Raw genomic sequence first — 576,716 nt, 5'->3', positions numbered from 1 at the left:
TGTGTGAGAGGGGGTGCGTGTGTGATTGTGAGAGAGTGGGTGTGTGTGTGATTGTGAGAGAGTTGGTGCGGGGGGTGAGTGTGTGATTGCGTGAGAGTTGGTGTGGGGGGTGAGTGTGTGATTGCGTGAGAGTTGGTGTGGGGGGTGTGCGCGATTGTGGGAGTGTTGGTGCGGGGGGTGTGCGCGATTGTGTGAGAGGGTGTGTGTGTGAGAAGGGTGTGTGTGCGTGATTGTGGGAGAGGGTGTGTGTGCGCGTGATTGTGTGAGAGGGTGTGTGTGCGCGTGATTGTGTGAGAAGGGTGTGTGTGCGCGTGATTGTGTGAGAAGGGTGTGTGTGCGCGTGATTGTGGGAGAGGGTGTGTGCGCGTGATTGTGTGAGAAGGGTGTGTGTGCGCGTGATTGTGGGAGAGGGTGTGTGCGCGTGATTGTGTGAGAAGGGTGTGTGTGTGTGAGAGGGTGTGTGTGTGAGAGAGGGTGTGTGTGTGCGTGATTGTGTGAGAGGGTGTGTGTGTGCGTGATTGTGTGAGAGGCTGTGTGAGCGTGATTGTGTGAGAGGCTGTGTGCGCGTGAATGTGTGAGAAGGGTGTGTGCGCGTGATTGTGTGAGAAGGGTGTGTGTGCGCGTGATTGTGGGAGAGGGTGTGTGTGCGCGTGATTGTGGGAGAGGGTGTGTGTGCGCGTGATTGTGTGAGAAGGGTGTGTGTGCGTGATTGTGTGAGAGTTGGTGCGGGGGGTGTGTGCGTGATTGTGTGAGAGGGTGTGTGTGCCTGATTGTGGGAGAGGGTGTGTGTTTGCGTGATTGTGTGAGAAGGGTGTGTGTGCGTGGTTGTGTGAGAAGGGTGTGTGTGCGTGGTTGTGTGAGAAGGGTGTGTGTGCACGTGATTGTGTGAGAAGGGTGTGTGTGCGCGTGATTGTGTGAGAAGGGTGTGTGTGCGCGTGATTGTGGGAGAGGGTGTGTGTGCGCGTGATTGTGTGAGAAGGGTGTGTGTGCGTGATTGTGTGAGAGTTGGTGCGGGGGGTGTGTGCGTGATTGTGTGAGAGGGTGTGTGTGCCTGATTGTGGGAGAGGGTGTGTGTTTGCGTGATTGTGGGAGAGGGTGTGTGTTTGCGTGATTGTGTGAGAAGGGTGTGTGTGCGTGATTGTGTGAGAAGGGTGTGTGTGCGTGATTGTGTGAGAAGGGTGTGTGTGCGTGATTGTGTGAGAGGGTGTGTGTGCGTGATTGTGTGAGAGGGTGTGTGCGTGATTGTGTGAGAGTTGGTGCGGGGGGTGTGTGCGTGATTGTGGGAGGGGGTGTGTGCGTGATTGTGGGAGGGGGTGAGTCCGTGATTGTGTGAGGGGGTGAGTCCGTGATTGTGTGAGAGTTGGTGCGGGGGGTGTGTGCGTGATTGTGTGAGAGGGTGTGTGTGTGCGTGATTGTGTCTGAGGGTGTGCGTGCGTGATTGTGTGAGAGGGTGTGCGTGCGTGATTGCGAGAGAGGGGGTGCGAGTGTGATTGCGAGAGAGGGGGTGTGTGTGTGATTGCGTGAGAGTTGGTGCGGGTGTGTGTGTGATTGTGTGAGTGGGAGTGTGTGTGATTGTGTGAGTGGGAGTGTGTGTGATTGTGTGAGTGGGAGTGTGTGTGATTGTGTGAGTGGGAGTGTGTGTGATTGTGTGAGTGGGAGTGATTGTGTGATTGTGTGAGTGGGAGTGTGTGTGATTGTGTGAGAATTGGTGCGGGGGTGTTTGTGTGATTGTGTGAGAGTTGGTGCGGGGGTGTTTGTGTGATTGTGTGAGAGGGAGTCTGTGTGATTGTGTGTGAGAGGGAGTGTGTGTGTGTGAGAGGGAGTGTGTGTGTGTGAGAGGGAGTGTGTGTGTGTGAGAGGGAGTGTGTGTGTGAGAGGGAGTGTGTGTGTGAGAGGGAGTGTGTGTGATTGTGTGTGAGAGGGGGAGTGTGTGTGAGAGGGGGAGTGTGTGTGAGAGGGGGAGTGTGTGTGAGAGGGGGAGTGTGTGTGAGAGGGGGAGTGTGTGTGAGAGGGGGAGTGTGTGTGATTGGGGGAGTGTGTGTGATTGGGGGAGTGTGTGTGATTGTGTGTGATTGTGTGTGAGAGGGAGTGTGTGTGAGAAGGAGTGTGTGTGATTGTGTGTGAGAGGGAGTGTGTGTGATTGTGTGTGAGAGGGAGTGTGTGTGAGAAGGAGTGTGTGTGATTGTGTGTGAGAGGGAGTGTGTGTGAGAGGGAGTGTGTGTGATTGTGTGTGAGAGAGAGTGTGTGTGTGAGAGAGAGTGTGTGTGTGAGAGAGAGTGTGTGTGCGCGAGATTGTGTGAGAAGGGTGTGTGCGCGTGATTGTGGGAGAGGGAGTGTGTGCGCGTGATTGTGTGAGAAGGGTGTGTGCGCGTGATTGTGTGAGAAGGGTGTGTGTGTGTGAGAGGGTGTGTGTGCGCGTGATTGTGTGAGAGGGTGTGTGTGCGCGTGATTGTGTGAGAAGGGTGTGTGCGCGTGATTGTGTGAGAAGGGTGTGTGCGCGTGATTGTGTGAGAAGGGTGTGTCCGCGTGATTGTGTGAGAAGGGTGTGTGTGCGTGTGATTGTGTGAGAAGGGTGTGTGTGCGCGTGATTGTGGGAGAAGGGTATGTGTGCGTGATTGTGTGAGAAGGGTATGTGCGCGTGATTGTGGGAGAGGGTGTGTGTGCGCGTGATTGTGTGAGAAGTGTGTGTGCGCGTGATTGTGTGAGAGGGTGTGTGTGCGTGATTGTGTGAGAGTTGGTGCGGGGGGTGTGTGCGAGATGGTGTGAGAGGGTGTGTGTGTGCGTGATTGTGTGAGAGGGGGTGTGTGTGTGCGTGATTGTGTGAGAGGGGGTGCGTGTGTGATTGTGTGAGAGGGGGTGCGTGTGTGATTGTGTGAGAGGGGGTGCGTGTGTGATTGTGAGAGAGTGGGTGTGTGTGTGATTGTGAGAGAGTTGGTGCGGGGGGTGAGTGTGTGATTGCGTGAGAGTTGGTGTGGGGGGTGAGTGTGTGATTGCGTGAGAGTTGGTGTGGGGGGTGTGCGCGATTGTGGGAGTGTTGGTGCGGGGGGTGTGCGCGATTGTGTGAGAGGGTGTGTGCGTGAGAAGGGTGTGTGTGCGTGATTGTGTGAGAAGGGTATGTGTGCGTGATTGTGGGAGAGGGTGTGTGTGCGCGTGATTGTGGGAGAGGGTGTGTGTGCGCGATTGTGGGAGAGGGTGTGTGTGCGTGATTGTGGGAGAGGGTGTGTGTGCGTGATTGTGGGAGAGTTGGTGCGGGGGGTGTGCGCGATTGTGGGAGAGTTGGTGCGGGGGGTGTGCGCGATTGTGGGAGAGGGTGTGTGTGTGCGCGATTGTGTGAGAAGGTGTGTGTGTGCGTGATTGTGTGAGAAGGGTATGTGTGCGTGATTGTGTGAGAAGGGTATGTGCGCGTGATTGTGGGAGAGGGTGTGTGCGCGTGATTGTGTGAGAGGGTGTGTGTGCGCGTGATTGTGTGAGAGGGTGTGTGTGCGCGTGATTGTGGGAGAGGGTGTGTGTGCGCGTGATTGTGGGAGAGGGTGTGTGTGCGCGTGATTGTGGGAGAGGGTGTGTGTGCGTGTGATTGTGGGAGAGGGTGTGTGTGCGCGTGATTGTGGGAGAGGGTGTGTGCGCGTGATTGTGTGAGAAGGGTGTATGTGTGTGAGAGGGTGTGTGTGCGCGTGATTGTGTGAGAGGGTGTGTGTGCGCGTGATTGTGTGAGAGGGTGTGTGTGCGTGATTGTGTGAGAGTTGGTGCGGGGGGTGTGTGCGAGATGGTGTGAGAGGGTGTGTGTGTGCGTGATTGTGTGAGAGGGGGTGTGTGTGTGCGTGATTGTGTGAGTGGGGGTGCGTGTGTCATTGTGAGAGAGTGGGTGTGTGTGTGATTGTGAGAGAGTTGGTGCGGGGGGTGAGTGTGTGATTGCGTGAGAGTTGGTGTGGGGGGTGTGCGCGATTGTGGGTGTGTTGGTGCGGGGGGTGTGCGCGATTGTGTGAGAGGGTGTGTGTGTGCGTGATTGTGTGAGAAGGGTGTGTGTGCGTGTGATTGTGTGAGAAGGGTGTGTGTGCGCGTGATTGTGTGAGAGGGTGTGTGTGCGCGTGATTGTGTGAGAAGGGTGTGTGTGTGCGTGATTGTGTGAGAGGGTGTGTGCGCGTGATTGTGTGAGAAGGGTGTGTGTGCGCGTGATTGTGTGAGAAGGGTGTGTGTGCGTGATTGTGGGAGAGGGGGTGTGTGCGCGTGATTGTGGGAGAGGGTGTGTGTGCGCGTGATTGTGGGAGAGGGTGTGTGCGCGTGATTGTGTGAGAAGGGTGTGTGTGCGTGTGATTGTGTGAGAAGGGTGTGTGTGCGCGTGATTGTGTGAGAAGGGTGTGTGTGCGCGTGATTGTGTGAGAAGGGTGTGTGTGCGCGTGATTGTGGGAGAGGGTGTGTGTGCGCGTGATTGTGTGAGAGGGTGTGTGTGCCTGATTGTCGGAGAGGGTGTGTGTTTGCGTGATTGTGTGAGAAGGGTGTGTGTGCGTGATTGTGTGAGAAGGGTGTGTGTGCGTGATTGTGTGAGAAGGGTGTGTGTGCGTGATTGTGTGAGAGGGTGTGTGCGTGATTGTGTGAGAGTTGGTGCGGGGGGTGTGTGCGTGATTGTGGGAGGGGGTGTGTGCGTGATTGTGGGAGGGGGTGTGTGCGTGATTGTGTGAGGGAGTGTGTGCGTGATTGTGTGAGAGTTGGTGCGGGGGTTGTGTACGTGATTGTGTGAGAGGGTGTGTGCGTGATTGTGTGAGAGTTGGTGCGGGGGGTGTGTGCGTGATTGTGTGAGAGGGTGTGTGTGTGCGTGATTGTGTCTGAGGGTGTGCGTGCGTGATTGCGAGAGAGGGTGTGCGTGCGTGATTGCGAGAGAGGCGGTGCGTGTGTGATTGCGAGAGAGGGGGTGCGTGTGTGTGATTGCGAGAGAGGGGGTGTGTGTGTGATTGCGTGAGAGTTGGTGCGGGTGTGTGTGTGTGTGATTGTGTGAGTGGAAGTGTGTGTGATTGTGTGTGAGAGGGAGTGTGTCTGAGAGGGAGTGTGTGTGATTGTGAGAGTGGGAGTGTGTGTGATTGTGAGAGTGGGAGTGTGTGTGATTGTGAGAGTGGGAGTGATTGTGTGATTGTGAGAGTGGGAGTGATTGTGTGATTGTGTGAGTGGGAGTGATTGTGTGATTGTGTGAGTGGGAGTGTGTGTGATTGTGTGAGAATTGGTGCGGGGGTGATTGTGTGATTGTGTGAGTGGGAGTGTGTGTGATTGTGTGAGAATTGGTGCGGGGGTGATTGTGTGATTGTGTGAGTGGGGGTGTGTGTGATTGTGTGAGAATTGGTGCGGGGGTGTTTGTGTGATTGTGTGAGAATTGGTGCAGGGGTGTTTGTGTGATTGTGTGAGAGGGAGTCTGTGTGATTGTGTGTGAGAGGGAGTGTGTGTGTGAGAGGGAGTGTGTGTGTGAGAGGGAGTGTGTGTGTGAGAGGGAGTGTGTGTGTGAGAGGGAGTGTGTGTGATTGTGTGAGAGAGGGAGTGTGTGTGAGAGAGGGAGTGTGTGTGAGAGAGGGAGTGTGTGTGAGAGAGGGAGTGTGTGTGATTGTGTGTGAGAGGGAGTGTGTGTGTGAGAGGGAGTGTGTGTGAGAGAGGGAGTGTGTGTGATTGTGTGTGAGAGGGAGTGTGTGTGAGAGAGGGAGTGTGTGTGATTGTGTGTGAGTGGGAGTGTGTGTGAGTGGGAGTGTGTGTGATTGTGTGTGAGTGGGAGTGTGTGTGAGTGGGAGTGTGTGTGATTGTGTGTGAGTGGGAGTGTGTGTGATTGTGTGTGAGAGGGAGTGTGTGTGATTGTGTGAGAATTGGTGCGGGGGAGTGTGTGTGATTGTGTGAGAGGGAGTGTGTGTGATTGTGTGTGAGAGGGAGTGTGTGTGATTGTGTGTGAGAGGGAGTGTGTGTGTGAGAGGGAGTGTGTGTGTGAGAGGGAGTGTGTGTGTGAGAGGGAGTGTGTGTGTGAGAGGGAGTGTGTGTGTGAGTGGGAGTGTGTGTGAGTGGGAGTGTGTGTGAGTGGGAGTGTGTGTGATTGTGTGTGAGTGGGAGTGTGTGTGAGTGGGAGTGTGTGTGATTGTGTGTGAGTGGGAGTGTGTGTGATTGTGTGAGAATTGGTGCGGGGGAGTGTGTGTGATTGTGTGAGAGGGAGTGTGTGTGATTGTGTGTGAGAGGGAGGGAGTGTGTGTGAGAGGGAGGGAGTGTGTGTGAGAGGGAGGGAGTGTGTGTGATTGTGTGTGAGAGGGAGGGAGTGTGTGTGAGAGGGAGGGAGTGTGTGTGATTGTGTGTGAGAGGGAGTGTGTGTGAGAGGGAGTGTGTGTGAGAGGGTGTGTGTGTGATTGTGTGTGAGAGGGAGTGTGTGTGATTGTGTGTGAGAGGGAGTGTGTGTGAGAGGGAGTGTGTGTGATTGTGTGTGAGAGGGAGTGTGTGTGAGAGGGAGTGTGTGTGAGAGGGAGTGTGTGTGAGAGGGAGTGTGTGTGATTGTGTGTGAGAGGGAGTGTGTGTGATTGTGTGTGAGAGGGAGTGTGTGTGAGAGGGAGTGTGTGTGAGAGGGAGTGTGTGTGAGAGGGAGTGTGTGTGAGAGGGAGTGTGTGTGATTGTGTGTGAGAGGGAGTGTGTGTGATTGTGTGTGAGAGGGAGTGTTTGTGAGAGGGAGTGTGTGTGAGAGGGAGTGTGTGTGATTGTGTGTGAGAGGGAGTGTTTGTGAGAGGGAGTGTGTGTGATTGTGTGTGAGAGGGAGTGTGTGTGAGAGGGAGTGTGTGTGATTGTGTGAGAGTGGGAGTGTGTGAGATTGTGTGAGAGTGGGAGTGTGTGAGATTGTGTGAGAGTGTGATTGTGAGAGTGTGTGTGAGAGTGTGATTGTGAGAGTGTGTGTGATTGTGTGATTGTGAGAGTGTGTGTGATTGTGTGATTGTGTGTGAGTGGGTGTGATTGTGTGATGTGTGTGAGGGAGTGTGTGTGATTGTGTGTGATTGTGTGTGAGGGAGTGTGTGTGATTGTGTGTGAGGGAGTGTGTGTGATTGTGTGTGATTGTGTGAGAGGGAGTGTGTGTGATTGTGTGTGAGAGGGAGTGTGTGTGAGAGGGAGTGAGTGTGTGTGATTGTGTGTGAGAGGGAGGGAGTGTGTGTGATTGTGTGTGAGAGGGAGGGAGTGTGTGTGATTGTGTGTGAGAGGGAGGGAGTGTGTGTGATTGTGTGTGAGAGGGAGGGAGTGTGTGTGATTGTGTGTGAGAGGGAGGGAGTGTGTGTGATTGTGTGTGAGAGGGAGTGTTTGTGAGAGGGAGTGTGTGTGATTGTGTGTGAGAGGGAGTGTGTGTGATTGTGTGTGAGAGGGAGTGTGTGTGATTGTGTGTGAGAGGGAGTGTGTGTGATTGTGTGTGAGAGGGAGTGTGTGTGAGAGGGAGTGTGTGTGAGAGGGAGTGTGTGTGATTGTGAGAGTGTGTGTGATTGTGTGAGAGGGAGTGTGTGTGATTGTGTGAGAGTGGGAGTGTGTGTGATTGTGTGAGAGGGAGTGTGTGTGATTGTGTGAGAGTGGGAGTGTGTGTGATTGTGTGAGAGTGGGAGTGTGTGTGATTGTGAGAGTGGGTGTGATTGTGTGAGAGGGAGTGTGTGTGATTGTGTGAGAGGGAGTGTGTGTGATTGTGAGAGAGGGAGTGTGTGTGATTGTGAGAGAGGGAGTGTGTGTGATTGTGAGAGGGAGTGTGTGTGAGAGGGAGTGTGTGTGATTGTGTGAGAGGGAGTGTGTGTGATTGTGTGAGAGGGAGTGTGTGTGATTGTGTGTGAGAGGGAGTGTGTGTGATTGTGTGTGAGAGGGAGTGTGTGTGAGAGGGAGTGTGTGTGAGAGGGAGTGTGTGTGAGAGGGAGTGTGTGTGATTGTGAGAGTGTGTGTGATTGTGTGAGAGGGAGTGTGTGTGATTGTGTGAGAGTGGGAGTGTGTGTGATTGTGTGAGAGTGGGAGTGTGTGTGATTGTGTGAGAGGGAGTGTGTGTGATTGTGTGAGAGTGGGAGTGTGTGTGATTGTGTGAGAGTGGGAGTGTGTGTGATTGTGTGAGAGGGAGTGTGTGTGATTGTGTGAGAGTGGGAGTGTGTGTGATTGTGTGAGAGTGGGAGTGTGTGTGATTGTGAGAGTGGGTGTGATTGTGTGAGAGGGAGTGTGTGTGATTGTGTGAGAGGGAGTGTGTGTGATTGTGAGAGAGGGAGTGTGTGTGAGAGGGAGTGTGTGTGAGAGGGAGTGTGTGTGAGAGGGAGTGTGTGTGAGAGGGAGTGTGTGTGATTGTGAGAGAGGGAGTGTGTGTGATTGTGAGAGTGTGTGTGATTGTGAGTGAGGGAGTGTGTGTGATTGTGAGAGTGTGTGTGATTGTGTGTGAGTGGGTGTGATTGTGTGATTGTGTGAGAGGGAGTGTGTGTGATTGTGTGAGAGGGAGTGTGTGTGATTGTGAGAGAGGGAGTGTGTGTGATTGTGTGTGATTGTGTGAGAGGGAGTGTGTGTGATTGTGTGTGAGAGGGAGTGTGTGTGATTGTGTGAGAGGGAGTGTGTGTGATTGTGTGAGAGGGAGTGTGTGTGATTGTGTGAGAGAGGGAGTGTGTGTGAGAGGGAGTGTGTGTGATTGTGTTAGAATTGGTGCGGGGGAGTGTGTGTGATTGTGTGTGAGAGGGAGTGTGTGTGATTGTGTGAGAGGGAGTGTGTGTGATTGTGAGAGAGGGAGTGTGTGTGATTGTGAGAGTGTGTGTGATTGTGAGAGTGTGTGTGATTGTGAGAGTGTGTGTGATTGTGAGAGTGGGAGTGTGTGTGATTGTGAGAGTGTGTGTGATTGTGTGAGAGGGAGTGTGTGTGATTGTGTGAGAGGGAGTGTGTGTGATTGTGAGAGAGGGAGTGTGTGTGATTGTGTGTGATTGTGTGTGAGAGGGAGTGTGTGTGATTGTGTGTGAGAGGGAGTGTGTGTGATTGTGTGTGAGAGGGAGTGTGTGTGATTGTGTGAGAGGGAGTGTGTGTGATTGTGTGTGAGAGGGAGTGTGTGTGATTGTGTGTGAGAGGGAGTGTGTGTGATTGTGTGTGAGAGGGAGTGTGTGTGAGAGGGAGTGTGTGTGATTGTGTGTGAGAGGGAGTGTGTGTGAGAGGGAGTGTGTGTGATTGTGTGTGAGAGGGAGTGTGTGTGATTGTGTGTGAGAGGGAGTGTGTGTGATTGTGTGTGATTGTGATTGTGAGAGTGTGTGTGATTGTGTGTGAGAGGGTGTGTGATTGTGTGTGAGAGGGTGTGTGATTGTGTGTGAGAGGGAGTGTGTGTGATTGTGTGTGAGAGGGAGTGTGTGTGATTGTGTGTGAGAGGGAGTGTGTGTGAGAGGGAGTGTGTGTGATTGTGTGTGATTGTGTGAGAGGGAGTGTGTGTGAGAGGGAGTGTGTGTGAGAGGGAGTGTGTGTGATTGTGTGTGAGAGGGAGTGTGTGTGATTGTGTGTGAGAGGGGGTGTGTGTGATTGTGTGTGAGAGGGAGTGTGTGTGATTGTGTGAGAGGGAGTGTGTGTGATTGTGTGAGAGGGAGTGTGTGTGATTGTGTGTGAGAGGGAGTGTGTGTGATTGTGTGTGATTGTGTGAGAGGGAGTGTGTGTGATTGTGTGTGAGAGGGAGTGTGTGTGATTGTGTGAGAGGGAGTGTGTGTGATTGTGTGAGAGGGAGTGTGTGTGATTGTGAGAGAGGGAGTGTGTGTGATTGTGTGTGATTGTGTGAGAGGGAGTGTGTGTGATTGTGTGAGAGAGGGAGTGTGTGTGATTGTGTGTGAGAGGGAGTGTGTGTGATTGTGTGAGAGGGAGTGTGTGTGATTGTGTGTGAGAGGGAGTGTGTGTGATTGTGTGTGATTGTGTGAGAGGGAGTGTGTGTGAGAGGGAGTGTGTGTGATTGTGTGTGATTGTGTGAGAGGGAGTGTGTGTGATTGTGTGTGAGAGGGAGTGTGTGTGATTGTGTGTGAGAGGGAGTGTGTGTGATTGTGTGTGATTGTGTGAGAGGGAGTGTGTGTGATTGTGTGTGAGAGGGAGTGTGTGTGATTGTGTGAGAGGGAGTGTGTGTGATTGTGTGAGAGGGAGTGTGTGTGATTGTGTGAGAGGGAGTGTGTGTGATTGTGTGTGAGAGGGAGTGTGTGTGAGAGGGAGTGTGTGTGATTGTGTGTGAGAGGGAGTGTGTGTGATTGTGTGTGATTGTGATTGTGAGAGTGTGTGTGATTGTGTGTGAGAGGGTGTGTGATTGTGTGTGAGAGGGAGTGTGTGTGATTGTGTGAGAGGGAGTGTGTGTGATTGTGTGTGAGAGGGAGTGTGTGTGATTGTGTGTGAGAGGGAGTGTGTGTGAGAGGGAGTGTGTGTGATTGTGTGTGAGAGGGAGTGTGTGTGAGAGGGAGTGTGTGTGATTGTGTGTGATTGTGTGAGAGGGAGTGTGTGTGATTGTGTGTGAGAGGGAGTGTGTGTGATTGTGTGTGAGAGGGAGTGTGTGTGATTGTGTGAGAGGGAGTGTGTGTGATTGTGAGAGAGGGAGTGTGTGTGATTGTGTGTGATTGTGTGAGAGGGAGTGTGTGTGATTGTGTGTGAGAGGGAGTGTGTGTGATTGTGTGTGAGAGGGAGTGTGTGTGATTGTGTGAGAGGGAGTGTGTGTGATTGTGAGAGAGGGAGTGTGTGTGATTGTGGGAGTGTGTGTGATTGTGTGAGAGTGGGAGTGTGTGTGATTGTGTGTGATTGTGTGTGATTGTGTGTGAGTGGGAGTGATTGTGTGATTGTGTGAGAGGGAGTGTGTGTGATTGTGTGTGAGAGGGAGTGTGTGTGATTGTGTGTGAGAGGGAGTGTGTGTGATTGTGTGTGATTGTGTGAGAGGGATTGTGTGTGATTGTGTGAGAGAGGGAGTGTGTGTGAGAGGGAGTGTGTGTGATTGTGTGTGAGAGGGAGTGTGTGTGATTGTGTGTGAGAGGGAGTGTGTGTGATTGTGTGTGATTGTGTGAGAGGGAGTGTGTGTGATTGTGTGAGAGGGAGTGTGTGTGATTGTGTGTGAGAGGGAGTGTGTGTGATTGTGTGTGAGAGGGAGTGTGTGTGATTGTGTGTGAGAGGGAGTGTGTGTGATTGTGTGAGAGGGAGTGTGTGTGATTGTGTGAGAGGGAGTGTGTGTGATTGTGTGTGAGAGGGAGTGTGTGTGAGAGGGAGTGTGTGTGATTGTGTGTGAGAGGGAGTGTGTGTGATTGTGTGTGATTGTGATTGTGAGAGTGTGTGTGATTGTGTGTGAGAGTGTGTGTGATTGTGTGTGAGAGGGTGTGTGATTGTGTGTGAGAGGGAGTGTGTGTGATTGTGTGAGAGGGAGTGTGTGTGATTGTGTGTGAGAGGGAGTGTGTGTGATTGTGTGTGAGAGGGAGTGTGTGTGAGAGGGAGTGTGTGTGATTGTGTGTGATTGTGTGAGAGGGAGTGTGTGTGATTGTGTGTGAGAGGGAGTGTGTGTGATTGTGTGTGAGAGGGAGTGTGTGTGATTGTGTGAGAGGGAGTGTGTGTGATTGTGAGAGAGGGAGTGTGTGTGATTGTGGGAGTGTGTGTGATTGTGTGAGAGTGGGAGTGTGTGTGATTGTGTGTGATTGTGTGATTGTGTGTGAGTGGGTGTGATTGTGTGATTGTGTGTGAGTGGGTGTGATTGTGTGATTGTGTGAGTGGGAGTGATTGTGTGATTGTGTGAGAGGGAGTGTGTGTGATTGTGTGTGAGAGGGAGTGTGTGTGATTGTGTGTGAGAGGGAGTGTGTGTGATTGTGTGTGAGAGGGAGTGTGTGTGATTGTGTGTGAGAGGGAGTGTGTGTGATTGTGTGTGATTGTGTGAGAGGGATTGTGTGTGATTGTGTGAGAGAGGGAGTGTGTGTGAGAGGGAGTGTGTGTGATTGTGTGTGAGAGGGAGTGTGTGTGATTGTGTGTGAGAGGGAGTGTGTGTGATTGTGTGTGATTGTGTGAGAGGGAGTGTGTGTGATTGTGTGAGAGGGAGTGTGTGTGATTGTGTGTGAGAGGGAGTGTGTGTGATTGTGTGTGAGAGGGAGTGTGTGTGATTGTGTGTGAGAGGGAGTGTGTGTGTGTGAGTGTGTGTGAGTGTGTGTGAGTGTGTGTGAGTGTGTGAGAGTGTGTGGGAGAGGGAGTGTGTGTGATTGTGTGTGAGAGGGAGTGTGTGTGATTGTGTGTGATTGTGTGAGAGGGAGTGTGTGTGATTGTGTGTGAGAGGGAGTGTGTGTGATTGTGTGTGAGAGGGAGTGTGTGTGATTGTGTGTGATTGTGTGAGAGGGATTGTGTGTGATTGTGTGAGAGAGGGAGTGTGTGTGAGAGGGAGTGTGTGTGATTGTGTGTGAGAGGGAGTGTGTGTGATTGTGTGTGAGAGGGAGTGTGTGTGATTGTGTGTGATTGTGTGAGAGGGAGTGTGTGTGATTGTGTGAGAGGGAGTGTGTGTGATTGTGTGTGAGAGGGAGTGTGTGTGATTGTGTGTGAGAGGGAGTGTGTGTGATTGTGTGTGAGAGGGAGTGTGTGTGTGTGAGTGTGTGTGAGTGTGTGTGAGTGTGTGTGAGTGTGTGAGAGTGTGTGGGAGAGGGAGTGTGTGTGATTGTGTGTGAGAGGGAGTGTGTGTGATTGTGTGTGAGAGGGAGTGTGTGTGATTGTGTGTGATTGTGTGAGAGGGAGTGTGTGTGATTGTGTGAGAGGGAGTGTGTGTGATTGTGTGTGAGAGGGAGTGTGTGTGATTGTGTGTGAGAGGGAGTGTGTGTGTGTGAGTGTGTGTGAGTGTGTGTGAGTGTGTGAGAGTGTGTGTGAGAGGGAGTGTGTGTGATTGTGTGTGAGAGGGAGTGTGTGTGATTGTGTGTGAGAGGGAGTGTGTGTGATTGTGTGTGAGAGTGTGTGTGAGTGTGTGTGAGAGTGTGTGTGAGTGTGTGTGAGAGGGAGTGTGTGTGATTGTGTGTGAGAGTGTGTGTGAGTGTGTGTGAGAGGGAGTGTGTGTGATTGTGTGTGAGAGGGAGTGTGTGAGTGTGTGTGAGTGTGTGTGAGTGTGTGTGAGTGTGTGTGAGTGTGTGTGAGTGTGTGTGAGTGGGAGTGTGTGTGATTGTGTGTGAGAGGGAGTGTGTGTGAGAGTGTGTGTGAGAGTGTGTGTGAGAGTGTGTGTGAATGTGTGTGAGTGTGTGTGAGTGTGTGTGAGTGTGTGTGAGAGGGAGTGTGTGTGATTGTGTGAGAGGGAGTGTGTGTGATTGGGTGTGAGAGGGAGTGTGTGTGATTGTGTGTGATTGTGTGAGAGGGAGTGTGTGTGATTGTGTGTGAGAGGGAGTGTGTGAGTGTGTGTGAGTGTGTGTGAGTGTGTGTGAGTGTGTGTGAGTGTGTGTGAGTGTGTGTGAGTGGGAGTGTGTGTGATTGTGTGTGAGAGGGAGTGTGTGTGAGAGTGTGTGTGAGAGTGTGTGTGAATGTGTGTGAGTGTGTGTGAGTGTGTGTGAGTGTGTGTGAGTGTGTGTGAGAGGGAGTGTGTGTGATTGTGTGAGAGGGAGTGTGTGTGATTGGGTGTGAGAGGGAGTGTGTGTGATTGTGTGTGATTGTGTGAGAGGGAGTGTGTGTGATTGTGTGTGAGAGGGAGTGTGTGTGTGTGAGTGTGTGTGAGTGTGTGTGAGTGTGTGTGAGTGTGTGTGAGTGTGTGAGAGGGAGTGTGTGTGATTGTGTGTGATTGTGTGTGAGAGGGAGTGTGTGTGATTGTGTGTGAGAGGGAGTGTGTGTGATTGTGTGTGAGAGGGAGTGTGTGAGATTGTGTGAGAGGGAGTGTGTGTGATTGTGTGAGAGGGAGTGTGTGTGATTGTGTGAGAGGGAGTGTGTGTGATGGTGTGAGAGGGAGTGTGTGTGATTGTGAGAGAGGGAGTGTGTGTGATTGTGAGAGAGGGAGTGTGTGTGATTGTGTGAGAATTGGTGCGGGGGAGTGTGTGTGATTGTGTGTGAGAGGGAGTGTTTGTGATTGTGTGTGAGAGGGAGTGTGTGTGATTGTGTGAGAGAGGGAGTGTGTGTGATTGTGTGAGAGGGAGTGTGTGTGATTGTGTGAGAGGGAGTCTGTGAGATTGTGTGAGAGGGAGTGTGTGAGATTGTGTGAGAGGGAGTGTGTGAGATTGTGTGAGAGGGAGTGTGTGTGATTGTGTGAGAGGGAGTGTGTGTGATTGTGTGAGAGGGAGTGTGTGTGATTGTGAGAGAGGGAGTGTGTGTGATTGTGAGAGAGGGAGTGTGTGTGATTGTGTGAGAGAGGGAGTGTGTGTGAGAGGGAGTGTGTGTGATTGTGTGTGAGAGGGAGTGTGTGTGATTGTGTGTGAGAGGGAGTGTGTGTGATTGTGTGTGATTGTGTGAGAGGGAGTGTGTGTGATTGTGTGAGAGGGAGTGTGTGTGATTGTGTGTGAGAGGGAGTGTGTGTGATTGTGTGTGAGAGGGAGTGTGTGTGATTGTGTGTGAGAGGGAGTGTGTGTGTGTGAGTGTGTGTGAGTGTGTGTGAGTGTGTGAGAGTGTGTGGGAGAGGGAGTGTGTGTGATTGTGTGTGAGAGGGAGTGTGTGTGATTGTGTGTGATTGTGTGAGAGGGAGTGTGTGTGATTGTGTGTGAGAGGGAGTGTGTGTGATTGTGTGTGAGAGGGAGTGTGTGTGATTGTGTGTGATTGTGTGAGAGGGATTGTGTGTGATTGTGTGAGAGAGGGAGTGTGTGTGAGAGGGAGTGTGTGTGATTGTGTGTGAGAGGGAGTGTGTGTGATTGTGTGTGAGAGGGAGTGTGTGTGATTGTGTGTGATTGTGTGAGAGGGAGTGTGTGTGATTGTGTGAGAGGGAGTGTGTGTGATTGTGTGTGAGAGGGAGTGTGTGTGATTGTGTGTGAGAGGGAGTGTGTGTGATTGTGTGTGAGAGGGAGTGTGTGTGTGTGAGTGTGTGTGAGTGTGTGTGAGTGTGTGTGAGTGTGTGAGAGTGTGTGGGAGAGGGAGTGTGTGTGATTGTGTGTGAGAGGGAGTGTGTGTGATTGTGTGTGAGAGGGAGTGTGTGTGATTGTGTGTGATTGTGTGAGAGGGAGTGTGTGTGATTGTGTGAGAGGGAGTGTGTGTGATTGTGTGTGAGAGGGAGTGTGTGTGATTGTGTGTGAGAGGGAGTGTGTGTGTGTGAGTGTGTGTGAGTGTGTGTGAGTGTGTGAGAGTGTGTGTGAGAGGGAGTGTGTGTGATTGTGTGTGAGAGGGAGTGTGTGTGATTGTGTGTGAGAGGGAGTGTGTGTGATTGTGTGTGAGAGTGTGTGTGAGTGTGTGTGAGAGTGTGTGTGAGTGTGTGTGAGAGGGAGTGTGTGTGATTGTGTGTGAGAGTGTGTGTGAGTGTGTGTGAGTGTGTGTGAGAGGGAGTGTGTGTGATTGTGTGTGAGAGGGAGTGTGTGAGTGTGTGTGAGTGTGTGTGAGTGTGTGTGAGTGTGTGTGAGTGTGTGTGAGTGTGTGTGAGTGGGAGTGTGTGTGATTGTGTGTGAGAGGGAGTGTGTGTGAGAGTGTGTGTGAGAGTGTGTGTGAGAGTGTGTGTGAATGTGTGTGAGTGTGTGTGAGAGGGAGTGTGTGTGATTGTGTGAGAGGGAGTGTGTGTGATTGGGTGTGAGAGGGAGTGTGTGTGATTGTGTGTGATTGTGTGAGAGGGAGTGTGTGTGATTGTGTGTGAGAGGGAGTGTGTGTGTGTGAGTGTGTGTGAGTGTGTGTGAGTGTGTGTGAGTGTGTGTGAGTGTGTGTGAGTGTGTGAGAGGGAGTGTGTGTGATTGTGTGTGATTGTGTGTGAGAGGGAGTGTGTGTGATTGTGTGTGAGAGGGAGTGTGTGTGATTGTGTGTGAGAGGGAGTGTGTGAGATTGTGTGAGAGGGAGTGTGTGTGATTGTGTGAGAGGGAGTGTGTGTGATTGTGTGAGAGGGAGTGTGTGTGATGGTGTGAGAGGGAGTGTGTGTGATTGTGAGAGAGGGAGTGTGTGTGATTGTGAGAGAGGGAGTGTGTGTGATTGTGTGAGAATTGGTGCGGGGGAGTGTGTGTGATTGTGTGTGAGAGGGAGTGTTTGTGATTGTGTGTGAGAGGGAGTGTGTGTGATTGTGTGAGAGAGGGAGTGTGTGTGATTGTGTGAGAGAGGGAGTGTGTGTGATTGTGTGAGAGGGAGTCTGTGAGATTGTGTGAGAGGGAGTGTGTGAGATTGTGTGAGAGGGAGTGTGTGAGATTGTGTGAGAGGGAGTGTGTGAGATTGTGTGAGAGGGAGTGTGTGTGATTGTGTGAGAGGGAGTGTGTGTGATTGTGTCAGAGGGAGTGTGTGTGATTGTGAGAGAGGGAGTGTGTGTGATTGTGAGAGAGGGAGTGTGTGTGATTGTGTGAGAATTGGTGCGGGGGAGTGTGTGCGATTGTGTGAGTGGGAGTGATTGTGTGATTGTGTGTGAGAGGGAGTGTGTGTGATTGTGTGTGAGAGGGAGTGTGTGTGATTGTGTGTGAGAGGGAGTGTGTGTGATTGTGTGTGATTGTGTGAGAGGGATTGTGTGTGATTGTGTGAGAGAGGGAGTGTGTGTGAGAGGGAGTGTGTGTGATTGTGTGTGAGAGGGAGTGTGTGTGATTGTGTGTGAGAGGGAGTGTGTGTGATTGTGTGTGATTGTGTGAGAGGGAGTGTGTGTGATTGTGTGTGAGAGGGAGTGTGTGTGATTGTGTGTGAGAGGGAGTGTGTGTGATTGTGTGTGAGAGGGAGTGTGTGTGATTGTGTGTGAGAGGGAGTGTGTGTGTGTGAGAGGGAGTGTGAGTGTGTGTGAGTGTGTGTGAGTGTGTGTGAGTGTGTGGGAGAGGGAGTGTGTGTGATTGTGTGTGAGAGGGAGTGTGTGTGATTGTGTGTGAGAGGGAGTGTGTGTGATTGTGTGTGATTGTGTGAGAGGGAGTGTGTGTGATTGTGTGAGAGGGAGTGTGTGTGATTGTGTGTGAGAGGGAGTGTGTGTGATTGTGTGTGAGAGGGAGTGTGTGTGTGTGAGTGTGTGTGAGTGTGTGTGAGTGTGTGTGAGTGTGTGAGAGTGTGTGTGAGAGGGAGTGTGTGTGATTGTGTGTGAGAGGGAGTGTGTGTGATTGTGTGTGAGAGGGAGTGTGTGTGATTGTGTGTGAGAGTGTGTGTGAGTGTGTGTGAGAGGGAGTGTGTGTGATTGTGTGTGAGAGGGAGTGTGTGTGATTGTGTGTGAGAGGGAGTGTGTGTGATTGTGTGTGATTGTGTGAGAGGGATTGTGTGTGATTGTGTGAGAGAGGGAGTGTGTGTGAGAGGGAGTGTGTGTGATTGTGTGTGAGAGGGAGTGTGTGTGATTGTGTGTGAGAGGGAGTGTGTGTGATTGTGTGTGATTGTGTGAGAGGGAGTGTGTGTGATTGTGTGTGAGAGGGAGTGTGTGTGATTGTGTGTGAGAGGGAGTGTGTGTGTGTGAGAGGGAGTGTGAGTGTGTGTGAGTGTGTGTGAGTGTGTGAGAGTGTGTGGGAGAGGGAGTGTGTGTGATTGTGTGTGAGAGGGAGTGTGTGTGATTGTGTGTGAGAGGGAGTGTGTGTGATTGTGTGTGATTGTGTGAGAGGGAGTGTGTGTGATTGTGTGAGAGGGAGTGTGTGTGATTGTGTGTGAGAGGGAGTGTGTGTGATTGTGTGTGAGAGGGAGTGTGTGTGTGTGAGTGTGTGTGAGTGTGTGTGAGTGTGTGTGAGTGTGTGAGAGTGTGTGTGAGAGGGAGTGTGTGTGATTGTGTGTGAGAGGGAGTGTGTGTGATTGTGTGTGAGAGGGAGTGTGTGTGATTGTGTGTGAGAGTGTGTGTGAGTGTGTGTGAGAGGGAGTGTGTGTGATTGTGTGTGAGAGTGTGTGTGAGTGTGTGTGAGAGGGAGTGTGTGTGATTGTGTGTGAGAGGGAGTGTGTGAGTGTGTGTGAGTGTGTGTGAGTGTGTGTGAGTGTGTGTGAGTGTGTGTGAGTGTGTGTGTGTGTGTGAGTGTGTGAGAGTGTGTGTGAGAGGGAGTGTGTGTGATTGTGTGTGAGAGGGAGTGTGTGTGAGAGTGTGTGTGAGAGTGTGTGTGAGAGTGTGTGTGAGAGTGTGTGTGAGAGTGTGTGTGAATGTGTGTGAGTGTGTGTGAGTGTGTGTGAGTGTGTGTGAGTGAGTGTGTGTGAGAGGGAGTGTGTGTGATTGTGTGAGAGGGAGTGTGTGTGATTGTGTGTGAGAGGGAGTGTGTGTGATTGTGTGTGATTGTGTGAGAGGGAGTGTGTGTGATTGTGTGTGAGAGGGAGTGTGTGTGATTGTGTGTGATTGTGTGAGAGGGAGTGTGTGTGATTGTGTGTGAGAGGGAGTGTGTGTGTGTGAGTGTGTGTGAGTGTGTGTGAGTGTGTGTGAGTGTGTGTGAGTGTGTGTGAGTGTGTGTGAGTGTGTGAGAGGGAGTGTGTGTGATTGTGTGTGATTGTGTGTGAGAGGGAGTGTGTGTGATTGTGTGTGAGAGGGAGTGTGTGTGATTGTGTGTGAGAGGGAGTGTGTGTGATTGTGTGTGAGAGGGAGTGTGTGAGATTGTGTGAGAGGGAGTGTGTGTGATTGTGTGAGAGGGAGTGTGTGTGATTGTGTGAGAGGGAGTGTGTGTGATGGTGTGAGAGGGAGTGTGTGTGATTGTGAGAGAGGGAGTGTGTGAGATTGTGAGAGAGGGAGTGTGTGTGATTGTGTGAGAATTGGTGCGGGGGAGTGTGTGTGATTGTGTGTGAGAGGGAGTGTTTGTGATTGTGTGTGAGAGGGAGTGTGTGTGATTGTGTGAGAGAGGGAGTGTGTGTGATTGTGTGAGAGAGGGAGTGTGTGTGATTGTGTGAGAGGGAGTGTGTGTGATTGTGTGAGAGGGAGTCTGTGAGATTGTGTGAGAGGGAGTGTGTGAGATTGTGTGAGAGGGAGTGTGTGTGATTGTGTGAGAGGGAGTGTGTGTGATTGTGAGAGAGGGAGTGTGTGTGATTGTGAGAGAGGGAGTGTGTGTGATTGTGTGAGAATTGGTGCGGGGGAGTGTGTGTGATTGTGTGTGAGAGGGAGTGTTTGTGATTGTGTGTGAGAGGGAGTGTGTGTGATTGTGTGAGAGGGAGTGTGTGTGATTGTGTGAGAGGGAGTGTGTGTGATTGTGTGAGAGAGGGAGTGTGTGTGATTGTGTGAGAGAGGGAGTGTGTGTGATTGTGTGAGAGGGAGTGTGTGTGATTGTGTGAGAGGGAGTGTGTGAGATTGTGTGAGAGGGAGTGTGTGAGATTGTGTGAGAGGGAGTGTGTGAGATTGTGTGAGAGGGAGTGTGTGTGATTGTGTGAGAGGGAGTGTGTGTGATTGTGAGAGAGGGAGTGTGTGTGATTGTGAGAGAGGGAGTGTGTGTGATTGTGTGAGAATTGGTGCGGGGGAGTGTGTGTGATTGTGTGTGAGAGGGAGTGTGTGTGATTGTGTGAGAGGGAGTGTGTGTGATTGTGTGATTGTGTGATTGTGTGTGAGTGGGTGTGATTGTGTGTGAGTGGGTGTGATTGTGTGAGTGGGAGTGATTGTGTGAGTGGGAGTGATTGTGTGATTGTGTGAGTGGGAGTGATTGTGTGATTGTGTGAGAGGGAGTGTGTGTGATTGTGTGAGAGGGAATGTGTGTGATTGTGATTGTGAGAGTGTGTGTGATTGTGAGAGTGTGTGAGATTGTGTGATTGTGTGAGAGTGGGAGTGTGTGTGATTGTGTGATTGTGAGAGTGTGTGTGATTGTGTGATTGTGAGAGTGTGTGTGATTGTGTGATTGTGAGAGTGTGTGTGATTGTGTGAGTGGGTGTGATTGTGTGATTGTGTGTGAGTGGGTGTGATTGTGTGTGAGTGGGTGTGATTGTGTGATTGTGTGAGTGGGAGTGATTGTGTGAGTGGGAGTGATTGTGTGATTGTGTGAGAGGGAGTGTGTGTGATTGTGTGAGAGGGAGTGTGTGTGATTGTGATTGTGAGAGTGTGTGTGATTGTGAGAGTGTGTGTGATTGTGAGAGTGTGTGAGATTGTGTGATTGTGTGAGAGTGGGAGTGTGTGTGATTGTGTGAGAGTGGGAGTGTGTGTGATTGTGTGATTGTGAGAGTGTGTGATTGTGTGATTGTGTGAGAGTGGGTGTGATTGTGTGTGAGTGGGTGTGATTGTGTGTGAGTGGGTGTGATTGTGTGATTGTGTGTGAGTGGGAGTGATTGTGTGAGTGGGAGTGATTGTGTGATTGTGTGAGAGGGAGTGTGTGTGATTGTGTGAGAGGGAGTGTGTGTGATTGTGATTGTGAGAGTGTGTGTGATTGTGAGACTGTGTGAGATTGTGTGATTGTGTGAGAGTGGGAGTGTGTGTGATTGTGTGATTGTGAGAGTGTGTGTGATTGTGTGATTGTGAGAGTGTGTGTGATTGTGTGAGTGGGTGTGATTGTGTGATTGTGTGAGAGTGGGAGTGTGTGTGATTGTGTGAGAGTGGGAGTGTGTGTGATTGTGTGAGAGGGAGTGTGTGTGAGAGGGAGTGTGTGTGATTGTGAGAGAGGGAGTGTGTGTGATTGTGAGAGTGTGTGTGATTGTGAGTGAGGGAGTGTGTGAGATTGTGAGAGTGTGTGTGATTGTGTGAGAGTTGGAGTGTGAGAGTGTGTGTGATTGTGTGAGAGTTGGAGTGTGAGAGTGTGTGTGATTGTGTGATTGTGAGAGTGTGTGTGATTGTGTGATTGTGTGTGAGTGGGTGTGATTGTGTGATTGTGTGTGAGTGGGTGTGATTGTGTGATTGTGTGAGAGGGAGTGTGTGTGATTGTGTGAGAGGGAGTGTGTGTGATTGTGAGAGAGGGAGTGTGTGTGATTGTGTGTGATTGTGTGAGAGGGAGTGTGTGTGATTGTGTGTGAGAGGGAGTGTGTGTGATTGTGTGAGAGGGAGTGTGTGTGATTGTGTGAGAGAGGGAGTGTGTGTGAGAGGGAGTGTGTGTGATTGTGTTAGAATTGGTGCGGGGGAGTGTGTGTGATTGTGTGTGAGAGGGAGTGTGTGTGATTGTGTGTGAGAGGGAGTGTGTGTGATTGTGTGAGAGGGAGTGTGTGTGATTGTGAGAGAGGGAGTGTGTGTGATTGTGAGAGTGTGTGTGATTGTGAGAGTGTGTGTGATTGTGAGAGTGGGAGTGTGTGTGATTGTGAGAGTGTGTGTGATTGTGTGAGAGGGAGTGTGTGTGATTGTGAGAGAGGGAGTGTGTGTGATTGTGGGAGTGTGTGTGATTGTGTGGGAGTGTGTGTGATTGTGTGAGAGTGGGAGTGTGTGTGATTGTGTGAGAGTGGGAGTGTGTGTGATTGTGTGTGATTGTGTGATTGTGTGTGAGTGGGTGTGATTGTGTGATTGTGTGTGAGTGGGTGTGATTGTGTGATTGTGTGAGTGGGAGTGATTGTGTGATTGTGTGAGAGGGAGTGTGTGTGATTGTGTGTGAGAGGGAGTGTGTGTGATTGTGTGTGAGAGGGAGTGTGTGTGATTGTGTGTGATTGTGTGTGAGAGGGAGTGTGTGTGAGAGGGAGTGTGTGTGATTGTGTGTGAGAGGGAGTGTGTGTGAGAGGGAGTGTGTGTGATTGTGTGTGAGAGGGAGTGTGTGTGATTGTGTGTGAGAGGGAGTGTGTGTGAGAGGGAGTGTGTGTGAGAGGGAGTGTGTGTGATTGTGTGTGAGAGGGAGTGTGTGTGATTGTGTGTGAGAGGGAGTGTGTGTGATTGTGTGAGAGGGAGTGTGTGTGATTGTGTGTGAGAGGGAGTGTGTGTGATTGTGTGTGAGAGGGAGTGTGTGTGATTGTGTGTGAGAGGGAGTGTGTGTGATTGTGAGAGAGGGAGTGTGTGTGATTGTGAGAGAGGGAGTGTGTGTGATTGTGTGAGAATTGGTGCGGGGGAGTGTGTGTGATTGTGTGTGAGAGGGAGTGTGTGTGATTGTGTGTGAGAGGGAGTGTGTGTGATTGTGTGAGAGGGAGTGTGTGTGATTGTGTGTGAGAGGGAGTGTGTGTGAGTGTGTGTGAGAGTGTGTGAGAGGGAGTGTGTGTGATTGTGTGAGAGGGAGTGTGTGTGATTGTGTGTGAGAGGGAGTGTGTGTGATTGTGTGAGAGGGAGTGTGTGTGATTGTGTGAGAGGGAGTGTGTGTGATTGTGTGATTGAGTGGGTGTGATTGTGTGATTGTGTGAGTGGGAGTGATTGTGTGAGTGGGAGTGATTGTGTGATTGTGTGAGAGGGAGTGTGTGTGATTGTGTGAGAGGGAGTGTGTGTGATTGTGTGAGAGGGAGTGTGTGTGATTGTGTGATTGAGTGGGTGTGATTGTGTGATTGTGTGAGTGGGAGTGATTGTGTGAGTGGGAGTGATTGTGTGATTGTGTGAGAGGGAGTGTGTGTGATTGTGTGAGAGGGAGTGTGTGTGATTGTGATTGTGAGAGTGTGTGTGATTGTGAGAGTGTGTGAGATTGTGTGATTGTGTGAGAGTGGGAGTGTGTGTGATTGTGTGATTGTGAGAGTGTGTGTGATTGTGTGATTGTGAGAGTGTGTGTGATTGTGTGAGTGGGTGTGATTGTGTGATTGTGTGAGAGTGTGTGTGATTGTGTGAGTGGGAGTGTGTGTGATTGTGTGAGAGGGAGTGTGTGAGAGGGAGTGCGTGTGATTGCGTGAGAGTTGGTGCGGGGGTGTGTGTGTGATTGTGTGAGAGGGAGTGTGTGTGATTGTGATTGTGAGAGTGTGTGATTGTGTGATTGTGTGTGAGTGGGTGTGATTGTGTGTGAGTGGGTGTGATTGTGTGTGAGTGGGTGTGATTGTGTGATTGTGTGAGTGGGAGTGATTGTGTGAGTGGGAGTGATTGTGTGATTGTGTGAGAGGGAGTGTGTGTGATTGTGTGAGAGGGAGTGTGTGTGATTGTGATTGTGAGAGTGTGTGTGATTGTGAGACTGTGTGAGATTGTGTGATTGTGTGAGAGTGGGAGTGTGTGTGATTGTGTGAGAGAGGGAGTGTGTGTGAGAGGGAGTGTGTGTGATTGTGTTAGAATTGTTGCGGGGGAGTGTGTGTGATTGTGTGTGAGAGGGAGTGTGTGTGATTGTGTGTGAGAGGGAGTGTGTGTGATTGTGAGAGAGGGAGTGTGTGTGATTGTGAGAGTGTGTGTGATTGTGAGAGTGTGTGTGATTGTGAGAGAGGGAGTGTGTGTGATTGTGAGAGTGTGTGTGATTGTGTGAGAGGGAGTGTGTGTGATTGTGAGAGAGGGAGTGTGTGTGATTGTGTGAGAGGGAGTGTGTGTGATTGTGTGAGAGAGGGAGTGTGTGTGAGAGGGAGTGTGTGTGATTGTGTTAGAATTGTTGCGGGGGAGTGTGTGTGATTGTGTGTGAGAGGGAGTGTGTGTGATTGTGTGAGAGGGAGTGTGTGTGATTGTGTGAGAGGGAGTGTGTGTGATTGTGAGAGAGGGAGTGTGTGTGATTGTGAGAGAGGGAGTGTGTGTGATTGTGAGAGTGTGTGTGATTGTGAGAGTGTGTGTGATTGTGAGAGAGGGAGTGTGTGATTGTGAGAGAGGGAGTGTGTGTGATTGTGAGAGTGTGTGTGATTGTGTGAGAGGGAGTGTGTGTGATTGTGGGAGTGTGTGTGATTGTGTGAGAGTGGGAGTGTGTGTGATTGTGTGAGAGTGGGAGTGTGTGTGATTGTGTGTGATTGTGTGATTGTGTGTGAGTGGGTGTGATTGTGTGATTGTGTGTGAGTGGGTGTGATTGTGTGATTGTGTGAGTGGGAGTGATTGTGTGATTGTGTGAGAGGGAGTGTGTGTGATTGTGTGTGAGAGGGAGTGTGTGTGATTGTGTGTGAGAGGGAGTGTGTGTGATTGTGTGTGAGAGGGAGTGTGTGTGAGAGGGAGTGTGTGTGATTGTGTGTGAGAGGGAGTGTTTGTGAGAGGGAGTGTGTGTGATTGTGTGTGAGAGGGAGTGTGTGTGAGAGTGAGTGTGTGTGAGAGGGAGTGTGTGTGATTGTGTGTGAGAGGGAGTGTGTGTGAGAGGGAGTGTGTGTGATTGTGTGAGAGAGGGAGTGTGTGTGAGAGGGAGTGTGTGTGATTGTGTGTGAGAGGGAGTGTGTGTGAGAGGGAGTGTGTGTGATTGTGCGTGAGAGGGAGTGTGTGTGATTGTGCGTGAGAGGGAGTGTGTGTGATTGTGTGAGAGGGAGTGTGTGTGATTGTGTGTGAGAGGGAGTGTGTGTGATTGTGTGAGTGGGAGTGTGTGTGATTGTGTGAGAGGGAGTGTGTGTGATTGTGTGAGAGGGAGTGTGTGTGATTGTGAGAGAGGGAGTGTGTGTGATTGTGAGAGAGGGAGTGTGTGTGATTGTGTGAGAATTGGTGCGCGGGAGTGTGTGTGAGAGGGAGTGTGTGTGAGAGGGAGTGTGTGTGATTGTGCGTGAGAGGGAGTGTGTGTGATTGTGCGTGAGAGGGAGTGTGTGTGATTGTGCGTGAGAGGGAGTGTGTGTGATTGTGCGTGAGAGGGAGTGTGTGTGATTGTGTGAGAGGGAGTGTGTGTGATTGTGCGTGAGAGGGAGTGTGTGTGATTGTGTGAGAGGGAGTGTGTGTGATTGTGTGAGAGGGAGTGTGTGTGATTGTGTGAGAGGGAGTGTGTGTGATTGTGAGAGAGGGAGTGTGTGTGATTGTGAGAGAGGGAGTGTGTGTGATTGTGTGAGAATTGGTGCGCGGGAGTGTGTGTGAGAGGGAGTGTGTGTGAGAGGGAGTGTGTGTGATTGTGTGTGAGAGGGAGTGTGTGTGATTGTGTGTGAGAGGGAGTGTGTGTGATTGTGTGAGAGGGAGTGTGTGTGATTGTGTGTGAGAGGGAGTGTGTGTGAGTGTGTGTGAGAGGGAGTGTGTGTGAGAGTGTGTGAGAGGGAGTGTGTGTGATTGTGTGTGAGAGGGAGTGTGTGTGATTGTGTGTGAGAGGGAGTGTGTGTGATTGTGTGAGAGGGAGTGTGTGTGATTGTGTGATTGAGTGGGTGTGATTGTGTGATTGTGTGAGTGGGAGTGATTGTGTGAGTGGGAGTGATTGTGTGATTGTGTGAGAGGGAGTGTGTGTGATTGTGTGAGAGGGAGTGTGTGTGATTGTGATTGTGAGAGTGTGTGTGATTGTGAGAGTGTGTGAGATTGTGTGATTGTGTGAGAGTGGGAGTGTGTGTGATTGTGTGATTGTGAGAGTGTGTGTGATTGTGTGATTGTGAGAGTGTGTGTGATTGTGAGAGTGTGTGTGATTGTGTGAGTGGGTGTGATTGTGTGATTGTGTGAGAGTGTGTGTGATTGTGTGAGTGGGAGTGTGTGTGATTGTGTGAGAGGGAGTGTGTGTGATTGTGTGAGAGTTGGTGCGGGGGAGTGTGTGAGAGGGAGTGCGTGTGATTGCGTGAGAGTTGGTGCGGGGGTGTGTGTGTGATTGCGTGAGAGGGAGTGTGTGTGATTGTGTGAGAGGGAGTGTGTGTGATTGTGTGTGAGAGGGAGTGTGTGTGATTGTGTGTGAGAGGGAGTGTGTGTGATTGTGTGAGAGGGAGTGTGTGTGATTGTGTGTGAGAGGGAGTGTGTGTGATTGTGTGAGAGGGAGTGTGTGTGATTGTGTGAGAGGGAGTGTGTGTGATTGTGTGATTGGGAGTGTGTGTGATTGTGTGATTGTGAGAGTGTGTGTGATTGTGAGAGTGTGTGTGATTGTGTGATTGTGTGTGAGTGGGTGTGATTGTGTGATTGTGTGAGTGGGAGTGATTGTGTGAGTGGGAGTGATTGTGTGATTGTGTGAGAGGGAGTGTGTGTGATTGTGTGAGAGGGAGTGTGTGTGATTGTGATTGTGAGAGTGTGTGTGATTGTGAGAGTGTGTGTGATTGTGTGAGTGGGTGTGATTGTGTGAGAGTGTGTGTGATTGTGTGAGAGGGAGTGTGTGTGATTGTGTGAGAGTTGGTGCGGGGGAGTGTGTGAGAGGGAGTGCGTGTGATTGCGTGAGATGGAGTGCGTGTGATTGCGTGAGAGGGAGTGCGTGTGATTGCGTGAGATGGAGTGCGTGTGATTGCGTGAGATGGAGTGCGTGTGATTGCGTGAGAGGGAGTGCGTGTGATTGCGTGAGAGTTGGTGCCGGGGTGTGTGTGTGATTGTGTGAGAGGGAGTGTGTGAGATTGTGTGAGAGGGAGTGTGTGAGATTGTGTGAGAGGGAGTGTGTGAGATTGTGTGAGAGTTGGTGCGGGTGTGTGCGTGTAATTGCGTGAGAGTTGGTGCGGGTGTGTGCGTGTGATTGCGTGAGAGGGAGTGCGTGTGATTGCGTGAGAGGGAGTGCGTGTGATTGCGTGAGAGGGAGTGCGTGTGATTGCGTGAGAGTTGGTGCCGGGGTGTGTGTGAGATTGTGTGAGAGGGAGTGCGTGTGATTGCGTGAGAGTTGGTGCCGGGGTGTGTGTGAGATTGTGTGAGAGGGAGTGCGTGTGATTGTGTGAGAGTTGGTGCGGGGTGTGTGGGTGTGATTGTGTGAGAGGGAGTGCGTGTGATTGCGTGAGAGGGAGTGCGTGTGTTTGCGTGAGAGGGAGTGCGTGTGTTTGCGTGAGAGGGAGTGCGTGTGTTTGCGTGAGAGTTGGTGCGTGTGTTTGCGTGAGAGTTGGTGCGTGTGATTGCGTGAGAGTTGGCGCGGTGGTGTGCGTGTGATTGCGTGAGAGTTGGCGCGGGGGTGTGCGTGTGATTGTGTGAGAGTTGGCGCGGGGGTGTGCGTGTGATTGTGTGAGAGTTGGCGCGGGGGTGTGCGTGTGATTGTGTGAGAGTTGGCGCGGGGGTGTGCGTGTGATTGTGTGAGAGTTGGCGCGGGGGTGTGGGTGTGATTGCGTGAGAGGGAGTGCGTGTGATTGCGTGAGAGGGAGTGCATGTGATTGCGTGAGAGGGAGTGCGTGTGATTGCGTGAGAGTTGGTGCCGGGGTGTGTGTGTGATTGCGTGAGAGTTGGTGCGGGGGTGTGTGTGAGATTGTGTGAGAGTTGGTGCGGGGGTGTGTGTGTGATTGTGTGAGAGGGAGTGCGTGTGATTGTGTGAGAGTTGGTGCGGGGTTGTGTGTGAGATTGCGTGAGAGGGAGTGCGTGTGATTGCGTGAGAGGGAGTGCGTGTGTTTGCGTGAGAGGGAGTGCGTGAGAGTTGGTGCGTGTGTTTGCGTGAGAGTTGGTGCGTGTGATTGCGTGAGAGATGGTGCGTGTGATTGCGTGAGAGTTGGTGCGGTGGTGTGCGTGTGATTGTGTGAGAGTTGGCGCGGGGGTGTGCGTGTGATTGTGTGAGAGTTGGCGCGGGGGTGTGCGTGTGATTGTGTGAGAGTTGGCGCGGGGGTGTGCGTGTGATTGTGTGAGAGTTGGCGCGGGGGTGTGCGTGTGATTGTGTGAGAGTTGGCGCGGGGGTGTGCGTGTGATTGTGAGAGAGTTGGCGCGGGGGTGTGCGTGTGATTGTGTGAGAGTTGGCGCGGGGGTGTGGGTGCGATTGCGTGAGAGGGAGTGTGTGTGATTGTGTGAGAGTTGGTGCGGGGGTGTGCGTGTGATTGTGTGAGAGGGAGTGTGTGAGATTGCGTGAGAGTTGGTGCGGGGGTGTGCGTGTGATTGTGTGAGAGGGAGTGTGTGAGATTGCGTGAGAGTTGGTGCGGGGGTGTGCGTGTGATGGCGTGAGAGGGAGTGTGTGTGTGATTGTGTGAGAGTTGGTGTGGGGGAGTGTGTGTGTGTGTGTGTGTGAGAGAGAGTTGATGCCGGGGTGTGTGTGTGAGAGTTGATGCCGGGGTGTGTGCGTGTGATTGTGTGAGAGTTGGCGCGGGGGTGTGCGTGTGATTGTGTGAGAGTTGGCGCGGGGGTGTGCGTGTGATTGAGTGAGAGTTGGCGCGGGGGTGTGCGTGTGATTGTGTGAGAGTTGGCGCGGGGGTGTGGGTGCGATTGCGTGAGAGGGAGTGTGTGTGATTGTGTGAGAGTTGGTGCGGGGGTGTGCGTGTGATGGCGTGAGAGGGAGTGTGTGTGTGATTGTGTGAGAGTTGGTGTGGGGGAGTGTGTGTGTGTGTGTGTGTGTGTGTGTGTGTGAGAGAGTTGATGCCGGGGTGTGTGTGAGAGAGTTGATGCCGGGGTGTGTGTGTGAGAGTTGATGCCGGGGTGTGTGCGTGATTGTGTGAGAGGGTGTGTGTGTGATTGCGTGAAAGTTGGTGCCGGGGTGTGAGTGAGATTGTGTGAGAGTTGTTGCGGGGGATTGTGTGATTGTGTGGGAGTTGGTGCGGGGGTGAGTGTGTGATGGCGTGAGAGGGAGTGCGTGTGATTGTGTGAGAGGGTGTGTGTGTGTGATTGTGTGAGAGGGAGTGTGTGAGATTGTGAGAGTTGGTGCGGGGGTGTGTGTGTGATTGTGTGAGAGTTGGTGCGGGGGTGTGTGTGATTGTGAGAGACTTGGCGCGGGGGCGTGCGTGTGATTGTGAGAGAGTTGGCGCGGGGGCGTGCGTGTGATTGTGAGAGAGTTGGCGCGGGGGCGTGCGTGTGATTGTGTGAGAGTTGGCGCGGGGGCGTGCGTGTGATTGTGTGAGAGTTGGCGTGGGGGCGTGCGTGTGATTGTGTGAGAGTTGGCGCGGGGGCGTGCGTGTGATTGTGTGAGAGGGAGTGTGTGTGATATTGTGAGAGAGTTGGTGCGGGGGATTGTGAGAGAGTTGGTGCGGGGGATTGTGAGAGAGTTGGTGCGGGGGTGTGCGTGTGATTGTGTGAGAGTTTGTGCGGGGGTGTCTGTGCGATTGCGTGAGAGGGAGTGTGTGTGATATTGTGAGAGTTGCTGCGGGGGTGTGTGTGTTATATTGTGCGAGTTTGTGGTGGGGTGTGTGTGTGTGATATTGTGAGAGTTGTTGTGGGGGTGTGTGTGTGTGATTGTGTGAGAGTTGGTGCGGGGGTGTGTGTGTGATTGTGAGAGAGTTGGTGCGGGGGTGTGTGTGTGATGGCGTGAGAGGGAGTGCCCGTGATGGCGTGAGAGGGAGTGCCTGTGATTGTGTGAGAGGGTGTGTGTGTGTGATTGTGTGAGCGTTGGTGCAGGGGTGTGTGTGTGAGCGTTGGTGCAGGGGTGTGTGTGAGATTGCGTGAGAGGGAGTGTGTGAGATTGCGTGAGAGGGAGTGTGTGAGATTGCGTGAGAGGGAGTGTGTGTGATTGCGTGAGAGGGAGTTTGTGTGATTGCGTGAGAGGGAGCGTGTGTGATTGCGTGAGAGGGAGCGTGTGTGATTGCGTGAGAGGGAGCGTGTGTGATTGCGTGAGAGTTGGTGCGGGGGAGCGTGTGTGATTGCGTGAGAGTTGGTGCGGGGGAGCGTGTGTGTGATTGCGTGAGGGGGGTGCGTGTGTGATTGCGAGAGAGGGGGTGCGTGTGTGATTGCGTGAGAGGGGGTGCGTGTGTGATTGCGTGAGAGTTGGTGCGGGGGTGTGTGTGTGATTGTGTGAGGGGGGTGTGTGTGTGATTGTGAGAGAGTTGGTGCGGGTGTGTGTGCGTGTGATTGTGTGAGAGTTGGTGCGGGGGTGTGTGTGTGTGTGATTGCGTGAGAGTTGGTGCGGGGGAGCGTGTGTGTGATTGCGTGAGGGGGGTGCGTGTGTGATTGCGAGAGAGTTGGTGCGGGGGTGTGTGTGTGTGATTGCGTGAGACTTGGTGCGGGTGTGTGTGTGTGTGATTGCGTGAGAGTTGGTGCGGGGGGTGTTTGTGAGATTGTGTGAGAGGGAGTCTGTGTGATTGTGTGAGAGGGAGTCTGTGAGATTGTGTGAGAGGGAGTCTGTGAGATTGTGTGAGAGGGAGTGTGTGTGATTGTGTGAGAGGGAGTGTGTGTGATTGTGTGAGAGGGAGTCTGTGTGATTGTGTGAGAGGGAGTCTGTGTGAGAGGGAGTCTGTGAGATTGCGTGAGAGGGAGTCTGTGAGATTGCGTGAGAGGGAGTGTGTGAGATTGCGTGAGAGGGAGTGTGTGAGATTGCGTGAGAGGGAGTGTGTGTGATTGCGTGAGAGTTGGTGCGGGGGTGTGTGTGTGTGATTGCGTGAGAGTTGGTGCGGGGGGTGTTTGTGAGATTGTGTGAGAGGGAGTGTGTGTGATTGTGTGAGAGGGAGTGTGTGAGAGGGAGTGTGTGTGATTGCGTGAGAGGGAGTGCGTGAGATTGCGTGAGAGGGAGTGCGTGAGATTGCGTGAGAGGGAGTGTGTGTGACTGCGTGAGAGTTGGTGCGGGGGAGCGTGTGTGTGATTGCGTGAGAGTTGGTGCGGGGGAGCGTGTGTGTGATTGCGTGAGCGGGGGTGTGCGTGTGATTGTGAGAGAGTTGGTGCGGGTGTGTGTGCGTGTGATTGTGTGAGAGTTGGTGCGGGGGTGTGTGTGTGTGTGATTGTGTGAGAGTTGGTGCGGGGGTGTGTGTGTGTGTGATTGCGTGAGAGTTGGTGCGGGGGAGCGTGTGTGTGATTGCGTGAGGGGGGTGTGTGTGTGATTGCGAGAGAGGGGGTGCGTGTGTGATTGCGTGAGAGTTGGTGCGGGGGTGTGTGTGTGTGTGATTGCGTGAGGGGGGTGTGTGTGTGATTGCGAGAGAGGGGGTGTGTGTGTGATTGCGAGAGAGGGGGTGTGTGTGTGATTGCGAGAGAGGGGGTGTGTGTGTGATTGCGAGAGAGGGGGTGTGTGTGTGATTGCAAGAGAGGGGGTGCGTGTGTGATTGCGTGAGAGTTGGTGCGGGGGTGTGTGTGTGATTGTGTGAGAGGGGGTGTGTGTGTGATGGCGAGAGAGGGGGTGTGTGTGTGATTGTGAGAGAGTTGGTGCGGGTGTGTGTGCGTGTGATTGTGTGAGAGTTGGTGCGGGGGTGTGTGTGTGATTGTGTGAGAGGGGGTGTGTGTGTGATTGTGAGAGAGTTGGTGCGGGTGTGTGTGCGTGTGATTGTGTGAGAGTTGATGCGGGGGTGTGTGTGCCCGTGATGGCGTGAGAGGGAGTGCCCGTGATGGCGTGAGAGGGAGTGCCCGTGATGGCGTGAGAGGGTGTGTGTGTGTGATTGTGTGAGCGTTGGTGCAGGGGTGTGTGTGTGAGCGTTGGTGCAGGGGTGTGTGTGTGATTGCGTGAGAGGGAGTGTGTGAGATTGCGTGAGAGGGAGTGTGTGAGATTGCGTGAGAGGGAGTGTGTGAGATTGCGTGAGAGTTGGTGCGGGGGAGCGTGTGCGTGATTGCGTGAGAGTTGGTGCGGGGGAGCGTGTGTGTGATTGCGTGAGGGGGTTGCGTGTGTGATTGCGAGAGAGGGGGTGCGTGTGTGATTGCGAGAGAGGGGGTGCGTGTGTGATTGCGTGAGAGTTGGTGCGGGGGTGTGTGTGTGTGATTGCGTGAGACTTGGTGCGGGGGTGTGTGTGTGTGATTGCGTGAGACTTGGTGCGGGGGTGTGTGTGTGTGATTGCGTGAGAGTTGGTGCGGGGGTGTGTGTGTGTGATTGCGTGAGAGTTGGTGCGGGGGGTGTTTGTGAGATTGTGTGAGAGGGAGTCTGTGAGATTGTGTGAGAGGGAGTCTGTGAGATTGTGTGAGAGGGAGTGTGTGTGATTGTGTGAGAGGGAGTGTGTGTGATTGTGTGAGAGGGAGTGTGTGTGATTGCGTGAGAGTTGGTGCGGGGGGTGTTTGTGAGATTGTGTGAGAGGGAGTCTGTGAGATTGTGTGAGAGGGAGTCTGTGAGATTGTGTGAGAGGGAGTGCGTGAGATTGCGTGAGAGGGAGTGCGTGTGATTGCGTGAGAGGGAGTGCGTGTGATTGCGTGAGAGGGAGTGCGTGTGATTGCGTGAGAGGGAGTGCGTGAGATTGCGTGAGAGGGAGTGCGTGTGATTGCGTGAGAGGGAGTGCGTGTGATTGCGTGAGAGGGAGTGCGTGTGATTGCGTGAGAGGGAGTGCGTGAGATTGCGTGAGAGGGAGTGCGTGTGATTGCGTGAGAGGGAGTGCGTGTGATTGCGTGAGAGGGAGTGCGTGTGATTGCGTGAGAGGGAGTGCGTGTGATTGCGTGAGAGGGAGTGCGTGTGATTGCGTGAGAGGGAGTGCGTGTGATTGCGTGAGAGGGAGTGCGTGAGATTGCGTGAGAGGGAGTGCGTGTGATTGCGTGAGAGGGAGTGCGTGTGATTGCGTGAGAGGGAGTCCGTGTGATTGCGTGAGAGGGAGTCCGTGTGATTGCGTGAGAGTTGGTGCGGGGGATTGTGTGATTGTGTGAGAGGGGGTGTGTGTGTGAGAGGGGGTGTGTGTGTGATTGCGAGAGAGGGGGTGCGTGTGTGATTGCGAGAGAGGGGGTGCGTGTGTGATTGTGTGAGAGTTGGTGCGGGGGTGTGTGTGTGATTGTGTGAGAGGGGTGTGTGTGTGTGATTGAGAGAGAGTTGGTGCGGGGGTGTGTGTGTGTGTGATTGCGTGAGAGTTGGTGCGGGGGTGTGTGTGTGTGATTGCGTGAGAGTTGGTGCGGGGGTGTGTGCGTGTGATTGTGTGAGAGTTGGTGCGGGGGTGTGTGTGTGTGTGATTGCGTGAGAGTTGGTGCGGGGGTGTGTGTGTGTGATTGCGTGAGAGTTGGTGCGGGGGTGTTTGTGTGTGATTGCGTGAGAGTTGGTGCCGGGGTGTGTGTGAGATTGTGTGAGAGTTGGTGCGGGGGTGTGTGTGTGTGTGATTGCGTGAGAGTTGGTGCGGGGGAGCGTGTGTGTGATTGCGTGAGGGGGGTGTGTGTGTGATTGCGAGAGAGGGGGTGCGTGTGTGATTGCGTGAGAGTTGGTGCGGGGGTGTGTGTGTGTGTGATTGCGTGAGGGGGGTGTGTGTGTGATTGCGTGAGGGGGGTGTGTGTGTGATTGCGAGAGAGGGGGTGTGTGTGTGATTGCGAGAGAGGGGGTGTGTGTGTGATTGCGAGAGAGGGGGTGCGTGTGTGATTGCGTGAGAGTTGGTGCGGGGGTGTGTGTGTGATTGTGTGAGAGGGGGTGTGTGTGTGATTGCGAGAGAGGGGGTGTGTGTGTGATTGTGAGAGAGTTGGTGCGGGTGTGTGTGCGTGTGATTGTGTGAGAGTTGGTGCGGGGGTGTGTGTGCCCGTGATGGCGTGAGAGGGAGTGCCCGTGATGGCGTGAGAGGGAGTGCCCGTGATGGCGTGAGAGGGAGTGCCCGTGATGGCGTGAGAGGGTGTGTGTGTGTGATTGTGTGAGCGTTGGTGCAGGGGTGTGTGTGTGAGCGTTGGTGCAGGGGTGTGTGTGAGATTGCGTGAGAGGGAGTGTGTGAGATTGCGTGAGAGGGAGTGTGTGAGATTGCGTGAGAGGGAGTGTGTGAGATTGCGTGAGAGGGAGTGTGTGTGATTGCGTGAGAGGGAGTGTGTGTGATTGCGTGAGAGGGAGTGTGTGTGATTGCGTGAGAGTTGGTGCGGGGGTGCGTGTGTGATTGCGTGAGGGGGGTGCGTGTGTGATTGCGAGAGAGGGGGTGCGTGTGTGATTGCGTGAGAGGGGGTGCGTGTGTGATTGCGTGAGAGTTGGTGCGGGGGTGTGTGTGTGATTGTGTGAGGGGGGTGTGTGTGTGATTGTGTGAGGGGGGTGTGTGTGATTGTGTGAGGGGGGTGTGTGTGTGATTGTGAGAGAGTTGGTGCGGGTGTGTGTGCGTGTGATTGTGTGAGAGTTGGTGCGGGGGTGTGTGTGTGTGTGATTGCGTGAGAGTTGGTGCGGGGGAGCGTGTGTGTGATTGCGTGAGGCGGGTGTGTGTGTGATTGCGAGAGAGGGGGTGCGTGTGTGATTGCGTGAGAATTGGTGTGGGGGTGTGTGTGTGTGATTGCGTGAGAGTTGGTGCGGGGGGTGTTTGTGAGATTGTGTGAGAGGGAGTCTGTGTGATTGTGTGAGAGGGAGTCTGTGTGATTGTGTGAGAGGGAGTCTGTGTGATTGTGTGAGAGGGAGTCTGTGTGATTGTGTGAGAGGGAGTCTGTGTGATTGTGTGAGAGTTGGTGCGGGGGAGCGTGTGTGTGATTGCGTGAGGGGGGTGCGTGTGTGATTGCGTGAGGGGGGTGCGTGTGTGATTGCGAGAGAGGGGGTGCGTGTGTGATTGCGAGAGAGGGGGTGCGTGTGTGATTGCGTGAGAGGGGGTGCGTGTGTGATTGCGTGAGAGTTGGTGCGGGGGTGTGTGTGTGATTGTGTGAGGGGGGTGTGTGTGTGATTGTGTGAGGGGGGTGTGTGTGTGATTGTGTGAGGGGGGTGTGTGTGTGATTGTGTGAGGGGGGTGTGTGTGTGATTGTGAGAGAGTTGGTGCGGGTGTGTGTGCGTGTGTGATTGCGTGAGAGTTGGTGCGGGGGAGCGTGTGTGTGATTGCGTGAGGCGGGTGTGTGTGTGATTGCGAGAGAGGGGGTGCGTGTGTGATTGCGTGAGAATTGGTGCGGGGGAGCGTGTGTGTGATTGCGTGAGGCGGGTGTGTGTGTGATTGCGAGAGAGGGGGTGCGTGTGTGATTGCGTGAGAATTGGTGCGGGGGGTGTTTGTGAGATTGTGTGAGAGGGAGTGTGTGAGATTGTGTGAGAGGGAGTGTGTGAGATTGTGTGAGAGGGAGTCTGTGAGATTGTGTGAGAGGGAGTCTGTGTGATTGTGTGAGAGGGAGTCTGTGTGATTGTGTGAGAGGGAGTGTGTGTGATTGTGTGAGAGGGAGTCTGTGTGATTGTGTGAGAGGGAGTCTGTGTGATTGTGTGAGAGGGTGTGTGTGTGATTGTGTGAGAGGGAGTCTGTGTGATTGTGTGAGAGGGAGTCTGTGTGATTGTGTGAGAGGGTGTGTGTGTGATTGTGTGAGAGGGTGTGTGTGTGATTGTGTGAGAGGGAGTGTGTGTGATTGTGTGAGAGGGAGTCTGTGTGATTGTGTGAGAGTTGGTGCGGGGGATTGTGTGATTGTGTGAGAGTTGGTGCGGGGGATTGTGTGATTGTGTGAGAGTTGGTGCGGGGGATTGTGTGATTGTGTGAGAGTTGGTGCGGGGGATTGTGTGATTGTGTGAGAGTTGGTGCGGGGGATTGTGGGAGTGGGAGTGATTATGTGATTGCGTGAGTGGGAGTGCGTGTGATTGCGTGAGAGGGAGTGTGTGAGATTGCGTGAGAGGGAGTGTGTGTGAGTGTGTGAGAGGGAGTGTGTGAGAGGGAGTGTGTGAGAGGGAGTGTGTGAGAGGGAGTGTGTGAGAGGGAGTGTGTGAGAGGGAGTGTGTGAGAGGGAGTGTGTGAGAGGGAGTGTGTGAGAGGGAGTGTGTGAGATTGTGCGAGTGGGAGTGTGTGTGATTGTGTGAGTGGGAGTGTGTGTGATTGTGTGAGAGGGAGTGTGTGTGATTGTGTGAGTGGGAGTGATTATGTGATTGCGTGAGTGGGAGTGATTATGTGATTGCGTGAGAGGGAGTGCGTGAGATTGCGTGAGAGGGAGTGTGTGTGATTGCATGAGAGTTGGTGCGGGGGAGCGTGTGTGTGATTGCGTGAGCGGGGGTGTGCGTGTGATTGCGAGAGAGTTGGTGCGGGGGTGTGTGTGCGTGTGATTGCGTGAGAGTTGGTGCGGGGGAGCGTGTGTGTGATTGCGTGAGAGTTGGTGCGGGGGAGCGTGTGTGTGATTGCGTGAGCGGGGGTGTGCGTGTGATTGTGAGAGAGTTGGTGCGGGTGTGTGTGTGTGTGTGTGATTGCGTGAGAGTTGGTGCGGGGGAGCGTGTGTGTGATTGCGTGAGGGGGGTGTGTGTGTGATTGCGAGAGAGGGGGTGCGTGTGTGATTGCGTGAGAGTTGGTGCGGGGGTGTGTGTGTGTGTGTGTGATTGCGTGAGGGGGGTGTGTGTGTGATTGCGAGAGAGGGGGTGCGGGGGTGTGTGTGTGATTGCGAGAGAGGGGGTGCGGGGGTGTGTGTGTGATTGCGAGAGAGGGGGTGCGGGGGTGTGTGTGTGATTGTGTGAGAGTTGGTGCGGGGGTGTGTGTGTGTGTGTGATTGCGTGAGAGTTGGTGCGGGGGAGCGTGTGTGTGATTGCGTGAGGGGGGTGTGTGTGTGATTGCGAGAGAGGGGGTGCGTGTGTGATTGCGTGAGAGGGGGTGCGGGGGTGTGTGTGTGATTGCGAGAGAGGGGGTGCGGGGGTGTGTGTGTGATTGCGAGAGAGGGGGTGCGGGGGTGTGTGTGTGATTGTGTGAGAGGGGGTGTGTGTGTGATTGCGAGAGAGGGGGTGCGTGTGTGATTGCGTGAGAGTTGGTGCGGGGGTGTGTGTGTGATTGTGTGAGAGGGGGTGTGTGTGTGATTGTGTGAGAGGGGGTGTGTGTGTGATTGCGAGAGAGGGGGTGTGTGTGTGATTGCGAGAGAGGGGGTGCGTGTGTGATTGTGTGAGAGTTGGTGCGGGGGTGTGTGTGTGATTGTGTGAGAGGGGTGTGTGTGTGTGATTGTGAGAGAGTTGGTGCGGGGGTGTGTGTGTGTGATTGCGTGAGAGTTGGTGCGGGGGTGTGTGTGTGTGATTGCGTGAGAGTTGGTGCGGGGGTGTGTGTGTGTGATTGCGTGAGAGTTGGTGCGGGGGTGTGTCTGTGAGATCGTGTGAGAGGGAGTCTGTGAGATCGTGTGATTGCGTGAGTGGGAGTGCGTGTGATTGTGTGATTGCGTGAGTGGGAGTGCGTGTGATTGCGTGAGAGGGAGTGCGTGTGATTGCGGGAGAGTTGGTGCGGGGTGTGTGGGTGTGTTTGCGTGAGAGGGAGTGCGTGTGTTTGCGTGAGAGGGAGTGCGTGTGTTTGCGTGAGAGGGAGTGCATGTGATTGCGTGAGAGGGAGTGCATGTGATTGCGTGAGAGTTGGTGCCGGGGTGTGTGTGAGATTGTGTGAGAGTTGGTGCGGGGGTGTGTGTGTGTGTGATTGCGTGAGAGTTGGTGCGGGGGAGCGTGTGTGTGATTGCGTGAGGGGGGTGTGTGTGTGATTGCGAGAGAGGGGGTGCGTGTGTGATTGCGTGAGAGTTGGTGCGGGGGTGTGTGTGTGTGTGATTGCGTGAGGGGGGTGTGTGTGTGATTGCGAGAGAGGGGGTGTGTGTGTGATTGCAAGAGAGGGGGTGCGTGTGTGATTGCGTGAGAGTTGGTGCGGGGGTGTGTGTGTGATTGTGTGAGAGGGGGTGTGTGTGTGATTGCGAGAGAGGGGGTGTGTGTGTGATTGTGAGAGAGTTGGTGCGGGTGTGTGTGCGTGTGATTGTGTGAGAGTTGGTGCGGGGGTGTGTGTGTGATTGTGTGAGAGGGGGTGTGTGTGTGATTGTGAGAGAGTTGGTGCGGGTGTGTGTGCGTGTGATTGTGTGAGAGTTGATGCGGGGGTGTGTGTGCCCGTGATGGCGTGAGAGGGAGTGCCCGTGATGGCGTGAGAGGGAGTGCCCGTGATGGCGTGAGAGGGAGTGCCCGTGATGGCGTGAGAGGGAGTGCCCGTGATGGCGTGAGAGGGAGTGCCCGTGATGGCGTGAGAGGGTGTGTGTGTGTGATTGTGTGAGCGTTGGTGCAGGGGTGTGTGTGTGTGAGCGTTGGTGCAGGGGTGTGTGTGTGATTGCGTGAGAGGGAGTGTGTGAGATTGCGTGAGAGGGAGTGTGTGAGATTGCGTGAGAGGGAGTGTGTGAGATTGCGTGAGAGGGAGTGTGTGTGATTGCGTGAGAGGGAGTGTGTGTGTGATAGCGTGAGAGGGGGTGCGTGTGTGATTGCGTGAGAGTTGGTGCGGGGGTGTGTGTGTGATTGTGTGAGGCGGGTGTGTGTGTGATTGTGTGAGGGGGGTGTGTGTGTGATTGTGAGAGAGTTGGTGTGGGTGTGTGTGCGTGTGATTGTATGAGTGTTGGTGCGGGGGTGTGTGTGTGTGTGATTGCGTGAGAGTTGGTGCGGGGGAGCGTGTGTGTGATTGCGTGAGGGGGGTGCGTGTGTGATTGCGAGAGAGGGGGTGCGTGTGTGATTGCGTGAGAGTTGGTGCGGGGGTGTGTGTGTGTGATTGCGTGAGACTTGGTGTGGGGGTGTGTGTGTGTGATTGCGTGAGAGTTGGTGCGGGGGTGTGTGTGTGTGTGATTGCGTGAGAGTTGGTGCGGGGGGTGTTTGTGAGATTGTGTGAGAGGGAGTCTGTGAGATTGTGTGAGAGGGAGTGTGTGTGATTGTGTGAGAGGGAGTGTGTGTGATTGTGTGAGAGGGAGTCTGTGTGATTGTGTGAGAGGGAGTCTGTGTGATTGTGTGAGAGGGAGTGTGTGTGATTGTGTGAGAGGGAGTCTGTGTGATTGTGTGAGAGGGAGTCTGTGTGATTGTGTGAGAGGGAGTCTGTGTGATTGTGTGAGAGGGAGTCTGTGTGATTGTGTGAGAGTTGGTGCGGGGGATTGTGTGATTGTGTGAGAGTTGGTGCGGGGGATTGTGTGATTGTGTGAGAGTTGGTGCGGGGGATTGTGGGAGTGGGAGTGATTATGTGATTGCGTGAGTGGGAGTGTGTGAGATTGCGTGAGAGGGAGTGTGTGAGATTGCGTGAGAGGGAGTGTGTGAGATTGCGTGAGAGGGAGTGTGTGTGAGTGTGTGAGAGGGAGTGTGTGAGAGGGAGTGTGTGAGAGGGAGTGTGTGAGAGGGAGTGTGTGAGAGGGAGTGTGTGAGAGGGAGTGTGTGAGAGGGAGTGTGTGAGATTGTGTGAGAGGGAGAGTGTGAGATTGTGTGAGAGGGAGTGTGTGAGATTGTGTGAGAGGGAGTGTGTGTGATTGTGTGAGAGGGAGTGTGTGTGATTGTGTGAGAGGGAGTGTGTGTGATTGAGTGAGAGGGAGTGTGTGTGATTGAGTGAGAGGGAGTGTGTGTGATTGTGTGAGAGGGAGTGTGTGTGATTGTGTGAGAGGGAGTGTGTGTGATTGTGTGAGAGGGAGTGTGTGTGATTGAGTGAGAGGGAGTGTGTGTGATTGAGTGAGAGGGAGTGTGTGTGATTGAGTGAGAGGGAGTGTGTGTGATTGTGTGAGAGGGAGTGTGTGTGATTGTGTGAGAGGGAGTGTGTGTGATTGAGTGAGAGGGAGTGATTATGTGATTGCGTGAGAGGGAGTGCGTGAGATTGCGTGAGAGGGAGTGCGTGAGATTGCGTGAGAGGGAGTGCGTGAGATTGCGTGAGAGGGAGTGCGTGAGATTGCGTGAGAGGGAGTGCGTGAGAGTTGGTGCGGGGGAGCGTGTGTGTGATTGCGTGAGAGTTGGTGCGGGGGAGCGTGTGTGTGATTGCGTGAGAGTTGGTGCGGGGGAGCGTGTGTGTGATTGCGTGAGAGTTGGTGCGGGGGAGCGTGTGTGTGATTGCGTGAGAGGGGGTGTGCGTGTGATTGCGAGAGAGTTGGTGCGGGTGTGTGCGCGTGTGATTGCGTGAGAGTTGGTGCGGGGGTGTGTGCGCGTGTGATTGCGTGAGAGTTGGTGCGGGGGTGTGTGCGCGTGTGATTGCGTGAGAGTTGGTGCGGGGGAGCGTGTGTGTGATTGCGTGAGAGTTGGTGCGGGGGAGCGTGTGTGTGATTGCGTGAGAGTTGGTGCGGGGGAGCGTGTGTGTGATTGCGTGAGAGGGGGTGTGCGTGTGATTGCGAGAGAGTTGGTGCGGGTGTGTGTGCGTGTGATTGCGTGAGAGTTGGTGCGGGGGTGTGTGTGCGTGTGATTGCGTGAGAGTTGGTGCGGGGGAGCGTGTGCGTGTGATTGCGTGAGAGTTGGTGCGGGGGAGCGTGTGTGTGATTGCGTGAGAGTTGGTGCGGGGGAGCGTGTGTGTGATTGCGTGAGAGTTGGTGCGGGGGAGCGTGTGTGTGATTGCGTGAGAGTTGGTGCGGGGGAGCGTGCGTGTGATTGCGTGAGAGGGGGTGCGGGTGTGTGTGCGTGTGATTGCGTGAGAGTTGGTGCGGGGGTGTGTGTGTGTGTGATTGCGTGAGAGTTGGTGCGGGGGAGCGTGTGTGTGATTGCGTGAGAGTTGGTGCGGGGGAGCGTGTGTGTGATTGCGTGAGCGGGGGTGTGCGTGTGATTGTGAGAGAGTTGGTGCGGGTGTGTGTGCGTGTGATTGTGTGAGAGTTGGTGCGGGGGTGTGTGTGTGTGTGATTGCGTGAGAGTTGGTGCGGGGGAGCGTGTGTGTGATTGCGTGAGGGGGGGTGCGTGTGTGATTGCGTGAGAGTTGGTGCGGGGGTGTGTGTGTGTGTGTGATTGCGTGAGGGGGGTGTGTGTGTGATTGCGAGAGAGGGGGTGCGGGGGTGTGTGTGTGATTGTGTGAGAGGGGGTGTGTGTGTGATTGCGAGAGAGGGGGTGCGTGTGTGATTGCGTGAGAGTTGGTGCGGGGGTGTGTGTGTGATTGTGTGAGAGGGGGTGTGTGTGTGATTGTGTGAGGGGGGTGTGTGTGTGATTGCGAGAGAGGGGGTGTGTGTGTGATTGCGAGAGAGGGGGTGCGTGTGTGATTGTGTGAGAGTTGGTGCGGGGGTGTGTGTGTGATTGTGTGAGAGGGGTGTGTGTGTGTGATTGTGAGAGAGTTGGTGCGGGGGTGTGTGTGTGTGTGATTGCGTGAGAGTTGGTGCGGGGGTGTGTGTGTGTGATTGCGTGAGAGTTGGTGCGGGGGTGTGTGTGTGTGATTGCGTGAGAGTTGCTGCGGGGGTGTTTGTGTGTGAGTGCGTGAGAGTTGGTGCGGGGGTGTGTGTGTGTGATTGCGTGAGAGTTGGTGCGGGGGTGTGTGTGTGTGATTGCGTGAGAGGGAGTCTGTGAGATCGTGTGAGAGGGAGTCTGTGAGATCGTGTGAGAGGGATTCTGTGAGATCGTGTGATTGCGTGAGTGGGAGTGCGTGTGATTGCGTGAGAGGGAGTGCGTGTGATTGCGTGAGAGGGAGTGCGTGTGATTGCGTGAGAGTTGGTGCCGGGGTGTGTGTGAGATTGTGTGAGAGTTGGTGCGGGGGTGTGTGTGTGATTGCGTGAGAGGGAGTGCGTGTGATTGTGTGAGAGTTGGTGCGGGGTGTGTGGGTGTGATTGTGTGAGAGTTGGTGCGGGGTTGTGTGTGTGTTTGCGTGAGAGGGAGTGCGTGTGTTTGCGTGAGAGGGAGTGCGTGTGTTTGCGTGAGAGTTGGTGCCGGGGTGTGAGTGAGATTGCGTGAGAGTTGGTGCGGTGGTGTGCGTGTGATTGCGTGAGATTTGGTGCGGGGGCGTGCGTGTGATTGTGTGAGAGTTGGCGCGGGGGTGTGCGTGTGATTGCGTGAGAGTTGGTGCGGGGGTGTGTGTGTGTGATTGCGTGAGAGTTGGTGCGGGGGTGTGTGTGTGTGATTGCGTGAGAGTTGGTGCGGGGGGTGTTTGTGAGATTGTGTGAGAGGGAGTGTGTGTGATTGTGTGAGAGGGAGTCTGTGTGATTGTGTGAGAGGGAGTCTGTGTGATTGTGTGAGAGGGAGTCTGTGTGATTGTGTGAGAGTTGGTGCGGGGGATTGTGTGATTGTGTGAGCGTCGGTGCGGGGGAGTGTGTGTGATTGTGAGAGAGGGTGTGTGCGTGATTGTGTGAGAGTTAGTGCGGGGGGTGTGTGCGTGATTGTGGGTGCGGGGGGTGTGTGCGTGATTGTGTGAGAAGGGTGTGTGTGCGTGATTGTGTGAGAATGGTGTGTGCGCGTGATTGTGGGAGAGGGTGTGTGCGCGTGATTGTGGGAGAGGGTGTGTGCGCGTGATTGTGTGAGATGGTGTGTGCGCGTGATTGTGTGAGAGGGTGTGTGCGCGTGATTGTGTGAGAAGGGTGTGTGCGCGTGATTGTGTGAGAAGGGTGTGTGTGCGTGATTGTGTGAGTTGGTGCGGGGGGTGTGTGCGATTGTGGGACAGGGAGTGTGTGCGATTGTGGGACAGGGAGTGTGTGCGTGATTGTGTGAGAGTTGGTGCGGGGGGTGTGTGCGTGATTGTGTGAGAGGGTGTGTGTGCGTGATTGTGTGAGAGGGTGTGTGTGTGCGTGCTTGTGTGAGAGGGGGTGCGTGCGTGATTGCGAGAGAGGGGGTGCGTGTGTGATTGTGAGAGAGTTGGTGCGGGTGTGTGTATGTGTGATTGTGTGAGAGTTGGTGCAGGGGTGTGTGTGTGATTGTGAGAGAGAGGGTGTGTGTGTGATTGTGAGAGAGAGGGTGTGTGTGTGATTGTGAGAGGGGGTGTGTGTGTGATTGTGAGAGAGTGGGTGTGTGTGTGATTGTGAGAGAGTGGGTGTGTGTGTGATTGTGAGAGAGTGGGTGTGTGTGTGATTGTGAGAGAGGTGGTGCGGGGGTGAGTGTGCGATTGCGTGAGAGTTGGTGCGGGGGGTGTGCGCGATTGTGGGAGAGTTGGTGCGGGGGGTGTGCATGATTGTGGGAGAGGGAGTGTGTGTGCGTGATTGTGGGAGAGGGAGTGTGTGTGCGTGATTGTGTGAGAAGGGTGTGTGTGCGTGATTGTGTGAGAAGGGTGTGTGTGCGTGATTGTGGGAGAGGGTGTGTGTGCGTGATTGTGGGAGAGGGTGTGTGTGTGTGATTGCGTGAGAGGGTGTGTGTGAGATTGCGTGAGTGGGAGTGTGTGTGATTGCGTGAGTGGGAGTGTGTGTGATTGCGTGAGTGGGAGTGTGTGAGATTGCGTGAGTGGGAGTGTGTGAGATTGCGTGAGTGGGAGTGTGTGTGATTGCGTGAGTGGGAGTGTGTGTGATTGCGTGAGAGGGAGTGTGTGTGATTGCGTGAGTGTTGGTGCGGGGGAGTGTGTGTGTGATTGCGTGAGAGTTGGTGCGGAGGGGTGTGTGTGTGTGATTGTGTGAGAGTTGGTGCGGGGGAGTGTGTGTGTGATTGCGTGAGAGTTGGTGCGGGGGAGTGTGTGTGTGATTGCGTGAGAGTTGGTGCGGGGGAGTGTGTGTGTGATTGCGTGACAGTTGGTGCGGGGGAGTGTGTGTGTGATTGCGTGAGAGGGAGTCTGTGTGATTGCGTGAGAGGGAGTGTGTGTGATTGCGTGAGTGGGAGTGTGTGTGATTGCGTGAGAGTTGGTGCGGGGGGGTGTGTGTGTGATTGCGTGAGAGTTGATGCGGGGGGTGTGTGTGTGATTGCGTGAGAGTTGGTGCGGGGGGGGTGTGTGTGTGATTGCGTGAGAGTTGGTGCGGGGGGGTGTGTGTGTGATTGCGTGAGAGTTGGTGCGGGGGAGTGTGTGTGTGATTGCGTGAGAGTTGGTGCGGGGGAGTGTGTGTGTGATTGCGTGAGAGTTGGTGCGGGGGAGTGTGTGTGTGATTGCGTGAGAGTTGGTGCGGGGGAGTGTGTGTGTGATTGCGTGAGAGTTGGTGCGGGGGAGTGTGTGTGTGATTGCGTGAGAGTTGGTGCAGGGGAGTGTGTGAGATTGCGTGAGAGGGAGTGTGTGCGATTGTGTGAGAGTTGGTGCGGGGGTGTGCGTGAGATTGCGTGAGAGGGAGTGTGTGAGATTCTGTGAGAGGGTGTGTGCCTGTGATTGTGTGAGAGTTGGCGCGGGGGTGTGCGTGTGATTGTGTGAGAGTTGGCGCGGGGGTGTGCGTGTGATTGTGTGAGAGTTGGCGCGGGGGTGTGCGTGTGATTGTGTGAGAGTTGGCGCGGGGGTGTGCGTGTGATTGTGTGAGAGTTGGCGCGGGGGTGTGCGTGTGATTGTGTGAGAGTTGGCGCGGGGGTGTGCGTGTGATTGTGTGAGAGTTGGCGCGGGGGTGTGCGTGTGATTGTGTGAGAGTTGGTGCAGGGGAGTGTGTGTGTGTGTGTGTGTGTGTGTGTGTGTGTGTGTGTGTGTGTGAGAGAGAGTTGATGCCGGGGTGTGTGAGAGATTGTGTGAGAGTTGGTGCCGGGGTGTGTGTGAGATTGTGTGAGTTGGTGCGGGGGTGTGCATGTGATGGCGTGAGAGGGAGTGCGTGTGATTGTGTGAGAGGGTGTGTGTGTGTGATTGTGTGAGCGTTGGTGCAGGGGTGTGTGTGTGATTGTGTGAGAGGGAGTGTGTGTGATTGTGTGAGAGTTTGTGCGGGGGTGTGTGTGTGATTGTGTGAGAGTTGGTGCGGGGGAGTGTGTGTGTGATTGTGTGAGAGTTGGTGCGGGGGAGTGTGTGTGTGATTGCGTGAGAGTTGGTGCGGGGGAGTGTGTGTGATTGTCTGAGGGGGTGCGTGTGTGATTGTGTGAGAGGGGGTGCGTGTGTGATTGCGAGAGAGGGGGTGCGTGTGTGATTGCGAGAGAGGGGGTGCGTGTGTGATTGCGAGAGAGGGGGTGCGTGTGTGATTGCGAGAGAGTTGGTGCGGGTGTGTGTGTGTGTGTGATTGCGTGAGAGTTGGTGCGGGGGGTGTTTGTGTGATTGTGTGAGAGGGAGTCTGTGTGATTGTGTGAGAGGGAGTCTGTGTGATTGTGTGAGAGGGAGTCTGTGTGATTGCGTGAGAGGGAATGTGTGTGATTGCGTGAGAGTTGGTGCGGGGGGGTGTGTGTGTGATTGCGTGAGAGTTGGTGCGGGGGGGTGTGTGTGTGATTGCGTGAGAGTTGGTGCAGGGGAGTGTGTGTGTGATTGTGTGAGAGGGAGTCTGTGTGATTGTGTGAGAGGGAGTGTGTGTGATTGCGTGAGTGGGAGTGTGTGTGATTGCGTGAGTGGGAGTGTGTGTGATTGTGTGAGAGGGAGTGTGTGTGTGAGAGGGAGTGTGTGTGTGTGTGTGTGTGAGAGTTGATGCCGGGGAGTGTGTGTGTGTGTGTGTGTGAGAGTTGATGCCGGGGAGTGTGTGTGTGTGTGTGTGTGTGTGTGTGTGTGAGAGTTGATGCCGGGGAGTGTGTGTGCGTGTGTGAGAGAGTTGGTGCGGGGGTGTGTGTGCGTGATTGTGTGAGAGTTGGTGCGGGGGTGTGTGTGCGTGATTGTGAGAGAGTTGGTGCGGGGGAGTGTGTGTGTGTGTGTGTGTGTGTGTGTGAGAGAGTTGATGCCGGGGTGTGTGTGTGATTGTGTGAGAGTTGGTGCGGGGGAGTGTGTGTGTGTGTGTGTGTGTGTGTGTGTGTGTGTGTGTGTGTGTGAGAGTTGATGCTGGGGAGTGTGTGTGTGTGTGTGTGTGTGTGTGTGTGAGAGTTGATGCTGGGGAGTGTGTGTGTGTGTGTGTGTGAGTTGATGCTGGGGAGTGTGTGTGTGTGTGTGTGAGAGTTGATGCTGGGGAGTGTGTGTGTGTGAGAGTTGATGCTGGGGAGTGTGTGTGTGTGTGTGTGTGAGAGTTGATGCTGGGGAGTGTGTGTGTGTGTGTGTGTGTGTGAGAGTTGATGCCGGGGAGTGTGTGTGTGTGTGTGTGTGTGTGTGTGTGTGAGAGTTGATGCCGGAGTGTGTGTGTGATTGCGTGAGAGTTGGTGCGGGGGTGTGAGTGAGATTGCGTGAGAGTTGGTGCGGGGGATTGTGTGATTGTGTGAGAGTTGGTGCGGGGTTGTGTCTGTGATGGCGTGAGAGGGAGTGCCTGTGATTGTGTGAGAGGGAGTGTGTGAGATTGTGTGAGAGTTTGTGCGGGGGTGTGTGTGTGTGATTGTGTGAGAGGGTGTGTGTGTGATTGTGTGAGAGGGTGTGTGTGTGAGTGTGTGAGTGTGTGAGTGTGTGAGTGTGTGAGTGTGAGTGTGTGAGAGGGTGTGTGTGTGAGTGTGTGAGAGTTGGTGCCGGGGTGTGCGTGATTGTGTGAGAGTTGGTGCGGGGGTGTGTGTGCGTGATTGTGAGAGAGTTGGTGCGGGGGAGTGTGTGTGTGTGTGTGTGTGTGTGTGTGTGTGTGTGTGAGAGTTGATGCTGGGGAGTGTGTGTGTGTGTGTGAGAGTTGATGCCGGGGAGTGTGTGTGTGTGTGTGTGTGTGTGTGTGTGTGTGTGAGTGTGTGTGAGAGTTGATGCCGGGGTGTGTGTGTGATTGCGTGAGAGTTGGTGCGGGGGTGTGAGTGAGATTGCGTGAGAGTTGGTGCGGGGGATTGTGTGATTGTGTGAGAGTTGGTGCGGGGTTGTGTCTGTGATGGCGTGAGAGGGAGTGCCTGTGATGGCGTGAGAGGGAGTGCCTGTGATTGTGTGAGAGGGAGTGTGTGAGATTGTGTGAGAGTTTGTGCGGGGGTGTGTGTGTGTGATTGTGTGAGAGGGTGTGTGTGTGATTGTGTGAGAGGGTGTGTGTGTGATTGTGTGAGAGGGTGTGTGTGTGAGTGTGTGACAGTTGGTGCCGGGGTGTGCGTGATTGTGAGAGAGTTGGTGCCGGGGTGTGCGTGATTGTGTGAGAGTTGGTGCCGGGGTGTGCGTGATTGTGTGAGAGTTGGTGCGGGTGTGTGCGTGATTGCGTGAGAGGGAGTGCGTGTGATTGTGTGAGAGTTGGCGCGGGGGTGTGCGTGTGATTGTGTGAGAGGGTGTGTGTGTGATTGCGTGAGAGGGTGTGTGTGTGATTGCGTGAGAGTTGGTGCGGAGGGGTGTGTGTGTGATTGCGTGAGAGTTGGTGCGGGGGTGTGTGTGATTGCGTGAGAGGGAGTGCGTGTGATTGTGTGAGAGTTGGCGCGGGGGTGTGCGTGTGATTGTGTGAGAGGGTGTGTGTGTGATTGTGTGAGAGTTGGCGCGGGGGTGTGCGTGTGATTGTGTGAGAGGGTGTGTGTGTGATTGTGTGAGAGGGTGTGTGTGTGATTGTGTGAGAGTTGGCGCGGGGGTGTGCGTGTGATTGTGTGAGAGGGTGTGCGTGTGATTGTGTGAGAGGGTGTGCGTGTGATTGTGTGAGAGGGTGTGTGTGTGATTGTGTGAGAGGGTGTGTGTGTGATTGTGTGAGAGGGTGTGTGTGTGATTGTGTGAGAGTTGGCGCGGGTGTGTGCGTGTGATTGTGTGAGAGGGTGTGTGTGTGATTGTGTGAGAGGGTGTGTGTGTGATTGCGTGAGAGTTGGTGCGGGGGTGTGTGTGAGATTGCGTGAGAGTTGGTGCGGAGGGGTGTGTGTGTGATTGCGTGAGAGTTGGTGCGGAGGGGTGTGTGTGTGATTGCGTGAGAGTTGGTGCGGAGGGGTGTGTGTGTGATTGCGTGAGAGTTGGTGCGGAGGGGTGTGTGTGTGATTGCGTGAGAGTTGGTGCGGAGGGGTGTGTGTGTGATTGCGTGAGAGTTGGTGCGGAGGGGTGTGTGTGTGATTGCGTGAGAGTTGGTGCGGAGGGGTGTGTGTGTGATTGCGTGAGAGTTGGTGCGGAGGGGTGTGTGTGTGATTGCGTGAGAGTTGGTGCGGAGGGGTGTGTGTGTGATTGCGTGAGAGTTGGTGCGGAGGGGTGTGTGTGTGATTGCGTGAGAGTTGGTGCGGAGGGGTGTGTGTGTGATTGCGTGAGAGTTGGTGCGGAGGGGTGTGTGTGTGATTGCGTGAGAGTTGGTGCGGGGGTGTGTGTGTGATTGCGTGAGAGGGAGTGCGTGTGATTGTGTGAGAGGGTGTGTGTGTGATTGTGTGAGAGGGTGTGTGTGTGATTGCGTGAGAGGGTGTGTGTGTGATTGCGTGAGAGTTGGTGCGGAGGGGTGTGTGTGTGATTGCGTGAGAGTTGGTGCGGAGGGGTGTGTGTGTGATTGCGTGAGAGTTGGTGCGGAGGGGTGTGTGTGTGATTGCGTGAGAGTTGGTGCGGAGGGGTGTGTGTGTGATTGCGTGAGAGTTGGTGCGGAGGGGTGTGTGTGTGATTGCGTGAGAGTTGGTGCGGAGGGGTGTGTGTGTGATTGCGTGAGAGTTGGTGCGGGGGTGTGTGTGATTGCGTGAGAGTTGGTGCGGGGGTGTGTGTGTGATTGCGTGAGAGGGAGTGCGTGTGATTGTGTGAGAGGGAGTGCGTGTGATTGTGTGAGAGGGAGTGCGTGTGATTGTGTGAGAGGGAGTGCGTGTGATTGTGTGAGAGGGAGTGCGTGTGATTGTGTGAGAGGGTGTGTGTGTGATTGTGTGAGAGTTGGCGCGGGGGTGTGCGTGTGATTGTGTGAGAGGGTGTGCGTGTGATTGTGTGAGAGGGAGTGCGTGTGATTGTGTGAGAGGGTGTGTGTGTGATTGTGTGAGAGTTGGCGCGGGGGTGTGCGTGTGATTGTGTGAGAGGGTGTGTGTGTGATTGTGTGAGAGGGTGTGTGTGTGATTGTGTGAGAGTTGGCGCGGGGGTGTGCGTGTGATTGTGTGAGAGGGTGTGCGTGTGATTGTGTGAGAGGGTGTGCGTGTGATTGTGTGAGAGGGTGTGTGTGTGATTGTGTGAGAGGGAGTGCGTGTGATTGTGTGAGAGGGTGTGTGTGTGATTGTGTGAGAGGGTGTGTGTGTGATTGCGTGAGAGTTGGTGCGGGGGTGTGTGTGAGATTGCGTGAGAGTTGGTGCGGAGGGGTGTGTGTGTGTGATTGCGTGAGAGTTGGTGCGGAGGGGTGTGTGTGTGATTGCGTGAGAGTTGGTGCGGAGGGGTGTGTGTGTGATTGCGTGAGAGTTGGTGCGGGGGTGTGTGTGATTGCGTGAGAGGGAGTGCGTGTGATTGTGTGAGAGTTTGTGAGAGGGTGTGTGTGTGATTGCGTGAGAGTTGGTGCGGGGGTGTGTGTGTGTGTGATTGTGTGAGAGGGTGTGCGTGTGATTGTGTGAGAGTTGGTGCGGGGGTGTGTGTGTGTGATTGTGTGAGAGGGTGTGTGTGTGAGATTGTGTGAGAGGGTGTGTGTGTGAGAGGGTGTGCGTGTGATTGTGTGAGAGGGTGTGCGTGTGATTGTGTGAGAGGGTGTGCGTGTGATTGTGTGAGAGTTTGTGCGGGGGTGTGTGTGCGCGATTGTGAGAGAGTTGGTGCGGGGGTGTGTGTGCGATTGCGTGAGAGGGTGTGTGTGTGATTGCGTGAGAGTTGGCGCGGGGGTGTGCGTGTGATTGTGTGAGAGGGTGTGCGTGTGATTGTGTGAGAGTTGGTGCGGGAGTGTGTGTGTGTGATTGTGTGAGAGGGTGTGTGTGTGAGAGGGTGTGTGTGTGAGAGGGTGTGCGTGTGATTGTGTGAGAGGGTGTGCGTGTGATTGTGTGAGAGTTTGTGCGGGGGTGTGTGTGCGCGATTGTGAGAGAGTTGGTGTGGGGGTGTGTGTGCGATTGCGTGAGAGGGTGTGTGTGCGATTGTGTGAGAGTTGGTGCGGAGGTGTGTGTGTTATATTGTGAGAGTTGGTGCTGGGGTGTGTGTGTGTGATATTGTGAGAGTTGGTGTGGGGGTGTGTGTGTGTGATTGTGTGAGTTGGTGCGGGGGTGTGTGTGTGTGATTGCGTGAGAGTTGGTGCGGGGTTCTGTGTGTGATTGCGTGAGAGTTGGTGCGGGGTTCTGTGTGTGATTGCGTGAGAGTTGGTGCGGGGTTCTGTGTGTGATTGCGTGAGAGTTGGTGCGGCGGTGTGTGTGTGATTGTGTGAGGAGGAGTGTGTGTGATATTGAGAGAGTTGTTGCGGGGGTGTGTGTGTCATATTGTGAGAGTTGGTGCGGGGGTGTGTGTGTGTCATATTGTGAGAGTTGGTGCGGGGGTGTGTGTGTGTGATATTGTGAGAGTTGGTGCGGGGGTGTGTGTGTGTGATATTGTGAGAGTTGATGCAGGGGTGTGTGTGTGTGATATTGTGAGAGTTGGTGCCGGGGTGTGTGTGAGATTGTGAGAGGGAGTGTGTGTGATTGTGTGAGAGTTGGTGCGGGGGTGTGCGTGCAATTGTGTGAGAGTTGGTGCGGATGTTGTGGGTATGGGAGAGGGTGTGGATATTGTGGGTGTGGATGTGAGAGACGGAGCGTATGTGGGTATATCTTCAGAACTGCTACATCCAATTCTATCACCTTGCCTCGTTTGCAATTATGTAAATCCATGTTCATTTATGTTAATTACATCAGTGTGTCTGGCATGGTTTTTGATGACAGACCTCTTTCGAAATAAATTAATGATCACTTACATCCAATTAAAACATATTGCTACATAACACTCATACTTTGGAAGTGCTGCAGGCACGCTGCTTTAAGAAAAGTAATAATTTTCAAGAACAAGTGAAGCTAGTAAGCCTGCTTCTCACCTCCAGTCCTGAGCAGGAGCAGATAGGGGTCAGTATTCCACAGATGGCAACATGCCCGCAGTTATGAGCGTCAGCAATAGAGAGAAGGGATGTGCGGGGAGAGGAGGAGCATGGAGACAGCAGGACTCCATAGAAACAGGAGACAGGTAGAGCTTGCAGAGGGCATGGAGAGAGCACGAATAGAGGGGGCAGGAACTGAGGGAGAGCAGGAATGGAGAGGGGAGGAGAGAGCAAGATCACCAAATGTGGGAAGATTTCCCATTTACAGAAGGATGCTGAAACAGAGTACACAGATTCAAAGATGCAGTGCTGTCTTGAAGATAAAAACTTTTCCAAACGGCAAGTCGTAAGGCTCTGGAATGTCTGAGCTGGAGGCAACTTCAATGGAGATTTTCCAGGAGGAAACTGGAATATTACCTCAAGCAGAAGAATATGGAGGTGGGGGAGGAGTCTGTACCCGAAAGGCCCCTTACTGCCCTGTAATCACGGTATGGGTTCATTCTGTGATATGATTGTTTGCAGTAACAGGAGGAGACCATTCAACCCATCGTGCATGTCCTGACACTTTGAAGGAGTTATCCAGTCAGACCCCCTCTCCTGTTCATGTCCTGTTGCTGCTTTCCCAGCTCATTTCTGTTGATAAGGTAAGGCAACCATGGTTTACTAAAGAAATTCTATCTCTTGTTAAGCGGAAGAGGGAGGCTTATGTGACGATGAGATGAGATGGTTCAGATGAGGCGATGGAGAGTTACAGATTAGCTGGGAAGGATTGAAAGAGAGAGTTAAGAAGAGCAAGGAGGGGACATGAGCAGACATTGGCAGGTAGAATAAAGGAGAACCCTAAAGCTTTCGATAGGTATGTGAAGAATAAGAGGATGACTAGAGCAGGAATAGGGCCAGTCAAAGACAGAAGTGGGAAGTTGTGTGTGGACCCTGTGGAAATTGGACAGGTGCTAAATGATTATTTCTCATCTGTTTTCACTGAGGAACTGGGGAATATTGTAGAGGAGATGACTGAGTTATGGGCTACAAGAATTAAAAGGATTAAGGTTAGTAAGGAGGAGGTGTTATCAATTCTAGAAGGTGTGAAGGTAGATAAATCCCCTGGGCCAGATGGGTTTTTTTTCGAGGATTGTCTGGGAAGCTAAGGAGGAGGTGGTGGAGCCTTTCGCCTTGATCTTTGAGTCCTCATTGACTACAGGTTTAGTACCAGAGGACCGGAGGATTGCAAATGTGGCACCCTTGTTCAGGAAGGGCAGTAGGGATGACCCAGGTGATTATAGACCTGTGAGCCTTATGTCTGTTGTAGGAAAAAATTTGGAAAGGATTTATAATCATCTAGCAAGCAACAATTTGATTGGAGATAGTCAGCATGGATTCGTCAAGGGCAAGTTATGTCTCACAAACCTCATTGAGTTTTTTGAGAAGGTGACCAAGCTTGTGGATGAGGGAAGGGCAGTTGATGTGGTGTACATGGACTTCAGTAAAGCCTTTGATAAGGTTCCACATGGTAGGCTATTGGAGAAAATACAGAGGCACAGGATTGAGGGAGATTTAGCAGTTTGGATTAGAAACTGGCTTTCTGTAAGAAGGCAACGAGTGGTGGTTGATGGAAAATATTCAGCCTGGAGTCTGGTTACTAGTGGTGTGCCTCAAGGATCTGTTTTGGGACCACTGCTGTTTGTCATTTTTATAAATGACTTGGACACAGGCATAGGTGGGTGGGTTAGTAAGTTTGTAGATGACGCTAAAGTCGGTGGAGTGGTGGACAGTGTGGAAGAATGTTGCAGGTTGCAGGGAGAGTTGGATAAACTGTAGAATTGGGCTGAAAGGTGGCAAATGGAGTTCAATATGGATAAATGTGAGGTGATTCACTTTGGGAGGAATAATAGGAAGGCAGAATACCAGGTCAATGGAAAGATTCTTGGTAGTGTGGATGCGCAGAGGGATCTTGGTGTCCATGTACATAGATCCCTGAAAGTTGCCACCCAGGTTGATAGTGCTGTTAAGAAGGCTTATGGTGTGTTAGGTTTTATTGGTAGAGGGACTGAGTTCCGGAGCAGTGATGTCATGCTGCAACTGTACAAAACGCTAGTGGGCCTCATTTGGAATATTGCATGCAGTTCTGGTCACCCAGAAGGACGTGGAAGCATTGGAAAAGGTACAGAGGAGATTTACCAGGCCCTCTGAAGAAAGGCTGAGGGACTTGGGTCTGTCTTCATTGGAGAGAAGGAGGCTAAGAGGGGGTTTAATAGAGACATACAAGATGATCAGACGATTAGATAGGGTGGACAGTGAGAGTCTTTTTCCGAGGATGATGACTTCATCTTGTACAAGGGGGCATGGCTACAAATTGAGGGGTGATAGATTTAAGACAGATGTCAGAGGCAGGTTCTTTCCTCAGAATGGTAAGGGTGTGGAATGCCCTGCCTGCCAATGTAGTTAACTCAGCCACATTAGGGGCATTTAAACAGTCCCTGTCTAAGCATATGGATGATGATGGGATAGTGTAGGGGGATGGGCTTAGATTAGTTCACAGGTCGGCGCAACATCGAGGGCCAAAGGGCCTGTTCTGCGCTGTATTGTTCTATGTTCTATGAAAGATATTGCTTATTCCAGATGGGAAAAAAGTAACTGGTGGAAAAAACAATCCGCTGTTATTTTTCTCTTCGCTTCCCACTGAAGCCATGGGGCCGGAGTTATGCTGACCATAGAGTGAGCCGGGCCAGTGCAGTTAGCCAAGCCAGTGGCGAAATAGTGTGGTGTCCAACCCTGAAACAGAAAAAAGCCCCCTCCTGAGTTTCTGTGAAGGCTCCGGGCTCTTATTGGCCGGGACAGCCGCTGGGGCTTCCTGAAGCTGACGTCGAGAACAACGGAAAAAAAAAGAGAACGGGGAAATTCCCAGAGCCCGGTATATAACAGCAGCTTCAGGGGCTTGCTCGGGTCTGAGTGACAGTGAGGTGAGGAGGAATTTACTTGACGCCACTGCGGCACGATGCACTTTCTGGCCCGCTGCTGCCTCTCAGCAATTGTCCTCATCCTTTCCCCCAGCGCCGCTCTGTGCTGCACTCACGAGGAATATCCCTGGACCATCCGCGGAGTGCGGGGCTGCTGCCGCAATTGTCCTGCAGGTAAGGGACCCCGGTTAGCGGGCAAGTCTTCACACATGTGCCGGGCTCCCCATCCCTCAGATTCAGGTCCCTGGAGCTGCGTGGAGCCCACCTAACTCCGAGAGCTAAAGGCCGGTTAGCCCAAATAAAACCGCCGGGCCTCAAAAAAAAACCCACAGTGTTGGGTGAGGATTGATTGCTGCGAGGTCTTGGGGATTCAGCGATCCCTGAATTCGTGTAGCTGCCCATCTCCAGCATAATGTGCTAGTGCAGCATCGCCAGGAACCGAGACAAACCTGCTGTTAACATGAGATTTGAGTAATTTGCGTTGTGGGAGCAGTTGACGGGATATATCACCAATATTTTCACGCGGATGCTTTCAATTCTGTTTATTGAGTTTCTTTGACGCACTGCATTTGAAGTAGGAGTTACAACCAGTTAATGGTCAGACATGCAACTTCCCTTTTTTAACGGAGAAAGACCAGATTCCCCTTCCCGCTGCAAGCAGGATGGACAAGCAATTTCTTGATTTTTGTATAGAGTACACTGTCGGCTGGATGTTGCCTGTAGTCTAATCATGTTGCCGATCGCCCAATGTCCCGAATGTGAGTAGAGAAGCTTATTAAAACCAAAGTGATGGATAACTTTGACAATCCCTCAACATTATGATTTTAATCCTTATCCCCAGCCTCTTAACATTCTCAGGATTGGAACGTCTTGGAAATTAGGCTTGGGAAATAGCCAGAAAGAGGGACTGATTTATCAGATGTTCGGGTCCCTGAAGAGTGGGCAATATGGGCTAAAAGATCACTTTCTGGACAAAATCCTAACCCAAAAAGTAGAGGACTTCAAATTCTGATAGCTATTTGATGGAAGTTGCACGGGTTGTACCGAATGCTGCAGGGATGAAAGACAAATCTGAGGAATACTATATAAAAAGACCAATTGAATGAATATGTGCTGGGGGTGTCCTGGTGGGATGTGGGGAATCGATTATGTGAAGCGCTGAATAATGGGAAAATTCACCCGAAATTAGTCAGATTTTCAGTTCTATGAAACTAACGGAGGAGGCAGCTCAGAAATAATAGGGTGAGTTGGGCAAAGCGTATCATAAGTAGGCAAAACTTGGTGCTTGGAAGGTGATAAAGACAATTGTATCATGTTTCATGTAAATAAATCTAAGTAACGTATGTCCTCAGTGAATAGGAATGGCATTAAGATTTAGGACATTTCCAAACAATTTAGAATAAAAGTTATGGGGGTCAGGCAGGGAAGTGGAGTTAGGACCATATCACGTTAACTACGATCTTACTGAATGATGGAAATCGCTGGAGGGGCTGAGCAATCCTCTCCTTACTTTTTATTCTTGTGATAATAAATGAGCTAAAGCAAATGTCAGATATTTATCTACGATTAAAGTTCAAGAGAAGAACTGCCTTCATAAATTCAAACAAGAAAATATCAAAAGTAGGGCTGATATTGGGATGTTCTTCACACAAATTATAATTACAAAATGCAAGTATATACACGGTGGACAGAGGGCATGGTTTTAAAATGATTACGGGTTTGCTTTTATCTCGGTAATCCTTGTTTCACTTGAAGACTACATTTGGCTGAGTTCCTGTGTCTAAATCAGCAGGAAACTGACAAGTTTATTCATCTGTTCATAGATTAATCTGTTTTAAAATGTAACCTGGAAGTAGAAGTCACTTTCAAATGGAACTCAAACTCAGGACATGGAACAGCACATTGGGAATTAAAGGTAGAGAAATTAAGGGGTTAGTGTTAAGCTCTAGCAGTCACTGGTCTAACAGTGTAAGCCTTAGAGAATCATATGGAATCCAAATCTATGCATGCTGTTTTAACAAGGACGACCAGCTTGACTTATTTTTCCATGTGATCTTTTAGCACTTTCACTACACAGCTATTTTCTTTCTAGTACTGTATCTGTATGTGCTTAGAGAATGAGAAAATGATATTAGGTTACAGCAGGTAAAGAGATCAGCATTTGAGCTGATTATTACTGAAATTCATTCAATGGTGCGTATCTCTCCTGCTCCAATCCTGATACAGGTATGATGAGCATTAGTACCTGACAGCTTTTCACATTTAACATCAGTGTCAGCTGTTCCCCTCTTCTCAAGTCCAAACAATCCCCACCCACTTGTATCAGAGATAATGGGAACTGCAGATGCTGGAGTGCTCCTCAATCTCCACCCATACTAGAGGAGCCCCTGGTACTTCTTGCATTGCTGCTTTTCTGTACAGCTGCTTGGCTGCATTGTTATTATTAGAGAGCAGTGTGTGATCTATCCCAAGTGATCCCAGAAATTCAGAGCATCAGTGAAAGGAATTCGGCACTTTCACAGGCATTAAGACATCTGCACTGCCTCTGGCTTCAATTGACTCTGCCATTCATGAATTTACATCACAGCAAAGCGAAACGTCAAAGTGGTTGTGGAATGAAGTGTGTGAGCCTCAGGTGAGCAAGGAACAAGTCCACAAGTGGGCTGATTTTCAAATGAATGGGGAAGGAGACATTTGGAGCAGGAACCCTGAAACCTGAAGTGGGAGGGGAAATTTCAAGCGACAAGAAGGGACAGGGAAGATCATAGTGACACAGAGGGAGCAGGAAAGTAAGGTCTGAGCAGAAATTGTACACAGGATGTCTTATTCCATTCAATCTGCTTCATTTTCAAAATTGTGGCAAATTGTTAGAAACCAGATGGCTGAGACATAAAGTTTAAAAAAGTGTGCAGATAACAAATGATTAACTTTTGCAGTCTTGGGATTTTTTACATGGTGTGAGTGGGTTGGAAAAGAAATGTATTTTGGAGTGAGGATAGAGTGGTTGAACACGGTGTACTGCAAACCAACCAGTTGGAGGTATTGTTTTGATTGTGCAATGATTTACACAGGAGCAAGAATAGGTCACTCAGCCCCTTGACACTGCTATTCAATTAGGTCAAGGCTGATCTACCTCATTACCATTTTTCTGCGCTATCCCCATATCTCTTGAAACCATTAGCATCTAACAATCTATCCATCTGTATTTTGAAATTAATAACTCAACTTCCACAGCCCTTTAATGTACAGGATTGAAGCCAGTTATGTTTCTTGAAGGCCAGGCTGTTGAATGGTAAACAGCTGTTATGAACTTCTAATGATCTGATATTTTGAAATCAATGTCTCATACAGTTGATGGTACCCTGACTTTTGAAAGGACTTTGACAGTTGTGAACTGGAAATCAAGACCAATGAATGTGGATGTAGCAACACTCATTCAGTGTGTTTTTCAAGCCATCTCCAGTATACTCTATTCAGTATTTCAAAACAATTGAAAAACATGTTTATAAACAGGGCAATTGTAAAATTAACCCAGTGATGAAAATAGCAGACATTTATAATCAATTATTATTTTTCAGCAGTGTTTCAATAATACCTTTCTAAAGTACTGGGGAGTGCAGATTATTATTCTTTACAGGGTACACAATGATGAGATCTATACAACAACCTTTCAACAACAGGTTGAAAATAACAAATGTAACTACTGCCCTTAGCAATGCAATTGTGAAATGATGGTGCATGTTTGGGAATATTTGTCTAATCGAATACCTGAGCTTTAACATAGTATCCACAATGTTAAGTAAAGAGAATGTATTGGTACAGTCACCAAAGTGACATAGTGCATTGAAAACCCAGAAGATAGCAAAATACAAGTTTACAATTGTAGTTCCTCACACATCCTACACTGGGTCACAGCTGAAGGCCTCATTTCATTGATGTAGGTGTTGAATGAAGTTCAGACAACTCCCTATAAGAATTGAAAACACTTCAGAAAAGCCATTCTATGTGTGTCTCAGTCATCTTGGTCCAGATCAGCAAATAGACTGGGGAGTGGGTCACCTGCCTTGCTATTTCAAGGCATGTTATGTGGTGTGGTTAGGCAAAACATGGGGTTTTTAAGTGAAATGGTTTTAAGAAAAGAAATGAAAGAATTTCAGGCTGAAGTGATGCTTTCCTTCCATTGATTCATTTTAAAAGTTGGGTTGCATTCAAAACATCCTACTCCCTGGAGTGCACAGTTTAATGTGCAGGCCTTCACCATGGTATATTTATGTCCAGAACTCCTATTTTGACTACTTCCAAGTAACACTCCTCATGAAATTTCCCATTTAGTTGCAGTTGGTCCAGGCAGCCTTAGTTTTGTCATCCTATCATCTTAAACAAAACCATTACTCCATTAATACTGCAACCAAACACAATGAGCATGAAGCAGCTCCATTTCTGTACACTATATCTAAGGTTCAGGCTAAATCTTTTAGTTACAGAAAAAATGTTGAATTAGTTCTGGTTAAAGTCATCAGAACTGATGGTCCAGGAATGTGAGCAATAACAGCATTTGTGGGGATTTAGTGCTTAAACGGTTTATCTAATGTTGTTTTAAAAAGATAATACCACATGAGTGAACAGTGCTACAATTTCATTGGAACTGTTTGACAGAATGATTGCATGACACTAATGGTGTAACACTTCTTAATAAAAAATAAGTGGACAACAGCTACCGCATGTGTAAGCCCTCATTCTGATGCTCGTTTGATCTTTTATTTTAAAAATAAGGCTGTTACTTGAACTGATGTTTACTGTGTAACAATGTGAACAAAAAGGCAATGCTCAAGTGTACTTCTTGCAAAACAGTTGTGCTTTTAGTCGTGCGAAAGTGAAATGTAACATAGTGGAAACATTTTTTTATGAACCAGGGAGTACATACACAAGACATAAATCAATCATTTCTAGCATACTTCAAAGCTAAATGCAATTAAAAACCAAATATGGTTCTCAAGTACACAAGGTAATCAATAGTTGTGTAAAGAACTGAATGTTATGTGGGCAGCAATAACAAAAAGATTGGTGCATGACTGTGGCTAACAGAGCATACCAAGAAAGGAAATAAAAAGTGCAGCTATTGCCTCTCATCAGGAGTAAACAGTTAAAAAATGTTTTAACAAAAGTGGGCGATCCAGAGGTTTTGCAGAAAGAGTGCTATGGAAAATATATGAAAGGGAACTGAGTCACTACCAAAGGAAGTTTATAAATTGTATCACTGTAAATTCCGCTGAAGTAAACATTTAAAAATTCACATTTTCACTATGTGATTAGAAATTAAAGGCCATAGTAGTAATCTCTCGTTAATTTAAATTTAATTTTCATTAATGACCTTAAACTTTACACGTCTATTCTATAGGATTGGGTAAGATTAAAGTAAATAGCCGCTGTCTCAATAGTCCTTTCTATAAATTTCAATATTTAGTATTAATAGTTTGTTACAATTTATATTTAGAAGCTCTGTTTCTGTAGTTCAACACTCTTTAAAGTCCAAAAAGAAGTAACAAACTGCAAAGCAATTTACTGAATTCCAAATAAGTAGATGCAGAATTCTGGTACTAGGTTATTCAATGAGCAGAAAGTGGATGCTGTATACACCTTGTTTCTTATTTTTGCTCCGAAGTAAGAAAATGTTATTTGCATTGGGGATTGAAATGTCTTTTACACCCATTAGCCAGGCTCTGAGAAATAAACTGATGCCTTATCTTTACATACTTACAAAATTTAATATGCAAACACATTCTTAAAATGCATCCCTAATTCCATAACTAAAATTTTGTTTCTGTTGTACCAAATTTTCAGTCTGTTCTCACATATAGGAGCCTAAGTATATTGCAGGTTAATACCTGTTATATGAACACAATTAAATACTTGATGACTATACATTTAACAGCCTGGAGGGTCATTCATCTGCTTTCTACTGTAACATGTGAATGATGTTGGTTGCATAAGGATGTGGCCCTATAGTTCACTTTCATACTGACAATTTAAGCAAAAAAAAACTTTATTATGTACAATAGATAGAAACAGATGGCTTGGCAAGCACACCATTATTGCCACACCACTGGCACAACAAGGTGCATTTTAGAAATCAGGTTTAGTTTTAGGCAATATGTCTTTTTCAAACACAATAAAACTAATTAGTTCAGATTCTCAATGCTGCAGATAAAAGCAGTTCAGTTTTTTCACTGGTTATGAATCAACAGCTGTTTGTTGAAGTACAGAAAACTCTTTCATTGTAGCATTGATATTTGTCTGCAATGACAATAGGTACCTGTATTTATTGCGTGCACGTCCCATGTTAAACCATATGTTGTTAATGAGCAACTTATTGAAAGACCGTTTGAATCAATTGCTGATATCTTCACCTCCCTGTTTGTAGTGGTTGTTCAGTTACCACTGTTAATCTGCACCTTTTGATTACTCCCCTTTGGTGTGTGCTGCTCCTTCATTCAAAATGTGGTGAATCCACTCTCTGTAACCATAGTGCGCAATATGGTAGATACCTCACCATTATTGTGTCTCATTTAATGAAATATCATATAGACTGCCTCCTTCCTTGGTGGTCCAGGCAAAACATGCTGCTTGAACAAGCTTAGTGAATACTTTTCTTCATAAACATCCCATGTTCAATATTGTACATTCTGTCCTGTGGCATATTTGTAAAGGTTGTGTACAGGTATCTTGAGCTGCAGATTCTAACTGAAAGTTTCATATTGTCAATTATTAAAAAGCCACCATTGTTTCTTTTTTGAAATATCTGGGTCCTTTGAACTGCTTTTGAATACAAGCATCATCTATGTTTCATAGAGCATGCGTTTACTTCTTGGAGGTTTTGCTGTTATTCCTCCTGGACATTCATTGAATGATAGCTTGATCTACTGCACTATATAATCAGTTTGTTGTTATGATGAGAAATGCCAGAACTAGTCTAAGCAGTGATAGTCTTCATCTTTGGAAAGCAAGCAAATAAAAAGAGCTAACACTGCCTTTCAAACTAATATTGCAAGTCAGTGAACCCTTGCAGTCATACTGAACAGAAGGAGGACATTCAGCAATTCTGTGTGTAAAGGCTCTTTGTATGAGCTTTTCAATTTGTCCCACTTTACTCCTCAGCCAATGAAGCCTTGTAAAATTTTCCCACCAAAAGAACTGCTGAATTTATATGTATGGTAAAACGTATAGTATGGTAGACCTTGTGTTGAACAGGACTAGAGAAAATATGGGCAGCAATACTTGCTCCACCATAATCTCTTTCGTTGTTTAAATGTGTTCCACCAGGTCTTTTTTTGGCTGACACTGTCACCTCCTTTCATCTGCCACTCACCTGCCACTCGAGTAGAACCTTTGTCTAGGAGGCAGAATACATGTCCTACCTTTCTTGGTTATCTCTCTGTCAAAATGCCCTAATGGCATCCCTGACCAAAGCCAGTTCCAAGTCTGACTGGAAATGCATGAGGCCAATATGCTCACCTTGCAATAACCTATCACCATTACAGAAATAGCAAGCAATATGGTAAAACAATGCATTTTAATACAGCAATCAGTGGGATAGTACATTAGCTATAAGGTATTCCTCTTAGATGCTGTGAAAACATGTTGGGATAGTTAATTTGAGAACACAAGTGACTCATCACATCAAACTACATGGTTTCAGACATGTGTTGCCCATAATTAGGAGGGCACATAAGCAATATCAATGCAAAGCAAGAGACAGAATTTGAAAGAAATAGCTGTGTGCTTCAAAAATTGATACAGTCATAGTGTTAATTGCACACTGTAGTGATATGGTGGTGGGGATATTAGTGATTGTGATAGTGATACAACATTCTCAACTGAAAATGTTTTAATAAATACAGCATTAGCCTCATCATTAGGTTGATATTTCCAATAATTTCACTGATATTGTATTTATTTCCTTTGGTGTTTTGGCTCCAAATCAACAGATTCTAACCAAATCTCACCGGCATTTTCTTAAACTAGGACATTATTTGGTAAGTCGGTGTGTAAATTTCAATGAAGATCCAGTCTGTGCAGAATGCCCAACAGGAAAGTATACCAGCAGATGGAATGCACACAGTTCTTGTGCTTCATGCAAAATATGTTCTGAAGGTGAGCCTATTGACTACTGTTGAGTTCCTAAATCTGTTTCTTACATTCATAATTCAATCAAGTAATGAAGATGCACTACCTTGTACCTATAATGCTGTTAATTGTAGAATTTCCAGCCTGGAAGGAGAATATTCCTTTCATCATTCCTATGTCTGTATTTCAGTAGGAGCTTTCCACTCTGATCCCATTGGTCTGCCCTTTATCTGCTTCCCTTTACATTCTCCCCTTTTCCAAAAGCTTGAAATAACACTACTTCTAATGAACTTTGCTTCAATAGAGAAGATTGGTATGTGTTGTTATTGTTAGAAATCTATTTATAATATGTATTATGTAATACTGCTACTAATGAGCTAATTGGATGAGAAAGCCATTCAGTTCAGCTGTGGAGGAAGAGCAGCAGGAGAAATGGGAAAGAAAGGAGAGTCATAGAGTCATGCATCATGGAAAATGACCGTTCAGGTCCTGATCCGAAATGTCAAGCTTTCCTGCCCCTCTGATGCTGCTTGGCCCGCTGTGTTCATTCAGCTTCACACCATGTTATTTCAGACCAAACAGTCCATGTTGATCATATTCCCAAATTAAACTGATCATGGCTGCCTGTGATTGGCCCATATTGCTCCTAACATTTCTTATTCATGTGCTTACCTAAATTTTTTTTTAATGTCCTAACTGTACCTGTGTTCCCCGGTTCCTCTGGAAGTTCATTCCACACACAAACTACTCCCTCTGTGTAAAAAAATTGCCCGTCATGTCTTTTTTTAAAACTTTTTTCCTTGCACCTTAAAAATATGCTCCCTGACATCCCCACCGGAGGGAAATGACACCTTAGCTATATCCCTCATGACTTTATAAACCTCTTAGGTTGCCCCTCAACCTCATAGATGGAGAAAGTTGTTGAGAAAATATATCTCCTACTGTCCCAGGTGACACTGTATTGTTAGCAAATATAAATATGATATCTTTGAGTAAGACATTAGATTAGCATTACACTAGATTACATTACAACTAAATTAGCAGCAGATCTCCCTAAACTAATGTCATGTTCCCAGAGATGACTTACTGGGAGAAGCTGCAAGTTTGACATTTTGTTTTATCAATTGTGGGGCTGTAGGTTGCTAATGAGAGAATGAATTGTCAAATGTTTGATATTTTTAAAAAATCAGCATACAGTAGGTGAACATATGGTGGTGTGCAATGGCCAATGCATTCTTGCTAGACTATTATTCCAGAGACGAGGCAATGATCCGGGGACTGGGTTCAAACCCACCACGGGGCAGATGGTGAAATTTAGATTCAGTTAAAAATCTGGAATTAATAGTCTAATTATAAGATGAAACTAATGTCAATTGTCAGGAAAACCCCCGACTGCTTCACTAATGTCTTTTAGGGAAGGAAACTCCATCCTTACCTGGTCTGGCCTACATGTGACTCCAGACCCACAGCAATGTGGTTGACTCTTAACTGCCCTCTGGGCAATTAGGGATGGGCAATAAATGCTGACCTAGCATTGAATGAACAAACTTGTTTTTTGACTTGACCTTTGTAATAATTTTATGAAAATGCCCTTTGTTTTCAATACGGAATCAGGTGCCAAATATAAAAAGAAGTGTGAAAAAAATTCGGATGCTGAATGCTCGTGTGGCAAAGGCAAACAATTAATAAAAGGTATGAAATAGTTATGGAGTGAAGCTTACAGTCAGATGAGCAGTCTTATCAAATGGTGGTGCAGGCTCAAAGGCTGAATTACTTTCATTTGTCTGTCATCTACTCCTGAATAACCAATGCCTTGATGTTGCAGGATGAGTGACAAAGTTTCCTCTTCATCCTGCTGATTTTAGTGAACATTTCTGTCTAAAATGGCACAATTGCAATTAAAATGTACAGCAAATTATAGCTTGTTCACTTGCAAACATGTGATGCAATGGTATAAATCCCGTTTGTTTAATTTCTAAATAAAATTGGTGGAAGAGCCTATTGCTCTCCATGTAAAATCTTTGATCCAAACTCTTTTCGATATCATTGCACTAGTCATTGTCAAGATTTCTGTAAACAGGTATCAGAGATAGTTGAACGTGGATGATGGGAGTATCCTTACATTGAACCTCAACCAGGAAATGGCAGTTTGCTGCTGTTATCAGTTGCACACTTAGATTCTTTGTAAGTCTGTGTTAGATACATCTCAATTTTAAGGGACTTCGTCTGACTCAGTGGCCATTCTTCCTGTAACTGGGAATGTCTCCTAGTGACAATGACCATTAAAAAGACATCTAAAAGAGTTCATTAAAATCAGCAGGAAGAAGTCGAGAGAGACAAAATGATGTTAGAGAATATAATTCTTTGCAACTGCAATTTGGAAAGCGTGAAAATGTAGTGAATTTAAACGTCTTTTTAACAAAATAAACAGCCTGCTGCTGTTCTCAGTTGCACACTTAGATTCCTTGTAAAGCGAGAAAAGGGTGGAATCAGTGAAGTGAGAGCTGTACAATAATGTGCTTACAAAGGCAAACATGACACCCTTTGCCATTACAAAAGCAAAATATTGCAGATGCAGGAAATCTGAAATAAAAATGGAAAATACTGGGAACACTCAGCTACTCTAGCAGTATCTGCATAGAGAGAAATACCATTAACCTTGCATGTCGATGATCTTTCATCAGAACACATTGTCATGAACTGCATGTCATTTTTAACTTATTTTCATCCATATAAGAGTCCAATTCCTGTGAGCCATGTCCATCAAGATTTTATTCTGATGAAGAAGGTATTAATCCCTGCAAGCCCTGGACCTGGTACGTGAAGCATTTGTTCAGCTTTGTAACTGATATGTGTGTGACTTTAAGCAGTACAAGTCTGTATATGATTCAAGTGTGAGGACTGACGGCCATTCCAGCTAGCTTGCCCTTGTTCAGTAAAAAGATTAGGTTCTATAAAGAACACATTTACACAAACTGCAGTGAAAATCAGTGCAGCATGTAATCCTTTGTGTTCTTATTTTAAGGTTCTACTGCACACTGACAACACCTACATAAATACTTAATATCAGACACTTCCATACTAAGCCACCAGTTCACAGATTATCATTTATAACATTTCATAGCAGTTTAACATCCAACAGATGAAGACTGAAATAAACACAACCACTTTGATACTGCCAATGTATTCAAGAGGGGATTAAAGAAATATTTGGAGGAAAAAGTAATGAAGGACACGAGAGGTAGTCTGATGCATGAAAAATGTACTTTAGGATATTTGACGTTCACTTCAGTCTCATCCAGTCCTTTGTTTTCTCTGTTGGCTCTGTATGAAGAGAAATATCTAAAGTCATTTTCACCCAGTTCAGTCCAACTCCAATACTGTTTAATTTTGTCCCTTTCCAAAAATCAGTAAGTAACAAAAAGCAGATTGATCCTCTGTTTATCTTCTCATTATTTCCAGAAAGGAGAAAATTATTGAAAATAACATTCTAGAATAAGGTGTATAGTTAAGGTCTTTTTCAAACGAGTCCAAAAAGTGAGAGGGAAAATATTTAAAAGGGACGTGATGGGTAATTTTTTCACACAGAGGATGGTGCATGTATGGGATGAGCTGCCAGGTGAAATGGTAAGTGCAGGTATAGTTATAACATTTAAAAGACATTTGGACAGGTACATGAATAGGATGAGTTTAGAGGGATATGTGCTGAACACGGACAAATGGGGTTATTTCAGTTTAGGATATCTGGTTGGTACAGACCAGTTGGACTGAAGGGTGTATTTCCGTGCTTTATGACTCTATGACAAATGTTTGAGTTTTGAGCACTTACTGTGTTATTTTCCCGGTGTCCCACAGACACATGATGAGCTTGTTATGTTTGAGCAGTCCACTGTTTATTCCATGGTTATAAAGTAATGCAACGATTCCTGTCAGAATGTAGAGACATCAGAGAGGCTTACACCAGAGAAAGTGGCCACTTGGCCCAAATTATCTGTGCTTGGTCTTTAAAAGAGCAGATGTGCTTTCCATTTCACACAAAGCAGATTGTTTTACTAATACAACATCGGATTTTTTTTCATATAGTTGTGAAGAAATTGGACAGCGTTTAATTAAAAATGGTTCAAGTACAGAGGACGTAGAATGTGGTGTGCCCATCATTATTCCAAAGACGACCACAACTCAAGGAAGAAGCTTCGTTAACACCACAAGTGTGCCGAGGACAACAATACCCAGTGGCTCAAACAAACCAAGTCCTTCAGTAACTACAGCAAGCCAGCCAGGTAAGTGTTAATGACTGACTCACACAAACAATATTTCAATTTAAATAAAATTTGATTTCTTTATAGCTTTAATGATGAACCAAGCCTTCAAATGGTCACTATGTTTACAGTTAAGATCGTGCAAATTAAGCAGCAGGGCTGGGGATTCTCTGGTACTTTGTAGATACTTCACTGGTAGCATAGCAGGGGCCTCACCCAAGCATAGAATCAGGCCCCACTTCCAGTTGGTGGGGTTCTGTGGAAATTCCCAGCCCTGAATCTCTCTTCTAATTTTCCCTGGAGGGGACCAACCTGAGCAATGGATCATTCCAAGTGCTCGCAGCTCACCTTCATGCTAGTGTCTGAAGTACGGAGGCTAATTGGGATTAACATTGGGATTAACATTGGTTGAATCTAATTCTGCCTCCTGTCAAAATAGACTTACAATTCTATATCATCTTCCACAACCTCATAACGTCCCAATGCACTTTGCAGCAAATGAGACACTTTTGAAGTGTAGCCACAGTTATAATGTAGGAAACACTGCAGCCTATCTCTGCACAACAAGATACTGTAAATAGCAATGAGATAAAGATTGGATAATCTGTTTTCAATGAAATTGGTGGAAGGGGGAAGGGTAAACATTGGGCAAAAAACTGTGAGAGCTTCCTTGTTCTTCTTCAAAGAGTACCATCCATACTTTTACAACCAACTAGGAAGCCCAACAAGGTCCATGTTTACTTCTCATTTGGAAAATAGATATGACGTTATATCCAAAGATTAATGCAAGGCTCAGATCCACGGAATTACAAAAAAATTCCAATTAGCAGTAATTAAGGGCAAACAAAACACAGGTTAAGTGTGTAAAATATGGGAACATTGTTTTAAAATTCACAGCCACACTATGTAACATATTTACTCATATTTGATGTCATAGATGGGTCATGACAGTTGTATTGCAAGACTCTGCATTATTCCAATTTAGATTCTTACATATGCCTCATTTCTTTTGTTCTACCATTCCTGGTCATGCCTTCATATGTCCAAATCTTAACTCCTGAAATTTGTTCCTGGAATTTCTCTCTGCTTTCTTTTAAGTAAGGCCTTAAAACCTATCTTTGACCAAGCATTTACTTACCTATCCTAATATCTCCTGTTGGCTCCCAAGAAATGCCTTGGGTATATTTGATATGTCAAACGCTCCATGCAAGTGCCAGTTGTTGTAGCTTCCTTGGTGATTAAAATGCGCTTAAATAATAATTGAAAGTTTTGACATGTTTGAAGTTTTGGAATGTAAACCGTATCAGTTTCATGCTATCTTTTCTCCTAGCCATGGCTGTCGAAGTTAAATTTTATATTGGTGTCATCGTTGTGGCAGCTCTGATTTTTCTCATTGTCCTAATTAAAAGGAGAAAAATGTACCTGGAGTTGAAAAAACAAGGTGAGGTCATAGAAACATTGTAAGATACAATAGATTTCATTTATTTTGTCTGCTTCACAACATCATTTATCCCTCACTTTTTAATAAATTTAAAAACCAGTTGAAATCAAGTAAGAGCAGCCTGGAAACTATTCACTAGGTTTAGAATAGAATCTAGTTTTACTAGCCAACCTTTCCTTTGATAATTTGGTGCTGAATCCGTTTAATGTTGAAGCGATGGCTGGACTAATTACTATATCCTCGGGTTAGGATCTACATCACTATTTCCACTTCACCCCAAAACTGCATCATCTAAGGGCATTGTTTCATCCATGTTCAATTATTAATTATTAATAATCAATTATTAATATTCTCCAAATTAAAGCAATCAGGAACTTGATATGGTTAAGCAAGTGGAGGAGGTAACGTACTCAAAGTGTACTGAGACATAGCTAACCTGTGCAAAGGAGTAAAGTATTTCATGAGTACACATGCTAAATTATTTGAAATTATTCAAATTATTTTTAATTGTTAACAGCAGTTGAGCAAACTGAGGTTATTATACAGGCTTTTGTTTTGTTTTTCGGCACTGTCCAGAAATCATTATGACTTCTCCCTCATCAGAGAGAGAGAGAGCTGTTGGTGGGTTTAGCCCGAGGTGAGTGGTGAGGTCAAAAAGGTGGGTTCTTCATGGTGACCCTGATCCCAGAAAATGAACCTGTGCTGTTGGTATCATTGTGCACCACAACCAGCCAACTGGGCTAACTATAACCCCCTTATTACAAAGGTTTTATTTAGAGGACTGCCATAAAATAAGCCAAACCGATTAAAAAGTGAAGTCGGACGAGTCACAGGCAGGACCCAGTATAATGTTGCAGGTACATGCCTTCAATGCTGCTTCCAGGAGTTGTATGGAAAGAAGGGCCAACTGAGCAGGCAATGGGAATACATTTTGTCCCACACATGCCCTTTCTATCCTAATTTTGTAGAGCAATCTTTTTACACCTGGATTCTGAACTGACCCAGTTTTCACTGAAGGAAGTAACAGTCTGATTAGAATTGATGAAGAGCTTACAAAATAAATTTTCTTTATTAGCTTTGTAATTAACATGGAATTTTACTGCACCATTAATTACAGATTTCTACCAGTGTTTTGCGATAAGAGATCTAAAGGGTCCGGTGCAGGAAGTATCCGAGGATATCACATCAGTGCAAGTATAAAACTGACCCCAGCATCTTTTACAGATTTGAATTTGACAGCTCACTGAACTGAAGAACAAACCAGTTCAGTGGTTATATGGACAGTGTCAACATTTCAAACTAAAGAAATGAAGGAAAGACTACGTACCTCCGCTCGGTTCGCAAAGAACAACTGCACCTCCCAGTCGCGAACCATTTCCACTCCCCCTCCCATTCTTTAGATGACATGTCCATCATGGGCCTCCTCAGTGCCATAATGATGCCACCCGAAGATTGCAGGAACAGCAACGCATATTCCACTTGGGAACCCTGCAGTCCAATGGTATCAATGTGGGCTTCACAAGCTTCAAAATTTCCCCTTCCCCCACTGCATCCCAAAACCAGCCCAGCTCGTCCCTGCCTCCCTAACCTGTTCTTCCTCTCACCCATCCCCTCCTCCCACCTCAAGCAGCACCTCCATTTCCTACCTACTAACCTCATCCCGCCTCCTTGACCTGTCCGTCCTCCCCGGACTGACCTATCCCCTCCCTACCTCCCCACCTATACTCTCCTCTCCACCTATCTTCTTTTCTCTCCATCTTCGGTCCGCCTCCCTCTCTCTCCCTATTTATTCCAGAACCCTGTCCCCATCCCCCTCTCTGATGAAGGGTCTAGGCCCGAAACGTCAGCTTTTGTGCTCCTGAGATGCTGCTGGGCCTGCTGTGTTCATCCAGCTTCACACTTTGTTATCTAAGACTACGTACATTGTAGCTTGGGAGAAGCTTAACCAAGACTGAAGACATTCTACCTGCTCAGAGATGTTCTGTTTAAAATTGCATACATTGTAACGACTCAGAAACTTGTCACTGGATATCTTGCTTCGGACAAAACTGTGCAAGCTTGAAATCCCGAGTGAGTGTGCTGTCATGCTGACATGCAAGAAAATTAGAAGCACGGTTTTAAGGAGAGAGCAGGGTGATGGAATTCATGGGTTCCCACTGCATGGAAACAGACCCTAAGGTCCAACTTGTCCATGCTGACCAATTTAGAGCCAGCACTGAAACACTGGACTGAGCTCCAAACTATTGGAGCTTTATATGCAAATATATTTGAAATTTGAGATACAACGCTTTGAGAATTTTTCACACTACATTTTTTTTGTAAGAAAGCTCTGTATCAACAGACCGCAAACAAGTAAGAATTTAGTTTTGTTCAGAGAAGCTTTGGTAACTTGCAAGTCAGTATAGGCAACAAGTTTGTATAAAAGTTAATACTATGTGGAGCTGGAGGAACACAGCAGGTCAGGCAGCATCAGAGGAGCAGGAAAGTCGATGTTTTGGGTCGGGATCCTTCTTAACTTCTGAAGAAGGGTCCCGTTTGTGTAAAAGGTTTTCTTTGGTCACTACTTTAACTACAAGTTTGCAATCTGGCTAGGATTAACTTAACTTCTGAAGAAGGGTCCCCACCTGAAATGTTGACTTTCCTGTTCCTCTGATGCTTTCTGACCTGCTGTGCTCCTCCAGCTCCATGCTGTGTTGACTCTGACTACATCATCTGCAGTTTTCGCTATCTCCAAGTTTGTGTAAAAGGATTTTTTTGGTCACTATTTTAGTTACAAGTTTGCAATTTGGATAGGTTTAACAAACAGGAAACCTACATTTTCAATGCTGTTATTGAATGAATAACCCTCACCTCTGGCTAGTTGCATAACTAGTAATACACAGTCCTTTAAACACGTCTCTTTTGTGCTTGTGTTTATGCAGTAGGAGCTGCAATATTTGTTGCAGAGTTTAGCCTGCATTTTGTTTTGCAATATTTATCTTGATAAGTAATTCAACTGTATATTTGAAAAGACAGATGTCAGTTTCACACAACTGTTTAAGCAAACATTTTACGGGTAATATCTGTTGCTTGAAACTCCCTTTTAATAGTGTGCACATCATTTCTTGTTTCCAACCATTTATTTTTAAGCATCCCACTCCACAAAGTTCTGCTCTGCACTGAGTCTCATTGGCAGAACTGTGCGGTTCACAGTCAGGGTGGTGTAAATAAAGAATTCCTGAAGATCCGAATTTTGCAGACAGTAGGACACTCTAAAATCAATTACAAGCGCTGGTTTCATTTGTAATTTCTGCTATAAAGAGACAATTATTGTTCTCCAGCTTTTCTATTTGCCAGTTTCACAATGAAACAAAGCTTTGGGCTGACACATTAGCACGTTCAGCTGACAATTTGTATTATTAAGGTTCAAGTGAACTACTGCAGACAATTTAATATAAATTTAATCCAGGTATTTTTTTTTAAAAGTGATCAATAAATGAAATTATTGGCCCAGCTGTTTTCACATCACCCATGTAAAGCTTTTCTAGATTGGTATTTCCCATACTTTTCTTCCCTTCAGAAGTAATGTCAGGGCAATCAGGGGACCAGTCTGCTGTCTCAGATGGACGTAAAATGACCCATGGCTAAAATTAATCCCTCAATTAACGTCACAAAAACAGATCATCTGGTTATTATTACGTTAACGTTTGTGGGAGTTGACGGGGTGCTGATTAACTGCTTTTTTATGTTAAAAACATTAACTTAAAAGAAGTACTTAATTTGTTGTAAAGCACTACACTTGTACATTACAGCACTGTCATTGTAGCCTTGACATCAGCTATTGTTCCTTAGGAATATGTTACAAATTCTATTAGAAAGGTAGCAGTACTGGACTGGCTCTGGGTAATGAACAACATAAAGGTGATAGAAAAATTAGCGATTTACGACCATGCCTTCCTTTGCTTCACGGTTCAACTAGAGTGGGGGCCAAAAAAAAACAAATTGATTGCAAAAAAGGAAACTACAAAAGGATACAATGGCAAATGAAATTTACTGAGGAAAAGAGAGCAGCAATAAATGGAAGATGTTCAAGTGTCAGAAAAGCACACTGGAATCTACAGACATTATGTAGGGGAAAGAAGACTTTTGAGATTGATGAGTTTTACTGTCAATTTCAATTTAAAAGAGGAGGCAATGGATGAATGTTGAGATTATAATCAAGATGGGAATTGTAGAATTATTTAATAAATACTTAAGTATTTAAGTGTGCATGTGGAAATAGAAGGGTAATGAATAACTATTCACAGATAAGGGCCTCTTGGGTGTTGAAGATGCTGATAATTGTTCTGAGGAATGGTTACTGGACCCGAAATGTTAACTCCGTTCTTTCCTTCACAGATGCTGCCAGACCTGCTCAGTTTTTCGAGCAATTTCTGTCTTATATGCTGAAAACTGATTGAGTTGATTGAGAGATGGGCCACAAAAACTGAGCCGGTCTGCATGAAGATTGCATTCAAGTAGCAATTTCTGACATTGACAAGTGGTAGCTAGTGGAATAAAAATTCAAAGTGCAGTAGAAACCCAGCAGATGTTGAGTATCTGTGCAGAGAGAAGTAGAGTTAACGTTTCAAATCCAATATGAATCATCTTCAAAACTGAAGAGAAGTGGGAACGTGATGACTTTACACTGTAGAAAAAGGTAGGGGTAGGAGACTAATTGGAAAAAAGGGCAGGCTAGAGGATAAATGACTGTCAGCGAACATCAGAACACAGGTATTTGGTGAATGCTTCAGGATTTGGCATTGCAATATCTTGTTGCTCATCCTTCCCGATGAAATGCTCAAACTTCCCCAGTCCTCATTTTAATCTTGGTGTAAACCAGGCCACAAGGCCCTGATAACTCATTTGGTACAGAATTAAATTCTAAAGGGCTCTTTAGTGAGGTGGTGATGTTCCTGTCACTTAGCCAGACAGTCTCAGGATCAAGTCCCACCTGCTCCAGAGTCGTGTTATAATACATTGAACAAGATGATTTAAAAAGAAATCCAAATCAAACCTCATCAATATTAGTGATTCTTGTAAGAGCTGCCATTTTATGCACTGTACAGCATGTATTGTTGTGATATTTGAAGAATGATTTGAATAACGGACTAATTAATATGCAAAGCTAAATGAAAATATATTACAGGAAGAGAATTCTAGGCCAGAGGAGAAATTGTAACCAAGGAAGGCAATATGGCACACTTCCCATTCTCAGTCAAAGCATAAAATACAAGAACAGGGAGGTTATGTTGGAGTTGTACAAAAAGTTGGTTGGCCACAGCTGGAGCACTGTGTACAGTCCTGGTCATCACACTATCAGAAGAATGTGACTTCACTGGAGGTGGTGTAGAGAAGATTCGCCAGGATGTTACTTGGGATGCAGCACTTCAGCTCTGAAGACAGGCTGTATAAGCTTGAATTATTTTCTTTGGAGCAGAGAAGGGTGAGGGGGAACCGGATGGAGGTGTATAAGATTACGAACAACATTGACAGTGTGGATAAAAGACAGCTGTTCCCATTGCTGAAGGGCAAATAACAAGGAGGTACACTTTCTTTTCAGGTGAAAGACAGGAGACTTAGAAGGAAGGAAAACATTTTTCACCTAGAGGGTTGTGGGAGTCTGGAATGCACTGCCTGGGAAGGTATTGAGGCAGGAAATGTCACAACCTTTAAATAGTGTTTGAACGGATACTTGAAATGTCATAACATTCAAGGCAAAGGGCCTAGTGCTGGCAAATTGGACTAATGTAGATTTGTTGTAATTTACACAGTTCAGACTTGATGGGCTGAAGAGGCTGTTTTGTACTGTATGATTCTATGATAAAGCAGCCAGTGACAATGAGCTGATTATATGATCTCCCACTGGATGTGTTTTCGGGCATTCTGAACTTCCTCTATTAAGCAGGACACCTTGAATTGATTAAAAAGTTGCCAATTGTATTATATTTCTGTAATATAGAAATATATATTTAAAAAGAAATAAATACCTCATAAAATGCATAGTTGACTATTAATCAGGTGACCATATGATGTTACAAAAGGCTGATCTAAACATCTCGTGGTATTTACTTGTACTGCATGCCCCTGTTTCTGAGTGGGAGGGGGAAATGTTGGCTTGCACCATGGCAAGACGAGATATATTCATGTGCAAGGTTTCACAGTGTCTGCAAATGTAATATACTGATCTCAGAAACTAAACTGTAACCATATAATAACCACAAAGGTAAATGAGTAACTGTGATGTTTTCAGCCTTAATGATGAATGTATTTAGCAGCTTGTGAACTGCTGTGACTGCTGGTGATCAGAAAATTTGCCATGTCACCACAAGTCTCTATAATTTTCTGAAACTTCAACAAAGAGAAACATTAAATGGTTCACTTTAAGCATTACACTATTTGAAGTAGGGCAGTGTCAAAGTCTACATCCATGGTTTGGTTTGACTACTGAAGTTTTTTTTAAGTTGGCATGTTCCTTAAACATATAAATATTGGGCTATGCTACACGAAATAGGCTGTGATCCTTGTTGTCCTGTAATTTTATCTTAATTCTTTTAAACTAAACATTTTAATAATTTGTTTGTGGGATGTCAGTGTTGGCGGCTTGGCCAGCATTTATTACCCATCCCTAATGGCTCTAGAGAAGTTGGTAGTGAGCTGCCTCCTTGAACCACTCCAGTCTATGGGCTATAGGGAGACCCAGAGTCAAACTGTTTTCACCAAATACAGCTGAAGTCTAATTGGCCCACAGCCACCCTTGACTTATTGGCTAGATTAGAAACTGAAATCAGTTCACTGACCAAAGTACTGTACAGCAGATGCTGGGGAATCAGAAATAAAAACTGAAAGCACTCGAAACATTCAGTGGGTCTGGCAGGTCCATGGAGACAGAAGCAGGGTCACTGTTTCCAACTAACTCTGGTTTCTATCTCCACTGATCCTGCTTGAGATCTGTGACCAAAAATCAGCTCACATTAGTTCTCCTAAGCTGTTTTATCCACTCTACCATTGTATACTTTTTTTAATGGGATGTGGGGATCACTGGCTAGGGTAGAATTTACTGCCAGTCCCTGATATCCCCTACCTTCTTGAACTACTGCTATCCTAATGGTGTTTTGATATCCATAATGCTGTTGGGTAGGGAGTTCCAGCATTTTGACCCAGCAACAGTGAAGGAGTGGCGATATATTTCCAAGTCAGGATGCTAAGTGGCTTGGATGGAAATTTGTAGACAATGATTCCCACATTTATCTGCAGCCTTTGTCCTAAATGACAGAGGTCACAGGTTTGGACGGTGCTGTCCAAAGTATCTTGGTAAGTTACTGCAGTGCATCTTTTATAGTGTGCAGTGTATTGCTGCGGTGCTTCAAGAATGATTTGAATAATGCATAACGTAACATACACATTGACTTGTAACAGAAAGTGAGTTCAGGATTCTTTGGGCCCCTGAGCTTTCCCATTGTCACAAAATGATGTCCCGAGCATCCCCATACACCCGGGGGGAAAAAAATCAAACTCTGTGCTTGACTTTATCAATTAGTTCGTAGGAACCAACAATCCAGAATTGCAAATCCAGCCAGTAAACGGCTCGACCACTTAAAGGAATTGTGCATTGTTGCCAAAATAGTTAAGAAAGTAGCTGAAACGGGGAGAGACCTGCAGCACTCTCTCAACAAGACATGATAATTGCTCTTATCCTTTTTAAGAGTCATTTAGACAGACAGGTAAACTGGCAGACAAACGGGACTAGATTACAGTGGCACCAGGATCGGCACAGACACAGCGCGCCGAAGGTCCTGTTGACCCGTGCTGTACTACGTTCTATGTATATGTGAAACAGGCCCGAGTGGATCGATCCGCTGGTATCGTTCACAAGGGGAAGTAAACGACGATATCGAAACAAAAGTTGTGTGACATAAGGAAATAGGCTCCTCGGGGAAGTTTAAATGATTCAGCTCCAGTTGTACACGTAATATTCTATCATTTAGCACAAGTCACACACGTCTCCATCACCTGTTTCGATACCAAATTCAAAGGTCTCGCGGCGACAAATAGCGTTTCATCAATTATTTTGCTAATTCAAAGCCTCCCCGCCACATGACAGTTCATTGAGGGTTAAATATAACCTTAATCACCTCCCTGTGCTAGTTAGAACCCTGCGTAAAGCAAGGAATCTTCAGCAGTCCTTGTCTGAAAACAGCAAAAATTGCTTTTCTCAAAAGGAATTATTTTCCGCCCCAATTTGAACACGACAGAGAACTGGGTGAAATGTAATCACAGGATAGTTTCCACTGAGCACTCAGCCTGGTCTCACCCCTAAGTGTGGATAGCGCTCCCTACCAATCATCACTGCGGCGCCCCTACCTTCTTAAGGACAAAATGCAATGCACAGCGCCAGGCAAGAGAGAAACACGAGTTTCCAAAGTAATAATAACGCGCGTCTGAAATTCTGCTTGTACGGCCGACATAACGAGGCTGGACCAAGGGATCAAGTGTTTCACATAAACGGGACTTCCGGATGTTTCGGAAACTGTTTAATCCTCAGGTCCTCCCGATTGCGTGAGAATAAAAGGCCATATCAGCCCACACATTTCCCTGAACACTGACAAATTAATATTCAGCTGACAAGATCTGCCAGTTTTCGATATCGGTAAAATCGATGTTTGAGTTGATAGTCTATATCGGCGGAGCCTGAACTATAATTTTGATTGTAATCAAGATGAATATTGACCTTCCTGTCACAACACGTTGATCTCGTGTGTGAGTCATTCGGAAACCTCAAAGGGTGCGGCCGTGGCCGTGAGCGAAATGTGCAAGTCCCTGGTACTGGTTCGAGAACTAGAAAACAGACGCTTTGTGTCATTCTGGGCCATTTTACGAGAACAGATGCCTCAAATTCGATTACCATCTTCAAGTTGTCAGCACTTAAATGAGAAATCCGACTTCAGAAATCACAGACACTGCAAAGGCTGAAGGTTCTCCCACTAAGAAGTGTTAGGGCAATTGAACCCTCGACCTTTCTGCTGGGCACAATGTGGATGAGTCAATTCGTTCAAGGGTCATCAATGAGGATTCGTGTGGTGAGGTGGTAATGTCCCCACCTGGGGGTTCAAGTCCTATCTGCAGAGGTGTGCAATAACATTTCTGAACAGCTTAATTAAGAAAAATGGGCCAAATGCAGAGCAACCATTTGCTTTGCTGGGAAAATCAGTCCAAGGAGGCATAGCCTACAGTTACCGTGGGTCAGTCCACGGTATTTCAGAAAGTCCTTTAGACAAAAACAGAGAGGGAGTTTTGCAGTGGTAATGTCTCTACCTCTGAGACCCAGAGACACGGGTTCAAGTCTCCACTTGCTCTAGAGGTGTGGGTAATATCATCTCTGAACACACAGAAACATCCCATGATACCCTACCACACAGCTCATCTCTCTTTGTCCCTACCTAACTACTCTATACATACAAACCACCAACCACAACTAGACAAATTCCTAAGCCGTGTCATAGAAGCACTACATTATAGACTTTTTGTTGAACATAGTATCACAAAAACAGGGTATTCATATGAGCAGTACTACATCAATAGTTAAATAACAGTTTCAAGAGATAATGACTAACACATAGCATATCTTCTGCTGCCCACTTATTAAATGATGGGAAAATAATATCTATAAACTGAAAATAAGCCAGTAGGTGTTGATGCTTTTCAAATGTTACTCAGTACTGAAGTTGTACAGTAATTTAGCAGTTATACTCTTCTGCCCACATCCAAAAGTAATGGAAAGTTCATGCAAATTTCAGCAGGAATGTTCAAACACATGCAGAAAATAGCTGCACGATAGACAGGCAATCAATCGTCAGTTCTGTGGCTTTTAATGGGAAATTCTAATTCCACTAGACAGGAAATGGAGTTCAGTGCAGTCACAGCTAGAGGAGAGTAGGTGTGTCTTCATAAAAAGGAAATTTCCAGTCACTTTATCTAAAGATCGTGATTCACCCACTGGGACGGATGAACTGACTTTCCCTCAAATTCTGATGAATATTCATTTTATATTCAACAGGTTTATTACAGTCAAGCTTCAATAATAAATGCTTTCTCGGACCTTCCCTGGTAGGACAGCAATGTGCAGAAGTGACTGGTAGGTGGAAATGGTTTGGCAGTGATCTTTTCATCTCCGGGACATGGGCTCAAATCCAGACCATACCAATCAAATGGAAATGCCTTCTGCCGGCTAAGGTTCCTGTAAGAATTGAGAGCAGGCAGTCTCAATCCAGCCTGCAGCAGGTATGCACCATCAGCACAAAACAAACTGAATTTGAAGCTAACTGGCAATATCAGATAAATCTAAACACAGTTGACATCAGACAGGATGGATGGATGTTATAGAAAAGTACTCTTCCAGGTCTGGGGTTAACATATACCATACAGCCTGGGTAGAGGCAGCATAGTCTGCATAATGACCGTGCAATATCTGATCTGTATGTGCTTGGTGTTTTAAATTACCAATTTTGATCAGCACAGATCAGCCAGAGTAAGAGGGCAGATTATTTGATTTTAGCTCCTAAAAGAGAGATAGAAGCAGGGAGAAGAGAATGTCTACAGACCTAAAATCCATGTTTTAAGGCATTTTGCCAGTGTGTAGCCAAACAGCTCCACTGCCCATTCCATGCACCTTCATGTACCACGTGCTGTGAAAACTTGGGCAAATTGCTCAACACAAAACACAAGAAAATATATCAGGAAAGAAGAGGGAGGCAAATCCCTATGCTACATTATGCCAACATTTCTCCTGCTGTCGTGAAATTCTCTGGGGAATTCATAGTGGACAGCATTTCTCCTACATGGTCCCTACTGGACATTTTAAAAAGAAATCTCAGCCAAGGAATACCCTCGAGATTCAATGCTGGTTTATGCTGAGATGACAGATTCCAATTTGGGCAACCCTAGAATTAATTTCTGTGCCATAGGGTTAGGATGGTCCTCAAAATGGCAAGGTTGCAAATTTCCCATTTAAAGAACCTAGTAATTATGTTTTTAGGATTTATATTTTAGGTTTTGCCACATATTAATTTGGTTTACACATCTTCAATTACTCACGCTCGAGTCTCAATCATGAGTGTCTTTCTCTGTCTGGAAATCCAGTTCAGCATTTACCAATAAGTAGCTAAACAGCTAAACCTGCAAGAACACTGATTTTAAAGACTGGATTATCTTGTAGCACTATAAAGTCTTACTTCATTTTTCAAATGTGATAATGCATCATGATAGATCATGCTTATGTATAAAGTTTAAAAATATGAAGTGGAACTGTTACACAAACAGCAAATTGAATAATAGTTGTGCATGGACAACATAACAGCTTTTATCTAATTCAAGAAATACGTCGAGTGATCAAGGATCATAACTCAATGATCTGTGCAAATCCTTTAAATGCAGTGTTTCACATCATTTTTGGGAAAGTCAAGCTATGTTCTCTATGCTTATCTGAATTTCCAGAGTCTGTCTCATGGGATATTCCATTAGTCAACTCTATGTGAAGCAGAAGAACCATAGCATCCTGGAAATGAGTGACCAGGCTATCAAAGACATTGAAAATGAGACACTCAAATTCAAACTGCATTAAATCACTAAGTTTGGATGCATGTGTGAGAATTAAGCATTAGATTTCAGCCAGCTCAAACCCGTTACTAAGGTTAGATCAGTTTAGGAAATTTTTAGCTGACTTTTAAATTCCGCAAAGGCATAAAGACTGGTGTTTAAAAAAAAGGAAGTGATTAACTCTGCATCTTTCACACACAGTCATTCATAGGAATTTTCTTACAAAGGGAATTCCTGTTTCTCGCATGTAAAAGTATGTTCAGGTTAAAAGCTGCTTGCAGTGAATAGTTGCGAATGGAGATACTGAATGGAGGGCAGGTGTGATGGTTTCAGCAGGTGCAATATTTGTAGTTTTAGCTCTTGGTATGCAAACACCAATTGACTCTACGTACCGAGGTTCTACCTGTCCCTGGTGTTGTGAAAGATGAGTCTGGTTATGATGCTGTCGAACACTAAGTAATAGGACCATAGTGTACCATCATTCTGGTTGAAAAATTTGCAAGGAAAAACCCTTTTGACCACAAGTCCATCAAGCAGTGGTCAGCAGGAGGCATTGAGACCTTGCGTGAAAAGGAGAGGGTGGATTCTGTTGGTTGAGCAGACTGTCAGAGTCATTTGACACAATACCTCATCAGCAGAACGTTCCAACAAGCACCAGGAGGTAACGTGGCTAGTGGGGAGAAGGCCACTGCCTGTTAGATCCTTCATGCATGCCTGCTCTCAGTGCACTACTGCACCGACTGTCACACATCTCCTTCTGTAATGTGCCTTTGCAAAGAAGGTCTGAAAAGAGATGCAGTGAATTTTGTTGAGGTTTGTCCAGAACAACTCCGTGACACAGGACTCTTGTGCTCTACGGTCTGTTCCCTGGACATCGAGACAAACACTGACTGCCACCCAGAAGACCATGAAATCGGTGAAATACGCTGTTTGGTCTCCCTGGGGCGCAAAGGCCTCGACTGTGTGTTGCAGACTGACACATTCCAAGATCCAGGACTATGTGCTGAGGGATGCACTAAAGCTTGGGGCAGCTGCAGGCAAGACACCATGGGGAAAGACCACCGATTAAGGCCTTTCTGTCAAAGCATAACGAGTGTCTGCTCAGTTGCACAATCCCTCATATATTTAATGGGAACCTAAATAATTTCTTGTCGTGTTTTGATAATGCCTGGATGAAGCTAACATGGAATATCATAATTTTACTGGATCCAATGCAATGTCCAAACTGAACTGCTCCGTACTGCATCTACAGGTAATTTATGATTAAATTTTTTTGCAATAAAATTAAAATTCATAACTTTAATTGAATGCAGATAGTTTCTTGTCATGTTTAGACTTTGTTTGCAATTGAATTGAAGCTCGATATGAAGAATGGCAATACTTTATGCATTGTCCAAAGTGAACTGTAAGTAAGTTAAGGATAAAGTATATTTTTGAAATGGAGCATTCCGCCTCTATTGGGATGGCTGGACTCTGGCTGAGTGGCGCCGAGCTCTCTAGCTCCTGTGGACACGGTGGTGGCCGATCAGGTTGGAGGCGCTCTTGAAGCCCTTGCCGCACTGCAGGCAGCGGTAGGGCCGGTCCTCGAAGTGCGTGCGGTAGTGGACCTGCATGGTGGAGGTCTGGCGGAAAGCCTTGGCACAGATCGGGCAGCTGTACGGCCTCTCGCCGGTGTGGGTGCGCCGGTGCCGCACCAGGGTCGAGCTCTGCTTAAAGCCGCGGCCGCAGGTCTCGCAGCGGTACGGCGGCTCGCCGGTGTGGGCCAGCCGGTGGTGCGCCAGCAGGCGGCCCGGGTTGGAGAAGCTCTGGCCGCAGGTCGGGCAGCAGCAGCAGGAGGAGGAAGAGGCCTGCTCTCCGGAATGGGTGCGCCGGTGTGTGGCCAAGTGGTGCGAGTGCAGGAAGCGGCGGCCGCACGCCTCGCAGGCGAAACGCCGCTCGCCGCCGTGGATGCGCCGGTGCTTGGACAGGTTGGACGAGGTCTTGAAGCACTTGGAGCAGTCCGGGCACCGGTAAGGCCGTTCTTCGCCGTGGATGCGCCGGTGCACCGCCATGGTGGAGGACTGGCGAAAGGCCTTGCCACACACCGGGCACGGGTACGGCTTCTCGCCGGTGTGGGTGCGCTGGTGGGTGACCAGGTGGTGGAGCTGCACGAACTCGCGGCCGCACAGCCGGCACTTGTACTGCTTCTCGCCGCTGTGCACCAGCCGGTGGATCAGCAGATTGTACGAGGTGCTGAAGCGCTTGCCGCACGCTGGGCAGTGGAACGGCCTCTCGCCCGTGTGCACCCGGCCGTGCCTCTTCAGGTCGCAGTACTGCTTGAAGCTCTTGCCGCACTCGCTGCAGATGAAGCGCTTCTGGCCGTACAGCCGGGCCTTCTTGGCGGGCCCGGCTGCAGGGAGCCCTCCTTCCGCGGCCCCCCTCTCTGGCTGCCGGTCAGTCTCCGCAACGGCTCCCCCTGCAACACAACAGCGCTCATGTTAGCTACACCACCCTCCTCCCTCAGGGACACGCTGCGACCCTTCCTCCCTCGGCTACATATCGTGACTCATTCTTCTCCCACTCCCCTCCCCCCAACCCCCAAACCAAACCAAACCAAAAAAAAAATCAATCTATCCACCTCCTACACCTCCCGTTTTACTGTGGAAGACAACTTAATGCTGGGATACCTGGAACACAGATGCCAGGGGTGAGGGTACGAGCAGATAAAATAGCAATGTTTAAGAGGAGAAAGCAGAAATTACTCGAAAAGCTCGGGAGGTCTGGCAAGCAACTGTGGACAGAAATCAAAGTTAACGTTTCGGGTGCAGCGACTCTTCCTCAAATCCGATTTCCAGCATCTGCAGTATTTTGCTTCTTTCTAACTGTGCACTTCTAACTGGCATTTCTCAGCCACTCCTTGTAGGAGGATCCAATTGCCTCTTAATGTGAGACGGGTGGGGCTGATTTAGGTGGACCCATAAGGGAGACACTAGTTTACCCCAGTCTCAACAGGCTGACAAAAGGACGAATGATTTCATTCAAAAGGCTATGAAACTTTGACGTTCTCTGTGCCAGAGGATTGTGAATGGTTTACTGTTAAATATATTTAAGACTGGGTTACAGAGATTTTTGGCTTCTGAGGGATATGGGGAACAGGCAGGAAAGTAGACGAAGCCCCAGATCGTACATTATGATCACAGAAGATCACAGTCAATGGCACATGGTCATCTCCAGCTACATAATAAAAGTTAAAAGTTAGAAGTGCCTCATTTAATGCATTACCAATACAGGAAAGAAACACTTAAACTAAAAGCTGAACATAGGCAAACAAAAAGAGGAACTATTGTGAGAAGTTTTGGCCCATTTATTTAAAGAGAAGATACTGTTTTATTGCAGGTAGTTCAGCAAAGGTCATAAGGATGATCCCTGGTCTGGAGGGGTTGTTTTATGAGTAAAGATTAAACAGGTTGGGATGCACTAGAGTTTGAAAGAATGAGAAGTGATATCATTAAGACACACAGGATTCCTAAGGAGCTTGAGAGGATAAAGATGAGAGGATGTTTCTCCCCATTAGAGAGACTAGGACCAGAGGGCATAGTCTCAGAATAAAGAGGTGTCAATTTAAAATTGAAATAAGGAAGAATTTCTTCTGTCAGAAGGTTGAGTATCTTTGGAACTCCTTGCCACAGAGAATTGTGGGAAGATTCCTTGTGTGTAACACTTAACATTGGAGATAGATAGATTCTTGATCAATAGGGGAAATCAAGGGTTAGGAAAAAAGGGCAGGAAAATGTAAGTGAGGCATGTTGGATCAGCCTTGAGCCTATTAAGTGGCTGGGAAGGCTTGGTGGTCTTAACAGCCTGCTCCTATTTCTTATTGTCTTAACTAACTCAATGTGTTTTGAGTTAGTGCCGTAAAACACTATCATAGCCAATGGTCTATTGTACTGTCACAGAACAAGGAGAGTGTCCGGTGACGAAAATTCACCCTTCACAGATACAGCCACACGAATATCAAAATGTGCTGATCACGATGCAATCAACTGAAAATAGCATTCAGTTCAGTGATTACTCTGCCATATGTAAACTCAACATTATTGCATACAGCTCTTCCAGATTTTACATCTTATCGAGGAGTTTTCAGGCTAATCCATATTCAACAACTTGCTTTCAAAACTCTGCTTACTCTGGTAAACAAAATTCAATCACAACAAAGCTATAGTCTAAATAAAACAACCCACAAAATTCTTGTTTAAAAAGATCTATTTGTCCTATTTCCCAATGTTAGTAAGTCTCTTAACAAGTTCCAGAATCCAGATCTTCACCAGAAACTTGTCCGTTTGTCCTTGGTCATACTCTGTGTGCTAAGTACTGTTGAGATTTGTCAGTTAGTTTTTGAAATATATTGTTTACAGACAGATATAGAGACTAACAGGGGTTGAAAAATTATTTCTGCTCACCTTCAGTATAAGAGGTGAAGAAGAAAATCAATAATTTTATAGAATGGTGGATCGAGTGTGTACACTTTATCAACCATGCAGTGCTCCAATCCACATTCCACTTCACAGTTTTCAAAGCTAAGTGCACTTTTGAAATTGGGACCCACTCCAGACTTGAAGAAAGCTGCTTGACCACCTTGTCTTGAACATGGTAAAGTGATCTCACATCTGAACACCTGAAAATGCGGCACATCGTCTGAGCACGATAAAACCTTTGGACAACAGCCTTTGGGAAATGAAGTGGTAAATCACTTGTTGCAAGTACTTCATGTCTAACATACACGTGGTCAGGGCATTTAGGTAGCTGGTCCAATTGAGTACTTGATTAATGATGACTCCCCTGCCCAACGCTGTTGAAAGTGGGAGATTCAGCACTGAGAAACTACTGAATATCAAGCAGGTTTTCCTGCATTCTATTATTTGTCCATCATTCTTAAAAGCATTAACACAGTTCCATCATTAAACTTTACCATTATTTTGCTTCTCAGGGTTTAACCTCACGCTTGTCCCTTTTAATATCCAATCGCAGGAGATAAGGAAATTAAATTGGTCCACGGTGCAGCTAATTTCTACAGATATTTACACTACCCAACCCCAAACAGTGGGCTTAAGGGAAGAAACCATCAAACCTTAACAAATGCAAACTTGTTTTGTTTAGTTTAATGTACAATTAGCAATTACTTTGAGTGTTACTTATGAAAACCAGTTACAAGTATCAGTGAAAGGGTACAGAAGTGATTTAATTTGTTCAGTACTTAGTTGAAGATACTGTAATAACTTAGAAAGCAAAATGTTGTGACTAATTCTATTTGATTTTCTTGTGACTCCCTACTTCTTATATAATTGTTAGAGTATCTGTTGTTTGTTCAATGGATTCACTTCACATTTTAAACTCCGTGAGCTTCAATGTTATGTAACACTGCTTTTGCAACCACAGAGAGTTCAACAAATCCTTGGGATAAATTTAATTTCCTCATATATAATTAGGAAATAGGGTTTTTTTGTTGTCCAGATGTACCATCAAGAGCTCAACGATATCCCAAGACAACAACAGGCACTTTCAAAATGGAAATCAATACCATCTGAGTTTGAGAGAGGTAAGAATTTAAAGAAAGGATGGTGAAAAAGATCCAATAACATAACTGTTTCATCAGTGCTGCTCATCCAAGTGGCCATTATTCAGTTGTATGTTATAACGCTTTACAGTGGGGGAGGGTACCATACTCAAGCGTGATCCCAGCTTCAGCTGGTACATTCAGTTCTGAAGATTCATATTGAACTTGAATATTAACTCTGTTTCTCTCTCCACAAACATTGCCAGACCTGCTGAGCTTCTCCAGCATTGTTTTTATTTCACGTGACACATACCTGCCTGTGCAGGTCATGAGAATCAGACTGTGAAATTCTAGCTGACCTTTGTTTTGTTTAATGCTGCAGCATGGCATGGTTTATGCATCTCTCCAACACTGCATAATGGCTGATTAAAATCAGGACAAAATCTGCTTGATCTGGCTCCCTGACATACCTCTCCATTAGCAGGATTGAGAATGGGGACATGTGGAAATTACCCACCCAGAAATCTGGTTGCAGATTGACATGACATTCAAGAAAAGGGCAAACACATATTAAGGGAAACCTGAAATTTTAAGAAAAATGTGTTGGAGAAACCCAACAAGTCTGCCGCATATTTGGAGAAAGGCAGACAGTTAATGTTGTGTGTCTAGTATGACCCTTCTTCAGGACTGAGGAGGCCAGATAAACAGATGAAGGAGAAAAGACTAGAAGGTTATGCTTAAAGCAGGAGATGAAGTAGAATGGGAAGAGGTTGGCATGGTTTATAAACACTGGCATAGAATGAGGTTGTTGGCTTGCATGTACAACATCATCAGGGTGGTGTCCAATGAAGCAATGTTGTGATGGCTAGCACGAGGGGACATAGCTTTAAATTGAGGGGTGATAGATATAGCAGAAGTCAGAAGTAGGTTCTTTACTCAGTGAGTAGTAAGGGTGTGGAATGCCCTGCCTGCAACAGTAGTAGACTCATCGACTTTAAGGGCATTTAAATGGTCATTGGATAAACATATGGATGATAATAGAATAGTGTAGGTTAAACGAGCTTCAGGTTGGTTTCACAGGTTGGCGCAGCATCAAGGGCCGAAGGACCTGTACTGCGCTGTAATGTTCAATGTTTGAGTCTGATTGGTATTTATAATGATCCGATCTGTTAAGTTGGGTTGTGACATTTCTTGACATATATAAAAACATATCAGAACTGACAATGGGACTTCTACGAACACTAGGAATCATGGTAGCACACAAACCCATGGCTACCCACTATGACAAACACTCATAAAAGGAGCAAAGACCCCATACCCATGATGTACAGGACCAATATAGTTTACAAAATACCTTGCAATGACTGCAACAAACAATACATCAGCCGGACCATGAGGGAACTAGCCACCGGGATAGACGAACACCAGATAGGAGCAAAACAACACGATGTACTTTCCCCCATCTGTGCACTTGGACAATAAAGGTCATCAATTTCACAGGGACAACATGGTCATTTTAGTTGAAGCCAACCACAGACATGCACGGGAATTCCTACAGGCCTGGTTTTCAACGCGTAATGCAAATCAACAGACATGTGGAATGAGATCCCGTATACAAACCTATGCAGAACAGAACCGGAAATGACATAACACAACTTAACACACCTGATCATATAAATACCAAGCAGCGTAAAATAACGTCACTTCATCGGAGGCCGCACTGATGATGTTACCTAGTGTGGTGACAAAACATCTGTACCATAATTAGACAACTCGGCGAGCAAGCCAACAACCCCATCCACGACCTGAGTTACAAATCTTCGCTACAGATTTAAAATGGCATAGGAAAGCTGGGCCCGATGACCTATTTCTACGCTGGGAACGCTAGATAGCCGAAAACAGATGGGAAGAAAATATAACAAAAACAATTGAGTGTGTTGATTAAAAAAAACAAAATATTTTCCTCATTTTGAAAGTAACAATTGATTTGTTATAAAACACCATCCCATTTTATCTGCAACTAGATTTTACCTTCCATTGTCTGCAGCGGCTCCAGCAATGTCGTACAGCTCCCACCAAGCTTCCGGACATGCGTAATACACAGTGGCCGACACGGCAAGGATAGGGGATATTCCGCCTCCCTGAGGATTCTGGGTAAAGTGCCTCCATTGCTAAAGGAATCCCTCGACCTTCTAACGTTTAGTTTTGTAGTACCAGTTATCGTTTGAATATTGGAAACACGTTTAAAATTTCAGTGAACGGCCCTGCAAATGGCGACTAAATACTCAAAATTAGATGATGGAAAACTGAAGCAATGGCAGAAATGCTGGAAATACTCAGGATCGTGTAATTTTTTTGATTTTGATTTTATTGTCACGTGTACCGATAAAAAATGAAAAGCTTTGTTTACGAGCGGTATTGGCAGATCACACCAAGCAAAGGATACACAGATCTAAAAAGACTTAAAAACCATACAGGTTACATTATTTGAGGCAAGCGTCAATTGAACAGTTTAATAACATCCACAAAGTAGCTGTTCCAGAACCTGCTGGTGTGCTTTCAGGGTTCTGTATCTTCTGCCTTACAGAAGAGGTTGTAGGAAGTCATCACAAGGAGCAATAGGTCTTTGAAGATGGTCCAGGCTGTGCACACTACCTTCTATAGTTTCTTACAGTTTTCGGCAGAGCAGTTGCTATTTTAGACAGAGGATTAGAGTGAACGTCTCAGGTTAAATCACATTTCAACAAAAAGATTGGTAGAATTGTTTATTTTCCTGGCTGGATCAACATTACATAGGAAAATGTTGCTAGTGATTAAGAAAAGAAGGAAATGATTAAGAAAAGAAGGAAATTATTAAGAAAAAGAAGAAGTTATTATTTGAGAATCAAAAAAACAGTTGAGCAACAAAGTTGCTAATCTTGGTCATTTCCATTGTTTGGGAAATGATTACATTTATTGACCTATCCAACCTCCCAATTTTGCAATCATCTATAAACTCTATAATTTAAATTTCTCAGTAAAACCTTTACTAAATGTATAAATTCTGCTTCATATGACGAGCAAACTTGTCATGTTAGCGTCAGGGAAGAACTATTACATCTGTAGTAACATTTTTGTTGAACTACAGTTCAATGCAGAAGTAAAATAATAATAAAATGTGAGGCTGGATGAACACAGCAGGCCAAGCAGCATCTCAGGAGCACAAAAGCTGACGTTTCAGGCCTAGACCCTTCATCAGAGAGGGGGATGGGGAGAGGGAACTGGAATAAATAGGGAGAGAGGGGGAGGCAGACCGAAGATGGAGAGTAAAGAAGATAGGTGGAGAGAGTATAGGTGGGGAGATAGGGAGGGGATAGGTCAGTCCAGGGAAGACGGACAGGTCAAGGAGGTGGGATGAGGTTAGTAGGTAGATGGGGGTGCGGCTTGGGGTGGGAGGAAGGGATGGGTGAGAGGAAGAACCGGTTAGGGAGGCAGAGACAGGTTGGACTGGTTTTGGGATGCAGTGGGTGGGGTGGGGGGGGGGGGGGGGGGGAAGAAGAGCTGGGCTGGTTGTGTGGTGCAGTGGGGGGAGGGGACGAACTGGACTGGTTTAGGGATGCAGTAGGGGAAGGGGAGATTTTGAAACTGGTGAAGTCCACATTGATACCATTAGGCTGCAGGGTTCCCAGGCGGAATATGAGTTGCTGTTCCTGCAACCTTTGGGTGGCATCATTGTGGCAGTGCAGGAGGCCCGTGATGGACATGTCATCTAGAGAATGGGAGGGGGAGTGGAAATGGTTTGCGACTGGGAGGTGCAGTTGTTTGTTGCGAACTGAGCGGAGGTATTCTGCAAAGCGGTCTCCAAGCCTCCGCTTGGTTTCCCCAATGTAGAGGAAGCCGCACCGGGTACAGTGGATGCAGTATACCACATTGGCAGATGTGCAGGTGAACCTCTGCTTAATGTGGAATGTCGTCTTGGGGCCTGGGATAGGGGTGAGGGAAGAGGTGTGGGGACAAGTGTAGCATTTCCTGCGGTTGCAGGGGAAGGTGCCGGGTGTGTTGGGGTTGGAGGGCAGTGTGGAGCGAACAAGGGAGTCACGGACAGAGTGGTCTCTCCGGAAAGCGGACAGGGGTGGGGATGGAAAAATGTCTTGGGTGGTGGGGTCGGATTGTAAATGGCGAAAGTGTCGGAGGATGATGCGTTGCATCCGGAGGTTGGTAGGGTGGTGTGTGAGAACGAGGGGGATCCTCTTAGGGCGGTTGTGGCGGGGGCGGGGTGTGAGGGATGTGTTGCGGGAAATACGGGAGACGCGGTCAAGGGTGTTGTTCTCGATCACTGTGGGGGGAAAGTTGCGGTCCTTAAAGAACTTGGACATCTGGGATGTGCGGGAGTGGAATGTCTTATCGTGGGAGCAGATGCAGCGGAGGCGGAGGAATTGGGAATAGGGGATGGAATTTTTGCAGGAGGGTGGGTGGGAGGAGGTGTATTCTAGGTAGCTGTGGGAGTCGGTGGGCTTGAAATGGACATCAGTTACAAGCTGGTTGCCTGAGATGGAGACTAAGAGGTCCAGGAAGGTGAGGGATGTGCTGGAGATGGCCCAGGTGAACTGAAGGTTGGGGTGGAAGGTGTTGGTGAAGTGGATGAACTGTTCGAGCTCCTCTGGGGAGCAAGAGGTGGCGCCGATACAGTCATCAATGTACCGGAGGAAGAGGTGGGGTTTGGGGCCTGTGTAGGTGCGGAAGAGGGACTGTTCCACGTAACCTACAAAGAGGCAGGCATAGCTGGGGCCCATTGTGCTCCTGAGATGCTGCTTGGCCTACTGTGTTCATCCAGCCTCACATTTTATTATCTTGGAATTCTCCAGCATCTGCAGTTCCCATTATCTCAGTAAAATAATAAGCTCTGTCAATGGTCTGCTGAATAAAAATATACCATTCAATTTGCTCTTAAGCTATAAATCAACCAAGACAAGATGATCCTAGGCTGAGATAAATAATTTTAACTAGATTAGAGGTAGGGATATTAATATCTTTCTGCTAAATGAGGAGCCAACCAGGGTATGTATCCACTTATTCTGTAACTTCTGCGGAGAAAAAGTGTACATGTACAAACGATCTAACTTGAATTGATATAAACACCTTTCAAGAGCCTGACATTGCAAAATATTTTAGTTACTTATTTACTGCTGACAAATAGTAACTATTCTCAAGTTGACAAACACAGCAAGTAATATTCTAATGTCTCTCACAATTAAATCTGTTCCTAACTGAAACACTTGTTTTGCAGGCTATGGGCATAGCTCATCAGATTGATTGCTGATACCTAGTTTTGCAGAGATTGTGAACTGCTTTTTTTCATGTGGTGATGGGTTATCTCACTAGTGAGAGGTTGAAAAAGCCAACAGCAATGAAGGAACAGGGATCTACACAGTCAAAACGACACGTGACTTGGAGAAAGATTTGGAAGTAATGGATTTCCTATGATTTTAGGATTTTATCATTTTCCTTTTTGTAAGGCACTTGTCAGCAAAACCAACTGCTCGCTGCAAAAGTATCCACCATTTTAAATGTCAGAACGACTAAGTTTACTGCTCCATTAAGCAAAGCTGATTTATGACATGATCAAGGAATTTTCACATCTGTATAGTTCATTTGTTCACTAACTGGAGAAGCTGAAGTCGCAGCACATGTCTGCTTCACAATAAATAAAGTTTAATTTTGTTTTGTTCCTTGGGTGTGGAACTGGTTTTGAAGCTGAACAGAAAATTCTTTCTACAAGATCATTGTTCATTATCCCCAAATTACTGTTATACTACAAACACAGATATTTATTCTCATGCACATAAAAAACACCAATGAAGAATTAATTATCCTTAGGTCCCCGGTTCATTTCTGGCTCAAAGGAGATCCCACCTTTCTTTGGGGGCAGCACAGTCTCAGTGCTTAGCACTGCTGCCTCACAACGCCAGGGACCGAGGTTCGATTCTACCCTTGGGCGACTACCTGCGTGGAGTTTGCACGTTCTCCCTGTGTCTGTGTGGGTTTCCTCAGTGTGCTCTGGTTTTCTCCCACAGTCCAAAGATGTGCAGGCTAGGTGGATTGGCCGTGCTAAATTGCCCATAGTGTTCAGGGATGCCTAGATTAGGTGGGTTATAGGGAAATGTGTCAGGGTGGGACGCTCAGAGGGTTGGTGTGGACTTGTTGGGCTGAAGGGTCTGTTTCAAACACTGTAGGGATTCTATGATTTAATATGAATGCAATTTTTGTCTGTTTTACCTGTTAGTTTAAGCAAACAAATTGCGCCACCTACCAGTTATACGTGCAGTTACATGAAACAGTTCCTACATGAGAATTTTGCATCCGTCGAGCCCGCGTAAAGTTACAGCTAATTGTAAGAGATTGTATTCTAATAATGACTTGACAAATGTTGACGACATCCCAGTTTCTTCTCCAATAACTTTGGAGATATGTCAGAACCCAGTATCGGCATACGTTAGAAGAGACAACCATGGGAGGAAATAACAAGGTGTGGAGCTGGACGAACACAACAGGCCAAGCAGCATCGGAGGAGCAGGAAAGCTGACGTTTCAGGCCTAGAACCTTCTTCAGAAACGGAGGAGGGGAAGGGGGTTCTGCAATAAATAGGGAGAGAGGGGGAAGCGCATTGAAGATGGATAGAGAAGATGGGTGGAGAGGAGGCAGTCAGGTCAAAGAGGCGGGGATGAAGCCAGTAAGAAGTGAGAGTGTAGGTGGGGAGTTAGGGAGAGGATAGGTAAGCCCAGGGAGGGCAGTCAGGTCATGGGGGCTTGAGGTGGGAGGAGGGGATAGGTGGGAGAAAGGACAGGTTAGAGAGGCAGGGACAAATTGGGCTGGTAGGGAGAGGGGAGATTTTGAAGCTTCTGAAGTCCACATTGATACCATTGGGCTGCAGGGTTCCCAAGCAGAATACGAGCTCCAACCTTCAAATGGCATCATTGTGGCACTGCAGGAGGTCTAGGATAGACGTGTCATCTGAGGAATGGGAGGAGGAGTTGAAATGGTTCATGACTGGGACATGCAGTTGTTTAGTGCATACCGAGTGTAGGCATTCCGCAAAGTGGTCCCCAAGCCTCCGCTGGATTTCCCCTGATGTAGAGGAGGCCACAACGAAACAATGGGAGGATCCCATTTTTCCTATCAAATCACCAAAAAGTGTCTATTTTCTTGCCTTCAGCTGGTGTTAAATCAATACAAGGACAGCAGCTTTACCAGGACAACACTGGCATCTAGATTACCACCTTCTTAAAAAGGCCTTGTTGCCAAGCAAATGTAAATAGGATCCCAAATTAGATTTTTGGCTAGAGCCTACAGCACCCAGAACAAAAGAAGCCCACCAACAGGTAATTGTCAAGTCATTTGTCAGAGCAGGTCCAACATGTTGGTTGTGCTGAAAGAATACATGTTTTAGTTTGGAAGTGCCCATGTATTGAGACACTGATCTCCCACTGTGAAGCAATTTCTAGTTTCTAGCCACCCAAAGCAAGTAACAGGGTGTGCTGTTAAGCATCAGTAGGCTGCTGAGAAATTCAGTTTGCTTACTTACGTACCTGCATCTATCAGTTTATAGATCAATGACAAAGCAAAACTATGTGCACAATTTAATCCTCTCATACATTGAACGAAGTTACTGAAATTCCAAAAGGTACATTAGATTTGATTATAAATTAAATCACTTCAGATCACAGATCCAACAAAGAATTTCACATTATTCATGAGGAAGACGGATTTAAGTCTAAATTTCATGTTATTATTAATGTTTGAAATTTAGACAAGTTTACAACTGGATTAACAATAAAGAAATCTTCCAGGAGTAGGTCAAACCCATTCACATACAGTAGCCCAAAAACAAAAAAAAAGTGACTTTTCTTGATCAAAGACTAATGCTGACTGAAGCTGATATGTGAACACAATAAAGGGATGGCAAAAATCCCAGTAAAAATATTGATATGAGTGCAAGTAATCATCAAGACTCCCTTCTGGTACTTGTCATGAAATTAAAGTCCACTGTAATTGTGAGATCACTTATGTTTTCTTATTTATTTTCTCTGGTGTCCTTTAGGCAGTGACTCTTCTGGGCTAAAATTACCACAGCATCCATCATTCACATATCAGTCTAGATAACAAATAGCACAGGGTACATCATAGCTGTTCTTATCCTGCTTTTGCTCAAATTCCATACTGTCAGTTTCCAGCACCTGTGGAAAGGACACATTTTTGTTTCTTTAGCCTTGCCATAGCCTGGTGTTGTTAAATGCAGTAGTAAACTCATGTTCTAGAAGGGTGAAAAGTAAAGAACTGCTTTTCATTCCTCCAGTGAACAGCAGATTTCATGCAATGCCCCTAACCATGCAATGAAGGTCCTTTGCTTAATCCAAAATTTTGCTGCTCTCAGTTGAGACATGCAAATTGATCTGAATAATCATAGAGATCAGGTAAGGAAAATTGTGGCTGATTCTGAGCCACGGATTTCTGCCTGATAGCAGCATTCCATCCTGACCCTGGACATTCTTTGTCCTGGAGCCTGCCTTGGGTTGGCGATCAGGAACACAGCAATTGACAGTAGATTTGTGGCCAGAAAGAGGAGAGAGCTGCAAAACCTAAGTACATGGCTTATTCGTTCCTCACAGAACAATGAAAGCTTTCAAACTATTCACAAACCAACATACATTCCCTTTTCATTTCCTTATTGCAAATTATGCAAATATCCAAAAACAAAAAAGTGCAAAAATGTAAACTAATTCCTCCTTCTACTATGATGTAAAAATCTGAGTTCAATGCGATATCTTGCATAATTAATATAGGGAGTCTCTTCCACAGTTAGTAATCTGCTGGTTTTGCTGCTTGCTCTTGCAACAGTTTTAACTTCATGTAATTTATTCAAAGTTGAATGCGATTAACAAAAATGCAAATCAGATCAGAACCAAGAGGACTACGGATCTGAAACACATAGAATACTGACAGTCAGAGAATCTGTCAGCACCTGCAACAAGAACATTTTGGATCTTTCATCTGGATTGTACTCGGACTTCATTTCCTCAAGGAACAAAGTAAATTAAACATAATTGGAAAATGGAAGGGTACTCATTTGAATTTACTGATATATAGAAAGTGAAAAGAAACATAAAGGGGGTGACTCATTCTTTGCTCAATTTTCTCACATATAAGCAGAGTTTTATCATGTGTCTTTGGGCTAGGCAGAACCCAATCCGTGACTTAGACTGGGCTGCCTAATTCTGACTGAGACCCTATGTTTGGCTACACTGTCGCACTGTCCTTGGATAAGAGTAACAGGAATAAACAATGTCAGTTGCAATCTGCATTCCTGCTTGCTGTCCAGTAACACTATACTGCGAAGTACAAATGTGTTCAAATCACTGACAACAGATTCAGGCCAACCTAAATACATACCACAGTGGACCAGGCTCTCTGTTCACATTCAGAGATGAAGAATGGGCAGTGGGACAAGGTTTAGGCTGTCAAGACCCTCAAATCAGGTATCATCAGTCAACACCTTTAGAGAGAAGTACAGGAAATAGTGATCCATGGGGTGGTGCAACTTATAGATTAATGAGAAAATGTTGCAAAGATGTAATCTTCAGTTACACGATAAAATATGAAGTATGTTCTTGGTCAGCAAGAGAGACTGAATGAAAGATTCATCTTGTTCATCTGAAGCATTGTAAATGGAATGTTCCTAAAGTTTCATAAAATGAATAATTTCCATCCTGATAAAAATAACATTTAGGCTGTTTTACTTAATTAAAAAAAACACGGATGGTGCATCATCATGGCACCAATACTGTCTGAAAAATGCAGAAGAAATGGTGGTGTATTCTGCAGCAGCTACCAAACACCACTGGCAGCCAAAACAGTTATGATTAAACAGAACAGCTGCTTCAAAATCTACAGTCAAAGTATAGGATGGAGATCAGGGATAGCAGTTCTATGGGAATAGAATGATTTCTATTTGTACAGCAGTATATGCAATCGTTCTCAGATGAGCTAAGATTTATAAATGAAGAGGAACACTTGTCAATCTATTCTAATCTTAGAGCAACACTCTTACTGTACCTAATTCCACATTTCACTTGGCTTGATAGTCTTTTTATACCAACTCTACATCAGTTGCATGCCATGGAGCCACTTTAACATCTAGTGTTAAACGTTTCTAAAATTAATTTCAAAAGTATCCATGTAAGTGATATATTCATCCTGTCAGTTTGGTGATCTCAAATGCATATTTGACCTTTTAATAAACAATATCATAATGTGAAGGGAGTACTGACTCACTACATCCAACAGCTCATTATCAGATTAATTAAAGTAATTTTTACCATCTTTGATTGCCAAAGCTAGTATTTGCAAATATCACTATTAAAAACCCAACACTGTAAAACAAGTGGGTTATTTGTGCAAACTACAGGATTAAGGAAGATCAAGCAGGCCATATTGACTGTACAGGTCTTCTGTAATGTCATAAGTCTTTGCAACGACCGGCAGTGCTTCCCCCAGTATAGATACCACCTTCTCTGTTGGGCCCATATTCATAACCTCAAAGAAGTTTGCTCGGCTCGGCAGCATATAAAAGGCAACAGTTGCAGCTTTGCGTACTATCCAGGGATGATATTTAGCTAGGGAATCCTGGTATGCCTCTGTACAAAGAACAGAAGTTTTGCTATCATCAGAAGCTACTCGCAGTTTCTCCAGAAACAGCTGTAGCCACCTGAGGGCACGATGGAGCCGCAATAGTGTACGACAGCCAGAATCCCAGTGGTCACCCCGCTTTGTCAGATCCACAAGCTTGTTACCAACTTCATACTTCACCATTGATTGAATCGTCAGATACTGTTGACCATTCGCACCACGTCTGTAGTGTTCCAGAATTTGGATTTTGGTGACAGCGTCATGTGAAATAAAGGAAAAGGCCGATCCCAGACTGTTCATAAACCTAAAGTGTAATAAACAGACATATTTTAGTGTTTAGAACAGAGTTAAAAAGTAAATTACTGGTCTAACAAAAATTAAAAATAAAAATTGAGAAGCAATATTCTTAAAGTAACCACAATACTCCATTGCCAAGTGGGTTACTACTTCCAGAATTCAAATTGTAGCTACTTTTTTGGGAGTTTATCTTGCAAGATGCAGGTGAAAGATCTCAATTTCTACCCCTGATTTTCCACTGATCTGGGAATGGTAGAAACTGTACTTTGTTGATTACAGAGGGAACGACTGCTACATGTTACACCCAGGCTAGAAGCACCCAACAGATTGGGACTGGGCCCAGCAATGTTGTTACCATTGGTTGAGCAGTCTGCTGACATGAACCCTCAGACGCACAGGGGATGTAATGAACAGTGCTATGCATTAAGTGTAATGAGCAAGAATCAATACATTCAGGAGAGGAACACAAAGTTGGCGAGGAATGTTCATGTACATCAGTTGATAAGACACTGATGCCAATGCTACTCTGATATTTGTCAAGTGAAATTCACACATAAGCAGGTCACATGCATATTCCTTACAAATGCAGCTATTAAATGAAATCAAATTTAATGTTCTAGATGTTGTGACCTACTGACAATAAGTTTACCACAATACATGGTATAAAGAATCTTCTAAAGGGCCATATCAGATTCAAAACATTAACTCTGTTCTTGTCTCCACTGATGCTGCCAAACCTGCCAAGTTTCTTGAATGCTTTTTATTTCTCATTTCCAGCATCAGTGATATTTTGCTTTAATAATAAAGTGGAAAGTTGACAGAACACAAAATTTGGGTTTAAAACTTCCAGTTGTGTGTTAGAAAGGCACCTGTTTGAACATATACTCTATTATTGTGGAGAAATGGAAAATGTTACCAATATCTGTTGATCTACAATGTCAGTGAAGTGCAAGCACTGATCATTGAGCATCACAACTCAATTCACTGAAAACTGAAAGTACCATTAAGTAAAACCTCAATTTAAAAGGATTAGGGCATCTCTGAATAGAATTCACTTGTGTTTCTTAGAATGAAATAAAATACAAGTAAAATAGCAGATTTGGGAATGCATTAGAAGTTATTGGCTCAGATATTACCATGGTAACATGAGTGAACCCGACAGCAAGTGCTGCCTTTACTTAATTATACCAAAAGCAACTTCAGGAGTCTGGAAATGCACAAATTCATTTAGAAAAACAGAAGTTATTTCAGTGATGCTATATTTTTTTTTTCCAGAAAGTGCACTGTGAGGACTCACCCCTCGACTGCAGTCGCTGGCAAAACACCAAAGAAGTGACGTGAACTTTTTATTCTGGTCTCATCTCACTCATTGTAAAAATCCCTTGAGAAAAAGTTACACTTTATTGACCAAGATGTGTTTGGATCTTAATGGCAAAATAACAACTACAGAATACTAAAGACTGGTCCTGAAAAGCTAATTTTATGTTTGCAAATTGTCAAATTTCATCTTTACTATCAAGAGTTCTACATATTTAAAATAAAATGTATTTAAATCTAATCATGTATTTTACAACAAGATATTTTAACAGCTTTAGTGACCTTGTTTGCAATTGATAAATCCTTCAAGGCAGTTGTTTGCCTATCCTGCTTATTTACAACATTGCTGCTGCTGCACACCAAGATTTCCTTTGACTTAATGTCTGATACATTAGGAAAGAAGAAACATGCCATGGAGAGTGCTACATCTTTGTAGGCAGCATTCTTTGACATCACCAAATATTCTTGCTATGTTACTCAGCATGAAAGCTAGGCCAATGTTTTGGGAGAAGGATAACAGCCTAAAACCTTAAGTTGTTCTTTTCTGAAGCAAGAGGCACTCTACAATTCCAGATAATGCCAATATTTTTGCTTTTGGTAGGTTGGGAGATAATGGTTTCACATACACAATCTATAAAAGGTTATCATTAATGCAGTATATTGGTCAAGTGAACAATTTACAACAAGGTGATGCTCGCCATACAGCATCGCAAAAAGAAATAGCTCTCATTCTCATTTTCCCCAGATTAATTTTGTGAAAACAGATTTGGCCCCTCACACTAAGTAAATCGATTATACAAAAATCCAAATTAGGAACAGAAGGAGGCTACTCAGCCTTTCTATTTAGTTTCAAAATTCAATAAAATCATGGTTGATCTGTTCATGTTTTGAATGCCACATTCACATCTACTCCCAATAACCTTTGATTTGCTTGCCTAACAATAAAAAAACATTACTTACTATCTCCACCCTAAAAAATACACAAGGACATTGCCGCCATCCCTCTGAGTCAAGGTGTTCCAAGGTTACACAACTCTCAAAGAAAAGAAACCTAAAAAAACTCCTAGTTTTTAAACACTGCTTCAGTATAGTCATTAATTAACACAAGCTAGTTCTGGACTCACCTAGAAGAGAAAATATCTTTTCCATATCCATCCTGTCAAGATCTTATTTATATTTTAATCAACCTGTTTGGACAGGTTATGACAAATCTTTGGGACAAGTAGGACTTGAACCTGAAACCAAAACCATTTGAGCTAGAGTAAGGGACACGATTGCACCACAAGTTTGTGAAAAGAAGGATCTTATATTTCAATCAAGTCACCCATGACTCTTCTAAACACGTGAAAACATGAGCAGTGTGTCCAACCATTCCTCAGAGGAGGATGCACACTTTCCTGGTATCAATCCAGTACACAATTGTAAACTGGGGTGGCACAGTGATTAGAGATAATGGGAACGGCAGATGCTGGAGAATCCAAGATAACAGTGTGGGGCTGGATGAACACACCAGGCCAAGCAACATCTTAGGAGCACAAAAGCTGACATTTCGGGCCTAGACATCAGCTTTTGTGCTCTTAAGATGCTGCTTGGCCTGGTGTGTTCACCCAGCCCCACACTTTATTATCTAGCACTGCTGCCTCACACTGCCAGAGACGGGGCTTGATTCCAGCCTCTATCTGCATTATAGGCATTCAGATTCTAAGCCTCCTCTGAACCATCTCCACCCCACTTACATCCACAATTTTGCAAGATGTGGTCTCATCAATGTGCTAAAAATTTCAAGTATAACATCCTTACTTCTGTTCCTCACAGAATAAAGGATAACATTCCATTAACATCTTAACTAGTTGATGCACCTACATTCTAAGTTTTTTTTGCGATTCGTGCACCAGAATATCAAAACTCCTCTGCACCTCAGAAATACGTTCCACTTAGGTGGCATTCTTCGTTTGTTCTTCCTAAATTAACATCACGTTTTCCCAGATTACATTCCATCTGCCAGATATTTATTGAAAAATTCAACTTCTCCACATCTGTCTGCAGTCTCCATAAGTTCTGTTAGCAATAGAGCGAAAGGATTTTTTTTTGAAAGTCACTCACTTTACCAGTCCTTTCCATCCTTCTAAGTAATGTTCCTGCAGGATTTCTCCGTTGTCAGTCAGACATTCTTTGAAAGACCCCAGGACCTCAGTCAGACTGAACCGATCTGGATGAGCCATTTTAGAAACTGAAGCGAAGGAGTAGGGTGTTTTATTGACCAATCACAGCGCGGCTGTCCCCGGCCGGAAGTCCCACCTCAGCACCAGCCCACCTGGATCGAGCATCTCATTGGCCGTTGCTCTTGTCAGTCGGGTGGGTGTGCTGGGTGTCCTGGAAACGAGGGCCTGCTCGGCCTTGCTGTCGCCCGAGGTAGGCCTGAGGTTAGCGTGTTGTTTCTGCCCGGTTTGTGACAACAGCGTTTAGGGGAAAGGGAAAGGAGTAGGACGGGAATCGCTGTAATTGAGAGGGCTCCTTGTGTATTTAAAAACCCGTCGCCATCATTATGCGACGGGAAAGTGATAATAAATTGAGTTGTATTTTTAAAATTGCAACGTATGAATGTTAACCTGGAGACTTTAAGTGTGATTTTTTTTTGTTTAAATCAGTGAAGGAGGCCGCAACTGGCTTGCTGTCCTGTTCATTGTCACTGTCTGGAATTTTGCTGCTCCTCAGCAAAGCTCACTGTAAACCAGTGTTGTGTACAATCTATTCCATTAAATTTGACAGTTTTTAAAAATAGTTCCCAGTTTTTTTTAATGGGACGTATGTTGCTGAATTCAAATTTTTGAATAATTCAATTTTAAAGGCAGTAGATGACTGAATTGTTAGTGGAGGGCATAGTGGTGAAACAGTTTTTTTTCCAACAGTCTGGCTGCTTCTTTGTTACCTTTAATGTTACCAACAGCAGTTTTTTGTATTTTAATTATCCTTTGCATGCACTTAAAATTTTTCAAGCTCTCTTAGTGGGCTATTGATTCCTGTTCTCTGAATTGTTAGTGCAAGTCTCTGGAATTGTTTTGTCCAGTAATGACTAGTGTATACCTGTTGATTTTATGAAGATCTTCATTAGTAGGTGGACATGTGCATTCAAGAGGCTGTAAGAGTCGATGGGTTTCAGGGCTTTGTACACTCAGACATTGAGTATAAAAACAAAGTTAATTTGTTCAAATCATGGTACAATGATAAGAAATATTCCATTTATGTAGTAACTTTCTCTTTGAAACATACCTCAAGATTCTTCACAGATCATTGTAGCAGGAATAAAATTGTGACCATATGCTCAAAAATTGAATCTTTCTTCACTGAAATAAGGAAACTTAGTTAGAGATTTCACAGAGATTTTTAAAATTCTTAAAAATTTTAAGGCGTAAATAGCGCAGAACTGGCATGACAGGCTGTTGAGGTTAAAACTAACTGTTTAAAGATTAATTGAACAATGTCAAGGCATTTCTTCCCCCAGAAGATAGTGAATGCCTGGAATTCAATATCCCAGAGAGTTGTGTAGCCTAGATCACTGAAAGTATTTGAAGAGAAGGTAAATAGAGTTTTAAAATATCAAGGAGCTGAGAACTCTGAGGAGCAGGTACAAGAGAGGAGCTGAGGATTAGCGCACACCAAGCCATGATTTTATTGAGTAGCAGGATGGGATTGAGGGTACGAATAGCTTACTCCTGTTCCCATTTCTTAGGTTCTTGCTTTCAGTATTTGAAAATGACATTTTATATTAGGATATAGCTGTTGAAAAAAATGGTTGTAAAGTTCTGTCAGTGACTTGGAGGTGAAGTTCACGCCTCTAGACTTTAACACACAGTACATACCACTGTCTCCCTGTTGCACAATGATACTCTCACTTCTTCTCTCATTTCTTACCCTTACATAGGAGAGACCAAACTGCTGGGCCTTGAAATCTCCTGAGATTTTGTTACTGATACAGTCTGCTTTAAATTTATCAGATCCATTTTGCTGAATTTAAGATGACTAACTGATTTCATCAGTACATTCTTGGAACCACAAGTTGCAGTGAAATCTGATTGCAAATGCCAGAAATAAAGGTCACACCTTTAGGTAAGAATTCAAATATTCAGCTGTCTCTAGAATAACAAGGAGCAGCATTATTAGATATGATTGTTAGTAAGAACTTAGAAAACTTGCAGAATGATGAGTCCTTGCTTTTTCAGGGGCTGGCCAGGATGTGGGCCGCAGTTGTATCCTGGTCTCAATTGGTGGGAAAAACGTGATGCTGGATTGTGGAATGCACATGGGATATAATGATGATGTAAGTATATGGAACAATCGAATGGTAGAAAATACAGGAAAACACAGGCTTGTGAAATAAAGAGATATCTGGCCAGTGTTTTACAGTTTGAGTTTACATGGTTCATTTGTCAATTTTTGTGTATCCGTGTTTCCTTCAATGGACGTGGACCCAGTGATTGTTGGTCATTGCTGACTTAGTACAGGTGTTGAAGTGTTCCCAGTTTTCGGTGTCACATATCACTGGAGGTAGAGCCATCACCATAACAGGAGTAGGTTGTAGGTTTATTAACCACTGTAGTTATCACTACAAGCATTGATTGTCACCGTGACCCAGGAAAGGTCCATAGTTTCTGTACTCTTGCTGTTGGGTCTAAATAGTATATGAATAAACCAAATACAACAGGAGTCACAGATAGTAGGAACTGCAGATGCTGGAGAATCTGAGATAACAAGGTGTAGAGCTGGATGAACACAGCAGGCCAAGCAGCATCAGAGGAGCAAGAAGGCTGACGTTTCGGACCTAGACCCTTCTTCAGAAATGGGGAAGGGGAAGGGGGTTCTGAAATAAATAAGGAGAGGGGGGAGGCGGATAGAAGATGGATAGAGGAGAAGATAGGTGGAGAGGAGACAGACAGGTCAAAGAGGCAGGGATGGAGCCAGTAAAGGTGAATGTAGGTGGGGAGGGAGGGAGGGAGGAGATAGGTCAGTCCAGGGAGGATGGACGAGTCAAGGAGGCGGAATGAGGTTAGTAGGTAGGAGATGGGGGTGGGGCTTGAAATGGGAGAGGGGATAGGTTGGAGGCGGGGACGAGCTGGGCTGGTTTAGGGATGGAGTAGGGGGAGGGGAGATCTTGAAGTTTGTGAAGTCCACATTGATACCATTGGGCTGCAGGGTTCTCAAGCAGAATATGAGTTGCTGTTCCTGCAACCTTCACATAGCATTGTTATGGCACTTCAGGAGGCCCAGGATGGACATGTCATCTGAGAAATGGGAGGGGGAGTTGCAACGGTTCGCAACTGGGAAGTGCAGTTGTTTAGTGCCAACTGAGGGTAGGTGTTCTGCAAAGCAGTCCCCAAGTCTCCGCTTGGTTTCCCCAATGTAAAGGAGGCCAGAGTGGGTACAGTGGATGCAGTATACCACATTGGCAGATGTGCAGGTGAACATCTGCTTGATGTGGAAAGTCTTCTTTGGGCCTGGGATGTGGGTGAGGGAGAAGGTGTGGGGGCAGGTGTAGCACTTCTTGAGGTTGCAGGGAAAAGTGCTGGGTGGGGTGGGGCTGGAGGGGAGTGTGGAGCAGACAAGGGAGTCACGGAGAGAATTGTCCCTCCAGAAGGCAGATAAGGGTGGGGAGGGGAAAATGTCTTTGGTGGTGGGGTCTGATTGCAGATGGCGGAAGTGTCAGAGGATGATGAGTTGGATCTGGAGGTTGGTGGGGTGGTATGTGACGACAAGGGGGATTCTGTTTTGGTTGTCATTGCGGGGAGAGGGTGTAAGGGATGAGTTGCAGGAAATGCAGGAGACACGGTCGAGGGCGCTCTCGACCACTGAGGGGGAGGAAGTTGCGGTTCTTGAAAAACGAGGACATCTGAGATGTACAGGAGTGGAATGCCTCATCCTGGGAGCAGATGTGGTGGAGGCGAAGGAATTGGGAATAGAGGATGTCATTTTTGCAGGAACGTGAGTAGGAGGAGGTGTGATAAATTCTTGATCCTGCAAGGAATTAAGGGCTATGGGGAGAGTGCGGGTAAGTGGAGTTGAAATGCCCATCAGCCATGATTAAATGGTGGAGTGGACTGATGGGCCGAATGGCCTTACTTCCACTCCGATGTCTTATGGTCTTATTCTAGGTAGCTGTGGGAGTTGGCGGGCTTGAAATGGATATCTGTTTCTAGGTGGTTGCTGGAGATGGAGACAGAGAGGTCCAGGAAGGAGAGAGAGGTATTGGAGATGGTCCAGGTGAATTTAAGGTTGGGGTGTAACGTGTTGGTGAATTGGATGAACTGTTCATGCTCGTCATGGGAGTCAGTTGCACAATGTCTCAAAACACCTTCATCATTCAATAAGATTGTGGCTGATCTCCTTGAACTCAGCTTTCCTGTGCTGTTGCCAAATCCCTTCTATTCCCTGGGACTGCAAACGTCTAGTAACCTGGGAACTCCCCTCATATTTAACATTCACACCCCAAAAAACTCATCAAGGTTTGCTGTGATCTGACTTCTTCCCCCAGCTTTAATTTAGATTTAGGCTTTTAAATAGGATAAAATCAGACAGATCTAGTTCTGCCATAATAGGCTCCCCAACCAAGATCAGATATCCTAGTTTAGTTTGAGAAGAGCAAATGACAATTAGACAATCGTTGAGTATTTGTCACAGTAGTTAGCACTATAACTGCAAGTGAAAAGTGCAGTTTCAAGATTAGCACTAAATTGAGCACATTACTTATAAACCGTATTTGTCAAGTTGTGAATTAACTGAGTCACAGCTACATCACAAGCAAAGTCAGAAATTCAGAATTTGAATAAGAGAACTGGTGGCTACAATAAACGTGTCCTTTCCTGGAAGTGAGTTTGCTCGCTGAGCTGGAAGGTTAGTTTTCAGACGTTTCGTCACCATTCTAGGTAACAGCATCAGTGAGCCTCCGACGAAGCGCTGGTGTTATGTCCCGCTTTCTATTTATCTGGTTAGGTTTCCTTGGGTTGGTGATGTCATTTCCTGTTCTTTTTCTCAGGGGATGGTAGATTGGCTCCAAGTCAATGTGTTTGTTGATCGAGTTCCGGTTGGAATGCCATGCTTCTAGGAATTCTCGTGCATGTCTCTGTTTGGCTTGTCCTAGGATGGATGTGTTGTCCCAATCAAAGTGGTATCCTTCCTTATCTGTATGTAAGGATACGAGTGATAGTGGGTCATGTCGTTTTGTGGCTAGTTGATGTTCGTGTATCCTGATGGCTAGCTTCCTGTCAGTTTGTCCAATACAGTGTTTGTCACAGTTCTTGCAAGGTATTTTGTAGATGATGTTCGTTTTATTTGTTGTCAGTATAGGGTCTTTTAAGTTCATTAGCTGCTGTTTTAGTGTGTTGGTGGGTTTGTGGGCTACCCTGATGCCAAGAGGTCCTAGTAGTCTGGCAGTCATTTCGGAAATGTCTTTGATGTAGGGGAGAGTGGCTATGGTTTCTGGGCCCGTTTTGTCTGTTTGTTTGGGTTTGTTGCTGAGAAATCGGTGGACTGTGTTCATAGGGTACCCATTCTTTTTGAATACACTGTATAGGTGATTTTCCTCTGCTCTGCGTAGTTCCTCTGTGCTGCAGTGTTTGGTGGCTCATTGGAATAATGTTCTAATGCAGCTTCGTTTGTGGGTGTTGGGATGGTTGCTCCTGTGGTTCAGTATTTGGTCCGTATGTGTTGTTTTCCTGTAGACGCTGGTTTGAAGTTTCCCATTGGCTGTTCGCTCTACTGTGACATCTAGGAATGGCAGATGGTGTTGTTTTCCTCCTCTTTTGTGAATGTAATGCCAGTAAGGGTATTATTGATGGTCTTGAAGGTTTCCTCTAATTTGTTTTGTTTAGTGATGACAAAGGTGTCATCCACATACCGGACCCAAAGTTTGGGTTGGATGATTGGCAGAGCTGTTTGTTCGAGTCTCTGCATTACTGCCTCTGCTAAGAACCCTGATATCGGAGATCCCATGGGTGTACCGTTGGTTTGTCTGTAGGTTTTGTTATTGAAAGTGAAGTGGGTGGTGAGGCATAGGTCCACTAGCTTGATGATGTTGTCCTTGCTGATGAGGTTGGTGGTGTCTGGTGTATGTGTCTTCTGTTCTTCTAATAGTGTAGTCAGTGTTTCTTTGGCCAGGTTGATGTTGATGGATGTGAACAGGGCTGTTACGTCAAAGGAGACCATTATTTCATCCTCTATCCTCCAGAGACTCAAACAAACAGCTCTGCCAATCATCCAACCCAAACTTTGGGGCCGGTATGTGGATGACACCTTTGTCATCACTAAACAAAACAAATTAGAGGAAACCTTCAAGACCATCAATAATACCCTTTACTGGCATAACATTCACAAAAGAGGAGGAAAACAACAAACTGCCATTCCTAGATGTCACAGTAGAGCGAACAGCCAATGGGAAACTTCAAACCAGCGCCTACAGGAAAACAACACATACGGACCAAATACTGAACTACAGGAGCAACCATCCCAACACCCACAAACGAAGCTGCATTAGAACGTTATTCCAACAAGCCACCACACACTGCAGCACAGAGGAACTACGCAGAGCAGAGGAAAATCACCTATACAGCGTATTCAAAAAGAACGGGTACCCTATGAACACAGTCCACCGATTTCTCAGCAACAAACCCAAACAAACAGACAAAATGGGCCCAGAAACCATACCACTCTCCCCTACATCAAAGACATTTCCGAAATGACTGCCAGACTACTCGGACCCCTTGGCATCAGGGTAGCCCACAAACCCACCAACACACTAAAACAACAGCTAATGAACTTAAAAGACCCTATACTGACAACAAATAAAACGAACATCATCTACAAAATACCTTGCAAGAACTGTGACAAACACTACATTGGACAAACTGACAGGAAGCTAGCCACCAGGAACATCAACTAGTCACAAAAAGACATGACCCACTATCACTCGTATCCTTACATACAGATAAGGAAGGACACCACTTTGATTGGGACAACACATCCATCCTAGGACAAGCCAAACAGAGACACGCACGAGAATTCCTAGAAGCATGGCATTCCAACCGAAACTCCATCAACAAACACATTGGCTCCAAGTCAATCTACCATCCCCTGAGAAAAAGAACAGGAAATGACATCACCAACCCAAGGAAACCTAACCAGATAAATAGAAAGCGGGACATAACACCAGCGCTTCGTCGGAGGCTCACTGATGATGTTACCTAGAATGGTGACGAAACGTCTGAAAACTAACCTTCCAGCTCAGCGAGCAAACTCACATCCAGAACCTCAACCTGAGCTACAAATCTTCTCAAAACCTGCTATGTCCTTTCCTTGTCGCAGATTCTTACAAATGTGCGCAACCCTCTGGTTTTTCTTTTGTCCTTTCTCAATCATCTTTTCTTGCTAGAAGCCAGTTGTTGGATGCCACCTGGTGGGCTAACTGTAGGATGATTTCATGAGTTTATGCTTCTAAAGGCATGCCTCGTGCATTCTAACCATTAGCTGAAGTTCAGGTACATGTGTTTTTGTTTTTAAGTAAATGGCTGGAAAAGATGCAGCGATCATCTGGATTTTCAATAATTGTTCTACTGAGAAAAGTTCCTTAGCCGAGAGTTCTTAAGTCAGAACATGCACCAATCATGGGGGGTACCAACTGTATGTAATGCAGCTCTGGCTGAGAACAGTTAGCTGCACAGAATGCAGATCCACCTGGAGCTCTATTCCTCCTATGTTTGGATCTTGCTCAGTTTCTCATTGACTTGACTTAAACAGCAAAAGCATTGGGGCAGTTTACTTTTCAGATACAATTCTGTCTGAGGTTTATAGTTCAAATTTCTGTCAAGATTATTTGATACCAGGAAAAGCATTCTTACTTGGCAGTCAGTTCGTGGAAAATAAAATGTCAAAAAATATATTGCCACTTTGAGAATTTAATTTCGAAAAGGTTTCTTTAAAAGAAATAAAACTCCAAATTGCAATGTTGTTTTCACCATGCTTGTGAACTCCTGTGAGGTGTCCATTCATAGCACATTTGCACACTTTCTTTTTGAAATGATCTTTCCGTTTTAGCTCTCATTCCTTCTAAGGTACAGGTTCACAGTCATTGTCACCTTGTCCGAATGTCCAGCCTGAAAATGCAAGCTTAGAATGTTCGCTATTAGAGAGTGTCTTAGCCAGAGAGATTCTTCTCTTGACATTTCCATATTTGCACCTCCAGCATGTTTTATTTGGATATGGATGATGAGCAAGTATCTTGGTCAAAGATAATTAAAACTAATTTTTGTTCTCCAGGTCTTGGAATAGTGACTCAGACTAGGGATCGAAGCAGAATTTTCATGGTCTCTTTGGCTTTGTGTAGTTGTTTGTGATTTATTGCTTCTTAGAGGAGAATCCTATCGAACTGATAGGCCAAATGGCTCCTTTCTGGCTGTAAACTTACTGATTATGCAGCTACAGGAGCTTCAGAACAACAGACTGGGAGATGACACAAAATCTTTCTGGTTTCTGCAGCCCTGTCCAGTCACACATGATTTATTGCTGCTCCTTGTTATTCCAGAGACGCTTTCCTGATTTCTCTTATATCACTCAAAATGGAAGACTGACTGAATTTCTTGACTGTGTCATCATCAGGTAAATATTACTTCAGTAGTCTGTAACTTGTGGCACCTTTTTCACCTTGGAGGAGGTAGAGAGGAGACTTGGCTTCTGGCTGTAGTTTGTTTTGAATTTTGTTTGCTGCTGGATTTGTTGGGTGTTTTCAGCATTTCTGTAGTAATTGCAGTAGTCAGTGGTATTTTGTTGTCACAAATAAATTTTAGTCAAAAAGCTTTAAAATTAGTTTTACTGTTATTTTCAAAATATTAAGGATTATTTTAACATCCTGCATAGTTATTAGTTCCATACAGGATCATTTTTCCTCTCATGGTCTGTAAAAAGTATGGTCCATTTAGACTATGTATATAGAATGAAGAGACTAGTTGACTCCCAAGTGTGTCTTGGGTGAGAGTCTTAGCCTCAATCTCTCAAAAGCAGGATTTTGACTAAATTAATGTTGAATTTTTCAACGTGTCTGAAAAAATGCTGTTATTGTCCTCTTTAACTGTACAGTGTTTTGTTCTCGCCAGTCATTTCCATCTCGATCACTGTGGTGCCCTTCCTTATATGAGTGAGATGATTGGATATGATGGTCCCATATACATGACCCATCCAACAAAGGCCATTTGTCCGATCCTTTTAGAAGATTACCGGAAGATTACAGTCGATAAAAAAGGAGAGACAAACTTTTTTACTTCTCAGATGATAAAAGACTGCATGAAGAAAGTCGTAGCTGTTCATCTGCACCAAACTGTACAGGTAAACAATGCCCTGTTTACAGTCCTTTGCTTAAAATGTAAAGGATATTGACTGGAAGAACAGATAATGCACCAATGTGGCAAAGTTCTTCAGGCTCATGATATCTAAGATTTGTTTTATTATTAGTTATAAAGAGCGTTTCTTTTTAACTTTGCTGCTCCTAATTCCATAATGGACTGATCCACTGACCTTCCATTCGGTATTGCCGGTCAGCATACCCTGTTCTCATGCTGCAACCAGGGATGCTAGAATCATTTGGAATAGAAGATACTAATTTGTACTTTGGAATGTTCTTCTAGGTTGACGACGAGCTTGAAATTAAAGCATATTACGCTGGACATGTGCTTGGTGCAGCCATGGTTCTAATCCGAGTGGGCTCTGAATCAGTGGTATATACCGTGAGTATAAATAAACCTCAGCCACCAGGCGACTCATTTATAATCACAAAGTGTGCTTCAAGACGCATTATCATGTAGGTGCTATAATGTCTCTCATTGCATTGATCCCATAGAGTAGCTGCTTTTGTCCTGTTAATTTTAATTAGTTTCACCATTGCTGAAGCTGTTGACCATTCTACTAGCAGTAAGTGGCCTGCAGTACTGTTCATGTATGATCTCATGCTGTAAGCACTACAAAACTATTGAATCCTGGTGGGAGAGGCATCACAACCTGGTACAATGGTATCCTCACTCACCATTCATGTATTCACCCTTTCTAATAAGAGTCATTGCTTAGTATTCAGTGATGGAACATTATCTGGATATTCCTGTCCACCACCACCTCTTATTTGTTCATAGGATTTCAGTGTTGCTGCTAGTCCAGCATTCATTAGCTCAGTTGCCCTTGGAAAAATGGTAATGGGCTTCTACCTTGATCTATTTTAGTCTGTGTGGTAGCGATGCCTAAAGTGCTGGTAGGGAGGGAATTCCAGGACTTTGTACCAGTGTCATTGAAGAAACGGCATTGTAGTTCCATGTCAGGATGGTGTAAGGCTTGGAGGAGTAAAGGACTGGAAGTATTAGAGCCAAATTTTTCTCAGTTTTACATTTATTGACAAGCATATAACATCTAAATCAACCATTTTACAGTTCCAATATATGTCTTTTAAAACCTTGATTAATATCCACCTCCTGCATAAAGTTAAACACAATTAATATGCAATTAACAAGTAGAAGAGAATGGAGCATCAAGAAGTGAATTGCTTGCCACAGAATCCTCTGCCTCTGACCTGCTTTTGCACTCTTAATATTCATATGATTGGTCCAGTCAAGTTTCTGGTCAATGACAATGATGTTGATGATGCAAAATTCAGCAATTGTAATTCTGTTGAATATCGAGAAAAGATAGTTAGACACTGTAATATTGGAGATGGTCATTGCTTGGCATGAGTTTTATTTGCCACTTATCAGCCCAGAAATGAATGTTGTTTGGAAATTTTGCTGCATGTGGTCATAAATTGCTTCAGTATGTGGGAGGTAGGAAATGCAAATGAAACTGAAGACTGTACAATCATTAACAAACATCCCCACGTGTGATATGATGAAAGGGCTGAATTCCCTAACCCAGAGGTTATTTGTAGTGTTACAAAGTTGGATAGAGTATTCACGAATTGGAAGGCAGGAATTTGGAATTTGTTGGTTAAAAATGATCATGGGGAACAGAGTGCTGTGGTCCCTTTAAGGGCTTGTACTTTGTCTGTGCTTAGAAGTTTATAAATGCAGGTGCACAGAGAGTGTTTGAATGAAAACATTTTGTATAGAACAGCCCAGCAGCATTTTTATTACGACAACAAGTTTGAATTTGGCCAATTAATTTAAACCAAGCACTGAAAGCCAACCAAATTTAAATCTATGATAATGGGAACTGCAGATGCTGGAGAATCCAAGATAACAAAGTGTGAAGCCGGATGAACACAGCAGGCCAAGCAGCATCTCAGGAGCACAAAAGCTGATGTTTCGGGCCTAGGGTCTAGGCCCGAAACGTCAGCTTTTGTGCTCCTGAGATGCTGCTTGGCCTGCTGTATTCATCCAGCTTCACACTTTGTTATCTCAAATTTAAATCTGATGGTGTTGACAACCTGAAACCAATCGTATAATAAGAATTCGACTATCCCATTATATAAGGCGAGGGCATTTGGAAAATTGGAGACAGCCAGGTGGCAAGATGGCTGAGTTAGCACCATTCAGCTCTCAAAGAGAGTCTGTCTAATTAATCAAAGGTACTATGGTATTTTAGCTCAAAGCCCTCATTGAAGAAATTATAGAGAGAAAACATCCCTGACAGCAGAATTAACAGAAGAAAGGAGTTTGTGAAGAGAGCGGAGAAGACAAAATATTCCAGAAGACAGTCTGTGCGAACTTGGAGAATTTAAGAGCACAATGAATTATAACTTATTAACTGGGTTTATCAAGTGGGACTTGTATTTATTTGAACAGTATTCCAGTAGGATTTAGACCAGTTCGGAGGAAGTTAGTAGTAAAAGGGGGAATTGTTGGTTTGTTAGCGATACTGTTAATTTGTTCATTGTTGGGTTAAATAAATAAATTTTTTTTGTTACTTGTAAAGTGGGGATCAGAGATTTTCTTTCTTTTAACCACTCCTTTAATAGATTACAAGGGGAAAGTGAGCTTCAGTCAGTATTATGAGGGTAATTATTAGAGGGGAACCCTACTCCCATCATAACAGATTAGGGCTTGTTTTAGTTTGATTGTCAGAGGGGTTTGGCTATTCCCCCTGCATAACAGTAGTGATCTATTGGAGCTGGCCTGAACACAGACTGGATCATTAATTTATTTAAATTAGATAGGACACTGAGGCAAAACTCACCAATAAATATAGGTATCTACTTGAGTGTTTTTATAAGTTGATATTTATTTCTTTCCCTGCTCTGATGCATCTATTTTGGTTTAAAACTTTGCAGGGTGATTACAACATGACACCAGATCGTCATTTGGGGTGAGTTTGTCAATTGTATTTTATTCATATTGTTCTGCAAAGCATATTTACTTCAGTGACAATTTGCCAGCGAACAGTTCAGAGAGTAACAAAATTACCACTTCTCCTCAATGCTGACTAATGGATATGGCACAGGGCCACAAATCTGTCAGGCATCTTTAGGCTCTATCTAGTTTCACCCAGTGTCTGTGCTGTAGATCCGATCTCCTGAAACACTATTTGGTGTATGTGAGTTTGTTTTCTCCATGGATATCTTTAGATGCTGACTCGCCTTGTCTTTAATTTCCGTTCAGATTACTGAGCATTGGCAGCAATGAAAACGGTCAAAATATCCAACTGTGGCAATTTTTAAAGCATTTTAAGATTTTTTTTTCATCCAGTTTGTACTGTGTACATTACACACTTGCACTTTAGATATCAGAATGACTACCATTGAAAATTGGAAAACTTTGGCACCTGCATTATTTTTAAGTTATGATGTTCCGAATGTACGTTGTAGTGGTTTGATTACTTAAAACTTTGTATTTATTCTTGTGTGAACATTATTTAATGAAAATGTTTAGGAAGTGCAGGCTTTTATTTAGATTCCACTCACATTGGTTTCTGTTCATTTAGGAAATGTGAATATAGACCTCAGATTATGCTGTTGAAGTAGTTCTGGACAAGTGTTTAACATTCATTATACTTTTTATTTTATTGAAAATGATTGTGATACAACAAAGTGTCTCACCAGCATGTTTTTTTTTTGTGAGGATACATAGACCTACATTCAGTATATGGTCTTATGCCCTATTTACTTTGCTGCCATCGATAACAGGTACAAATTTGACACTATTGTTGGTTCCATTGAGTTGATGCTGCTCCTGCTGGAGGACCTTGAGAGATTTGGTTTGTCTCCTTAACCAGAACCACCAACATAAAATATAAACGCAGGCTTTTGGCCTAGCAAGCCTTTCTTCCTGGTTACAGATTCTGAGAACTCAGCCACCTTGTAAGAGCAGTTGTACGATTTTAGACTTTCTTCAGTCTCTGGCAAGTAATCCCATTTGTGCCTGCAATTGCACATCCATAGTTGCCGGAGGTTTTATACGATACTCTGTTCCACGTAAAAGGGAATGATTTTTGTTCAAAATGGTTCTGATTTATACAGGGAGCACGAGAGTTCAGCAGTTCACTTACATAATGGATTTTGTTACTTCACAGTCTGAGGCTTGTGGTCATCTGCTGCCCCCGAAGATTATTTGTCTTCAAGCTGTTTACTATCATTTGAAGTGCACCATTGTTTTTGACTTGAAAATGACATTAATTAACTGGAGTTGAACTGCATGTAACTAACTCATGATATATTTGATTTTAACCAAGATAACAAGATGTAGAGCTGGATGAACACAGCAGGCCAGGCAGCATCATAGGATCAGGAAGGCTGACGTCTCGGGCCTGGACCCTTCATCAGAAATGGGGGACGGGAAGGAGGTTCTGAAATAAATAGTGACGGGGGGAGGCAGATAGAAGATGGATAGAGGAGAAGATAGGTGGAGAGGAGACAGACAGGTCAAAGAGGTGGGGGTGGAGCCAGTAAAGGTGAGCGTAGGTGGGGAGGTAGGAAGGAGATGGGTCAGTCCAGGGAGGATGGACAGGTCAAGGAGGCGGAATGAGGTTAGTAAGGAGGAAATGGAGGTGGTGCTTGAGGGAGAGGAGGGGATAGGTGAGAGGAAGAACAGGTTAGGGAGGCGGGGATGAGCTCGGCTGGTTTTGGGATGAGGTAGAGGTAGGAGGAGGGCAGATTTTGAAGCTCGTGAAATCCACATTGATACCATTGGGCTGCAGGGTTTCCAAGCAGAATATGAGTTGCTGTTCCTGCAACCTCCGAGTGGCATCGTTGTGGCACTGCAGGAGGTCCAGGATGGACATGTCATCTGAGGAATGGGAGGGGGAGTGGAAATGGTTCGCAACTGGGAAGTGCAGTTGTTTATTGCGAACCGAGTGTAGGTGTTCTGCAAAGCAATCTGCAGGCTACCACTTGGTTTCCCCAATGTAAAGGAGGCCACAATGGGTACAGTGGATACAGTATACCACATTAGCAGATGTGCAGGTGAACCTCTGCTTGATGTGGAAAGTCTTCTTTGGGCCTGGGATGGGGGTGAGGGAGGAGGTGTGGGGGCAGGTGTAGCTCTTCCTGTGGTTGCAGGGAAAAGTGCCGGATGTGATGGGGCTGGAGGGGAGTGTGGAGCGAACATGGGAGTCATGGAGAGAGTAGTCCCTCTGGAAAGCAGACAAGGGTGGGGAGGGAAAAATGTCTTTGGTGTTGGGATCGGATTGCAGATGGCAGACGTGTTGCAGGATGATGCGTTGGATCCGGGGGTTGCTGGAGTGGTACGTGAGGACGAGGGGGATTTTTTTTTTTGGTTGTCACTGCGGGGATGGGGTGTAAGGGATGAGTTACGGGAAATGTGGGAAACACAAGTCGTTCTCAACCACTGTGGGGGGAATGTTGCAGCCCTTGAAAATCAAGGACGTCTGAGATGTACTCGTTTATCAAGGGCTGCAACCCCCCCCCCCCACCACCACCAATGCTCGGGAATGCCCTCGATTGTGTCGCCCACATTTTCCGCAACTCATCCCTCACACCCCTATACATCTCAGAGTCTAAGAACGAAGTAATTTGTCAAACACCAACTTAACTTTATTTCAGAGCTGCTTGGATTGACAAGTGTCGTCCTGACTTATTTATCTCAGAATCTACATATGCTACTACAATCCGAGACTCAAAGCGATGCCGAGAAAGAGACTTCCTGAAGAAAGTGCATGATGCAATAGAAAGGGGTGGAAAGGTATGACTATAAATGCTGCACTCTGCAGTAGGTGTTATAAAAATCTGTTTCCCAAATAGTCCTCACATTGTTCTTTCAGAATTTTTTTCAACGTTTATGTAAGTGTGGTTGTTGGCTGATCTGATTAAAGCTAAACTGAGTACATGAGCCTAGCCTGCACTGAAGTAATTGATCCTAACCTGAGTGCTGTACCTCGCCTCTGAGGCTTGGACTCAGGTGGCCTCTACTGAATCTGTAAGCGAATATTGAATGAAGATAGTGTCACTTTCTCTGGGGTATCCTTAGCAATTTCATAAACAGCAGGTAAATCGGGGGGGAAAACCAGTGTCTACAGACTCGGATTTGATGCCAGGACAGACCAAAAGCAGTTAATGAGTAAAGAAAAGAAAAAGATAAAAATTCCATATTTAACATCTATCAGTCAAACTCAGTGGATTTGCAGTTTGGTTATTAAGATTCATCTGATAAAGCAGGGACAGCAGACAAGGTGGGAGAGTGTGTGCAAATGAGGTTCCTTCCCCATTTTAAGGTTATACATTTTGCTGTAATTTTTAGCGTACACATCTATTGTAATTGTTTTGTGCCCGTGTTCAAAATGGGTACTGCCTATTCAAGCTTCTCATGTGATGAGTGCAGCCTCCTGAACTGGTGCTGTAAGTTCCATTATAAATGTTGCATTCTTTGTTGACAGGAAGTGCACCAGATGTAAAGTTTTAAATATACCAACAGTAGTTTGGGTTGGAAAAATAATGTTACTCAAGGGTCTGAATGTGAGGGGGCAATTGGAAAAGACAGAAAAAGGGAAAAGAGACAGTGGAAGAAGACTTTGAGAGATTAGGGATAAGGTGATGTGGATGAGAATGAGGAAAATGAGCGCTCCAATGAATGCTAGTTAGCCTATGTGCTAATAGTGGAGAATAGAACATAGAACATTACAGCACAGTACAGGCCCTTCGGCCCTCGATGTTGTGCCGACCTGTCATACCGATCTCAAGCCCATCTAACCTACACTATTCCATGTACGTCCATATGCTTATCCAATGACGACTTAAATGTACCTAAAGTTGGCGAATCTACTACCGTTGCAGGCAAAGCGTTCCATTCCCTTACTACTCTCGGAGTAAAGAAACCACCTCTGACATCTGTCCTATATCTTTCACCCCTCAATTTAAAGCTATGCCCCCTCGTGCGCACCGTCACCATCCTAGGAAAAAGGCTCTCCCTATCCACCCTATCTAACCCTCTGATTATTTTATATGTTTCAATTAAGTTACCTCTCAACATTCTTCTCTCTAACGAAAACAGCCTCAAGTCCCTCAGCCTTTCCTCGTAAGACCTTCCCTCCATACCAGGCAACATCCTAGTAAATGCGATGACCAGAACTGTACGCAATACTCCAAGTCGGCCGCACCAGAGCTTTGTACAGCTTCACCATAACCTCTTGGTTCCGGAACTCAATCCCTCTATTAATAAAAGCTAAAACACTGTATGCCTTCTTAACAGCAGCTATTTCAAGGATCTGTGTACGTGGACACTGAGATCTCTCTGTTCATCTACACTACTAACAATCTTACCATTAGCCCAGTACTTTGCCTTCTGGTTACTCCTACCGAAGTGCATCACCTCACACTTGTCTGCATTAAACTCCACTTTCCACCTCTCAGCCCAGCTCTGCAGCTTATCTATGTCTCTCTGCAACCTACAGCATCCTTCGTCACTATCCACAACTCTACTTAGTGTCGTCTGCAAATTTACTAACCCATCCTTCTACGCCCTCATCCAGGTCATTTATAAAAATGACAAACAGCAGTGGACCCAACACCAACCCTTCTGGTGCACCACTAGTAACTGGTCTCCAGGATGAACGTTTCCCATCAACTACCATCCTCTGTCTTCTTTCAGCAAGCCAATTTCTGATCCAAACTGCTATATCTCCCACAATTCCATTCCTCCGCATTTTGTACAGTAGCCTGTTGTGGGGAACCTTATCGAACGCCTTGCTGAAATCCATATACACCACATCAACTGGTTTACTCTCATCTACCTGTTTGGTCACCTTCTCAAAGAACTCAGTAAGGTTTGTGAGGCATGACCTTCCCTTCACAAAACCGTGCTGACAATCCCTAATCAATTTATTCTTTTCTAGATGATTATAAATCCTATCCCTTATAACCTTTTCCAACACTTTACCAACAACTGAGGTAAGGCTCACTGGTCTATAATTACCAGGGTTGTCTTCTTCTTCAGCCTTCTTCTTCCTCTTGACCAGAGATTCCACCTCCTTCATAAACCACGGCCCCCGCACTCTACAGCTTCCTCCCTGCCTGACAGGTACATACTTATCTAGGACACAGGAGCTTTTCCTTGAATAAGCTCCACATTTCTAATGTGCCCAACCCCTGCAGTTTCCTTCCCCATCCTATGCTCCCTAAATCTTGCCTAATCTCATCGTAATTGCCTTTCCCCCAGCTATAACTCTTGCCCAGTGGTATACACCTATCCCTTTCCATCACAAAAGTAAACATAACAGAATTGTGATCACTATCACCAAAGTGCTCACCTACTTCCAAATCTAACACCTGGCCAGACTCATTACCCAGTACCAAATCTAATGTGGCTTCGCCTCTTGTTGGCCTATCTACATACTGTGTCAGGAAGCCCTCCTGCACACACTGGACAAAAACTGACCCATCTATAGTACTCAAATTGTAGTGTTCCCAGTCAATATTTGGAAAGTTGAAGTCCCCCATGACAACTACCCTGTCTCTCTCACTCCTATCGAGAATCATCTTTGCTATCCTTTCCTCTACATCTCCGGAACTATTTGGAGGCCTATAGAAAACTCTCAACAGGGTGACCTCTCCTTTCCTGTTTCTAACCTCAGCCCATACTACCTCAGTTGACGAGTCCCCAAACATCCTTTCTGCAACGGTAATAGTGTCCTTGACCAACAGTGCCACACCTCCGCCCCTTTTACCATCTTCTCTGTTCTTACGGAAACATCTAAATCCCAGAACCTGCAACAACCATTCCTGACCCTGCTCTATCCATGTCTCCGAAATGGCCACAACATCGAAGTCCCAGGTACTAACCCATGCTGCAAGTTCACCCACTTTATTCCGGACGCTCCTGGCACTGAAGTAGACACACTTCAAACCAACTTCTTGCTTGCCGGTGCCATCTTGCTTCCCTGAAACTTTATTTCGGACCACCCTACTCTCAACCTTTTCTATAGTCGAACTATAGTTTTGGTGCCCATCCCCCTGCTGAATTATTTAAACCCACCCGAATACCCTTAGCAAATTTCACCCCCAGGATATCGGTACCCCTCTGGTTCAGGTGAAGACCATCTTGCTTGTAGAGGTCCCACCTACCCCAGAAAGAGCCCCAATTATCCAAGAATCCAAAACCCTCCCTCCTGCACCATCCCTGTAGCCACGTGTTCAACTCCTCTCTCTCCCTATTCCTCGCCTCACTAGCACGTGGCACGGGCAACAAACCAGAGACAACAACTCTGTTCATCCTAGCTCTCAGCTTCCATCCTAACTCCCTGAATTTCTGCCTTAAATCCCCATCTCTCTTCCTACCTATGTCATTGGTGCCAATGTGGACCACGACTTGGGGCTGCTCCCCCTCCCCCTTAAAGATCCCCAAAACACGATCAGAGACATCATGCACCCTGGCACCTGGGAGGCAACACACCAACCGTGAGTCTCTCTCGTCCCCACAGAACCTCCTATCTGTCCCCCTAACTATGGAGTCCCCAATGACTAATGCCCTGCTCCTCTTCCCCCTTCCTTTCTGAGCAGCAGGGACAGACTCTGTGTCAGAGACCTGTGCCCCACTGCTTTCCCCTGGTAAGTTCCCCCCCTCCCCCAACAGTATCCAAAACGGTATACTTGTTGTTGAGGGGAATGGCCACAGGGGATCCCTGCACTGCCTGCCGGTTCCCTTTCCATCCCCTGACCGTAACCCATCTGCTTTTTTCCTGTACTTGAGGAGTGACTAACTCCCTGTAACTCCTCTCAATAACCCCCTCTGCCTCCCGAATGATCCGAAGTTCATCCAGCTCCAGCTCCAGTTCCCTGACGCGGTTTTCAAGGAGCTGGAGTTGGGTGCACTTCTCGCAGATGTAGTCAGCAGGGACACTAGTGGTGACCCTTACCTCCCACGTTATGCAGGAGGAACATTCAACTGCCCTGACCTCCGTTTCCATTAGTCTAAATTCCCAAATCTTAAAAAATAAAGAATAAAAAATAAACTTGTTACCTTACCAATCAGGCACACAGAACCTTTTTTTTTGGTTAGAGGAGGAGGATGGGTTGGAGACTGTACCCGGGTAGTGTTTCGGGTAACGCAACCACACAAATATATTGCCTCACTCACTCACCAGTCCCGTGTCGGCTCCTCCTCAGCGTACCTCCGCCTATTCACGAGGTAAGGTTTTTAAAGATTCAAAAACGGTGACTCACCGGCTTCCCGACAGGCTCCTGCTCCAAGCTCCCGCTCGCGCTGCTACTGTTCAAGCCAAGATGATTCGTAGAAGGGCTTCAGATTCTTTAATCTCCCTTTGACTTTTTTTTATATGTTTATATGATATAGAAATCTTAGTAATTCAAGTTATTAGCACATGGTTACAATATCTTGCAAAATAAAAGAAAACGTTTAATTGGTTTAATGTTCATAGGACACAATATTATATTCTGATTAATTTGGCCAATCGTCCATGACTGTTACAGTCAGCGTCCCTGATTTTATAATTTGATTTTAGACTGGTATAGTTCAGACCAGAAGGTTTATTTACAAGCTAATGAAGTTGGTGATCTGCACCTTGATGCAGGACGAAGTGGCATTTCAGCTGCGTTAGCAATGATCAATCTTTCCATCCTCCTAGACTCAGACCCATTTCAACTTAGACCGCTGCTCATGAAGTAGAGAACCCTCCAGCACCTCCAAATTCTCCCTCAACCTCTCAACTTTTAGCCCAGGGCTGAAACTCAAGGCATTCATCCACTTTGGAAAAAGTCAACAAACCCCAGAACAAATTTGTGGATATAGAACCTGCATGCTGTCTGAGAGCAGGAATTATTTGATTTAAAGAAAAAAAAATGCAGATGCCAGTAATCAGAAACAAAAACAAGCTGCTGGACAAACTGAGTAGATCTGGCAGCATCTGTGAAGAGAAATCAGAGTTAATGTTTCGGCTTCAGTGACCCTTCTTCAGAACAGGTTTAAGGAATTGTTTTGCTTACTGCTGCTGATTTAAAATTTAAGTGAAACTCTGAAGGAAACATGCATGTTGAATTTCTTTGTGATGTTAAGCCTCCTAACGTTTTCTGCAGTTTCCAGCATTCTCTCTTATTATTTTTTCTATGGGGAGGAAAGGGCCTGACTTCTTTACAGTTGCAATGGTGATTATGGCATTTATCTTGTGTCTCTTATTTTTCAGTCTGCCTCCAACACAGGTTATGTTAAGCCATCCTCCAGTGAATGACCATTGATAGATTTTGTGCACTCTCCTTGGTGTTGTCTGATACATTTGCAAAATTTTATCATGGTTCCTTGTGATATTCTTTAATTTTCTCTATTCCTCCCCTTTACATGCTGGCTCATCCTGAATGGAGCTGGTCACCACCTCAACCATGATCTGAATGATTCTGGAGCAGGCAGTGGGCCTGAATGGCCTCTTCCCTGTTCCTGTGTTCCACACATGCTGAACAATCTTCAAATCAATGTATGAGTCTGGCAGCGAGTATCAGTGCTTGCTATTGTATTGAGGAGAGACCTCATGGCATGTTCTTCCCAGCTCCAACATACATAACCATATAATTGTTTACCTGTGGGAGTCAGTGAGTCAGACGTCAACACCAGCCTCTCCTCCACAAAGCCTGATGGAGCTAAAAGCACTAGGCTGGTGAAATCTTGACATGGACAAATGAGTGAAATAGGAATCCAATGTCTGTCTGACCTAGTTTTATATCCAGATTATCTCCACAGACTAGACGTCCAGGGAAACTCAATGGATAAAACATGAATGAATGTTGTGCTTTTTTTTAAAAACAGTTGTTTGGTGCTTTTAACTAATGTACAATATTGTGTTAAATGTATTTATACAACCCTTGTTTTTAACAGGTGCTGATTCCTGTCTTTGCCCTGGGACGAGCCCAGGAGCTTTGCATCCTTCTGGAAACCTTCTGGTAATTTTTCTCAGCTTTCAAATAAATAGCATAGCCGAAGATGGTGGAGATTATTTTTCACGATGGTTGAAAGAGAGTGGGTGAAAATTAGTTACATTTTCTGCTCAACTTTTAGTTCTAACATCCAATTGCAAGTTAGCCTTGTCTGCTCAGCTTTCTGCCTTGGCCTTTCGATCAGCACAATCTCCAAAAGAAAAATCACTCAATTCACCTTACTGCTTAGATAATTGAAGCCAATCAGATGTTAGAAATAACCCAATTACTGCAGTGTTCATTTTACTGTTAAATATACTGTTTTGAATTAAATATTTTAGCCATGTGTGGCATAAAATACTTTTGTGTACTTTCCTTTCAGCTACACCTGTCTTAGCCTCCCTCTGCTGTGTTCACTCAGTAATAGATGTTATTAAACTTTGAATGTTTCTTTGTTGATATTGTTCCTAGCCACAACCTCACCCTTGACACCCAGCTTTACCCCTCTGCCACTTCACTCAGTGCCTCTGTGTGGCCAGACTGCTTTTCCAACATGCAAGCCTGGATTTGCTCCAGTTCAACATTTTGAAGTTCAAAGTCATTGCCTCCAGCCACCAATTATTCCATTGCTCCCCCCTGAGCATTGTTTTAGGCTGATCCTGACTGTGTTTGCAAACTCAGTGTCCTTTTTAATCCCAAGCTGAATTTCCAACTCCAGTCCACCCAAGTGTAAAGATCAGTCCCCCTCACCAGAAAGACACTGGCATAGTGGTGATTTCAATGCTTTGGAGACTTGGGTTCAAATCGCCATGGCAGTGATCGAATTAAAATTCGGTTAATAACATATCAGTAATGGTGACCTTGAAACTATTAGCAATATAAAATCTCATCAGGTTTATAATACCCTTTAGGACAATGTACCGGCCACCCTCACCTGATCTGACCTATGTGTGACTCCAGATGCACAGCAATGTGGTTGACATGGGTCTTGAACTGAATGACTTGCTTAGCCAATGAGGGTTGGTTGATATGCTCATGAAAGAATAAAATTCCATCACATGCCTCTATTCCTTTACTCAGTTCATCTGCATCCAAATCCTCCTCCTGTTACGTTGTCGTGTTTTCAGAATGCTTTCCTGGTTGGGCTTCCACCTTCTCAATTTAAGCTTATCCAAAGCTCACCTACTTATCTTTGCACTCTTCAACACATAGATTTACTGTTTTTCTGTATCTGGCCCCCAACCTTTGCTCCTTATAAATTTTCAATTGCGTAATTTCCTGAAAGTGAGAGATGAAATGAAGATATAATTACAAAAGATGTTTATAGCAATTTGAAAAATAAGATGTGTTTCCTAGGCCTCCATTGAATGAGCCATGAAAGATCTCATGCCCAAGCTGTCCATATTGTCACATTTTTGACGCTGTTTTCCCCTTTTCCTGGCTCCAGCATACACAGAAGATCCAGATGCACTAACTGTTCTCAATTCAGAGACTCCAAGTCTCTTGTTCCCTCCCAGTTCTCTCTCAAACCAATCGTAAGTATCTCTAGCTCCTGTATCCTTATGATTCCTCCAGCCCAGCAGTTCCTCATCATTGGCATGTGTTTTTATTGACCTATTTTTCTCTAACATTGCACTGAGTTATGTGACATATTGAACAACGGTTGGCATAACATCTTGTCATTCAAATGCCATGGGCCAGTTTTGCTGTTAAAATAATGGTGAAGGTAATCCCCTTCTCATTGCATCTATGCGAATGGTATAGCAACTTTAAGAGCAGCAAGTGCACAGTTTAAAAAGTGAATGTCAAGAAGTTGTAGTCCAAGATGCATCACTCGTTGGCTTTGTAAAACAGCAGCTCCTTGCCCCCATCACTATCAGATGTCATAATTGCCATGCAGGTGCTGAATGTGCATAGTAGATACAAAGCCAGTTTCACATATTCGGAGCTAGTAATTAGAAGTCTCAGTACCCTTTCAGCAGTGTAGTAGTTATTGTTAATTGCAGTCAGTCAGCATCTCTGGTACTGAAAGTTAACAAATTTTAAATGTGATTTCTAATTTGTTAATGTTTGTACTTATTCAAGCAGTTTAAAAATGTTATTTTTTAAACATCTTTTCCATTTTGTCTTTTCTCTCTCTGTATTTGATCTTTCTTTCCAACTGTTGATTATCTTTCACAATTAATTTGGCATTGAATTTACCTGTTTTAATTCGCTCTGCATTTCAGTCATCTAGTTAAATCCTTAGTGATATTGTAGTAACTAAGAAAGGCGATTTCTATATTTGCTTGTCATGTCTACTTGCAGGGAGAGAATGAACTTGAAAGCACCCATTTACTTTTCAACTGGATTGACTGAGAAAGCTAATCATTATTATAAATTATTCATTACATGGACTAATCAAAAAATTCGGAAGACATTTGTGCAGAGGAACATGTTTGAGTTCAAACATATCAAAGCGTTTGATAGGACCTATGCTGACAACCCTGGACCAATGGTATATTACTGATTTTTTTTTCTTGGTTTGTGGTATCAACCCATTTCAAATAATTTGTTTGTGCACAGAACTTGATTGTTCAAAATGTTTTATTTTCCTTTCTTTGAATTACAATTATGAGCATTTTAACTTGGTCTAGATTCATATTTTGAACAATGAAAGCCTACGTAAGTCTATTGTCATTGTTGTATTGTTACAGTTGATGTTTCCTAAGGTGTTACAATGGTTAGTTGCAAACAGAAACTAGATAAATTGGGGTTCACTACACCAAAACAGGGAAGTGGGAGGGAGGAGTTGATACAGCTGCTCAACATAATATATTTTGATTAGGTTAAATGGAAAATAATATTAATGTACTGAATGCTACCAATGGTATTTAGCTTGTATTTGGAAAACCTTCAAATAACTCAAAGAATCAAGAAGATATTCAGAGAAATCGTTTCATGCAAAGAGTTGTTGTGAGATTGAGTACCTGACCAGAAACTGAGAGAAGCAGAATTCATCATTACTGTAAAAGGGGTATTAATAAATATTTGGGGATGGAAAATTTAAAAAGGATATGGTGTATGGTTATGTTATCAAGTTACTGGGCCATTCTGATAAAATGGATCAAGTAGACTGTGATGATTCACTAGTTCAGTTTAGCTAGTTTTGCTCTGCTGATTCTACCTGAACAAAACTAAACCAAACCCCACAAGTTTTTAAAAATATTTCTTTCTCAAACCACCTTTGAGTCTTTTACGCCAGATGTGCAGTTGCATAAGTGCTGACAGCACATCACCAAGGACTGTTTATATGTGAGTATTGGCAAACTATTCAACCATAAAGAGCAGGCTGTTGATTCTATGGCACAGTTTTCCAGCAGCAGTTACTGGATAGTAGTTAGACGCAGAAACATTGGTTGCAGTTGTACTTTTGCTGTCTATCTTGGTGATGCTGGACCCAACTGTAGTAGCCCAGCTATAACCTCAGCAAGATTAACTAACTGCTCAAGCCCGAGACTCAGCCCTCCCCCATGGCTGAATAGTCTACGACATTGGTGGCAGATTATGTTGTACTTGGAAACTCTCAAACATACATTGAATAAGATTCTGGTAAAACTGTTCCGGGTGTTAAATTATTTCTAAAATCCTACTTGGAACTTTGAGGCAGAAATACCCAATTCCGAATACCCAATTAAAAATTCAAAATCGCAGCCCTGTCTCATATTCAGTACTTGCTTTATACCGCAACCAAAATTAAAATTAAAATGAGCTCAAGTTTGGACTTCAGGTTTCAGTGTTGTTGTTGATCACTTGCATTTATGAATAGCTCTCATAGTTGGTTGAATTATCTGTATTAAACGTGCTTATCCGTCCTTGAATATTAACTTATACTTGAACTGTCTTTAGCGCTTTAATTTATTCTTTCATTTAATTATTCTCAAAGTTGTGCTATATTAAAAAATTGCCTATGTAATTAAAATGTGAAGGATTTGTGCAGTAATATTTGAAGATGGCAGTCATACTAAAGATTGATTTTTCTAGGTTGTCTTTGCTACACCAGGCATGCTTCATGCTGGGCAGTCACTCCAGATTTTCAGGAAATGGGCAGGCAATGATAAAAATATGGTAAGACAGCTGGTCTACTGACATCAAGTTTTCAAAGTTTATCTTTTGTCATCTATAATTTCAAAACGATAAAGCATCTGGCTCAGAAATGTTAATTTGTTCTCCCAGGTTATCATGCCAGGATATTGTGTCCAAGGAACTGTAGGACATAAAATCCTAAGTGGCCAGCGGAAACTTGAAATGGAAGGAAGGCAAACTGTAAGCATTTCTTTATAATGTAAATAAATGGGGGGGTGTTAAACATTCAGGTTTGTACAGTCCAGAAAAGATCATTTTAGCCCCAAAAATAAGACATTTATTGATACGGTACTAAATCGGATTGCATCTCATCAGGTTAGTCACTCTGCAATGTGGTGACTGTTGAAAGCAAGTGACCACAAAATGGGAGTAAAATGAATGACCAGTTCATCTGAGTTGTTTGGCAGTATAACTTGAGGAACCAATTTATTACACATCTGTTGAATTCCTGAAGTTTTTCCCAAATCCTATGGATTTTTAACATCCTCCTGATTTGGAGGAAGGGAGGAGCTTGTATATCTTATTTGTAAGATGGTAGGGCAGCAATAGTTAATCCCCCTGTATTCTCCTCTCCAGTATGTTTCATTATTCCAATATGTAAATCCACTGACGTTGATGACATTCTACTCTTTACTTAGAGTTCAAACTTGCAATAAAAGCTCCCTCAACTGTTTTTTTTCTGGTGAGCATTCCAACTTCACTTTCCATTCTTTTATCTTAGTTCACTAAACTCTGAATTTAATAGCCATTCTCTGTATTCGTTTTTAAAAATCAGGATCTTCTGATTTTAATCAATGACCAAACTTGCCCGTATTTCAGCCAAGCTATCCACTCAGACCCCCATATGCTCTTCTGGCTTGCGCAGTCTTCTCCCATTCACATTGCAGTTCCTTTGTTTCTTCCCTCTCTCCACTAGCATTTGTCCACATCTGCCAACTGTTACACTGAGCTTTAATTTACCCAGATTTCCTGTAATTGGTTTGCCTAATCCATGTTATTTGTAGCTCTTCCTTCCCCTCTGCTAAATTTCATATCATTAACAAACCTAAACAGCCTTGTTTCTGTTCCCAGAATAAAATTATGTATCTAAACTGTGTAAAACAAGCCTCATCACAGACTCATCAGTCGCCCACTGATCTCCTCCATCTATCTGTAGCTCCATCTCCTTTGTTTACTGCGACTCAGCTAATTTGTGACATAATGCAGGAGATCCTTCAGGGCACCAACTGTTTCACAAACTTAACTGTTTACTCTGGATATATTTGTAAAAGTTTTCCACATATTAATTAATTGTTGTTTTAATCTTACTCTTCATTTCATTTCTTTCTGATCAACTTCCTGGCCTATTTTCATACCTATCTTGGTCCCTGATCAATCTAGATGTATACATGTGGAAGGTGATGTTCATTCTTTTTTGTTAGTAAATCAGCATTATCACTTGAGTTAGTTGTCTACTTCTAAGTTGTAAATTTATATTGTGGCATATCCAGTGCTTTCTGTTGAAACGAGGTGAGAAGGCCTTCTTTTAATTCCACATCGTTAGTCAAATTGATCCAGTCTCCTCTTGAGCAATTTCTTAACTGTTAAGCATTGCAATTTACAGTATCTGCCACAAAATAGTATTTAAAAAAATAACTTTTGTGCATTAAAACAAAATTTGAAATTTAAATTTTCTTTGTTCAAGATCATTTTATTTGGACTTGTTAAAAGGAAACTTGATAACACCACTCATTAATTCTATTGTTAATGTATCCTTCCCAGCTAGAAGTGAAGATGCAGGTGGAATACATGTCATTCAGTGCACATGCCGACGCCAAAGGCATCATGCAGCTTATCCGTCAAGTAGAACCACAAAATGTGCTGCTGGTGCATGGAGAGGCTAAGAAAATGGGATTCCTTAAAGAGAAAATTGAACAGGAGTTCAGTAAGTCTTATTGACACTTGGGCAATGTATTATTATCTGTTACAGGGCAAATGCAGACTATTAAGATATTTCACTACTTAGATCTAATCTTTTTATATGTAGAAAATGTTGAGGATTGTATAAAGTAAGAATAGGCAGATGGCTTCGCAAATCAGCATATTCCACCAATTTGCTAACAGTAGATGCTTCTTTTTTATTCCATTTGCTATTTACTCACATTCTTTTATAAATACTTTATTCAAAAATGCCTTAATTAGTTCTGCTTTTGTGCCTGGACATATCACATTCTCACAACCCTGTGCAGAAGGAAATTGCTTCTGAATTTCTTGCCATTTGACTTTGTTCAAATTTTCAGATATTGGATTTTTAAATTTAGATTCCAATACACCACGTAATGTTTTTCCCTCTTCTGTTTTCTGTTATTCCTTTCTATGTAATAAATGCTTAAATTGGATTACCCCTTAACCTCGCAAAGAAATCAACTTTTGATGGAGCTAAATCCCATCATCCCAACTATCATCATGGTGGGTTGTTGCTGTTTAACTCCAGAAATACTTTGCCCTCTTTTAAAGTGGGACAGGCCACATCCTATGGAAAATAATAGCAGGCGTTGGCCACTACTTCAAACACTTCTTTTATTTTCGATAAGTCTTGTGATGAATTCCTTTCTTCGCCTACATCTCCTCTGTGCCTCATCATTTAAACCGCAGTCCCATCTTTCTTTCTCGTGTCCGAAATGTACTATCTCACAGGATGGTCTGCTACAGCCATAACTGAACTTTCTTCTTTTTAAACTTTACTGTAGTTCCCAGATTAGCATCATTTGGAAGGTTAAAAATACTCTTTTCGAAGTACAGATTTTGATCATTTGATATAAAGTATACAGCTGAGGTCCTAGCAGCAATTCTGCAGAGCACCAAACCAAAAAATTGCTTTAATATGTTTGCCTTGTAGCTTCTAAACACTTTTCTGTGCAAACTGTGAAGATGCCTGCATTTTGTCACCGTGATCCCTTATGGAGAAACATATTTAGATGAACTCTGGCTAAAGTATGTTATATTTATTGGACTTTGACCAACCTGATTTTATGATTTATCACATTGCTCTTTGCATGCCTAGAACCTGAATTTGAACTCTGTCCAGTCAGCTTGAATAGAGGTGTCCTGTCTGCCAGTTTTGGCAATCCCAAGTAAAACTACTCTCTAGGTAGCATTAACCTTGGTGTTTACATGTACAAACCCTAGAGCAGCCCACATTCTAGTATAGAATGAGACTAACTTCTTTCTGGTGCAGTGGGAGTATTGTTGTCAGGCTTGATAGAGTGAGTTATAGAATATAAAAGCCAATAAGTGTTTAAAGCAGTGTTTAAATAGTGGCCAAAGCCTACTATTTTTTTTTTCCCTGTTGCCTGTTCTACCTTAAGAAAAACAAAGTACTTTTGGAGTTAAAACAGCAATAATCTGCATTTGCCTTGCCTTTCCTAGCTCAGTGATATGAAAAAAAATCCAAAGCTGAAGCATTTTTATGATCTTGAACACTGATATCTCTAACTTTAATCAGCACAAAAGAAGTATCCCCAAAAACTCATGCTTAAGAAACCTTTCCTATGTAGGTAATTTTAATCATTTCATTGCCTGGCTGTAATGAGCTGAAACCCTTCATATCTCTTAGACTTCCAATCAATGAATATTTATATATTTTGCTTTTCCTTTCTTCCCATTTGGTGACAAATAGCTCATAAATATAATCGCTATCACCAAACATGCTCCTCAAATAAGCTGATTCCTCACTTCCTAATCAAAAATGTTCCTGCTCATTACACCTGTCTGGTTTCTAATTACCTGATCTATCCTTTCAACCTATGTATCTAGATATCATTTTGTTTACCATCATAACATTTTGAGTGCAATTTCAATCTTCTTGTAAACTATATTTTGCTCGCATAATACTATATACATTTTTAGTTAAAAATGGTAGAAAAAGGACTTTTAAATCTTATCTTTTTTTGTCCAGGTATTAATTGCTACATGCCAGCCAATGGAGAAACAGCATCAATAGTCACTAATCCCAATATTCCAGTGGATATTTCTCTTGGTTTGCTCAAAGGGGATTCAAGTCTTGGTAATTGAATTGTTCTTAACCTTAAGATTTAGGAAACAGCTAACTTAAGTTTTAAAAACCTGAAGCTCCCTGTTTAAGTAAAAGTATAATTGAATCATGGCTCATTTTTTTAATGTATTGCCTGGCATGGAACTGAAGCATGAAAGCAAGATTGCTCAGGTCTGTTTGTACAGGTGGAACACATGAAACTCCAAAGTAAAAGTTACATGGGCAACCAGTTTAGCTCACTTCCTCGTGTTACCAACAGGAAAAATGCATGTGCTTGAATATTGGTGAAGGCAAGGCTGGGATTTGAAATGATGCCATGCTCTCTGTCAGCATGAATCCCTAATACTGCACAGAAAAATAATTAAACTAAAGTAGGAAGGATGTGTATTTATGTTGTAGCTTTCACAGCATATTTTGCAGCCTGTGAAAGTACTTATAAAATTTAATAATTATTCTAATGTAGGAAATACAGTAGCCAGTATTCCCTTGCAACATCCCACAAGTAGTAAAGTGACAATGATCAGAAGATCAGATTATTGGTAATTGAAGCATTTTGGTAATGTTAGCAGGAGTGTTCACCTGGTCCTCTTCCAGTAGTGCCATGGGAGTTTCTTATGTTCACTGAGAAAGGTCTTGGTTTAATGTCACACTCAAGCTCACTCCTTTGCTGGTCCCTAGTACTGCAGTGAAGTGGTAGCCTAAATTTTATCTTCAGGCCTGTGGTGGGGAACTCAAATACCCAATCTTCTGACTCAGAGGTGAGAGTGACACCTCTGGTCAAAGACTGATACAACTAAAAGCAGTACATCTGATGTGAACGTTTGGAAGTTTATTTCCAGTAAATGTATAGAAAGGAGAAGAAACTTATAATGTTTTAAATGACATCTGGATGCCAAAGTGCTTTTCAGTCAATGAAGTGCAGACACTGTTGTAATGTAGGAAATGGGCAACCAACGTATGAGAGCAAAATCCTGCAAACAGCAATGACGAGATAATCTGTTTCTTGTGACTTTGACTGAAGCATACATATTAGCTGGGACACTAGGAAGAACTCCTCCATTTCACATTAAGAAGATTGATAAATTTGCTGTCTTTAGAAGAGTTAAAAGCAGGCTGTTATTTTCAAACCATGGACAGGTTTCTTGTGGTGACGCTGATAGTTTTTTAATGGGGAGGGGGACATCATCCAAGATAGTTCACAGTGGTTACCTTAGACTGTCCTATAAGGCCCAAGGTCTAATTGTTACTGAGTCAGTTAGTGGCTAAAGTTTGCCTTTCTTTAACAAGTGGTAAGTTGTGATTTTTTTTTGACATTCCATGCTAGGTGTGATGGATGCATCATGAATAAAATACCTGAGATTTTCTGTGACATTATTGGATGATTGGAGTTTATAACAGTAGAGATGATAGCAAAACTATGACACAAGAACTAATTCTGTAATAATGCAGGATATTAAGATTAGTGGACGGGTAAGCTAATTTGCTTGCATTGTTCTTTCATACCTGAGGCTAGGATTCTGAAAGGGGCAATGGGATTGACGTCTGCAGTGGACCCAAGAGACCTGTCTTCAGATGCCAGGCTCTCAATGTCAGCAAACATTACTTTCTAACTATTACAGTCTTTGTTAATGGCTGATATTTTGATCGTGTTCTGAAATCTTAGACCTATTTTGCTTCTTAAGCTGTTGGTTTATTTCCTGTTTTGTAACTTTGGCTGTGCTGCCCTCAGTTTTACCAGTCGTTACCAGATTTTCTCATTTTTCTCTCTTGCATATGTGGCCAAGGAGTTGTAATTATCTTTGATAAACATTGTAAAAGTCCTTCGGCTGCTCTCTTCAAAACTACCTCATTGGTCATGTGTGTTATCCAACTAATCCCATCAAGCTTTTCTTAAGCCACATCTCCGTTGCCTTTAATTCCCATTGTCTGCTGTACGTTCCAACATTGCCCTGTTATAATAACACTGACCAGATGTAGCATTTCAGAAACCTCATTCTGTTTTTCATAGAGGTGCTTTTTTTTAATGAAGCGGTCTGACATTTTGCTGGAAGTTTGTTTTGTAAATGTTACATGTTCCCTGACATCTTGATACCTTTCATGAAGTGGAATAGCTTAGCTATTCTTAAGCAATTTTCTAGTGAATGAAAGCCCTTAGCACAAAACACACCCTTATCTGCACCAGTTGAGTTCATGTTTTGTTCCAGCATGGCTGACCACAACAGTGTGTGGTAGAGGTTTTCCTATTGTGGTTGGAAGTTTAAGTGATGTTATTTTTGTAATGTTGAAGCATCTTCTGTGTGAATATTAGTGGACCCTTGATCATGTACAGATAGAAGTTGGGTTCATTCCTATTACTGACATTTTGATTGTTCTATATTCTGAACAGGGACCAAAGACTCAGTAGGGTGGCAGGTCAGTAGTAGACAGTTTTACGGGAGGCAACTTTCCACTTGTATTCACAGGATAAGCAGGTAGCAACCCGAGAACATGGGAATTTGAGTCTGCACTGGTGACAAGCTGAAAACCTGAAGAAGTAGTAAATTACTTATGTTGCATCAAAGTAACATAGTGTACAGCGTCCTGCAGAGGTTTGAAACTGATAAATTGATATTTTGATTAGATGATTTATAATGAAAATAACAAAACCAGGTTTTCATGAAATGCAGGTAAACAGAGTCATTGATACTTATGTTTTATGATCTCTGATTTTTCTCTCTCTGCTCGATAGGCCCAGTACCTGATTCAAAGAAACCGAAACTAATGCATGGTACATTGATTATAAAGGATAATGTGAGTAATGCATGTTTAAATTTAGGGATTAATTGAAAGAGAAAAAAAACGCTGAAAGTCACTTGCTCCTGTTGCTTTTACATTTAGAACCTTCGTCTAGTTTCACCTGAACAGGCTGTGAAAGAATTGGGTCTCAGTGAACATCACCTTCGTTACACATGCAAAGTTCAGATACAGGACCACCACTCCGAACAAGACACCTTAAACCGAATATACAACCACCTGAAAAAGTGAGTACATTGCCTTACATAGCCCAACCGAGGTAATACCTAGTTTTATTTAGTTTTATTGCAACCATAGCAAAATGCAGGTGTGAAGTTAGATATATGAAGCAAGAAAAAGATGTTGTCTAGAGCAGTAGTTGAAAAGGGTATGCGATGGCAAATAATAAACTAAGAAATGGTTAAACAAAGAAGTGTTAACCTTTTTTAAAAAAAAGGGTTTGGGACTAATTACTGTTCATTTCAAATGACTAACTCCTACAGTGCAGTAGTTCTTGTATTTTTTGGATCTGCTATGATACCTTCTTGGGGTTGATAGTGTTGGAAGCTCCCACACTTGGATTTTATGTCCCTTATGCACTGGAGTTGACTTGCAATCAGCTAGTATCTACATATATCACAACATAAATCAGAGGATGTTGCATTATTTGTCAAATGGAATGGATATTGTGGAGTAATCTCCCTAGACCCTGAACATCGTGGGCCGTGCCTAGAAGGGAGCAGCAGCAAAGAGATTCGCAATGTTGTGAATATAATGTTCTATTTTCCAACTAATTGATTGTTGAATGGCAAGACGAAATTTTCACTCGTGAGCACGAGAGGCCAATTTGCATTATTACCTAATCTCACCACGTTTTTATTTGGTTTCCCATTCTCCCACCAGCCAAATAAAAATTAGATGGTGACAACTCAAAGTCGTAGCAATAACCTGGTGACTTCACCTTGCTCCTAGGCCTTCCAGATCTCCATCTTGGACACTCAGAACCAGCACCTCCAGGTACTATTCTATGGACAGTAACTGCACATACTCCCCATCCACAGACTTGGTATCCAACCCATAATAGCCTTTTCTTGGCACATCTTTGATATACTTTGTGTGGTTCTGTGGTACAGTGCTTTAGTTTAGAACACACCAGCACTTTACATTGGAATACTGCTACAAGGATACTTTGCACTCGGGGACAGGCATCAAACTCGAGGGTTCAACCTGGTTGTGTCTCAGGGCTGCTCGCTCACTCTCTTAGCGCTCACTCACTCAGCCACAGCTTAAAGGCTCAGAGTATCTCTCTTACCTTTCAGTGTAGACACAAAGCACGACACTTGTCATGATTGTCAGCTAAGGGAGTGGGGCTGTGTCAATCTCTCATCTACTGCACATAACAGTGGCCTAGCTGGTGAACACTTTGCTTGTGTCAGAGTCGAAGGGGAATAGTCCTCAGTCATGTCAAGGGGGAGCAGTCATCAGTCAGGCTGTTGCAGAATATTAAGTCACAACATTGTCTGAACTCAGTCTGGGGCCTTCAACAAAGTTAGTTGACTGTTTAGGGTGGACACAGTGGGTGCAGTTCACCACAACAAGTGGAGTGGGCCATGATAGGTTCTGCAGATCCCATTCAAACAGTTACAGGATTTGTGACAAGTCAGACGGAGCTACACACAGATCCATTTCGGGCCTGGCAAGTCATCAGTCCAAGTTTTTCAGTTCTGCTGAATATAGGTCAATTGAGGCACATCAGATGAAACCATTTTGTTAGGGAAGTTGGTTAAATCAGTGCTGAGAATTGGAGACAGCAACACTGGGTGCAGAAGGGTCAAAAATGGTGAAGGGGAAAATTTGACAAATGGGGAGGAAGATGACAATACCTGGGAGGAGATACTGCAGGAGCAGGAATTATCAGTGACCACCAGTGTGGCCTTGATGTGGGGGACTGGGCAGTATGATGGTGGGCATGACTAAACGGAGGGCTGGGGCTCTGGGAGTAATGATGAGGGCTGCAGATGTAATTCTTGGAGATGTGTGCAAGTGTATGGATGATCAGTACTAATCGGCTTGAAGGAAGTGTAATTCATTTGTGGGGCTAATGGGCAGGCTTGATTAACTAGGGAGAACCTGAGACACCCTCTGCTTAGCGCAACCCACATTGCCTTCCATATTTAATTGACTCAAACATGCACTGAAAATGAGAAATAGCTACAACCAAACCTGGAGTGGGGGGTTTGTTTTCCTATCTGAGTACACTGGCTGTACTTGTGTGCAGCATCAGGCCCTTCAAGAAACATTTGCATCAATTGGGTGTTTTGACAGTCCAGGTAAAAGTTATGTGTTCATAGCATTGCACAGGTGAAACATACAACTGTTTTGGGCTGATGCTAGTTGCAAATAATTGGTTGTTGCAGCTTGAAGGTAGTCATCTCTGATGCAGAAGTAACCAGAGTGACGGTGACCTTGCAAGTGAGAGTTGCTGGCCACAGCACAAAGACACTGTGAGAATTCAGAGACTGCACAGGAGCATAGAAATGATTTCCTTTCATCTTGAACTTTAAGTGTTCAGCAATATGGTGTTATGTGTAATAGTGTATTTCTTGAGTGATTTTGGGCTGGGAGGGCAAGATCTCTACTCACTCAACATTTATAATTTCCTGCTGTATCTTTGCAATGTGACTGATACCACAATTTATCAGAATAAGGTGCAAAGTCAAAGTTCCATATGGATACATTCCATGACCCTGCTTGTTGGATTGCTCCATGTCCCACTGTATGGAGGACTATGCTAAACAGTCATTTGTGAGTAATGTGAATGCTTACTTCTCACACTCTGAAAATCCTGTTCTGTTTCTAATAATCCCCACTCGGGTTCTTTGCAAATATGACTGAAGGATCCAGCCAAAGCAAGTGTTATCATCACTGTTACTGTGATAGAATGAAGGTGCAGAGAGCTGGAGGAGCAACAGATATACCAGCAAGCTCAGGAGCAGCAGCAATTTCTAGCAACTGCTGAAGTTCCTCTCAGAACATTGATAAGGGCCAGATTCTATTGTCCTTGTTGCAGTTTCTTCCAGATGAGCAAGGTACAGTTTTTGTGCAGACTGAGGATGTTCCTGGACACTGTCACAGCTGTGCTAAACTTTTAGGTAGCTGCTCCAAGGAACCACTGGGAACCTGTGAGGGATCATTCAGTTGTTCACCCAGAAATGGATCAAGGCTAATACCAATGCAGTTTCTGTTAGATCACATTGCTTCCTGTCGTTTCCCTGCAACGTGGCCAGTGCTGTAGCTCAGGCAGTCTGATTAGCAGCATAGCTGCCTTCTCCTAGATGCCAGGGTCAACACATTGCATTGAGAGTGCCATATCAGAATGCAGCTGAGTTCCTCAATAGGAAAAGTTTTCATTCTATCAATGTGCAAGTCATCTGTGATCATCAGTATAACATTTTGAGGGTCTGTGCCAACTACCCTGGGAGCTACAAGACCATAAGACATAGGAGTGGAAGTAAGGCCATTCGGCCCATCAAGTCCACTCTGCCATTTAAATCATTGCTGATGGGCATTTCAACACCACTTCCCTGCACTCTCCCCGCAGCCCTTGATTCCTTCTGAGATCAAGAATTTGTCGATCTCTGCCTTGAAGGCATCCAACGTCCCGGCCTCCACTGCACTCTGTGGCAATGAATTCCACAAGACCACCACTCTCTGGCTGAAGAAATGTCGTCTCATTTCAGTTTTAAATTTACCCCTTCTATTTTTAAGGCTGTGCCCACGGGTCCTAGTCTCCCCCACTAACAGAAACAACTTCCTAGCGTCCACCCCTTCTAAACCATACATTATCTTGTAAGTTTCTATTAGATCTCCCCTGGACCTTCTAAACTCTAATTCGTACAATCCCAGGATCCTTAGCCATTCATCATATGCTAAACCTACCATTCCAGAGATCATCCGTGTGAATCTCCGCTGGACATGCTCCAGGACTAGTATGTCCTTCCTAAGGTGTGGGGCCCAAAATTGAACACAGTATTCTAAATGGGGCCTAACTAGAGCCTTATAAAGCCTCAGAAGCACATCACTGCTTTTATATTCCAACCCTCTTGAGATAAACGACAAAATTACATTCGCTTTCTTAATTAAGGACTCTACCTGCAAGTTAACCTTTAGAGAATCCTGAACCAACACTCCCAGATCCCTTTGTACTTCTGCTTTACAAATTTTCTCACCATTTAGAAAACAGTCCATGCCTGTATTCTTTTTTCCAAAGTGCAAAACCTCACATTTGCTCACATTGAATTTCATCAGCCATTTCCTGGACCACTCTCCTAAACTGTCTAAATCTTTCTGCAGCTTCCCCACCTCTTCAGTACTACCTACCTGTCCACCTATCTTCGTATCATCGGCAAACTTCGCCAGAATGCCCCCAGTCCTTTCATCCAGATCATTAATATATGAGGTGAACAGCTGTGGCCCCAACACTGAATCCTGCGGGACACTACTTGTCACCGGTTGCCATTCTGAGAAAGAGCCTTTTATCCCAACTCTCTGCCTTCTGTCAGACAGCCAATCCTCAATCCAAGCCAGTAGCTCACCTCGAATCTTCTCCTTCCTTATTTCTCTCTTTGTTATCCTCTGACTGTTTTTGTAGCCTTCCCAATCTTCTGATTTCCCAGTGCTCTTGGCCACTTTATAGGCTGTCTCTTTTTCTTTGATATATTTCCTGACTTCCTTTGTCAGCCATGGCTGTCTAATCCCACCCCGGATAATCTTTCTTTTCTTTGGGATGAACCCCTGTACTGTGTCCTCAATTACACCCAGGAACTCCTGCCATTGTTGCTCTACTGTCTTCCCCGCTAGGCTCTGCTTCCCGTCGATTTTTGTCAATTCTTCTCTCATGCCCCTGTAATTACCTTTATTTAACTGTAACACCATTACATCCGATTTTACCTTCTCTCTTTCAAACTGCAGACTGAACTCTACCGTATGATGATCGCTGTCTCCTAAGTGTTCCCTTACTTTAAGGTCTTTTATAAAGTCTGGCTCATTACATAGCACTAAGCCCAGAATAGCCTGCTCCCTTGTGGGCTCCATCACAAGCTGTACCAAAAAGCCATCCTGCGAACATTCCATGAATTCTCTTTCTTTGGATCCACCGGCAACATTATTCACCCAATCCACCTGCATATTGAAGTCCCCCATGATCACCGTGACCTTGCCTTTCTGACATGCCCTATTTATTTCTTGGTGCATCTTGCGCCCCTGGTCCTGATCACTGTTAGGAGGTCTGTACGTAACTCCCATTATAGTTTTTTTGCCTTTGTGGTTCCTCAATTCCACCCACACAGACTCCACATCTTCTGACCCTATTTAGTGCCGTAGATTTAATTCCATTCTTAACTTACAAGGCAACCCCACCCCCTCTGCCCACCTCCCTGTCTTTTCGATATGTTGTGAATCCTTGGATGTTTAACTGCCAGTCCTGAGCTCCCTGCAAACATGTCTTTGTGATGCCTACCACATCATAATCATTCAAGAGGATTTGTGCTGTTAATTTGTTGCGAATACTACAAGCATCTAGATAAAGTGTCTTAATGCTAGCTTTCTTATCATTATTAGAGAGGTTGGAAATCCCAAGATGTCTTAAGCTATCCTTCCTTTCTGTGTATTCCTAGTCTGCCTCAAGCTTAAATCCACCTGTACACATGCTATCCTGTTGCTTATCTTTCCATTTAACTCCATATTCCCTGTCTCTTTCACTTTCCCTTCCCCCCCCACCCCGACTCACTAGTATAAAGTCCGGCTGACCACCCTATTTATCCTTTTCACTAGAACACTGGTTCCAGATCGGTTCAGGTGGAGACCGTCCCAACGGTACAGATCCCCCTGGTTCCAAAACTGATGCCAATGCCCCATGAAATGGAATCCCTCTTTCCCATACCAATCCCTTAGCCACGTGTTTACTTCCCTAACTTTCTTTTCCCTATGCCAATTGGCACGTGGCTCAGGCAGTAATCCGGAGATTATGACCCTTGAGGACCTGTACTTCAATTTCTTTCCTAGTGCTTGATAATCCCTGAACAGGTCCTCTACCCTAGCCTTGCCTATGTTGTTAGTCCCAACATGGACCACAACAACTGGATTCTCCCCCTCCCGCTCCAATATCCTTCCAACCCGGTCGGAGATGTCCCGCACCCTCGCACCGGGCAGGCAACACACCATGCGGGACTCCCGATCCGGCTTGCATAGGATACTATCTGTTCCACTAATTATAGAATCCCCTATAACAACTACCTGTCTTTTTGCTCCCCCCTCTTGAATGACCTTCTGCATCACGGTGCCGTAGTCAGCTGGCTCATCCTGTCCACAGTCCTTTTCCTCAACCGTACAAGGAGCAAGAATCTCATACTTGTTGCTCAAGGTCAAGGGCTGAGGCTCCTGAACTCTGAATCCCCCTACCTGCCTCACTTACAGTCACACCTTGTCCCTGAACACTTTCTGAATTTGAGTTATTTAATCTACCGGGTGTGACTGCCTCCTGAAACAAAGTGTCCAGGTAACTCTCCCCCTCCCGGATGTGCCGCAGAGTTTGAAGCTCAGATTCCAGATCATTTACTCTGATCCGGAGTTCTTCCAGCAACCAACACTTGCTGCAGATGTGGTCGCTGCCGTTCCCAATGGGATCAGCCAGCTCTCTATCATACAGCTACAGCACATCACCTGTCCAGCCATTACTACTTATTTAGTTAACTTTTACAACTTATGTATTAAATGCTTTCTAGTACTTCTCTGCTACACTCTTTTTCAATTAAGCAATTAAACTTTTAATAAAAAACACAATACACAAGGATATAAATTGAAAAGCCTTACCTTAACAACACACGAGAGTCCTTCTCAGTTAGAGCTCCCGCTCTTTCTGCTGCTGGAACAGGAATGGAGGGCTCCGACGGTCAAGGTAGGTATTTGCTAATCTTTAAAGCAGAGACTCCCTCACCTGTAGGCCTCTGATCGATGCTCCCGCTCTTCCTGCTGCAAGTCTGTGGACTTTTAATTACGTTAGAGGAGGAGGGAGGGAGGCCCTACTGTGCAGGACCTGGGGCTTCGAGGTAAGTGCTTAAATAACGGTCGCTTACCTTCCCAACTGCCTCTCGGCTCCGACTTCACTTCCGCCCGGCTCCTGCCGCTCTCCGCTGAAGAAAAGCTGCCACAAGACTTCCAACCTTGTGAACTTGGGTGGTTCTGGTTCATTTCGAAGGCTGGATGCCTTACAAAGGAACTGTAAATGTATTGGTCCTTGAAAGGCAACTTTGCAATTCTTCTCCCAGACGTGCTTGGAGCTCTGTTTATTTATTGTTCACTTCGATTGTTGCTGAACAAAAGTGAATGTTTTGAACCTTTTTGAAGATTTCCCTGCCGGAGTTGGGCACACATTGAATCATTATAAGAATTTAGGGCGCACTAGCATTGTGGGAAAAAGTAGCACTAACTTTGACAGAATTGTAAGATGAAATGAGACGAAGGACTGGTAAGCTATGTGGCTTGGATCCTAAATAGTGATAGCTGTGAAACCATGCATTTTCATGAGCAATGACGTCTCTGCTGTGTAACCTATATATCCAGGGAAGCGTGGGTTTATGGTTGCTCTTCCACTATGTGTGAAGTGAAAGGCAACCCCAGACTTCAACCTGTTGACCAGATGCACAGCTGGGCATCCAAGATGGCACTGGGCACCTGATCCCAGGGTGCCTTGGCAGTGCTGAGTACTTGTGTCTACGGTAAATGGGGGAATACAAGCAGGTAGCTATAGAAGCATGGTGTGTTGGTAATGGGACAACCCAAGAAAACACACTAGGCCTCATGGAGAGACAAAAGTGGAATTGACAAAAATGATACTTAGCCAATTTCAACTGGTTCGATTCAACCATGTTATTTTTCAGTCATGGGATGTAGGCATTGCTGGCTTGCCAGCATTTATTGCCCTTCTTTAACATGTGACTTGACAGGTTTCTTTAGTCTGTAGCTTTGATATTGTCCACAATAGTTATGATTGGTCCCATTTAATGCAATCACTTGAAATAATATAGGATAATGACGGTACACTTCTCCACATCTGCCATTCAACTCCTTGGCTTAAATAACTTCACCCCAACCTCGCGTGAGCTAACCTTGCGGCCGTAGTCAAAACAGGATCTACGAGATTTTTGTTTAAGGCCACAGCCGGTTTACATTTTTGTTTCTATTTGACTTCCCCGTGTTGGCCATTAAAGAGGATGCTTATGTCAGATAGTTTCTGCAGCGTGTTTTGACTCGTGCTACTTAAGAAAATGATTCTGAGGTGGTTAGTGACTGTCACTACAGGCTAACAAATTGGTTATTGTTAAAATCTTCAGAGAAACCACCTCAGTACGTTTTTTGTCAGTAGAGTATTAACCATTTTTCACCTGATTTTTTCTTTTCAATAATGGCCTTAATAATAATAATAATCTTAATAAGAAGGGTCTAGGCCCGAAACGTCAGCTTTCCTGCTCCTCTGCTGTTTGGCCTGCTGTGTTCATCCAGCTTTACACCTTGTTATCTCAGGCTTAATGCGAATATGTTTTCCCTTAAATCCCTACATTTAAACGTAGCTCCTATTCAAACGTATGCTGTAGCAAAATGGTCAAAAAAATCCCAAACCATGACGAATCTCTGTTCTGCAGTTGGTGGCTAAGTGGTCTGGATTGGAGCCCTTAGTGTTATATAGCTGACTGATTTGCATAGGCGATAATATGGAAGAATGTTCCTCCCTGGAAACACAGTTGTTCCTGGAAGGAAAAGTAGATAGTCCAGTTACTGAAGCAACTGATCTTTATATTGAGATCTTGGACATGCTGTGTTCTGTTTCCATTAAAAATATTAGCGTGCTCAGTAAGACTGTTGCCCACAATGTGGAGTTGAATAATAGCCTTGCTGCACACAAACAATATTGTGTCTGTAACTCAGCCACTGACCTACTTGTCAATAAAGGATTGCTTAATAGACATTATATTACTTCATATGGATATTTCTTAAAGTAGTTGCAGTCTATAAAGTATTAAATACAAAAGGTTCCAAAATAATTCAACTAATCAATTTTTCATAAGTTTGTTTTTATTCTTTCCTTATTGTCTTGAAGCATAATGAAAGATTATCCCATTCAACATCTGCCTGATGGCTCTGTGATGGTGGAGTCCATCCTCATTAAAATCAGTGCAATGTCTGATGATCAGAGTACTAAGGACGTGTTAGTTTCATGGACCTACCAGGTGAGTGATCCAGTTTTAGAGATCCACTGTCTTTTATGTCCAGTGAGGAATCCTGTAAACCTTAGGCTTGTGTTCAGAATACTCCCCATGTTGTCCTGTATCCCGATGGAGGCTCTGTGTCTTCATGTCCTGCTTTATACAGATCGGCAATTGGTGAGGTTGGGAAATTTCCAAAGATATCCCAAGCATCTCAGACATCCAAACCCCGAAGAGGGATGCTGACTCTGCCATATCCAAACTAGCTCTGTAGTAAAGAAATATGAAAAAAGCTGCAATTGTGAAATTTGTTTGAAGCAGCCCATCCCTTGAGCAGCAGAATATTTGCAGTGAACTGAAGAAAATGTAAACTTGTGTCTGTGAGAGCCTCTGTGGGCAGAGGGAAGGATGCACATGCATCTCCGTGGGCAGGTGCAAGTGTGCAAGTATACGCGCGCCTCTGTGCAGGTGCATCTCTGTCAGCGGGCATGTGTGTGTGTCTGTGTGTGCGCGGGTGTGTACCTGTAGGCAGGGCTGCACGCGTGAGTGTGTGTGTGTGTGTGTGTGTGTGTATGGGTACGTCTCTATGGGCGGGTGTGTGTGTGCGCTCATACGGGTGCGTCTCTGCGGGCGGGGGTCTGTCCATGTGTGCGCGGGTGCATCTGTAGGCAGGGGTGTGTGTGCACATGTGCGGGTGTGGTATGGGCGCATGTGGGTACATCTGTGCGGGGTGTGTGTGTGTGTGTGTATGGGTATGCCTGTATGGGTGGGGGTGTGTGTGCACATCGGAGCGTGTATGTGCGGGGGTGTGTCTCTGTGGGTGGATGTGTCTGTGTGCACGGGTGCGTCTCTGGGTTGGGGGGTCTGTGCGCACATGTGCCTGAGTGCGTTTTTGTGGGCGCTGGTGTGTGTGTGTCTCAGTGGGCGGGGGTGTATCTGTGTGCACAGGTGCGTCTCTATGTGTGAGGGTGTGCGCGATTGCATGCGGGTGCATCTCTGTGAGCGGGGGTGTCTGTGCACACGGGCATTTCTGTGGGCGGGGATGTGTGTGCGCGGGTGCATGTCTGTGGGCGGTGGCATGTGTGTGCACGCGCGCCCAGGTGCGTGTCTGTGGGCGGTGGCATGTGTGCGTGTGCGTGCACCCAGGTGCGTCTCTGTGGGTGGGGGTGTGTGTGTGCGCGCCCAGGGGCGTCTCTGAGGGCGGTGGCATATGTGTGTGTGTGTGTGTGCGCGCGCAGGTGCGTCTCTGGGCGGGGGTGTGTGTGTGAGTGCGTGCAGGTGCATCTCTGAGCGGGGGTGTGTGCGCGTGCGGGTGCGTCTCTGGGCGGGGGTCTGTGTGTGTGCGTGCAGGTGCGTCTCTGGGCATGTGTGTATGTGTGTGCGCAGGTGCATCTCTGGGCGGGGTGTGTGTGTGCGTGCGTGTGTGTCTCTGGGCGGGGGTGTGGGTGTGCGCGCAGGTGCGTCTCTGGGCGGGGGTGTGTGCGCGCGCGCGAGTGCGTCTCTGGGCGGGGGTGTGTGCGTGCACGCGGATGCGTCTCTGGGCAGGGGGTGTGTGTGCGCGGGTGCTCTCTGTGGGCAGGTGTATGCGTGCGGGTGCTCTCGCTGGGCGGGGGTGTGTGTGTTGTGTGTGCGGGTGCGTCTGTGGGCGGGGGTGTCTCTGCGGGCGGGAGTCTGTGCGCGCGCAGGTGCATATCTGGGCGGGGGTGTGTGTGTGCATGCGGGTGCGTCACTGTGAGCTGGGTTGTGTGTGCGCATGGGTGCATCTCTGGGCGGGGGTGTCTGTGCATGCAGGTGCGTTTCTGTGGGCAGGGGTGTGTGTGTGCGCGTGGGTGCGTCTCCGTGGACAGGTGTGTGCGTGCAGGTGCGTCTCTGGGCCGGGGGGTGTGTGTGCGCGCACAGGTGCGTCTCTGGGCGGGTGTGTGTGTGTGTGTGTGTGTGTGTGTGTGCGCGCGCGCAGTTATGTCTCTGGGCGGGGCGGTGTGTGTGTGTGCGCGTGCGGGTGCATCTCTGGGCGGGGGTGTGTGTGTGTGTGCACACGCAAGTGCTCTCTGTGGGCGGGGGTGTGTGCGCGCCCAAGTGTGTCTCTGTGGGCTGGGGTGTGTGTGGGCACAGGGGCGTCTCTGTGGGCTGAGGTATGTGTGGGCACAGGGGCATCTCTGGGTGGGGTGTGTATGTGTGTGCGCAGGTGCGTCTCTGGGCGGGGTGTGTGTTTGTGTGCGTCTCTGGGCGGGGGGGTGTGTGTGCGCGCGCAGGTGCGTCTCTGGCGGGCTTGTGTGCGCGCGCGGGTGCGTTTCTGGGCGGGGGTGTATGCACGCACGCGGATGCGTCTCTGGGCGGCGGGTGTGTGTGCGTGGGTGCTCTCTGTGGGCAGGTGTATGCGTGCGGTTGCTCTCTCTGGGCGGGGGTGTGTGTGCGCGCAGGTATGTCTCTGTGGGTGGGGGTGTGTGTGTGTGCACGCAGGTGTGTCTCTGTGGGCGGGCGTTTGTGTGCGCGCAGGTGCCTCTCTGTGGGCAGTGGTGTGTACGTACGCACGGGTGCGTCACTGTGGGCAGGGTTGCGTGTGCGCACGGGTGCATCTCTGGGCGTGGGTGGCTGTGCGTACGGGTGCGTTTCTGTGGGCAGGGGTGTCTGTGTGCGCAGGTGCATCTCTGTGCGGGAGTGTGCGCGCTTGTATCTCTGTGGGCGGGGGTGTATGTGTGTGTATGCACAGGTGTGTCTTTGTGGGCGGGGTTGTGTGTGTGCGCGCCAGTGCGTCTTTGTGGGCGGGGGTGCCTTTGCACAAATGCGTTTCTGTAGGCGGGTGTGTCTGTGCGTGGGTAGAAGTGTATGTCTCTGCGCAGAGGTGTGTGTGTGGTGTGTCTTTATGCGCAGGTGCATCTCTGTGGGCGGGCATGTCTGTGTGTGCGGGTGCGTCTCTTTAATCTTTTTGATTCCATGACACAAATTTGAAATGGGAACTGAACTCTGTAATTTTTAATCTTAATCATATAACTCAATCCTGTCTTTTATCTACTGGGCTGACTGTGTGACCTATTGCAAATGTCACTATGCAAATGAGAGAATACGAATTTTCCAGTCTGTAACTGCCATCAGTAAGACACAATAACTGCACACTTTGTACCCTATTAACACTGAGTGCCTGATACATTATCTGATGGTGTTTCAATTTATGTGACAGAGGATTTTTAAAAATTACCAAATAGTCAACTGTGGCAGAATGAAAGTTATATGGAGTTCATTTTTACCTGGGTTAAAAAGTGTAATCTAACTAAATTGGAGTACAGAACATATTTGAAAGTTAAGAAATAACAAGATGTAGAGCTGGATGTACACAGCAGGCCAAGCAGCATCAGAGAAGCAGGAAAGCTGACATTTCGGGCCTAGACCAATCTTCAGAAATTCCTTCAGTTTTCTGAAGAACGGTATAGGCCTGAAACGTCAGCCTTCCTGCTCCTCTGATGCTGCTCGGCCCGCTGTGTTCATCCAGCTCTACACCTTGTTATCTCATATTCTCCAGCATCAGCAGTTCCTACTATCTCTGAAACATAGTTAAAAGTTATTCGGTTTGTAAACTTTCCAACAGATGAAAGCAAAACAAATTCCCATCCAGTAGGACTGAAGTGCAGTTGTGAATTAACAAGTCGTGATCTGTTTCAACAATAACTTGCATTTACAGAGCACCTTGGAGATAGAAAAATCATACGACACCGGATTATAGTCCCACAGGTTTATTTGGAAACTCTAGCTTCCTGAACACTGCTCCTTTCTCAGGTGTAGTGTGGAAAAGCAGGTATAGCAACAGAATTTATAAGTAGAAAGTTAACAACCCTAAAAATGGCTTGCTGACCGCCTCCTGTTGAATTTCTAATCAGTTAGAAAGGAGATACAGATTTCTTTTGATTAAAATGCAAATCCCAGAATTTCTTTCAAGTCATTTCCCTGAGATAATTAAAGGTTTTATCAGTGTGTAAGGGATAACATCTCGGGTAAGACGATGAATAATAGGTGTGAGGCCTTATTTAGAATCTGTGTTTTAATCTGGAATCAGGCTGGTTTCATTTTTTTTGAACAAAATAGAATGTATTTGCAAATACACAAGCCTCTTGTCCACCCCAGTTCAACACCGACACCTCCACAGCACAGTAAAATCATAGAATAGCACAGATTATACACCCATTTAATTCTGCGCCAAAAGCCTGAACACCTCACAGAGGAATTAGCTCATTTTAAATGAGCTGATTTATAACATGCAAAATACTTTCTTTAAAAATACATAGAAGGATTGGCTGATCAATCTACCCAATTAAGGGATTTATACCTATTTCTAACTGTTTTAAGTACAGTCATTCTTCCATCTCCACAAGGATTCCGTTCCTGAAAACTCCTGCAAATGATGAAATTCAAGAGTGCAGAACTTATTCAAAAATAGGTTAAAAATTGTGGCTATGTGATTTTCGCCTGTGGATGTTGACTGATTTTTATTGACGTTTTTTGGTGCAGATAAGCAAATTCATGATTCGTGAATTTGCAGATACAGAGGATTTACTGTATTTGAAACTAGTCAGAAGATACAGTTCGATAATCAGTTCTTTACCTCCTGTGCAAAGAGGTTCCTACCCCAGGAACAGGTTATGATCAATACTGCTTGTGCATTTATGAAGTTAACAATGTTTACTAATTCTTTTTAATCTCTAGGATGAAGAATTGGGCAGTTACCTGATAACCCTGTTAAAGAAAGGACTGCCTCAATCTGTTGCTCTCTGACCCACTGGATGGCAGAAAATAAATTGAGTAGCACAGATGATCTTTTTCATATTTTTTATATTTGCCTCCTTTGTGTAAGAGTTGAGCCTTGCAGGTTCCGAGAAGCTATGTTAAGTATGCCATTGTTTATAGAAAATTGGATTTGGAAGCTCACATGTATGTACCCTGCAGATTATGAGTCATGAGCCATGGAACAGAGTGGCAGGGTTCAATTTTGTTTTTTTAAGCAGGCACATGGATTGAATTGAAAATTGAGAATGGATGTAGCTGACACACTGTTTTGACTCATTTTACCAGAACATGTTTGTAAAATAAATTTTAAAATTTGTTTGGGTTTTGTCATCTATTTTGTGTTGCTTTATGACGTTTACTGTGCCATATGAAACTGTTGTTTTCTGCGAACACAACAGTCTGTTGGATATCCATATTCTCAAACACAAACTCATAATTATGGCCATTATGACTTGAAACATAACTGGATGTGCTACACGCATACTGCAGGTATTAAAGTAGGGCAGAAACTGGGAATTCTGCAGTGAGTTGCTTGTCTGTTGTCTGTATCTCTATAGTCCTTCCACCAACTACAATTCACAAGTCAAGAATTTGATGGAATACTGTGCACTTGCGTGACACAATATGTGCAGACTCAATAACATTCAAGAAATTTGACATCATCTGCAGCAAAACAACTGCTTTTATTTGCACCCTGTCCGCTACCTTACACAATGATTCCCTGCCCCCCAACATCTGCAGCACAATGTGGCTGCAGGATGTACCATTCATTCAGTGCACTGCAGCAACATGCCTGTCAATTTCAAGAGCACCTTCTAAAGCTGTGACCTCTGCTGAACCAGGATAAGGCCAGTGAGTGCACAGGAATATCACCACTTGCATGTTTTCCTTCAGGTAACATACCAGTCCAATTTGGAGATAAAGTATCATCCCTTCATCACTGAGCCAACATCTTTAACTTCCTATGAAATTGCAGTATGCCTATATCATACAGAATTTGAGCAGTTCATGAAGGTGGCTCACTACTACCTTCTATGGGGTAATTAAGGATGGGCAATAAGTGCTGGCCTTGTCATTGATGCTTACATCCTGTGAATAAATATGGAAGAAAAGTTCCTGAACTGAACTTGCTTCCATTTTCATGGCTGGCTTTGGTCTTTGATGCTCCAGCCTGAAGCAGCTTTCAAAAGAGAACAGGAAAGCGCCCAGCTCCGATTAGTTTCTGAGAAGCAGGTGCTACTTCAGACATGCCAGACACTGAATGGAAATGGGATCTCCCAGCGCGCACTCAGGCAGGAGGATCCAGAAACCCCCTTCTGATGTTGGTAATTATTTAGAGGCTTTTGTCTAAGTCTTTATTAATTTGTTTCTTTTTTCTCGGCATTCAAGCTTTCCTGAGAGAGATTTGTAATAGATATGGGAAAAGATCTTGTGGTACATGGTAATGTCCTTACCTCTGAGGCAGGAGTCTTGTGTTCAAGTCCCAATTCCTCCAAAGGTATGTGATAATGTTTCTGAAGAGATTGATTAGAAAATGGGTGTAGCTGGTAGATAATAGGTTAAAAATAGCTCGATGATTTAGTGCTGGGATTTATACAAAAAAAAAAGGAGCTGCAGAAACTCAATAGGTGTGGCAACATCTGAGAAGAGGAAGAATGTTTTGAGACTAACTTGACTCTTCGGAGGCTTTTTTAGAATTTGATGAAGCAAGCCATACTCAAGCCATACTTTATAAAATCCTTTCAGTGAAAAAATTGGTCAAAATGTTCTGAAACGTAAAACTGTGGTTGTCATTCAAATTCCAATTTTTAATTTTGCATTTCTTGATACTTTTTGTTTTGAGGTGAAGCAACGTGCTATTTTTTTGAAACGTTAATACCTGAAAATATGAAACATATTGAAGTAAAAATATATTGTTTAATTAATATTTTTCTTGAAAGCCAAAATTCCAACTGAAATTTGGCAACTAAAGATCAAGAGATGGGTTACATTTACTAAATTAAGCCTATGAATTAAAATAGAGAGACCAGAATGAAACAAATTATTTAGAGACCAAAAAGGCTAAGTGCCTGGATGTCACATTAGTGAAGTTGATTCTGGAAGATTTCACGCTCTGATACTGAGCTATTCACTGTGCGGATAACTGGATGGTACTGAAGTAATTCGTCTCATAAAGAGGAAAACAGGAACTTTTAAAAGGTCTGGATTTCTCCTTGTTACTGTTATTCAATGCATTGCCCATAATATTTCAAAAAGCTCTTCACAATGAGCAATAGGTGTTCAGAATGTTCTCAAAATTTGGCAAATGATGCAAGATCTTCAGTTATGAGATTGATAGATTTTTCTTACCCAGAACATTAAGGGAAATGGAGCAAATGGAATGAGTTCAGAGCATAGACAGGACTTCACTGAATGCTGGAACAGACTTGAGAAAATAATTGACATATTCCTGTTCCTAGTTTCCTCATGGGGATAGGAAAGCAACAAAATATCATTTCAAAACTGAACCAGGGCGGAAGCAAACCAGTGTTTCTTCAGCTCCTGAGGTCAGTTTATGCACATTCCATCAGTATTAGATCTCAGTTTTCTGCCAGGCAACACCTTTATCCTGCTGAATTAATTCATCGTCTTGATCATAATGTAAAATTTGCTTAATTGACCTCTTTTGTTTATTATAATTTAACTTAAAATGAATGGTTGTGAAATAATATATCACAGGGTCTAAAATGCTGTTGAGGCTGACAAGGGCCATGGTAATTCTCCTGAACTTGTAGACAAAGCTGCTGAAAGCACAGTTCTGAATAAATTTCAAGCGAGCGAGGAAATGTAGCAAATGGGTGGCATGATAAGGGACATAACAAAAAAACAAGATCACCAAAATAACTCACATTGTTGTCAAAGCCTCTTCCCTGTGGACACCACCTTTCATCTGGGCTATTTTGTTAGCTGCCAAAATATCATGATGACAGCGAATGGGATGACAAAACCAAACAAAAGCGCCACTATGTCGTAGACTGTCACTCTGTTGCTCCTGGTCTCTGGGTCAAAGTTCTCAAAGCAAGCTGTCATGTTGTTTTTGAAGGTGACGGTAAGTGAGCCACCAAAGACTAGGGAAAGCATAACAGGCAGGGAGAAGATCCATACCAGAGCTGAGATGATCTCAGGGCAGTGTGTGCTCCTCATCCTGATGCATTTTCTCAGATAGACCGCTGTAATATAACAGTCGACACAACTGAGGCTAAGAAAAGCAACACTGATGTATATATTAGCAAAATAGAGAATGCCCGTAATCAGGCAGGTTATATCCCCAAAGGGCCAGTGGTTCTTTTTGACATGGTAGTGGATTCTGAAAGGTAAAGTGCAAATGTAAACAATGTCTACCACAGCCAGGTTTGTAATATACATGTAAGATGAAGAGGATTTCTTCATTTCCTTGGTCAAGAGACACAAAGCTGTGGCATTGCTAATCAAGCCCACAATGAACACAATGCTGTAGATGACTGGAAACAAGTCGTACTGGAAATTGGCTTCAAGATTGCAGTTTTCCTCTGAGGTGAGATCCTGTGAGCTCTTCATGTCTTTGTCCTCCCTCAGTCAGCTTCAAGGAAATCTAGGTACATACATAACAAAAAAAAATGTTAATAGTGAAATTGTTATCACCAAGGAACTTAGCAAAAGCTGTTTTTTTTAAGCAATATTTTTCACCAAAAATTGATCATGCAGAGAACAACCAAGAAAAGCTTTCATCAGCATAAACTGAGATTGTAAAAGAACTATTAGGAATAATGTCAGGGATAATGCACATTTACAGCTGCTGGAATGTAGATTTCCAAGGATGTGCTTTGGGTGAAAGAGTACAGAACAAGGAAGCAGTCAATGTTTATTCTGGAAGAATGAGAGATGGGCACTTTCATTTATATAGTGACTTTCCAGGCATGTTGCAGTCAATAAAGTACTTTTTCAAGTGCAGTCACTGTTGAAATTCTGAAGAAGGGTCACTGAACCCAAAACATTAACTCTGTTTCTCTCTCCCAACAGATGTTGCCAGACCTGCTGAGTTTCTCCAGCCATTTTTGTTTTCTGTTTCAGATTTTCAGTATCTGCTTTTCTTTGTTTTATTACACTGGTGAAAATTTCCTAGCTTTCTTCAAAATGCCATGCGATCTTTAACAGCCAGCTGACCAGGCCCACAGTTTAACACTGCACCAGGAATAAGGGGCAATGTGAACAGTAGAGGAATTCATTCCAAAATGACATGGGAAGTGGAGGGACACATGCAACAAAGGCTGACCCACAAGACAGCATGTTTGTTATGATGCTGTGCAAGTCTGGGAGCAGAATCTTACAATATCATAAAGTGTCAGTCCTGAAGATTCACAGTTGCCAGGAGAGATGGATCTTTTAAATTTCCCTGCTGCAGTCAATCGCTGGGCTAAATTGTTCATCGCAAATCCGGTCAGTTGCTTTTCTGAGATTGCTGAGGTTTCAGCTGCATCTCTAACTTTGGAAGAAATGCTTAAAATCATGTACTCCTCCCAACTTGAGGCGTGAGCCATCATGTTGCCTGTAGTGAATATGAGTGTTTGACTGATTGAAATGTCCTAGAATTAGAAGTTAAGGGAATAACTATTAGGATAGCAGGAGTATAGTCTTTCCCTCCATGGGACCCAGAGGATTAGATGGTGGAGGCTGATTTAATTATTGTTGTTAATAAATGCAATTAGTATTTTAAGGTACGATTCTTCCAGTAAGCCATCGAGTGTTTTTGCACTGAAAGTATAATGAGGTGTGTCCAACTTTACAGCTTTACTTTGGGATTGAAAGCTCATGTTCATAGTCATACCAGTGTAGTGAAACCTGATGAAAGAATGGCTCTTGGGCTGACATTCCCCCAGGTTGGTCCTGTGCTAATAAGGAGCTGAGCCAAGGTAACAGGTGATCAGACATTGGAAAGAATCTGAATCACATGTTCGTTCTGATCCACCATCATTGGTAGACCACCAACACTCAGAACCAATTGTGGCAGATACATGTGCACTTTTGCCTTACAGCATGGTTTGTAATCATGTGACATTCTTCAGAAAATAAAAACCCAGTAACTTGAAATTTCTGTAGGTTTGTTGTTCCAGCTTGATTCTGTAAAGAACCACTAACCAATTGTTTTTTTTAAATCACTGCTAAATCCAATTTATTGTTAATTGCTATTGTTACACATATGCTGTAAAAAAAATGCTCAACTCCCTCATACAAAAAGTGGTTTATTGATGAAATCTTGACACTGTCACATTATGATTTTTTAAACTGTGAAAAGTATCTGAGAAGTCATGTAAATGCTGATCACTTTAATCACATCAGATGTTGAATGTTGGGCACAAGGGGATCAATTGTATTAAATTCTCATGTATTTCACTTGCTTGCCTTAAAGGTGTTTTCTCAGTTGCTAAGAACAGGAACATTGTGTTTTTTGATTAGTTTTATATATAAGCCAATGAAATAGTAACAGTGAGAATGGAATAAATTGTATAGCACTCACCAAGGATAGCCAGCAGCTGTCCAGACAGCAGCCTTCCTGATGGTGCAGTCTTTGAAGGAGAAAATTCTTGCAGATGATGGAATCTGTACTGAAAACAAAATACTGGAGATCACAACGGGTCAGGCAGCATCCAAGGAGAGACGGCAAGCTAACGTCTCAAGGCTAGATGACTCAGTCTTTCAGTTTGTTTCGACAGTCGAGATTTGGTGTAGCTCGCTGCAGATATGCCTCGCATATCTCCATTTCAATCTTCAGGAAGCAACCTCGCTGCACACATTGCAAAATGAAGTGAAGAATGGTTTCCTCCAGTCAGCCTGGAGATGGAAAGGATGTGAAGGAAACACTTCTGAGCTGGCTACCCTGAGAACCAAACCACTGACTAACACTGATGGTCAGAGGCAGCTGTTCCTTAAACATTATGTCTTAGAATTGTTTTCGTACTGCCCATGGTATGAAATAAAAATAACACTTTGACCACACAACCTACTGCAATGATGCACTGAATTTCCTGTGGTGGAAAGAAGAGTCAATTTGAACTGAAACTTCAGAAACAATTCAAATTATGTTTTGTAAATTATCTTATGTCTTGCAGTATTTGCATTGTTTAAACTGGGACAGCTACAATTACAATAGTTTCTTATGGATCCAAGCCCTACAACTTTGCAATATTGCTTTCAGAAGAACAGATGATGTTAACATGATGTTAAGGTTTATTTCTTTTTGATTTCTTTTCAGTTTTATTAGTACTGTTATTGGTACTCTGCTTTTATACTCTGAGTGATTGGTTTACTTGAAAATGACTGGATTATCTCCCAACAAAAACCATTAGAAATTATAGGACCAGATAATGGATTTTAAGTTCTTTAAAACCAGCTCTTTTTGATGCATTGTTCCTGTCATTAGCTCCTCACTTACCTCCCAATCCATTCTCTAAAACACCTGCTTGATGGAGCATCTTGCACGGTAACAAGTCATGGGGTGATTTTTCCCTCCATTTCCTGCCTCTGAATTTTAACTTGAGCATCTTAATGTTTGGCATCATTACCGTGCTGAACTTTTCCAGATCAGCCTAGTGTACTATAGTTGAGATAAACTTTGTCAGTTCCTTTCATAATCTGGACAACTTCAATGTTAAAAAAATCTCGAGTTCTCTATCCTAAAGCAGGTCTAACTTCCAGTTCCACAAATTTTGGCTTCAACTAGGATAAGGAGACAGGTCCAAAGCGCACCCTGGCCAGAATTGGGTTCGAACCCAGTGCTATTGGCATCAACCTGATCCACACCAGCCTTCCAGCCAACTGGTTCTCACCCCCACCCCTCCAACAGTAGTGTACAATAATGTGTGTTAGAAGGATTTTCAAGTGAATATACTTTCCTTGGCCATCAAGTCCTGAATTAATACTTGCATCCTGAGCTTCTGAGAAGCAGGAGTACCACCCACTGTCAGAAAAAAAAAGACACTTGGGACAGGAATAGTCATGTAAGTACTGTGGCTACGAGAGCAGGTCAAAATCTGGGAATTCCACGTTGAACTCATTTTCTTACTTCCCAAAGCCTGTCTATTATCCTCAAAATGTATGTCAGGAATGGGAATCAATACACTTCACTTGGCTGGCTTCCCATTTCTCACCTTAAATAGTCACCCTCTTAACCACTGGTGCAACATGGTAGCAGTGTATACCATCTACAAGGTACGTTGCAGCAACTCACCAAGAACAATAGTACCTTCCAAACTCATCATGTCTCTGAAGGACAATGGCAGCAAGTGCAGAGGAGCAGCACACCCTGCAGATTCCACTTCAAGACACACACCATCTTGAGGTGAGACTGTATCACTGCTCCTTCATGGTTTATTTCAAAATCCTGGAACTCCTCTCCACTGCGGGTGTACCGATACTGCAAGGACTGCAGCAACTCACCAAGTTGGTTCACCATCATCTTCTATAGGCAATCAGGAATGGGCAATAAATGTTGGTCTAACCAGCAATGTCCACATCCTGCAAACAAACACTAAAGAAAAAAAGAACGGAGGTTTAGTCCAGGTCAACCTTGTCTGCGACTTTTGCAGCTCATATGTCTCTTTTAATTAATCTACCCACAATGACACAGGCGGAGACAGAATTTCAAGTTGCTGAGCAGTAAGGCACATGTGAAGAATTTTCAGCAAAGACACCGTTTTATTACACGTTACTCACTTCTTCCTTTAGCTGAGATGGGGCCTAGGGCCCTGATTGAAGTTTGACAATTTCAAAGTAGGCATTTGCCCACATTCAATCTTTGCATTGCAGCCGCTCAGATACACCCACATCACTCAAGGGATGTGGTGAGTGACAATGCAGAGATTACAAGGAGTGATTCAGACCATATTAAGTGAGTGGCAGACAGGATAGAACGTTCTGCTCTGAAGCAGACAATGCAAATACTAACTTTTCTCAGAAGAGTGGAAAGAATATAAAAAGCACCAAAAATTGATTAAGATTAATAAGGAAAGGAAAATTAGAGCATGAAAGAAAGCTAGCTAGAAATATAAAAAAAAGTAGCAAGAGTTTTTCTAGATCTTTAAAGGGGTTAACGGGGTACTATAGAAAGGGAACAAATTTAGGGTGGTTGGTGGAAGGATTAAATGGAATGTGAGGAAAACTTTTGCACCCAGAGGGTGTAATTCACTGCCTAGTATGTAGTGACCTGGGTCTGCGCGTGAAGCTTTGTAACCTGCAAGGCTAAGATCAGGTACTAGGAAGTTTGTAATTTAGTACACTGGTGCAGACATAATGAGCTGAATGGCCACTTTCTGTGCTGTAACTTTTCAATGGCTCAAGTAAGTCATGAACTGGACATAACAAGGCAACAAAGAGATATAGATTGAGTGGGCAATGATCTGGCAAATGGAATATAATGTAGGGAACTGTGAAACTGCCCATTTTGTCAGGAAGTATTTTAAAAATTAAAGTATTATGGAAAAGGAGAGAGTGTGCAAGAACTCTGAGGTGCAGAAGGATCCAGGATTTCTGGCACATAAATCACAAAAAGTTAGTATGCAGGTACAGCAAGTCATTAAAATTAACAGAATATTATTTATTGTGAGGGGGCAATTTTACACAAATGTTCAGAGATTATGGCAAGACAATCTGGAGTTCTGTGGACAGGACTGGTCTCCGTCATTAAGGAGTGATGTAAATGCACTGTAAACAGCTCAGAAAAAGTTTACTAATGTCAGATATGGGCTGATTGTCTTATGAGGAAAGATTAGACAGGCAAGGCTTGTATTCACTGGAGTTAAGAGTAAGAGGTGATGTGATTGAAGCATATAAAATCCCGAGAGGATGAATATGAAAATGATATTTCATTGTGTGGGACAAATTAGAACTGGGGTCATTGTCTTAAGATAAAGGGTCATCCATTTAAGCCAAAGATGAGGTGCTTTATTTTCTCTTAAAGTCATATGTTTTAAAAAATTCATTCCTGGAGCATAGACATCACTAGCTGGGCCTGCATTTATTGCCCATCCCTAGCTGCCCTGGAGAAAAGTGGTGGTGAGCTGCCTTCTTTAACCACAGCAAGCCATTGGTGTAGGTCCTCCCACATGCAGTTTGCACTTGACCAAGAAACAATGAGGTATTTCCAAGTCAGGATGGTCAGTGGGTTGAAGCAGAATTTGCTGTTGGCAGTGTTCCCACGTATCCTCTGCCCTTGTCATTCCGGATGGTGGTAGCGGCATTCATTAGAATCCCTACAGTCAGAATTGGCCATTTGGCTCATCAAGTCTGCACCAGTCTTCTGAAGAACAGTCCACCAAGACCCCCCCTCATCAACTCTGTATGGGAGCTTTTTTTTTACCATGGCTAACCTAACCTGCACATCTTTGGAGTGTGGGAGGAAACTGGAGCACCTGGCAGAAACCCACGCAGACACAGGGAGAATTTGCAGATGTGCTAATCATTGAGCTACCCATTGTCTAAAGAGATTTAGAAAATTTCTGTATTCTGAGATCTGCTATTGTGGTGAAAACAGAATGTTTGTGGACATGGTGCCAATCAAGCAGGCCACTTTGTCCTGATAGCTTCAATTCTGTTTTGCTGGAAGTCTTTGGAATTCTGTCCTTCAAAAGGCAGAGGAAGCAATGTCTTTTGATATTTTTAAGGTAGAGTCAGAGAGATTCTTGATAAGCAAGGGGACGAAAGGTAGATGGGGATGTGGAATGATCAAGTCTGCCATGTTCTTATTGAATGGTGGAGCATGCTCCAGGGTTTCAATGCCCTTCTCCTGCTCCCAATTCAAACCCATATAGAACATAGAACATAACAGCACTGTACAGGCCCTTGGGCCCTCGATGTTGTGCCGACCTGTCATACCGATCTCAAGCCCATCTAACCTACACTATTCCATGTACCTCCATATGCTTGTCCAATGAATCTGTGATAGTGATTCAAATGTTAGCAATAAATTGGGCCTTTAAAGGTCATATTTTTCCAAGGCATGGTAGCTCAGTGGTTAGCACTGCTGCCTCAAAGTATCAGGGATCCAGGTTCCATTCCAGCCCTGGCGAATGTCTGTGTGGAGTTTGCATATTGTACCTATGTGGGTTTCTGCTGGGTGGTCCAGTTGCTTCCCACAGTCCAAAGATGTGCAGGTTGGGTGGATTGACTATGCTAAGATTGCCCACAGTATCCAGGAATGTGCAGGCTAGATGGATTACCCATGGTAGGGTTATGGGGGTAGGATGAGGGTCTAGGTGGGATGGTCTTTGGAGGATTGGTGCAGATTCAATGGGATGAATAGCCTTTTTACACACTGTAGGATTTCAATGAGAATAAATCTAGAAATACTTAATAAGAATTGATATGTATAGCATTAGACCACCTCAGTAGAGAAACTGTTTTCCTTCTCTCTCTGGAAATATAAACATAACAAAGCAGGAATACGCAGAAGCATGTCGAAGAGAGTGTGGGCCAAGATGGAGCTGGTGAAGGACCCTCTGGTGTGGTCAGAAAAGCAGCCAGAACTTTGCACAGCTCGCTACGCCTTGACGAAGTTGAGGCTGCTGGAGGAGAGAACATTGATTTGCATCATGTCCTTGTCAACTTTAAAGAGGACTTCACTAAATGCCCAAGTGTACTCACACAGCGATCACAAGATTGTTACTGTGACAGTATATCTTACACTCAAGCAGGGTGTTGTTCACAAAAGTCAAACATTCAAAATTTGGATTTCAGAAAGAAGCTCAAAACTGTTGGAAAAGTGGGCAGTAATGTAAAAGGCCGCTTGTTTTAAAGTTTGACTTCAATTTTGAACGAAAATGTAGGGATTCAAAGTGTAAAAGCTACCCTTTGTGTTTCCAAACAAAGAGATGAGCCTGATGCCTTGAAGAGGTTTTTGGCAGAAATCTAGTCTGAACTCAGGACTACAAACAAGGAGAAATTAGCCCTTTTCCCTAGCAAGTTAAGAATTCATACAAGTGAAATATGTCTTTTTGCCTTGAGCCAAGGCTATGGGCCAACTGCTGGAATATGGAATCCGTATAGTCATGTGGTCATTTTTGGCTGGTGCAGACTCAATGGGCCCAATGGCCCTTTCCTGTGCCTTAGACATCTATGATTCTATGACCAGACTGGATCTTGTGCTTTTTTTTAAAAACAGGTAACTGCAAGTGAAACCAGACTTCCACCAACTTTGAGAATTTAATCAGACCTTGGAGATACAATGAGAAATAAATCCTTTCCAAGGAGAGCCGTTTTATCACAATTTCTGTATTTTTAAATTCATATTTGGGACGTTGCTAAATCTTAAGATTTATGTGATTGGATATTATTAACTCTTTAGGATTTGAACTAGAACTACAGTGGAGTTTGCTTCTGTTTTCTTTAACAGGTATCCAGAGCTACTGGAACACATCATCATACTGATACCACAGCAAAGGACACCGGAGTCTTGCAAGTTCAATAACTTACCCACAGGCCTTCATTTGGACTAGAGTTAGCTTTTTAGCAACTTGGCCTTAATTAGTTGATGGTTTTCTGAGACAATCATTGCACTTTCCAAAACTGGTTGTGACATTTAACAAGTTATGACATGAAAGTTAATTCAGTTTACTGCTTGCACAAAGGTGAGGAAGTGTCATTTATGTTCCAATGACGTCACACCTGCTATTTTGGCAGAGTGCCACTTGGTTTCTCACTGTTTGGGTGCCACATTCCTTTTGTATGGTCTTGCACTTCACTGGAGTTGGGACATCTAAAATGATGACCCATGGTAAGTAGTCTTCACTCATAGCTGTGGGTAGCTAGGCCCCAATAATGTCCATTGATGGGGCTGTAATCAAGTTGAAATCCACTTCATTGTATTGTTCTTCAGGGCCATTATGGTGCAGTGGTAGTGCCCTACATCTGGCCCAGAAGGTCTGGCATCAAGACCCATGGCCTGGATGTGCCATAACACGTATGAGTGGTTGATTAAAATCTTTCCTCATGCTGTTGAGTAACTTTTTTTGTGAAAACAACATACAACTTAGGCTTCGTAATCATACATAAAGACTTTATGTTTTATTGATTAAAAATGTAAACAATCTGAATCATTCATTATGCTTTATGTGTAAGGAGGCTGTTTTCCACTCTTTCATATCGTCACTTACCACCAACTGCCCAATCAGCATTAATCCTCCCATACTTTCATCTTATCCTGCCTTCTCATAAACCTTGAATTCTAAGCTTGTCTTCCTCTCCTGTCTGCAGGCGTCATGCCACAATCTGATTAGATTTTTATTTGTTAATGTCTTGAATGTAAACATGTGCTAATCAAAAATAGAATATGAATCTGGGTTGTGTAATTAGCAAGTGAAAAGACTTTAAGGGCTTAAGAACATAAGATTTAAGAGCAGAATTAGGCCAATCAGCCCACTGAGTCTGCCCCAGCATTTGATCCCGGATGATATGTTTCTCAACCTCATTCACCTTCCTTCTCCCTGTAACCCTTGATACCCTTACCAATTAAAAACCTATGTTTGTCTGAAATACACTCAATGATTTGCCCTCCACAGCCCACTGCCACAATGAGTTCCACAGATTAACCATTCTCTGGCTGAGGAAATTTGTCCTTATCTCAGTTCACCCAGAGGCTGTGCCCTCAGCTCCCAGTCTCTCCTACGAGTGGAAACATCTTCTCCAATGTGCCCTCTATTGGGGCTTCTCAGTATCCTTAATCTGGCTTGGAAATAAGCCTGAGTACTCCAGGATACAGTTATCATGGAAAATTAAGAGATCCACAATAAAGAGCAAAAGAACGACTGGGAAGGCACTAAATCAGGGTTGTAACTGAAACATGGGAACATTTTCTTTGAACTATGAATTAGTGTTTATCTGTTAATCTAAAGATTTGAGCCAATAGTTACAAAGACGCTTGGGCTTTTCTTGATTACTATTGCTTTGATCATTCAAACTGATCTATAGCAATTCAATCTATGTGTTAAATACTCTTTTGCTTATACCAATTAAGTTCATTCATTGAAGACACCACATAAACAGTCCCTAAATTGCTTCATCTTCCTACTTCAAGCTGTCCTTGTTCAAGTGACCAGACTTACTGACTGAGGGCCAACAGCCTCTAATCCTAACCAATTATGTTCATATTGATAAACCACTGTCAAAAAGTCTCCCCAAATGTGACAGCAATAAGCAAAAACAAAAATTTAAACCTTTCAGCCTACGGTCCCATTTCTGTCTACTTGTATTCCACAACTCACCCATCTCCTGGTTCCATTGACCATCTCCTATATCTCACCATGTGATCCCCAATCCTGTTTACAATAACATAAGCATCTGACACTTTTTTAGGGTGTCAAGTACATTGGCTGAGAATCTGTTATACATCCATTAATCTCTTTGGTTACAAACACAAACACAATACTGCGTAGGATATGATGGTTCCAAGAATGTTGGTACAATGGAATTGTCTGGCCGATATGAATGTGTGATGAGATGGACATTCTGCAGATATGTCTTTGATGACTGCAAAATCTATTGAGAACCTTTTCCCCAAAATCAGAAATAGCTTTGGGAGAGATCATTGTGGAGTATGTTATACACTGTAGTGGGCTGCAAAGACTTTTTTTTATCCATGTTCTTTCGTGTTCTGTTGCCATTAAATTCACACGCATAGCTGGTAATTATATTTTTAAAAGACAATTTTGATTGGCAGTCTCCATATTTAATTAAAAAATGGTCTTTATCCAAAATGTTGTTTCTACACAGTTTGTAACATATTTGGGATTGTTGACACAATATGCACAAGTCTTTTACACCATTAACCCAATTCTTCTTGTCAATAATTGTCATTTTTGAGTGCCAGGTCTGGGTCCATTGGTTACAGTCGCCTCGCATTCAAATGTCACTCCAGAGGTTCAACAAAACGTCGAAAATTACATTACTGACGGTGTGCTGCATAATCACGTGTCATCTGTTAGAAGTGACATTAGACTGACGTCCAATTCAATCTCTCAGATTAATGGGAAAGATCCAATAGCAGCTGAGAAGCAAGTTCTTCCCAATATTTTTCCCTCAATCAACACCACAAAAGTACAGGTTATTTGGCCATTATCACAAATCTGTTTGTGAAGCAAGGCTGAGCACAAATTAGCTGCCACATTTCCAACATTACAACGGTGGCTGCACTTCAAAAATGTTTAGCTGTAAAGCAGTTCAAGACTTCTGGAGATTGTGAAAAATGCAATTTAAATGCAAGTCTTTTTTCCCCATTTCTCAGCTGATTTGGAGCCTAAAGTCTGTTCCAAGATACCGTACCAAATCCACAGACCCGTCCACAATCACTGAATTACACTTTCTTCCACTTCAAGATCTGTAGAACAAAACAAAAGGCAGCACTTTTACAGTTACCATGACAATTCATGATTAAGCCTCTGGGGGCCCTCAAGATTTGGTTGCCAGGGCAACACATTCATTGACATCTGTTTAAGACTCACAGCTGTAACATCTGGCATGCTTAACAGTGCCTGGACTGCTGGCAAACCTCAAACTCTATTAACATGCAAAACAAGTACATTCTGCACGTGAACAGTGCTGAGTTTGTTGTCTAATCAGTGGTTTCATTGGAGAGATTGCGAGCAAACCACTTTATATGAATTAGTCTGTAGATGAACAGAATAACAGACAATCGAAACGTTGCTGTCCCTTTCCTCAAAACAACAGTATAATTTGTAGGATGGCGCATGAACAAATCAAAGGATCTGCTGAAATAAATTCTGTCATGTTCTTACTGTACCCTGTTTTAGGAAAGCAGTAAAAATGATAAATCACCAACTCTCTTAAAAGGAGAACTTTATTTTGATCATGTGGACTTATGATGTTTAAATACTTTTCTGTTAACTTTTCCCTTATTAAACTGCTTTGGGTGTATTTCTCTGTCCTCATTGATAAGATCTGAACCTTGCTGAGATTCTCCTCCATAAAAATTGGCACCGAGGATCTATTTCTATTTTTCAAGGTCTCAACATCATTTTTATAACATGGAGATCATTATTGCACATACTGCTCAATGTGGCTTCTAGGAAGGCTGTGAACTAAGTTTATTAAAAACTTCTGAACAGTGATGCATTCTGTTGTATGTTGCAGTACCCACCACTTTATGGTTTGGGTACAGTGCTATCTACATTACTCTTAATCAAACTATTTGTACCCTAACGGTGTGGCATTGGCACATTCTCACCCTGTCTGTGTGGGTTTACTCTGGGTGCTCTGCTTTCCTCCCACAGTCCAAAGATGTGCAGGTTAGGTAGATTAGCCATGCTAAATTGCCCATAGTGTTCAGGGACATGCAGGCTAGGTGGGTGAGCCATGGGGAATGTGGGGTTACACAGATAGAATAAAGGGTGGGTCAGGGTGGAATGCTCTTCTGAGATTCGGTATGGACTTGATGTGTTGAATGGTTTGCTTCCACACTGTAAGAATTCTGTGATTGTATGAAGTGTGGTCTAAGGAAGGTTTATGGTTTCACATAACTTTGCTACTTTTAAAATCTAATGATTTGTATCACTATGTCTCTAGACTCCTTAGCTCCTCAGTCCATTTAGTCTCTCATTATCAAAAGTGTACTTTCTTTGTTCTTTTGTCCAAAAATTGCCACTTCATTTAAATATATTCAATTTTATTCACCTCTTATATGCCCGTTCTGCACATTTATGAATGCCTAATGTTTCATATTAGCTCAAACACAAGGGCAAAGAGACACGGATTCAAGTTACATTAGAAAAGGTGAATAGATCACAAAGATAAATTTTCTTCAAATAAAATGTAATTATATTAAACAGTCTTCGAGGAAGGCTGTGAACTAAGGTTGTTAAAAGCTGCAGAACAGTGATGGATTCTGTCATATGTTGCAGTACCAGCCACTAGTCATTTATGGTTGGAGTAGCAAGCTATCACCAATCCTCCTATCCACATCGTTTTTAACTAAACTATTCTGACATGTTATGACACACCTCTGGAACTTGAACATAGATCTCTGGGAAAGATGTAGGGACGCTACCACCACATGTCAAGAAGCCACTAATTATATATGTTTGGAAATTTAATGATCTATCTGTTTAGAAGTCTTAACAGAAAGAAACACATGGCCTAATCCACAAAATATAGTTTTTACATAATAGCAGTAAGTACAACTTACATCAACTAGTTAGTCATAACTACAAAGTCTACCAGGACCTAGTGACATCAGGTCTGTCTCTACTGGGACCTCATGCTAGACTCCTCAATCATCCATCCAGCACTGTGATATCATCAGATTGGGTGGAGCCTAATGGGTTCTCCAAATTTAACCCTTTCAATGCCATTACCACGCATAGCAGATTCATGAGAAATACAGTGAAGTAAAAAGTCCGTGACATTTGGGATCAGCTTCGTGAACAGAAATCATCTTTCCAATCTGGTATAGTCCTACAACCATTATAAGGTAAAGGAGGGATAAGAAGGGCAATTTACCAGGCTGTTTTCAGAGTCAGAATCACTTTTCATTGGAGACCATCTAATGGACAGTGAAAGTATGAGTGAGAGAGAATGTTAGTGTGCACATGCATAACCTATGTATTCATGTCTGTGTGTGGACAAATATTCGTATGTTTCTGTGCGTGTAATGTATGGTGTGAATCACCACTGATGTCAGGTACAAGATCTGTCTGAACATGTTTGAGTGACAGTTATACTGGTGTGCCTATACCTACGTAAGTGTGCAACTAACCTTGTAAAATATATGTGAGAGAGAATATATATGTGTGTATACACACACACACACATGAAAATCTGTGCTTTGTGTTTAAGTATATAAATGTGCTTGAAAATGAGTAGCTGTATGTGTGACAATGTGCATTTATATATGCTTCTCCATATATCTGGTTTTTATTTGTACTGCATTAGTGTCTCTCTGATGGAATGTATGCAAATGTTTGACAGTGAGTAAGGATCATATGAGTACGCATGTAAACGAATATGGTTATAAATGATTGCAAGTTATTGTTTAAGTTAATAGTTCTGGAGGGGTTAATGTTCATATTACATTGGCTCCACCATTTGACAAATGTCACACACAGTCTGTGGGTGCAGACAAGGTGTTCTGCTCTAGCTTTTAGAAGGAGTTGATATATCGGTACTAGTTCCATAAGGTCCAAATAATTAGGCCTGACCAAATGTTGTCGTACTTACTTATATTATGACATAAACATTCTTTTCATCTAAGAACAGTGCCTCTTCTGTAGATGATGCTTAAGATGGTGCATCATGAAGCAAAGGCAAAACAGGATTGGTGGCAGTGAAATACCTAATCTTCATCCAGTATCACAAAATGGTCGGGGCAACAAATGCGAGGTGCTAACAACAGCCATCTGGTTAAAAAAGTTTTAATGGGTGCAGAGATAATAGGAACTACAGATGCTGGAGAATCTGAGATAACAAAGTGTGGAGCTGGATGAACACAGCAGGCCAAGCAGCATCTTAGGAGCAGGAAGGCCGACGTTTCAGGCCTAGACCCTTCTTCAGAAATGAGGAAGGGGAAGGGGGTTCTGAAATAAATAGGGAGAGAGGGGGAAGCGGATAGAAGATGGATAGAGGAGAAGATAGGTGAAGAGGAGACAGACAGGCCGAAGAGGTGGGGCTGAAGCCAGTAAAGGTGAGTGTAGGTGGGGAGGTAGGGAGGAGATAGGTCAGTCCAGGGAGGACGGACAGGTCAAGGGGGCGGTATGAGGTTAGTAGGTAGGAGATGGGGGTGCAGCTTGAGGTGGGAGGAGGGGGTAGTAGGAGGAAGGACAGGTTAAGGAGGTGGGGATGAGCTGGGCTGGTTTTGGGATGCGGTGGGGGAAGGGGAGATTTTGAAGCTGGTGAAGTCCACATTGATACCATTGGGCTGCAGGGTTCCCAAGCGGAATATGAGTTGCTGTTCCTGCAACCTTCGTGTAGCATCGTCGTGGCACTGCAGGAGGCCCATGATGGACATTTCATATGTGGAATGGGAGGCGCAGTTGACATGGTTTGCCACTGGGAGGTGCAGTTATTTAGTGCAAACCGAACATAGGTGTTCTGCAAAGTGGTCCCAAAGCCTCCGCTTGGTTTCCCCAATGTAGGGGAGGCCATAACGGGAACAGCGGATGCAGTATACCACACTGGCGGATGTGCAGGTGAACATCTGCTTGATGTGGGTCTTCTTGGGGCCTGAAATGGCAGTGAGGGGGGAGGTGTAGCACTTCCCACGTTTGCAGGGAAAAGCGCCAGGTGTGGTGGGGGTGGAGGGAAGTGTGGAGCGGACAAGGGAGTCACGGAGAGAGTGGTCCCTCCGGAAAGCAGATAAGGGTGGGGAGGGAAAATGTCTTTGGTGGTGGGGTCGGATTGTAGATGGCGGAAGTGGGGTGGTGCTTGAGGAAGAGGGGGATTCTGTTTTGGTTTTTATTGCAGGGAGAGGGTGTGAGGGATGAGTGCGGGAAACGCAGGAAACACAGTCGAGGTGCTCTCGACCACTGACGGGGGGAGGTTACTGTTCTTGAAAAATGAGGACATCCGAGATGTATGGGAGTGGAAGGCCTCATCCTGGGAGCAGACGCGGCGGAGGTGAAGGAATTGGGAATAGGGGACTTCACAACCTTCAAAATATCCCCTCCCCCTACCGCATCCCAAAACCAGCCCAGCTCGTTCCCGCCTCCCTAACCTGTCCTTCCTCCCACCTCAAGCCCCACCCCATCTCCTTACTACTAGCCTCACTTGGCCCCCTTGACCTGTCCGTCCTCCCTGGACTGACCTATCCCCTCCCTACCTCCCCACCTACACTCACCTTTACTGGCTCCATCCCCACCTCTTTGACGTGTCTGTCTCCTCTCCACCTATCTTCTCCTCTATCCATCTTCTATCTGCCTTCCCCTCTCTCCCTATTTATTTCAGAACCCCATTCCCCACCCCCATTTCTGAGGAAGAGTCTACGCCTGAAGTGTCAGTCTTCTGGTGCTGCTTGGCCTGCTGTGTACATCCAGCTCTACACCTTGTTATCTTTAATGGGAAGTGTAAATCGTGTGAGTGCAAATGGATGAGAGTTAAATGAGCTTGCTGATTGTGCTAAAGACTTGTCTTACACACAAAAAATCACACAGTCATCACCTTTTTAGAGTTCTAATTTCTTACCCTTTGTGTTGTATTCCACATTCTTCAAAAACAGGCCATCAGGTGGGGCTATAATATTTGGTGGGTAAGCCCTGGAATCCCGCATCTCGAGCAGATCCGCAATATGCCGGGGCATTAGCTTTCCCTGCCCCACTGCTACTAGAGCCCCTGTCATTCTCCTCACCTGGAACAAAAGCATGTTAAAAACATTTTCTACTGTGATTATTATCATTTGTTACAAACTCCATCACGGTGGAGCATTATTATTTGCTTCCTTTTCATTTATCAGAGATTTTTTTATTCTGTTTGCGGTCTACATTCTTCTAGAAACCATCTTTGGCAGTCAAGGTGATGACCTTTACTTATACGTCCTTCATTAGATTCTGTCAACGGCCATCAGGCAGTAAGTTAAAGCAGATGAAAATCAAAAGAACTGCAGACACCGTAAATCAGGAATAAAAACAGAAGTTGCTGGAAACTCAACAGGTCTGGCAGAAACTGTGAATAAAAAGTCAGAGCTAATGTTTCAGGTCAGGTGACCCTTCCTCAGGACTGTACTGAGGAAGGGTCACAGATGTTGCAAGGTCTGCTGAGCTTCCAGCAACTTCTGTTTTAGTAGCAAGTTAAAGCAACCCATGGCAAGCTTTTCATTTTAATCAAGCAATCGAAGCCTCCAATAGATGGAATTACACCATCTAACTGCACTATTAACCACGTCATCCAATATTAGTCTGAAGCACTAACAATGATAACAGTATTCTCTCTTAATACCCTGATGTAATGCAGAAATTTGCTGCCCAGAGCTAGTTTCTGGATATGACTTGTGAAATTTAACAATAATGGAAATTAAGATGGAATGAGAGAAAATAATGGTTGTGATCACTCTGATAAACAGTACAAATTAATAAATTTAGCAGCTCAAAATGCTGCAGCTGGGATTAATTTCTAGCTGTCTGATTTTGACTTACAGTGCCATATCCCTTTCAATGTGTCTATAGTGGGTTTCTGTGAAAGGATCTTTAATCCCATAAGGAAATACTGTACTGCCTTCGCAAATTTCAGATGTCACAAGACCAACAACTGAAGTAACTTCACATTGTTACGTTAAATTAATCAACAATTTATTTGAATGGAGGAAACATCAACCACAAAACTGAACTGTACCAGCTGAAATGGGTACATTAGCAATTTGAATTTAAATAGCACGTTTCAATCAAATGAAACAATTCAAGGTGCTGCTCAGGAATGTTACCAAACAAACTTTGGTACCAAGCCATACAGGGAATGTATGGTTGAAAGTATTGTCAAAAACGTTAGATGTAAGGACCACCTTGAAGGAGGCAGGAGAGGTTTAAACAGGGAATTTCAGAGTCTACGGCATCGCAGCTGCCAATGTTGTGGGTATTAAAATAGGGTTGTACAAGAGGTTAGAACCAGAAGAATAGAGGGTTCTTGGTAGCACATAGGTCACAGAGAAAGGGAAGACTAAGACAACAAAGGGAATTTGAAAACAGGATGGTAAATTTAAATTCAGGCATTGATAGAGTGGAGGATACAGTCGGTCAGTGACCTAGGGTTGCTGGGACACGGTATGAATCAGTAGTGAGGCAGCAGAGTATTGGATTAGCTCAAGTTAATAGAGGGTGGGACATTGGAAGCCAAACAGGAAATTGTTAAAACTGTCAACTCTAGAGCTAATAAACGACGTGGGTGTCAATAGCAGTTGAGTAGAATTGATGTATGCAATGGAGGTGAAAATAAGCAGTCTTAACGATAATTCTTGCAGGTGACACACACCATCAAGTTCATGAGTGATCTGATTCAAACTCAAACAGCACCCTGGGCTGGAATGCTGTCAATGGTCAGGGATTGGAATTTATGGCCAAGAGCAAGGACTTCAGTCTTCCCAACATTTATTTGCCAATTAATCAACAATGCTGCATCGGCATTACAGAATACGTAGAGATTCAAATGTAAACAATGTCAGACCAGCGTGTTGCAATGGCTGAATTGCGAACCGTGAAACCACAATGAAACAGAAGCCTGACAATTCTCTGTTTACTGGCATCTTGGGTACGAATTTCAAGCAAACATTGAGGTGGTTTATAAGTTCGTAACTTAGATCAGTGTGGGTTTGCTTAACAGAAATATTAGCATCACACTGTACTGAAAAATATCTTCCTTTGAGTGCATCAGTGGAACAGTGTGGTGGCACTGACAGCAAAGGCCGGCCCTTTCATCAGTGTATGACAGAGTATCAGACTGGTGGGATATCAGGGTACATTTTCCATTGAGAAAATCTGGGAGACTGGAATCCTACATAAAAGATGCGACAGAAATATAAAATTTTTTTTTGGATCGCTGTTGCTGAAACAATTGGAAGTTGTTGGAAATTGTGCTTTTCCCTGTTTCTCTCTCCATTGGTATTACCAGACCGGCTGAGTTTCTTTAGCACTTCTGTTTTTACAACAATGATGATCAGTTAATCTGCATTTGATGGGGGCATAAGATTGAGGAGAAGTAGGCAATATAGCGCTTGACCGTGCTGCAACATTCAAAACGATCCTGGCTGACCTTTGACTTCACCATCACTTTGCTATCCACTCCCCATTTTCCTTCATTTGCTGAAGCACACAACTGTTATATTTCAGCCTGGAATATACACAACACTAGAATATCCTCGAGCCTCAGGGATAGGGAATTCCAAATACTTGCAAACCTCTAAGTGAAGAAATTTCTTCTTATCCCTGTCCTAAGTGATTAACTCTTTATGCTGAGACTATGCTCCTTTCGTGTAGATTTCTCAGCCAAGGAAAACAACTTCTCGGTGCCAACCCTATCAGGCTGCTTCAGAATCTTTGTTTCAATCATCCCATACTTTTCTAAACTCTACATGCCTATCTTACTGAGCTTATCGTCATAGAACAATCTTCTATTCATTTAATCCAGTCATTCATTTACTCATCGTGGTCCAAGGGCATCTCTGCAGAGTTTTTCAGCTGCTTCATCAACAACTTTCAATCCATCATAAAGTCAGAAGTGGCGATGTTCGCTGATGAGTGCACAATGATCAGTATCAGTTGTGATTCCTCAGATATTGAGCCAGTCTGTAACCATATACAACAACGCCTGGATAACATCCAAGCATGGTAAGAGAAATGGAAAATAAAATTTGCTCCAAACAAATACCAGGTAATGACTGTCTCCAACAAGGCAGAATCTGATCTCATCCCTCGACACAATAACATTGCTGAATTCCCCACTTTGAATATTCTGGGAGTTACCATTGACTGGAAACTGAACTGGACCAGCCACATATATAGTGTGGCTGTAACAGGAGGTCAGAAGCTAGAAATCCTGTGGTGAGTAATTCACCTCCTGTCTTCCCAATGTTTGTCCATCATCTACCAGGCATAAATAAGAAGTGTAATGGAATACTCCCCACTTGTCTGAATCACTGCAGCCTCAACAACACTTAAGAAGCTCGACACTATCCAGGTCAAAGCAATCTGCTTGATTTGCATGCCATTCTCAACACCATTTGTACATCATCTTCAACCTTCACTTGCGTCACCACTGCAACACAGTGGCAGCAATGTGTACCATTTCAAAGCTGCAATGCAGTAACTTGCCAAGGCTCCTCCAACAACAGCTTCCAGGCCTTTGATATCTACCATCTAGAAGGTCAAGGGCAGAGATGCATGGAAACAACACTACCGGTAAACTCCCTTTCAAGGCACCATTCTGACTTGGAAACAAATCCACATTCCTTCAATATCATTAGTTCAAAATTCTGGAAATTCCTTCCAAACACCCTCTCCCACAAGAACAGTGACATTTCAAAAAGGCAGCTCACTACTATCCTTTCCGGTGCAAAAAAGAATGGGCAATCAATGCTAGCTTAGCTGGTCAGAGATAGTAGGAGCTGTTGATGCCAGGGAACCTGAGATAACAAGGTGTAGAGCTTGATGAACAACGCAAGACACTTCTGAAGAAGGGTCTCAGGCAAAAACGCCAGCCTTCCTGCTCCTCTGATGCTGCTTGGCCTGCTGTGTTCATCCAGCTCTACACCTTGTTATCTAGCTTAACTGGTGATGTCCATACCTCATGAACAAATAAAACCAATCTAGTGAACCTTCACTGTATTGCTTCTAATGCAAGTAAATAATTTCTTAGGTATGGACACCAAGGCTGTGAACAGTGCTCCAGTTGCGGTCTCACTGAAGCCTTGGAGAATTGTAGCAAGTTTTCCATAGTTTTATACTGCAACCCCTTTGCAATTAATTAATGGTTTTGTTTGACCCATAAATACTAGTAAGAAAAGCAGGAGAAACTGCGCTTTTTGAACGGTATAATGAGAATTTTGACATCCATGTGCCCTCAGTCAAATATCTCATCTGAAAGGCAGCTTCAATAAATGTATGAAATATTATGATCCTGTACAGGACCAATTAGATTAATGTTACAACCTAGTTAGGGATGCTTCTTTAAGTTCTGACCCGGGACAAAGTGGGCAAAAGTTGAGATTCCACATGTTTACTAGAGACTAAGGCCATAAAATTTCACAGTCTGGGTCAAACAAAATAAACTTTGCAAGATTAGAAAGGTAAAATAATCAAATATGTATAGACAACTTACATATTCTAACATTCAGAGTTAACAGGAGGTAAACAGTTAACAGGGGAACAGACACACTGTGGTCAAACAGCCCATAGAGCATCTTGAATGACAGATGTGTTCAGGTAGATCCCATGGATTTTGCAGCAGCCAATCCAGGCATTGGTGATGCTGAGTCACCAAATTTCATTAAAAATTTGCTTCCTTTGCAGGGGGTCCCAATTCTTCACTTTTTAGAAATCCCTCAGCAACTTCTTTTTAGCCAGGAGGCGTTCCTGCTTCGACTGTGACTTGCAAGCAGTTGTCAGGAAACAGGGCTCCAATGTAAAATATCCTAGTGGCTGTTCCGTGCCCCCACCCAGTTGCTAAATCTCTTCTCCTGTGTCTGCACCCCAGCTCCATGAAATACTTACTAGCATTTATGGGTCAAACAAAACCATTAATTAATTGCAAAGGGGTTGCAGTATAAAATTATGGAGAACTTGCTACAATTGTCCAAGGCTTCAGTGAGACCACAACAAGAGCACTGTTCACAGCTTTGGTGTCCATACCTAAGAAATTATTTACTTGCACTAGAAGCAATACAGTGAAACATGCAATACAATTCAGCTTAGGAAGGCTGACAATGCCCCTGGGTTTCCACAAACTCCAGACTCCTGGCTTCACTGAACACCAACTGTGGGCTGCCACTATCTGAGGGACTCAATGTACGCGACTGAAAAATGAACTCTTGAACTGATATTCAGTGACCCTTGCGCCAGGTCAGTAGAGCTAGACTGCGTTCATCCCAGCATTCACACTTGCATCAGAGAGCAGAGGGCTTTCACCATGAAACTGAGCTCCACTTCATTATCCAAGTCTCAATTCATTAACCTATCATTCTGGCCTCTATTACTCTCTCCTTCCATCAAAATGTCTAATATATATCATGAAGAGAAGGAAATGTTGGCTCATGAAATAGCTGCTTAATCAAATTCTCAGCAACGGCCAGCAGAGGTTGCTGTAAACTTTCTTGGCAATCCTGATAGGTGTGTTTGGCAATGATTGTGATGTACATCAATTACTGCCCTCAGCCTCCTTCAACTATCACTGGGCATCTGGTGAGGATGGTCTGGGCATTTCACAGTGTTCACTATGGCTCCAATTAATGCACCATGAGCGAGATTGCTCGGTTACTGCTGAAGGCTTAAACCTGCTGGACAAAAGGTTTATTTTTTCATCAGAGATCCCAGCCTCAGATGCAAAAGCCATCTGAAACTGGTTGGATACCGACTGATATAAAATAACACATGAAGATACTGCTATAGCCAACCTGTGTGGCAAAACGTATGTTCAGTTGACCCAAAGCACAATGGACACTGTTATCAACTTGCACAGACTGACATGCATCCACTATCTAGAACCAGTCTTCACAACCATCCAAAACATATTCTAATGTACTATCTAACGTCTGTTGAACTGCACTACAACTGCCCTACAGCAGACTGGAAAACTATTCTTTCTTCCATGTCTAGCATTTTCAGCCTCCCTATCTTCTCTGACCTCAAACGAGGCTCCTCTGTGGTTTCCTCATTCATACCATGCAATTTTTTTCCTTGCAGCAATTCACAAAGTCCCAGTTTATTTAAGATTCAGCTGTCCTTCCAATCGCAGTTAGGTTCTTTGAGTATTTCACTGCTGTCTTTGGATGTTGTCTGATTGCTGATCTGTCTTACCTCCAGGTTTCCCCAAGGGGTGACAAAGACCAAGAACAAGCTTGATCTCAGAGGTGAATTACCACCTTGCTTATTGTGACATATAAGGCGGCAAATTCTGTGTGTCCTAAGATGCACTGGTACATCAGATTACCAGCTCTGCATCAGGAAGGTCTGCTGCAAATCCAACCATGAATGTTAAAATAACAAAGAAGACTCAAAAATAAAACACTCGTAGTCCTGGTGACTGGGTTTGTAAGTAAAATAACTTGTGAGAATGGAGCCATTAGGACCAATGTGAGTCTAGATTTGAGGCCCTGGTTTTATTAACTGATCTCATGCAGGGGCTAACTATGGTGTTACAAATGGTCTCAGTATTATTAGAGAATTACAGACTGGTGGCATTTTGGCTTGTTGGCACCACGCCTGCTCTCTGCAAGGAATACTCAGCTGGTTTTTCCACGTAACCTTGCAAATTGTCTCTTCAGATAATCATCCAATTCTCTTTCAAAAGCCAAGACTGAATCTTCCCCCACCAGACTCTCAGGAACAGCTCTCCAAACCCTAACCATCCCCTGCAGAAGAAAGTTTTTCCTTTCGTCCCCTCTGACCTTTTGACCAATCACCTCAAATCGGAGTGGTCCATAATCGCAACCATTTCACCAATGGACCCAGCTTCTCTTCATCTGCTGTCTAGTCCCTTCATGATTTTGAACGTGGCCATCAAATCTCCGAAGAAACTCCGAAAGCAGGATAATCCCCTCTGTTCTCCAATCTATCCATGTGACTGAAGACCCTCCTTTCTGTCTGGGTTGTGACAGGAAAAAATCAGACAGGAGCCCCCCTTGTCCCTTGCTGGACCTTAAGCTACATGTATGTTGACCTCTGTAGTGAAGTATCCCAAGATTCATGTCTGGATCATGTATCAGTGAACAGTACTGGGTCATTACATAATCACAGATGAGCGCTCTCAAAAGAAGGGAGAAATGATCAGTGAAAGATCTAAGATCTTGTGGTTTATCTGCCAGGTAATAAACTCACCGATGGATTCTCTAGAAAGTACAACAAAACATTAGGCCCATTGTTCTGTACACTTTCTGACATGGAATTTACTTTCTACTGACTCAATTCTAGTAGTCAATACCACAGGCCTAACAGACAATCTAATTCCAGAATATTCTTTCTGAAAATGATGGTACCAGAATCTGCAGAAAACACTCTACAACTTCTTGGCTGTCACATTCTGCGGACAGTGAAAACCGAGTCAGTGGGGCAGTCTTCTTGGTTTTGTAAGTGACTTTTCTATGTTTTCAGGTGATTTATGGCTTTAGATCAGCACCATTTGATTACACTATTTAGAAGAAAGCAGAAATGAATGACTGAGAGTATAAGACTTTGCACTTTAAACTTACTAGGCAATGGAAAATAGTGCAGAGGATCCAGAACTGAGAACAACTACAGTTTCATACAACCAGAGGTAGTCAGCGTAATTGTGGACAGAGTGATTACAGTAAAAACTGACCAGCAACTTAATGAATTGCATCAAAAAGGAGTTAGTAACCCCAGTGGATGCAGACTACCTGGTTAACACTGTAAACCTGAATATCAAAGTGTCACACAAAGGCTACACGATAGAGCTATGTGGGATTGATAAGGGGTTCCTGGAAATGGATAAGGAGTTTGGTGTAATGCCAGACCCTTCAACAGAAGATTGATATTACTGGTTGTAGTTTGGTACAGTGATGAGTTACGTTGAGCAGCTAAAAGTGTCAGGACCCTTGCTCTTCCCCACCTTTACTCACAATCAGAATAAAGACAGCACAGGGAATAACAACGAAGTGGCAAATAACATAAAGACAGGTGTGTGTAATAGGATCAGAGATAATGGGAACTGCAGATGCTGGAGAATTCCAAGATAACAAAATGTGAAGCTTGATGAACACAGCAGGCCGAGCAGCATCTCAGGAGCACAAAAGCTGACGTTTCGGGCCTAGACCCTTCATCAGAGAGGGGGATGGGGAGAGGGAACTGGAATAAATAGGGAGAGAGGGGGAGGCGGACCGAAGATGGAGAGTAAAGAAGATAGGTGGAGAGAGTATAGGTGGGGAGGTAGGGAGGGGATAGGTCAGTCCAGGGAAGACGGACAGGTCAAGGAGGTGGGATGAGGTTAGTAGGTAGATGGGGGTGCGGCTTGGGGTGGGAGGAAGGGATGGGTGAGAGGAAGAACCGGTTAGGGAGGCAGAGACAGGCTGGACTGGTTTTGGGATGCAGTGGGTGGGGGGCGAAGAGCTGGGCTGGTTGTGTGGTGCAGTGGGGGGAGGGGACGAAACAGCCCAGTTCGTCCCCTCCCCCCACTGCACCAGACAACCAGCCCAGCTCTTCCCCCCCACCCACTGCATCCCAAAACCAGTCCAACCTGTCTCTGCCTCCCTAACCGGTTCTTCCTCTCACCCATCCCTTCCTCCCACCCCAAGCCGCACCCCCATCTACCTACTAACCTCATCCCACCTCCTTGACCTGTCCGTCTTCCCTGGACTGACCTATCCCCTCCCTACCTCCCCACCTATACTCTCTCCACCTATCTTCTTTACTCTCCATCTTCGGTCCGCCTCCCCCTCTCTCCCTATTTATTCCAGTTCCCTCTCCCCATCCCCCTCTCTGATGAAGGGTCTAGGCCCGAAACGTCAGCTTTTGTGCTCCTGAGATGCTGCTCGTCCTGCTGTGTTCATCCAGCCTCACATTTTGTTATCTTAGTGTGTAATAGGATTTTGGTTGCTAAAAGTAGGCTACGTTAGATTTAGATTCACTGGGGCAATGGACTCATGTATAACAGATGTAATTTAATATAGATAAATGTCGCGACATTCACATGGGTACCACTGGTATCAAACATTTCTGGCGAACAGCCACAATACTCAAATTCTCAGACGTAATCCTGGAAGGCACACACTGTAATACTGAGGGAGTGCTGCACTGTTGGCTCTGCCACTGTTCAGATAAAATGTTTTAGGCTCACCTGAAGAGTTGGATAGTAAATGAAGTTGTTATCACTACTGAAAGATAACCAGGGATGTTGATCTTTATCCTGACCTACTCTGAAAGGGTGGTAATCAGTGCATGCCATCCTGATAATCAATCCTCAATTGACAATAAAGAACCAGGTTAAGTGGTTGTCTTATTACAGTTTGTATGATTCTGTGTGTAAAGCAAGTGCTATCAATATTCACTGCACTCGAGAAAATACTTAATTGTACATGAAGCACCTTGTTTCTGGCAACTGTCATAAAATTTTACTTAAATCCAAGTCTTTCCAAGTATAGCTGAATATCACACATTATCAACACTAAATAAATTAGACTTACATCTTCTGTTTTGTGAAATCAGAAATATTACAAAAGATATTGGAGAGTATTGCAATTATAATGGAGATATTTGCTATTACAACGCATGATGCAAATCTTAGACAAATACACCTATCTCTGGAGATGTTACATAATTGATTTGGGCAATATTTCAAGCTGTTTACATTCTGCACTCACCTGTTTGTAGAGGAAGGACCTGCTCTTGAAGGTCAGTTCCCAAAACTTCAGGTGGCTAATGTCAAATTGAGACAGAAAAGCTGTTAATTTTCCAACTCAGTATACAAGCAAGCAACATTTAAAGTAAGCAATACTTAAACACCAAGGATGAAGATTTTAAAACTGAGGCACTGCTAAACCAGCAGTTACATCAATCCTCACATTAAGGGAAAAGAATATTTGGCCTAAGATGGTCTTAAATATCATTTAACCTGATACAACTTGCTTACAAACGATAAAGGCAGCTAATAAATCTTATAACAGATTGGTACAATAATTAACCTCTTCAGTATTAAATTTTCTTTTAAAATTTGAACTTCTGCTTTGGTAATCCATCACAGAATATCTTTGGAGTGAAAGCTCTGAATGTGATTAGGAGGAACTCAACTGGAAGACTTTCTGATACTATGACATACGACAATAAATGGGACGCAAGTGCCTAGTGGCATTGTCGCTGACTGTTAATCCAGAGACCCAGCGCAGCGTTCTGGAGATCTGGCTTTGAATCCCGCCATGGCAGATGGTGCAATTTGAATTCAATGAAAATCAGGAATTAAGAATCTGATGATGACCATGAATCCATCATTGACTGTTCGAAAAACGCATGTGGTTCACTAACGTCCTTTAGGGACGGAAACTGCCACCCTTATCAAGTTTGACCTACATGTACATGTGACTCCAGACCCATAGCAATGTGGGTGACTCTTAACCGGCCCCTGGGCAAATTAGGGATGGGCAATAAATGCTGGCCCAGGCAGTGACACCCACATTCTGTGAATGAATGAATAAAGAAACGTGTACAATCTTAGGTTATGTATCAGTGGGGTCTCTTGGGACCTGTCAAAATCACCTTTGGTGGTCAGAGAGAAAACTTTCAAATGCCATTTCACCTTGAACTGGCCACAAGTTTCTTTAATCTGTTTTTTTACACTTGTTGTCTCAGGGAACATTGGGCATCATAACACTGAGCTGTAATGTTACTGCAGGCCACAGGCTTGATGCTGAGCTCAGCTGAGCTTTTCTGAACATGTTCTCAAGCAGTAACAAGAGTGTGGATTTGCTGCTCTCCTCATGGCGGTTACACATTCCAAGCTGTAGGTCGGGCTTACAGGGTATCACTCGTGTTCCAAACAAGGTACATTCAGTATGCTTCATCAGCATTACCACAAAGTCATCTTTTCCAGGTTTCAAATCAAACATGGAGCTGGATAGGGAGATGGGGTTAGGCTCCTCAACGTGCTTTTATTTTAAAATTTCCTGAAAATTTAATTCTTTGACAGCTTCCCATCAAAAAGTAAATTTAACATCCGATCTTTGGCATTGCAGCCCATTCCCGACAGACAGAAAAACTCTTATTTCACGAGCGAGTTTTGAGAAGATTTGTAGCTCAGGTTTAGGTTCTAGATGTGACATTGCTCGCTGAGCTGGAAGGTTAGTTTTCAGACGTTTCGTCACTTTTTTTTTCTATTTGAAAAAATATACTTTATTCATAAGATGTACAAAAAATAAAACATATTCATACACCCACCCAGTCATACAAGCCGCTCTGGGTTACCCAGGGGGTCCGTACACTAAAGGAAAAAAAAGCAAAGAAGAAAAAAAAACAAAGCAAAGAAAATGCCCCAGCAGTCGTCACCCCGCACAGTCCCCGTTGGCCCCCTGACCAGTTGGGGAAGGCGCCAGCTGGGCCCAGTTACCAGATAGGGACCTTTTTTCTATTCTGGACGAGGGGTTTCATATGGTGGTCTTTCCCCACCGCGCCTTGGTGGCGGCTGCCCCAAGCTTTAGCGCGTCCCTCAGCACGTAGTCCTGGACCTTGGAGTGCGCCAGTCTGCAACACTCGATCGGGGTCAGTTCTTTCAGCCGGCAGACCAGCAAGTTGCGGGCAGACCAATGAGCGTCTTTCACCGCTTTGATGGTCCTCCAGGCGCAGTTGATGTTGGTCTGTGTGTGTGTCCCGGGAAACAGCCCGTACAGCACGGAGTCCCGCGTCACGGAGCTGCTCAGGACGAACCTCGATAAATACCACTGCATCCCCCTCCAGACCTCCTGCGCATAGGCACACTCCAGAAGGAGGTGATCGACAGTTTCGTCCCCCCCCCACCCCGGAGCTACCTCGAGGGCAGCGTGCGGTGGCGCAGAGATTCCGGGCATGCATAAAGGATCTCACTGGCACAGCCCCCCTCACCGCCAGCCAAGCAATGTCCTTGTGCTTGTTTGAAAGTTCTGGCGATGAGGCATTCTGCCAAACGACTTTGGCAGTCTGCGTGGGGAACCACACGACAGGATCCATCCTCTCCTTTTCCTGAAGGGTCTCGAGGATACTACATGCTGACCACTGCCTGACGGCCTTGTGGTCAAAGGTGTTTCCCTTCAAAAATTTCTCCATGAAGGACAGGTGGTACGGGACGGTCCAACTACTCAGAGCGTTCCACGGCAACAAGGCCAGGCCCATCCTTCGCAACACCAGGGACAGATAGAACCTCAGTAAGTAGTGACACTTGGTGTTTGCGTACTGAGGATCTACACACAGCTTGATGCAGCCGTACACAAAGGTAGCCATCAGAGCGAGGGAGGCATTCGGTACGCCCTTTCCCCCATTTTCCAGGTCTTTATACATGGTGACCCTGCGGATCCGGTCCATCCTTGACCCCCAAATGAAGATGGTCCGGGTGACCACAGTGGCGCAGGTCCAGGGAATAGGCCAGGCCTGCATCACATACAACAGTACCGAAAGCCCCTCGCACCTGACAACCAGGTTCTTACCCGCGATGGAGAGGGACTGGAGCGTCCACCTGCCCAGCTTCTGCTTCAATTTGGTGATACGCTCCTCCTAAGTCTTAGTGCACGCCCCAGCTCCACCAAACCACACACCCAGCACCTTCAGGTAGTCTGTCCTGACGGTGAAGGGGATGAAGGAGCGGTCGTCCCAGTTCCCGAAGAACATGACCTCGCTCTTACCCCTATTGACTTTGGCACCCGAGGCCAGTTCAAACTGGCCGCAGATGTCCAACAGCCTACTCACCGACCGACGATCGGTGCAGAAGACGGCGACGTCGTCCATGTACAGGGAGGTGTTGACCTGAAGGCCTCCGCTGCCTGGGACAGTCACGCCCTTCAGGCTCACGTTCTTCCTGATGGATGCGGCGAAGGGCTCCACACAGCACACGAACAAGGCAGGAGAGAGCAGGCAGCCCTGCCTGACTCCAGATCCGACGGGAAAACTGTCTGATTCCCATCCGTTGATCGAGACTCCGCTAACGATGTTGGTGTAGAGCAGCCAGATCCAATTGCGGATGCCCTCCCCGAACCCCAATTTGGAAAGGACGTCCCTCATGTAAGCATGAGAGACCCTGTCGAAGGCCTTCTCCTGGTCCAGGCTGATGAGGCGGGTATCTGCCCGCCTGTCCTGTATGTAGGCGATCGTATCCCTGATGAGCGCGAGGCTCTCAGCAATCTTCCTGCCTGGCACAGCACAGGTTTGGTCAGGGTGAATCACCGACTCCAGGACAGACCTGACCCGGTTGGCAATGACCTTGGCCAGGATTTTGTAGTCCACGTTCAATAGTGAAATGGGACGCCAATTCTTAATTTCTTCCCTCTCCCCCCTTCCTCTTGTAAATGAGGGTGATGATGCCCTTCCTCATGGACTTGCACATTTCCCCTGCCCGAAGTGCACTATCGTACACCTCCAGCAGGTCCTGGCGGACCAGGTCCCACAGAGTGGAATACAGCTTGACCGGTAAGCCGTCGCTCCCGGAAGTCTTATTCCTCTCCAAGGACTTGAGGGCTCTGGTCAGCTCGTCCAGGGATATTGGCCAGTTCAGCCACTCTCTCGTGCTGTTGTCTAAGGCCTCCGTGATAGACGACAGGAACGACTTGGAGGCCGTGCGGTCCGTGGGCTTCGCATCGTACAGTCCGGCATAGAAGGATCTGCTGATCCTCAAAATGTCGGGCCGAGACAACGTCACCGAGCCGTCGTCCTCCTTCAGCCGGCTAAGCACAGAGCTCTCTTTGTGCACCTTCTGAAAGAAGAAACGCAAGCACGTCTCGCCCTGCTCTACGGAGCGGACCCTGGACCGGAAGATTATCCTGGAGGTCTCCGCGGTGAAGAGCGAGGCTTGCTGGCCCCTCACCTCGCGGAGGTCCTCCGTGACATCGACCCCCATCAACTGCAGAAGGAGCAGGTTCTGCACCCTTTTCTGGAGTCGCGTCAGCTTTCCCCGCCTCTCTCTCGCCTTCTGAACACCCTTGAGGACAAAGAACCTCTTGATGTTCTCCTTCACCGTCTCCCACCAGTCGCCTGGAGACTCAAAGAGGGGTTTCACGGTTCTCCAACCGGCGTACTCCCTCTTAAGCTCCTCGATGTTCTCTGGGGTCAACAGAGTCATGTTGAGCTTCCACGTCCCCTTGCCTGCCAGCTGGTTGTCCTGTAAGTGAGTCGGCCAGCAGGAGGCAGTGGTCAGAGAAGAACACCGGCTCGACGCCAGTGGACCTGAGCGAGAACGCCTGTGACACAAACAGGAAGTCTATCCTTGAGCGAATAGACCCGTCTGGCCGCGACCAGGTGTACCTCCGCTGCGCTCCGTCTGCAGGGGTGCTGAAGACATCGAGCAGCTTGGTGTCCTTCACCATGCCCATCAGGAATCTGGACATGACGTCCAGTTGACTCCTCCCACCCGCTGTCCCCACGCCGGATCTTCCATCTGCATCGATGATGCAGTTGAAGTCTCCGCCTAGGATGACCGGCCTGGACGTAGCCAGCAGGGGTGGCAGCCGCTGCAGGACGGCCAACGGCTCACTCCGTACCGCTGGGGCGTACATGTTGATCAGCTTCAGGGGAGCGTTCCTGTAGGTGACGTCAGCCACTAGGACGCGCCCCCCCACCACCTCCTGAACTTGAGAGATGGTGAAGTTGCGCTCCCGCAGCAGAATAGCCAGGCCCGAGGAGCGACACTCGTTACCCCCCGACCAGATTGAAGGCCCACAGGTCCAGGCGCCGGACCATTTCCCGGAACGTGCTGAGGTGTGGTATCCCGCACTCCTGCAGAAACAGGAGGTCCGCCTTGACGCTGGTCAGGTAGGCCAACGTGGATACACATCTTGTGGTGGACTTGACACTGCGCACATTAAAGCTCGCAACTTGTACCCCCATTGAGGGCAGTGACCGCAGTACCCTCCCCAAGTCCAAGGTCCAGCCCCTCCATCTGTCCCTTCATGCCCATTGACCGGGCTAACTGCTGGACGCTCTCCGGGCTGAGGAAACCGTCCGTGCTGCCTTCCGGGTGGCATCCCCCCGTCGGGGGTACGGAGGCAGGAGAGTCCGGCTCTGGGTCAGGCTGGGGACGCACTGTTTCCTCCTTCCCGCCTGGAAGTTCCGGGGGGCCCTCCAGGGGCCCAGCTGCACGTGACTGGGTTGTCGGAGGGAGCCTCAGGACGCCTCCCATCACCTGGAAGTGAGGTGCTGCTTTCCTTCTCCCTCGAGATCTTTAGCTTCTGCTTTGGGCGGGCCCTCTCCGAATCTCCCTCGTCAGAGGAGCTCTTATAGCCCCCCTGTAGCTGCCTCTTCCCGCCTGATGGTTGCGGTTCCTGGGCCCACCGATGCGCCTTCCTCCTCGCTTTCCGGACTGTCGTCCACTCCCCTGGGTCACCTGTCACCGCCTCCATCGACTCCGGGTTGTCGAGGGGGAGCGGAGCCTGCAGGGGCGCTTTGGTGGCCTCGGGCCCATCCTGCGGTGCTGGGCCCTCCTGCACGACCTGGCCCTCCTGCACATTAGTGGGGTCCTTGCTGGGCCCTGGTGCCTTCCTCTCCTCCGGGGGGGCTGGCCCCGCATTGCCCTTGCTGGCAACCTGGGTGTAGGTGGTTCCCCGCCGCGGGCATGCCCTATAGAGGTGGCCCACTTCCCCGCAAAGGTTGCAGCGTTTCTCTTGTGGGCAATTCTTTGCAAGGTGTCCCTCCTCCCTGCAGTTCCTGCAGATGGTGGCTTTGCTGTCGGCCACCACGTGACATGACCTACCACAGGCATGGCAGACTTTAGGTTGCCCTGCGTAGGTCAGGTAGCCCTTGCTCCCGCCGTTCGCAGAGCTGGACGTTGGGTGTACGACGTTCCCGTCCGCGCCCAGCCTCAGCGTCACCTTGACCTGCCTCTTACTGATCCAGATGTCAAAGGGGTCCACGATGTCAGTTAGGTCCCCTTCCACCTTCACATACCTTCCAAGGAAGGTCAGGACATCAACTGCTGGCACATGCGGGTTGTACATGTGTACAGTCACCATACGGCTCCTCTGCGCTGGCATCACAAACAGTGGGACAGCGGTCAATACAGAGAGGGGGCCCTCACCTCCTTTCTCCTTGAAAACCTCCAGGAAGCGCTCGCAAAGCTTGGCACTCCTGAAGGTCACATCGTAAAAACCTCCTCCGGGGAAATCATGCAGGCAGTAAACGTCTGCAGCAGCGAACCCACAACAGTCCAACAGGACCCTCTTCACGAAGAAGGTGCGGTCCACAGGTGCACCTTCATCCACCTTCTTCACGGAAACACGGATGGTGTTCCAGACCCCCTGACCTGGGGCACGGGCACTTGCCGCAGCCATCGTTGCAGGTTGGCTGCTCCCCTGAACCAGCGTTAGGCTGAAGCCAGCATTAAGATCCACCGGTTGCAAGGGTGCACAGCCAACCCGACGTCTTCCTTCCACCTCCAACACAGCACTCTCCTCCTCTCGGTCCACAAAAGAGTGGGTCTTTATTTTGTTCCGGATGTAAGCTGGTTCACTGAGCTGGAAGGTTTGTTCCCACATGTTTTGTCACCATTCTAGGTAACATCATCAGTGAGCCTCGGGCGAAGCACTGGTGTTATGTCCCACTTTCTATTTATCTGGTTAGGTTTCCTTGGGTTGGTGATGTCATTTCCTGCGTTGGTGATGTCATTTCCTGTTCTTTTTCTCAGGGGATGGTAGATTGGCTCCAAATCAATGTGTTTGTTGATCGAGTTCCGGTTGGAATGCCATGCTTCTAGGAATTCTCGTGCGTGTCTCAGAGCTGTTTGTTTGAGTCTCTGCATTACTGCCTCTGCTAAGAACCCTGATATCGGAGATCCCATGGGTGTACCGTTGGTTTGTCTGTAGGTTTTGTTATTGAAAGTGAAGTGGGTGGTGAGGCATAGGTCCACTAGCTTGATGATGTTGTCCTTGCTGATGAGGTTGGTGGTGTCTGGTGTATGCGTCTTCAGTTCTTCTAATAATGTAGTCAGTGTTTCTTTGGCCAGGTTGATGTTGAAGGATATGAACAGGGCTGTTACGTCAAAAGAGACCATTATTTCATCCTCTTCTATCTTGGTGTCTTTGGTGTTCAGGAATTCTTGGGTGGAGCGAATGGAGTGGTGGGAGTCTTCTACTTGGTGTTTTAGTCTTTGGTGTAGTTCCTTGGCTAATCTGTAGGTTGGTGTTCCTGGTAGCGACACTATGCTTGCAGATACTGACACTTACCAACAGGTGGCGACAGACCCGACCTCATAACTAGAGAACTGAATCACAGCCTCACTCAAAAAACTTCAAAAATCTGGAGAATTAAACAAGAGAGACTTCCAAAAAATGAAACTAGATGGATCCAACACACCACGCTTCTACGGACTACCAAAAATTCACAAACCAGGAGCCCCCCTCAGACCCATAGTGTCGCTACCTGGAACACCAACCTACAGATTAGCCAAGGAACTTCACCAAAGACTAAAACACCAAGTATAAAACTCCCACCACTCCATTCGCTCCACCCAAGAATTCCTGAACACCAAAGACACCAAGATAGAAGAGGATGAAATAATGGTCTCTTTTGACGTAACAGCCCTGTTCACATCCATCAACATCAACCTGGCCAAAGAAACACTGATGACACTATTAGAAGAACAGAAGACACATACACCAGACACCACCTACCTCATCAGCAAGGACAACATCATCAAGCTAGTGGACCTATGCCTCACCACCCACTTCACTTTCAATAACAAAACCTACAGACAAACCAACGGTACACCCATGGGATCTCCGATATCAGGGTTCTTAGCAGAGGCAGTAATGCAGAGACTCGAACAAACAGCTCTGCCAATCATCCAACCCAAACTTTGGGTCCGCTATGTGGATGACACCTTTGTCATCACTAAACAAAACAAATTAGAGGAAACATTCAAGACCATCAATAATACCCTCACTGGCATTACATTCACAAAAGAGGAGGAAAACAACAAACTGCCATTCCTAGATGTCACAGTAGAGCGAACAGCCAATGGGAAACTTCAAACCAGCGTCTACAGGAAAACAACACATACGGACCAAATACTGAACTACAGGAGCAACCATCCCAACACCCACAAACGAAGCTGCATTAGAACATTATTCCAACAAGCCACCACACACTGCAGCACAGAGGAACTACGCAGAGCAGAGGAAAATCACCTATACAGCGTATTCAAAAAGAACGGGTACCCTATGAACACAGTCCGCCGATTTCTCAGCAACAAACCCAAACAAACAGACAAAACGGGCTCAGAAACCATAACCACTCTCCCCTACATCAAAGACATTTCCGAAATGACTGCCAGACTACTTGGACCTCTTGGCATCAGGGTAGCCCACAAACCCACCAACACACTAAAACAGCAGCTAATGAACTTAAAAGACCCTATACTGACAACAAATAAAATGAACGTCATCTACAAAATACCTTGCAAGAACTGTGACAAACACTACATTGGACAAACTGGCAGAAAGCTAGCCACCAGGATACATGAACATCAACTAACCACAAAACGACATGACCCACTATCACTCGTATCCTTACATACAGATGAGGAAGGACACCACTTTGATTGGGACAACACATCCATCCTAGGACAAGCCAAACAGAGACACGCACGAGAATTCCTAGAAGCGTGGCATTCCAACCGGAACTCGATCAACAAACACATTGATTTGGAGCCAATCTACCATCCCCTGAGAAAAAGAACAGGAAATGACATCACCAACGCAGGAAATGACATCACCAACCCAAGGAAACCTAACCAGATAAATAGAAAGCGGGAGACATAACACCAGCGCTTCGTCGGAGGCTCACTGATGATGTTACCCAGAATGGTGACGAAACGTCTGAAAACTAACCTTCCAGCTCAGCGAGCAATCTCACATCTTATTTCACTCATTCATGAATTTTTTAAAAAGTTCATTCAAGGGATGAGGGTGTTGCTAGCTAGGCCAGCATTTATTGCCCATCCCACAGGGTAGTTAAGAGTCAACCACATTGGTGTGGGTCTGCAGTCAGATGTAGTCCAGGCCAGATAGGGATACGGACGTGTCTGTTTAGTCAAGCATTTGCTGTTCATCGCTAATTGCTCGAGAAAGTGGTGGTGAACTGCTTTCTTGAACTGATGTCCTAAGAGTGTAGGGACAACTGCCATGCTGTTAGGAAGGGAGCTCCAGGAGTCTGACCGTATGGCATTGAAGGAATGCATCTGCTGCCCTTATCCTTTGATGGAGTAGAAGACGTGGGTTTGGAAGATGCGGTTGAAGGAGCAGTGGTGGGCTGCCTCACCCAATGGTATCAGTGGTAAAGTGGTGGATGAGGTGGGCTGCTTTGTCCAGGATGGTGTTGAGCTTCCCGAGTGTTATTGGAGCTGCACTTATCCAGGCAAGTGTAGAGTATTCCATGGCTCTCCTGATTTGTGCCTAGTAGATGACAGACAGGCTGTGGGGAGTTAGAAAGCGAGCTACTTGCTGTAGCATTCCCAGCTTCTGACCTGCTCTTGTAGCCACAATATTTACACAGCCAGTTTAGTTGAGTTTGTGGTTAGCTGTGACTCCCAGGATGTTGATAGCAGGGGCTTCAGCAATGACAAAGCCTTGAATGATAAGGTGAGTCAGTTAGATGATCTTTTATTGGAGATGGCTATTTCTGGCGTTGTGTGGCATGAATGATACTTATTGTTTAGTAGCCCACACCTGGATCTTGTCCACTGCTTACTGCACACGGTCAAAGACTGATTCAGTATCTGAAGAATCATGAATGGTGTTAATGTTATGCAGTCATCAGTGATCATCTGCACTTTTGACATTATGTTCCTAGAAAGGTCATTAATAAAGCAGATAAAGATGGGTGGACTTCGGACAGCACCCTGACAAATTCCTGCAGTGAGGTCCTAGGTCTCAGATGATTGATTTATAACAACCATAACCACCTTCCTTTGTGATAAGCAGTGTTTCCCCTACCTTTTTTCCCCACTGAGCGGACTTCTGAGATCCATGTCTGGCAGCAACTTCTGCGACTGGACATCATATTGGAATCCCAATTACTGTGCGTGGAACCTCCAAGCACTGTGTGGCCTGGCAGTGTGGCATGTTAATGTCAAGCATGGCTACAACTAGAAGAAAGAATTTTTCCCCGATTTCCATTCATTCCAGTTTTTCAAAGGCTCCTCAATGCCAAACTCAGTTAAATGCCATCTTACTTTCAGAAGCACTGAATGGAATAGATTTTGTAGCAACTCATACGTGGGCATCCATGAGGTACTATGGGCCATTAGAAGCAGCAGAACAGTATTCAACAATAATCTGTGATCTCATGACGAGGGTCAATACAGCTGGGGTATGCCATTTTTATTTCTGGTGCCTCAGTCAATATTGGGTGGTCAGTCCAGTTCTATTCCTTTTCTCCCCTACATATTGTTGTATTTTGACACAACTGAGTTACTTGCTATGCCAATTCACGGGGCATTTAAGAACTAATCACATTTTGGAGTTACTGTAGGCCAGATCATCCTTAACCAGATGGCTTTGAAAAAAAATGTAATCAATTACTGATCACCATTGGACTAGTTTTTGAACTTAATCCTTTATTAATTGAATTTGAACTCTACCAGATGCCCTGAAGGGAGCTGAACCCATGTCTCAAAGCATTAGCTGGAGCTTCTGGACTGAGAGTCCAGTGACATTATCACGAAGTCACTATTTCCCATAACTGAGGCTCACAGCTGAATGGGTGTCAGGCTCAGTGAGATGAAAAGGCTCAGGTGACTGGCAGCCCAGCCAATGAATAATTTCAACATGGTGATGCAAGAAGGGGTGTGGAAAGGGCTGTATTAAACTAACAACTAGAACTAGGTTTGTAGTCTAAAAATAAGGGGTCACCCATTTCAGACAGAGATGAGGAAAGTCTTTTTTTTCTCTCTGAGGGTTGAGAGTTTTGGAATTCCCCTCCTCAAAACACACTGGATACAGAATCTTTAAATATTTTTAAGGTAGTTTCTTGATTATCAAGGGGATGAAAGATTTTGGGTAGATGCCTGGCTAGCTAGGTCAGTGATACAGCTAATTCTGGAGCAAGTCTTAGTACTTCTGCAGGGGATATGCAGAAATGGGAGTCAAGGTTTTAAGATCAGCCATGATCTAATTGAAAGGTGCAGCACAGTTGGAGCGCTTTTTCTGATGAAGACTCTAGGCCCGAAACATCAGCTTTTGTGCTCCTAAGATGCTGCTTGGCCTGCTGTGTTCATCCAGCCCCACACTTTGTTATCTTGGATTCTCCAGCATCCGCAGTTCCCATTACCTCTGGTCTACTCTTGTTCCTTCTTTGTCTGTAACTGCTAAAACCAGACAAACTAGAATGTTCTGGCTTCAGTTCCTGGTCTGTGTTGAGTCTACTGATCTTAGCCATATCAGAGGCAGTAATTTAGGAGTTACAAGTTATCCTGGTTTGACAGTAGTCAATCCAGGTATAATGTGCTTGCAGATGGGCAGCGAGCGAGGCTAACATGTGCTTGAAAACAATGCACTCAACAGCTGAATTTCCCGGGGCCTCGTTTTGGCTCAAACATCCAGCATAGCCCTTCACTGAGTCAGTATCCCTAGAAGCGTGCCAAAATAATTCAGGGTGATAAAGATGCAGGAACCTTTAAGCAACATGATTAGAATTGGAATGGAAAGCTGCAAAATACGATTGGATTCAAGATTATACTGACGAGCAAGTCTGCTTCAGCTGTGTATAGATTAAGCTATATTTATACTCAGAGAAAGGCTGCTGGGACGTCTGAGTCTGTGCATATTTTCCTAAATCCAAGAACATTCATAACTGCTCATGAAGGGTTAGGCTTTATGTTCTGTATGAAATATGCCAAGAGGTCACTTCTCATCAAATACCACACACGGCCTGGCAGAATATTCCTTTGTCATTGAGCACAGCACAATATATCCCAGACAATTATAACTTAGAAATGATTCAATATCGTGGGCCGGGCTTGTCTTTGAAATAGTGAACAGGTTTTGAAGGTAGTGGGGGACATGCAGACCAGTGGACTGACAGAAATGTTTTATAATACCATCTCTTTCAAATTCTAGAATGGTATAATCATGCCTCGTAATTGTGGAAAATGAGCTAGAGTACAACTGCATCATTTCTATTCTCCTTTCAAAATGTGGACAGGAAGTCATGCTTGCAATGTGGTTTCTAATCCACACAGGCACAGTTTTGACTCCAACATGCAAACCACGTCGATTGAAATTCCACATTTTGAGAAGTCAAAAACTGCCAGGCAGCAAGGCAGAGCCACAGATTCATCCAAAACCCTAGACAGGCTAATAATTTAACGTCTTTAAATTCTGACTGGAGAGACAACATTACAAAATCTCAGGTTTCTGTTCTGCAGCTTTTATCTTGAGAAAAGTAATTTCAAAAACTGCTCTGTTGGGTTGGAGACCAAACCTTTGATAACATACACAGGGTACAAAACAACGAGCAGGCATGTTTGAAATGGCAGCTGCGATCTGGGGACACTGAGTGAAATCCGTGAAAGATATCATAGACTGGGAGGACTTTTAAATCACGATTCTGCCTTCATTTCTGCAATCAATTGAACTATTTCACAGGAGGCTCCTCTAGAGGAGGCTGCTTCTCCTCAAGGAATTAAAACACTGCTGATTTACTGTTAGCAGCTTTTATGCGTCAGACTTAAGGGCACTATTTCTAGTCCCCACAACTATCCACGTTTTATCAGCCATTAGTGCTTGGCCATATCGATTAGCTCACAGCTGGAAGGCCTAGCAGCTCATGATAAAGGAGATGAATGTCAATGCCGGATTCTCTGTGAAACAAAGTTCACTTTTCCCATAAGCTACTTAGCAGAAAACATTCTGCATTTCCTCTAGTTAAAACAAAAATGATACTTAAAATATATATTTTCCATTGGATACTTTAGTTCAGATATTGCAATGGCCATAAAATCAAATTCTGCAGCTCCCTCAGTTGCTGCTTGCCCTGTCCAATGTAGAGATTAGTCACAAAATCAGGGTGCAGATTCTCAATCGGTCGTAATCACAGTTGAGACAGGGATGGATTATAGATCTCAGTGTCTTCCTGGAGGCATACAATGAACCCAGAGTAACATGAGCCCTCACCACCCTCTGCTGGGAAATACACATGGTAGAGCTAGGGCAGAGTTGGACGTGGCAGTGTTCAGATATGGCTTACGGGGAGGCGGGGAGGCAGGCGGGGGTGGGGGGGTGGGGTGGTGCTGCAGCCTTCTCTCCTTGCCTTTGCATGAAATTAGAGTACTGTTTCAGCCACTTCTGTGCTGGCCCAAGTTAACTTCTCTGCTCAAGTCTTACACTGGGGACTTCTGATTTGGAGGCATGCATGCCACATTGAGCGAACAGAAGTGTTATATAATTTAACGGTGTAACAAAAACAGAAAGAGAGATTTGTGTTTGTACTACATTTTTACAATCATAACACTTTATTGCTAAAGAAATATTATTACAAGTGCAGTCACTGTTGCTATGTAGAAAATACCAATAAACATCTGCACATTTTAATCTTTGTGATACTGACAGAGATGAGTATTGGCCTGGACACCAGATTAACTCTCCTCCTCTTTTGCAAATTAATGCCATGGGACTTTTTTTACATTCACACAAACAGGATGTCACCTCTCACTCCTAAAGTATTGATTTCTGTGATATCAAATTGCCTTAAGGAAAGTACTAAAGAATAAGGTGTAATGGCATAATACCCAAGTTACCAGCAGAGATGTGAGATGGTTAGATTCACACTCGCTGGTAACAATACAAAGCTAGGACAGTGGAAAGAAAAGTCCATTCCTCAGATAGATCAGCTCAGATGGATTCTAATTACCCTTGCTCTAGTTTCCTCTTCAAAGTACATACTGTACATCTCAGAGTTATAGAGATGTACTGCACGGTAACAGACTCTTCTGTCCAACCCTTCCATACTGACCAGATATCCTAAATTAATCTAGTCCCATTCCCCAGCATTTGGCCCCTATCCCTCCAAGTCCTTCTTATTTATTTACCCATCCAAATGCCTTTTAAAAGTTGTAATTCTCCAACCTCCACCACTTCCTCTGGCAGCTCATTTCATACACACACCACCCTCTGTGTGAAAATGTTGTCCCTTGGGTCCCTTTTAAATCTTTCCCCTCTCACTTTAAACCTGTACCCTCTGGTTTTGGACTCCCCTACACTGAGGAAAAGACCTTGGCTATTCACCTAATCCATGCCCCTCATGACTTTATAAACTTCTGCAAGGTCACCCCTCAGCCTCTGACCCTCCAGGGAAAATAGCCCCAGCCTATTTAGCCTCTCCTAATAACTCAAACCCTCCAACTCTGGCAAAATCCTTCTACATCTTTTCTGAGCCCTTTCAAGTTTCACAACATCTTTCCTATAGCAGGGAGACCAGAATGAACACATTATTCCAAAAGTGGCTTAACTAATGTCTTGTATTGCCACAACATGACCTCCCAACTCCCGTACTCAATGCACTGACCAATAAAGGCAGGCTTAAGAAATCTGTTACGAGTTATTACCTGAAATTATTTTTAAATAACATCTTTCCTGTACTGGCAACCATTATATTTTCCCTATAGATTTCAAAACCCAAATGCTACTGAAATGAATTATAGTTACATGCTTCGGGTTTAGTTTGATCAAAAACATAACACTATCTCTGTCTTGCAGTACCTTTTCAAGATCTTCTTCCTCCCTTTAAAGACAATACACTTTTGCTTACTCAAAACAGTACGGCACTAACAATCTAACCACCCTTCTAAATCATGGTGAAAGTATCACCACATGCTGCAGAAATTTTAATTGTTGAATTAACCTAATTTAAACAAATAAAGCGCTTGTGCCTATAATCAAAGTATGCATATTCACTGGCAATATGGCCTGATATTGTATTAAATCCCTCTCAAAATTTTTTGTTCATTACTGTGTCCAGCATTAAAATGGATTGGTTTAGTGCTACTGTTGATTCAGCACTATTTTCTGCACTTCTAGCATCAATGTGTATCAAGAGAATTGACCCTGTATTTAAAGAATCTGTCACTAGAAATGGAATCATAACAGCAGTAGAGAATGGTGCTTACTTGCTTGTCGTAAAACGACTAGATACATAAGACAAAGACTTAGGACAGAAGCAGTATGTCTCAGAAAGGGGAGTGCAATGTTTTCCTATTATGGGAGCTAGCATTCTTTGAATTTAGGCCTTCTGGTCCTTATATATGCGCCTTCCTTTCCTGAACTCACTAAATCATGGTCAAATTTGGTTTAGTGGGGGCCAGCAGCCCTCGTTCCTTGTCTTTGCATGTGAAACCTGATAGAAGTCAAAGATTGTAGAAGCCTTAGTCAAACTTGATCACATTATCCCTAATATCAGCAATGGCACGGATCACTTTCAAAGCCTTTAGCTAACAATTGATGATGTTTGCTACCTCCCTGCCCATGGGTGGTACACACAATTAGACTCCTGCTAATAACTGTCCCGTTAAATAACATCTGGATCAGTAAGCTTCTCAAGGTCAGAAAGGAGAAATCCTATTCAGAGTGTGACACAGCCTGAATAAGTATATAGTTTGAGGAATTTGGAGGCAACATGGGAATTTAGTACAGAAGGGCAGAGGTGCTTGATTCCTGATTTATTTTGCCTCATAGTTTGTAAGGAGTTTTTTTAAAATCAGGACAAATTGAAGCCCAGGCTCAAGACAAAAGTATGATCTCGCAGATAAACCATACATTCACTGATTGCTGACAGCGAATAATTCCAACTATTTAGTATAGGCTACTTTCCGATTGAAGGTAAATAGGGGAAACAATTACAGCCTTCAAACTAAAAGACCAGTAGGAAATTTTTAAAAATCAAATTAAGAACTAACTAATTAAAATAGAGATGCTGACCCAGGTGACGTGTTGTAACTACATGATGTGTGAGTAGGTGGATCCCTGTATGGTTCATCGTGACCACATCTGTAGCAAGTGTTGGCTGTTTTAAGACTCTTATTCAGAGCTGATGAGCTGGAATCTGAGCTTCAAACACTGCGACACATCAGGGAGGGGGAAGGATTACCTGGACACTGTGTTTCAGGACGCAGTCACACCCCTTAGACTAACTACCTTAAATTTGGCCAAAGGCCAGGAACTGGAAAATTTGACTACCAACAAGGCAGGTAGCTAGGCGGCAGTGCTGAAGCAGCCTCAGCTTGTCTAACAGGTTTGAGATTCTTGCTCCCTGTGTGGATGAGAGTGGGGGCTGCAGGAAGAATGAGCAAACTGAACATAGCACTGTGGCACAGGGAATCATTCAAGAGGGGGAGAAAAGAGAACTGTAGCTATGATTGGGGATAATATAGTCAGGGGAATAGATACAGTTCTCTGCAGATAGGAATGAGAGCCCCAGAAGGCTGTGGTTCCTGCCTGGCGTCTAGGTTCAGGATATCTCACCTGGTCAGCTGAAGAAAGGGGAAAATAATGAGTTGGGGGCAGGGGAGGGGGAAGTCAGTCAACACAGGGCTGAGGGTATTGGAAACAAGATAAATGAGCTTGTGGCACAGATTGAAATGGGCAGGTATAAGACCATAAGACACAGGAGTGGAAGTAAGACCATTCGGCCCATCAAGTCCACTTCGCCATTTAAATCATGGCTGATGGGCATTTCAACATCACTTCCCTGCGCTCTCCCCGTAGCCCTTGATTCCTTCTGAGATCAAGAATTTGTCGATCTCTGCCTTGAAGGCATCCAACGTCCCGGCCTCCACTGCACTCTGCGGCAATGAATTTCACAAACCCACCACTCTCTGGCTGAAGAAATGTCGTCTCATTTCAGTTTTAAATTTACCCCCTCTAATTTTAAGGCTGTGCCCACTGGTCCTAGTCTCCCCACCTAACGGAAACAACTTCCTAGCATCCACCCCTTCTAAACCATACATTATCTTGTAAGTTTCTATTAGATCTCCCCTCAACCTTCTAAACTCTAATGAGTACAATCCCAGGATCCTTAGCGGTTCATCATATGCTAAACCTACCATTCCAGGGATCATCCGTGTGAATCCCCGCTGGACACGCTCCAGGGCTAGAATGTCCTTCCTGAGGTGTGGGGCCCAAAATTGGACACAGTATTCTAAATGGGGCCAAACTAGAGCCTTATAAAGCCTCAGAAGCACATCGCTGCTTTTATATTCCAACCCTCTTGAGATAAACGACAACATTACATTCGCTTTCTTAATTAAGGACTCTACCTGCAAGTTAACCTTTAGAGAATCCTGGACCAACACTCCCAGATCCCCTAATCGCCACCGTCTGCCTTCACCCACTCAGCCAATCCTCTATCCTTCCCAGTAACTTGCACCTAATACTGTGGGCCCTTATCATATTTAGCAGCCTCCTGTATGATGGTATCATGGGGATCAGGGCTAGGAAATATCCAAGGATGAATGTTCTATTGAAAGGACAGGCAGATGGGCAAAAAGGGCAGGGTTGCCTTGTTAGTAAGCAATGAAATTAAATCAACAGCAGGAAAGAATGTACAGTTGCCAGAGTTGAGGAACTGCAAAGGAGAAAAATTCTTGATGGTAGTTATGTGCTGCCTCCCAATTGTTGTGAGAGTATGGTGAAGAAAACAAATCAGGAGATAGAGAAGACTTTTGAGAAAGGCACAGTTACAATAATCATGAGGGACTTCAATACGCAGGTGGACGGCGAAAATCATGTTGGTAGTGGATCTCAAGAAAAGGTAACGTCAACAAGATGTCTTTTTTTGGAGTACCTGGTCATACAGTACTTGAGGAAACAAACAATTTTGGATTCGGTGATGTGTAATGAGGCAGTCTTGATTAGGGAGCTGAAGGTAAAGGAACCCCTTGGGGCAGTGACCATAATGTGATAGGATTTACCATGCCATTTGAGAGGGAGAAGCTGGATTCAGATGTAACAGTAGTACAACTGAGTGAAGGTAACCACACAGACATGAGGGAGGAATTGGCCACAGTTAATTGGAAGGTGAACCTAGCAGTGAAGATGGTGAACCAGGAATGTAAGGGGTTTCTGGGGCTAATCCAGGAGGCACAGCAGAAATTCACGCCAAGGAAGAAGAAAACATAAATTGGAGAGGATGAGCCAACCATGGCAACAGAGAGCCATTAGACATGATCTACTGTGATTTCTGTTCTGACCTTCGACAAGGTGCCATACAGGAGGCTGCTAAATATGATAAGGGCCCACAGTATTAGGTGCAAGTTACTGGGAAGGATAGAGGATTGGCTGAGTGGCAGAAGGCAGACAGTGGCGATTAAGGGTCTTTCTCAGGATGGTAGTCAGTGACAAGTGGAGTTCCACAGGAACCACAACCATTGGCGTTATACATTAACAATTTGGATGAAGGAACTGAGGGCATTATTGCTAAGTATGCAGCTCATCCAAAGACAGGTGGAGGGACAGGTAGTGTCGAAGAAGCTGAAGAAGCTGCAGAAGGAGTTGGACAGGATGAGAGGGAGACAAGGACGTGGCAAATGGAATACAATCTGGGAAAGTGTGAAATCAGGCACATTGGTAGGAAAAATAAAAGTACAGATTATTTTTATAACGGGAAAGGCTTTGGAAATCTGAAGCATGAAGGGACTTGGCAATCCTAGTTCAGGATTTTCTTAAGGTTAATATGCAGATTCAGTTGGTAGTTGGGAAGGCAACTGTAATGTTCGCATTCTTTTCAAGAGGGCTGGAATACAAGAATAGAGAAGCATTGCTGAGGCTGAATGAGGCTCTGGTCAGATTGCATTTGGAATATTGAGAGCTGTTCTGGGACCCGTATCTAAGGAAGGATATGCCGGCCTTGGAGGGAATCCAGAGGAGGTTCACAAGAATGATCCCGGGGATGAAGGGCTTGTCATGTTAGGATCAGTTGAGGGCTCTGGGCCTGTACTCAATGGACTTTAGAAGGATGAGGGGGGGATCTAACAGAATATTGAGAGGCCTGGGTACAGTGGATGTGGAGAGGATGTTTCCAATAGTAGGACAGACTAGGAGCTAAGGGTATAGCCTCAAAGTCAAGGGACAACCCTTTAGAACTGAGATGAGGGGGAATTTCTTCAGCCAGAGGGTAGTTAACCTGTAGAACTCATTGCCACAGAAAATTGAGGAAGGCGAGTCATTGAGTGTATTTAAGACAGAGAAAGATAGGCTCATGATTAGTAAGGGATCAAGGGTTATGAGGAGCAGGCAGGAGAATGGGGTTGAGAAAGCTATCAGCTTTAATCAAATGGTGGAGAAGACCAAATAATCCAAATGGTCTAATTATGCTCCTTCATCCTCTAGTCTTATCCCTTCTATAGGCTTCATCCAGAGGAAAATTTTGCCTGGTCATTATCTTGAGTCCACAAATTTCATACTATACTTCAAGGATCACAATGACATTTAGAGATGTGAATGCCAAATGAGAAATAAACATTTTCCTGCTCAGTCAGGGATGCACCAAATTTTTAACCTGGTCGTTACTTGTAAATTACACTAAGTGTTTCTGGAAATTGTCTCTCCTTATAAGGAATGATAGACTCAAAAATAAGTGAAGAACATTGTGTGGTCGTCTTTGTATAAGTTTTAAGCTTACCACTCAGAATTACTTTTCCATACCCACGCACACACTACAGCAACTTGTCAAAGCTCCTTGAACGACACTCCAAATCTGCGACCTCTACCACTTCAAAGGATAAGGGCAGGAGGTATATGGGTACATCACCACCTCCAATATCCGCAGTTCTTTGGATTTGTTTGATCATTACCTCCAAATTACACAGAATTCTGAGTTCAAATGTGCTGCTGTTCATTCACTGTCATTGTGTCAAAATCCTGTTACTCCCTACCTAACTGCACTGTGATGTGCCTACATCATAGCTACTGCAGTGACGTAAGACAACGGTTCACCCCATACTTTTACAAAGGAAATTTCAACAGGCTATAAACGATAGCCTTGCCAGTGCCACCTATATTCCATAAACAAATGAAAACACACCCATGTACACCGAATATCTTTTCAGAACAGGAATTTTTCAGCAGTTGTCGGATGCTAGTATCAAACTAGTAAAAAGTGAATAGCTCTAAGATGGGTGTAATTATTGGAAAGCTTATGTTCTTCATTAATGATGCCTACAATTAAGATATACTACAATTTCAAACTCCATCATTCAGATATTTCTGCAATTTGAAATACATCTAAAATGCTGCTTTTTTGTTCATTCATGGGATGTGGGTGTCGCTGGTTGGGCTAGCATTTATCGCCTGTCCATAGTGGCCATTGAAAAGGTGGTGGTGAGCTGTCTTCTTGAACTGCTGCAGTCCGCCTACTGCACATCGACCCACGTTGCTGTGAGGGAGAGAATTCAGAAATTTAACCCAGTGACACTGAAAGAATGGCAATATATTTCCAAGTTACCCTCGTATGTGGCTTGGTGAGGAACTTGCAAGTGGTGCTGTCCCCACGTATCTGCTTCATTTGTCGTTTCAGATGGAAGTGGTCGAAGGTCTGGAAGGTGATGTCTAAAAAGCCTTGATGAATTTCTGCAGGGCACCTTGTAGATGGTACACACTATTGCTACTGTGCTTCGCTGGTGGAGGGAGTTAACGTTTATGGGCGTGGTACCAATCAATCAGATTCTTTGACTAGATGGTGTTAAACTTCTTGAGTGTTGTTGCAGCTGCACTCATCCAGGCAAGTAGGCAGTATTTCATCATACTCCTGACTGGTGACTTGTAGGTGGTGGACAGGCTTTGGAGAGTCAGGTAGTGAGTTACTTGTTGCAGGATTCCTAGCCTCTAACCTATACTCGCAGCCACCATATTTAAATGGTGTCTCCAATTCAGTTTCTGGTCAATGGTAACTCCAAGGATGTTGACAGTCAGCATTCAGTGGTGGTAATGCCATTGAATCTCTAGGGATAATAGTCAGATTTTCTTTTTCTGCAGATGGTCAATGCCTGGCCCGAATGTTACTTGCCACTTTTCAACCAAGCCTTACAGCTACTGCTCCCAAGAACAGACTTCAAATTGTTCACTTTCCTGTCAGTTGAACTATGCACTGTGACCTGCACTTGATACCATTCATTTTAAGATTGCAAAGCATTTTCGGGTTCTTGTGGGGCATGGACAGTGTCTCTACTTGCTGCAGATATGTGCAGTAACATCTTCAAGCAAGGTTGGTTAGAAAACATCTAGGCATGTTCAAGACCTTGATGAGATTGAAGTTTGTAAATATGGTGAAATAACTTACCTTAATAGAATGGTCAGCAACAAGAGGGCAGACCCTAACATCTGCAAAGCATTGTCACCTTCTAATCACAAAGGATGGGCCAGCCGTGAATTGTGCTGTAATATTCCTGTTTTAAATAAATTATTTACCATACCACAAACAGGGCCAGGGCAATAAATCTTGGGGGCCTAGTGCTTGTCCTGACCTGGCTCCCCCAGGCTAGACCATGAGCACAGCAGGTCCCATTCCCCTGACATGAGCACAGAGGGACCCGCCAACCAGCCCGAAACAAGCAGTGCGCCTTCCCTTGAGCTGAGAACTGGAGCCCTTGCTCCAGTTGTTGGAACCTTGTTAACCTCTGTCCTAGGCCCTGACCATAAGAGTTTCACCGGTGTACAAGTGCCTTCCACTCAACTCTGGAGCAGGAATAGGTTATTTAGCCCCTTGAGCCAGTTGTGTCATTCTACATCATAACTGACCATCCACCACAGTGTCATTTTCCTGCACTATCAGATCCCTTGATATCATCAATATCTGGAAATCCACTGATTTCAATGGCTGAACATCTACAGCCATCTGGGGTACAGAATTCTGACGATTCACTCCCATTAGTTAAGAAATTCCTCCTCAGCCCTAAATGCAGCACATGTTCCAATCAGGTACTGTCCAGATAATGAATCAGGATTGTCTCAGGATGCAGTCCACGTAATATGGATGTTTGTGCCCCTACGCTTTCTTTGGTGAAGTAGTGCTTACCAGGGCCTTGAGGAAATGAGCACTTCCTTACCCTCACCTTTTGTTAGCAATGTCATGGGTGATTGACCTACTATCCTTTAATATTCATACACTAGGGTCTAAGAGTGAGGATGTTGAAATCAGAACTGGTTTCATTATCTTTCAGTTCATCGTTAGCAATTAACTCTCTGGTGTCCTCAATTTTCCAAACATTAACACTTTCGGTACACACTATTTGTATAAATGATAATGGCTTGAAAGAAGAACAGATACTGAGAGTGTTAGACAACAATTCAAAGCTCCAGATACCCTCAGAAGCCCTGAGTTTTGCCGGACAGGAAAAATGCAGCAAGTTTCTATTTCTAAATTATTATCTGTTGGATTTTCATATATGGACATTTTCATAGAATCCCCTAAAGTGTTGAAGCAGGCCATTTGATCGATCGCGTCCACACTAACCCTCTGAAAAGCATCCCACCCAGACCCACCTCCTCTATCCTATCCCTATAACCCTGCATTCCCCATAGCCAATGCACCTAACTTGCACATCCCTGTACACCATGGGCAATTTAGCATGGCCATTCAATCTAACCTGTACATCTTTGAACTGTGGGTGAAAACCCACACAGACACGGGGAGAATGTGCTAGCTCAACACAGACAGTCGCCTGAGGGTGGAAATGAACCTGGGTCCCTGGCGCTGTGTAACAGCAGTGTTAACTACTGAGCCACCAATGTGCCCCCAGGGGTAAGGTGCGTTTAAATAGAATGCTATTTCTCTCCCTAACTGTGTAATAAACCTGTTGTTACTGTCTGCTTGGATCCACTGAAGCAGCAGTCATATCACTGAGACAGACAGTGCGGCCAATGTCCACAGAAACCATGAGCAAATCATTCAGGTGAGTGAAGTAGAGAAGGAATGGTCCTGATGGAGGCTGGGGATCAGTGGGTGTGCACCTTATGAGACCAGACGAGTTGCAGGGGGTGGGGAAGAGCAACAAAACCCAGACAAATAATGCGGTACATACACTTACTGAGCCAAGATACATTGTATTTAATTGCTGCCTTTTAACTCTCTGCCAATATTTAATGGAGTGCAGCTCAAGCCTCAGACAGATGATTGCCATTAGTGCAAAAAAAACACAGATATTAATGTCGTTAAATAAACCACAAGACACGGTGTGAACCGGAGATTGAGCTCTGTGCTGGATTCTGCACTTTACTCCATTAACAATGTGAAAGCAAATAGTGATGAATTTATTCGAACTTTATGCAGTCATGCACAAACTGAAAATGGCAATCAACCAACCATCACTGGAAATCATCCCAGCTGTGTGTCTAACACATAACAGCTCTATCATTGTTTCAGTCTTCTTTATATGTAAAATATTTGCTGTCTTTTATGTATCGGCAAACAACATACCTTGTAATTGTCATTCTTGGGACAGAGCTGGCAAATTCAGTATTGATTGCTCATCCCTAGCTGCCCTTGTGAAATTGGTGGTAAACAATATAATTGAAGTGTTAGGGTCATTATGACGGCTCTGCCATTGTACCATTAGGTAAGAAGCTCATGTACTGAGGTAGTTCAAAGGAAAGGAGGATCCTTTGTGTAAGTGCAGGACAGAAACTATAGTTGAAGGAAACTAAAATGAAACCTTAAAAACAGAAATGCTGGAAAAACAAATTCTGAAGGGTCACTGGACCCGAAATGTTAACTCTGATTTCCAGCCACAGCTGCTGCCAGACCTGCTGAGATTTCCAGCCATTTCTGTCATTGTTTCTGATTTCCAGCATCTGCAGTTCTTTAGTTTTTTTAAAAATCTGTTTATTTTCCCCACTTTACTCCAATGTAAGGGCAAGTGAAAGCAGCCCCGATAGCAGAAGAAGCAGGGAATCACCTGTAAGAGTAACTTGAAGGACAAACAGCAAAAATATTTAGATTAAAAAGATGATGGCAGAAGCCAAAAACATAAACGGAACATAGTATTTTATTTTACAGCAGGTGGATCAAGCTTTGATAAACTGAATGGCTTCTTGCAATGCTCTTTCATAATTAAAACGATTTTAAATCTTTGCTAACAGATATCTGTCTTAAGCAGAAACCTAAATCTCAAATAAAAGTTACTATTTAAAAAGTTACTATTTAAATGAACTTGCCCATTAAACCCCCAATCTAGGTGTGCACTATCTGTTGGGCATGGACAACTTGTGAGAATTACATACAGTGGGTCTATAACACACACAAACACAGATTTCTCACCAAGATTCGTTAAGTTTATTCTTAATGATGACTGCAACTTCCTACTTTGACCTATTTTCATTTTAGCTTAGATTTTAGATGCTGTTCTATGATAGCATTAAAAACTAAACAGCAGTAGCTAAATAATAGATTGCTTAAGTGCTGTTCTGGTATAGAAGAAGCTTTGTTACTCCAAAGCATTTTCCAGTCAGGTACCGTTATTACTTTAGACATACTTCCTTCTGTTGCTGAGCAACAGTGAGCCTGCTGATGGAAGCAGCTGCTAGCATTGGCCTTTAATATTCTTCTGTGCTTCATCTTAATGCTCACAACCGCACTAAGTTAGTGTAGCAGTGAAATAAAAATGTCACGTCAGAATTTATTTCACATGTACTTGAAAAATGGGCAATTATGGCACTGAGTATGAGTCATCATTTAAGAAAAATCAATTCAAGCTGTAATTGCATCAGCTGAACCATGTTAAAAAAAACCTAATAATTTAATACATTGCTGAAATTCAAGGACAACTGCATTGTAAAAATAATCCCACTTGGAAATAAATATTTACACTGCTGACCTGGAGGTTTCATTGTGTTTTTAAAAACTATGAAATAAATAATGATAAATAAATAAAGATTTTAACAAATCAGTTCATAGTGGATTTCCATGTCATGTTGTGGAAATTGAAATTTCTCCCCTCGTATCCTTTAATTTAATCTTGTGAAATGTAGTTCAATTATATGCACACGACATACAGGACACTGCAAGGCCAAATATTTCATTAACCTGACTCCTTGTTACCTGTCATAGGCTGGGTTGTTTTCTTATTCATGTACGAATGACAGGTCAGGGATCTCCACATGCTCATGTGACTATCGTCCAATTTCCTCAGAAAGGGCCTATTTATGATGTGGGCAGGATGGCAGAAATAAGCTGCTGGGCATTGTTTTACCAGCATAGGCAACTAAAGTGAATGAAGCGTGTGCAAAGAACAATAATTAAGGAAGGAGTTGGATTGATAAAGTTTGTGCCACAGGAAGAAGATCGGTATCAATAGTGTTCTCAGGTTTCTGACAGATTCATTAATGTATTTCTTGCAGAAGGAAGGACCAGCTTTTTGTTGCTAGGAACTGGAAACTACATAAAAGGATGTGCAAATGTCAATGAAGGTTGTGGACACAATCAAGAGAAAATGCATCACCTTCAAGAGCTTCTGCATAATGCAGGAAAAAACATTATTAACTTCACAAGGTTGGTCAAGGCAAATACAGGCATTAGTCTGGTACTGTAAAGTTTGGTCCCCTCTTGAGTTGAATGGTGAATGGATACAGCATACATTCTGCACCTTAATAAGGATTCTTGTGACTCTTGTTAGTGTCCCTGCCTCTGAGCCAGGAGATACAGATTTAAGTTGCACCTGCTCCAGAGGTCTGTAATAACATTTCTGAACAGGTTCATTATCGAAGACCTACAGCACCTCAATAAAACCTTTCTCTGCCTTCAAGACAAATCCATAATTTGAACGTTATTAAAGGACCCAACAAGATGTAAGCAGATGGATGAAAGTAAATGTGGCTTGCAATTATATTCAACAATTACAACTTGCAGTTAGACAGCATTTAAATGTAAAAAAGACTATAAGATGCCACACACCAACTCAATTTGAAAAATAAGACATCAAGCAAAACAGGTAGTTAAAGAAACTCTTCCTTTACGACAGAACAAGGGATGAACAGAAAGGTTTTGGAGGGAATTCCAGAGCATTAAAACCTCTGTGGGTGTAGGCAAGGCTGCTACTTATGGAGCAAAGTGAAAGATGCATGAGAGGCCTGGTATGTTTAAGGAGGGCGTGGAGTGTAGGTTTGCAGCAAATTATGAAGATCAGGAGAGTTGAGACTAAGAAAAGACAAATACAAAATTGAGAATTTTAATCTGAGGCATTCCTCAGACAGAAGCCAATGTAAGTCCATTGCACATGTTCAGTTATCCAATTGGATAAAAAGGTAGCTGAAGGACAGAAAGCAGCAAGCCATTATAGCTGGTTGTTTCTTGGACTGCAGGATGTTAACAGTGATGTTCCCAAAGTGCCAGGACAACTACTTTTGTTGTTTTGTGTAAATAACTTAGCATTTCTAATACAGAGTAACATTTTAAAATTTGCCAATGATACCAAACTTGTAAAGGGTGGCATACAGAAAGGATGATCTAAATTGTCTACAAGAGAACACAGCTAGGTTAATAGGATGGGCAGATGAGTAGCAGATAGAGTTCAATACATAGAAGTACGAGGTAATGAACTTTGACAGAAGGAATGTGGAGAAGTAATAAATGGCACAGGAACTAAAGAGTGTGCAGAAACTGAGGGGCCTAACTGCACATGTGGCAATATTTGAAGGTGGCAGAGGATACTGAGAGAGTGGTTAACACAAGATACGGGATCAGGATTTCGGAAGTAGAGAAACTGAGTGGAAAAGAAGAGAAGTCATGTTGAGCCTTTGACAAAGTTTGGATTTGGTTCCAAGTAAAGTAATGTATAACAGTTGTGATCGCCACACTTTAAGAAAGATGTGAAAAATTGTTGAGAGTTTGCAGAGGAGACAAGGGCTAGGGTTCGTAGTACAAGTTAGGCTGGGGAGTGTTCTCCTGGGAGCAAAGCAGGTTTAAGGGAGATTTAAGTGTACAGACTGACATAGTAGACAAGGAAAAGCCCTTGCCCTTAACTTACTTTCTAATGGGATCTGGACTTTGCTAGTTTGGCCAATATTTATTGCCTATCCCTAAGGGAGTGATGTTGAGTTGATTCTTTGAACTGCTTCAGTTCTGGTGGACATAGATTTTTAGATTCTGGGCCAGGCGTGCGGAGGGATGGCAGGCAGATCTATTTATGCGGACTGATAAGGGCAGAGCAGTGGGTGTTATCTATATGGACTTCAGTAAGGCATTCAACAAGGTTCCTCATGGTAGACTGGGTAGCAAGGTTAGATTACATGGAATAGAGGGAGAGCTCGCCATTTGGATACAAAAACTGGCTCAAAGGTAGGGCACAGAGGGTGGTGGTGAAGGGTTGCTTTTCAGACTGGAGGCCTGTGACTGGCAGTGTGCCGCAAGGATTAGCACTAAGTCAACTGCTTTTTGAAATTGATATAAATGATACGGATGTGAATATAGGAGATATGGTTATAGAGATAACAAAGTGTGAAGCTGGATGAACACAGCAGGCCAAGCAAGATATGGTTAGTAGGTTTGCAGAGGATGCCAAAATTGGAGGTGTAGTTGACAGCAAAGGAAGTCAACTCAGAGTACAATAGGACCTTGATCAGATGGGCCAATGGGCACAGAAGTGGCAGATGGAATTTAATTTAGATAAATGTGAGGTGCTGCATTTTGGAAAGGCAAGTCGGGCAGGACGTATACACTTAATGGCAAGGCCCTGCGGAATGTGGGTGAACAAACAGACCTTGGGGTGCAGACTCATAGCATCTTGAAAGTGGAGTCACAGGTAGACAGGGTGGTGAAGAAGGCATTTGATATGTTTGTCTTTATTGGTCAGTGTAAAAAGAGTATTGGAGTTGGGAGGTCATGCTGCAGTTGTATAGGACATTGGTTAGGCCATTTTTGGAATACTGCATTCAATTTTGGTTTCCCTGCGATAGGGAGGATGTTGTGAAACTTGAATGGGTTCAGAAAAGATTTACAAGGACACTTCCAGGTTGAAAAGGCTTGCACCACAGGGAGGGGCTGCGGTTATTTTCCCTCGAGAGTCAGAGGCTGAGGGGTGGCCTTATAGAACTTCATAAAATTATGAGGGGCATGGATTGGCTGAATAGTGAAGCTCAATTCCCAAGGGTAGGAGAGCCCAAAACTAGGGGGCACAGATTTAAAATGAGAGGGGAAAAATTTGAGAGAGACCTAAGGGGCAACATCTTCACGCAGAGGGTGCTGCGTGTATGGAATGAGCTGCTAGATGTTGGTAAAATTACAACATTTAAAAGGATTTGGATGGGTATTTGAATAGGAAGGCCAAATGCAATTAAACTAATTTCGGATATTTGGTCTGCATGGGCAAGTTGGACCATGACACTATGCAGTGAGTGGCAATGACTTGGAACTTGGTGCCCCTGAGAGGAGAAGAAATGAAAATTATCAAAAATAATCAGACGGCACGGGGTTAAAGGGAAAGTGACTGACAGAATAGGTCTGCAGAGAGCTAAAAGACCTCCTTCAGTGCTGTAAATGATTTTAGAGCAAATGTTGTACAGGATTCGATACTGGATAAGGTATTAGGAACAGAGTTCTGAATGAGGTGAAATATATCAAGTGTGAAGAATGGGAGGCAGAACATTAAAAGTAAATAGGACATGACTGTTCAAAGACAGTTTTCTTTTCCTAAGAGCAATTCTTTCCTTAGCAAGCAAGTATTGAACCGATTATTTTTAGTGTTGGCTGAAGTGGTCGGAATTTCAAATTTACACTCTCCAGAAATTGGAATATGGAAAGAAACAGAGCCAGAATGATTTTATGGATTAATTTACAACTCGCACACAATAACAGAACTTTTCTTTTGGCCAGTGAGCTGGGGATGTCATCCAATGAATTATTGATTTCAATGCCACTATCATATGGAAGGGAAGATTTATGCGGGGTTTAATACATTTAATCTGGAAGATTGCACAGATTAATTTGGAGCAGAGACCAAAGAATATCTTAACTTAATTGTCACGAGGCTAGGCAAGCTAGCCAAATTAATTACTTACATATAAACCAGCCTGCTGTCAGGAGAAAGATTTACTTCAGAAGTAAATAGAATGGTCCTGGAATAATGCAGATCAGCTGAATGAAAGGCGTGTGGGACACAGTGAAGCCTAAAATACTGAAGGCCTAGCCTAGGGCTGACAGTTGCATTTGTTGGTGAGAATCAACTGCATGGGGAAATAGCTTGAGGCCTTCTAAGTAAGGCAAACGAGTTGAAATCACAGCAAGGACAACCAAGCAGAGAAACTGAAGGGCAGAGGCCCAAAGGCGACTGATATCATTTGAAAGAGCACCTGACAGCCGAAATTGATTGAAAGTGGATACAGGAGTTCAAGGACAGCAAGGGGAGTGCAATATCAAGACAGAAGATACTTAACATTGAAGCAGAACATAATGAGAGCTGAGCTGGGAGATTTGAGAAATTAGCTTCATGGATCCATTTTGTGACCTGAGCCAAAGCTACAGTATTTTGTGGCAGCTGACCTTGAACAAATTTTACTCTCTTATTAAGTCACTAAGTACTTTTGGATCTTAGGGATGGATAAGAGACTCAGGCTTGGCACCATGTAGGTGTTTAAATGGCATCTTTTGGAAAATGTTAAAATAGTGAGATGAAACTTCCATCTGTCAGCCTGGTTCTCTTTAAATCCAACAGACCACCCTTCAGGGGCAAGAGGAACTGCCGATGCTAGAGAATCTGAGATAACAAGGTGTAGAGCTGGATGAGCACAGCAGTCCAGAAGGGTCCAAACCCGAAACATCAGCTTTCCTGCTCTTGTGATGCTGCCTGGCCTGCTGTGTTCATCCAGCTCTACACCTTGTTATCTCAGAACCCTCTCCAGGTATGTCCATAATGCACTGAAATGGAAGGAAGTGCAGGATTGCACTCATTGGAAAAATCTAGCTTATTGTTCGAATATTATTATGTGGAAGAGACCATTCTTCATATAAATCCTAGATCAGGAGTGCCAGATGGTTATTCAATTATGGTAGGCATCATCAATTTAGGTTAACCCTGTCCTCAGCTGATATCTAATCTGATTGCTCTTCTCTCCTTAGACGGAGATGAGAGGCAGCTCGACAAAGAATGTCAATTGTAGCTAAATTTCAAACTGGACCCTAAGGGGACAAGTTCGTTTGGAAAACTTGTTCTTTAGGCGGAAAATATGCAGAGCTGAGAGAGCTGTAAGTAAATGTAAGCAAACGATAAAATAATTTTGGCTAGTATTCTTGGAAACCGGCTAAGGAAGAGCAGAAAGAGTACATTTGGTGCTCAAAATCTCTGTATTAAACTATTGGTGATATAAGACAAAATGATAGAGAACAGATGCAATGAATTATCCCAAAACAGAAACAAGGTTCAGCTTTGGAAAATTTTCAATTCAAGGTATTTAAAGGCATTTTGAGCTCTGCCAAGTCTCTTTTCTCTGTTAAGCCACATCTACAGATGTTTCTCATGTATATAGCATGAACGGATATCAACCATCAAAACAGAATTCCAAACACTGATCCCAAACAAAACAAATCCATAATAAGTACCAATCAGATTCAGCTGTAAGATTTTTTAACACATGATGCACTTTGTCAGTTGTTACATGTCGTGGAACGATAATCCATCTTTGGCCAAGGAAAGGGGATTATTCTCTGGCCCAGTGGTAGCAGTCTTGCCTGTGAGCAAAGACCCCTGACGAGACAAGACCAATATATGGGCTGCACTCACATTCAAAACTGGCAAAGTGCTGCAATTCTGAAGGAACCAACGTTCACATAAGATGTGAAACTGATGCCGTCTGGTGTATATAAAAGCTTCCATGGCCACTACTGGAGTACCAGGAGGGAAGGTCTTTCAGTGTCCTGGTCCAACATTTATCCATAAACCGACACAGGCTAGAAAATTTACCTGCTCCTTTCTCACTTGCTATCTCTGGTAGCTTCCTATGTCCAAGCTACCTTACCACATTACACCACATGAAAACAGTGACTATACTCAAAACCAGTTCAATGGGGATGAACCCTTCTGAGACGTTTCAGTGCACTGTTTTGAGGAGCTGGAGAGTTCCCCCTAAGCCAATATTGTCCCACTGCTAGCATCATCAAAGCAGATTTTCTGGAGTTGAATTTGAAGATGGGGTAGACTCAAAACAGAAAACGAGTGGCTCAGCCTGCTGTCTCACCTGCCTCCCATATCACAGTGGGAGGGTAAGATGTCAGGCAGCCCATCCACCTTTAGGCCCAGTGAGGCCCTTAGATCAATTATCAACCTCATTCCACCTCAGCTACGATAATACACACAGGATCACAGAATTGCTTGAATGCATGAGGTCATTTGGCCTGTCATGCCAAAACATGAAGCAGGGGAAGGCCAAGCAATACAGAAGCTTGGCAGTTTTCACTCAGCTGATTACAGTTGGGCAGGAAGTCGAGGTTTACTTCCTTTGTGGGCGTCCCCTGTGCCCACTGGAGGTAGCCCCCAGTACATTCTTTTAAGCCCCCAGCCCAGGGTTTGCCAGGCAGGCCAGTCCAAAATCCCCACTTACCAGGACCTATGGCAACACATCACTGCTGGAAATACACTTGGATTGGCTGATAGCTCTTTAGGGTGCGACTTAGTCCAATGGCAGCCATGCCTTCAGTCACACTGGTCCCAAGCTCTGCAATTCCTTCTCTAAACTTCTTCACCTCACTCTTACCTTCTATAACACGTTCTTTAAAACCTACTATTTTGACCAAACATTTGGTGGCCTGTCCTCACTATCTCCTTCTGTGGCTTGTTGTCAGATTGTCTTTAGAGTCACAGAGCTGAAAAGCACAGAAACAGACATTTCAGTCTAACTTGTCCATGCCAACCAGGTATCCAGTCCCATTTGCCAGCATTTGGCCCATATCCCTCTAAACTCTTCCAATTCATATACCCATCCAGATGCCATTTAAATGATGTAATTGAACCATCCTCCACCACTTCCTCTGGCAGCTCATTCCACACACACACCAATGTCCTTGTGAAAAGGTGGCCCTTAGGTCCCTTTAAATTTTTCCCCACTCACTTTAAACCTACACCTCTGGTTTTTGACTCCCCTACCTTGGGGAAAAGACCTTGGCTATTCAGCCAGTCCATAGCACTCATGCCTTTATGAACTTTTATAAAGGTCACCCCTCAGCCTGTGATGCTCTGTGGAAAATAGCCCCAACCTATTCAGCCTCACCCTCCAAGCCGAGGAACATCCTTGTAAACCTTCTCTGAGCCCTTTCAAGTTTCACAACATCTTGCATATAGCAGGGAGATCAAAAGTGTATGCAGTATTCCAAAAGTGGCCTGTATAGCCACAACATGACCTCCCAACTCCTACCACAATGCACTGAGTAATAAAGGCAAGCATACAAAATGCCTTCTTCACCGTCCTGTCTACCTGTGTCTCACTTTCAAGGAACTAAGAACCTGCACCCCAAGGACTATTTGTTCAGCCATACACCTTACCATTAAGTGTATATGTCCTGCCCTGATGTGCCTTTCCAAAATGCAGCATCTCATACTTAGCTAAATTAAACCTCAATTACCACTCCTCAGGCCACTGGCCCATCTGATCAACGTCCCATTGTACTCTGAAGTGACCTTCTTCGGTGACCATTACCCCTCCAACTTTGGTGTCATCTGCAAACATACTGACCACACCTTCGTAATTAGTGGTATGTAGTCTGATGCTACAGTGGCATTTTCTTCCACCTATTGAAGAAGAGAATATGTCATCTTGCTAAGTCCACAGTACATGTAAGATGGATTGTAACTCCTGAAGTTCAGGGATTCAAATCATGGCAAGGCAACAGAAGTACTTACGGGTTTAGACAATGTCGAAAGCATAACAGTGAGGCTAGTGGTATTCAAGTTACAGCTCTGCAAACAAAGCCTTTGAAAACAGCATTCCTCGGTTAATAAATGAAGAAAAGCAGTGGTCCCAGCACCGATTCTTGTGGCACACTGCTGGTCACAGGCCTCCAGTCTGAACAGCAACCTCCATCACCTTCTACTTCAAGCCAGTTTGGTATACAAATGGCTAGTTTAGATTCCCTACAGTGTGGAAACAGGCCCTTCGGCCCAACAAGTCCACACCGCCCTTTGAGGCATCCCACCCAGACCTATCCCCTTATAACCCCACACACCCCTGAACACTACGGGCAATTTAGCATGTCCAGTCCACCTAGCCTGCACATCTTTGGACTGTGGGTGGAAACCGGAGCACCCAGAGGAAACCCACACAGACACGGGGAGAATGTGCAAACTCCACACAGACAGTCGCCCGAGGCTGGAATTGAGCCCGGGTTCCTGGCGCTGTGAAGCTGCAGTGCTAACCACTGAGCCACCGTGCCGCCCTATAGTTCTCCCTATATTCCACGTGACTTGATAATGATCCTGAGAAGCTCAAAATGCTCTAAACATAAGTCGCTAGTTTCAAGAAGCATGTCTTTTTTTCGTCCGATGGCTATTTTAATCAGAACTCAATAAGCATATCCGTGTTCTTTCATCAGTCACGCTTCAACACTTTACCCTCAAAAGAATCCAACACGCAGTTTGTTTCAACCTACCCGTCATTCACAATCTAGCCTACAACCAGTTAATTTGGTCTCAAGCCCTTTTCCACCCACATTTTTGGGAATATAAAACAATGAAAAGGAGGGCCTTTTCATGTTAGCTGGTCCACTACCAGTAAAGGTAACATCCTCTAGCTGCTGGTGTTGCTGCCTCTGATTGCATTAGTAACAAACCACAAGTGGGTACAGGTACCTGTAGATACTTACCTTTTATTTACTTTGTGTATCTGACAATATCACTGGTAGATACAAAGCCACCAGCCACAGTGGTATGATAGGGGGGGGAAGGAGCCTTAAACTAGTTCTGACTCTTAAATATTTACACTGAGAAACAGCAGCCAGGCCTGATTTATCAGCTACATTGCTGTGTCAACAGGGTTCTATCCAAGAACAAAGAAATAAAATCCTGCCTTCCCTTGTGCTGCTCTGATGAACAGCAAGTTCTTTCTTTTGCTGTCAGAATCCTAAAGATTGAACAGACCCTTTCTGATAAATCTGGATGGAAGTCAAGATAGACTGGGTCAGTGAATTAACTTCCGAAAGTAAAGGCCTTGTCTAATAACTTCCTCTCTAACCTATTTATTGGTTGCTTATACTCAGCTATCACAGGTCAGTATTTTACATTTACATCGACCGGAGCTGATGAGACATGAACCAGCAAATCTGAATTGTTATGCAGTACAGTGATCTTTTGAGTTACGCTTTGAACTGTGTGGTTTTTTAATACCAGGGGCATTTTCTAATTAACCGAGGAATGATGTTTTCAAAGGCATTGTTTGCAGAGCTGTAACTTGAACAGCACAAGCCTCACTGTTATGCTTTTGACATTGTCTAAACCCTCCAATACTCTGTTGCCTTGATGTGAATCCATGAATGTCAGGAGTTATGATCCATCTTACATGCACTGTGGTCTAATGGACTTAGCAAGATGACATATTCTCATCCTCAATAAGTGGAAGAAAATGCCACTGTAGCATCAGGCTATATACCACTAATTAAAACTCACTAAGCATTAAACCAAGTAAATGGACTGTGCCCGACACAAATGACACAGACAGCTTTATTTCTCCTGTGTTGACTCACAGCACAAAACAAGCCCTTGAAACCCTATATACTAACATGCAGCTTATTGCTGATATCTTCAGCCTGACTGCTATCTTTGTGCAAGAATTCCCAAATTAGAGCTTCAATTCCTTAAGCCTCACCACTGGCCTCATTTGTTTGAACCACATCAATAATTAAACCAAGGTTCTCTCTTCGGATCTGGAGACTTTCTACGTCTGTGTTAAGGAAGGACACATATTGATTAGAAGGAAACACAAGATTTACTCTCCCGAGTGTCCAATGATGCTGAACCCAAACGAATTACCTAAAAATACCAAGATATACCAGCAGAAGCAAAATAGACATAAACAATATTCAAATACAGGCTCCCTCAGAGCCTAATAGGATCAACAGCCCGTCTAACAAGAACCTAGTAAGGCAGGAAAGATGAATAGACAAATTGAGTTTGGAAAGGAAATTGAATTGATGGCTCTGGAGAGGGAAGGCTGTGGGATTGGTGTCTTAAGGCTGATTAAACAATAGTAGGAAATGGATAGATTTGACAGAGAGTAGCACGGAAATGGAACACCCAGAAGTTTGCACTACATTGAAAAGAAACTGACAACTCAGAATGATGAAGAACCCACGTCAAATGCAAATGCACATCTTTGGCAAGTGTCCAAAACTCCTATTTTTCTTATATTAGCTTGAATGCCAAAGGAACAGTCAGTTGCACAACATTTTGACCAAACTCCAATGTCTTGGAAATTATGTGTAGAATTTAAAGAAAAGCATTTCCTACTTCATAAATATTTGTATGGTCCTAATTATGGAGAAGGGCATTAAAACTTAACATATTTCCCAGATACAAGATCAATTTAAGTTGACACTTTTCATTTTGTAGCAACAATTTGTAGTAGAGTTAGATAGAATCTTTAACATAAAAAATGCTCCAAGGCGATTCACAGAAGTATTATCAAACAAAAATATGACACAGAGCCACATTAGGTGTCATTAACAAGCAAAGTTCAAAGATGTTCGGCTCCAAGATGTGCCCTAAAGCTGGAGAGAGTAGGGAGTGAGAGATTTATGGAGGGAATTCCAGAGCTTAGAGTCTCGGTTGATCTTGACAATGGAAATTCTGTACTGAGACATTACCAGGACTCTGATGGTCAGCAGAGGTAACTAAACTCTTAGTGAAACAACAAGAAACGGGTTTAAAACACAGCCACAAGGCTGTGTGACACTATGTGGGAGAGAAATAAGACTCCCTTTGCAATGCTAGTACATATGCTTTAAATTCAAGATTGAAGTCTCTACAAATCAAGATTTATGATCCATAACCCAAGTTTTAAAACAATCTATTGTACAATGCCAACTGGAAACTTGATACTTAACATATCCCCATATAATTTGGTTTTCACTTTATAAGAAACCTAAAACGCAAGAGTCAGTGATCTGAATTTGAGGTAGCATCATTTTAATTGGTTTCAGAATGTTTTCACCAATTTTTACACAGAAAAGATTTTGAAAAGGTAACTTTTAAATAGCTCTTAAAATAAGTGCCATCATACAATTTACAAATGCCAGTGAAATGATGTGTGGCTAGTATGCAAACGAGTTAATTGGTGGTGTTAGTCCCTCAGGAGACTGTCAATAATAAAGTTGGTTAACCTGTTTCAACAATCAGTAAACACCCCACAATCATGTTGGGATGCCTCTAGTTCCCTTCTTGGCTGTAAACAAAGACAGATTAAAAATAAAACACTTGACAGAGCCAGCAAGGGCTGCAAAGTCAAACAGGCTTTTAGATAGAATGCTGCTTGAGCAAGTTTTGATCATGTTCTGAAGAATAGCGATCAGTTATTTTAAATCTACGAGGCAACCCACAGATATGCAACCATCTGACTAGTTCATTATTTTATCTTATTACGTGCAGAAAAGTTACATTAATCGAGAAAGATTAATTTGATCTTAATGTTACTGTGCATGTTCATGTGCTGTGAAATAAAGTAATGCGTTAATTTCTGTTTGGCCTCATCCACAGATCAGGTATTATATCGGTCTCTATCTGTCAGTACAGAACCCAAGGTTACCAGGTCATTGTGGGAATAGAGGGTTTGAGATATAAAAATAGACTGGAAAAGCTGGGACTCTTTTCCACTGGAGCATAAGAGACTGAAGTGTAACCTTATTGAGGTTTATAAAATCATGAGGGGCACAGATAAGGTGCCTGACAAGAGTATTTCCCCCATGGTAGGGGAGCTCGAAACTAGGAGGCATATTTTTAAGTTGAGAGGAGAAAGATTTGAAAAGGACATGAGGGGCAACTTTTTTTTTGAAAACAGAGTGGTTGTATGTAGAATGAAGTGCCAGAGAAGGTGGTGGGTGCAGATACAGTTACAACATTTTAAAGACATTTGGATAAGTTCATGAATAGGAAAGGTTTGGAGCGATATTGGCCAAACAGGCAGGTGGGACTAGTTTAGTTTGGGAGCATGATCAGCGCCGACTGGTTGGACCAAAGGGTCTGTTTCTATGTTGTATCGCTCTATAGCTCTAAGGGAAAATTGATTTCACAGGCCAGGGTTAGACTGAAATATACAGTCAGAAACTGGGCAGTTACAGCACACTTCTGAACTTAAGACATTTTTGGAAGCCTGTTGCACCCTACATAATAACTCCAATAATTTCTTAAACTTGGAACAGTAATTTACATACAAATTCTGAAAAAGATATTGTCTATTGTCTGATTTTTCCAGCATGAAATACAGAAAATATTTGTGGCCACACAGGGTTATCATTGGCTTTTCAATGCATTTTGGATGTGAGAATGCTTGCCGGAATTTGTGACTTACAGCTAAACAGCTGCAAAACTTACAAACTGCAATGTGTATCTGTATGTAATCTGCCTTGCTTAATCAAGCTCACAGCTAAATAAGCCATCTGTTGAACTCTTGGATGAGGTGCAAGACACTAAGTGGGAAAAGGAAGCTTATTGCTCCTATCAAGCTCAAGATGTCCTGTGGGATGAAAGCACTCAAGTACTCCTGGGAGTGACAAAGTCCATCTGAGTTGGAAAACCACTTTGCAAAGTAAATGTTGTCATTAACTGGAACTCACATTAACATCAGGAATCAATATGACTATAGTTACTAAATAATTAGATATGGCAGTCTGAATCTGAGCTCCTCCTCAGTCTTGTGCAAAAATCAGAAATAGAGTGAGGCAAATCTATCTTTGCTTCCAAATCAAAGTAAACAAGACAGTGCCATAGTGAGAAATTGTGAAAAAAAGTCTTGTTTTCATTGATACATGTACTCAACAACACATTCAGTTCAAGCATTTAGCTCCAATCAATGCAGTAAAGGGAAGGCTGAAAGAAAAGTAAGTGAGTTTTGAGAAGATTTGTAGCTCAGGTTGAGGTTCTGGATGTGAGTTTGCTTGCTGAGCTGGAAGGTTTGTTCCCAAACGTTTCGTCACCATTCTAGGTAACATCATCAGTGAGCCTCCGACAAAGTGCTGGTGTTATGTCCCACTTTCTATTTATCTGGTTAGATTTCCTTGGGTTGGTGATGTCATTTCCTGCATTGGTGATGTCATTTCCTGTTCTTTTTCTCAGGGGATGGTAGATTGGCTCCAAATCAATGTGTTTGTTGATCGAGTTCCGGTTGGAATGCCATGCTTCTAGGAATTCTCGTGCGTGTCTCTGTTTGGCTTGTCCTAGGATGGATGTGTTGTCCCAATCAAAGTGGTGTCCTTTCTCATCTGTACGTAAGGATACGAGTGATAGTGGGTCATGTTGTTTTGTGGCGAGTTGATGTTCATGTATTCTGGTGGCTAGCTTTCTGCTAGTTTGTCCAATGTATACAGACAACAAATGTCATCTACAAAATACCTTGCAACAACTGTGACAAACACTACATTGGACAAACTGGCAAAAAGCTAGCCACCAGAATACATGAACATCAACATGACCCACTATCACTCGTATCCTTACATACAGATGAGGAAGGACACCACTTTGATTGGGACAACACGTCCATCCTAGGACAAGCCAAATAGAGACACGCACGAGAATTCCTAGAAGCATGGCATTCCAACCGGAATTCCATCAACAAACACATTGATTTGGAGCCAATCTACCATCCCCTGAGAAAAAGAACAGGAAATGACATCACCAACGCAGGAAATGACATCACCAACCCAAGGAAACCTAACCAGATAAATAGAAAGTGGGACATAACACCAGCGCTTCGTTGGAGGCTCACTGTTGATGTTACCTAGAATGGTGACAAAACATCTGGGAACAAACCTTCATGCTCAGTGAACTAGCTTACATCTGGAACAAAATAAAGACCCACTCTCTTGTGGACTGAGAGGAGGAGAGTGCTGTGTTGGAGGTGAAAGGAAGACGTCGGGTTGGCTGTGCACCCTTGCAACCGGTGGATCTTAATGCTGGCTTCAGCCTAACGCTGGTTCAGGGGAGCAGCCAACCTGCAACGATGGCTGCGGCAAGTGCTCGTACCCCAGGTCAGGGGGTCCGGAACACCATCCGTGTTTCCGTAAAGAAGGTGGGTGAAGATGCACCTGTGGACCGCACCTTCTTTGTGAAGAGGGTCCTGTTGGACTGTTGCGGGTTCGCTGCTGCGGACATTTACTGCCTGCAGGATTTCCCCGGAGGAGGTTTTTACGATGTGACCTTCAGGAGTGCCAAGCTTTGCGAGCGCTTCCTGGAGGTTTAAGGAGAAATGAGGGGAGGGCCCCCTCTCTGTATTGACCGCTGTCCCGCCGTTCGTGATGCCGGCGCAGAGGAGCCGTATGGTGACTGTACACATGTACAACCTGCATGTGCCAGCAGTTGATGTCCTGACCTTCCTTGGAAGGTACGTGAAGGTGGAAGGGGACCTAACTGACATCATGGACCCCTTTGGCATCTGGACCAGTAAGAGGCAGGACAAGGTGACGCTGAGGATGGGCGTGGACGGGAACGTCGTACACCCAACGTCCAGCTTTGCGATCAGCAGGAGCAAGGGCTACCTGACCTGTGCAGGGCAACCTAAAGTCTGCTATGCCTGTGGTAGGTCAGGTCACGTGGCGGCCGACTGCAAAGCCACCATCTGCAGGAACTGCAGGGAGGAGGGACACCTTGCAAAGAATTGCCCACAAGAGAAAAGCTGCACCCTTTGCGCGGAAGCGGGCCACCTCTATAGGGCATGCCCACAGCGGGGCATCACCTACGCCCAGGTCGCCGGCAGGGGCAATGCGGGGCTAGCCCCCCCAAGAGGAGAGGAAGGCACCAGGGTCCTGCAAGGACCCCACTAATGTGCAAGAGGGCCAGGTCGTGCAGGAGGGCCCAGCCCCGCAGGATGGGCCCGAGACCAGCAAAGCGCCCCTGCAGGCTCCGCTTACCCCCCCCCCGACAACTCGGAGTCAATGGAGGCGGCGACAGGTGACCCAGGGGAGTGGACGACGGTCCAGAAAGCGAGGAGGAAGGTGCGTCGGCGGGCCCAGGACCTGCAACCATCAGGCGGGAAGAGGCAGCTACAGGGTGGCTATAAGAGCTCCTCTGGCGAGGGGGATTTGGAGAGGGCCCGCCCAAAGCAGAAGCTAAAGATCTCAAGGGAGAAGGAAAGCAGCACCATGCTTCCAGGTGACGGGAGGCGTCCTGAGGCACCATCCGACACCCAGTCATGTGCCGCTAGGGCACTGGAGGGCCCCCTGGAGCTTCCAGGCGGGAAGGAGGAAACAGTGCGTCCCCAGCCTGACCCAGAGCCGGACTCTCCTGCCTCCGTACCCCCGACGGGGGGATGCCACCCGGAAGGCAGCACGGACGGTTTCCTCAGCCCGGAGAGCGTCCAGCAGTTCGCCCGGGCAATGGACATGAAGGGACAGATGGAGGGGCTGGACCTGGGGAGGGTACTGCGGTCACTGCCCACAATGGGGGTACGAGTTGCGAGCATTAATGTGCGCAGTGTCAAGTCCACCACAAGATGTGTGTCCACGTTGGCCTACCTGACCACCATCAAGGCGGACCTCCTGTTTCTGCAGGAGTGCGGGATACCGCACCTCGGCAGGCATGGGAAATGGTCCGGCGCCTGGACCTGTGGGCCTTCAATCTGGTCGGGGGGTAACGACTGTCGCTCCTCGGGCCTGGCTATTCTGCTGCGGGGGCGCGACTTCACCATCTCTCAAGTTCAGGAGGTGGAGGGGGGGCGCCTCCTAGTGGCTGACGTCACCTACAGGAACGCTCCCCTGAGGCTGATCAACGTGTACGCCCCAGCGGTACGGAGTGAGTGGTTGGCCGTCCTGCAGCGGCTGCCACCCCTGCTGGCTACGTCCAGGCCGGTCACCCTAGGCGGAGACTTCAACTGCATCATCGATGCAGATGGAAGATCCGGCGTGGGGACAGCGGGTGGGAGGAGTCAACTGGACGTCACGTCCAGATTCCTGATGGGCACGGTGAAGGACGCCAAGCTGCTCGACGTCTTCAGCAACCCTGCAGATGGAGCGTCGCAGAGGTACACCTGGTCGCGGCCAGACGGGTCTATTCGCTCAAGGATAGACTTCCTGTTTGTGTCACAGGCGTTCTCGCTCAGGTCCACTGGCGTCGAGCCGGTGTTCTTCTCTAACCACTGCCTCCTGCTGGCCGACTGTCACTTACACGACGACCAGCTGGCTGGCAAGAGGACGTGGAAGCTCAACACTACTCTGTTGACCCCAGAGAATGTCAAGGAGCTTAAGAGGGAGTACGCCAGTTGGAGAACCGTGAAACCCCTCTGAGTCTCCGGGCGACTGGTGGGAGACGGTGAAGGAGAACATCAAGAGGTTCTTTGTCCTCAGGGGTGTTCGGAAGGCGAGAGAGAGGCAGGGAAAGCTGTCGCGACTCCAGAAAACGGGTGCAGAACCTGCTCCTTCTGCGGTTGATGGGGGTCGATGTCACGGAGGACCTCCGCGAGGTGAGGGGCCAGCAAGCCTCGCACTTCGCCGCGGAGACCTCCAGGATAATCTTCCGGTCCAGGGTCCGCTCCGTGGAGCAGGACGAGACGTGCTTGCGTTTCTTCTTTCAGAAGGTGCACAAAGAGAGCTCTGTGCTTAGCCGGCTGAAGGAGGACAACAGCTCGTTGACGTCGTCTCGGCCCGACATTTTGAGGATCAGCAGATCCTTCTATGCCGGACTGTACGACACGAAGCCCACGGACAGCACGGCCTCCGAGTCGTTCCTGTCGTCTATCACGGAGGTCTTAGACGACGGCACGAGGGAGTGGCTTGACCGGCCGATATCCCTGGACGAGCTGACCAGAGCCCTCGAGTCCTTGGAGAGGAATAGGACTCCCGGGAGCGACGGCTTATCGGCCGAGCTGTATTCCGCTCTGTGGGACCTGATCCGCCAGGACTTGCTGGAGGTGTACGATAGTGCACTTCGGGCAGGGGAAATGTGCAAGTCCATGAGGAAGGGCACCATCACCCTCATTTACAAGTGGAAGGGGGAGAGGGAAGAAATTAAGAATTGGCGTCCCATTTCATTATTGAACGTGGACTGCAAAATCCTGGCCAAGGTCATAGCCAACTGGGTCAGGTCTGTCCTGGAGTCAGTGATTCACCCTGACTAAACCTGTGCTGTGTCGGGCAGCAAGATCGCTGAGAGCCTCGCGCTCATCAGGGATACGATCGCTTACGTGCAGGACAGGCGGGTGGACACCTGCCTCGTCAGCCTGGACCAGGAGAAGGCCTTCGACAGGGTCTCTCATGCTTACATCAGGGAACGTCCTCTCCAAATTGGGGTTCAGGGAGGGCATCCGCAATTCGATCCGACTGCTCTACACCAACATCGTGAGCACAGTCTCGATCAACGGGTGGGAATCGGACAGTTTTCCCGTCAGATCTGGAGTCAGGCAGGGCTGCCTGCTCTCTCCTGTCTTGTTCATGTGCTGTGTGGAGCCCTTCACCGCATCCATCAGGAAGGACGTGAGCCTGAAGGGCGTGACTATCCCAGGCAGCGGAGGTCTTCAGGTCAAGACCTCCCTGTACATGGACGATGTCGCCGTCTTCTGCACCGATCGTCGATTGATGAGTAGACTGTTGGACATCTGCGGCCAGTTTGAACTGGCCTCGGGTGCTAAAGTCAATAGGGGTAAGAGCGAGGTCATGTTCTTCGGGAACTGGGACGACCACTCCTTCATCCCCTTCACCGTCAGGACAGACTATCTGAAGGTGCTGGGTGTTTGGTTTGGTGGAGCTGGGGCATGCACTAAGACTTGGGAGGAGCGTATCACCAAATTGAAGCAGAAGCTGGGCAGGTGGACGCTATGGTCCCTCTCCATCGCGGGTAAGAACCTGGTTGTCAGGTGTGAGGGGCTTTCGGTACTGTTGTACGTGGCGCAGGCCTGGCGTATTCCCTGGACCTGCGCCGCTGCGGTCACCCGGACCATTTTCCACTTCATTTGGGGGTCGAGGATGGACCGGGTCCGCAGGGACACCATGTACAATGACCTGGAAAATGGGGGAAAGGGCTTACCGAATGCCACCCTCGCTCTGACGGCTACCTTTGTGTACGGCTGCATCAAGCTGTGTAGATCCTCAGTACGCAAACACCAAGTGTCACTACTTACTGAGGTTCTACCTGTCCCCGGTGTTGCGAAGGATGGGCCTGGCCTCGTTGCCACAGAACGCTCCGAGTAGTTGGACCGTTCCGTACCACCTGTCCTTCGTGGAGAAATTTTTGAAAGGAAACACCTTTGACCACAAGGCCGTCAGGCAGTGGTCAGCACGTAGTATCCTCGAGACACTTCGGGAAAAGGAGAGGGTGGATCCTGTCGTGTGGTTCCCCACGCAGACTGCCAAAGTCGTTTGGCCGAATGCCTCATCGCCAGCACTTTCAAACAAGCACAAGGACGTTGCTTGGCTGGCGGTGAGAGGGGCTCTGCCAGTGAGATCCTTTATGCATGCCCGGAATCTCTGCGCCACCGCACGCTGCCCTCGAGGTGGCTGCCAGGGGGACGAGACTGGCGATCAATTCCTTCTGGAGTGTGCCTATGCGCAGGAGGTCTGGAGGGGGATGCAGTGGTATTTGTCGAGGTTTGTCCCGAGCAGCTCCATGACACGGGACTCCGTGCTCTACGGGCTGTTTCCCGGGACGCACACAGAGACCAACATCAACTGCGCCTGGAGGACCATCACTGCAGTGAAAGACGCTCATTGGTCTGCCCGCAACTTGCTGGTCTGCCAGCTGAAAGAACTGACCCCGACCGAGTGTTGCAGACTGGCGCACCCCAAGGTCCAGGACTACGTGCTGAGGGACGTGCTAAAGCTTGGGGCAGCCGCCGCCAAGGCGCGGTGGGGAAGGACCACGGTATGAAACCCCTCGTCCAGAATAGAAAAAAGGGCCCTATCTGGTAACTGGGCCCAGCTGGCGCCTTCCCCAACTGGTCAGGGGGCCAACTAGGACTGCGCGGGGTGACGACTGCCAGGGTATTTTCTTTGCTTTGTTTTTTTTCTTTGTTTGTTTTTTTCCTTTAGTTGGTGTACGTACCCCCTGGGTAACCTGGAGTGGCTTGCATGACTGGGTAGGTGGATAAATGTTTTATTTTTTGTACATCTTATGAATAAAGTATATTTTTTCAAATAAAACAAAACGGTGACGAAACGTCTGAAAACTAACCTTCCAGCTCAGCGAGCAAACTCACATCCAGAAAAGTAAGTTGCAGCCGAAATGGTAGCCTGCTTGGTTCCAGAATCCATTCTGTCTGGTTACACGTATACACGTTGGGAATGGAAAAAGGCAGTGCTGCCATTATAACGTAACATAAACACGAAGTGGAGTAAGGAAAATATTCAGTTTAAAAAAAATGCTCGCTCTAGACATTTCTCATTTCTATTATTCAGTGGCCCTCTTTTTTTGGACAATGCTGCTTAACAGATCTTAAAGATTAAAAAATATCTTCCACAATATGCCAGGGTTCCAGGCAGTTATATGGTGTTACACATGGCTGTAGAAAATATGACTAGAATTCCATTGCTATTTTAATGTCTTCTGTCCAGTGGTAAATGCTAGATCACAAAAATACTAAATGTTGCGCCATACATGAAATATTCTTTTGCACACATTTGGTCAGCCTTCTATCCTTACTGAAATTTAGCTGCTGCTATTCCATGCCAAGCTGACCAGACCAATCAGGCCTGACCCTGCTGACTGAGTGATTCCCTCCCCTACTCCCCAGTGCTTCAAATGTGAAATTTTCATCTAGTATAGGAGATTTTAAAATGGCTTTAAAATCTATTAGTTTCCTCCACCAGTATTATGCTCATTTAACAAGTTGGTACAGACACGCTGGGCTGAATGGTCTCTTTCTGCATAGTAAAACTTGCAGTGATTACAGCTTCTCTTAACTCTTTGCTCCTCTGACTCAGGAAACTATCGTATTCCCATACCATCATCCCACTGCAGGCAGTCCTTGTCTTTAAATCACCAAAGCACATGTGTAGGGTTCCATCCCTGAGGTCCTCCACGTCCCTCACCTACATTCACAATCTCAGTAAACCCAAACCTCTTTGACCAAAGATAATGGAAACTGCAGAATCTGAGATAACAAAGTGTGGAGCTGGATGAACACAGCAGGCCAAGCAGCATCTCAGGAGCACAAAAGCTGACGTTTCGGGCCTAGAACCTTCAGGGTCATTTCATAATTCAAGTCAGCATCCAACTGTTTCCGAGCGTGCCCTCCATTGTTTTAAATCATATTTGGTGATATAGATATGCAAATTGTTCCCACAATACCAATGACTGTGGGTTTTGTTTTTATCCTCAAGTAATTTTGTTAAAAATAATGCAGATAATTGAATATTGGATTATAAACAGAAAGGCTGTAAATATGCAGCTGGCCCAGCAGCATTTGTGGAGACAGAAACAGTGAACATTTTAGATTAATGACCTTTCAAGAACGCCTATCAGTGTAGTTGAAAAAGTCAGAAACCCGAGATCAACCCATTGACAGCAGAACAATGGGGCATGGTAGGAAATAAAACAAATCAACAAAGAGATGAACGGGAGGGAGTGAAAAGTTGTCAGTTATTTACTTTCAGAGTTGTTTTCTACCTGTGGAAGTCCTGCTGCAGAGATATGCTGAAACCAGGTATTATGTCCACCTGAAGCAATGTTTTCAGAGGTGATTTGAAGGGAGTCTCTGAGTTTAAGGAGCGGAAGGTGCTGAAGTCATGTGTGCCCAGCAGGATCTGTGCAGCCTCTTTCATGATGTCTACGTTTAAAGGTCTGTTTCAGAACAGAGGAAGTGATCATTAATCATGTCAGCAGGACAATGCAGCAAATAATGCATCAGGTGATATCAACCACAGCCTTTTGGAGTCAACCGCCATCTCAACATAAACTCAGTTGGGCTTGACAGGTTCCTGTTTTCCCTCATGGTTTATGCACTCAAAATTGAACAGTGTGAAGCAATTACATTCTTACCACACTACAAAAACAGATTTAAAATTCAAACACAACTAACAGCAAATCAAACCTCCCTTGCCTGACTCTGCAGTTTTTAACCCTCTACTAACCTAACATGCAGTTGGGATATTGTTCTACATGAACACACTACATCCAGTACTTCAACTTAGTGTGCACTGTAAAGCTTCTATGATTCCATCTCTTCATAATTTCAAATCATAATGACAAATCTGTTTTAATTCTTTGAGGAGGTAATGAGCAAATTTGACAAAGGAGAGCCAGCAGAAGTGATTTACTTGGATTTTCAGAAGGCCTGTGACAAGGTGCCGCACAGGAGGCTGCTAAGTAAAGGAAAGGTACAGGCATAGATAGAGAATTGGCTGATTGGTAGAAGGCAGAGAGTAGGAATTATGGGGTCTTTTTCAGGATGGCAGCCAGTGACTAGCGGAGTTCCACTGTGTCGGTGTCGTAATCAAAACTATTCACGTTATACATGAACAATCTGGACAAAAGAATGAAGCATTGTTGCTCTGTTTATAGATGAAATAAAGATGGGGGGGGACACCTTTAATCAAATAGGGAGGTTGTAGAAGGACTTAGACAGACTAGCAGAGAGGGCAAAGTGGCAGATGGAATACAATGTGGAAAAGTGTGAGGTTCTGCATTTTGATAGGATGAATAAAGGCACAGACTATTTTCTGTACAGGGAAAGGCTTGGAAAATCAGCACAAGTGTCCAAGTTCAAGATTTTCTTAAAGTTAATGTGTAGGTGCAGTCGGCTGTTAGGAAGGCAAATGCAATGTTGGCATTCCTTGCAAGAGTGCCAAAATTCAAGAGCGGAGATGTATGGCGGAGGCTGAATAAAGCTATGGTCGGACCACATTTAGAATATTGTCAGCAGTTTTAGGCCCCGTTTATAAGGAAGGATGTGTTGGCAATACAGAGAGTACAAAGCAGTTTACAAGAATGATTCTGGGAATGAAGTGCTCATCATATGTGGAACAATTGAGGAGTTTAGAAGGATGAGGGAGGATCTCATTGAAACTCTCAGAATACTGACAGGCCTGGATACAGTGTATCTGAAAATGATGTTTCCATTAGTAGGAGCCACTTGGACCTGAAGGCACAGCTCAGCATGAATGGATGACCCTTTAGAACTGAGATGAGGAGAATTTCTTCAACCAAAAGGTGGTTAATCTGTGGAACTCATTGCTGCAAAAGGCTGTGGAGGCCAGAACTTTGCATGTCTTTAAGACAAAGATGGTTAGGTTCTCGATTAGTAAGGGGATCAAAGTTTAAGGGGGAGAAGGTAGAAGAATGGGTTTGAGAAGCATATCAGACATGATTGAATGGTAGGGAAACCATCGCAGAAAATTGTGAAGGAGAGAATTAATTTTTAACTTGAAGAGGCAAGGTTTGATCAGGGATAGTCAGCATAGCTTTGTCAGAGGCAGGTCATACCTAAAAATTTTGACTTTTTTTGAGAAAGTAACAAGATACATACATGAAGGTAGTGCAGCTGAAGCAGTTTATATGGATTTCAGCAAGGCCTTTGGCAAGGTCCCACAGCGGAGACTGATAAAGAAGGTAAAAACACATAGGATCCAAATAACTTGTCAAGTTAGATCCAAAACCTGCCCAGTGATAGGCGACAGAGTGTGGTGGTGGAGAGGCTCTTTATGTGACTGGAGGCCAGTATCTAGTGGTATACCACAGGGTTCAATGCTGGGTCTCTTATTGTTCATGATATACATGAAAAAATGCGGATGTTACATAAGTTTGCAGATAACACAAAGGCTGGCTGGGTGGCTGACAGTGAAAAAGAAAGCTTTAGGTTTCAGGAGGATATAGACAGATTCATCAGATGACAGATCAATATGGATGGAATTCAAGCCTGAAAAAAAAGAAGTGAGGTGATGCACTTTGGAAGAAATAACAGGACAAAGGAGTGCTCAATGAATGCCCAGGTTATCAGCCCCAGTCAAGGATCTCACAGTCTATGAGATCCACCTCACTCCAATCACTATACCCTGCCTCTGGACCAGAAAGTCTGGGTTCATGTCTCATTTGCTCCAGAGATGTGTTATAGTATCTCTCTGAACAGATTGCTTAAAGATATTTTACAATTAGCAATGACTGCTAGAAATCATAAAACTGACCATTGTGAGGTCCACCTCACTGAATGGATTATGCCAAACAATCATCAGTTTAAACACAAATATTTCCTTTGGCTTAATCAACTGGCAATTATGGTGACCAGACCTGCTTAACATTAGTCATAGTACAAAAAAAAATAGTAAACGTATTTATCAATCAAGAATTGATTTCTATCCTCCAACAGGATTAAATTCCACCCCCTTCACTGACTTGATGCATTTTAATTACTGCAAAGTGTATCATCTTTTAAATGAGGAATGTTAAAAATCAAACTGCTGCAAGAATTTCATCATCTTGTTTAAATGTACTCAATTTGTCTTGAATGTTATGTTCAAACAATAACACTGATTATATAAGCAAGGCAAGCTAATCCAAGAGCACATAAATGTAAGTGATAAATTCCAAAGGAGTTAAAATTGTATAATTGCTGCTAATTTGGCCATTATCATGCTGTCATCTTCCTGGCAATTGAACTAATATTTATAGTTTGAACAAATTTACATGTAATTTCTAAAAACACAAGTTTCTAAGATGAAACGTAGCACATACATTCACACACATTCAATCAGCACTGTTGCATTCTATGTCCATTTAGCTGAAGGAAGTGTCGGGAATGTCCCAGACATGAGCAAGTATAAAGTTAAAGCAGAGGATGCAAATGCTGCAATTCCGAAATGAAAACTAAAACGTTGCAACTTTGCAGCAGGTCAGTTAGTCAATCCTGGGAGTGCTCAATGCCTCATGTGGATAATGACTGGTCAGAAAATTAGAGATAATGGGAACTGCAGATGCTGGAGAATTCCAAGATAATAAAATGTGAGGCTGGATGAACACAGCAGGCCAAGCAGCATCTCAGGAGCTGCAGCTTGGCCTGCTGTGTTCATCCAGCCTCACATTTTATTATCTTAGGTCAGAAAATTAATCTTGTTTTATTCAACATCATTCAAATATTCTTGTTGGTGATACCAATGTCTCTTAAAGACAAAGGCTGTTTCTAAAGGAGCACTATTTTATACAGTGGCCTAACCAATGATTTGTAAAATTCAGGATGAACATTTAGCCTTTGCCTGCAATCCTTATTGTAAGGCTTCAGATCCCACATGTTTTTTCTTAAAATAGAATCAACTCAAAGCTGAGAGATAGTAAGAACTGCAGATGATGGAATCAGAGATTACACAGTGTGGAGCTGGAGGAACACACAGCGGACCAGGCAGCATCAGAGGAACAGGAAAGCTAATGTTTCAGATCAGGACCCTTCTTTGGAAATGGGGGAGGGGGAAGGGAGCTCTGAAATAAATAAAGGAGGAGTGGGGCTGGGAAGGTAGGTGGGATAGTGATTGGTGATTGCAGACAGGCAGTGGTGGGGATTGGTCAGTGAGGTGAAGTGGGGTGCAGATAGGCAGGAGAGAAGATGGGCAGGTTGTGTCAGGTCAAGGAGGCGGGGATGAGAGGTAGGATGGTCATGGGATAAGGCCGGAGGTGGGGAGATTTTGAAACTGGTAAATCCACATTGAGACCACTGGGTTGTCAGCTCCCAAGGTGGAATATGAGGTGCTGCTCCCCCAGTTTCCAGATGGCGTCATTGTGACACTGGAGGTGGCCCAGGAGTGGGAGGGGGAGTTGAAGTGGTTTGCAACTGGAAGGTGTTATCGTTTGTCACAAACAGAGCTCAAGTACTCTACAAAGTGTTCTCCAAGCCTCTGCTTGATCTCCCCAATGTAGAAGAGGCCACATCGGCAGCAGAGGAGGCAGTAGACCGTACTGGCGGATATGCAGGTGAATCTCTGTCTGAAGGTTTTTTGGTTCCTTGAGTAGATGTGGTGGTGGTGGTGGGGGGGGGGGGGGGGGGGGTGGGGGGGGTGTGGGGGGGGGGGGGTGGGGGGGGGGTGGGGGTGGGGGGGGTGGGGGGTGGGGGGTGGGGGTGGGGGGGGTGGGGGGGTGGGGGGGGTGGGGGGGTGGGGGGGGTGGGGTGTTGGGGCAGGAGTAGCACTTCCTGCCATTGAGGAAAAGGTGCCAGGAGTAGTGGGGCTAGTGGGGAGTGCAGAGCGGACAAGGGAGTCAGAGATAATAGACCCTGTGAAAGGCAGATAGGGGTGGGGAGCAACCTGTACACAGCTCGCCCACTAGCGTCCCTTTATCAGTATGCCTTATTACTTCCTCAAAAAATTAACTCCTGTTGTCAGTATCTACTTGCTTTTGAAGAATACGAATTAATTGCCATAAATATATTTCAAAATGAGAATTAATTTGTTGTGTTACGAAGCACGGTCACTGGACCCAAAACATTAGGTCTAATTTCTCACCACAGAAGCTGCCAGACCTGCTGAGATTCTCCAGCAATTTCTGTTTTTTGTTTTAGACTTAGAGCATCTGCAGTTCTTTGCTTGATATTCATGTTATGCCATTGCCCAGCCTACGAAGTCATTAAGACTTGCATTAATATAACTCTATTCATGATTATCAGAAGTCTCAAAGTGCTTTAAAGCCTATGAAGTATTTTAAGTTGCAGTCACCACTGTAACGTAGCAAACACAGTGAACAATTTGCACTCAAACAGCAACAGGAGAAAGATAAGAATCTGTTTTCACGATACTGAATTTTTTTTTATTAGTTCACGAGTGTCACTGGCTGGGCCAGCATTTATTAACATTTGAAATGTCTGGCTTGCTTGGCCATTTCAGAAGGCAGTTAAGAGTCAAATCCATCATGGAGTCTGTAATCATATGTAGATCAGACCAGGTAAGGATGACAGACTTCCTACCCTAAATGACATTAATGACCCAGATGGGTTTTTCTTGTATAGCTATAGACAGTGGTTAAATGGTCACCATTAGACTAGATTCTTTTAAAAGTAAATTTTTATTGATCCAATTCCACCATCTGCCACAGAGTTGTTTGAACCCATGTTCCCAGAGAACTAACTTCAGTGTCTATGTTACTAGCCCAGTGACAATATCACTACGCTACTGCCTCCCTGACTCTAGAATGAATATCAGTTAGCATACCAAAAATAACTCTTCCCTCCTCAACGCCCACTTCTTTGAAATAGCACATTATTGGAAAGGAATGAAAGTGGCTGAGAAAAACATAAGAGTTGAAGAGATCTGGAATGATATGGGTAAATGTGAAAAGCAGATTGTAAAGTAACTTGAATATGGTAGAACAGAAACAAGAATAGGTCAGAGATCAGAAAAACAAGAAAAGGGGGAATTACTGAAAGCATTCTAACCTTACATTAAATATCTGAAAAGCAAGCTTTTTCAAGGTCATATTGACTGATGCGATTTCATACTTTCTTGCATGACAATGTTACCAAATACAGTGAAAAGATGAATGAGCACAGACATATGTTATAATCAAAAATTGGCTCTTTGTCAACATCGATTTTTTAAATTTTAGTTTAGGTTTGAAAGGTTGCCTGTTAAATGAAACAAGCTGGACATATGAGCATCCTTTTACCATTCTCTGGTTTCAAATGTTTGTGCAATGAACAGGGAAGTCCATGTTCTAAGGAGTCAAAGTCAATTGTAACAGTATGAAGTGATCTTTCTACTTACATATTATGCACCGGCCAGCAAAGATTCCTTTCAAATACTGGAAGTTGAGAACGGTGCCAGCACCCTGTCACAAGGCGGTACACATATGTCCGAGATAGAGCCCTGAATCGAGCATTGAAATTATCAGCCACTCGAAAAGCTTTTATGACGCTGCCGAGAAACGTTTTTGAAAAATAAAATCTGTTTCAGATTCAGGATACTAATCACAATTGAAAGACAGTCTTATTAGTCCATTGTTATTCAAATTAATGGGCATAAGCTATGATTAAAATTCATTATTGCAAATATGTCTTGTCAGTAACAGTTTAAAATAAGGCTTATCATATAGGCTTTGAAGTATTTTTCCCCCCGAATACTTATACAAGTCCAGCAAGCAATTATATTTAATAATCCTGTAACAAAAAACTATTAGCTAACGCTTTACATAACAAGAGCTGAGAATCTTATATCGCTTATATAAGCATGAGTTTTTAAAAACCTTGTCCATGCCATACACTTGCAGTTCACAAACTTAAATTTCCTGTGTCATGCTTTGGAGTCCTGGTTTTTATATCCAAATTTAACAGCAAATATACAACTAAGTATTTAGGGCCTGCCGAAATCAGAAACAGAGACAAATGAGGCCTGAAGGCATTAGTCAGTTACTGACGTGATCCCAGCACCAGCCATTTTGGTCAAGCCTGGTTAATTATAGTTCAACAAGACAGACTTGGATGCTCCAGTCAATATCCAGTTTCTAGGCCACATGAGGTAGGTGAATAGTTTAACGGTTTGGAGGTACAAGCCAGAGGGCCAGCACTACAGACAGATCCTTCAACACGCAACCTGTCTGTCTGGGTTCAAGTGCTGCCAAAGATTGTCCAGTACGATAGTTCTCCCTCCCTGCACCCCCTAATATTCAAAATATGGTTTCAAAATACTTACGTAAAATTGTATCACACAATAACATTTATTCACTGAAATATTATTTATTTGCATCCTTTTGTATCGCCGAACTTCAAGGTCTCAGCATTGATTTGGACAATCAGCTAGCTTTAAATAATGAACTTTCAATTTCAGAATTTTTAAACCATAGCTTGGGATCAAGCTCCACTTACTACATTATTGCCTGAAAATATGAAATGTGTAGCATTTCTACCTTCCTCTTTTTACAGCACGATGTAATGAGGTAGTGCACTATAAATCAAGCCTTACAATTCCCACAAAAGTTAAAAGCTAATTAAAGTCCTAAAAATCCCTTCTTGTCACCGACTGACTGCTCCCCAGGATAAAAGTAAACCAAGGTTCCTTCAGCGTCAACAGAAAACAAACTACTTATTGAAAAACTCAACTTCAATAAGAGCACTAAGAAGAAAAGGATTTCTAATTTGTGTATCTCAAACTAAATCTCCTTTTAAAATTCCCACAAGAGTGGAGACAAAGAAAAAATAAAGACAACAGGTAAACATTGAGTGGGAGGAAGGCAATTGTCATAAGAATACAGTTATGTATCATTAGACCACGTCATCCAGTGAGTTGGTTTCACAATCCTCTCAATTCTTCAATGGCACTTTGATTTTATCTACACAATGATAATCAGTCTGCAGCTTACTGGTTGCTTGGTAGGACCCAGGGTATTTCTTGGGTTCTGGGGTTTTGAAATTATTTCATTCAGCATCTAAGAATTGTTTGTTCTGTGGTTCTGACAGAAAATTTGAGACAGCAACTTTACTGTGAAAGTTGGGGGCGAAGAGAGGGGAGAGCTGATGCAACTAATTTCTGGCAGTCATCTTGTCTCACTCACCTCAGAGTCTATGTTAAACTACAATTTGACCAATCTGATGGTTATCGAAATGCTGAGTTCTCCTGAACCCACAAGAAATAGTGCCAGTTTGTCAATGGTCCACAATTTAACAGTATCCCACATGCACTATTTAGCTTTGCTTGCTTTTTCAAAGCTTCAAACAAATACTTGTACATTCTCCTCTTTTAAAAACAATGTCAATTTTTCTCATACTCTGTCCATAGCCCAAAACAAAAGTTGTCTCTTACATATAACAGCCATTGAAATGGACATGGGACTTCCATCCATCAAGGTGATGGCCTGGGCTTTGATACCATTTGGAGATAGAATTTGGGATTTGGCAATTCAGGACAGTAGAATCAGAACAGAACAAGATGAATGGTTCATTCAGAGAGCCACTGTGGATATAACGGGCTGAATGACCTCCTTTTGAGCTGTAACAATTCTGCGATTGTGATGTTAAGCTGACTGGAGTATTTCCAAGATTGGTCAGCGGTGGAGGGAGAAGTTCAAATGTCAGCACAGACAGGGCCTCTGGATCTGAGAGCAACAACAACTTGCATTGATAAAGCACCTTTAACCCAGAAAAAGTTCCCCAAGGCACCATCACAGAAGGATCAGCAGATGTTCCAGCATTTGTGTCCAAGTAACTTCTGCACACATTGAATTCAGTATTTTGCTAATTTTCGGATGTGTCCCTTGGCTTCCCAGCTGTTATTTATCAGAATTTGAACATCCACTTTTAACAAACATGACTGTTGATAATCAGAGCCTGTTTAGTTTCCTGAGGCACTTTCAAGGAAGTGGATATTGATAATAATGACATGGACTATCCCACAAATTGCAACTTGGCTGCAGATTAATTTAAATCTGGGATTTGTCGGCTTTTGTCACCCAAAGTTATTAAGGGATATGGGGCACAGGCAGGTATTTGAAGCTTGGTTGCAGATTCACCACGATCTCATTAAATGATGCAAAAGGATCAATATTATTGCCCATCACCCCCTCTTCTGGATGGATGGCAGAATGTTGGTTGAGAAAGGAAATAAAGAAGAACTTGTCCCCAGTCTGTTATGTACATGCCTGCTGTCATTTTCCTAGCTTTAGGTTTTAAGGTGTTTGGGCATCGGCGAGATGAGACTCCTCATCACCAAAGTGAACTTGGGCTCCCGCAGTGACATTGGAAGAGTGGTTTAAAGTTTACAGTTGCTACATTGGGTTTCTTCAGCTCAGGAGTTCTGGCAATACAGACAAGGGTAACAGCTGTTGGCCCTGCAGATCAAGTGTCTTTGACAATCTTCCTGGTGTGTGGAGGAGGAGTTTCAGCCCTAGGGTCCCTTCAATGCTTTTGGCTCTTTACCTTCAATGAAATTCCTTCCTCCAGCTTCATCTGATGGTTAGACTTCGCCAGACACAATGCCTCTACTTCTGACCCACCCCACCTCACCTTCAGACTGTGTTGCGAGCTTTTAAAAGATTCGCACATGAGCTGTGAGCTTTGCTGACTGAGTCAGCATTTGCTCACCATTCCTAATTGCATTTTAACTGTGAGTTGTGAGTCTATTTCTGTGGGTCTGGAGACATATGAAAGCCAGGTTAGAATGGTAGGTTTCCTTTTCTAAAGGGCATTAATGAACCAGAAGGACTCAGCTTCTCCTTTTAAACTGAGTGGCTGCACCCAGAGTCATTCACTACCTGTTTGTCCAGCGCATGGCTGGACAAGGAAGAGGGAACTTCGGCCACAGCCTCCCCAGATTTTCTCCAGAAGCTTCATACTATAGCTGAATCTTTTACCACTTAGCTTCACTAACATGGGACAGGCAGGAATTCCTTTTCAATTCGTCTGTTCTCTCCATTTTAAAAAAAAACTCTTTCACGGGACGAGGGGTGTCACTGGCTAGGCAGCATTTATTACCCATTCCTAATTGCCCAGAGGGCAGTTAAGAGTCAACGACATTGCTGTAGGTTTGGAGTCATATGTAGGCCAGACCAGGGAAGGTTGGCAGTTTCCTTCTCTAAAAGGCATTAGTGAACCAGATGGGCTTACCAACAATCCACAATGGCTTCTCAGTCATTGTTAAGTTTCTTAATGGCCAGATATTTATTTAATTCAAATTCCACTATCTGCTGTTGGGGGATTCAAACTCAGGTCCCCAGAATGTTATCTGCGTCTCTGGATTAACAATCCAGCAAGAACACCATCAGGCCATTGCCTCTCAGTCATCAAGCTTCTTAAAATCTGATGTTGATTAAACTAACACCATTACCTCCTACATTTTATCACACATACATACAGACCAAAACATCTGCATTTGAAGAGGTATCCACGCAGATACAACTCACGAGGGAAGCCAAGACAGAAGTGCAGATTCTCACATAACCAGGTCTAGAAAGCAGAGACAATTCCATTGCTGACATGATGTAATCCCTCAAAGCACCTGTATTACTGTCCAAAACAGTACATTGTTGTGGCCTAATCAACATAGAATCATCAATACCTCTCCACTTTTGTATTCAAAATTCAGAACCTGATTTGTCCTTTTTAAGACTTGCCCCAATCCTGTTTCTACATCTGTTCCTTTAGATCTCTGTTCTTCCACGCCAATGATTCAGGCTATGTTTCCAGACCCTCACCTTCTTTGTAGAATATATCGCTTTGAATTCATTTACAGTGAACTGTAATCCTTGGGCTCGCCACATATCTTATCAATATCCATTTCCCTTCATCCTCCACCCCACCTCCCCCACCTATCCATTTGCACGTAGATGTTGGCCCACCCTGACTTCCAATACCAAATCCCTGTTCTACTGACTTCCTAAGCCAGGCAAGCTGTGAACCATATCCATAGGCACAGGGATAAGTTAATTTTAGCCAGATCTGCAGGTGTAGCATACGCATAAAGTGAACGGTTTAGAAATGGAAAAAAGTCAGATTACAAGCTAATAATGCGCAGGCAAATATTTGGGAAAACAGTGTAAAAGTTATATTAATGTGTAACGATGATAGTAAGAAAAACGGTTTTACAGACTGAGTGGTCAGAATCTGGGTTGCTCTGCCTGAAAATGTGGTGGAGGCAGACACGACTGAGGTCTTCAAAGAGAATAGGGCAGCTGTCCAAAACAAAGATATTTAAAAACAAGCCAAGGGGAAAATGGAAGAATTGGACAAGGTGAGTTACTCTTCCAGAAAGCTGACAGAGACACAACAGGCCAAATGATCGCCATCCAAGCTGTAAATGTTCTATGGCTATACACACATTACAATAAGCTGACGGATATAAAGCATTTCAGTCTGATCTAACATTTGGTAGCAAGAATAATTTAGTTTTGGTTGAAAAAATGTTACCGTTTTTCAGATCTCTCTCCCTAAAGGATTTGTACAAGTATTTAGGGAGGCTGACTGATGCATTGGCTGGCATCCCTGGCCAGAAGTATCAGGTAGCAGACCCATGCTGGCCAAAGAAGGTGAATTCATAAAGAGACCAAACAGGTTCAACATCAACTTCTAAATCATTCCTATACATATCAATGACAATCAAGAGAGAGATAGATTTCGAGTCAACTTTTGATGGAAATATATTGGTGCCTCTACCATCACTATCCATGGTCCGATAACAATAACACGGCTGTAAAAGTCTATGTTATCATAGCCGCTTGGATTGACCGTGATCTGTCATATATCAACATGCATATTTAAATAGCTAGGAAGCTCTTCTTTTCATCAACCTCACTTCCAATCTTGTAGAAAGCCTGTTACAATGTAGAAAAAGTTACTTTATTAGCTAAGTAATGGTCTAAATTTTGTCTAACTATTCAGCTGAGACTGGATTTCTGGTCTGCCACCAAGTATGTTTCTAATTCAATTAATGCGAGTCTTCAACTTGCTTGGCTCATCCTCACTGCTGAATGAGTTGAATTCAAACAAAAGCCAAGAGAGAGAGGCAAAACCAAGAAAACAAAAATCAAGCAAAACTAAAATGTGTTTGTAATTATACAATAAACTATGGTCAATTCCTCCTTCAGTAAGGGATCAAGTCCTATCTCCGATCAACTGAAGATGGTTAAGCTTGACTGAGGGCATGGGGTCAGGACCCCATAATGGAATGGCCAGGCGTGAGAAATAACTTGGGCTTTGATAGAGTGATACAGACTGTAAAAAGCACAAGTTTCTCAGTTTCTAGCAAGCTCATATATCAAATGAATCAAAATTTTCAACGCCACAGGCCAAGTTGGGTAATGACTGGATCACAGTCAATTCAATTCCTTCTACAAACTAAGTCAGTAATTGTGTCAGCCAGCATGGTTCCCAGTTACGCAGTCCAGATAGATCCCAGTTTCCAAAATCAGTTTGTTATGAGACCTGATCAGAGACTGGGTATGGCAATTCATTTCAGTACCATTAGTTAGAGTGAGTAAAGGTCAATCAGGTTTTCCAGACCTGATCATTCACCACTGAATACTAAGAAACGCAAATCACAAATACTGATCAAGGATATTATCATGCTAGACTACACTTCAATGGATAAAATGGTACCATGGTTATTGGGACTAGACTAGAAATTTACAGGATCTGAACTCATGTCCCATAACAAGTTGGGAAGCTGAATTCTTTCTTAGTAAGACTTACTTCCTTTGGTCCTGTGTGGGATCATGAGGAGCAAGACTCTGTCACTGGCCTTGGTCCAACGCAATCTCTTTTCCTCCAGCCCAGGTTGTGTCCTGCTCTTGAAAATCCTCCTAAAAATGTGGTAAAGCAGGTCTTCTTTGATCTGCCCCATCATCATCTTCTATCTGGTGATGTCCATTTTAGTCTGGTACCCAGGAAGCAAAACACGTCTTGTCAGTCTCATTTGTTCCTCTGTCACAATATCCTGCAGATGCTGCTGATCTATGTCTTCTAATACCTCTTTGTTAGTGATATTGTCTCCCCATGTGAAGCCCTGGATCCTTCACAGGAAATACTTAGGTAGGCAATTTACAGTGTGCCACCTGGAAAATGTGCTTAAAATGACCAGACTAACTAACATCCAGGGAAGGGAATCGGCTACCCCATTGTGCGTGAGCCAACAAGGTTTATTCACAATTCAATGATAATGGGAACTGATTCACAATTCACAATTCATATTCTTTGCTTCCCAGGGAAACTAGGAGAGGGCAATAAATATGCCCTTCCATGACCCAAAATGAAAATATTGTCACTAGTACAAATAGTGATAAGCTTAAATTAGAATAAATTGTGGATAGCACCCAAAATGTTAATGTCCACATGGTTAAAGAGTGCATTTTCTTTGGTATAGCAATGTCAACACGTTAAATATTATGAAGCAGCTGAGATTGCACCTCATCAGACCATGCATTCACACAGACAACATCAAAGTCTAAAACTGAAAGCTGAAATTCAAGATATAATTGAACTGGAAGAATGGAATTTTATATTCTAGCCTATGAAACAGAGGTGTTCAGGAAGTGCCAGCACAAGCTTCAGTACTGCAGTGGTGTCAGGGAGAAGCTGTAGTGTATCTCCCAGCTCCATGCAGAGATATCTTCCCAAATAAAAAGAACAAATATTTTTGATGAAGGACTCCAGCACTGCTACTGGAAAGGCCACATATGGATCACACTTTCTGGGATCAACAGCTCAGCTGTTTCAATAGGAAGCTTCAAACTGATGCTTATCCCTTCTGCCTATTTGAAGATCCAAAAAGCCTAAAGCTTCAGGCACAGAGCCCTGTTGTCTCTCAATCTTTCTTGACCAATGTGCCCTTCATACTTATGCTGAACATGCATTCCACATTCATCACATTGGACGCCTCACCACAAGTTTTGCACTGGAAAAACAAGCACATATTATCAAGTTTCTTGGCCGTAGTCCTGATATTCTTCTAAGGGTGTCGATAACTGTTCAGTCAATTCTTAAAGGCATTAAAGACCATAAATTGCAAGCATCTTCACTGACATAACATGTCCTAAAGTTCTTCACATCCCGAGAAGCATTTTCAAAGTGTGGAAATCCAAGATGTGCACAGCAAGTTTCCACAAAAAGGGCAAATGACCAGATCAGGTTTTTTTGGCAACGTTGGTTGAGAGGTAAATGTCACCCTCAACTGTGGAAATGAAAACTTCCATGCTATGCTTTCATTTGAGAAAGCAAATGGGAAATCTAGTATAATGAAAGACGGCAATTTCAAGAATATAGCTCCTGCACTGCAATGTAGTGTCAGCCAAAATTATGTGCTCAAATCTTTCAAGTGTCACTTGTATCTTTGACCCTCTGATTCAGAAGTAAGAGTACCATTGCCCAGCCAATGACAAGCCAATTAGGGGTGGTGCTTCAATTCTAACACAATTTCCAACACATGGACATTATATCAAGTTTAAAAGTGTAAAGTTCTCTTCCAGTCCTATAACAAAATGCTTGCAAATTTTGGAATCAGAGTATAAGTTTCAATTGGTTTACTGGACAGAGACAACCTATTGATTAGGACACATTACAGGAAAAAAATCTATGCGGACTCATCACTTAATGTAATAACTTAAAGACATTACTGGAAGGTCTGGCAAAGAGCCAATGCAGTTTGACAACCATGTACTGTTCTCACATATACTGCCTCTGTTCACCATATCCTACAGAATGAGCCCTGATTTTTGATTTTTAAAGATTCTTTGAAAAACATGGAGATAGCGTTGAAGCTTTCGCCATGGCCTGGGTAACTTTGTGAACTATCCTCTGTTGTCTATGCCCTTCTGTTAGGAGAGTCTTCATTCAAGATGCTAGACAACAAAGTGTGAAGCTGGAAGCTGGATGAACACAGCAGGCCAAGCAGCATCTCAGGTACACAAAAGCTGACATTTTGGGCCTAGACCCTTCATCAGAGAGGGGGATGGGGAGAGGGTTCTGAAATAAATAGGGAGAGAGGGGGAGGCGGACCGAAGATGGATAGAGGAGGAGATAGGTGGAGAGGAGAGTATAGGTGGGGAGGGGATAGGTCAGTCCGGGGAGGACGGACAGGTCAAAGGGGTGGGATGAGGTTAGTAGGTGGGAAATGGAGGTGTGGCTTGAGGTGGGAGGAGGGGATAGGTGAGAGGAAGAACATGTAAGGGAGGTGGGGACAAGCTGGGCTGGTTTTGGGATGCAGTGGGGGAGGGGTGATTTTGAAGCTTGTGAAGTCCACATTGATACCATTGGGCTTCAGGGTTCCCAAGCAGAATAGGAGTTGCTGTTCCTGCAACTTTGGGTTCCTTCGGGTGGCATCATTGTGACACTTGTCTGCCTTCCGTAGAGACCACTCTCTCCATGACTCCCTTGTCTGCTCCACACTCCCCTCTAACCCCACCACACCCGGCACCTTCCCCTGCAACCGCAGGAAGTGCTACACTTGCCCCCACACCACCTCCCTCACCCCCATCCCAGGCCCCAAGATGACTTTCTATATTAAAGCAGATGTTCACCTGCACATCTGCCAATGTAGTATACTGTATCCACTGTACCCGGTGTGGCTTCCTCTACATTGGGGAAACCAAGTGGAGGCTTGGGGACCGCTTTGCGGAACACCTCCGCTCGGTTCGCAATAAACAACTGCACCTCCCAGTCGTGAACCATTTTAACTCCCCCCCTCCCATTCCTTCGAACCCCCACTGCACCCCAAAGCCAGCCCAGCTCGTCCCCGCCTCCCTAACCTGTTCTTCCTCTCACCTATCCCCACCTCAAGCTGCACCTCCATTTCCTACCTACTAACCTCATCCCGCCTCCTCGACCTGTCCATCCTCCCCGGGCTGACCTATCCCCTCCCTACCTCCCCACCTATACTCTCCTCTCCACCTATCCTCTCCTCTATCCATCTTCGGTCCGCCTCCCCCTCTCTCCCTATTTATTTCAGAACCCTCTCCGATGAAGGGTCTAAGCCTGAAACATCAGCTTTTGTGCTCCTGAGATGCTGCTTGGCCTGCTGTGTCCATCCAGCTTCACACTTTGTTATCTTGGATTCTCCAGCATCTGTAGTTCCCATTATCTCTCTTCATTCGAGATACTGTTGGATTTCAATTGCTGTTGGCTGGTCCTCAAGTTGGATTTTTAATGTCACTTCAGTGATATTAGTTTTGACAAAAACACCATTAAAAATATTTGACAAAGGCACCAGAAGTCATTCAGCTTTCTGACTGCAATACATACTTAACCTTGGATCCTGTGGTTAAATCCTCTGGCAATCACCTACTCTGATGACTTACTTATACCGGAATGGAACTGAATCATGCTAAGGTCCGTGGGTTAATACAGCCTACTGTGATTAACTGCTGTTGCTGAATCAATCAAACCCAGCATTAGGAAGAAAAATAAGCCAAGGTTTCTGCTCATGATTCCTACATAGCCATTCTTTGCTGAAAAGGCATCTACGTGAGAACAAGTTAGGATTTAACAGTTGGGCCTCAACTGTCAAATATTTAGCAAAACTTCACTGTCAAAGTTCACAGACAAAGAAAGACAACTTGGGAGAGGAAGTGGAGAGATGCCAATGGCCTTGAGATTAAAGCCCAGCAAGAGTCAAGCAGGAGAGGCACGGTGCTCTTTCATATTTAGGAATTAAGTGTTCAAGCTTTCTTGCTGCTTAATAAGGTAAACAGAATAATAAGGTAAATGAGGCCATTTAGCCCATCATGCAAATACTGGGTATTTGAAAACTCCATCCGATCAGCCTCACTCAACTGTGCTTTCATCAGTGATGTGTTTTGTTTTATTTCATATATACAACCACTGTTTCTTTTTGCAATGGCTTCTCAAACCTGCCTCGACCACTTTTACAAGCATCCCATCCAAGACATGCTTCCTAAAAGAATGGGGCACAAAATTGGACCTAACATTTCAGCTGAGGCCTTAGCAGCAACCTATAACATTTGCACATTATTTTCATGCTAGATTGCTAATTCTTTAAACTCTGTGGTTCAACATGATATGCATTCTGGAAGATTAAAAAAACTACTTTAAAAATAGTTGCAAATTAACTGCCTCGTTGTTCTTCAGATAATTTCCGAAACACTCAAATTGCTGCGCAGAGATAGGAATCTTAGGTCAGAAAAGATTTTAAAATGTTTCTTCAAAATGCATTTTTGTAGACAACACAAAAGAAAATAGCCAAGCTGACGATCACAGCCTTCAAAGCCTGAACAGACCTTTATTTTAAGATATCAGCCAGGGAGACACAGGGACATGTAACGCTTTCACCCAGTAATCCATACTGCAAATCATTTTGCTGTTCTCAGGATTTTATTCAAATAAAAAAAGTTGTGGGCACCTTATCCCCGGTAAATATAATAATGAGGCTATTTACAGAAATGATTATGATTGATAAAAAGACTGGCTACATTTAAGCCCTGCCTATCCAATTCCATCCCTTTCAAATAGTGTTATGAATGTTGATTGAATTTTGCTCATTAAAGATAACATTTTCATCAAAGCAGTAATGTGTTATTCCAGAGAACAGCCCTTGTACAATCACTCTTGCAGCTGTGATATTGATCAGTCTAAAAAAAATGTAACTTTCTTCAAGCCAGTCAGAATTCAATAACTGATGAGATTCGTCAGGCTGTTGAGGTATTTCAAGATTCCATGACAGAAGGTGAACACCTCAAATTACGAAACACTTTTAAACACCATTCTCCTTGTGAGGATGAATTTAAATTATTGATCATTACCTGTCCTCTATTGCTGAACAAAGTAATCTCTAGAATTGGACACCAGAGTGCAAGTAGAATCACAACTTGGAGAACTGTTTGTGGTGACAGGGGATGGGGTTGTGGTGTTGCAGGGCTGGCAGACTTTGGATACAATATTATTTTCCCTGCTTCAGGGTCTGGAGTCTGTAGCGTAATAAAGACTGAAGCAGTTTTCAACCTCAATTGATCCAACTTTATTGGTAATTAAATGGCTTGTTTCATATTGTTTAAACTTCTTTTAACACTGTACTCGCGGGAAAGTATCATTCAACTGACTTTTCTCGTAAAAATCGTTAAATTTTGTTGAAATGCATCTCTGTTTTGCTTTTTGTTATTATTGGCAATTGAGTAACATATAAAATTAAGGAGAAAAGTTCCCGCCTAAGTTCACTGGCACTGATCTAAGAATATTACAGATTAAAAAAAAGCAGCTTCTTCAGAAACCATCGCTACAGCTGGAGTTCAATCCATACCAATTTGTTTTAGTGATGGCTTTTGCACTATCACATCAGCCTACGCTCTCAACTAACCTGATCGGCTCGGGTTTCAAATGGAAGTTCAGTGCATCAACAAGGAGCTCCGCTGAAAATGGTGGCTTTCCTTCCTTTCTCTGAATATCGAGGTGAGCAGAATTACACAAGGCATGGACACCACTATCAGTACGACTGGAGATCGAGATATCGACTTCATTGACCGGCCGGAGCTTCTGCACCGCATTCTAGCGTTTGGTGAAAACACAGATCAGTAAGTTGCAGCGCAGTATTCAGTCCAGTAACATCTCTGTACTACAAATCAAGGTGATGGGCTGTGGTCCATCTTGTCACACATATTCAAGATTGGAGAGAGTAAACACGTGGCAACTTTTATCAGAAGTAAGGATTAGGTGACACCAAGTGGATTTTAAAAGCTTGACACTTAGTGAGAAACAGCTTGGGAATTACTATCAGCAATGGTATCAAATATGCACTTAATCCTCAGATCACAATTCCTTGCTTTGCTATTTTGTTGGAGGCTTTAAACCTGCTAAAGACTTTGTGAAAGGCAGGGAGAACCACTTGACATGAAAAATGTTTAAGGTTTTACATAATCAAACTGTCAATTGTGATTTCTCAAGTAACAGGAGGTAAGGAGACCCACAGTGTGAGGTCAAGGAAAGATGCTGGAGGAAAAGAACATATGGTTTCACCTCACAAGGGTTCCTCTGCTATATTCCTAGCTGAGAAGTGAGACTCAGGAAATGAAGCAATGTTCTATGGAGGTTTTCCAAACGGCAATATTTAGTGAAAGAGGGTGTCCTCTCGAACCTTTCTTTCACCAGGAACACAATGCAACTTCAGGAGCCTTTTATTGCTGGGAAATGGTGGTGTAATTGCCCATAACCCTAAACAGTTTGCACATTTGTTTAAATATATAAAACACCAACTTCTCTTCACACACAAACTTTTGTTTCCGATTTGTCTCTCGACATTCAACTAAAACTCTGAAGAAGCCAGATGGATGTTTTCAAATGTCATTTTATTAAGCAGCTTTAAACAGATGTTTTTATCGTCTGAATGCAGAGAACCTTATGAACCAGTTTACAGCTGTGTCTGTAGTCCAAAGTGAGGAAAATTTGAGCAACTTTGCTAAAAGAAGCAGCATTTGCATAGTTTGCCAGGCTTCTGTATCCACTTTTCATGGAGAATGGAAAATACTTGGAAGACGAGAAGAAACTCAAATATTCATGAGTGAAATATGCCTTTGTATTTTCCTCTCCCACTGTTTCCCTTAAGTGTAGTACACATATTGCTATAATTACTGGGTTTTGAAGGTACTGATGAAAAATGCTCTCTCACTTCACAAAGGTTTATCAGACCAGCTGCATCCTAGTATTTGGTGACAACGCTGCAGGAAAGTTTGCTGACATTGCTCAATGCATGGACTTCATTTAGCTTTTGGTCCATGAGAGGGCAGGACCCTCACAGCAGAATTCTACAGGCTTTGTGTGCGTAACTAGAGAGGTTAGTGTGGCAGCAGTAAAGCACTGGCAGCTATATTGGGGTGAGACTTTGAGCAGTCTCACTGCTAAGGACATTCCTGGCTTGGCTGCTAGCTGAGTAGGGACTGGCAGCCAATTTAAAATAACCAATGATCTAATTAAGGCTGAGTTTTTCCCCAGGATGCTAGCATTTTGGTTTCAGAAAAAAAAAGGTCAAATTTGTGAATAACACATACTTGACCGACTTATCTTGTATACTTTAACCGGAGCTCCAGAATGACTGATATGTTCAGCTACAAGTTTTGCTGGTTTTCCTTTAAAAATCATAGAATCCCTACAGTGCAGAAGGAGGTCTTTCAGCCCACCAAGACTGCACCAACCTTCCAAAGAGCTTCCACCTAGACCCAGACCCCACCATAAGCATGTTCAATCCACCTAACCTGTACGTCTTTGGACTGTGGGAGGAAACTGGAGCATCCCATCGAAACCCATGCAGTCACAAGGAGAACGTGTGTGTTTGTGTGGAGTTTGCACATTCTCTCAAAAGGTGGAATCAAACCCGGGTCCCCTGGTGCTGAGGCAGCAAGCTAAACACTGAGCTACTCTGCTGTCCAAGGTACAGACAGATGGACAGAGACATCTCAGCAAATGGCACGTTCATGGCTACAATGCAGGGGGATTGCCACCATTCTCCAGGTTGACAAAAGAATTTGTTTCAATGCTCACTCCCCCTCCACGTTAAAAGAGGCACCGTTGGCCTTGGCTGCGTGCCTCAGTGGCCCTGGTGAGGCACCAGAGGGGTGGCCATTTGGAAGGCATGTGGCTCTCTATTGCCTTTGCCAAGCAATATTGCAGAGCATGTCCTGCCACCCATAGCATGCTGACTACCTGAGAGCACACCCAATGCTGATACCTACATCACTTCAGCAAAACTTTTGCCTCAAAGTTCATAAAGAAGGAAAGGGGCTTGTTCTTATCGAGCTCATCACCCTGTTGTCAGGTTTCACCGTCAAATGCTCTTAAATGTCCATCTACAGTAGTTCTGTATGCCAACCTGGCAGCCAATATACACATAGTTACAACCCACTGAATGGTCAGTGAGACAAATGATCGTTAAACTGACCCGGCAGAAGTCAGCAAAGGCTGGACTATTAGGCACAAGCCCAGGAGAAGGTCCTGTTATGCATTCCTCACATAGTACGATTGGATCTATGACTTAGTATTCCATAGGTGGTACCTCCTAGAGGTTTGCATCCTACATTGTACACTCAAGTCCTGGAAGAGGGACTCGAATCAATGGCTGAAGGACAAGAGTACCAAACTTGAGAAGAGCAAGAGAAAATAGGAGACATTTTAATCTCAACCTAGGCAATTGCCAAAGCCCTCTGGGGCTCATGGCTGCACAAATGTAAGAACTGTGCATGCGTACAACACATGCAAGTATCACTGGACTGAGCTCCAATCTGTGACTGCGCTGCTCAAGTTTTGGATGTTTCTTTTATTGAGATCACTTTTTTTTCATTGGCACTGTTCCTAAACACACAGCAGTTCCACATCCCAAGAACAAAGACTTTCTGTTGAAAGACATGAAGTAACTGGAAGGCACACAAGTTGACACGTGATATCAAGATTTGATTTCACACTAAATGATTAGAGTGGAGAAAGCGGAGGTAGCTACAGGGACTCAATCTGTCTTCGGAAAGTTCTTAAAGCAGCTTGCTTGTGGTGGCCTGGATAAAGGGCCAGTGAGTCATCACATCTCAACCCCAAGACCTTTAAAAAAGGGGAAAACACTGAAAATACATTTTGGGCCTATCATCAAGTGACAGAACGATCAATTTGACACTCACAGGATGGCTCTACTAATAGTCCCGCCTAACATAATAAGTGGTTGTAATCCAACCCTGAATGCTTAGTGCAGTACTTGTTCCATTTCCTTATGGTTACCTCACAATACACACAGTTAAATTATTGCTTCTGAACACACCTCAAACCCAGATAACAATGTGAAATATCATAGCTGGAATTAGTCTTGCTCAAGAGAGTTACTGAGGCACAAATACTGGCAACTGTCAGAACTTCAGCAACACCATGGTTCTGTACAGAAACCTACCTGGATGCAAGGGTACGGTGATGGCTATAATTTAGCCCCATTTCAGTAAGTGGCAAACACAAAGACATTTATCTCCTATGCCACTGTCATGTTTCAGAGAGTGGGGAATAGGTGCAAGAACAGCAGAATTATTCACTTACAAATTAATTCCCACATATACAAATATGTCATTCAAAAATTAAGCCTTTATACAAGTAGAGGACGCTCCTGGAGAATCATGTTCAATTCTCAACACCACCGTTATGATAACACCTATAAGACCCATGACGGATTATTAATTAATCTCCCTGTGAAGCTAGGTGACTACGAACTCCCTTGGTGACATGGCCTATAAAGCAGAACTACAGAAGGGTCTGTGAAACTGTCTGTCTAGGGTTGGGGCTAGCCTATGTACACCATGAGTAATAGCTCTATTTTCAACAATAAATGAGGCTCCTTTCCAGTTGGACTTCCTGTGTTTTACACAAGTTTCAGACAGCCTTACCTTTCAAAGAATCTAGTAAGATTGTGATGGACAAATACTGAAAATGTCACTGTTTGGGAAACTGGAACCTATGATGCGGGAGTGAAGAAAGGGCACCAGTGTGCTGAAAGAATGAGATGTTTTGGCATGCCAATGGATAGAAAGGGATCTTTGACAAAAAGTCATTCTCCTGACCACTCATGGGGTCTGAACTTTCAGCATCAGAAACAGTTTATCATACCCAGCAACCAGCGGTCAAAATCCTTTGACAAACTGAGATGTGGTAGCAGACTCTATGACCCCAAACCATCTGTTTATACTGTTGTGTAAAAGGTCTAACACACCAAATAGACTTCCTGGGGAACCAGTTTACTGACTTCTTGATGAGACTGCAGAAATTGGCAGAACACTGAGTATCAGTCAGCACTTTGGGAAAAAGTATGGGATTGTTTAGTCATCCCAACTGCAAAACCTGACAACTTGGTCCAACTGTGGGTTTATGCACTGTCAATCAACAGAATATCCTGCTTAGACAGATACTCTATGTCACGCATCCAAGACTTCTATGAAAAGCTGGCTGGAGGTCACATATTCCTAAACTGAATATGAGCCATTCCTATCTCCAAGTGGAGTTTTAAAGAGTCATCCAAGAAGTACATCACTGTAAATACTCACAGAACTGGACAAGTACTCACATTCTTTGAGGTAGCTTCAATTTGTACCATCTTTCAAAGGGTAATGAAGAACATCCTCCTAGGGGTGACCAGGCTGGTAGTCAGTCTGGTTGGCATTTTAATCTCAGAGGCTACTGCAAAAGGCAATGTGAAGAACTTGAAGGAGGCCTTACAGTATTTTCCGAGGCTGGCATTTGCATAAAAAGGGAAAAATATGTGCGCACCAGGTAAACGAAGTAACATTTCTCAAGTACAGTCAACAAGGACGGATTATACCCTGTCAAAAAGAAGCTGAAAGGGGCTCCGAATCCAAGGAACACAATGGAGTTAAAGCTTTCCCTTGGTCTCAAAAATTACCAGGAGGGAGATACGGTCCACGTAAGGCACTTCAGTGACAGTTCTCCGGGACACTGGGAGTCATCCTTTAAAAACAAACAGGACTGGTATCATACACAATCAAAACTAAGGAGAAGGTCATAAAAGCAGAAGAACATGACCACCTCCAGCAGGAACCCTCCACAGAGGCAACCATTTTGACAGGCTTGCCACCGAGGACAACCTCCTGTAGTGACTCTTGCATCTTCACAGAAAACATGCTCACCTACTTATTATACCTCACCACTCCATGGTCAGACTGAGAAAGCAACAGGAATAGAGCCATAGGCAAAGCAACACTAAAGGCTCTATCGTCACAGCAGCAAAGGTTGTTACAACAGTTTAGGAAGGATTTCAAGGCTATGGATAGGAGACATTCTAGAATAATGAACATGATGGGTGACTTCAGTGCTGTGAAAGATAGGAACATGGGAAATAGGAGTGGGAGTAGGCCATTTACACATCACTGAGTTCGTAGAGGGGACACACTAACGTGAAACATTGTTGTATCTTTCCAAAAGTGCATAAAGTGTGTTTGTGCTGAGCCCCCATTGGTGTAGGTTAATTGATCAGGAGTATTGGCTTATTCTGAACTTGTTTAGCACATTCATACACAATGAATATTTAACATTTGTACAACACACAAATTGTCATTTACAATAAATCAATAATTCCTTGTCAAATGAAGTAAAAGGAAACCTTTTGGATTACACTTTCTTGCTTAATGATGATCAGAAATCTATTTAGATATGTATGGGGGGGCGGTGACACTGAATAATTTGAGATGATTAACATTCGCAGGCAGTGTCTCAGAGGACTGTGATTACCTGCAGAGCCTTATCATCTACATCACACCCCACCCCCAATAAGAGTGAGTGCTGTCAAGTGTTTGGAAATTGTTTGCATTCATTCTGTTTCCACAGAATGTGAGCGTCGCCAATTGCTCATCCCTAGGTAATGTCACACATGCTCTCCCTCAACATTCATAATGTTCCAGCTCCTCATTCTAATAGTGTTTGAATGCATGAAACCAGCCATTGAGTTCTCCAATACATGCTTAAGTCAGAAATACGTCACTATTGAGAGTATAATACTGTATTAAATACCTCACTTGTGTCCTGAATAAGCTAAAATCTTGCGAGGCTTATATTTTCCTTATAAGGATTCACCAAACAAGGCATCAAGCTTTTGCTGTTTATACTCATTCCAACTGAGATAAGAATCAATAAATCACATTAACAGCACTTTGAACAGCAGGACAAGATCTGATGATATAGCTCACATAAATGTGACAACTCTATTGAAGGTTTTTCATAGCAAAAAGAGAATGTTTCCATGTTTGAGTACTACCTTTTTAAAATAACACAAGACATGTCAGATAAATTCCTGTGTGAAGGACTCTTGTCTTATTTTGTCCATTCAATAAAGCCTATTGCTTGCAGGAAGAAGGAGATCCCTGAACACACTTTGCTTAAACAAGAACGTTTCTATCAGCTGTTTGTCACTGTGTTTCTGTTCTCATGAAGGACAACTGTGATCCTCTGAACTCCATGATACAGAGAGTGCTTGAGAAGAGCCCTGGCATTTATGCTGTGTGCTCCGAAGCCCCATCGCTGCCACTAACACAAATCAGTAAGATAGCAGATTTTCAATTTTTGTAGATTGATTTCCACAACACATTGCTCGATATCTGTACCCCATGCAAATCTTCGTCAACAACCCTCTTCATCATTCCACCTCACTGACAATTTTCACTTTGGAGCTCTTCTGAAGTCTAAAGCACTAAAATGGGATAACATCAGGAATGAGATTGGGAAGTACTGGTTAAGGGCCAGACCACATGCATAAATGTTTTCTAATTACTGGCCTCCTTCAAATCTATAGTTTTATTAGAGTTCATGAAGAGGTGTATAAATTTTTCCACATACTGAGCAGAATTTTGTCAGAATATTCAAGAAGATTGGGTCATTTTACAATGAGAAAACAATGAAGGCGTAAAAATTAGCATTATACGAAGTTGTTTGAAAACATTTGAGGACCAGCCCTGCATATTCTAAACATCTTCCAGCCCACTGACAAACTGGGACTAAGTTGCATTTCCTACTTATGTAACTGTCAGAGAATTTCCTCACACAATCTCTGTTCCCAACATTTCATATTATTGGGTATAATAGGGGAAACATATTCCCATTTTTGTAATGGATTGCTAATTTCATAGGGGCTCTATCATTAATTGAACAATATGCATGCTCCACTTACTGTTGGAGGAAACCATTTCAAGCACAAAAATACATTTGTTACATTATATCGAACTGGTGTCACACGTGGTTTATTCTTCCACATTGTGCGTAGCCCCAGGATTTGACTCATGTCAGTAATGTGAATGTATATGACCACTCAGTTAGATACCTGTTATGGAGTAACTGGTTTGGGTTGATTTTTTGTACTGTTCTTGCCTCTTAGGTATTCCTGATCTTTATTGCTCTGCTATAGCTGTACAAACCTTAAGCTCAGGAAGTCCCCCCTGAAATATCTCTGCTGCCATCTCTTTCTTTTAGTCCTGAAGAATCTATACACTTCACTAAGTTTCAGTCACCTGGCCTTTATTTCCTTATTTGGCTCAGAGTCACATTTAGTTGAGAATGCTCCTCTGAAGCGTCTAACAGCCTTTTACTAAACTACAGGTGATATCATTGCAGTGTACACGGTGGAAGAAATACTTTGTAAACTACTACAGTCTGTATTGTCTTTGCTGGTTCGCAGTTCATGGAGAGGGATATAAATTAGAGAGTGAATCAATCAACATGAATTCTTGCAAACCCTTTAACAAGTGAGATCAGCATAGTAAAAACCTGAAACAACTATGGGTGCTGGAAATCAGGAACAAAAACCGACATGGCTGGAAAAGCTCAGCAGGTCTGGCAGCATCTGTACAGAGAAATCAGTTAATCTTTTGAGTCTAGCAACCCTTCCTCAGATCAGCACAGCAACTGTGCTGTTGATCAGTGTTACATGATATGGATGGCTCTTGCTGCAAGAAAGAGGAAATTAAAACAAAAGACAGAAAAGCAAGCATACTAGCAAATAAAGCAGATATTTGAGGAGTTCACAACTGCAATCTCAGAAATTCTTTGAGAAAATGCCTGCTGTAGCTGTGAGCGCAATAGTGAGAGGGTGCGATTCTCTATTGCCTTTCAACTCGAGGTTAGCTTACAACTCTGAAGGCTTGAGGCACCTTCTGAAACACTGGACAAACAATGGAACCTTCTGGTAATAGAATTGGAGAGTCACTGTCTGGACACAAATGACAAATGGTCACTTGCATCAGCGAAGAATTCTAGTATAGCAGATGCCTTGGAACTGTAACTCAGGAAGAACCTGCACTTTCCAGAACAGAAGAGAAAACAGGAACTTGGAGGACTCCTAAAGCAGGCACAGACTGAACATTCTACTCCCTCAAAAAGTTAAGTTTTGAATACTGCAGATCTCAACACTGACGTTTTCAATAACAAGAACAGCAAGTTCTGTAATCTGTCATCTGTAAACGTATCTATCTGGAAGCAGAACTTGTCAGAAGATTTCTCAGGATTTTATAAGCCAGAAATTTCCCTTTTTAAATGGGCTCCAGGCTGGGGGATAAATCTCAGCCACATATGGTGCAAATCAAGTTAAAAGAAAACCACAATAAAATACGCATTCAAATTCCACAACGATAATCTGTGGCAGGTCCAGGTCTGTCCGCCTGGTGTGCAAAACTCACACACACACACACACACACACACACCCCCACACACAGGGCAGATGGAAGAAACGCACGCAGGGTAAGGTGCAAAATTCCTGGGCTGATGATTATTCTCCACCAGCAAGGGCTGGTTCTAATAGAAATAGTTCTTAAGAGAATCTGTGATCTGAGGTTGATGTTACCACACACAGATTCTGTAAATATAACTCTATTGTTATAAGTCCACAGTAAATTCAGATAAGATTTTTTTGGCCTGTTTTCATCCCCTTGCCTTTGCAGGATATAGTTTCCAGTAATTCTCAGTCCACTGTTCAAGTCACCATCCTTCATAAGGCAGGCTTTCCCATTAAAGGAGACATTGCAGCAGTGCTCATTTAAGTCCTCATCTCATGTCCATGATGGTGCATTTCTAATAGTCTCAATGGGCAAGGAACCGATGTGGGTATGCTGACTTTATTTTCCTTCCCAAGCTGTTGAATATTAATTTCATAGTTGAAATCAGCTAGCTCAGGACAGCAGGCCATTCCACACTCTCATTGGAAGACAATTCCATCCAGAAAATCCCAGCCAGACACTATGCAGCATCCATTTGCCAAACTCCCGAGATCTGATATTTTAATGCAAAGACCACAGGAATGTTGTTGTAATGTTGTAATATTGTTTGCAATTCCCACCAGTTGTGACAAACAGAAAGACAACTCTGTTCCCAAGCCTAAAATCCCAGACTGCTACTAATGCATCTCCATTACAAAATCTGAGTTGAAAGACTTTCTCACTGCTGAGTCCAAAGCTGAATACATCTCCCCACTCCCCCAATTCCTCAGTGTAGAGGATTCATTTATTTCCTTCAGTAGAATTGCTCATGGCATAATCCAACTTGCAGATTTTAAATTGGGTTGGAAGTTGTTGCAAGGATAGAAAAATATGCCTTTGCATGTGTAAGAGGAGAGAAGGCAAATTAACATTAAATGTATTTTTGCTGGAGAGGGAGGAAAAACAGGTTAAGATTATGATTTGATGAGGTCACAGATCAATAAGCAGGATCACACCAGGTGTACTCTTCTAATTGGTTGGACCACACCTGGTGTACTGTATGCAGTTTTGATCTCCTTATCTCAGGGAAGATATTACTATCATACAGGGAGCGCACAAAGGTTCACCAGATGTGCTCCTGAGATGGCAGGACTGACCTGTGAAGGGAGATTGGGCAAACTGGGCTTGTATTCCTTGGAGTATTCGAAGAATGAGAGGTGGCCTCATTGATTCCTGAAAATTACTTAAAGGAATAGGTGCAAGGTATAGAGTACAGGATGATAGATTTCTGTTTACTAGTGGTATAAAAGGGTTGTGGGATAGTGTGAGCAAAAGGTATTGAAGTGTTTGATCAGCCATAATCCTATCAACTGATAGAACAAGTTTGTTGGGCTGAATGGCCAACTCCTATTCCTATGAGTTGCCAAGAGACTACTGAACGAACCTTGAGGTGTACAAACTAATGAGTAATTACTTCAACAAAACAAAGTGCTTTGTCAAATGGCATTGGTGTTTCTGGAATCAGGAGGTGTCTGTACTCACCAAGGTTAGATGTGGCAGTATTATCACAACAGGGTTGTGGCCACTCATGCTACAGTTTCTGTACAATGTAAACCAATTCAACCAGCACAAAATGAGAGCATGCATATGCCTCTCTCAGTAATCATTATATTTAATCCAATTATCTCAGCCATACCATAGACAGGCTACACTGCTGATAACAAAATAAAACTAACTTCAACTTTCCTGCAGCAATGCAAAGGTTGGCAGCTGCTCTATACTTGTAATTCAAACAAGGACTAGTAAAGATTCATCTAATATCGAAATGCCAAGAACATCCTGGCAGAGTCAGACAGAGCTGTGTAACTTCTGCTGTGAAGTGCTCCAACCCTGCATTCCTAGACATAGAAACTTTTAAATGGGTTACAAGCCTGAAATAGCCTCCAGGCAATCTGTTCGTTGAATCACAAAATCTTAGGCACAGGAGAAGGCCAAATGGTCTACACTGTGTTGGTTGTCTCCCTGAAATTTCCATCTAATTACTCCTACTCCCTCCCCATCACAGCTCTTTCATCAGAGCGCTGCAAATGTTTTCCTTTTCTAGTATATATCTAATTGCCCTTTGAAAGTTATCGTACAACTGAATCAGGATCCAACACCCCTTCAGACCGTGCATTCCATATCACATGAAATTTCCTCTCCTCCTCCTAGTTCCTTTGACAATTATTTTAAAATTTACGTTCACTGGCTATCATTCCATCTGCCTTGAAAACAGTTTCTCCTTAGTTATTCTAAAGAAATGTGATTTAATTTTAACAATAAGAATTCCTTGCTTTTATATTCTATTAATAGAACTAAGAATCAATTTGCCCTGATGCCTTTAAAATTCTAAGTGCTTGAATGTTTAAGCCTTGCTTCACAGTGGATGAGCCCTTGCCTTTGATTTCAAAGCTATGTCTTTGAGCCTTGTCTCGTTGCGCGTGGAAAGTACATCTATAACACAGTCAGGCAAATTGATTGGCAAGTTGAAAATCCTTCCAAAACACCCATGGCAGGTTATAAGAGTAAGAGAATCAGCCAGAAAGACTGCCACTCCTCAAACTACAGTCTGGAGCAAGAAACTGGTGAGCTGTTCCAGGAAAACTGAGCTGGGGAAACAAATGTAAACATGTGTTATGTCTGCCTCATACTACTATGTATGAGAAGAGGGGGAAGAAGATGAAAGAACTTTTGTTTAGTTTATACTGTCTATACCAAGTTTTCCTCCCAAAAAAAGCATCACATTAATTGGTTAATCATGTTAATCTCCTTTATATTTTGCTTACACTAACTTGCTGTTATAACTGGTATTTTAAACATTAAAATCTTACACGAGTGCATGTTTCTTTTCTTACTATTACACTTCTGTCAGATTTTGTCAAGATCTTTTGTCAACTTTATTCCAATATAAATTCATATCTTCTTTTTTCTGCCATTTTGCCTCAATTAAGATTTCTAAAATGCAAACTAAGGACTCACCCAAATGTAAGGAAAATCCAATTTGATAACATGACTAAACATATCCATTCAGTTTTGTTCATTCTAGTCACTAGAACAGATATACAGGTCACTCAGTGCCACCCAGCTCATCAGTGCTGAAGCCATTAAATAGGTATTGGTGGTTTAGAGATCCAAAAAAAATGCACTGCAATGGTTTTAATTTTTCAAGATTCCCTAAATTCAGGGAAGCTCCCTTATGATTGGAAAACAACAAATTTTGTTTATTTATTCTAGAAAGGGAGGGAAATTGAAAGAATGAAATAAAAGACCAGTTATAGAGTCATACAGATATACAGCACAAAAATAGATCTTTTGCTCCAGCTCGTCCATGCTGATCAGTTATCCTATATACATCTAGTCCCATTTGTCAGCATTTGGCCCATATCTCTCTAAATCCTTCCTATTTGTATATCCACGCAGATGCTTTTTAAATGTTGTACTTATATCCATCTCCTCCACCTCCTCTGGTAGCTCATTCCATACACGCACCACCACCTGGGTGAAAATGTTGCTCCTTGGATCCCTTTTAAATCTTTCCTCGCTCATCTTAAACCTATGCCCTCCAGTTTTGGATTCCCCCACCCAAGGGAAATGACCTTGCCTACTTACCATATTCATGACTTTATAAACCTCTGTAAGGTTATCCTTTAGCCTCTGATTCTCCAGGGAAAATTGCCCCTCTACAGCTCAAACCCTCCAATCCTAGCAACGTCCTCATAAATCTTTTCTGAACCCTTTCCTAGTTTCACAACATCATTCCTACTGGGGAAGACCAGAACTGTACACAGTTGGCTTAACATATACTGGGGGAAAAGTGTTATTAGCTGGTATTAAAGACGTTACTGCTTATACTTAGAATCAGGCAGCACCAACATGGTCTCGTGAAAGGGAAGTAATGTTTAAGTGTGAAGAAGTAACGTGCTGTGGAAAAAGGGGAACAAGTAGATATATTGTACCTAGATTTTCATGAGACATTTGATAAAGTGCCACATCAAATGTTATTGGAGAAAATAAGGGTCATGTGTAGCGTAACATATTGGAATGGATGGATTGAAGCACAGCACAGGCATAAATTGAACTTTTCCTGGTTGGCAAGATGTGACAAGTGTGGTCAGTGCTGGAGACTCAACATTTTTCAATTGATGCAAATGATTGGGACGTGGGGGCCAAAGGCCCTGTTTGCTAAATTTGCTGGTGACACAAAGATAGGTAGATAAACAATTTTGAAGAGGACTTAGACTACAAAAGAATAATGATACACTAAGTGAATGTGTAAAGATCTGGCAAATTGCATATTATATGGCAAAATATGAAATTGTTCATTTTTTCAGCAACAATACAAAGCATTAGCTAAATAGCATACTATTTAGATGATGAGAGATTGCAGAGCTGAGATGCAGAGGGATCCGGATATTTTAAGAGTACGAATCACAAACAACAAAAAAGTGTACAAAAATTGCATATTACAGCATACATAGCAGGAAAACCAACAGAATGTTAATGATTAGTGTGAAGGGTAGTAAATACAAAAATAGAGAGTTTATACTTTACTTACAGAAGGCACGGTGAGATCACTTCTGTAGTGCTGCGCACAGTATTAATCTACCTATTCCAGGTGGGAGGGGAATTTATTTTGGCAATTCCTTATTTAAAGGCATTCAGTGCCTGGTCAAAGGAATTAGAGGGTTCACCAAGAGCTACTCCCCGCTCTCGCTTCTGGTTCTCTTGCTGATATCACTCACCATATTCTATGAAACTTCTATTCAACAAAAACATTCATGACTGCATGTGGCAGCACTGAAAAGCTTCGATCTGATCTGTTAGTTGTGGGATTGCTTAGCTCAGTCTATCACTTGCTGCTTATATTGTTTGGTATTAGGTAGTCCTACTTGGTAGCTGCACCAGGTTGACACCTGATTTTTAGGTATGCCTGGTGCTACACCTGGCATGTCCTGCTGCACTCTCCATTGAACAAGGTTTGATGGTAATAGTTGAGTGGAGAATATACGGGACCACAAGGTTACAGATTAAGCTGGAATACAATTCTGCTGCTACTGATGGTCTACGTTGTCTCATGGATGCCCAATCCTGAGTTGCTAGATCTATTCAAAATCTTTTAGCACAGTGACAGTGCTATAAAACACGATGGAGATTATTGTCAATGTGAAGGCAGGACTTCATGTCCACAAGGACTGCACAGTGGTCACTGTTACCGATATTGTCACGGACAGATGCACCTGCAGCCAAGCAGACTGTAAGAATTGGGTTAAGTATGTTTTTCCCTGTTGTTGGTTCCCACACCATCTGACGCAGACACAATCTAGCAGCTATGTCTTTTAGGTCCCAACTAGCTTGATCAGTAGCGCTGCTGCTGAGCTGGTGATGGGCATTGAATCCCCAACCCAGAGCACATTTATGCCTTGCCACCCTCAGTCCTTCCTCCACGTGTTGTTTACCACAGCTGAGTACTGATTCACCAGCCAGCCCAAGGAGGACAGTATATGGTACAGTTTTCCTTATCCACGTTTAACCTGGTGCCATGAGATTGCATGGGGTCCAGAGTCAATGTTGAGGACTTTTAGGGCAACTCCCTCTGCTGGTGTCGTGCTAATGGGCCGAGACATATTCAGGAATGGTGATGGTGGTATCTGGGTCATGTCTCTAAAGTATGATTCCATGATTATGCCTATGTCAGGCTGTTGCTCAACTAGTCTTTGAGCTAAAACCAATTTTGCCACTTAGACCCCAGATCTTAGTAAGGAGGACTTTGCAGTATCAATGAGGCGGTTTCTGCCATCGTCTGATGCCCAGGTTGATGCCAGGTGGCCCGTTCAGTTTCATTTTGGTTTTGAGCCTTCGTAGCTATTGACACAACTGAGTCACACGTAGGTGAGGATGACAGATTTCCTTTCCAGAAGGACAATTGTGAATCTGATGGATTTTTCCAAAAATTGAGACTGGTTTCAAAGGTCATCAATAGATTCTTAATTCCTGATATTTTATATTGAATTCAAATTCCACCACCTGCTGTGACAGATTCAAACCTCGGTCCCTAGGACATGAGCTGAGTTTCTGGATTAACAGTCTATCAATAACACTACTAGGCCATCGCCTTCCCTACTAAGGCCCACTACTGGACCTTGATACAGCAGTCTCCCGAACAAAGAGGTAACGTGGAACTCTTGCCATGTCTTCAGACAGTGGGTGAGACTTCTATTTCCTTCACTTATCTCCTTCAGAGATGATAAAAGGGAGCCTGTAAATGCAGTGCAGTTGAATTACCAGAAGGTATTCACAAGGTGCTATATTAAAAATTTGTGCTCATGGTATTGAGGCTAATGTATTCGCAAAGACCAAGGAATGGTCAACACATAAAAGATGCAGAGTCTGCATGAATGTGTTCTTCAGATTGGAAGAACATAACTAGTGGAGCTAGCAGAGATGGTTACCTAAACAGAGGCTCAAAAAGGGGCAACTCAGTGATCTGGATCTTGAGCTTGAAACACAAAGTTAACATGCAGTTACAGCGACTAATTAAGGCACAAATGGAATTTTGGGCTTTATTGTTAGCAGATTGAAATTTGAAAAATAGGAAAGTCATCTTACAATTGTACAGGGCGTTGGTTAAGCTGCACCTACAGTATCGTGCACAAATTTGGTCCCCCTATTTAACCAGGCCGACTCCTGGGATAAATGAGTTGACGTATCAAGCACAGTTAAACAGGTTAATGTTTTCATTCATTAAAGTTTAGAAGAATATTGAAAAATAAAAGACATGGGGACTTGACCAGGTAGATGTTGAGAAGTTTCCAAAAGTGGAGGAATCTTGAACCGGGTACAGTTACGGAATTAGCGAACACTTATGAGAAATGGAGACGAAAAGGAATTTCTTCTCCCAAAGGGTACTGAAAGTTTTGAATTCCACCCCAGACAGTTTCAGTAGATCACTGAAAGTAATCAAAAGGGAGTCAAATAGATTTTCTGAAATATCAAGAAGTTGCTGGCTACGAGAAGCTGACATGAAAAGGAGTCGAGGCCTGGGCAATCAGCCATGATCTTATTGGATGATGGGGTTGACTTGAGAGGCTGAATAGCCTTCTATTTCTGATATCCCTATATTCTTGGCAAAGAATTCCATACTGTAACAACCCTCTGCATAGTTCTCTTAATATTATAGAACATTGAACATAGAACATACAACATTACAGCGCAGTACAGGACCTTCAACCCTCGATGTTGCGCCAACCTGTGAAACCAATCTGAAGCCCATCTAACCTACACTATTCCATTATCATCCACATGTTTATCCAATGGCCATTTAAATGCCCTTAAATTCAACAAGTCTATTACTGTTGCAAGTAGGGCATTCCATGCCCTTACTACTCTGAGTAAAGAACCTGCCCCTGACATCTGACTTATATCTATCACCCTTCAATTTAAAGCTATGCCCCCTCATGCTAGCCATCACCATCCAAGAAAAAAGGCTCTCACTGTCCACCCTACCTAATCCTCTAATCACCTTGTATGTTTCTATTAAGTCACCTCTCAACCTTCTTCTCTCTAATGAAAATAGCCTCAAATCCCTCAGCCTTTCCTCATAAGCCCTTCCCTCCATACCAGGCAACATTCTGGTAAGTCTCCTCTGCACCCTTTCCAATGCTTCCACATCCTTCCTATAATGCGGTGACCAGAACGGTACGCAATACTCCAAGTGCGGCCACACCAGACCTTTGTACAGCTGCAACATGACCTCATGGCTCCGAAACTCAATCCCTCTACCAATAAAACATAACACACCGTACGCCTTCTTAACAGCCCTATCGACCTGGGTGGCAGCTTTCGGGGATCTATGCACATGGATATGCCTAGACCTCTCTGCTCATCCACACTACCAAGAATCTTACCATTAGCCCAGTAATCTGTATTCCCGTTACTCCTTCCAAAGTGAATCATCTCACATTTTTCCGCATTAAACTCCATTTGTCACCTCTCAGCCCAGCTCTGCAGCTTATCTATGTCCGTCTGTAACCTGCAACGTCCTTCCGCACTATCCACAACTCCATCGACTTTAGTGTCATCCGCAAATTTACTAATCCATCCTTCTACACCCTCATCCAGGTCATTAATAAAAATGACAAACAGCAGTGGCCCCAAAAACAGATCCTTGCAGTACACCACTAGTAACTGAACTCCAGGATGAACACTTCCCATTAATCACCACCCTCTGTCTTCTTACAGCTAGCCAATTTCTGATCCAAAAATCGCTAAATCACCCTTAATCCCATGCCTCCATATTTTCTGCAATAGCCTACCTTGGGGAACCTTATCAAACGCTTTACTGAAATCCATATACACCACATCAACCGCTTTATCCTCCTCGCGCTTTGCTAAGCAACAACTTTAAACTGAAGACGTTTTACTATTGATACCCATTCCAGGAAGAGGTTCATTTGAAAATCTTTTGAAAAATCAAGGAAGCAGCCTAAATAGGGTTCATGTCTCGCCACAATCACATTTACGTTACAACTTTCCCTTCATATTTTGTACCTTAGATGTTCATTTTATTATTGGTGACAGGTTAATGCAAGCATCTTTAATTTAGTGTGATAAAGCTTTTTATGGTTGCGCCTTTACAGAGTCACTTACCTCCAAATAATTCTGAACCCCAAGAATTGGTTGATGTGAAGGAGACTTCATTACTCCACTGTAAAGAGTGAAATATAGTATCTGTATAAACAGAGTGTCTATATTAGAGATCACCTTACATAGTTAACTAAAGTACTAAGCAGGGATTTACAGTAAAGAAAAGAACAGGTGGAGGGAACGAGCTCCAGCTAGAGCATCCTACTCCCCCACCATCTTGACGATCTTTATAAGATGGTAGTGGAGTAGGACGCTCCAGCTGGAGCTTGTCTGCTCCACCAATTCTTTTTCTTTCTTTTCTTTTCTCTGTGTTTTCTTCTCCTCTTCTGTAGTCTCAGACTCTCGGCCTTGGACAACCGGCCCTGTCCCCTGAACTGAGGTCAATGGCCCGGAATGGGTTTGCCAGCGACCAGCATCCCAAACCAGAGTGGGGCAGAGGCCCAGTGTAGGAGCATGACATCAGCCAGTGGTCAGATCATGGGGAGGCCTGCTGCACTGGTATGTTGCGAAGACCCTTTGGAGACAGACGGTGATGTCTGTCTTTTTAACTTTGCTTCTTGATTTTCTGACCTATGGTTATACTGCAACTTTTTTTCTTCACTTCTCTACTCTGTAACTAGATAACTTAAGATGGCACTGTGAGTTGGCGACATTGTTACACTGTGGATAATCTTGTATCAGAAAGAGCTGTACCTAGGTACCTTTGTTCCTGAGATAGTGCTGTAAGTGCTGCTTATAAACTTTTCACTGTAATCATTTGAGATAATTCTAAATTAAAACAAATACATTGACAATCTGCAGCTTTCATAGTAACTTTAAAAAATCCTACCCCTTAAGACATTTAGTCAAAGGATTCTGCCAAATCATCTAATGGACCTTACGACAACAGAAATACTGGAAATAAGAATGCAACAAGTGATAACGCATACATCAAAGAAGATTTCCTTGTTTGCAAATATACTTGCATCTTGTGATAAATATTGATGCACTGATCAACACTTGGCCTAACACTGTCAAATGAAGGGCAAATTGAGAATCTTTTGACGTAAATTTCAGGCTCTCCTGAGCTGACTGACAAGTCTCTGGAATTTTACTAACTCTGATGTGCTAAATCATAGTAAACCAATTTCAAAACTATTTGCTCATGACTTCAAATGTTGTTCTGGCGTGTTTGCCCGAGTTTAATCACCGCATTTGTCAGCACAGACTGAGGTCCATATCGCCAAATGTGTTGATTTCGCTCCAATTCCAAAACTGCTGGCTAATGAAAGCATCGAAGCCCGGAGCCCCCAACACCTCATGTAATTGGCTATTTTTCCATGTGTGAGTGGAAACTAAGGCACCTGGTCCTGTCCTCAACCGAGGTCCATCAGAAACAGTGTTCAGGGGCTATCGGATAAGTCAAACGTTAGCTTTGTTTCTTTCCCTGCAGAGGTTTAGATTAGACTCCCTACAGTGTGGAACCAGGCCCTTCGGCCCAACAAGTCCACACCGTACCTGGAAGAATCCCACCCAGGCCCATCCCCCTATAACCCATTCACCCTTGAACACTACGGGCAATTTAGCATTTACCAATCCACCTAGCCTGCACATCTTTGGACTGTGGGAGGAAACCCACGCAGACACGGGGAGAATGTGCAAACTCCACACAGACAGTCGCCCGAGGCTGGAATTGAACCCGGGTCCCTGGTGCTGTGAGGCTACAGTGCTAACCACTGAGCCACCGTGCCGTCCGTACCAAACCTGCTGAGTTCCTGCAAGTGTGTGTTTTAAACTATCAGGGGTTGGAGGAGGTCTTTCCTGTGTCTAAAACTACTGGGTTCAGGAGCGCAGCTGGGGGCAGGGATCAATCGGACAGGCCTGGCACTGTGAGGCAGCAGTGTTAGCCACTGAGCTACTGTGTTGCCTATACACAGATTGCGAGCAGTTCTGGTCACCTCATTACAGGAAGGATTTGGAAGCATTGGAAAAGGCGCAGAGGAGATTTACCAGGATGTTGCCTGGTCTGGAGCGCAGGCCCTATGAAGAAAGGCTGAGGGACTTGGCTCTGTTCTCATTGGAGAGAAGGAGGCTAAGAGGGGACTTAATAGAGACATACAAGATGATCAGAGGATTAGATAGGGTGGACAGTGAGAGTCTTTTTCCGAGGATGATGACTTCAGCTTGTACAAGGGGGCATAGCTACAAATTGAGGGGTGATAGATTTAAGACAGATGTCAGAGGCAGGTTCTTTACTCAGAGAGTGGTAAGGGTGTGGAATGCCCTGCCTGTCAATGTAGTTAACTCAGCCACATGAGGGGCATTTAAACAGTCCTTGGATAAACATATGGGTAATGATGGGATAGTGTAGGGGGAGGGGCTTAGATTAGTTCACAGGTCGGCGCAACATCGAGGGCCGAAGGGCCTTTTCTGCGCTGAATTGTTGTATGTTCTATGAGACTTTTCCCAGTCTGTGTAGCCGGAGCTGCATCTACATCTGAGGAAGAAAGAATCTTCTGTCCAAAAGGTGTCAGTATGAAGGCGGGAACACGCACCCACCTGTACCGAGTGCCACAATACTGGAAAAAGATTAAATATCGCGCCTTCCCCGCCATTGGGTACACCGCCCGTTGCCGGTCCTGGGAACAATCGCCCTTTCCTCCGCGTCCCAGAGCGACACGACGTCTTCAGGCCCCCCGGCCGCTCAGCCCAATAACAGCCTGACAGAAAACAAATTCACAGACACATTACTGGTCCCACGGAAATAATGGGGCACGTCTTTAACATTTTATATTGAATATATAATTAATTCTGACGCTAGAGGTCTTGAGGGTTGATGTAGCGACGAGACAGGCCCATTTTAACGCTGCCCAGAATTGGCCACTGAATGAGAGAGGGCACATTCGGGGTCCTTCTTGAGTTTTAACGCCGCTCTGATGCCGTCATGGATTCAGAGCTAATGAGAAGCGATGTGCAGCTTTGCATATCGGTCAGAGGTTGCATTGTTGTGAGAGGCCATTCTGGCTATTGTGGGTGTCAGAAGGGACGTTCTGCTATTTTCCTGTTAACCTTGCACGTTGTTCCTTATCCTGTCTCCACCGTAATAATTCCAGATTCAAAACCCCTCGCTGTGTGTCCTTTTGGCTTAATTTGAGAATTGTTTAAAATCTGACCTCACCACAATTCGATCACCCGTGGAAACATTTACTCCCTATTTACTCTGTCCAGAACTATTCAAGATTTGTAATACTTCTGTGAAGTACCCTGCCATTCTTTTCTTTAAGAAAACAATACCAACATCTCTAATTTTTTTTTGGAATTAAAGTCCTCATCCCCAGAACCATTCTCACAAATCTTCTCTGTACCTACTAAAGTGCCTTCAATCTTCCTTACAGCGCAGCACCTAGAACTGAACACTAAGGATGAACGAGCATCTTTTCCAAATTCAACACAAATTCCTTGCGCTTGTTCTCCGTCCTCCGTCCCCCATTAATAAAGTGAGCAATGTCTTATTCATTGTTCTCACAACCTATCGTGTCACCCTCGATGACCTCCGTACATAGATACTATGCGCTGATGAACCTCCTTTGAAGGTGTACCTTTAATTTATATTGTCCCTCAACGTTCTGTATTGTACTGTATTGAACTTTATCTGCCACCTGTCTACTCATTCTACTAAATTGTCTGCAATTTTGGAGTTCTGCATTAGCCTTTTCGGAGTTCAGAAAGTTTCCGAGTTTCATATCATGTGCAAATTTTGCGATTGTGACCTGTGAACTAAGGTCAAGGTCATTACATTAGGAGGAGCGAGGGTCCCAATATTAATTCCTGGGGAACTCGTGTTAACCTTTTTTCAGGGTGAAAAACATTTATTGCTCAATGTATCTATCATTCGACCAATTTAGTATTATGTTACTACTACTTTATTTCATGAGCTCCATCTTTGCGTGCAAGACTGTTGTGTGACACTGTATCGAATATCTTCTGAATATCCATGTACACATCAATGGCACTGACCTGATCAACCCTCTTTGTTACCTTATCTAAATATACAGCAAGATAGTCAAGTATTATTTTCTTTTAACAAATCTTTCCTGACTGTGCCTAATTAACCAGAATTTGTCCATGAGACTACTAATTTTGTCTGAATTATTGTTTCTAGAATTTTCCCATCACCAAAGTTAACTCGACTGCCCTGTAGGATAACCTTAGTTGAACAAGGGTGTAACATTTGCAATTCTTCAGTGCTTTGGAACTACCCTTGAGTGTAAAGAAGACTGGAAAATGACGGTTGTGGCATCACAATTTCCACTCTCATAAAGTCCTGTCACCTGATCAACTTTAAGTGCAGACAGTCTATCCAATACCATCGCCGTATCAATAGCATTTCCTTCAATAGTCTGATTTACCTCTTCCTACACAGCATCTTCTTCCTTGGTAAAGACAGGTGCAAAATATACATTTAATATTCCAATGATGCCCCTGGCTCCGTGTAAATCCCTACTTGGTCTCTAAAGAGCCCTACTCTGAATCTTACTTGAAGATTGATGCGCCGAAACCAGATGTCGGGAGGGATGGTGGTGGAGGAGAGAGGAACTGTTGCAATGACTCCAGTCCTGTAAACAGATTGGAAATGAGGGAGCGTTTAACTTTCAGGAGATTGAATAATAAACCAGGCCATATTTTTGAATCGATGTATTTTATCCTCCTTCTCTGTAACCAGGAATGTTGTACTGAAGCAGACTAGCGTCCATCCATGCACATCTCTCAGCCATTGTAGACCATCCAATTCTTTGTCTCCGATTATTTACATCCTACACGTTTGGGTTCCCCGATGCTCTTCATTCCGCCTCTTTTACCTGATCAGGTTTTGTCTAAAAAAAAGAAAAACACACATCCACTTTGAATGACCGATCAGGGTCTCTCTCTGAGCCGCACCCCCATGCCTATATCAAAGATGGCTGCCCCCGTAGCCGTCACAGTGCTGCCGGGCGTGTCCTGGCCATCAGCTGATTGACAGCTCCCAGAGGCTGGGCGTCGGGCTCGCAGCTCCTCTTGTCCCTGAGCGCAGAGGGAGAGCAGGAGAATGGCTCGCAGGCTCCGGGATTCACGGCACAGCATTCCTACCATTTTGGACTAAGTCTGGTCACAGGCACATCCTCGCGTTTGGGTTCTCAGAGCAGGCGATGAGCAGACTAAATGAAGGGTGAATGCCAAACTAGAGAAAAAGAGATCGCCAAAATGACAGTGGATTTTGAAGAGTGTGTGAAAGATTCCCCTCGGTTCAGGTAAGGGGTATTGGACAGGGATTATGTTTCTTTCTGGATTCATTGATTCTAAGTGGATACTTGCCTTGCAGATTACAGTGTTACACTTAAATATAAAGGATGAATAAAAGTGTTCTAACCGGTATATTTGAAACGTGTGTGTCTGCGAAACCCGGTATTTAATAATTTGTGTATTTGCAAAGAGGATCATGAATAAACTATGTGAGTATTAGGCACAATGCGCGAGGTTTCTCGGTGATCGCTTTGCATTCCTGGTCAAACCAAAAGCTGAGTTTAAAGTCTCGCCGTTTCATATTTCAGTCCATTAATTGTATGCAGTTTTGGGAGCAGAGGGAAAAAGGTGCTTATGGCAGTGCAGAAGTGTTGGACAATTGTTCTGGGACAGAGTTTTCTTGCCAAAGTATGGGGACAGTGGTCATTATTGCATGGTCTGGCGAGATTAAGTCTGACGTGGGACGGGGTCCCATCAGAATAGGAATGCATGAAGAAATTTGCAATGTTTAGTTTTGAACTGTCCTCTTTCTCGTTTTGAACTGTCTTTTTGCTTGCAAAAACGCAGCGTGCAGTTTTTTTTTGCCAGAAATTGACGTGCAATGTCCTGCAATTTCAGCGGGAATGAATGTGTCCAAATGTTGAATACGAGCTAGCCCCCAACGCCCCTCCTTTTGTGAGATGGTTGATGAAGGTGTATGTCCTTCGACACCACCAGCATCAACCGGCCTGTAATAAATACATACAATGAAGTCATGGATCTGCCTTGTCACTGGACTTGTAGCATTTCTGCTGTCAGTTCAGTCAGTGTAGTAATTACAAAGAGGGGAGAGGCGCCATTTCTCGTTTTATTAAAATCCCAGCCGCACATCATTTTTTGGGGGGTTTTTCCCGGCAATTTTCCCATGTTGACTTCTTGTGATAAGATCTCTGCTCATTTTTTCAATTAATTCCCGGAGAAGTGATTTGACACTTGATGAGGAATTGCAGCAACCTCGAGATCAGGACAGGGGCTGAGAAACGGTTCTGAATTCTGTTCCTGTAAAACTGCCCGATGTAGATAATAGCTGTTTGAATAGTGAGCTCTATTGCTGTTCTCGGTCCTGTTCTGTGCATCATGATGTATTTGCTTATTGCATTTGGTTTATTATTCCTCAGTGTCAAGATTTTTTTTTAGTAATTGGAATCGTTCCTCGAACATCCATTGTGTGCAACATATAGCGGATACAGTAGCTAGCCTACCTAAGAGCTGTGAAGGGGAGGAATTGGCTTTTTGCTGGTTCTGTGGACTCGTGGCTTTTATTTGCAGACTCCCCAAACCAGTCCATATGGTACAAGTCAGGAATATGATAGAGTATTCTCCACTTGCTTGCAACTCCAGCAACACATGAGAAGCTTGACAGTGTCCAAGACAAAGCAGCCTGCTTTATTGATTTCCCACCCACCATCTTTAGAATTCACTCCCTTCATTTAACGACACCTTCCAAGCTTACCCACTGCGCCACCCAGGAGGACAGGAGCAATAGAGAAAAGGGAACACCGCCACTTACAAATTTCCTCCAATTTGCATGTCATCTTGACTTGGTATGACATATTTGTGTTTATAATTCACCATCACTGAGTCAAAGTCCTCAAACTCCCTTCCTAGCAACACTATGGATGTTCTTCCTACTCAAGAAGATGCAGTAGTTCAAAGAAAGTGGCACATCTTTCACGAACAATTTGGAATAGTCCTCAAATGCTGGCCCAGCCAGTGACACCCGCATCCCAGTAACTCTCAAATAAACACAATCATGCGCTCACAAATGAGCCCATGCATTATGCCTGGGGTATTGTCTGATTAGAAACATCACATATAATGTGAACAAATGCTGTGTAAATTGTTCCATTAATTTGAAAATAAGAACAAAATGTCTGAGTGGAAGGTGAGGTTGAAATTATGTCTGCGCGGCCTGGTTCAAATATTTCATCTGCTCTACCTGCTCCTGTCACAGACACAATAGGCCAAATGGCCTCCCTCTGCACTGGATCATTCCACAGTTCTGTAGCTGATCTGGGCTCACCATGTGCAACGTTGCAGGAGATTAACATAAGAGTTGGAAATAGAAGAATGATATCAAATTCTACTAGCAATGCTAAAGGAATGGACGTGTGAGCAAGAGACTCAGGAGGGTGGAGAGAGGTCAACAGAAAGGCCAAATGGATGCCAGTTGCACCTCAGTGTATAAAAATGTAAGTAGTAAGTAGTACATTTTGAGAAAGAAAAAGAATGTAAGTGAGGTCATAAGGCAGTAAAATTCTGAAGTTTGGAAGAATAAAGAATCTAGGGGCACCTATGGCTAGCCCTTTAAAGGTGGGAGTGCAGTCAGAAAGCAGTTGGGATTCTGGGTCCTGTACATAGTTTGGAATTTGTACAATCATTGCTTGGCTATATTTGGAAAATTGTATATATGTCTGGGTGTCTGAAGACTAGAAAGATAGAATTATAGAAAAGATGAAGTGAAGATTCTCAGCATGAAATCACATTGTGAAGTTGTAGTTACGAAGAATGGTTCAAACATTTGGGACCTTTCCACAAGAACAGAGAAAGTTAAGGTGGCCATTTTTAAATAGACCCTTTCAGTCATGTATCAGAGATAATAGGAACAGCAGATGCTGGACAATCTGAGATAACAAGTTGTGGAGCTGGATGAACACAGCAGACTAAGTTTCTTGCTCCTAAGATGCTGCTTGGCCTGCTGTGTTCATCCAGCTCCGCACCATGTTATCCCTTTCAGCCATGTGCAAGTTGGTAACAAGAAGGTGTAGACTGACGAAGTATTGCGAGGAAAACTAATTGAGGAAGTTGGACATTTATTTAAGAGGGTAATTGAATAATGTAATTCTTCACTACAGCAGCTTTTAAAGCAACGGCTACAATGCAATTTAAAAGACAATTTGAAAATCAATTTAGAAGGATACAGAGGAGGAACCAGGAATCAAATTAGCATGGACAGATGCAGGTATTCTATTTGTTCTTGGAACATGAGAGCCTGGACAAGTCTGAGTTTTGTGCTCATCTTTTTTGCTCTGAGGACCAGTGTTAGCTGCTCATTTTGAGACAATTTCTTGCTGTTAGTCTTGACCAAATGACTGCATTGTCATCTCTGACTCATGGGGAGGCAGTGGCCTAGTGGTATTATCGCTGAGCTGTTAATTAAAAAACTCAGCAAATATTCTGCCATTGCAGATGGTGGAATTTGAATTAAATAAAGAATCTGAAATTAAGGGTCCAATGATGACCATGAAACCTTTAACAATTGTTGGAAAAACCTATCTAGTTCACTAATATCCTTTACGGAAGGAAATCTGCCATTCTTATTCAGTCTGGCCTACATGGGATTCCAGATCCAGAGCAATGTGGTTGACTCTTAATTGTCCTCTGGCAATTAAGAATAGACAATAAATGCTAGCCTAGCCAGAGATATCGATATCCTGTGAGTAGATAGAAAAAAAGAAAGACACTCAAGCTGCAGCCCACAACTTCAGGATATCATTTTAGGCTGATACTTCAGTGAACTATTGAAGGAGACCTATGTTGTATACCTTCTGATACCATGTAAAATATTCTGCAACATCTTTTTATATGAGGAGCATTATATGAGTTAAAGGTGTCCTTGTACTGGGTAATTTTGAATATTGATTTAAGCAGATTCTGAAAAATGTCTCTCACTGAACTAGGGCTAAGCCTGTAAAACTCTGTACAAATTCAGGATACACTGTACTATTTGGAGTTTTGTACTATTTCAACACCTGATTATAAAATTGCGGAGCTTGCCAGCACAAGGAATAGTTGAGGCCAATAGTGCAGATAAATTTAAAAGAAAGGTGGAAAGCCCCATGTGGGAAGAAAGGAATGGAAGCTCATACTGATAGGATTAAAGAAAGTAAGGTGGGAAGGTTGCACATAACATCAACCCCAGCACAGCCCATTTGGGCCAAATGGCTTGTTTCTGTTCTGTGTTGACCATGTAACTTTGATGCACTTTTAAAATGTTTGAGTGGTGTGCATGATCACATACAGCTTTCATTGCTGGAAATCCCTGAAGGCACAAGTAATGAATATTAATGCATTAGCATTGGTTTGTCAACCCCCCTCTCCTTTGTGTTTCATTTCCTGAAGGATATGCTGTCTCAGATGGTCATTCATATTTCAGGTCAGGGACCTTCCCATCACTCTCTGGAAGCCCATCCTCTCAAAGAATAATGAGAAGAAAACAGAAAGGCACAAACAAGTGTCACAGATTTTAAAGTGATTAAAGATGGTCACAAAGTTCATAACATTCCTATGTTTAGCAACTGCGCTTACTTTTGTCATGTGCTGCTGGATCACAATATTAGGCCTGATGTGTTTGTCATGAGTTTTCAGTCTTCAGACAAATTTCCCATGCAGATTAACTGGTAAGGCATGAAAGGATGCCTTGTGTATGTGTATGCATGATAGCATGCCTGAATTTGAGACTGATAATATTTGTAAGTTCTTGACTACAGGGAGTTATATTTATTTAAATAGCAGCACCAATATTTGAACTTGAGTTTTCAGTTTACCTTCAAAGCAAAGCAAAACATTGACACTTCTATCGTGAATATGTGTAGAATGTTAGAATTTACAGTCTCTTTGGTGATGAGATCAGTGTTCTTGCTCGTGATTTATATATTTATATAATATATATTGCAGAGATGCATCCGCCAAGCAGATCTAAAACTACTCCCAATAAAATGCAAGCAGCTTAGCAACAGTGAAGAAACTAGTCTGATAACCAGTAACAAAAATAATCTTATCCAAAATTGCACTTAGATAAATTTGTGTAAAGTGTAACATTTAGCCTCCTTCACTTATCTTGGTTGTTAAACACAAGGCGAAAGTGGATGCAGTGCTAGAGCCTTGCAAAATTCTTTCTAAATTTAATGGGAAAAAAAAATTCAGGAGCAACATTTGCATTGCTTTCTGGTTTGATGGTCTTTGAAAGGAATCTGACAGGTAAACTTCCTGAAACTCCCTGTCGGACAAGATGTGATCCACACCCTTTAACACAGCACATATATCACCAAAACTGTCATAGAAAATGGATATCTTGTAGATGTATTTTCTAAGGTCTATTGAAAAAAAATGCTTTCAGGAGAGGGTTGCTGTAATTCTGCTGTAATTGTATGTAATATTGCTAAGTTTATTGGTATCAATACACCAGAGATGTTTCATTGTGGTTGTAAGTTTTTAATATGACATTCTCAATTCAAATTCTTCCCATTGCCAGAGCTTCAGACTTGCATTGGTATTGCTCAAAGTCAAAGCTTACGTTTAGAGCATAGAGCATAGAACAATGCAGCGCAGAACAGGCCCTTCAGCCCTCGATGTTGTGCCGACCTGTGAACCAATCTAAACCTCTCCCCCTACACTGTCCCATCATTATCCATATGCTTATCCAAGGGCTGTTTAAATGCCCCTAATGTGGCTGAGTTAACTACATTGGCAGGCAGGGCATTCCACGCCCTTACCACTCTGAGTAAAGAACCTGCCTCTGACATCTGTCTTAAATCTATCACCCTTCAATTTGTAGCTGTGCCCCCTTGTACAAGTGGAAGTCATCATCCTCGGAAAAAGACTCTCACTGTCCACCCTATCTAATCCTCTGATCATCTTGTATGTCTCTATTAACTCCCCTCTTAGCCTCTTTCTCTCCAATGAGAACAGATCCAAGTCCCTGAGCCATAGAAGGGTATTTAAGAATATTTTATTTCAAAACAAAGAGTGGAATGTATATAGAGCCTTTCACAGCCTTAACATGTCCCATAATGCTTTACAACTAATGAAGTACTTTTGAAGTGTGTTTACTATTGTATGGAGGAAGTGCAGCAGTCAATTAGCACACAGCCAGCTCCTGTACACAGCAATGTGCTAAATGACCAGATAATCTACTCTCTGTGATGTTGATTATGGGATAAATACTAACTCAGGTCTAATGCTATTTGTGCCAGGAGATCTATTTTGTTCAGCTGAATTGGAGGAAGACAAGATTTTGGTTAAACAATTTAATGAAAAGGTGGCACCTCTGACAGTGCAGTATTTTGTCACTTCTGGACTGAAGACCCATCCTAGATTTTGTGTGGAATCCTGTAGAGTAAGAATTAATCCATAACCACTTAAGATGTAAGAAGTGACAGTTTATGGCTCCAAATTTACCACTGAAATCCAGTGACTGCCTGTCTATGCCCAATTATCTTTCATTTACAAAATGTAGGTCATTAATCATTAGCATTCACTATAGGGTCAAGAGTTAGAAATGAGGTACAATTATCCTTGGTTTTTAGATTCCTTGGCTGTTGTTTACCCAGCTTAAAGAAGAACAAAAACAAACCAGAAAATGATCCAGACTTTGACACATGAACCTGCCTCAAAAACATGCCAAGGCTATTACTCCCTCTTGGAAATTTCAAACTTTCAGATCCATTCCTTTTTGAAGAACATAGTTTTAAGAACGGGCATACAGTTCCAAGCATTAAGGCTTACCTTTAGCAGTTGAAAAGTTGTAATTCAACTATGGGTTGAAGCTGCTTCATTTGAGCTTACTGTCACAAGATAATTGCCTGTGCTCAATCATTTAGAGGGGTCAAAACAGAATCCATGTATCGACACATCTGCAAGTCACTCTCAGAGCTCCCAGGAGGTAAGTGAAATCAGGGAAATGCCATGACTCAGGGCCAGGCATAACAAATCTTAATAAAAGAGATATTCCAATAATGAATAAACCTATACAACTTTGATATTGCTTGAGAAGTGGAATTATGTAAAGATGTAAATAAGTAATCATGAGATTTCTGATCCAGGCAGCAATGTTTAATTATGGCACATTCAGACCCTTAACACTGTAACAAGGCTTACCTTCCTCCGTCCTCGCTACTTTGACTTAGTACTGGGACTAAATCCAAACACATACATGACATAGTTCAGTTACAATCCTTTGAAATTCATTTTTGTCAATCAGATAGGTTTTTACTGAATTCACATTGACATGTTTCTGGGTCTAAATTCTGTCCATGGGGGGGGATTTCTATACGTTGGTGTTTTCCCCTTCCTGAAAATGGCAAAAGACGTGATGAGATGGTAAATGATTGGGCATTAGTGACATACTTGCCCTATTCTCCACATCTGGAGGTGGCAGAGTGGCTAGTCCTGCTGCTCACTGCACCAGGGACCCGGGTTCAATTCCACCCTTGGGCAACTGTCAGTGTGAAGTTTGCTCACCCTCCCTGCATCTGTGATAACAAAGTGTGAAGCTGGATGAACGCAGCAGGCCAAGCAGCATCTCAGGAGCACAAAAGCTGATGTTTCAGGCCTAGCTAGGCCCGAGACGTCAGCTTTTGTGCTCCTGAGATGCTGCTTGGCCTGCTGTGTTCATCCAGCTTCACACTTTGTTATCTTGGATTCTCAAGCATCTGCAGTTCCCATTATCACTCCCTGCATCTGTGTTGTTTCCTCTAGGTGCTCCATGTTCCTCACGCAATCCAAAGATATGCAATTTAGGTGCATTGGCCATGTTAAATTGCCCATCATGTCCAGGGATGTGCAAGTTAGGTAGTTTAGCCATGGAGTAGAGGGTAGGGGGTGGGTCTGGGTGGGATGCTCTTCAGAGGGTTGGTGTGGGCTAAATGGCCTGCTTCCACAAACTGTAGGGATTCTATGAAGGCCCATTGGTGACACAGATGGGAAACCAGGACAACCTGCCTCCTGGTTTGAAGGTTAATCTGGGGGCAGTTGGAGGCAAGGAAGAAACCTCTGAATGAAAGCCCTTGGCCTTGGATTTGAACCCCCTTCTTCCCCCAGGACCCTCAAACTGCAACAAGAAGAAAACAAACACCAACTCGTTGCTGGATCTCCTGAGGAGGTTTTAACTTGTTGCTGGCCTCTGAGTCGCCACTGGTTTTTGGTGACCTGAGACACTGTTGAGATGCGCAATGGATGGAGAAACTCTTCAAATTGCTACCTGCCAGCTCTTAGCGAGCTGATTGTGAGTTAGCTCAAATGATCTTGGTGGTTGCTGGCTGCCCTCATTGATAGTCACAAAATCATGGGTCACGTCCGTAACGACTGCATTTATTCCATTCTCGGAATTCAAATGCGGTCCCACATCCTTTAAATTCTTTGAAACCAAAAGCCTGAAATACCACCCCATGTTAATTGATCACAAAATAATAATCCGGTTTTTTTTGTCATGATCATTTCAAATATATAACTAGTATGGAGGTGATAGTAAAGAAAAAAAAACAAAAGGTGCTTATTAGTTGATAACTTTTGCAAGATTTGATGACTAGTGGACCCAAGCAGTTAATGAGTGCAGTTTTCTTTTATCAAGAAGGGACTTTGTTGGAGAACTTTACTTGCATATAATTATTGAAAGATTGTCAAAAACATGTGCTATGACAGTTCTACGAAGAAATCCGTTATAAAACATGAACATGTTTTTCAGATATCTAACAAAAATTTAATACTGATTAGGAGCTGTACAGTTCTGAAGAGACTCCCTGCAGTTCCCACCCCTCTGGGAGAGAATTACCATGGGTTTAATTTAACCTCCAGTTCAGTTGCACCTTTAAAGCTTGCAAACGACCATCTGCGTTTGTCAGTGATTTCTCAGGCACTAAGGAGATCTCTGAATTTGCTGATCAGTCTCTCTGCATTTAAGTGTGGAGATGAGTGACACTACATTGCCCTTTTAGGAGCTGCTTAATGTGTAGAGTGTGTTTTCGCATCTATTTGTTAAAGACCAGAAGCTGTTTTTAATGGACGTAGTGATCTCCGGAATTACCCATGGATGATGACCACCCAATGAGGTGACTTCTGACAAAGGTCACAACTGATTGTGCATCAAAGGCAATATGAAGGCAAGATGCTCCTTCTCCTTGTAGCAATAAAAAAGCCTTGTATGAACATCAAGGGAGGTCAGCTGTAATCTCTCTTATGGTATTGATACAAAGCCTAAGGTTTAAAGACAGTAATGTCACAATAACCTATTTAAAATTAATGGATTACCATTTCTACTTCATTGGCTATGGGACATCATAAGGCAGCAAAAGGTGCTATAAAAATGCATTTCTTTTCCCCATTAATTTATGGTTGGAAAATCTTTGCCACAGTGCCCAGTTTTGCACAGAGTATATCCCACCATGAGTTAGCAGAAAAAGGGAACAACCAAGAAGAAAGTAATAAAATGACAAAGATAACATATATTCATTGAATTTGAGGGAGAAAAAGGAAGATGCTATATTTTCAACAGAAAGAAGGAGAAAGAATTTTAATTCTGTTGTGAAACCTAAGTATGCTCAGACACATGTCTGAGTTGTTCCAAATGTCAAAAAGCTCATTTTTGTGTCTTTTTTTTCTCCACTCTTCTTGTAGCAGGAACTGTTCAGAGCTCAGGAAGTTCTGGCACAGTGGCTCAGCGGTTAGTACTGCTGCCTTACAATACCAGTGACCCAGGTTAAATTCTACCCTCACATGACTGTGCAAACTCCACACAGACATTCTCCCTGCATCTGCATGGTTTTCCTCTGGCAGCTCCAGTTTCTGCCCACAGTCCAAACATGTGCAGGTTAGGTGGATTTACCATGGGAAGTGCAGGGTTACGGGAAAGCAGTAGGAGGCTGGGTCTGGGTGGGATGCTCTTTGGAGGGTTGGTGTGGACTTGATGGGTCGAATGGCCTGCTTCCATAGGTAGGGTTCTGACATGATGATATGAGTTAGCAGCAGCTTGCCCCCTCGAGTGTGCTGCATTCAGTAAAATCAGAACTGATCTGGTTACTCCATATTCCTGCCTCGTCTCAATAACCTTCTACCCCTTTTATTGATCAAAAACCTCAGTTGTAAAAATATTCAAAGACTCTGCTTTCTTTACCCTTTGAGGAAGAGGGTTTCAAAAACCCTCCAAGAGGAAAAATAATTATCCTCACATGTCTCAAATAAGTGACTCCTTAGGTTTAGGTTCTAATTCCAGACTCTCCCATAAGACTAAATCTCCTTCCATGACCACTCTGTCAAGACGCTGCAGGGGCTTCTATTTTGGTAAGTCACCTCTTGCTTTCTCAACTTGAGTGGGTACGAGCCTAACCTAATGAAACAACCATCCTATTCCAGGTATTAGTCTCCAAAACCTTCTAAGATCTGCTTCCAATGCATTTTCACCCTTGCTTAAACGAAGAGACCAATACTGTACATGGTAAAGGTAAAGTAACTCTAGCCCTGTCAGACCATAAAGCCACTCTCTCATGAGAGATGGCAGATGGTCATTTAACCTGACCTAACTGACCCCCTAGACACAATGCTGCAGGCATGTTGATATTGATCAAGAGCAGTGCAACAACTGCACTGAATTCACTTGTTGGAAAGTCTGCAAGGATTCACCTGGGGAAACTTCTCCCTTTACTCTGTGCACCAGCAAAGACAAGAGACGTTTCTTCCTTCTCAGGTATTGCCTTAACATAATTAATTTAATGGATTAAACATCCCATGGAACTTCATAAGTTGTTATGATTTGTATGTTTGACATGAGATATAACAGAAATATTAGGAACGAAAGCTTAGTGAAATCTATACGGTTTAAGGAGTATCTTAAAAGAGAAGATGGAACTGGAAAAGTTTCAGAAGAGAAATCTATAGCCTAGAGTCTAGTCACCTGAAGACATGACTGCCAGTGTTGCAGCTGTTAAAGTCAGGGAAAGCAGAGGGAATATTTGAGGAGTGTTGATATCTTGAAGAATTGTCGGGCCGCAGGGAAGGTCATGACTGAGGGATGGAAGCATAAGACCATGGGGGAGTTTCAGATAAAGGATGACAATTTTAAAATCATTGGCATAGGAGCCAACGTGGCAAACAGTCTGGTTCAGCCTCATACAACATGGAGAAGGAAGGATGGAGCCTCTGGTTGGAAAATAATGTTTTGGGGAGGTTGCATAGCCTACAAACAACAATGAAGTAACAATCCAGAGAGTTTGTCTTTGTGATGTAGAGGAAGAAATTCTTCACCACACCCCAATCAAACTCCTAAGATCTTTGTCAAACACTGACATGGGATCTTTTTATGTCCCCTTGAGAAGCCAGATAGTTTAATAGCTCATTGAAAACTCAGCAGTTCTGAATGTGCAAAATTGTATCATCATTGAGCAAGGAATGAGGCCTGAACCCTTGATCTCCTGACTCAGGAATGAGAGTGCTACACGTGAGTGAAGTGCGACATAGGATGTGAGATTGCAGGGCTTTGCAATAACCTAGTAACTTTCTCTTTGTTCCCCCCCCACCACGAAATATCCTACTTTTTTCTCAGTGGATTCCAAGGAACTCATGCTCTCCAGGATATCCTTGTACACCTTAATGCTGCGCTAAACAATTTTAAAAAATATTTATCTCAAAATCTAACAAAGTTGCCAACTATAAATATGATTACATTTGATATGATTGTAAAGTGCAGAAAATACCTGCAGTTTAAGAAAAGAGTGTCAATTTCAGAGTGATCGATTTCAGACTCCAGTCGGTCTCTTACCTGACTGGAAATTTCTTTTGCTTTAATGGACCATTCAAGGAGCAAAGCAAACTGCTTCCAATGCGCCAACTCTTAACGAGGTTTGCAAACAAGATACATTTGCATGGACCTTTTTACTTGCACTGAAACCTGGGTGTTTTCAGGCAAATATTCACGGTGGCAGCAATCAAATTTTATAGCCGCTGCCAGTATCTTACTGCAGACTTTAAAAATGCTGAAGTTCATGACTAGACCTATGACTAAAACTCCACATCTTTCAAATCGTATCTGGCAGGGTTGACAGTAGACCTGAAAGTAAGCAACAGTGGAGAGGTCCTTGGAACTAAACACTTAATTTCAAGAGAAGCAACATAATGACATTGAAAGTGCCTGATCAGTATAGATGGTGTGTTTTGTTTTAATTCTTATTTGAGATGTGAGTGAAGCTGATAAGGCTAGCATTTGTTGTTCATCCCTAGTTACACTTGAACTGATTGGCTCTCTACTCCATTTCAAAGGTAGTTGAGAATTTTCCTTATGATTGTGCATCTGGAGTCACATGTAGGTCAGATCAGGTAAGGACAGCAATTTCCTTCCATAAAGGACACTAGATTATTAGCTAAAGGAGATAGAATTGGAGCAGTCTTTTTTTAAAAAAATAGCAATTAATAATGGTTATATAGTTGCCATTTGACTAGCTTTTAATGTCAGATTTTACTATATTCAAATACTACATTCACCATCTGCCATGGTGGGTTTCTAACACATGACCCCAGAACATTAGCCTGGGCTTCTGGATTAGAAGCCCAGTGACAGTTCCACCACATCATTGTCTTTCTGCAGTTTGCAAATAATTGGAAAACTATCATCACTTTTTCATTAAAGATGCCCCTTTCATTGCCTTCATCCTTTCTTGGGTTCCTGAAGTGAGTTCTACAGATGTCTACAATCAGCGTGGCATGTTCTACGTAGAAGCATTTCACACCATATATTATGGTTGGGATGATGCAACTCTCTGTTCCTGTCCTCAGTTCATTAAGTGATGATCTCCGTAATCCGGTTGCTTTGTTTCTGCTCTGTCTCAACGGTAATCCGTAATGAAAGTCCAGATTAGTGCCCCCACAGCAGTGGCCAGCAGGCTATCTGTCAAATGTTTATAGCTAGTCTTCGAGAGCATTCTCTTGGGCTTATTAGCAGAGGGATTAAATCAAATTTCGGTCAAAACCTTCTGATTCACTAACAAGTCTAGCTTGTACATTATTGCTTACAGGTAATGTTTAGGCAGAAGTTATTTACATGGCATTCCTAGCTGCACCAAGCTTATTAGATTGATGCCCTGACCATAATTTTTCTAGATAGGCAGAGGTTGTTGAGGGGACAGATTTGTGGGAAATAGTATGTGCCAGTGACCTTTTGAAATGCTGGTGCAACAGAGACTGTGATAATGGGAACTGCAGATGCTGGAGAATCCAAGATAACAAAGTGTGGAGCTGGATGAACACAGCAGGCCAAGCAGCATCTCAGGAGCACAAAAGCTGACGTTTTGGGCCTAGACCCTTCATCAGAGGGGGGGATGGGGAGAGGGAACTGGAATAAATAGGGAGAGAGGGGGAGGCGGACCGGAGATGGAGAGAAAAGAAGATACGTGGAGAGGAGAGTATAGGTGAGGAGGTAGGGAGGGGATAGGTTAGTCCAGGGAAGACGGACAGGTCAAGGAGGTGGGATGAGGTGGTGGGTAGGAAATGGAGGTGCAGCTTGGGGTGGGAGGAAGGGATGGGTGAGAGGAAGAACAGGTTAGGGAAGCGGAGACAGGCTGGGCTGGTTTTGGGATGCAGTGGGGGGAGGGGAGATTTTGAAGCTTGTGAAGTCCACATTTATACCATTGGGCTGCAGGTTTCCCAAGCGGAATATGAGTTGCTGTTCTTGCAACCTTCAGGTGGCATCATTGTGGCACTGCAGGAGGCCCATGATGGACATGTTGTCTAAGGAATAGGAGGGGGAGTTAAAATGGTTTGCGACTGGGAGGTGCAGTTGTTTGTTGCGAACCGAGCGGAGGTGTTCAGCAAAGCCGTCCCCAAGCCTCCGCTTGGTTTCCCCAATGTAGAGGGAGCCACACCGGGTACAACGGATACAATATACCACATTGGCAGATGTGCAGGTGAACATCTGCTTGATATGGAAGGTCATCCTGGGGCCTGACCCACTGCATCCCAAAACCAGCCCAGCCTGTCTCCGCTTCCCTAACCTGTTGTTCCTCTCACCCATCCCTTCTTCCCACCTCAAGCCGTACCTCCATTTCCTACCTACCACCTCATCCCGCCTCCTTGACATGTCCGTCTTCCCTCAACAGAGACTGTGTTTGGCTAAATGAAGGGGGTGGGGTTGGGGCAGGGCTTGCATATAATGTAGTGATGGGAAACCAAATTTGTGCTTATGATGTCCCGAGTTGACTGTAGTGTCCATAATATTGGCCGTGCACTACATGTACTGCGCCCTGAGGTGATTGCTTTTTTGTACTTGTTGCCATCATGTCGCTTGCTGCAGCTGTAAAACTTAGCCCAATCTGAAGTTTCAACTGAGGATTGCCTTAACAAAAGGTATTCTCGACTGCAGCCTGGACAGCGGACTTTCCCTATAGGTTGCTGTCTACCTTGCCATTGTCCACCTGTATGTAGATTGGGTGGAATGTCTCATGACTCTTCAAGGTTATGACTTCAGTCCCAGTAGTGAATGGTGCAAGCCATATTCCATCAGACACTCAGAGGCAGTACATTTCACCTGGGAAGTGACAGTCTGTAGAGATTGCTATACTCAGCCTATTCCAGTTGGCCCTGTATGCACAGCTGCGTGTTTTAGCCTGAGTATGTGCAATCAACTTCCCTTACAATTGTCCTTTAGATTCATTTCTTTCTCCTTCAAGAAAAAACACGAAGAATTCTGCAAATTAATTTCTATAACCACATCATTAATTATAAAGTTTAAAGAGTGGTTGCTGTCAAAAATCGAGCCAAATAAACTAAAAATGCAGAAAACACCCATCAAAGATAAAATCCATAGTAAATTACACTGTTCTTTTTTGGTGCCTGACCAATCAGACACTAAATTGCTGAGGTAAGAGCTATGATACTTTCCATTGAGAAATTGGAGAATTGGATTTGATTCATTAGCTTGCTATTACTGTTGACTAGAATATTTAACTTAAAGCCTGCAATCTTGTTGATGAGCATTGTAATAAATCACAACAAATGGGCAAAAAGGTTTTCCGTCTAATGTTTTACAGAATTATGTGGAATATATAGAACAGAAACAGGCCGTTCTGCCCAATCAGTCTTAACTGGGTTCAACAGCCAATTGGAGTACTTCCAGCCTTCACCAGCTTAAACAAAAAAACAGAAGTTGCTGGAGAAACTCAGTAGGCTTGGCAGCATCTATGGAGAGAGAAACAGAATCAGTGTTTCAGGTTCAGTGATCCTCCTTCAGTAACATCTCACCCTGTTAGCACAGTTTGCTATTTACTTCTCTTTTGCTTATCTAGCTTCCTCTTAAATGCATTTCTACCAATTGCCTCAAATACTCAGTGCACCATCATATTCCTCACTCTCAACATTCTTTGGGTCAAGCGGTTGCTTCTGAATTGCTGATTTAGGTTTCTTGGTGACTTCCTTAAAAAGATGGTGTTGAGCTTTGCACTTCTCAAATAGAAATGTGCCCATGGCTTTTGTCCCCAGTTCCACTTTCTTTGCCATTTGGACTGATCCTGCCATCTTCAAAACATTTCTTAAAGTACTTGTACTCCTGCTTTGTGCTAAACAGGGATTTCAATGGCAAGCTGCCCACCGAATTATTAGCTTTTGTGACAATTCCATTTTACCAATTAGCTTCTAATCTGAAAAATCTCAAGTAAAGCTTTATATCGGATTTTGTTCTCCTGTTTCTATGCCTGTTCATGGGGCATTTCTGATCAACTGATCTGCATTACTTCATAACAATGCCCACAGGCATGGGTTGCTCCGAGATCTGTGAGGTAATATTGAATGCTGACATTTCTTTGCCTTGGGAAATGATCAGGGAGGGTCTTCCAGTAAATCCTTCCAGTATGTCCGGGCTCGCCCATTCACTTTCTCCTGTTCTTCGCATTTCGTTTCTGTAGCTGGCTCTGAACCAGCACAGGCCTCCTTCCAGCTTGCTGGAAGAGGAGAAGCTTGAGTTGTGAGACTTTTCCATGACCCCAGCGTTGCTATTTTACAATCAGCCAGCAGCAGATGCAGCTAAGGGAGTGTGAAATATCGTTGCACCCTTTCCTAAGATGTAGAATATACTTGAAGTCCCAGTTTCAACAACAACCTATATTTATATAGTGCCTTTCATGTAATAAAGCAGGTTGTTGGATGTAGATTGGCCCAAAGGCTCCTCAGTGAGGAGGAAGCTGTTAAAGAAAAAGAAATTTCCTAAGTTTGTGGTGACAGGGCATCAACTAGGGAAATCTCAGGGAATTGTAATAATTCTGAGTCACAGTCATGCAGCATGGAAACAGACTCCAGTCCAAACTGCCTGCACTGACCATGTTCCCAAACTAAACTAGTTCCACCTGCCTGTGCTTGCCACATATCCTTCCAAATATTTCCTAATCGTAAACTTACCCAAATGTCAATGCAGTGAAGTAGAAGTTTGTACAGTACTAAGTGCCCTCATGCCTTGTATTCTACTGTAATGTCTCCACAATTGAATTGCCTGGCTTGGTGAGGGAATAATGGCCAACTGGGTGGTAAACCCAGGCACAACTCATACAGCTGTGACACAGCATGAAGCAACAGCTTCAGGAGAGGAGGAAGAAACCTTTTTAACGTTTTTAAAATACATTCTGTTAACTATGTTCATTAGGGGCAATCTGTGAATGATTAGCAGGTACGGGAGGCCAGAGAAGCAAAAAGAAACCTTGCACTGACAGTTTTGTAATACACAGGAGACCCTGCTCTTTCACACCCATGTTCGGTTCCCAGCCTTGTCAACATATCACTGCAGCTATGATTTTTACCAGACGTTTCTGTTCTAACTTTGCAAAAGTTTGAAGAACAGTCATGGCCAAGCTTGGTTTAATATACACGCTAACACTGGGGGGGGGGTTGCGGGGCTGGCGGACACTACCAGTCTTTTGAACAGCGCTGTTGTAGGCAAACTGCTGAAGACATGAATGATTCATAGATGATGGTTGGCTTTTTAAATTTCAAACATAGTTTGTTCATAAGCATATCTTTATCATACCTAAAGCAGTTTGGTACTGTAGAGTAGCATATGAAGAAACAAACAAACATTGGAGTTTGACTCTATCTAGCAAACAAACCAAAGGTGTTTCTTTCTTGTACAAGATTATATTTACATATATTTGAGGCACTGGGAGGGTCCAAATGGATCCCATTTGACTTTGGCAGAAAGACCTTAGACAGTGATCTTTCCCCACTGCATCTTTGCGGCAGCTGCCCCCAAGCTTTAGTGCAACCCCTCAGCACATAGTCCTGACACTCACAATGAGCCAGACTGCAACACCTGTCGAGGTCAACTCCTTGTTCTGTTTCAGGCAGACCAAAGAGGGTCTTTTGCCAAGTTGATGGCCCTCCAGGCTCAATCAATGTTTGTCTTGGTGTGTGTTCCGAGGAACGGACTGTAGAGCACAGAATCCTGCATCATGGAGCTGCTTTGGACAAATCTCGACAAGAACCATTGCACCTCTCTTATCTGGTTAGTGCGGAAGTGAAATAGAGAAATGTGGCGGCTGGTGCAGTAGCCAAGCAGCCTCAAGGAAAACTGTCATCTTACTGTTGCAGTGTGGTGGAAATTGTGGGGTAACAGCTCCTGATAACCATGACTGCCATAAAGATTCATGCAACCCAATAGTCATGAATAAATCAAATAACACAGTTCAGAAGCACAGGTGCTATAAGATTTTACCGTGCCCAGTGATTACTAATGCATTGAAACAATTACTGCAACTTCATCAGCTAAATTGCGTCAATGTTCCAGTCAGTGAGCCAGAATAGCATTTGTTATGCAAAAACATTTTGTTTTAGATACACTGATGATCTGTTAAGCAGTGCAAATAAGCCACAATTAGCAAATATCCTGTGGGGTTCCTCATCGCCTCATGCTAAAAGTGTTATCGAGGAATAGAAAATGCTGGAGAAAAACAACAAGTCTAGTAGCATTTGCGGAAAGAGAAACAGAGTTAATGATTAGGGTCGGATGTAACTCTCTTTCAGACCCGTCTAGCATTTTCTGTTTTTATTTCCAATTTCTAACATCATGATATTTTGCTTTTAGTAGAGTGCCTGACAGTAACAAAGCAGATTGCAATTTCCAGAAATACTTTGAGGTGGGGAGCAGGAATGCTAGGATCCAGGCGATTGGTTGGAAGCTCGCATGGTTCTAGGAATGTTGGGATAGACCCTGGAGTCTAGATTCCTGGAACAAGGGAATGTGGAAGCACGCGGAAAGAAAGTTTTATACATTATATAGAGGCTATTACAGGCTACATTTGAAGGTTTCATTTTGTAAACTGTTGAAAAAGCACTGGGATTGACGGGTGTGTGCAGGTTATAGGTAATCCTGGAAGCTCAAGGTTGAGAATTGCATTGGGCAGATTGGGGCCTGCAGAACTGTGAAGTAGTGGAAGGGCCGAGTTATAGCAGTTCAAGTGGACAAAGGGTCCAGAAATGAAGTCCAGCTAAGTACCACCTGTTCATCTGGACAATCCTCTGCCAAACTTATCTTTAGCTCCTTGTTGTGCATTGAAACACTCTGTCCCAACCTCCCTTCACGAGATTTCCTCTGTTGGAAGATTCCGATTTAATATTCTGAGTGAAAGCCATAAGCTTACCATCAAATGACTGAATTTGATGAATCTTTAGCTCAGTGGTTAGCCCGGCTGCCTCATAGCACCAGGGACCCAGGTTCGATTCTGGCCTCCAGTGACTGTTTCTGTGTGGAGTTTGCACATTATTCCTGTGTCTGCGTGGGTTTCCTCAGGTGCTCCAGTTTCCTACTACAAAACAAAGATGTAGTTGGATTGGCCTTGCTAAATTGCCCATAGTATCTAGGGATGTGCAGCTTGGTGGGTTAGCCGTGAGAAATGTAGGGTTAAGGGGATAGGATAAGGGGTAGGTCAGGGTGGGATACTCTTTGGAGGGTCAGTGTGGATGAGCTGAATGTCCTGCTTCTAGACTTTAGGGGTTCTGAGTCTATGAAAGTAAATTTTCATAAACAAACAAAAAGTTATCTCCTGGAGTTCTCAGCTGTTTGAGTTAAGCAGCTTCTTGCATTAAAATATTTTAAAAATCCCTAACTTGTAGAAATTTTTCTTTTGTATTTTCTGAGATTTAAGCTGAGTAATATTTGAGAACCGTGCAGTATTGCCACTAAGTTTTCAGTATATTCACACCAGTATACTATAGGAAGTACCCACTGTGGGCCAGTATATTTTGTCTGAAAATCTTAGCACATAATATCAAACTTGCTCCAACTCTGCAAGACTGATTGATTATTGTCTGATTTGTAACAACCAATAACTCTATGGTTGTGTTACATATTGGGAAATGCTTACCCCAATACGACATGCATTACAAACGACAAGTTCTATGATAGTAATAGAGGCATTTCCTCCATTTACTCTGATGTGAAGATTACATTTCAATAAAAGTTGAGTGACAACACTGACCTTTGTGTCTCAAGTTGACCTTGTGTCTCAACTGGTGCACAATTTTAGAGACTGAATACATTATGTAATTAATAGGGAAGGGATATTGTTGGAAAGATACAAAGATATTTTCCTGGACTTTTCTCTTTGTTTGAAATACAATATCTATGTTGTAAACTTATAAGACGAATACTGTGACTGTGATTAATTCTGTTTGACGGAATGGCTATCTTAATACTGCATTTTTTTTTAGAGATGCTGTTTGATTGAATGTGTCATAGTATAGTCAGTCATAGTGTGTTTGCTTCAAGCAAAAGAATCCTAACTTCCTGTACTGCTGTAGCTGGCCTTCGAGCTCCATGCGTGCCTGTACAATATCACAACCTTTTTAAGTCTGCCTGCTTAGGCATGGTTTCGGAGTCTATTCAAACCAAACAGTGGCTGGTTAGAAACACTGGGAATTACAACATTCTCTTGAATATTATCAATGGGATTAAAACACATAAGATAGGGTTTATATTTGATTTTCACAAAACATCCAGAACAGAGAAAAGATTAACGTACAAATGATAGGTAGAGAAATGTGATTACTACTTCACGTTCGGTTAATGTAAACATTAATTTTCTTTCCCTGCCCCTCTCATTTTCCTCTCTCTTTCCTCAAAGACACCGACACAAGCTTTTTTTTAAGATTAGGCCCTAGTGGCTGTTGCTTGATACCTTTACTAACATAAAGAGTGTGTTAAAAGGCAGGAGGCTCAGCAGTGGACTGGGGAATTAGGTCCTCTACTTCACTGCTATATCTTATTCCTCATTTTCTGTTGGCAGATAGTGATCTGCATTGGGAGCCATGGCTGAATTTTGCTCTTCCTCAGAGATTGTTCACCATTTCCTTTAACAAAGCAGTTTTTCCCAGAATTTTGTTCTGTATTGAACCCGAATTTGTGATCATTTACATTAACTTTTCCGATTTCGTGTGTCTATTTTGTGATTACATGTTAGTGTGTGTGCGTGCATGTGTGTGCATGTACACATGTATATGAGTGCATTGTGTATGAATTACTTTTAAAGAGCAGCCTATGTTTAAATGTTGGCAAATATCACAGCCAATTTGTACGCAGTAAGTTCCCTACCCAAACAGCAAATGATTTTGACAATGGTGAAGAGAAATCTTGGCCAAGACCCTGTTCATGTTTGAGAGGTGACATTGAATGTTCACATTTGTACTAACAAGCAGGCTGGACACGGAGGCCAGATGTGACAGACAGCAAGTTGGTTAATATAGCAGCCCCAATTAAAGTATGAGTTGAAGTAAAGTGCTCATGTACTGAGATAACAAAGTGTGGAGCTGGATGAACACAGCAGGCCAAGAGCATCTTAGGAGCAGGAAAGCTGACATTTCGGGCCTAGACCCTCTAGGTCAGCTTTCCTACTCCTAAGATGCTGCTTGGCCTGCTGTGTTTATCCAGCTCCACACCTTGTTATCTCGGATTCTCCAGCATCTGTGGTTCCTATTATCTCTGCTCATGTACTGAGACAGGTCTTGAACGTAGAACTCTCAGTCTCGGAGATTAAAGTTCTACTAACCAAGCCAGATTGACTCAGAAAGGAAACTTTTCTGTTGTGTACAATTGGAAGGCTGATGCTGGGTAACAGCACCTGGGTAGCCAGGTTGCTACCTGTGGAAGCATTTCACTGGAAGAAAAACTGAGGTGAGATGTGATCTGCAAATCGGATGAGCTCCAAAAGAAGGTTCCGATATGTGAATGAACAGCACTGAAGAATGATGCTGATGCATGCCACACTGAATGAGGAATTAGAATTGAAGGCTAGGGATGTTACAATCGGAGGATGGGATGGTGAGGGCCTGTTCCATGAACTCAAGGATGCTTGATTTTCCTGTAACTCTGCTTGTGTTCACCGTGCTCCATGCCAAGGGAAGAGCCTCACACAAGTATAAAAGACTGAGACACCTTTATTGGGTTCAATTGTGGATGGTATACGTGGTCATTCAAGTATATTTGGCACAAATGGAGAGCCACTGTATAACAAAATGAACGCTTAAACAACCAACATAGCTGGCCAAGGATGCCATTCCCAGAAAGGTTCCTTGAACACAAATTAGGCTCCTCCCAATCTATCTTGTCAATGTATCTCTACAGTACAAAATGTTAGGAGCCCTCCGCAGATGCAGTTAAAGCTCAGGCATGTCTGCTGACCCATGGTGGCAAGATAAACAAATATGTTTAAACAGACTAAATGTCTGTTATGAATGGAGATTGGTTAGACTGTTGCTTTCCTACTGTTTGGCATGGTGTAATGGCTCCATCAGTCACATGGATTTAACTCTCAATTTTGAAAATCACATTCAAATGCCCCCCCTCCATGAAATGCAAAATGCACAAGAATTCAGGGGAAGTGAATCATTTGGTGACATAACGTATATATTTTCGAGCAATGATTGTGCAAGTTTGTGTTATGCACCTGAACCTCGTAAAACTTGTATACACCATTGGAATGTCTGATATTGCCTGTGTCTCTATGGTGACATACTGCCCAATTTCTAATATACTTCTTCAACATCACTTCCACAAAGACCTAGAACAAGAACAGAAGGTGGTTGTGCTCACCACCCCTTGCAAGTGCACTTCCAAGTCACGTACCTGAATTAGGAATACTGAATTAGGTATGTTTAAACTCTTTCTCGAACAACACTAAGGACTGTAGCAAACCCAGAAGATGGCTCAGCACCACTTTCTCGAGCACAGTGAAGGATGGTCAATAACCATTGGCCATCCACAAACAGAAATCTCTGAGAAAGTGGATGAGTAACACACACACTTCCCAACATAGACAAATGTTTCTGGTGAAATGAGACACCCTCCCCCTCTTCTGAAATAGTTAATCACTGCTCTATTAAATGTTGGTTGAAAAATTGCCTAGAACTGTAACATATTGCTAAAAAATAGAATGATGTTTAAGTTATAGCTTGTGACAGCACCTATTTTGCTGAGGAAGAGGCTTTCCTGAAGTTGACGCTGATACTTAACTGCAATACTGAGGGTGTACTGTATTACTTTTTTGCTTTCCACCCTCACCTACATCTTCCCACCTACTCAAAATTCAACTTGTTTTTCTCAACTCAAACTCTATCGGAACACTTTAAGACTGAGGTCAGTGAAATAATAAGTGAGAGCAGGAACCTGTGTTGCTTCTTTTCTGTTTCCAGCGCAGTCTGAGAATCCATGTTGAGACAATCCTAGGCCTGCTTGCCAAGCATGTGCATGCATTCACTCTATGGGCATTCAGGAATAGCTTCCATGATGGTATAATAACGTTCATCCTTACTGTCTAGTTTTCCGTCAGACGCAGAGGAGTTCTCTGCCAGTTGGTTGTAACCACATCCGAACCATTTTTCAAACAGGACCTGAGCTGGATCTCCGACAAGCGCATTTCAGGTTATCGTGAAATTTTGCTGCAGCAGACTGCAGAGGGTATTTTGTCATCATTATTTAGCACCATCCCTTCCTCTGTTTTTGCAACGGGTACTTTTCTAAACCTTTCCCTTCTGTAACTGTTGTGTTCTTACTTACAGGATAGTCTTTAAAACATCACATTTTCCCCCTTTTGTTTTAGGAGGACAGCTAATCTGTGAGTTGTTAAACCAGTGGGGACTGGGAAGGTGGAGCGGAGCTAATGAGTCCCCAGAAATGATGCTCAAATCTTCTCCTGTTAGGAGAAGTCAGTCAGGTATTGAACCTTCGCGTGCAATCACAGAATGGTTGCACTTATTCAATGTGGTTTCACAGTTTGAGCTTGCATGAACCCAGCTGTACAGGTTCAGAACTTGTGACATCAAAGAAAAGACAGACTTGCACTTATATAGTGCCTTTCGTGACCACCAGATATCTCAAAAATTCTTCAGCCAAATGAATATTTCCTGAACTGTTACAATGTGGGAAATATTGAAGGACTGGAGCATGTAAGAAATAGGACCGAGAGTAGGTGCTTCAGCATTTCCTTATTCAGTAAGATCACAGCTGATCTGATTGTGACCTTAATTCCCCTTTCCTGTCTGTCATCCCTAATCCTTGATTCCCTTGTATATCGAAATCTGTCTAACTCAGTTTTGAAAATTTTCAGCGACTTAACCTCTGCTGCTCCCTGGAGAAGAGAATTCCATGGATTAATAATGGGCTTGAGAAATATATCAGCCATGATAAAATGGAAGGGCAGACTCAATGGGCCGAAAGGCATAATTCTACTCTTGTGTCTTATGAATTAAGACCAGAAGAGAGAGGAGCAGAATTAGGCCCATCGAATCTACTCTGCCATTCAATTATAGCTGATCTGTTTCTCAACCTCTAACTTCTGCCTGCTCCCTATCACCCTTGATCCCCCTTACCCATCAAGCACCTCACTACCTCCTGACTTGAATTCACTCAATGACTTAGTCTTCACAGCACTCTGTAGCAATGAGTTCCACTGATTCACCATGTGTAGCCGAAGAAATTCCTCCTCCTCTCACTTATAAGAGGTCGTCCCTTCACACTGAGGCTGTGCCATCTGAAATGGACTGGCAAACTGCTCATTTGATGGGCAACAAAAGATGCCTTTACCAGTGATGCCCATAGTCCATCGGAAAATAAAGAGAAAATAAAGGCTCTTCATTCTATAAATACTTTCTCAGCATCTACCCTGTCACCAGCCTCAGAATCTTGTGTAGTTATTTTTTAATAGGATCATGCCTCATTCTTCTAAACTGTGAACACAACAGCTAGTTTGTGAACAAGTAAACATGTACAAACAGCAACATGATAACAGTCTGCTAATCTGCTTTTGTGATATGGATTGAAGATTAAATATTGACCAGGACACTGGGGATAAATCCTCTACCCTTCAGTGAAATAGTAACAAGAGTATTTTACATCTAATTGAGCAGCTTAACTCGGTCCTCTGTTCAATGTGTTATCCAAAAGATAGCCCCCACAAACATGTATGACTACCTCAGTACTGCACTGCAGCATCAGTCTTGTGTTTTTTTTTTATTGGAACCCAAGAGTGAGGCTTGAACACAGAAGGAAAAACAAACTGCTGGACAATTCCAGCAGGTCTAGCATCACGTGTGGAGAGAGAAGCAGAGCTAATGTTTTGGTCCAAAATGACTTGAACCCTGAAGCCTACGATTCAGAGGCAAGACTGTTACCAACTGAGCTGCAATACAAAGAACAAATGGTCAAAGTGTTCCATTAATAATTGCCTGAATGCTTCAAAGTGGGAGCATGTCTTGAACAGGAATGGGAGGTTAGGTCTTCATTGCAACACTCAGCTACTGTATAAAGTAAGGACATGTCCCTGACCCTCCTCTGCTAGTTACCCTGACCCCAGTTCAATAATCCAGTGCTGAGTCCCACACTTACGTCAGTAAGGATTTGTGACACACAATCCTGGACAAAGATGACATAATGAAATGAACGAAGCCGTAGCTAACAAGTCAGGCACTGTTAATATACATTTAGGAGTTTCCTGTAATTCTGTTTACCCTGAGTCAGAGGATACACTGTTTTAGTAGAACAATGGCGTTATGCCTTAAAGCAGACTCTGCATTATTACCATTTCCATTTAAAGCAAGGCTGCAGGATGAGAGGGATGTAAGTAAAGTACATTGAAAGCAAGTCAAGGACTGATGCTGGGGAGCAATCCTTCCCACAGGAATCAAAGGTTAAAATTGGTAACGAGAAATGACTTCAACCTTGTATGAAAAGACAAAATTCAGAATGATCAGTCAGCAGAGCTTTCCATTGAAAGATAAAAACTCTTTCTGAAGATTGTTTATACTTTGATTTAAAGGTTTTGTTTACATTAGGATATTAAGTATTTACAATACGTCATATAAACGTTTCCTTTTGTCTATTTTGGGAGTATCACGGTGCGAAAAGGCTCAGGGCTACAAATTTGCCTTAGGCCCTTGTCAAAAGACCATATGACCTAGGGGCAGAAGTAAGCCATTCAACTCCATACTGCCACTCAAAGAGCTCATGGCTGATCTGATAATCCTCAGATCCACCTTTTCTGCCTTTTCCCCATAATCACTGGTTGCTTTCCCATTTTCTCTTTTTAAAAAAATCTATCACAGCTTTGAATAAGCCAGCCTGAGATCTCCTCTCATTCTCCTAATCTCCAATAAGTATGAGCTGAACTTAGTTAACTTTCCTTCATAAGAAAATCCTTCCTTAGTTGGAATCAACCTTCCCTGGACTGTCTCCAATGCCAAATTAATTTTCCTCAGATAAGGCAACCAAAACTGTTCACAGTATTCCAGCTGTGGTCTGACCAGTACCTTATGATTTTAGCAAGACCTCCCTATTTTCCATTCCTTTTGAAATAATGACCAACATTTCATTACCTTCCCTACCACCTGCTAGCTTTTTGTGATTCATGTACTAGAATCTCAAATCTTCCTGTGCTACAGCTTTCTGCAGGCATCGTTCATTTAAATAATATTCAACTCTCATTATTCTTCCTGCCAAAGTGCATTTGTTAACATTCTCTTACATTATATTTCATCTGCCACCTTTTTGCCCACTCACTTAATCTGTCTCTATCCCTTTGTGGACTCTGTGTCATCCTAACCACTTGCATTCCTACCTATTTTGTGGTATCTACTGCCTTGGTGATAGTCCAACAAGCCCACACCAACCACCCAAAGATATTCCCACCCTGACCCATTCTCCTACCCTTTCCCTGTAACCATGCATTCCCGAGGCTAATACACCTAACCTACACATCCCTGGACACTATGGGCAATTTAGCACGGCCAGTTCACCTAACCTGCATGTCTTTGGAGTGTGGGAGGAAACCAGAGCACCCGGCAGAACCTCATGCAGACACAGGGAGAATCTACACAGACAGTTGTCAAAGGGTGGAATTGAACCTGGGTCTCTTGTGCAGTGAGACAGCAGTTTTTAACCACTGAGGCATCATGCCGCCCACTTCCATCATTTCCATCATCCACATCATTAATATATATTGTCAATAATTGTGGCCCCAGCATTTTGTGATCCCTGTGGCACTCCACTAGTTACAGGTTACCACTCTGAAATGCCTCCCATATCCCAACTCAACTTCTCCTGTCAGCCACTCTTCCACTGTTCATTATGTGCTATGTCCTATTGCAGGCAATGTCAGAGAATGTTTAGAATGGACTATTGATCTGATGCCAGTCTTTTCCCCGCCTAAGGCAAACATCTAGTCCACAATCTCTCTTCAAGACAGTGGCTGAAACCCTCCTCAAATCAAATAGTCAGTGCTAGCAAGATCCATGATGTTGCATTCTTAGTGTTGCAGAATTTTCAGACAGATCAAATTGCAGATTTGAATCCCCTCTTTCCTCATGCTGCGATGGCTGTTCTAAGGTAGTTTATCCAAGTGATTTGGAAACTAGCTGGAGAATGTGTTTTGAGAACTATTTTTCAGGGAATATCTCACTTTCTAACTGTTATCAAGCCAGTAATTCTTTCTTGACAAGCAGTGAGAGGGCCTACATGCATGCACCTATTACTTGCAGCCTGGAATCTTTTTGAGTATGGTGGGAAAGTGTGAGATCTGTATTGAAACCTGACAACATAAACCAGTGAACATGTAATCTGCAGCAACAATACAGTGCAATAGGGAGGGAGCGCTGCATAGTTGATGTCATCTTTTGAATGAGGTGTTAAACAGACCATCACTCAGACCGGTAACTTAGAAATAAAATACTGTGGCATTAATTAAGGACAGGTACTTAGTCAAATAGAGAGCTGTTAGCACATGGATGGCAGCCAGGTTTCTGCGTGAATTTAGCAGGGCTGTTGCAGTTGTGTTCAGGCTAACCACAGCAAATTATCTTAATGTGGTGATGTAATGACTGAAGGTTTAATAACATAATAAAATTGACTGTAATTGAGTAGCATTGTGTTTTAGTTATATGGCTTCCAATTTGGCTGGAAGATAATTTCTAAAAGATCACTTGTAACTTTGATATCTATATTAGTAGCAAACACTTTAAGATTGAATAGCCAATGGACTTGCATTTCCTCTCCGTGCGAACTCTTATAAGAAATTGAGGGCAAACTCTTTGAACTAGCGCCAATGAGCCACTGTTCTATAAACAAGCAAGATGTTGCAGCTATGATAATGGGAACTGCAGATGCTCTAGAATCCAAGATAACAAAGTGTGGAGCTGGATGAACACAGGCCAAGCAGCATCTCAGGAGCACAAAAGCTGACGTTTCGGGCTTAGACCCTTCATCAGAGAGGATCTGATAAGGGTCTAGGCCCGAAACGTCAGCTTTTGTGCTCCTCAGATGCTGCTTGGCCTGCTGTGTTCATCCAGCTCCACACTTTGTTACCTAAGATGTTGCAGCTAGTGGAGATTGAAATAAAAGCAGAAAGTGCTGGAAAAAGAGGGCAGGGCAGGCAGCATCTTTGGAAAGAGAAAGTTAACATTTTAGAATGATCTTTCTTTCATGATCAGCCAATATCTACAGCTTTCCAAACATTCTCATGAATACTGAGGGAATTGAAGCCTTGTTAAGAACTGAGCTGCATAGAAGCCAGAATGTGAAATAATCACTAAGAATAGCTAATGCCAACTTTAGCGGGGACCTTAAATTATTGGAGTCATGCAGATGAGTGCATTGTGTTTGCACTTCTTGTCCTACAGTGTCATCTCAATGCTGCAGAGAATTTGTCAGTTTAGGAGACTTATGTTCAGTTGTTTACTAATGATAGGACACGGGGCAAGGAATACTGATGACGGACAAGATCTTTGAATGCTAAAGTGTATGATTTATGAGACCACGGTGTTAATTAACAACACCCTGAAATATGAGAGCGATATTGTAAAAGTTGAAATGAACTTGACAAGAAATTAATAAAGTCAGACTTTCATCCTGGGCCAGTGCAATCACTATGCAAATTACACGGGCACCCAGGGTGGTGAAATGGAGGGGCAGGGTGTGGGGGTGTCGAAAACTGAGTGAGCTGTTAGTGAAATTACATAAATAAACAAGCAAGCTTCAATAGTGGGGATGAAATTCTTGGTCAGCTCGTAGATATTCATATTTACTGGCAAAAAACTGTGATGGTTTTCTAAATTTGTTCACACACAATATTATTCCAAAATTGTGAATTAGTAAGTAATGTGAAAGAGTGTGTAGATTAAATGACATTCTGTCATGATTATTGATTGTGTAAATAGCACATAAAATCATTTGCTGACTGTTGTAGGAAGGGATAGTACTACGTTGAGTCTTATTACACATTGCAATGTGTAATTCTTCTGGTACATATCCTGTGATAAGCGTAGAACAATGAAACTCGATAGTCGATAGCCATCATATTCTCCTATTCTTCAAAAAATAAATCTGCAACTATAAATGTAAAATTTTTATTTATACTGATGTACAGTATTCGTTTCCAAAAATTTTAATGGTTGAGTGGGTTGTGGGCCGTGTTTGCAAGATGAAGGTTCCCCTGGGGTGCCGCATATTGTTGCACAATCCGACTTTCGAAGTGTCAAACAGCTTTGAAGAAATGTCTGCACGTAGGATCAGAGATAATGGGAACTGCAGATGCTGGAGATTCCAAGATAATAAAATGTGAGGCTGGATGAACACAGCAGGCCAAGCAGCATCTCAGGAGCACAAAAGCTGACGTTTCGGGCCTAGACCCTTCATCAGAGAGCTTTCTGCCTTCTGCACGTAGGATGTCGGGTCGTCTGCAGTTGCCGTAAATCTGTGGTGTTCTACTCACTGTAGAAAAGGTTGAGAACACATTTGTTTGAGATGTTCAAAATCAATACTGATTTAAATAGAACAACTAAAAATAACATTTTCTAATGGAAGGAGGTTGAATAATGAGAGGATGAGGACTTAAAGCAATTGGCAAAAGACCTAGCGGTGACACGAGGAAATTTTTTTTAACATAATGATTTGGAACTCTCTGCCTGAATGGGTGGTAGAAGCAGATTAAATAAGAACATTTAAGCAAACTGGATAAGCACTTGGAGAGCAGAAAAAATTACAGGACTATTGGGAAAGGGGGTGGGATAAACTGACTGACTAGCTTTGCCATTAAGCTGGCACAACTGCAGTGAGCCAAATGGCCTCCTTTAATTCTCTCCCATTCCATTATTCTATTTTAAAATGCTGCCAGAGCTGGATGCTTTCAATTTTTTTTACACTTTCAAGATTACAGCAGTCTTTCATTCCGACACCCGCTTTGCCAGCCCCTTGCTCTGTCACAGGGCTCATAGTCCCATTATCTCTAGTTCCAACCCACTGCCATCCAAGAATTTCACTTGACTTGATCTTTGGTGTCATGCAAGTGTAGTCAGAGCAGTGGACCCAGTTACACCTTTAAGCTCTATGACTGCTTGACTGACAGTAATATTGAATGAAGCAGTATGATCATATCATGTCAAGCCAGCAGGAGAGAGAGGACTTAACAGACTTCCAGTCTGCACCTTGCAGCAATGCTGTCTGCATTTTTTACTAGTTACTTATCACCCCTCCCCCCCCCAACTTAATCCATGAAAAAAGCGCTTGCGATTACTGCTGAGCTTTTTAGAATTAAGGTCCTTATACTCCTGATAATTTTCCTTTAAATGTCATTCACATGCAATTTTCAGTACTAGTGAACATTCATCTAAGTCTGTACTAGAATACCTTGATACTGTCAATTCAATTCCCTGTGATTATTGCGGTCTTAAACTCCATCATAGACAATCTGTCGTCACATCTCATTCTTAGATTTCGACCTTTTCATTTAATGGATTTGGGTGTCAGAGCAACAAATGCTGGCCTTTTCAATCAGTGATGGCCCTTCAACTGATCGACACGCCATGCCATTTCAGGGGACAGTTAAGAAACAACCACATTGCTATCTGTCTTGAATCACATGTAGCCCAGGTCAGGTAGATATTTTAAATACAATAGCCCAGAGTGAGAGAGACAGCCACTGCTCCACATGACCTCGGAAAGCAGATGCTCAAGGAAATGCCTCCCTGAGGAGAACTAATCCACATTGACTTCAATAGTTCAGGAAAGCAGCTCGACACCACCTTTTCAGGGGAACTTATGGATGGGATGTGAATTTGGCCATTACAGCGATGCTCCCATCCTATGAAAGAATGAAGAATATTATTCATCTCTCAGAAGGGAGTTACGGATTTTTTAAAAATTGCCGTCAGTTTTGGACATTTTTGCATTTCATTAATGTTCAACTGAAATATACTTCTATAATTAAAGCAAAATATTGAAGATGCTGGAAATCTGTAATAAAAAGAGAAGATGCTGGAGAAGCTAAGTCTGGCAGCATCTGTGAAGAGAGAAACAGAATTAACATTTCCCATCCACTATGATTTTTCTTTCAAAGTAAGTGAAGAGTCATTATGGACTCAAAATTTTTGCTCTGTTTTTCTCTCCATAGTGCCACATTTACCATGTTTCTCCAACATTTTTTTCTTTTAGAAATGATTAATATTTGTTTCAGCGGATTATATCCTGTTCTGCATCTCTGAGATAACTTCACTAAATGTCAGCTTCAGCTCGGTAGTCTTATGTGACACCGAGTACTGCTACGGTGCCCAAGGTGAAATGTTCAAACAAGGCCATGCCAGAGTTTTCAGGGAAATGTGAATTATCTCGTGAACAAAATTGAAGAAAAGCAGAGGAGTTCTCCCAATGTTTATCTTTCAATATTTAGCCTTTACCAGAAGCAATGTTAGTGTGCTTTGGTGACTGTTTTTGGGGTCTTACTATGTGCAAATTGACTGTTGTTTGCCTGTATTACAACAACTCAATTGAAGGAATCATATTTCCAGAGGAGGTACAAGACACCAAATAAATCTAAATTCTTTAGATTAAAACTTTTATTTACAAGGAAGGAGGTTTACTAAGGTGACGGTGATTACAGTAATAACTGCAAGATTCAGGATTGTTCTGACTACCCTTCAGAACTGGGGACACTTGATAGAGATCCACAGCACAGGAAAGCGCCCTATGACTCAGGCTAAGTATTTCGCATCCACAGCACCTTCTTCACAAGCAGCTATTAGACTTTACAGATAATGGTGTGAAAGATCATTGAAATAACAAAAGTAGGAAACAGCAGAGAGAGGAATATCTTGGGGAGTAACCAAAGATTTGCAGTCAGAAAATCAGACTTCAACATGAAGTAAAATACAAATTCATATTTAGTTCCAGAGTTCTGAGGTTCAATGGAGAACAAATGATCATCTCACCACTCCAGTTTCCCTAAGATGGGTCAGGATTATCTATCCATGGCAGCACATTGCATTTTTGACAAACATTGTACTGATGCATTAATTTTGTAAATTCGCTTCAAGGTCTAAGATCAAATTTTGCATTGATGTTTTATTGTAGAATACCATTAGAGTGGGGATTACTCAATTTGAAAATGGGCTCAGAGAGTATTGATTATTTAATGGCAATCCAGAAATTAGATTAATCATTCAAGGTTGTAGCTCCATTCTCCACTCCAATTTAATTTCTATTGAAGCCTAACTAGTTGCTGAGCTTAAACAAGATTGTGTACTCACCTGAGCATAAGAGGGCTGAGTGATCATTGCGATGGGATAGAGTACCTTAATTCAGTGTCATTAGAGGTGATTAAATTAATACAGTGACCAAAGGTTACATGTAAAAATACAACTTATTATAACCAATAGAAGTGCTGGTCTACAATATAACTATGGTTTTGACTGTTCTCTGAACCATTTTTCAAGTTAGCTACTTTTATCTTAGTTCATTCTAATCAGGCACGGTGTCTCTGTATCAGAAAGTTATGGATTTCAAAATATAATTCAGACTGACATGTCAATGCAGTATTCAGTTTGCTGTAAGTGCCTCATGTTGGAGGGTGGGATAGGGGGATGGTTGCACGAGATGTCAATCCTGGACCCCATCTGCCTGTCTGAGCAGATGTGAAAGGTCCCCTGGCACTATTTTAAGTGGAGCGTGGAGTTCTTCCTGTGACCTGGCCAATATTTCTCATCCAACCAACATCCGCAAAAAAAAACAAATTATCTTGTCATCCATATGTTTGCTATTTGAAGGACTTTTGAATATAAATTGGCCCCAGCATAAGTTTAAAGCAAGTGACTAAACTAAAACAAATCAAATTTAGATTACTTTGGGATGTATTGAGTGTGTGTGTAAGGGATTATATAAATATCCAATTTGTTTTATTTCTTTTCTACAGTTGTTCAATCTTATTGCCTGACTTTATCCTTTAATTTCCCTTTACTAGATTTTCAATGAAAATTGAAGTATACATTTGGTACCTCTGCCTTCATTCACTGTGAAGAGATTTCTGATTTTGTCTCTGATAAACCCTACACTTTCCTTAACTATTCTTTCACTTATTCTTTAGAAAATTCTTCATTTTCCCCACCAGCCTTTCTCCATTATCATTCAATGTTTCATCCTTGTATTCCATTTTTTGTATTAACTCTTGGTATGTCTTAACATATTTTTAAAATCTGGTTTTAATTTAATCTTCACTGATGCAAGCAATTTCTTTTCTTCTTCTTTTTATTGCATTCCTTTACTACTTTTGTGAATATTTTGTCTACTCACCTTCTGTTGGAACATTTTCCCTTGTCTGTCCCCTGCCTTATTTTTTCCTTTTTCTCTTCAGTTTATGTGGGCATGTTCCCTTTATGATCCTGTTGAAATAGAATCAGGGTAATAGAGTGGTACCACATGGAAACAGGCCTTTCCGTCCAACAAGTCCACGCCTACCAGATAAACTGAATTAATCTAGTTCCATTTACCAGCATTTGGCCCATATCCCTCTAAACTCTTCCTACTCATATGTTCATCGTGATGCCTCTTAAATATTGTGCCTCTGGCAGCTCATTCCATATGCACAACACCCTCTGTGTGAAAAGGTTGTTCTTTAGGTCCCTTTTAAATCTTTCCCCTCCCACCTTAAACCTGATCTCTCTAGTTTTGGACTCTCCTACCTTACGAAAAAGAACCTGGGCTATTCGCCCTATCCATGCCCCTCCTGATTTTATAAACCTCCATAAGGGTACTCCCTTCAGCCTCTGACGCTCCAGGGGAAAATAGCCCTAACCTATTCAGCTTCTCCCTCTAGCGCAAACCCTCCAGCCCCAATAACGTCCTTGTAAATCTTGTCTGAACCCTTTCAAAAGTTTAACAACATCGTTATTATAGCAGGAAGACCAGCATTGAATGCAGTATTCCAAAAGTAGCCGAACAAATGTCCTATACAGCTGCAACATGACATCCTGACTCCTATACTCGAAGCACTGACCAATGAAGGCAAGCGTACCAAATGCCACCTTCACTACCCTGTGACTGCACCTTCATTGGACAATGAACCTGCAACCCAAGGTTGCTTTGTTCAACAACAGACCTCAGGCACCTTGCCCTCTAGTGTATAAATCCTGCCCTGGTTTGCCTTACCAAAATGCAACATCTTACATTTATCTAATTATTTTGATTCCATTCATGTACCTTTACAATTTAAAGACCTCTCTCCTTTTCAACATTTATATTGAATCTCACTATGTTCCTTTCCCCTGTGTACTTGCCCTCACTCCATTTCACAAAGGTAGATCCAATACCATTCCCTTTCTTAAGCGACTGTTGGGGAAGTGTATGATTCCTGTGCCTGCTGACAAGTGCCTGGCCTCTCTTCAGCCAAGAGTAATATTGTGTGGAACGTTGTACACTAAAGTCGCCAGTTTAGAAACTGAGATTTGATATTGATTAAAAACAGCTTTCTGTATTTGGGTGGCAATGGTGGTTCTCTTAACATCGTGGGCAGAGAAGCTTTTGCACGCTTGTCATTCTTCTTTGACTGGAAGTACAGCTAAAGACCCAAACTCTCCGGTCAATATTGAAAAGAGAGGAAAAGAAAAGATAAATTGATCAATGATAATTCGAAGATATTACGTTTGGACATTTTTGATCAAGAATTTAGTCACCTGTTCTAATGTCTCCTTCTTTGATTCAAGTGCAGTTTTCGTCCCATGTGTTCTGAAGAAGGGTTATTGGATTCGAAACGTTAACTGATTTCTCCAGCAATTTCTGTTTTGTTGCAGTTTTTGTGCCGTTACACACTCAGAAGTGGTTCAAAATGTTTCTCATGCCAAGGGCCCATGCGAGTGCAAGTTGTTGTAGTATTGTAACCTATGGATTGTAAAGTGAAGAAATGATTGAGAGTGGGCAGGAATTCAAAGTCTTTCATGTGCAAGATCAGAACAAGTGAAGAGGGAAGACAGTCTTGAAGATGCACTAAGAAGGTACAGTCTGAATGACTGCACTTTTGAAACGTAAGGAGGAGGAAGAAGACGTTCGAGCATTCATTTAACCTTGGTAACAACACAAAAAGCATTATGACTAAGATTAGGGATGAAGGAGGGAGGGGAGGGCTGATTGCCTCTCAGTTGCTACTGCAACATTGCACATCGACAGAATTTCTTAACTGCTGTGACCAGAAACCTGTGGTAAAATAGTTTTTTTAAAAAAAAGTTCACAAGAACAAATACAGGTTTGATGCAAAGTTTGTAGCAGCTGAATTTGATAGATCTGAATTCCCTCAAGGAAGGGCACTTTGGCTAGTTTTTATTGTTGCTCAACTGGTTTCTGCACAAAGCTCCAGTGCCTCCAATTTTCCATCTTTAGGCTCCAAGCTGTGGGTGGAGTTTATATCTGATGAATTGAATTTATTATATTTTTCTTAATAGAAGAAAAATAGGATTAATGCTGCATGATGTAATACTTTTCTTGGATAGGTTTGCTGGAATACAAAAAGATAGACTAAACAAGAAGGGAGGGCGATATATCACATCATTTGTAGAATTGAGGTGCCGAATACCAAATAGTCAGCCTTCAGTCTGGTCCGCTGTTTATATAATGGGATCAACACATTTGGCAGGGAAGTGACAACAGGCCATGTCCTGACCCAAATCTGCAGGAGATTCCAGCGTTCTGTCAATCATAATGACAATCACCAAAGCTTAGTTTAATTTTTGGCATTGTCACTGAATTTCTTACTTACAAGAAAAACTTTTCTTCAATGCAGCAGTAACATTGCTAATTGTATTTATACAGGACTTTTCAGAAGGCCTAGATGTCCCAAAATGCTTGCTTTGCAGCTAATGAGATATATGGCTTACATGCTGCATGGAAAGAAATGGTGCTGTTTAGGCTGGCAGTAATATCCTGGGAGTAGGCATTTCCGTGGGATGAAGGTAATCTTGAATCGAGTTATGTCTGCATAATGCTGCTTAAAAAGGGCATTACACAAATGCTTTTCCCCTCCTCAATTGTTTGTAAGTGAGCCACTTGTATTAGAGACGTAATGTGGAGCATTATAGGGAAAGAAATTGATTGGGAAAACGGTAATTGAGAACAGATTTTGACTCCCTTAGTTCAGTTCCTTATTGTTTATGAATATTATTTACTCAACCACCAGTTGAATCTTTTAGCCGTGAAGATCCTAAATTCTAGACTTCGCTCCTTAAACTTCTCTTCCTGTCTCCTTCTCTTGTTGTTTTCCCCTGAAATCTGCCTCTGTTGGCCATCAGCCTTTCTACCTTCCTATGCAGCTTAGTGTCCAATGTTGTTTGGCAATGATTCTGGAAAGCACCTTAACACGTGATGGGCAAAATATGAAACATAAATTGCTGCTTTTGCTTATGCAGAGGCCCTAATGCCTACTCCTTGCATGGGCCATGAGTATCTTTTTTTGGATTATATCATTAAGTTCAGAGGCGTGGTTCTGATTCCTATTGAGTGTACAATTTTGTTGAGTAAGCAGGAAGCTCAAATGTGTATTTAGCGCCTGAAAATTGTGTGGGCCGTGGAATTTATACAGTTAAATAGTACCCTCTAATATTTATCGAGTGGAACCCCATAATTCAGTTACAAATGAACAAATTGCAGCATTTTACACAAGAACAAATCAATAGGACTGTGGGAAACTAAATTAGAGGTGTCATATGCCAGCGCTGTTGCATTAAGTGAGAAGTTGTTGTTAGAGATTTGATTTGAAATATATTAACTAAATCTAATTAGTGAGAGATTGCAGAGCGCTGAGATGTAGAGGAATCTGGGTGTCCTAGAATGTGAATTGCAAAAGTTCACAGTGCAGGTACGGCAAATAATTAGGAAATCTAATAGAACGTAATCAATTATTGCAAGGCAAAATGAATTCATAAAGTAGTGAGGCAATGCATCAATTCTGCAGGGCCACATCTGGAATATGGTGACGGGTTAGGTATGGAAAGAATGTTTGCCTCTTAAGGAAGAACCTAGAACTAGGGGTCACTGTCGAAAAATAAGTGTCAACTTTTTAAGACTAATGTGGAGAATATTTTTCTCTCAGGAAGTCATGTGTTTTTGGAACTTTCTTCCTTAAAAAGCATTGGAATCAGACTCTTCAAGTATTTTTAAGGAGAGGCAGCAGGATTTTTTGAGAAGTTACTGAGAGTAGATGGGACTGTGGAGTAATCAGATCAGCAATGATCTTAATGAATGGTGGAGTGGGCTCAAAGAGCCAAGTGGCCTATTCCTTCTAATTCACATGTTTCTGTCACAAAAGGCTGTTTGCTTTTAATCTGTGAAGGATGTCATTTGTGCTGCCTTTGTGCTTGGATATGCAGAGCCTTATTTAGAATGTGAGCTTGCTGCAGGTCAATGGTTAGGCCACAGCCAGGGGGTGAAATTTTCACTGACAGCAGGCTCTGAAGCAGGGACATCCGTGGGCTTGAGCTCGACATGATGGACAGCCTGTGGTTAGAACCTTTCACTTTGTGATTTATACTGGCGGGCCACAGGAAGTCTTTAAGTGAGCAGTTAGTATAAGATTCTTACCACAAGACTATCTGCAGTTAAGCATTTCTTCATCACTCCAATGCTTAGCCATGCCTGTGACCTAACAACTCAACAACACAGAAAATGCAGGGTGTAGAATGTATTAAGTGTTTAAAACCGAAACCACAGGCTGGATGTTACATTCCCCTATCATTTATGTTTTCAGTATGAGGTCATGTAAAATAGGTTGCGTGTCTGACCCACCACCTTCCAACCCACCACTGATCTCATCCTCATTATAAGAAGGGGACGAGTGGGAACTGAACATGGCACTCATCCACCCATCATATACAGAAATAAATAGACAATTTTACCCCACATGCACTAAAATAATAATTGGGAAATTGAGCAGGAGTGGAGGGCTTGTCTTTTTTTAATGTTTTTATAACAGTGGGAAGAAAGAGACATCACCTCCGACACTTCCGCCATTTACAATCCGACCCCACCACCCAAGACATTTTTCCATCCCCACCCCTGTCTGCTTTCCGGAGAGACCACTCTCTCCGTGACTCCCTTGTTCGCTCCACACTGCCCTCCAACCCCACCACACCCGGCACCTTCCCCTGCAACCGCAGGAAATGCTACACTTGTCCCCACACCTCCTCCCTCACCCCCATCCCAGGCCCCAAGACGACATTCCACATTAAGCAGAGGTTCACCTGCACATCTGCCAATGTGGTATACTGCATCCACTGTACCCGGTGCGGCTTTCTCTACATTGGGGAAACCAAGCGGAGGCTTGGGGACCGCTTTGCAGAACACCTCCGCTCAGTTCGCAACAAACAACTGCACCTCCCAGTCGCAAACCATTTCCACTCCCCCTCCCATTCTCTTGATGACATGTCCATCATGGGCCTCCTGCACTGCCACAATGATGCCACCCGAAGGTTGCAGGAACAGCAACTCATATTCCGCCTGGGAACCCTGCAGCCATATGGTATCAATGTGGACTTCACCAGTTTCAAAATCTCCCCTTCCCCCACTGCATCCCTAAACCAGCCCAGTTCATCCCCTCCCCCCACTGCACCACACAACCAGCCCAGCTCTTCCCCCCCACCCACTGCATCCCAAAACCAGTCCAACCTGTCTCTGCCTCCCTAACCGGTTCTTCCTCTCACCCATCCCTTCCTCCCACCCCAAGCCGCACCCCCAGCTACCTACTAACCTCATCCCACCTCCTTGACCTGTCCGTCTTCCCTGGACTGACCTATCCCCTCCCTACCTCCCCACCTACACCCTCTCCACCTATCTTCTTTACTCTCCATCTTCGGTCCGCCTCCCCCTCTCTCCCTATTTATTCCAGTTCCCTCCCCCCATCCCCCTCTCTGATGAAGGGTCTAGGCCCGAAACGTCAGCTTTTGTGCTCCTGAGATGCTGCTTGGCCTGCTGTGTTCATCCAGCCTCACATTTTATTATCTTGGAATCTCCAGCATCTGCAGTTCCCATTATCTCTGATACTATCCTTGGAAGGTACCCTTTACCCATCAGAAGGCCGTACTATCTTACTCCCTGCCCACCTTCTTCCCTCTTTCCTGGGGTGGGCACCAACATCGCTGACTTATCTCACTCCATGATCTATTCTTGTGGACCTGCCTGCAGTTCCAACAATACCCACTACTGAGCTCTGGCACTGCTGAGACTATTGGAGCTGCCAGTAAACCAGATTGAGTCCTGAAGAAGAGCCACCAGACTTGAAAATTGAACTCTGCTTTTTTACCCCAAAGATGTCGCCGGACATCTAGCAGTTTCTGTTTTCAAACAAGATTGGCCAGCAGTTTCAGAGGGTGAGACAGCCCCCTGAGTGAGTGGTAGACATCCGATACTCCAACACTTCAGCCTATAGTAGATTGTCCCTGTGGACAGGACTTCTTTCTGCTTCATCGGCTCACTGTGAGCAGACTACCTTGCAGCCATTTTATGCCCGTTGCCAACATTTTAGAGTCAGATGGTTGTAAAATTGGAGGATTGAAGGAGTATGGGAGGTGGGTGTGCAAATAGGATTAGGACTACAGGTCATATTAATGATTAAAAGCACTGGGATGGGTTGAATGTCCAGTTTGAAATTGATAATGTCATGCTGTGTGTTTTAAAAGTTAGCACCAGTTTAGTTGGGGAACTGGTCTAGTTTACAACAATGGCATATATATGTTTTAAGGTCCATTATCAGAGGGGAAGCATGTAACTTAGTACACATGCATTTGAGGAGTATATAGCTAATACGTAAATCACCAGCTGTTGCTTTCATACTTCTATCATGTAAATAAAAAACATTTGGTTTAAGGGCAATGCCCTGAAATGACTCCACAGACACCAGTATTCTGTCACCAAGTTACCCTCTATTTACATGTGGAAAGTCCTTGACACTGATCCAGCCCCCTCAGAGCCAGCTCTCAGAGTGAACAAAACCTCTGACAGTCCTCCTGATCTGCCAGCCAGGGCTCCCTGATTGGTCCAGATTAATTGCCCCAATTAGGGGACTCGTATTCTATGAAGTACACCTGGCTGACCTTGTTACAATCATTTTATGCCCTAATGTGAAGAATATTTCCCCAGCTTTCCCAATCAACAGAGAGGAACTCAAGGGAGCACCCAGTATATTCTGGATGGTAAATAGGAGAAGGTCCATGGGTCAAGCTTTTGTTTCCCTTGACTTCTTCCTGCCAATGCTGCCTTCAGAATTATAGAGGGTACAAAAACTGGTTAAGGGAGTCACTGTTGAGAGTGGTAAGTGCCAAGTAACATTTACACCACGCAAGTTTCAGGCAATAACAATGTGAGAGAATTAACTTCAATTGACGTTATTATGTCTCAATCCTCCACTGTCAGTAAGGCTGTAATCTCAAATAAAGTGGTGTTGACTTAAGATTGAGATGAGGAGGAATTTCTTCTCTGAGGGTCTTTGGAACACCTTGCCAAAGAGAGCTGTTGGGGGTTGGATGTAGAATCCTTGTGTATATTTAAGACTGAGATAGATTGGTAGATAACTGTTGATGCTCTCCTTGATCAAGAATCTATGAGGAAAATGCAAGAAATGGATGTGAGGAATGTTGGATCAGCCATGATCCTATTGAATGATAGAGCAGGCTCGAGGGGCTGAATAGCCTACCCTGTTCCTATTTCTGGTCTTCTGGCCCTTCCTTGGGAGTTACTATTGACCAAAAACTGAATGCAACCATCTATATATGAACACTGGCTACAGGTGCAGGTCAAAGGCTAGGAATGTTGCAGTAAGTAACTTAACCCCTGACTCCCCAAATCCTATCCACCATCTACAAGGCACAAGTTAGGAGTGTGATGGAATACCCTACTTGCAGTGTGCTTAGTTGGCCCCACATCCACAAACTTAAACGTTCACTCCCTCCATCACCAATGCACGGTGGCAGCACTGTGTACAGTAACTATATACATGATGCACTCCAGAAAGACGACACAGCTCACCTAGTAGCACCTTCCAAATCTGCAGCCCCTGCTTTCTCAAACAAACAAGCGCTGCAAACACATGAGAACACCCCACCTGCAAATTCCATCCTGAGCTACTCACTGTCCTGACCAGGAACTCTATCGCCCTTCCAATACTGCTGTTGGATAAAAATGAAGGATGTGGGACTACCTGGACCAGTTGGACTGCAGTTTTCCAAGAAGATGGCTCACCACCACCTTTTCAGGGCGATGAGGGATAAGCAACAAATGCCAGCCTTGCAGGGAATGCCCTTCTCCAACAAAAGAATACAAAAAACCCATTAAAATGTTCAGTGTAACGACTGAAAAACACAACTGAGATAATGTAACACAAATCAGGAGGCTGTATAATGCAAAGTGGGATTGTAAGTTTAGAAGGTGTATTATAAATGAGGTGGTGCTTTCATATAAACAAAGGTGTGCTGTCATATTAGGTCCTGATGGATATATACAAAAGGCCCTGGTTTAGAGAAAAGTGAGTGATTTGTTACAGAATGTAATCCACTGACAAGGCTCCTCATATGAGTGTCATAATTTACCCCAGCCTCCATTCCATCCTTGCAACACACATCCTGACAGTCGCTGAAAAGAATCATTGATAGTCTGTCAGAAACACCATTAATGAATGCTAGCTCCGGTGCTGTTGCATCTTCAACAAATTGCAATTTCTGACAGTAACGCTAGACCTCTGTCTCCGTTCGTACACAGCATATCCTGCATTTCGCTACAAACAGCTGTCTAAATAAGTGATGTGTGTTGTTGTCACAGGGTAGACAGCTTGGATGCAGACTGCTATCTGCTGTGACGCGTAGCACAATTTAATGCTCAAAGTGTGGTCCGAAAGGAAAAAGGGCTGCATGAACACACTGGGAAAACAAGGCTGTCAATAGAGTGCTCCAGAAATGTTTGCAGACTGCCAGCGAATGTCTCCCCCTCAGCATATGCAGTATCTATTGCAGAGTGAACTTTTATGATATATTTTTGGCTCATTTCCTCAACACTGAAGCTGAATCCATGATTGGGTCATGATACTCTCACATACTTGCTGACACTGCCAGGACTACCACCCATTCACTGTAGCCCAGGCATGTTGATTTATAAGCAAGTACAGAAGATGACTGGTCGAGATCATGTGAAGATGTAAGCCAGACACTAACAGTTGGATTTTTTAATGTTAGAAGTCCAACATTCCATTAGGTTCTGTGTCTGTTGCAGAGCCTGTTTGATAATGTTGAACTTTTAATGTGGAAAATCGCACCACCCCCCCCATAACATCCTTGAGATGTGTGATCCAAAAATTGAGCAATTGGACGAGTATCACTAATGTCTTGTTTGAATTGGTCGATTTTAAAGTGAATTTCATATCGTTGGCATGAGGCCATAGAAAATATGGCCTACGCCTGCTCCTTCGGCCCTTTCTGAGCTTGCTCCACCATTCAATATGATCACTGAACATCCAACTCGGTACCCTGTTCCTTCTTTTTCATCCCACCCTCTCTTGATTGGTTTAGCCCTGAGAAAATACCTAACACTCCTTGAAAATGTTCAATGTTCTCTTTATAGCTGTCTGTGTGGTCATGAATTTCACAGGCTCACTAATTTCTGGGTGAAGAAATGTTTCATCATATCAGCCCTTAGGTGGCCTACTCCATATCTGTAAATTGTGACTCATTGCTTATCAGAGACACCTATCTTGTGTTTGCTCTGTGGAGTCATGTTTGAATTTTATGGGCCTCTGAGATCACACCCCCTTATTATTCTTGTCTCTAGTGAATAATACCCTAACCAATCCAGTCAGTCTTTATAAGTCATCCCCGAATTAATCTTTGTTGCTCTCCCTCCATAGCCAGAACACACTTCCTCAAACAAGGAGACCAAAACTGCATGTAATACTCCAGGTGTGGTCTTACCAGGGCCCTGTACAATTGCAGCAAGGCATCCCTGTTCCTGTACTCAAATCCATTCACTATGAAGGCCAAGATACCAGAAGCTTGATTCAAGGCACATTCATCATGGTGAGGTAAAGAAAGGGAGCATACACATTGGGTCAGAGTTGGAAGAACAGTGTTTTCAAGAGTTTAGGAATCTTATAGTTGACCACAGTTATACAGATAACGGAAAGAGATGAGGCCACAAAAAGATGACAGTTTAAAATTAAATGTTGGGGAAATAGGAGCTGTTGTGTGTCAGTGCAAGCAGTAATGATGGATGAGTGGGATTTGGTACAGGGTAGATTATGGGCCATATAGTTTTGTATGAAGTTATGTTTACCCAAGCAGTGGAGGAGGGTTAGAGACTGAGATCCTGGTTGGAAGAGTTTTGCAATAGTCAATTTTGCAGGCGATGAAGAAAGGGTTGGCGGCTTCAGCAGCAAATGGGCCGAGATGGGGGCAGAAGAGGGCAATGTTATGGAAGTTGAATGGAGATGAAAACTCCACTTGACATCACATAAAATCTTTACTAAAGCTTTTGATAAATCTTTCCAGAGAAGCCCCACAATCTAAACAATGATTTGAACTCTTGTCTTAACTTACTGTCCTGTTTCCAGTTTGATATGTGTAGCAGAAATTGTGTTGATGGAACATTGGCCACCAGTAACTGCAAAGTGGGGCTAGTGTACAGGTTAGTGTTTTTGGATCATGGACACAGGTGGGCTTTGTCTATAGTTCCAACATCTTGTTTTCAGTTTTGATTTCTTAAAGTTCCTTCCACTTAACTACTTGTCTTACACAACCTTTTATTCTTACATGGCTTTTACTTCCTTTTGTGCCATGTTCCACATCTACTAGCTTCCACTTCTTCCCATCACCTCAGTAGTCAGAACACTCACTTAGGCTAGTGGTCCATTCTGTCTTCCTCCTCCTGCCTTTGTTGTGCTGCCCCAGGCCAATCACAGGTTAATCATCTCCCTTCTTCCTGTCATATCAGTTGGCAGATTCTGGTACAATACTGTGTTCAAGAACAGGCAGAAATAACATCAGTGAGATGACAAAAGACTGGCATTTTATCAACAGTGAATATTTTCAACAATATGCTAAAGGTGATGAATTTTCAGCCCTGTTCAAACAATAAGAGGAGAAAAAAGATTTGCAACAATATATTCCTGATTGTGACTGCAGGAGAGCCAATTGCATCCCATGGATTATGAAAGGTAGATGCTGGGGCAATAGAGAAGAATTGGGTTCTTGACGTGCGGTGTAAAAAGAAAACTTGCAATGATTGTTTTGCTAATATTGTAGGATGACAAAGTGCTGGAGATGCCCAGCAGGAGTTTCAGGAGAGGTGTGGATAGATCCCTCACTTCACACCTTTGGTAGAGACTATCACCTGGTGCCTCAGGCAAACACTGTAGAAGATTTTCCAATCATTTAAAAGGAGAAATCGGAAAAATCACCCACACTGATGTGCAGATTTCCAATAGTGTAATCTGGCAGCTGAGTGAGACTGATCACAGACATACGAAGTCAAAATAAAATTCCTGTCATCTGCTTTTCCACACGAGCAGTCTCCAAACATTGACCAACAATTGGCGGGTTCCATTTCTCCCAACTTCACACACATGCTCAGTTTCATCCATTTTGGAACACTGTCTTGCTCACACCCCTGCCTTCCCAGTGCTTTATTTGCCTTTCAGTTGTCAGCATTTCTAATCTGGGTTTAAGATTATTTCTGTTCAGCCAATAGAACATCAAGTTTCTTTTCAATAGATGTCTTTGCATGAAAGTAGTCAGTAATTAGGAAGTGCGCACAATCTGTTTCATCTGCCCCCACTTCATTCTTCTCCTGGGCCTGCTTTGACATGTTCGTGGAATCCCCATTGGACAAGCAATTAACAGTATTGTGTCATCCTACAATATTAGCAAAACAATCATTGCAAGTTTTCTTTTTACACCGCACGTCAAGAACCCAATTCTTCTCTATTGCCCCAGCATCTACCTTTCATAATCCATGGGATGCAATTGGCAGATAGAGACAATTTGGCCTATCGAGTCTGCATCAATTCTCCAACGAGCATCCCATAGGTAATCAACCCAGCCTGACATGTGTAAGCTATATGAGTTACTATGGGGCAATTTAGCATGGCCAACCCGCCTAACCTGTACATCCTTGGACTGTGGGAGGAAACTGTAGCACCCACTGAAAACGCACGCAGACACAGGGAGAACATGCAAACTCTACACAGACGGTCACCCAAGGCTGGAATCAAACCCGGGTCCTTGGCACAATGAGGCAGCAGTGCTAACCACTGTGCCACCGTGCCGCCCATGATCTTGCCAATCTCTTAAAAGGGGCTTCTGACAAACTTTTATAGATGCACTGTAGAAAGCATCTGGATACATCTCAGCGTGATTTGGCAACTGCTGTTCCCAAAACCACAAGAAACTGCATCTCTGTGAACACACCCAGTCCATCACACAAACCAGCTTCCCATCCATTGACTGTGTCTATACTTCCCACAGATTGGGAAAGCAACCAACATAATCAAAACACCTCTCACCCTATTGATTACCCTCTTCCACTTGTATAAGTTTATATACATGTACAAACAGATTCAAGAACAGCTTCTTCCTTGCTGTAATCAGACTTTTGAATAAACCTCTTTGGTGTTAATGGTTGATCTCTCTCTCTCTCTCTTCACCTTCTCAGCAGCTGTAATATTGTTCTCTTACGTACTCATAGCATGGTCTACCTGTAAAGCAAGAAAGACAACACCTCACTGTACCTCAGTACACGTGACAGTAATAAATCAGTTCAGATCAAATCTTTGTCCTTGCCATACTAGTATTGATAGTTCCAGTAATGAAAAAGGACAGAGTTTTTTTTTTAAATAAGAAAATCTCCAGGCATCTCATAAAATATAAATGCTTAATCAATGGTGCAATTAGGAAAGGTGGCCATAAATGTGGTCCATGAGGTGTGCTTAAACAAAGATTTTAAACGGGCAGAGGATTTTAGAGAGGGAATGACCCTCTTCCTAGCCCTGGAAGCTGAAGCTACATCTGCTAATGGTCGGTTGAAGGTGGTGAGTGTTTCACATCAATCTGGAATCGGGGGAGAGTAGCTGCGCCCACCACCTCCACAGGTCAAAAGGACATCCTTGGGGACTTTCCAGGGTAACTGGGAAATTCTGCCAATTGCATCACAGGAGGACTCTGGGAACTCACTGGGGCAAGTACCTGACAAGTCAGGAAAAGCTCCAACAATGTTACAGACAAAGTCAGTTGATCTCAAAAGGCTTTGACTGCTTTCATTTTGAGATGGTAGGTAAAGAGAATTTTTTTAGAGGGATTTTTTTCTTGTCAGCCAGGGAAGGGCATTTGGGAACAGTTAGGAGGGCCTACTTGTCACTGCCAGTTTCACTGGAGATTAAATGTGGAGGACACATCTCACTCCAAATATATGGATGATGCTCCTTCCTTGGAGATTTTTGGCACAGTTGAGATGTGATGGCCCCACCCTGTTTGTCCTCCACTTTCTCAGCTCTCTGGAGATCCAGAAGGAGCAAGTTTAGCACTGCTGCCTCAGAGTGCCAGGGACCCAGGGTTTGATTCCAGCCTTGGGTGATTCTGTGGAGTTTGCACATTCTCCCTGTGACTGTGTTTCCACTGGGTGCTCCAGTTTCCCCCACAGATGTGCAGGTTGGGTGGATTGGCACTGTTAAATTGCCCAGTGGCATCCAGAGATGTGCAGTCGAGGTGGATTAATCATGGGAAATGTGAGAGTATGGGGATAGGGTGGGGAGCGGTGTCTGGGTAGGATGTACTTTGGAGGATCGGTTCGGACTTGATGGGAGAATGGCCTGTTTCCACACTTAAGGAATCTGTGATCCTAAAATAGAAGTAGGCCAATTGAAGCTGGGATTGTGGCCGAGACAACTGAAGAGAAAGTGTCTAATGAGGGAGAAATGTTAATGCTCACCTCTAAGGCATCTGCGACGAAGGGTATGGCATTCCTCTGTACTGTCAGCCATCGCTGTGGCCTCTGACATAAAGCCTTTAACACCCTACTAACCTTTAATAAGAATGCCCATTATATGAAATGTAAATGCATCTTTGGGGAATTCAGCAATTATGTTAAATTTGTCAAAAAAAATCACCCTCGCCTTCACAATATTGCGACAATTTCCTATGGTATTTGCCTCATATCTACCATTGTAGAAAAAGGAACAATGGCGCAGGGTATTCTTGTCCTCCATTATTAAAGGAAGTAATGCTCAGTGAAGAAATGGAAATGAGAGTAAATTATAGAAAGCATGTGACTGCAAATAGAAGAGAGAGAAAAGTCCTGGACAGAAACATTGCTCACTCTCTTAACCAGGCAATGAGAGAGTCTGACCAAACAACTTTGACATACATTGGACAAGCAATTAAAAATACAGCAATAAAAATATCAGATAATCTTGTTAAATAACTTGGAACAGTAAAGAAAAAGGGCATACTGTTCTCTGAACGGAATTCTCCTGGGAAGGCAGAGAGAGAAGCATTAGAGGAATGTTCATCGGGGCAGCGGTTTATTGAGAAAATGAGATTTTAATTGGCTGATTTCAGAGTGCTGGAATTCCATGTTCCACGTTTTTTCCTTTTCACTTATCCCCGCTCCCCCATCCCCCAACTCCTTGGATGGAAGTGACTGTGGATCAGTTGGTCTTGCTGCCCTTTCTGAGTCACAAGGTTGTGAGCTCAAGTTCTACTGCAGAGAATTGAACATGACAATCTAGGGGGAAGAAAAATCTCCACTGTGAGTACCACTCCAGTACCAATGAGGAGGTGCTCCACTGACAGAGGTGGCATCATTCACATGAGACACTAAGCTGAGGTGTCATTTGCCCTCTCAGGTAGGCGTAACGTAACCCAGGGTAGCACTTGTAGAAGAGCAGAGGAGCTATCCCTGGCATTGTGGCTAAAATTTATCCCTTAATCAACAGCACAACAAAAACAGATTATCTGGTGATGGCCACATTGCTGTGTGGAAAAGCTTGCTGTGTGTAAATTAGCACGCGCTCTATCGTACAATAATCAGTGCCTTCCCAAAGCATTTCTTTGAATGTACAGTGGTTTGGAACATTCTGAAGAATTAACTGGTGCTATAGAAATGCAAGTCTTTCTTTCTGACTCTGTTCTGCAAATTTGGTGCATTTGCTAACTAAGCCTCTTGGGGCCACAACTCCCACTTGGCTGTTTGGCACGAAAGTGTTAACAGTGATGAGCATAAAAGACTCACGCAGCGAGTGACTGTGTTTATTGAAGGAGCTAAAGCGGAGATGTCTGGAAATAGTGTAAATCCTAGATTTATTTCTTCCCCTGTCTTTCTCTGTCGGTGCTGTTTTAGTGCCAGTGTGAAAGTAATGCCTGTGGAAAACCTAGGTAAAAATTCAACACTCTGCCTCTCAGACCCGTGACACAATAGGCAGCTTGTTAACAGTTAGCACCACATACTGCCATTCCCAGGTGAGCCCCTTTCTAATGATGAATGTCACAGCCAGACAAAATACAGACCAGATTATTATCAGTCTCGCTTTCAAAACACGAACCTTTTCTTTTCAGCAGCTGCCTCTGTCAGGTTTGACTCCAGTCACCGGAGTGAGTGCTGCCAAACTAACTGGAACCTTTTGAGTATTGCCATACATCTCTCAAATTGCCTTTTGCGCTTGTTGCTGCTTCAGTTACCGTTCTGTTCTTTTCAAAGCTTCCCTGCCAGAGGCAAATCACAAGTCTGAAACATTTCCCCATCTGCCTGCCGTTCAGTGTTGCCTTTTAATAAAACTGAAACTCGCTCTCTGTCTCTCTTTCGCTCTCTGTCTCTCAACAATGGCTATGTTTTTGGTATCACAGACTGCAAACCTACCATCAGCTTCCACACAGTGATCATTTGAAGAGGTTCCTTTTCTTTTAAATTGCCACCTTTGTGCTGTAATGATCATAGTTAACCTGCGGCGTCAGTGGTCTGATGGTGCGGTATGTTAACATTTAGATTTATTGTCAGTTATTCACTCGTTGCTAATATCTTAAAATACCAGCTGACTCACCTTGTGGAGAAAACACTTCCTCGTCACAAGGTGAATCAACTTGGCATGTTTCCCAAAGTGGCTGTGGTGCCAGATTCTAGTTGAATTGGGAATGGCAAACAGTCAGGGAACAGAGTTTCAATTTAAACTGTTAGATTGTGGAAAATGTAATGTTATAATGTTCCCATTATGTTGCCCCCACATGCTCACCAACAGGATGGTGGTCTTCGATATTACTGTTGTTACTTCGGGGCACTGGTTCTCTGGTATCAAGCTAGCTCCATGTGACAAAAGAATCAGTAGAGATTCACTGACATGTGGTCAGGAGCCTTATTGTGTCTTGCATATTCTGCATCAGTTCAGTTGGATCTGGAAGAGCTCAAATTAATTTAAGACGAACGACTGCTTTTTAATTCCTCCTTGGTCCTTGGGTACAGTTAGTAAAGAGCTTAAATGGCAAGCGTGACGTCCTCAGTCACACTGGTCCAAATCTGTTTTGCTGGGTTTGTTAGGCACCATCATATGAATAATGAATCATTCAGTAAAACAGAGAATTGCAGACTGGCTCTAAAAGCCTGGGCTCCTCCTCCTTGGGACCGTATCCCCCAATAAAAATCAGACTAGAATATTCTATCCTAACAATTGTTAATTATTTATCAGTATAGCATCAATTTCCTTTTGGGTGAGAAAGGAAGACTGCAAATACAAGAAATCAGGAATTTAAATCACACAATGTTATATTTCCATCTGATCGGCAGAAAGATGAATTTTAGGCCAAAGGTTTTCTGATTAGGGGTCACGTGTGAAAATAGAACCTACTTTTCAAATGCTGCTTAACCATTAATTCCTGTGGACGTCCTAGTCCTCCTTGTTTAAGCATTCTGGCAAGGGATCTAAAAGTGGAAATTTCTATCCCACTCTGTTCTCTCGTCCTGTTGTCGGCCTTGTCTCTGTGTCTAACCATCTTTCTGATAGTCATTTTGCCTCACTACCTATCCCTCTAACTATATCAACTTTATTGGCCTATTAATTAGGAATCTAGAAAGACTAGTCCATCTGGTGTGGTATGCAAATAGCCCGAGCCAGTAGTTTATCACATCCTAATGTTCAGTATCAGGCTAATGACAGCCTCCTCCAGAAATATAATTTCCTTTACCCCACTTACTAGGACAATGGGAGTATTTTCACTCCACTTGAATGCTTGACAACAAATATAAGCAAGGAGCAGTCAGAGTTGTGTGTGGTCTCTGAGATATTGACTAGTGTATTTGTGATCCTGTTTAGATTTGTAAGAGCGAACTCCAAGTTTCATTTAATCACCAGACCCCAATTGCTGAGGGGGTTTTAACCCTTGCACGTCTGAAGTAAAAAAGCCACTTTCAATTCAATTGAGGGGAGTGCCTCATGGGACCAATCACATGAAACAATGCTCCATCTATCCTCTTAACTTCCGCATACTTTCAGTCAGCTGGTTTCAGCACTTTCATTATCGAGGTGATCCCTCTTTCTACTGAATCATGGAATACCTTTCAGTAGTACTCCAGCACTGACATCAGCAAACCCATACCATCCCTCATGTTTAATGATGGGTTTGATCTCATCGCATTTGGGGATTGTATGATCAGCACAATTTATATCTGGAACTGTATGAATTGCAAGCTACCCATCTCCAAGTACAGAGGCAAATGCATTGTGGAATTGGGTCAGTCAAGAAGCCTTGGATTCAGACTTTGCTCTCTGCAGAGTTAGCTGATCTGAGATTCTGAACTTCCCTGTACTTGGGAGTCAAAAATAAGCCAGGTTCTGGCTCTTCATTAATGGAAATAAGCAAGTTGCATCTTTCCAAACATTAGATTCAATGCCAGCTCACATGGTTAGAAAATCTATGGACTTCTCCTGCCCAGTTCAGGATGATCATTTGAATGAGGCCCATGGGACTGCATCATGAGTTAACACTTTGCACACTCGGGTCAGTGAGAGGGGTAGGTGTTTGATTTTTTTTGGTATCTATGGGAGTGAAGTGCCAGTCACCCAAGTTTTAGCATTTTAAGGTAAAAGAAAATAACTACAGATGCTGGAATCTGTACTGCAAACAAAAAAATACTGGAAATCACAGCGAGTTAGGCAGTGTCTGTAGAGAGACAGCAAGTTAAAGTTTTGAGTCTAAATGACTCTTCATCAGAGTTGGCATTTTAGTGTATTTTCCAAGTTTTAAGAGAATGTTAGAGACCAGGAACTAATTGTTTACTTAGTTATTAACACAGACTTTGGCAATGGTGGGAGGAATGATTTCCCTGCTGTCTGTCTGTGGTTACAGAGCTGAAACTTTGGGTCATCAATCGTTAGCACCCTTACATTCACAGCAAAACCATCTCTTTCAAATTGGGGTGTATCTCAATACAATTCTCTCCTAGTGGCTTGATCTTTGAGAGACAGGTTCTTGACTTTTCCATCCCCACCCCTGTCTGCTTTCCGGAGAGACCACTCTCTCCGTGACTCCCTTGTTCGCTCCACACTGCCCTCCAACCCCACCACACCCGGCACCTTCCCCTGCAACCGCAGGAAATGCTACACTTGTCCCCACACCTCCTCCCTCACCCCCATCCCAGGCCCCAAGACGACATTCCACATTAAGCAGAGGTTCACCTGCACATCTGCCAATGTGGTATACTGCATCCACTGTACCCGGTGCGGCTTTCTCTACATTGGGGAAACCAAGCGGAGGCTTGGGGACCGCTTTGCAGAACACCTCCGCTCAGTTCGCAACAAACAACTGCACCTCCCAGTCGCAAACCATTTCCACTCCCCCTCCCATTCTCTTGATGACATGTCCATCATGGGCCTCCTGCACTGCCACAATGATGCCACCCGAAGGTTGCAGGAACAGCAACTCATATTCCGCCTGGGAACCCTGCAGCCATATGGTATCAATGTGGACTTCACCAGTTTCAAAATCTCCCCTTCCCCCACTGCATCCCTCAACCAGCCCAGTTCATCCCCTCCCCCCACTGCACCACACAACCAGCCCAGCTCTTCCCCTCTACCCACTGCATCCCAAAACCAGTCCAACCTGTCTCTGCCTCCCTAACCGGTTCTTCCTCTCACCCATCCCTTCCTCCCACCCCAAGCCGCACCCCCAGCTACCTACTAACCTCATCCCACCTCCTTGACCTGTCCGTCTTCCCTGGACTGACCTATCCCCTCCCTACCTCCCCACCTACACCCTCTCCACCTATCTTCTTTACTCTCCATCTTCGGTCCGCCTCCCCCTCTCTCCCTATTTATTCCAGTTCCCTCCCCCCATCCCCCTCTCTGATGAAGGGTCTAGGCCCGAAACGTCAGCTTTTGTGCTCCTGAGATGCTGCTTGGCCTGCTGTGTTCATCCAGCCTCACATTTTATTATCTTGACTTAATGTGATTTTTTTTGTTGTCACATGGACCTAAGTACAGTGAAAAGTTTTTTGTTTTGCATGCAGTACTGGTAGACCATAACATACAAGGACATACAAATCATAGGGTAATTGAATACAGCAAGGCACACAGCTGCACAGGATGTGTACAAGTGCAAGATCAACAAATCATACGCTTGTAGCTACCACGTGTCATGGGTGGTTGTTTTCGATGTTGTCCCCTGTCGCTAAGCTGCTGTCGTCACTAATCCTGCCAGCCCTTGGAGAGTGTTACCATTATCCTGTGTTGTCAGCTAGTGCAACCTAGGTGTGACAACCAGTATTTAGGGTCTTTACATCGCACTTGCGCTCATTATTGAAGTGTAGCTTTGCTTTACCTTTTCGCCTGCCTCCAGCTCCATCAGCAGGCAGAACGTCCTCCGGTTTGTAAGCAGCTTCTGTCCAGTGCATATGCCCAATAAAGTCAGCTCTGTTTGGTGAGTGTTAGCCAATGTGGGGGCTATCCCTTTGAGAGCTGCAGTCGTGTTTTTGTTTTGCCTGGATGTTCTCACCGCAAATATGGAAATTGTTAAGCTTCTTTTCTTAAAGATCTTAGTCTTCTATGTTTCACAGCCGAACAGCAAACTGCTGAGGACACTGACCTTAGACGCCATCAGCTCGATTTTAAGGGTTACCTTATTATTTTTCCATTCCATAGTTTGGGTTATAGGGTTAGAAAAAAATCTTGTAATAACACAGCACCTTAACGCATTGAAGCTCATTGAGACATGCTGACACATGAGAAATTACTGTTTTTTGGGATTAAACGTTTTGAAGAGCTCTGGCTGGACCAGCTGTTATACAGCATCTGGTATTTTTATAACTCATTTGTTCAAATGCAGAATTGTCAAGTTGACATTTAAGGGCTAGTGGATAATACCTTCTCATGAGGACACCAACAGGACTGGGATTGTCTACTGTATCTTTTAAAAGTGAACGGATTACCAGTAAGGCTGGTTTGTGTGCTGTACCTTCATATGAAAACTGCTAAGGATTCTGCAATCTGTTTGACTAGTGCACAATCATTTGTTGGCTCATGGAACAGTACTGAACACAAGCTCAACATCACTTAGGGTTGTATAGTTTAAGTGTCGATTTTTTGGCTGTTGTGATAGTGTCCCTACCTCTGGGCCAGAATGTCTGGTATCAAATCCCAGCTGCTCCAGTGTTGTGCAGAAATGCCTCTGAACAGATTGGTTTGAAAAGATCTAGATTGTGTCTCTAACTTGTTACAAGAAGAAGGTAATGATTCATGTCATAGTGCGTAGTGTTATGATCCTACCTGATAGCAAAACTGGACAAGTCAGGTCCCAGAGTGAGAGCCAGCTTGATAGATCATAACTTTTTCATTTAGTTTTCTTTTCACTTACTGTGGACATCGGTCATTGGCACCCTCTGTGAATGTGTTCAATGTACTTTTTATCAAAAGTACATAAATGTTTATTACAGAAATGAAAATTGTGCGATGTTATACCAAAGGAGGACTGTTTTAAAATAGTGTCATTTCAAATATTAGAAAGAAAGATTCAACCCTTTTTACCCCAACAACAATCAACTTCAGTTGAAGTAATTCTTTCCCTCTGTACTAAAGCGTGCACAGGTGTGATTGGTTTCTAGCGACCTCCTCCAGACTTCTAAGGCACCTTCCAATTTAACACACTTTATACGTGCACCTTCTAAAGGTTTTTGAGCTACACTTCTCACTAACTTGGCAATTCAGCTTCCATACTCCTGATACCCGCAGACTATTTCACTAACTTTCTGGATGTTTTTTTTTCTCTCTGTATGCCATTGAACATCTTGTTGCTGTACCTTTTCTTTACCTTCTTTATAATACATTGAACTGTTATGCTCCCACCTCTACTCCAAGGCCATTAACCTTCACTAAAAACGCATGTGCGACCAAATCTGAAACTTGCTGGTTCCAAAATGCTCAAGCCCTAAACTGCCATGAAAACCGTATCTTCCCTCTTCTGAACACAATACACATCAAACTAATGTCTAGGCATCAAGCCTTTACTTTATCACCCAAGTTCCCAAATAACAATAACATGGACTTTCATCAGACTAGGACTACAGACAGAGAAATTCTCCTCATAATCACAGTCCTGGTCATTATTCAGAGATGCCTCCAAATATATGCATCCGGATACTGATTAAAGACAGGATGAAGCTTAACTGCAATACAGAAGCAAAATACTGCAGATAGTGGAAATGTGAAATAAAAAAATGAAAATGCAGCAGATCTAGTAGCATCTGTGGAGGCAGCAACAGCTAAAAGTTCATGGGCCAGAAACACAAACTCTGATTCTCTGTTTCATACTCGGCAATTTTGATTTTTCTTGGAGTTTGTTTGTGATTGTCCTCGACAATAATGTGGGAAGACAAAATGACAAAATAAGGGTGCATGACACACACAAACTCTACTCCTGCCTGAGTCAGTGATGTAGAGTGTGTCTGTCTTGAGAGTGTTTCCTTGACAAGAATCCCCAATTTGTTATGATGCCCAGTGGGAAAACCCCAAATGGTTATGCTGCAAACTGACTCCCCTTCTTAATTCAATACCCCACTTCACCTGATCACAACAATTTTAATTTAAAACAGTCCTTTTCCTAATCCAAATGTATTTGTGTTTTAAAGGGAGCCAAATTAATTAGACATTCTTGAGTTAAAGGATGAGTTTATTAGTAAGTAAACATGAGGAAAGTTAGTCAAATGTGACTCAAATACACACCAATTAGAGATGTGAACTGAGTGAAAAGGTAACAGCTTAAAACGGATTCATGATTCAGTTTCTGGGTTTAGTGCAGTTTAGATGATGGTACACCGCAGTCATTAAATTGGATGATATTGGTAACCTGATACTGGAATTGAAATTAAGTTTGAAATTTTTGACTGTCAGGCTTTTGATCAGTTGCTTTATCAGCATCGACTTTGCTGACATTCTTTATTTCCAGTACTTAGCAAGACAGGGCCTTTCTTTACCTGCTGAGCCAGTGTGTCTAATTGCTGTCCTCAAGCTGTGAAACTTCACAGCACACTAGTCCACACGTGGCCGATCAGCCCAATATCACACAACTGGGGATTGCAACCTTTACTTTGTGTGTATCACTGATTTATTATCGTGTGTATTCTACAGTGAAATACAATAAAATACAGTGAAAAGCCTTCAATTGTCACCATACTATTTCATCATTTTGATAGTTTAAGAGCAAGAGGAAACAAAAAGAGGAAAAAGAAAATACAAATGTGTGTAGTTTGTGATATAACAGGAAGCTATCTCCTGTGGACTGAGAGGGACCCTTCATTATCTCTGTTGCCATGGGACAGCCTGGTCCAATTTGTTTTCAGTTGCATCTCTTTTTTTTGAAGGCTTGCAGTTCAAAATTCCCTTGGCATCTATAGGTGTGACAATATTGACTCCTTTCAGGGTTTTGCCGGTCACTGAATTTACATCTGAAGTCATCTTTTGGATGGATGCCCTCTTTATAGTGTTATAACTAAATGTTCAGTGTATTAGTAAGTAACCCAGGATGCTGATCCATTGTCAGGACAAAGGGAAGGGAACAAAATAAACTCCAGTATGCATAAAGGGTGCCAAGAGAAGAGAGTTTATTTCCTGATAGAAGTTGTAAAATTAAAGAACCTTCTCATCAGGGTTTGAGAATTGCCTGTTTATTAGGTTTTGCTTTGAAGGAGGACAATCATTTTAACCTGTCATGGAAAGAAAAAAGCATTGTTCCCTGTTTAAAGTTGTCACTTTGGCAGATATTGCAAAAAAAAATCCAATAGTTTATGTGCTGGCACAGCTCCGTGTCAGATATTGCGCATACATTCCTGGAGCACCATTTTGAAAGACTGCATTGGTACAAGGAGGTGGCTCACCGTGTGCTTCTCAAGGGCAATGTGGCACAGGCAATAAATGCCAGCCTATCACCACATGCTGTGAGTGAATAAGATAATACAGTATGGAAGAATGGAGTGGGAAAGGACATGCCAGGCTATTGAGGCTGTTCACATTACAATGGATGTTATCACTCGCTCAACAACAACCATTTGGACCCATGATGGAAAGCTCTGAATCTTGCATCCAATGTGTCTGCGTTTTACAAAGTTCACACTTTATTCTGTACCTTGCCGTTCACACACTTTTGTGGCCATATTTTAAAAAATGCCTTCTAAAATATTATGATAAAATTTTGGCTGTTAAATACAATACAGAATTGAATAAAACTGAGCAATCATTGGGCTCCTGAATTAGCCTGCAGCTATAAAATTCTCTTCCATAGTTTCTATGGATTTGAAATGACTTCTTCAGAAAAAATGTCCCGACCCAAAACATTAACTTTCCTGCTCCTCTGATGCTGCCTGGCCTGCCGTGTTCCTCCAACTTCACACTGTGTTAAAGCTAACTTCAACATTTTCAGTTTTATTTTATTTGGTTCAAATCAGTGAGAAAAACAAAGATTTTGCTTTCCACCCTCTTTAGCTCTCAAATTCCCTTTGACTATACAAGGTCAGCTCATTTATGAGTGGCAAAGATGTTTGCCATTTAAAAGTTATACTGTCATGGCCCTGTGCTTGGGACCATCAGGACTGATTTCCCAATGTTGATGAGTCACCCATTTAAGATTGACCTACATTTGGTATGAGTTAAGTAGCATGTCCCTTATTGACTGTTTTAAAACAGTTCAAAACTCAGTGATGGGGAATTTTGACAGATCACAGCACTGATAGTCATAGGTCACTGACTTAAAGTCAGTCATTGGAGAAGGTAACCTGTAGCAAGCTGCAGGACTGCATAGCTGTTGGTGGACACAGATACAAAAATAACAGTCCAAAGAGAACTGGATGCAGACCTGGCCAAGAAAAATAACTTCAAAACTATGGGGGGAACGTGCAGGGTGTGGGACTGCAGGATAGCTGTTCCAAAGAACAAATACTGGCTTGGTAGGCTGGATGACCTCTTAGAATCACACTCGATGCAGTGTCCCAGTTTTGGTTGGGCTAGAGTTACGTTGTTGAACATTTGATCTGCTTTCGCCAGTCCTGATCCTGACTGCTAAGAGCAGGAGAAGGGTCACCTCGACCAAAATTCAATGAGTCGTGATGCCCCTTGGTAAGACAACATCTGGAATATTGTGTGAAGTTTTCATCACCTTATCCAGGAAGGAAGCTCTGGTTATGGAAGGAGTGTGATGAAGACTTACTAGACTAATTCCTGGGATGGAGGGACTGACATCCAAGGAGAGATGGCATTGGCTAGAATTATATTCACTAGTGCTTAGAGGAATGAGGAGGATCTCTTAGAAACCTATTGGATTCTAACAGGATTAGGTAGGGGAGATACAAGTAGGATATTCTTGATGACCAGGAGCCCAGAATGGAGAGTCGCAGTCAGAGGATGAGGGGTAGGCCTTTTAACATAGAGGAGGAATTCTCTGCCACAGGAAACTGTTGATCCCAAAACATTTTAAGACTTTGGAGAAAGATGTAGATGTAGTTCTTGTGATTAAGGGATTAAAGGATATGGGAAGAAGCAGGAATAGGGAACTGAGCTGGATGATTAGTTGTGATCATACTAAATGGTGGAGCTGGCTCAAAGGGTTCCATGGCCTTCTCCAACACCTATAATCTATGTTTCTTATCCTATCCTGGCACAGGACAATGCCAGCCTGGACAGTATCATCTCATGGGTTCCCTCTAGCTCCATTCCACTTTTCTTGCCATAATGTTACAGCTGAGGATCTATGGCAAGAGATACAGCAGAACAACTAAAGATTCACCACAAATCACTTTCACATCATCGGCACCAGTGCCCATCCAGCTGACTTTGATCTCCTACAGCAACAGTGGGCCCTTTTCATCTCTTTCCGCACTGATCAATACTTCTGTGAGCCACCCAATATCAGTGAGCCCCCTAGACTATCCAAGCTACAGCTGCAGTTCTGTCCCAAACAATAAGCCCTATCTTCAAGGAGTGTCCACTGACTACTCTGGAAGGTAGGCTTAAAGACCTTTATCTAATCATTGACAAGACTGTGGTTAGACTGTGCACTCACTGAGTAATTAAATAGCCAGCCAGTAGCCAAGTACAGCTTGCACACTCTAAAGATAACTATTTGTTATATCACTAAAATAGAGACATTTCAAGACATTTTGTGGTAAGCATCAGAGCTGTTTGTGGACCATACAGGAATAATACACATTAAGATATCGCTCCATTTCCTGCATTTCAGCAGTGACCACTTTCAAAGTCAACTGTGCATGATGCAAATTGCTTGAAATGGAGCAATAAAACAGAAAAGTTTAACCCAATACCCCTCTCCTAACTAGTAATCTCAAACAGTTTTCCCTTTATGTAAATCTCTGGAGTTATTCAACTTCAGAATCAGACATTTTCCTTCACAAGGCTGAAGAATGGGAAATAGAGAAATGTGCTATCTATGTGTTAGAATTGAGAACATGGTTTATCAAATAACTTTTGAAAAATCTTATGACCAAAGCATGTGAAGCTCCACATGTAGGTTTTGACCGCATCATTCTCAGGACCACCGCCCCCCCCCCTCCCAAGTTTACTCAATTGGTACATGACACTTGGGATTAAGTCTAAAAGTATAACAAAGTTCGAAGGCCAAAAGGAAGAAGCTGTGTAATTGTAAAATGTCACAAACCTTTTTTAACTTTGAAGCAAAAAATTTGGTCATGGGCCCCAACCTCAACCTGATTAAACCTTTGGGACCTGTGTTAACAATAGTATACGTGACAGGACATCCCTGGACATTTCACATAGATCTTCCATGTCAAGGTGTTTCTGGATTATTCATCGTTTTCTCCATCAGCACATCCTGGTATTATGCAGATCTGTTTTACCATTGCTGTAATTGTTTTACACATTCCTGTAATTCTGTTACTTTCAGCAGGAAACTGAATAACATGCTCCGATCCTAATGCCCAACGTCCCTTGAGTTCTCTTTTATTTTAAATTGAGATTACTAATAACACTGTTTCTCAGTTCTTCAGTTTAGTCTTTTAAAAAAAAGAATTTTGCATGGTCTCTCCTCTGCTCTCACTGCAACAAAATGTTCTACGGCATTTGATAGCCAACCAAAACAGGAAATGATGGAAGTCAGTAAAATGGCCAAAGGCATCTTCAGAGAGACTTTGAAGGTAAGATAGTATATAGACAGGAGGAAGTGGGATTTAGAGAGATCCATAGTGTAGCACGGAGGCGTAGAGCAAAGGAAGAGGGAATAACACAGAATCACAGTATGGTTATAGTACAACAAAAGGATGTTTGATTGCCTGTATACACTGGTTCTCTGAATGGCCTGTGCCTCCCCTGTCTTCTCCCCATAGCCCTGCACATCTTACTTTTTTTGACAAAGATCCAATTCCCTTGGAATGTTTTGAACCTGCCTGCACCACTGTCTGAAGTAAAGCTTCCAGCTCCAAGCCACTCAGTGTGAAAAGGTTTGACTTTGTGTCTCCATTACATCTTTTGCCCATTAGTGGGTATCTGTGCTTTCTTTTCTCCATCCCTCCCAGCTGTGGGAATAGTTTCTGTCTGTAACAGACCAGAATGGAAAAAGACAGGATAGAAGTTGTTTCTTCCTGGTTTCCAGGTTGAGAAGAGACTGACCGCGGAAGGGCTTCCTGCTGAGGATGAGAAATATGAAATGTATGAACTGAGGGACTCTGCAAACCAATCTGAGTGGTTCCATTCTCTGGTCTTTTTTCCCCCCCCCTCTCTGGAGCCCTGCAGATTTGCTTGCCACGACTACTTGTCCAGTTATCTTTTTCAAACCATCTTCACTTCAGTGACACTTGAAGGCAGTAAGTTGCAGATCATTACCTCTCACTGCATAATAAAGTACCTCCTCATTCACCCATATCTTTTGTCCAAAAATTTAAATCAGTGTCTCCTAATGTTTATAGTATTAGCTAATGGGAATAGTTTTTCATGCCTACTTTATCTACACCCGTCATTACCTTGTGCAGCTCCATCAATCCTTTCCATCTCCTTGTTGTAAGAACTTCACCAAACTATCTTTGTAGTTTTTTTTTCTGATTAAAGGATCTCAGCCCGAAACATCAGCTTTCCTGCTCCTAAGGTGCTGCTTGGCCTGCTGTGTTCGTCCAGGTCCACACCTTGTTATCTATAACCTTGTAGATAAATCCCTCATTCTTTGGGTAGACCTCCCCTGTACCAGTTTGAGGACTTTCACCTCCTTCCTAAATCAGACTGAATGGAATACACTAGTTGTGGTCCAACCAGGCTGAGTATTTAATGCATCTATTTATGAAGCCCATCCTCTCAGAGAATGTTGGTACATAGGTACCAGGAGTCAAATTATGCTTCATCAGCAGTCTGCAAGGAAAAGGATGGGGAAAAATTGGAGAGGGCATATCAAAATAAATTCTTTAACGTTCCAGTTAACACATGGAGATGTTCCTGTAACACTAATGACAAAGCAGCTTGCTTCTTTGAGATTGTCATAATTTAAGCTTTGATGTTTTGTCCCCTCAATAAACAGTATAAACCAGAATCATCTCCCATAGCCAGCTAATTAGTGGGCATTCTGAAGCGGTGCCAGAAAGTGAGGCAGCTTGTAACAAAAATTTCAGAATGCTGACCTCTGAACTTTCAAAAACAAAATGGAGCTTTGGAATGTCAGGGAAAAACAACCCAATCACTGAATGTGACTTTTAAACAAGACAGATTTGTTTGTGTTTGGTGATAACTATTAGTGCTGAATGTGGGAAATGGGAACCGAAGTTCATCTACATAGACTTGTGTTTCCTAGTTTCAGATCTAGCAGCAGAGTTTTCTTTTAATGTGGGGCCCATGATAGATTGCGTGTTTTAAAAGAAAATGTTGTTGTGCTATTTCCTCTGGGCATTGTAGTGGAATGCCAAATGACATTCCTGATATGCAGTGAGCTAGGGGAAGTAAGGGGTAGCACTAGCTATAATTAAACATACAGATATATAAAACTGGAAAGAAGGTAATTTTATACAAAACAACACCACAATTATACTTCACACCATCTCTGTACAATGTACACAGCAGCCTTGAACTTGTGTTTCCAAAATGTCACCACATTAGAGCATTTGTTTCTGCTCAAAGTTTTATCCTTCGTTTCTCTCCTTGCTCATTTGTGAAGATATAACAGAAACTGCAGCCAGGCCCAATGCTTTGAAACCCGAATCTCTGAATGGAATGGTGGTATGAATGTCCACAAGTAGCTGCCAGGATATGCATGCATCCTGTAACCTTGAAGTAAGGATAAAAGAAACACATGGGAAGACAGAAATAAAAGCAAACTGCTCAAAATGCGCAGTGACTTTATCAACAGCAAGAAGATAAACAAAATGAATACTTTAGTTAACACCCTTATCTTCAGAGGGACACACTTGGATGTACCAAAGGGCACACTAACATTCTGAAAGGACTAGATGGGGTAAAAGCAGGAAGGATGGTCCCGATGATGGGAGCCCAGAGCCAGTGGTCACAGTGTAAGATAAAGAGTAGGCTGTTTAGGGCTGAAATGAGGAGAAATTTCATTACCTTCGGGGCGGTGAGCCTGGTTGGCGGGAATTCCTCACTGCAGAAAGCACTTTGCAGCTGAGGCTGTAACATTCATACTAAGACTCTGGTCCCAGCATGATTCCAATGGAGCTCATCCCATCGGAACAGCTCCCTCCTTCCCCAGCACTGGTGCCAATATCCCATTAATTCACACCTGTTTCTCAAACACCAATCTTTGAGCCAAGTGTTTAACTCTTTTTAATATTGTTGACTCTGTGCCAATCGTGGCTCAGGGAGTAATCTGGAGATCATGTCCTTTTTTGGTTCTGCTCTTTAATTTGGCCCCTGCCTGCTCATATTTGGAGCGCAGACTCCAGTTCAACTCTGAGCCAGAGTTCCTCAAGCAACCAAGACTTGCTCCAGATGTGGTCACTATGAACGACAATGAGGTCTATCAGCTCCTACATTATGCAGTTACAGCAAATCACTTGGCCCAGCAGCTCTGTTTTATTTACTTAGTTCTTAATGTGGTTTTTAAATTTTCCTATTGGTCCTTTTGGTTTATAATCTGTAAAGATTTCTCCCATTAATCTTCAATCTGAAAATTACCAATGATAGATTGTCAAATTAGTAGCTATAAACAACCAATCATTTTACAGTTTTCCTTTGATGTCACTCTTTGCTTTGTTCTGGGGCCCTTAATCCTGGGCTTCAATTTGTCCTGGGGAAAGAAAGTCTTATAAACGATGAGCTAAAAAAGGATCTTTTCCTGTCTGCGGCAAGTTCCCACACTGCGCCAAAATCCCTAAATGATGTATTCACTTGAGCTTTGCCTCACTCCAGATGAGATCTCTCCTTCCCAATCATGTGAAGCTCACTGATAACGTGAAGGCTGACTCCAGCAAAGTCAGTTCATTACTTTACAAGTATCTATCCTTGCTCCTTATCAAATAGTGCCTTGGGGTCTATCACTTCCACCTAAGCTGACAGGTAATGCTTCACCTAAAAGACAACACTTCTGACAACTCAGCACTCCATCCACCAGTGCCAGTTTAGAAAATGTGCTGCGACCTGTTAGTAGGATTTGAACCTGAAACTTTTGACTCTGAACTGAGAGTGCTTCCAACTGATGCTGAAATATTTTGGTTAAGAATATTTTTGGACCAGGACACCATTTGTATATATTTATTGTTTCTTCCATGATGGTAATTGGTCATTATTCATTCAGGAATTTTACCATCATCCAGCACCTCATCCACTACCATGAACTTCCCACAACCAGCGATGCACAGTAGCAGCAGTGTGTACCATAAACAGAATGCAGCATGAAGCTTCCTCCAAAAGCGCCTTCCAAACCCGCAGTCTGCCTGGAAAGTCAAGAGTGGCAGATTCATGTGAACACCTAACCCTATTGCAAGTTCCCCTTCCAGCCGTATACTCTTCTGACCTGCAACTAAATAGATGTTTCTTTGCTGTCATGTGGGAAAACCCCTGGACAGTCTCTTGCCTTCTGTTTCATACAGCACTGTGTGTATACAACACCACATGGTCTTTAAGATGTCAGCAGCTCACTACAACTTTCCTGATGGCCATTAGGTTATCCTGACTCATCAGGAATGCTGACATTCCAAGAACTAGTCATTAAAAATTAAATTGAGCTGACCATCACAGCTACAAACATTTCCACATGCGATGATGCTCCACTGTGATTACCCTCCACTGCTGTCCAACTATGGGGCTGTGTTATACTGGTCTAAGCTGTGGCCTGACTATTTCTTAATGTGAACTGCATCAGCAGGAAAGGAAGTCTGACTCCAGCACAGGAGGACAGTCAGATTGGGAGCCACATTGGAGTGGGTCCTGTTGACAGACACCAGCTTGTACACAATGTGGAGGAAGCAGAACTGACCTTGTTGCATATGGGCTGTCAGAGTCCGTCTGCCAACAGCCTGTAATTGTGAAGCACCCTTCCTGCCCTTATCAGTCACTACATCAGCAACAATCTTGGATTTTTACTGATCAAATTTCGAGTAACTATTTTCAGAATCTACAAAATTTACTCCAGAAGCATGTTTATAATCACTTGAATTATTTTCAGATATTAACAGTGTAAATTATTTTCAGTGCACCAGCGTAGAAGTTGGACACCTGTTGTGAATTACTGTCTTTTATCAGATCGTGAGTGTTTCATTTTTCTCTTGTGCGTTGGTATGTCTGGCCGAGAAACTCATTGCATGTGCATTTCAATAGGTTCTCTTTGACTAAAAGCCATTGCTTCCCTATTTGCTTTGTTATGCAGTTCACGGCAGCTGTAGCTTTCTGCTGTCCTCTGACAGGCAGCAACTTGTTGGCTGATTGGAATAACTCATTGTCATAGTCCATGTCACAGGCTGTTAACAGAACCTTCAGTGGCTGAGTTGGCACTTGGAACTGGTGTTAAGTCAACATGGTGGCATGTTCTTGAAACACAAACAAAGGAGAGAATGGAGTCTCAGTGGTTAACACTGCTGCCTCAAGAGACCAGGGACCCGGGTTCGACTCCAGCCTCTGGCAACTGTTTGTGTGGGGTTTGCTAATTCTCGCCATGATTGCATGGGTTTCCTCCGGGTGCTCTGATTTCCTCCCACAGCCCAAAGATGTGCAAGCTAGGTGGATTGGCCATGGGAAATGCAGGACTACAGGGATAGGATAGGGGTACAGGTCTGGAAGGGATGTTCTTCAGAGGGTTGGTGTGAATTTGATGGGCCGAATAGCCTGCTTCTATGCTGTAGGGATTCTGTGAACTCCTTATTTTACAGCACAGGGCATCACTGGCAAGGCCAGCAACTATCACTCGATCACACTTGAACTGAATGACTTTGCAGGACAAGTCAAAGGGCAGTTAAGAGTCAACCTCATTACTGTGAGCCTGAAGCTATATATGAACCATGTCATTTCAGAGAAGATTTCCTCACCTAAAGAGACGTGAGTGAGCCAGATTTTGTTTTACAACAAGTGATGATTGTTGTAACAAAGCCGAGCTTTCAATTTCAGATTTAATTAATTAAATCTAAATTCCACCATCTGATCCTTCAACAGTTTGAGAACTGTTGAAGTGCTTTCGAGTCAGTGAAGTGTACAAAAAATCTTAATGTGGAGAAACCTGCAGTTGATTCCATGTGGCAACATCCCACAAGCAGCAGTGTGATGATGCTCAAAGTTCTGCTTTTCTCAGTGTTAGTTGAGCAATGCATTTTGACCAAAACACCAGAGAGAATCCTTGTGTTTTTCCTTACTATTGAAATGGGGCCTCGTAATCTTTTCGCCTAAGAGAGGAGATGGGACATTGGTTTAATATCTGAAAGCTGGCCCTCCCTCAGACCTACACCAGAAGTGTCTGCCGAATTGGGCGCTCAGGTGGCTGGAGTGAGGCTTGAACTCTCAACTTTCTGTCACCGAGACAACAGTATTATCCACTAGCTGCCATTGAACCTGCCTGTTGCATTGCCTGATAGAAAGTGCTCTCCTCAGCAAATAATCATCAGGGAAAGACCACTTGTGGTTGGTACAGAATGTGAGCTGAGCTGGTGAGGGGGCCGGTCCATTTGTGAAACCTACAAAACCTTACTTAGCACCGTGCCCTGTCGGAATGTCCCTAGTGGATTGTTCACGCACCTGTTAGCACAAGAAACATGATAAGCTGCTCATGGTAGGGAATTGAAGAATCACAAAAACATACAGAACAGAAGGAGGCTATTCAGCCCATGATTCCTGTTCTAGCTCCTTAAAAGAAGCAGTTGTTTGTAATCCCACATTGCCATTTTTTTGTTTGTGACCCTGTTGGCCTCCTCATTCTCGAACACCTCCTATTAACTTTATGGAATTTACTTTCACCGACCTTTCAAGTAAAGCCTTCCAGATCCTGACATCTGAGTAAAATTCTCCAATATCTCCTCTACATCTTTTGACTCTAATGTTGAATCTGTAATCTCCAGTTATTGACTCACTTATCAGAGGGAGTATTTTTCTCTAATAGCTGTTTGATAGAACAGAAATACAGTTTGCTACAAAACAAAACATGCTGTAAAAGTCTTCCAACTTGCACTGATCAGGACAGAATTACAAGAGTTCCAATCTTATGCTCTTGCAATTCTGACCTGCTGATTACAAGATGCTTGGATAACAAGTCTATCTTCTGTCAAAAAATCTATTCTATCACCTTGAGAACCTCTGTTAGATAATGACAAAAGTTCACTCTTCCAAGAACATTTCTAACAGCTTAACTTCTCCTCCCTTATTCCTGATGACATTGAGGTAAACATTTTCTGCAACTTTCCCAAGGCGTTCTACGTCTTTTCTGAAATACAGTGCTCTGAATTGTCCACAGCAATCCAATTGAGGCCCAAAGCAGTGGTTTACACCCCTCTGAATCTATAAATTAGAAGATGAAAAAATACTGTGTGAGTGAGACTTTAGCCCTTCCTTCAAAACAAAAAGCTAAACAAACAGACATTGCTGCTCACAGAATATCCATGAGAAGAACAAGCAGTAAAAATGACAGATTGCATTTTGCATTATGAATTATAGATTCCATTCCAGGACAAGACTTTTAGAATTAATGTGGGAGTTAATGAAAAAGCTGAATCAACACCCAGATCTCTGTAGCATTTACTTGTTTCCTGGGTGAAGCTGCAATCACTCGGGAGATATGGGCATTGCTGGCTGGACCAGCATATGTTGCCCATCCTATGTTGCCCACAAGAAGGTGCCTACTTCAACCACTGTGATCCCTGTGGTGTAGGTAAACACATAATGTTGTCAGGGAAGGAGCTCCAGGATTTTGACCCAGTGACGTTGAAGCAATAGCAATATATTTCCAGGTCAGGGGAGTGGGTGGCTCGGAAGGAGACTTGCAGTTGGTGGGCATTCCCATTTATCTGCTGCCCATGTCCTTCTAGATGGAAATGGTCGTGGGTTTGGAAGGTGCTGTCTAAGGGTCTTTGAATTTTCTGCAGTGCATCTTGTAGATGGTACGCACCGCTGCTACTGAGCATCAGCGGTGGAGGTAATGGATGTTTGTGAATGTGGTGCCAATCCATTGGGCTACTTTGTCCTGGATGGTGTCAAAGCTTCTTGTGTTGTTGGAGCTGCAGCCATTCAGGCAAGAGGGGAGTATTCCATTAGACTTCCGACTTGAATCTTGCAGATGGTGGATAGGCTTTGAGGTGTCAGGATGTGAATTACTCATTACAGAATTCCTAGCCTCTAACCTGCTGTTGTATTTGTGTGGCTGGTCTGGTTCAGTTTCTGGTCAATGGTAACGCACAAGATGTCGTTAGTGGTGGATTCAATGATGGTGATACCATTGAATAGCAAGTGTGATGGTTAGATTCTATCTTGTTGGAGATGGCTGTTGCCTGGCACTTGAGTGATGCAAGTATTACCTGTCAGGTGGGAAAATGCCAATGGATAATCATTCATTGAATATTGATACTTGGCCACAAATCATGTGCAGCAAGTTTGTACGTTGGGAAAATTTAACGCATTTCTATTTCTGATGTTCTCAGGGTCAGGATAGAGAGACTGGCACTTTTTCAGTGTTTTTCACAGCTATAGGCCTGTGTCTCAAAGTCCCCAGTGTGAAGTGTAGATCATTATGTAGGAAATCTGGCAGCATCTTTTGTGCAAACTCCCAGTAACAGCATGTTGTGGCTGAACGGGACCTTGGTGAGGCCACTTTTGGAATATTTTGTACCATTCTGGTCACCCTGCTATCAGAAAGAGGTTATTAAATTGGAGAGATATAGATTATAAAATCATGATGGACATAGGCTGAATAGCAAAGGTGTTTTCCTGAGGGTAGGGGAGTTCAGAACTAGACAACATATTTTTAAGGTGAGAGGAGAAAGATTTACAAGGGGCCTGAGGGGCAACTTTTTCACAGAGGGTGACTCTTAGGTGGAATGACTTGCCAGAGGAAGAGATATATACAGGCACAGTTACAACACTTAAAAGACATTTGGACTAGTACATGAATAGCAAAGGTTTAGAGGAATATGGGCCAAACTCAGTCAAGTGGGACTAGTTTAGTTTGGAAAACTTGGTTGACATGGATGAGTTAGACCGAAGGGTTTGTTGTATGCTATTAGGCTTGCTGCTTGCCATGATGTGAGCAGCCAAGCTTTGAATGGCCTCAGATTGACAGAGCATAGATTTTGTAAATTTGGCCAATCTGTATGTAACAATAGTCAAGTCCAGAGGTATAGCAGTGTTTAATAATATGGAGTTCTTAAAAATATCTATATTGCATATAAAGACGACTAAACTAAAAGGGAGGGTTAAAATAATAAAATGAAAGCTGGAGTGAGGCTTGAACTCACAACCTCTGACACTGAGACAGCAGTGCTATCCACTGTTAGAGAAATAGTAGGAACTGCCAATGCTGGAGAATCTAAGATAACAAGATGTAGAGCTGGATGAACTCAGGCCAAGCAGCATCAGAGGAGCAGGAAAGCTGAAGTTTTGGGTCTATACCCTTCTTCAGAGAATTCAGATTTGCTGATAAAGGGCCTAGACCCGAAACATCAGCTTTCCTGCTTCTCTGATGCTGCTTGGTTTGCTGTGTTGTTCCAGCTCTACACCTTGTTATCTCAGTGTTATTCACTAGCGGCCATTGAACCTGCCTGTAGCATTGCCTGGTAGAACGCGTTCCCCTCAGTAGATAGTCATCAGAGAAAGACCACTTGTGGCTGGTACAGAATGTGAGCTAATCTGGTCAAGGGGCTGGTCCATTGGTGAAACTTGCAAAACCTTACACCGTCAGAATGTCCCTGGAGTTCTTAAAAATATCTATAATGCATATAAAGATGGCTAAAGTAAAAGGGAGGGTGAAATAATAAAAGAAAAGCTTTTCCTGCAGTGGAATAATTTCAGCTTTGACATTGATTCTGGATCCACACTTGCACAGTTTAAAGTTTAATAAATCATGGTGGTTTTTCATGCAGCTTCCCAGACCTATTTCCCTTCTTTTGTTCAAAGTAATGTATTCAAAACAGATGAGAATTTGTTGTGTTTATTTTTATCTGAAGAATGGAAAGGACAAAAACTCAGCTTGTTTTGATAACACGAGCAGCTGTTCCCACAATGTGCGAACATAATTATGCCACCAACACACTTGGCATTTGCGAGGTTCTTATTGACTGCAGTGGGATGCCCAGCTCCCAGTATGTAGCTATTCCACGTTGTTAATCTCTTGCAAATTGATCCGAGCTCGAAAAGCCATTCCCCAATATTTCGAAGATTCCTTCGAAAATTGTCTCTATATCCAGTAGGATTCGATTAGAATTCCATATTTTCCTATGTTACTCATTGTTACAGTATTTATTTTCAAAATAATACATGGAATGGTACAATCTGTCAACTGAGAGTTGGCTGTTTAATTGCAGTGAGCTGGAGTTCTTAAAGACCCTTCTATAGTTGGAACCAACTCTTGGATTTTGAAATCGTCCTTTGTAATGGAACAAAACTAAGATTTGGCAAAGTGGATATTAAGATTACAGTTGCGTTCTCTTGGTAACAGGCTTTTTGTGCCTTAGACAGGGATCCAATATGAAATAATATTAACTAGAATGAAGATTAGCTTTATAGATACCATCAAACACACATTTAGGAGGTTCTTTTATATTACTTGTGTGTATAGGAATTTCCTTTGATTGAAGGTACAGAAGACAAGTGTAGAAACCTACGTTTCATTTGATTGATCTGCATAAGTGAGACCTAATGGTGATTGCTTTAAATGAATTTTTTCTTATGCTGGTTAAGTTGCACAGCTGCATCTGCTACCTGAACAGAGTGAATGTGAGAAAACCAAAAAAAAAGTTTAAATACTGTCAGATAAATACACAGACAGTTCTGAGTGCAGTCCAACTGTAGTAATAAAGAAATCATGACATTAGGCTTAACCTTCTGGCTGTTCTTGGCTTTCCTCTGTATAAACCTTAAGCCAGGATGGATTATTCTGTGTAGTCAGTTATCGGTTTAAGGATTGAGAGGTTGACTCAGGTTGAGCAGCTTGAGGATAAACTGGAATAAGTGGGAATTGGCTTAGGGAGATTGAGGATAGGTATGGACATCAGGCAGATTGTAGGTGGTTTTAAGTTAGTTGGAAGTTGTGCATTAGTTCGATTGACTCCCATGTGGCCAGAGGGATTTTGGATCTAGAGGATAGGTTGAGGCTTAGAGAGCAGAATGACAGGCTGAGTAGACTGAATGAAGATTGAATAGACTGAGGATAGATTGTGGATAAGAGATTGAAGCTAGCCTGGCTATGATAAGATCAGGCTGTGTAGATTAAACGATAGGTTGGGGAGACTGAGGATGGAGTGCATAGGTTACAGAAAGATGAACAAGCTAACATTGACAAAGCAGGTTTAAGTGGGATTAGTGCAGTCACATCCATTCTGACTGGCTCAGACACACCGGGCCGGATGGCTTCTTTCTATGCTCAGGACAATTTTGAAAAATTTGAGATTCCCTGAGGAGTTAGGTGAAGAATAGTAAGGATAACTTGGTAAATGGAAGACATTAATTACACTTGTAAGGAATAATGCAGTACTTAAAGGTACCACTTAAAGAAAAATAGATAGCCAGTTTGGTGGTAGTACTGTGCAAGAGAACAGATGGAATAAGAAAATTGAACAAGACCAAGAAGTATAGACTAAATTTAAATGCATACAAAATGCCAGAAGCATTCTGAGTAAGTGGTTGCATTAGGGACACAGATGGCAAGCAGCAACCATGATATTGTAAGACTGCAAGTCATGGCCCAAGTAAGGTTGATGGGGGGGGAGTATAATTTTATAAGGTTGCAGAGCAGGAGTGACAGGAAGGGTGGAGAGTTTCCCTTGCATACATCAAGGAACCCAGGCAAATTAACACACTTAAGCAAGTAAGAAAAACCTGAAACACAAATATCTCTTGCTCAATGTATGTGATGAGAAATGGGATACAAAAATAATTTTAGATTAATTATAGGCCAGACGTAAAAGTGGCAAGTATAACTTATGATGTGATTTAGTAGGGTGAGTAAGAGAAGGAACATAGCACGGATGGTGGACACCCTAAACTGGACATGAATCTTAGTAGAAGGTCCTTAGCTGGTCAGTTTTTTTCCCCCTGGATTCACAGAGTGGTGGATTCCTCAAAATTGGTTCATGTGATTGATTCAGCCTGTCTGTAGTGAGTAGAAATAAATTTGCGCTGTGCAATAATGTTCCATTTTGAGGCCAACTGATGAGGCATTAGGACAGAATTGGTAAAATAGACTGGGCGGCACAACTTTAAAGTAAATCTGCTCAATGCCATCATGCAAAATATGTAAGCATGCAAGGGAGGGAGAAATGCGCAGAGGGAACAAAGTAAACAAAATGTTCATAAATAGATCAATTGGGAAATTAAGAAGCGGATTGTGTGAAACAGAAGTATCACAAAGCTCAAAGAAATTGGCCACCATGTGATATGTAAGAGACACTATAGGAACAGATGAACAAAAGAGAGAAGTGGGAATTAAAAGATGCAAATTGTAACGCCATAAAATTCATTCCCAACAGCAAGATGATGATATCCATGTAGAGCCCCAAGTTGTGGTCAAGGATGACCGGAAGCTAATGCACGGTATATAATGACTTCTTAACCAGCTAGTGCAGACAAAATACCATTGAGCATCAATCTGTTGCATCTTCAGGATTTTTGAAATTAGTAGTTAATGGCATGGAGATTGGTTCAATAAAGCCAGCACATCCAAGTATTGATCGATTACATCCTATGTGCATGGAGCTCTTGTGGTACAATGGTAGTATCCTAACCTCTAAGCCAGAAATTCCAGGTTTAATTCTCACTTTCCCTAGAGATGTGTCATGATATGTCTCAATAGGGTGATTAACATAATTATTCAGAGACAGGCCAGAACATTATGAAACATTCGCATACAGGTTGAGAAAATTATTAGACACTGGTTCCACTGAACTGGAAATAGACTAATTTGGTTTCCATATTAAGGAAATCTGACTTGAACTGTGAGAAGCTGACTGAGGAATGTGCTTGTCGATTGCTGCGAGCTTTAGTCATGACAAATTAAGATTAGAAGTTTGGTCAGAATAGGAATTGCCATTCTGATGGGGTGGGCCCGAACATGGCATACCCGGGCAGGTAGATAGAAAATGAGTAGTATTTGTGAAGATTTTTAAGAATATTAGACCAAGGGGATCAGGGGATATAGGCCAGATGTATTGTGTGGAATATCCTGGACTCGAACTATTCAAGAGAGGCACACAAGTTTGAAAAGTCAGCTAAGCCTGTTGTTTAATTTGGAACAATGCAAATTTGAATACCAGTTAGTAATTGCATGCCTGGGCAATGGGACATTATTGGAAGATGTAAAGATTTACTGTCGTTAGCCCACAGGTTAAGATTGGAAGGAACTTAAAACAAACAGGATTGCTTTAAAGATGTGAGGAAACAACAAGGAAGGATTAGCATTCAGGCTAATCACACAGGACAGCAGGAGGAAACAAAAAAACACTCATCTGGGATGATGTCATTATCAGAAGGAAGGTCAAAGAACAGGTGGACCTGTTAAAGGATAAATAGATGAAATCTATTCCAGATGATCAGGATATGGCAGATACATTGGGCAGATTCTTTCTGTCAATTTTCACAAATGAGAGCTATAAACAAATTGCAGTCACAGTAAATGAGGCTAAGTGATGCATGACATGTGTGGAAGTTAGTGGGAAAGTGAATGTGTTATGTGGAAACTGGAAAGGCATAAGTAGCCACAGGGCTTCCGAGCCAGATAGCTATGGGCTGAAGACTTCAAGGAATTGGGAAATTAGCAATGCCTTGATTGTTTTTCAGAGATTCATCAACATTGGAACGGAGCTTCCGGACTGGAGATGGCAAATGCAGGTCCGATATTCAACAAAAAAGCAATGCACAAATCTAGTAATTTAGGGGAGTTCACGAAACATTTCCTGTTGGGAATGTGCATATTTTGGGATGTTAAAAGTAAACATTTGAAGAGCAGATGCAGCTTAGGAGGCAAGCAGTATTACCCTTTCAAGTCATTAAACATTGAGGAGGGAACTACATTCATAAATAAAGGTAACGTATTGTATAAAACTCCAATTTTGAAGCAACATTTATCTTGGAGGGCGATAAGGAAAGGTTAAAGCTTGAGGAATGAAGGGCAAATAAACAACTGAAGACTGAAAGTGATGGTAAATGGGAATGTAAGCGGTATCCTTCAGCAATCTGTTCTCTCACTCGGTATTTGGGAATGGTGCAAACGCAGTGTCTGTATTAAGGTTTACACAAATCTGTATTTGGAAATCAGCGAGTAAAAACAAGATTGAATATCGAGGAAAGAGGATACAGAATGAAGGCGGAGTTATAATAAATATGTTTGACGTTAAAGGCTGTAAAGGAAAGGGCTTTGGGTGCTAATCATTTGATTGTATTCAGTAATCACCTGTTTTTGGTGAAGCAGTAATCAATGAGAAAATTAACTCAGCCATTTGATTACTTGTGAAAAATAAGGACATTTTGGAATATTGCACATGGAAAAGATGTGAGCACATTAGGAAATGTACAAGTATGGTACTGAACCTGAAGAGCAAAGTTCAGGTAAATTCGTTTATTTTTACTGAAGGAGAAGGTAATTGAGGGACTATATGACAAAGGAGGATAAGAGGCCACATACTGAAGGTCAGGAAGTGAAGATTTAATACAGACAAAAGGAAATAATTATAATTTGAAAGAGATAGCTCTGGATAATAGGCCACTGAAAGGAAATAGATGTCAACAGGCTTGCATTTTCTCCAAATGTTTGTAAGAGGAATAGGATTTTTTTTATCCATTCACGAGTTGGAAGGTGTCACTAGAAAGGCAAACATTTATTGCTCATTCCTAATTTCCCTTGAGAAGCTGTTAGGAAGTCACTTTCTTCAACTGATGGAGTCGATACACCAAGGTCCTGTTAGGTGGAAACTCCAGGATTTTAACTCAGCAATGATGATGGAATAGTGCTGGATTTCCTAACAGGGTAGATAGATTAATAGAAACTGGATACATTGGGGAATAGCTGTCTAGACTCAGTCCAAGTAAACGAAGAATAGAAATCTGTCTAGGCAGTTGCACTGGATGAATGGTATTACAATGGCCATTGTTATTTGCCTTGCTCTATTATCCATATCCTGAGAGGAATTTCAAACCTTGTAATCTTGCCTCCCGAAGACTGCCAGTTCCAATTCAGTAACAGCACTGAATCTCATCCTTGTCTCAGTTCATCTCCAGCCCATCCATGCCTGTAGACTCACTTGTTCCAACACACTGTCTAGGTTGACTCCAACTTTCTATCCTCTATAAAGTTGAGGTTGTCCAAAACTTTGTTTTAACTCAAAGCAAGTCCTGCTTCCCTGTCTAACCTACGTTGGCTCCCAATCAACCAATGTCTTCATTTTATCATTCTTATTTCAAGCACCTCCTTGGCCGAACCCCTCCCTATTTCTGTGATCTCCTCCAGCCCAACAGCACTTCAGAAGATCTATGCTCTTCTTTTGAATTCCCAATTATTATTGTTTCACCGTTGCTGGAGATGGCTTCTGAAATTCCTTCCTACAAATCTTTTAAATCACTTTCTTCCTTAATGATGCTGCTTAAAACTGCCTCTCTGATAAATTTGTGGTTTTCTGACCTCATAGGTTCTCTGTGTTTTGATGTTCCACTTTGTTTTACAGTGGCCCTGTGAAGAAATTTGGGACTTTTCATGACAAAATTATGAGAAGCATGGATAGAATAGATAGTTGGTAGAAATGTCAATTACTTGGGGATGTACATTTTAAGGTAAAAGGGGGAAAGTTTAAAAGAGATGTGAGAGGCAAGTTCTTTTACTCAGTGTGGTAAGTGCGTGGAATGCACCTGCCAGTAAAGGTGGTGGGAGCAGACACAACTGCAATGTTGAAAATGTATCAGTGATAATGGGAAAGGCATTTTGACAGATACATGAATAGAGGGATACTGTCAGTGTAGAGGTAAGGGGTTTTAGTTTAGAAATGTGTCACGTGTTTGCTGAAGAATCTGTTCTTGTTCTTTTGTTATTTTTGTTCATCGACATTAAAGGTGCAATATAAGTTGTTGTTTGTTTTTGATGTTGATGTTGTTATTAAAGGCTGTTTATGAGCTTTGTGTAGTAAAAGTGAGGATCTCCCAGTATACTGTTCTGAAAGCAAAACCTTTTGCCATGACGCGCCCGGAAGACTGTTGATATGTAGAAAGTCTGTTTCTGTAATCACTGCCATTTCTAATTTTATTTCGATTCGCTTTTAACATGTGTTATCCTAGGTTGTGTTATTACCTTTTCTTCCCTTATTCAAAATGAGATAAATGTGTTCCAAATTATTTTCAGTGCGTAGTCACATCAGAAATATTTCTTGCTCAGCAAAACTAAGATTGACTTGGATGTTGGCCTATAAGGAATGGCGTTGAAATTTGCAGATGATAGCTAAGGAAGTTACAGTCTGTTCTTTTGGCTAAAGTAAGTGGTGACAACTCTAGTGATAAGATGGGGAGATGAACTAAAAGTGACATGTACTTCAATGTCTGTGAATTTCATAAGGTTTCAACCTTTCAATAAGTTTGGTAGTTGAGCCGCTTTCCCTGAAATATTTCGTGGAAAACTGAGAGCGTGGGAGTATAATATCACAGGACATTAAATCTGACAACACAAGCTCAGAAGGTCATAAAAGGAAATAGAATTATTTTCAGTTTTATTTTGAAGTGTAGATTATAATTTTGAAAGGTAATAATGAATTGATCTGGAAATTCAGGATTGTGTATAATTGGTTTCCCCAGTATGTGAAGGATGTTAACATTTTAGAGAGGGATATCGATAGATTTGCTAGAAAAATGAATTAACAATTAGGTTAATGAATAATGAGGATTACAGAACAAAGAGACAGAACAGAAGTGTTTTAATAGTGACGGAATGGGACAAGGTAGATAAATTCAAACCGGCCTTGGTAGTTAGGGGATCAAGAATGTAGGGCTATAGATAAAAGGTTAATTGTAACTCATTTAGAATGGAAGCAAGAGAAACATTTTTTTGGATATTTGAGAGTTGGTGGAAAGTTAAAGTCACGGGACTCGTAACATGATTCAAAACACACAATGACAGTTGGTGGAATTTAAAGTCAATTAACTAAAAAAAATGGATTTTAGAACTCTGGTTGTAGTAGCGCTGACCATGACAACTATTGATTGGCCTCAAAGCCCATTTGTTTACTGATGCCCTCTGGGGAAGGAAATCTGCTGTCCTTGTGTGGCCTGGCCTAATGTGACCCACAGCATTGTGATTGAATGCTGAGTAGCCTAGCAAACAACTCAGTTCAGGAGCAGGTCAGGATGGGACAACTAATGTTGGCTTTGTCAGAAACTCCCACGTTGGAGGAAAGAATAAATTGAGTTATTTCTAGGGTAAATGGTTGAAACAGAACCTCCTCTGTGCAGTCGCCCACCCACCCCCAACTGACCGAAAGACACAGCCACGTAGACAGAGTTTGTGTTTTCAAAAGGATACAGATGTAGGTCTTGTGCCCAATGGGATAAAGGGATATGGGAGGAAATGGGATCAGGGACTTGAGTTTGATCAGGCGTGATCATGTTGAATGGTGCTGCAGGCTGGAGAAGGCAAGTGGTCGCCACTGGCTCCCATCGTCCATGTTTCTATGTGTCTTGTCTTGTTTGCTTTGCACTTAGCAGAAAGAACCAAGACTTTCCTTTTCACAGCTTTGTGTACACCTATTTTACACTGCAGCTTTTTCTTCCCAACATTAACAATCCTTTAGTCTTATGCACTGGGCCTCTGTCAAAAATATGGAAAGATGCATTTTCCAAATACCTTTCAGTTTTGAAAAAGATTCATACTGGACTCAATGATTGTTCTGTTTGCCTCCCCACTGCTGATACCAGCTCTGCTAAGTTTCTCCAACATTCTCTGCGATTGTTTCAGATTTCCAGCATTTTACCTATAATGAAGATTAAATTGCCTGGATGAATTAGGACAGGACAATCTGGGAGTGGGGTTGGTAAAAATGATTAGGATTAATTCTACATTTTTACAGGGTAAACACTGACATCCTGGCTGGACTGAATGGCCTGTTGTAATTTTCTGTGTATTTCTAGGTACAAGATACTCATCCAAATGAAAGGAAATTGTGGCTGTGCGATATTTTCCAATTTAAGGTTCATTAATGGGAAGTAGTCCGTCCATGTGTAGGATATTAAATCGATCACTGTAGCATATTAAAACATTCAACTATCCCTTAGGAAAGAACAAGTGAGTAAAAGTGCGACTGGCTTCCTCCACACTGTACCTTGTGGAATTTTTATTTCTTGCCAGTAGAAACAAATACACCATATCTCCGCTCCCTGGAGAGGTCACATTGAGGTCTGGGTTTGAACATTGTCTATGTCTAACAATGGAATATTGTCTGGCTGCAGCCAATCTGTAGAATGTAATTAATTAGAAATTTTGTAGGTCAGAATTGTTAATTTGTGGGAATGCTTGTTTGGAGTATACATTACTGTAGACTTGTTCAAGCTGGGGGAGGCCAAAATATAGTCATGTGATTTTCTTTGTGCTCAGCATGTCTGGGGCATGGTCTGCCTCAAAAGCAGTTTACTGAAAGTTTTTTGAGAAATTTATCGCTGTAACTATTCAAATTAGCAAGTTAATCTAGCTAAAACTTTTGAAAAGCTCTATCTTTCTTGTACCAGTCTCAAACTCATAACCACCTTGGACTTAATTAGCAGGTATTAACTTTTCTTAATCATTTTATGCCTTGAAATTCTACAGATTGGTTAGGTTATCTGGGTATAAGCAGTCACCTTGTCCTGAGCTGAAAACAGTTTTCATTAAATCTTAGAATCCCTACAGTGTGGAAACAGGCTCTTTGGCCAAACAAGTCTGTACTGACCCTCCTGAGCACCCACCCAAAAGCATCGCCCTATAACCCATGTAATCCAGACATCTGAACACTGCCATGCTAACTTGCCCATAATCACTTAGCCTGCACATCTTTGGACTGTGGGAGGAAACCAGAGCACCTGGAGGAAACCCACGTAGACGTGGGACAAATGTGCAAACTCCAGGCAGACAGTCACCCAAGGGTGGAATCGAACCTGGAACACTGGCACTGTGAGGCAGCACTGCTAACCACTGAGCCACCGTGCCGCCCCATTGAATTTTCTTCTGTCTCCAAAATGAATCCAGTGCCCAGAGGAAATAAATATATTTGCAACAATCTGTACCCTCTGAGCATAATTTTTCTCCCCCAAAGATACTGGGGACATTGTCCAAGGCTCTAATTGATATTCTGTGCTGTTTATCTAGCTACTGACTTGCATGAATTGACTGTAGTTTTCTATTTGTTGGAACTGAATTATTGAATTAATTAACGGAAGCAATGGTCAGATTGGCCAACCTTGACAGGATTAATCAGATGCGGTGATCCTTTGTGTTAAGCATTGATTGGAGTGTGCATAATCACACAAAATGCAGTTGCCATTTGATGGACAAGTAGTGGCTGTACAAGAAGGTCATCTTCACAGTTTGTCTTTCCGATAAAGGTTTGTAATAATTCTGTAAGTTGGATGAATTGGAGGTGATAAAGTCTTTTATGAGGTAGAACTACAACACTACATAGTGGGAAAACAGGAGAGGGATAAGACATTCCAGTGAATGTCATTAATGCACATGCTTGGTGATCAGCTGAAGACCAATGAAAGTGGATGCTTGGGTGAGGCCACCGCTGTGTGACATCTTGACAAGACAGGAATTTGGCACTTTGAGACTTGAACACGAGACAAATCAGACAAAATGGTAAGATCCTTTCAAAGAAAAGAATGAATTGTTTGGTACCCTCAGGGTCTTATCTTGTAATGTCCTATTTTGTCCTCATCAAAATAAAAGATCTGTTACTCTTTATTCCACTTCTGAAATAAATGAGAGTGCTATCATTGATGATTTTTTGGCCTGCCGACAGCTAAATACCAGTAAGCTCTTCTCTCCTAGAGATCCAATGTACTGGAACATCAAATAAACACAGTTTATTTTCTTCTCATGTGCGGGCCTTGATTTCTTAATGCCTGTTTCATATTCTCTCCCCCGAACCATTACTAATCTTTTGCTAGTTGGAAATGTACCATTTGTTGACTTAAAAATGTTAAACATCAATAAACCATATACAGTATGTATCATTTGATTTTATATGCATAGTCTGAAAAGCAGTCACCTTTTCAAAGGGAAAAGGATTTGATATGAAGCTCAATCGTATTTTAGCATAGTGGTTGTGGCTGGCAGATTGAGGTGTGAGGCAAAATGAGAGATTATGATGGTTACTTAACAATGAATAAGAACTGAAACTGCTATGTGATATTTTCTAAAGATTTTAATCTAAAATTCTTACATAGCAACATAGAAATTTTTGTGTTCACTTTGGGGAGTCACAAAATGGTTCCTGCCAGTTGCTCTGAGTTTTAATGAGTGGATGTATGCTACTTATTACAAGGACTTTTCAACAATGAATTAGTTTTTATGTCATATTAACTAAATGCACACTGAGTAATTATTGGTTAACTAAGAAAGACAAGCCTGCTTCACAGAGCAGTAATAGTGCACATTTTGTGTTGTGGGCATCAATTCTGGTTTTATACCAATGTAGAACGTACAATATAATGCCACTGCCGAAAACAAATGCTTTTTAAATTCCTGTCAGCTTTGTGAGTGGCTCCTCAGACACCTGACTGTGCAGCAAGGAGATTAGATAACAGGTATAAATCATAAATATCTGACAGAAGGGGCTATATATATTTAGCATGGGATCACTCACTCAATTCTGCATTGATCTCCAGGAATCATCTGTACCTCTTAAAGTTTAGAAAAAGTAGTAAGTGTTTTCACAACAAACACAGTCAATACGTCCCTGTGGATTTTAGTAGAACGAGGTCAAAAATACTGACGTTCCGAATTGCAAAATTATACAGAGGAAGTTCAAATTGAGGTCCTCATGGTGTCTTATGGTTACGTACTGAGCAACAGTGACATCACTTTCAAGAGCATTCAATTGGTTGTAATGGGTATCGGGACAGCCCCTGGTTATGAAAGCTACAATATTAATCTAAGTTCTTTCCTTACTGCAACAGACGAACAAGTCAAAGATTTACTTCTTTAATAGCATCTGGCTTGCACAAGTTTCCTGCCTTGACTTCTACTGCCATAATTTTATTACACTTCTGTGTCTGCTTTTCCCATTTTAAATTCTTCATTCACATTTGTAATGTAAACATGTCATATTGTAATTACACTCTTTTCCAACTTCGGCACACTACTGCTTCAGTCATCGAAGGAGTCTGAATTTAAAGTGTGCATTGCCTCGAATCTCACTTTACTGTCATACAATGCTGTGACTGGAGACATAATGATTGTATTTGTTGCTAAAGCTATGCATTCATTATGTATTTTTTAATTTGATTGTGTTCGGTTGAGGTAAGATTGTTGGAGGTGTTTCAATACAGAAGCTTCAAAAGGGTTATTCTGTTCAAATGCTCTTCCAAGCCAGGGCAGCAGTTCTTTAAAATAAAAGCTAACATGGAAAAACCAATATGTTCATCAGTTTGAGTAGCTGCTTAGAGTTGGACTGTAACCAGAACTGACCAAAATAACAATTAGTGTTTCTTTTTTGAGGTAATCACGTTTCGGTGACTGGCTGTTACTATCAATATTAGCAGCAGTTGATTGAAAGTAGACTGTATATGATTCCTGTGATGCTACCTGATGTGAGCATTCACCATGACAACAAGGCTGCTGCACATTTTGTTCTCTCTCTCAGGCTCTGGGGCACGAGTTGGGAAGTGCAGCTGCGTCCACTTTCGAAGCATCACACACAGCAAATCAGTTCTCCAAGCCAGCTCGCTCCATGTGCAACTCCAAATATTATTTCAGTTGTAAAAATGAGGTGGCCTCCAAGTTTTCGGTCAAGAAAAAGGTTGTATTTTATAAACCTCCCCTCCCTGCTAAAATGTCAGTGGTATATACCATCTGGATGTACGTTCATTTGAAGAGAAAGGCTGCAATTAATTCTATTGTAATTAATCATGGATTGACTCATGGAACATCCAAGTTTCTGAATTAAAAGGGGGAACCAGAGTAATTACATTCAGTTGTGTTTTACAGACCAACTCTCCAGTATAGCCTGTCATATTTACATAGGGCACGTGCCATATAAACTCAGCGGGATATGGACTTTTTGAGGCCCAGAACATTTCCCAACAAATTCCCTGCTTCCGGAGTCAGCCTTGGTCATGCTGTCTGCCCAGCTGACCGTTTTGTTCTTCCATCACTGGACAATACAGAGCTTCGCAGAGGCCTTTGTTGAAAGGGCCGGGGCAAGCTCACTACACCAAATGAGTTCCAGAAACAAATCCCTTGTAAAGCTCAGCAGGTCTGGCAGCATCTGTGGAGAGACAATCAGAGTTAACATTTCTGGTCCGGTTACCCTTCCTCAGAACCCGAAACTTTAACTCTTTTATTTTCTCTTCAGAGGTGCTGCCAGACCTGCTGAAATTTTCCAGCAACTTTGTTTTTGTTCCTGATTCACAGCTTCTGCAATTCTTCCAGTTTTAAAACTTGAATAGAGGCTGTGGTTTGATACCACAATGTTCAGAAGCTTCCCTAATCTTTATAGAGAGTGGATGCCCATCAACCCATTGACCCCCACCAACCACCAACATCTGATTCTGGTGATAAAGTGGCCCTAACCTATACATGACCCTTATCTAATCCTACCCCCACACCCAGCTGCACATTCCACTACCTGAGAATGTGATGGAGGCAGAGTCGACTGAAGCATTTGATAAACAATTTGATTATTATCTGAAGATGTAAAGTTTTTAGGGCCCTAGGGGAGTGAGAGATTAGGTGAATTGTTCTCTCTGAGAATTAATTACAGACATAGTGAGCCTTCTTCCAATAGCTATAATTATTCTATCATTCCGTATTGTTATGACGGATGCTTCATACTGCCTGACACCGGGCAGGTCCTTCTCTTCCTGTGCTTTCCATGTCTAATTTACATTCATGCTTTCCCTCCCCAAATCCTCCTTTTTCAGTTTGCACTCCTGTCACTAATCCTCATTGCCCTCCTGTCTCCTACGCAAAGGCTGCTTCTCATCCTGAAGCTGCCTGTGCTACCGCAGGCATGAACTCCTGATCTTGTAAACCTATTGAGAGGATTTCCAGCCAGAGCAAAGAGTATAGCTCCATTCCCCTGGGACAGCAACAGCACCCAGTAGTTGCATTTGAAAGGAATTCATTGGTCATTAGGCACTTTCAAGTATGCTGAGGCTGTGAACGGTGTTGTATAAATGCAAATTTCTCTTTGAAAATTTTCCAGTGCCATATTTTAAAGGAAGTCCCAACATCCTAAATGTTGTAATGCGTGATCTTTAACCTCAACACCATATTAACTCCTGGTGATACAACCAAATCAACTCCTCTTGTTAATTACTGGAAATGACTAGTGCCCGCGCCAGTAATTCCTCACTGGTTTGGGTTATAAGGCGAGGCCGGGACTTGTTTCACCAGAGTGAAGGTTGATGGGTGACCTTACAGAGGCTTACAAAATAATGAGGGGCATAGGTTAGATGAACGACAGGTGTCCTTTCCCTACGGTAGGGAATTTCAAGACTAAGGGACACATTTTTAACTTGAGAGGAGGAAGATTTCAAATGAAAGACGTAAGGGGCAACTTTTTTAGACAGTGAGTGGGTCGTGTGTGGAATGAACTTCCAGAGGAAGTGTTGGATGTGGGTACAGTTATAGTATTTGTAGGACATTCAGATAAGCACACATATAAGAATGTTTGGAGAGATTTGGGCCAAATGGAGGCAGGTGGGACTAGTTTAATTTGGGATTATGGTCAGCGTAGACTGGACCAAAGGATCTGTTTATGTGTTGTATGACTCTGACTTTATTAGCAGTTAAGCAGTGGTCAAAGTGCCACATCCATAATGGGAGTCAGAATTGGAATATCCAGTCTACATGGCCAGACTTGCCGTCTTACCACAGAAAACTTCTTGCCCCATGTCACCACCCCTTTACCTGACAGGCCTCCCCCAGCCCATCTGTCACTTTTGCATCCTGGTGGGATATAAATGACAGTTGCTTCATAACATGCTTCTACAACTTGGAAGTGAATGATTCCATCCTTTGGATGCATGACAGCGTCATGTCCCACTGTGAACACAGGTGGGCAGAGGTAATGCCCTGCTGTGTTTCCACAAATGGAAAAGTTAACATTGAATTCCCTTACTCTTGCCGTGTGCCTGAGCTTCAAGGGGACTAAAAGATAAAAAGAAGCATCATTTTTTTTCATAACATTGGGCTATCACAAAGTGGCACTAAATGGAGCAGACCACAAATAGAACACTAACTTGCATTTATTTAACACTTTTAACCCAGTCAACATTTGATACAAAGCTGGAAAAGGAAGTACAAAAGCAAAATACCACGGATGCTGGAAAACTGACATGGAAACCGAAAGTTTGGTGTGAGAAACAGAGTTACTGTTTCAGCTTGAGATGATCTTTCCTCCCGAAAGGTTCGCTCCAAAGACACTGGTGAATATTCCCAGCATCTTTAGTTCCTTTTGTTTGCCCTAAGAGACGTTAGGTCAAATAACTAAAATGTTGGTCAATGAGTTAGATATTAAGATGTATCTGAAGAGAGGGAGAGAACATCGGCTATGGCAGACAATGTTTGAATGAAGGAAACCAGAGGTGCATTTGAGGGCAACATTGGATGAGCACAGAGATTGTATAGGGGTGAGAGTCTGGACCAAATTAGAGATTCAAGAGTGTCAAGACAACAGAGGGATTTGAACACACAAATTTAAACATTGAAGCTTTCGGAGACTAAAGCCCACAGTAATGCTGTGGTGAGGAGTGGGTTGGGAAACGGGGAACAGTTGTTTGGACAAAAGGCACAGTGAGAACGTGTGAGGGTTTGGGCAGTTGTGGGCAGTCAGTTTCTCCCCTTCCACCTTTGATCACACCACAGGTAAAGAGCAGTGTCGGGCGAGGCTGAGTAACACTGCAGACAGTCAGCTCTTATAGCTAGCATACATCAAGATACATTTCAAGAAAATGAATCGGGCTCAAAAATAATAACTGATATCAACTTCCTTGTAGTTGGCACTTGCAGGAAGTTAGGATTAAGTTGAAGGCAGCTGCAGTTTTATTGCCTCATGGTTAGTAAATGAACATGGGTGCAGGCCATTCAATCAGAGGCCATACAGCCAGAGGAACAAAAACAAGTCAGGGTGTGTACCACTACATTGCCAGACTGTGCTGCATCACTGCCTGCTGGGAGCTGCCTGAGCAGGCAGCCCTGCTTACTCATTGTTCCAGTCACCACTTCAGAATGAGGTTTGACTGCACACCTCCCTTTTACTTCACAACCTCCAAATCCTGCTCAGCGGGGTTGGGAGATCCCAGTATGTCATCTTCAGGCAGGAAAATAGCGCCAAACCATTGGAAGGTGAAAAGGGACTGAGATTAGAAGTGATTTTAACAGCATTTGCCTGATTTTTCTGTCCTAAAGGTGGATCTTGGTATTGCTTAAAGTCAAGAAGCAGTAGCAGGTGATGCTGGGTGTTTAGGGGAGGGAGTGAGGAGAAACTAACCTGCAATAGAACAATCAGGTATGGACTCCAGGCAGAGTGGTATCGAGGGGCTGAAGGGCCTTTCCAATTGAACTGGCTTACCTTTAGATTACAGAGATATGGTTTCTATTTGATCCCCGTACCCAGCTCCATCAGCATTACTACAACATCCATTCAAAGGACAATGTTTTACAGGGTGAGGGGGTGAACTACTACACCACACCCAGAAGGGAAGCTGGCAGCTAGCTGATGGACCAACAAGGAGCTCCCCACCCCTCTCCACATCCATCCACTGCAGGGGGGTTACATCGGTGAGCGGGACAAAGAACCAAGCTCAGGGGCTGCCAGCCAGTCTGGATTTGGGTATCGGACGGCAGGCAAGCAGGGCATAGAGGGGTACTATTGTCAGTGGGTGCCTCCAACTTGCCAAGGGTCCCTCCCTGAAGTTAGTAAACTCCACCCCCTCCCTACCATTTTAAAATAATTTGTTTTTGTTTTGAAAGGGCTGCTCACTCCTACCCACCTTCTCATGGTAATTGTATGATCACACAGATAGTGTGCTATCAGGATCAATTGCCTTGGGAATGAGCTCAATTGATTCTTAATTACTTGAATATGGCAGGTGGACTGCCTATTTGGTGCCCGCCTATCTGCCATCTTAGGGGGATACATTCTCCAACTCCCCAATCCGTGCTAAAACCAATCTCCCCGTGTGGACATATAAAATCCAACCACAGAACACCGATCAAGATTTCAGTTTGCGGAGCCAGTACTACTTTGGATTACAGAGTGATCTTAAGCTATAATTTAAACATTCACAATCCTCTTCTGCAGTGACCAGGCTACACACTTTTTTTTTCCTGAAATGGAAGAACTGCAGATGCTTGACATTTGAAATGGAAACAGAAATTGCTGGAGAAACTCTGTACATCTGGCAGCATCTGTGGAGAGAAAGCACTCTGCTCAAAAGACACATGCATGGAGTCAGTCACAGACAGATGGCCAGTGAGGCACGTGCATAATAACAGATTCACATATGCACACACATGCATGCACACACACAAACACACACATGCACATGCATTATCACATGCACATAGACAAAATGCTCAGCAAGACAAGTAAGCAGCCTTAAGGTCACAAACAGCACAAAACCATGCATTGTAAACATTGATTCGCAGTATTTTGATTTTAATGTCAAAACAGTTATGACATGACAAAACACTTCTCAAATTTTAGGGAGGGACGTCAGTAAAATGATTTGTCACTGAGCATTTTCCTGTATTATTTCCTCTAACAATATCTTTGGGTCGTTTTAGTTTCATATTTAACCTCAGAGTGATTTACTTTATTTGTTTCTGTACATGAAGCACAGTCGTAAGCCAGGATTAATTGTCCGTCTCCCAAACCTGAGGGCGCAGGGAGTCTGCAATGTGATCTGGGTTTGCAGTCACTTGTCGGGTATAAAAGCCAGGAATGTTGGGGTTCCCTTCCCAAGCTTATTACAAAGGCCCAGCAGTTTTTTTTGGTTATTTTTTGGGGGACAGTCCATAAATTATTCAGTTTCAACAACTTTCAATGTTGAGATTTAAGCTCATTATCTCAGTTAGGGCCATTAGTCCAAGCAGTCCCCATATCTGTTAAAATAAGAGAAAAAGACTCCCATTAATATAACTCATTTTATGACCTTGGGATACAGCAATGTATATTGCAGTGTAATTTTGATGTGTAGTCACAGTTGTAGCATGGGAAACCTCCAACCAAAAGGAAAAGGATTCATTGTGAGACCGGATGAATTGCACATAATTCAGTGGCATGACTGCTGCTGATTTCACATCATTGACAAAACCACAGCTATTACTGATGATATGCAAGGTTACCTTAAAGGCACTAAATGGTAGTGCATGGAAGGGAAGCAGAAGGGAAGTGTTTTCAGAGGAAGCAGTAACAAATGGGTGTCTGTCTAAATTTCGCTTGTAGCAGAAAACTGGGCAGTGGTGGATTAGACAGGGCAGGAGATGTGTTTGGAATAGGGGAGTTGATGGGACAAGGATAAGGCAAGAGGATGAATGGAAATATGGCAGAATAGGAATGGAGCATCGTCCCTATATTGACAATGTAGTGGGTGCGGATTAGACAGAGAATAGGATAGGGGTGAGGGAGCAGGTGAGACCCAAGTTTCAGTTCTCCCATGTTGATGATGATGATGTAAATTTACTGAAACCTTGGGGACCTTCAAAACCACAACCTTTACATTATGAGAGACTGAGAAATGTGAAAGGGACTTTACTGTTCACAGTTCAGATTTGAAGAAGTTTCTGGACTTCCCACAGGGAAAAGAAAGGTGCAAACCTAAATGTTACTGTTTGGCTGGTCAGGCTGTGGGATCGTGTGTCAGATGATACCACTGTTTGCTTCAGTTGAGATAAGCCAGTTCCCAAGTTCCGTGTTCAGTTGTTAGGACACATATAATCCAGATGCAACAGCTTTCTGTGTAAAATTTCTCTGGGATTGTAACAGCTGGCACATTGCAGAGTGACCCACTGAGTTTAGTTTGACTGTGACACATAATGTTCTGAGGACCTGCGTTCAAATCCCACCGTGGCAGATGGTAGAATTTGATTTCAGTAAAATATCTGGAATTAAAAATCTAATGATGACTATGAATCCATTGTCAATTGTCAGAAAAAAACCATCTGGTTCATTAATGCCATTTAGGGAAGGAAACTGCCATCCTTACTTGGTCTGGCCTACATGTGACTCCAGACCCACAGCAATGTGGTTGACTCTAAACTGCCGTCTGGGCAATTAGGGATGGACAATAAATACTGCCTAGCCAGTTACGCTCTCATCCCCTTAATGAATAAAGGGAAAAAAACATAGTCCCAGAGATGGGACTGCCTGCAATGGAATTTTACCTTCATAACCCAAATTGTGTTTTGTAAGGCTATCATTTTGAGACAGATAATTTGCTAGAAGTTTGATGTTGTGCTTATTTCCAGGGTAGCTATGCCTCCAAGCCGGGAAGTACTTCCATATTCAGAGCTGGAATTTCATTGCCTGACATGATAAACGGCAGGTTGAGATGGGCATATGGGGCCCACACCTGAAATAAGTACTTGTTAATGCAAATAATCATTCCTATCTGAGAACCCTCTGCCCCGTTGCCATTCTCAGGGGAAAACTGGATTGTTTTGAACCCCATCAACTACAATCAGTCCTATGTGGGAGCGACTGGCAGTCCTTAATAGAACATAGGTGGCTGCCACCAAAAAGCTGATAACAAGATCCCTGCATATCAGGACAGGCTGGAATGCTTTCAGTCCTGCAGTAAAACCATATGAATTTGCTTGTCAGCACCCCCCCCAACCCACCTTGAGTTAACCATGAGGACTTTCCCAGACCCAATATTGTGACCTTCCTGCTGGGGTAGGGGAATCCCAAAAGTTGTCCACACCTTAATGGATATACTTACTTATGGCTCAAGGGGACACAACAGATCAAAGTCCAAGGATCATTTTGTTCAAGTCTAGGCTCTGGAAGGGAGTGGTATGCTCCAGGTGAGTGACATGATTTCCGCCAGTTAGCACTGTCCATATGGGAATGTGTGAATCTTGGCTAAATGTGACACAGGAGGCATCAGTGTGAAACAGCCAGGAGACAGTCAGTCAATGGAACCGATTCAGCATCCTGTGGGCCAGGAGCTAATTGGGATTAATGTAGAACTCTCATCTCATACCAAGCTCCTGACTTATCATCGCATCACTGCATTCTACACCATGAGAAGCCCAGTGAATACGAACTAAGCAAGCTGCTCGATTATTGTGAAGCAGACAATAGCTCGCAGCTGAGATGAGTTTAATACTTGTAGCTGACCTGACAGATAACTCAAACATGGAGATGGTCTGTTCCTGATAATTCACTCAGTTTTTTTGGACTGAAGAAGAATTGAACGATTTGATTATTTGAATTATTTTGTGAAGAGCACAACAAATTGGGACTGCTTTGTTTCTGTGATTATTAAATGATTTAAGCAGAGTGGGAGGGTCCCACCCACTCTTCAGTGTGGATTACTGAGTCTCATGCAAGTGTTACCTCAAATTTAAAATGTAGTTGCCCCTTTTTCCGAAACTAAGCGGGGTTGGAGAGATGTCTGTCGTGATGGGGAAGTAGAGTGTTGGAGGAGATTGCTGGGCTTGTGGGAGGGAATCAGTCTGAATGCTGTAAGTTACATTGTTAATGATGAAAATACATTGAAGGCCTCTCTGACTATAATGCCCCACACCGTAAAAATAGGAGCAAATGGAAAAAGTTACCTTTCATTTTGATACCGATTGGCACTTCTGGCATATGCTTCTCATTTGAGAGATTTTCTAGACAGCTTATTCCAAATTTGAGCTGGCTGTTTCTTTGCCAGACAGGTGGCGGCCCCAGTGCGTGTTTAGATTCAGCAGGGTTGTGTTGATTGTCTTGTTACTGAGCCAATCAGTGGGTGTCGGACTTTCTGTCAGGACAAATCTAATCAATTCCCTGGTTAAACAGAAATAATTATCCTAAATGACAGCAGTTCTTCACGACCACTGTGTTGCCTCCTGTTGATGGAGTTTTCTATACATGGTTGCAACTCTCTCTTCTAATAAGCTTTTTGCTTCTATGTTTGAAAGGGGTAGGCAAAATATAATAAATAAAAGAAAATAAATATTGTTAAAAGCCTCCGGCAAAGCCAGCTCATGGAAATATGAACAACACAATATCTTGTGATGTCCTTCACCAAAGTAGATCATTAGCTCCCTTCGCCAAGCATAACTAAGTGCCCCGAAAGTGTCAGTGATGGTTCACTGGTCACACTCTTTAAGGCTGTGAGCTGAAGGCCAACTCGAGAGTTGAGTGCACAGTCTAAGCTGACGCCTCCAGTGCAGCACTGAGGGAGCCCTGCATTGTCAAATGTTTTGTCTATCAGATGGCATGACCGGCAGAAGCCACAGCCACACCTCAGAAAGCCATAGAAATCCCATGGCAATATTTAGAGAAGAGCAGGGGACTTAGCTAATGACTTGGCCAATACTGAATCTGAGGAGAAAAGAAGGAAGAAGCTATCCAATAATTCTCACATTGCTGCTTATGTGTACTTGCTGAGTGCCGATTGGCTGTTATGTTTCCTGCATTATACTAATGATGACACTCTAGATAGATGGATTTCATTGCATGAAAAGTACTTCAGGATATACTGAGTTCGTGAAAGGTGATAAAAATAACTTTTAATTTTAAATTCCAGAGAAGCTTTGAGCACGCTAACATTGGTCTGCCAATGTTAAAATTATCGTCCGTGTTTTCCAGTCCGTCCATGACTGTGCCCCTTTGCAACCTTGTACAGCCCTCACAACCCACTAAGATTTGACCCCTATTCTGAATTCACCCCTTACAATATAGATGAGAAGTTCCTATTCTTACCTGATTTGGTACCATAACAAGTTAGGGCTTGTCTGTTTTAGTCTATATAGATGTTAATGAAGTGATAAGACTTAATTACTGCCAAACAACCTCTATAATAATGTAAGTTAACTCTTACAAGAGAGGAGTTTCATTGCTTCACCTTTTAATTGTAGTTGAAGATTCGAAAAAGATTTTCATTTTCTCTTGTACGGCCAGTTCACCTTTCCTCTCTGTTTCTTTTGCTTCATGATTTAAAATTGAATTCACTATTCTGACACTTCCAGGATAAAAAGCTGTGCAACTCATTAACAGTACTTCAATCTGGTTACAGAACAACACAGTAGCTTTCTCTTATTGAAAGATTATGTAATTTGGATAGAATGGAGTATGTCTAATAAACAGATGTCATTGTTTGTCAATCATAATACATGTTGACCTGTTCTGTTAATGCAAATGATCAAGGCTTGGGCCTATAACTTTTCTCCAAGGGAATTGACAAGTTGAAGGAATGATATTCCACACTTGTCTAAGTTAACTTCAGTGCCAGAAAGGTTTACCAGATTATTACCACACATATACTGAAACAGACAAGTCCTAGCTTGTGGTAATGAGTTTAGTTTGTATCTACAAGAGGAACTTCACACTAGTCAATGCATCTCAATGATGAGTCAGGTGATGATCATTGTTTTTGATAACTTTCATTTTGTACCAGGCGGATGTGAGGGTGACTTTCCAATCAGATCAGATCAGATCCATATGGGATCAAACAAATTGACTGAAGTCTGCCTCTGCAATCTTCATGAAAATCAGAAGTGTGGTTCTACTCAAGGTTTCTGTTTCATTCACTGCATAAAAAAGATCAAATGTTGTTCAAAAGTATAGCTACCATTCTGTACATCTCTCTCTCTCTCTCTCTCTCTCTCTCTCTCTCTCTCTCTCTCTCTCTCTCTCGAACTTGAGAACCTTCTGCAATGTGCACTTCACTATCATACTTGGTGATGCTTTTATTAAAAGAGTCATTGTGGAACTTCTACCCAATATTTTAATTAAAGACTTTACAATGAATCTTCTCCTGTTAATTTATACCATTCCCTCCTTCAATCAGAATAACAAAATTTCCTAGCCGAGAAACATCCAGCAAATTAGCCAGTGCAGGCAGAAACACAACTATTTCTGCGCAGTAGCGTTATTGCGTTCTTTTGGCCCATGCCATTGTTGTCTGTGACCGTCTGTTGGTTTAACAGTCAAGTGCCTCATTCCACCAGCTAGTCCTATGCCATCTGGACTCACAGATAACCTCTAAGAGACTAGGGGTTAAGCCAAGCTTCCAGTTACAGAAGCGTTGACAGAGATTGAGGATTGTCAATTATTAACTGACCAATAATTGAAATGAAAACTTCAACTTTATTCACATGTTGACCATCTCTGTTCTGCTAATTGCAGGCTATTTTAGCAGCCCCCTGGAGAATGACCCCCTCATCCCACTCTCAGCAGTAATTTGCTAGACAAGACCCTCTGGCTTTGTCAAGAGAAAGGCAGTTAAATAGTTGTGGTCTCTCAGCAACCTCCTGTCTAATCCATGGCCAATACAGGGACCCTCCAGTGGCCGTGGCCATTTCTGTATTTCCAATGTTGACACTGGAGAGTTCACCCTTTCGATTGCCATGGGATTTCTATCTGGCTTCTGCACCATTTATACAAAAAAAATTCTTGCCTCCAAAGGCACATCAATGTGGTGTTCTTTCTTTCCTCCTGCAGTTTCAACAGCAGTCACATCTGCCTGTGGCACTGCTGAACTGTCTGTACCTTGCCTTGTGACCCTGATGGTGACCTCTTAACTGGCCATCACTGTTAAAAATCCCAATCCACCCCTCCCAGCAGTCCTGGGGACTCATAATCCACCCACACATTGCTGAGAACCTGCTTTCATTCTGCCAATTACTGCAAGATGGAATATATACTTTCCATAAAGAATAAATCTGCTTACCAATGAAGAATGGAAGGCAGTTGACGAAGTAAATGTCCTTTCAAGCCCAGTTCACAAGGCAGCAACATCCTGTGCTGAGCTCTGCAAACTAGAGAGTTCCTAAGGTCAATGGTACATCAAAGAATTCACAACATCACAGTCAATATCTGACCCCTCTCTTTTTCTGAATGGCAGGAAATAATTCCATTGAGAAATTTGTAGAGTGTCTCGGCTGAAGTTTGTTCCAGCAGCACCCAGAGTGGAATTTGTTGAGTGTTCCAGGACGTTACCGTTTCCAATAAATTCCACACTGGTCGGACACTTTATGAACCAGCACATTGAAAGTTTAGTGGCGAATGTACCTTTGTGCTTTGGCAAGAAAAATCCTATTTATTTTTCCCCACAACTTTTTTCCTGTTTCTGGTGAAAGGTGATAACCTGTGCTATAATATGACATCAGTTTTCCCCCCGTACATTGCTGAAGCTTTGAACCCTCACATAGGAATCTAAAGTATGAGAGTATGAGGTTCATTGACAATTCTGCCTGGGGAGCATCACAGATACTGTGTCCTCTTTCTGTCTCTATCTCACAAAAGCAGTCACTCGCTTACTTTCATAAGAACAACATATTTGTGTGGCAGCCTTAACATAATAAAATGTCCGTAGCCACTCTACAAGAGTATTATGAACCACAATTTGACACTGAACCACAGAAGAGATATATTGTGGCAAATATAAGGTTGGTCAGACATTTTTACGGAGGCCCTTGTAGGAGAAAAGAGTTAGAGAAGTGTAGAGAGGAAATTCCAGAGCCTGGGGCCTAGACAGCTGAAGGCATACCTGCCAATGATGAAGCAATTCAAATCAGCGATGTACAAGAGATCAGAATTAGAGGGGCACCGGGATCCTGGTGGATGATTCGGCTGGAGGAGATTATAGAGGGGCAAGGCCATGGAGATTATGTAAACAAGGATGATAATTTTAAAATTGAGCCCTTGCTTAACTGGGATTGAGTGTAGGTCAGTGAGGAAAGATATGATGAATGGCACTTGGTGCCAGTTAGGACATAGGCAGCAGAATTTTGGATGTTCTCATGTTCATAGAGAGTGGCACATTGGTGTGCCAGCCAAGAATGCTAAATAGTCAAGTCTGGAGTCAGAATTGCACACCCACTGAACCTCCCACCTCTACACATATACTGAAGTATGGGAGACCCATCTGGTTTATTCCCCATCCCTCCCCTCCCCCCACCCTGTGGCTGTTAGACTAGTTGTTTTCCCCACTGCCACCCAACTAGGATCAGGAGGCCCAACAAAGTTTGAGGATAAATTTAGTCTGTGTAATTCATCAGCATGGCTCACTCCTGTATAGTGAATTGTTGAGTCATTAGGGCTGTGAGAAAGTGCTTTCTAAAACATTCTATGGTAAAGGCTCTGACTGCTGTATAGGTGACCTGCTGGTTTTATAGACACTACTCTGAGCAGCAGAAACACCTTTTCATCAATGTTATTGATTTCACTAATGTTCAGCAGTGAAATGTCAAATCTTCTAATGACCAAGGCAACAGAAGTGTAGCAGGTGTAGAAAGTGGATCATGGTTATTTGTATGTAACATCTCCAGAATTGTGAAATTAAACATCTTATTGGCTTCTCTGCTGGTGGGATACTGACTTGTGACCGCTAACTACTTTATTTCCATTGAACACAGCATCAGAAAAAATGTATAAATGTTTCCTTTTAATGAAATATGTACGGGTTCTGTTGAATAAAACTTTTCTTTGAGATGACACATTTTGAATGGAGAGAATTACTCGTGCTGTGGCAATAAACTAAACAGGAGACATTTGCTAAAGTTCAAGCTGAATGTCTTTGTCTTTTTTTTCTCACTTCTGGGACTCATCACGTCTCCTTTACTACTTCCTCTGACAAAGAATGTTTTTATCTAAACTTCGAGGTTAACAGAGGAGCCTTTTGGAGCCTGTACGTCGGAGATTGGTTAGCTCAGTTGGCTAGATAGCTGGTTTGTAATACACAATAATGCTGAGAGCATGGGTTTCTGTACCAGCTGAGGTCACTGAAGGTCTCACCCTTGCCCTATAAACTGTAAGATTTACTTTGAATAAGTCAGGTAATAACTTTGATATGCCCTCGATATATAATCCTTCCTTCAGAGAGTTGGGGATGGTGGGATGGAAAGAACCCTTAGAAAATCTTAGAAAATTCAAAGAAGATCTAGGTCATTAAAATAAAGGGCATGAAATTTCGATGTGTAGCACTGTTTGCAATGATGGCTTGGAAGCCTTTGCCTGAGGCTTCCTGTGCTTTCAGCTGCTTCTGGTTTCACCTTCACCGAGAAGGGTGTTCACATGTGTCACAAAGTTGGATACAGTACTTGTGGATTGGGAGGCCCACCCGAAAGTTGCAGGAACAGCAACTCCTATTCCGCTTGGGAACCCAGCAGCCCAATGGTATCAATGTGGACTTCACCAGCTTCAAAATGTCCCCCTCCCCCACTGCATCACACAACCAGCCCAGCTCTTACCCTCCACCCACTGCATCCCAAAACCAGCCCAGCCTGTCTCTGCCTCCCTAACCTGTTCTTCCTCTCACCCATCCCTTCCTCCCACCCCAAGCCGCATCTCCATCTCCTACCTACTAACCTCATCCCGCCTCCTTGACCTGTCCGTCTTCCCTGGACTGACCTATCCCCTCCCTACCTCCCCACCTATACTCTCCTCGCCACCTATCTTCTTTTCTCTCCATCTTTGGTCCACCTCCCCCTCTCTCCCTATTTATTCCAGAACCCTCACCCCATCCCCCTCTCTGATGAAGGGTCTAGGCCCGAAACGTCAGCTTTTGTGCTCCTGAGATGCTGCTGGGCTGCTGTGTTCATCCAGCCTCACATTTTATTATCATAATCAAGACTTGTGGCTGGAATATTAAATTACCCCCAACCATCCCTCCCTAATGAGGGAGTGGGGTTACAGCGACTTTCACCTTCCTTTGGGCTTGGTTTTGTTCCATGGGCAAAAAAAGAAGACGCGATGTTGAGGGAACAAACTGCTGTGGGCTTAGGGTGGTTATTTGTCTATTTTCTCGCTCAGAGGCAGCTTTTAGGCCCATTAAATGAACTGCTGTATGTGGCATTGTTCAGTCGAAAATATTGACTGATCACGGAGATAATTCCTCAATTGCTTCAGATTGCAGGTGAGCCCCCAGTTTTGTTACAGTCCGAGTGGAGACCAACAAAAACTCTCAATTTACCAAAAGCCTCAACAAGAAAACCAAGGGTTTAGATTTCACATTTCAAAATTCTTACTTTAACAATCAAAGCAAATCAATATGAATTAACAGGCAAACTGAGGTCAGTTTAAGTATACATTAAACACAGATACAACAAAGCTCCTACAGGTTTGCTAGCAGTCCACTCAGCAGATATGGTCCAAATTTCAGCCATACCATCCTTCAAAACTCCGAACTTTGCCCAGAAGAGTTTCAATTAACTTTCTTCGGGGATTTTGCCTGGCGGACTGGCTGCCAAACAAAGTTCCACAGGAATGGTCCTCACTGAAATCGCACGTCTGCAGAACTTTTTCAGCTCTGTTCACAACAGTCCTGAGGGCATGGTGGCACCAGTGTTATTTTCAAGTAACAGAGACAACTGCAACAAATTGGACAAAATCAGAAATTGTTGTATAAACTCAGCAGGTCTGGCAGCATCTTGAGAACTGAAGAAGTATCGCTGGGCTCAAAATGTTAACTCCTTTCTCTCCATACCTGCTGCCAGAGCTGCTGAGTTTTCCCAGCATTTTGTTTTTGTTTCTGATTATCAGACTCCACAGTTCTTTTTGGTTTTTTTGCAGCAACTAGGTGTTTGCCTAATCACAGGTAAACACCATCATCTTCACCCGCCTGAGCTGCGGCACCAACCAACTAAGCTGTTAGGGCCTTATGCCCCATATATGGGTTCAACCAGTTACTGTTTCCCCAGGATCATGGAACATAGAACATAGAACAATACAGCGCAGAACAGGGCCTTCAGCCCTCGATGTTGCGCCAACCTGTGAACTAATCTAAGCCCATCCCCCTACACTATCCCGTCATCATCCATATGCTTAGACAGGGACTGTTTAAATGCCCCTAATGTGGCTGAGTTAACTACATTGACAGGCAGGGCTTTCCACGCCCTTACCACTCTCTGAGTAAAGAACCTGCCTCTGACATCTGTCTTAAATCTATCACCCCTCAATTTGTAGCCATGCCCTCTTGTACAAGCTGAAGTCATCATCCTCAGGAAAAGACTCTCACTGTCCACCCTATCTAATCCTCTGATCATCTTGTATGTCTCTATTAAACCCCCTCTTAGCCTCCTTCTCTCCAATGAGAACAGACCCAAGTCCCTCAGCCTTTCTTCATAGGGCCTGCGCTCCAGACCAGGCAATATCCTGGGAAATCTCCTCTGCACCTTTTCCAATGCTTCCACATCCTTCCTGTAATGGGGCGACCAGAACTGCATGCAATATTCCAAATGAGGCCGCACTAGCGTTTTGTTGAAGATTCTGTTTCATATTCATTTCCATTTCTGTTTCATTTTCATTTTTCTAGAAAGCTGAAGGTTCAGTTACTTTTTCAGATGGGATCTGACACCAAAATAATACAATTCTTGAAACAACAGATTCCATCACACCACTTTTAAAAATCAACAAGAAATGGTTCCTTTCATAAATTCTCAATGAGATTGACACTCTGCATCTTCATGGCACAGTGCACACTCCAGATTGCTGCCAGTTTGCCTCTGACTGAACCACATAGGGCTGAGTAGAGCTGTGAAAATGATAGCTCCTAACGTAGTCCCTTTTATGTTGATCTGTCCACCAATTCACTGCTCCTTGGTTCTCCATTTGCCACCTTCTCAGCTGCCAAGTTTAATTTCCATTGTGTTCTGTCACTTTGTTCATCTTTCCAGCAAAGGATTGCTGTTACATTTGTAGAATTATATGAAACATTCCGCTCAGAAACAGGCCATTCTACCCCAGTCTGTTTATGGTCTACACCAACCTTTTCTCAAGCCTCTTCTAACTTTCTCACCATAATCATTTTCTTTGTTCCTTCTGTATTTATTTAGCTTCCCCTTAAGTGCATCCAATTGCCCTGAGTGGCAGAATGGCTCAGTGGTTAGCACTGCTGCCTCAGAGTGCCAGGAACCTGGGTTTGATTCCAACCTCGGGCGACTCTCTGTGTGGAGTTTGCACATTCTCCCTGTGTCTGTGTGGATTTCCTCCCGGGTGCTCCGGTTTCCTCCCACAGTCCAAAGATGTGCAGGTTTGGTGGATTGGCCACGGAAAATGCAGGGTTACAGGGATTGGTAGGAGGGGTGGGTGGGAGGAGATCTGCTCTTCAGAGAGTCAGTGTGGACTTGATGAGCCAAATGGGCTGCTTCCACTCTGTATGGATTCTGAGTCAACTCCTCGTAGTAGCAAGTTCCATATTTTAACCACTCTGGATAGAGAAATCTCTACTAGACCGTGTTTAATACCAACCATCTTGTAATGTGGATAGTGCAATAATTGGAAACATCCATGTCCATCCTATCAAAATCCTTCATTTTAAAGACCTTAATTAGGTCAATCCTTATCCTTTCCTTTTCTGGAGGAAAGAGCCAGCATTTCCAATCTTTCCCAGCAGTTCTAACAATTGTAACCTCCTCAGCCTTTCTTGCTCTTAGTATACGGGGTTATCCAGATTACCAGACAGAAAGTGAAAGCATCTGACTAAATCTCAGCTCTGTAATCAAACTCATAGCCTTCTGGGCTTTATTTCCCATATCTCCCTTGTGGGGAAACTGCTTAGGCAACAGCCCACTGTGCAACTGAAACCAGACAGTCGTTATGTGGGAAAACTAGCAATGCAAAATTTGCCACATTATTCCATGTTACAACATCCCTGAAAATGGCTCTTTAAGAATAAATTGCAAGCCAGGTTATACACAAATAATACTGTGTAATCTATCCATTTGTTAGCTGATCTGACAAATTATGCATTAAATATTATGACGCAACAGAGATCAAGGATGAATAGCTAAAATTTGTTGCGCTACAAACTTTAAGGGAATTAATCAAATGTCTCAATACTTCAGGGAAATTGCAACTGATTGTTCATTATTATTAATGCAGAAGTTGCAGATACTGAGCTGTAATGGGAGAATTATATTAACCATAAACTAAAATGCCATCCAGATGACTAATGTGTTTGCAGAGAGAACGTTCAAGTATCTTTCAGTCCCATCCAGATTTAATTAGGCAGGATACAATGCTTAAGTGTACGCTGAAAGCAGTGTCCCGGCTGAGTTAAAGGCCAGCAGACAATCCGATATGCCTCTAATGCAATGAAGTTCACTATCGATTTTGTGATTGCTGAACCATGAGGATACAACTTCCTCTCTGAAGAGTTCAAGATCCAGTGTGATGTGCTTATCCAGTAAAATCATCTACGGGCTGAAGGAGAAGCTTCAATAAAGTTATTGTGCAGAAAGCCAGTTGGTGGGCAGTTGAGTCTGTCTGTACTCCATCTTACATTTGTCTACAGTGTAAAACATTACAAGCGTATCAGCCACAGTTTCAGTACAGTAAGTGTCTCTCTAAACGTGCCTAAGTAAAAACCCCACTTCATGTTACCAACCCTTCAGGATCGGCTTGAAGTCTCCAGCAAAGGATGATGATCAATTTCCAGGACAAAAAAAAAGCCTGAAAGAACTGCAGATGCAGGAAATCAGAAACAAAAACACAGAAATTGCTGGAAAATCTCAGCAGGTCTGGCAGCAGCTGTGGAAAGAAATCAGAGTTAACGTTTCCGGTCCAGCCCATGATCCACTGGACCCTTAATGTTAACTTTGATTTCTCTCCACAGATGTCGCCAGACCTGCTGAGTTTTTTTTTCATCAGTTTCCAGGACTCTGCTGTGTGCAACCCTGGGGAAAAATCAGAGGGACACAGGGAAAGTCTTTTGTTACTTCCTTTGAACATTTCTTATTTCCCCAATTTCAATACTTTTAAATCTGGGGGAATTTAAAACCAGAGAAGGTTGTCTTGCTGACAGTCAAGCGTTGTTCAGTTGGGTAATGACACTTTTTTTAAACTTATGTGGATGCTCCCACAAGTAGAAACATCTTCTCTCCATTCATCCTATTAAACCCCTTCATTTTAAAGATCCCAATTTGGTCAATCCTCATCCTTTTCTTTCCTGGAGCAAGGAGCTTGCGTTTTCTATCTTTCCCAGCAGTTCTAACAGTGTACCCAAGGATCAAGGTGTTGCTTCACTGATGGCTAGTATATGGGTAAATTATGCAATTAAACCACTCCTTACCAAAACTGATGAAATCACATTTAGTAATCTTAATAGTTTAACAGTGTAAAAATAATAGAAAACACAGGAAGGGCGCATCATGTGGGTGAACATTGGGAAAGTGAGGCAATTTTGAGAGAAATGTCTTCAAAGGAAGTTATACTGCTGATCATTCTGTCGTTATTTCAATTTCAGAAGTTTTTTTTCAGTGGATCCAGTTATTCAGATTCATCATTCACTATCTTTGTGTTTCTGCTACTCCTAGGGAATTCGCTGACAGCATAACACAGAGCTGTTACATCCTTAAGCAGCTGAGCATTCAGCCATGCTTGGAATTTACCACAAAGAGAAAACCAAAGTTGCTAGAAATTTCCAGATGAGACCGTTTTATCTGTGGCCTGCAACACTCCTCCAGCTCTGTGTAGACAGGGAACTAAGCAACAGATGGTGCACTAAGCATTTTTAACAACTATGCCTATTAGGGTAATAGTGTGCTAGCAAGATCCTACATATATGTACAGCACACATTACAGAAGGACTGTAGCCTTCCACACATGTACAGCACATTGCAGAAGGGAGTTGCTGACTTGAATTGAATCCAAATCCCCTAGAAGTTTCAATTAATGATTAAGTTAAACTCCTGTCTGGCTAAAAAGGTCTCCTTAATTTTTGTCTGAGAACAGGGTAGGCCCTGCTGATGTCATTACATGAATGGGATGGAGAGACGTACTGTCTGCTCCATTACACAACTGACTTCATTCATAAACATTAGGAACAAGACATACAAATTGGTGTGTTTCATACACTAAATTGCTCATTTCACATTGTATATCTGGAAGCAGCATCTTTTAGAGAAAAACATACTTGACTGCATGTGAGCACTTTTTTTGGGGAGGGTGAGCCCTGCTGATTTTTTGTTGGTAAATTGCAGATAGACCAGCGTACTTTCATGGTAGGTATGTGTTGGAAGTTCTCCCTCTATGGCCCTCCTGTCCTTTTTATCCGTGCATTCCCCCCATCTGTATTAATCCAGTTGCTTACTTGGGTACGGTTTGGACCCAGCACGTTAAAAAAATGAATCGACTATGAAAGTCAAGCAACTGAATTCTCTGCTGATGATCTTGCAGTAGCAGTCACTAAGTGAGTGACTAATCTTCTCCAGTCTCCCTTCCCTCCTTACCCTGTAACCCATGGTGCTGAGGTCAAATCACTGAAGGAAGTTTTGCACCCCTGTGCCTGGGTTGGATGTCTGAAGGAGCAGTGCTTATTCCCACATTCTTTCTTTTTATCCATAACCCCAGAAATTTCCTTAACCTTTATAATCTATTTGACTCCCTTTTAAAATTATGTAGTGCCTTCCAGATCCCCTCAACTCAAAGTGAAAGCAAAATTGTCTTTGTCTCCTTGGGATCTTCTGTCCATTATTTTAAGCCTGTTGCCTCTGGTTATTTTCCCATTGAACAGAAGGAATAGTTTTATTTTTTCCACCTGATCTATGAAATCTTCTCATCGTCTTAAGCCTGATTAGATCGCCGTCTGTTGGTCTGAAGGAGCGCAGGGTTAGCTTCTCTCAATTCTCCTTGGAGGAGCCCAAGTCAAACGTCCTGTCAATTTGCTCAGTCTTGGAGCCTTCCCACTCTGTCCAATTCACTTCCACAGTTGACAACAAACTTTCGGTCAGATGTGGAAGTGTTGCAGACACATGCAGAGCAAGGAGCTGATTTTGACCAAATGTTGCAGACTGGCCCATTCCAAGGTCCAGGATTACATGCTGAGAGATGCACAAAATCTTGGGGCAGCTGTCGCCAGTGTGCAGTGGGGAAGGACCACTGTCTAAGGTCCTTCTGCCAAAGTTAAATGGGAGTCTGTCTATTTATAGACTCTGCCAATGTCTCAAACATGTGTAAATATAATCTTGTACAAGTAAGAAATGCCTTTGGGTTTGTTTGCTGGAGAAAGTCAAACGCCAATGTTTATTTGTTTGTTTCTTCCTACACTAGTGTACAGAACCAAACTGTTTTAATGACTGTGTATGTATTAAAAGCTATTTTTTGGAATAAAGTGTATTTTTGAAATTAAAAAAAGGAAGTGTTGCAGATTTGGTGACTGAAATAGAAGGTCCCAACAATACTACTGCCCGTTTTTTTTTGTGTTTTCTCTCTTTCACTACTCCGTTTGTTGGTGAACTGTGAGCACGTTTCCAGAAATGGACACTGTGTCCAGTGCAGGGAACATTTGGAGTTTGACAGAGAATGAGTGTCTTACATGTATGTCCTTGATCTTCTTGTTAAAACAGCAGCCAGTCATATAGTTGTAGTTTCTTCTTACAGATGAAAATCCATTCAACTTGTCAATTCTTGCCAAGACAAGCAATAGCAATGAATGGACAGTCTCAAAAGGCACAGTCCTCTCTTGGTGGGCCCTTAGAGGTTGAGCTTTAATCGCATGCGTGTACACTTTTGCCGTCATAATCTGACTCGATTCGATTTGAAGGTGGGTTAAGAGGCAACACATTATTTAGATCTATATTGGGTATCTATATATTATTTAAGGAACTTGGCATTTGGACTGCTCAGCAATAGACTGATAGCAGCCAGTGATTACTTTATTATATGTCAATTTGTCTTTGTATAACTGTCTTTGAAGTCACATCCTGGCAAAGTAGAAGGTTCATGGCATTAGTGTACAAATAACAGTTTATGTTTAACTGCTATAGGTTGGCTCTGAAGGGAATGAAACATCTCATGCCCTGTTTCTTAGGCATATTCACCCTCTCCAACTCAACATTATTTTTTCAACATTGCACATTATGGGAAATATGATTATTAACAATGCAAATGAAAAAAATGGGGTATCTGTTCCTGCTGCAAAATAGAGCAATGGTTTGCAGCTTATCTTTGATCATTTATCGAAGGTGTAAAGTCGGCAGTGGATGAAATGGCGACTGACAAATCTGTTCAACACAAATTGTAAAACAAAATAACACCCAAGTATGATTTTCCAAGGTTCTTTGGGAAATGTATAATGCAAACGAATGAATAATATAAAGAATTGAGAGTTCTGTTTTCTTTAATTAATGAGCTCCCCAGTTGTTTGATGGGTAAATGTAGCATTGCATCTGATCAACACAGAATGGGGAAAAGACCATATTTGGTTGGGTTTGGGAGGAATTGCAGAAGGTTGGGGTCAACAGAACAGCACGTGATTCTGGTCGGAGGGTGTAGAATATAAAGAGTGAGTTGTGAATCAACATAGCATAGGTGCCTTTGCTTCTGCCCTGGGAATAAAAAGTCACAAGGACAGACTCTATACTGTCTGTTACTGCTTCTCACCAATCGTCAGCCATGATGAAAACAGCAGCATTGCCATGGAAACCCATCTACGTTGAAGTGCCTGCACTGACCCCCCTCTCTGCCCTCACCTGAAGATCTGTGCCTTGTGCTGAAGCTCAGTTCCAGCTGCCCTCTGATACGTCACCTTGTGCCATGGGGAAGGAGCAGGACTGAGATGAAATGGATAGTTCTTTCAAAGGGTCGGAATGATCACATGGGCTGTTTGTCCTCCTGCTGTGCTCTAAGATTCGATCAATCTTCATGACTGTTCTCACAAGTGATTGGTCGTGTAGACAGTAATGAATCAGATCAGGGAACCCTGTCCTGGCACCAAGTGATGTTTGAGAGTGTGGGTACCACAGGATAGTAATCAGAAACATTAGGATCATGAAGAGGCCAGTCAGCTCCTTCTGCTGTTTGATAACTAGCTGACCTTTTCCTCCGCTTAATCCACCTGGTCTGACTCTATAATCTTTAACTGCATTGCCAAGCATAAACCTATCAATTTGAGTTTTGGCGTTTTTAATTGCATGAGAGGACTTCCTTTCAACCCTTTGTATGTTCTTACACTCAATAAAAAAAAATGGCCAATTCGTACCTTAATTCCATCTACTCACCTTGGCTTAATATATTCTGATAAATTGAACAAAAATTGATCAATTTCACAACCCCTCAGGCGCACACTGGTCACGATACAGGATTTTCCATTTGCCACTGTGCAGTGTGAAGAAAATTTGTGGCGGTCTGTGATTACAAAGATTTTTATTTCTTTGGGAATGTTTCAGTGACTCCGTAGGATGCCATGCATAAACTGTGAGTCAGTCCTTGGACGTGACTCAATGACCTGACCTGTTTACTCTGCTGAAGAAAGGGATTAGACTTTCTGGTTTGTGTGGCTCAGTATGTCATCATCTACCCTTGAAAGCATCAGAGCTTGGCCAGCATACGTTTTCAAACACTTCCCATCAACTCTCCCTAGGGCCATAATTATAGTTCACCATAATCACCCTGTATTTGTTGATATGAAGAATGTATTGAATGGGACTATGCTCCTTTATTTAAAATACTATCACAGTCCCAACAATTCCCTTGCACTTAAGCCACTGAAACTTAAATCTGAAATGTTCCCCACCATCTACCCTGTTCCAGAGTGGGCTGTCAATATTTCCCTGTTAAATACAAGTCTACACAATTCACCCTCAGCTGTTTTGTTTTGAAATTATTGCCTTCCTGAGGGTTTGATTATGGAAAAAAGACAAATCCCACAAAGTCATAAAGAGAGACTTTCAAAGCAGAGAAATGTTAGATGAACCTGTCTTTAATATCCTTAAATGGACATATGATATTCAGGCCAGCCAAGAAGGAAGTGCATACCAGACAGGGAAACAGTGAGGATCAAGGGACACAAATGGCTCCTGTCCCATTTTCATCAATAACTGTTACAACATGTCGTTCTTTCTAAATTTGCAGGACCCTATTATTATCTTAAAGGGATCGTATCTTTTAGTTTCAAAAGCATTTTGGTTTGGAGTCAACATCATGGTTAACTGTCTCCCACACTCTTTCCCTGTTACTTTTCTTCTGTATTTGGAGAGGAATGAAAACCCAAGCTAATATCCTCTCCCCACTCAACCCTGAGGCCCAGGAAACTCAAAAGCCAACCATAGTCCCATCTGCCATCACCCAGACTGGAATCAGCTCATTCAGTGTAGATTGGAATTAAAACGGGGCTGAGATGTCTCCATTTCCCATTGGGCAGGCCATTCCACTGGACTGTTTGAAGACTAGCCATTAGTAACAATGCAAATCTATCCATGTGAGCATCAATGCAATAAGAACCATCCTGACAGTTCCAGAATGAACCCAGCTAGCGTATTTCTCCCTGACTTGGTTGCAGAGTGCAGGTAACATCATTATCACAACTGAAATGGCACTTCACAAACTCATCTCCCAACCAAGGACCCAAACATCTTTGGTGACCTGCATTGGCAGCACTCTAGTGCTGGAAGTCTGAGGAATTGATGAATTACCTATAGCTTGTTCTTGTGAAACTTCAACTCCTTTTAAAAATAAGAAACTCCATCTACACCTTCATCATTCACTCCCTCCACTACTGGTACACTGTGTCACCACATACAAGATATTTTCCTTCATCAGTACCTTCTTAATATACTGCAGCTCGTAATCTTTGTTGTTTTTGTTATCAACCTTCCCTCCTTTCTTTTGTGATCTCATTCTGGAGCTGAGTTCTTGCTGTTATCTTGTCCAAGGAACCATTATTCATCTGTGAAGAGGTTGTTTAAAGGTTACAACTTCACAAGAACACTCCACCTGCATAGTTTAGATGCCCACCCCCACCCTCCGAGTTTCTTATTCAAGATGGTTTGCCATTGACTTCCAGTCTCAAGCCAAGGAGGCAGCTCCCATGTCTATGGGAGTTGAACCGACGATGGTGGTGTTCTGAACCATGTATTGGCCATTCTGCCAAGTGAGCTAACTGGCCTTATGTCATACTGCTAGCTGTCCCTTAGAAACAAATGTCCTCTTCATTCTGTGAGTCATCTTATGCCTAGTGGAAAGTGGATGGGAAAGGGTTTGCAATTCTCTTGCAGTTGTGTGCTTGCTGGCTGGGAGGGGCAGCTGATTCCTCACACATTGGGAGCTCTGTCCTATTTTGGGAAAAGTGAGACTGAGGCCAACAAGTTCAGCGAAAAGTTATCCTCCAGAGTCCAACAGCCCACCAACCCTCGCAGTCAAGACTTGCATATGGGGAGCAACTACTTGCATGATGCTCTTGGAAGACCTCCAGACTGGTGATGTTACTCGGGGGCTGGTGGGGGGAAAGGAAGTGAAAAGCTTGACATCTGCTGTTTGAGTAAGACACCAGAAGGATCTGGCTGGATATCCTGGACTCCAGTGATGTTTTTGTTAAAACAATATTTGACTGTTTGGCTACATATCCTTCCTCCTTCTCTAGTGTAAGCAGTGTCTGAAGGTTGAGAGAGAGCAGTGGGAGGCCAATGCTTTGTGGCTGTTCTGCCGTTGTTGCCAGTACATGATGTACATGAATTGTGAGTCACGTCTTCTCTCCCGGTTCATTGCAGCTACTTAAAAGGAGACAGCAAGAACTGCCAATGCCTGAGATAAAAAGGCGTGGAGCTGGAGGAGCACAGCAGGCCAGGCAGCATTAGAGGAGCATGAAAGCTGACTTTTCGGGTCTGGACCCTTCTTCAGAAATGGGGGACGGGTAGGGGGATTTGAAATAAATAGAGAGAAGGGGATGTGATGATAGAGGGTGGGAAGTGGAGCAGATAGATGGAGAGAAGACGGAAAGGTCAAGGAGGCAGGAGTTGTCTTCGATTGGGAAGTGCAGTGTCACTGATGAACTGTATCAGTCTGAGGGAGGTCAGTCCTATTGTCTATTGGCTCAGCTTTAAAACCAGAACAATCTGCAGCTGGGCTGCAGAGGATTAACTGAGATAAGAAGCTCTGAGCTGAGGATCTTGATTTAATTGAATATGTGGCTCCTCTGCAAAGGATTCCTTTTTAACTCAGCCTATAGAGCTAAACAGATCCAGATTTAAAGAAATACTTGGCCATTAAGACATTGCTGTTTGTGGGATCCTGCTCTATAGAAATGTATTGTTGCATTTCCTATCTTACTACTCAATTTACACTTACAAAGTTACTTCTTTGGATGTAAAGTGCTTTGGTATGCCTTGAGATGGCACAAGGCAAATATTTCTTAGATTTTGTTTTAGTCTGCTGTGGTGAGTTTTGCAGATATTTTCCTGTTAATTCCAGTAACTTTGGCAGAACATCCATTTAAAAAAAAGGCTCTGAAAATTTGTAGCCCAGCTGAATCTTTGCTGGAGCAGAGCCACCATGTGCCAGGCCCTGTTAGTTATTCTTCATATTCTCAGCCTTCAGCTCAAACATCTTTTTGTGTGGCAACGTGTTAGAAATGTGAGCTGACAGCGAAGAAATCAAGGCATCTGGGACCTTAGTGAAACACCACAGGACAGATAACCCATCTCTTTGGCTGCGGCTTCTATCTGCTGTTGCCAGGAAATATGCTGCCATAGTGTATCATGCTCATCTGCCTTGCGCCATCCTCACCCGTCTGCAACTATTCTGTGACATCCGTCATCCAAACACTTCAAGGTCAACTTCTCTGCTGGCCTCTTGAAGAGATCGCTGGAGCCTTTCAGTTCTGATCGAGTTGCTGAATTGCCAGCTTATTTTTCTGGATGTCACTTTTTCAACAGTCCCTTTTTGATCTTGCAATTTCAAACACTCTCCACTTGCTTTATGGTTTGTCTATGGAAATTTATAGTACCCACACAATTTTATAGATCGTTACTTTTTATCCAGATTTCTGAGGCATGCAGGAAGGTCATACAAGTGTGACGCTTGAGATTTCTCCACACAAACTTGAGTTCCCTTGTTGTTAACATTTTTTTGTTGTTCATTTGTGGGATATGGGCATCCCTGGCTGGCCAGCATTTATTGACCATCCCTAGTTGCCCTTGAAAAAGTGGTGGTGAGCTACCTTCTTGAAATCCTACAGTCTACATACTGTCGTTGACCTGAAATGTCATCAGGGATGGAATTCCCAGATTTTGATGCAACGAATCTGAAGAGGCTGCAACTCACTGTCTGTTAGGGAGATCCCTGGGCCATCATTCACCCTGAAAACACCCCCCCACCCCCAAGAACGAGTATTGATGATTGTTCAAACTGAGCTGATCCATGATGATGTCGCGCTCAAGCAGCTGGACAGTACTCTGTCAGGCTCCTGACATGGAGAGCTAACACCTGGCCATAGGAACAAAGATCGATTTGGCACTCACGTATTGTACTCCACTAAGGAGTCAATGACCTACAGGACAAAAGAGAACTGGAGAAAATTGGTCTTGAAGAGTGGTGATATTTTCAGCAAAATCGGTATGCAAGATCTGTAAGGCTCAAATTGTCACGAGGGCCTGGATTTTTCATTTATTACTCCTCTTCTTCCAATGCTTTTGCAGTTAGAAAATATTGGCTTGGGTTCTGCTCATTCTCAAACCAAAGATATCCCACCCTGTTTGTTAGTTGTAGCTTGATTGCTCGCATATTTACCTCTGAATCACAATGTTCAAGGTTCAAGTCCCTTGTTAGGCCTTGGTGGGAAAATGGAGGCTGACACTCAAATGGAGCACAGAGGGAACACTGTATTTTTGAGATGTGTTCTTTCAGAAGGGGCGTTAAACCAAAGCTCCATTTGCCTGCTCAGGTCGATGTAAAAGCAAAATTCCTTTTTCAAAGAAGAGGGGATTTATTCCCGCCTGCCTTAGCCAATGGTTATCCTCAATTGTCAGCAGGAAAAGCAGATTATCTGATTGTTGTCAGATTGCTGATTATGGGGCCTGCTGAGCTCAAACACTGCATTTCCCACATCACAAGAGTGACCACACATTTTTTTTTAAAAAAGTGCTTCATTGGCTATAAAAGCATGTTGGGATGCGAGGTCATTATGAAAAGTGTGATATAAAATGCAAGGTTTTTTAATATTGATTCAGTTCTTTCAGCATAATAAACCACCCCAAAGCATTTCGTAGGAGTATTATAAAACAGAATTGGCACAGAACCTCATGAGAAGATTTTATACACACTGATATCCACTGTTGACAGACCACTGATTTGCCAAGAACTCCTACTATTATGATCACTTTTCCAAGACAGTTAACAGAGTTGGATGAAGCTGTCATTACATCACGTCACATTAATTTTGTTTAATCTTCCTTTCACAAAACCACCCAAATCTTGTACTAATGGATTGTAACATGGGCAGATAAATTCAATTAATCTGCATTAATGTGATACACTCTGAGCAATTATAAATGATTCGGCTGTGCAATTTCAAGGTGGCATTTCTAAATGAATGTTTATTCATTTTGTTGCTTCCATTTCCGTCTGTTAATATTTATTACCAGACTGTGGCTGGCAAGGAATGAGACAAGGGTTGTGTCCATGATTTGTATTCATAGATCATTATTGCTGCTGATGAAAAGACATCAGAAATCCACTTAACCAATGCCACTAATATAATAATTGTCCATTGGCATGGTGATGCTGACAGTGGGATGGTTGCCATGGCAAATTGTCTTTGATGGTGGGGGGAAATTCAAACAATTGAGTTAAGGAAAAAATTTACTGTGAAATTAGTTTTTGTATTCTGCTTAATATTCAATAGAACCTAACCGTGTGTTTAGAGTTTGAAAGATGGTGCTTGTAATGGAGCAATGTCCTCATTCTAGCAATGAAGGCTTTCAGTTACTGGACAAAATTTCATTAGAAAGTGCTTAGTGCTGAAGTTAAAGTTAAGTAATAACATTTTTCATTGAGAATTGTATTTTAAAGGGAAATGATGTGAGAGCGAATGAAACATCATTGTTTTCTCAGTTTGCCTTATCTGAGTTGGAAATCTGCACAAGGACAAATGGATAAGCTAGTATATACTTCAGCACCTTCAGGAATGATGCATTGTTTCCAAACTTTAATTCAACATTAATCTTTTTAAAATTCTTCCATGAGATATCGACATTGCTGGCCAGGCCAGCATTTGTGGCCCATCCCCAAATCACCTTAAACTGAGTGGCTTGCTCGGCCATTCTAGGGCGTAATCCAGAGGCAACCACATTGTTCAGAGTCTGGAACCATATGTGGACCAGGCCAGGTAAGAATGGCAGATTTCCCTCCCTAAAGGACATCAGTAAACCAGATGGGTTTCAATGATGAGAGATAATGGGAACTGCAGATGCTGGAGAATCCAAGATAACAAAGTGTGGAGCTGGATGAACACAGCAGGCCAAGCAGCACCTCAGGAGCACAGAAGCTCTGATGAAGGGTCCAGGCCTGAAACTCCAGCTTCTGTGCTCCTGAGATGCTGCTTGGCCAGCTGTGTTCATCCAGCTTCACACTTTGTTATCTGGGTTTCAATGATGATGCTAGTTGCAACTCCCTAAGCCTGATTTGAACAGGATTCCCAAGGCATTAGCCTGGGCCTTTGGATGATGAAGCCTTCATGTCCCCATAATATCCTGTCCAATGCTGACCTGTTGCCTGCTGAATTTTATTGTCTTTTTTTACAAGATGGTTTTTAAACTGATTATTTAGTCTATGAATTTTTGGTGTAAGTCACATTACAATTCAGCCTTTGGGCTGTGAACATGTTTTTGAATGAAATATCATTATTATTATGGATTATGACATTGGCGCTGTAAGAAACTGTGAAATTTTATTTAATGGTCAGAACACCAGTGGTGGCAGACATACTCATTTCATGTGTTCATAATGGCAGAGTGTAAATCTTGTTCAAATACTTACCAACAGAAAAAGAGAAATAGAGTAATAATGTTTGAGAAAGCCAACTGTGCCTCAAAACCAGCTATTCGAAATTTAGCGACCTGAGGTTAACTGGAAGAAATTGGAATGAGAATACTTGGAGAGAAGACTGAGAGAGGTTTCTGTAGAGGTTTACAAAATCATAGCAGGCTGGATTTTCACCCAGCAGGCTTTTAGGGTATGGAATGCACTGACTGCAATTTGAAGCATTCAAGGTCATTGGATGATTATTTGGATAGAAATGGTGTACAGGGATATGGGGGAAAGGACAGAGGTTTAGCACTAGATAATTGGTGCTCAGGTACATTGGGCTGAATGGCCTCTTGGGTGTTGCATTCTCGCCTCAGTGTTGCATTGTTGCAGACCAGACACCACCTTCACACACCACTCACTTCCCATGCTCCAAGTGGTCCAAGCGACCCTTGACCTCACCCAATCCAGCCCAAACCAGCTTGGACTGGAGTGCCTGAGCTTAAAACCAAGGGGATTGGAAATCTGTCTTGGAGTTGGTGTCAAGGTTATATGTAACATGTTTTCCTGTGTGAAACCCAAAGCACCATTTTGTCATTCGAGCTGCTGACTGAGGTGAAATCAACTAAGATGATGCAGATTCGGAAATTTAATGTTAATGCCTGACGTACTGCTGCAAAAAAAAACTTTTGGTGGAGAACATTGAAGAAGTTTAATTTCCATTTTGTTTATTTCCAGAAATATTATGGGAGGATGAGGGTTAGATCTTTGCATTAGGCTGGGCATTTGGAGATAGAGTTTTATGTGATGAATCTTTTAAGAATGCCTCCAAGCAGCAATGACAAGTCCCTGTCCAGGTGAGAGATTATATTCAGGCCTTTCCTGATGGAGAGAGATAATGGGAACTGCAGATGCTGGAGAATTCCAAGATAATAAAATGTGAGGCTGGATGAACACAGCAGGCCAAGCAGCATCTGAGGAGCACAAAAGCTGACGTTTCGGGCCTAGACCCTTCATCAGATGAAGGGTCTAGGCCCGAAACGTCAGCTTTTGTGCTCCTCAGATGCTGCTTGGCCTGCTGTGTTCATCCAGCCTCACATTTTATTATCTTTCCTGATGGAGATTGTGTTTGTGTATGGGGTGAGATAAGGACCTGGCATTAGGCACCTTTCCATTAAGATATTGCTTAAAGATATAGATTACATAAAATAATTAATCACTAAGCTCTGGTTAACTGTTAACATCTCAGTAGGAATTCAGTTCCTGAAGGAGAAGATGGAGGATTAATTAATTCATTACAATTCAGAGACTTTCTTTTGATTGTCTGGGTTGAAGCTATTAATTAGCCTTCTGTAAAGGGTAACAGACCCCAGCAGTATCTATCTGGAGGATTGCTCCCCAGACTACTGCAGCTGGCTGTGCTGTTCACTGACAGAACATTGGCCTGTGCCTGGGAGTTTTAGGCAGTCACTCACTGATTTTAAGGATGTCATTCATGCCAGCTCAGGTTACTATGTGGACAGGGGGCAATTCCCCCCGAGAAGGAGGAAAAAGCTGCCAAACTGATCCAATTGACTGGGTGAAACTGTTGCCCCTGGCAGGGCAAGGTCTAGAAGAGAAAATAATCTTAAAATACAAATTAGACCATTCAAGAACCACATCTCCGCACAAAACAGATTGGGAATTTGGAATTCCCAGAAAGCTAGAAGGATGAAGGGAATGTGGCAGGCACCAATTACAAGTGTCAGTACTAAGACTGGTAGAATTTTATCAGCAAGGGTTTTAAGAATTACAAGTCTGAAGTAGCTAAATGGAGCTAAGATGCAGATTGGCCTTTATCAAACTGAATGTTAGAATAGTACAAATAATAATTGTATGCCAAAAAAAGGGGGGTACACATGTTTTCATGTTCCTGTAATAACATTACAATGAATCTCACTGAATAAGTTCAAAATCTATTTTGGAAATGCTTCAAGGCTTCATGAAGAAAGAGCTTCCATTTACGTAGTAATTTTCATATCGTCAGCAAATTAACAACCAATTAACAAGATGCACTGTAGTAACTCCCCAAAATTCTTTCAACAGTGCCCTCCAAGCCCAGGATTGCCACGCCCTGAATGGGCACCAGATGCATGGGAGCATCACCACTGCAGACTCCCCTCCAGGCTGCACACCATCCTGACTTGGAACTGTGTCATTGCTGTATCACTGTTGCTTGGCCAAGAGTCTTGAATGCTCTTCCTAACAGCACTGCAGGTTACAGTGCAAGGACAGTTCAAGGAGACAGTTCACCACCACTTTCGCCAGAGCAAATAGGGGTAGGCAATAAATGCTGGCCCAGCCAGTGATGCAGATATCTCATGAAAGAATGAAAAAAAGTGTAGTCACTGTTTAATATATGAAAAGTGGCAGCCAACTGGTGCACAGCATGGTTCCACAAACAACAGTGAAATAAGTGATCAGGTGACCCTTCCCCAGTGAGGGTAAATATAAGACAAGGTATCGTTTGACCTGCCTCCTCCATGGGATCTTTCACAACAGTTCAAGTACTTGGAGTCATGTTTGAGCTCGAAACCTTCTGACCCAGAGAGGGACACAACCTCTGAGCCAACCGTGACATTTCTTCAGGCTTACCCTTGTTCCAAGTTGACTGATTTTAGCTGGATTGCCAATTGATGTAGCAAGAGAACCTTGCATTTGGATTTGGTGCCCCTGGGCCAGCAAAATAAATACTGTGGCTAGGATTCTTTGTCCTGCTTTCTATCTAATGATTCTTTTTCAGTTGGGTTGTGACATGGAAAAATATTCAGATCAAACAGGGATAAGGTAGGGGGCTGGGATTAAATTGTATTAATAGTGTTTACAACATTGCAAAAATGAATCAAAATCTATCATAAGCTAAATAACTAACATTTTGTTGAGAAATAAATGGGGAGAAGCACAATAATAAAGCATAGAAGGAGACCCATTTGGCCCATCTTGCTGTTACAGCTCTTTGAAATATCTGTCCAATTAATCCCACTGCTCTGCTCTCTTCCTCCAGCCCAGTGCATTTTCCTTTTCAAATTTTTATCAAATTCTCTTTTGAAAGTTGCAAGAAAAGCTTCACATTTTGTGTTTACTTTTATTTTAATTTCAGAAATTCCCCAACACCTGGCTATCATTCTGTTCTAAAGCAGACAGCTAGCCACTCTATAAAATGATCACTGCCCGTCTTATTAAAATGGACAAGAAACCATCACAACCAAAGTAATGTAACTGTCCCGGATGGATATTTTCTCCCTCACTCTGTCTCTCTTAGGATAACAGCAGTGACTTACTAAATAATTAGATTTCTAGAACACAATAAAAGTGAGACTCACTCTGGGTCCCTGTGCAGATAGATTTCCAAACGATACTCCAAATTGCTGCCCTTGGGAGGTTGTTAATGAAATAAATACTCAAAAAAACATGAGAGACCACTGTATTTGGCTGCAGTGTCTGATATGTTTCAAGATACTGCATGATGCAAGTTGAAGTAATACATTGCTCTCATTTTGAATGATAGATAATTAGCATGCAGCAATTGACAGCAAAGCATGATGTTTCTTGGTACAGGCATAAAGGAGAAACATCGTTGATCCTCCAGGTGACGTGAATTAGAGTTTCCCCTTTGTTAAATTCGTACCTTCACTTTATTGAAAGTACTCCATTAGATTCGGTGTGATACAACAGCCAAATCAGAACAAAAAAAATGAAGATATGTAGGATTAAGCAATGAGCATGCTCTTGAATGGAGAGCAGTGATGGATGCAGAGATATGGTTGAAAGGATCTATAAGGGCCACTAGGGGCTGTGCATTGTGACCGAACAGATGATGTGATCTGTTGCTGCCTAATTCTGAAGCAGTACCATTTCCTTTTTGAGGAAAGTACTTCTTCAACGTGGGCAATATTTTTAAGCTTTGGGATTTTTTCAAAAAGGTTTAGGAACATTATAAAGTTGACACAAGTTTATCCAATGAATCCAGAGATAACACAGTGTGGAGCTGAAGGATCACAGCAGGCCAGGCAGCACCAGAGGAGCTGGAAAGTTGACGTTTCCTGTGCCCTGAATGCTGCCTGGCCTGCTGTGGTCCTCCGGCTCCACACTGTGTTAATTCTGACTCCAGTATCTGCAGTCTTTACTATCCCTATCCAGTCAATCCAGTTCTTTTCACAGATAATCTATCCAGTTATTATAGACTTATGTGCGCCAAAAGTGGGCCATTCAGCCCACCAATTCCACACTGATATTTATGCTACATGAGTGGCTCCTCCCATTTTTCCTATTTAAATCTAACTAGAAAAGTCTACTTCTTTCTCTCTCACAGATTTGTTTAGTTTACCTTTAACTCCATCTATATTAATCACTTCAACCACTCCCTGCAGAAATCAGTTTCACATTCTCACTATTTTTTGGGTGCAGGAGATTCCTTAGAGTTTCCTACAGGATTTTTTTCGTGACTATGATATCAATAGGGTACAATCCTTCTCTTCCCACCAGAGGAGACATTCTCTCTGTACCAGCTTTATCAAAACCTTGCATCATATTAAAGACCTTAGTTAGATTACCCCATCGGGCTTCATTTTCTAAGAGCGATTTAGTCTGTCAATCCTTATCTGATACGGATACCCTACATTTCTAGTGTTATCTTTGTAAATTTTCTCTTTGACCTCTCCATTGCATCTGCATCTATTTTTAATGGTATTTTAAAGGCTCTGAGAATTTAATCTCCTCCTGAAAGGTTTTGTGTAAGTATTGCTGATCTGTCAGAGATACTAAGTAAAAAGCTACAGAATGTTTAACTATTATTGTTCCTGAAATGACTCTGAACAGCCCTCTCCAGAGGATAAGTTCCTCCAGCCTGCTCTAATGTCAGAGGACTACAGTCTCAATGGAGTACTGTATCATCAAAATCTGCTCCAATCTTAATATCTTAAGTCCTACATCTTCCCTACTAAAGTTAAAGCTTAACTGCAGCTTAAAATGGATGCGTCTTTATATGTATGTATGCATGTGTGTGTATGTGCGTTGATGGTACTGCAATAGCTGAAGATATAAACAAGCAATAACTTCTGCTGCACATGTTGCCATAGTTCTTTTCAGAATTTGTTTTAAGCTCCTACATGATTCTATTGGATTTTTGAGGTGGAATGCTGAAGAGGAATTACAGTATTCAAAACAAAACAAAACCCTACCACAGTGAGAACCATCGACATACAGCTATTATGGGATATATCTGCCAGCATTAGCAGGGCAACTTACCAAGACACATTTTGGGTGCAAACTGCAGTTTCTGAGGTGAACTAACTGCAGACTGCACACCACGGAAATAGAATAGTCTCACTGAATACACCCACTAGAATATTAATCCTTAAAGAGATATTTGAGTTATTGTGTTTTTTGAGGAATAAATCTGCAAGCCTGCCATGTTTTTTGCAACAACCAAGATATTCTTAGGCAATGAGGAAACTGAAGATGATGAAAGGCGAGAGTTTACGGAATCAGTGCTCACTGCTGAAATAGGTTAGATTACAATATGAAGAGGTGCCAGTGTGGATCAGCGGCCATTAAAACCATGAAAAGTTATGCAATGAACCCAAATGAAAAAAATGGTTTTGAAGCTGCGCTGGTCGATTATTTGATTTGACTGGTCAATGTGGATCAGAGCCATTCCAAACAGAGGGATTCCCTGAGTTTGCTCTTGTTAGGCAGAATTTTAGCCAACTTGTCCAAGCTGCTATTAGGAACACAGGGTGCAGGACTAGGCTATTCATTCCTTCAGGCCCACTCCACTACACAAGAAGATCTCAACTGTGGTCTCAACTCTACTTCCTATCCGCACCCATAACTGTGACTTGCTTGTCTATCAAGAGTGTAACTCATCCTTGAATGAATGCAGTATCTCAACCTCCAGTGCTCTCTGAGGAAGAAAATTTCACAACTGATTATGTCTCTCGAAGAAAATGTTTCTTCTCATCAAGACCATTTATTCTTAAGCTCTGCCCCTAGCTTCAGGCACCAAGCGAACAATATGACCTTTTGGACTTGCACTCAGCTGCAGGGACCTACGTTCACCCCCTTGACTATACTGTCCAGTATTATCACTACATTCCATTGACTGTCCCCACTTGAAAAGGATTCCTGTACCAGGGTGCTGTAGTGAGTCATGCATAGACGTGGCAGCCCCTACTCTCATCCAGTTAAGTTGCAAGAACTCCAACATTTGCAAGACTGGAGGTTTTTTTCACTTCCCAATCCTGTTAACAGCCTCATATGCAGTCACACCCTCCTGTCCTCAGCTGTGAACCTTTTCAGAAGTCCCTAACCTAAGGATGCGACTGCCTTCTGGAACAAAGCATTCATACAACTTGTCCCCTCTCTGAGGCATCACAGTAACTGTAGCTTGGCCCTGAGTTCTTCAACTCTGAGCTGATGTTCCTCGATTGCTGTGAGTTAAACAGGCGTCACCAGACCCCCACATACTATAGCTAAAGAATGTCACCTGCCGTATCATTCTTACTTTTAGTTGTGCCAATTAAGTTTAGAAACAACACTGTGATTATCTGTAGTTATATTAAGTGGTGTATCTGGTTAATTTTTAAATTTAGTGCACTACCAGTATCAGTCTAAACTACTGCCCATTTATAGAGATCAAAAACATGTAAAAAGCATCAACTACCTGCCTATCTGCTCAGCTAATTGAGGCTAGGGACTTGAGTTTGCACATTTTGCTGCTGGTCTCTGGTTTCCTCTGTTGACCTGCTCTGTTTACTAAAAGGCTAGAACAGTATCTCCTGCCTTTGTCCCTGCACCAAATTCCCTCATTCACCAAATTCCTAGACTCACATTCAATGCTAGCTACATTCAGTGGCAAGCTGCTTTCATTGTGTTTGTTTATTGTCATTGTTTCCATCAGCAAGAAGACAAAGCAATCAAGGTTTCTCTCCTAATAATGTTCCAATGATTCTTAGTAGAACATAGGGGTGTGGTTGAGGACACAGTTGTTTAGGGCTGTGATACTTGATGTTAGATCGTCTGTCAGAGAATGCTCGCTTTCTCATGCCAATAAAACCTTGCTCCAAAAGAGGTTCAGTGCCTTCAAGTGAAGTCAGGAGAAAATATCAGAGATGGAGAGGAAAGTGAAGGAATTTTACAGTAGAAATGGGCAAACTTCAATTGGTGTAATTATCCAGATAAAGAATGCAGTGTGTAAATGTAATTGTAAAATGAGAAAATTCTGAACAGAATGATTGGTGATTCCAAACCAGGGGGCACTTGATAATCCCATGAAATAAATGTCTTTTCCTGATGTGTGCACCAAGATCCGTGTGCTGAATTAGGCAGCAGAAGACCCTTCAATTTACGCAGGTTTTATGTAAATCTTTGTCTCATGCAAATGTCAGAATTCACTTTTCCCTTCTGAACTCTTTCCCCATCTGGAAACCAGCACCCCACTGGGGAAGAATTCTGATCTTTCTTAAACTGGAAAAACATTTCACGATCTGCCTATGGGGAGATCTGAGACTTGAACCCAGGCCTTCTAGCATAGACATGTGGTCACCACTACAAGACACGTTCATAATCAGATCTTTTTTATTTTGTAAAACAACCCACCAAATCACCTGTTTAATAAATTAAACAAAAAACAATTAACACACACTGCCCATTGGAGCAGTGTCACAATAACAAAAAAAACAAATGTGGCGAAAAAAGGACAGGAACTAAATCACAATCATGCTGGAGGCTGTGAGGGTGCTGGTGGATATTATGTGTTCCTGCTCGGAAGACATCCAGCCAAATACACAGTCACAGAAGAGAGGGCAGGCAGTCTGCTGCCTTGGCTTAGCTTGGCTTTTAATTTAATTCAAATTCCAGTAGCTGCCACGATAGGATTTAAACTTCTAGTCTCCAGTACTAGTCTACACTACTGTATCCCCTTAAGGAGGGATAAAACCCAGCACCAGATCCCCCATTTTGACTAAATTAATAACAAATTGCAGGCACTGTCCACCAGGGTATTAGGTCGTAAGATTTTAGCTTGACATCACTTTAATAATCGGGAAATTTTTTAGGGAACTGTTTTTGAGTTTGCATTAATGTTCTCCTGTGCTGTTATGTACCAGGACACAGCCTGTCACCAATACCAGATTAATGCCTTACTGTAAAAGGTGTTGCTCTCCTAACTCATTGATGAAGGTTTTACTTTGTGTTGGTATTTACTTCGTGATACAGCAGGTCGGGTCCTTGCCTCTTGGCCAGAAGTTTCCAGTTCAACTCCTGTCCCAGGATTTGATGGTGAATAAGACATGTTCATAATACAGTACAACCTGCAAACCTTTCCAACACGTGTCATTGGCAGGCAGTAAAAGTGGGAACAATTCTTGGCCAGCATGTGATGGGAAGAACGTTGCTCCCTCTACCATCACAATCTGTAGCTCCAAACTGCAACCTGTGTGTAAACTTCATGTTGCCACAGTACTTTAGATTTCCTCAGTTAAAGATAACACACTGCCATCGTTTGCTGTGTTAGTTCCTGCGGTGAAAGTGTACCCCCTCAAGGTGAACCAGTAAGGATCAGACTACCACTTAACCTTCTCGATCTTAATGAAAAACATCCCAGTTCCTCCAGTCTCCCTTTATTATTGTGGAATACTTCTGGTATGACTGAATGGTTACAGCACAGAAGGAGATCATTTTTCCAAATTATTGCCTGCGCTGGCTCTCTATAACAGGAGTAAAGCCATTCCCACTGACCCACCTGTACCCAGTTTATAACCACTTTGTTTCCTTTTAGGTGCTTATTCAATACCTATTTGGAAATTATGTTTGAATCTGCTTCCACCACACTGTGAGGCAGTGCATTTCTGATCCTATCCACTTAGTGCATAAAAAAGGGTTTTTCTGATGGTACTGGTTCCTTTCCCAGTCACCTTATATCTGTGATCACTGATTTGTGACCGTTTTGACAAAGTTTCTCTCTGTATGCTATCTAAACCCCTTATGATTTTAAATCTCTATCAAATTTTGTTCTTCATTTTGTCTTGTCCAGGAGAACAACCGTTTCGTCCCAGGTATCATCTTCAAAAATCTTATACTCTTTCTAAGATGTGCCCACAGTGAGACAAATGTAACCAGCTATATTTAAATTGTGGTTGATCTATTTCGAGATCTGACTAATAGAGTCGGACCAGAAGTAAGACTTGGCAACCCTATTGAAACGATTTGCCTCATAGCGAAACACACCTTTCAGATCACTCAGCAAAGTTATTTTTAAACTCCGTGCTTACAGTTAGGCCTCAAACATGCATGGATCTGTACTACCCATGTAAGTAAAGGAAGGGTCCTCTGGTGACTGAGGTGATTTTTGTCCAGCAAAGCATCCTGAGTCAGGGAGGGTCAGTTAGCTTACATCTCATGACTGGATTCTCTGTCTCTATGGACACTTCATTGAGCGGCTCCTAAATTTATTATAAAACGAAAGAAGGATGAGATCCCCAGTTGCAGAGAGAATTAAAATATAGAAGATTAGTAACAATATGCCAAAGATATTCACATAAATTGGTAGTAGGCCAAATGGGCTCCTGTCATGGAGTCGTAGAGCTGTATAGCACGGAAACAGACCCTCCGGCCCAACTCTTCCATGCCCACCAGATATCCTGAATTAATCTAGTCCCACTTTTCAGCATTTGGCCCATATCCCTTAAAGCTCTTTCTATTTCAAAGATCCATCCCGATGCCTTTCAAGTGGTGTAATTGTATCCGTCTCCTCCACTTCTCTGGCAGCTTGTTCCATACATGCAACACCCTCAGAGTGAAAAAATTCCCCATTGGGTCCTTTTTAAATTTTTCCCCTCTCACCTTAAATCTATGTCCACTAACCTGGGAAAAAGGCCTCCGCTATTTACCCTATCCATGCCCCTCATGATTTTATAAACCTCCAGATTGCATCTGGATTAAGTTGCTGTGTGTCTTATTTATCTCAAAGTAATGCAGAGATAATTTTAAAATCAAACAGCTTGTTCATGTGACTTTAAACATCTTAGAATTTTCAAAATACACCTTGAAGCAATTTGTTTGGCCTCTAAAATTTACCCGATAATCAGGAGTCACTCACTCTACCCACAGGCTAAAGCCATCAAGGACTCTACAAGGATCTGTGCTGAGACAAGCCGAATCAAACACTGCATAAAATTCCAATGTTATTCTATAAAAAGAGTTGTAAACCAGGCAATAAATTTTCACCAGATTGGTAAAAGTGTTAGTAATTCTGTAAGGCTCCAGTGCCATGAAGGGATGTGATAATTAGTGTTTGTGTCAATGTTTGTTTTGTTATGATTTAACATGAGGAAACCTGGCATCCCAAAGCTAGTTCAAAGTGCATAAACATTAACTCCTTACAAAAACCTAGCTGCAGTCAGATTTAAAAAGAATTCATTGTTTGTCCCAGTTCTATTTACACTTCTAACCCACCGAAAGGGCAAATTGAGCAAGTTAGATGTTGCACACTGGCCACTGTGCAGTCTAGAAAACCTGAAGTCAGTTAAGAAACTGCAATCTGTTTATTTCAGGCAGACAAATCCAAGTTGGCACCTGGTAACTCTTTGCTACTGTTTGCAGTGTGTAACTGAAATGCCAAACCACTTGCAATTCCAGATTAATTCCCTGCTTCAGTTTTTGAACTTGAACCTCAAGCAGATGCACTCTGAAATCCTATTGTACAAACATAATACTGAATTTGCTTAGGATCTCCGAGCCAAATTGCATTCTATTTAAACAACATTAATCTTGTTTAAAATTGTAACTTTCTTGCCACAGACAGAACAAACAGGAGGATTGTCTATTGTTAGTCTTCATTTTTGAGGTCTGTGCATTGTTTATATAGACAGGATACAAAGTTTAAATCTGATGTAAATCCAGTAAATTGCAGACAGTGTCATTTCCGGAATATCTAATACCTGAAAAGGCAAAGTTCTGTGCTATTAAGAAGACAAAAAAAAAAATTTTTTATTTATCACAGTATTGGAAGCAAGCTTGTGTTTTAGCTTTTCCCTCTGTTAAAGTTATGAGCTGTTTGACAAGTCACATTGCCACTGCCACACTAGACTAAATTCAGAGCATCTTGACTGCAATCTGGTATTTTCACTTCTTCTTTTTAGTTTATCAAAGTTTTAGTACCACTTGCATCATCACAATTAAACTGAGAAGCGTCTGTGTAGCTATTCATTTGTGCCTTTTTTTTTCACTGAATCCCTGGTGTTTTGTCGAATATGCTGTAAAAGGTCAGAATGTGGAGAGTTGTTTAATTTTTAGACCGCAGCAACTGTTATAGGATACAAAAGGAGTCGATGGAAGTTCTACCCGCCGTAGCAAACCTCTCAGGAGAAGTCCCAGGTGTTTAGGTTGAAACTATCTTGGATGAAGAGGAAGGTCTTTAAACAAGAGGTCACTGAATTGATTCCAAGTTTTAAGGTCAGAAATCAGACAACACCAGCTTATAGTCCAACAGGTTTATTTGAAATCACAAGCTTTCAGAGTCATTGAGTCATACAGCACTGAAACGGACCTGGCCTAGTGGTATTATTGATGGGCTGTTAACCAGAGACCTAGATAATGTTCTGGAGATCCGGGTTTGAATCCCACCATGGTAGATAATCAGGATTCAATTCTTTTAAAACTCTGGAATTCAGTGTCCAATAATAACCGTGAATCCATTCTTGAATGTCAGAAAAACACAACTGATTCACTAATGCCCTTTAGAGAAGGAAACTGCCATCCTTACCTGGCCTGGCCCACACGTGACTCCAGACCCACAGCCACCTGATTGACTCTTAACAACCCTTTGAGTATTTAGGGATGGGCAATAAATGCTGGCCTAGCCAGCGACACCCTCATCCTGTGCATGAATAAAGGAAAAATACCAGTCCATGTCGACCATAATCCTAAAATAAACTAGTCCCACCTGCCTGTGCTTGGCCCATATTCCTCTATATATTTCTTATTCATGTACTTATCCAAATGTCTTTTAACATTCTAACTGTACCTGTATCCACCACTTCCTCTGGATGGTCGTCCAACACACAAACCATTCTCCTTGTAGAAAAAAATGTCCCTCGTAACTTTATAAAATCTTTCCCCTCTCACCTTAAATATATGCCCCCAGTCTTGAAATTCCCCACCTTAGGGGAAAGACACCTCGTCTATAAACCCCGCATGATTTTATAAACTTTTATAAGGTCATTCCTACCTCCAATGCTGTAGTGTAAAGAAAATGTCCCAGCCTATCCAGCCTCTCCTTTATAACTCAAACCCTCCATTCCCAGCAACATTATGGGGAATCTGTTTTGAACCCTTTCCAGCTTAATAATATCCTTACCGCAACAGGGCAACCAGAACTGGACACAATACTCCATAAGAGGCTTCACCAACATCTTGTACAACCTCAACGTAATGTCTCAATTCCTATACTCAAAAGTCTGAGTGAAGGCAAGCATACTAAATACCTTCTTAACCACCCTATCTCCCTGTGATGCAAACTTCAAAGAATGATGTACCTGAACACCTAGGTGCCTCTGTTCTATAGATGTGGCCAAACACATTGATTATCAATCTGTAGACCCTTCAGAAGTAATATGGCAAGAATGGGAGAGTTTCCTCATCAGCCAGAACCATATGGTAGCTGCAGAGCGACAACCTCCCCAGTTTAGAAGAATTTGTGCCATGAGCAAGAGCTGTCTTCATTCTGAGGGCCCACTACAAGCAAACTGAGCAATTGTCAGTGCCAATCTCTGATGCCTGTCTCTTCTCTGGCAGTCAGTTAAGTAGATGGGGAGTATGTAATTAAAAGCCTTAGGCATCTTATCTGGTAGATATTTTCTAATTAGACTATTCAGAGAAGTTATTACACATCTCTAGAGCAGTTGGGATTAAACCTGAATTTTTTGTCTCCGAGGCAGGAATATTACCATTGCACCATAAGCGACCACCATCTCATCTGATATTGAGACATCAAATATCAGTTTTACATGAATTACCGCAATGAGATTCACACAAGAGAAACTAAACTGTTGTTTGAGACTTGGGACTCCCGTATACTGGAAGGTTGAATGAGGGCGTGCAATATTGGAGTGATGGTGGTGGAAGGAAGTATTTGTTCCATTGGCCACCCTGAGAAAATTAACCCAAAATTGATCCGTACCGATGTGAAAGGGCCCACAAACTGGAAATTCCCCAGCATTGAAGAAAGGAAAGCTTGTTTTAATGTAACACCTTTCACAACTGCGCAGTGTCCTAAAGTGCTTTTCAAACAGCAATATTCTTTCAAAGTGTGATCACTATTGTCCTGTTTAACCACATACACTGATCTGGAATACTTCGTCTGACATGGAAAAGCATATCACATGGAGGAGAAGTAAGTTGAATTAATTAATAGAACTTCTTATTCTAGGCCAATGTGTGGAAGCTGTGAATTTGAATCTTTGACCAGGAGCCTTACATATTGCCGAGACTCAGGCAACCTAAAGCATGGCTGACACTATGGCAATGAAAATCAGGGATGAAACTGCTTAAAACCTCTGGGGCAGTTCAGCATTCATAAAAACTAAACTAAGAACATATTTCAGGATGTCGTTTACCTGTTTATTTGACAAGTTCCTAAACAATGTTATTAAAATTGGATTTAAGTGTTTTTCTTTGTGTTGAACAGTTCCACTTGAACGTAGTCTAATTGATGCTCGCTACCTACATGAAACCACTGAGGAATTACTGGCAACATAGACTAATTAGACATTTATAACTTTCTTGTAACTGCTCATTACCGTAGATAACTGCCATGTTTTCTGGGCATCTTTGAATGTGGAGATAACACATCATTAGACCTCTGCACTGGCTAGGTCAGTGGGTTGATTTGTTAATAAGTGAAGTAACACACAGAAATAAATGCCAAGGCAAGATACTGAAACAGCACAATAGCTCCTGAATCAGACTACAAGTGTTAACCTATTTTCTTACGCAGAAACATTTCTTATATTTCCATATAGTCATTATTGGTGGGTGTCTGTTTTGAGAATGGAAGATTTTGTGGGTTGTGTTTTTCTTTGAATTGGATATCATTGCATTCTCAATTGTCCACTGAAAAAGATTTTTGACATTGAGGTGGACAAAGCCCCAGTTTGATCTGTTGGGGTTCATCTATGTTGTTGAAATGGATCGACCACATAAGCCTTAACTCTGGAATTCTCTGTTGAAGCTTCTCCATCTTTCTGTCTCCTCCTTTTACAATGCTGCTTAAAACCTACTTGTCTGTTGTAATAACTGTTTGTGATTCAATATCCAATTCAATTTGACAACAGTCCTCTGAAACAAGTTGGGCCATTTGATTAAGTCAAAAATGTTACATCATTTAAAGTTGCACTAATGTAGATGTACAAGATGCTAACATTTTGGTAGAAGTTATCACATTTATTGAGATCCCGTGTGGGTGTCTACATGAACAGAGAGCTGCATGTGAAGGGAGCCTATGATGGATCCATCCTCCATAAAATTGGTTCTCAGGTTCAAATTGCACTCTAGGACTTGAAAACATAAAACCTGAGTGGGACACAGCAGTATGGGAGCGAGGAGGTGCTGTGCATTCAGAGGGGCTTCTGATGTTAAACCAAATCCCCATCTGCCTGCTCATGTAGATGTAAAAGATCCAATAGCAGTTTTTTGGAAAAAATGCAGGGGAGTTACCTCCAGTGTTCTAGCCAATATCTATTCCTCAATGAACATCCCTTTAAAAGTAGATTATATTTGTCCATTATCGTACCATCAACCGCATTCATACAAAACAATTTGGCAAAATACAAATGCTTGTCCATAATCCAACACAGCTGAACCAGAATAGGCTGTGATAGTACTTTGTGAACATTATATTGCAAATATTTATGTTCCTATTGATTCAGATAGCTACTCACTTACTTTAGTAGGCTTTTGCTATGCATTTCCAGTAAGATTCAGCAACCTAAAGTGGTTTGAAACCCCATGTTTTAAACTTGCTTCACCAACATAGCAGTGGTTTGGTTAGACTTAGCCCATGTTCTTTAATTATACCAAGCCACAGTACATGTTTGCTAGAAAGAGTTTGAAGAGGTCTCCACAATCTTATTTGTCCCAACTATCCTCCATTCATTGTCAAATTTTTGACTTGCTTGTTTGAAGTTTATAGTTTGTGGAACAAATTGTCAGATACTTTCTGAAATCATCTCTTTGACCAATCACAGAAGTGAGATGCACATTGATTAAACTGTCACTTATGATGGTGCTGGAAAGAATGGACAACCCCCCTTGTGACTGTTCTGCTGCGTGTGCTCAAAATGCAGACTGAATCTGCTTGAAGCTTAGTGATAACCCGTGCCATCAGATAAGCCAAATGCAGCAAAAAGCTAGAAACCAATAAAGTTTAGTCTCCTTGAACCTCCCAAGCTCTCCAACTTGCTTTCCTTTGGACCCTTTATAAAATCCATGCTCTTAAACAGGCTTTTAATTATCTAACAATTTCCTTTTTCACAGTTCTTTTTCACAGATTGTGTTTGTGTGAAGAACTTTGGGACTTTTGCTACCCTGAAGACACTATGCAAAGATTTTTGAGCAACTCAGCAATAGTTATGACTTTGAACTGCAGACTCTAATTTTGTTCCAGTGTCCATTTTAATGCGACAGTTATGCTAAAAGTGACACACCCTTTGTAGCCTACATGCTTTCACACTATTTGTTCAGAATGCTGGCTGAATAATATAAAGACAGTTCTGATTATTTTGAAATGGTGGCTGCCACCAATTACTGACTCTAACCCCTCCAGCATGAGTCATGCCCTCAGGAGAGGTGATTTGGAAATGCAAGCAAAACGAGAATGATTTCATGAGTGTAATCTAATCTCAGGATTCATCCAGTGATTGTGAACTATGGGCACCTTGCTCATGTTTCATGATGTCACCTGAAGCCTTTCATTAGCTTTATTACCTTTCAGTTGCTCCCAGGCAGAATCATTATGCTTAATTTAATGTTTTCAAAGGATTAATGTGCATCAGCTTTGGCAAAACGCCCATCTAGTGTTAGCCTGGTGACTGTTTTGAATTTTTACTTGGAGCTGTTTGGTCATTGTTATCGTGAATCTCCAAAGCTGATCAGATCCTTTTAAAATTGACACATGAATAGGACTTTGCAGAATGGACTGTGAAGTAATTGATTCTCAGAACAGCTTGAATAACAGTGGGTAGCTACTTCTTTCAAGCAAAAAAAATGTAAAGGAGGCACCTTGCCTGTTAGGCAGATCCCCTGGGAGAAGCCAGGAGGTGATGTTTAAAAATTTACATCTTCCTATTCGACTCAATTGTCATTAGAAGGCGCAGCAAACTTCAGCAATGTTTCATCATTAAAGTTCATTCTGGATATTTATATTTATAACTTGTTTCTGATTCAACTGAAAATGATAGGTTCTATGATTATCTTTGCAATTTCCAGCATTCCTACAGTAGGTCTTTTTATTTGAGGGGAGATGGGGAGGGTAGTAGGAGTGAGGACACGTGTTTCAGATGTTTTGGTAAGTAAAATTAAACAAAAGCTCTGTCCTCCTCTTTAGTTTTCTCTCCTGTCATCTGAAACATCAATGAACCTGTTCCGAGCAGTTCACAGGAACCCAATTATCCATTTTCAAACAGACAGGGACATTCCCAATTAATTTAGTCTCCACCTACCTTCTGAAGAGATTGACTTCTTATAAAAAGGAGTCAAAAGCTTAGTAGAATCATAGAATCCCTGTAGTATGGAAACAGGTCATTCAGCCCAACAATCCCAAATCACCCCTCCGAAGAGCACCCCACCCCAACTCATTCCCCTACTCCTGCATTTTCCCATGTCTAACCACCTAACCTAAACATCCTTGGATGCTACGAGCGATTTAGCATGGCCAATCCACCTACCCTGCACGTCTTTGGACTGTGGGAGGAAACCGGATGATCAGTTCAATCTTGGCATCTTTATGTTTCTGTATGAATATGATAGTGGCAACTCCCATATCTATCCAAATTCAACACAGAAACCAAAGATCGAGAATCAGTGCCTCTTGAGTAAACCATAATAGTTCAACTGAACGATGCTCATCCCAGTAAACCAACCAGAATGGGTCTCAGGCTTGTTCCCTGATATGTGCTGAATTGACTGCTTATTGGCAATTTAGTTGGGCTCAATGGCCCTAGGCAAGGGATGAGCCGACTTGGATTTCTACTCTGGGGCGCTGTGCAATTGAAGAGGACATGATCAAGTTTGGTTGAATAAAACAGCCTCAGCTCCCTGCCTGTGTCTTCCCCTGAAGAATAGAAACAAATCCAAGTATCAAATAATAAGCACAGGGATGTTTCTGAGAACGGCTGTCATAACACTACAGTGTGGAGTATAAAAACAAATTCATTTATATAGTGTCATTACCGTAATAGAGAATTTTGCAGAGGCGTAATAAAACAAACCATGCCACGGTGATATGGGACAGTTGACCTGATGTTTGGTGAAGGTCAGTTTTAAGGTGTCTGCTAAGAGGAGAGAAAGGTAGCAAGGTGGAGAGGTTTAGGGAGGGAACTCCTGAACTGTGGGCTTTGGCAACAGGTGGCTGAGAATGGTGGAAATGTAGAGAAAAGGATCCTTGAAGGATGCCAGACAGTTGGTGATTTATTAAATGTGTGCGACACCTATAACTCACATCCCACACACAACCACAATTCAAGCAAATTACTCAAACGCCATTTTCCATATCAACTCCATGCTGCTTTTCTTCAATTAATCGACATTTGCCCAAATGACTATTAATTTTGACCTGAATTATCTATTCTAGAAACTTCCCCACCACTAAGATTAAATTGACTGGTCTATTGTTCTTGGGCTTACACAGCTAAAGCTTAGTCCAAGAGGTGGTGGCCAACAGAATTCCTCAGTTTCAGCACGTCACTCAAGTATTAGGACTGTTGCCTCTTAGCCATTAGGTTCTAAATTCAAGACCCCACTCCTAGACCTGGACACCCACATCAGGGCTGATACTCCAGTGTAGTACTGAGGGACGGCTGTATTGTTGCTTTTGGATAAGATGTTAAACCGCTAGCCCATCTGCTCAAAGTTATGCCTGAGGTCCTAGCCAATACTTATACCCCAAACCACATCACCAGAAGCAGATTATCTGGTCGTTGTGAATTGCTGCCTTAGAAAGCTACTCTGTGCAATTTGGCTGTCGTGTTTCCTGCATTCAAACAGTGTCTACACTTCAGAAGTATGCAATTGATTGCAAAGCACTTTAAGACATCCTCTGGTTGTGAGAAATGCCATATAAATTAATTCTTTCTACCATGACGTTTCATGCAGGCTTAATTGTACTCCAACCTTTTGGGAATTTAAGCCAGAATAGTGTAGATTTCTGAAAGGGAATCCACATGACTTGGCTTTGGTGCGGTTGGAAATTGGATCAGGTTTTGGATCTTGGATTATTTGTCTGTCTATTGACACAAATCATTTGCATCAGTGGGAAAGTGGCATTATGAAATACCATCTACCATTGTGTGCAATCCATACATAGGGTCGTAGAGTCGTACAGCATGGAAACAGACCCTTCAGTCCAACTCATCTATGCTGTCTGGATACCCTAAATTAATCTAGACCCATTTCCAGCATTTGGCCCATAGCCCTCTCAACCCTTCCTATTCATTTACCCATTCAGATGCCTTTTAAATATTATAACTGTACCAGCCTCCGTTACTTCCCCTGGCAGCAATTCACAACGACCAGATAATCTGCTTCTGGTAATGTGGTTTGGGGTATAAGTATTGGCTAGGACCTCAGGCATAACTTTGAGCAGATGGGCTAGTGGTTTAACATCTTATCCAAAAGCAACAATACAGCCGTCCCTCAGTACTACACTGGAGTATCAGCCCTGATTTGGGTGTCCAGGTCTAGGAGTGCGGTCTTGAATTTAGAACCTAATGGCTAAGAAGCATACATGCACCACTTTCTGCTTGAAAAAGTTGCCCCTCAGATCCCTTTTAAATCTTTCTCCTCTCAGCTTAAACCTATGCCCTCTAAACTCCCCCACCCAGGGGGAGAGGCCTTGCCTATTTACCCTATCCATGCCCCTCATGATTTTATAAACTTCTGCAAGGTCACCCCTCCGCCTTTGATGCTCCAGGGAAAATATCCCCAGGCTACTCAGCCCCTCCCTGTAGCTCAAACCCTCCAACCCTGGCAACATCCTTGTAAATCTGTATCATTGAGAGAAGTAATCAACAGCTTTCAGAAATTTAATTGCTGTCTGCATTTAACATATATCTGGGTAAATACACCATACATGGCACCAATTGGCATTCAGATCAGCAAATATTTCATTTGTTTCTAGGTGAATCATGGCTACATGTCACTGCTGAAATTGCTTCTCGGAAGGCTCTCTCAGGGTGAACAGCACAAAGGCTAGAGATGAGGCTAAACAACATTTGATGCAAAAATTTGTATTTCACTTGTCTAAAAGTATCCTCCGACCACTGCAAACTATGGAATGCTGTCTGTGAGACCTTCCAGTACATGTGCCTACAGAATCACTGAGATTTGCAAAGTGTTGCTCATTTAAGGTTAAGAGTACATCTGGTCGTCACATTAGTGATGGATTCCTGTGCTTATTTTTCTATATGTAAAAAGCTACATTTTTGTTAAACTTTAGGAATTCCTGACACTTGTGTTTGAAATGTGGAATCTAATATAATGTACCTCATTCTTGAAGTAAGCATAACACCATATGTTTCAATGAGCCTGCAGCTGATCTTTCTGATCCCAGATTTCAATTATAACACTTCCTCCCTGTTGCTAATAGAACACCAGTATGTAGCCAGCTCTGACATAGGCCTGGCAGAGTCTTCGTATCTATGTCATTTCACCATCCAGTCTGTCAGCACATTGCCGCTGAACTGCAGGCAAATCCACAGGGTCACAAAGGCTCTGTGTAAATTGGCTGTCACATCTCCTGCATTGCAACAGTGTCTACTTGTGTGCAGAGAACCACACAGGGCTGTGCTTTCATTTTCTTACAGAACCCAAACCAAGTCAGGGAAGATGGGGAATGCTTTAAGATGTACCATGAACGGTCAATGTTTTATGGAGACTTCTGTATGCTTGTGTGGTTGTCCCTCTGAATGAGGGTGATAGCTCATGTCAAGAACCAACCTGTAAAGTCCTTTATCACAAGGTGAGGCTGTGATTCTGTGGCTACCACATGGTTTTGTTTGACCGTGAAACTCTCTGACCCTTGCCTCCTGCCACTGGTGTATCGGAAGGAGTTACAGACTGTGATATTTTGTTGTGTAGTGAGACTAAACAACACATTGTATGGCCTGCCACCAATATAATCTGGATAAGCTGGCCTTGCATGGATAAGGATAGTGACTTCAATAAGCTATTGTAGTGAACAAGTTATAGTTTATTGCCTCAGAGATAATGGGAACTGCAGATGCTGGAGAATCCAAGATAATAAAATGTGAGGCTGGATGAACACAGCAGGCCAAGCAGCATCTCAGGAGATGAAGGGTCTAGGCCCGAAACGTCAGCTTTTGTGCTCCTGAGATGCTGCTTGGCCTGCTGTGATCATCCAGCCTCACATTTTATTATCAGAGATAATGGGAACTGCAGATGCTGGAGATTCTAAGATAATAAAATGTGAGGCTGGATGAACACAGCAGGCCAAGCAGCATCTCAGGAGATGAAGGGTCTAGACCCGAAACGTCAGCTTTTGTGCTCCTGAGATGCTGCTTGGCCTGCTGTGTTCATCCAGCCTCACATTTTATTATCTCACATTTTATTATCGTAGTTTATTGCCTGTCTGCTATTTATAAGCTACAAGGATATGGTACAGAGTAATTATTACAGACTGTTAGGAGTATCAGATCTTAGGCCTGACTCAGCAAGCTCCTTAGTTACTCTGCCTACCAGTTCACATTATATCATTACAATGGGTAGTGCTCATGGCACTCGATCTGTATTAACCCTTTCAGATCTATATTCAACATGACCAATTAAAAACCGAAAGAACTGCGGATACTGTAAATCAGGAACAAAAAACAGAAGCTGCTGGAAAAGTTCAGCAGGTCTGGGAGCATCTGTAAAGAAAAAAGTCAGAATTAGGGTTTCAGGTCCCAGTTCGGAGGAAGGGTCACTGGACTCGAAACGTTAACACTGATTTTTTTTTCCTTCAGATGTTGCCAGACCTGCTGAGCTTTTCCAGCAACTTCTGTTTTTGTTCAACATAACTAAGCTGGCTGGCCACTTTAGGAGGCACCTTCGACAGTTGTCAAGTGTTTCTGACCCAAAAATAGGGACACAACCCACCGCATTCCAGAAGATGTTCCAGTGCATCCTGTGGAAGAATTCCAGACACAGTGAGATAGGGCTGGAATTGGATCTTTAAGAGATGTGGATATGGTTTTGCCCTTTTGGGTCGCACTCCAATAGGGTGACAAGTGTGTATCTGAGAGTGATACTGTGTGGGGAACAGTCACCTGACAGTGACTTGTCCCAAATTAGTGATTAGAGGACAGACTCAACACCAGTGAAAGATGGCAGGCAAGCTTTTGAAGCTGGAAGGATGTGGGAGGCTGCTTTTTCAAATAGGGAAGCTGGTGTCTAAATATCGAGGTACCTGCCCTGCAACTGATTTAAGTTATAAACAAAAGACAAAGCAGCCAGGTCCGTATAGTGGAGGGGAAACCCCATTGTGGCCTGCGGCAGACTTCAAAACCTACCTAGACCTTCAGTGTGTTGCTGGGAGGACACATCCAGGCAGGTGGACATTTCCCCGATAGCCTTCATATCTACTTTGAGCTTTTTTGCCTAACGGCAGGCCCAGTCCACTGCGCTAGGATGTTCACCTTGGGTAAGCCAAAGAGGCAGATCCCAAATTCACCCTACCACCAGTAAGAATCAAACTCCATGTTGCTTGCATTATTTCTGACTCACACTGACTGTCCAGCCAGCCGCCATCACCACCCCCCCCCCCCCCGGCAAAAAGTGCAGCTATGAATAAATTGGGGGTGTAAGCAATTGCAGATGATTTATCAGTATTTTCTCCTTTAAAGATTTGTCCTATTTGAAGTTTGGGGCTTTTTAAAGTCCCTCCTTTCTTCATGTTCTTCATTGCTGCTCTTAATTTCAACGGTTTATATTGTATAGTATTTGGAAACTAATTATGCAAATCAAAATAAATGCACATCATTTTTGTGGAATAAAAGCAAAATATTACAGAAGCTGGAGATCTGAAATAAAAACAGAAAGTGCTGGAGAAACACTCTGGCAGCATCTGTGGTGAGAAAAACAGTCTCCACATTTTGAGTCCAAAAAATTCTTGTACTTGAAATGTGAACTGTTTTTCTCTCCACACATGCTGCCAGACCGGCTGAATTTCTCCAGCACTTTCTGTTTTTATTTCATTTTGTGAATGTTGACTCACCTGAATTCAACACAACAGTGAGACTTCATATCAGACAAAAGTAAATGCCTACAGGATGTTGTTTGTTACCATAAGTGCAAATATAAATTCTTTAGTAAAATGGTGTGGTGTTGATTGCTGTGTCTCTATTGCTGCTTTGGTTGTTAATGCTTTGGTTTTAATTGCAGGGCAACGATTGAGGAGGTGGAGACTGATGTCGTGGAAATTGAAGCAAAACTTGATAAGGTGAGTAACTATTCACACATGAATTCAGCTGCTCCACTGATACCTTAAAACTACACATTCTAATCAGATTCTGATATTCATGACATAAACATAAGAACCAAGAGCAGGAGTATGCCATTCAGCCCCTCAAGCCTGTCTCATACAATAAGATTATGTCTGATTTGCCCCATACATCCATTCCTCTTTCATGCTATCTCATCATAGCACACGACTCTTTCATATCCCAAAAGGCTGTCTACCTTTTCTTTAAATACTTAGTGATCCAGCCCCCAAAACTCTGGAATGGAGATTTCCAGACACTTACTATCCTCTGGATGAAGAAACTTCTTCAAATCTTGTTTTTGAATAAACATCCCATTACTCCACAGTTATGTCTCCTAGTTCAAATTTCTCCCAACCTTGGAAATGTCTTCTCAACATCTGATCTGCCAAACCCTTTAAGCACCTAATATGTTTCAAACGATCACCACTCGTTCTTCTAGATTAAAAACAATAAAGACCTAATATGTTTAGCTCTTCTTCCTAAATCAAAGCTTTCATTCCAGGAATCAGCCTACTGAATTTCCTTCAAACTGCCTCCAACGCCAGTCCATCTTTTCTTAAACACAGGGAGCGAGACTGTACACCAGATGTGGCCTCAGTAACACTTGGCACAGTCACAACAAGGCATCTCTATTTTTAATCTCAAACTTCTAGCAGTAAAGTCAAAAATCCATTTGCCTTCTTCATTACCTGCTACATCTGCATGCTAAACATTTTGTATTTCATGCACAAGAATACCCAAATCCCTCTGTATTACACATTTATTGGAGTCTGTCTATTTAAGTAACAGTTTGTTTTCGATTCTTCCTATTAAAGTGTAGGACCTCACAGTTTCCTACATTAAACTCCATCTGTCAAAATTTTAGTCAGCACTCAGGCTGTTTATTATCTGCTTATAGATTTCTTATGTCCACATCACATCATGCCCTCCCATCTATTTTTGAATTTGGATACATTACCCTCTGCCCCTCCTCTGAGTCATTCACATAGATAGCAAAAATTGAGGCCCTAGGACTGATCTTTGTGGTACACCACCAGTTATATCTTTCCAACCTTAAGACCCATTATTCATGACTCTCTGCCTTTTATATGTTAACCAGTCCTCCATCCATGCTAATACATTACCCCCAACTTTGCAAGCTCCTAGCTCTGTGCAATAAACTTTTATGTGACAGTTTGACAAATTGGATCTAGAGTAGAGTTCTTTGAGTATATAACAAGTAGAAGTAAAAGGGAACTGGGAAATGTAGTGTATTTGGATTTCAAGAAGGTATGATTTCTCTTTCACAAAACCATGTTGACACAGTTTGAATGCATTAAGCTTTTCCAAATGTAGTGCTATTTCTTCCCTAATAATGGACTTTAGCATTTCCCAATGAAAGATGTTAGGCTCATTGACCTATAGTTTCCTGTTTTCTGCCTCCTTCCTTCTTGAACAAGGACATCACAGTCACAGTTTTCGAATCCATTGGGATTGCCCCAGAATCCAATGAGTTCTGGAATATTTTGACCTAATCTTCCGGTTTTTTTGTAACCAGTTTTTTTAAAACTCTTGGATACAGACCATTGGTCCCAGTGATTTGTCTGCTGTCATCCCAATAATTTATCAAGCACTTTGTCCCTTGTTGTAAGATCTCTCTTCCCATTAGCACTTGCTTATCAAATAGGTATGGGATTTTTATATGGTGGTCTTCACCATGAAGACTGATATAAATATTGGTTTAAATTTATCTGCCATTTTCCTGTTCTCAATGATCAATTCCCCAGGCGCAGCTTCCAATTTAGCTATACTCCTTTTTATATGCCTTTGGAACCTCTTGCTGATTGTTCTTGTATTTCTTGTCAACTTTTCAGATGCCTGTAGATGTTTCCCAACCATGATTCCTTCCCTTGCTATTTCTTTCTTCCATTTGAACTGATTCCACATCACGAATTGCACCTTTATCACAACTAGTCATCTCACTGGTCTACTTATTTTATAAAAAAACTACCCCACCTCCTCCTTCTTAATGCCAGTTCCTCTAGAATGTTGAAAATTATTGGATATTTTAAGTTCCCGGGTAACTGCAGCTCCATCTCTGTAATAACTATTGTGTTGTATTCATTTATTTATTCATTCATTCATTTATTATTCAGCCATCAACTTGTTATCTAATGTTTATTCAGACAAAGAGCTTTAAGCTTTCACTTTACACCATTACTACCATTGTAATTCTAGTTCTGCTGCATTTTTCTGCTTATATTTTCTGTGCCTTCCTGTCACACTGATTTTTTTTTGCCTTTTCACTGCTCTGCACGTCAGATTTCTTAATTCTTTCTAACTTTTAAACTTCCTTTCAATTGAACCCTTCACTTCTCTCTATACATGCACTCACCTCCTCCAACAAACACCACTAGCTGTCGTTAAATTTGAAAGTGTGCAGAAAAGATTTACAAGGATGTTGCGAGGGTTGGAGGGTTTGAGATAAAGGGAGAGGTTGAATAGGCTGGGGCTGTTTTCCTTGGAGTGTTGGAGACTGAGGGATGACCTTTTATAGAGATTTCCAAAATCATGTGGGGCACCGATAGGGTGAATAGCTAAGGTCTTTTTCCCCCAGAGTAGGGGAGTCCAAAACTAAAGGTTTAAGGTGAGAGGGAAGACATTTAAAAGGGACCTGAGGGGTAACTTTTTCATGCAGAGATTGGTGCAAGTATGGAATGAGCTGCGGGGGATGTGGTGGAGGCTGGTATAATTACAACATGTAAAAGGCATCTGGATGGGTATATGAATAGAAAGCGTTTAGAGGGCTATGGGCCAAATGCTGGCAAATAGGACTAGATTAATTTAGGATATCTGTTCAATATGGACAATTGGACCGAAGGGTCTGTTTCCATGCTGTATATCTCTATGGCTCTATGAGTAGATCTTCCTTTCCAGTCGAGGAGTGCTGTCTTTTTGTTGAGAGGCACAGTTACTTCCAGTATTGCACACCCATCCCTCTATTACCAGTCTAGGTAGTGCAAATCACGAGCTTATTCCATCACTAATTGACCTCACAGCTAAACCTGTCCCTTTCCTCAGAAGCATTAAGAAAGAACAGCTTTACCATTTTGCAGTTCAGAGTGAGCAGTGGGACAGTCTCATGGAATGTTCACACCTGTACCTTACAGCCCACATCATGCATAGTGCTCAGGAACAAACAACCTAGTGGACTTTCATTCTGTCTGGGGATAGTGTGATCAGCCAAAAAGACTCTGTTTTGAACTAAGTGGAATCAGCTAATTCAGCACAGACTTGGACTGTGTTGTTTAGTTTGACACTAGCCAGTGAATTTTGTCACCTTCATCACTGGAAACTTAAATTGACTCACTTTCCAAATATGATCTTGTGAATCCAATACTTAAAGAAGAATGGGTACATTTTATTCAAGCATCTTGCAAACTGCTGGTGTCACAGCATGATTCTAAAATTGAATCTGTTGAACTGAACATGTTGAGCTTTATGCATGAAACACCGAAGTGGGTGGCATTCCTTTCTCAGTTGTACTCTGCTCCAAACCATAGCAAGAAAGATTTCCAATAAAGTATTATGTGTTAATTTCTGTAGAATTCCAAATCCTAACAAAAAAAATCTTTGATTCAGATGGAAAATATTTCCCACTGGTTAGATGCTCAGCTCATTTTGCAAATTGAATCATACTGTCAAGGACTATGTGGTCTTTCTCTTATAAAATTCAGCCAAGACTAAAAGGATGAAAATGTGATCTAGGTGTGAAATTCTGCTATGAAGTGGCTGATTCTACCTTGTCTTTTGCTTTTTTTTTCCTTCCCTTCCTTGTTTAATCTAATTTTTCCTAATCAACCTGCTCATAGAGGTTATTACATGCCTCTGGAGCAGGTGGGACTTCAACCTGGGCCTCCTGGTCCAAGGGTAGACACACGACCACTGTGCCACATGAGGTCCCCCGCCTGTCTTTAGGACCAATTCAAAACTGCCTGTACCCAGTGCGGTGATTATAATGAGATTAGCCAGCTGTCCTCGTAGAATATGAGTTCCCTGATTGGAGCTATTAATCTGGTCCATTAGGGAGCCGTGGCTGCCATAAAAGTTTGAATGCCACAGATACTGACTCTGAATGAGACAGTACTAAAGTCATGGACTGCTCATGTGTAAACGAAGGATGATTTAGTAACAGAATATTGGCCTCTATGGAGTTATTTCACCTGGCACCCAGTTGCCACCTTCAGCCAGAGAAACTGCTTGATGGCTGTTCCTGTTTCTTGATGGATTTGAAGCAAGCTTTATTGTCTCAATGTAATTGTGTTGGATATGATCTGGGAGTGTCTGATATCGGTACTGGCGTTCCAAATAGAACTGTTTCAATTAAGTAACTATATCTTTTAAAAATTATTTTGTGTAGTAAATGTGTATATAAAGTTTCAATTGTCATTTGCTTGAATACTTAATCGATAGACATATGTGTTGAGGTACGATCAAACAATCACAAAGACTTAGCAGTTTTAAGTGCATACCATTGTTTGTACTGTACCCAAGCCTCATTTAAGCCTATCAACATTTCTATCACTTCAATTTCATTTCAAAGGTCCATATTGCCTGAATGACCCACTGGGGTACATTTGAAAGCAAAGTTTCAGTGGCTGTTTTTTTTAATCACTGAGCTATGCACCATCTCCTGAACAACTGAGTGACATGTTCAGCCAAAAAGGAGGGTGGTTCAGAGTCAACTGTGATATTGTGGCTTTGAAGTCACATATAGACAAAATCAGGTAAAGATGGCAGATTTCCTTCCTGAAATTACACTTGTACGTCAGATTGGCTTTCATGCCTATTCAGTTTCTTCTTAATGACTATTATGGAGATCATCGTTCTACTCCAGGTTTATTTAATGCGCTGAATTTAAATTTCCCAGCTGTGGTGGGATTTGAACTCATGTTTCTCAATTGTGAATCCAGGCCTCTGGATCACCAGTCTAATCCTGAGCAAAGCATAAGAAACCATCCAGTTGGCCAGGCTGCATCCATAGCCTAGGCCCAGCCCCCCAGTCTCATGCACACACGTAAGACTGGCGCCTGGTCACTGACTGGATATGTAGGTCACCATATTTGGGAGAGGATCTATTAATCTTGGGAAGGAGAAATTCCCAATGATGGGAGAAACCAGCCACACCCTCTGTAACAGTGATCATGTGATGGGCAGGTAAAGGCTCCACCATTTACAAAGCCATTTGGGAAATCCCAAATCAAGGCAGATCTTAGAGATGACAAGGTATTCTCTATGATTGCTTTGAGTAAGAGACCAATAATACCAACCCCAGGGTCTACACTGACATTTCCCACCATAATCTAAATAATATGGTTCAATCAGACAAATAAGAACCTAGAAATATTCTATCCCTACGCTATACATTGCACAACTGAAACCAGTCCCCAAGTGATATTAGTTGTAGATTTGCACTCTTGACTTGCTGGACAGTAAGTTCCTGCAAAACAACAGGAAAGCAACTTCCTCTGCACTGGAAAGCTGAAGGAATCAAGTTGTCTCCAGCCCCCCTCCAACTCCTTTTAGCATCAAATCACAAACAACCTCTGCTGGACTGTAAGAGCTGCCCTCTTTGCTTGAGAATTATCCACAACCTTATTAGACACACAATCAGAGAAAATAAAATACCCTTTGAGAGTAACATGGTCATTGTAATAATTAATAAAAACTCAATCACTTCCAAAGAGGATGGAGAGTGTAGGCTTAGGGATGCAGAAAGTATTTTCATTGTTTCAATAGAGGATATTATTTTGGAACCAGAGTGAGGTGTACTACTGATCAGAATATTGGAAGCTTCATTCTATATTTAATGTGTGTTGTAGCTAACTGAGAATGACATGATTCTGAAACAGAGGGCTAATTTAATGCAGCCTATCGTCATTCAGAAAAGTAGCCACTGAGCCTGCTTAACCTTAGGAGAAGCCAAACTGCAGTTGTGGGAAAATATCCTGCAGGTGTTAAGTTGGAGATGGGAATGGACCATTAGAGAAACTCAGCTGCCCAGATGGGTTATCAGTTAGACCCATTGTTGACCCAATTGACAATAATTTTCCCAGAGCCCAGAAAAATTTAGTGGCCCCTCAATGATGACATGAATTACAGATTTCCAGGGGTTTCCCTCTTTCAAAGTTGCTGATTAGCTAACCAGGCATTGGGCACAGCAAGGACCATTGGAGGACACTACACTGCTCTTTCCTTTGTTGCTCTCTTTCTCTCTCTCTCTGTAACCCCAGCCTCCACCCATCTCCCACCCCCAAAACCCATCCTGCCCTCACTCAACAATGGCCTGGCTCCCTTGGCCATCCTAGATCTTTCCCTGGATACATTGCCAGCATAAACCACCTTCGCCAGAAATGGGACATGGAATACTTAGAAATTACATGCAACCTGGGGCAGAATTTAATGCAATTTATGCAGGTTGAGCCCATCAAAAGGAAAACTTTCAGGCCCTCAACATCCTTTAAATTCATTCATTTGATGTGGACATCTCTGGCTAGGCCAGGAATTATTACCCTTACAGATATGCCCAGGCAGAGGGCAGATAAGTGTCCACATGACTGGGTAATGGAGCTGGCCAGCCTGTGATTAAGTGGCAGCTCTCAGTGCGTGAGAGTTTTGCCCTTTGCTTTCTAAATCCCAGAGAATTTAGACCCTGGGGTAGTGGTGGCATTGTGCCACTGTCACTGGGATAGTTATCAAGAGCCACAGGCTAATGCTTTAGAGTCATGGGCTTGAATCCTACAATGGCAGATGTATAAATTTGAATTTGGCTCAGTGGTTAGCAATGCTGCCTCACAGCAGCAGGGACCTGGGGCGATTCCACCCTCAGGCGACTGTCTATGTGGAGTTTGTGTATTCTTCCCGTGTCTGTGTGGGCTTCCTCTGAGTGCTCCAGTTTCCTCCCACCGTCCAAAAATGTGCTGGTGTGGATGTGCAGGTTAGGTGGGTCATAGGGGAATGGATCTGGGTGGGATGGTCTGAGGGTTGGTGTGGGTTTGTTGGGCTCAAGGGCCTGTTCCCACACTGTAGGGTTCTATTTTTTCAAAAAAGTCTGGAATGTCAAAAAAAAACTAACCTGACAGTGGCTATTGTTGATTGCTGTAAAAACTATCTGTTTCACTAGTGTGAAAGGAGAAGAAGCTGCCATCCTTACCTGGTCTGACCTACATGTGACTCCAGTCCCTTAATGGTTGACTCTTGTCTTCTTGGGTAATAAAGCTGGCCTAGCTAGATGCTGTACTGCATGAACGAAAAAAAGAGTTGTGTGTTTGACAGGTTTCTTTGCAGTCGGCTGAACCTGCCTGAAGTATGTTAAATTCTGCCCTAAATTTTGTGTTCAATGTCTCAGCACTGATGTTCCTCACCTTGAAGAGCACTAAAGCCTCCAGCAATCCTTAAAATAAATGTAAGACCATTCTTTGATCTTGAACAATTGTCATTTAGGGTTATAAAGCAACTGTGGCAAGTAAACCTCTCCTTCAAATGCAGCTTTAACTAAGCTTTAATTTTTAAACTGTAACAGAATTTCAAATGTTAGTCTCCTTTTACGGTAACTCCTTCCCTCAGTGTAACTCAATCTCTCTAGATCATGCCAAGAACTTTTGTGATGTGTGACAGTCCTGCATTTTAAGGCCCCTGGAGACTCAGCAGCAAACTTGGGTCTGAGTCACAGAAGTACAAAGCAAAAAGTCACTCAGTAAATAAAAGGGATTCTTGGTCGCTTCGCTGGTGTGACGGTGGGAGCTTCATCCTTTTGGAATAACTGGCAGAGTTTTGCTATAATTCAAATGAACCAAAGATTCAGGAAGAAAAACAATCCAAGTTTGTCATAGTGGAGTCAGTTCAGCAGGAAGCCACACTCACTTGGCTCAATTCAGCAAGTCGAAACATTGACATTTTTATCGAAACAGCTTGTCCTATAATGACTGATATGACTATAAGACTATAATTCCTGATTTGTATCTGGGGTGAAGTCTGTGCAATTAACTGCCTGACACAAGCACTTCACTCTGCTCAGAGAAATAATAATCCCTTTGTACATATTCTACAATCCTCCATGTAGTTTTTTTTTTAATTAAAACTTCCAACTCGTGTTCCATACTCTTAATCTTTGATAGACTACATTCTGAAAATTGTTGAATGAAACAGTGATCCAATTTAGCTCATTCTCCCAACTTTCTCCTCTCCTATCAAAGCTGACCATTTAGGATATTGTAGCTGGGTGCTGCCTAGTACATCACTACAATGCTTTTCTCTCATTTGTGTTCCCTGATTGTGAGTTGGCAAAATATTTGAACAAGAGAGTCATCAGAAGAGAACCTAATCCTCCTCTCACCTAGTATGTTCACATAGGCAGAATACCTTCTGAGAACTTTCTTTCCCACTCTAGATCTTTACTGTCATCTGGTGTGAGAAGAATTGTCCCACTGCACACCCCAGATTAAGTCAAGGCCAATTATGGTCCAAAAATCAGTCCAGAGATGTGCAGGTTAGGTGGATTGGCCATGCCAAATTTTGTGTAGTGTCCAAGGATGCCTTGGCCAGGTCGATTAGCCATGGGAAATGCAGGGTTACAGGGATAGGGTTGGAGGAGGGAGATTCTGAATGGGATACTGTTTGGAGGGTTGAAGCGGACTCGATGGGCCAAATGGCCTGCTTCAATGCAGTAGGAATTCTGCAATTTCTATGGTCTGTGTAGGGTATGGCATTCGCAATCAAAGTTGAATCCTCTCTGTTTTAAAAAAAACAATCTTCCATCACATAAGAACAGGACTGTTTTAGTTTTGTTTCTAGCAAAACCGAATATGCCAAAGCATTAAACAGTGGTCTTTTGCCTGTTGGAGCCCGTTTGAATCTAACCCATAGAAAAGAGACAATGGGTGCCCTTCTCTGAGAAACGAGACGTCAGTGAATTCGTTTGAAGAGCCTCGATTCAACATTCGTAACAGTCTTCACGCACTAATGTTTTCCCACATTTGAAAGCCACTATAATTTGACAACCCTGCTCAGAAAACGTATCGAATATTTAAATTCCATTGGCATACAAGAAAGAATGGAAGCTGATATTCAGGGTGAATACCAAACCAAATTGAAAATGGGGTTGTTTGAGGTTTATTTACCAAGACTCAACTGATACAGCTTTCCTTGCAAAGAATATAGAAGCAGCCTTCACAGCTATGAGGTAATGCTCTTTGTGCTGCAGGAGGGCCATAGAAAGCAATGTGCTTGTGTAATGTGTCCTGTTGGGGTGAGGGGCAGTCTGCAGCGTGGATTGAAGCTGCAAGCGACAGGGCAGGCATTGCAAATTAAAATGCAGGGAAGTAATTAGAAAACAATAGCTGCCTGAGGTTGGTAACACATCAAAAGAGTTGGGATGATGTCAAGCAATTTTAAACGTGAGGTCTAGGCAGTTTGTGGCAACCTTCAGAATCAACCAATGAAAGCTGATTTTTTAAAGATGGTGAGTCAAAAGTCAAAGAGCATCTACCTTTTACACAGTCAGATGTAACACTACTCAGTTACTGTGATTTTGTAGACTTGGCCTGTGTTGAATTGTAAAAGAACTTTGAACAATTGAAAGAAGGAAATGAAAGAGCAAACTTGATTTCTGTCAATACCTCAGGCCACCCAAAGCAATTTTGAGTCAGATGAGGTATTTTTGAATTGTGGTCACTGCTGTAATGGAGGAAACTCTACACACAATTTGTGTACAGCAAGACCTGACAAACAATAATGAGATACAGAGATAGTAGGAACTGCAGATGCTGGAGAATCTGAGATAACAAGGTGCAGAGCTGATGAACAGAGCAGGCCAAGCAGCATCAGAGGAGCAGGAAGGCTGACATTTTGGGCCTAGACCCTCTACTGACCCCTTCTCCTGCCTCCAACATACCCCCTCCTCCTGAACACCATCCCAAGGCCATCTAACCTCCCTCGACCTCTTCATCTCCAACTTCCATTGAGACATCAATCACCTCAACCTCTCCACCCCTTTCACCCACTCCAACCTCTCCCCCGCAGAACGTGCAGCCCTCTGCTTAGCCCGCTCCAATCCCAACCTTGACATAAAACCTGCGGGCAAGGGAGGTGCAGTGGTAGTATGGTGCACTGACCTCTACATCGCCGAGGCCAGACGCCAACTCTCCGACACCACCTCCTACCGCCGCCCCCCCCCCCCCCCCCCCCCCCCCCGATCATGACCCCACCCGTGACCAGCAAACCCGTCATCTCCCAAACCATTCACCACCTCAGGTGACCTCCCACCCACAGCCTCCAACCTCATCGTTCCCCAACCCTGCACCGCCCGCTTCTATCTCCTTCAACTGCACTTCCCAGTCACAAGCCATTTCAACTGCGCCTCCCATTTCTCAGATGACATGTCCATCCTGGACCTCCTGCAGTGCCATAATGATGCCACCCAAAGGTTGCAGGAACAGCAACTGATATTCCATTTGGGAAACCTGCAGCCCAATGGTATCAATGTGGAATTCACAAGCTTCATAATCTCCCCTCCCCCTACCGCATCCCAAAACCAGCCCAGCTCGTCCCTGCCTCCCTAACCTGTCCTTCCTCCCACCTATCCCCGCCTCCCACTTCAAGCCCCACCCCCATCTCCCTACCAACCTCATCCCGCCCCCCCCCCCCCCCCGCCCCCGACCTGTCTATCATCCCTGGACTGACCTATCTCCTCCCTAACTCCCCACCTACACTCACCTTTACTGGATCCATCCTCACCTCTTCGGCCTGTCTGTCTCCTCTCCATCTATCTTCTCCTCTATCCATCTTCTATCTGCCTCTCCCCCTCGCTATTTATTTCAGAACCTCCTTCCCCTCCCCCTTTCTGAAGAAGGTCTAGGCCCAAAATGTCAGCTTTCCTGCTCCTATGATGCTGCTTGGCCTGCTGTGTTCATCCAGCTCCACACCTTGTTATCACAGTAATGAGAAACATGTTGGTTTGGTGGTATTGGTAAATGGATAAGAAGTGGTCAAACACTGAGGATAACACCCCATGCTCTCTCAATTACCACATCCTGTTGCAGCTTTCCTTTCAGACACTTATGAAGCTGGGTTTTGGACGACAGACTGGTGCTGGAGAAATCAGCCCACGTGGCTTTCACTTCAGATATATCTCCAAAAATCATTGTTTTCATAGTTTTCAAAATGAACTTTTAAACTTGTGACGTGAAGCCAAGAATGGCTTTCCCAGGATTTGTTAGCTTGTTTTAAAATTTCCAAATTTTCTGAATTTCATTCTATGGCTGCAGTTGTATCTATTACTTAACTCACCTTTCAAGGGCACTCACCTATCTCCAGACTGTCGAGAGAGCAAGGATTCAGATATCAGGATCAGACAACTCAACTGGATATCACCATCATTAACCTGAAGGCGCAGAAATCAAGCAATAGAGGATCTCTGAGGAAGGTGGGAGTCTCATTCAACTACCAAAGTCGCAGCCTGATTCTTAAAAAGTCCTTTTCATGGGATGTGAGCATCACTGCCAAGGCCAACAGTTACTATCAATTCCTAATTGCCCTGGCAAAGGTTCAACGCTTGAACTGCTGCAGTCCACATGGTGTAGGGAGACCTCCAAGTACTGTGAGCAAGGAAGTTCCAGGGTCTTGACCCAGTGCCAGTGAAGGAATAGTGATATAGTTCCAAGTCAGGATGTTGTGGCACTTGAAGGGGAACCTCCAGGTAGTGGTGTTCCAACGCATCTACTACCCTTGTCCTTCCAGGTGGTAGAGGCCACTGGTTTGGAAGATGCTGTCAAAAGACCCTTGTTGAGTTGGTGCAGTGCACCTTGTAGGTTGTATACACTGTTGCCTCTGTGCATCAGTCATGGAGAAAATGAATGTTTCAACTGATGGATGGGTGTCAATCAAGCAGGCTGTTTTGCCTTGGTTGATGTTAATCTTGAGTGTTGTTCAGCCTGCTGTCATCCAAGAAAGTGAGGGATCTTCCATTACACTCCTGACCTGTAGGTGGTGGATAGTCTCTGAGGGGTCAGGAATGAGCTACTTACCAAGAATTCCTCGTCTCTGACCTGCTTTTGTAGCCATCAACCTCACAACCAGAATTTAAATTTAATAGAAGGTGAGGGAGGGTGGAATTTGCCCTGTAGATTCCCAGCAGTGAATCCAGCCAGCTGAATGGTTGTTGTAATTTTTTTAGCAAAGAGGAGGATGTGATTTAGCCCAGTTCCTGTTATTTCTGATCTCCAGCCTACCCCAACCCACCTAATCATCACTAAGTTCATGCTGCCTTTCCAGTGCCAGGGACCATTCTCAAAGATCCCTAACTACTGCCCCCTGCTGCTAGAATTCTGTCCCCACTTCCAACCAGGCCCAATGTTGTGTTATCTTCACAATTCCTCACTCCTAGCTCCCTCGGGGCTCCAGTGTTGCATGTTTCAAGATCAGTGTGTTTTATCGGTGCTAGCCATGTGTGTGTCCGGGCGGCTGTGGTCAGAGGAGATTGGGAGGGAACAATGAGAGTGACTCGCAGCTGGACACACCCAAATATTAACCATCTTTTAGCCACTGAATCACTAATGTTGTGGCATCTGCAGGGGGTAGCGATGTTATCAATATGCTGTTCCTGTGTGGTGCACAGTGATTGTTTTGTGTCTCCATAGGGAAGTTGCTAATAGCTTGGTACGTGGCAAGCCTTAGTTACAGACACGGGTCATATAAAAGCTCAATTTGTTAAAGATGGCTGGTAGTGGGGATTTGATGGAAGATTTTGAAAAAGGATAACAACCAAAGCCCCGATAAGTTGAAAATGGAAGTGACATCCTTCTTTCATTAATTGCACCACAGCCAGCAAAATCAGCAAACCAATTTGCCATTAAAATCAAAAGTCAGAAACCACATGACACCAGGTTATGGTCCAACAGGTTTATTTGAAAGCACAAGCTTTCAAAGTACCGCTCCTTTTGTCAGGTGAAGCCAGTGAGAATGGTTAAGAGAGACAATGTGGTGGTTAAGAGAGACTCTGTTCACAATAAACTTTTAGCTGATGTGGACACCATGAATTTCATTACATGTGACTTTGGGACTGATAAACAACTATGGTTATAGGCTCCCAACTAACTATTTTGCTGGATGAACACAGCAGGCCAAGCAGCATCTCAGGAGCACAAAAGCTGACGTTTCGGGGGTCTAGGCCCGAAACGTCAGCTTTTGTGCTCCTGAGATGCTGCTTGGCCTGCTGTGTTCATCCAGCCTCACATTTTATTATCTTGGAATTCTCCAGCATCTGCAGTTCCCATTATCTCTAACTATTTTGCTTCTGTCAGGCTTTCAGGAAAAATGTTGCAAAACTATTCAGTCGTGTTTTCTAATTCCAAGCTATTTTTAATTTCTTGAGCTGTGTTGAATACTTACCGGTTATTTGTCTTAGTTTTATTTGAACACTTCGCAAAGTAACAGACTGTGGGCTGAAAGGAATGTTATTCATACAGGGATCTCAGGTAGAGGGCAAAGGATGGGATTGTTGGGTGAATCATGGGGTACTTTGTGGACCAGCCACTCCCCTCAGTAACTGATCATCTTAGATCCTTTTGTTGATTTTAACTCGGAATCTAAATTCACATCCTGGCAACTTTGCTGTGATGTTGGAACAGTGATCTGGAAGGAAGTAAGCAGGGATTGAGACATTGAAGAACAGTGCCTAAAAAGAAGAAAGAAAGTACATTTGAACATAAACTATCTGCGCAGTTGCTGTGCTGTGGAGTTGTTGAAACTGCAAAAGAAGGTTGAAAGGATTTTTAAGTACACTTATCAGTGTGTGTTTAAATTCCATTCTGAGCTAAAAGTATTTGCCTTTCAAAGCAAAATAAAATTCTCTGTACAATCTAGAGTGGTGGATGTTCAAGTACAAGCTCCTGTTTCCTTTTCCTCTGCATTTCGGACAGTGTGATTTACTGATGTAAACTAACCCAATCCATATTCTCCTCTCATATACTATTTTGCTGAGTGTGAAAATTATGATCTTGTAGATGGAGTAATAGAATGATACTACACAGGAGGAAGCCTTTTGGCCCATTTTAGCAAAACAAAATGAGGGGAAAAAAGTACATCATTATTTATAAGATATTACCATGGAACAAACCGTTTTAAAGCACATAATTCCTGTTAATGTCATATCATTGAATAACATGTCCTCTAGTGGTGCGGTGTGTATTGTCTCTAAACATTGATGCTCCACGATAACCAATCTAGGAATCTTCTCACCACCTCCCCACCATTCTGCAAACAAAAGAAAAATATGTGTAAAGATACACTCAAAAATAAATTGGGACTGACTGAAAATAGCCAATGTCTATTAACCAAAATCCTTTCACACATCACAAGCAGCTCTTAACCAACACAACAGTGAAATATTCAGTGATGCCACTGCTGCTGATGTAATACCTGTAGAACACAGCTGAATGAAAAACGAGACCAACACAACTGGGGAACCTTTTACGTGGCCAAAATTGAACATGCACTCACAGTCACCGTCTGAGTGAGAGCGCATGTTTGCTCCCCTGTTGTGTAGAAGCAAAATTCAAGTTGTAGGGAACAATTTGGGACACTTCTGAAAGGTATTTTCGTCTCAGTGGCATCAGCGATTGAAATTTCTGTTTGCCAACAAAACAGAAATAATTGCTGATAGTTGATCAAACTGTTAGGGGAAGGTGAAGGTAGAAAAGGTTGCCAGATTTTGGAGCTCAGTGGTTAGCATCGCTTCCTCACAGCACCAGGGACCCAGGTTCAATTCCACCCTCGGGTCACTGTCTATATGGAGTTTGTACATTCGCCCCAGTGCTTGCAAGGGTTTCTCCTGGCTGCTGCAGTTTCATCCCACAGTCTAAAAATGCGCAGGTTAGGGTGGATGGGCCATGCTAAATTGCCCATAGTATCCAGAGATGTGCAGGATTAGCCATGAGAAATGCAGGGTTGCAGAAATAGGGTAGTGAGATGGGGTTGGGTCTGGGTGAGATGCTCTTCAGAGGGTCAGTGTGGACTTAATGGGCCAATTGGCCTGCTTCCACATTGTAGGGGTTCTATAATTCTATTTCAAGTGGGGATGGGATGTTTATTGGTGAATACAATTGTTCCATAGGAGCTGGAGTTTACAGTATAGTGCTCTGAAAGGAGCTGGAGGGACTCATGCATCTTTGGTGACAGTGTGCTCAAACAAGGAGTAGCTAAAGTAAAAATCACAAATGGAGGGAAGCTCCATAGTACGTTAGAGGCAAAGGAACAGAAGGAAGTGCAGAAGCAGTTGGATTGAGAGGGATGAGGAGAGGTTTGTTTGGAACTTAAACAGCATGGATCAACTGTGTCAAATGATTTTATTTCAGTGTGGTGGACTCAAAAGTAATTCTATGAACTTTATGACTCTTTTTAATTCTATCACATATTTGTTCATGGACAGCACTTGCAGGCAGAAAACCACTTTGCAATAGTCATGGTATTATTTGTGAAAGAATATGTTGAACTATTTCCCCTCCATTAAACTTATTAACGGACTTGGAGATAAATGATCTCTTTTGCAATCGGACAATCCAATCCGATCACTGCGTGAGATTATCAATATTTGACATCTAACAAGGAAAAAAATGTGGAGGTCATTACCAATGGGGGGGGGGGGGAAACAAAGATGCAATATGTTTTGTCAAGCAACAAGCGGGTTGTGTTCTATTAGTATTTTTTTCTTCTCAGGAAGCTCCCCGTCCTTTGATGTACTCCTTTGAAATGTCTTTGTGTAGCTGTGATTTTGCCATTGGATGTGCTCTGAAAGAGCCTGCAGAGCACATAAGTGAAAAGTGCTGATGCCTGATGCCTGCTATTCAAGAGAGAGGGAGAGCTCTTGTTTCCCACTGAACCGAGAGGGACACTAAACAGTGTGGGCTGGAACCTCCGGCCTGAACGGTGATATCAGCACCGCTCCACAGGCATGTTGTGGGATTTTTCAGGGGCTTTTGTGAACAGCAGTTTTTTAAAGTAAAATTTGTCGTCAGTGCATTCAGGACAGGAGGCCGGGGAACTCGAGTGCAGGGTTCCTAATCGAAGTCTATTTCGATGACGTACAGTGGGTAGAGAGCCATTCATTCATTCGTTCTCACCTGAGTGGAGCCGTTGACATTGTGGGTGGGAGTTTGTTGCACAAATATAACCGTTTACACAGGATTTCCAGCACAGAAGCCGGCCACTCAGCCCAGCTGTTCATGCTGGTGTGTATCACTCCATGTGAACCACACCACATTGCCATCACCATTCTTTTCTGCCCCCCCCCCTCAAGTACCCGCACTTTCCCTTTAAATGCATCATTCCAACCAACCGCTGGGTGAGCCCATTTCTCCTGAATTCCTCATTGGAATTTTTTTTAAAAAATGTATTCTTTTAAGGGGTGTGAACATCCTGACTGTGCCAGCATTTATTGCCCATCCATAATTCTCCGTAATTGGTGAGGTGGCCGTACTACCTTGTCAAATTGCTGTGCGGTCCATGTGATGTAAATACACCCACAGTGCTCTTAGGAAGGAAGCTGCAGGCTTTTCACCCAGAAACACTGACGGAATGGTGATTTATTTCCAAGTCAGGATGATGCTTGCTTTTAGAGGAGAACATAGAGGTTGTGGTGTAACAAGCATGTGCTGCCCTAGTCCTCCTTTTGGTAACGGCTGCAGGTTTGGACGGTATTGCTGAAGGTCCCTTGGTGAGCTGTTGCTATATTGAGAAGTAATTATTTCAAGTATTTGCCTTCTGTTTTGGACATCCTCACAAGTGGCCAATTTTTGGTTCTATAAATCCTCTTTAATTCACACGAAGAAGTCTAGTGAAAGTACAGCCTCTTGGCGTTACGTTTTTGAATGAAGATGCTTTCTACGGAACCTGACAGGAGTATCAACTATCCACTGGATTGCCGAACTTCTTATCGGAGCGAACACTCTCTTGAATGTAGCTGTTTGTGCTCAAACATTGAATCAATCAAGCTTGCAGCCCAGAGGAAGACCATCCTGCCCAATACAGCTGTGCCAGTGTTTTGTAAGCATTAGACCGTTAGCGCTATTCCCTGGACGTTTCCTTTTTCGGATATTTATCCACCGTTTTTGAAAGCGATTATCAACTCTGCCTCCTTGTTGATTCTGGGGGTACATTTCATGGTCCAATAACTCACTGCGTCAAAAATAAGAAGGCTTTTCAAGTCACCAACTGTTCTTTTTGCAGATGAATTTTTAAATTTGCCCTCTGGTAGCCAAGTGAGAATAAAAAGTGATTGTGAAATACAGAGACTGTTCCACTCACTATGTAACCCGTATGGACTCCATTGCTCGTGGTTGCTAGGGAAAACTATGTGTATTGATAGCCTTATCCCACATTGAACCAAGCAGATTCTACACAAGACACCAGACGTCCTTAGATCCTTTCACTTGGCTGCTCCTGATCCTCAGGACTGCATTGGATTGGGTGATTAATTCATTCATTTCCCTTATCCCCTGCAATTTACAGTACTCTAGCACATTCATTCCAACCTCTTAGATATAGGCGATGTGAGGGGTCGTGGGGTCAGCTGGCTTCCGTTTTGACAGCTGCACTTTAAGATGATTTTCACCCAGGCAGGCAACGAAAACAAAATCAATGCTCCCAGTGTTAGAAATGACTCCCGATCACACAGGGAGATGCTGGTTCATATCAGAACAGTGCCTTTGCGAGTTGGTCACACAAGCTGTTACCTCAGCCTTTAAGGTAAGTCATTTGTGGATCTAATACATGCCTGGATCTCTGGTTTATATGTCTGACCCCATCCGGTTGGGAGCAGGATTGATAACTGTAAGGAGACGCAGATTGATAGAGAATACCAGTAATAATGGGAACTGCAGATGCTGGAGAATCCAAGATAACAAAGTGTGAAGCTGGATGAACACAGCAGGCCAAGCAGCATCTCAGGAGCACAAAAGCTGACATTTCGGGCATAGACCCTTTATCAGATACCATGAGACTCTGATGAAGGGTCTAGGCCCGAAATGTCAGCTTTTGTGCTCCTGAGATGCTGCTTGGCCTGCTGTGTTCATCCAGCTTCACACTTTGTTATCTTGATAGCGAATACAGTGTCTTTTGAACTCTCCTCTTGAAAAGGTAGTGAGACCAGGGTCCTTCAATATTTCTAAAGTGGTTGGATTCTTATTGAGCGAAGGGGTGAAAGATTATCAAGAGTAGGCGGAAATACAGTATTCACGTTACGATGGAATAATTTAAAGTCTTATTGAACAACAGTTTAAGGAAATGAATAGTATACTTCTCACTAACCTTCTCCATCTCTCACTCACACTACATTGTCCTTCTAAAACTCATTTTGTTCACACCTTTGATCCCCTGTGGGTTTGTTGTTAATTTCTCTCCAATACCACTCCCATAAAATGCCTTGGGACATTTACCAGGTTAAGGAAATTATATAAAAGCATGTTATTCTTGCCAGTGTGATCCTGAACAAGTATCGTACTTTAATGAGTGTTTAGTTAAGACAGGACTTTCATAGGTGGGTGCTGTAGTTTTAGGCGAAAGTTCATGTATATCAGATATGACAAAACAGAATGTGTTGCAAAAGCTCAAGTCTGACAAGAGATAGATGGTTAATGTTTTAAGTCTGCTGACAGCTCTTCAGAACGGTATATGCAGATGCAGAACTAATTGCAGGCCTGTCCTATCAATGATGTAGAAACAGTAGCCACAAATAATGATCAGTATTTTCAAAATATGTGCATGTAAGTATGCAATGCATGTTCGATACCAGCTCAAAACATCAGTTTGTGAAAACCATCTTCGCTACAAATTGCCAGGTTCAGTTTAATTGATCTTTGCTTATCTGTTCTTAGCTCTATTGGTAACAGATTGAACTGAATGTAATCTAGTTCATGTGTCCCAAATCCCTACAGTTGGCAAATGGGTGGGGTCGGGTGGGGTGGTTAAAGCTTAGTGCTCTTTGAATCAGCAGGTAATCCAATTGGCTAAACTTCTGAGGTTTGCTTCTCAAATAGACAGGCAGAGTTTACATGGCAACTTCTGATCTCGCCAACACTTTGTGGTGAATGTGCCTTCACTGCATATTCGATATCTTGTCACATGGGCATCTTGAATATGGACCAGGCCACAGTAAATCGTATTTAGTATATTTTTCAACTGAAGTATTGTAGGATACTTTGTATTGTATATTTGAATCAGAGCCTCTTCAGAAACAATTAACTTCACAAGAATCCTGGTGTGGATCCAAAGATGGATTTGTAATTTGAATGAAATGTATGGAATTTCAGTGAAGATTTATGAATTAAAACTCCCAGTGATAGAACACCTTCGCTGATCATTTGGATTTCCATTGATATCAAATAGAAAACTTCATTTGTGCACCTGCCATCCTCCTTCCCATTTGAATTGAAAATGTTAAACCCGAAGATTTCATTTAATTCATTTCGTACCTTCTGGAACATTTAGACTGAGTAAGTCGCAATTGCAAATTTATGGTCCATCCCCAGTTGCCCTCAACTACGTTGCCTGGTCGTCAAGTCATCAGTAGATCAGACGCAGGCAGCAGTGACATATTCTCCCCAAAGGATGCTAGTGAACCAGTTAAATTATTTTATCCATGGTGGACCACAGATTACCTAATTTAGTAAGTAATATTCCTTTATTTGCTACAGTGAGATTTGAATTCTCATCCCCAGGGGAGCTTGTACCTCTAGCATAATGACTAGAGGATAATACCATCATTGATTTTTTTTGTAGGACAAAGTGCAGTATGTGTGCTCAAGGGCTTGTGCTTTTTCAAACACAGAGCTATTTTCTGAAGTTTGGCAGCAGATTGATCATCAGTCACTGAAGAGTAATAACGATCGAAGAGTTGAAGCTGGTTTTCAAATGTGTATTGTGATTTCAGCTGGTGTAATGAGGAGTTCCTCACAATATGCTTATTTGATATTACAACTCAAAGGATGGACAGCTTTCATGGTATGTATATGGTGAGTATTTGCTTCCACACGGGTGGATGTCAACAAGTTTGCACCCGTTTTCCTTAATACATTGCTGACCATATTTCTTCTGCTCGATTGTGATGTGTAAACTATTTCTATTTTTTAAAAAAAACAGAGACCAGCCTTCCCATTTAAGCTTTTAACAGCAGCAGCATCTTCGAAATGTGTTAACCCCAATTTTCTTCTGGTCAGATTACTCAGTATGTGTATGCTTCCATCAACACTGTGAAACTAATTCAATTTGGTCCCATCCTTGTGGCACTGCCGTAATCACTCCTGCTGAACAGTTATTGAACTTGCTTTGTAGTGTTTATATATGTTTAATGTGTTTGATCTGTGATTACTTGGTGTTGACATCAGTTGTTCCCTGTACTTGACATTTTTAAATTGATCTTAAAAGAACTACACAAGAAGACTTGAGCTAGTCAGAACTGCCAATTCTGGAGTCTGAGATAGCAAGGTGTAGAGCTGGATGAACACGGCAGGCCAGGCAGCACTAGAGGAGCAGGAAAGCTGACATTTCAGGTCTGGACCTAAAACATCAGCTTTCCAGCTCCTCTGATGCTGCCCAGCCTGTTGTATTCATCCAGCTCTACACCTTGTTTTCTTACACAAGAAGCTTTACAGTTCTGTTCCAGGAGACTTGAGCATCTTTACTTTGACTCTAACTCTGTGCAATATTTAATTCTGAAAATGTAAATGAAGACAGAAATTAATTTCTTCAAAAGACGCAATTCACCCCATCCTGCATCTGCTAGAACACAAATGCAATAAAGAAATCAAGAGGATCCTCTTTACCCAGAAAGCAGTGAGAATATGGAACTTACTGCCACAGGATTTGGGGCAATCGACATCAATCCCATTAAGGGAAGCTAGATAAATATACAAGAGAGAAATGAAAAGAACGTACTGACAGGCTAGATGAACAAAAGTAGAAGGAGATTTGTGGAGCATAAACACCAGCTCAGAGCAATTGAGCCAAATGGCCTATTTCTGGTGGTATCCATGGAATTAGAATATGGAATGGTAGCTCCACATTTTCTGGTGCTGCAATGCTGGTTGTTTTACCTAGACCATGTGTGATGGTGCACCCAAGGCCTGATTCCATCCGATGTTACCAGGCCGATGGGAAAGTCCGCATTAGGCTGCAACACTATCCCACTGGAAACTCAATCATTTACCCAGCCCTGGAGGTGGGGTAAAGGAGAGAAATTATCTGCGTCTTATTTTTCCTCTCTGACCCAAGTAAAGGGGGAACTCCACAAGACTTTTCTAAATCACACTATTTCCTTTCTGCATCATAGCCTAATTCATATGACCTACCTATGCCCAAACATGATTTAGTGTTATAACGGGATCTCCACTGTTTCCCCTGGGTTTGGCTAGTCTCTCGCTGGAGTCACGGTCAATAATTCTTCAAATACCGTTGATCCTTAAATTAGTTTTCAGTTTTTAGTCAGCACTCAACATCAATTGTTTGGGCACTAGTTCCAGTTCTGTGTGGTAAAAGCAGGAAATGTTTCTCAATGTACTGTCATATGGCATGTATTAGTGAAAACAACATAAATGCTGATTTATTTAACTTTCATTCAGCTATGTTTCGGACATTCCATTTTCTTGTTTGTAATTACAGTGCTAAGACATGGCCTATAATCAGGGCAAAACCAAGAAAGCTTGGAAATTTGCGTTATGTTCAAACATATCTTCAGATACATTTAGACAGGTAATGGAGAGAGTTATGGAGAGAGGATTAAAGAATGCTGCGATTTGAAACAAAAATTTCCCAGTCTCCTCCATAAAGGCAGAGTTCTACGGGTATACCTAAACTGCATTTACATAGCAGTGCAGAGCTGGATATGCCTCAACACTGTGACCATTGAAATCCTTTGTGACTATCTGTGGTGTGTCTTATCAATTGAACTGTGATGCTCAATACAGCGAATCACTCCAAACTCCTCCTCCACCTCCATGGTGCTGCCCTCTCCTGGATCCATTTTTATTTCTCCCAATTGAACCTGCACAAATCTGGCGACAGAGTAGATTTGTAACTCAGGTTGTGGATGTTGAGGTTGGTTGGCCTGCCAAGCTGGTTCGTTTGTTCCGCAGACGTTTCATTACCCTGCTGCATTACCCTGAAATTTCTGCGGAACAACGAACCAGCTCAGCGAGCCAACTAACCACAAAATCTGACTACAATTTTTCTTTGATAACAAAGTGTGGAGCTGGATGAGCACAGCAGGCCAAGCAGCATCTCAGGAGGACAAAAACTGACATTTCGGGCCTAGACCCTTTGTTCTTTCACCTTTTGAATGCCTTAACCTTTCATTTTTGCCTTTTTTTTGTACATTCACAGCATGCGGGTGTTGCTGTCTTGCCCATCAGTAGTTGCCCTTAAGAGGCATGTTTTTGACGTCATTGCTGTATCATAACATACAACCTGAAGGTTTAAAAATCACATTCTCCATCTTACCTCGGATAACTTGAAACATGACACTCTATTGGAAACACTGTCCTTTGTTGTAACCTAATCATTTAATGCTATCTGCCTGAGGAACATAATATTTGTAGAACACAGTTGGGAGATAACATAAACATTGCTACATCAGGTAAAACACCGGAAGTAAACTCACACCAGCATCAGCTGCCATGTTTAAGTTGATGCCGTCCAAATCTGACATCTCACTTAACTCCATGATGACAGGATTACATAAAGCATAGAAACAGCTAATGCAGTCCAACGAGTTCTTACTAATATTTATTTTCCATTCAAACTTAATCTTATTGTTCCTCACCTAAATCTACTGTGATAACTGTCTTTTCCTTCCTCTCATTTGAATCAATCTGTTCAGCTGTTCACCTCTGAAGCAAGTAATTCTCAAACCCAGGTTTGAGATATGGACACTACCATTGTGCCACAAGGCCTCTCCCTTCTTGCATATGTTTGTCTCATTTCCACTTAAGTACATCTATAGTAATTGCTTCACCCACTCTCTATGGGAGTGAGTTCCACACTCTTATTTTTCTTTGCAGAAAGACATTTCCGCTGAATAACTCTATTCTTGGTGACTACCTAATGATCATTCTCACAAGTGGAAATGCTCTTTGTATACCACGTTATCAGAAACATTCACTTTAAGTTATTTCTTATGTCATCCCTCTGTTTGTTTTTACAAGAGACAAGGATCTAGCCTCCCAATCTTTTACTGATGTACAGCCACAAACTTCTGGCATAATTCTTGCAAACCTTCTCTGTATCCTATCCATTAGTTCTAAATACATTCAATAAAGTGGTAACCAGGACTTGCGTAATATTCTCCTGTGGCCTAACTGAGGTGACCAAAACTAGCTCGCTGTCTAATAGCAAATTCTGATTGAAGCACGCTGTTTCCCAACTAAACACTGCAGCTCAGGCAATCAGCTAATTAGCAATTGTACATGTTGGGTCTAGCTGTAATAAAGGGGATTTACTTGCAGTGAGATGATTTCGCAGATGAAGCAAGTAATGTTACTCAGGGCAAAGATACAGATACTGCGTTGGTAATCATAGGAAATACACCAGTAATAGAAATTCTGAATGATTAAGTACTGTGCTGTTAAATGTGATTACCATGCCAATAACTCTAACTGCCATTTTTGTAAAGGTAACTACCATATTGTTAGGGGGTAAGGTGTACATTGTGTACTAAATATTAACCAGTTTAGTCCAAATGCATTGTCCTTATAAATCCAATACTATGAAGTACGGTGCAAAACATTACAGTGTAAATACTTTACCATTGGTGTTAGCATAATGTATTTCTACAGATCTACATTTCTCAAGACAAACCAGTTTCATGTGTTTTTCATCTGTTTTGAGAGTCTAGTGTTCACTTAATAATACCATAACCTCTCAACAGCAAATCTGAAATTGAAGTACCAATGAATTTTATAGGGAGTTAGGTTACACCAGGTGAAATTGCATATTCATGTGTGGAATGAACTTCCTGAGGAAATGGTGGATGTGTGTTGAGTTACAACATTTTAAAGGCACTTGGATAAGTACATGAATAGGAAAAGTTTGGAGGAATATGGGCCAGGAGCAGGCAGGTGGGACTGGTTTAGTTTGGGATTATGGTCAGCAGGGACTGGTCAGACTGAAGGATCTATTTCCATGCTCAATGATTATGTAGCTACAGTTATTTCTGACACTTAGGAGTTATTAAAAGAAAGTGAATTTGCAATGAATATCATGCATGGACAATTGCTATTATTTGTAGACCCCAAAATTAACCCAATGTGACTGATCCTATAGAGGATTGGGAGATCGCTGATGTTTTGAAATGATTTGTTTGTAGCCCCCATAAAGATAACTCTTTACATCATTGTGACTTATTTTTAATAGTGCAATCTTCCCTTGAATTGTTTTCTTTAAGGATATGGAAAGATATTCAGGATTTTGCGAAGAGTACAGTTGGAGCTGCAGGAAGGGGTTAATTATGGGCTTTGTATTCCTGGCATAGCTGTATTGATTTATCTTCTGAGATAATGGGAACTGCAGACGCTGGAGATTCCAAGATAATAAAATGTGAGGCTGGATGAACACAGCAGGCCAAGCAGCATCTCAGGAGCACAAAAGCTGACGTTTCGGGCCTAGACCCGAAAGGGTCTAGGCCCGAAACGTCAGCTTTTGTGCTCCTGAGATGCTGCTTGGCCTGCTGTGTTCATCCAGCCTCACATTTTATTATCTTGATTTATCTTCTCTTTCCTTTCTTCTTCCATGGGAAGTAAGCATCACTCACAAGGCCAACCTCTGCTGCTGATACCTAACTGAATGACATTTCAGAGTCAGCTATGGTCGTGTGGGTCTGGAGTCACATGTAGGTTAGATCAAAGCTACTGAGAGCTATGGATGCTCTCCAATGAGCATAATACATTTTTGCAATTATCTCAACAGTGTCAAAGCTTTCTAACCATTTGACCAATGTGTGAGATCCTTCAATTCCAAGAGAAACTTCAGAGTCCCCAGCAGTTTTAACTAAATCTCTCTCATTTCAAATAGGTGCTATAAACTGTGACCTTACTGGTGCTGCTGCAATCCAGGTTTGCTTAAGTGGTTATTTCCTGAGGATGTGGATCCAAAATGTTAATCAATTCTAAAACTCTAAGTTAGAAGTTAGTGGACTGCAAGCTCAACCCCACACCACCTGAGTAAACTGCATGTTCTAAACTTGGGAGTGTGGTTGTTGTTTGACTGTCAATTTTCCTGACTAGGAGGAAATAAGGGAAAGTTTTTATATCTGATCATAGTTACCTCTTTATCTTGACTTGGTCTGCCATAATAGTTGTAATAATGGAAGGGAACAGAACCTAAAACTAAGCAGAATTTTCTCACACCATGTAATGATTTTTGTTACTCATCCTCAGTCCAGAGGGTGAATGGGAACTGGTTATTGCCTTACAGAATTTGGGCTCAGTTTCTTGCACTGAAACAAGAATATAAGAAATAGGAGCAGGAGTCAGCCATCTGGCCCCTTGAGCCTGCTCTGCCATTCAGTAAGATCATGGATGATCTTTTCTTGGGCTCACCTCAACATACCCGCCCACTCACCATAACCCTTAATTCCTTTACTATTCAAAAATCTTTCTTTGCTTTAAGAAAATCAATGAGGTAGCCTCAACTGCTTCACTGGGCAGGGAATTCTGTAGATTTACAACCCTTTGGGTGAGGAAGTTGCTCCATAATTCCGCCCTAAATCTGCTCTCCCTTATTTTGAGGCTGTGCGCCCTAGTTCTAGTTTCACCTGCAATGGAAACCCTCCCTTCTTCAGTCTTATCTATTGCCTTCATAATTTTCTGTTTGTATTAGGATTCCCCTTATTCTTCTAAATTCCAATGAATATAGTCCCAATCTACTCAATCACTCCCCTTAAGCCATACTTAGCTGTTTGTTAATGGGAAGACTGTGTTTCGAAATGGAGTCCAGAGCATTGCATGTACAGTATATTAAACAGTAACTATGTAAAAACCCAGTGAAACAAGCAGTTCCATTGAAGCAGACTGATCAGATCACAGCACAAAATGAAATAAAGCAAGAAAGTTGCAGATTGCAAATTATCTCCAGTGGAATCCAAAACGGACAGTAAAACTTGGAGAGGTTAAGGTGTAAAAGCCAGGCACTCAATACCTCACTCCCATTCCTCCATCATCACTCCAGCTGAAGACATCTGGAAGTCACTGAAGTGAGCACTGCATGCCATTCTACAGACAGCAACTCTTTTATCTCAATCGACATTTAGGAAAAACGTGGATCACGCCGCTGGTCTGTCCTTCCGAAAAGGGGAAGACTTTATTGAATCCTGCCCAGAATATAAAAGCATATTTATCCTGTTGATCTGGCATTATTATGGTATTGATCAATCAGATCTAGCCCAATTATTCTGCATTCAAAACATCTGTCTGAGAGAAGGTACCTATTATTCAGAAGCAAACCATAAAGTACACTGCACCTAACAGCACTACAAAATTGCAATAAAATCCTTTGAGGAAATCCTCATTTTCTGACATGGGGTGCTGAAATGTATTTATTCGGCCATGGAATGTGTGCTTCACTGGCTAGGTCAACATTTATTGCCCATCCCTCATTGTTGTAGAAAAGGTGATGGTGAGCTGCCTTCTTGAACTGCTGCTGTCCTTGAGGTGTAGGGACATTCACAGTGCTGCTAAGGTGGGAGTTCTGGGATTTTGACCCAGTGACAGTGAAGAACGGTGAAATATTTCCAAGTAAGGATGGTATGTGACATGGGAAAATTGTAGGTGATGGTATTCCCATGGATCATCTTGCCTTGTCCTTCAAGGTGAAAGAGTTTACAGTTTTGGAAGCTGTTGCAGGGAGCCTTGGTGAGTCACTGCATTTCATCTTGCACATGGTGCACATTGCCACCATTCTGTGTTGGTGAAGAGAATGAGTGATGAAGTCGGTGGATGGGATACAAGTTAAGCAGGATTGCTTGTAGCTCTGCTGCTGTACAATCAGTATCTGCTAAAAAGTGAGAATGCAAATCAGAATCTTATGTTTTTTGGTTCATAAGATTATATTAATTTCATGCATCAATAGTAACTGATGATTTTCTGCTGTAACATGCTTCAATCGGACCACTCACTGATAATTTTAATTGTACTTTTCAAAAAGCACCCATTCTAGTTGAGCTACTGAAAATTGTTTGAGGATCAAAAATCCTATTTTTATTTCCAGTGCTACTCTCTGGAGGTCAAACTTCAGGCTAATTTCTGGTTCCGTAACAACGATAAACTAATTTCTACCAAGTCTGAATCATTCCTGTGGATAAACATGAATTTATGGTGTATTTGCTTTCCTGCTGTTAGTTAGTAAAACTCAATTGGCTTTCTGCTGATGAAGTTTCTTATGTAGTAACCTTCTTTCCTGATAATAAAGATTTTCCTGAAGAAAGATTAATAAGAAGGAACCATACTCAAAAGAAACACTGCACTTCTGGTGATGACTGAAGGTAGTGCTAAACTTTGCAAAATTGGCAGGACGTTTATTTATTTTGGATGGAAAATTGGATGAACTTCAGACAGATTTGGATGAATGAGAATGCTAGTTGTTTTTTTAATCATAACTCTCTTGCATTGTATTAAGTGTTTCCACATGTTTATCTCAGCATTAGTAGCGTGTTATTGCCACTGGATTGTTCTGCAGTTACTAAAATGGCCAACCAAAAATTGGGGCATATCTCAAAGACATTCGTTAATGATTGCTGTAACCTTACATGGCTTGTTAGCGAGGCCATATTAGGAACAGAGACCTTCACGCTTTGGAGAGATGAGCAATAAGCATGATTCAGGGCCTTGTGGGTTTTGCCAATGTGAGCCACATCCTTATTTGAATTTATCCCTAAATTTGGATGAGGTCTACTCATGGATAGTTTGACACAGCACAAATCAAGTAGCATCTTGTGACTGTGGATGTCCATTGGTCATTAGTCCTCATTCTATTCAGATTGTATCATTTCCCTCGTGGAAGGAGCCGTACATTGGTGTTCCCCTTTAATAATGCAATGCTGGCAGAATATGTTTGTTTCCTTGGTGGGCATGTCTAGGACTGGAAAAAGTGGAAATACATTCTGACTTTGATTCAAAATGGAGTCAAATTTGGGATCTGTCTTCTCTTACTCAGTAGGAACAGGAATGATTGTTTTAAGGAAAGGTTTTTTGTTAATCTGAAAAATGTTTCTGAAGTTACTCATTGCCTCAGTAAAACCACAAGGTCAAGGCTGGAAAATGCATTATTAGCATCTTCTGATAGCACTTAACATTTTCTGTGAATTGCCATTCAACCATTTTTAAGTGCTCTAAATAAATGATGAACTCTCTTAGGGTCACATTCTATAAGCGTAGTTTGTGATTGCCCAGGAAAGGTTGGACTGATGATTGGTTCCTCCCAGGAGATGTTTACTTGTTTTCTTTACAAATGAGTTGAGCAGATAAAATGTAGCTGCAGACATGGCTGAGGATTTTGGTAGCGTCTTCCCCTTCTGTCAGGCATGGCTCAGTGAGCACTGTCACGCTGAGTCGGAAGTTTGTGGATCCAAGACCACTGTAACGATTCGAACACAGAAATCTAGGTTGACACTCCAGTACTGAGGAAGTGAAGGCTAAAGTCACTGTAGTCCCAGAGGAGCATGAGGCTGCTCTTTCATTTAGAGAGCTAACTGGTGGTGAGATTAACTTGAGGTTCACCATATCTCAGGTGAGGGGACGAGATTGAGAAGGTGGCACTGTCATGATAACTTCAGCTGGTATGGGAATTCTTAGCGTTGCTCTGTATCGCAAACCAGCCATCCAGCCAACTGAGCTAACCACCCCCACTGGGAAAGGACAGTACAGTCAGGAGCACTGTTTCAGAATGACGCGTTAAACTGAAACCCCACCTGCTTTTTCAGGTTATAAATGAGAGATACTATTTTGAAGAAGAGCATAAAAGTTACCCCCCCCCACCTGTGTTCTGAAGAATATTTATTTCTCAATCAACATCCATCAAGAAAAATCAGATTTTGTGGCCATTAGCAAATTGCTGTTTGTGGAATTTTGTGTTCATTTCGTGCATTTCACACATTACACTTTAAAAATATTCATTTGACTAGGCAGCACTAAGGAAGAGCAGAGCTTGTGAAAGTTACTATATTAATGCATACTATATTATTTTTTTTTACCTTCTTATTTTATCATCATATCCAGAACCAGAGATTCTGATCTTATTAAACCTCTGCAGCTTAACCTAATTGCAGCCTGAATGAAAGTAATGATAGTCTTGTTTAGTTTCAATAAATAAGCCTGGCTCGAACATTTGTCCTGATGAATAGATAGGAATTGTATGTGGTTACTGTTGTTAACGTCACAGTAAGAGCATCAGTGATAAGTGTGTCATTCTTTCCCTTATTTCTGAAAACTTCTCCAAGGTGTAGTGTTTTTTTTTAATGTATATAGAAAGTATTAAAACCCACATACAAGCGAAGTGATAAAGATACTCATTGAGTCAATTAGACATACCAGGAAGGTCTTTGCTTTGATTACTGGTCTTCTGTCTGATCTCCAGTAAGTGCTGGAGAAACTCAGCAGACCTGGCAGTATCTGTTGAGAGGAGAAGAGTTAATGTTTTGAGTCCAATATGATTCTTCTCCAGGTGTAATGCATTGGGTCTCCACACCCCTGGTTTGGGAAGGTGAAAAAGATCATTTTTTCTGTTCTTTTTCAGTGCGTGTTAGTCCATATCACAAAGCATGCACCTGTCGATGTTGGCTGAGGATATTAATTGAATATTCTTGTTTAAGAATTACTCCTGTGATGAAGTTAAAAAGGGCAGCTTCCAAGGGTTGATCTATCATCTACTCAGGAATGGACAGGATAATCAAAGAACCTGTAAATCATGGGTTGGAGGTGCAGCATCTGTGTACACCTGAGAGCTACACTAATGTATCAACACATGGTTTACATAAGTCCCCAAAATCTGCACATCACCAATTATCACAGGAGGGTTGCCATTGTAGTGACATACAGTCGCCAGGAGGGGCAACAGTAATCTTAATGTCATTTTGTTCATCTACTAGTGCAGGAATATTCAGTTATCTTTGTCGGCATCAACAAACTGGGGAGGAGGCAATGGCCTGGTGGTATTATTGCAGAGCTGTTAATGTTCTGGGGACCTGGGTTCAAATTTCGCCATGACAGATGGTGGAATTTGAATTAAATAATAATGAATTAGGAATCTAATGATGATCATGAATCCACTGTCAGTTGTTGCAAAAACCCGCCTGGTTCACTGATACCCTTTAGGGAAGGAAATCTGCCATTCTGAACATATGACTCCAGACCCACAGCAAATGTGGTTGACTCTTAGAGTTAGTAAGAACTGCTGATGCAGGAGTCAGAGATAACACAGTGAGGAGCTGGAGGAACACAGCAGGCCAGGCAGCATCAGAGGAGTGGGAAGGTAGCCATTTTGGGTCGGGACCCTTATTCTGAGGATAGTTGCTGACCTGAAACATCAACCTTCCTGCTTCTCTGATGCTGCCGGGCCTGTTGTGCTCCTCCAGCTCCACACTGTGTTATCTATGGTTGACTCTTAGCTGCCTCTGGGATGGGCAATAAATGCTGGCCCAGCCAGCAACGCCCTCATCCCGTGAATGAATGAAAAATAAACATGGCTCGAAACTGGTTTCATTTTGATCAGTAAAGTTCAGAAGTGAAAAGCTACAAAAGCTCTAGAGAATCCTGGAACAACGTCTTCCAAAAGGAAAGATGTGTGTACTGTAGGTTGCTTGATTGTATGCAGCTATTTATCAATGTGGTATGTATAGAATATTTTATCAATGTGCTACTTGAATCAACAAATAAGCAAATGGATGTGACTTGTGAAGTTCTACCTTTAATAGTCAAACTTCTGGAAACAAACACCACAACAACAACAACTTGTACTTGCATAGCACCTTCTTGTGAAGCAACATAAGGCATTGAGCCACATAGGTTCGTTTCAGGCCAGAAGAAAGGGGCAAAGGGAAGCAGAGAATATTAAGGAGGTAATTCCAGCACACAGAGCCCAGACACAACCGCTCACTGTGCAACAATTAAAATTGGCAATGCACCAGAGGCTAGAAGTAGAGGAGCAGAGGTATCTCAGATAGTTGTGAGGCTAGGGGAGGCTACAAAAAGAGGGAGGGGTCAAGAGGTATTTGAAAGCAAGGGTGAGAATTTTTCAATGGAGGTATTGTTTAACCATGAGCCAGTACTGGTCAGCGAGAACAGCAGGGTGATGAGTGAACAGGACTTTGTATGAATAAAGACATGAGTAGTAGAGTTATGGATCGCCTCACATTTATTGAGCATGGAACACGGGACGGCCTGAGGTATCTATAGCAGCACACAGCAGTCAAACAATACAGGAAGTTTCTTTTCCTTTGATGTCTAAGAAATAAAGACAGTCATGCTGGAGTAATGGCTTTGTTTTTGCAAACGGCTGCAATTGTCTCTTGGCTCTCCTCACTGTTTTTCTTCCATTTGCATGTCTCCATGTGATATTATTAGAATTCTGCGGTTTTGCCATTATCAGATAGATGTGCTGTGTGCTCCAGTTAAGGTTTCGAGCCTGCAGTGCTTTATAATCAAATGCTGGGCTTTTATCAATCCCGGTTTGAAGTAGCATTTCATTACAATTTGACGTAAGTGGTAATGGAACACTTGCCCTGAAAGCTGCGCTCATAAAATTCAGCATCAATTAAGCATTGAATATCAACTTGAGGTAAAATAGAAATAACTTCAACAGCAAGACCATCCCCCATAGAATTGATGGCCAGGCTGAGAGCAATTACAGTCTGCAAGAACTGGTATCTTAACAATGGGCAGTCTAATTTCCAGTAAATGCTGTTTTTGAACAGCACCACACAAAAATAATGCCGATTAGCTTCAATTCCCTTTTGTAAGATGATTAACCATAGTCCACAAGAGACCAAAAGCATCTGCCTCATCTAGTTAGCAACAAGTGGGCAAGGCAAGGGCAGGTCTCCAGGAACCAGCACAAGGATAGTGCCCATGTTATTGGCATCCTCTGCACCACTCTGAATTAACCAATCCTCATTCCTTTTGCTTTTACTGCTTTTGCCCAGGGGCAATGGGAGTTGGAGAAGGGGCACTGATAATTTATTGTATGTAAAAATGGTGAAGGCAATGGCTCCACCACCCCACCATCCCTGTTCACCTCCCCCCGCCCTACTCTAGGTCCTGACTCGGGCTGATTTGCAGTTTCACATTTGTGATTGGAGATTTCCACAAATGTCCCTTTGATGATATCTGTCAGTGTTCGCATTTCAGACTCAAACTGTTCAGTCACAGTTGCACTGAGCTCTATCCTCACCTGCATTTTCAGGAGAGGCATCGTTCAACATTACAGAAAAAAGCTATTTGACCCATTAACAATGACCATTCTCTTAAAAATATCAATCCATTTGTTTCTAGTTTTGTGCCTTCCCTATGCCAGAGAATATTGCCTCCATCCAAATCTGTGCACTATTTAAATGCATCATGCCGATGTTTGGTATTCCTTTACTCCCAATCTGTTTGCCCATTCTCAATCTTACCTTCCTTATCCACATTCCTTTTGGTTAGAAGGTTATGAGTTCAAGTCCCATTCCAGAAGCGTAAAAATCTTTGCTGACTCTGCAATGTATTGAGGAAGCTCTGCACTATTGGAGAGGAGCTACCCTTAAAATAAGATATTCACCTGACATTTGTTTAGAAGCATCTGAAAGTAAAAAGATTGCATGTCTTCATTTCAAAGGAAAGGGATTTTATCCCAATGGCCAATTGTTGTTCCTCAATTGACATGACTGAGATGAGATTATCTGGACATTATTATGCGCTCTTGCGACAACAGTCTGGCTGGTGCAGTGACTTTAGTGAAACTAGTCACCAAATGGCAGTCTTTAGTTAGTGCCCCGTGGTAGAGATGACATGTCTACAGCAAACCAGAAGGCAGATTGTTGCACTGTTGCCAAACAGTCAGATCATAATGCTGTTTTTTTTGGGAGCTTGCTGTGTTCAGATTGGCTATGTCTCTACCTTTAAATATACTTAATTGGCTGTAAATGCTTTGGGGATTCCTGATGCCAAGGAAGTCAATATATAAATGAAACTGTGTTATGGGCCAATATTGTGCCACCTGTTTCTCCATTTTCAAATGGTCCAATCCACTTCCACCCACTACTAATTTAAAATTCCATCTTCCGTGTTCTCCCTAATTTGGGGGCTATCTGTGAGATACAGCACAGAAGAAAAAACTGATCCCATTCCTACATCCTGCACTGTGATCAGAACTCATTCCAGTGTCCAAACTGTTGACAGTGATGGTCATGTGGTGGTTTAGTATTAGATAACGAGCCAGTGTTTAAGAGTTGAAACTCACCATTGAAAATTGTGAGATTACAGTCAATCAATTTAATAACATTTCAGTTAATTTCTATTCCTCTGTGGCTAAGGCCAACTGTAATTTCCCCCACAGCTCATGATAAATGAACCCAATACATAGTTTGAGCTGAAATTGCTGGAGAAACTCAGCAGGTCTGAAAACAAATAACATTTCAAGTTCAGTGACACTTGCGCACTCTCTCAACTCTATTTTTCCTCCATTGATGCTTTCAGGCTTGCTGAGTATGTACAGCAATTTCTGTTATGGTTTGTTTCAGATCTCCGGCAATTTTCATAGAATCCCTATCGTGTGGAAACAGGCCATTTGGCCCATCAAGACCACATCAACCCTCTGTAGAGTAAGAGGACCTTGGGCAATTTAGCATTGCCAATTCACCTAACCTGTACATCTTTGGACTGTGGGAGGAAATCAGAGCACCCAGAGGAAACCCACACAGATGTGGGGAGAATATGCAAGCTCCACACAGACAGTTGCCCGAGGGTGGAAGTGAACCCAGGTTCCTGGTGCTGTGAGGCAGCAGCGTTAACCACTGAGCCATTTTTGAGCTGATCTCACTATTTCTCAGTGCAGTTGTCAACGAAACTATTTTTAGGCACCAAAAGCAATCTTCCTTGTCACCTCCTTAATTTCTTTACAAGTTCCACTTGTTATACAGAATAATTTTATCATAATTAATTAAAGACGCCATCAGGATGGGACAATCTTTAAAAGTGTACATATTTGGCTTCTCGTGTGTGTTCTGACAGGCACCACTAATACTGAAATGAAACAATGTCTATTAAGACTTCAGCTATTTCAGACGAGGATTCATTTTTCTTTCTAGCTGTTAGGAGTCTTTCAGTGGCTTTTATCTCCAGGTAATAGTGTGCAGCCATGGCATAACTAGTCCCTGTCTCTGGAGTCTTGCACAGCCCTACAGTTCCCAACAATCTCAGTGGTGCTCCAGCTTTGCCCTGTTGTGGATCCTTGATTTTGATCATTGCACATTGGCGTCACGCCTTTAGTTGCCTGGGCCCTAAACACTCAAATTAACTTTCTAAACCTTTCTCCTCCTTTAATGTCCTCCTTAAAACTTTGCTATTTGACCAAGTTTGGTCATTGTCCTGATATCTGTTTTTATGATTGAGTGGCAAATTTTGTCTGATAACACTATTTGGAAGTACCTTGGGGTGTTTATCTATGTTAAAAATGCTATATGATTGCTAGATGATGATGTTGCTAAGATGTTGTTATTCAGCCCCTATGATGTGATCTCTAACCCAGTTCTAACAAATAATAACCAAGGCTTGAAATTACATGACTCTGAATAAAATCTCAAAACACCTTCTTTGTGAGTTCAGAACCACCCATCATTTCAAACTAATTAATAGTTGAGAAAACACTACAGAATACCAGTGTCATGGTAAATGTCAAGCCAAAAACTGCTACAGCTAAAATTGGTGTTAAAACTGATTGTTGGGCTGAAGAGGCCTGGTCCTTCATTCTGATCCATAGAAATGTCCACTCATCAGTACTTGCACCCAAATATCATGAGTTACACAAAAATATAACCCGAGTAAATAGGAAATAATTACTATCATCAATTTTCTCTTGAGTAGCATCATTGTTTAATGGCATTCAGTGCTTCTAACAACACAATGTTTTGTGATTTCCTTGTTATAGTTGGTGAAACTGTGCAGTGGGATGATCGAAGCAGGGAGAGCATATACCACAGCCAACAAACATTTTGTCAATGGGATCCGAGACCTCTCTCAACAGTGCAGGAAAGATGAAATGATATCGGTAAGATGGAAGTCATTTTACAAATTCTGCCATATTTCCTTCATTAGCTGGGAACGTAGAATGGAAGAAGAGCTTGTGTGTTGCCCAATGATCCAACTGAAGCTACTTAATTCTGGGATGCCAGGAGTTAGTTGTGTCTGGATTAGGACCTCTTTCTGACAGGAACTCGGTAAAGGGAAATTTGCGATATAAATGGTGTCTCTCTATTGTAATAACATTCACCAGTGCAAATATGTAAGGAATATACAGTATAAGTGAACAAAGCCAGGTTCTCTTCACCCCATAATTTCTGTGAATGTTTGTTCTGCCCAATAGATACCTCCACTGCTCATTAACATTTCCCAGCTGAAATCACTCTGAGTACAAATTTAACAAGTGTCTACTTGTTTTCTCATGGTGCCCATTTACTCCAAAATTCCAGGCATATGTCAGCCTGATGTCACCAAACAGCACCATTATTTCTGGATCATACATGACTCTCAGTCTGCTGAAATTTTTGCAGAGACGCCTTTGCAATCTGGAAGCTGTCATTTCTGAGTTTTATGTTGTTATCTTAGGTTTCCTGACCAGAGTACCTTGTGTCTCTGAAGTCCACATTGTTAAGGTTCCTTCCTCATTTCAATATGTTAACAAGGCAATCATCGTATCACTAGGCACCTTGCTGTTCATCATGATTCCTAGCAATATTCCCAATGTGGTATTGTGCATGAGACAGCATGATGGGGAATATTTAGTTGTTGGCTTCTTACAGGTCTGTTTTTTTCATTCATTCATTCATTCATGGGGCATGGGTGTCATTGGCTGTGCCAGCATTTGTTGTCTGTCCCTAAATGCCCTTGAGAAAGTGATGGTGAGCTGCCTTCATGAGTTGCTGCAGTCCATGTACTGTAGGTAAACCCACACAGCCCTTAGGGAGGGAATTCCAGGATTTTGACCTAGTGACACTGAATGTACAATGATCTATTTCCAAGTCAGGTTGGTGAGTGGCCTGGAGGTGATCTTGCAGGTGGTGGTGTTCCCATGTAGCTGCTGTCCTTGTCTTTCTAGATGGAAGTGATTGTGGATGCAGAAGGTGCTGTCACAGGCTTTGAATGTCTGCAGTACATCTTGTAGATGGTACACACTGCTGCTGCGTGCGGATGGTGGAAGGAGTTGAAACTTATTGATGTGGTGCCAATCAAGTGGACTGCATTGTCCTGGATGGTGCCAAGCTTGAGTCTTGTTGGAGCCGCACCCATCCAGGCAAGTTGGCAGTATTCTATCACTGTCCTGACTTGTGCCTTGTAGATGGTGGACAAACTTTGGGGAGTCAGGAAGTGAGTTATATCCTGCAGTATTCCTAGCCTCTGACCTGCTCTTCTAACCATTGTGTTTGTTTATGTGGTGACTCCAATTGAATCCCTGGTGAGTGGTAATCCCATAATCCATTAATCCCCAGAATGTTGACAGTGAGAAATTTGGTGATGGTAACACCATGAAATGAAAAGGGCGATGGCTAGATTGTGTGTTATTGGATTGCCTGGCATTTATATGGCACGAATGTAACTTGCCACTTGTCACCCCAAGTCTGGGTATTTGTTCAGATCTGATTGCGTTTGAACATGGACTTCCTTAGTATCTGAGGCGTCACAAATGGTGCTGAACATTAGCTCAATCATCAGCGAACATCCCCACTTCTGACATTATGGTGAAGCAAAGGCTACTGATGAAGCAGCTGAAGATAGTTGGACTGAGGACACCACCCTGAAGATCTCCTGCAGCTGAGATGACTAACCTCCAGCAACTACAATCATCTACCCATTTGCCAGGTATGATACCAACCAGTGGAGAGCTTGCCCGCTAATTCCCATTGATTCCACTTTTGCTCGGGCTCCTTGATGCCACACTGGATCAATGCGGCATTGATGTCAAGGGATGTCACTGTCCCCTCGCCTCTGGAATTCAGCTCTTTTCTGCATGTTTGAACCAAGGCTGTAATGAAGTCAGGAACTGAGTGGCCCTGGCAGAACCCAAACTGAGTGTTGCTGAGCAGCTGCTGTTTAGTAGCACTGTTGATGACATCTTCCATCACTTTGCTGCTGATCAAGACTAGACTGATGGGATGGTAATTAGCTGGGCTGTACTTGTCCTGCTTTCTGCACACATGACATACCATGGTAATTTTCCACATTGTCAGGCAGATGCTAGTGTTGTATCTGTATTTTAAAGGCTTAGCTAGAAGAGTGGCAAATTCTGGAGCACAAGTCTTAAATGCCATTGCTTTGCAGTGTTCAGTGTCTCCAGTCATTTCTTGTTATCACGTAGAGTAAATCGAATTGTCTGAAGACTGATATCTGTGATGCTGGGGGACCATTGGAGGAGGCTGAAACGGATCATCCACTCAGCATGTCTGGTTGAAGAATGCTGTGAACGTTTCATCATTGACTTTTGCACTGGTGTATTGTGCCCTTCCATCGTTGAGGATGGGGATATTTGCAGAGCCTCCTTGTCCACTGAATTGTTCAGTCTTGTACCTCAAGGTTCATGATCACCTCCAAGGCCCTATTTTAACAGGAGTCAGACTCCCAGAAAATTATAAGCAAAGGTTAGCATAGAATCATAGAATCCCTGCAGTATGAAATTTAGCCCATCAAGTCCACACAGGCCTTCCAAACAGCATCCTGCCCAGATCCACCCCCACTGTAATCCTGCATTTCCCGTGGCTAATCCACCTGACCTGCTCATCTTTGGACTGTGGGAGGAAACTAACCAGACACGGGGAGAATGTGCAAACTCCACACAGACCGTCACCCACGACTGGAATCGAACTCAGGCCCCTGGCGCTGTGAGCCAGTAGTGCTAACCGCTGACACGCCGTGCCACAGCTTAAAGGGATCAACAGACAGACCAGTACATCATTCTAAATTGCCAATTAGGCCATTTGAGGAAACCTCCATATTGTGTGTCTGAACAGTGTCCAGCTGAACATATGGTCAGATCTGTAGCTATTTTCAAAGACTTTTTCTTTTGCTTGTGTTTTTATGAAAATCCTTTGTTTTCTCCCCCTCATAAGCATCAGTTATGCATGTGTGACAAGTAATTTCAATGTGGTCTCTCAGTCAGCTGTTTGCAGTAAAGTGCTTGGGATTTATTCTCACGCTTCCTGATATCATCCAGACCTTAAGTATGATTACTGCTTTTAATGGCTCCCACCTATTTCTTCCTGTATTCCAGTGGAGGGAGATTAAAAGGGGGAGAAACAGCTTCCGTTGCAGCATAACGACTTGATACAATCCTCAGAGAGACTAATAACCTTCAAAGAAAGCAATCCCCAAAGGACCCCAACGGAAGGACCGCAAGACAGATTTTCACTGTTTTAACACTTCTTTATTGTAATACTCGAACCCAGAATCAAGATAAATCAAATTTACGTGAACAGATAAATGGTATTTCAATACAAGCAGTGAATTTCACTTTAAATAGTTGATATGACTGAAGACAACTTCTGAGCATCACTCCTAGCAGATCAGTGACTGCCAAGTACAATTGCAAAGTCCTTTCAACTCTGCGATAATAAAATGTGAGGCTGGGTGAACATAGCAGGCCCAGCAGCATCTCAGGAGCACAAAAGCTGACGTTTCAGGCCTAGACCCTTCATCAGAGAGGGGGATGGGGAGAGGGTTCTGGAATAAATAGGGAGAGGGGGGGAGGCAGACCGAAGATGGAGAGAAAAGAAGATAGGTGGAGAGGAGAGTATAGGTGGGGAGGTAGGGAGGGGATAGGTCAGTCCAGGGAAGACGGACAGGTCAAAGAGGTGGGATGAGGTTTGTAGGTAGGAGATGGAGGTGCGGCTTGAGGTGGGAGGAAGGGATGGGTGAGAGGAAGAACAGGTTAGGGAGGCAGAGACAGGTTGGACTGGTTTTGGGATGCAGTGGGTGGAGGGTAAGAGCTGGGCTGGTTGTGTGGTGCAGTGGGGGGAGGGGACGAACTGGGCTGGTTTTGGGATGCCTTTCAACTCTGCCTCCTGTAAGTCAGGATTCTCATTTCACTCACTCACTGGATTTGGCTCTCGAGTCACTTTCACTGGTAGCTTTATTCTGTCTGAGTTTCCCAGATGTGATTAATACCACGTTAGGTACATTCACCTCAGAATTAATGGCATAGCTTGCCAGATTTGCATAGAATCTTGACAGAATCTTGCATAGGTTTTCCAACTAACCAATTAAAAACACTTTGCTTTATGATCTGATCACTTTGGTACATATACCCTGCTCTTTAGCTTGTCAAAGCTATCCATGCCACTTTTAGATTTCCATTTGTTTTAGCTAGTTCGCTCATTGCTTCACCAAGATCCACGAGTTCTGTATCTCCTCACCTCCAGCTAAAGAACCAAATGCGACGAGTCCGAAATAACAAGATGTAGAGTTGAATGAACACAGCAGCCCAAGCAGAGCCCAGTGTGTTTTCTGCAACACAGCAAGCACAAACTGCAGTTCCAATCAGGTTCCATTTACCTTTTTTTTGGTGATCTCTCGATCATTTCAAAAGCAAAGAGTTGGGGTAAATGGGTGTTTTTCTGGTTGATGGTCAGTGGCTAGTGATGTGCCTCAGGGATCAGTGTCGGGACCGCAATTGTTTACGATTTATATAGAAGATTTGGAGTTGGGGACTAAGTGTTTTGTGTCAAAATCTGCAGATGACAAAGGTGAGTGCTAGACCAAAGTGTGCAGAAGACACTGAAAGTCTGCAGAGGGATATAGATTGTCTAAGTGAGCAGGCAAAGGTCTGGCAGATGGAGTACAATGTCGTCCAGTTCGCTAGGAATAACAGCAAAATGGACTATGTTTTAAATAGTAAAAAATTGCAGCACACTGCTGTGCAGAGGGACTTGGGTGTCCTTGTGCATGAATTGCTAAAAGTAGAATTGCAGGTGCAGCAGGTAATTAAAAAGACAAATGGAATTTTGTTTGCTGTTGCTAGAAGGATGGAGTTTAAAAACAGGGAGGCTATGCTGCAGCTGTACAGGGTCCTGGTGAGGCCACACCTGGCGTACCGTGTGCAGTTTTGGTCTCCTTACTTGGGAAGAGATATACTAGCACCGGAGGGTGTACAGAGGAGATTCACTCGATTGATTCCAGAGTTGAGAGGGTTGGATTATGAGGAGAGACTGAGTAGACTGGGATTATACTCATTGGAATTCAGAAGAATGAGGGGAGATCGTATAGAAACATATAAGATTATGAAGGGAATAGATAAGGTGGAGGCAGGGAGGTTGTTTCCGCTAGCAGGTGAAACTAGGACTAGGGGCCATCGCTCAAAATAAATGGAAGCAGATGTAGGACTGAGGTCAGGAGGAACTTCTTCACCCAAAGGGTTGTGAATCTGTGGAATTCCCTGCCCAGTGAAGTGGTTGAAGTTACCTCGCTGAATGTTTTTAAGGGAAGGCTAGATAAATTTTTGAACAGTAAAGGAATTAAGGGTTATGGTGAGTGAGTGGGTAAGTGGAGCTGAGTCTCAATAATGTCAGCCGTGATCTTATTAAATGGTGGGGCAAGCACAAGGGGCCAGATGGCCTGCTCCTGCTCCTAGTTCTTATGTTCTTATGTATTTCCATAGTAACCTGAATAACCTGGTAATTTCTTGGAAATGTCCTCAAAGAATTTGGATTGATTTTCTGGGTTAGGTGGGGGCTAGTTTGGGGAAAGCTTTAGAAATAATTTTGTTGAAGTTTCCAAACTTGAAACATGTAAAATGCACGAAAATAATGAAGCAGCGTGAATTTTATTCAAATAAAAACCAATTGAACTGCAAATGCTGTAAATCAGAAACACAAATAGAGACTGCTGAAAAAGCTCAGCAGGTGTGGCCGCATCTGTGAAGAGACATCAGTGTTAACATTTCAGGTCCTGTGACCTGTATTCAAAATTATTTTATTCAAACACTTCTCATTCTGGTTAACTGATCTGACATGATGTCTCATCCAAAGTTTATTGGGAATCACTACCACAAGAATAGTGACAAGTGACATTAATGAAGATTGCTGTGCACTGTTGGTTTCCGTCTAAAATTATGATCTCGGAGTAGGCTCTGATAATTTCCACATGGTAATCACACCTCGGTTTTTTTTTATTTCAGGAATGCCTCCAGAAGTTTGGAGAAAGCTTACAAGAAATGATCAACTACCACATGGTAAGGCATCAGTTTCTGTCATTTCATAATCCTCCACATGCATAAATAAAGGGAATTAAGTGCAAAGATTGTTTCAAAATCTAGTGACATGAAATCTTGCTTAATTTTGCATTAGGATAATGATCCCATTGCATGTTAAGTGAGTTGCTGCTGGTGTCAGCAACTCACTCCCCATCATCACATGCAGTAAAAATATGCTGAAATCTGGCGTGTACATTTCTCCATGGAGCAATTTGAACAGACTTTCTTCATTAGTCCTCGAAAATGCCAGTCCACTCTTTTTTTTTAATATATGGCGTGCACACAAACATATTAAACGCATTATCATATGGATTGTAGTGAATATTTGCCATTGTAACATTCAGTGCAGCTGGTCCCATTTTCAAACAGTTGTCACAAGTTGAGATCATTAATGAAGTATGGGATGTGCTCTCAAAGAAAGGATTGTATTAGCTCACTCTTCAAACACTGAATGTGCAGGAAGATAGAGACCAGCGCAGGTTGAAAACATATGTCACCATTAGTGCGTGATCCAAAAATCATTGGGACAGAATGGTTATTATTATAAAGCTGATCCTTATCTCGATATCCTCTTCATTTCAACTGAACCTGAGTAAAGAGTAAATCCAGTAAAGAGACACTAGCCTGCAAGAAGTGGTGGCATTGCGGTAATATCTCTGGACAGTAATCCAGAAATAAGACTGAACTAAGATTCTGAAAACATGTTCAAAGAGCACTACAGCAGCCAGGAGAATTTAAATTCAGTCTCATAAAATGCTAATCTAGGTCATGGTGAGCTCTGGATTGTTATAAAGAACTCATCTGATTCACTAATATCCTTCAGAGGTGGAAATCTGCCCTTATTACCCAGTCTGGTCTCCATGTGTCTCCAGGTCTGTAGCTTTGTGGCTGAAATGGAACTGACCTGTTGCAAGTAGCAAGCTGGGTTGTATCAAATGGCTGCAGAAAGTATTGGGGTGCTCATGATTTAAGGAGTAGCTTATTAGGCATGGAGTGGCAATGATAGTTAATCCTATGCTCAACTAGAAAAACTACAGCCAGACTAGAAAACCAAAGGCAATAAGCTCCTCAATTCTTTTTTCTGGCAATGGAGCATTAGCAATGGATTATGTGTGACCAAACCCTGATGTTTGGCTTGATCCATGACCTTCTGACTTGAGGCAAATATTCCATCACTCAGTCATGACTCACGTTATTAAATGCAGCTATTAGCACTGACCAAAGAAGAAGTGGCTCATCAGTGAGGTTGCTCACAGTAATTTGAAAAACGGTATAAGAACGGGAACAGCTTATTATTTAACACAGTGTATTATTCTGCCTCGAGAGTGGAACTGAGTTTAAATGAAGCACCATGCTGAAGCTTCAAGTTCTAACTCATGTAAATAAGTTCAGTCAGAGGTCAATGAAGTTGGAAGGTGTACGTGCAGGAAATACCCCATCTGTTTTTTAAAATGCATTTCTTTTAAATGTTATTTTTGTTTATAAACACACTGTTATGCCTGAAACATACTGGACTCCACATTTTGTGATGTAGATTTCTGGAGTGCATGAGAACCCTACATTTTAACACTAAATTGGCAGCTACTGTTGACCACATATTTTTGCTAATTTGTCTTGCCTTGGAGGCTGCCCAGATGTTGCGTGCGGAGGAGAAACACACCAGGTTTTGTCTGCAGATTTTAAGTGTGATTTGTCAGTAATTCAAGCAAGAAATCCCAGATGGCAGCTGTTTAGAAGGCGGTACTCCTGCTTCGAGAACCACCTGGTCTGTGGAAGGATGGCGACAGTGTTTCTGTTCACATCACACTTGCAGTTCTGGCAGCATCACAGAGCACATGAATAGCATAAGGCTCCTCATAGAATCTTCATAAGCATGGGTGCAAGTCCCACAAGACTGAGAGGCCTTCATACAGGGGACATAGAGAAAATCGTTTCTCTAGTAGGAGAGACTAGGACCTGAGGGCACAGCCTCAGAGTGAAGAGACGACCCTTTAGAACTGAAATGAGGAGGAATCTCTTCAGCGAGAGGGTGGTTAAGCGACAGAACTCATTGCCATGGAGAGCTATGGAGGCCAAGTCACTGAGTGTCTTTAAAACAAAAGTATGTTCTCGATTAGTAAGGGGATCAAGGTTTACAGGGAGAAGGCAGGAGAATGGGCTTGAGAAATACATCAGCTATGATCGAATGGCAGAGCAGACTTGATAGGCCGACTGCGAATGTCTTCTGAATTGATGAGATTGAAGTTGAAAATGGCTTAAAATGAAAACTGGAAAAAGATCTGCATCAATGTTACACCTCAGGGCCACAGACAGACATTTCTGCAGCCGACTGTGAGACATCAGAATGGTGTGTTGTCTCCCTGGTGACAGGATCAAGGATATCTCTGAGAGGGTGCAGAATATTCTCAAAGGGGGCGAGTGACCAGCACAAGGTTATTGTGCACATTAGTACCAACAACATAGGAAGAGAAAGGGACACTTCTGCGGAGAGAATATAGGAAGCTAGCAATAAGTTAAAAAGTAAGTCTGCAATGGTAGTAATATCTGGATTACTCCTGGTGCTATGTACCAGTGAGTGTAGGAATAGGAGAATGGAGCAGATGAATGTGTGGCTGAGGAGCTGGTGCAGGGGTCAAGGATTCATATTTTTGCAGCATTGGGATCTCTTTTGGGGTAGAAGTGACCTGTATAAGGAGGAAGAGTTGCACCTGAATTGGAAGGGGACCAATATCCTGGCATGGAGATTTACTAGTTCTACTCAGAAGGCTTTTAACTAGTGAGATGGGGGAGTGGGGGACCCAGAGAGCTAGTGAGAAAAGAGCTAAGTCTGAGGCTATAGAGAAGAGCAGCAAGTTAAATGGTCGAGGCAGAGAATGAAGTAAGACTGATAAATTAAACTGCATTTATTTCAAAAGCAAGAGGCGTGACAGGTAAAGCAGATGAATTCAGGACATGTTTGGGAACATGGGACTGGGCTATTATAGGTATTACACAGATGTGGCTCAAGGAAGGTCAGAACTCGCAGCTTAATGTTCCAGGGTGTAGATGCTATAGGAAGGATAGAAAGCGGGGCAAGAGACGAGGAGCAATGGCAATTTTGGTTAAGGATAACATCACAGCCGTACTTAGGGACAATATTCCTGGGAGAACATCCAGTGGAGTTAAATGGATAGAACTGAGAAATAAGAAAGGGATGATTATGTCATTGGGATTGTACTACAATAGTCAGCGGGAAATTGAGAAGCAAATATGTAAGGAGATCTCAGATATCTGTAAGGGTGGTTCAGTGGTTAGCTCTACTGCCTCACAGAGCCAGGGACCGAGGTTCAATCCCATCCTCGGGCCAAGCCAAGTTGTCCGTACTGTCCCGGGATGTGTAGGCGAGGTGAATTAGACATGAGAAATGCAGGATTTACAGGGACAGGGGAGGTCTGGGTGGGCTCCTCTTTGGAGGGGTGATGTGGACTCAATGGACCTAATGGCCTGCTTCCACGCTGTAGGGATTCTACGATTAATAGGGTTGTAATGTCCAAAACATAGACTGAGACTGCCACAGCATTAACGGCTTGGATGGAAAGGAATTTGTTGAGTGTGTACAAGAAAATTTTCCTATTCAATATGTGGATGCACCTGCTAGAGTAGGAGCTAAACTTGAGCTTCTTGTGGGAAATAAGGTAGGGGAAGTGACTGAGGTGTCACTGGGGGAGCACTTTGGGCCAGTGATCATAATTCTATTAATTTTAAAATAGTAATGGAAAAGGATAGGCCTGACCTAAAAGTTAAAATTCCAAATTGGAATAAGGCCAATTTTGGTGGTCTTGGGCGGGAAATTTCAAAAGCTGCTTGGAAGAGGCTAGTTGTAGGTAAAGGGGTGGTAGGAAGTTGGGAAGCCTTCAAAAACGAGAGAATGAGAGTTCGGAGACATTATGTTCCTGTCACTGCGAAGGGCAAGCCTGGTAGGTGCAGGGAATGCTGGATGACTACTGAAATTGAGGCTCTGGTCAAGAAAGAGAGAGAGACATATGTCAAATATTGACAGCTGGGATTGAGTGAATCCCTCAAGCAATATATGGGGAGTAGAAATACACTCAAGGGACATCAGGAGGGCAAAAGGGGGATATGAGATAACTTTTGTAAACAGGGTTAAGAGGAATCCAAAGAAATTCTATAAAAACATTCAGGACAAAAGAGTATCTAGTGAGAGAATAGGACTCCTGAAAGATAATCAAGGCCGTCTATGTGTGGAACCATGGGGAATGGGTCAGATACCAAACGAGTATTTCACATCAGTATCCACAGTGGAGAAATACATGGAATCTAGAGATCCCAAAGATCTAAGTGAACTTGGATAAACAAATAACGATATCTTGAAATGTGTCCATGATTACAGAAGAGGTGCTGGATGTCTTAAAATGCATAAAGGTAAATAAATCCCTGGGGCCTGATCAGGTGTACTCTACAATTTTGTGGGAAGCTAGGGAAGTGATTGCTGGGCCCCTTGCTGAGATTTTTGTGTCATTGACAGCCACAGGTAAGGTGCCAGAAGACTGGAGGGTGGCTAACATGTTGCCATTATTTAAGAAAGATGGTAAGGAAAAGACTGGTGAGCCTGACATTGGTGGTGGTAAGCCATTGGAAGGGATCCCGAGAGACAGGATTTACATGCATTTGGAAAAGCAAGGACTGATCAGGGATGGTCAACATGGCTTTGTGTGTGGGAAATCATGTCTCACTAACTTAATTGAGTTGTTTGAAGGAGTGACAAAGAAGATTAATGAAGGCAGAGCAGCAGTCATTGTCTAAATGGGTTTCCCCCGCCGTTTGACAAGATTCTGCATGGTAGACTGGTTAGCAAGGTTCCATCACTTGGAATCCAGTGGGAACTAGCCAGTTGGATACAAAAAGCACCTGCAGGTAGGAGCAGAGGGTGATGTTGGAAGGTTATTTTTTCGACTAGTCACCTATCATGGTTGGTGTGCCATAAGTATCAGTCCTTTTTGTCATGTACATTAATGATTTGCATGTCCATATAGGAAGTATGGTTAGTAAGTTTGCAGATGACACCAAAATTGGAGGTGTAGTGGACAGTGAAGAAGGTTATCCCAAAGTACAACAGCACCTTGATCAGCTGGGCCAATAGGCCAACCAGTAGCAGATGGAGTTTAGTTTAGATAAATGTAAGGTGTTTCATTTTGATAAGGCAAACCAGGGCAGGACTAATACAATTAATGGTAGGTTCCTGGAGAGTGTTGCTACATAAGGAGACCGAGGGATGCAGGTGCACACTTCCTTGAGAGTGGAGTCACAGGTAGACAGGATGGTGAAGAAGGCATCTGGATTTAAAAGATTTAAAAGGGACCTGAGGGGCAACTTTTTCACGCAGAGGTTGGTGCTTGTATGGAATGAACTGCCAGAGGAAGTGGTGGAGGCTGGTACAATTACAATATTTAAAAGGCATCTGGATGGGTATATGAATAGGAAGGGTTTAGAGGGATATGGCCAAATGCTGGCAAACAGAACTAGATTTATTCAGGATGTCTGGCCAGCATGTTTGAGTTGGACCAACGGGTCTGCTTCGGTGCTGTACATCTCTATGACCTAATGACTCTAATTTGATTCCTGTTTAATTTACACCATCCTCCACTGATACTGAGCAAACATAACTTGCATACAAATGAGGGCTAGCTTAATAAATGTCCCATTTCCACACTTACAGAACTGTTAAACATAAACTGCCCACAAAATGTAAGGAGTAAAAACATACAGATTTGTTCAGAATTACTACTTTTGTAGGAATTTGCATAATTAATATTTAGGTTATATGGAAATGGTTTGGAATGCTTTGTGATATACAATCTGCTGAAGGATTGTTTCCTAAGGCATAGAGAAATAGAATGTAAAGAAATATTAGCCCAAAACCTAAAGTAGAACATCCCTTCTCTTTGAAACAGTGCCTAAGGATCTCTTACTACCACCTGAGAAGGTAGATTTAATTCGATACTTTGTGTAACTGCAGTCAACCTGATTCTCATTGCTCTGCCAGCCAAGAAATGTGCTTTTGCACTTAAACTGCTGCTTTTATATCCTGGTGTTGACACCAGATATATCTGCTGAAACATCAAGTTCTCAGTTATTGATAGAATTGCACTCTAGAATCACAGCATTATGGAGATTTACAGCATGTAAGGAGGCCATTTGGGCCATCATGACTAATCCTGCTTTTTGACACTTGCTTCATGGGTTTGTGGGTTCCAACAGTTCAGCAACAGCATGTCAGAGTACTTTCTCAGTGATATGAGAGTTTCAGTCAGTGAGTTAGAGATCCATTGTATTTTCAAGGTGAAATACAACTCTCGTATAACTGTGAACTAACTGCCTCATTCTCTATTTTGTTCCCTTGTTACAGACCCCTTGAGCAAACGGAATAAAGCCTTCCTATCCACTCTATCTAAACCATTCAATTTTTGACACATTCTCCTGTCACAGAGGAGATGATGAACCATTAAACAGCCAGTATGGAAAAGTACTAAACTGGAGGAGAATCTCCCCATGGTTTCCTTCCACCTATTCAGATAGACAACTTTTTATTGATTGGTCACCATAGTGAGTGGAATTTCCCAGGTAATTTGGGCCTTTCAGGATCAGATCTTTCTGTTATCACCCCAATTTTGGCATGCAAAACGCAACATGTCTGTACTACTGCTTTGAGAAGAGGTCCAATGTTTACTTATCTCCAACAATCATTTCAAGGCTCATATTTAAATTTTAGTGTTATAAAAAGATGTTTACAGTCAATATTATAGCTCAAAGTAAGGTGCAGCAATTGGAATAGCATTTATCAATCAGAGTCAGCTTGGCCAACCAACCATCACCCTCTTCTCGTGCAGCATAAACTTTGATGTGACAGCTGGGATCTGAGAGTCATTTCTTTAGAAATGGTCACCACTGTTAACCTCGAACTGTTCTGGTCTCACCATCTATTGTAAATGCAGCGATGGGCTTTTTAACATTCAGCAGGGTACTCATACCTGAGGAGGCGATACTTAAGTCAGCTCCCATTTTAAAGAAAAGCTAAATTTGAGCTGCACAGTACCTAAAGATTCAATTTTATTGCAGCTCCTGGTTATTACAATCTCAGACAAGGCCCGATCAGGACTGCTACTGAGAAATTTTATTGCACACCGTAACACATTTCCGTCAATGTGTGATATTCCAAGTGGCCGCGGGAAGTACATGACTGAGACCTTTGTATCATCAGATCACATGCTTCTGATACGGTGATGATATCATGAGTGTGTCTCTTAAAAATATATACTGTATACCAGCTGTAAGACCTAACACATCAAATTGGTGTTCCCTTTGAGATTTGGTATTCTTGTGATTCTGTTGTGATGAGTACAAGATGAAAAGCTTTAACATCATATCTGTTTCAGAAATACTGAACTTTTGTATTCCAGGCAACTGTTTTTTGTTCATTCACAGAATGTGGGGGATGCTGTCTAAGCCGACAATTACTGGCCATACCTTACAGCTCTTCAGAGTATTGGGGTGAGCTGCGTTTTTGAACTACTATAGCTCTTGTGATGTAGGGACACCCGCAGTACCATTAAGAATGGAATTCGAGGATTTTGATCCAGCGACAGTGAAGGAACAGCAGTGTAGTTCCAAATCAGGATGGAGTGTGGCTTGGAGGGTAACTTGCGGACAGTGAATTGTACGTCTTTACACTGAGGATTTTAAAACTCCCTTTTATAGTTTAGGTAGAAGGTAATGTGTAATATTTTGTGATCTTCAGAGGCTCCAGTGCAATAGAAAATTGCATCATTTTAATTGTGGGTTTGTTCCACAGCATCACGGAAGGAAGAACCTAGACATTTTTACAAGTCCTGGGCTGCAGTATTAGCTCTTTGTGGGTGTCTGGGGAAAACTGTGCTGATCAGCAACTGGAGTGAACATTAAGCCAGCCGTTTACAGAGCAAAAACAACCTGTCAGGGCCTCTCCCATTCTCCCTATCAGGGAAATCATTTATAATATGGTGATCTCCTTTTTGAAAGGGAAGTCACTTGTAAATCAAAACTTGCATTTTTATAGCACCTTTCAAGAAATGCAGCCAACCCTGCAATGTAGAAACACAGCATCCAACTGTGCTACAAAGGTAGGTGAACAAGACCACATGACCTGTTTGAGTGACGTTGATGGAGGAACAAAATTTGTCCCAGGCACCAAAGCATAACTACTTTGCCTCTCGTGCTACAATGCTGTGTGATCTTTTACGTTCACAGGAGAGAACAAGTGGAACTGAAGTTTAATGTCACGCCTGAAAGGTGATAGTCTGTATGGTGCAGCCACCCCGCTTTGCTGCACTGAAGTATCAGCCTCTATGCAAGTACCTAATGTGGCACTTGAACCTGAAATGTTCATGAAGATGAGAGTAATCCACCACTCAAACTGTTGTTGGGTCAGTTGGTCAACGTCACCAAAGACAACATTTCATAAAAAGACGTGCACACAACAAAGTGATCAAATAGCATTTGAAGGAGGGTCAGATCAGTGTACTGTAGGGCACTCATTGAAAATGGCTACTTGTTGAAACAGCGTTTATTATAGGAACAGAAGTAGACAGAAAGAAACATCTTGAAGTTGTTTGATTTAAAAAAAATAAACATTTCCAGTGGCATTGCTTCCGATGGGTTATCAGGAAATGGTCACTCACAGGGTTCAGTAAATACAGTGCTACTTAAAGTGGTTGGAATAATGGCGAATGATGCTGAAACACTGGAGAGTCTGTTGGATTTCTGGCAACGGCTTTCACATGGAGAGTGGCTGAATCATTTCTTTTCTGTTGGTCTCTGCAGGCACTTGGGAAACTTGTTTAGAAGCCTTGTGATTTGCCCCATTTCTGCGTCAAAATAAGTTCAGATGTTTGTAGCTGATTTTCCTTGTTGCTGTGTTTGATCAGCGGAGCTGTTCTATGATGCATTTGTTACCACTGCCTTCTGTGAATGTGTAGTCCACTTGTTTGACCCTGTTTATTTAACCCTTTGAGCCACAGCACTGACCTTCAACCACCCGTCTTCTAAAAGGCTAATTTACAGAAGGGTTGCAGCGCAAGGGGAGACTATTCATTATGTTCCTGAGAGTTACACACCTACTGTTACATCCCTGTCTTTCCCCCATAGGGAGTTTAGACAATTAGCCAAGTTCCTTTTGAAATTCACATTTGAATATGCCTCCATTACATTCTCAGGCAATTCATTTCAGACCCTTGACATTTGCTGTTTTTCTCAGGTTCTCCTTGCTGTTTCTTCCAGTCACATTTGGTTCTTGAACCACACCCTAATGCCACCAGGTTCTCCCTATCTTCTCTGTCCAGATCCTTTCTTATTTTTGGACGCTATCAAATTTCTCAACTTTCTCCTGTCTGAAAAAGAACAATTACGGCATTGCCATTCTATGCTCTTAACTGAAGCCTCTCATTTCTGGAAAACTTATTATCTGAAGCTATCTATTTCCATGTTCCAAAGCTGAATGGCATTGGATTTGGGATCCAAAATGCAGAGCTATTTTGGTGTTTTCTTTGCAAACCAGCAACACAGGCCTTGCACCCAGTCGGCATCTGTTATGTTTCAGAGGATTTTGAAGTTAAAGTGAGCCTAATAGCAATTTCTTGCAGTGGGTTTCACTCAACAGTGATTTGAATTCCTTTGTAGTGTTTTCATTAGCATGCTTAGCCACCCAACACAATTGGCACCAGGCTTCCAGCTGGGATATTCCTATTGTTTTGGACTAAGTTTCAGTTCAGGCAGCGAAATCAATGATGGATCATTGCGGAATATTTTTAAAGTAAGTTCTTGGGATATGGGATTGCTATTACAAGGTCAGGGTTTATCACCCGTCCGTAGTTGACCTTGGCAGGGTGGTGGTGAGCTGGCATCTTTGATTTCTCTGGATTCCAGTTGCTGAAGGCATACACACAGTGATGGTAAACAGGGAGCTCCAGGACTTTGACTCAACTACAATGCAGGACTGACAACATATTTCCAAGTTTGAAAGGTGTGTAACTTGTAAGTGATCTTGAAAGTGGCAATGCTGTGCTTGTCCCCTTAAATGCTCAAGGTTCTCTATTTTTCTGTCTCCTCAGAGATTTGATTGCACCCCTGTATATGCGTATGTCCATCTATATGGTAAGGCATCTAAAATCAAACTCAAGCATGTATGGCACCTTGTATTACCTCTCTAACAACCTACAAAAATTATAAGAAGAGAAAGATTGATTTGGTTTTGCTGTGTTTCTCAAGAGAAACTTATCCTTTGGTAACCCTCAGCATATGTCTAATCAGAATTAAATATAATTGACCTCAAGACTGACAATTTTCAGCAATTTGGCTTTGTGTTCATAAGGCAACAAAGCATCACTTTACTTATCACTAATATTATCCTGCTGCTAATGAGCATTTTGAACTCTAGGAATGCCGCAGGAGATGTCTAGTTTAAGCTAACTTTTTTTCTGATCATTCTTTTGTATTTATATTTAATGCTGCTCAGCATGAAACAAAGGTGTAATGCCATATGTCAAAGGATAATCCCCTGTTCAACGAATCAAAGAATCCCTACAGTGCAAAGCACGCCCTTCGGCCCATCGTGTGATAGAGAAATACAGCGTGGAAACAGGTCCTTTGGCTGCACTGACTCTCTGAAGAGCATCCCACCCAGATCTGCACCCAACCCTGTCCCTGTAACCCTGCATTTCGCATGGGACATCCACCCAACCTATGCATCTGTGGAAATTATGGGCAATTTGACATGGCCAACCCACCTAACCTGCACATCTTTGGACAGCAGCAGGAAACTGGAGCACTTAGAGAAAACCCACGCAGACATGGGGAGAATGTACAAACTCCACACATACAGTCACCCAGCGGTTGAATCGAACCCTGAGCACCAGTGCTAACTATTGAGCCACTGTACTGCCTAGTTTTGACCTTCATCATTGTGTGGGAAGCACTGAAAATTCTTTTTTCCAGGATTTGGCATATTAATTCATGTCAGAAAGAAGGAAATAGTTGCAAGTGCTAGGAAGGCAGAACAACAGATGGTTCAGGTTTGACTGGAACAATGAGTGTGAGACCCTGACTCAGCTGCCCCACAATGACTAGGGCCCAGCCAGAATTCTGTGGAATCAGGGTGAGCCTACCATTTCAGCCAGTTGTAGCCAGGAAGTGGGTAGACCTTTCTACCACTCAGTAAAGGCTGCCAAGCTACTCCATCGTACACATCTACTTCTATCATCTCCATATGCTTGTGTTTCAAGCAGTAAAGCAGTAAGGATTAACAATTGACCAATGGGATGAAGGAGTTGCCGTATAATGACAGTCTGAATAAATTGGATCTCTACTGTCTGGTATTTGGAAGAATGAGAAGAGATGTTCTTAAAACATCAAAGGAAAAGCTTTCAAGCTAGATGCTGAGACATAGCTTCTGTTATCTGGCAGGAGGAGTGTGCTTGACGTCAGGCCAGTACACCATATGCCACACCAGAAGTATAAATATCTTACTGAATCACCCAAATATAATCAATTTGTTTCTCTTTATGACTGTTAACCAGAACAAAAGAGATTTTCCCCAGGTTTTTCAATAAACCCATAAATAACATTTATTAAAGACAAATCTTTTGTTCAATCAAATTATTGACCGTGGTGGCTCAGTGGTTAGCACTGCAGCCTCACAGTGCCAGGGACCCAGGTTCGATTCCAGCCTCAGGCGACTGTCTGTGTGGAGTTTGCACATTCTCCCCGTGTCTGCGTGGGTTTCCTCCGGATGCTCCGGTTTCCTCCCACAGTCCAAAGATGTGCAGGTTAGGTGGATCGACAATGCTAAATTGCTCATAGTGTGTAGGGGTTTGTGGGTTATAGGGGATGGGACTAGGTGGGATGCTTCAAGGGGCGGTGTGGACTTGTTGGGCCGAAGGGCCTGTTTCCACACTGTAGGGAATCTAATCAAACTACAATGCCAATTATCAACTAAGTGAATTAAATTACAACTAACCCCTAACACACATACAGCCATACACTGACAGGACAAAAACATGTTTCTTGCAGCCGTGCAGAGGAATTATCAGTGGAAAGATAGGGAAAGCGCTATGGGCCAGGTGCTCAAACTAAAAAAAGTAGATTGGGTGCATTTCTCACGGCTGTTTTAGTTTCTGGTGAATGAGCTCATGTTCCTGTTGGTCCCAGAATCTTGAGAAATCTTCAGACCAGATTTCAGATTCAGATGAGAAATATTGAAATTGAGCGGATTTTTTCCCAAACTCCTTCTTTGAGAGAAATATAGAGAGTGCTTCTTTCAGCTGTACGCTCTGAGTCTTACAGACTGAGACATCCTGCAAGCTTCAGCAATAGCTCACAGCTTCTAGTTGTGTACTGAAAGAAAAACACCTATTGCCTCTGTCCAGAAGTTATTTCAAGGAAACAGCAGCACAGATCCATCAAGAGGTCCAACGTCTGTTTACTCAACTATTAAAACAATGAAACCCCTCTCTTAGCTCTCACTTAAAATCATTTTTTTATGTAAAGACCAAATAGACCATAGTCTTTTTTAACATTTTGTTTTTGCAGTTTCAAACTATCTCCTGATGAATCCTTTTCAATCCAGTAATATCCAACAGGCCATTTTCTAGTTCTCACAATCCAATTGGGTGGTTGGTTCTTGCCAACAATGTGGGCTTAATCTGTGAACTGGTTGAGGTTACCATAAAGGAATCTCCTTCTCAATTTCCCCCCTCTCCTGAGGCGTAGTGAGCCATAGGGTAAGCCGCCCTAGTTGTTTGTTTGTTTGTCTGTCTGTCTGTCTGTCTCTCTCTCTCTCTCTCGCTCTCACACTCTCTCATGAGAGAGCAGCCCTTTGGTCTGGTAGGATAATGATGACTTTACCTTTTAATCCATAAACATATCCATTCCCAGAAGGGGAATCTTGAGAATAGGGACACAGTCTCATGATACAGGGCCAATCATTTGGGAAAGTTATTTTATTCAAAGGGTTGAAACTCTGGAATTTTCTAACCCAGGGGAATTTGGATAGACAGGTTTTTGACCCTATGAGAAATCAAGGGAAACATAGAATAGGTGGGAATATGTTCATATTTATTTTCAGAGCTAAAGGCCGAATAGAACCTTGACTGAAATATTTGTTCATTGGCCTTCCCTCCCCTTGTTCCCCGCAGGAAAGCCCTCCTGACTTCCCAGCCCTGGAAATCATGTACTGTATTATCTTATGTTTATGTCTTTAGCTGTAAGTCACTGCTCTGGACTTGATCAAGGCATTTCATCTAAACTGCATTGGGAAACTTGATTCCAGGTGTAAAATCTTTGACATTTATATTACCTTACAATCATTCAGCAGCCTTTTCACTTCTTTCTGATATTTTTAAAACTATCGGACCAAATTGTTCAAAGAATTTATTGTACTACCATGTTATTTTTCTCTTGGGTTGTTTGCACTGTCTTTGGGAATGGTCTTTAATCCCTAGGGTCTCCAGAGCAACCCTTTTGCTCAGCAGCAAATGGTCTAGGGAGACCTAATTATTCATTCATTATTCATCCCTCTTTGTGGTAAGGCCTTTGTGTTTTGTCAGCTGGAGGTGCGCCATGTTTTGCTCAGATTGAGCCCAAAAGGAAACAGGTCTTGATGGTTGATTTTCTTCCAACTTTCAAATAAAAGTATTGCTCAGAGCATTCCATGATCTTGAGCAATTCTTTGCTACAGTTTATCATGTTTTTGGCATTTCTCTTTCATCTGGTTCCACTTCTGGTAGACATGGTGTTTGCAATGTGTCCTTAGCATCCTGATGTTCTGGGACCCTCACATTTGCACCAAACTGCTGAACCCCAGAAATATAAGAGCAGCACACATGGAACAGCACCCAGGCAATTCCTATTTTCAGAGGAAAGGTCAGAAACAACAAAAATACAAAACTGCCTGGCCATGAGTAAAAGCATCTCATATTATTGCAGATAACAAAGTGTGGAGCTGGATGAACACAGCAGGCCAAGCAGCATCTCAGGAGCACAAAAGCTGACGTTTTGGGCCCAGACCCTTCTTCGGAGAGGGGGATGGGGAGAAGGAACTGGAATAAATAGGGAGAGAGGGGGAGGCGGACCGAAGATGGAGAGAAAAGAAGATAGGTAGAGAGGAGAGTATGGATGAGGAGGTAGGGAGGGGTAGGTCAGTCCAGGGAAGACGGACAGGTCAAGGAGGCGGGATGAGGTGGTAGGTAGGAAATGGAGGTGCGGCTTGGGGTGGGAGGAAGGGATGGGTGAGAGGAAGAACAGGTTAGGGAAGTGGAGACAGGCTGGGCTGGTTTTGGGATGCAGTGGGGGGAGGGGACGAACTGGGCTGGTTTTGGGATGCAGTGGGGGAAGGGGAGATTTTGAAGCTTGTGGAGTCCACATTGATACCATTGGGCTGCAGGGTTCCCAAGCGGAATATGAGTTGCTGTCCTTGCAGCCTTCGGGTGGCATCATTGTGGCACTGCAGGAGGCCCATGATGGACATGTTGTCTGAGGAATGGGAGGGGGAGTTAAAATGGTTCACGACTGGGAGGTGCAGTTGTTTGTTGCGAACCGAGCGAAGGTGTTCTGCAAAGCGGTCCCCAAGCCTCCACTTGATTTCCCCAATGTAGAGGGAGCCACACTGGGTACAATGGATACAATATACCACATTGGCAGATGTGCAGGTGAACATCTGCTTGATATGGAAGGTCATCTTGGGGCCTGGGATGGGGGTGAGGGAGGAGGTGTGGGTGCAAGTGTAGCACTCCCTGTGGTTACAGGGGAAGGTGCCGGATGTGGTGCGGTTGGAGGGGACTGTGGAGCGGACAGGGGAGTCGCGGAGAGAGTGGTCTCTCCGGAAGGCAGAGAAGGGTGGGCATGGAAAAATGTCTTGGTTGTTGTGGTCAGATTGTAGATGGCGTAAGTGTCGGAGGATGATGCGTTGTATCCGGAGGTTGGTGGGGTGGTATGTGAGAACAAGGGTGGATCCTCTTTGGGCGGTTGTGGCAGGGGCTGGTGTGAGGGATGTGTTGCGGGAAATGCGGGAGACGCGGTCAAGGGCGTTCTCGACCACTGCGGGGGGAAAGTTGTGGTCCTTGAAGAACGTGGACATCTGGAATGTGCGGGAGTGGAATGCCTCATCCTGGGAGCAGATGCAGTGGAGGCGGAGGAATTGGGAATAGGGGATGAAATTTTTGCAGGAGGGTGGGTGGGAGGAGATGTATTCTAGGTAGCTGTGAGAGTCGGTGGGCTTGAAATGGACTTCAGTTTCTAGCTGGTTACCTGAGATGGAGACTGAGAGGTCCAGGAAGGTGAGGGATGTGTTGGAGATGGCCCAGTGAACTTGAGGTTGTGATGGAAGGTTTTGGTGAAGTGGATGAACTGTTGGAACTCCTCTGTGGAGCAAGAGGCGGCGCTGATACAGTCATCAATGTAACGGAGGAAGAGGTGGGTTTGGGGCCAGTGGAGGTGCGGAAGAGGAACTGTTCCATGTAACCTACAAAGAGGCAGGCATAGCTTGGGCTCATGCGGGTACCCATGGCCACCCCCTTAGTCTGTAGGAAGTGGGAGGAATCGAAAGAGAAGTTGTTGAGGGTGAGGACAAGTTCGGCTAGGCGGATGAGGGTGTCGGTGGAGGGGGATTGGTCAGGCCTGTGGGACAGGAAGAAGCAGAGGGCCTTGAGGCCATCTGCATGAGGAATACAGGTGTATAGGGACTGGACATCCATGGTGAAAATGAGGTGTTGGGGGCCAGGGAATTGGAAGTCCTGGAGGAGGTGGAGGGCGTGGGTGGTGTCACGGACGTAGGTAGGGAGTTCCTGGACGAAAGGGGAGAAAATGGAGTCCAGATAGGTGGAGATGAGTTCGGTGGGGCAGAAACAGGCTGAGACAATGGGTCGACCAGGGCAAGCAGGTTTGTGGATTTTAGGAAGGAGATAGAAACGGGCGGTGCAGGGTTGGGGAACAATGAGGTTGGAGGCTGTGGGTGGGAGGTCCCCTGAGTTGGTGAGGTCATGAATGGTGTTGGAGATGATGGTTTGGTGCTCGCGGGTGGGGTCATGATCAAGGGGGTGGTAGGAGGTGGTGTTGGAGAGTTGGCGTTTGGCCTCGGCGATGTAGAGGTCAGTGCGCCATACTACCACCGCGCGACCCTTGTCTGCGGGTTTGATGGTGCAGTTGGGGTTGGAGCGGAGGGCTGCCGTTCTGCGAGGGAGGGGTTGGAATGGGTGAGAGGAGTGGAGAGGTTGAGGCGGTTGATGTCTCGACGGCAGTTGGAGATGAAGAGGTCAAGGGAGGGTAGGAGGCTTGGGGGTGGTGTCCAGGAAGAGGACTTGTGTTGGAGGCGGGTGAAGGGGTCAGTGGAGGGAAGGTTAAGCTCCTGGTTAAAGAAGTACGCGTGAAGTACCGTTTTTCTGGAGGCAATTGCACAACCTTGCTGATTACACTTATTGCTAGCGCTGTGATACTCAACAGCCTTTGGCTAGAGGGCTGGTTTGTGACACAGGTTCACTTCCTGCATCAGCTGATGTTGCCACCTTCTCAACCTTGCCCCCTCTTGAGGTGTGGTGACCCTCAGGTTAAGCTCACTACTAGCCCTCTCTCTCTAAGGACAGAGTTGCCCTATGGTCCTTTTTGTCACTGTAATACAGTGAACAATCCCAGTTGCCGTGTATTTTGGAAAACATTGGTACCAATTCTTTTACATTGTACATTTCACTGTCTGTGTTTCTTCTGTCTGCAGTCATAGAATATGGGCATTACCATCTGAGTGAAAATTTATTGCCCATCCTTAATTTACCTCAAGCTAAGTGGCTTGCAGTTAAGAGTCAACCACATTGCCATGGGTATTGAGTGACATCTAGTCCAGATCAGTTAAGCATGATAGACTTCCTCCCTTAAAGAGACTTCAGTGAACAGGATGGATATTTACAACGGGCATATGCTTCCACTAGACAGGATTTTTAATTCCCGATTTTTATTGGGCTCGAATTTCACCTTCTGCCACCTACATCATCAGAAACCTAGTCTTGGTCTTTGAATTTCTCACTCATTGACATTCCCACAACAACACCTTACCCTTCATATGATGGGAAATGTCTTCTTAAGTAGGCTAACCAATTGGAACTAGAAACCTAGAAGAGGAAAATCTGAAGTCAAGGACTGTGGTGAACAAAGTGAGACTGCTTGGATAACTCTTTCAGTGAACCAACAGGGCCAGGATGGCCTGATTGGCCACTTCCTATGCTGTTTTACTTGTAAAGGACACTTCTAAAGAACCCCCTCCCTGACAGCACTGGTGGTATACAAAGTGGACTGCAGTGGTTCAAGAAGGCAGCACACTGCCAACTTCTCGAGGACAATTAGGAATGGCCAATTCAGTGACACCCACAGCCACATCTCATGAATGATTTTTTTTTGAAAAAAATGAATCCAGAATAAATACAACAGACAGAGCAAAATCAAATTTTTGTACAAAAAGACTGCTTCCCATTAATGGATGAACAATGGTGTAAAGGGATTGGTACTGAAATATATATTGATATTTCACTCCAGCAAAAGGACTGAGGGTTTTATTTTTGGGCTTGTTTGCAGCACTGAATGAACAGAATGATAAAGCAGAAAACCTTGTACGTGTCAGGAAAGAACCAGAATAATTGGTTATGAGTCGAACATCTGGTAAAAATGTTGCCCGATGAGTAATATTACTGCATACACCACAAGCGATGAAAGTTGACTCAGTGGGAAGTTTGGGAAAGTATCGGTTACTCAAGAATCCTCATTGGAATTGGGGAAAGTATATTTTTAAAAAGGAAAACATTCTTGGCATTCTGCACTGAACTTCCAAACTGCTGGTGACCGTGTATAGTTAGTTACATTGCACATAGAGCAGCATTTACACAAGGTCAGCCATCCTGAGATCCTGTCGAAGAAACATGTTCCTGGGCCACTGTTGATGTTTGTCAATATTCAGAGCTAACCTTTAGGCTGCTTCAGGAGATGTTTCTAAGACCAGAGTTATCTGCAGAATAGTTGGGAGATTCTGGTACAGTTGGGCAGTTGGAAGCCCAATGGCTTTATCCTCCAACCATGGGCTTATTAGGTTGGCCAAGGAGTTCCTTCATCTGGTGACAACATAAAATCCATATTAGGTGATTCTTAGATAATAAAATGTGAGGCTGGATGAACACAGCAGGCCGAGCAGCATCTCAGGAGCACAAAAGCTGACGTTTCGGGCCTAGACCCTTCATCAGAGAGGGGGATGGGGAGAGGGAACTGGAATAAATAGGGAGAGAGGGGGGGGGGGGGGCGGACCGAAGATGGAGAGTAAAGAAGATAGGTGGAGAGAGTATAGGTGGGGAGGTAGGGAGGGGATAGGTCAGTCCAGGGAAGACGGACAGGCCAAGAAGGCCATGGGCACCCGCATGGGCCCCAGCTATGCCTGCCTCTTTGTAGATTACGTGGAACAGCCCCTCTTCCGCACCTACACAGGCCCCAAACCCCACCTCTTCCTCCGGTACATTGATGACTGTATCGGCGCCGCTCTTGCTCCCCAGAGGAGCTCAAACAGTTCATCCACTTCACCAACACCTTCCACCCCAACCTTCAGTTCACCTGGGCCATCTCCAGCACATCCCTCACCTTCCTGGACCTCTCAGTCTCCATCTCAGGCAACCAGCTTGTAACTGATGTCCATTTCAAGCCCACCGACTCCCACAGCTACCTAGAATACACCTCCTCCCACCCACCCTCCTGCAAAAATTCCATCCCCTATTCCCAATTCCTCCGCCTCCGCCGCATCTGTTCCCACGATAAGACATTCCACTCCCGCACATCCCAAATGTCCAAGTTCTTCAAGGACCACAACTTTCCCCCCACAGTGATCGAGAACGCCCTTGACCATGTCTCCCATATTTCCCGCAACACATCCCTCACACCCCGCCCCCGCCACAACCGCCCTAAGAGGATCTCCCTCGTTCTCACACACCACCCTACCAACCTCCGGATACAACGCATCATCCTCCGACACTTTCGCCATTTACAATCCAACCCCACCACCCAAGACATTTTTCCATCCCCACCCCTGTCTGCTTTCCGGAGAGACCACTCTGTCCGTGACTCCCTTGTTCGCTCCACACTGCCCTCCAACCCCACCACACCCGGCACCTTCCCCTGCAACCGCAGGAAATGCTACACTTGCCCCCACACCTCCTCCCTCACCCCTATCCCAGGCCCCAAGATGACATTCCACATTAAGCAGAGGTTCACCTGCACATCTGCCAATGTGGTATACTGCATCCACTGTACCCGGTGTGGCTTCCTCTACATTGGGGAAACCAAGCGGAGGCTTGGAGACTGCTTTGCAGAACACCTCCGCTCAGTTCGCAACAAACAACTGCACCTCCCAGTCGCAAACCATTTCCACTCCCCCTCCCATTCTCTAGATGACATGTCCGTCATGGGCCTCCCGCACTGCCACAATGATGCCACCCGAAGGTTGCAGGAACAGCAACTCATATTCCGCCTGGGAACCCTGCAGCCTAATGGTATCAATGTGGACTTCACCAGTTTCAAAATCTCCCCTTCCCCTACTGCCTCCCTAAACCAGCCCAGTTCGTCCCCTCCCCCCACTGCACCACACAACCAGCCCAGCTCTTGCCCCCCACCCACTGCATCCCAAAACCAGTCCAACCTGTCTCTGCCTCCCTAACGGATTCTTCCTCTCACCCATCCCTTCCTCCCACCCCAAGCCACACCCCCATCCACCTACTAACGTCATCCCACCTCCTTGACCTGTCCGTCTTCCCTAGACTGACCTATCCCCTCCCTACCTCCCTACCTATACTCTCTCCACCTATCTTCTTTTCTCTCCATCTTCAGTCCACCTCCCCCTCTCTCCCTATTTATTCCAGTACCCTCACCCCATCCCCCTCTCTGATGAAGGGTCTAGGCCCGAAACGTCAGCTTTTGTGCTCCTGAGATGCTGCTGGGCCTGCTGTGTTCATCCAGCCTCACATTTTATTATCTTGGATTCTCCAGCATCTGCAGTTCCCATTATCTCTTAGATGATTCTTAGTTCCTCGATAGTAGTGGAATTGCCTGATTTACATAGAAGGATTCCTAATTGGCATTATCGGAAAGATATTTTGTTTTGAGGGCCGCTTGACAGGACCCTAAAATGCCTCTGTAAGAGAAGGATTGCTGGAATTAAGTTCCCAACAGGTATTTAAGTGCCTGGGATTATAGACCCAGAAGCAAAAAGGCCACTCTTGAATGCTGCCAACCAATTGGCGGGGGGGGGGGGTACCAATTCTTCATTATCCACTGGGAGTTGTGGTAGCTGTTGGCAGTGCATTCCACCAAAGGCCCAGGGATCAATGAGCAATCCCAGGCTAAAGGTGGTGAAATTTTGAAGGCAGGGATGAGGGAAACAAAACCAAATCTTCCCAGATTGTGACTGGCCCAAACACTGGCTGAATACCAGCATGAGGCCTTTAAATGGAGATTAATTGTGCTTTTATGTGGCTTAATTGTTGTCTGGGTGGCAAGACCCATAAGGAGCCTTCCCCACCCTGGATTTAATCAGGTGGACGCACAAGGCAGCAGATCTCCATGCATCTCACCCTTTCACTAATCTAGTTTGAAAAGCTCCACACCAAAACCCACGTCCAGGGAGGGAGCGTTAAATTCCAACCATAATATCCCCTCATTTACACCACAGAGTGATCTAATTTGCATTTAGACTTGCTTAATCACATTGCACCACTCTTTAAATGTAATGCTATTGCCATTATAATGTTCCCTCACTCTCAGCTCGTTATTACCATTAGTCTGCACTACTCGTTTAGATAAACAGCATTGCTTCATTTAAATTCCAGGCATCATGCAATTTACATTCTTCCTTATTCATATCAACTTGCATTATACATATGTAGACGTGCCAACCAAAAAGTCCCAGAAACATCAGATGAGATGAATGACTGGAAGACCTTGTTTTACTTCATGATGACTAAGAGGTGGGATATTGTAAAAATTTCCTGGTTTACTTTGAATCATTCCAAGGGACCTTTTACAGCCAACTAAACCTTCAAATTAAAAAAAAAGACAGAGTACAGGATTTGTACGGGAAATCCAAGTAAAACTAGAATGTTGTGTTCAATTTAGGGTACTCACCTTTAAGAAGGATATGAAGGACTTGAAGAGGGCACAGAAAGAATTGATGAGAATGGAATAGGAAGTTAAAATCATGTGGGTAGGTTGGAGAGGGTTCTCCTGAGAAATTTGAAAGGAGATTTGCTGAACTGTTCAAAATTTCAAGGAGTCTAGATAGGGAGACATTGTTCCCATTGGTTTAAGGGTAGTGAACCAGAGGACGTTTATATAAAATGATTAGCAAAGGAACTGATGGGAATATTAGGAACAGCTTTGTTATGTAGCATGTGGTTAGGAGCTGGAATGCATTGGTTGAATGAATGGAGGAGGCAGATTCAATCATGGCTTTCAAGGGTCAACTGGATTGAAGGAACGGGAAAGGAGTAGGGTCAGCTGGATTACTCTTGCAGAGAGCTTATATGAGTTTGATGGGATGATAGCCTACTTCAGTACTGCAGCCATTCTATTATTCTATTGATAATTGTTTTGTTGTAAGGGCTGGTTCCTGTGAAGTGTTCTTTGTCAGAATGGTTGTATGGTTTATGAAGAAAGATTACATACAGCAATTAGTTCTATCGTACTCTTCCAGGATTTTGGGGAGCAAATTTCTAATGGAAAACTGTTATACCTTGTCCAGCTCAAGCATGGAGGAGAAACCCTGAATTAACTACTACGTTATAAATGAGCTGATGCTACAACTACTAGACGAGCCAGGAATCCTTCCGAAACAGCTGACAGCTGAATGTCAAGTTTTTTTTAAAAAAAGTATAGAATCTCTCCCTGCTCCCCATACATACCCAGAAAGCTACAGGCAATTCTGCTTGTGCAGGTTGTCAGATGGAGACTTCATATTATGTGTTAATGCTTCTATTTGATTGAGATGGGGGGAGCCAAACACTAATGTTAACACTGCACACACACATCTGTTCATCAGTTGCTACTCCAATGCTAACATGTGGGCAAGTTGATAATAGAGTATCAAAGACCAGCATAGACAAGATCAAGGGCAGTCGATACATGGGATCCCAGCACCTTTAAGTTCCCCTCCAAGCCACTCATCACCCTGACTTGGAAATACACAACTGCTCCTTCACTGTTGCTGGGTCAAAATCCTGGAAATCCCTCCTTAAGGGCATTCTGGGTCAATCCACAGCAGGTGATCTGCAGCAGTTCAAAAAGGGAGCTAAGCACCACCTTCTCGAGGGCAATTAGGGATGGGCAATAAATGCTTGCCTGGCCAGCAACACCCACATCGCACAGATGAGTTTAAAAAAAACACTGAAACCAGTTCAAGTACAAGAAGGTATAGAAGATAAATTTGTATTTTACTCTTGGAGCTGACGTTGTAACTCATTTCACCAGGGTATCATACGTAATGGGAACTGCAGATGCTGGAGAATCCAAGATAACAAAGTGTGGAGCTGCATGAACGCAGCAGGCCAAGCAGCATCTCAGGAGCACAAAAGCTGATGTTTCGGGCCTAGACCCTTCATCAGAAAAGCTTTTGTGCTCCTGAGATGCTGCTTGGCCTGCTGTGTTCATCCAGCTCCACACTTTGTTATCTTCACCAGGGTATCATGTTGGCTGATATCACATTTCTTCTCCAACAATACCATGGACAAATTCATAGGGATCTGGAATGTGCTGCTTGAAAGGGTGATCAAAGCAGATTTGGTAATGGATTCAGAATGGAATTGAATAATGAACAAAAACAAAGTTGCTGGAAAAGCTCAGTAGGTCTCAGAACAGTTCTGAGGAAGGGTCACCGGACCCGAAACATTAACTCTTCTTTTCTTCTTCTCAGATGCTGCCAGACCTGCTGAGCTTTTCCAGCAGCTTTGTTTTTGTTCCTGATTTACAGCATCCACGGTTCTTTTGTTTCTTGTCTGGAATTGAATAATGCATTGCAAAGAACAAAGGCTTGTATGGCTATGGGAGTGGGAGTAATTGATAAATCCCACAGAGGAAGTGCAATCATGCTGGGCCAAATAACCTCATTCTGCTGTTTGATTTTGGAACTTCATGATTTTATGTTGCATAATCACCCACAGGAAAATGTTGTTAAAAGCAATTCCTCCCAAATATATAGTATAGCGTTCAAATTGGCAAACACTAGTTATTCAGCTGTAGTAATGAGGTTACTTAGACAATGTGGCATTGGATCAGTTGATCCTACAGCAGAGCTGATGTCACCTGGACAATATATTCCTTCAGAATCAGCATCCCCACATGTACAAACACACTGACATACCTATGCCCTAATAATCCACAATGCAGTGTGGCAGATTGAATCAACACACTGTTACAGTGGGCTGCCTGCCAGCTGCAAATTTAATGTTACCATTGGCACACTGCCCATTGGCCTAATTCCAGTTTGAGGGACACCAACAAAACATTGTCATAATTAAAGAACATTTAACAATTACAGAGTGAAATATATCTGGCTGTCCTCATAGATTTGTCTTGTTACCAGTCTTTGAATTATCATAGTTTTAATATTAGTTATACTAGTTTAATATTAGTTATACCAGTTCTTTACATGTTAGCTTGCTATATATCAGATCAGTTACCAGTATTACACAAATTAGTTATAAATAATTCATTCAACGAAGGGAATTGAATAATGCATTGTAAAGAGCAAAGGCTTGTATGGCGATGGGAGTGGGAGTACAAAAGGGACTACAAAAGGGACCTGGGGGCAACATTTTCACGCGGAGGGTGGTGTGCAGATGGAATGAGCTGTCAGAGAAAGTGGTGGAGGCTGGTACAATTACACCATTTAAAGGGCATCTGGATGGATATGTGAATAGGAAGGGTTTGGAGGGATATGGGCCAAATGCTGGCAAATGGGACTAGATTAATTTACAGTAGCTGGTCAGCATGGATGAGTTGGACCGAAGGGTCTGGTTTCAGTGCTGTACATCACTATAACTGTCGCTTAATAATTCAATGGAACTCAGCTTCAACATTGACAGTTTTATAAAGTCTTTCCCTTTGCATTCTGACTGATTTGAGATTTTATGTCATACCCTGTACGCTAAATTTTAGCAATTTGTGTACACAGACACGATTTGGTACAATGCTACACATGATCAGACAATGGCTTTCTGTGGAAAAGAAGGGTTCTAATGCTTTGTGAAAATGGTATATCTTTTAACAAAATGAATAGAAGGAGCTTAAAGGGAGTGCTTATAGCTTATGAAGCTTGCAAATAGATGCTGTTTATGTGACTGTTGTCAGTTGATGAGACAGTGGTGTTGAAGTGACTTTCCAGTTCAGTGCTGAACTTCTGTCGAATTAAATCCCTTTTGGTCCCTCCATCTTTTTTTTATCCACTTGTGAGACATGGGCCAGCATTTATTGCCCATCCCTAGATTTCCTTAAGAAGGTGGTGGTAAGCTGCCTTCTCGACCCGCTACACGCTAGCTGTAGATAGACCCAGAACGCTACTAGGGAGGGAGGGCCAGGAATTTGACCCAGTGGCAATGAAGGAACTGTGATATATTTCCAAGTCAGGGTGGTGAGTGGCTTGGAGGGGAACGTGAAGGTGATGGTGTTCCCATGTCTCTGCTGCCCTTAGCTTCAAGGTTTGGAAGGTGCTGTCTAAGACTCTTTGGTGATTTTAACTCTGAAACAGATTGTAATTTCTACAATCACAAGCCTGGTTACATCATGACAATCAGCTAGAGAATATGTCCTTCCATCAGGTTTGCTTTCAGGTTAATGCAATAGGATTACTCCTGATTGCACTTTATTCCCTGATCTTTATCTTATTATAAAGAGACACATCATAGCCCTTGAATAGAGAGAGATGCAGCCCAAATTGGGTTTGATAAACTACAATAGACTCTTCAAAGTATCTTTTTAAGGACAGTAATCTGATTTGGCTCCTGCTATTAACTGGCCTCCAGTTTATTATGTATAGTGCCAGCATGATATTTGCTGCCTCTCCATGCTTGGCAGCCATGTATATATATTTGCAATTGTTGTCATTCTGCTCCAAAACAAATTATCCATCAATTAATTAATTTTTATTTCATCAGGACCCATTGTAGTGCTGACTGGGATGTTTCCAGAGACAGAAATTTATCTCATTTGTGAATTTCACCCAGTGTAGGATTGCTGTCTCTACAACCTACTACCATTACTAACCCCTTAGCAGGAGGACTATCAAGAAATGTTTGTTCCTCATAAATAGTTGGTGCCACAGCTTGGATTTTCTTTATAATCCGTTCCTGGCATATGAATGATGCAGTCAAGACCAGCGTTTATTGCCCATCTTTATCTGGCCTTGGCCAAGTGGTAGTGAGCAGCCTGCAGTCAGTAACTTGCCACTTTTGAGGGCAGTTAAGAGTCAATCGCATTGCAATTGGTCTGGAGTCATATACAAGGTAAAAATCACCATTGTCGCAGAGGATGCTTTCTTGTTATGGAGAGAGTGACAACGGGTGGTGAGTTTAACTCGAGGGTCACAACACCTCAGGCAAGGGGTGAGGTTGAGAAGGTAGGGCCTTCACAGTGACCTCAGGTACTGAGGGAATTGAATCCACACTGTTGGTATCACTTTGCATGGAAAATCTCCTCAAAAACACATCAGCAAATCCAATGGGTTTTTACAAGCAGTCAGAAGGTTTGTCATAACATGAATGAGGCAAGCTTTCAATTGCTTAATTAATCAACAGAATTAACATTTCTCTAGCTGCCTTGGTAGGATATGAACTCCTGCCTCAGGGCCATGTGTCCAGGTTTATGGTTACTCATCAAGTTACCATCGGTTTTTCACAGCTCCATGTTGACTCTTTTATAATGATATGGAATGAAGGTGCTCATTCAGTGTATGATCCAGGAGATACAAGATTTCTCAGTTGTCTCTTCAAAGGAGACCTGGGGTCACATTGCAGTGAGAAAGAAACAGGAATGCTTATGCAAGGTTTCTCAATCAGGCCCAGCAGGTTTCCTGCAGCGCTGCTTATTGTGAATTGCACTGCGCATTCACGGCCCAATCCATCAGCTCCTAGGAGTTTAACGCAAATCGTCCTTGAGATGCGGCTGATGCCTTTGGTTCTGACGCTAGGGTCTTGCTGTCATGTTAGGAAAAGAATATACGTAAAGATCAGAATGATGTGAGATCTGGCGATGGCGTGTTCTGGAGATGGCTTGTCCTCAGTAATTGTGGTGTGACATTGAGAACTTGTTATTGGGCAATCAGTTGATTACGCAAACTGCAGCCAGAGGTCGAGGGTGGAGCGGGGGATGAATGTGGAGTAGAGTGGTAGTGACAACGATGAAATGGGTTGGCTTGCCCTGAAGATGTCATGTTTTATGGCCGGCACCTACCCAGCCAAGTAGGTATTCCACGAGGCTGCTGTAGGTGGTCAGCTTTGTAGATGATGGAAGCACTTCCCGTGGGGTCAGGAGGTGTGTCACTTGAAACTGAGTTATGCACACAGGGAACTGTTGTGAGCTGCAGAATGCAAGCCATGTATTCACTCAGCTGACTTTGATGGCTTTAGGAATTTGCAGTGGCCCAGGGTTCCCCTGTATGCTTCAGCCTTGAACCGGATACAGCTCTGGGCTGCCAACAGTCAGCAGGACAATCCCTCAAGTTCAAGGTACACACTGACTGCAGCCCTCTCACCCCACAGGCTTTCTCCCATGACCTTGTCATGAATGGCAGGACTTATGGCTCATTAACGTACAACCGAGCACAGATGGGAATGTTAAACATGCATGTTATTGCTAAACCCTGTCAGCTGCATTGTGCCATTCCCATCATTCCTTTCAGTAGCCTGGACGAAGTGGAGTTACTGATGTTAGTGAAACATCACATCTGTTGTTAGCACATTATCTTCCTTTGATGAGGTTGATTCTTATTTTAAGGAGATGTTCACAACAATGCTCATGGACACTTAACAGGTAAATTTTTTTTGTCCCGTTAATTCGCAATCTGTTAAAGATTTTCACCCTTGATGATATATTTATAAAGTGACCTAATACAGTGATATTAAGCACTCTTAATGCTTTGTACTGCCCCATGGTCAGAATCATTGCAGAATGTAACAGATGTAACTAACTGGTAACAGAGCGGATATGATAAATGGTTATAATGCCGAAATTGTGTAAAGACAGACATCTGGTTCATGAGAGAAATTCGCTGTCAGTGCTTTACAGTACATAAATCAGTAAGGTTTTAAGATTAATCTAAAACCTTTGCTGAGTTAGTCAAGCTTGTCCAGGGTGGCAATAGGAACATTCCAGCTCAGCTCCGGCTGGGATGAAGAAAAGAAGTGAGGCAGGGTTATCAGTGCTGACCACCATCAAATGACTTCTGCAGGTGGGGGCATTGGTGAGGATAGGAGAAGGCAGCTGTGAATTTCCACCTTCTCCCCTCCTCCAGCCCATGGGAGAACGGTCTGCCAACATTCTCTGCCGAGGACCCACATCAAGAATGATCAGTTTGATGAGGGATTGGACAGTGGCCAGTGCCTGTGGATCTGCACCAAGCATGAATCAGTCCTTTCAGGGGTGGAGGCAAGCAGAGGGGAGTGGGAAAGATCAAGTTTCCACTAATTGATACTCTCTGCTGTGGTGCTATTAATGTCACAGGCGCTAGAGTTGCTGACTAACAGTCTGGAAAGGAAGCGGGAGTGGATTTCATTTATCATCGACTTGGCTCAGATACAATATCACATGGCCACCATACTGCCAAATATTTATTAGATATCTGGCAGGATCAGTCTGGTCTTATGCATTGACGCATGTGCTTCAGTCATTTTCATTCTCACAATAAATAATACCTCAAGCCACAATCCCCATGGATATAAGTATTAGTTGTTTATGTTTTGTTGCTTTTCCTAATTCACAGTCTTTTTCAGAAGTGTACAAACAGGACTCTTTGCCTTAAACTCTCTCTTTACTAATGAGGTAACAACATATTTATTGCATCTGGACAGCATATGAGAGCCTAAGCATCATCCCTTCATGTGCAGTTCCCTTACGTGGAATGAGTGAAATATGACCATGAAAAACTGACTCCAAATAGATCACCATCTGAATCATGGCTTGTCTCGAGGTGGAGAGGCTCGATGCAAAAGTCTTTGGGTTGCCAATACCAGGACAAACATGTTCCTGACACTTCGATTGTCTGATTTTGATCAGGATGGTTGATAGGAAGTGTGAAAAATCAAACTCTCTTAAGCCTGGTGGAGGGAAGTGACAGAGATTGCAGAAATGATAGGAGTCTGGATGTTACTAATAATGGCCAGAACTCAGGAATAATGGTATAATTCTGTACCAAGAAGCACTTCCCTCCTTCCTCTCAGCCAATATACTTCAAATATGTGTGAACACCTGCCTGCTGTAATGGACATAGGGCATATTCAGCCATGCAAAGCATTTCCTCATTGGAAGGGAAACATATAATACAAAAGAGTAGTCTTTCATCATGGGCTTGATAGTAAAGGATAGAAATACCCATCCAGAGGAAGGAGCTTTTATATAAAAGCTAAAAGATTCATGAGAGTTAGAGAGTTTTGAGAAGATTTGTAGCTCAGGTTGAGGTTCTGGATGTGAGTTTGCTCGCTGAGCTGGAAGGTTAGTTTTCAGACGTTTCGTCACCATTCTAGGTAACAGCATCAGTGAGCCTCCGACGAAGCGCTGGTGTTATGTCCCGCTTTCTATTTATCTGGTTAGGTTTCCTTGGGTTGGTGATGTCATTTCCTGTTCTTTTTCTCAGGGGATGGTAGATTGGCTCCAAGTCAATGTGTTTGTTGATGGAGTTCCGGTTGGAATGCCATGCTTCTAGGAATTCTCGTGCATGTCTCTGTTTGGCTTGTCCTAGGATGGATGTGTTGTCCCAATCAAAGTGGTGTCCTTCCTTATCTGTATGTAAGGATACGAGTGATAGTGGGTCATGTCGTTTTGTGGCTAGTTGATGTTCATGTATCCTGGTGGCTAGCTTTCTGCCTGTTTGTCCAATGTAGTGTTTGTCACAGTTCTTGCAAGGTATTTTGTAGATGATGTTCGTTTTATTTGTTGTCAGTATAGGGTCTTTTAAGTTCATTAGCTGCTGTTTTAGTGTGTTGGTGGGTTTGTGGGCTACCCTGATGCCAAGGGGTCCGAGTAGTCTGGCAGTCATTTCGGAAATGTCTTTGATGTAGGGGAGAGTGGTTATGGTTTCTGGGCCCGTTTTGTCTGTTTGTTTGGGTTTATTGCTGAGGAATCGGCGGACCGTGTTCATAGGATATCCATTCTTTTTGAATACGCTGTATAGGTGATTTTCCTCTGCTCTGCGTAGTTCCTTTGTGCTGCAGTGTGTGGTGGCTCGTTGGAATAATGTTCTAATGCAGCTTCGTTTGTGGGTGTTGGGATGGTTGCTCCTGTAGTTCAGTATTTGGTCTGTATGTGTTGTTTTCCTGTAGACGCTGGTTTGAAGTTTCCCATTGGCTGTTCGCTCTACTGTGACATCTAGGAATGGCAGATGGTGTTGTTTTCCTCCTCTTTTGTGAATGTTATGCCAGTAAAGGGTATTATTGATGGTCTTGAAGGTTTCCGCTAATTTGTTTTGTTTAGTGATGACAAAGGTGTCATCCACATAGCGGACCCAAAGTTTGGGTTGGATGATTGGCAGAGCTGTTTGTGACATGCACGAGAATTCCTAGAAGCACGGCATTCCAACTGGAACTCCATCAACAAACACATTGATTTGGAGCCAATCTACCATCCCCTGAGAAAAAGAACAGGAAATGACATCACCAACCCAAGGAAACCTAACCAGATAAATAGGAAGCGGGACATAACACCAGCGCTTCGTCGGAGGCTCACTGTTGATGTTACCTAGAATGGTGATGAAACGTCTGAAAACGAACCTTCCAGCTCAGCGAGCAAACTCACATCCAGAATTCATGAGAGTGCAGCATCTCAGCCAATACATTAATAAGCTTAGTAAAATACTTACCTTTGACATTGACATCTGTGGAGGGTAACCCTCTGAGCTCCCACGATGAGATGACATGCAGGCAGTGGGGAGAGACACACTGAGGTCCCACCAGGAGATGACGGGCAGGCAGTGGGGAGTGACCCTCTCATTCCCAGCAGGAGATGATGGGCAGGCAGTGGGGAGTGACCCTCTCGTTCCCAGCAGGAGATGATGGGCAGGCAGTGGGGAGTGACCCTCTCGTTCCCAGCAGGAGATGAGAGCAGGCAGTGGGGAGTGACCCTCTCGTTCCCACCAGGAGATGACGGGCTGGCAGTGGGGAGTGATCCTCTCATTCCCACCAGGGGATGACGGGCAGGCAATGGGGAGTGACCCTCTCATTCCCAGCAGGAGATGACAGCAGGCAGTGGGGAGTGACCCTCTCGTTCCCACCAGGAGATGACGGGCCGGCTGTGGGGAGTGATCCTCTCATTCCGGAGATGACGGGCAGGCAGTGGGGAGTGACCCTCTCATTCCCACCAGGAGATGACGGGCAGGCAGTGGGAGTGACGCTCTTGTTCCCATCAGCAGATGATGGCAGGCACTGGGGAGTGATGCTCTTGTTCCCACCAGGAGATGATGGCAGGCACTGGGGAGTGATGCTCTTGTTCCCACCAGGAGATGACGGGCAGGCAGTGGGAGTGACGCTCTTGTTGCCACCAGGAGATGACGGGCAGGCAGTGGGGAGTGACGCTCTTGTTCCCACCAGGAGATGACGGCAGGCAGTGGGGAGTGACGCTCTTGTTCCCACCAGGAGATGACGGCAGGCAGTGGGGAGTGACCCTCTGAGATATACTCAAAGAGTTGGTCCACAAAAGTGGGAACTGGCACTCAGGAGATGACTGGTACAGAAGGTTCTTTTTTGCCTGAGTTCTGTAAGCTGCAACAGTAATAGATCACAGAAACACCTCTTCTGTTTAAACTCTCTCTCTAGGTGGTCCTCATTATTAAAGAAAAAGATGCTGTTGCCTGCAGTAAAACCCAGATGGTAATGGTTGTCCCTTTCCTCATTACAGATTCTCTCCGATCAAGCTCAAAGGTCAGTAAGGATGCAGCTGAATAACTTCGTCAAAGAGTGAGTACATCAGTATCGTTCCTTGTAACCTCTGCTGGCTATAAAGAACTTTGACATTGCCTTCCACGCAATAAAATAAAACTATTGTGACTGACCCAGTTTCTGGATTCACAGCTGTGCTTGTTTTTTTATTTTAAGTTTGATGAATAGCACAAATAACACGAAGAGATGGTGTGTGGAAAATTGGACCATATACAGCCAGTAATCTTCACAACTAATCCTGTGTCATGATGACTTGACATATATGCAAACACAATATATATATTTTATATATATATATTACAGTAACAGTGAACATGAAATCTATATGTGTGCATGTTTTTAAAACAGCAATCCTTTCAGTGTTGTTTATTGACTGCCAGTAAGTTCAGAAAAGATCCCATCTTTTCCATGAGATTAAAAAGCCTAGAACCTGGATAAATGTACAGAATTAGAAAGGACTAGCATGGTCACAAAGTAATGTATTTCTATCATGCCTTTTTAGAACCGTTCAATTAGACCATTCGCTAAATGTTGAGTAACAGCTCTTAGTATGACAATAAAAACAATAAAAAAAAGCAGGCACTTGGTTTTAATTCTAATGGGGTAGAATTGATCAGCAGGAATGCTATTGTTAGACCTGTGTTGAGTCTTGTTTAAACCATATATAGAGTACAGCATGCAATTTTTATTGCCGTATAATGAGAAAGGGTATCAAGACGTTAGAAAGCATGCGGGGAAGACTTCTGAGGATGATACCAGAAGTACCAGGATGTACATATCCGCTAAGGATTGGCTGGCAGGTCTCTTCCTCTCCTGAAACGTGGAGGCTGACGGGTGACCTAATGGAAGTTATAAAACGTTTTAGAGTGAACGTAGAACTAAGAGGCTAATGATGACCTGAAATCCTTTGCTGATTGTTGGAAAACCCATCTGGCTCACTACTGTCCTTTAGGAAATGAAACTGCTGTCCTTACCTGGTCTGGCCTACACGTGACTCCAGAATCTGCAGCAAAGTGATTGATTCTTAACTGCCCTCTGGGCAATTAGGGATGGGCAATAAATGATATCTAGTCACTATCGTCCCATGAACAAGTAAAGAAAAAGAAAGATGGGAGGATCACTGACTAAAACACAAATGCTGACGTGGACTGTTTAGTCCAGATGGCCTGTTTCTGTGCCATATATCCTGTGCTAGTCCTGAGTAAACGCTCTCCCATTGGAATATACCACACGACCAAACTATGGTTAGGAACCAGTTTGTTGGGAATCCGTGATGGACTTTACATGTTCATTACCCTGTGAAGAAGCTGTTTCAGTTTTGCAAACCATCCAAAAGGACCAAATACCATATAGCTGGCCTCAGCAAGTTTGGCAAGAATATGAGGAAAAGGCAGGAGGTAAATTAAGGGGTGGTGATGAGAGCTTTGAATTTCAAAATCTGCAGGAGAGAGGAGGTAGTTCGAATGGGTGCACTTTGCTGTTTTCGAGTTCAGTGTTTTAGCAAGACTCCTGCCGTATTTTCCTATGTCACCCCCTAGTTTAGAATAGTTAAGAGGAGGAACACACACATGGTGAGCCTTGAGTTCAACAATGTCTATACTTTCTCATGTTTTAATGGAGAAGTGTAAATGTAATTAGTTTTGTGAATCACAGTTGCTGAGATGAGAGGTGTTAAGACGAAGTTGTGAAAAGATATTTTCCAATCTGCTTTCCTTCCTACCTTTTACGAAAGGTGTTAATTCTGGCTGGGATGGGAAGTGGCAGCAGCTCTCGGTGCTTCTAAGGTGTAGAGTCATTGAATAATAGAGCTCAGAAGGAGGCCATTCAGCCCATCGTGCTGTTGCTGGCTCTTTATCGCAACTGTTTAACTTTTCCCATGGCGCTGCTCTTTGACCATCACCTGCAGTTCTTTCTATATCAAGTACACACCCAGCTCCAGTTCAAAGGGACAATCACACTCCAGATCACCCCTGACAGAACAGGTTCAAAAAGGTAAAAACTTTACTAAGCTCTGCCCCGCCACAGTCAAGACCTTGGACAATACTCCCCATCCTATGCTCAACAGCAAGCAATATATGATTACAGAGTCAGAATTATTCCTTCACAGAAGGAGGGCATTCAGCCCATCATGTCTGCACCAACCTTGTGAATGAGCATTCCAATTAATGGCCTCACCCAACATAGACTTTCTTTTCAAATAAGCATCTAGTTCGGTTTTGGACATTTTACTTGAACCTGCCTTCATCACAGTTTCAGGCAGTGCATCTCAGACCCCATCCACTAGCAGTGCAAAAATGTTTCTTTCATATTACTTTTATTTCTTTTGTCAATTACTTTAAATATGTGTCCAGTTCTCAGTCCTTGCATGAATTGGGATTGTTTTTTTTCCTAGTCACTCTCTCCAGACCCATTGTAATTTTAAAGACTTAATCAAATCTCCGCTCAAGTTTTCTCTTCTCCAAGAAAACAGCCCCGAGTTCTCTAATCTGTATTCATAACTGAAGCTGCTCATTCATGGAATCATTCTTGTAATAGCACCTATGATGCAGCAAATTGTCTCAAAGTGTTTCACAGTAGTGTTATCAAATAAAATTTAACACCAAGCTGCATCAGGAGATACAAGGACAGATGGCTAAAGTTTTTTGACAAACAGGCAAGTTTAAACAGAATCTTAAAGAAGGAGAAAGCTGTAGAAAAGGGAATTCCAGAGTTTTAGGCTTTACCGAAATGAAAAGGAAGTAGCAACTGAAAGCAGCTCCACCAATGGAGGAACGATAAAAGTCACCAAGCGTCCAGGATTACATGAGAGCAGAGATCACGGCGGGGTGTGGGCTGGAGGAGATTCGAGAGATAAGGAGGGAGTGTAGTGGCAGGAGGAGGTTACTGAGGTAAGGAAGGTCTTGTGGAGCCAGGGAGGGACTTCAAATCAGGGATGAGATAATTAACATCGGCTCCCAGTCTGGCAACATCTCAATGTAGGTCAGCAAGCACAGAGGATGACAGAACATGAATTTAAATGGAGACTGGATCTCTGGAAGTGCTTGAGTTGATGGTGGTGGGAGGCCAATCAAGAGGGTATTGTCATAACAAGATCCACAGCTACCTGGGAAAGATTTCAGGGAGATGCTGGTCCATGAAAACTCAGATCAAGGGAAAAGAGAGGGAGAAAATTGGAAAATAAAATGATCACCAATGCTGCTGGGCCTCACGGCTCAAACTATAACTTCAACGAGTGCTGCAGAATTTCCCCATGACACGACAGGTTGAACCTTGTGTTTAATTGATGAAGTCTGAATTGAGTCAAATTTTTGGGATGAACTTCTGCCATGAAGCCTATTGAGTTTTCTCTCCATATCTCAGTAAGCTCGCTTCATTAATAGCCAAGCCCATTCCTCTGGCTTCCTTCACGTCTGATTCAATCCCCATTTTACCACTCACCATTCCTGAAACAGCTCACCAGTCAGCTGATGTCCACTGAGAGAACAGTATCCTTTGCGCCCATGCCATCATTAAAGAGCCCATTATGCACCCAGACAAACAGTGTCAGTATAGAACTGCCCCACTCGGTTCCTGACACTTGCCCCAGGTATGGAAGACCAGGAGAAATTTGGCATTCTGCTTTGTGGAAGGGTCCTGGAAGCCCGGCTGGATGGAGTGGTGGACGGGTGAGATTTCTTCTCTGACAAGGGTGAGCAGAGAAGACCACGACACCAGATTATGCCAGCCTGGACTGAGGTTGCCACCCATGTCAGAGCGCACTCAGTGAGCCAGGGGAACACCCAGCCCTGTAGGTAGGAAGTCAATTTCCTCCTCCACTCTGGCAGTGTAAGTGCAACCACCTTCTCTCTGATACTTCACACTCATTCCATCTCTGCTACTGCACCCATCTCCCATCAAGGCTCCTGCTCTACCCCTCTCACTACTGCCTACACATCTTCTCTCAACTGTACTTACCCACCCGAATCCTGTATCCCACTATCCCTGCATTGCCCCTGCGCTGCCTACTCACTCGCTTGGGACACCCTATCCCCACCTGCACCAACAGTAACAGCTGAGCTACGCTCTTTTGCCTCCCTAAATACCTGCTTGTCCCTCATTCCAGGAAGAAAACAGCCCCTTAGTGGTCCCGAAGGAGACAAGACAGGTGGTAGGATGCTAGACATGTGGCTCATCGCGCCTTAAGTGGACAGCATCCTGACTCTAAACCATTTTGACTCAATGACTGTGTCAAGCCGATGGACTAGTATCAGAAGCTTACTATGTTGGGACCCCCTGACTGAAAGCTATGCGCAACCACACCCTAACATGCCCCCACCCCCCTCTCCACACCCCCCACACGCCCCACACCCTGGACTTGATGGAGGCCTACTGACAACCAAGACAAATCCTTGCCTTTGTCTCTTTGCTAAACGACATGGCAAGATATCATTAACAGGAGCCTGGTATCATTGGCTGAAGGGGCAATAAGGCTAGCCAAGGTAGTGCAAGGCAAGAATGCATTGAGCATCCTGGTAGGCTAAGAGTGAGTGAGTGCTCTAACAGTGAATGAAGCCTGGCCCAGCCCAGCAGTTTGTGTCCATAATGCAACATTATAATAATAGCTACCAGTGCAGCTTCAAAGTGGAAATTGTACTGTAAGTATGGGGAGGTGATGGCCTAGTGGTGTTGCGCTGGATTGTTAATCTAGAGACCCAGGTCATGTTCTGGGGATCCAAGTTTGAATCCCACCACGGGATGGTGAAATTTGAATTCAATAAGAATTTGCAATTAAGAGTCTTAACAATGACCACGAATCCATTGCCATTTGTTGGAAAAAAAACCAACAGGTTCACTCATGTCCTTTAGCGAAGGAAACTACCATCCTTACCTTGCCTGGCCTACATGTGACTCCAGACCCACAGTAATGTGGTTGACCCTTATCTGTTCTCTGGACAATTGGGGATGGACAATAAATGCTGCCTAGCCAGTGACACCCTCATCCTGCGAATGAATAAAAAATAAATCAGAGATGTGCTATGACAATGCTTTTAAGGCCTGGCACATCATGTATGCCAATGTGATGGATGGAGGGTACATGTGGCCGGTGCCCAAGATACTGGTGTCTGATGTCTTTTGGAGCAAGCAACGAGCTGAATTCACCAGGTGCCTGCTCTGATTTCCTGGGTTATCTCGACATCTCACTTGTGTGGCGTGTTTAATAAAATGGGAAGCTGAGTATGAACGAAGCAGTTAGGACCTATTAACAAGGTGTTTAACAAGCAATAATCCCCCTCTAATTGGCAGCTCACTGCTTCTCATTGAAAAACTCACTGCACATAAAACACATAAAAATGGAAGAACAATGCTCCCAAAGTCAAGAGAGGCCTCATCAGACTTCTCGTCCAATTTCACAACAAGTCTCACTATGGCTCACATCACTGGAAGATTCCACCTGATGTGTTTGCTAGGCACTTCCCAAAGTGGGTCAGTAAATGGTCAGTAAATTCTTAAAGAGGATTCAATGAGGGTGAGTGAGTTTACAGTTTGGGCCTTGTGGATGACTGACTGACACATCCATTTCCCAAACAGTCTGCCTTGTCAGACTTTGAGTATAATCACCCCATCCAGTGACTTGTGAAGGAATTCGAGTGGGAAAAGTTTCTCCCAGCTTGCTAACCTCTTCACTTCATAGAACAGTACAGAAGAGACAAAGAAATATGAAATGGAAATAGAAAATGGCAGGAATAAACAGGAGGTTTGTCAGTATCTCAAAGGTAAATAATCCATTTATGTGAAAATTCATCAAGAATCAAGTTGGACTTGCTCAGTATTTTCTGCTCCTTTATAACTCAATGTTTATTGGCTGTCCTCTGATACCCTGTTGATGACACCATTTCTCACGATCGATGCGGAAAATCTACAGGATCTTTACTGACCACAGCTAAAGGCCAGTCCTGTCCCTTACTCAATCAGTCCCTTAAGCACCAGCCTCAGAATAAGTGACAGCCCTGGTTGTTTCCAATGGTATCAATGCGGATTTCGCAAGCTTCAAAATCTCCCCTCCCCCCACCGCATCCCAAAACCAGACCAGCTCGTCCCCGTCTCCCTAACCTGTTCTTCCCCTCACCTATCCCCTCCTCTCACCTCAAGCCGCAACTCCATTTCCTACCTACTAAATTCATCCTGCCCCCTTGACTTGTCCGTCCGTCCTCCCCGGACTGACCTAACCCCTCCCTACCTCCCCACCCAGACACTCCTCTCCAACTATCCTCTCCTCCTATCTATCTTCAGTCTGCCTCCCCCTCTCTCCCTATTTATTTCAGAATCCTCTCCCCATTACCCCTTTTCTGATGAAGGGTCTTGGCCCGAAACGTCAGCCTTTGTGCTCCTGAGATGCTGCTTGGCCTGCTGTGTTCATCCAGCCTCACACTTCGTTATCTCTGGTTGTTTCTACATCAGCTTTCTGGCCACATTCCCTACAGTGCCACAACCTTCATGATGGATGGGGCAGGGAGGCAAGTCCCAAATTTGCCTCGCAGAGAATGGGGACCGACACCATAAGACATAAGAGTGGAAGTAAGGCCATTCGGCCCATCAAGTCCACTCCGCCATTTAAATCATGGCTGATGGGCATTTCAACATCACTTCCCTGCACTCTCCCCGTAGCCCTTGATTCCTTTTGAGATCAAGAATTTGTCGATCTCTGCCTTGAAGGCATCCAACGCCCCGGCCTCCACTGCACTCTGCGGCAATGAATTCCACAAGCCCACCACTCTGGCTGAAGAAATGTCGTCTCATTTCAGTTTTAAATTTATCCCCTCTAATTTTAAGGCTGTGCCCACGGTTCCTAGTCTCCCCGCCTAACAGTAACAACTTCCTAGCGTCCACCCCTTCTAAACCATACGTTATCTTGTAAGTTTCTATTAGCTCTCCCCTCAACCTTCTGAACTCGAATGAGTACGATCCCATCGGCGCCAATCTGTACCATACCGGTTATTCAACCCATCCAGGGAGTCTGTGTTTCTGTGGCAACACAGTGTGTTGTAGCTCGGAGCTAATGAAGAGTGATGGTAGAGCTCCAGCTTGCTTTCTATCCCAGACCAAGCAGGAATCTCTCCCACTCTCACCGCCTACCATTAACATGCGAGAGAAGGATTTACAAGCTCTTGTTTGGCGGTGCTATGAATGCACCTTCTTTGGTCATCAAGTCCTGGATTGAAAGGTAAACATGGAAATCCGACTCCAAGATAACCACTGCACTGCATAACCTCCTCTGGATGGTTAACCCTGCTTTAAACCTAAGCCACATTCCAATTAGATTAACTAACCTTTTTTTGCTGCATGTTACATTATCAGAGAGGGCTACCAACTCTGCTTGAATTATCCCTGGAGGTTTTGTCATGTGACTTCCTGCTTCCAACATGCTTGTCCACCTTTGATTCCTGACTATGCCCATTTTAGCAATGCATTGTCCAAACAAATGGGAAATTGCCAAGACTCTGTAGGACCAAGTTGCATGGTTCCTGCCCATCCATGAAACAGCTGTTTTAACTACTTCCCAACATTTTCATAAGTAGTTAGTGTTTCAAACACTATTTTGTTTTTGAATAACCCTATGAATTTTCTCCAGAGTCACTGGGATGATTAATCTTCAGCCTCTAGGTCATTCCTGGAGAAGTTGGTAACACACGGCAGGTCCTTCCCAGCTCAGTCCGACTAATATTATAACTGCCAGTGAGTGTATGTGAATAAGACCGTCTCCAGCTTTCTATCTGGAGCAGGGATTGGTGTAGAATTATTATGAAACCTTGAATATGATTGACCTGTGAATAGAAGCACCAGTGGGTTACAATCACTTTCAAGGAATTCTGAAAATCAGTTTTCTCCCTGTCGACACCATCCCTAACATTCAGCAACCAGTAAACTGAACACATCTGATTTCAGCAATGTTAATGCTAGCCCTGGTCCCTAGCTGGGGGAACCAAACTCTGAATGTCAAGGGGAATTAACATGAGCAGCTAATGTGATATTTTGCATTTAGCAAATGAATGGGCGGCAGTGCTTTATTTCTGGGAAGGAGGTTGTTGCTATGGCAATGTTGATTTGACTGAGAACACAGCAGTGGCGCTAGGGGTGGGGGGAAGGGCAAGGCGGAGCTTTGTTCTTCTCCCGAGTAGAAAGTTGATCTGCGTTGGCTGTGAATGCAGAATCTCAGAATTGTCACAGCAACTCATATTCCGCTTGGGAACCCTGCAGCCCAATGGTATCAATGTGGATTTCACAAGCTTCAAAATCTCCCCTCCCCCTACTGCATCCCAAAACCAGCCCAGCTCATGCCCACCTCCCTAACCTGTTCCTCCTCTCGCCCATCCCCTCCTCCCATCTCAAGCTCCACCCCCATTTCCTACCTACTAACCTCATCCCACCCCCTTGACCTGCCTGTCATCCCTGGACTGACCTATCTCCTCCCTACCTCCCCACCTACACTCACCTTTCCTGGCTCCATCCCCACCTCTGACCGGTCTGTCTCCTCTCCACCTATCTTCTCCTCTGTCCATTTTCTATCCACTTCCTCCTCTCTCCCTATTTATTACAGAGCCCCCTTCACCTCCCCCATTTCTGATGAAGGCTCTAGGCCCGAAACATCGGCTTTCCTGCTGCTTGGCCTGCTGTGTTCATCCAGCTCTACACCTTGTTATATTGAAAGAGTCAGTTGCATTTACACTGACAGTCCAAATGAGGAATATGCCTCGTTCCATTTCCTTGCCACCTCCAACACATTCTCCCTTTTCAAATAACAGCTCTGTCCCAAGTGAACCTGTCTCTACCACACACTCGGCCTGTGCTTTCGAGACCTTATGACCATGCACTGTGTCTAAAGGATTTTATTTCCTTTTTTTGTTGTTTATTTGACCAATTACTTTAAGTTTGAGCTAATTACAATTTCTTGACCTTTGGGTCAACTTATTTAGCTATGGGTCAAGTGCTGGAAAATGGGATTAGTTGTGACATCTTTATTGACCAGAATGAACAGGAATGGGCTGAAAGTCCTCCGTCTGTGCTGTGCTAGGAGTCTGGGCAACTATGGGGATCTCTCGGGATAATATTTTGAGGAATCTAAGTTGAAATAGTGAGAACAATGTGAAATGTAAAGTTTCACTTCCTGCCGTTGAAATAAATTGTAAACCCCACTCCCCCATATCATGACTCTCACCAAATCCTGTCCACCACTCCCTCACCTCTCTCACCTTCCATCCAACAATGCCTCAATTTGATCATTTTTCAACCTTGTGAGCAAACCTCACTGTGGCCTCACCCTTCCCAATCTCTGGAGGCGCATCCATCCTGTAAGCTGTCTGAGATCTCTGAGCTGCTCTGACTCTCATCTCTTCCCAATTCCCATTCTCCCTAGCTTCCGTATTACTGAGTGTATCTTTAGCTACCGGGGCTCCAAGTTCTGGAATGCCCTCCCTAAACCTCTCTGCCACTCCACTCTCTCGTGTCCCTTGAGACAAATTTGTCCAAACTTTTGGTTACCCGATATCTGCTCAGGTGGCTTGGAAACGCTCAGCAGGTCTGGCAGTATTTGTGGAGAGAAATCAGAGTTAATGTTTCGGGTCTGGTGCCCCTTCTTCAGAACTGATGGTAGCTCATAAAAGGATGGTTTTTATGCAGAAAATGGGGTGTGTGGAGCCGGCAGAATAAGTGATAGATGGAGAGAGAGCCAAAGAGAGAGAAAAACAGTAGGGCAGATGTAGGAGTGGACGAGATCAGCCCAGAGGAATGAATAGCTGCATATGGGGGCTATTAGTAGCTGACAATAAGTTGGGCGTGGTAGCAGCCGTGTGATGAAAAGGCCTGGTGTGTGTTGGCGGAGTTGGGGAAAGCATGGGGAAAGGTGCTCAGGCCCTAAAATTGTTTAACTCGATGTTAAATCCAGAAAGCTGCATGGTTTCCAAGCATGAAATGAATGCTGTTCCTTCAGCTTGCAAAGATCTTTGATAGATGTTGGCCAGGGAACTCAGTGGTGTGCTGAAGTGGCAGGCAACTGGAAGCTCGGGTAATAAAATGTGAGGCTGGATGAACACAGCAGGCCCAGCAGCATCTCAGGAGCACAAAAGCTGACGTTTCGGGCCTACACCCTTCATCAGAGAGGGGGATGGGGAGACGGTTCTGGAATAAATAGGGAGAGAGGGGGAGGCGGACCGAAGATGGAGAGAAAAGAAGATAGGTGGAGAGGAGAGTATAGGTGAGGAGGTAGGGAGGGGTAGGTCAGTCCAGGGAAGACGGACAGGTCAAGGAGGTGGGATGAGGTTAGTAGGTAGGAGATGGAGGTGCGGCTTGGGGTGGGAGGAAGGGATGGGTGAGAGGAAGAACAGGTTAGGGAGGCAGAGACAGGCTGGGCTGGTTTTGGGATGCAGTGGGTGGAGGGGAAGAGCTGGTCTGGTTGTGTGGTGCAGTGGGGGGAGGGGACAAACTGGGCTGGTTTTGGGATGCGGTGGGGGAAGGGGAGATTTTGAAGCTGGTGAAGTCCACATTGATACGAGGTCTTTTTTTGCAGGCAGGACGTCTGTGTTCTGCAAAGCAGACGCCCATTCAGCATATAATTTTGCCCAGTGTAGAGGAGACCACATTGTGAGCAGTGAATAGGCTAGATCAGGTAAAGTGCGGGTAAAGTGCTCCTTCACCTGGAAGATATGTTTGGGGCCTTGGATAGTGAGGAGGGACGAAATAAGTGGGCAGGTGTTCCACCTTCTACGATCACAGGGGAAGGTGGCATGGAAGTCTTGGGAGTGAAGGAGAAGTGGACCAGGGTATCTTGGAGGGAATGCTCCTTGTGGAAATCTGACAAGGGAAGGAAGGAAAATACAACATTTACTTGTTCTAGGCATGTTTGCCACTGGTGCATTTGATGGGTCATCCAACTGACCCCTCCCTGACCCTAAACTGGGTTCAGTCTAAGTTAAAACCATAAGATGCAGAACCAGAAGTAGGCCATTCAGCCCATCGTGTCTGCTGTGCCATTTATTGATGTCTTGGGCTGATCTGACAATCCTTGACTCCACTTTGCTGCTTTTTTCACATTGTGTTTAAGGAGCTCACAGAGGAGCGATAACAGGTACAGGCACCACGCAGCTACATTCATTAAAGGGCGGCTATTTTGGGATGAGTAGATGCAGAGAGAAATGGAAAAGGAACATGTACAAGTTGCAGCCTGCATAATTAATCAGTTTCAGTGTAACACAAGGGAAGGGAGGTGGTGAATGTAAAAGAGAAACTTACATTTGTATAGCACCGGTCACAATATCAGGGCATCCAATCCATGAAGTATCTTTGAAGTCTAGTCACTGTTTGAATGTGGGAGCCACTTTGTACACAGCAAGTTCCGACAAAGATCAATGTGCTAATGTTTGCACAGGCGGCGTTGTGGTCCACCAGACAGCAGCACTATCTCAGAGCTAGAAGTTCCGGTTTGATACTGCTCCATGAGTTAATGGTTAGCGAAAGCACATTCATTGAGCATCAACCTGCAGATCCTTCCCAAATACATCCATTGGCAGGTGGTAAGAGTGGGGGAGATCCCTGGTCAGCCACAGCACTGTCCATAACTCCAGACTACAACACTCCTGTAAAAGTGCAGTTGGCGGGTCAGAACAAAAACAGAAATTTTTGGAAAAGCTCAGCAGGTCGGGCAGCATCTGTGAAGAACAAGCAAAGAGTTAACGTTTCGGGTCCAGCAACCATTCCTCAGAACTGAATGTGGGTTGGTACAGTTGGCTGGATGGTTGGTGTGTATCAGGCTGGTGCTGACAGCACGGGGTTTGACCCCTGTTTTGATCTGAATGAATTTGACACACTCCTCCCGGCGGCGCTGTCAGCCAGAGCTGACTCCTGGTGGATAGCTCAAGAGGAATGATTGTAAAATGGGTTTTGTTAATATTGATTGAGGAATAGATATTGTCCATGACCCTGGGGAAGACTCTCTCGCTTTCAGTTGGAATACTGTCCTGAGAACTTTTGAATCCATTTGAGAGGGAAGCATCGGGACTCAGTTTAATGGAGCCACTGTTTAATTAAAGTGAACTGCATTTTTGGTTTTTCATTTAGAACAGAACTAGGCAGGCTTCAATGAAAGCATTTCAATGATTTCTTCACAGTAAAGGGGGGGGGGGGGGTAGTGTGCAGAGAGAGAGTCCCATGAATTCAGTGGAGAACATCTGGTTGATGGTGTGGGAGGAGGGTTATAGAGTAGGTATGTTACCAAAAACCACTACTGAACATCATTAGAATAGGCAGTGGTGACTTGATCCCTTAAACAACGGCAGGGAATCGAAGGAAAGTGACTGCTGGCCAGTAAGAGAACTGTACATCCGATTCATTCTGATTATCCTTCCAGTCTCTGATTAGAAAAGATTTAATTGTGTAATCGGATAGAATCAGAGCATTGTTTAGTGGTAAAAGGGTTTCATTTAGACCATAGATGCTTTTAGGTTGGGAGAGCTTTTTTGCACGGACTTTAATACAGTGCGTATTTATAGTGAGCCCATGAATGATGCTTGTGCCAACTGCTGGCACAGATCCTACAAGTGGAAAGTTATGACTTTATATTTGTTGCCATTTGACTGTGGCCTGCCAGTAGATGCCATCTTTAACAGTCACTGAGCCACTTCTAAAGCAGAATGTTCCCATTTCAGTCACTAGACAACGTTTTCTCCCCATTTTTGTTTCTGTTTTGTGCGCCCCATCGCCCAATGCAACCAGTCCCTCAGGCTGCCAACTTACGCAGTTGCTTATTCTTTAGTAAATGTCATGAACTATAATTTTTGTTTTTTACATTCATTCAGGATAAGGGCATCACTGGCTCGGCCAGCATTTATTGCCTATCCCTAATTAATTAGTTAAGAGTCAACCACATTGCTGTGGTCTGGAGTCACATGTAGGCCAGACCAGTTTCCTTGCCTTCCTGGCATTAGTGGACTAGATAGGTTTTTCCAACAATCAGTACCTAATTCCAATTTTTTTTATTTATTGAATTCAAATTCTACCATCTACTGTGGCAGGATTTGAACCCATGTCTGCAGAATATTCCCTGGGTCTCTTGATTAACAGCCACACAATAATCCACTGAGCCATCGCTTTCCCTGTTTGGAATCATGTTCAAGCCCCCATTCCTGTTGCTGGGCCAATATCCACTTCCATCCATAACAATTTGGCTCAATCCAGTTTATCAAATGGGCTGTAATTTACTTTTTCAGAATGAGATATTTCCATATGAGTTATCAAACCTATCTCTTTATATTCAGCCCGTTCCACAATCAAGTGACATATGTTTGTGTTTCTTTCCCGACGACAGAGATGTTCGGAAGTTCAAGGAGACAAAGAAGCATTTCGACAAGGTCAGAGAGGACATGGACCTGGCGTTGATCAAAAATGCGCAGGCTACCAGGAACAAGACACATGAGGTGGAGGAGGCTACGGGGACATTGACAATGACCAGAAAGTGCTTCAGGCACCTGGCACTCGACTATGTTCTTCAGGTATGGAGCAAGATAAAATACCAGGGCTGGGGAGATTCTGTGAAGCACACACTGCCCAGGTTAGCTACGTAGGGAAAAGCAGCAGAGCTACATGTGGCCCTCTCCATCTTGAGGTTCAAATTTATGTCAGAATTTTCCAGTCTGAACCACATCCTACCTGGGGCATTGGTGCAAAAAAGTTTGGTCATTTTGGTGGATTGTTACTGTGGCCCCTGGGCCATTTGAAATTAGCCCAGTGCTGACCTGAATCTGACCAGATCAGGCCTCGCTGTGATGATGTCTGCAGCTGAATAGCCTGCTGATATTTGATGTGCACACTGGGATTATTGAAACAGATAGCAGCCAGTGGCTGTTGAACCTTCAGGCGAGGGGAGGAGAAATCTGACAAAAGACAGGAGCTGACAGGAGAGAGCTCCCCAGTCACTAACAATAAAAATTGGAGTGACTTACAGCAGAGCAGCTTGTCTCAAGTGAGCGAGGGACGAGTCTGTAGGGACGGTGATGTAATGGATAACCATAACGTATATTAAAGCAGTTAACACAACAGGAGCAAAACATTCAGCTGCTGCAGTGATTGGATGAAGCAGTGTTTCATGACAGCAAATGAGTCACCTCATTAAATCACTGCTCTAATCTTTCTGACTAGCCTCCAGCCACTTCTTCCAAGGATTTCTAATATTGTCCTCCACAGAAAAGTGATTCCAGTGACAAAAACAAGGTTGCTGGAAAAGCCCAGCAGGTCTGGCAGCATCTGTGAAGGGGAAAAGCAGAGTTACTGTTTCGGGTCTGGAGATTTGAGTGCTCTGGGTTTTAGTTTTGCTTGTTCGTGAAACTCATGTGAAAGATTGAAGGCAATAGACCAGGAATTCCATCAGGAATAATGGGAACTGGAGTAGAAAATGCTCAGTGAGTATTGGACTTTTGAGGGGCCCATTAGCAGGGTGTCTCATCATCATATAGTTAATGTTGTGATTCAAACACTGGCCAGCATGAGGGAGTGCCCACTAACAGATGTAATGGGCCTTAGTGGTGGTGCTGACTATCAGTACAACAGGACAATCCTCGCCAGCTCTCTGCCCTGACATTACATGCACAGAAACTGCACAGATCACCAAGCCCCCACTCCTACAATGACCAGCGCCCTCCAGTGGCTGTTCCAGCTGCCAGTGAGTGAGGCTCGCTCTGCACCAAGCCAACATGTGGGTCTTCCTGCACCTTCCTATCGTCTAGAAATTTTGACATCATTTAGAAATCTGTTCATCAAAAGAAACCGAATGTAATCACTGAATTGAACACCACCTCTGTAGAATTGATACAAAATCTGTTGAGAATCGGTTGGAATCTCAGTCTTTACTATGATATTGGCCGTTGGAATGTGAGTCTGTGTGTCTGGGGCCTGGCATTGTGATTCCATCACAGCAAGGCCAAGACTGTAGCTCTGTATCTTTAACTACTGAGGCTGCTTTCACTGGGGTCTGCTGCTTCTTTACAGTGAGCTACAAATTGATTTGAGGAGGACTGTGAATTGCTCAACAAGCCATTCCTGAGGATTTTTTGGAATCTTCAGTTTCAATCTCAAGATAATTGGCAAAAAATCCCAAGGGAAATAAGGAGTTTCTTTTAAAAATTAATGTTGCAAGCTGTTGTGATCTAGAATGCACTATTTGGAAGATGATGGAGGCAGATTTATTTGTGGCTTTCAAGCAGGAAACTGGAAGTATACTTCTAAGGAAAGATGTCCAGGGGTCTGAGGAAAAAGGAGTTTGTGGAGCATTTGTGCAGTGACCATTTAGTGATGATCTTGTTGGTCAGGTGTGGTCTGTGTTTTGGGTTGACATGCCCCCGAGATGTAGATCAGAACCAGGTCAATGCTCTGGCAGACTCGATAACTCAATAATCAAAGCAGATAGGTCCACAGTACACCATAGTATTCCTGGAGAACAACCAGACACACATAACTGAAACCTACCTGAGGTATACCTGCCACAGACACTAGACCCTTCTCAGTCAATAACTCCAAACCAGTAAACTAATGTTGTAAAGAATTGGCTGGATAAGCAGTAGGAAGCTGGTTTGTGCAATGTACTGAACAGATTGAGCTGCTAACAAGTCATTACTCTTCCATAAACCTTTTACTTTTAGCTAAAAATGGCACTTCCTCTGTGCAGAGTGCTTGATTTAGTGTCAGGCTTAGAGAATTTTCTTCCTTCCTTCATGGGATATGGGTGTCACTGGCTAGGCCAGCATTTATTGCCCATCCCTAACTACCCTGGAGAAAGTGGTGGTGACTTGCCTTCTTGAACTCATATAGTCCTTGGAGTGAAGGGACACCAACGCAGAGGGATTATGGATGCCTGACTTACAAATGTTCTTACTTATGAACGTGACCATGATTTGTTGGAGGTGGGGGGGGGGGGTGTAATTTTAAAATCTGTGACATGACATTTCCTGTACTTATGAATGGCTCCTTTATGCCGTTCTGCAATGCATTCCAACTTGTGTACAAACCGACTTGAGAACAGACTCCACAATGGAACCTGTTTGCAACCCAGGAACTTCCTGCAGTGGCGTTAGGGAGTGAGTTGCAGGATTTTGACCCAGCAACAGTGATAAAATGGTAACAATGTTCCAAGTCAGGGTGGTGCCTGTTTTGTAGTTGGTGGAGCTCCCGTGCACCTGTTACCCCTGTTCTTCTCGGAGGTAGACACCATTTATTTGGAAGATGTATTTGCATGAGCCTTGGTGACTTGCTGAAGGGGTGGCACTGTAGTTAGCGCTGCTGCCTCATAGCACCAGGAACCTGGATTCAATTCCAGCCTTAGGTGACTATCCCTGTGGAGTTTGCACGTTCTCCCCTTGTCTACGCACATTTCGTCCGGGTGCTCCAGTTTCCTCCCACAGTCCACTAATGGGCTGGTTCAGTGGATCGGTCATGCTAAATTGCCCATAGTGTCCAGGGTAGACCTGTCATCAGAAATGCAGGGTTACAGGGAAATGATGGGGGATAGGGGTGTGTCTGGGTGAGGTGCTCTCTGAACAGTTATATATATATAGAACATATAGAACATTACAGCGCAGTACAGGCCCTTCGACCCTCGATGTTGCGCCGACCTGTGAAACCAACCTGAAGCCCATCTAACCGACACTATTCCATTATCATCCATATGGTTTATCCAATAACTATTTAAATGCTCTTAAAGTTGGCGAGTCTACTACTGTTGCAGGCAGGGCATTCCATTCCCTTACTACTCTCTGAGTAAAGAACCTACCTCTGACTTCTGTCCTATATCTATCACCCCTCAATTTTTATGTCCCCTCATGCTCGCCATCACCATTCGAGGAAAAAGGCACTTACTGTCCATCCTATCTAACCCTCTGATTATTTTATATGTCTCTATTAAGTCACCTCTCAACCTTCTTCTCTCTAATGAAAACAGCCTCAAGTCCCTCAGCCTTTCCTTGTAAGATCTTCCCTCCATACCAGGCAATATCCTAGTAAATCTCCTCTGCACCCTTTCCAAAGCTTCCACATCGTTCTTATAATGCGATGACCAGAACTGTACACAATATTCCAAGTGCGGCCGCACCAGACTTTTGTACAGCTTCACCATAACCTCTATTAATAAAAGCAAAAACACTATATGCCTTTCTAACTGCCCTGTCAACCTGGGTGGCAACCCCAGCAGCGAGGAAAATGCCAGTGTGTTTGCAAAAGTTAGGATGGGTGTAGGGGAATAAGGAGTAAACGGTAAATGCCCACAGAGACAGAAGAACATTTGGATAGATAAAGGAATGGCTAACGATCACGCTAACAGGGTGAATAGATATTAATGGCAAACAACGGGTTGTGTTTAAAAGCTGACATGTAAGAGTGGACTTGTTGGGCCAAATGGCCTGTTTCTACAATGTAGGGATTCTGTTAAAGGCACTAACTGCTGCTACTGAGTGTTCATGGTAAAGGTGGGAGACAAGATACTAACTAAGGGTCTAGGCCCGAAACGTCAGCTTTTGTGCTCCTGAGATGCTGCTGGGCCTGCTGTGTTCATCCAGCCTCACATTTTATTACTAACTAAGGGAGACGCTTTTATCTGGATGTGATCAACCTTCTTAGACAAAGCAACAAATTCATATATTTTTTATTTGCTTAGCTTGGAGCTGCTTAAATACTGATGATTTTTTGAATACATCAGACCAATGAAAATGGGTGGTGACACTTTGAAAAGATTAGGGATTCTTAATTGCTGTGCTATACATTGAATTACCACATGATGGCAGCAAATACCAATATCCTTGATCATCCATGAAGCGAGCAATGTATCATCTCAATGAGATACTTCCATGTTGAACATGTCTGATGAAGGACTGAGTCCATAATTTAAAGAAAAGGAACAAAGAATTATCCTGATTACTTCCGAAAGTATTGCCCGCACCCTCCTCCATATCTTTGTATTCCTGTGACTTCAGTGGATTGATTTCTTTTAATGGTGAGAGCTGACACTATCGGAGGAATTGACTGTCAGATGTTTTTAATTGATCCAGATATTAAAAATGAGCAGAAATAAAAGCTAACATTCCTCCATCTCTCAAAACGGAGCAAAGCTTGAAGTCTTCCTGCTGTTGAGTGTTTCCTATTTTGATGCAATCGAACAGTGAAAATGTGGCTGTTCAGCCTGTTGTGTTTGTGCTGGCTCTTTGAAAGAGCTGTCCGATTAGTTCCAAACTCCTTTTTCCTCAGACCCCTGGACAGCTTTCCTTAGAAGTATACTTCCAGTTTCCTGCTTGAAAGCCCCAAAAAATCTGCCTCCATCATCTTCCAAATAGTGCATTCTAGATCACAACAGCTTGCAACATTAATTTTTAAAAGAAACTCCTTATTTCCCTTGGGATTTTTTGCCAATTATCTTACACTTTCTATTTTCCCTAAAGGCTATTGCAAGAATGATTAGAAGAGCAGATAATAATTCTATATCCATCTGACTGGCACTAGCAAGTGCTGAGTATTCAGACAGCTCACATTTTTGACAGTGCGTGTGAAATATCTATCTGAACACCTGTTTATTTGTCGTGTGAGCCAACTCTAAAAAGGATGAGACTGATGATAAGTTAGTTGGAGTCCAATCCTCATGCTGCAGCTCTTTATGATTGGTTAGACTTATTTTGAAAGCCCTTTGTTTCTGATAACGCTCAATTAGTGCAGACTGTGCCGTTTCTCATCGGCATAGCACATAGCCGTCCTTTTGTGCACAGCATGAATTTCAGGTGAGTGGGCTTCACTTCTAGCATTGAATCAGTTCACGAGATCCGTTTCTGAAGGACAGTCAATTTTATCTCCTCAGAAATAAAAGAAGCCTCATGTCTTCCATTATGAGAGAGCCTGGAGTAGTTGAATCAAAGTGCAGATCAGGTGTGAGGGATACTTTAATAAGAGGACAGCAGTGGTCTAGGGGTATTATTGCTGCATTGCTTATCTGTAGACCCAGGTAACGTTCTGGGGACCTGGGTTCAAATCCTGCTGTGGTATACATCTGGAATTAAGAATCTAATGATAACTATCCACAACCATAAAATCTACTGCCACAAATTATTGGAAAAACATATCTGGCTCACTAATCCCTTTTAGGGAAAGAATCTTCCGTCCCTACCTGGTCTGTCCTCTGTGTGATTCCAGACCCACAGCAATGTTGTTGACTTTTACCTGTCCTCTGGGTGACTAGGAATAAGCAATAAATGTTAGCCCAACCAGAGACACACTGTGAATGAATTAACAAAAGAAATTGATAAGCTCCAGGTTAGACTCATTCTTCCCAGCAGTAAACAGAGTGGTAGGCAGGTTACGGAAGAATAATGTGCGCTTTACATTTTGAAATTGTTATCTTTGTTTTCAAACCTGACCATAACTTCTTTCACCTACCCCTGTCTCAGTAATCTCCTCCAGCTCTACAGGCCTCTGGGAGATCTGTGCTTCTCTAAGTCAGGCCTCTTGAGCATTTCTGATTTTAACCAGTCCACCACATGCCTTCACATGATTGGACCCCAAACTCTGGAATTGCCTTTGTAAAAGTCTCCACCTCTGAACCTCCTCTCCTTTCCTAAGCAACCTCTTTGACCAAATCTTTATAAAATCATAGAGCTGTACAACACCGAAACAGACCCTTCAGTCCAACTTGTCCATGCTGACCAGATATCCTGAACTAATCTAGTCCTATTTGTCCACATTTGGCCCATATCCCTCTAAACCTTTCCTAGTCATATACCCATCCAGATGCTTTTAAGTATTATACTCACACCAGCCTCCACCACTTCCTCTGTAAGATAACTAAGTGTGAAGCTGGGTGAACACAGCAGGCCAAGCAGCATCTCAGGAGCACAAAAGCTGACGTTTCGGGCCTAGACCCTTCATCAGAGATGCTGCTTGGCCTGCTGTGTTCATCCAGCTTCACACTTTGTTATCTTGGATTCTCCAGCACCTGCAGTTCCCATTATCTCTCTCCACCACTTCCTCTAGCAGCTCATTCCATACATACACCACTCTCTGTCTGAAAAGGTGCCCCTTAGGTCCCTTTTAAATCTTTCCCCTCTCACCTTAAACCTATGCCCTCTAGTTTTGGACTCGCCCACCCCAGGGAAAATACCTTGACTAATCACCCTATCCATACCCCTCATGATTTTATAAACCTCTAAAAGGTCAGCCCTCAGTCACCGGCACTCCAGGAAAAATAGCCCCAGCCTATTCAGCCTCTCCTGATAGGTCAAAACCTTCAACCCTGGAAAATTCCTTGTAAATCTTTTCTTAACCCTTTTATGTTTCACAACATCCTCCCTATTGCAGGGAGAATTGCACACAATATTTCAAAAGCAGCCTGACCAATGTGCTGTACAGCCACAATATGACCTCCTTTACTCAATGCATGAGCCATAAAAGCAGGTCTACCAAATAGTCACCTTCACTGTCCTGTCTGTGTGTGACTCCACTTTGGAGGAACTGTGAACCTGCATTCCAAGGTCCCTTCATTCAGCAAAGCCAACTTTCTGAAGGTCATAAAATGTGAGGCTGGATGAACACAGCAGGCCCAGCAGCATCTCAGGAGCACAAAAGCTGACGTTTCGGGCCTAGACCCTTCATCAGAGAGGGGGATGGAGAGAGGGAACTGGAATAAATAGGGAGAGAGGGGGAGGCGGACCGAAGATGGAGAGTAAAGAAGATAGGTGGAGAGAGTATAGGTGGGGAGGTAGGGAGGGGATAGGTCAGTCTAGGGAAGACGGACAGGTCAAGGAGGTGGGATGAGGTTAGTAGGTAGATGGGGGTGCGGCTTGGGGTGGGAGGAAGGGATGGGTGAGAGGAAGAACTGGTTAGGGAGGCAGAGACAGGTTGGACTGGTTTTGGGATGCAGTGGGTGGGGGGGGAAGAGCTGGGCTGGTTGTGTGGTGCAGTGGAGGGAGGGGACGAACTGGGCTGGTTTAGGGATGCAGTAGGGGAAGGGGAGATTTGAAACTGGTGAAGTCCACATTGATACCATATGGCTGCAGGGTCCCCTCCCCCCACTGCACCACACAACCAGCCCAGCTCTTCCCCCCACCCACTGCATCCCAAAACCAGTCCAACCTGTCTCTGCCTCCCTAACCGGTTCTTCCTCTCATCCATCCCTTCCTCCCACCCCAAGCCGCACCCCCATCTACCTACTAACCTCATCCCACCTCCTTGACCTGTCCGTCTTCCCTGGACTGACCTATCCCCTCCCTACCTCCCCACCTATACTCTCTCCACCTATCTTCTTTTCTCTCCATCTTCGGTCCACCTCCCCCTCTCTCCCTATTTATTCCAGTTCCCTCTCCCCATCCCCCTCTCTGATGAAGGGTCTAGGCCCGAAACGTCAGCTTTTGTGCTCCTGAGATGCTGCTTGGCCTGCTGTGTTCATCCAGCCTCACATTTTATTTTCTTGGAATTCTCCAGCATCTGCAGTTCCCATTATTTCTGAAGGTCACTTTATGTTTCTGGAAGTCAGATTATGTTTGATAACCCTCCTGTGAAGCACTTTGGAAAAGGACACCCCTCGACTTTACCAGTTCTTATTTTTCCTGGAATTCCTTTGTCTTTCCCTTTATGTTGATTGCCAGCCTTCTTTCATGCTCCATCTTGCCTGTATTTTCCATTCCAGATATTTCAGGGTTTAAATGTTACGTCCCCTAAATGAGCCACGTAGCTCTTGTTTAAACCCCGTGATGTTACACAGTGTGAAACTTTCATTCTGAGGAGTGATATACCTAAACTGGGCTTTACCCCCATCACTGATTAAAATATTTCTCAGTTCACTCTTTTTGATTTGTTTTTTTCTCCAAATATTCATTTGGGCTGAATCATGACTTCTTAAACCCGAAATGGTGTAAAATGCAGCTCAACGCCTTCATTGATGCCACTATTTAAACATGAATATTATTAAATTATGATCTATATTCTTCCAGTGTTCTACTCTCTTCTGCCTTCCTTCGTTACCCAGGGTCAGCCTAATTGCACATCCTTTCTTGACTGTGCAATGTACGGAACGAGGAAGCAATTCTGAATTCATTCTAAAGTCCCCGTGCCATTCCAACAGTGAACTTCCACATTACCCCAGTCTAACCCCGTGAAGAAAATAGATCCTCAAATACAGCTCAGTTGCCATTCTAGCCTTCTCTAATTGCCTAAAAATCTCCCTTTTTTCACTTGTCTATAATATTTTGGCAACAGATCCCCCATTATAGATCAGACAGCCTCCGAGCTCCCTCATCAAAAAAGATCTATTATTGTGGTTTTAAATGCGAAAAGCTTACTCTCATCTTTTGTATCTCTATCTCTCATAAACAGGTTACATCTAGAAATTGTTACATTCGCTGAGGTCAGGTTTCCCTCAAAGTTACAGTATTCGAATTAGTGCTTGTAATTTTCTGACTTTGAGTACGAATGATTTGCAAATACGCTTCCAAATACCGCAAATCTGATCCATTCATATCACTCATAACAAAATGTGAAGCTGGATGAACACAGCAGGCCAAGCAGCATCTCAGGAGCACAAAAGCTGACGTTTCGGGCCTAGACCTTTCATCTCCTGAGATGCTGCTTGGCCTGCTGTGTTCATCCAGCCTCACATTTTATTATCTTGGAATTCTCCAGCATCTGCAGTTCCCATTATCTCTCATTCATATCACTCGCTGCCTTTTCCCTTTAGTCTGTTCTCATTCTCTTTTGTTTCTGCATGCCTCGATCTGGATACTTGTCTTTCAATGTCTCACCTTTTTGTTTCAAAACTGCATCTCCCTTACTCCTAATAAGATTTGCCATGTTCCTAACCACGTGTGTTTATATATTCCCTCTTTCTTCCCCCGTCTATTTAAGCAGCTGCTCCTAAAATCAGGCTCAATGACTTCTTGTGGTAAGGTACTTGCCTCTTTTTGACACCTGGCCCTGTGTCACATTGTGTCCTGATGCCGTGGACTCAGTACAATGTTGGTTCTCCCCATTGATATTTCAGCTCCCATACGAGTTCAATTTCAAGACTTGACACTAGATGGCGGTACAATGCTCCACGAACATCTTTCCCTCATGAAATCTGTGGCTGATGTTAAACTTGCTGGAAAGGCACAGGAAACTCTTAGCCTTTTACAGCTGTGCGTGAGCCTGAGAGCCCCTCTTATTGAGCAGCGGTAGTGTCGCTAACTCTGGACTGGGAGTCACAGGTTCGAGTTCCACCTGCTCGAGAGGTGTACAATAATACTTCAGAATAGGTTGATGAGGAAAAAATAGGTGAAATAAAATTGATTTGAGTAGTGAGGGAAAGTGAAGTGAGATTGAATGAGCAATTGTGGTACTGCTCCTAGCTCTGAGCCAGGCAATCCAGGCTAAAATCCAACCACCTCTGCTCTAGTGGTGTACAACTACATCTGAGTGACTTGCTGGCCATTTCAGAGGGGACTTAGGAGTCAACCACACTGCTGTGGGTCTGGAGCCACATGTAGGCCAGACCAGGTGAGGTTGGCAGATTTCCTTCCCTGAAGGACATTAGTGAACCAGATGGGTTTTTCTGATGATCGGCAATGGATTCATGGTAATCAGTAGATTCTTAATTCCGGACTTTTTTTTCAAAATTCAAATTCCACCATCTGCTGTGGTGGGGTTCGAACCGGGGTCCCCAGAACATCAGCTGGGTTTCTGGATTAGTAGGTGTGTATGACATCTCCAAACAGGATGATTTGGAAATTACCTAGATGTGAGCTTGGGCTGCCAAACATATCAGATTACAGAATCATTGCTCCCCACCGTCAGTGATTTCTGTCTGTCGCTGACTTGATATTGCTGTTGTGAATGAGACATTGGCTGTGGGCAATGAAGACAAAGTTGCTGGGAAAGCTCAGTAGATCTGGCAGCATCTGTGAAGGAGAAAACAGAGTTAACGTTTCAGGTCCGGTGACCTTTCCTCAAAACTCTGTTTTCTCCTCCGCAGATGCTGCCAGACCTGCTGAGCTTCTCCAGCAATTTTGTTTTTGTTTCTGATTTACAGCATCCACAGTTCTTTTGTTTTTTTTATACTGTCTGTGGGTTCACTAGGTGTAATAGCCACGTGTTATTTTGCTTTTGCAAACACCTTTATACATTCAGCCCCGTTATCTCTCACCAGTTAGCTGACTTGCTGGAATTACCTCTTAACAAATGTGGAGGGGCATAGAAACCTGAAACCAGAAATAAGCTGACACAACAATTAAATGATTTTCCTGTTTTGAAGGATCCCTGTTCTTCTGTTAAAGCAGGGACCACAGTGTTTGTCAGAACTCTTGTTTGTTTATAAAGGCACGGTGCAATATGTGACCACAACACTTTGTTGCTGCTGTATCTGTGCAGAAGGTATAGTGGAAGCTACCCTGACTCTTCCTTTGCATAAGTAATAAATTCTCATAAAACTTTGTCCCTTGGAGACAGTACTCACTTAATATGTTAAAACCCTTACGAACCATATTTGGACTACAGTTTTGACCAGTTAGAATAAGTGAAAGAATCATTCAGTTCAGACTGTGGATGAAAATGAATTATTATTTTAAAATACAGACTTTTTTTTCCCCTGAAGTACCCAAAATTGAATATAAAACAAGCATCAGTCAATACCTACATAACCCTCCAGTTTGCTATGTTCTTCCTTCCCCCTTTGTTTGGTGTATAATGTAGTCAATCTGCAGTTCGCCGCAGTAACAAAGGGTTCAGCTTGGATGCCTCCTTGGCTGTATTGTCTAGACAGCGTGGCGCTGCTGACATGTTTAACATTAGTTGCGCAGCAATGATCAATCAAACAGCCAGAGCCCTCAGTAATGCTGGGAGCTCTATATACCAGCTAATGGTAAAACGGTATTAGCGCACACATCTGTAAGACAGTAAATATTAACAACAGCTCTCAGTAAAATAGGGAATTTTAAAGTAGTCATACCAACCATTTATAAAACAGTATTACAGGAGCTATTGTATAAGAGCTCACTCTCTCTGTTAATAAACCTGTGATCTTTTCTTTCTTAGATTAATGTTCTTCAGGCAAAGAAGAAGTTTGAAATATTAGATGCGGTAAGACTGACCTCCAATGCTTATTTGCTGCTTAAGAGTATTCAGTGCTCCCTATCCTTTCAGGCAAATGTTGCAGGATCTTCAACAAAAGATTATTAAGTCACTGCGCAGACAATCAGATTTCCTTCACTTTAAACCTTTTCCCACTTGTTCTGTAAACTGGATTTAGCTTAGCATGTTTTAGTAAATCTTACATAAAGAACTGCCTTTTGGGGATAGAAGCTGGTCAGCTTTAATGGTAAGAACAAAGCTCAAACAGAAAATTAGATCGTGGTGTCAATACAGGCTGTGGATCTCAACTGCATCAAGCATTCCAACACTGCTTACAAGCTCCCACTTGTATAAACTCACACTGTAACACTCCAACATTGGATCTAAGCTCACACAATATAACTGCAACATTGGGAATTAATTAAACACTGCAAGACTCCAACACTGGATATTAATACTCATTCTGCAAACATACAACCTCAATAGTTACTCACTCAATAATCACATACTGTATTATATTCATAAGCTCTGGTATGGACATTCCAAAATCAGGCTAGTTGCGGGTTTGTGATGAATATGTGGAGGAATGACACTCATTGTATCTTTGTACTAACCTTTAAAGGAAGTTCCTGGCAGGATCCAGGAGCATTCTGGGAGAGGAATATGGCCGTTTTGCCGAACTTGGTCAATCTCAGGGAAAACGTTGAATATTGAAACCTGTTTGATAGTTTGTCATTTCTGTGGTGCAGATGCTGTCGTTCATGCATGCACAGTACACCTTCTTCCAGCAAGGGTTCAACTTGCTTAAGGAGCTGGATCCCTACATGAAAAAACTGGCCACGGAGGTGAGAAACTGTTCCATTGTCACCTTTTAGATTAACCTGTTACTAGCAGATCTTATCACCTCAGACTATATGGCATCTTCTGAAATTATTGAGTTTGAGGACATTGCAGGTCACAGGTAGTAAATGAGAAACGTGGAGAAGGTTTTAATGGAGGAAGATTTATCTGTTGACATTATTTATAGATTCCTGAGTGCAAGTGGATGAAGTCATGAATTGCAAGTTAATAACTGGACCCTGTTGTAATTCATTAAGAAGTCGCTTCAGTAACTTAATGAACAAATGCTCTGCCCATTGTGGTACTGAACACATAGATTCAGCAGCTTTGTAGCCCTCAAATAACATGATGTCTGGAGATAATGGGAGGGGCAAATGTCCACCAGGATTTTAGTACTGATTCTCTTTTCTGTGACTCCTGCTTGAACATGGCTGATTTGTGGCATAACTCCATATACCCACCTTTTGCCCATATCTTTTAATATATTTGCTTAACAAAAATTTATCTCTCTTAGATTTAAAATTAACAGCTGATCCAGCTTCAACTGCCACTTGAGGAAGAAACGTCCAAACCTCCTCCACCCTTTGTCTGTAGAAGTGCTTCCCAACATCTCCCCTGAATGGTCTGACCCTAATTTTAATCCTATGGCACCTAGTTCTAGAATGAAATCAATGCAGTAATTCTCAGCACATGAGAATGGACAGCATCTTGGAGGAGATCAGCTCAAGAAATATCAGGAAACTGTCCACTGAAACTGTGTGCTGAGTCCCCAGGAAGATTAATTAATTACATAATTAAGAAAGAGAAGAGCTGTTTTGTTTGCATTTCATTGAAGCAATGTAAAAACATTGGCTATTGGGAATGAAGATTTTAATTATAGCCTTGTCCCTCATTCAGAACAATTGAACACATGTTGGAGTAAGAGGTCCATAAAAATAATGTTAGCCGGCAATGATGTACATCAGTAATGACATTTAAACTAGATCTGGAGGTAGGGCTTTAAACTTAAAATGGGGCAGAGCCAGAAGAGTTGTCAGTGGGTGGGAGGGTGACGTCTAGTGGCACAGTGGTTAGTAATCCCCGTCTCTGAGTCGGAGACTCTAGGTTCAATCCAAAACTTGACAGCTGGGCATTCAGTCTACAGCCAAACAGGTTAAGTGTCAACATGTGAATCTTTCCAACTCTCACTGAGGCAGACAGTAAGATTGACAGAAATACCAGGTCATCCCATAATTAATTTTAAAGAAGATTTTGCTCCCGACATTCCATTCAGCCCCTATGAAATGTACATCCGAATGTTACAACTCCAACAACTTTGGTTTCTGTGGCGAGCCAGTCGATGGACCATTCAGTTTTAGAGCTTTTGTTATAGATCACACCAAGCCCAATGAAGAGTAACCCGAACTCAACATCATCTGTTCAAGCAAATCATGACTTTGGTGAGGCTGAAACAGCCTTTCAACTATTTTTGACCCCAAATCAGCTGAACTGATCATTTATCTCATTACTCTTCATGGCTTCTTGCTGTGTGCAAATTGTTGTGCTTGTCTACAAATCAAAAGGGACTATTCTCCATTGGTTGTGAAGGTGCTTTGTGAGCATCCTGACAATGTGAAGTATGCTGTAGAGCTGTTATTTATTCCTCTGTGCCATACTTGTCAATACTTTGATTCATTCAAAGCAGAAGTTGCCCAACCTCCGGATACGACGCATCATCCTCCGACACTTCTGCCATCTACAATCCGACCCCACCACCAAAGACATTTTTCCATCCCCACCCTTGTCTGCCTTCCAGAGAGACCACTCTCTCCGGGACTCCCTTGTCTGCTCCACACTTACCTCCAGCCCCACCACATCCGGCACTTTTCCCTACAGCCGCAGGAAGTGCTACGCTTGCCCCCACGTTTCCTCCCTCACCCCCATCCCAGGCCCCAAGATGACTTTCCACATCAAGCAGATGTTCACCTGCACATCCGCCAGTGTGGTATACTGCATCCGCTGTACAGGGTGTGGCTTCCTCTACAACGGAGAAACCAAGCAGAGCCTTGGGGAAGCTTTGCAGAACACCTCCGTTCGGTCTGCAATAAACAACTGCACCTCCCAGTCGCAAGCCATTTCAACTCCCCCTCCCATTCCTCAGATGACATGTCCATCATGGGCCTCCTGCAGTGCCACGCAAAGGTTGCAGGAACAGCAACTTATATTCTGCTTGGGAACCCTGTAGCCCAATGGTATCAATGTAGAATTCACAAGCTTCAAAATCTCCCCTCCCCCCACCGCATCCCAAAACCAGCCCGGCTCGTCCCCACCTCCCTAACCTGTCCTTCCTCCCTCCTATCCCCTCCTCCCACCTCGAGCTGCACCCCCATTTTCTACCTACTAACCTCACTCCGCCCCCTTGACCTGTCCATCCTCCCTGGACTGACCTATCCCCTCCCTACCTCCCCACCTACACTCACCTTTGCTGGCTCCATCCCTGCCACTTTGACCTGTCTGTCTCCTCTCCACCTATCTTCTCCTCTATCCATCTTCTATCCGCCTCCCTCTTCTTCCCTATTTATTTCAGAAGCTCCTTCTCCTCCCCCATTTCTGAAGAAGGATCCAGACCCGAAACGTCAGTTTTGCTGCTCGGCCTGCTGTGTTCATCCAGCTCTACACCTTGTTATCTCAGATTCTCCAGCGTCTGCAGTTCCAGCCAACTCAGTTGCCCAACTCTAACTGTCCACCAGATGGTGCCAGTGAGCCAACCACTTGAGCCCCCGCTGAAAAACAACCCTGCTGCTCACTCTACTCATCACCCTTTCTCATAGAATTCGAGCTGGCGCTCTTTCCCATTTTATTTTGTCCATGCTAAAAATGTTTTGTTTTCCCCCTTTGCCTCCATAGTTCAATCTGACGTTTGTCCCATTATGTTCCTGTACCTGGACACACATTCCAACGTTACATCGGTGTCTGCACTTTGAAAGTGTTTCATTAGCTGTAACATGCTTTGAGATATCCTGAGGTCTTGAAAGAGGATATAAAAATGTGTATCTCTGTTTCTCCAGTTTCCTCAATGCAAGTGCTGGCCTATCTTTCCCATCCCAAAATACAGCTCACAATCTTCCCCACCTCCCTGTGCACAATAGCATTTATATTTTTCCTTTCCCGCTTCCTTACAAACGTTCTCCTGCTTCCTTTCTGATTTTTTTCTGCCTGTCTTTTCATCATCACTATTGCATAAAGGGTTTAGATGATCTGAGAGAATTTTGGGAGCATGGTTCTTACCCGGTTAAACCTGGAACACCCCTTTTACTGCCCTCAAATTGGAAGTAACTTCTGTCATAAAACATCCCAGAAAGGGTGGCCTGTTAAATCTCAAAGAAATGCACAAAAACTCCCAATGATTCTGGAAACAGGTGCTAGTCAATCCACAATTGGCATTGAAAAAGGTTAAATTCCTAAATTGTCTAAAATTGAGGAATTATTCCAGACATTTCATAATCATGTCAATTTCATATTGTTTTTGACATTTTCAGAAGATATTTAGGACAAATGCGCCATGATGTTGTAGAAATTCCTGAGCCTCGCTGTGTGTGCAGTCTTACAGATTATTTTGGTTTCTGCCCTGTTCAGCTGGACCAGCTTGTGATTGACTCGGCTGTGGAGAAAAGGGAAATGGAGCATAAGCACGCGCTGATACAACAGCGGGTAAGTCCCAGGCAGTGCTTGATCTCTCATTAGCCATCTGCACTCAGGATGGAGAGCGGCAAGTATCTTGGACAGTGTTTGAGGTATTGACAGAGACAAACGGTTCAGTTAACATCCTACGCCACAGGAACAAAGCTCCAGTCATGAACATTGACAAGTGGGTTCCAGGTGAGTCCTAGTGTTCAAGGGCTGTGGCATTGTTCCTATTTTTTGTACCCGAACAATATGATACCCTTGTAACAGACAGACATATAAACATAGAAAATAGGAGCAGGAGTAGGCCATTCAGCCCATCAAGTGTGCTCTGCCATTCAAGAAAATCATGGCTGACCATTCATCTCAGTACCTGTTCCTGCTTTCTCCCCATATCTTTTGATTCCTTTAGTCCTCAGGACTATTGTTATTTAAGTATAAGTAATGAAGTGCAAAATAGTGATTTGGCCCAACAAGCCTACTTGTATAGCCGCTGTGGCAATGAAATACTCCTAAAACACAAGTCACTCTATCAATGAGATAGTAAGAACTGCCAATGCTGGAGTCAGAGATAATGCAGTGTGGAGCTGGAGGAACACACCAGGCCTGGCAGCAGCAGAGGAACAGGAAAGCTCCTGACAAACATCAGCTTTCCTGCTCCTCTGATGCTGCCTGGCCTGCTGTGTTCCTTCAGCTCCACACTGTGTTATCTCATATTATCTGTGGTTGCTCCTTTGGTGTATTTATAATGCTTTGCTCAATTTAGTTAACCGCGTCATCCTCCCCCAATCCCTCTCCTCCATTTTATAGCTCAACAAACTGCTTCTTGTCTGGTTCCCATTCTTCTATAGCCATTTGTAGTCAGAATATCTCCGGCAATAGATTTTCTTCCCATCCCTTCCTCCTTGCACCTCTCTAGCACCAGCCTAGTTCCCCCCATCTCTTTGCTGACTGACCCAATCTTGGATGAGCTATAGTTTACTCTAGGTAACTGCTGGAAAGACCATTACTACTGTCTTCAATGTTTGCAACAGATTGTAAGCCCTTTCTGCCAATCACAATAGCAACGTGAGGAGATCTTCACTGTTCAGAAATATCCTAAGGTGCTTCAAATGGGCATGATCAAAAAATTAGTCAGCAAATTGGGCGAGCTCAAAACATGAGCCATGGATGTCAATTTTTGACATACACCAACATGAAGGAGAGCCTACTTCCAGCCTGTAATGAGCATTCACTTTGACATTTTGAAGGGTTAGCTGTCTGTTCGGTATCTGGAAAATAATCACAGTGCCACCAGATTTCTGGTCCATACATTGAAGTGAAGCACTGACAGCATGTTCATCACATTACACCGTGGTTAAAAAGTAGTCACAATCTCAGAATTGCCAATATCAAAATGTTACACTATTTCAATTCGATACATTGTTTGGAGATTATATAAATACCTTTTCCTACCAATGCTCCTTCCTGACAGGGCTGTCAGCTGCAGGCACTGGGCCTGGTAGAATTAATGAACCAGCCCATAATATGATCAGAGAACCATGAGCTAATTGTACTGTAAGTTTCTATGTTGCTGTATGCTACGTGAAAGTGGGGAACTAAACTCAGAAAAAGAAATCAACCATGACATCATTTTTAGCACAGGAAGAGACCAGTTAGCTAATTGTACTTATAACATGTTAGGTCTCCAACTTGAACTATCTAGTCTCTAATGTTAATGTTGATCTGTTTCTGCACCCTTCTTGGCAGCTGTAACATTGTATCTGCACTCTGTTCTGTTACCCTGATGCACTTGTAAAGTACAATCTGCCTGTAAAGCATGTACGACAACACTTTTCTTTGTGCCTCATGACATTTGGTGGTATTAAATCAAATCAATCACATTTTTCTTTCTCTTTTTTAAATTCCTCCTTTCCAAATACATTCCCCAATTAAGTGATTTTAAATTTCTATCTCAATAACCACCTGCACTATAGTATTCTATATTCTAATAAATCTTTGTGAAAATATTTCTTCTGCCTGTAAAGCATGTACGACAACACTTTTCTTTGTGCCTCATGACATTTGGTGGTATTAAATCAAATCAATCACATTTTTCTTTCTCCTTTTTAAATTCCTCCTTTCCAAATACATTCCCCAATTAAGTGATTTTAAATTTCTATCTCAATAACCACCTGCACTATCGTATTCTATATTCTAATAAATCTTTGTGAAAATATTTCTTCTAACCCTCCTGCTGCTGTACTTTAGTACTAACTTCAAATATATAATTGCTGTCAAATGACCTTTCACTGTTTGTCTTTCATTCATTTGAAAACCTCTAATAGATTCCCTCACCCCTCTTTCCTTAACAATCTCTTTTCAGGTCTTCATAAGATCACTGCATTGTTACTTCATTCCTCATCTTCCAACCTTTGTCCCATACAAATATTATATAACCCTTCTCTTGTCCAAATTCATCATCCTTATTCACAGCAAGCTGGTTTATCCATCCTGCGTTCAAGAAATAAAGGGCTGAAAGTTAAAAATAGGATTTAAAAAATACTAATGAAACAATACATTGAAAAGTGTTGCCGTATGGGCTTATGATCTGAATACAATAGGCATTAAAGCTGAAAATCAGACTATGATAATGTTTCTATGAAATAATTTATTTAAAGCTTTCTTTAGATCAAACAGATTACATTCAACATTTCACTTCATCACCTTCTTTCACACCTTTTTTAAATATTAATCTGCAATTTCAAAATACAAATATTTAAATTCACACAATTATACTCAAAACATTATTTGACAAAAAACATCCCTTTTCACAACTAATTTACCTTTATTTTCTTTCCTTCTCTTCACTGTAGTTTAATCAAATTCACAATTTTTACCTTATGATTTCTACTAATCATCCTCTACAGCCCCAATGTCACTCTCAAGATTCTCAGGATCAAAATCTACATCTCATTCTCATTCTACATTCCTCAATGTTTGTTAATACACTGAATATTTTACCATCGGTGTCTGTAGCATTCCTGTTTACATTTCCAGTGTCACTGTCTGCATTTTCAATGATTGTTGAAACATTAATATTTCATGAAAGGCCACATTAGAATTTCTTTCTTCTTCAAGGCAAAATAAAAGGATTTTTGGCAATCCTAATCAGTTGTTACATTTCTTTCGATGGGCCTCGGGAAATGTTTGAATTTGATTTGTTTTCTCATGGGAACAACATTCAGTGGGTCAAAAAACTCACTTGGAGTGAAATTGTACTTTATAATTTGCACAACAGATTAAAAGTGACTCTTCTTTTTCCACTTCATGGCGCCACATTCTTTACATATCCCTGATCTACTGCCAACATTGTATTCTGGGTCTGACTCTTAATTATGATGAGAATCATAGATAAAGATGTCCTTAGAGAGTCTTGGTCTCTTACCATTGTAGAATTGGCTCCTCTTGCATTCTGTAGTGTGTCAACTTCTTAGTCTCCTCTTTCCCCCTTCCCTGCCTTCAATTGCTGCCTGTCACTTACTGTCAAGTGTTTTGCTTTCTTGTTCTGGTTATTTTTTCATCTTCCCTGGCTCTGCGAGCTGCTTGTCACCTCCTGTTAGCAAGTAATAATTTGTAGTCTCTCAGAACATGACTTAAATGAAACAAAGAAGATGAGAAAATGAACTATTCTAATCCCATTCTTGGCATCACAAGTCTGTACCTAAGCACTTATTAATCATTATGAGGGTTTCTGTTCTTGCCACCCTTGAAGGCTGTGATTTCTAGATTCCCACCACCCTCTGAGTAACAAAGATTCTTCCTCACATCCCGTCTTGTCCTTACCTGAAATCAATGTCCCCTGGTCCTGGATCCCTTCACCAAGAGGAAACCTTCTTTTCAGTCTACCTTACCCATATCCCTCAATTTCATACATTTCAGTCATGTTCCCCCTCAGTCTCTTTGGCTCCAAGGAAAGCAATCCTAATCTATCCAATCTTTCTTTATGACCAAAACTTGACAGTTTAGGCCACATTTGGTAAATCTCCTCTGCAACTTCTCCAGTGCAATCACATCCCTGCTATAATGTAGATTCCAGAACTGCACACAGTACTCTAGCTGCAGCCTAATCAATGTTTTATATAGTCCCAGCATGACTTCCCTGCTTTTATATTCTTTGCCTCAACTAATGAAGGCAAGTATCCTGTACAATTTCTTAATCACTTTATCCACTTGTCCTACCACCTTAAGGGACCAGTGAACGCGCGCATCAAGGTCCTTCAGATTCTCGATGCTTCCCAGGGTCATACTGTTTATTCTGCCTTGTCTTCCTTGTTTGTCCTTCCCAAGTGCATCACCTCACACCTATCCAGGTTAAGTTTCATTTTCTGCTCAACAGCCCATAAGTTGAAAACCAAATGAACTGCGGATGCTGTAAATCAGGAACAAAAACAAAGTTGCTGGAAAGCTCAGCAGGTCTGGCAGTATCTGTAAAGGAGAAAACAGAGTTAACATTTCTGGTCCAGTGACGCTTCCTCAGACCTTCCCCAGCCCATAAGTTGAAGCTTACTGATTATGAAACATGGAGTATTGGGGTTCAGCCTGTGGAATAGCTTGGAATCTTCCAAAAATAGAACAAGTTATGATTCATGAGGTGAATGTGAACAGATTCTTCACAGACATGATGGAAAATCCAGAGTACAAGTTGGAGAACGATCAAGACCAAGATTTTTCAACAATGGCTAGACAAAGTCAACGTATAAGGCAGGTCATAAATTAATCAGCAAATTGTTTTTTTCAGAGTTTCACTAACAGGCATCAAAACACAAAATTATTGAGAAAGAAAACCTTGCCAGTATTTTATTTTGTCTACTCATCTGCAGCTGGAAACCATCCTCCATCCCTTCATCAACTTTCGACTTGATTATTTCAACACATTCCTGGGTCGTCTCCACTTTTCATTTTTCATAGACTGAGGCCATCCAAAACTCTGCTGCCTTTTACTTAACTGGCACCAAGTCACACTGGCTGTCACCCACGTGCTTTCTGACTTGCGTTGAATTTTTGAAAACTCTCATCCCCATTTTCAAGTCTCTCCATTGCCTGTTCCCTACCCTATCTCTGTAATCTCCTCCATATCCACAATCCTGTGATCTGTCTGCATTCATCTAATGCCCTTAGTGCAACTCCAGTTTAATCACACCACCATGTATAACTGTGTCTTTAGCTGTGTCCAGCTCTGGAGTACCCTCACCACACCTCTCCACTTCTCTACGTCACGTACTTCCTTTAAGATACTTCATAAGACCTGCCTCTTACACTGAGCTTTTGGGCATCCAACTTAACATCTCCTTATGTGACTCAGTGTGATATTCTGTCATATAAATGCTCCTGCATCTCCTCTTGGGCGTTTTAATATGCTAAAGGTGCTAGAAAAAAATTGTGGTGTTGCTGCTGAAAACGCAGCAAATCTTGCTGGTTTCAGTATAAAAAAATGTTTTAGATGGAGTGAAGTTTCTAACCAGAAGACTTCTACTCAACAGTTTTAAAGGATAGATATTTTGATGGTGCTGCATTGTGAAGCTGAATATATGCCCAGTGAAGGGGGCAAGACTTTGTCTCTGCTCCATATTCCAGTTTTGCAACTATTAACATGATAAGGGCAGATACCTGAGCAATGACAGTGTGATAGGGTATTTACCCTCCCTGATTGGGGTGGGGGTGTGGGTTGGTATTCAGTTTCATCTTTGTGTAGTCCACGTACAGCCTGATATGGCAGAGTTCACTGCTAGACCTCCAGGGAAAGCATTTGTCTCCTTCGCTCCATTGCCCCAGACACGGCCTCAAACATATGTCAAAGGTAGCCATCTGGTTGTAAGGAAACCATCTCGCTGGGGTGTTCAGTTGTTTGGTGTTTGATTGTGTGTGCCTGGTATCAATTCACTTACCTCAGACAGAGTGTGGTTGCTTAGAGAAGAAACTAAGTGGTAGGCAAACTGCGTAGGGCATATTTTAAAGCGTTGTAAATAAAGCCCCTGACGCATGCACAAAAGTTGCTGTGTCATTTCTGTAATTTGCACACCATCCCCCCATACATAAAACAGTGCCTCCTAGTGGACATCTAAACCTTAGTGGTTTCCTCAGACCACATGGAACAGAAGTTTAGCCCCTCGTGTCACCGGAGGCAGTGGTATCCTAAGTTGTCTGAGGATGGTGCCTCAGGAGACCATCTAATAAACAGGTTTCAACTGGCTATAATTTACTTTGAAGCTGCTACAAAATCCATGCTGCATTTGTTAAACGGAAGATACCTGTTCAGGATGGATATTGCACCATTTCAATCTATTTTGTAGTTCACCTCTTTCAGCAAATAAGTGTTGGATGGGTGTTCTCTTTAGAAAACATTTTATTCCTGTTGTACTGCATCAATAGTTAAGTGGCAGCTTTGAAACTGCAAGATCATTTTTGTTCTTGCTAGCAGCTTGAGCTGAGCTAGCAATGCTGTTTCCCAGAAACTGATTGTATGTTCTCTCCCCAGAATTAAGGACATTCTGTTGGGCAAGACAGTAAGTTATTAATTATGACTGTGCAACAATAAAATGCCCACAGCAAACTGCACTGTTTAATTGCGCAGTTAACCAGATATCCATGTGACTAGAATGACATACACAAAGTGCTGAAAAGAAAATTCCACAGACCTCTTTAACGTGGCCTTGAATACACATCTGGTTGAGTTTTTCTTCTCTGTTCAGTTTCTATAATGAGCCTCTCTGAATGGCTGCCTTCCCTCAGCCAGATGGTCACTCATTCCATTTTCCTTTGAAAAAGAGCACACTTGAATAGATTCTGCCACATGTTTCTGAGGAAGGGAACTGATCCATTGGAGTAACCCGTTCTGCAGATTTTGTGTGTGTGTGTCTGATGAACATGTTTGAACAATATATATGCATCAGTAACACGTACATGCATGTGTATTTACACACATTTGTGAGCACGAATGTGGCTCTGTGTGTTCATGTGCTATTGCCTCATTTTGCCATGTTTTAATGACTGTGAGTGAGTACTATTATAATCCCAGTTGATGCTAATACTAGACAAGGCAGGTGGGACTTCTTTAATCTGGAATTATGGTTGATATGAACTGGTTGGACCCAAGGGTCTGTTTCCATGCTGTATGACTGTATCTCAGAATATAACCTGGCTAGATTGATCATAATTTTTTTTGATCATGGGGTGAATGTGGTGGTTAATTGCTGAGACAAACTCACGCAGATTTTCGGCAACAGAAGTTTATTATACAAAAGGAGAAATAATTCAAAACCAGGCTACATAAATATTGAATGCATTTAGAAAGATTTTAAAATACACAGGAAAACAATGTTTTTGTATTTTTCCCAACATAATTCATTAGAGATTCAAAATCAGAGAAAGTATACCCATATCTCAACTATTGATGGCTGTAACTAACTAACACGCAACACTTCCTTTGTAGTGGATTGTGGAGTCAATTCAATGGCTTTTCCAAATCTGTCAACATGATCTCCAAAAGCCTAAATGTTCTCAAGACGAGACCTGCAGTTCGAACCAAACTCTCCTGGTTTGGAAGTTTCACAAACTACCCTTCTGTTGAGGTGACTTTTTTTTTGTGAGCTCTCCTATACTGGTATAAGGGAGAAAACTAAACTTACTTCTGACTCCAGGCAGGTCTCCTCTGAACTGCCCTAAAAATTGCTGGGTTTTCTAAATTAAAACTCAATTCATGATTATTCTGAACTGAAACAAAATAATGGCTTCATAGAGTCACAGATGCATACAGCACCAAAACAGATCCTTCAGCCCAACCAGTCCATGCCAAACATAATCCCAAATAAAAGTAGTCCCACCTCCTGCTCCTGGCTCATATCTCCAAACCTGTTCTATTCGTGTATCTATCCAAATGTCTTCTAAATGTTATAATTGTACCCACATCCACCACTTCCTCTGGCAGTTCATTCCACATGTGAACTACCCTCTGTGTAAACATGCCCCTCATATCTTTGTTTAAATCTCACCCCCCTCACTTTAAAAATGTGTCCCCTTGTCTTGAAATCCTCTGTCCTAGGGAAAAGCGAACTATCATTAATTCTCTCTATGCCCCTCTTTATTTTATAAACTTCTATCAGTATGCTTCTCTACCGCCTAAACTCCAGTGGAAAAAGTCTCAGCCTATCCAGCCTTTCTTTAGAACTCAAACCTTTCATACCTGGCAACATCCTGGTAAATCTCTTCTGAACCCTCTCCAGCTTAATATCATTCCTATAACTGGGTGACCAGAAATGGACACAGTATTCCAGCAGAGGCTTCACCAATGTCCTGTACAACCTCAACATGACTTCCCCACTCCTCTACTCAAAGGACAGAGCAATGAAGGCAAGCCAGCCAAATGCCTTTTTAACCACCCTTTCTAAGTGTGATGCAAACTTCAAAGAATTATGTACCTACACCCCAAGGTCCATTTGTTCAACAATACTATCCAAGGCCCTACTATTAATTGTATAAGCAGTACCCTTGTTTGTTGTACCAAAATGCAATATCTCGCATTTATCCAGTTTGAACTCCATCTGCCATTTTTCAGTCCATTGACCCATTTGATCAAGATCCCTTTGTAATTCTGGAAAACCTTCTTCACTGTTTACTATGTGGCCAATTTTGGTGTAATCTGCAAGCTTACTAACCATGCCTTCTATATTCTCATCCAAATTATTTATATAAATGACCAACAAAAGAGGAGCCAGATTCACGTTTACTCATTTGTCCTGAGCCACCACAGAATAAACAGTTTCCCATTGATACCACCAGAGTTTACAGTCACTTGCTTTCTGTGCAATGATGGACGTAGCCACTGTGTTGGAAGGATTTTCTTGACTTTTTTAAAAACGGAATTCCTTCACAAGAGTGACCAATAGCAAAGTGCCATGATTTTGAAATGATATGAGTGCAATGATAATAAAAAGACTTTCATCACAATTTGCATGCATAAGACCATGTGGATCTCCCTGAGTATGTATGTACATGTCTCTGTACGTTTTGACTCTGAAGAAGTAACCTTTAAGGTTGTTTGGATTCATTGGTAAATCTGAAATTGCTCTGTTCAGTTGATTAATAGGCATCAGCTGAACGCTGAGAATCAGGCCTGTAAAGGGCTTCGGAATAGGGTGAGGGGTAGACCTGTAATCAGAAAACATGGGGGAAGAATAGTGTGTGCACAAGTCTGCACTAGCCTTGGATTAGCCCAGAGGATGAGCCTATATTAAGCCTCCATACAGCAAATGAGAAAGATGATAAAATCTGTGAAATTTCCTCTACCTTTTTGCCATTCAGTGAGCTCTACTGAAGGCATGTGCACAAGTGGGTGTTGAGGGTGAACAGCAGCTGAGTTCACAGTGGCATTGCCAGTTAAAATAGCCAGGTACCCATTGCCTTTCAGTCTTATGCAGGCAAACTAGCTCCTTGAAAGAAGCTCTGGACTGGGATTTCCCACCTTCAGAAATGGAGTAGAGTCATGTCACAGTGCAAGCAAGGGAGTTGGGTGTGGGTTAAGAAATACTTTGCAGATGCTCCTGACTGAATCTAAAATGAGTCAATGTGAATACACTTGAACAATATATCCTTTTATTAAAATGAAATTCCTTCTCCTTAAACTCCACCAGCAATGGATACCGGATTAAAAATCCTAAAGCTGTGTTAGTATTTATCCCGAGTCAGTGTTGGCTGATGTCGTTTATCCCTTGACGCCCCCCCCCACCTTGCTCTGTAGAACAGTACATTTGTAGTTCTGCATGTTGCATCTACTCTAATGCTGGCTGGTTGTTTAATGGATTTATCAGAGAGATGCTCCCTTAACAGGAGGCTGTTGATTGAGAAGGATGTGCTTTTACATTCCTGACTGCAGAACCGTTTGAAACGTTCACTAGATTATGGGGTAATGAGTCAATCTTAAACTGAAAAGACAGTTGAAAGTATGTGTCAACATATGAAGAACAAAAGGGTAAGTTAACTCTTCAGGCTCAGAGGTAATATCAGAATATAAAATATCAAACTAACCCGTTTAGATTCTGGCATCAAATAAGCAACAGATGTAATCAATAGAATTGCTCAAGGGCTCCAAAAATCATTTATTGAATCATGCAGTACATGGATTGAGTGTAAAATGTTGCACTAAAATGAAGACGACCTTCATTATCCAGATCCTTATCAATATCCAGGTTGTCTCTCCAAAGCAGGCAGTGATACACGGTCAGAGACGCTGTCTTTTGGATGAGAATTAAGCTGTAGTCCCATCTGTCCAGTCAAGAGGACATAATAGATTCCACAGCACTATGTGGGAAAGAGCAAGGAATTTGTCCCAACTTATCATTCAGCCAACAGCAGTAATGCTATATTATCACTAAGTTGCTTGTGGCACCAATTTGCCACTCTATTTCCTACATTACAGCAGTAATTACACTTAGAATTTTTCTGCCTGTAATGCACTCTTCAGCATCCTGGGGTTATGGAAGGCGCTACATAAATGCAAGTCTTTCTTTAGAATACTAGCCTGATAACATCATAAATCTTCCAAAGAATTGAGAGGGGTACATGGTTGTTTATGTGAAACTGAAGTGCAAGCAAAATTGGGAACCAGACATGTGTTGGGGATGGTATAAACCTGGTTAGAGGTGACGCTGAGTGAGAGCTGAGGACGATGATCGACTCAGCTACTGTAAAGATGTGCACAGTGTGTTCAGAATCTCATCCCCAGCTGCTTCTTGGAGAGAAGCAGCTGGTGAGGAGGAATAGACGAGTTAAACACATGATTAAAGTTAGATTTGGAAGGAACTCCTGAGGAGGAGAGAGAGAGAGAGAAAGAAAGGCAGTCAGACAGAGGGTTTTAGCGATAGAATCCCAGGTTGGGATTAGAATATAGAAACAGGAGCAGGCCATTCAGCCCCTCAAGCCTTCTCCACCATTGAATGAGATCATGGCTGCTCTGTGGTCTAACTCTCATTTACCAGCCTTTGACCCAAATGCCTTAACCCCTTTCCTTAACAAAAATGTATCTCAGATTTAAAATGAACAACTGATCCAGCATCGACTGCCATTTGTGGTAGAGAGATCGAGTATCTGTCACCCTTTGCGTGTAGAAGTGCTTCCTAAAATCTCTCCTGAAAGCTCTGGCCCTAATTCTCAAACTATGCTCTCAAGTCCTAGAATCCCCAACTGTTGAAAATAGTTTATCCTATTCACCTGTCTTTTCCTGTTACTATCTTGAAGACTTCAGTCAGATCACCCCTTCAAAAGAAAATGTCTAATTTGTGTTATTTCTCCTCATAATCTAACCCCAGAATTTAAACCCAGGTATAATTCTTGTAAACCTATGTTGTGCTCCCTCCAAGGCCAATATATCCTTCCTGGGGTGTGGTGCCCAGATCTGCTCACGATACTCCAAGTGAGGTCTAGCCAATGGTTTGTATAACTGCAGCATAACTTCTTGTACTCCAGCCATCTGGATGTAAAGGCCAGTATTCCATGAGTGTTTTGATTGTTCTCCGCACCTGTTGGTGACATTTCAAACATCTATGCACCTGAAATCCCCAAATCTGTTTGGACATCCACTGTATTTAACATCATTCCATCAAGAAAGTTCCTGAATCTATCACCTTTCAGTCCAAAATGGATCATTTCACTGATGACTGAGGGAGAGTGTGTCCTAATAGAGCACTGTGGAATAATCCTCTCAGAGCATTTTCAACAATGGTGATGGAAGAAGAAACCCTAACATGTCAGAATGGAACCAAACAAGGTGCTATCAACAAATAGGATTTGGGATGCTGGTAAAACACTGATGGTATGGGATGGGCCAGAGGGACTAAATACCTTCTCCTGCCCCAAACTATATAATCAGATGGAAGTTTGCATTCTCTATTGATGATTGACACTGAGCTCATCCAACCAAGTCCAGGCAAGGGAAACTGAGGGAACAAATTGATGAAACATTCGCTAATACACTTGTACAGTAGAATGAAAGTACTCCCCAAGGAGGCAGCATTGTGTGGATTAATTGGTTCTTACAGCATTTATTGATCTTAAATAGCAGAATGGAGTGAGATCATTGTATGTGACAGGTGGTACCGATGCAGTCAGTTTTAGTGGTTTTGCACAACGGAGAAACTACCTTGACAAAAGCAACTCCATAATACTGCAGTGTTCTGCAGTTTACAGTTGAATCTAATGAATTATAGTTAATTTCCTGGAATCAATACAGAATGGCAACTGTACATCACTACTCAATGTTTTGAGGTGCATTGGAACTGATGTTAGGTGCCGCTGTTGTTGAGTCCCAATCCAGCTGTTAATGGGTGGATTATGCACCAGTCATTTTGCTAATGTTCACGTCCAGCAGACAGTCTTACTATGCGTGTAATTCATCCTGTAAAGCAAAAAGCCAGAAAATAAGAAATCTCAGGTGCTGATATTGCCTGCTGTCGTCAGTGACAACTCACTCCCAGTGGCAATGCTATAGAGTGCCAAGGATGTGCTTTCCCCAGGGCAGTGCCACCTCTATTGGCAAGCACCAGCATCAGAACAGTGCCAATACAACAGCAGAAACCAGCTTCTGGCTGCAGGCTTGTGACCTTTTAGGTACTGCATGCGAACGGAATTGAGTGCTCACTTTGATGTGTTAGCTCACCCCGTAGAGTTTTACCAGTTCTGGAATTTAACAGGATGTAACGATACAGGCATTATGAATGCTGAAGCCACAGCACAGTGACACTGATCTGGAGCGTAATCAGATGAGGAAGTTCCACCCTGACTCCAAAGTGAGAAGACCCTCTCCAGAAAAATGTCAGGACTCTCAATCTGTTTCAAATTCTTTATCATGTGAGACACTGATAACAAATGCATGCTGCATTTACAATACAACAGCTGCATCCATGTGAAACAAAGCCACATTGCACCAACGCTGCATTAGCAGGGCCAATTCACCTTCAATTTGTCTCAGTACTTCAGATAGACAAGAATACAAATCAGGCACTTAACTTGATCGTATTCAATTATAAGATGAATGTCACCAATTAAATCTGATGAATATGTTGACCTGTTCTTGTTTCTCTTTTTTCCCTCCCCATCATGGTGTCCTTGTTGTTCTTCAAACAAATCTCTACAGACTCTGCTACAGGTAGGTGCAAAATAAATTCTATTGAAAACTCTGAAATGTATTTTTCAGCTGACTTACTTCAAATGCAAAACAGTTAAAGGAATGAGTCAAGGCTGATGAGAATGTATATGCAGAACAGGATGACTGCTAAAATTATGTATAGGATACTTATAAAGTGTGATATTCTGAGCTGATTGGGTCTATCCCTTCTGAATAGCCTGGCAATGGGCAGAAACAGAAATACCATCCAGGAATGAGCACCTATTGGGAATACCATCTGAGAATCAGCAGGGAGTGGAATACAGCTTAGGAATAGGAACCAACTTGGAATATAGCCTGGGAATGAATGCTGACAGGGAATACAGTTTGGGAATCAACACTGATTGGGAATGAGCATTATGTGGAAATATACCTATGATTGAATACGGGATGGGAATACAGTCTGGGAATGGGCACTGGATGGGAGTACAGAATGGGAATGAGCACTATGTGGAATACAGGCTGAGAATAAGCACCAATTGGGAATACAGCTTAGGAATGAATGCCTGTGGGAATATAACCTGCGATTGAGCACTGCATGGGAAGACCACTGGGAACAATGATATAAATCTTTAAGGCTAGTGCACATTACTGGCAAGTTTTGTCAGTTAATAAAGACCATAAAATGGATTTTGGTCTCACACTGATGATCAGCTGTCTGTTGAAGGAAAAAAGTTTAAACACCTTAAGTGATAGGTGTTGACTTTGTAGATTGAAGTTTGGCCTTTTATCTCATGGTGATTGGATTCCAGAACTGGGGTAATGTTATTTCCATCCTTAGAGTCTTAGACACCATACCACGGGAATGATCCATTACCCAAGGAAGGGCTACAGTAAAGAACCACCAGAAAGATATTGGGGCTGAAATAATTCAATTATGTAGACAGGTTGCATCCCCCATTACAATCAGAAAGATGAGCGATGATCTAGTTGAGAAATTTTAAAATAATAGAGGGATTCAGTAGGGTGGATGCATTCCCTTTGGTATGGGGATAATCTTCCAGAACTGGTCTATTATAGCTTAGCTGTGGAGTAAAATAATGAAGCACCCTTTTGTCTGAATGGTAGGGAAAATCTGGAACTCTTTTCCCCAGAAAGGCTGTGGACCCTGAGATCATTTGTAATGCTGAAAGTTTGGGAGATTTGGAGAATGAGAAGCTGAATGAAGCTGATGTACCATTTGGCCATTGTCCGAAACAAAAAATCACAAACAGGCTGAAAGTAGAAGCTCCTATTCTCTAATGCCTGGGGCACCATTTATTGGTGGATACTCGCAGAAGTATTATGATATGACTGCCATGCTCCTCGCATGTCTGGACCTCCTGACCTACCGTGGGGAGGCTGTGGAAAATCTGTGTGTCAAGCACAAGGTTTGAAAAGAAGCAATGTCGTGGGACTCTGCTCCAATCTTGAATGTCGCATATGAAAGGCTTAAGTGGAGGACACATTCCGCCCCTCCGACCCCTGGCATGTTACAGCAATACAGCAGGCTATCATGGCCCGCGCATTTGCACCAACAAAATACCTCGTTCCAATGGCTCTCCAATGACAATTTGATATGATGTCCTGAATCATGTATATGAATGTAAAACATGCAGAACCCATCATTATTGCTTTCCGTCTCGTCTTTCTTCATTTCTCCGTCTATATCATTACACTCCCTTTAAAGCCACAGTTATTATTTTATCATAACGTTTTCTGTTGAATCTATCAAGCGCCTTCTCAGAATCAATATTCAAAACACTTAAGGCATTCCCATTCACGTTCTATATTTTCCCACAATAAATGCAGTGAATTTAATCAAGCACTATCTGTCCTTCACAAATTTGATTCTAACTGTCCTTTGAAATCCTGGGATAACACGGTGTGAAGCTGGATGAACACAGCGGGCCAAGTAACATCAGAAAAGCGGGAAAGCTTGACATTTCGGGTCGGGACCCTTCTTCCAAATTGAAATCCTGGGTTTTTATTTGAGGCCAGCACCCAGTACGTTCAAACTCTGTTTTCGAGGCTGTCCTTTTGTGTTAGCTTCACCTACAACAGGGACCTAAGTTTGGGCTGCTTACTGTGCCCCTTTTACAAATCTTTTCACCTTGCACTCATTATCTGGGAGGCAAAAGATCATTCAGGATCTGTGATCTGGAGGGATATTGAGATAACTTCCATTTGAAAATATGGATGGCCAGAAGTCAGCCATGATGGTGTTGAATGATGAGGGGTGAATGGACTATTCCTAATCCGAGGTTCTACATTCGCAAATGCGCCTGTGAACATATTGATGCTTATGTTGAGTTACCCAACAAAAAGCTGTTCCTATGTGAAGCCCGTTGGTGATTTTGAATGCATAGAAATTCCAGAAATGCTTTTGTATAATCTTTTGCATATGGACACTTGTTTTACTGGGGACATTATGGGTTAGAAGTCAATAGTCCTAAGGAGATGTGGAAAGGCACGTGGTGGGGTATTGTGCAGTGATAGTGTAACTGTGCATAATTAAAATTGTTGACTGCTAGCCAACTGATGTAAGTATGCCATAAAGGAAGATCAAACTGATAGGAATTCAAACCAGTATGCAGCACTGTAGTCAGAACAAAGAATCGCTACTTACACAGCTGCTGATTTCCCTGAGGAAGGTGAGCAGAATGGAGACTGCAAGGGTTCTGAAAGCTGTCCCTTCTGGCAAGATTAATGTAGGCAATGAGTAATGTAAGTGGCACCGGAGCATGACTACATAATGCTGAACTGTTTGTAGGGAAAGAAAAGAGTCCTTAATTTCAATTTGAGATTAAAGGTGGGGATGGCTAAATATAATTTGTTCAAGAATCTACGCTGAGTTTATTTTAGTAATTTTGACTCAGGTCAGTGGCAATATATAACAATGGCTTTCACCCCTTCGTATTACAGGGCTGTTATAAACTTGGACCAACACTAATACCTCATCTAGCTGTACAAAGGATGTGATTTCTTTCTTTTGGAGCTCATGATCTAATTGTTAATCATTGAAGTAAATCACAGAGCCATATAGATGGACGTTTGAATAGTCTTTGTTTTTTTTATATAATTTGTTCTCATTTAGACTAAACTAGAATAATTACTTATTTCTCCATGGTACTTCTGTCCAGCCTAGGCATTCAAGATCAGTCAAGCTTATTGACTCTTCTGATGCGTTATATTGACCAGTCAATGTTTACAGAAAACAATCAAAAGAATTGCAAATGCTGGAAATCTGAAACAAAAGCAGAAATTGCTGGAAAATCTCAGCTGGTCTGGCACTGACTGTGGAGAGGAATCGGAGTTAACATTTCTGGTTCAGTGACCCTTCCTCAGAAATGATGGTAATTAGGAGAAGGATTTTTTTTAACACAGAAAATGCGCTGGGGGTGTAGGAGGTGAGGTAAATGATAGGTGGAGCCCAAAGAGAGAGAAAAACAGTTGAACAGACAAAGGAGTGGTTATAAAGGTCAGTCTGGGGGACCGAATACCTGCTAATGGGGAAAATTGCTGACTGACAATGGGTATTGAGAGATAGCAGCCCGTTTAATGCCAAGGTCTGGTATGTGGGGTGGGGGAACGCATTGGGAAAGGTGCTCAAGCCTAAAATTGTTGAACTTGATACTAAGCCCTGAAGACTGCAAGGTTACCAAGCAGAAAATAAGATGCTGTTCTTCCAGATTGCACTGAGCTTCACTGGAACACTGCAGCAAGCCAGAGATGGAGATGTTGGCCAGTGTGTTGATGTGGCAACCAACTGGAAGCTAGAACGTAGGTATTCTGCAAAGCAGTCACCCAGCCTGCACTTCGTTTCCCTGACGTAGAGGAGACTTCATCATAAGCAGCTAATGTTTGGTCATTGGTTTGGCATGTGCTGTTTTGGTGTGCAACTATTATGTTCTAGCTAAAATAGACGCTGAATTTTGAAATGAATCAAAGTTTAAATCCCACGGATACCACTTCTTGGGACTCATCAGCAAATTCACTTAAATATTAGACTTGTTTCAAAAAAAAGTAAAAATGTCCAATTGAAGAGGTATTCATTTCTTTTGACCCCTGCCACTGTAATGGTGTGATAACATTTTTGTGGCCAACAAAATCATAGAAAATGTTTGTTTTTTAAACTAGAGACGAATATGGCCATTTTCATTTGGTATTTGGTAGGATTCCAGTGGGTATATCATCCTTGCAGAAGCTGCGAAACATCTGGAAGGTTCCGTGTTTTCTTTTCACCTTTTGATGTGTGCTTGTTTTATTGAACATAAATCAGTACAGCACAGGAACTGGCCCTTTGGCTCATCAAGCCTGCGCCAAATGACACTTTTCTAAACTTAAACTTAAAAGCCTTTTGCCTCTACATGGTTTGTATCCCTCTATTCCCTGACTATTCATGTATCTATCAAGATGCCTCTTAACCGTTGCTATTATCTCTGCCTCCACCACTTCCTTTGGCAGCATATTCCAGGCACTTACCACCCTCTGTGTAAAAAAAAACTTGCTTCTCAAGCCTCTTTTAAACCTACCCACTTTTACCTTAAACCTATGTGTCCCTTAGTTATTAACATTTCTACCTGGGAAAAAGACTCCGAGTCTCCATTCTATCCATGCCTTTCATAATTTTGTGACTGTCTATCAGGTCACCACTCAGCCTCTGACTTTCAAGTGGAAATAAATTAAGCTTGTCCAATCTCTCCTAATAGCTTATACCAATAAAACCAGGCAACAGCCTTGTAAACCTTTCCTGTACACTGTCCAAAGCCTCCCCATCCTTCTGGTGGTGTGGCAACAAGAACTGTAAGCAGTTTGTTTGGGCCAGATGCTGCAATCCTGAGTGAACTTCTCCTGAGATTCTGGGTGAACAACAAAACTTCTCAGTTAAGCCTTTAGAGTGTCCTTGGAGCGTTTCCTTGGTGCACCTGAAGAGCACATTGCCAGACTCAAGAGCTCCTTCGACTTTTCACTTTGTCAAGGAAATGTCACGCATTCTTGAAACATGACCACCCTTCTCCGTTATGATGGTCTCAGTATGGTGTAGATGTTTGGCCTTCCAGCTTGGGAGAGCTCCTCAGAGGGAGGCCTTGTGGCCTTCCTGTCTGATCTTCGCAATCTCCTGGAGGCAGCTATAATAAAAGTGGTTGAACTCCTAGGCACGATACTGGTACACAGTCCACGTCTTGCATGCATCAGGCAGGTTTATTGCTGCAACTCCGCAGGCAACCTTATCCCTCTTAGTTCCCAGTCTGATAGTCAGGTTACACTTTCTTTGTTAGACAGCAGAAGTAGATCATTCAGCCCATCATGGCCTTGTACCAACTCTGTGCAACAACAGCTTACTAGTCCCATTCCCTCGCCTCTAGCTCATAGCTCTGCAGATTTTCTCCTAAGGTTATTGGTCAATTTTCTTTTGAAAGCCATGATTGAATTTGCCTTGACCATGTTCTCAGGTCGTGCATTTTAGATCATAACATAGGAGAATTGTAGAATCTCTGCAGTGTGGAAGCAGGCCATTCCACCCATGGAATCCACACTGACTCCTCGAAGAACATCCCATCCTAGTCCTGTAACCCTGCATTTCCCATGGTTGATACAGCTAACCTACACATCCCTGGACACCATGGGCAATTTCCCATGGCCAATCTGCTCAACCTGCACGTCTTTGGACCATGGGAGGAAACTGGAGCACCCAGAGGAAACTCACGTAGACACAGAGAATGTGCAAACTCTACACAGGCAGTCCCCTGAGGGCGGAATTGAACTCGGGTCCCTGGTGCTGTGAGGCTGCAGTGCTAACCACTGAGCTGCCCTTTCTTTCTTCTCATTTTTTTCTCCCCGGTCCCATTGTGTCGAAAATGTTTTTCTACCTGTCACCATTTCCTCTTTATGAAACAAGCTCTCTGATTCTAGATCTCCTGCTAACAAGACCCCTTTGTCCCTATCTACCCTGCAGATCTCATGATTTGAATATCTCTGCCAAATCTCATCTCAATCTTCTCTTCAAGGAGAGCAGTGTGAGCTGCTCCAATGTATTCACATAACTGAGGTCCATCATCTTGAGCCATTCTTGTGAATACTTTCTGCAGACTTTCTAATATCCAAACACCCTTCCTAAAGTGTCCTGCCCAGATTCTTCATTCATCCTGTTGAAATGAATGGATTATGCACAGAGGAGCTGTCATCTTATTTTTATTAATGAATGCAGAGTCAGCTTTTGATGCTTTCAGTCTGCAGGGGTGAATAATATGTACAGTAACTGAGCATAAAGAGATGGCCCTCACTCCAGCGACTAAAAGCATTCCTATCTTTTAAAGGAAATCATTAATTCTAAATTTCTCAACATACTGTAGAGATCGGTAAAGCATGTTTATCACCATCAGCACAGCATTTGCACCATACAGTTTACATATGGAGACCAGATGTGGTCACTTTTACTTTAATTCTTGGCAAGGGAACAATGAGAATCTTCTGGGGTTTTAAGAAAATCACTTTGCTAAAAATAATCAGTAAATGACTGATATAACTTTGCACTTTATTTGAAAATCCTTACATATAAAACTAAAATGATCTTATACAATGTGCAAAGAGTTCAGCAATCAAATAGTTTTTAAACATTTCTTTTGTGGACTACATGTTTGAGTGGATTTGAGGTCCAGGTAACCCTATTCCAGGCTAATCTACAGCATCACATTTACTCTTGGGTCGCTGCTTCTATTTTTCGCACAGGCTTCTCTTCGCTATCACTGCAGCTACATAGGCAAGGAACACAAGGCAAACAGGATTGCACACTGGAACTAAAGCTCATAATTCAACCTGCTAACACAGATAGGACTGGTTTATGTGTTGTCATGACCCTGCATAATGACGATGGGGTTAGCCATCTCTCAGATTCAAGGGAAAAGGAGTGAACAGCAGCTGTGCTTGTGTTCGCGTTTTGTAATGGTCAGCATGGGGCAGGTCTTTCAAGTGAGAATGGATGAAGTTCAAAGCCTGTCAGCTTTACATTTTTTTTCAGGAAAAGCCTTGTCTGACCTGCTCACGAGGATGGAACAGTTTTTAAACTGCTAAATGAAACTCTTTAGCCAGACTGTTTCTCGCGTATTTTTCACAATCACATTTTGCAGCATGTGCTACCAATGTAAGGCAGAAAGAAAACTTTCCATTGAGTCTCGCTCTAGAATAAGGCAGGATCTGACTGAAACCACAGCAAGTTAAGCACTGCCCATTTGTCCCCTTACAATGTTGGCAGCTTTCCTGAATTCGGTGGCAGGACTGCCATCTGATTGGCTGGCAAGTATTAACACTTTACCAGCGAAGCCAGTTTCGCATGACTGGTAGGCTGACCATTCACTTTTACTGCCTTTCATTTGCTGGCTGAGAAGGTGTGCACCAGAAATACACGAGTATAACATCAACTTGCATTATACAACACCGTTAACATAGAGAAATGCACTGAGCCACTTCGCACAGTTTAACTGTCAAACAGTTAGCCTGCATTATCACGGGGCAAATCCCATCTATCAGTAGGAAAACCAGGATTTCTTTAAGCAGATCTGTACTATAGCAGTGGTAAGGGTCATCAGCATAAAGCTACTGTTGAGAGAAGGTATTGTATGGACACTCAACCTGATTGTATTTACTTGCCATTTTAACGGAAGAATTTATTTTATCACTATTATTATCGCCAGAACTTAACACACGTTTTAAACATGCATCCAGCAACATTGTTCTCAAAAATCTAATAAGAGTGCAGTAGGAAGTAGCTGAGTAGCGTTTGATCTCAATGGTGCTGGCTTACACAGAATAACTGGCCTGCTGGCGTACCAGCGGATGTCCAGCACAAATGGAAAGTTGTATCTCAAAGACATAGATGCTTTCCTTATCAACCTGTTCAGAGATGTTATTACACATCTCCAGAGCAGGTGGGGCTTGAACCCTGGCCTGTTGGCCCCGAGGTAGGGAAGCCACCACTGCGCCACAACAGCCCTTATCATAAGGATATAAATACAGGAGCATACTCCATCACTCAATACAACCATAACCACTCAACCTCAACACCATTCTCCTACCTGATTTTGTGTAGCCCTTGATTTTCTAAGTATCTAAAATTGTATCAATCTCAGCTTCAACATGCTCAGTATCTGAGCATCTGTAGCCTTCTGGAATAAATAATTCCCAACGTTCCCGATCCTGTGTTGAAGAAACTTCAAAAACCAAAATAGCTCAATCACCACGTCCATGAGCAAGGGGAAGACATTGAAGGTTGAAATATTTGGATTTGAATAAACAAAGAAGTGATAGAAAAAAAGTTGAACTTACCACTTAGTTTGGAAAATGTTGCTAATTCAACAAGTTGCATGTAAATGGCACCGTTTTGCCCAGCAACAGATCTAGTAACAGCTGAGCTAATTAGAATGATTAAAATTATAAATTTTGCAGCACTGTTTAATATCATTCACTATTGTGAAAACCTACTTCTTGATTTGTCTCCCAACAAATTAGTTCAAATTGTGAGTGACAACGTTTTGTGTTGAACATTTCAGTTATAAAACTATTGGAAAATGCCAGCACATTAAAATAATTGCCAATTAAGTAATCAGTAAATCTGAGTTAATCTGACAAGATTCCCTTCAGGTGAGATAGTGTTTGTCATAAAAATACAAAATAACAATATTCTTACTTCGCTAGTGTCAACTTTTCTGGAATGATGTGGCTTTTTGATTCGACATGTAAAAGGGTCACAGTCATTTATTTTGTTTTAAAAATGTAGTTTATTCATAAAAATATCTTTATATACATAGCCATTGAATCAGCTCAATTCTATACATTACTGTATCCAGAAAAAAACAACCATCAGAGTTTGGACTCTATCCAACAAATAGATCACAGGCATTTCTTACTTGTACAAGATTATACTTACCCATATTTGAGGCATTGGGAGGATCCAATGACTGAATGGATCCTCATTTAATTTTCACAGAAAGACATCATGGTGGTGATCTTCTCCCCTCACTGCGCATTGTTAGCAGCTACCCCAAGCTTTAGTATATCCCTAAGCAGTCCTGGACCTTGGAATGTGCCAGTGTGCAACACTCGATCAAGGTCAATTTCTTGCTCTGGAAGACCAACACATTTCGGGCAGACCAAAGACCACCTTGCAGTGAATGTTGCTTGAAGTTCATCTTCTACCTTGCCCAATCCTTTGGGCTGAATCTTACTCCACAGCATCCGGAACCTAATGTAGGAAATTCTTGCATTCATGGTTGTGTGGCATCCAGCTGGGTTTTGCAGGAGATGACTAATTAGTGGGATCACTCTTCGATCGCCTTCTGAATGGGGACACCAGGTGCATTCAAGACGCCAGAGCTCAGCAAGGCGGGCCTCATTTCCAGTGTCTTAAATGTAAAACCTCAGTTGCAAAATTTGCCTGATACCTTGCTATGGTCCAGAGTGAACTGAACCCCACTCTCAGCACTTTCATCCAACTGTGCTTCCACTACGATAGATCTGTGGCAATGCATGCTCTCCTTTGCTATATTTTTTGCCCTTTTATAGAAGAATTGGATGGTGGCTGCTCTAATCAGCAGCTTCGTGCCTTGAGGCTACCTCAATTGCATGGATAACGTGTTGACAGGCAAGAGACCCGTATGCCTCTAGCAATATAGCACTCAGTTGTCAGCTCAGACACCTTGATTGCCTGCCTGCCTGGCACTTCTGGTCAGGAGGCCATCATGTCCGAGAAACCACATCCACAAAAATCACACTGATGCAGCAACACGGTGGACAACGCCAACATTTGGCACCATCTGAGCCAGCCTCTGCCTCCACTGCAAACCTTTACCAATCGAGCATTCTGAGCAAAGTCTTCTTGCCTTCCATTGAGTAAGAGTAAAATTCCTCCTATCGTGAGCCAACTTAGTGACCCAGTATAGAGGAAATGGATTGGAGAAAATCTGCAGCTGGAGAAGTGAGTCACCTCTGCGCTGCCAGCTATTGCTGATGTCCAAAACATGATTGAGCTCATGCAAGGATGATGCTAAGGTTGGCAAGACGGTGACCAGGGTTACATCTGGCAAAAGTCACTTAAGGCATGAGTCTGCAGCCTCTCATCACTTTGTTTTTCAATTCAAATCACATATTCTTGCCTAGACAGCTTCAAATTTTCTGCAAGGCTGGCTGAAAATAATATACAGATCAGTAGCCAACCTCTGCAGGCTCTCCTCATTAAATGCATCTTAACAACTGGCTTCATACACCAATTGGATATGAGCTGAATAAATGTTTAGCCCCATGACTTTTCCTTTCTCTATTCATCCACACATTAACATTGATTGTTTTCAAGTCATAAACTGAAAAGCTAGTTATTTCTTAGAAAAGAGAAAATGGATTCTAATGCTCACCTGCACTCCCTGTCTCTGTAGCTAAACGAAACATGGAATGGTGCCAGTGCGTGTTATGTTTCTTAATCTTAAATCAGATTTGAAAGTCAGCAGGATCAGTGCAGGTATTGGCCTCAATATACGTTGCCAGAGTGAGGAAATCTCACCAGGGAAGCTTAGTGGAATCATGCACATTAATGGAGAACAGAGCCAAGCTCATCTGCAATATGATTAACTCTATCCAACGGTTGAAGAGTACACTATCGTCTCAGTTGCAACATGACAAATAGTTCAGTTTTGTAAATGAAGTACTTTTGCTCACTGAACCATCTGGAACTAACTCAAGTTGCATATTCTAGAAAATGTCGCCCACTCTGATCACTTTAATCAAGAAACCCAGCTTGTTTGGAGAAGCTTTGGTCAGTTAATTACATGAAACCTGTTGTGTATTGCACTGAGTAAGATTAGGATATGCTTAACTGCAGAAAGCCATTCATGAACTATTTACCACTCCCCAACAGAAGGAGCAAGAGACAGGGTAATATAACAAAATACTCAGATCCTGCTACATTCCCTCCCCACTTATAAACAATTTTACATTAAAATATAAAATGGTACGTGTACTTAAATTTCTACAATGCAATAGGACTAATTCAACATCACGTGATCCGAACTTGTAGCAGATGGTGTAGCATGTATATTTCTTCCTATAACATAAACAAGACATATATAATATCAGTCTGCAAGAGTAATTCGTACACTTTTAAAAACAAAAGATTTTCCTTCCCACAAATATGTGTTTAAGAAAAATCTGATCATTTGACAAGGGCTAATGAAAATAAGATATCTGAGTATCTCTTTCCATTTTCAATAACTTGGCTCTGCTCTCTCAATATTTCGGACTCTATCCTGAACTTTGACTTTGATTACCAAGCTCACTCAATCATTGAGGCTCAGACATTGATTGATTTGTCATAATGAAAGGTCCTAACTCACTTTGCTCTACCAGTAGATTTTGCAATAAATTTTCAGTTCATCTTGACTTTCACTTGCTTTGTGACTTTCACTTTGAGCTGCAGGAGGAATTTGGGACTGTAGGAGATTTCTCAGCTCTTCTTTTATTATATTTCCTTTCTAAAGTAAATAATCTACAGACACTAATCAGATGCATTGCTGGTTTTTTCACTATAACCTTCTGACCAATACTGAGCTGTAAGTTTCGTATCTCATGTATCATAACACATTCTCATGTTATCTTGCTTTCCTATTAGTTTTCTACTAATGTCAGGTTGAAGCAAAAAAAACCTTGCCTAGGGCCTTGTTTAAACACTAACTCATGAGGTTGAGATAACAAAGTGTGAGGCTGGATGAACACAGCAGGCCTAGCAGCATCTCAGGAGCACAAAAGCTGACGTTTCGGGCCTAGACCCTTCATCAGAGAGGGGGATGAGGAGAGAGTTCTGGAATAAATAGGGAGAGAGGGGGAGGCGGACTGAAGATGGAGAGAAAAGAAGAAGGTTTTGGGATGCAGTGGGCGAAGGGGATGAGCTAGGCTGGTTGTGTGGTGCAGTGGGGTGAGGGGACGAACTGGGCTGGTTTTGGGATGCGGTGGGGGAAGGGGAGATTTTGAAGCTGGTGAAGTCCACATTGATACCATTGGGCTGCAGGGTTCCCAAGCGGAATATGAGTTGCTGTTCCTGCAACCTTTGAGTGGCATCATTGTGGCACTGCAGGAGGCCCATGATGGACATGCCGTCAAAAGAATAGGAGGGGGAATTAAAATGGTTCACGACTGGGAGGTGCAGTTGTTTGCGAACCGAGCGGGGGTGTTCTGCAAAGCGGTCCCAAAGCCTCCGCTTGGTTTCCCCGATGTAGAGGAAGCCACACCGGGTACAATGGATACAGTATGCCACGTTGGCAGATGTGCAGGTGAACCTCTGCTCGATGTGGAAAGTCATCTTGGGGCCTGGGATAGGGGTGAGGGAGGAGGTGTGGGGGCAAGAGTAGCACTTCCTGTGGTTGCGGGGGAAGGTGACGGGTGTGGTGGGGATGGAGGGGAGTGTGGAGCGAACAAGGGAGTCACGGAGAGAGTAGTCTCTCCCGAAGACAGACAAGGGTGGGGATGGAAAAATGTCTTGGGTGGTGGGGTCGGATTGTAGATGGTGGAAGTGTCAGAGGATGATGCGTTGTATCCGGAGGTGGTGGGGTGTGAGAACGAGGGGGATCCTCTTTGGGCGGTTGTGGCGGGGGCAGGGTGTGAGGGATGTGTTGCGGGAAATGCCGGAGACACAGTCAAGGGCGTTCTCGACCACTGCGGGGGATAGTTGCGGTCCTTGAAGAAAAATCTCCCCTTCCTCCACCGCATCCCAAAACCAGCCCAGTTCGTCCCCTCCTCCCACTGCATCACGCAACCAGCCCAGCTCATCCCCTTCCCCCACTGCATCCCAAAACCAGCCCAGCCTGTCTCTGCCTCCCTAACCTGTTCTTCCTCTCACCCATCCCTTCCTCCCTCCTCAAGCCGCACCTCCATTTCCTACCTACTAACCTCATCCCACCTCCTTGATCTGTCCGTCTTCCCTGGACTGACCTATCCCCTCCCTACCTATACTCTCCTCTCCACCTATCTTCTTTTCTCTCCATCTTCAGTCCACCTCCCCCTCTCTCCCTATTTATTCCAGAACCCTCTCCCCATCCCCCTCTCTGATGAAGGGTCTAGGCCCGAAACGTCAGCTTTAGTGCTCCTGAGATGCTGCTGGGCCTGCTGTGTTCATCCAGCCTCACATTTTATTATCTTGGATTCTCCAGCATCTGCAGTTCCCATTATCTCTAACTCATGAGGTTGGGTAACTTGTCATAAACTTTAGGACTATTCTGTTAGAGAACAGGACATTGTCTGGTACAAAAGCAAAAAACTGTGAATGGAAGACTGAATTAAGAACAACGCAAACAGAAGATTGCCTCAGCTGTCTGGAAGAGAAATGTGGAAATCCCTACCTAAATTGTCCCTCCTGTTCCTCCTGCAGAATGTGGGAGGTAAGGGTCACCACTAGTATCCCTGCTGACTACATCTGCGGGAAGTGCGCCCAACTCCAGCTCCTTGAAAACCGCGTTAGGGAACTGGAGCTGGAGCTGGATGAACTTCGGATCATTCGGGAGGCAGAGGGGGTTATTGAGAGGAGTTACAGGGATGTAGTCACTCCTCAAACACAGGAAAAAGGCAGATGGGATACGGTCAGGGGACAGCAAGGGAACTGGCAGGCAGTGCAGGGATCCCCTGTGGCCATTCCCCTCAACAATAAGTATACCATTTTGGATACTGTTGGGGGGGACGACTTACCAGGGGAAAGCAGTGGGGCACAGGTCTCTGACACAGTCTTTCCCTGCTGCTCAGAAGGGAAGGGGGAAGAGGAGCAGGGCATTAGTCATTGGGGACTCCATAGTTAGGGGGGCAGATAGGAGGTTCTGTGGGGACGAGAGAGACTCACAGTTGGTGTGTTGCCTCCCAGGTGCCAGGGTGCGTGATGTCTCTGATCATGTTTTTGGGATCCTTAAGGGGGAGGGGGAGCAGCCCCAAGTCGTGGTCCACATTGGCACCAATGACATAGGTAGGAAGAGAGATGGGGATTTAAGGCAGAAATTCAGGGAGTTAGGATGGAAGCTGAGAGCTAGGACGAACAGAGTTGTTGTCTCTGGTTTGTTGCCTGTGCCACGTGCTAGTGAGGCGAGGAATAGGGAGAGAGAGGAGTTGAACACGTGGCTACAGGGATGGTGCAGGAGGGAGGGTTTTGGATTCTTGGATAATTGGGACTCTTTCTGGGGTAGGTGGGACCTCTACAAGCAAGATGGTCTTCGCCTGAACCAGAAGGGTACCGATATCCTGGGGGTGAAATTTGCTACGGCTATTCGGGTGTGTTTAAACTAATTCAGCAGGGGGATGGGCACCAAAATTGTAGTTCGACTATAGAAAAGGTTGAGAGTAGGGTGGTCCGAAATAAAGTTTCAGGGAAGCAAGATGGCACCGGCAAGCAAGAAGTTGGTTTGAAGTGTGTCTACTTCAGTGCCAGGAGTGTCCGGAATAAGGTGGGTGAACTTGCAGCATGGGTTAGTACCTGGGACTTCAATGTTGTGGCCATTTCGGAGACATGGATAGAGCAGGGACAGGAACGGTTGTTGCAGGTTCCGGGATTTAGATGTTTCAGTAAGAACAGAGAAGATGGTAAAAGAGCCGAAGGTGTGGCATTGTTGGTCAAGGACACTATTACAGTTGCAGAAAGGATGTTTGGGGACTCATCAACTGAGGTAGTATGGGTTGAGGTTAGAAACAGGAAAGGAGAGGTCACCCTGTTGGGAGTTTTCTATAGGCCTCTGAATAGTTCCAGATATATAGAGGAAAGGATAGCAAAGATGATTCTCGATAGGAGTGAGAGAGACAGAGTAGTTGTCATGGAGGACTTCAACTTTCCAAATATTGACTGGGACACTATAGTTCGAGTACTATAGATTGGTCAGTTTTTGTCCAGTGTGTGCCGGAGGGCTTCCTGACACAGTATGTAGATAGGCCAACAAAGGGCGAAGCTACATTAGATTTGGTACTGAGTAATGAGCCTGGCCAGGTGTTAGATTTGGAAGTAGGTGAGCACTTTGGTGATAGTGATCACAATTCTGTTATGTTTACTTTAGTGATGGAAAAGGATAGGTGTATACCATTGGGCAAGAGTTATTGCTGGGGAAAAGGCAATTACAATGAGATTAGGCAAGATTTAGGGAGCATAGGATGGGGAAAGAAACTGCAGGGGTTGGGCACATTAGCAATGTGGAGCTTATTCAAGGAAAAGCTCCTATGTGTTTTAGATAAGTATGTACCTGTCAGGCAGGAAGGAAGCTGTAGAGTGCGGGAGCCATGGTTTACAAAGGAGATGGAATCTCTGGTCAAGAGGAAGAAGAAGGCTTATGTTAGGATGAGATGTGAAGGCTCAGTTAGGGCACTTGAGGGCTACAAGGTAGCTAGGAAAGACCTAAAGAGAGAGCTCAGAAGAGCCAGGAGGAGACATGAGAAGTTGTCGGCGGATAGGATCAGGGTAAACCCTAAGGCTTTCTATAGGTATTTAAGGAATAAAAGAATGACGAAAGTAAGATTAGGCCCAATCAAGGATTGTAGAGGTAAGTTGTGTGTGGAGTCAGATGAGATAGGGGAAGCGCTAAATGAATATTTTTCAACAGTATTCACTCTAGAAAACATCAATGTTGTCGAGGAGAATACTGAGATACGGGCTACTAGACTAGGTGGGATTGAGGTTCATAAGGAATTAGAAATCCTTCAGAGGATGAAGATAGATAAGTCCCCTGGGCCAGATGGGATTTATCCTCTGATCCTCTGGGAAGCCAGGGAGGAGATTGCTGAGCCTTTGGCATTGATCTTTAACTCGTAATTGTCTATAGGAATAGTGCCAGATGACTGGAGGATAGCAAATGTGGTTCCCCTGTTCAAGAAGGGGAGTAGAGACAACCCTGGTAATTATAGACCAGTGAGCCTTACCTCAGTTGTTGGTAAAGTGTTGGAAAAGGTTATAAGGGATAGGATTTATAGTCATCTAGAAAATAATAAATTGATTAGGGATAGTCAGCACGGTTTTGTGAAGGGAAGGTCGTGCCTCACAAACCTTATTGAGTTCTTTGAGAACGTGACCAAACAGGTAGATGAGAGTAAACCGGTTGATGTGGTGTATATGGATTTCAGCAAGGCGTTCGATAAGGTTCCCCACAACAGACTACTGTACAAAATGCGGAGGAATGGAATTGTGGGAGATATAGCAGTTTGGATCGGAAATTGGCTTGCTGAAAGAAGACAGAGGGTGGTAGTTGATGGGAAATGTTCATCCTGGAGACTAGTTACTAGTGGTGTACCGCAAGGGTCGGTGTTGAGTCCACTGCTGTTTGTCATTTTTATAAATGACCTGGATGAGGGCGTAGAAGGATGGGTTAGTAAATTTGCAGACGACACTAAGGTCGGTGGAGTTGTGGATAGTGACGAAGGATGCTGTAGGTTGCAGAGAGACATAGATAAGCTGCAGAGCTGGGCTGAGAGGTGGCAAATGGACTTTAATGCAGACAAGTGTGAGGTGATGCACTTTGGTAGGAGTAACCAGAAGGCAAAGTACAGGGCAATGGGAAGATTCTTAGTAGTGTAGATGAGCAGAGAGATCTCGGTGTCCATGTACACAGATCCTTGAAAGTTGCCACCCAGGCTGATGGGATCTTAAGAAGGCATACAGTATTTTAGCTTTTATTAATAGAGGGAGAGAGTTCCGGAACCAAGAGGTTATGGTGAAGCTGTACAAAACTCTGGTGTGGCCGCACTTGGAGTATTGTGTACAGTTCTGGTCACTGCATCATAAGAAGGATATGGAAGCTTTGGAAAGGATGCGGAGGAAATTTACTAGGCTGTTGCCTGGTATGGAGGGAAGGTCTTACGAGGAAAGGCTGAGGGACTTGAGGCTGTTTTCATTAGAGAGAAGAAGGTTGAGAAGTGACTTAATAGAAACATATAAAATAATCAGAGGGTTAGATAGGGTGGATACGGAGAGCCTTTTTCGTAGGATGGTGACGGCGAGCACGAGGGGGCATAGCTTTAAATTGAGGGGTGAAAGATATAGGACAGATGTCAGAGATAGTTTCTTTACTCAGAGAGTAGTAAGGGAATGGAACGCTTTGCCTGCAACGGTAGTAGATTCGCCAACTTTAGGTACATTTAAGTCGCCATTGGATAAGCATATGGACGTACATGGAATAGTGCAGGTTAGATGGGCTTGAGATCGGTATGACAGGTCGGCACAACATCGAGGGCCAAAGGGCCTGTACTGTGCTGTAATGTTCTATGTTCTATGTTCTATAAAGCACTTCTGCAATGACAACTGTGCAACCTGCCCACTCCAGCACCATTCGATAGCGGGTGATATGGTGGACTTAGAGTGAATTTGATTCAATTCTTACTCAGAAATATTTCAAACTGTTTTGCCTTAGACTGTGGACTGTTATCTGGCACCAAGATGTCTAGTAATATAGGAATTGTAGGGAAGTGGAGGCACAGTGGTAATATCACTAATTAGTAACCCAGAACCTCAGGTTAATGTTCTTGGGGCATGGGTTTGAATCTCACCTGGCAGATGGTGAAATTTTAATTCAATATAAAACAATCTGTAATTGAAAAATTAACCTAATGGCACCCATATAACTGTCAATGTTGTAAAAATCTATCTAGTTCACTAATGTCCTCTTGAAAGGAAATCTTCCATCTTTATCTGTTCTGGCCTACAGATCCACAGCAATGTGATATACTCTTGACTCTCTGGCTGTTAGGGATGGACAATAAATCCTGACCTAGGGATGCTTCAAAAAGTGACATATATTCGACCTGATAATGGCAAATTTGCTAATTAGCACACTGATTGGAAATAGTGACATCTGAGTCGTAGTGATCATAACATGAAGAAAATTTGCAATGAGCTAATGCAGCAGTTGGTAAGTTTATGTACGACTTTAATGAGACCAACTTCAAGAGATTAAGAGAACTGTGTTAAAAAATATTGAAAGGGAGTGGGTCAATAATCAATGAAAGTTCCATTCCAAACAAGGGCCTTTAATCAGATTCCACTTGCCATGTATTAGTGGAATTAAGATTAGTGCGGTATAAGCATCATAATCCAACCTGGACCAACAAAATAGAACACAAAGAGTGTAAGATTCAGAAAACCTAAAGGCAAAAGGAACAGGATGAGGTTCTTTTCTCTGGAATAGGGAACACTAATGTGTGATTGACAGAGATGTTCCAAAATGATAAAAGAGTTTGATAAGATCCACAAAGGGAACATGTTTCCACTAAAGAATGAGACTGGAAATAGCAGTTGAAGTTATAAGATATAGTTGCAGGTTACAGTTATAAGAAAACAGTCACTGGTGCGAAAAGGGATCAAAGATGAGAGGAGCTACAAAAGCCATACCATAAGTGAGAAATGATCCCAGTCATAAAACAGCAAGAGCATTATTAAAGAAAAAAATTGTGTCGGTGAATGAACAGAGGAGGTTGAATCTGGACTAAAAATCATTCACATACTAAGTGATTACTTGTTGGAAATATTCACTAGAGGAAACATGTAGCTGTGGTGTGTACATTAAATAAAATTTGCACTGCTGTGTACTAATGGTAATTACTCCAAGTCTGGCCCCTTCAGAGAATTATATGTTTGCTGCCCTTCAGAATAAAATCAATATTATGTGTGATGTGTGGCTGGAGGATGAAGTAATGTATAATTGGGGGAAATTATAACTTTGGTCTCAAAGCTGAAAGGACAGCTAGTCTTCTCATTCAACTGCCATCTGACTTCTTCAGGAATGTTTTGAACTTACTCTCTGCTTCTGAACAGATTGATGAGACATGAACACTTCCTTCTATATTAGCTCAAAACCCTGAGACAAGCAGAGTTGTTAGAAAAGCAGTTCTTTCAACTCTGTCAGGGTTTCTGTAAATTAAAGGAACCTCAAGTCATCTAAAGTTGTGAAGTTCCACAAACCATCCAGGGCCAGTAAGTGTCGCATTGTGACTTTTAGAGAAAATTTATGGAACGATAGTTTGCACTGTGCTGGTGTCAGCCAAACTCAGCATGAATTTGAAATGGGAAACAGTGCTTTCGCAGACATTTATGCACACTTATTCACAATCGTGGAAAAGATACTCTGTGATCTTGAGTATTGCTGGCTGCCTTTTTGATGTTCAAATAGTATCAGAGATAATGGGAACTGCAGATGCTGGAGAATTCCAAGATAATAAAATGTGAGGCTGGATGAACACAGCAGGCCAAGCAGCATCTCAGGAGCACAAAAGCTGACGTTTCGGGCCTAGACCCTTCATCAGAGAGGGGGATGGGGAGAGGGAACTGGAATAAATAGGGAGAGAGGGGGAGGCGGACCGAAGATGGAGAGTAAAGAAGATAGGTGGAGAGAGTGTAGGTGGGAAGGTAGGGAGGGGATAGGTCAGTCCAGGGAAGACGGACAGGTCAAGGAGGTGGGATGAGGTTAGTAGGTAGAAGGGCCGCACCCCCAGCTACCTACTAACCTCATCCCACCTCCTTGACCTGTCCATCTTCCCTGGACTGACCTATCCCCTCCCTACCTCCCCACCTACACTCTCTCCACCTATCTTCTTTACTCTCCATCTTCGGTCCGCCTCCCCCTCTCTCCCTATTTATTCCAGTTCCCTCTCCTCATCCCCCTCTCTGATGAAGGGTCTAGGCCCGAAACGTCAGCTTTTGTGCTCCTGAGATGCTGCTGGGCCTGCTGTGTTCATCCAGCCTCACATTTTATTATTTTTGATGTTCATGCCTGTTCCCGTCTGTTGTATTACTTAGAAAAATGAATGAGTGAAAAGAGAAGTATATGCAAGAGAAAAGTTTGTGAATAACAACAGGGAAAGCAAAAGTGAGAGGTAAACAAGAAAGGAATATAATTATGACAAAGGTATTTAAGATAATTAAGATGGGAGGAAATATGAAGAAATAACCAACCAGAACTTGATTTTCCCACAAGATTTGGGAATTGGGAACCTGACGTTGGGATTCCCAGCCAGCAAACAGAATCACTCAGCGATCCTATGGGAGGCAACATGCAAAATGTTCATCCAAAGGTTACCTGGATTGGAAGGTTTGAGTTAGAGGGAGAGGCTGGATATGCAGGGACTTTTTTCCCTGGAACATAGGAGACTGAGGTCTATAAAATCATGAGAGACACGGATAAAGTTGATAGGAAAAAGATATTGGCTGTGGTAGGGGAGTCTAAAACTGGAGGGAATAGGTTTAAGGTGAGCCAGGAGAGATACAAAAGAGTCCAGAGGGGCAATTTTTTTCACACAGGGTGGTGAGTGTCTGGAACAGGCTGCCAGAGGTTGTAGTGGAGGCAAGTACAATTTTGTCATTTGAGTAACATTTGAACAGGTACATGGATGGGATAGGTGTGGATGGATATGGACTAAATGTGAAAACTGGGCGTCATGGACAAATTGGGCCGATGTTACCATGCTGTTAAACTCTAAGGGTCACTGTCAATGATGCAGACCTAATTAGGACCAGGCAGCTCTCATGTCTTAGCAGCCCCAGCAGGACACACAGCAGTTTCTGAGGCAGGTCAGAGACCCTGAGAGTGCTTCAGCATGGAGGCTGAAATGAACATTTGATACATTAATTCGGAGTCTCAGCTGCCGCGGCTCTACCAAATGGCCTGTGGCATTCATGACCCAGCAGACACAGCCCTGTGGGCACATCTCTGTGGCCCAAGTCTCACCTATGGGGGGCTGCCAGCTTTCCAGGTGTAAAATGGGGCATTATTGGGAGGGTTTGACATTTGAAAAATGAAGCTGTCATGTGAAGGATCTCCTCAATTGTCCCTTAATTTGGCCTAATTAGCTACCCATTGCTGGTGGACAGGTCTCTCTTCCTTCTCCCACCACACCACCCCCTTCTTCACCTGCAAGCCATAGGTGGCCTTTCACAAATAGACCAGACAAACACACTGACTGGCAGCAAGAAATTGCCACCTCACCCACCTTCACATTTGCCTGTGGCAAAACCCATCTCCATGTATCAAAAATAGAATTGTATTAGCTTTATTGTCACATGTCATAAATACAAGGGAGAAACTATGAGTAGAAAATGTTTCATCAGGGCTGACTTTTGTCCTTGTTTTCAGATGGAAACGTATGATAGCATAGGCAGTGTCCCAGTGTGGCATTCCTGCTATCACTGCACATGACACCTTTCACCCCCAGCTGGAAATTGGCAGCTGTTTTGTTTCAAACAGGTATCTCACCAAAGAAAAATAATTGGGGGCCCTAATGGCATTTTCAGTTACCAACAAGCAGTCTGGTCCAAAGAGGGCTGACTTTAGGCAGTTCAAATCACCACAGAACCAGGCAGCTTTCCATTGGCACTCCCACTTCTCACTGGTGACCCAACCTTGGTTTTGTCATTAGATCAGCCATTGTATCCTGCAAGAGATGTGATCATTCGTGCCAATGGGTTTTATTTATCCAGTGCTTCTTTTAACAAATGAATGAGCACAATAATAGTTGCTTTTGCCTAAAGTCTATTTTATATCTATTTTCCCCTGTCAAAACAGATGATACTACTCTTTGCTATTGCTTGAAGCTGTTAATCTTTAACTCTGGCCATTTATTGGCAATCATGTTACAAGTTAACTAAGTTATCGAATCCAGTTGCCTTCACCTTTTAGCAGTTTAACAACATTAAATATATCTCCACCTCACAATTTTCCTTTGTCAAGGGAGATAGCACTCAAAACTAAGTCTTTCTTTACTAAAGCCTAAAGATGATCCAGTGTCTTTTTGCTATCCTTTGTCCAGTTTGTCAACATCTTTTGTGTAGTTTTTGACATCTATTAGTCAGCATTTTAAATGTGATCTCTCTCGAATGTTATCTGTTGAGTACCTGGTCTTAATGTGAAATCAAAACTCCTGAAAGTATGTTATAGAATTGAATTCAGGCTAGCTGATTAATGGTAGCTTCATGTTAACTGGATACATGGAACTTAAAAAATGTACAAGGTGTTTCACCAAGAAAGACGCGATTTTAGAAGGATAAGTAAAATTTAATTCAAAGAGGTAGGTTTTAGGGAGCGTCTCGAAAGAGGTGCAGAGTCAAAGGGATTTAATGAGGGATTTCTGCAAGCAGATGTCTAGGAAGCTAAAGTTGCAACTCTCAGTTGTGGGGTGAAGATAAGTGGGGTTTAATCAAAATACCGTAACCTGGGGAACACAGAGATCTCAGAAGATTGTAGAGTGGAGAAATTTTGGGGACTAGGAGGGCCAATGCTATAAAATACAAGGATAAGACTCTGAAGTCTGTCACAGGAGTCAATGTAGATCAGTAAGTACAGTGGTCATGATTGAACAGCAGTTAGTACAAAAGAGGCTAGGGACAGCAAAGGACGGGAAGGCCCGAAGTCTGTCGAAGCTGGAGGATGAACAGTTAGCTGGGAGAATATGGTAATAGTTACGTCTGGAGGTGTTGTGATGTGAATGAGGATTTCAGTGGCAAATGGACAGATACAGCCAATGCAGGCTAGCTAAAGAAATTTTGAAATGTAAGAATTCTGCAGCATCCAAGTGAAAATGCAGAAAGCAGATCTTTTAATTAGGCTTGTATCATACATTTTCTCCCTTGGACACTCAAACTGTTATATAATCAGGGTAAAGTGATTAGACACATGGGACAAATATAGGAGCACAGAAAATCTTCCCCACTCATTTTCACCCCTTCTCATTGTCCCAAAGACATGGACATAATGGGGTAATGTGCTTGCTGGTACAATTTACAATCCTGTGTTGCCAGTGTTGGAGATGGAGTTTTGACAATTGTCTTAGTTTCCAGCAGCGAATCTGCTGGAATGACTAAAAATGGAGCTCCCTGGGTCACTATCTCCTTGGTCCCCTCAACCCTGATTACAGTGCAGAGTTTCAATTGTCAGCTAGATGTAGATGAACTAACTCAACAATAATGCAGGGACTGTCCTGATCTATATAGAATGAAAATGTACCAGGCAGCATCAGTTACTCCATGTTCCTATAGCACATATAAAGTGATATATCATCAGCCTGAAGCTTTGATTTCACTGTTTCGTCTAGGTTACAAAAAGTGATTCCACGCCAATCTACATTGACTGAGTCTCTTTATCCAATCTCTGTTAGAATGCTTTGGAAATGAATGCAAATAAACAAGGATTTCTTGTTAGAATTGCATTAATCTCCATTCTGTGATAAAATAAAAACAATATGTCCCCTTTGTTTGTTTATCATAGAATTTTACTGTACAGAGGGAGACCATTAGACCCATTATTTCTGTACTGGCTCCTAAAAGAAGTACCCAGCCAGACCCACTCTCCAGCTTGTACTATAAACCCCTGACTTCATCACTTCCAAATATTTAACCAGCTCTCTTTTGAAACCTCCTGTGAAATCTGTCTCCACCACTCTCCGTGGCAGCATTTTCCAAATTATAACAACTGTTTAAAGAAGTTTCTTCTTATCTCACTCATAGCTTTCTTGCTGACAATCTTGAAACTCTGACCCCTAGTTATTGACATATAAATAGATGTCAAGATTTTATTATTATTGGTGCATGTTGCTTGTGCGAAGGGGTAACAGGTGTCTCAAGGCAATTAGAGAGCTTTGCAGAATTGGGGATAGAAGATCTGAACCCTTAATGGAATTGCTTTCGACAGTGGGATCCGGTGCATCATTTCCTGTGGATAACATCAATATTTCAGTGATTTAATACCAAGTGTGACCTTTAATGTTAACTGGGATTAGTTGGTTTAGGGATGGAGCTCTGGATGAATCAGATATTTTTAATGAAATTTGAAAATACTGTGGATGCTGTAAATCAAGATCAAAAATAGAAGCTGCTGGAAAAGCTCAACAGGTACTTTCCTGTGAAGAAAAACATCAGAGCTAGTGTTTCAGACCCACTGACCCTTCCTCAGATATTTTTAATATTCATTGAGCAAAGCCATCAATGTTCTCTTATATCAAAAGCTTAACTGTTCCATAAGTAACCTTGATAAGAGATAGCACAATAGATTGACACAATTTAAATGCAGCAGGCTGCTTCTTCTATAATTAGTTATTTGTTACATTCCAAAAGGCAATGATAGCCCCCAATGTCTGACCTGCACTTAGAACGAAATAACAAGGCAGAGTGATCAAGACATGTAATTAACTGGTTCTGAAAAAATTAGATTCATACAATTTCTTTTGACCTTTACCCCCTTTCACTATAGGTGGAATTTGCTACCACATTATGATGGGAGAGGCTGGGAAGGGTCCTTATAAATTGCTGCAACTCCAGAACGCATTTGCTAATCTTTACTTTCCGAGCTTTACCCGAAGTCTTATTTTTGGAGCTATTTTGTCTCCTGGCTTATTGTGCTATTTTGGGGCAGCATGGCCCACTCTGACACATCACTACAAAGCAGTATTTATTGCTGCATGTAATTTTAATCCCATATGTAATATCTCTTGAGAAATGGAGGAGACTGCTGCGAGTTTAACTCAGCCTGAACCACTGTCAGTTTATACCAGGAAGCTGAGTGCTTGCAGATACTAAGGGAGGTTGGTAAGCAGCTTGTAGCTGTAGAAATTCTCAGGGAGGTTATATAGTGTGTGTAGGAGAGCACAGATGGGTTCACTGGCTACATTAGGGAAGGAAAGTACGTTGTCCATTAACCTCAAGTTTAGTGACCCAAGGTAAGTGGTTGCCTACAATTGATAAATTTTGCTCCGTTTGGTCTTGTTGCATATCAGTGAATTATAGACCTGGCATGTTGTCTAGCAGTGATTCTATTGTGTAACAGACCAAGAAGTAATAGATCAGAGATAAATTTAAAAGAGGAATGATTACTGATGCCACAATTTCAGCCAGTGAATAGAAGGTGGGACTGATGAGCCTCTGAATCCGTGTCCGAAACTACAACAAGCAGAGTTCCCTTGAACACACTGGCTTATTTCTCCAGGACAAGATATAAATGCAGCAATATTAACCAGATCAAATCAGAGTCAGTAATAAAAATGAAATATTTACCATTGTGCCTTTTAATGGTGAGAGATGAATAAGAATGGTTCTACAAATACAAACAGGCAATACTGAAAAAATCTTATCAAAGAGGCTCAGGAGGAAATGTTGAGGGTGAAATGATGGTGCACATATAATCAAAGTGCAATATGAATTACTGTAAAGTAAAATGATTTGACTTAGAATGTGAAAGAAAATGCTTCAGTGCTCTTGGTGTATAAATCCTTAATGTTAACAATGCTATTGAGAGAATGTGTGAAATTTATCCCAATGAACATTAAAATATCTATCAAGAAATTACTTTCCACAATTTTAATCCAGGGTTTAAGCCATTTATTTCAAACAGGTTGACACCTCTGTTAAATAGGAGAGAAGCAGGATAATATGAGTACGTGTGTTTGCCAATATCCAATAATTTCTAGGTTGCCTTCGTTAATCCTCCTTGAGCCACTGTGCATTTCCTACCCTTCTAAGTTGAACAATATGTGCTCATTTATTTATGCAACCTGGACTGTTCTGGTGTATTTTCACAGCTAAAGATTCTCAGTGCATCAAATTTATGCAAACCTGTGTTATTTAAGTAATTTGTGGAACCACATGATTCTCACTAACATGTAAAGCTGTAATAATATGGGAATTGATTGTTCAGGCTACCGCTGATGCCTATGCCATTAGGATTTAGGTCATTCAGAGAGAGGCAAGCCTTTTACACTGTTTGAGAAATACACATCCCAAGTTGGTGAAGTGTTGAAAAACAAAAGCACTTGCTTCAAGAATGTGTCTAGCACTGCTGAACCCAGCTGCGATTACTCCTACTGTTTTCTTGTTCCCATAGCTACATTACACATCTACTGAAATAAAGATGGTCAAAGCAAATAGAAAACCTACCATCCAAAGTTTTAGAAATGAGAAAAGCCCATCTATTAAGATTGATCTTAATCCTACTAACTCACCTTCTCATCATATTCTACAAGTCACCCCTCTCCAGGAATGAAATCACCTCATATAGATATAAATTAGATAATAAATCACTTATATTGTAGGTTTTGATGGCCGTATCTGAGAACCTTCCTCATTCAAATAGCCTTTGAGTGGTAAATTTCAATCAACAGCCCTTCTTATCACTAATTGTACTCAAGGTGTTTGAATCTCTTGTCGTGATGTATCAATTCCCTTCATAATCATGAAATATCTCTTAGGAAATATTCTGTTTTCCGAATGAAATTAAACCTACCCTCTCTTCTTTTAGAGTCTTCATCTGCCTTCTCAGTTAGATGTAATAAAAAGAACAGGAGACTTACTCCTGGTGTCCAAACCAATATTTATACATCAACCATATCCCTAAAGCGTACGGTCATATTATTGTTTGCGGGATCTTGCTGTTCACTTTCGCTGCTGCTTTCTTACATTACAATAGTTGAGTACACTTCAAAATGTGATTAATTAATGAGTCCTGAAAATGTGAAAGACACTGCGCACATACAAGACTTCCCCATTTGTCTCCTATAAATTAAATCCCTGACATTCATAACAGTTATGACACATGATACCACATCAGCTACTGAGTGCATCTCAAAGTTGCAACACCAATCTCCGGTCCATTCAAGCAGTAGAAAGGCGAGAGAATTTGTGGCCAGGATTGAGCCATCTAAAAGACAGGGTGGTTGCTTTTTTTTTCTGGGGGCATCTTAATGAACAATGAGGCAGTGTATGAGTTATGACTGTGGACATGGACACCTGAGATTTCATGGTTGAAATCACAGTGTTGAGGGAGATTTGTGTTCCTGCATGTGAATCCATTATTGATGGCTGCTGCTACTCAAACACATTTGACATGTTCTAGGCATCATGCAGTGCACTTCCCAGAAAACAGAAGCTTGCTTTATATGTTTAAAAGGAAAGTTTGGCAATGGAAAGACACTGATCTTAAAGCCATTATAAGTTATTAAGGCTCCATCAGTTGAATCAAACTGAAGGGTTTTTTTCCAAGAAAATAGCATTTCCTTGTATCACAAAGTCTGCAAGCCTTGACATTGACATTCTTCTCAAATTGATGAATTATTGCAGTAAGGACTCTTAAAAGCAATTCCTTCCAGAAAATATGACGTCAGTAGTGAGAGATTAACAGGACATTTCCCCAAGGATTTTTTTTGTAGTGGTTTATGACAATCTAGTTTGCAGACTGTGATGCTCACAGGATAATTGTACGCCTTTTAATACAATTACAGAATTGGGCAGTAAATCCAGAAAGTTCCAACTTGGGGTCCTTACTGATGCCCCTCAAGGAGCACAGAAACAAGAAAATCACACTAAGCTGGTCAGCCTTATAAAAAATCTTGGCTCTGTGCCATGGGTGCAAGCTCCCTTTCATTCTTGTTAGATTCAGGCACGTGGGGCAAATTGCTAATGCCGGCTATTTAAGTCACCCTGCGTCCGTGATTTGAGATGGGTTAGTATTGTTGAGAATTAGTCAACAGGTTTTCCTGCAGACCCATTGTTTTGTAGTGACTGAATGTTGTTGCTGCTGTCACCCTGCACTTTGTCTCTGTGATGCTGACAGATTTTTGTCAGGTGTTGGAATCGGAGGATATAAAACAAGGACAGGTTGCCCTGGTACAGTTTGGCTGTGATCTAATAAAAAGGTAGTATAGGTTTGTTGAGCCAAATGACCTATTGTTGCTATATGCCTTAGAATGAGGGTGTAGGATCGTAATACCAATACTCACACTCCCTGATTGAACCATAAGCTGAAATCAGCAGCTGTGATCTGCCTAACTATACCTTATAAAGGCAGGAAACAGTGCCATGGATGAGTCTTGGTATCCACTCACCCCCATGACATAAAGCTGTTATCTCAGTCCAAATGTTATACAGCAAGCTAACTGTGCTTTCAGTAACATCCTCCAGCCATTTGTTTAAAGTTGTTCACATGGACATATCCTGGAAGTTCTTGAAGCAGCACTTGTTCTGCTCCAATATGGAATTGAACATGCAATGGAATTCCTGTTTGTTTTTATGTATGTGGAATTTCCCCCATTTCCATTGAAGTTATGGCTCTCTTTGGAGAATAACTCCAAAAAAAACCTCTCAGCCCACAATGAGGAATTGCTAAGCAATGGTACGGGTCTATCTTTTTTATTATGTTCTTGAAGGGGAAATCCATTATCACTAATAAAATGGAAAAATCACCAAAGACAGTGTCCATTAAGTGCCTTGTGTATTCCCACTGCTTTAATACTCTATGAGACTGATAATGCACGCAGATATTTGAAGGTTATAGGACAAGTTTTAAAAAAAGCATATGGGATCCTCAGGTTTCTAAAAACATGTTTAGAGAGCAAATGCCAGCAAGTTCGGCTTAACCTTTTTCAATCGCTGTGATATTTCAACAGGAATATTACGTTCCGCTGTCGCAAAGATGTCCAGGCCTTAGAAAAGATGCAGAACAGATTTGCCAGAATGGTAAACCTGACCTGCTGAGTTTCTTTAGCAATCTTTGTTTTTGTTTCAGATCTTCAGCATCTGCAGTCCTTTGTTTTATTTATCAGAATAGTAACCAGGTGAAATAATTCAGCTCAGTGAAGAGCCTGGAGAGACTGGGACTGCTCTCCTTAAGGGAATGTTAAGGGAAGATTTAATTGGGGTATTCAAATTTATGAGTTGGTAATGGTTCCAGCCACCTTGTTAAGCACTGCTCTTCCTATAACGTACAGGCTGCTAAACAGGTATGGGATGTGATCCAATCTGAGCTAGCAATGTTAAGTAATGACAATTAAGTAATGACAAGGAACTGAAAGGATGCCCAGCTTGTTAAGAGATATTTCAGAGGGCCACTGCAGCACAAGCTCTGCCTGCAGTTTCTGGTTGCCTTGGTGTGCCACAAAGCCAAATGTACCAATGAACTGCCAACTACCTCTACAACCAACTGGTGCAAGGTACAGAAGGCCTGAATCATTCAGCCCACTCACTGGTAGAACAAAGTGATGACCAGTTACTGCCACTGGCAGACCCTTGGTTCTGAAACAGTTATGAAAATACACCTTCCCAGTATGGCTGTCAGCGATTCTGGCACCACATGGTCACACTGTGGCACTACCACCATTACCACTGGGACAAACATGGGTGTTGTAGCATTGTAAATTTATAGGGATATTAAAAATCACACCAAAATCTAGCAGTCCACTGTGGGTGGCATGGTGACTCAGTGGTTAGTGCTGCTACCTCACAGTGCCACGGACCCAGGTTCAATCCCCGCCTCAGGCAACTGTCTGTGTGGAGTTTGCACATTCTCTCCGTGTCTATCCATTGTCTACATTGGTTTCCTTCCACAGTCCAAAGATGTACAGTTTAGGTAGATTGGCCATGCTAAATTGCTCATTGTATCCAGGGATGCGTAGGTTGGGTGGAATAGCCATGGGAAGTACAGGGTTACAAGGATAGGGTAGGGGGGGGTGAGTCTGGGTGGGATGCTCTTAGGAGAGCTGGTGTAGACTTGTTGGGCCAAATGGCCTGTTTCCACACTGTAGGCGTTCTGTGATTATGATACTCTTCTTTGTGTATTTTTGATAAGTATGAAAGCTGTGCAGTTGTCTGACCAAAGCCTTACCTCTGGGCATTATCAGTAACAACTGTTTTAAAACAAAAGTTTGCACTGGGCATTAAGTAGTGAGTAGCATCTTTATGTCAGGTATAGTTAAAATTACTACAGGCAGAAAGAATGAAACCCATGTCAAAAATTCAACTAACCTTAGCTCCAAAGGTAACATATTCTTTTTGACTGTACTTATGTAAGTAGTGACTAAAATAGGCCATTTATATAATGCACTGCAGTGCATGGGGAGGTACGGACTATCAGCCAGCACTGGGTCTTGTCGCTGCAGGCTGGAATTGTTTTAATGTGACTGCCCAAAATATCAAATATACAGTTTGACATTCTAAAAGGATTTCAGTAAATTGTATCTATTTGCAGATGCTGTATTTTTCATCTCTCATTTATTCTATAGTTTGCTTTGATTGTTCATGTCAGGTGACCAGCTTTTTGAATTTGATTAAATCCTAAACCTGTGGAAGCAGAAATGAAGAAGCAATTAAATTTTAAAAAGTAGTTTGTTTCTGCAGTGTTTTAGCAAAGGCTCTATGTTTGCCGGGATGTGGTTTTCTGGGCATTAGTTGTCACACAAATACTACTTGTCATGCAGGAGGTTATTGGTCTTTGGTGCCTAGTCCTCACTTTGTCTGATGTACAATATTAATTGATGGGAGTTGTGAGCGGATTACTGAACTCTGCTTTCTCACTTCTGTCCGGTTTTGAATTTGGGCATCAATTATAGCACTATCTAGCTTTCAATCTCTCTCTGTCTTCCTTTACAATTCTTTCTAATGTCACATTTTGACCAAGCTCTTAGTTATCTTTCTTTACATCTTATCCTTCGGTTTGATGCCCATTTCTGTCAGGTTGCACATCAGAGAAGTGTTTTGAGATATTTTCAAATGTTAAAGGCACTATGTAAGTGCAACAGTTTGATTCTTTATCACTGCTAAATTGGAATTCAGTTTACTCAGAAAAGAGCAGGGATGGAACTAGACCCTTTCTGATCTGTATGAACCAAGTGTATTTTGGGTAGTGCCATGATTTATTAAACCAAAGATAATATCTTCAATTAACACTCAGTGTAAGTGGATCTAACTCCTCTGTCCACTATTTTAGGTTTTGTTTAACCTTAACTAAACATTTATTTTAAAACAGTGAGCGAAGGAATTTGGTCTCAATCTGTTAAATGTTCGTATGATAACATCAGATGGCTAAATTTTTGCACCAAGACATTTCTTTTGTTTTTTTTTCTGTTGCTTGATTTTCCAAACCTTTGAGTGTGACCTTTTGTTTATGTTAATCTGAAATGTCAGTGAATGGTGCCTGCACACATCAATAAAAGAACATCACCTGCTCAGTTGTGTAGTGATTTAATATTTATTGACCTTACACAGTTCCAACTCCTTGATCAGAATTTTCCTCTGTTTGCATTCTTCTGGGACATCTGTTGTCTTTTGTACTTTCCTCCTCCTCCATTATAGGAGCTGCTCCATCCTATATTGTTTCAACACACAATTGTGTCCTTGTATATCTCTCCTGCTGTTTCATCAAGTATGTTTGTCTCCCTGATCTCTGAGCCAATGCTGTTTTCAAAAAGTAAGGTTTCCAGTCTTTGTCCCATTCCTTCAGTCTGGAGTTTATTTGCAAAGTATTGACTTATATTCTGGCAATTTTTACTGTTTAAATCTTGAGTAAATGTAAGAGCAACAGGCTTAACCTTTCCAAGAGATAGATGCAAATAATTCGTTAAGACTTATGAAATTACATGATGAGGTGAGTCATTGCAATACTGAGGCCACTCTGTTCACTAAAGTACTGCAAAACTTCCTAGTGACCTGGGAGTGAAATGTTGAACCCAGACCCTCAAACCTTTTGAGCCAGATTTAAAATAACCTGTGGTACAGGTGAGAACTTGAGCCAGGGCATTTTGTCAGTGTACTTCCCAATACTTAACGCATCACAAACACTCCTGAACCAGAAAGTGCTGGAGAAACTCAGCAGATTTGAAAGTATCTACACTGGGAGAGAAATAGTCAACCATGTCGAGTCCAATTCTTTTAAACTACTAAAACGTTAATGGCTGGCACTGCTGCCTCATAACATCAGGGACTTGGGTTTGATTTCATCCTCACTCTGTGTGGAGTTTGCACATTCTCTGTGAGTTTCCTCTAGGTGCTCTGGTTTCCTTCCACAGCCCAAAGATGTGCAGGTTATTTGGACTGGCCATGCTGAATTTCCTGGAATGTCCAGGGATATGCAGACTAGGTGGGTTAGCCATGGAAAATGCAGGTTTACAGAGCTAGGATAGGGGGCGGATCTGGGTGGGACACCGTTCTGAGTGTCTGTGTAGACTTCATGGACAAAATGGCCTGCTCCCACATTGTAGTGATTCTAAGATTCTGTGAAAACATGTCTGTGGGACAATGCTGTGTGCAAATTGGCTGCTGTACTGTCAAGCTAACAGTGGCGAGTGCCATTGAAAAAGACTTATTGGATTGTCACGTGTTTGGAGCATCCAGAGGACAGGAAAGTGGCTAAATGGGTGTCATTGTTACCTTTTGTGGCAATGCTGTCGATCTAGAGATGGTGTGATTCTGACCACAGCGTGCATGTCTGTTTTCACAGAGGTGCTATCGGAAGAAGTCTTACCACTTCAGCCAATATGAGAATTGGGGCACTGGGAGAAGTTGCCCAGTCCGAGAGAATCAGGTCTTCTTAGAAACCAAAGCAGATGAAATATGTGCTCACTGTTGCTGGGCAGCGGTGGTGTGCATCAACAACACTGCTCCTCACACGCAGCAGGCAGCAGGTCCATGCAGCAGCCATTCAGTTAGAGTAACTTGCAATACAACCAGAAAGCAGATCATTTTGGGTAAGCAGAGTATTACTGTGCACATTGAAGGTACTGGCGCTCCCTGGAACCAATGTCCACAGGGTGGTGATGGACCTGAAGCACTCAATGAAAGTCAGTTTCTGGTACCAAGTGCACAGTGAATGAAGTATATTTCAACATGTTGTGACCATAAAGCAACACAATATTTAAAACAGGCTAGCCAGACTTTCAGCGTGGAAGATAGTTCACTTGTTGTTTCAGACATTTCTCCTTAACTTCCAGTCTTTGTCCTTGAAAAGATTGTTTTCTGCGCTCTGATTTTGTTTCCTAAGGGTTTTCTCCTTTTTTTGCCCTTTTCCTGAAACAAAAACAAAAGCAGTGTGATTTATTCCTTAGCAACAAAGAATTTGGGGGCGGCTGGTGTCAGCCTGAATAAGCAAAGATGCCAAAGCAGGAGGAAGCAGATGGAGGTCTGGATCCATAAACAGTACCACTGCTGCTAAGCGTGTGTTGCTTCCCGTCCTGTCTGTTGCTTGGGGAGAGAGAGGGAGGGCGGGCTTGCCTAGGGGAGGAGCTCCTTGTGGCTACCAGCATGTGAAGCTGGATTTTGGTTTTAACCCTTCGGGCCTCGTTGTATTCAAGTGACTGTAGTCGCTGCTGGTGAGCAAAGGATAGAAAGAGTTAAACTTTGGGGGTGCGGCTGGTGTGAGAGCGCAGGATGCGGCTGGAGCTCCAAGCTATCACAGTGTTGCAATGACAAGAGAGTGACAGCTGTATGCTAACAGCAGCTTATTGTGAGGGACTAAAGGCATGAGCAGCGGGCAGATGGCACACTTCAGTGCAGCGTAGGCATTCAGAAAGGGACAGACAGGGCGAGCAGCGACCCTCCAAAGACTTTGGAGTGGCTTTAATAACCGCCCAACCGGTTTAATATTGTAACGTGAAATCTGACCCGCCGAAACCGACGTTTCACTGCCTGAAGATCTTCGGAGATGCATTTCTGATTGTTATAACAACTTTGTGCAGCTCCCGGTGTTTGGTTTCCATCGTAATTTTTTAAAAGAAAAAAGCGGCGTGTTTTAACGCGACCCCTTTGGAAGTAATTTTTTTTAAAAAATGAAGATCTTTGGCAGACTTGATTACACGCTGGTGAGTTGGCAAAGTTACATGGGGCGAGATTTTAACTCAAAATGTTGAGCAGAGTTGAAATGAGGCTCGTTAAAATTTAATTGCGGAGGACGGAGAATTAACGTTACTTAAATGTAGAGGGTGAATTTATCGTAAATTGCATAGTCTGAGTGAGCAAGAGGGAAACTCTGTTATGTAATATATGCGGAGATCATCTTTATCTTTAGTCAATATTTCAGTGTAAATTGGCAACTTTGAGAACTTCGGTGTGATTTTCAATCGAATATTGAATATGTCCGGGAGTGCTGCAGAATCAATATCTTGCATCAGTGAATTCCCTGCTTTCTTCCACTCTCCCCCCTCGCTACTTGAAGACACAGCATCTGTTTTGTGTGAGCATTACTTTATTAGCAAGCAGATTCCAGGCTCGCAAATTACAGCCACAATTAACATTTCATGCCTCGGTTTTGTGAACGATCGATATCTAGCCCGGGTCCGACTCACCCAGCAGAAGTGAAAACTACACAGCATCAATCTTTCCGAATCCAATCTGGACCTGGGGTCGGGAGGGGGGAGGGGGGGTTCCGAGAATGTATTGTTAAGCGTCGACCCACAGAGACAGTTATTGTGGGTCTTTATCGAGTCACAGAGGACGAAGTTAGTCCCTTTTGGTGAAATCAGACTTGCAGCTCGAAAAATCCCATGGAAACTCAGACTTTACCTGAATGAACTAGCTGGGCCAATGCTGAAAGCTCCTCTTTGAAACTATCTCCAGCACTATTTCTCATTCTGTCCCCATTGTACTTGGAGCATTGCTACTGTCCTGAGCAGTAAAGTTGAAACTGATTGATATATATATATATATATATATATATATATATATATCTCAAAGTACAAGGGTTTCTCTCCCACCTCCGTCTTCTAAACTTTGCCAGTGATGTGAATTTAATATGTGAGACCACGCGTAGGTTGCCGAAGCCATTTGAAAATAGACCGTGAGAATGACCTGAATGATCTTCTTTGATGCCTAAACTAAAATGAGTTGGTGGATGGATGGGTGCCGTTGCCTTTTTAGTTGTTAGAGCTGGGAGGAAGAGAGGAGGTGAAATCAGATACTCTTAGTACCACAGGGCAAGAAGTAAAAATTCAAAAATGGAAAAATCTGTACCCCTCTATCAGAATTCATGAGCTGAAAGAATCTGACCTTTATAAAACATGAAAAGGTAAGGGGTACAGTGTTTGCCTCCTGATTGATTAAGCTTGCCCTCCTGTAGGTCATGCGTAATTCGATTAACTCACATTAGTTGTGCTTGGAGTGGGCTGTGGACATATCCAATCAGACGGGTCCGGTCAGACCTTGTTCTGCAAAGTGAGTAATGTTCCTTGAGACTTCAGCACCATGGATAGAGGATATTTCCCTTTTCATTGTATGTTAGACTTCCCTTCGCTCTAGTTAAATACCCACGACCAGACACGGATTTATTAACATATTTTAAAATCTTTTCGGTAATTACAGACAACTCCCAGCAGGTTTGGCGGGTTTTGTATCTATTCACAGTATGCTGTACGTTACAGCTTCCTTTACTAATTCTAGAACATTAGCTTGCGAATTTCTGTTGTCTACGCTAACAATGATGTGGGTTTCCTGTTTGTCTCAGATGTCTCTTCGTGCTTAGTGTGTCATGCTGGGTGCTTTTTCACGGACTCCACTATTGTGAGACCTCAGTGAATTTTCACAGGTCACCCAATCCCAGGTAGTCTCACATCCACCCCTATTCCTGTCCTTGGCCAATATTCATGCATGGGCCGTGTTGTTATAGCTGTTAGGAATCCCCTGCTGTTTTATTTTTCTTCTCTTTCCTAGCCCTGAGTCTGTAGTGTCTGAACATCTTCCTCAGTTGAGGTGGTAAATAGTGGGGATTGAATGTGGGAGCATACTGGTTTTTGAGGGTCAACGCCACACTATGTAATCTATTTACCTCCTGGGCCCCATCTGACCACTGTTAAAATGCAATCCACAATTTCATGATGTAGATTCCTGAATAATAGCTCCATCTTGTGGCCTCAGGACACCCACTGGTTAGTATGAGCTACATTTCTGGGCTGTTTAGTGTTAAGAGAGCCCTACTGTTCTACAAAAATGTCACTGGAGCTTTCCTGACAATCTGAGCAGATGGATCTTTATTTTAATGCCTTGTCCAAGAGACAGCATTTCCAGTAATACACCACTCCTTCACAAATGTACTGAAGTGTCAACGTTGATTATGCATTTAGATCTTGGAATAGGATTTGGATCTACCACCTTTTGATGTAATGACAAAGGTGCGACCACTAAAGCAATCTGAGTAGGGCAAGTCCTAATTAAGACTTTGGCAAAATAGGAGGATAAGAATGTACAGGAGGTCAGATTCAGCACTGCAGGCTGTAGGCTGGAAGAGGCTGCAGAGATAAGATAGAGAGATAATGGAGTGATGCAAACTAGAACATGACAGTTTAATTCAATGTGATGTAGGGTGGGAGCCCAATGAATTTCAAAAGATGGACTTACTACAGGTTCAGAATGTGTACAAGATGAAATGTGAGGCATTGGAGTTTTGCATGAGTTGGAACGGTGCAGAATGAAGCTAGGAAAGCTGCTGAGATTGGTAAAGAAGTTGTCCTGAAAAATTAAAAGCAAATAAAAGTTTCAAGTGTCGGGACTGAGGAGGATTTGAGGTAGGTCATGTTGCAGAGCTGAAAGACCACAGTCTTAATTATGGATGAGATGTGATGTAAAGCTCTGCCTGGACAGCAACATTATAGATGCTCAGGCTTGTAGCATAGAGCTGATAAGAGCAATTAAATTGCTGGCGAGTTACATTTTTTGTGAGATAGATAAGATCTTATTTTCTCTGTTAAAGAAGCAGATTTGCAATCTAAAATCATCATGGCAATTATTGTGAAGAAGTAGAGCTATATTTATCAATGTACATATGGAAACTGAGCTCATCCCTGATGAGTCATATAATGAACAAAGCTACAGTGAATCACAGTGCTTTGTGGCTCTACACCTTTCCAGTATTTAGATGAATCAAGACATTGGATGTTAGCAGAGGACAGCAAAGTCATAAACCTTTGAGATTCAAAATGTTGTATGGTTGAATTTCAAAGTATCTGTATTTGTCACAAATATATTTTTTTCTATCCACAGGACTTCTCATATGATGATTCCAAGGTTGAATTCAATATTGATGCTCCTAATGGAGTGGTGATGGAAGGTTATTTGTTCAAGAGAGCAAGTAATGCTTTTAAGACTTGGAACCGGTAGGTGGTGTGTCCTTTCACTAGTGGTTCTAAACTGGATGCAGTTAATGCCGAGGTTGCAATAATGATCAGCCAAAAGCCTTTTGAGTTCTGTGCTTGATATACACTGATTCCAAAGGTAGTTAGTTTGAGTTTAGCATTGGTGCAGGCTGAAATAATGGTACAAATGCACCCTGAAACCAGTATGCACCTCAGGTGTGTTGTCTATCTCTGGTTTCTGCAACAAAATTGGATTTGATAAATTTTCATGCTAGTCCGTTGTCTTTTTTCTGTATAAAACTCAGGGTGTAGCATGAAACATCGTTTACTGCCATACACTTAACGAATACCTTTCCGCTAATCCAGTTTATTGTTCTTTCTACCGTGAACAGCAGTGTCACTTGTCAGAATTTGGATGTTTCCCAACCCAGTGAATGGTTTGTGCTGACGGAACGCAACAGACAATATTAGGTTAACCACCCTCTTCACACTTTGTAACCTATTTGATGTTGATCTGATCGGTTTTCAACATTAACGGGTGCTCAAATTCTGGTAACCATCCACAATCCAGCAGAACTATTAACAAAATATGGATGCCAATTTTTAAGAGAATTTAAAGAAACTTAGTGATTACAAAAACAGAGACAGATTCCCACTGTGTCTTGAAATTCCCATTTTAATTAGTGTTTTCATTGGATGGACCAAGGAGAAATTGCTGGTCAATATTCCTGATGATATTTAAACACTGTGCCAAATTCCCAGCTGATCACAGCTGCTTGTCTGACTGCATACTTTTGGTGCAAGTACTCACTCAATTCCCACAATGTTGCACTGTGGCAGTGCATCACTGTGTTCACTGTATATGAATCCTGGACTCTGCTGCATGGCAAACTCTCAAGCTATTTGCACCTTTAGAAACTGTTCAAAGAGTGTCTCATGACCACATTAAGCCCTCCCAGTTCCTTGTGTTTTCTTAATTTCACTTGTAACATCTTTCACCTGGTCACATTGGAATTTATGAGCTTCCCTGTCGTATGCTGGAGAGATTGGATTCTCAAAGCTGGGACAATAGCGAATATACTTCACTACCCTATATGTTAAGAGATACTAATTCACATTATAATGTATATATTGTAGGGCAGAGTTTCCAGTGGGGACAGGCAACTAGATCAAGGTCAATAAATTAGTCCAGTGAGAGAAATGCCAATTTTCTAACTTTTCCAGCAATTACAGTCATTCATCTGGCTTCCGCGCTTGAGTTTCCAGTCTGCAGTCTCAGGAAGTGCAGCTTTACATTGGGAGTCTTTTCCTCTTTATATTTCTGTAAAAGATGGGCATTAGTTAACTTTGTGATTAAAGCTGGGAAAATTTTTCAGCCTTGTCCTTTTTACCTTTTAGCTGTCAAATTAAGTCCTATGACATTTATCACTGGGGTCTGCTCCCACAGTTGCTTTGTTCTACTGTCCACTACGACAGCAGCCTATTAATCCTGTTGACATGAGTAACTGGCTGGCTTAGAAAATTGATGGCTCATTTTTTTCTTGTTCTTGACATATAGTTATTACAGATAGAAGGCAGCCATTAACTAATAGTATCAGAAATTCTATAACTCCCACCCTGACCTATTTCTGAAATTAATTTAAGTGGAATTGCCTATTGCTGGTTTTACAAAGTAACCTGGGAACTATAATACATCAGAAATTTTTTTTAAGTTTCCATGCGTTTGTTTAATTATGAAATATGATTTTTTTTAATTCTTAAATTTACTTTTAGGAGGTGGTTTTCAATACAAAACAGTCAATTGGTGTACCAGAAGAAGATGAAGGTATGAAGTTGACAGTCTGATGGTTGTTTATTGAGACAGAGACATTGGTGGTGGGTGTGAATGTTTAATGATTGATTGGTGCCAATCCAGGAGGCTACTTTGTCCTGGATGGTGATGACCTTCTTGAGTGTTGTGGGAGCTGCACATATCTGGGCAAGTGGAGAATATTCCATCACACTCCCAGTCTGTATCTTGGAGATGGTTTAAAGGCTTTGAGGAGTCAGTGGATGTATTACACACCACAAATTTCCAGTTCCTGACCATCTCTTGTAACCACAGTATTTATAATGTATTTTAGCTTCTAGTCATTGGTGACCCCAAGATGTTGATAGTGCAATACTATTGAACGTTAGCTGAGTTTCATTTCTGAAGAGTCTTAGCCATTTTATTTTGTAAAAAAGGGGGCTTTGCTTGTGTAAGTTGTTTTATTGATGTTAGGGGTTACTGGCAATGGAAATGGCCAGTAGTTATAGTTACAACAATGTTATAACTGTGCTAGTGTCCACTTTGCATACTGCTGGTTATGTCCAGAGGATGTGCCACACCCCCTCCTCCTCCTTCCCCCAACACCCCCCAGTACACCCCCCCAACAGAATAAACTAGTGCACTGCTCAAAATGACAATCTGCTGTTGTCAGTTCCCCTCCAACCACTCTGATGCAGAGGCATTGTTGATACAATATGCAGAGATGCACCTCCCTTCCCAAGGGTCATCTTTCATCCCTTAGCAACATTTAACAAGGCAGATGAGTGACAGATGCTAAAGTCTGCCCATCTTGCTCAGGGTTGCTAGGAGCCAATGATTTTACCTAGACACCTACAATCTTGCTAATCAGGTCACCTTACACTGGAGTTCCTATTTGTCTGATTACATTCCTTGAAGGGCCTTTGAGTGTTTCAGTTGATTTAGGAATTATATACACAAACAATTCATTGTCCAATACATCTCTAAATGTAGCAATTAGCAGAAGAGCAAAAATTGCACCAACATCAGAATGTCACAATCCTGTCCTGGTCAGTATGTCAATAACAGTCGGTGAAAAATGATCCTGAGCAATTATACCACCAAGTTTACAGTGGTTAGTTCATGTACACTTGCTGTTCCTTCACCCTAGAGAAGCTACCAGCATAGACTGGAGATTACATTCAAGGAATCTTCTCATCCTATTTTTGAATCTCACACTGGACAGCCTTTAGTTAATACTTTTGGTGGTGCATCATTATTGATGCTAATTAAGTTAGCAATTGAATGAAATTACATTCTTTCTCTGCAAAATCCATGATCTGTTGGCCACTTCTAATGATGGCTCTGTCCTAACATGCAGGATGCATTAACTGTGGTGGTCGACGATTTGAGGCTTTGTTCCGTCAAACCCTGTGAGGACATCGAGAGGCGCTTTTGTTTCGAGGTTGTCTCTCCGAACAAGTGAGTGAACAGCAGAAATGGCAATTGCTGTGCAGAATCTTACACAGTCACAACTTCCCTCATTGGTGAACCCAAATAGTGAGGGTCAGGTCAAAGCATCTTTGACAGGGAGATACTCAATGCCTTCTGTTCTGACATGATACAGAGATTTTTATACGTAGACTTAAGGTCTTTCTGTTCCTGCTTTAAAATTGTATCTTTGATTAATTTTCCATCTCTTGTTCTTCCTACCAATATGCATTGCTTTTTACATTTCTCTGTGTAAATTTCATCTGCCACATTTGCCCATTTTACCAATATTATCTTGCTACCATCCTCCTCACAGTCCACTGTGTTTCCAAGTTTTCTATCATTTGTAAACTTTGAAATTGTGTCCTGTATACCCAAGTTCAGGGCATTGACATACATCAAAATCCTACCTGCAGACCCTGGGTACTAATGTACTGACAGTGGGTGCTATTTTGGCCAAGGACTACAGACGTGTGCTGCTTCCTTGTTTTCGGTTTCCTGAATTGTACAGATGTCAACCCTTAATCTAAGTTGGACATGTCTATCCCCTTTATCACATATCTCAACCAGTGTGAATTAGATTGTCATTTGAAGACAAAGATTACATTTTTAATCAAACTCTGGAAAGGATCATCTTGACAGTCGCTTTAAATTCATGGATTTTATTTTCTCAAATCAAGTTTTAAAAATTGGGAAAGTTTGCTCCTTTCCCTTCCAGCAAAAGAAGTGATCACAAGGTTCTTATCATGTGTGTGGGAATCATTTTGAATGTTCTATTGGAGGCAACAAAAGAACTTAAAAACATTATGGCCTCTCGTAGAGAGTAAATATTATCCAGTCTTTAAGATCTTTCTCTGATCACGTACGTTGTTTTCTACAGGAGCTGTATGCTGCAGGCAGACTCGGAAAAGTTGCGCCTAGCCTGGATTCAGGCAGTGCAGGCCAGCATCGCCACTGCATACCGAGAAAGCCCAGATAATAACTACATCAATGTAAGTCCAGTGTAACCCTTCAGATGAGCTGTTCCACACTAAGGGTCACGTCAGCTGTGACGGAAACCATTTTTTGTTTCTTTGCCATCCAATTGTTTCCCTGATTAAGACATCAGAATGTCACAAACCAACCTGGTATCAGCTGCAGCTCCATTCTGATTATTCCAACTCTGACTAATGGACTCAGATTCTACTCCAGAGACCGAAGGACAAAATCTGGACTAACACTGCAGTGCAGTACTGTGCCGTCAGGATGTTAAACCCAGGCCCAGTCTAGCCTGTCCAATAGATGGTTATTCTTCAATCATATTTGACATGTATGTTGTCAACATACAAACATTACATTGAATTCAAGGATGTAATGTGCCAACTGTAAGTTATACCAGCAAGCAAACAATTTAAATTTCATATTGGTAAAGGAGCAAAAACAAACGTTGCAACTCATTCATCTGAATTCTAAGCATGGGCGCAGATTTTTCCTGTTGCTCTTGGTAATTCCACCCCCTCCACCCATGAGAGAAGGCAGAGATTTACAAGCAGTTACTAATGTCAAGATAGCTTTCTCCGTGTAACAGCGATCGGCCCCAGTTTGACCCCAATGTGTGCTTGTTCCACAGGGACAGGTAGAACATTTGCAACAGGCCACCGTCAACGCAACCTCTGCAGCAGAGACCATTCCTCAAGGCTATGGCAATGTCTAGCGAGATAACCATTTTCTGTTGTTATATAGATTTGCGACATTGTGCTTTGCATTGCACACTGGTCCGTGTTTCTGTTAAACCAACATGACCTCTGACTTGCTGTCAAAGTGCCGATAATTTACTCCAGTATCCTCAATCTGCTTGTCACCCCAGTGACAGTATTCCAGGTACAGGTCTTGTCAGTCAGACACGTGCATCTCAGATCAGAATGGAGTTGCTAACTGTAAACCTCTGACTCACTGATCAGAGCTCCAACCTGCAGTGTCAGCTGTTTCCACAGTCCCACTCTCAATGGAATTGTCCAGAAAATGAGCTGTTGGAAAACAGGAATTGGAAAGAGTGGGGTCATTTTGGTGTCTGCTTGCAAGATCTCTATTTAATATGTTGGCCAAAAGACTGCACTGACAGCTGAGTGTTGCACTGAAATGTCAGCCTAAATTATGCACTCCTCATGGCGTTGCTTGTCAGATTCTTTGATTAACACCTTGCAAGTATTTAACGTAATCACGATTTTACATCTCAAGGTGTTGTGGTTGTTTGAAGAGCGGTGCCCCTTGTTTGTCAGTTGATCAATATGAGGAGAGTTAGCTGCCATTGCAGCTCCATGTGGGAATGCAGTTGAGGCACACCGCACAACCCCCCTTCTCCCCACCCCACCCCCTGCCCCATGTTAAATCGAATCTCGTTTCTTACCGGCAGAGGCTGGACAGAACTGCATCTCCATCCACAAGCAGCATTGACTCGGCTAGTGACTCCCGGGATCGCAGTGTGAAGGGTGAAAGCATCCTGCAGCGAGTGCAGGGCATTGCTGGCAATGACCAGTGCTGTGACTGCGGACAAGCTGACCCTCGATGGGCCAGCATCAACCTTGGGATCACACTGTGCATCGAGTGCTCTGGAATTCACAGGTAAATTCCCAGATTTCTCACTCCCCCAGATATTTATCAGTAAGGGAGTCAAGGGTTATTAGAGAAAAGGCAAGGAAGTGGAGTTAAGGATTGTCAGATCAGCCAATGATCTCATTGAATGGGGAGCAGACTCAATGGGGTGAATGGCCTATTTCTACTCCAATGTCTTATGGACCAAGGTTAATCTTTGCCAGGTCTGTCCTTTCAATTAGTCGGAAGTCACCTTTCAAATTGCTCTTAAGCTCATGAACTTTATGTTTTAAAGAGTGTTGAACTCAGAAATAATGGAAGGAGTAAAATAAATTGATAATTAGCAGGCATTAAGGTACCTTCTTAACAGGAACATTAGTGTAAAGGTAGATGTGATAGTGTGGAAAATATAAAAAAATTGAAACGCTCAAGAAAAGTGGCAAGAACAAAATGGCATGCTCATCTTTTATTTCATATATTTTTAATTGTGGTTTGTTGTTAACTTCCAATAAGCTGTTTGAGTTTTGAATATAATGCCGTATTTTCAAAGCATCAGTTCATGAGTTGTGTATTCCTACCAGAATTTTAGTAGGCTGAGAACTTTCATAGACCTGCCAACAGCCTGTGACACTGGAGCAGTGCTTCCAGCATACTTCGCACTGTATACCCCAGCTGCTGATGGCACACTGATGTAAATCGCTGTTTTAATTTCCCTAGAGTGACTGATCACCTTGGAATCGGTTAAAAGATTAAACAAACAATATGTTGGAACACAACCCCTTGATCACTTTTTGATTAAATAGTCTTAAGTAAAAAGTAATTCCTATTTTTGGAATCCATATTTTTTTCACTTAATTATGATTTTAATATCGGACTTAATTTAAGTAGCCAGCTGCTCCCTTCAAGCTACTAGGGCAGCAGTAGTCCAGCGTTATTAATAAACTGATTTACATCTTCCCCAGACACAATGTTGTGTATGGCTGCTTAAAACTAATTGCTGTAGAGCAGTGAGCTTTTCACTTCCTCATTACCCAGTCCTTAATGATACAAAACCAGGCTAAAGTTTAGCTGCAAGTGAGTACTTTTTAATACCTGGCCGCTTTGCCCTCACCCATTTTATCCCTGACACAAATTAAAATGGCCCTCAACAGTCTGAAACTGGTGTCTTTATTAGAGAGTCCACAAGAAGGCTAGGGTGGGACGTGTTAACATATCACAGTGGTGCAATAGAGAGTGTGACAATTGCATTCCAAAAATGGGAAAATGTTAAATTTCTCAATGCTACATTCCTAATGTCGATGATTACAAGGCTTAGAGAAAGGAGAGAGAACCGATTTTGGGACGTTTTGCCGGGCTTTGAGGAAAGGGCGAGAGAATGAAAGTGTCAGGATAGCACAAGCAAAAATCCAGAATGGACACAATGAGCTGAATGGTCTTCTGCACTGGATGCTTCTATAATTGTAATTTCTTGACTATCAGCAAAACGAAGACTCACACCCTCTCACTCCCTGTTATCCAACTGGTTCACTTCCAAAATTGGCCTTCTAATTGAGAGGGTGAGGGGTTGCATTTTTCATCCCTTTGATCAGTGCCTAGCTCTACACTGTCAGAATATAAAGAACCAGCGGAAATTTGCATCATAGGTAGACAGGGTGGTTAAGGTGATTAGCATGCTTGCCTTCATTGCTCAGATCGTAGAGTTTAGGGGTTGGGACATCATGTTGAGGTTTTAAAGGACTGTGTCCAGTTCTGGTCGCCCTGGTATAGGAAGGGTATTATCAAACTGGAGAGGGTTCAGAAAAGATTTGCCAGGCTGTTGCTGGGAATGGAGGGTTTTAAATACAAAAATAGACCGGAAAGATCAAGATTTTTTTCATGGAGCATGGGAGGTTGAGGGGTGACTTTACTGAGATTTGTAAAATCATGACGGGCATAGATAAGGTGAATGACAAGGGCGTTTTCTGTAGAGTGAAGGAATTCAAAACTAGAAGGCTTATTTTTAGGGTAAGAGGAGAAAGATTTAGAAAGGACATGAGGGGCAATTTTTTGTTACACAGAGTGGTTCAGGCGTGGAATGAACTGCCAGAGAAAGCGATGGATGCAGTACAGTTACAACGTTTAGAAGACATACAGAAAAGTTCATGAAAAGAAAATGTTTGGAGGGATATGGGTCAAGCACAAGCAGGTGGACTAATTTAGTTTGGGAACATGGTTGGCGTGGACTGTATCCATGCTGTATTACTCTGAATCTGTGATTCTATTGCCTCACAGACTAAGTGCACAATTCATGTGCACTAAAACAATGGGAGGATTTCAGGCTGAGAGTTCAGCAGATCCATAGGATTTTTCGTTCATTATGGACAGAAAATGCAGAACCTCTGACCTCCCTTCTGATTTCCCACTGTATATTCAGTGCCAAAATATGAATTTGTAAAGCACAGGGCTGTGTTTTGCCTTTGCAAGTATCAGCTTTTAATGTTGTTCCTTTTGGATTTTTTTTAAAAAGGAGCCTTGGTGTCCAGTGTTCCAAGGTTCGTTCTCTCACATTGGACTCCTGGGAGCCAGAGTTACTTAAGGTAACTTTGAATGTTGGCACTTGATGAGATTCACATTTGATTCAACCTTATTTGTATTGTGAATGATTTTCTACAGCTTAAATCTAAAATCTGCTTTCAGTTGATGTGCGAGCTGGGAAACAACACCATTAATCATATTTATGAAGGAAGATGTGAGGAATATGGACTGAAGAAACCACAGCCTACAAGTACAAGGTCATATTTGAAATAATTCTCCAAGTCAACAGTGTACCATACTTCATCAAGAATTTTACTCTATGTTCCCAATGGATTGGAGGTCATTACGGTGTTGGCTTTCTTGCCAGCTGGCTCTAGGTTGTCTGATTTGTATCTGTCTGCCACAATGGGGATCTGCTGGCAATGAGCCACCACAGACCAGAGGAGAGGTGCTAAATCTGGTGTTATCCATCATATTCTGCCTTAGGCTGCCTTCTGTAATGAAGCAAGGCTGGGCAGGAGCGACGGAGAGGCCAGTAGCCTACAGTGAATGGAAATATCCTTGATGGGGGTCTTTCTTGCCCATTTGCCCCTAAAGTTGTTAGCTGTGGTCATGTTCTACAGAATCATACATTGGTTACAGAACACGAGGATGCTATCATGTCTGAGTTGGCTGTCTGCAAGAGCAACTTCATTAGTCCAGCTCCCCTTCCTTTTCCCTGTAGCCCTGCAAATTTGTTCCCTGCAGACAATTATCTAACTCCCTTTCGGAAGCCCTGATTGAATTTGCCTCCATAGTTGGATTTTTGACTAATTGATTAGCCAAGTAGCCAGATAAACATAAACCAGGGCAGAGTATATTCGAACCTGGGCAAAGATCATTACATACTGTTGTATCTCAATGCCTTTACCTTATTGAAAGAACACTGGCTGATTTTTTTTCTTTTGTCCATAGCCCAGAGGTACCAAAGGGGAGTGCCGCACTTCCACTGATGCCCTTGTTATGATCAGCAAATTGGTTGCATATCATTAATTTATCCGGGGATGTTCCAGCTCGGAACAACCCAATAGAAAATGTGTGCAACCATAGAGCTGCAGGAAGTTCTCGGAGCAATGTTTAATACTCTCAGATTTCTGACATTTTAAGCTCGTACTCTCCATCCGGGAATGGCTAGTGGATGGACTGGCTCATTTTGTTTCTGAAACCTTTGTTTGAACGTGTTGTAGGCTGCAGAAGGAAGCCTGGATCAAAGCCAAATATGTAGAAAAGAAATTCCTTAAAAAACTGCCTAATGCCGACGCACTCACAGATACTGAACGGAAACCACGGCGATGGAGTGTCAAGAAATGCCGACGGCACAACAGTTCCACCAAAGCTCCGACAGCACGCAGGAGGTATCGGCAGGACACTGGCAGTGTATCGCCAGCAACATTCGCAGCAGGTGAAGGCGGAATTAGCCAAGGCATTTCATTCTTTCTGGCTACAGTGTATATCTTGGGGGGAAAAAAATGGATGTTCTTCCCTCCTCAGCTGACTGCCGCACCTTGTTCAAGTAATGGTTCTACATGTTAGTGTCAACATTGTGGGTTCTAGCTATTACAGGCAAAGGCACTTCACGGAATCTGTGGCACGAAAACAGGCCATTTGGCCCGATCAGTTTGCGCCATCACTTATGCAGCATACAGACCTCTTCCCTGACCACTTCACCAGATCAGCAGATGAGCGAATTATTCTGAACAGCAATCTCTTTTATCCAGTCCCTTCAAAACCTTCATGAGTACAATACTAAAGAAGAATTCTAGACCAAGGAACGACATTGTACCTTTTATACAAACCTCACAGTACTGCAATAAGTCTTACTGTAAAATGGATTGTTCTAAATTATAGTAGATTTAAAGGATAGCTAAATGCATCGTCCAGTGTAAAATTTAGCCCTCAGTGACCTGACTAATGTGACTGGGGACTGGTATCTGCAGCAAGAGAAAAACAAAATTAAGTATCAGGCAAGCTTCCCAACCTTTGTTACCATTTTGTGACCACTTGAGGATGAAAGCCATATTTAGGGACCGGGTCAGGACATTCCAATTATGGCCCCATGAATAAATAACCCACTGTTCCAGACACAGGATTGAAGACCAGTCATGTGTGAGTTATTCAAGGGTAAATACTCCCCTGGAGCAGTCCCACATGTGAGTCTGTCCCCCTTTCAGCACAGAGGAAAGAAGAGAGTTTCGTAGCCTTAGCTTTATTGCTCTGTCTGTATGCAATCATGAATGACTCATAACTTCCTTTCTTCCCGGGTTGGTTACATTGTGGCAAATGCAGCAGCTGCACTGGAGAGAAAATTTCGAAGAGACTCCCTGTTTTGTCCTGATGAACTTGACTCGCTGTTTTCGTACTTTGACACTACATCTGGGCCCCGTAGTAAGTATACTCTTGTGAATTGTGTACACAGCGCTGTAAACGTTTAGAGTACTAACGAAGTGCACGGCAATGAATGAATACAGGACACAATTAAATAGCTGTGCCCCATTATTATGATTTCAAACATACCAGAAGATCAATCAGCACCCTGAGCCTTCTCTGAGATTCAATAAGTTTGTGACTGATCAATTAGTGCTTTGAATTCCACATTCCCACCTATTCCCAATCACCTTTAATTTCCTTACCCAGTAACAGTCTAACTACCTGCATCTTAAAAATGGCCCTGCTTCCATTACCTTGTGAGGGAGAAGAGTTCCAAAATCCCATGATCCTCTGAGAGAAAGAAGACATCTTCTGTAAGGGATAGCAAGAGCTGCCGCTGTTGGAGTCAGGGATAACACAGCGAGGAGCTGCAGGAACACAGCAGGCCAGGCAGCATCAGAGGAACAGGAAAGTTGACGTTTCGGGTCAGGACCCTTCTTCAGAAAAGAAGGGTCCCGACCCGAAACGCCAACTTTCCTGCTCTTCTGATGCTGCATGGCCTGCCATCTTTGTTAAGCGGCAGTCCCATACAGATCCTTGTTACCTTGCCTTTCCTTGACCAGTCTAAAGATACTGAAGTTTCTCTTGCTGTCTGTCTGCTGGTCCCGCAGGTTTAAGCAGTGACAGTGGCTTGGGTGGCAGCACCGATGGCAGCACCGATATCCTGGTCTTCGGCACAGTGGTGGACAGTGTCACTGAAGAAGGTTAGTCCTGTTTCCAAATTCCTCCCACCAAGGCTCAGCTCAGGAGTGCTGCGTGAGGATTGATGTTCAATCTCCACGTAATCAAATCTCTCAACGTGCTACAACTCCGGCCAGCAATATCAGAGCCTACCAACTTTCTCATAAATCTGACTCTCAAAGTGGCTTTTCAGACTTAAAACCTGATTATTTACATCGGGTTTAGTCTCATTCCTGACTGTAGGCCTTCTGGAAAAATGTACTTTAATGGACTTGACAGGATAAAGTAGATTGTGATGCATCCCAAAGCCAAATAACCTAAATGGTTTGTGCTCACATAAAGACAATTGGCCACTAGGGACAGTGTCTAAGGGAACTGCCAGTGCCTATGGGATAATACCTCACATGGGTATGCACCTTCCAGAAAGGAGCAAACAACTTGTAATTTTTTTAAAAGGGAATCATTGTTCCTTTTATTTTGGAACGATCAGTAGAGTTCTACAGAAATTCTTATTCTTATCTGTCAATCCCTGGTAGAATACCAGCAGTAACATCTGCTTTCACGTTCCCTGTAACCACCCATTACCACTTAAAGATTTTGTAATGATTCTCTGAAGTGGCCGAAGACCGGATACACGAAGATAGGTTGTTACTGTGTTCCACTTTCAGACAAGGTTTACAGCAAAAAATGCAAGGCTGGAAGATTGTATCAGATTGCACAGCTCTATGTGTCTGGGCTGTGTTCTCTAGTGACATGTCAGTCTAATACATTGCATTGAGCGCCCACCCCAGATTAATGTTAACCTGTACCCTGCTGATAGTGTGCGTACTGATGTGGATACATCAGGAACCTATGACAGTGGCCAGGCATCTAGAGGTTTGCTGTGCTTGAGTCGAGGGCTGGGAATGGGAATGGGGGCCCAGAGCAACACTGGAGCCTGTGATTTCTGCCCCTGTCCCTTGGGTCTGATCGCCCATTCGAGAGGATTAAATGGAAAGGCTGGGCTGAGGAGAAATGGTTCACTGTTGCTTTTCTATTAACAGTGAGTGAGGTCTCTGAGGAGTCGAGCGGTGAGCCAGAGATTGAGGCAGAAGCTTCCGACTCTGAAGATCTCCGAGAGCTACACCCTGGCATCCTTGTGTACAAGGCAGCACAAGCTCGCAATCTGGCTGTCATGGCTGAGGCCTTGGCTCATGCTGCTGACGTCAACTGGGTCAATGACGAGGATGAGAATAAAACTCCGCTCATTCAAGCAGTCATTGGGGTAGGTCCCAGCGATCTTCCTTCACATGTTTTTGTCCTTCTCCTTGGAGGAGGGTGTAGGGTCAGGAGGTGCTGTCACAGAATGTACGTTATTGCTAAAGAGGGGAAGTAGACAGGCAACCTTTGAGCATTCCACTCAGACTGTACCAGATGGGCACATTCATCAGAATTGTTCCTGGGCTTGGATTGGTGATACTTCATCAGGCTTATCTTTTTCTTTGCTTTGTGTGTTTTTTGACAGGGTTCACTTGTTGCTTGTGAATTCCTACTTCAAAATGGGGCTGATGTAAATCAAAAAGATATTCGAGGTCGTGGGCCGATCCATCATGCCACCTACCTGGGACACACTGGGTAAGGAGTACATATATATCCGCTGAGGTTGATAATAACTTGGAGAACAGCTGAAATCCTTTTGAGGATATTTTTAACCTTTAATCCTTATCAGGCTCTTCTGTGTTTCCTGATTACTTGTTTAATGCCCAGCCCTGGGTGAGCTATAATTTAGTTCAATTAAACTTGGGAAAAAATGACCTCACTAATGCTTTACCAGTGGCTTGTTCCACACTCCATGACCACTTTGAGCTTAACCTTTTGTGACCTCAGCATCCAATTCAGTCCTGCGCAGTTTCTGACACCTTATCTCTTCCACTGTGAAGGGGTCTTGTACCTCTGTCCATCAACTGCTTAAAAGCTCATACAGGACTCAATTTACCCTGAAAAGGGCTGGTTAGCTCAGTTGGCTGGATCTCTGGTTTGAGATGCAGAGCGATGCCAGCAGCACAGATTCAGTTTCCCCCTCTGGCTCATGATGATGCTGCCTTCTGAACGCACAGACCCCCACGCTCATTCCTCGCCTTGCCTGATCCTCAAATTAAACCGCCACCAGTTTGTCTCTCTCCCTCACGGGACAGCAGCCCTCTGGACTATGACTTCAGCACACTCCTGGCCTTTCTCCCAAACTCCATTCTCCACAGACTAATTGCATGGATCTCATCATGCCTCTCCTCAATGATTCACAGTTCTCCTGGTGCTCAGAACCTCGCATTTAAAACTCATATCCTCATGATGAATTCCTTACATTGTCTTGACCTCCTCCAGCCCCTTCCCCATTCCTTTGATTCTGACTTCTCTTCCTTTCAGTAGCTGTTGATCCTTCAGGTGCATTGTTCACCGCAGGTGGGATTTGTTCCCCTCACTATTGCACATCCTTCAAACCCACATCCCTGACAATATTTTTGATCACTCCTCCTAATGTCTCTTTCTTTGGTTTTTGGCTTTTCTTTCCCCTTCGTGCTACTCTGAAGCTCCTGGACTTTCTGGTCTCTGATTTTGTCAGACTTCAGCTTTTGTGCTGGGTCAGAAACATTACAATTATACAACTGCATGAACACCACTGTGGGACTAAGCAAGCAAGACCTGATGTATGATAAAATGCATCCTCTATGCCCTCCTGCTTTTTTAATCCTTTACGTTCCTCTTATTCTATTTTTATTTTCTACTTTTTTCATGTTTGAACCTTTTCCACATTTTCCCCTGCTGCTGACTCCCCACTTCAGCCTCCATAGAACCCCTGCAGTGTGGAAAGAGGCCATTCAGCCCATTGAGTCTGTACAGACCCTTTGAAGAGCATTCTGCCCTATCCCCATAACCCCGCGTTTCCCGTGGCCAATCCATCTGACCTGCACACCTTCGGACTGTGAGAGGAAACCGGAGCACCCAGCAGAAACCCATGTAGACACAGGGAGAATGTGCAAACTCCACACAGACAGTCATCCAATGCTGGAATCAAACTCTGGAGCTATGAGGCAGCAGTGCTAACCACTGAGCCACAACATCACCACCATCGCATCCACCACCCCACCCCCTGCAACTCTCCCCAACCTCCAGCTTTGAAGATGAGAGCAACTTTGAGGGGAAAAAAAATGATTCAGCCCAGGAAATATGGGTTCATAAAATCATGGAATGTTTCAACATTGAAGGGGACCACTCTGCCCATTCAGTCTGTGACAATGTTTTGAGAGACTGGCATGGCCACTCGTTGACGTATTGCCCTACGTTTGTCAGAAATGAAGTTCAGATTAATGTATCCACCCAGGTAGCAACAAGAGGACACACAACCACTCAGGTCTGTCAAGTGCTTCAGCTAAATCATGGCTGATCTATATCTTAACTCCATTTGCCCACCTGGGTGCTACATCTTTCAGTATCTTGCCTAACAATCCCAGTTTTTGAAATTTTCAAAACTGGCATTCCTCACCAGATATCCACTACCCTTTGCATGAAAAAATATTTCCTGATAGCGCCGTGAAACTGCCAAATTGTGGCTTTTAAGATTTTGCAGCCTCCCCTCCCCCACCCCCACCCAAACCCAGCTCCAAGTCCTTGGAACAGTAAACTTGTCAGCTGCTTGCTGAGCGTCTTGGAAAGTTTTAACATGCCAAGTGCTATTTAAATGTAAGCCTCTGAAAGTTTGTATGAAGCTGATGTTTTCTCACTTTGTCTCAATTCTGTCTCCAGTCAGGTCTGTCTTTTTCTCAAACGAGGAGCCAGTCAGAATGCAGTGGACGATGATGGGCAGGATCCACTCAGCATTGCTGTTCAAGCAGCCAACGCAGACATTGTGACTCTGTAAGCCCCCTTCTCCTGTATTTAGTCTCGCTGCTTGAGAATTGTTGCCACCTTTCAAATCTGGAATTCTTTTACATTTTTGTTTAAAACCCATTGTTCAAACATTCCCAATTCTACACAATAAAAATAGTCACTATTATCAAGTTTGAGATGTACTGCTGAAGTGAAAGTTTATGAATTGTACTGTATTTTCTCAATTAATTTTTGCCACTGTTCCACTGGCAACCTCTGACTCCAGCTGGTGACCTGTAAACATGGTCCCTTTGAGTCTGTCAGGTATCATGGTGAGCAGACTGTCTTGAGGAACTCTCTCAGACACAGTCCTTCTGTGGCAAGGCTGGAAGGAGTTGGGCAGCAGGTCTGCCCCTTCCCTCAGCACACCCTGAATGCTCTTATAGCCTCAGAGGTACTTGCACAGTTTGGGCAAGCAGCTTCTTAGACTTGGAGGCCTTCATGATGTAGCCACTGTGGACCTCAGCTTGAATGCTGTAATCCAGGTGAGGACAATTGGAAGTGTTGCATGTTGACAGGCTCAGGCTTTGTTTTGATGCTGTCCACAGTAAAATAGAGTCATGGAGTCACACAGCACGAAAACAGACCCTTCGATCCAACCAGTCCATGCTGACTTTAATCCCAAATAAAACTAATCCCACCTGCCCAAGCTTGGCCCATATCGCTCCAAACATTTCTTATTCATGTACTTAACCAAATGTCTTTTAAATGTCCTAACTGTACCCCCATCCACCACTTCCTCTGAAAGTTCATTCCACCCACAAACCGCTCTCTGTGAAGTGTAATAAATGTATGAAATCAAGAACAAAATCTGTGGCACAAATTTGATAACTTCCAGCAGTAGCAGAAAATAGACAGTGGTTAAAAAAAAGTTCAGATAACAAGGTGTAGAGCTGGATGAACACAGCAGGCCAGGCAGCATCAGAGGAGCAGGAAAGCTGACGTTTTGGGTTGAGACCCTTCTTTAGAAGGAGGGTCTCGACCCAAAATGTCAGCCTTCTTGTTCCTCTGATACTGCTTGCCCTGCTGTGTTCATCCAGCTGTACACCTTGTTATCTCAGATTCTCCAGCATGTACAGTTCCTACTATCTCAGTCGTTAAGAAGTTGCTAGTTTTTAACCTGGTTCATACATTTCCATTCCTATTGGCTCCAGTGTAAAGAACATTGGGCATAGCATATAGTAACCAGTTTCCCCTGTTTCCTGCCACATTCGATGTTTAAAGTGAGCCCTTCATCAGATCGATGCACAAAGCATGGGCCAATAAGTGAGACAGCCAATTCACCAGCTTCACCCCACCCCCACCAGGAAACTTGTTTAAGACCATCTTAAAGTCACGTATCTAGAGAAAAACATCAAGGAATTCATTCAGTTAATCAGAGTCAGAATTTAGGCAGAATCTGGTTGCAGATGGCGGGGCAGGGGGTGATGAATATTGGATCCACATTGCCGCTGCCCAAATTAGGATGTTAGCATAAAATCTAAGGGTTCAATTTGGCAAGATTTTCTCTCTGAAGAATGGCCTGTTGTTGCCCAAAAATGTTAATTTGCTCCCTCTTTTTGCCCACAGATTGCGACTGGCAAGAATGAATGAAGAGATGCGGGAGACTGAAGGCCCATTTGGCCAGCCAGGTCAATATCCTAGCAGCAGTCCCACTGAGCTTCAGTACAGGAAGTGCATTCAGGAATTTATCAGTCTAAAGATAGATGAATGCTAGGGAAACAGCACTAACTAACCTGATTAGGTGACGTAGTAATGATAAACTGGGCCTCTTTTGATTACACATTTCTCTTATGGATGGTGGAGCGATGAGCTGTTTATTTTTATGACTGTGTACGCACAGCTAGCACTGATGGTGAAAGAAGAAAAGGCAGTGCTTAAAGTTTATTTTGTGTCGTGTGAACAGATGCTTTATTCACATTTTTCAGCCTCAATGTGGTTACTATAAAGCATGGAGTTAAGTAATCACTGTAGAAACATTCCACTCTCTAAGGGTTAATGTCCTCAGTTGATCAGAGGGCCGATGCGCTCCATTACATGGCACCAGCCCATAATGGTCAGCAAGTCTTTGCCAAGCTGCCAGGTCTGACTAGGTGCAAATAGAGATGCTCCAATTGATCTCGAGACCCCTGGGTGAGGGAGGACAAATTCAGCCAAGGTTCCCATTCCTGACAGTTATCAAGTTGAACAGGATTGGGTTCAGCATTGATCCTGTACCCCACATTACCACTTCCCCACTCAAAGGGTTTGCGAGCACCCAGTCTCTAGTACAATTACATGATGTACACAGCATTGCTGGTAGCTGTGAAATTGTACATCCTGAATCAATGACTTTTGGACAGCAGGGAAGGAAAAACAAAGAAAAACATAGCTGGGGTTGAGATTTTCAAATTTTAAATTTTACGTGTTTAAACTAAATTAAATTAAACTTTAAAATATTATGAATTTAAATAGGAAGTCTGTCTCAGCCCCTCCAATTAAAACCAGGATGCTCAGTTAAGTATGTGTACTATAAATTTCTGATAACAAATCAAAAACAAATAGGAGTTAAATGTTCTTCTATAAGGCCATAAATATTTGTTACCTTATTGCCTGCATTTAGGAATTGATCATTTCCTTAGAGCCTGGTTTGTATATTTTTTTAAAAGCTATCTGTTTTTAATGTAATTCTTCTTGGCTCTTTTCTGTTGGTGCCCTACAGGGCAAACTGGGTGTGTCCAGGTTAACATTCACACCCTTGCTTAGTGTGATACATTCCCAAACTGATTTAGATCAGTCACCTTGCCAGCTGCAGACAAACAAAGCTGCCAACAATTCATAAGTAAAAACAGAAAATGATGGAGCAACTCAGCAGGTCTGATATCATCAGTGGAGAGAGAAGCAGAGTTAATGTTTTAACTCTTCTTTCAGTACACTTTCTGTTTTATTTCCAGTCTGCAGTACTTTGCTTTTATTTGCTAATATTCATGATTTTCAAGAGGAAGTCCAGCACAGTGAACTAAGTGGGAATCTCATGGTAACACCCAAGGAATTGGGGTTGAGAGCTTTGGCCTTGGAGAAAATTAGGTATTCGTGGGTTTCCTCTGGCCGCTGCTAACTGGAAGTAGATATTGCTGCTAACCATTGACACATCCATAGATAGTTTTGATGAGCTTGAGGAGTAAGGTCCAGGAAGCCACAAAGGAGATTTTGTGGGGATGCGTTACAATGAAAGAAAGAATGTTTTTTTAAAAGCACAGAGGGAAGAATTTAATAAATATTTTACCAAACAAGTCTTTCAGTTTAAAAAAAAATCAAATTATTTTAAATCATTTGTTTCCACTGGAAACTGTTACACAGGTCACATATAAAGAATTAAACTTTGGGCAAAATCTTCTCTGCTTTCACCAACTCTGCACAGGACTGATTATTTCTGAGGCTGTTAGGCTGAGATGAGAAGCCTGGAAATCATGTGTTCTGATTTAGTTTTACGATTGGTGCTGCGAAACTCATTGCCTCAGTTACAGAGAAAAAATCCAATTAATCAGCAAATGCCTGCCAAGCAAGATGTGGTCCTAAAGGACTCCCTTCAATAAACTCAATTTTTAAGCAGCCAGGGTTAGTTTGCCAATGAATTACTATTAAATAACTTGAAGTGGCAACTAAATATTCCTTTATATTATATTCAACTTTTCTATGGTGATGAATATTCCTGGAGATGCAAAGGAATAGGGAAGTGTTGAGCCATATGAACTACTTTGATCTTTTAACTAATCAAACATTGCTTTGTTGAGATGCTGCATCTAGTACTGTAACCAGAAACCTGAGCAGGTTAGAAGAAAGTTGATTGTTTTCTGTAATTGGGTTCCATGGTAACACTGACCTTTTGTTTTAATCTTGATGTTGTAATTATTATAAACAGACCAGGTGACCTTAGTTACACATATAGGACAGAATCTGCCCTTGTGCCTGTACAGTAGGTGTCATGTGTTGATGTATTGCTTGATATATTGAAAAAGGTGGTTACAACATTCTGTTCCTCAAAACAAAATCACACATTTTAAGGGGGAAATCGAGTTCTGTAAATATTAAAATGGAGTTTTGTTCTGGTTGGGACAATTTATTTAAAATGAAATAGAATATGAATTAGATTTTATGTATAAAACAACTTTGTGCACTTTTCCTACCTACAGTATTGTTTTCTGTTAACTTTGTGAGTTCTCTCAACAGTGAAAGTGTTGTTTTAAATGTTTATTTATATGAATTGCCCAGAGGAATAGTGCAATGAAAAAAAAATGAATACAGGTAACTGTGTTTATTGTTGGAGATTTGTGGGTTTTTTTTGTAACACCATAGAGTGTATTTTTTTAAATTGACACACTTTGTTTTGTATTTGGCACAGTACAGGCATAAAATGTCTCTGAGCTTTTATTTAGTGTGACGCACCTGTGCAGATTTCTACTGCTTAGTTTAGCATAGATTACTAGAGCACATGGCGAGTTCTCAGTAGATCTCTTTTAATGCATTCTGTGTAAACTGTTTGATTTGCAACAAAACCTGGATCAACAGGTCCCACAGGTACAGTTTCAACAAAAAGTAATTGCTTTTCATTTTGAGATTTTTTCTTCTACTTCCTGTGTATAGAGCGATATTTTCAAATTGATTTGTGACTCCCAGCATCTCTAATTAAATGCTGTGCATAACATTGTTTCATAGCCTAGTGCAAAATCCTTGCAAGTTGTAAAATGTGTCTTTTGGCAGAAAGCAACAGTGTAAAATATTAATATACATGACCATCGCCTCTCACCCTTCAAGCTCCATAAATCTGCTGCTCGAAATATGCAGTTTCTTTATCTGGAACTGAGAGAATTGTCAGACTTGGGATTCAGTACTGTATCCCCTCCTACCAGCCCTTCACTGATACAAAAGCAACTCAATGCTGTTAGCGGGTTGGGCAGATGATCTCCTGTTAGGAGGGATAACTATGTTCGGAATTATGGCTGCATCCTCCCACCTTGTCACACTGCAGGAAAGTACATGAGACTGGAGAATCTGCCAAAATGTTAGTGTCCAACATTTCAATGGTCACATGGCACATGTGCAGCCAACTGTCAATTCCACAAACAAGTTAGACTCCCCCACAAGTAGCAAAACTTCACAACAATTCCACAATTCAACATGATGAAAAATAATTTCATTTGTTCATCTGTGTGAGATCTTTAGGCAAAAGTTTACCAAGAGTGAGCATTCAGCAGCTAACTTCAGGGCTCAAACAGTGCACTTTCAGGAATATTGATCCTCCCTCAGGAAGTCTGACCTGCCTTGAATTGACTGTTAGAGAGAGCGGGAGTTTTTATATATGACACTGATTTGAGTTTACTCAATCCTCTCCCTAAGTATAACTAAGGCTGTATGTTTCAAAGCTTTTTCTTAAATATTCACTCTGTGTGTATCACTGGTAAGGCCAGAATTTCATGCCCCATGCTAATTCCCCTTCAAAGATGATCAATACAAGTGCTGGATCATCTCAAAAAATATTTAAGAATCAACCACATTGCTATGGAACTAGAGTCACCTAAAGTCCCAGACCAGACCATGATGGCAAGTTTCCTTCCCTAAATAGGATTTAAAGAACCATCTGGGTTTTCACAACAATCTGGTAGTTTCGCTGGCAACATTATAGATTTTAGCTTTTTCACTTGAGATTTAATGTCACTGGTTTAGTGGGCTTCGAACCCATGTCTCTGGATTACTACTCCAGTAACATCACTATCTGTTGCTATATCTAAAGATTACCCCACACATATTTAAATCGCTGTGCTATCGAAGCTTTCAACATTTCTTTCTCAGTTTCATTTCTATGGTAACAATATTATCGTTCTTTTTCTGTTTGCAGGTGTTGAATTTAGTCTTAGCAAATAATTGATGTTTATCTTGAACTAATACCACTTCACATTTCAGCCCTAAAAAAGTAAGACTTTTTAAAAGTTGTCAACAAATGTGAGGGATACAATGTGATTGTGCACGGTTACAAAGGTGTGGCTGAATTATTGGCCTTAAAAAATCCACTGGTTTCATTTGGTAAGGAAGGATTCAAGGTGATTATAAAAGTGTGTCGCCTGAAGGCTCCCGATAGTCTGGCAAGAGAACGCCCAGTCCCTGAAAGGACACGCTCCAACAGCATCTGTTGGGCTGAGATTAAGGAGTTCCTACTTATTCAGCAGGCTGATTGGTAATGTTGTCAAGATGCAGTTTTTCTTTTTCTCTGGCAGAAACCACTGGCCCAGTGCCAAATCCCTGAAAACACTCAACATACACACACACACATTTACATTCTGTGCAGTCCCTAGAGACAGCCCCAAACTGTAATAAATCAGGGTAGAACTCAAGTCTCCAGATTCTGTAGGAGTAAGGCAAACCAAACTACTGCTGTTTAAGCCATCTGTGTAAATTGGATGTGGTATCGGTGATTGTACGTCGAAATGAGGATGGAGCACAAGTTCTCTGCTGAACTTAGATGCACAATTCGAAGGAGTCAAACTTGCTGTTCCACCTTCAGAACAATCTGTTTTGAAGATGCTTACATTTCATCCATGTCTCCATTCAAGTCAATGATGCTTCTCTGGCAAGGGCATAAAATAAGGGTAATTATGTTTAATACAGTCATTAGTATCAGTCAGTTTTAATGAAATAAATTGGAGAGCATGTTGCCTGGGCTCAGAATCTGTCATGAGAACCTACTTCCCTGAAAGTAGATTAGTAATTTTTGCTCCTTAATACTTTATCAAAGAAACTCACAAATAATTAAAGACATTCCAATACAGCAATCCATCACCACAATAATCCTTTAGGAACTGGGATAGATATTCTATAAAATGGAGGTGAGGCTATTTGCGCTGGAGTTTTTAGATAACTTGAGGTGAAAAGGAGAGGATTTTTGAATCAGGCAGAAGGTATAATCTGTACAGCTCCTACTGTGTGCTGTTTTCTGATCTGGTCTGCTAAAACTTACAATCATAGTTCAGTGTAACTCTGCTCATGTGCGGAGACGTTTGAAAAGTTAATTCTGACAGACGTGGTATTCCAGACTTCACTCCTTTTTAACTTAATGCTCACTGCATTGAAAAATAGGAACTTTCCAACCTTGAGCATCCACAGTCCTTAGTAAGTGCACTCAGGAATAGTAGAGTTAGGTTCAGCAAAAGCTCTTTCACCAAGCCTCATAAGGGGCCACAAACTCACCTAAGCTGCCTATAAGTGGATGATGTAAACAGATTCTCTGGAGCAGGGCAAAAGCAATCTCACATAGAACCTGTGCAAAGAAACTCTTATTTACACAGCCTGGACTGGCTCTGAACCCAGGCCATCAGAACACACTGTATCACCTGTCTTCTGTAAGAGACTTCCTGAAGGAATCAGGGTGAATGTTGGGGATCGGTACAGACCCATAAAGGCTCTGATAAGACTGCCACTTTGTAAACTTCTGTTTGTTGAAAAGACCACGACCAGACATAAGCCACTTTTCCCCTCCATGCTAGGATAAACCACTATATGACTGTTGGATATGGGGCTAATTACAGGGGAAAAATGGTTTCCAATATTTAAAAAAAATTCAGTAATTTTTACAAGACAAGTGATTTACTCTAAAGTCATTTACTCCACAATCAATGAGGCTGTTACTTCCTGCCAAAGACTGAAAAAAAGACACAACATTGAATCTAGGTTAGCAAGAGACTGATCAATCCAGTACTCAGTTAATGGAATGTAAGTTCAGATTTTAAAACAGGACCCCCTTCCTTGTTTTGTGGTTTAGTTAGTAACACACTGTCTGTATGGAATGGATCCTTCCTCATCAAGCAGGTCCTAGCTTCAATATGGAGTTTACTAATTTTACGTAGGTCTGTGGTGGGTGTGAGAATTGGCCTGCAGTTGACTGGGAGGGGGTGGGGAGGGTTTGTTTGGTGAGCACAGTGGGATGGAAGAAGGGGGTTTTGCCGTTCAGATCATATTCAGTAAGTCCTGCTAAAAACACACGTGGACACTGGGTGGCATCTGTTGAGCAATCCTGTTTCTCAATCATATAACCTGACAGGCACCCACTGGGTGAAGGATAACCCAACCAGAGGTGCCTTTCAGGGTAGGAGATACTCTGGAGATTGGACAGGGAGGGGTTTGTCGCCAAGTGGAATTTGGGGATGGGGATAATTAAGGTGCATAGTTGGATGTTAATGTCAAACAATGAATTGGCAAAACACAACAGCTAGTTAAGTGTATGTTAGATATCGTAGAAAGTACAAACTTGCAGTTTAACTAAAGTCTTTGTGAAAAGTTATGTAGAAATACTGTAGGATGGAGTCTTGCTGTACAGCTGTAAATATGCTACGCAACTTAACCCTCTTACTGCCTGCTTTTGTCATGAGCTTGTGCTAGCTTTCCCTTATCTGTACTGAATGTTGTACTCTGATGCATTCTGCAACTGAATATCTTTGTAAAATTTACACTTTTGACTGTTGCCTTGTGTCTGCTTTCTTATTGTCTTTTGAAAAACTGTTAATAAATTCAGTTTGAAATCCTAACCTTCAGTGGTACTCTCTGCTTCCTTTTTCTAGCTCATTCACTGAGACTTCCTCATTATACATTCCCCACAATGGATGCTGCTTGCTATTGATCAGTTACAATGGCTGAATCATTGTTGGGTGAACACTAGAGACAAAGTAATACTTCCCAACTTGCCATAATCTCTCTCAGGACTCTATAACATTCAATAGACCGTAGTTACAGGCAAGACTGAAATTGGCAGCTGCAGAACTCCACACCCCCTCAAACACCTCCCTCTACCTCTTAAAACCATGGCTCAGAGGCAGCACTTTAGGTTAGAGGTGAGGTTCAACTCCCACTCCAGTGACATGAGCACAACGTACAGATGAGCCCTGGCTTGTGTTGCAGCTTTTGCTATGAGATGTTCAATTTATTCCTGTCTGGGGATATTCCTAACAGCATTGAAAATTGAAAGAACTGGGCACTGTTGCATTGCTGTCTGGGTTGTTTCGTGTGCAAATTGGCTGCCAAGTTTCCTACATGTTGACAGGTTGATTTAAATAAACGTTTGGGGCCCTTGTAGCAGTGGTAGCGTCCATATCCCTTAGCCAGGAAATCTGGGTTCAAGTCCTATCTGCTCCAGAAATGTGTAATAACATCACTAAACAAGCTGATTAGAAAATATCTAAAAGTGACTTTGATTCAAAAATACTTCATTAGTGTAAAGTACTTTGAAGGTAGCCTGAGGTCTAATGTGATGCAAGACATTTTTTTGACTGTCAAATTGTTTTCCCTGTGGAACCATCTCCACTGAGGTGATGCTTTAATGTCCCTCAGTATACAGTTCTGCAATTATCCTGTGTTTCAAACTCCCACCCTCAGCTGTGCGTGCAGTGCGCAAGGAGAGTAATGCACTAGGCTTTATGTAACCCGGCTACGGTTAGTTGCTTACCCGCTGTCTTCATAAACGTTCCTATCCCAACTTGTCAGGTTAGCATGTGAGGTGTGAAAATGCCTAAGGCTCAGGCAAACTGCATGTTACTGAGATGCGGAAGTTTGGTGAGAACTGAGACACCATTTGGACTCAGCAACAGGTGTTTGTATCAGACAATGGCCGCCAGGGCTCAACACTTCTATGTCTCACTCGCTAAATGAGGAGGCAGCTTGTCTCCTGTTCCAACACATGGAGACTAAGTGGCTTTGATTTATTTAAAATGCAGAATATTCTTGTTTCAAACACCAATAAACTATTACAAAATTCATTATGTTGAGGTTCAGAATGCTGAACCTAAACGGCTTGGAGGCAGGAAAGCCATTTTTAAAAATTCATTCACGGGATATGGACATCATTTGCTAGACCAGCACTTATTGGCCAGAGGACAGTTAAGAGTCAGCTACATTGCTGTGGGTCTGGAGTCACATGTGGGCTAGACCAGGTAGGGACAGTGTTTCCTTCCCTAAGAATCTTTAGTGAAGCAGATATTTTTCACCCCCACTGAGAATTGACAATAGATTTATGGTCATCGTTACACAATTCATTTCCGTTTTTATTGAATTCAGATTCTACAATCTGTGCACGCGTGTGTGTATGTGTTGAAGGCAGGACCATGATCAACCTTACAGTCCCATTCCCTAATGAGGCCCTGATGTGGCCACTTGCAGCCTGCAGCCTGCTTCCTCTGGGGTTAACTCAGTTCAGGCAGGTCTGACCCATGTCTTGTAGCTAACATCTTGTGGCTACCTGTCCACCTCAGTGGGGGGAGGGGTTCCTTGATCAAAGGCATTCGGTGTCTCCTAGATATTGGTGACAGGTAGCAGAGAGTGGAGGCAGCTGAAGACCATTTCCTGATGCCCTGTACCCATCTCCGTTTGAGCCCCTACTCTAAACCAGATATTGCTTCGTCTGTCACATTGAGATTGTTCTTCAATGCTGGATGTTCTGAGGTTGAGGGATATACCTTCTGCAGTGGCTTTGCCAGAAGCACTGCTCAGAACAAGAGCTACCTGCTGCCTCTGACTGGCCAGCTGCTCCCACTGGTTTAGACATCCACAGGGAAGGGGAGAACCCAGGCACCCCTACATGTTCGAGATAACAAAGTGTGGAGCTGGATGAACACAGCACGCAAAGCAGCACCTTAGGATAAGATGCTGATTGGCCTGCTGTGTTCAACCAGATCCACACTTCGTTATCTCGGATTCTCCAGCATCTACAGTTTCCATCATCTCTGGCCTCTACATGTTCACAGGCCAATGGTCTTTCCAGCTGCTTGACAAAGTAGTTGTGGAGGTCAGGAGTTCAAATGTACTTACATGAAATTGCAACTAATAGGCAGTGGCCTGCTGATTCGATTAAGGCAAGGGACAGGAAGTGACACTGAAGATGCTGTACACTGTACAAAGATGATCACAGATAGAAGTGAGATATACAGATATTGGAAAGCCAAAAGCACTGGAAGGACAGGGTTCCAGAAGGAGCAGAAAGGGCTGAAGAAGAATCATTAGAAAAATCCAGGAGAAAAGTAGAAGAAGCAGCTGATAGCCAAAGTTGCTGGAAGCAAGTGATCAAACTAGGAGCTGATGAATGCTCGGCAGGGAGAAACAAAGTTGTCCGTTACCTTCAATCGAACCTGAAATGCCTCCCTTTGTGATCTGAATTCACATCTGTTGTATAAAGAATTTTGATACCTTAAATACATTATATCCCATTTCCAATCGATTTTCAAATTTGCTTCAATTTGAAGTTCTGAATGAATCCAGTTTCGACAGTTTCTGGGATTGATCAGACTTTGTCAAGAATGCCAGCCTAAAGCCCAGAACCCTCGTCCTTCTCATCTCCTAAGCTAGGTAGATACTAAATCAGAAATCACATGGCACCAGGTTATAATCCAACAGGTTTATTTGAGATTACAAGCTTTTGAAGCACTGTTTCCTTCATCAGGTAAAGTGGAAGGAAGCAAACAGACACAGAATATATGGAAAGAGAGATCATTGCAAGATAATTCCAGGTAATTAAGACTATCAAAAGACAGCACAAATAATGTGACTGGAGCTGAATAACAAGTCTTTGCAGGTGATCAAAAGTGTCAAATGGTGTGAGTAAAAATGTCAACAAGTGAATAGCAAGTGAAGGGATGACCTATGATCTAATGAATTGAGGCAGAGAGATAATTACAAAAGATCAAAAATAAGATGAGGCAAACCAAATAGCTGGAACAACAAGATAATAAAATGTGAGGCTGGATGAACACAGCAGGCCAAGCAGCATCTCAGGAGCACAAAAGCTGACGTTTCGGGCCTAGACCCTTCATCAGAGAGGAACAACAAGATTGGTATAAAAGTTGCATGACAAGAGTCTAACCAAAGTAACAAGTAATCCGAGATAACAAAGTGCGGAGCTGGATGAACACAGCAGGCTAAGCAGTATCTCAGGAGCACAAAAACTGACGTTTCGGGCCTAGACCCTTCATCAGAGAGAGGTAATCCAAATCTGTACAAACTAATTAAGGTAGACAGATCATTAATAGTTATCAAGGTGATGGTGTCAGAAGAGGAAGGAAGATTTTACATACATACCACAGTACAGTGAGGTTACATTTAGTGTGACATGAACCCAATATCATAGTTGAGACTGTCCTCATGGGTACAGAGTTTGGCTATCAGTTTCAGCTCGGCAGAATTGCAGCGACGTCAGCAGCACCATCTTATTTTTGACATTTTGTAATTATCTCTTTGCCTCAATTAATCAGATTATAGGTCGTCCCTTCACTTGCCATTCAGCTGTTGGCACTTTACTCACTCCGTCTAACCCCTTTGATCACCTGCAAAGACTCGTTATTCAGCCTATCGACACTCCACTCACACTATTTGTACTATCTTTTGACACTCTTAATTACCTGCAATTATCTTGTAATAATCTCTCTGCTGATAAGGGCAGCACGGAGACTCAGTGGTTCGCACTGCTGCCTCACAGCGCCAGGGACCCGAGTTCAATTTGAGCGTTGGGTGACTGTCTGTGTCAAGTTTGCATATGCTCCCAAATAAATAAATTCTGTATCTTTACGCTTCCATCTACATCACTCAATGAAGGAGCAGTGCTATGAAAGCTTGTGATTTCAAATCAACTAGTCAGACTATAACATGCAGACATGTGATTTTGTCCACCCCAGTCCAACACCTCCACATCACAGGAACATACTAGTCACCAGAAAGCTAATGGAACTTGATAACCAATCACTGTGAGGTCAGCCAACAACAGTTGTCCCAATTTCCAATGGAAAATTGAATCCACATCAATCCTGAAACAGCAGGTATGTTACAGAGTCATTCAACTCCATGGTACAAAGGTCACTTGGTCCCAGTGCACCCCTTCAAGCTTTCAGAATGCCAGAAAATCTGAGACAAGAACAGACAGTGCTAGAGACTGTGCAGCAGGTCTGAGGAAGATGTGTTTAATGTTTCTTATGTGGCCATCTGGACTGTGTCAGGAGGGTGCAGTAAATCCCTTTCCATCGAGAAATTCAAGAGCAAATACCCACAATACAGAACACCATGAGGCTGATAAAAGGAGGGCAGAAGACCTGATAAATCAGGAAGTCATGATTCAGTGCCAGTAAGCTTGAGTTTGAAAAGCTGATAGTTTGTAGGAGACAAGGTAAAAGGGTCTGGATGGGTAAGGATTTCCTGGGAATGCATGTAGTTGGATACAGGATGTCGAGTCTTGGTTTTAATGCAGTGAGCCCTGACTAGTCTTTGTCAATGTTATAAAAGGCTCTTTATCTGACTGTGCCAGAACTGCTCAAAGGTTGCACCTCATACATTAACCTTTCTTTCTCTTTTAGAGACAATACGTTTTTCACCATTTTGAGAATTCACACTAACACCATATGCTGCCCAGCACCCCCAGTGAGACCACAATGTAAATCAAAATGAAACCAAGCCATGCTAAAAATTATCCTACTCTCCACTGAACACCCCAACCCCCAAGTATTTTGGCTTTATGGGTTGTTCCCTGTTGCAAAGTTTTATAAAGATTAGAACTGAAATTTCTTTTCAAAGATGACTGTTCATAATCTATTCACTTTGATAAGATGTTCACCTCAGTGGAGACAAATTTTTGAGGAGCTTGGCAAATGGGGAATTGCACGTAGTGAGGCTGTCCTCTGAACCCACAAGGAAAACAGCTAGCTGTTAGCCAAACGAGAGCATCGAAAGGTGATGGTAGTCATGGAGACTAGAGGGTAGGTTTGACACAGGGCTCATCCAGCTTGATCTGTTTGCTGGTGCTGAGCTGGTTTTGATGCATTTCTGCTGAGCCATACTTCCACAGTGGAAAGTAGGAGCTGTCCCGTGTTTGACCAGACTACGGGACTGAGTGGGATGAGAGTGCATGTTTCAGGCTTGCTTGAGGTTAGCAATCATTCAGGTACCACTAAAGGTGATGTCAGGTCAGGCCGCAGCTGAGTATACTGGAGTGAAAATGGTAATTATGTAGGACCTTGTTGGGAAACAAAATCACTTTCACTGAACAAGGAACAGTAAGGAAGCAAGAATAAATTTTTTTTGGCCAATTGAATTGTTGAGATCTTCAGAAAATTACACAATGAATTGTAGTCCAGTGTAATAAATATCTTGACTGTGGACAGAGCTGTTGACATGTAATATTCTTAATATTTTGCTGCAATCTACGATCAATTGTCTGTCTTTCAAGCACAAATCTATTCAAGTTTGTTTCAGTATTTTTGTTTCTAATCTGTCACAGGATCCTGAGCCACTCCTTGCTGGTCTAACGTCATTCACATCCATAATTTCTAATCTCCCCGTTAGCCCTGTCTGCTCCGAAAGATCCTGTCTTATTCCAGTCTACAGTTACATATCTTCCTGCAGTCCCTCCAGTATTTACAAAACTGACTACTTGCATGTGTGAATACACATAGTAAGTGTCAACTAGCTCTTCAACTCTGAATAATCCCTCAGACAAACTTGGTCCTACTCTTATCAACCATTCATACATGTCCTCACCAGGAGGGCATGGTGAAGAGCGGAGCTCCATCACCACCTCCTTAGTCAGGGGTCATGCTTTTGATGAATATCAATCCAAAACCTTGGTGCTCTCTTTAACCCATTATACAGGCATTTATCCATCGAGCCATCAGACAGCCACTAAAACTATTCACGAGTTTACACTCTCTATGTTGTCCACTTGCCAACAGGAAGGGAAGTATCTTAACATTCATCAGATCATTTATGACTTGAATGGTGTTACAATCACTGTGGAAGCCTGGAGTTTGAATCAGACACAAACTCTGGTGGACCATTTCAAAATCAAAAACCATGTCCTTCCTCCTTCACCTTAGTTTCTCTTTTAAATATTTGTATTTAATAGCGAGTGTCGATGACATCACGGAGTAACTGAACTGAATGATATGAGAGTTTCAGACTGAGTTTACCAGTTGGTGCTCAGTAACATTTACCTGCTGTCACAAAAAGTGTCTCCCACATCTGCTACCTTCTCAAGATAGAATTAGTTTAACTCCCATCTTTCCTCTCCTGGTCATTGTGACATTTATTTCCTTCCCCTAAGGCTTTGTTGGCTTTGGTTGTGAAAGATTTGCAATGGATGCTCTATAAAGCGCCCATTCTTCATATTTTCATTGAGCCTCCTCCATCACCTTCTCCTTGAGGCTGAAGGACTTCTTGCAGATTCTGCCCTCTTTAGGGCACATTGGGCATGATCACCACATGATAACCATAAGAGACCTGCAGGAAAATATACCAAACCTTGTACATGGCCTTCTTTACAATGGCTTTGATTCTTTTAAGTGAGTGATTACAGAGCACCTTCATCCATTTTAGCTGTGCACCCTTCCCCACCAAAATAACACATTCCCTGCACAACTGGAACTGCTCTAGAGAACAAATAGCTGGAACGTTGCAGCATCCAGTGCCTCCAGCTGTTTCTTGGTATCACTTGGAGTGAATCAAACTGGCTGAAGCCTGGTATTTGTCATGCTGGGGACCGCTGGAGGAGGCTGAGAAGGAGCACTGACTCGGCACTTCTGGCTGATGTTCCAGCTTTACTCCATGTCTGCATCGGTGGGTTAGCGCCCCTACCCCAATCATAGAGAATGGGGTTGCTTGTAGAGCCTTCTCCTCCTGAAGTGAGTTGTTTAATTGTCCACCACCACTCATGACTGGAAGTGGCACGGCAGCAAGTGCTTAGATCTGATCCTCTGTCTATCACTTGCTGCTAATGCTGTTAGGAATGTAAGTAGTCCTGTTTGGTAGTTTCAGGTTGATACCTGATTTTTAGGTAACGTTTTGTGCTGCACCTGACATGCCCTCCTGCACTCTCCTCTGAACCAGGGTTAATCCCCTGCCTTGATGATAATGGGTGAGTGGGGGTTATGCCAGGCAATGCAGTTACAGATTGTGCTGGAGTACAATTCTACTGCTGTAGATGGTCCACAGCACCTCATGGATGCCCAGTCTTGAGTTACTAGATCTGTTCAAAATCAATCTAATTTACTACAGTGATAATGTCACACAACATGATGGCAAGTATCCTTAGTGGGAAAATGGGACTTCATCTCTACAAGGACTGCGTCATGGTCACTCTTACCAATACTGAC

The 576,716-nt window shown here is 43.4% G+C and overlaps 5 protein-coding genes, 1 long non-coding RNA gene and 1 pseudogene across 18 annotated transcripts; 2 read left to right on the top strand and 5 right to left on the bottom strand.

Moving 5' to 3' along the window:
- Window positions 1-57,550: 57,550 nt before the first annotated feature.
- On the bottom strand, window positions 57,551-85,816 carry LOC125466643 (zinc finger protein 239-like). 9 transcript variants are annotated; one of them, XR_009447409.1, is made up of 4 exons: window positions 85,769-85,816; window positions 66,289-80,659; window positions 64,721-64,817; window positions 57,551-64,215 (listed from the first exon to the last, which is right to left on the bottom strand). XR_009447409.1 is itself a non-coding variant. In XM_048561442.2 (2 exons), the coding sequence occupies exons 1-2, from the start codon at window positions 85,773-85,775 to the stop codon at window positions 79,701-79,703; spliced, it is 966 nt and encodes a 321-aa protein (XP_048417399.1). In that variant the 5' UTR covers window positions 85,776-85,816; the 3' UTR covers window positions 57,551-79,700. The 9 variants fall into 9 exon arrangements, 1 of the variants encoding a protein (XP_048417399.1); XR_009447410.1 differs by having other exon boundaries at window positions 64,721-66,572; window positions 67,919-80,659; XR_009447411.1 differs by having other exon boundaries at window positions 64,721-66,548; window positions 67,919-80,659.
- A 5,525-nt stretch (window positions 85,817-91,341) lies between these two features.
- On the bottom strand, window positions 91,342-98,235 carry cptp (ceramide-1-phosphate transfer protein). The gene is made up of 2 exons (XM_048561443.2): window positions 98,117-98,235; window positions 91,342-94,703 (listed from the first exon to the last, which is right to left on the bottom strand). Exons 1-2 carry the CDS (start codon window positions 98,233-98,235, stop codon window positions 94,181-94,183), a joined length of 642 nt encoding a protein of 213 aa, XP_048417400.2. The 3' UTR covers window positions 91,342-94,180.
- An 86-nt stretch (window positions 98,236-98,321) lies between these two features.
- ints11 (integrator complex subunit 11) lies at window positions 98,322-144,615 on the top strand. Of its 2 annotated transcripts, none has more exons than XM_059655653.1 (18): window positions 98,322-98,425; window positions 100,009-100,120; window positions 100,234-100,331; window positions 106,581-106,654; window positions 107,149-107,377; window positions 107,677-107,775; window positions 110,298-110,332; window positions 113,025-113,163; window positions 119,296-119,360; window positions 121,641-121,830; window positions 123,357-123,440; window positions 123,549-123,638; window positions 125,220-125,382; window positions 127,396-127,503; window positions 130,220-130,281; window positions 130,369-130,511; window positions 139,418-139,547; window positions 144,219-144,615. In XM_059655653.1, the coding sequence occupies exons 2-18, from the start codon at window positions 100,093-100,095 to the stop codon at window positions 144,285-144,287; spliced, it is 1,806 nt and encodes a 601-aa protein (XP_059511636.1). In that variant the 5' UTR covers window positions 98,322-98,425; window positions 100,009-100,092; the 3' UTR covers window positions 144,288-144,615. The 2 variants fall into 2 exon arrangements, with proteins under 2 accessions (XP_059511636.1, XP_059511635.1); XM_059655652.1 differs by having other exon boundaries at window positions 98,357-98,436.
- A 2,051-nt stretch (window positions 144,616-146,666) lies between these two features.
- LOC125466537 (lysophosphatidic acid receptor 6-like) lies at window positions 146,667-149,903 on the bottom strand (annotated as a pseudogene).
- An 8,127-nt stretch (window positions 149,904-158,030) lies between these two features.
- On the bottom strand, window positions 158,031-259,912 carry pusl1 (pseudouridine synthase like 1). Of its 4 annotated transcripts, none has more exons than XM_048561767.1 (9): window positions 259,516-259,912; window positions 257,538-257,698; window positions 255,003-255,083; window positions 237,470-237,657; window positions 225,449-225,598; window positions 219,381-219,554; window positions 173,323-173,377; window positions 163,494-163,656; window positions 158,031-158,679 (listed from the first exon to the last, which is right to left on the bottom strand). In XM_048561767.1, the coding sequence occupies exons 3-9, from the start codon at window positions 255,051-255,053 to the stop codon at window positions 158,648-158,650; spliced, it is 813 nt and encodes a 270-aa protein (XP_048417724.1). In that variant the 5' UTR covers window positions 255,054-255,083; window positions 257,538-257,698; window positions 259,516-259,912; the 3' UTR covers window positions 158,031-158,647. The 4 variants fall into 4 exon arrangements, with proteins under 4 accessions (XP_048417724.1, XP_048417721.1, XP_048417722.1 ...); XM_048561764.1 differs by having other exon boundaries at window positions 255,003-255,060; XM_048561765.1 differs by having other exon boundaries at window positions 225,449-225,550; window positions 255,003-255,060.
- Window positions 259,913-260,024: 112 nt separating this feature from the next.
- On the top strand, window positions 260,025-569,126 carry acap3a (ArfGAP with coiled-coil, ankyrin repeat and PH domains 3a). The gene is made up of 24 exons (XM_048561396.2): window positions 260,025-260,266; window positions 392,728-392,785; window positions 428,022-428,141; window positions 434,256-434,309; window positions 465,522-465,580; window positions 478,896-479,079; window positions 490,613-490,657; window positions 491,398-491,493; window positions 495,104-495,178; window positions 508,317-508,328; window positions 545,086-545,198; window positions 546,951-547,002; window positions 548,327-548,427; window positions 549,317-549,428; window positions 550,829-551,037; window positions 553,514-553,583; window positions 553,684-553,778; window positions 554,748-554,962; window positions 555,847-555,945; window positions 556,599-556,691; window positions 557,712-557,932; window positions 558,173-558,282; window positions 560,449-560,559; window positions 562,141-569,126. The coding sequence occupies exons 1-24, from the start codon at window positions 260,178-260,180 to the stop codon at window positions 562,286-562,288; spliced, it is 2,541 nt and encodes an 846-aa protein (XP_048417353.2). The 5' UTR covers window positions 260,025-260,177; the 3' UTR covers window positions 562,289-569,126.
- Window positions 289,080-308,813, bottom strand: LOC125466626 (uncharacterized). Its single transcript, XR_007250485.2, has 5 exons — window positions 308,713-308,813; window positions 303,698-303,816; window positions 294,516-294,720; window positions 293,137-293,225; window positions 289,080-289,287 (listed from the first exon to the last, which is right to left on the bottom strand). It is a non-coding gene; the product is annotated as an uncharacterized LOC125466626 (long non-coding RNA).
- Window positions 569,127-576,716: the final 7,590 nt, after the last annotated feature.

This window comes from Stegostoma tigrinum, chromosome 28 (genome assembly GCF_030684315.1).
Source record: "Stegostoma tigrinum isolate sSteTig4 chromosome 28, sSteTig4.hap1, whole genome shotgun sequence".
Classification (NCBI taxonomy): domain Eukaryota; kingdom Metazoa; phylum Chordata; class Chondrichthyes; order Orectolobiformes; family Stegostomatidae; genus Stegostoma; species Stegostoma tigrinum.
The sequence above is the reverse complement of the archived record's forward strand: the minus strand, read 5'-3'. Positions and strand labels throughout refer to the sequence as shown.

What these genes read in the sequence shown, in the direction of transcription:
- cptp (XM_048561443.2), bottom strand. Translation starts at nt 98,235, where the DNA reads ATGGCTCATCCAGATCGGTTCAGTCTGACTGAGGTCCTGGGGTCTTTC. An exon ending in GGATGGAAAGGACTGGTAAA is followed by an intron (nt 94,704 to 98,116) that starts GTGAGTGACTTT and finishes ATTACACTTTAG; the next exon opens with GTTTATGAACAGTCTGGGAT.
- ints11 (XM_059655653.1), top strand. Translation starts at nt 100,093, where the DNA reads ATGCCAGAAATAAAGGTCACACCTTTAG. An exon ending in CTGAATCAGTGGTATATACC is followed by an intron (nt 107,776 to 110,297) that starts GTGAGTATAAAT and finishes AAAACTTTGCAG; the next exon opens with GGTGATTACAACATGACACC. An exon ending in CAAAGGGGATTCAAGTCTTG is followed by an intron (nt 127,504 to 130,219) that starts GTAATTGAATTG and finishes TCTGCTCGATAG; the next exon opens with GCCCAGTACCTGATTCAAAG.
- pusl1 (XM_048561764.1), bottom strand. Translation starts at nt 257,593, where the DNA reads ATGGCGGGGAAGGCGCGATATTTAATCTTTTTCCAGTATTGTGGCACT. An exon ending in TTGAAACCCGAGCCGATCAG is followed by an intron (nt 225,599 to 237,469) that starts GTTAGTTGAGAG and finishes GTTTCTCGGCAG; the next exon opens with CGTCATAAAAGCTTTTCGAG. An exon ending in TGTGGAATACAACACAAAGG is followed by an intron (nt 158,680 to 163,493) that starts GTAAGAAATTAG and finishes TTTGTTCTACAG; the next exon opens with ATCTTGAAGTGGAAGAAAGT.
- acap3a (XM_048561396.2), top strand. Translation starts at nt 260,178, where the DNA reads ATGAAGGGTGAATGCCAAACTAGAGAAAAAGAGATCGCCAAAATGACA. An exon ending in GAGTGCTCTGGAATTCACAG is followed by an intron (nt 551,038 to 553,513) that starts GTAAATTCCCAG and finishes TTTTTTAAAAAG; the next exon opens with GAGCCTTGGTGTCCAGTGTT. An exon ending in TCATTCAAGCAGTCATTGGG is followed by an intron (nt 557,933 to 558,172) that starts GTAGGTCCCAGC and finishes GTTTTTTGACAG; the next exon opens with GGTTCACTTGTTGCTTGTGA.